A 564208-nucleotide genomic window follows, 5' to 3' on the forward strand; every position below is an offset into this window, starting at 1 on the left:
TCCATAATTAAGTCTTGATGCATGCTCAATCATCCAGGTAAGTAAATCCATATTTTTTTTCTGACCAGTAAAGGTTTTATTTTAAGTAATAAAACCTTATTGATATTAATACATTTTATATATTGATACAAATGTAACAGTCTGGCATTAACTTACAACAGATCGACAGCATAAAATAAACAATAAATTAAAAGCTAAAAACTAGTGTTGAAATCAGTGAATTTGGATGCCGCTGTAACAGGTTTGGTGGGTGTAAGCTTAAAAAAACATAAACAGGTTAGAGATCAGCTGTTGGAAAGTAAGTGTAAGTACCTGGGCCAGCTTTTATGACCTTACAGGTGAACTATGTCAACTCACAGCACTCCCATATGAACTCATTGTGTTTTGAGACTAAACCATGGGAGGGCACCGCAGTGTTTGTTTTTCTTATTATTGTGTGGAAGTTTTTCTAATGACAGTGGTGTAGCATATACCTCACATACACCTCCCGCCTTTTACTGGAAAAGGAGTTTTGTAAAGAAGAACATTTGAAAGTAAGGTTAAACTGTGATATGTATTATTGTAGGGTCTACCTTACAGTATAATGTGCCTTGAGACGACTGTTGCTGTGATTTGTATAAATAAAATTGAATTGAAAATTGAAAAACATTTTTTCCTTTTATAATTTATAGCAGTTAGAAAAGTGCTTTAAACTAAAGTCATGAAGTCAGTAAAAAGAATAAAAGAAAAAAGAGAGGCACTTGTTAAACATTTCAGTATAAAAAAACAGTTTGTCTTTTATTTGATTTTGTGTGCATCTCATTACAAACACTAATGTTTACCACTGTTAAAATCATTCATTGCTTTTTTAATAGGGTCACAAAACCAGTCATCACCATGACTTTCTTCTTGTGATTTCTTTTTGGTATTTTTTTTCAATATCTAATTAACACATTTATTCATACTTGAACTGTGTCAGATCTGTAATGATATAGCTCGTGAGTTTGATTGTATGTGTTTTTGCATTCTTGTGAATATCTGAGTGATTGTTTCCACTCAGGGCTTTTATCTGGTTCCTGATGTTTGGGTTCTTTTTGATGTCCTTGTGTTTTGCCTGTGTGTGTTTTGTCTTTCTGATCTATCTCTTTTGTTTGACTTCCTGTCTTCCTCATTCACTTCTTGTAAAACCTCAGCTTTCCCTGAATTCCTCCTTTCCTGTAGCTACTGTGTATTCTTGGATTCTGTGATTTTTTTCACTGTGGACCTTCTGCTATCCATGACAGATGAAAATGCTCAGACATATAAAACCACCCATCCGCCCCATTGTGTGTTATTGTAATAAACAGATTTTCTGCTCAGTTTGTACACTTCCAATATGATAGTCACAGTGTGCTCTGCACAAGTGTTCATGCATTCATTTGATTTTCATATTCCAACTAGTTTCATAACTTTAAGTTTAACATTTTATTTGTCAGTCTTTAACACATTTGTGTAACACACAAAAGACTCCCAGTTCAACACCAGTAGAAGGCACACTCTTCTGTGAGGGTTGTATCTCTAATGGCATCCAGTATAAAAGTCTGTGTACGCCCCTTGCAAATAAAGGAGCGACGAGAGACGTTTATGGAGCATGAGCTTCCTCCAAGTTAACGCAGATGTTATCAGTAATACCTAAAGTATAGATAAGTAATTTCATAAATAATTTTTGATGGAGTGTGGACGTCATAAAACTCACTATATTAAAGACTTTTTCAAAACCAAGCATGCAGTCATTGTGCTTCAACATTCAAATACCACATAATGAATTCACTGAAGTACAAATACAGCGAGCCATTGATAACAAGAAAGATTTGACACTATTAGCAGATTCATTTACTCACTGTTTAGTGCTTAAACATGTTCATGTTTGACATTTTGTCTCATGTAATGAGGTGTTTGATTAAAGAGGGGCAAAACAGCAGGAAACCAATAATATTCATTTATACTGCTAAGCTAACTTAGTATGATTTTTTCTGGGAAATTCTTCATAGCAATGACTCTTGCTTTACTCTTCTGCTACAGATGTAAGTCAACATATTCATCATTGCTTTGCTTCAGGAGCACCTTAAAGCGATGCTCTCACCAGGCTCTTTGACAATTATAGAGCTTTCTGTAATACAAGACACAAAATATCTGATTAGAAACCCATCATAGACATCTGTAGTAACAATGTAGTACCATTTATTAACTGTTTTTACTACCAGCATACTTAGGGAAAATCAAAATAAATAAATGGACTTCCCTGAACTGGAATAAACACAGTGGCATCCTGTCTGCAGCAGCGACATCATAAATTTTGCATCTCTCAGTCTGTATATGCAATCAGATCGGTGGCCGCAAGCAGCGCTTCCTGCATATTTGAGGTGCACAGATGATGTTTACATTCTGTGAGATAAAATCACTGAATTTCATCATTTACTTGTTTAGATAATGAAACCTTTAGCTTGTAAAGCTAAAATGAAATGACTCAGATGTGTCAACCAATTTAAAGCAAAAACAAAAAAAGAAAAATGAGTACAATACAATTTTAAAAAGTGGCATCATCGTACATCCTCCAGCTTAATTTATGAGCAAAAACAAATCTAGATGTAAAAGAAACTTTTGCAACAACCGCAATCTTGTAGACCTATCCCTCCAATTGTTGACACACCTGTTCAGTTGGCGTGCCAAGGCAGAAGAAGGTGAAACTGATATTAATAAAAAAGTAACTGCCTTTTAATGCTCTCATTGTTTACTCTGAAGATTAATGGAACTAAGCCATATTTGTGGGACAATGAGAATAGCCACAGGCATCTTCCCTCATCTCTATCTTCTTGCTGTCATGAAACAACATGCGATCAACAACGTTTATTGCATATGTGTTTGTAAGAGATTGCAGACTGAAAAACTTGGGGAGAGCGGCCAATTTGCGGGGTGAAAAGTTTACTGTTTTGCTCAGATTTCAGAAACACAAATGGTTCATTTCTCTGTTTACATACACTCAGCAAACAACTGAAATTTTCACATACTGTTGTGCATTGCTGCGAGTAATCTGCCTGGTTGTCAGTTTATGATAATCCATAGGTAGAAGAATGCCTGTGTCCCTGTGATGCATTATGAGAATCCTAAATACCCAGTAATGATGCAATACCTGCTGTTGTAAACACACACTTGAAAGAAAAAATAAACTTGTTGGGGCAGCGGTGATAGACTCAAGTCTCAACTTGATGAGATCATTTGTGCAACAACAATGATTGCAAAACCTTGTGTGACAGTTTAAGTTTCCACTGTTTTTCCATGTGAAGAAATCTAGAAATCTCTGTGAGAGTGGAGGGAATACAGATATGTCAATACTGATCTTCCTTCTCAATACCTATTAAGCCATCAAACCCATACCCATCAAAAGAATTAATTATATAGACAAGTTTAGCCAACATCCTGCTTTCCACAGGTCATCCTAAGTATAGAGTTAAAGAATTCAGAGAAGATAAATAATCGTAATTATGTTGTCACTGTGCATACAGACACTTTACACAAATAAACGCAGCTGAGCCTGACATTTACAAGTGAGCTCTAAACAACAGCTCAGATTGGTTCCTTCTTTGGCTATGTGTGGAGCCTGCCAGTGATGTCGCCGATCTATGAAAGGGCCCAGCCTGCTACCACATGAAAGGCTGTAGGTCATGAGAAGATGAGGAATTGTGCCACTCCAGCTGGCACTGCACCTTGCCCCACCTCTCTGCCTGCATCTGAGCTACAACAACACTTTACAATGAAAACATTTTTTGTGGTTTTAGGGTGCGGGATGTTTTAGTGTCTTATAAGGACAAAGCATCTTTCAACACACTAAAAGTTCCATTAAAACACAAGAGAATGTAAAGTGCTGCTTGTGTGTGATAATGCACCAGTGTTTATGTGGCAATTTTATTTATACTTATAGTCAATGACCTGCAATTTGTGAGCTATGTCAGCTATGTGAGCCACTATTTTATGCATATGTGATATTGTCACACATATACACATACTAGTTTGAAATAGAGAGCACTGTACCTCACTGAAAATGGAAAGTAACCATCACAACACAACTTAACTAAAAGTTTTATTATATCATATATTTATATGGAAAATTAAGCAGCCTGGTATTTTAATGTTTTGTTTGGTTATAATGATAATACTGTGTTTAATGGAACTGTGATTTCTACTTGATTTCTACTTCTAACTGCTCTACTTCTCATTTTCTGTGTCTGTTAACGTAATAACCTCCTGCCTCATTTCCTCCTTTCACCATCTTTCATAAGTACCAGAGTGCTGCTTCCGGAGGAGTGTTGAAACAGTAATGAGGGAAAGCACAGAGAGTTTCCCCCACGAAAAGCATTTTTGGCATTTGTCCACTTGGAAAAAGAAATAAACTTTTTTCCCCTAAACATTAATGATAATGCTGATGAAACATAAATATCCCCTGGATACTTGTTTCTTCAATTACATGGTGAAGCGGGTACTCCACTGGTGAGGGCATCCTGGCTACTTCATTTACACTGCTGTAAAAAGTGAATTGGATGGGCCACCAACTGTACCTGTGCTGCTGGGCATGTCTTCAGAATCACTAGTGGATAATCCACCATGCATATAATCAGCTTTAAGGATACTAAGGTCTGAATCACTGTAATTGTTATTTTTATTTTGTAAGTTATAAATTAACCTGGCTGATGGGAGTATTTTGGGGGGGGTTTGTTTGGTTGATTGGTTTTCCTTGAAGTCAGGCGCACAATTGCTTCATGCTGCATTATAAAGACTGGGAACATTCCTGCAGACATAACCGTGGGACTTTTTGATCTATTAGAAGCAAACTCAAGATGGCACGAACCACCAGGAAGTAAAAGGATTAACCTCTGATAGCAAGAGTTAGCAAAAAGGAGATGTCTGGATCAAGTCAAAGTCAAGTCAAAGTCAAAAAGACTTTATTTATCCCCAAGGGGCAATTAAGATAGATGACACCTTGCCAACCATAAAATGCACAACATGAGGAAAGTGTGTGTGTGTGTGTGTGTGTGTGTGTGTGTGTGTGTGTGTGTGTGTGTGTGTGTGTGTGTGTGTGTGAGTGTGTGTTTACACACACACACACACACACCTGCTGCTCTCTGGCAGGTAGCTCCATGCCCTCCTGGGTTTTAAATGCACCTTAGAACACACATGCATCAACACTACAATGAGCGGGTGGAGGGAGGTTTTGGAGTCTTCTCTCACCCCCGTTCTCTGCGACCTGCTGGAGCGGGGGGGCTAGGAGGAGGAGTTGGCCGTCCGACTGCGGTCTGGAGTGTGGGGCCTCCCTGCTGCTGCGGAGTCGGGGCGGTCTGCCTCCCCCCACCGCAGGGAAAAGGGTAACACCACCTGGGTCTGGGTGCAGTTCCCCCCCCCTCCAGGGGCAAGGGTACCTAGACCCGGGGCTTAGAGTACGCTTGGGGAGTGTGATCGTGTGTACAGCGTCCAATCCATTATTATTATTATTATTACAGCGTCTCTTTATGTCTGTCTCCACGTTGGTTGAGTGTGGAGTAAGTGTATATGAGAGCATGAGGGTGGGAATGGATGTTTGTATATGTGTGTGCCTGTATGTCTGTGTCTATATGTCAGGTTGGGTGTCAGGCGCCACCTCTCTGGGGACATCTTAGGCCCTCCAAGGTATGGAGGCCTATCTCCCCCTACCACCACTTCCCCTGCCAGTGGCGGACTCCCTCAGACGTCGGTGCGTTGGTGGTTCTTTGTGTCCGGGGGTGGGCGTCCAGGTACACACCGGCTCACTCCTTGGCGGCCGCTTATCGGGGCCTGGAGCCTGGGGCTTGCTCGGGCCACTTCGGAGGTGGGGTGCCCCCGGCCTCTCGGCCTGGGGCTCGGTCACTCAGGCACGGCTGGCTGCCGGCGGAGCTCACGGGCGCGTCACTGCAACTCCCCCTGGCTTCTGCTCCGCGGCTGCTGAGTGAGCCCTCATCTGGGACTCTCCTCAGCTCTTTCTGGGACAGTGGCGCGGCTGCCCCTCTGTTGGTCTTCCTTGGTCTCTTGTGTTCTGGGGGCCTCTGGATGTCTGGAGTTTTGATCTCCTCCATACCTGCTTCATGCCCTGGAGGACGGGGCTCTGGCCCCCCCACACCCTCTAGCAGATCATTACATGAAGGAACCTTTTAAAAAACAAAAAACAAGCGCGTCCATGCTCACAGGTGTACACACGGGTGATCACACCCACAAACTACACCCTTTTTGGCTCCTACCTCAAAGCACACTGTGTTCTGTTGATCTTATGTGCTGCACAATAATGTTTAATATTTAGTATTTACTGTCATATTCCCATATATCATTGTGATGTTGTTTATTCTATTACTCTTGTTCTCTTCTGCTTGCTTTCTTTTTTCTTTCTCAGCAGGTGATCCAGGTGATTGATATATGCATTTTTTTTCTTTTTTTCTTCTTTTTTTTCTTTTTCTGCTCGTTCTGTTGGTTTTTGTCTTTTGCCCTTCTCCCCCGTCCCTCTTCTCAGCTGTTTCTCTTTCCCTCTTTCTTTCTCCCCTTCTTTCCCCCAGTCAAGTCTGTCCCATGTTCAGTAAGTGAAAATAAAATAAACAATAAAAGGTGAATCAAATGGACCATTATGGCAAGGCTGGGATGGTCAATTTGGTAAAGTAAATCTGTTGGGCATCTTTCTTTGCCTTTAGACAACAATTCTGATGGCAAAAGAGCCAAACGGGACAGGCAAAAAAAAGAAAAAAAAAGAATCACTAGTGGATAATCCACCATGCATATAATCAGCTTTAAGGATACTAAGGTCTGAATCACTGTAATTGTTATTTTTATTTTGTAAGTTATAAATTAACCTGGCTGATGGGAGTATTTTGGGGGGGGTTTGTTTGGTTGATTGGTTTTCCTTGAAGTCAGGCGCACAATTGCTTCATGCTGCATTATAAAGACTGGGAACATTCCTGCAGACATAACCGTGGGACTTGTGGGACACACACACACACACACACACACACACACACACACACACACACACACACACACACACACACACACACACACACACACACACACACACAGGCTTAACAGGCTTCATTCTGCCTGTTAAAGTTGAGGTTTCTTCCTGTTGAAAGGGAGTTTTTCCTTCCCACTGTCGCCAAAGTGCTTTGCTCACAAGAGAGGTCATCTGAGTGTTGGTTGCCTTTACCTTACAATATAAAACGCCTTGAGGCAACTATTGTAATTTGACGTTAATAATAAAATAAAATTGATTTGAATTGAAATATTGGAGCTGCATGCTAACTATACTAAGCTAACATGGCTCAGTTTTTCTCAGTTATGCTCGTGCAAAAACTCCAAAAATGAAATCAGCCTGAAGACTGGAGACTTTGAGGAAGCTGAAGAAATCTTGCCTTTGAAATTTTACCTCTAAGAGATGCTGTTCAGACAAACATGTTTTGGCTTGTCTCTGAGCACACATGATCTTATCTATGTAAAACTGTGAGAGGTCACAATTCAACAGTGTGTAATGTCATGTCTGGTTAAATAATACCTACAAACTTTGTTGAAAGCTTTAATATTTTTCTCACAGGTCTCATATTTTCTTCTAGTCTTTACCATAACAAACACACTACAGTGAGTTACAGCTGATGTAACAGGAAACAATGTCATAGCTTAACAATAGACTTCCCTGAAGTCGTATCAGGTCAAGTTGCCGTGCTAAGTTTCCAGATGACTGCTTGTAGGTTATTTATTGCACCTATTTAAAATTTGCTACCTTTTCCCCAGATAACCCCACAATACATCTACCAACCTGATAACCCTTTGACTGATAATAAATTCATGCTCCTTTCCAAAACTTGACTTGTTTCATGTATAAGGGAGAAAAAAGGACAACCCTCTCTGGTGGATCTTTTAACAAGTAACTGATCCTGCTACCACAGAGTGACCAAAAAACAGCTGAGTTTAAGTTGAGGACGCTTGTATATTTCTTCAGAAGTACACCAGTCGCTTAAAGTGTTACATCAGTTACTCTGAAATACATATGATGACACATTTCATGGCAGACGTCTTATCGTGGAAACTTGAGCAATACTCAGGCTTTGCTTGGAGCGTTCATAAAAGGTCTGTCAGACCTATTAGATCTCAAGCTTTTGAACTTGCTATGCATGTTTGTTTAAAAATACTGGTAAGCTTATCTTATGTTTGCTTGTCTTGTCAAATCTTCTTTGTCATGTGACTTCAGGAAAAACAAGGCCTTATCACACTTCAGATAGCTTTCACAGACAGGTCCCAACGATAAGACATGAAGTAGGAATGTCAGAATGTTTGGACGTTTTTTCAGGTACCTGCCATAAGAAAACTGATTTAGAGACGTGAGACTATGCAAAATCTGAAAGACCTCATGGGAGTTTTTTAAACCAGATAATACATGTTTTACCTGTGACACTAATCAATGTTTAAACTAATGATCTTGTCTTACACATGGTTACCTCTGCACCGGAGAGCTCTACTTCTCAAAGTATTTATGAAAGTATTAAAGAATACAGCAGGCTGTATGAACATGTGCTGTGTACAAAAGTCCAAAAATCTGTTGGCAACACACTTCTGTCAGTGCTGTTTGTGTTGGTTGAACTCTGCTGTTATTATTGCTACTTATTGTATTGCAGATTGTTTGCTCAGAGAAGCTTGATACAGGAAACCAATTTCACGCCCACATGCTGGTGAACAAACACACTGGGAACATTAACGATTTAGCTTAAAAGTGTAGCAATATCAGCCGAACAAATAAAACCACATTACAAAGTAGTGTATCAGCTCACTGGCCTCTGCCCCACTCTGTTAAGGACGTTTGTGCTGGGATAATTAGTTACAAACCCCACAAAAGTTGGTTGACACAACTTGTTTCACTAAATACCCAAAAGTACTTTCAGTTAAATGGAAAATTAAACAGCCAGAGCTTTTTATGTTATAATGGTAAGATATTTTTATAACCACATTTAATGTAAGTGTGGTTTTTCCATGCACAACAGGTCTATTGTCATCTTCTTCCTCTCTGCTTCTTGTTTTCTCTGTCAATGTTCCTGCTGAGCTCCTCCGTCATTTCCTCGTTTCAGAGCTTTTTGGCAGTACAACGGTTCCACCTTCGGATGAATGTTAGAGTAGGACTCAGAGTTTTCCTCAGGGAAAACTTTTGGTTTGCTTAGAAAAAGATAACCTTTTTTTTTCTTTGACAAAAAGAGTGACAAGTTGGTGTCTTTTACTGTGGCCTTACAGCAAGAATTTCCTGGATTTGAGTAAGCCAGCCATCTGGGCTTTTCTGTGTAAAGACTGCACGTCTTCCCTCTGCCTATAGGTGTTTTCCCAGAGTTCAAAGATATGCATCAGGTTCGGTTAACTGGTGATTCTAAAATGACCACAGGTGTGAATGGTTGTTTGTTTCTATGTGCTGGTGCTGTGACAGACAGCAGTGTAGGGGAGAAAGCGGCAGGTAAAAAAAATTTTTTTAAATATAATTTTGTTTTGAAATAAATATGATGTCCAAATGAAGTTTGTTGTTTAGAAAAATACCCAACTTGACTTTCATTTCCATCACAGGAAACAGATTTTCAACTTGAAAATTTCAGCTACTGGATACATTTCAGAGTCAAAATTTAAGCTTTTTCTCCCTTCAAAGGGACGGAGATGGTCATTGCTTCTGTTTGTTTCTTTGTCTGTCTGTTTGTTTGCTTGTTAGCAGTCTTATGTCCACAGTTTTCAATATATCGTTTTCACATTTTGTGTGATTATAGATTAAATAGCACCTGATTTAATTGTGATGAAAATCAGGTCAAGGTCACACCAAGATATACAAACTTGTCCTGAATATTTTATTGATAATGCCATCATTATGGACAATATTGCTGACGGACTTTAACAATTATTTTGTATTGACAGGAATCCTAACTCAATGTTTCTAACAGCAGTGGAGGGAAAATAAATAACTGACATCGTAAAAAAGTGTAAATACAAAACATCCGCTGATTGTAATGACATTCATGTGAAAATTGTCAGCAAGGTCAGAAGGGATCTGAGACTGACTAACAAACATCTGCATCTTATCATTTCAGATCAGAAAAGTTCCAAACAAAATGAAACTACCCTGAGGTGTGTACCGTCTCTACACAATGCTCCCCCGGTGCTGGATCGATAGCTGCCCACTGCTTCACTGCTGAGTGAATGGGTTAAATGCAGAGGACTAAGCAATTTCCTACGGGATTAATAAAGTATACATCATCATTATTATTATTATTATTATAAAAGAATAAACTGAGTACTTCTCGACAACATCCTAAAACTGTTTTCTTAAAGGGATGGAGGATTCAACTTGAGAGGGGAATTAAATTTAAAACATTCCTGTGTTTGTACAACATGTTTTTGCGTCTCTGTATGTGGAGTGAAGCTGTGAAACAGACTGAGCGAGGAACTTAAGCAATGTCCCAGCATGTCTGTTTAAAAAGCAGGAAAGAAAATGTGTTTTTTGCAAAGTAAAGGTGAGGATGTGGGGCGTTGACCAGGTGCTCTCACTCACTATCTACACACCATGTGCATATACATGTATTTGTATTTATGATAAGATGCAGGAAGAAAAAAATGATGATTATTAGTACAAATAGTAGGACGGGGTGGATTAAAGCAAGCTTATGCTTCTATGCTTTTGATTACTCCGTTTTAGAGATGTTATTTATTATGATTTATCTGCTGTTTACTTTATTTTTTTTAATGATTATGCTTTCTTTCTTTCTTTCTTTCTTTCTTTCTTTCTTTCTTTCTTTCTGTGTTGTTGTATTATTTTAACTTGTCCAAATAAAGCAACAAAATACAAATACAAAGACAAATTTTGATTTTAACGCATAACTCCAGATGAATGCATCTGGAGTTATTTAGGGTCAACATTTGTCCCAAGGACGTGTCAACATGCAGTTGCAGAAGCTGGGGGATTAAATCGACCCACTTTCTGAACAGTAGACGGTGAGTTGTCTGAATGTTCATCCACCATGAGCAGCAAGATTTTGGGGTGCCACAGAATTGAGTAACCAGCGAGGACCAAAAAGTCCATCCAGGACATGTGACTGAAACAAAGCAGTACTGCATTACTTGCAGTGCTACACTCACACACCCAGCATTGTTTAAAAAAATGTATTTAAAGTTAGGTTTTTTGTTTTTGTTGTTGTTGTGTTTTTACATTTTTAAATTAATTTCAGACTTTTAAAGTTGACTTCTACATGGTCAAACATGTATATTATGATTCTAAGATCATTTAGAAAGGAAAGAGTAGTTTATGTGAAAAGAAACTTTGTCTTTGTCAATGCCACTGCTGAAAATGGCTACCACCTGGAGTTCAGTGCTTTATCAAAACGTGATCAGAAAAGTGTTTGTATACCAATGGTACATCTGTGAGTGATTTCCCTTTTATCTGCAGCTCTTTGTGTTTCCAGTATTTATAAATGCAACATAACACTATAGCAAGGCAAGGGAAGTGAAATAAAAACCACCTTTTTTTAGTAAGCTGTCAGCTTTTACTTTGCATTGTGGACATTTAACTATTTTAAGTGCATTTTTTTATTCGTCAGCCAGATGATCATTTAATCAAGCCTAAGGGTTAAAAAAAATTGTAAAAAAACAAAACAAAACAAACCCTTTTTGAGTACAAAAACATGAACTTAAGTACATGTCTAAATACCACTGCCTCCTAATCTACACATTATTATTAAGGGAGAAGTGCATGCTCAGTGGGCATTTGCAGGAAAGACAGCATAAACTGTAAAGAGAAAGGCTTGTTCAAAGTACTATGTGCAAAAGTATGTGAGAAGTACAAAAAACATAACCAGCGTGATCTTATCTGAACAGACAGATTACAAACAAGATAATTTTGAATGCATCTTTGTAACACCCACACAAATCTGCACAGAATATCACTGGCTTGTGTACGCCTGGTGCTGTTCCCAAGTCCAGATAAATGGAAGGGTTACAGACCAGCATCTGTTAAAAACAGTGCCAAATTAAACATGCAAAGCCACCAACTGTAGTGGTTCAGGGAGCAGCAGGAAGAAGCTTTTATCTTTAAAACAGAGACCAGAGATGTTATTGATAATGGTAATGTTTTTGTTGCTGGGGCAACAATTGACGGTTCATGCTAGATCACATGTATCTATGTTCTTTTGAAATTTAAGGAATAAACAAGAAAGTGACATTATTTTATCTAGAAATGTGTGCAACATGAACAGGAACTAGTAAATACAGTCTAAGAGTCAGCAAAAAATCATCCCAAATATCCGTCATCACACAGAATCCTTTTAGAACTTTTAATCATGTTACAAAACAATAATGAACAGATGTCGTTCAAATAAAGCGAACTGTAAAGAAACTTTAACTTTCTTTGTACTTAACAGATCAGAGCAAGGTTTATCTACACCTAAACTGGAGTATCAATTCACAGATTTAAAAACACAGTATATACAAAACTTTACAGGTGATTGTTTAACATTTTTGGTAGTAAGTGTTTCTTCTGATTCAACGTTGAAAGTAGAGCTTAAATTAGAATTGTTTTATTGTTAAGCTCGTGTTTTTTTCATCGTAAAAAATCGATGGCAAATTATTGACTTGTTGGTGAATGATTAATCTTGGTACTGTACCAGAGACTTCCTGATAAGACTTTTTGTACAAGCTCTTATCTGAAGAATAGAATGAAACCAAACTTTTACCACCAGAGTTTGCATGGATTGATTTCACAGTGAACTTGACAAAAGTTGCATAAACAGAGTCACGGCTCAAACAAAAATAATATAGTGCATTTGGCTTTTAGAGACCACATACCATGTATTTCACAAGTGACAGGTGCTAATCATGTGACATGAAATTACCAGTGGTGAGAAAAAGGATATGAACTTTCCTACATCAAACTGTTCCCAGTGAGTTAAGAGGAGTATGACTTAAACTTAAAGAGATACGACAATTGGAAAAAACACACAAAAAAGCAAACTCCTGAACAAAAACACTTAAAAAATAGCAACAAATCCTAGAGGGAAAAAAACAACTGTTCCTTGTGAAATAATAACAGTTGATAGTTTGTCAGAACAACATTCAAGGCAGTGAAATGTTGCTCTGACAAACATCCAGTGTTTTCAGCAATTCAGTGCCAAGCAGTCCTACATATCTCATCTCATTGTCTATGTGACATTAACATATTTTATAAAACAATATATTTATATAGCTTACACTTGGAAAACTTTGGAACTGTACGAGCAAACTGGTGATTTTTTATTTTTGATGGGATTTGCTAACAGTAAGAGTAATTGTTGCTAACTTTTGGCACATTTACACTTCTCAGACAAATTACTGAGTTACATGGATCATTGGAAAAGATCAGGTCAGCTAACCTCAGTTAGAGCCACTTAACACACACAGACACACACACGTATATATATATATATATACTGTTCATACAGGAAGATATAAAAACTTGCCGCTATCCCAAAACATGATTTATTATTCCCCTTACAACCCTGACAGAACATAAGAAGAGGAAGTGAGAAGAAATGCTGCTCCTGATTGGCTGCCAAAGGCTACAGTTTCTACATAGACTTGATAAAGTTGTATTGTTTATGTATAAACATTTCCTCAACCAAACAACTCTTATGAAACATCTTGGTGATGTTCCACTTTGAGCCTTGTTTTAAAGTCCCTTGGCCTGTAACATCCCCCTCTCTTATAGTTGATCTTGGCTTGATTCAGCGAGGATGTTGGTTTAAGCTCAAGACCTGCTTGTTTAAATACAGAGCTTATGTGAATAAAGATCTTACAGCTTGTCTGCTAAATCAGAGGAATATAGGCTATTCCTGGTTACACAAAAGGAAAGTACAGAGACAGACTGCAGTTAGCAAACAAGGGAGTCTTGGCAGTAGATTATTACAGTATATTCATCTGGTACAAGGTGCCTCCTGCAGAGAGAGAGAGAGAGAGAGAGTGAGTGTTTAGACTTTTGATGGTTTATGTTCTTATCCTTATCTATAAATTGATATATGCCTGCCTGTAAACACAGAAGCGAAGTCCAAGTAGAGATTTTGAGTTTTTCTTACCTCAGGACTGGTCTTGATTGATTGGTTCATCTTCGTGAGAGTTATAACCTGCCAAAAGATTTAACATTAAAATCTGAATGAAATCTTACGGTTTGATAATTAAAGCTGTAATAACACAAAGTGTTATTAGTTAAACACCGACAGTCAGACTGATGTGATTTACGTACCTTCCTCAACATCTGTAGGAGCCGCATCACGACGATCTAGAAAAAATGATAACACTGTATAAGATTTGACTGTGTTTTACAATGAATGATTTGACAGCTAATGATAGATATAAAACCATAACCATGTTAAACAAGATCATGCCATGCAAGCATAGAGGGAAACCCAGCAGTAACTATCTGACACAGGAGTAATGTGACCAAAGCAAATAAATAAATAATTCTCAAAGGAAGGGAATGGATGCTCAGTGGAAACTGATGGCTATTCAGTCCAGTAACAATATAGATCCTTGTTTAATGACCAGCACATGATTCAAGTGGATTTGTGAACCTTAATCCAAAAGTTTTTGTTAAATGTTTTGTTTGAACCTTCTGTGGAGAATGTAGCCATTTTTATCTCAAAAATATTCCTTCAAATATTTCAAATATTTACAGCTGAAATAATAATGTGCAATAATAATGTCTAATAATAATATCCAAACTAGCAAAATGACCAAAAGATTTAGAAAACTTAGTTCTATAGACAAATACACTTAAAAAAAAAAAAAACCCAGCAAACAGCGCTTTTTAATATTTCAGCAGTTCTCAGATTCAGGTAGATTAAAAAGCCGATAGAAGGATAAATAGAACCTCTCCAAATCTCTACAGACACAGCAAGTGTTCATCCTTTATAGCAAGTTAGAAAGGAGAAACAAAAGAGCAGTAATAATATGTCCAAAAATGGGCGTACCCATAAGGGGTGCTGTAGAGTTCCTCCGAGCCTCTGTCAAAAAAATGTCACAGCAGTGAGTTCTCCCTGCAGATATCTTTCGCTGTATTTCATCATCTATCTGATGTTTAATAATGGAAAGTATTTTAGACTGCTGTTTGAACTTGTTCAGTTTTTAAAAGGCGCATTTAAACCAGCACAACAATGATGGGAGTGTATTTTTCCATCCTGAATTACATGGCCTCGAGCATTACAGGTTTTTCTGCTTCACGTTAGCATCATGCTGCACGTTTTTTCCTTTCAGCTTGTATTGTTTACAGGAAGCAGGTGATGAACTCTCACATGGCATGGAAGAATGCTGGAGCTCAAATATCGTATTAAAAACTTTAATCAGTTTCTGAATCTAGTCAAACTAATGGCACCACTGCTGTAATTGTACATTGATAATACAGTCACTGCTCACCAGTAGGGCTGCATGATTATGATCTTTTCTTTTGTTCAATACTAAGAATATTTACAGTTATTCACAGCTATTCATAACTCTGAGTTCCACATGCAGAAATTTGAATAATTATGTAGCCTTATTAAAAATATTCAAATATGAACGACTTTAGATATTTAAATGTATTTCTCTATGTCTCATTTGTCTTTACTCACAAATATTTTATTATTTAATCACATACAGTTCATCAAGTCATTTTAATAAAAAAAAACAAAACAATTACTCACTTTGAGATCGCCTTTTGTACAACAACAGCAACAGCAACCCTATGATCAGCGAGCCGATAACCACCAAAGGAGCAACTACTTTGGAGGTATAATCTGGTGAAGTGTGCTCTTCTTTAAAAGTACAGAGAGTACACGTTAGATTCATTCATTCTTACATTCACTTACAACAGACACAGGAGTCAGTACAAATTGAACATCTGCTTCATGTTAAAACACTAAACTTGCAGAAGCAGAGAGTAAACAAGAACAACATAGAGGGTAATATTTGCATTATTGCTACCGTGTGACAGATGACAGAACTACAGATAATGATCTGAGTGGCTGGATAGTTGCCAAGAAAACCTGATAATAAGTTTGCATTTTCAAATTTCATCTTTAAGTTACATTTTCCATGACAAACGAAGCATCACCCAGACTGTTTTAAGTTTAGAATTTTTTGGTAAGGAACATATTGCAAACTGTTTATTACTGAAGAGTGTAAAAAAACTACAGCACAGACAGTCTTTCATTTTTGTTATATATAAAATAAAAAACATAAAATATCTATGAAATCATCTAAATGTGAATCAGAACTCTATTTTTGCTAATTACTCTGTGGAGCTCCTATTTTATTATGGTTTGACATTTACAGGATTTCTTTGTTTTTAAAAATATGTAAATATTACCTACACACTTTAGTGCTTAGAGGTTTCTAATTCAGCCCCCATTAAATCTCCCATATGCACAAACAATAAAGTGTTTAATGGTTACATAAATTGCATATACACTTTTGGGGGTGGAGTGGGGGGGTGGGGCTGGTTCAGATTTAAATTCTCTCTGATTCCACTTTGGCTGAAATTACTAAACAGTATTGTGAGCAGTAGGATGGTGCCAGCAGGCATAACAACTATCATGTGTGGTGCATAATAGCGTGTCATAAACTATACCTGGAGATTCTCTGGGTGATGGTTTGTTGGTTTCAAATGTTTTCTCATTCTCTTTGCCTCCACTGGCATTGAACACAGCGCAGGTATACTTTGAGAAAGTGGATCCTCTCAACAAAGACAGTCTGCTTGTGAGTTGAAACAAACCATCGTCTGACTGTTTTGCCTCCATTTCAGAGCTTCCTGTCCAGTCATGTTTCTCTTCAACAAACCAGCGAATTGTTCCCTGTGGGTAGCCTCCACGAGACTCACAGACCAGGGTACTGTCTGTATTTGGGACAATTTTCTCAGGGATGGAGTATACAGTCGAGATACTGTATTTGGCTGCAGAGACGAAATGGAAAGCACAATCACTGAGTTGAACATTACACCTTGATGTCAAATAAAATTACCTCAATTAAATATCTTAAAATGTGATAATCATAGTAGTTCACATGCATTAAGAAGTTACAAGTCAAACAGTACAAGCTGCTTAAGTAAATGGCTGCAAGTACTTGTACAACTAGTATTTCTAGATGTTACTGCTGTCACAATGAAACTGAAAGTAAGCAGACAAGCCTAGAGTTGCTCAAGGGGAATACCAATCTGATTGGCCTGGAAAGTCCCCAAATCTCTAGACAATCTTCATTGCTTACAAGGTGTTTAAAAAATGTAAAAACATCCTTGATTTAAAAATATAAAAATGTTTCAGTGTTACCTTGGACTTTAAGCGTAGTGACTATGCTGTCATCACCACTGTCTGTGATCACCATGCACTTGTAATCTCCATCGTCTGCCACTGCAGTGTTGGTGATGAGCAGAGATACATTCATGTTCTTCTCGTTCCATGATGGTTCAGCAAACCTGTAGCCTCGCTTTGGCCGGTCCAATTTCCCACTATTAAAACCCAACACGAGATCACCTTCGTCTTCTGGAGAGGTCAGTTTTTTCCAAGCAACCATACGAATATTTGGATCATTTACATCTGATGATGTTTTGACGACACACTCCAGCAGTGACTGTTGGCCATAGTGTCCCACATTTTCAGCTTTGCATTCCACTTTCACAAATCCTGTATAAAAGAAAGCAAAATTAGATTTGAGGTCACATGACTACCAAACACCACTCCATGCTTAAAGTTCTCTATGAACAAACTTACCACTCTTAACTGCACAGATGCAGAGGACAGGGAAAATGAATACAATGATTCCACTGGAGGCCATGTTTCTTTACCTGAAAAGACAGTTAAAATTGACAGTTATTACGTGGCGATCAGTGTATACCTGTTTTATGTCACAGGGATCTGCTTCTATGAATCAAACGGTGAGATGCAAAACACATTTAAGTGTAACAAAGTCCTGAGAAGATGCAGCACATCAGGTTGGGGTGGTGTGTGTGTGTGTTCATTATCCCACTCAGCAAAAGTATTTCTGGGGGAAATTCCTGCACAAAAACAGGAGTATGCAATTTTTACAAGCGAAAAAAAAATTAATGTTAATGTTTCTCTCCTGCCTATGTAATATTATTGTTCATTTAGAGAATGATGACTGAACTTAACGGTAGAGAAATGCATAGCACTGAACAAGGGAAAAGCAGTCTGTAGGGCCCAGAGTCTGCTTGTTTGAAGGCATTCATTTTCACTGGTATGTTACTAAATAAGTTTTGTTAGTGGGCAAAAGACAGAAGGACTGGTCTTTAAAACTATATAAAGTTTTTGTGCCCACTCAGTATGATTGCTCATGCTTGGTTTCTTTCTTTATGCCACATGTATCACATGTGTTTTCACTTTTGTTCAAGGGAGCCACACTCTACGCTGGCTGTGAGAATGAAAAAGAAAAGGTCACCAGAGGTTATGCAAACGCAGCGACAGGAGGTGGACGTGTCCACAGTTTTATCATGACTGGGAAGATGGGCCTAGCTTAGTGTTTACATTGGCGTAATGGAGTTAAATTCATTTTATTACCAAGCTGTTACTCATCAATCCAAAAAATCTGACACTTTGTAAAAAGGAGTTTCTGCAAAATGAGCTCATTTGTCAGGTTTTCTTTTATATTAAACACTCCTAGCTCATTAAAACTTTAAGCTACCCAGATTAAAACAAAAAAAAATTATGTACATGTTACATATACATTTATGTGTTTTTGAAAAGAAAGCTAGATTGGTATGTCATCTTAATTTAAAAACAGAAAACTAAACTTTCCTTCCAGCATAGGATATTAGCACACGTTTATTTATTTATTTTTATATATAAATGGCTTCATGGGAACCAGGATTTACTGAAAAATAGGCTCAGTGCTGTAGAATGACCACTCGATAGCTTTCTTGTGATGCTGCTTTATTGAGCGTATATCCAGCATGGGTTATTACAGCACAACAACGGGTGTAGAACTGCCACGGACAGCCCTGCCGCAAAGCCTGTCAGGGTGGCGTAAAGCCGCAATGCCCACCCGCTCAACATAGGCAACACAGTATATGACAAGTGCCACATGTTTTTGTAACTAAACATTGCAATTTTATAGACAAAAACAACTTGTTGTTTTTCTACAGACTTTCAGTGTTGTGCACCATGCTCCTGATATTTATATTGCATGACTTATACCAGGCAAATTTCTAGTATCAAAAACTTCTCTTATATTGACCCTTTAAAAAAAATAAAAAAAAATAGGATACTGATGATCTTAGATTTAACATCCATTTCTGACACTGGATGAGAGCGGGGCAGACCCTGGACAGGTCACCAATCTATTGCAGGGCTAATCAAACATACATGACTTTGGATTGTTGGAGGAAGCTGGAGTACCCGGAGAGAACCGGCACAAGCATAGAAAACATGCAAATCTACAGAGAAAGGATCCAGTCAGCTGATGGATTCAAACTTGTAACCCTTGTGCCAACTATTGTGCCATTTCATCTTCCTCTTTCAAATATGGAATTAAATGGTTTGCAAATGTAATTCTGATATAATGTCCATTCATTTATTTTCTGCGGCCCGTTCGGTGGGTTGCATTTTTTAATGGGTCTATAAATGAGGAGTCATACTGAAAGAGAAAGTGTCCAGTTAGTTTTTCTTTTTATTTCAGCTGAAACTGTGCCACATATTATGACCACTGCAACTAAAAGAGCAAAAGAATATAAATCAATGTGTCATTTTCTGTGGTTTTCTTCCCTCCAAAGTGTTATAGCGTCATGGATCACAAGTTACAGAGGAGTCAGCTCAGCTGCCGTCTCTGCTCCTTGGTTTGCCTGTGTTTTTGTTTATGTTCTGTTTTTTTCTGTATGCATGATTAATCTACTTCATATACACGTCACAAAATTCAAGTGCAATGCATTACAATTTTGTACAGAAATGCTTTTTTAATTCTGAAAGCAGTTATGGCTGTGCAGCAGAGTAAGAATTTCTTGAGTGCAGCTGGGAGACATCTGCAGGCTCCAGATGAGCATTAATTAACTTCTCCACATCCTGTTCATGCAACTGAGACAACAGGTCAAAATGAAGTTTGCAAAATGTCACGAAGCCCGAGGTCACAGAATGCAGGATACAGAAATATTGATATGATCCTGATATGTGTGCGCTTATTTTCTTTCCCTTCCTTCGGACGATACTGCCCTGAGAGTCTGGCCCGTTTGTACGATATCTGTATTGACACTGCTGTGTCAGTCTATTATTCAGGCCCCTCACGTTGCCAGTTGTTTCTGTTCTTTTTGGCTTGTTTTGCCTCTTGTAGCTAGATAAGTTACAGAACAGACCAAGAGAAATTGTGGGGGGTGAGAGCAGGGAGATGACATGAAGAAAGGCAACAGGCAACAACAAATGATCAAGACAAAGTTTTTGGATTTCATTCAACTATTTTTTCCATGGACCTGTGACCGAGACAACATGTCCACACACTAATGTTAGCCCAATGTTTGTGTCAACTGTCAACCCACAACCTCGTTCTGCAGCTGGCGGGCAGCTTCTCTCTCACAGACATATATGTACTTAGACTTATATTTAGCGCACAGGTATAGTCTAACTCTCACTCCAGGTCAGCACATTATGACTCTGTCTCACTGTGTGTATTTACTGCCGTCACAGTTTCATGATTCATGCTCACAGCACAAAAAGAAGCATTTCTCTTACATGAATAATGAGAGGCGCGTTTAGTGGTTTATAGGCGCTGATTAAACGGGACAGCAGCTTCTGGCTCAAAACCGCACTGCAGTTTTTTGAACACACACACACACACACAGTCAGAAACAGACCACACTGTTCTCTGGCTGTTCACAGGCTGTACACTAACTAAGCTTGATCCACAACAAAAACTCCTAATGCACAGACAGAAGCACTATCGTGGGACAGACGCCAGTTTGTTTGCATAGAGAATTTGAATGTAACCTGAGAACAGCGACAACAAACCAGCGAATAATCCTTCCAAACTGGAACTTTGAACTTGAACTTTGAACACGTTACCTGTACATATTCTCTCTCTCTCTCTCTCTCTCTCTCTCTCTCACACACACACACACACACACACACACACACACACACACACACACACACACTTATATATGTATATGTGTCCACATTCACAGGACATAAGTCACGGTCAACAAACTGTTGCTGGTGTCGCTGTTCTCAGAAAGAACAGGTCACGCGCACACACCGCACACCATATACGAAACCAACAAAACAGCTTTATAATTTATATGTATATTATATTACAATTATAAGGAGATTTTCAAGCAAGAGTTTATCACAAGACCTCCGAGTCAGCGTCAGAGACAAGCAGCCTACAGTCCTCAGCTCTTGAATGGCTTTTGAACGCGGATAACTCGGTCGGCCGCGTTTCTCCACGTCGACTGAGCGTAATACACAAACCCGTAGGTTTCGGTTGCCTGCATCTGTTATACACCGAGGAGACATATAAGTCGTAAAGGCCGTACTAATATAAATGACCGCAAATGGTCGATCAAGTTCAACTTACATTACACGCTCCTCTTCACCGGAGATGTGATGCCTGGACTGGGTTGTACAGTCTTAACTGGCTTTTTAACTTTCACTTTCATTCTGAGTCAGAAAAAAAGGACAACCCACTGGCTTTCCGTCGCCTCTTGTTTTACAAGGAGCAGATATTTATTTTGTTAAATAAAGAATTCTAATGTCTTGTCAGCAACGTTAACAGGAGGCATTAGCACTGGATGAACTTCAATCCACAGAAAAATGTTCGAATTTGGGCATTTTAGCAAAATGAAAGCTTTTTCATTCATCTTTTTTGTACAGGCCTAGATGAAAAGGATAATTACAGAACACTTTTTATTTAGAGTATAGCATCAAGTTAGTTAAATATCTGAGATATTGTTCTGGTCAGTTAATGAAATTACATTATCTTACAGAAGTGAGTACAGCCTTTACATTTTTTGAGTAACTTTGAGGTCACCTTAAAATACCTCAACATACAGCCATTAATGTCTAAACTGCTGGCAACAAAAGTGAATACACCCTTAAGTTAAAATGTCCAAACTGTGCCCAAAGTGTCAATATTTTGTGTGGCCACCATTATTTTCCAACACTGCCTTAACTTTGTTGGGCATGGAGTTCACTAGAGCGTCACAAGGTGCCACTGGAATCCTCTTCCACTCCTTCATGATGGCATCATTGTGCAGGTGGATGTTAGAGACCTTGTGCTCCTCCATCTTCCATTTGAGGACACCCCATAGATGCTCAATAGGCTTTAAGTGTGGAGACACACCCCTGATACCATCTGAACCAAATAAGTTTATCTTGGTCTCATCAGACCACAGGTAATCCATGTCCTCGTTTTCAGCAAACTGCGGACTGTCTTGTGCATTATCTTTCGAAGAGGCTTCCTTCTGGGATGACAGCCATGTGATGCAGTTTGCAGCGTATGGTCTGAGCACTGACAGGTTGACCCTCCACACCTCTGCAGCAATGCTGGCAGCACTCATACATCTATTTTCAAAAGACTACCTCTGGATATGGTGCTGAGCACGTGCACTCAACTTCTTTGGTCGACCATGGCGAGGTTTGTTCTGAGTGGAACCTGTCCTGTTAAACTGCTGTATGGTCTTGGCCACCATGCTGCAGCTCAGTTTCAGGGTTCAGATTTAACACACCTGTTCCCCATTTGCACCTGAGACCTTGTAACACTAGTGAGCCACACGACAGCAGGGAGGGGAAATGGCTAATTGGGCACAATTTGGACATTTTCATTTAAGGGTGTACACACTTTTGTTACCAGGGTTTTAGGCAATAATGGCCGTAAGTTGAGTTATTTTAAGGTGACATCAAATTTACAGTGTTATACAAACTGTAAACTGACTACTTTACATTGTATCAAAGTGTCATATCTTCAATGTTATCCCATGAAAAGATATAATAAAATATTTACAAAAATGTGAGGGGTGTACTCACTTTTGTGAGATACTGTATCAACAGGCGCACTAGAGGGGCAACAATCTGACAAGGCCCAAGACATGAATGGTTTTACAGATGGAGGACTGACATTTTTTTTCTCAAGAGCATAGAGAGAAAGTCCAAGAAAGGCAGAACACCTCTGTGGCACGATGGTTTGGTTCATCCATCGCCAACAGGTTGGACCTCAGTGATACAGGTCCAGATCTAGAGGATCCTCCTGGGCATCCGCAGTCTTTTTGAGAATTTCCCCTCCTGTTGTCAGCAGGGCTGACCTGGGACAAAAATTCTCCTGCACTGACAGACATGCATACAATAATTTAAATACACTTGTCAGCCGCATCATTTTTTCCACTTTGATTTTCGAGGTGTCTTTGCATTCAGCCCTCTGTAGGCTGATAATTTCCGTTTCCATGATATGGCATCCTTTCGTTTATAACACACTACCCAGTCCATAACATTACATTGAAATCTGATGTGTTATCAGAGTTTTCGTTTAGTTTCTTGTAAATTAAAGACCACATGTGGTGCCTGGTACTTTTTTGGCATTTCTAAAGGCTTTTATTCAATGCAGTCTGTTCAGCACGTGGTCAGAGTCACATAAAAATAAGAATGCAACACATCAGACAGTCTTCTACTTCTTTCAATCAGGTTTGTTAAGTGGGATTGTTTTATATTTGTGTAACCACTGATTGCTACAACCATGAAAAGTTTAAGTCCTTGAGTATTCACAAGATTATCAGAAAAGTTGACCTCAGACCTTAAGGTCAAGATCACTGAGATTCAAATTAATCCAAGATATTAAGAAGATGCAGCTATGGTATCAATTCCAAAACCCTAAGTGATTTTCTTCTTGAGTCATCTCATTCACAAGATTTTGAGAAAACCTGACCTCTGACCTTGAGGTCAAGGTTACTGAGCTTCCAACTTTACCCTGATTTTTAGTAGAAACACCAATCCTACATCTCCTCGTTCTCACATCCACAAACTTTGGTCGCCCACCTGGTTGACCATACCTCATCAGCCTTTTATAGCTGAGGGGTAAAACACAAATACTGAGTCATAGCTCAAGAAGTTGTAACTGTTCAAATAATATTTTATTTTATTAATCAGGCAAATTAGTGGCTGCAAAGTTCCCCCCCCCCAAGTAAAACGAACTAACAGCCACTACAAATATACAAACACAGCCGATGGTCAAAACTGATTTAATGTCAATGTCCACTTGTGCCATTTATTGATTTTAAATTTCAGCAGTGACTTACATCCAGCAACAGGAAATGGTATGATGCAAGCGCTGCATCATAATAAACATAAGAGGAAGACACAACACTAAACAATGCAAACTTAAAATGCAATTTTCTTGCGTGACAGCTTGCTGTCATGCAGGTGACTCAAGAGGACAGAAGCAAGTAGAAGAATTTTGGTTGGAATAATGCCACGTGAAAGTTACAGAAAGATTGTTCTAAATTTCCAGTGAGCAAGAATACCAACTAATGTATAAAAGGGGGAGAGCAGTGAAAAGAAGGCTGGGTTGTCATAAGGTCACTTGTCAAATCTAGGATGGGTTTACCAGGAACACAGCTGTCGGGACTATAAATAGTCCATGGATTTTCAATGCAAATGCAATGGAAAAAACACCCATCTGTGATACTGGTAGGATGCAATTAAGAAACCCAACCTTGTTTGATGCTGTAGCCTAACACACAAACAGGCGCACTTTAGAGTAAAATTTGGAGTAAATTTTACCTATAAAAACACGGGGCACTTAAAACCGGCACTGGGGTTACAATAATCTAATGCTCGAGACAGTAGCAAAAACGGCTTGTTCCAACTTTCTTTTGTTTTTTTTGTTTAGTTTTTTTATTTTACCTGGCATGTGACCCTACAGTACTCAACTGAAGACAAATGTCTGCATTTTCCAGATCATAATGACAGTAATTTATGAGAATCCTGTGGATAATAATACTATAATCAGTAGAAAGAGTCCAACTTCATGCAACAACAAGAACAAGAATTGTTTCACAACAAAAAAAAGAAAAAGTATTTAACAGATTAAACGGAAGAAAATTCACAGTTATGTTTCTTCTCACATTCATACGTTAAAGACTGGACATGCATGCAAGATTGGGTCAAAGATCAACACGGAGCAAAAGCTTTTTTTCCTTTGCTTGTGTTCTACAAAATGCTTCTCTATTCATTCACAGCTTGTGCTGTTGCATTAAAGTTAGGGGAGATTTACCATTTGGCTGATGTGAGAAATGTGAGCCTTGTACCCTACCTGGCAGGTCAAATGCATTTCAGAGGTAAAGACAGACTTTGAACCGTATACATAGAAATACATAAAGTGCTTCTGTCAAAATAAACAAACAATAAAAACAGTACAAAACGGTTTTCAAAAAAGAGGTATCAAAACAATGCACTTGGGGGTGTGGAGGAGACTGGTGTCTGCTGGACATCAGAGGATTCCTGCAGGACAGACAAATGAGCTGGGGATTCTTGCTTTAAATAAAAAAGATGTTCGAAGATGAATGGAGGTAAGGAGGGGTAGTCGAGTGGCTTTCAACCAAGGATCAGGCTGGACTTGCCCCCCGGGGGGTTTCGGCGGCCAGATGGTAGTCCTGCACAGGGTTCCTCAGCCTGGGGGGCCTCATCTTGCTGCTCTCGAACTGCTTCAGGCTCAGCAGCGCTGTTTTCTGAGCATCAAAAGACAGTTTACAAAATAAATAAGGAAATGTTCCCTTATGACTTCTACTTGAAAGCACAGTCTGTGTGTCAAGTTTATCGTGTTCACTCTCTAAACAAACTATGAATGCCATTGGATGTGGGTGTTTCCTGTTGTTTTCAGTTTACTCTCCATTTCAACTCAACTGCAGATAACAATAATTTGCTTCTCCTGCCCTGTTTTCAAATGAACACTAAGCTTGAAAGTTAGTTTGCTTTGCACATATTTAGTTTCCCCTGGTAAACTGGTTCTACAACTCTAAATTCAAGCAGACCATTAAACCTTATGTATAGTTAACTCAGGGAGGCAGACTGGGGGAGTCAGGGGGAATAATAATATTACCATGTCAGTGTTTCTTTTCCTCTCCTTTCTGTGTATGTGTTGTAAGCATTATATTAAAACTGACTTGTATAAATGTGCCAACAGTTTGGGTGCAGGGAGGTTTCGAACTAAAATAACAATGATGTGATCAAGAAACATGCTCTTACCATTTTCACGTACAGAGATATCTCCATCCTAATCAAGATAAGCAGAAAAGAAAGGATGAATGTTTGACAACTTCATAAAGGAACTTTGTACAACTGTTTTGATGGAAAAACGCACATTCACAGCGCAGTTCAACAGCATTAGTTACAACCCAAGTGTCATTTGGTAATTTCTCAAAAGGAAGAAGAGGAAAACATTGATACTTTAAATAGTTTGGACTTAAGCTGTTTCTTGGTGTTTGTTTGGCCTTAAGTTTCACTTCCTTTCTCTGTGCATCTCATGATCTGAGCCTTTGTCTTACTGTGGTGGGCGTGTCCCCCAAGTGACTGGTAGTATGATTTCCTCCTCTCCTCAGGGGGGCCGATGGCTCTCCACACAGCACACCTGTTGGTTTCCCGCCTAGAAGAGGAATGAAATATTGGGAATAACGAGAAAGACAATCCCAATTTAAATAAACACGTATTATATGTGTGTCTGTGTTGAGCTGTTTCAGTCTGGACTGCAGAGCTGGACAGACAGGCAGACACACATATGGGACTATCCCTTATCACTGCCAGCATGTCTCAAGAACTGTGTTTTAATGATCCACCAGTGGAAAATAAAAAGGCATCTCAAAAAAACATCACTGAATAACAACATCTGAGAATTGGTGCATTAAAACTTCTCTGAGGCAATGAGACCCCGGAGATTTAAAAATACCCCAAGCCGAGCCAACTGTCAGACACGCCTGACTGACACAATCCTCCACACTTCGTTCTTCACAGATTTTCTACAAAATCTAATTGAAAAACAAAACAAAACAGCGACACCTAAATCAGAGAGCATTGATCGATGCAACCAGATGCAAATATGTAATAAATGGCCTGATTATAAGCAGATAAATGACACATTTTCAGTTTCCCATGAAATATTTGCAAGTAATAAATGACATTTGTGAGGGCAGGAAATAACAATCTCATGATAGAAGCTATTCAAACAGCTGCGCACTGACTGGACTCCTACATATGACCTTCCAGTTTTAAATTGTGCTCTGGGGAAGTTTGACATTTCTTTAGTTACACTTTCGCACGAAATGTCCGTCTTACAACAACCATTTTCACACTGAGGTTAATTTAGATGCGCAGTCATGTTCTCCTGCGTAGGCCACTTTTACTGTGTAGGCCATTTCCTTTTCGCCTCCAGGGGGTTTCTGGTTCATTCTCAGTACCCTTATTCACAAGCCTAACAGCAACGCATGTGTCTGTCAGTTTCGGTATAAATAACGGCTATTCAGAAATACTGTCTATCAACACATGATTGGGGGTAGAGAAGAAGGCCAAAAAGGCAAATTTACATTTTTATAATTTGTTCTCACGGAAAAAAAGTGGTCCTATTCTCCAAATCGACAACAGCTTAATGTGACATTTCAACTACGTAATATGAACTTCTTAAACTTTTCAGTATTATTTTTTTTTGCACATTTATTATATCAGATAAAAGGTACCAGCTTACCGTCATCCCATTTTATAACATATTCTAAAGGACCAACTGACTTTTTTGGCTGAATGAATGCCTGCAAATCCTGCTAACATCACATCTCTCGGTGTCACCGGCACCGATGCTGGTGAGACGGCCATCAGTGCTACTCCGCAGCCACCTAGTAGATACACCTGTGGTATAAATTCGCCTTGTTCTCAAGTTATTGCATTCACAGGATTTTCAGAAAACGTGACCTTATGAGGTCATGATGAACTAAATCACCCTGTGCACCACTTAACTGGATAGTCAGCAGAGCACTTTCTCTAACAGACTGAGCTCTGCTGCCACAAGGACAGATGCTTAAACATTTTACTGCCATTTGTTTTTACTTTCCCCAAATATGTAAAGGATAAAATATTTGACACACAGAGCTGTTTGTCTTTGTACATCATGAAGTCATGAGTGAGTACTCTAGCGTTTGGGGGTTTAGGTCTGTGCCAATCCGGTTGTTCAGTCTGACGTCACTAGCCGTGTCTGGGTCTAAACTCCGCTGCAGGTCCATATATCAAACGATCACTATGGGATTACTGAGAGTTGAAAAACTGTCTAAAGTCTTTCATCTTTAATAAAATGATCAGCGTTCTGCTCTACCAGGTGTAACAATTGAGTTTAACATCCAGGCATCCATGAAAACGGAATTTATGACATTTAACGGAGTTAGAAGTTAGCAGGGAGTTAGCTCGCTAGCTTCTATCTAAATACAATATAGCATGTCCTGACTGTGGGGTTTTGGAAACAAATTAAAACGTACAGCTCTGCTATCACTTCCAGCATAAATGAAGACAGAAAACTAAACAGCAGTGACGTTTGTAGGGTTACTGAAGTTGGGCTAGCTGGTATATAATGATGTGCTACGTGACCGCTAGCGACACAGCTATGTTAGCATAATATAAACAAGCTAACTTTTTTTCCACTCGATAAAAGTTTACGTGAGTGTTCTCGGTGGTCAGGAACAAATGTAATCGCATGGCAGGATGCTGTAAAAGGACCAAACTTCAGCCAGGAGAACAACTGAGATAATCCATCCACAATACGAGGTTAGTCATTCATATACTGCTGCATGGGCTGGGCTGTAGTTACATCGTAAGGTTTTAAAAACTGAGCTTAAATAAATGATTAGCGGTAATAAAAGCCGAGGGAGGTCAACAGTGATCACTGACTGTTTTAGGAGCTTTTTGAGATCAAATAGAAGAAAATACATAACATTAAACATGTTAACAACACAAATGCCATATTAAACACAGACTACTTTAGACCCGGAAGTAGGATTCGTCGCGTCATCACTGAACAACCGGATAAGAACATCTGGCTCGTACACGCATTACTGTGTGTGTACAGCAGATGCAAAATAATACACTGACGCAAGCACTGCTATTAAAAAATAATTTTAAGCATTTTCATTTTTAAGTACTTGTACTATATCCTACGCATAATCTACAGGGTAATACTGCACATTTTATTTCAAATTACACTTCCACCTGTAATTTCCATAGTTTGAAGAGTAACTTCTGTGTTAAAATTACATTTACTGCTCACTTTTTATTTTTAGCTACACTTTACTGGTATTGTTTAGGTCCCATATTTTGCTTTCAGAACTTTCTTAATTCTTTCTGTCAGAGATTCAACAAGGTGCTGGAAACTCAGAGACGTTGATCCATACTGATGATATGTAGTTGCTGCAGATTTGACAGAAATCCATTATGGAAATCTTCCGGTTCAGCACAATGCAAAGACGCTCAGGTGAATGATCAGGCAATTTGAGTACAGTGAGCACATTGTTCAAGAAACGAACATGAGATGGTTTGAGCTTTGTGGCATGGTATACTATCCAACAGGAAGCAGCTATAAGAAGATTAGTACATTGTGGTCATGAAAACTTGGAGCATTGTCTGCAAAACTATTCAGGTAGGCTGTTGCATTCAGACACTGTTCAACTGTAGGGTTGTAGTGATTCATCGACACAGTTCATGACGCTGACTTGAAAAATTGTCAATATGCAATTTTGATGTTGATGCATCATATTCTAAAACCAAATAAATATGTTTTTATATCTGCAATACACTACAGGAAGATATGGGGGCACTATCTCTCTCATGGTCTGCTAAGACTGAGCTTAATACTAACAAAGTAGGAACTCCAGCAACACTTGAGGGAAGATGAACAACTTTAATAATTGACCAACGCGTTTCGGCTTGTGACCCTGATGAAGGCCCCAAGCCGAAACGCGTTGGTCAATTATTAAAGTTGTTCATCTTCCCTCAAGTGTTGCTGGAGTTCCTACTTTGTGAATTCTTTCATCCTCTCCATGCACCTTGGAAGCAGGTGAAGTTGTGCCAGAAAATTTTTTTTTTGCTTAATACTAACAAAGAAAAATGCAGCGAAAACAACGGTGAACCAAAGAGAGGAAATCCCAAATAGTTGTTTCTGTTTACCTGGATCTAGCGTTTTCAATGAGAGACAAGTGGAATAATGGAAGAAGATCAAGACAGAGACTTCTGTGTGGGTGAAATTTCACAAAAGACAACTTTTCCTCCACAGCAGCACCACTGCAATGTGCGGACATTTAAAATGTCCACACACTGGTGTCACGACACGGCATTTAATCTGTTATTAGACTCAACTGACTTCTCTCAAAATGTAAAAGCACCCACCCACCACTTTAATCACACTCTAGATCTTGTTTTAACATATGGCATAGAAACTGACATTTAATAGTGCTTCCTGAAAACCATCTCCCGTCTGATCATTTCCTAATAACATTTAAATTTACAATAATAGATTACACAGCAGTGGGGAGTAGATTTAAAGTTAAAGAATATAATCCACCCACTGTTGTAATCTTCAATGCCCTGTACCAACACAGAGCAGAGAAGCTACCTGAACGCTACTAACAGGGGTCGATTATCTTGTTAATAACTTTGCCTCCTCACTACCTATGACTCTGGCTACTGTAGCTCCTGTGAAAAATAAGGCCTCAAATCAGAAGTACTTGACTCCCTGGTGTAACTCTAAAACGCGCACCTTAATGCAGGTAACTGGTAAGCTGGAGAGGAAAAGGTGTTATACAAATTTAGAAGGTCATCATTTAGCTCGGAAGAATAGTTTGCTGCTTTTTGAAAAAGCCCTCTGTAAAGTTAGAACATCTTCACTGATTTAAGAAAATAAGAACAACCCTACTTCTTCACAAAAAATTTAACCATTAGAGAAAAAATGACTCATAATCAACTCATATATGTAACATTATCCACAGCTACTTTCATACCATTGATATTTAGAGTCTTTTTCTAATTACTTCCTCCAAACCATCAACATGTCTTTTAGACCCCATTCCTACAAAACTGCTCAAAGAAGTCCTGCCATTAATTAATGCTTCAATCCTAAATATGATCAACCCATCTCTAATAATGGGCTACCACAGGACTTCAAGCTGGCAGTAGATAAACCGTCTCTTGACCCTGCTGTCTTAGCTAATTATAAGCCAATCTACAACCTTCCTTTCATCTCAAAAATTCTTGAAAGAGTAGTAGTCAGATCATCTGCAGAGGAATGGCTTATTTGAAGAGTTTCAATCGGGTTTCAGAGCTCATCACAGCACAGAAACAGCTTTAGTGAAGGTTACAAATGATCTTTTTGTGGCCTCTGACGGTGGACTCGTCTCTTGTCCCGCTAGACCTCGGTGCAGCGTTTGATACTGTTGACCATAATATTCTATTAGAGCGAGCAGAGCACGCTGTGTGTATTACAGGTACTGCGCTGCAGTAGTTTGTATCATATCTATTTAAAAGACTCCAATTTGTTCATGTAAATGGAGAGTCATCTACACAAACCTAGGTTAATTCAGATAAAACTGAGGTTATTGTACTTGGCCCTAAAATTCCTAGAAATATGGTATCTAACCAGATACTTACCCTGGATAGCATTACCTTGGCCTCCAGTAACACTGTCATTTTTAGAATGTCATTCATTTTTCCCCAGGATATGTCATTCAAAACAAATATTAAACAAATATGTAGGACTGTTTTCTTCCATTTGCACAACATCTCTAAAATTAGAAATATCTTGTCTCAGAGTGACGCTGAAAAACTAGTTCATGTATTTAATACTTCCAGGCTACTGTACTTCATTATTACCAGGATGTCCTAAAAATTCCCTGAAAAGCCTTCAGTTAATCCAAAATGCTGCAGCAAGAGTACTGACAGGGACTAGGTAATTTCTAGAATCAATTCGTTTCCGATTCAGAAGGTCCCGAATTGATTCGATCCACGATTCGATTCGATGAACATTACCTGATGCTGCTGAAGTGAAGCAGAGCAAAGTTACAGAGGTTTTATTACATGCACAGCTAAGCATTTTGCATAATTTTAAAAAGTTTAAATTTGTTCAGTAGCCTATTTAACTGCAGAAATGAAGCTTTCTTTTCAGAAGTAAGTAAAAGGAAAAAAAAACAGCGGCCGACAGCACTGTAAACAACGTTAGACTGGTGGGTAATAAGCAAGCAAATAATGGAGAAAACTGAGATTTTTAGATGGGACACTGTTCTTGAAGTACACTAAAAGAGACAGAGAGCTGTGCCTGAAGTGAGATTTTATCGTGCTGGAAGCGAAACAGCAAAAGTAAGAAAGGGAAAACAAGATATGTGAAGCGAAATGTGAAGCGTAGTTTGGATCTTCTTTTGCTGCTGGTTCGGTCAATATTGTTTGGAGAGAGATAAAAACCTCCAGCTTCAGAATCTAGTGCAAAAAAGGGCGTAAACACAAAGCGCGGACCCGCCGAAACATCAGAATCAGTGAGCTGTCGGCTTTCAGCCCGACTGTGTCAATGTCGTCGGGTGAGAAAGGCGACATCTCACTGATTCTGATCCGTCGGCGGGTCCGTGCTTTGTGTTTACATCTTAGTGCAGAATCTGTGTACCTGCTATCATTTACTATTTTAGCTGTTTGGTGGTTGTTGAAATTTTGTGAGGTTTAACCTGAGATTCTGGCGTTTTGGGCAACATAAATTTAGATTTAAAAATTGATTCAGGATTTTAATGAATCGATATCACGTTATCCAAGCCAGAATCGATTTTAATCGATAAATCAATCACCAAAACCCACCCCTAGTTTGGATTTGGGACACAATATATGAGGCGACTGTTTTTGTGATTTGGCGCTGTATAAATGAAATTGAATTGCATTGAATTAATTGATTAATCAAAAATAAAATCATTTGCAGATTAGCCGACTGCCAAAATAATCTTTTGTTTGCCGCCCTACTCAATTGGTACTAAGACACTAAAGTGTACATTCCACCACCAGGGTAAACCACTGACACAAGTCATTATTTATCCAATTAAACTAGCCTGGATGGCTAAATACACTGATTTGCTATTATGTGATTGCCCAATTAGATATTTGTGTTAATGCACAGTCCAACAGGTGTACCTAATAAAGTGATCATGAGTTCTGAACATAGTGAGCACAAAAATGTGTTTTATTCAGATAGAGTGCCTGTTGCTTTATTTCCAGACAGTCTAGACTTGGCAGCATTCATGACGCCACAGGATTACAATAAATCCACTTCTGAGAAAGAACAAGGAAGCGTTTATGATAATTAGTTTATGTGAATATGTACTTTGAGCTTATAAAAGCATGCAATGGAGACCGTGACATAAAACAACTGAAAATTTGACATTTGGTCAATGAAAAATAAACAGATAAATTTATTCCTATTCATGCTATTCCTATAGTCTTGGTATTTTATGGAGTTGTTATATCATAGTAGTAACATTACTTGTTACCTAAAATAAAAATTTGTTAGGTAATTTGTTACAGTACTCACTGTAGCACTTTTGCTTTACTCCATAATATTTTCTGAATTGCATTTTCACATAATTACAAGCCCAAACAAGGGCACAAATTACTACTCTAATGAAGAGATACACAAGCTGTTTCTTTAAGATTTAACACAAAAACAACAGCAAAGTTAAACACCAGCCCAGAGAGTACTTCGCAGCGGTGGCCAGTCAACTGTAGAAACAGCCACAGGTACGAACTAAGGCTTGAATGCTATAAAGGAGAAATATAAGTAATGCAGATATCTCCACTTCTAAAAAGCTGTAAACTACTCTACCATTTTCCTTCTCCAAGCACACCAACTGGAATCAGCTGACTGTGCGGAAGTATGTGAAAAACAATTCCATGTTTGATTTTTTTTTCCTTTTTAAATCAGTCATTGTGGAAATAATTGAAAAAAAAACATGCTTGGCATTCATTTATTAACCTTTTGATTTGTAAATATAATGTGATTACTGAATTCAGTAAAATAACGTTACATTACTGTGTTAAACAGAAATGTAATGTGATCCCATACCACCCCACGTGTCTCTGTAAACACATAAATCTCTTACTCTCTCTCTTGTCTTTGACAAACATGCTGTGGCAGTTGCAGATCAGGTTAGGTAAGTAAGCAGAAAAAAAGAAACCTGCTCAGTGACTGTGAGTAAATCACTTCTTGAAAGGAGAAGGAAAGAAATATACTTGAGCCTGCTAATTCGAAGAAGACCTTACTCTGCTTAATCAAAGTTCAAAACAACTCAGGACAAGTGTCCCACTTCTCAAAACACCAAAACACAGAGAAGTAAAAGAAGGAACTGAAAGCTGGGACTTGAGTGAATTATATCCAGCTTAAACTTTCAGAACAAAGAGAGGACTATTACTTTCAACCACTCAATATGAGAAGTAAAAAAGGAGGAAGGAACTGTGTGGAAGCTTTTCTTGCATTTGGTATGAAATCATACAGGACTTTAAAGATCCTGTAGGTACTATAGTATTACTCAAATCTTTATTGTGTGGCTCAGAAGATGAAAAGATTGTTAATACTAAACTACTCTCTATTGTTAAGTAAATTCCCCCATATATTAATAGACCCTTGAACACTTCCTGATGTAGGCTTCCTGATGTCAGCTACTTTCTTGGTGAAGTGTATTTTACACTGATGTCATCACATGGTTATTCATGTCTCTGGACTTTCCACCAACACACCATTGTATGTGATACTTCCTACCACTTTTTTTACAGGCCTATCACAACAGTGTCTATCTTAAGTTGCCAAAAGGTATCCAGAGGCCAATTCCCCAAATGATACAAGGATAAATTTACTAATGACAATTTATAATATATTTCTAACATCATACATTAAAAACTGTTTCACTAGAGACCCTGAGATCTTCAAATTTACAGTAGACATTCAGTACTGAAGAGCCATTTTTGTAGCTATATTGTTTAAAAGAAACTTGGAGTTTTATTTAGATTTTTTCAAAGGTTGGAAAGCATGAGAAATGCTTGTGCTAGCTGCATGCGTAATAGACCTATTTTGTAAGATGTACTTTTAAAATTATGTTGATGTTTAAATAATTTATTTTCTTTTTAGGTGTGTCTCATGCTCATTTGGGGAAAATGCTCTGGAACAAGAGAAGCAAATAAAAATTGCAATACCTAGCATCATATTTACCTCATGTCTAGTTTCATTTCCTTTTTTCTGTGTTTTTTTTTTGTTGTTGTGCATCAATCTACATTTAGGAAAGTACACTTAAGGCCAAAAGTCTACATACCATTGTCATGTGCATGAATGTCATGGTAAGTTTGGTTTTCTATCATTTCGTTGAACTTCTTTTTTTCAGGATGGAATCATTGTACAGCATACATCTTTAATGATTTATAAAAATACAAGAATTGGGTGCACAAGTTTTCATTTGTTTTGGACTTTCTCTAATCCATTTAGAATGGCCTACCCAAAGCCCCGACCAACCCTTTTTAACTCTACTGACGATTTGTGAATTATGCCTAAAAGCCAAGTCTGTGCCAGGAAACCAACCAATTTAAGTGAACTCTATGAGCCAAAACAAGCGGTCAAAGATCCAGCCAGAATTATGCCAGAAGCTTGTTAATAACTACTAAAAGCATCTGGTTGAGGTCGAGGTTTCTTGCTAAGTGCCATTTAACCAAATATTAGTGGGTATATGTATACTTTGACCATGTGTGGATTAGAAAAAAATCATAAACAAATTCAAAGTTGTGCACCCCATTTTTGTTTTTCAAAATCATTAAAGATCTATGCTGTACAATCATTCTACCACAATAATATTTCAAAGAAATCATTAAAAGACCAAACTTACCATCACATTCATACCCACAACTGTATATATTCAGCACTGCAACAATAAGACTTATTAAACCATGGTGTTCCAGAGGTTTCTACAATGAGACAATGACTATTTATTTTCAGATGATGCAGATGATACCCGGATGTATATATCCATGAGGCCAAATGACACAAATCAATTACACTCAACAAAAATATAAACGCAACACCTTTGTTACTGCTCCCATTCCCCATGGGATGGACGTAGAGACCTAAAATTCATTCCAGATACACAATATAACCATCCCTCCCAAACAGTGGTCACAAATCAGTCCAAATGTGTGGTAGTGGGCACATCTGCTATATTGAGATAATCCATCCCACCTCACAGGTGTGCCACATCAGGATGCTGATCTGACATCATGAGTAGTGCACAGGTGTACCTCAGACTGCCCACAACAAAAGGCCACCCTGGAATGTGCAGTTTTGTCTCACAGCAAAATGCCACAGATGCCACAAGCAATGAGGGAGCGTGCAATTGGCATGCTGACAGCAGGAATGTCAACCAGATCTGTCGCCCGTGCATTGAATGTTCATTTCTCAACCATAAGCCGTCTCCACAGGCGTTTCAGAGAATATGGCAGCACATCCAACCGGCCTCACAACCGCAGACCTCGTGTAACCACACCAGCCCAGGACCTCCACATCCAGCAGGTTCACCTCCAAGATCGTCTGAGACCAGCCACCCAGACAGCTGCTGGAACAATTGGTTTGCACAACCAAACAATTTCTGCACAAACTGTCAGAAACCGTCTCAGGGACGCTCAACTGCATGCCCGTCGTCCTCATCGGGGTCTTGACCTGACTCCAGCTCGTCGCCGTAACAGACTTGTGTGGGCAAATGCTCACATCTGATGGCGTCTGGCACGTTGGAGAGGTGTGCGCTTCACGGATGAATCATGGTTCACATTGTTCAGGGCAGATGGCAGCTGAGAATGTCCCAGTTCTTGCATGGCCAGCATACTCACCGGACATGTCACCCATTGAGCATGTTCGGGATGTGCTTGACCGGCGTATACGACAGCGTGTACCAGTTCCCACGAATATCCAACAACCTCGCACAGCCATTGAAGTGGAGTGGACCAACATTCCACAGGCCACAATTGACAATCTGATAGACTCCATGCGACGATGTGTTGCACTGCATGAGGCAAATGGTGGTCACACCAGATACTGACCGGTTCTGGGTCCCCGGACCCCCAATAGCGCAAAAAACTGCACATTCCAGGGTGGCCTTTTGTTGTGGGCAGTCTGAGGTACACCTGTGCACTACTCATGATGTCAGATCAGCATCCTGATGTGGCACACCTGTGAGGTGGGATGGATTATCTCAATATAGCAGATGTGCCCACTACCACACATTTGGACTGATTTGTGACCACTGTTTGGGAGGGATGGTTATATTGTGTATCTGGAATGAATTTTAGGTCTTTACGTCCATCCCATGGGGAATGGGAGCAGTAACAAAGGTGTTGCGTTTATATTTTTGTTGAGTGTAGTTAAGCTATAGGTATGTCTTAAAAAAATAAAGGTCTGGATTGCTTCTTATTTCCTACCTCTCAATTCAGACATTTGAAGTTATTGTACTCCATCTTAACAATCTTCGGCACATGTTGTCTAACCAGATACTTACTCTTTAGCCTGTAGTCATTTTTGATCAGAATATGTCCTTCAACACACACATTAAACAAATATGTAGCACTTACTTCATTCAGCTTGCGAAAAAAAAGTCTGAAATGTGATGCTGAAAAGCTAGTTTGTACATTTAACACTTCTAGGCTGGACTTTTGTAAATCCTTACTAACAGTCTGCTCTAAACGCTCCCTGAAAAGCCTTCAGTTTCTCCAGAATGGTGCAGTGTTCTGACAGAAACTATAAAAATAAACCACTGCTGTTTTCCCATGGTTTTATGTTCTAACAGAGCACTTCACTCTCAGAATGCAGGCTTACTTAAAGTTTGTAGTTTTTTAAAAGTAGAATCGGGGCAACAGCCTTTAACCTAACAGGTCAATCTACTATGGAACCAGCTCCCAGTTTGGATTTGGGACCCTCTCTACTTTTTGATTAGGCTTAAAACATTCCTTTCTGGGTCAAGTTACCCTGAATCATTCTTTAGTTATGCTGTAATAGCCTTAGGTTACTAAGGGGGTTCCTGTGATCTACTGAGTATTTCTTCTTCACTCATTGCTTTTCATTCCCTGTTCGTTTATACACCACTCCTGCATTTAATATACTGTAGTTTGGGTTTGTTTGTTTTTTTGTCTAATATTACAGGGTCTTCATCCTACAATAAAAAATTACTGCTATTGTGAATTGGCGCTATAAAAATAATTAATTAAATTAAAAAGGCCATTCTGAACATTTTCATTTTAAACAATAAACCCTGTGCTTTAACAAGGAATTGAAGCAGTCAAAACTACACAAATATTCAAGATTTCTGCAAACTTGTTGCTTACGAGACAAACACTTTTGGTCCAATATATAATCACGATCTTTTGGGAAGCTAACCTGCTGTGTGAACTATCATGACTGGAAACAGATTCTGGATACATTTTCTAAATAAGATGGCTATGGCAAATTGAGCTGTAGGTTTTTTGACAAAAGCAACATATGTGCAGATGTGATGCAGATATTACCTGGTGGGTTGTTCCTTCGATTAGCATAAGGGTCTTCTGGCTCGGCAAAAACGCTAGACGCCATCTTGTTTTTCCGGACAGGCGGCTTCTCCTCATCTGCACCAAGCGAAATGTTGGAGCCACCACCAGGAGGGCGCAAAACCCTGGAAAGAGAGAGACTCTTCTGTTTCTTCTCACTTTTCTACCAATATTTATATGTATTTATTAAATGTTATGCCTTAGAATTAATGCTTCGCTTATACTCATATCAATAAAATTCAGTGAATTGTGTTTTGGCTCGTACAACAATGAGCATCCCGGGGGGGGAGTGTGTAAGAGTCACGACTACAGTTTTTTATAATCAACTAAAACAAAACTGAAAACTAACATATTAGGTTCATTCCAAGAACGGAACATGGATCCCTTGGGCAATGAGCAGGAAGGTCAGCCAAAAATAATAATCTGCCATATGAAAAATGCGGATCTCCCTGCTGTGGGGACACTGACAATGACGAAACAAATAAACGAATAAAAAGAAAACAAAATCACTAAACCGAAATGAGCAAGCTCCATTGTGAAACTAACTGAAACTAAAAATTCTTAATGAAACATAAAGTAAAAGTGAAAACAAAACTAGATTAACCCAGTAATGAATCAGACAGATTTATTATACTAAGCGATGGGTTTCTGTACATCTGCCAGATTTTAAGTGGTAGAGAAAGAAATGTAAATTACTAAATGGCTAAAATTTTCTTTACACCACATAACCTCACAACTCAGTTGCTGTTTAGAATATCATACACCGAGACAGACTTGAGAGATATATCTATCAAATAAATATAACACCTGAAACCTCAGATCTATAGATGTGATATCATGGTATATGAAGAGTTTAATTCATAAATATAACCATGTTCAGTATATAATTGGTGCAAACCCCCCCCCCCCCAGTCTATTATGGGATTCTATTAAAGAACTCTGGGTAATGGGCAGTGGAAAATCTGCAATATATAAAGTTATTGCACTAAAGGTATAATCTACATTTATCTGAAAGTAAGAACAGTATTGATAAAAATAAACAAGCAAAACTGGAAAAATATAGTTTTAGAAAATAACAGGAGCCGTTTCAAAATCAATAATGTATGGCATGTATGGTGCACTAAAACAATTAAATATGATAATGACAATAATTATTACTAACCTGTGATTTATGTGATACATTATACTAGTTATGCTTAAAAATGGAGTAGGCTATTTAACAGTGTTAAATATGTGGATTGTACTTTATGCACAGGTGTGGCATATGCGTGTTTATGGTTTGTGTATAAATGACAGGTGTCAGAATACCTTGATTCTTCAAATATTGTGAAAGTAAATATTTTTTAATCCTCATATCTCCTACTGCATTTTGTATTACCTAACTTATGACAGCTGCGAAACTATATTAATACAATGTATTATGAGCACCTTTTAGCACCAAATTAATTCCAGCTGATGTGCCTTATACAGATGTGCCTTATACATGGGTAATTGAGACTATATAATTGAGGAAACTTAAATTTTCTATGCTGTACATGCAGCAGATTTTAACAATGTTATTTTGGTATACGTTTCCAAAAACACTAAAGATAACAACAGTTTGTGTTTTTACAGCGTGATGATGATTAAAATATGCTTTCGTCCAAGTGCACTGTAATTATGGTGCTACTGAATTTGCTACAATAACCATATAACTTTCTGAAAACTCATTCGTTTAAATAGTGCTCATTTATTTTTTTTATTTTTTATATTGGTCTTAAATCAGATGTTCATTGCATCTAATAAACGAATACAATACACGTGGAATTCAGTGTATGGTCTATATAATGTCAGGTGTGGCCAGCAGTAACATGGCCCTCGCCTCAATCAGACCATATGCAAGACAGACTAAAGCATGTCTTACTGCACCTCCGATAATAATCTCGCTTCCCTGATCAGAAATCTGCGGGAACCCCACCCAGCTGAATGAATATATATTTACTCCCCTACGTTTTCCAAACAATAACCACAAAATACTCAAGCAGGAAATGCAGTACAAACACACGAAGGCATAAAAGGCCTCGGAACCACGATTAGTCTGCATCAGCTCGCTAAGCATCCTCTCTCCACAAAAGGCAGCGGTACAGACGTGTTGTCTTGCTAACTAACGCTCACGTTCGAATGCTATATCCGGATGGGCAAAATGGGAAGGCGTGGTAGCAAGCTTTATAATTGTATCGTCGACGGCTTTACTTTCAAACTATGTCTAGGCGCCTTAGTAACAATTACAGGCAGGGGCAACAACAAAACGGTCGTCTATTTTTCTCCGTTAGCCTGTGTTTCGCGTTGGGGTAAAGTCAGAGGATGCTGGACTTGTTGGCTTCATGGTGGATGGCTAACGGATACACAGAGGTCTGAAAGACGCCTTTTACCTGGAACTGCTTTTAGCACCGGGCTCCATCCCTTGAAATGTCGTAGTAGTCGTCATTTTTGCACAAGATGTCGTACAGTATGTTAAGCCTATCAGTATGCAACCAAACTACACTCTCATAAGCAGTATTTCACCACCTCATCACTATCCACCCTAGCTGGTGGCTCCCAGTCAACCTGCTTCCAGTCTGAGAGGACCAGTGTAGAACTAAACGACGAAAGAGATCTCACTTCCGGCTGTTGTTTCAAAATAAAATAAGACAACTGTGGGGAAAAAAAGGGCTGCGATTCTGTGGTTCAATTAGCTCACGTGAAACTGTATGTTAGTGTGCTTAGGGATATAAATTTTGCAGCTGAGGAGTTGCCCTTTGCTATCTAACCATTAACAAAAATGACACCTTGAATTTAAGTGTGAAGCCAATTTTCATATTTCCGGTTTTCTCTGATTAGAGCTGGACCGTATGTATATTTTGAATTTGTGGATTAGAGAAAATCCAAATCCAAAATATCTTCAAATTTGCGCACCGATTTCTTGTTTTTTAAAGTCATTTAAGATGTATGCTGTAAAATATTTCCACCATGGACAAAGAGCAGTACAAAGAAGCCCGAGGATGCGTTAACAGCATGCTGACTGTTCACTTATACATAATTTCTTCTGGGATTAATAAGTATTCTGATTCTGATTCTAAAAGCCCCAAACTACCATGATCATGCTCATGGTGAGTGTATGTAAACTTTTCACTACAAGTGCACTTCTCCAAATTTTAAGGGATGTATAACAAAATGTCCCTAAATGAGGAAATGAAGCATGACAGGAGGTGACACACAATAAGATAAATTCAAATTCAACACCATACGAAAAACATCTCATACAAAAGATGGATATTAAACTTACTCAGAGCTATTGAAGTGTGAGTCACTCTATCTCCCTAAACAGGACCCAGTAACCATTACAGTGGCAGACATCCTAGCACTGTACAGCACTAGGCCCTGACATGATTCACACCTACTCCCTAAAGAAGTTAACTGCATTTCATGAGCATCTTGCAGCATAAATGAACCAGCTGTTAATGGATGAAACACCCAGAATGATTAACTGAAGGCCAGACATTCCTGAAGCCCAAGGATCCCAGAAGGGATTGGCCCCATCCATCTACCAACCAGTAACCTGCTTCAGCAAAAAATGGAAGTTCCTGTCAGGCATCATAGGAGCTAAGATTAAGGTTCAAGGTTCATTATTTGCCATATGTGCATAAATCAGCAGTCAAGGCACATTGGAATTCTTTTGCTCTCTCAGTCATACTAAGCATGCTTGAAAAAAATAGGCAAAAATAAATTCAATTCAATTCAATTCAATTTTATTTATATAGCGCCAAATCACAACATAAGTCGCCTCAAGGCGCTTCATAGATACAGAGAAAAACCCAACAATCATATGACCCCCTATGAGCAAGCACTTTGGCAACAGTGGGAAGGAAAAACTCCCTTTTAACAGGAAGAAACCTCCGGCAGAACCAGGCTCAGGGAGGGGTGGCCATCTGCTGCGACTGGTTGGGGTGAGAGAAGGAAGACAGGATAAAAGACATGCTGTGGAAGAGAGACAGAGATTAATAACAGGTATGATTCAATGCAGAGAGGTCTGTTAACACATAGTGAGTCAGAAAGGTGACTGGAAAGGAAAAACTCAATGCATCATGGGAATCCCCCGGCAGCCTATGTCTATTGCAGCATAACTAAGGGAGGATTCAGGGTCACCTGGTCCAGCCCTAACTATATGCTTTAGCAAAAAGGAAAGTTTTAAGCCTAATCTTAAAAGTAGAGATAGTGTCTGTCTCCCGAATCCAAACTGGAAGCTGGTTCCACAGAAGAGGGGCCTGAAAACTGAAGGCTCTCCCTCCCATTCTACTTTTAAATACTCTAGGAACAACAAGTAGGCCTGCAGAGCGAGAGCGAAGTGCTCTAATAGGGTGATATGGTACTACAAGGTCATTAAGATAAGATGGGGCCTGATTATTTAAGACCTTGTATGTGAGGAGCAGGATTTTGAATTCAATTCTGGATTTAACAGGAAGCCAATGAAGGGAAGCCAAAACAGGAGAAATATGCTCTCTCTTTCTAGTCCCTGTCAGTACTCTTGCTGCAGCATTTTGGATTAGCTGAAGGCTTTTCAGTGAGTTTTTTGGACATCCTGATAATAATGAATTACAGTCGTCCAGCCTGGAAGTAATAAATAAATGAAATAGTTTTTCAGCGTCACTCTGAGACAGGATATTTCTAATTTTAGAGATGTTGCGCAAATGGAAGAACGCAGTCTTATATATTTGTTTAATATGTGCATTGAAGGACATAAACAAGACAACACAAAACTAATATAAATTGTAAATTATAAAGTATACCCCCTTTACAAGAGGGCTGTACCCTGACTCATGCCCACCTTGATAAACCGTAGGATGGTGGTCTCATCAGCGTATTTAATGACAAAGATGTTATCCTGGGTGGAGACACAGTCATTCATATACAGGGTGGAGAGTTTGGGGCTGAGGCAACAGCCCGCCGAGGACCCTGTGCTGACTGTAAGCGCAGCAGACGCTCGTTCTCCCATTCTCACCACCTGTGGTCCATCTGTCAGGAAATCCAGAATCCAGTTGGGAGTTGGGACGCCAAGGTATGTCAGCTTCTTGGTCAGCTTGCCCGGACGCATGGTATTGAAAGCAGAACTGGAGTACAATAAAAGCATCCTGCTCTACATTCTGCTACTCTTCAGATGTTGCAGAGTGTGGTGTAAGGCTATTGCTATTGTGTCATCCACTGATCGATTGGGACAGCAAGAAAACTGGAGCGGATGGACAGTGTCCGGGACCATGTGGTTGATATGTGTGAGAACCAGTTTTTCTAGGCACTTTATGGCAACTGGTGTGAGTGCCACTGGCCTGAAGTCATTTAGGGTGGATATGTCCAGTCTTTTGGGGGCTGGTATGACTGTGGAGGATTTGAAAATGCATGGGACTAAAGCCTGGGATAATGACAGGTTGAAGACATCAGCAAACTTCTTCTTCTCTTAACTAACTGAAGCCTTTCATTGAACTACCAAAAAACACTAATTGGTACTCTCTTTCTAACCAGACACGTGGCAGCACTTGTGCTATAATTTTGTTTGTATTTAACAAAATAAAAATGTAGAGATAAGTGTACACATTAGTTTTTGACTGCTAGTGAAATTTGTTTTCTTTACAAATAACTTTCACTGAACTAACACACCCAAACTCTCAACATGTTTGTACTCTCTGCTCATAATGTCTTCATATTAAATAAGTTTCTGCTTTTTAAAGAGCTTACTTGAACATTGCACTCAACAAAAAACATATACTTCCTAACAAAAAAAGGAACTTCAAGGGCCAAACTGCAAAATTGAATTTCTTCTTGTCAACATACTGGCTGCAAGCATCCCATGGGCTGCAAATTTGAGACCCCTGTTCCAGATGAATAGGCGTAGGACTCAATACATGGGCCCAAAAAGGAATTGAGAGAAAAAACAGAGAAAAAACACCATGCTGCCGGAACATTGGTCAGTCTGGCCTCAAAAGTGACTACTCTGCACAAGAGTAGTTAGAATTACAATTACAAGAAAGCCTATGACACAATGAGTCACAAATGGACATGAACAATCAAAGGGACCCTGAGAACAACACTAGAGGCCGTCTAGTGCAAAAGTACAATTGCAGGATTTACCAAGACCTGAACCCTCTCAGCCATATCATTCTTAAGACTGGCTCCAGATACAGACAACAGAATGGAGCAAACGTTAACCACCTCCTCTACATGGATGACCTCAAGCTGTATGCCAGCCACGAATGAGACATCAATTCCCGAGTAAGATCAACAGCATCATCATCGGAATGCCATTCGGACTGGTTAAGTGCAGTCAGATGGTAAATAAAGAGAAGGAACATAGTGAGAAGCAAAAGGACTATTATTAGAAAGCAAGATTGAATATATTGAGGACAGTACTTTAGAATCCCCCAGCAAACTGGAGCCATAGAGACCCGTGGGAAACTATGAAATACCTGCAGTAAGGCCAGTTCTGACAAGTCAGCTGAATGGAAAGAACAAGATTTGCGTCCAGCAGACTGTAGGGATGACAAAGATCTATGTTCAGAAAAGTGTAGTGTAGTCTAGGAACAGCAAAGACGCTGCGCAAGACTCAAACTCCAAGGCATCTGGTAGAGGGACTAAGCTTGAAGAATAAAGACAATAGCAGGGCAAGTGGGGACATGCATATGCACACACAGCTCATTACGTCATTCAAGAGATCATTATCTAGACACTGATTACTTTTGAAAACTGACTACATATCCACTGTATTTTATTGGCTATGGAATAATGGTTAATTATATATTTGGCTGCTTAAAGTGCTTACATCATAACCACACATGAAAACTGCTATCTGATGATTATAATTTGAAGACGTGTCAGCATTTCCTCTTATTGCATGGAAACAAATAACTGAGGACATTCAAACCTACAATTTTAAATGACTGCAGCAGTACCTGCAAACAGTTTTCAGATGTGACGAAAACACACATACACACAGATTTGTAAAAAAAAAAGAAGAAAAAAAAAAGACTCATTTTATTCCAACAATACATTTTTATAATAACAACAGATGTCAGTGAATTTAAAACACCGGGTTACATCAATCAAACCTCCATCTTTAATCAAAGCCTTGGTAAGTATAAAAGCAAAAGCAGGACCAAGCGTTCTCTTCCGAAATTAAAAAACAAACAAAAAAACCCCCAAACAAAAACAGTTTCTCATTTCTTCGGCACATTAGACTGACTGCAGCCTACTTATTGTCTGCACTGCGCTGTTCAGACATGTTAACATGTCACGTAACATGGCAGTGTGATCAAACTCAACACTAACTGTGCTGCCTTTGAGTATTTTGTGTAAATATTCCACTGGATCGTATCAACACTGGTCATGAGCATTTGAAGACTGGGTATAACAAAGATGTTCAGGGATGAAAGGGGGAGGTAGGGATGTTCATAGGAAACAGTCTTTAAAGAGGAGAGCCTCCAGTTTGCTGTTGGAACACGTCGATTGTATCTTCATCCTCCATTTCTAGCTGCAAAAGAAAAAGACAAGAAAACTTTTTAAATATTAGAAGGAAGTACAAATGCTTTAAAAGGTGGCCGAAGCCACCGTGATGCAACCCACTGGTATGTTAAAAGACTTGACAAACAAGTTATTACTCAGTGAGCTGCAGTATGAACCACAGATCTTACTTCTTTCTGAATGGACTCGATGTTTGTTTCCCAAGCCCAAAAACTCATCAAGAAAGTGTTCAACGAGGTCACAGAGGGAGGAAGCCAGGGGCCATTTTCCCACAATCAAAAGTTTTTCAACAAAAGGATTGCTCGCCCTCTAGTGGCCATTAAAATATAAGACACATCCATGTTGACTACACTTTTTTAAGACTTGAGGCCTGTACTATGAAGCAGGATTTGTACCCATCTCACTAACTTCAGGGTTATTTATTGATATATTCTGAAAGCTGTTCACTTCTTGCTGTTCTGGAGAAGGTTATACTCAAGATAAGAGATAAACAGGTAGAAAACTGCCTACTAAGCACTCACTTTTCTGGAAAAGTATCATCACCATTTCTGGAAGATCTCCTCAGATCTCCTCCTAAGAAGGTCCAAAAATATTTAATAGCATCTAAAGTTTTTGTCTTTCCCACCTGCTCTTGGGAAGCAGCTTAATTTCTGCTTTTTTCCCCCACTTGTCAACCGCAAGTTCAGAAGATTATCCTATAAGCATTAATATTCTCCTAAAACATAAGCATATCTAAACATTAACTCAATGAAATAAAAATTGTAATCCATCATCTCGTCCCGTGTTTTAATAACAGACCTGTAATACTTGTGTGTAAACCTACACAGCAGTTACTATTGTGTGCTTAACCTCTTCAATTTTTTTAAAATATCATAGCTTTTAATTTTTGTTGTGTGTGTGCTGTCACTACAAAGTCCATATGCATGATTGGTCATATGTTGTTAATGTCACCCCTTTTATGTGAAGGTGCTTGTAGACAGGCTGTTATGAGAATATAACAATACTTAATGTATCAGTATATTCATGTATCATACCTGATTTATCACCCAGTGTTTTGACTGTTTTCCGCTAAACATCATAGTAAAAACATTATGTTCTGCACTGACATGAAGGGAGTACTGCAAACGCAACAAGGAGTTAGATCTGTTCATCACAGCTCTTATGCAAACTCTATGCTTTTTCTGTATACGACACTAACTAAGTATTATAAACTCTTTCTTGGTCTAGTTGTAGTACAGTTGTAATGCAGAATTACTGCGTCTTTGAGTTTATGAAAGTAAATGGTATATGCTGATAACATATCAGCTGAAATGCAATCTCGGGACTGCAAAAACAAATAAAAAAATCAAACCAAACCAAACCAAAAAAGGGTCGTGTTGGCCTGGCCTGGAATCCCCCAAACAGCTGATTGGTTTGTGAGTACTGCAGCATAATGCAGTGAGTTTACATGTAGTAACTAATATGAAATGTAAGATCCGGAGTAGCAAGAATGTGAGGACCAAGGGTTATTCAGCCGTAGTTCACAATAACAAAAATTGATTCCAAAAGTGCACAAAAACAAGAGCGTGTACACATACCTGAGAAGGTGTGTCTGTTTCATTGATGGGCTGACCGTCAAATCGAAATCGTATTTGCCTCATTGACAGCCCCTGAGTGGAAAAACAAATGTTTACTTTTAAACATCACAAGGCATTTTTGTGACCGCAGGTTTAAAACACTGGCTGTGAAGTGCAATACCTCCAGTTTCAGGAGAACCTTTGTTGTTCCCCATCTCTCACTACTGACCGCTAAACTAAAAAACCTCTTCAAAATTAGATGTAAATAAAGAGGGTGGGATAACAGGAAATTATGTGGTTAAACTTGCTCCAAGACAATAAGAACAGTAACACGCTGACCAAAATTAAATAATACAATATATTACAAAGTTACATATATGAGAAATAGCTCTAACATATACAAATAACACAATTTATAAAGATCTAGAATTTTACAAAGATTAAATATATATGATTGACATTTTACTCTAATCTGCAATCCTTTATTTTCAGTACAGAGGACGTGCAAGAAGGGGTAACTATCACACTGTGTACTGCGCATTAGATGGGGAAGGACTGATGTTGCACACCTATTATGTATAAAGTAGACCTTAGGTGTTTTTTAAGACTCTTAACTTTCAGATAAATTTAAGGTTGTCTGGATTGGGCCAAACCTTTCCTCCGGGTACCATGTGAGTAATGACAAAATTAAAACAAAGATGTGCTTCTATAGGGCCAAAACAAAGTCAAGATGGTGGGGGAGGGGGGCAATACATACAAACAATTGGTCTTCACACAGTTAAAGCAAAGAGCCTTGTTACCATAGCTAACAGAAGTTGATGCGTCATCTGATATTTTTGACCATCTGATATACTTAAACATAATATAAGCATAAATAAATTAAGCCAATTAATAAAAATACTGGTTCAAAACATATGCCTTAGTTTTGAATATTTGCCCTAATGGATGTCAAAATATAGCTTTTTCCCCCCCCCTCCATTTCTGATTTGGCAAGAACCATGTATTTTTAAAATGTCAATTTCTTGGTCTCTGGAATAGGGATGACCAATTTTAGAAGACCAGCAATACATTTAACCTCCTAAGACCCAAACTCTTTCATGGCATGCATTTTAAAATTTTCTTTGCTATTTGGGTTGATTGGGACCTGATGAATGTAAAAACAAAGAATTACCAGATTTTTTTTACCTAATTTTTTCTTTCTGAGACAAATGAGATCCACATATGAGGCATTGGTTTTAAATTTTGATAGAACAGTGGCAGTATAATGTCCTCATAAGTGGATATCAGGCCCTTGTAGAGAAAAATTAAGTATTTTCGTCTAGACATCCCAAAATGTGATGTCCACATATGTAGACACCAGGTCCTAGGAGGTTAAAGATACTTATAAGAAACAGTTAAAATTGTGTCCCAGTCTCACCTGCCGTTCACAATAAGCTTTCATCAGTTTGCTGAGAGGAGTGTGCCTTTTGATCTTAAACTGCACCACTGAGCCATCCTGTCCTGCCACCTTCAGGTTGATGTGCTCGTTGTTCTCAGTCTTTACTCCCTCCTAAAGACAAAAAACAAGTTCATAGAAAGTCAGATTATTTAGAAAAAAGGGGGAGGTGTGACTATTTACAAGAAACTGCGCCCGCCATTTCAAATTCCGAGTCATAGGTGTCTTGCATATCTCAGCGATACCTCATTGTCTTCAAACAAAAGTTAATTTCACAATACGTGTGTGGATTTACGTTTTTTTGCTTGTTTTTTAATCCTCCGCGACACCAGCCTGCCTGATGTGCGTAGAGCGGGAGACTAGCGTGGGTACCGAGAGCAATGAGGACTGGATTTACAACTTCAACGTTAGCATTAGCTATAGGCAACTCAAGCAACAATGGCCTTCAATACAACAAGATGCACAGCGGCCTAGCAAGGATTCAAATTATACTACTTGTGCTATTAACAAAACCCTTATCTCTTTACCCAGGCGTATGGCTAGCGATTGAGTACAACGGTACCCTTTTTTAAACTTAAGATTCGTTTACACATTACGGCTTTTGTTGTTTTGTACCGTTTATGTTGTTCTGTTCTGTCTCAGCGTTAACTCGCTTTTCTTGGAACTGGTGCTTAATCTAGTCGGATATCGGATAACTACATTTTCCATTACATGTGCATTACTCATAACGATGGCAAAAATTTAGAGGTGCCGATTAAAAATTATTTTACAGAAAATATAGATTTTTTTGAAAATACACCAAATGGATCGAGTCGGTTAGCCACGTTAGCTTATTATGCTAACTTCACCCGTTAGCTTCCTAGCAAATACCGTAAAGTTAGCGCATGTTTGAAGCGGTCTTTGGTGTTATACGATTCGAAATAATTGTACGAACTCCTTTCCATCAGTTTACCGTGTACATTCAACTTTGTATGGGCTCTGATTCATTTAAAGTCCAATACTCACCTTGGCCTTTCCATCTGCCATGGCTGCTGCTGAGGACTGTCTGCCTGCGTCTCGCCTGTTCTGCTGCGGCTGCGCAGTGTAGCGCGCCACTTTGCGTCGGCCGCAATACAGTGAGCGAAGAGCCCGCGTTTCATTTAACAGCAATATAGTTCATGGCTCCAGTATCGTCAAGTTAATAAAAATGAGTAAGCGACGTTTAGATGGGTATCTGGGGATACAGGAACTGTATCTCTAGTTCGTACTCACCATCTGGCATTGGAAAATAAATAAATACACCACATGGACTATGTTTGGTTATATTAATGCACTTCACATACAGCAAACAACAGGATAAAGAGCAAAAAAAAAGAATTTTAAGGAGTATATTACTATGATTTTATTAGGCCCTGGGATAGGTTAATGATTGGCAGAAACATTGATTTTCCAGCATTTTATTTTTTCTACAGTGTATAATCTAGGTTCTATTAAAAAAGTAACTTCCCACCAATAAAATATTATATAGTATTACTTTTTCCACTTTAAATGACAGAGTCTTTTAAAACTACTTCAGCTTGAAACATGTTAAGTTGAACTGATTAATTTTTGTTACCTGCAAACACCATCTGAAATGAGCATCCCTAAATAGGCTGTAGTTCCTCTGTGTCCATATACACCACTGAGTGTTTCCCATGGCCACAACTTACAATCAGCAGCAGTGCATAGCTGGTGGCATGGTGTGCAGGTCCCAGGTTCAAACTCAGACTGTTGCAGTCTTTGTGGGAGGCAAACATTTGAAGAATATCAAAATATGGAGATGGACAAAATGCAATACAATACATTTACTGTTATTGAATTAGAAAGCCACACCCTGCATTATAAACTAAGACAAAAGACTTAAAGGTGGACCTCTCTCACACACATACGATTATCCAACAACATTTATTTCAGTAGCAAAGCAGCCTTGCAGAAAAAAAGAAAAGGCAAAATTTTGCTGCTTGCTTTGAATGGGAAAAAGCAGTACCACCTGGTGGGCAACTATAAAAATAAAAAACTGAAGGAGAGTACTCCAAAATAAAACCTTAACATAACGGAATGAATTAGTCAATCTCAAAAATAAATGTAGGATCAAAAATTGTATTTCAATGACTTTCAATGGGGCAAAATGTGGCAGTTTTGCATACCTTAGACATTTTTCAAGCTAATTTAAGGACCTGAGATAACAATTCTAAAATTGAAAAACATTCAGTTGCATTTACACTGATTTTGAACACTGAAAAAAACAAAAAAACAAAAAAAAAAAAACAGTCATGTTAAAAGGTGTAACATAAATAAAATCCATCCCAGTCTTTATTTATCCATGCACAGAAGTAGTTGTTCAAAAATGCAATGACAAGGTAATTTAACAATATGACAAATAAATAAACTTATAAGAAATATGTAGAGAACCTCCAGCACACATAACTCCAAGAAGATAGAGATAAAGAGGTCACAATTCTGTATGAACATGTAAAGTTACCCAGTGGTTATGCCTTGACCTATGGCCGCCGTTTCTTCTAACAGGAATTAAATTTCCTTGTTAAGCCCATCTCTAGTTTGCTAAATAATGTAACGTTTATAACAAATCTGTATGACTATTTGGTAACATTAAAGACTCTGAAAAGCACACTAACTTGTTAATCTATTAATACAATACTCAAAGTATCTATTAATAAGGGGTATGCAGAATACAGCTGACAACTGCATCACCATACATTACGTTAGGAGTTGTGATAGCTTCCTCACTAACCAAAATAAATACATTCATGACAATAAATACTGAAATACTAAAAAAAACATAAGTGGTGAGTATAAGAGGCTGAGCTGTGATTTCCTGTAAAACCCAGAAGAAGAAAAGTATTCAGTTGTAGTTTTGAGCCAGACTGGAAGTGACCAATTTCCAATCAGCCAATATTGGAGTGATTTTTCAGAAATAGAGGGGCTCTTGTTCGCTTCAGCCTGTCTCAACTGTAAAAATCTTACATAGTCATCAAGAAATCATGTGAAACTCTGATTGCGATCACCTGCTCATACAACCACAGTTTCATAATCATTTCAACCTCTATGCAAGACTGCCGTTTTCAAAAGTGCAACTATTCTCCAATAAAACAGAGACACAAATAGGAACATTAAAATTATATCAAAAGGGTACTAAAAAAAATTGAAAGCACGACAATATTTAAAATTCACCAAACAACCACCATTAGCATTCAGACAGTTCATTTTGTTAGTAACTGCATCACACTGACTACCTCTGGTATCGTAATAAAATTACTGTATTTGTGCTACATCAGCAGACCATCTTCAACTCTCTGAAATCCAACAACATTTATCAAATATTGAAACTCTGCCTGAAAGCTTTAATATTTTGCCTTCTTTTGACCATAGCAGAACACTGAAAGCCAAATCGTTCAAGTAGTCTTATAGCGATCAGCCTACAGAGCTATAGAGCTCCCCATTTATCAACAGGTGGAAAATCATTCACCTCCCCCACTTCTGTGAATGGCTGGTCTCCCAGCGTGAATCCCAATTTATATCTCATCCGGACCTTTTCCTGCAAGACATAAAAGCAGAACATTTCAGTTAAGGATCACACTGAGCCATTAACCATTATTTTCTCATATTGATTGACAAGGAAGACAGTAAAAGATGTTTCACTGTGCTTTACTGAATGAACAGCTCAACTGAGTAAGCGCTCTGTCAATAAATAAATGCTTAAATGCATGGACACCAGAAAAGCTCAAGGCTGAGCTTTACCTTGAGAGGATTGGCAAGCAGCATGATCTGAGTGATGGCAGCAGGGGGAAGTATTGGGTTAAAAGAGGCCAGCTCTGTCCCTGAGGGTGGCTGCAGTTTTACTTTCATCGTCTGGAGAATTGGCAGAAGAGACATCCACATACATCAAACACAAGCTGCATCCCACCCAAATTCAATTTTTACTGAAATCTAATCTCATGATGGAGGAACAGTGTTACGTATGCACGTCATGTTTTACCCTGGGCACAGCAGCCTGCAGAACAATGTTCTTCACCGGCTGAGTGGCTGTGTTAAGCATGGACGCCACCATCACCAGCACATCCGGCCTGCCTGGTGGAAAGTCGGTGGCGAAATGCAGCAGAACGCGAACACCATTTTTATCATAAGCTGTCACTGGGCACACTTTACCTAAAAGTGTAGGTAGCGCAAAGAAAAAGAATAAACTGAGATTACTTCATAAACTGATAAGCCAGTACACACGACCCTCAACACAGTCATTTGAGTCAGCTAGAAGAGATTTCTGCTTTCATGCACATCGTTCCTTTCGTGCATGCTGCGATGCTTAATTTCTGACCACAGTGAGAACATAAAACTAACAGTATTAGTACGTTTTTCACTGTCAATTTGTTATTCACTTTTTCACTGTCACCAGTAATGACCATATGTTCATTTTCTCCCATCTAACAATTATGTTTTGACAAAAAAACACCTGGAGGTCAGTGAACCATCTGCAGTACGCAGGCACGAATGCGTTCCCAAAATCTCTCAGGTGATTATTCTCTCTACAGGATTTTCTATCGAAGTAGATAGATGGTCAAATAGCAGCCAAAATTTCAAATTACTGGTTGGCAAAACAAAAATGTCCTAATAAAAACAAAATACATCTTCACATTTTGAGAACATAAAGCTTTTTTTGAACAGCTTTTACACTGGTCCTTTTCAGTGAAAATCTACTTCAGAAATATATATTTCCAATAGGTTTTAAGCACTTAAAATAGTGTTAAGTGCTTAATAGAGTAAACACCATTTTTCCATCACTGAAAACCTTCAGAAAGACATCAGATGATCTGGTTTGACCTCAAATTAATCTTGTCAAGGACCCTGAGCAAACACTCCAATGGGCTACAAAAACCTTCACTTAGAGATAAACATATAGTCAGTAAAGACCACTTAGTGAACTCACTTGGCTTAATGGTATCAAGAGGGACAAATACATTGGCCAGGGACACCTCTTGTCCTCTACCTGGACTTGACTGGCTCAGGGGTAGAACAGGGGACAGAGAGCGCAACAGAGGGCTGTCATCTGCCTGACTCTTGATAGACAGAGGAGCAGACCATGCATGTATTCCTTCTGATATAATTTGGGTGGATGTGGCTTCAAGACTGAAAGACAAAGAGCAAAGAAAATGTTTGGAAAAAACCCACATTTTTTGTGATTTTGCCTCTGTACACCACCACAGTGGCTTTTAACATTCCACAATCAAAATGTGATGTAAGTGCAGACTGATAAATTGGATTTGGTGAGTTTAACAAAAGTACTACAACTTATACAACGCCCCCTATTTTCAGAGACTCAACTGTAATTGGACAAGTGACTAACAAGTAGTTTCTTGGCCAGATTAAGTCTGTCTCCTCATTTTTTCAATGCAAATTAAACACAAAAGATCTGAAGCGCCGAGCTTGTTGCTATTGACTGGTAATCTCAATCTGAGTCCCAAAGAGAGTTTCTTTCTCTTTCTCTCTCTCTCCTATCCCTCAGTCATGTCTGTAAATACCATCTTTAAAATTGATTAAGAGACACAGTCTTAATGGAATGAAGAGTTTGCACCATATACTGGGTTTAAAAATAAATAAATAAAAAATAAAAATGTGTGAAAGTGTACAGATGGAGTGACCCAGTCTACAGAATTTTACACAACAGCACATGTATTACTCACCTATTATTGTTGCCCAGATCCAGCAAAGTGAGATCTTGCAGGATCTGACCTGGAGAAAGCGATGGAGAGTGGAAGCCCAAAGTCGAAGTTGAAATTAGTTGAGGGGTGATATCAGCGGCTGAGGGAGCAGATGAGGTCAAGCTGAATGACTGAGGAGGAGCAGCTGGAGCCACGGTGGTCAATATAGAACTGAAGGGTTGTGGGGATATGACTGATGTTGTTGAAAGGGATGTTGTTGAAATGGGTGTTGTTGAAAGGGATGTTGTAGAAGCCAGAGGTGTAGAAAAGACAGGGCCAGTGAAGTTTAAGGAAGAAGCTGGTGTATAAGTCTTGGAAGGATTAGCTGGGGCTCCTGTTGTAGAGAGGGCATCCAGAAAGAGAGAAGGCGTAGAAAACACAGGAACTGTGGGTAAAGTGTCAAAAAGATCCAAATCTTGACTGGAATCCTGGAAATCAAGGGAATAAAAACACTTCTAACCAACAAGACAATACTTCAAATGACTTTAAATTAATTCACTTAAATACCTGTGTAGATGGCAACGGATTGCTTGGGTTTCCATGTGTTGATTTATTAAGCTCAGTAATAGGTTCATTGAGGCCTGTAAATAAAAACAATTGTGACAGAATTTGCATCAAAATCTATAAATTCTGATACAATTGTTAAACGGGACCCATTATTTTGATATTTAACTCCAAATTTTCATTGTTGGACCACAGTAGCGCTGCATAACATACAGTTTAGCTTTGTTAAATTTGTACAGGCTCACGGTACAGGCCAAAGTTCATACACTACCTGAAACAAAATAGTTTCCAACTCACTTATCAACCAACTTCCATGAGTGTTTAGAGCAGTCTGATGCCTGAGTTTTTGGCTCATGTATCAGCACTGTGAAAATACAACTATAGAAGAAGGTACTTTTGGCTGCTCCTTTGTTTCCTAAGGGGTCACACGCTTGTGTTGGATTTGATGCAACCTTCCCATTTATCCAGGCTTGGGACCTGCACTAGAAGTACACTAGCTTGGGACCCTAGTCTCAAATCATGAGTCTTAAGATAAATGTGTTAACCACTATATTATGGATGCACTATAGCAACAATACACAGTAACACAAAAAAAGAAAGAAAAGCGTAATAGGTCCTTTTAACATTCAGTTCCAAAATTAAAAAATAAATCAGTGTGATTAATCCACATCATGCTGAATGTTACCTAAAGACAGCAGCTCTTCATCCAGCAGTGACAGTGCTGTGGAGGGTACGTTAACACTCTGGGACGGTGGGTCAGTGGCAGCTGATCCACACAACAGGTCAGCAGGAAATGACTGCGAAGATGCTGGAGGTTGCTGCTCAGATGCAGAGGAGCTCTGGATGTCCAGACCCACCAGATCAATCAAAATCTCTGATTGATTTGTGCTTCCAGTGCCTATCAGATACAGTATGTAAATGCACTCAAAGCAGTAGTACTGTCAGTCTTCACCAATAAAACTTCCCCTAAAAATAATACTGAGACCAAACCTTGCTTGTAAACGGTACACGCCATTCCAATACGCACAAAGGCCATTCACTTAAAAGTGTTATTCCTTTCTCAGGTTAGACAGGATATCCACTCTTAAGATTATCCTTATGTGTACTTACACATTATAATATATTTTAAAAAACATGGTAGTCGGGATTCTCAGCAAAGTCCTGCTTCAAACGCAATAAGCTTTCAGTGTGGCTACGCTAGTGCTGACTGTGCATTAATCGGTTTTGACAGGCACAACACTAAAGTCAATACCACATACACCCCACTGAGAACATGTCACAAACAACCATGCCAAATGGTAGAATAGTTAGGAACTGTTCTCTCTGATTAGAATGACCTACACTTCAAATTTACCTGCACTGACTGACGTTTGTGTTTGGCGTCCTCCAGTCTCTCCATTCATGGTTTGTCCTTCCACAATCTTCTTATATAAATTAATAACCTGAGAGAGGTCATCATTGGCCTGCAAGATGTCTCCTAACATGTGAATTTCAAAATAAATTAGACCAGGGTGAGATTTAATATAACCTTGAGAAGACAAGTGAAGACACTGACAATTTACAAACTGTGAGCAGAATGATTCTGAGTCACCTGGGTCTGATGGGGGAATCACACCCAAGCAAACTGAGCAAGACATTTCAGCAGAATAAACAAATCAAATATTTTATTACCCAAACTACTGTCATTATCCTCGGTCTCAGTAGCAAGCTGAACTACCGTTTGCCTGAGTTTGTCACAATCACCATACAGCTCCTGGAAAACAATGAAAAAGAAATCATTATTTAAAAAGGGACTAAACTACAAAAATAATAACAATAATAATAAAAATAAATAAAATAAGTTTAGAATTTCAAACTAATTCAGAAATTATTCATAGGGGATTATAAATTAAAAAGCCCAGAATTACCTCAAACTGCTTAAGGGTTGTATGGGAAACATTTGGAATTTTCTATTAGTATTTCCAGAAAGGTCAACTAATAATAGACAGATCAATCAATTTGAATTTTAATCTTTTCAAAAAGGTCATTTGAATCTTAGCCAGTAAATAACGAACCCTAATAAGCTCCCTGTCTGCGTCTGTGGAGTCTTCTGGGTTGAAATGTGCAAGCATCTCATTAAGTAGTTTGACGCTGTTGTTCACCGCCTCCAGTGTGCTTTTTTGCTTTGTTGCTTTCTGTGTTCTCACCTCATCCTGAAAAAGAAAAACTACATTTGTTAGTATTTGTTGATCAGACTCTTTATTCCTGATGTAAGGAGGTAAAATGTCTCCAAAAGAGAGCAGCCAGAGGTCCGACTTCATTCATACTCAAATATTACAACAAAAACATTTCATCTGACATTGACACACCTCCTTGACCATGTTCTTGATGAGCCTGTTAGCCTCTTGCAGATCTTCTGGCTTTTTGCTCTTCAGCAGTTCTGATAATCTCTGCAGAGAGATAGGAGAACTATTAGATCAACTGCTGTGAACCCAAAGTAAACACCCACACACCTACCTGTAAACCCAATATATTTGTAGCAACCAATGAGCTAGTTAAGCAGCATCATAAATGTACAAAGTTGGTCTTTATTTCTGTGAAATGCCACAATGAAAATCATGATGCAAGAGTGAGAAAGGATTTCGAAAACCCCCCAAAGAGACAGCCATGAGAGAATCTCTTCGTTTGATCTTTTGGAGTGTTTCGATTTTAAGTATGTAGTGAGAAAATCCAATAATCAAAGTTTCCTATTCAAGCATGAAAACGGCATAGAGGTACTGGCAAGAACAGACTGAAAAGCCATCAGCTGGAATCTGTTAGCTGAGCTGCTGAAGACAAACGGCCAGTATTTCAGGGCTTCAGTTGGGATATCGGCCAAAGCTTGTGAAGTTAATGTCATCAGATAGTAAGTGAAGCATAACAGGCCTTGGGAAAAGAAGCTAGCTCACAGCTGTCACAAAGCAAAGATTATTCAAAATCTGTTCTGAAAGCATTAGACTTTTTTCACTGAACTTTATCCATATCTCTGAAGTGTTTTTAAACGGTTTCTCTGACTGCCCAAGGCTACTCTAACTGTGTTCTGCCTGTAGCTTTGTATTTAAGTGCATATATCAGAATGGTTCTCATGTAACTCTGGCAATTTATGGCCACAGATAATCTCAACTCACGGTTATGCCATACATATTTAATAGTGTTAATTACTGCATTATTCAACGACTCATTTCTTTGACCATTGATCTTCACATCGCACTTTTATTTTGACTAGAAGCTGGAATCAGGAAGTTCTAATTGACAACCAGTGCTTAATTGCCCAATCCATTGGAATCATTAGCCTGTGAGCTTAATCATTTTACCAGTGCTTGCTGTTTTTGCTGTTAATTGCAAAAGAAATGTTAAGTTCAGAACTGCTGCATTTTTGCACACCTGAGTCGCATACAGGTCTTTCTCAGTATAGTTTCTGCAGTGTGGCCATAATATGAAGACCGAGTGGTACTGAAAACCTGCGTAGGCATACTTATTTTCAGCACAGAAAGAAAAGAATATGAATCAATAGGTCAACTGAACTACAAACAAGACCTATAACAACATTAGGATCAGCACAATCTTGTCATTCTTCATCCCTACGCCACACCTTTAAAGTTTCGGGGGTGCATAATGCATAGTTGAGATGCTACTGCGTTGACAAAATGCACCAACATAAATCCAGACATATAAACATCTCTCAGTGTGCAACAAAAGGTGTTTGCAGGGCCACATTTTTTCCATGATGACTCATATAGCCACTGACTCCTAAGCTACCAAATGAGCTCCATCCTGAAATGCACTATTGTACTATTATCTTCTGAGGTATAAGTGATATACCATCTTAAATAATGCCGAATAACCTATAATTAAAAACCTACATCCGTAACAGAGACGGGAGAAGTGAAAACAAGAATTAATTGCAGTTAATGAGAAGCGGCATTCACACAATATCCTAAAATAGTTTCTCTTACTTTGCTCTTCTTCTCATCCTCAAACACAGGATTCTTGGGTCGTGGAGAAGGTGATGGTATTAATGTGGCATCAAGAGGAATTTCTGGGTCAGCTAAAACAATACCTAAAAATAAAAACAGGTAGCTTTGAACTTTGGTAAAGACAGCTTCAGGACTTCATAGCACAATGCACGCTGTGATTTTTGGATTTTACTGTGATCACTTCATAATGTTTAAATTTCACTCAGTATATTTAATCATTTTTGAAGCTGTGTATGTCTCACCCTGTAATTTCAGCATCTGATATGCTTCAGCAATCTTTGTTTCATCTGGCAGAGACACTGTCCAACTATACAGCATCTCTATCACTTTTTTCTTCACTTGTTCTGACACTTTATCTCCCAGGTACTAAAAAAAGATGTAGACGAACTGCTTAATAAAGGAAAACAACAACTCAAAGTATGATGCTGTCTGCAAATGTAAAACATTTGGTACTTACTTTGGGTGAAACCACCTTAATTAATTCATTCAAAAACTTAAATTTCCCAACTTCGTTGTGAAACCTTCGCCCACAATTCTTCATACAAGCTTCAAGAACCTGCAAAAACAAAAACAAGCTCAAAAAATATTCTTTAAAAAACCCCCAAAAAAACCCAAACAAGTATCTTTACTAATATCAGAATGAAAAACATAGTGAAATAAATCCACCACACACCGTTAATGCTTGCATTGCTTCCCATTCCTGTGGTGATTGAATCTTGTATGCCAACAGTCTGACAGATATCTGTGGACTGAAAATATGCCAGAAAGGCAATTCAAACAATGCAATGGAAACTCAATAATGTAAGAAATACAAAGGCTTGTGTGTTTACCACAAGGAGGGGACACACGATTTGATTATGAGTGCAGGGAGAGGCTGGGGTTATTAAATGTACGTGGCCGTACCCTTCTAGCTCCTTATTGATTTGATCACAGAACATCATAATATACTCCCAGTCTTCCTGCCGGTTTGAAGGGTTAGTGGCTTTGTCTGAAACAAAAAAATATAAAATCTCATGAACATACAACTCTGACAGCTTCTTTGGTTCACCTAAATCCAAGGACAGCCACTGAAGACTACAGATTTGTTTACTACCAAGAATCCAATCAGCCCTCCAGCATCGAGCTCCCTCCATTCCCAGACCACCTTACGAACAATTAGTTGTTCAAAATATTCAGCTTAATGTGAATTCACTCTTACTAAACCGCAAGACACTTTACTGATCCTGTTTATGTTTGTCGTTTTCAGATTGTGTTAAACTTCGGTTAAAGCCTAAAGGTGTTTCAGGAAGCAAACGTATAAGTGCATTATGGAGACCCAGTTTAATACAAAACACTCATATCTTTCTAGGCATACCAACTATAACCACCGGAAACGAATAATAATAATAATTCAAAAAGGGTTAATATTTGTCGTGTATCAACCATCAGTTGACAGCAGCTGACCGTGCTAACCTCTTGTGACAACACAGATGAATTAGCATGGTAAATTCCAAGTGCAGTTGTGTCATACGAGTGCAACTAATATTTAGCACAACCAAGTTAACGTAGAGCATACGCGACTACTTCTGTCAGGAATAAATAGCGGGGGGAAAGAGTTTAAATATATACTTACTAAGCCAAGACTCCAATGACTCGCCATAGTCCGCCATATTTGTACAAACAACGCGTGACTTCTGCTGCCTTCACGTGCTTCCGGATAAATGGGACACTGCGCTCCCTGCTTCAAACTGTATGTATTTGTAAAATCTACATTTCTACCCTACCATCATGTGATGATTTGAAAACATTTTTTTAGACAGTATAATATTTTAATCTCAGCTTTTTGTGTATTTGTGCGTTTATATGTCTTTTTTTTCACAAAAAGCATGCAGCTGAGATCAGAAATTTATGAATGTCGTAACTTTGATTTTCAATTCATTCTTTTGAACTACGCTCCTTTTGCTGTACATTCACTGCAGTGGAGCGACTTTACATTATACACCGTGAATGCCTAAGAAAGAAAAAAAGAACTGGGTGCACAAGTGTGAATTTATTTAAAATTTTTCCTCTATGCAACTTTATACATACTTAGTGTGTGCATTTATACAGGCTTTCTTAAACATTTTAATACGTGGTGCCAGGGGCGATTTCAGCCCATTTTGGGCGATTTCAGCCCATCTTTGGGGGTGCTTTTTGAATCAAAGCACCCCCAAAGATTTCTTACTTAATTTTGACAATATCTGCTGTTTGTGTGACACACTACTAAAAATATAAAAAGCATACAGTACTTGGTTGAGACGAAACATTTTGACAACAAAAGTATAAATAACCCCCCCCCCCCCCCCCCCCCCCTCCTAAAATGGTTTGTTCCAGCTCCTGGAATATATGGTAAGAGGCATGCTTGTAGCAAAAGAAAGTTCAAAGAATTCATTAAAAGACCAAAATTACCATGCTGAGTGTATATACACTTCTGACCACAACTGTATAACAAAAATAAATGTGTTCAGTATATAGCCAATTATTGGCTATACGTACTATTGCATTTAAAATGTAATGACTCGAAAATTCCAATTTTCTATCAGATTGTTCTGTCAGTTATTTTAAAGTTTAGCTTTGAGATGTCAGTTTAAACTTAAAATAAATACTTTTCACAAAAATTTGATTTCTTTATAGACTAAGAAGCTATTACGAGCTACGGCTTTGTGTAATGGCAAGCGTTTGTCTGGTGTTGTTTCCTTGCACTGCATGCCATTGTAAATTCAGTCTGGCTCCCTCTGAGTTTGCAAATAAAACTGCATGAACTATTCAAGGAATCTTGATCTTCAGATATCTTCAAGGACTTTAGTGGCTCCTGCGCAAAAAATCCCTAACATGAATTCCAGTGCTACTGTGTAACAGGTTTTAGATATCTTACATCTTGAGACAGACCAAAAAAAGCACAGTAGGCCAACTTTGTCACCTATACCTCACATTCATCAAGCTTCTAAGGAGGAAATACAGTCCAGCAAGACTCTTTGTCATGACATCTGCTGCAATTGTTTTGTCTTAGGTCCGGTTTAATGTATCTGTTTAGAGAGTCATTGAAGTAATGTCAGAATTTTGTGAAGAGGGGGATGTTTTTATTGGGTTACTCCCAGAAGTTAGAGTGAAGCAGATATTTTCTGAGTCAGTCATACTACTCGTATGAGCAGCTTGATTTCCACTAAGTTGATTTAAAGTAGTCTGTAAACTAACTCTGGCAGCAGGTTTATTCACACTCAGCAGCCTATCAGCTGCAGAGTCCTCTCATCTTATCAGTTATATAAGATGGTGATACTGGTCAGGTTTTTGTTTCTGTTGAATGGTTTTTGTAAGTGTCAGGAGATGACAGGAAAATTATCTACCACTGTGTTGAGAACGAACAGTTCAGAGGTTGTGACTAACAATTTGTCAGACTTTCTGTTTCAAACAGTCATGCCCACTTCACAAGGGGTCTGGTCAGAAATAAAAGTCCACAGAACGTGAACTTCTCTTCAAGCTCTGTGCTGTTACTTTTCTCACCGTCAGCTTTTGCACCTTAAAAACAAGTGCAATGTCACAAAGGTCTCGAAGGAGAGTCTGTCTGTGCCATTATCCCCATAACTGAGCACCTATCATGTCTCATTCTGCTGACCTTTTACCCACTTTTAGTGTAACATGACCAGACAACTCAAACATGCCCAGACCTTTTTTTTTTTGGTGTTTTACATGTCATCGTGTGGCATCTGGAAGCCACTTTTTGTCTGCCTGTGTGCGTGTGTGTGAGAGAAAGAGAGTGTGTGAATAGCTCAGTGTTTATTTATTGATTATTATGTAAAATGCTTTGACTTGCCATTCATTTATTCATTATTGATGAATTCACTGAATGTGTTTTTTAGAGACTGACAGTCTTGAGCTTTTGTGTGATGTTGCCCCGACCCCTACCCGTCTTCCTGTGGAGCCACAGAGTTATGTGCAACTATCAGGCCTGAAAGTCCATAAGCTGGGGAACGGTCTGTGCCAATAACCTTTATCTTGAAAGCTTTTTAACTTTCTGTTCCTGACCATGTTTTTTAATGACTTGGAGATGATTTATTGTAAGTTGTAGAGCAGCTTTTTAAATTTAGTAAAAACCACTTAACCCGTTGTTTAAGATAAAAAAAAAGTTGTCTTTTGTTTTATTTATGGTTTCATTGCCTTGCTTTTCCTTCAGACATTTTAACAGTTGATTTTCAGAGAAACAAAATGAGTTTGAAACTGTTTATCAAGGCAAATAATGTAAAAAGAAACATATTGGTTGAAGGATTGTCCCGGGGTTTGTGTCAAAAAGAGTGCTGAACAATCACTTTCCTGGCTGAATCCGCATGCCAGTCAGCGTTGTGATTTTCTGAATGACACTCTTCATGTTCTAGCTGGTAGTAGACCCAGGGAACATCAGAATATGCAGGAGCAATTATAAACACCATCTGGTCTGCAAAAACTTTGGGCTCCTTCAAGAGATGCTGGAAAATATTCCTGGGAAAAGACATATGGGACCTTTTGACTGTTATACTCAACCATACTCCAGATAAGCAGTATAGATGTGTAGAGGCTTTGTCTGATCTTTGTGATCGTACATATTACTGCTTTACTGACATATTAGACAAACCTAATTGCTTTAGTGGCTTAACACTTGATTAGAATGTGAAAGAGTATAAACAAACACAACATAACATTTTATCTTGTGATTGCTGCATTGGACAATGCACTGAGGTTTGAGGGCAAGGCTTGAGAAAAGCCCCCAGCCAATGCCGTGATGCTTCAGCTTTTCAATCTGCAATATCTGGCCCTGCAGATTTTTGTGTAGGAACTGCCAGCCTGCATGTGTGTGTCATCTTAGTGATACTGATTAGAGTTGTATTTCTTTCATATTTTTATGTCACAGGTCCTTTACCATGTGGCCATTTGGCGGTGCTAACATCTCGAAGAAGATGTAGAGCCCATTTACTATGCATTGTCACATTTAGCTGTTAAATACACTAGTATTTTCTGGTGTGTGAATGAAAACGATATTGCATATATATTACATATACACACACACACACACATATATATATATGATATCCAAATCTATTTCCCTTTGGATTTGGATCTTCAATCCCCGCTATTGCCGTTGCTTAATTGTCTGTGTGACGTCAGAGACTGGCTACTGCATAATTCGCTCACCCTCAATGAAAACAAAACAGAAATTATCGTCCTTGGTAGCCACATGCCGTTGAAACAGCTTTCGGAGACTTTAGGTTCCTATGCCAGCCACTTATCGCCCACTGTCAGAAATCTCGGAGTAATGCTGGACAGCTCCCTCAAATTAGATAAGCAAGTGGCTGCAGTGGTAAAAACCAGCTTCTACCAACTACGCCAAATTTCGAAGGCAATGCCTTACCTACGACATAAAGACCTTGAAAGGCTCATTCATGCTTTTATAACCTCTAGACTGGACTACTGTAATTCTCTTTACTTAGGCCTCCAACTCTCTCTTATTCAACGCCTACAATTAGTCCAGAATGCCGCAGCACGCCTTTTAAGCGGCGCTAGAAGACAGGATCATATTACTCCCATTCTAGCTGACCTCCACTGGCTTCCTGTCAAATACCGTATTGTTTTTAAAATTCTTTTATATACTTTTAAAATCTTAAATAACTTGGCACCCAGTTATTTGATTGACCTTCTTAATCTATATATCCCTACAAGGGCACTCAGATCCTCTAATCAGGGGCTTCTAATGCAACCAATGTCTCGATTAAAGACGAAGGGGGATCGGGCCTTTGCTTTCGCTGCACCAAAACTCTGGAACAGCCTACCGGTTGATGTCCGTATGTCGGAAACTATCCAATCTTTTAAATCTCGGTTAAAAACCCATCTATTTAAGCTCGCTTTTCAAACTACTTAGCTTAATTTTCCCTGATTCATGCCTGTTCTTATATTATTATTTTATAATTTTATTCTTTGTTAACTGTTTTCTCCTGTTGTAAATTGCAAGTATGGTTCGTTTGTGAAGCACTTTGTTGTACTTGTGACTTTTAAATGTGCTATAGAAATAAAATTGAAATTGAAATTGAATATATATATATATATATATATATATATATATATATATATATATATATATATATATATATATATATATATATATATATATATATATATGTATGTATATATATGTGTATATATGTATGTGTATATATGTATATGTATATATATGTATATGTATATGTGTGTGTGTGTATATATATGTGTGTGTGTGTGTATATATATATATATATATATATATATATATATATATATATATATATATATATATATATATATATATAGATATATATATGTATATATATATATATGTATGTATATATATATATATATATATATATATATATATATATATATATATATATGTATATATATATATATATATATATATGTGTATGTGTGTGTGTGTGTGTGTATGTATATATATGTGTATATATAGCCACCGATTGTGCAAGTTCCCCCACCTAAAATGATGACAGAGGTCAGTAATTTGCACCAGAGGTACACTTCAACTGTGAGAGACAGAATGTGAAAAACAAAATCCATGAATCCACATGGTAGGATTTGTAAAGAATTTATTCGTAAATCAGGGTGGAAAATAAGTATTTGGTCAATAACAAAAATACAACTCAATACTTTGTAACATAACCTTTGTTGGCAATAACAGAGGTCAAACGTTTACTATAGGTCTTTACCAGGTTTGCACACACAGTAGCTGGTATTTTGGCCCATTCCTCCATGCAGATCTTCTCGAGAGCAGTGATGTTTTGGGGCTGTCGCCGAGCAACACGGACTTTCAACTCCCGCCACAGATTTTCTATGGGGTCGAGGTCTGGAGACTGGCTAGGCCACTCCAGGACTTTCAAATGCTTCTTACGGAGCCACTCCTTTGTTGCCCGGGCGGTGTGTTTTGGATCATTGTCATGTTGGAAGACCCAGCCTCGTTTCATCTTCAAAGTTCTCACTGATGGAAGGAGGTTTTGGCTCAAAATCTCACAATACATGGCCCCATTCATTCTGTCCTTAACACGGATCAGTCGTCCTGTCCCCTTGGCAGAAAAACAGCCCCATAGCATGATGTTTCCACCCCCATGCTTCACAGTAGGTATGGTGTTCTTGGGATGCAACTCAGTATTCTTCTTCCTCCAAACACGACGAGTTGAGTTTATACCAAAAAGTTCTACTTTGGTTTCATCTGACCACATGACATTCTCCCAATCCTCTGCTGTATCATCCATGTGCTCTCTGGCAAACTTCAGACGGGCCTGAACATGCACTGGCTTCAGCAGGTCTACAATACTTTTCCTGGTGTCCTTCGAAAGCTCTTTGGTCTTGGCCATGGCGGAGTTTGGAGTCTGACTGTTTGAGGCTGTGGACAGGTGTCTTTTATACAGATGATGAGTTCAAACAGGTGCCATTCATACAGGTAACGAGTGGGGGACAGAAAAGCTTCTTACAGAAGACGTTACAGGTCTGTGAGAGCCAGAGATTTTCCTTGTTTGAGGTGACCAAAAACTTATTTTCCACCCTGATTTACGAATAAATTCTTTACAAATCCTACCATGTGGATTCATGGAGTTTTTTTTCACATTCTGTCTCTCACAGTTGAAGTGTACCTCTGGTGCAAATTACTGACCTCTGTCATCATTTTAAGTGGGGGAACTTGCACAATCGGTGGCTGACTAAATACTTTTTTGCCCCACTGTATATATACATACACATACATACATACATATATATATATATATATATATATATATATATATATATATATATATATATATATATATATATATATATATATATATACATATATGAGCACAGTGCTAACATCTCAGACGGGATTTTGGCACACTCCACTTTACAAAAAAACTCTAAATCTTTTAAGTTTCTTGCTGCCACTTGGCAACTCAAAGCAACAGCTCCCTCCATGGGTTTTCTATGTGACCGAGGTCTGGAGACTCCAGGATTTTAATCTGCTCCTTTTTAGTCTCTTCCTTGTTACCTAGGGGCTATGTTTTGGATCCCTGTCATGTTGGAAGACTCAGTTTTCTGGTTAACTGAAGGAGATTGTCATCCAAGATTTTATAGCTCATGGCCCTGCCTTTTTGCCTGTGGTGAAGTCATCCTGTGCCCTTAGCAGACAAACAACGAAAAGGATGTTTTTTCCACCTCTGTGCTTTACTGTGTGAATTGTGTTTTTCTGGTCATACTCAGCATGGGTCAGTGGGCCGAGTTCTATCCATCCATCCTGTCCAATCTTCTTAATAAAGAACTTTTTTTAAAAAAAAACACCAAAGCACCAAAACACAACACAATAAATCAACAACAATGATAATAATAATAATAATGATAACAGTAATGAACACACCACTCTCATTCCAAGTTAAAAGCCAGGGAAAAAAACTGAATCCTAAGTTGTGGTAATGGTAATGAGACAGCCATCCCAATATGGGCATGGAGATCATGGCACAAGCTAAATTTTGGTTTCATCTGATCACAGCACCTCTTTCTCTGAATCATTTAGATTTTCATGGAAAAAAATGTTAAGACAGGGCTGCACATGTGCCTACTTGAGCAGGGGGAGCTTGCGGGTCATGCAAGATATCAGTCTATTACAGCATAGTGTGTTGCCAGCGGTGTTCTAGCTGCTTGTGGTCTGAAATGCCTTGTGATCATACAGAGCTCCACCTGTGTAGTTTTGGGCCAATCCACAATTCTCATGATGCTCCTCACATCATGAGGTAAGGTCTTGTATGGAGCTCCAGATTGAGGGCAACAGATTTTCATTTGATATTTCTTCCATTTCCTAATAATCGCACCAACAGTTCTCGCTTCTTGCTGATGGTCGTGTAGTCCATTCCAACTCTGTGCAGGTCTACATTCTTGCCCCTGAGGTCCTTTGACACTCCTTTGTTCTCTTCCATGGTGATGAAAAGGTTGAAATGGAACAAACTGATGCTGTGGACTGGTGTTCTTTATACACATAACGAGTTGAGATCACGAGTATCTGTAATTGATTGATCTGATTGATTGTAATCTGTGTACCACGTGGACACAGAGCCAATCTGTGAGAACCAGAATTTGGATGAGGTGTGGGGATCAAATATTTATTTCACCTTAAATGGTGCCATGTTAGTGAGGACAATGCTTCTGTGGGTTGAGTTAAATATGTGGGTTTCACCCATGAAAAACTTGCCACATTTTCTGTCTGTCAGACAGCTTATTCTGCTGCTGACTCCTTTTTGAGCTTCTGGTGACCCAGGTGGTGACAGTCAGGTGCAAATAGCATTTCTGGGATTAACTTGAGTGTGTTGTTCGTGCCGGAGTGACCGACACAACCACCGGTTGAAGAATGGGATACCATCCCACAGCAGTGTGTGACCAGCTGGTGAGCACAGGAGAAGGTGCCACAATGTGTTGTTGTGGCTGTGTATGGTTCTTACACATGCTACTGAGGTACCTGTTTGTTAAATGATGAAATTGTTAAATTTTCCAATATGTCTTGTTTCTTCAGACTTGTAATACTTGTAATACTATATATTACTGTGAAAATTAAATACACAGATGCGCATTCATCTGTAAGGGACTTCAGTTGCAAGTCAGTAGCCAGTCAAAGCCGTGGGAAGCTCAAAACAGCCATCAAAGGATTGAGAATAATACAAGCATCAGTTTTCAACACTGGTGTCGGGTGTCGTCACAGATGGAGGTCATTGCTTAGTCACTTCAGTAAGAAAATATTTGACTTTAAAAAGATTCTGCATAGCCTTTCTCTGGGCTATAATGTGACCATATGAAACCACATAGCTGCAGTCAAAAACTAGTGGTTGTCATGGTAAAAATAAATGAAAACACTCTGTAGAAAATTTACCAAGATAATACACAAGATTGAAAATGGTTTGATAGCTTCTTGACTTCTTGTGCCTTCATAAAAAAAAAATCTTCTTGACTCACACGCACACAGATATACATTGTAATGTCTACTGCAGGTGGTTGAAAAATTAAAGTTACTGAATGGATCTACTTCCTGTGTTTTGCTGTGAGATATATTTCGCTGTGGGGGGCTGCTGCTTTTGGCAACTCAGCTATGAAAATTTGAATCTTGCGCTGTGGTCTTTTTTTATCAACCCATATGAACGCAATACTACACAGTCCATCATCAGAACACCAAATAAGGAGTAACCTTTGGAAGAATGGTATTCAAGCCCTCCAGCAGAGTTTCAGAGAAATGGAGAATCAATGTCAGTGAACTGTGTAGCTGCTCTAACAGCATGTGGTAGCCCATCACCTTACCATCATAAAGAACTTGATGTTATTTCAGTTTGTCATCTGTCTCTATATGTGTATTTACTGTGAAGAATGCACACCTTTGCTTTGAACGTAGTGAAATGTATCCCCAAATAAAGGATTTCTTAATAAATGGCCACATAGGATGTCATAAACTAGACCTTAATATGAATCTTTAGTGAGTGAAAGATAAAAAGAGTGCAGAAGAAACAGAAATATGAATAATTACAATAACCACAGAAAAAGAAGTTTGTTGGATCAGTCGAAACACAAAAATCCTAAAATTTTCTGAAAATACAAACAATGATATGGTTCATTTATTATCACTTAAATACAGCAGGTAACGTCTCAACTTCCCAAGTAGTCAAAATCAAGTGTGGCAGAATTAAACATAGTGATATATGTTTCATCAAGTTGCATCATAAGTCACAGTAAGACCCAGTGAGGTCAGAGCTCAAATGAAACACTTTTTAAAAAAATATTCTCTCATCACACACCGAAAGTAGACAAAATATTAAAAGATTCACGGTCAGCCTGTCAGACTGACACAGAACGTTATTTTTTAAGAAGTCTCGTTTGGCAAGCCAGGTGAGTCGGAGAAAACGGCACTGTCATGAGACTGCAATCTGTGCAGCAGGTTAAACATTTTGAGAGAGGAATTGGTTCATAATAATCATGTGATTTTTTTTGCCTGCAAAGTTCAACACTGAATTTTCTGTGTAGCACAGTGCTGATTTGGGTGATTACATAAGATTCCAAGACAAGAATATTGATTGAGCATGTAATCAGACATGATGGAAAGTTCTGATTAAAGAGGGCGACGGCTGCAAAACTTGCTCTGTGACACTGAATCAAGGCTGTAGGGTCTAGACACATTATAGCTGGGTAAATCATTTTGTAAATTCACAGTATTTGCATTGCTTGTTTTCTCCAATATAATGCTTTTTTTTATTGATTGTGAACTGTTGTACTTAAAAGCTCAGACTTCTGACTCACCCTAATGCTCATTTTCAGACATGGTTTGCTCCTCTTGGCTCTGTATGATGTCCATCATATGGTCATCTTAGCTCTGGCTGGAACACAGAAGCCCCAACCACCTGCTGTTCAAACCTTGTGTTTACATGGGGATGCCAATGAGAAAAGACCTAACTTAATGAGAGGGAAGGGAGCTAAACGGCATGTTTCAGGCAGAGGAGCTGCACCAAGGCCAAGTATGAGATAAATATGCATTATTTTGAAATGGGAATCATGCAAAGCTACTCTATTAGATTCTTTTAGAAAAACAAAACAAAACATGGAGCATTTGTGCAAAAAAGCATATAATACTGTTTGTATCATAGTATCACAGTTTTCTCCTTGCATACAAAATCTTGAATAATCAGGTCTTAAAGACCTCATTAAGTATCTTATTATCCTAACAGAGCACTTCATAGTTCTCTTCTTAATAATAGTTTCATTTATCATACGGGTCAAAAGCAGAGAAAAACACAATTAAACCCCAAACTAACCACAAATGAACTGCTGCACATACATAATTTGATGCTATTTGTGTGCACAGTACACTTTGATAGCATATAAATAATTAGTAGTTTAGATTTTTCCTGCCATGTTAACTGCTTGTGTTGACCTGTATGTCTGACAACAGATTAAAAAAATAAAGTCAAGCCAGTTTAATTAACCCCTGGAGAGATATTACAGAGTTTATCGACTGGAGCTGAACTGAATTAATTAAATAACTCATATAAGTGTCATCTATGACCTGGGCTCAGGGGAATTTGAAGACCCCGCTTCCCGCTAAGTTCAAACAAGACCATTTATAATGTGTTTAACAAGAGATTTGCACATAGCTAAATTTAAATGGGATTTTTTTTACATAAATTAATGGTTGTGATCTAAGTGCACAAGCTAAGTGGCAAATTAAAATGAATTAATATGGCCTGTTAAAATTCAGGATTCATCTATTGCGTTTTGGTCAGTTTGCATTGTTATGGGTTATGGGTATGGAGCCTAGGTTTCTTGACTTGCGTGTCAAGAAACTAACAGCATGTAGCCCAGGAGGGATGCTAATTGGGTGGAAAACAGGAAGTGGCTACAGTGGACTCTTTTTTTAAATATATATATATATATATATAAATATTTTCGTGTCTTAAAAATGGCTAAGAAACCACCAACCGGACAAACAGGACTGTTGCTTGTAACACTGCCCCCTGGTGACAGTAAACAGCGATAACATTTAGACTGCGGTCTGTAAAAGCTATGCAGAGGTCTCATGCATACCAGTTCCCTTCACTGTGAAATTTTCTGATTTAATTTATGTGTAACAAAATTGGTCTGAAAGGCTTTGCTAACAACACCAAACTAGGTTAGGCTGCCATGGTTATGTATTCAGACTCATTCTAAACTCTGGGACCCTGCTTATGCAGTTCAACAACCCGACCATGTTCAAAAAGTCTTTTTGCTTTTGCCATCAGAAGTTCACAACAGTGTGACTACCTGACAGAAAATGACAATGAATCCACATTTATGCACAGACTTTGCCTTTTAAAGGCATGTGGTCCTAAACATTTGATCTGAAACAGCCTGTTTCAGTTTAAGCGTTGTTCTCAATAAATTGCATGCTCAAAAAATGTTTTCTCTCACTCCCATTTCTTCTTGTTGCATGTTGAAGTTCTACTTGGAACCTTGTTTAGATTCAATCATGTAAAATATGATTTTATGCCATTAAACTTTTAATCGGGACTGTATCTTTCTCTGTTTACACATCAACACACGAAACAAAAATAGCATCTATAGTGCATTTACAAAAGGGCTGCCAATTAAGTTAAATTGATCTCTAATTTGCGAGTCATAAGCCAATTTCCGCACATCCACATCAGGAGAAAAAAAAAGAAAAGAATGAAAATTAAGTACGCAGTGTGACTACACAAATAATTTCCTGTTGCTGATTTTCTTTCAGGTCTTGTTCATTTAGTCACAGTTTCCCGTAGAATTACGTAGGGGTTAAAGTGGGATTTGGCAGGTGGAGGAACTCTAAGAACAGGTGTAAAGGTGCAGCAAAAGGAAAACAATTACCTGCACTGCTACTCTGATATTCACTGCTCGATGTAGACTTAGCTAACTGAATTTTGAAAGATGACAGATCTTTCACAAGCTACACTACAAACTGAGAATAAAAGACAACATTAACCACAAACACCACAGGCTATCCTGTGCACAGTGCTTTACTGTAAACTACACAGTGATACTTTAAACTAAACTGTCTCATGCAACCTATGAATAACAAAACATTACTTCAATTTTTTTGCAAAACATTTCAAAAACAACAGTCAGTGACATATCATGTGTATATATGATTTAAAAATCCTAAAATGAATTAGGACATAACACGTAAAGTAAACATTTCCAGTTGTTAAGGTATAAATTTCCAGCTGTTAAATCCTTATCTTTGAAAATAATCTCCCTCCTCCTTCTCCTGTCCTGTCTTTCTTACATCTTTCACCATCTCTCTGTTGCATGTTAATGTTTTTTCCCCGCTCCCTGGGAATTTAAGTGAGTCTACCTTTAGCCATCAGACACATTTTGTGACACATTTTGAAATTACCTGTCTTTTTAAAATAAAATAAAAAATACTCCTTTTATACTTGCACCATGAAGGCATCACAGACATAAAAAGGTAAGAAGGATCTGTTATTATTAAGCAAGTATCCATGCTATCAGCAGAAGCAAGGCCAGGCTGCAGCACAAGAAAAATAAACTCATTTGCCAGTAATACGCAATTATCTCCCAATCAGATTTAATTGCTCATTAATTGAAGACGTCAGAATGTGACTCTGGAATGATCTGTCCAGCTTTAACCTATGTCACACTGATCAGGGTTCTTTGTTCTTTTATAGCTACATTTGAATTCAGGTGCTGAAATCTAAACTAGAGAGACGCTGAGTGTGTGGACCTGAGGGCAAGGCTGACACTTGTGGAGCCTACTAATGCAACAGTCTAGACACGTATAGTTGGTGTTAACATAATAATTAAAAAATGGACAAATCGACACGTTTGATACCCTCAGGTTAAACCTAATTCTTTCCTCTTGACAATGTAAAATTTAGCATTTTTAAATTAGCCACAAATGTGCTTTGCATATTGAAAAGACAGGATTTTACAGCTGCATTTGTAAAAAACAAAAAACAAGCCAGATGGTTCTGGCTGGTAATTTGATTATCTGAAACTGATAGATGGTGTGTCTCTTATTAGATTTCCAACCTTGCAAGTTACCCAAAAATTCCCAAAAACCCTCATTAGTGTGCAGGGGTTATGCTTACACAATTTGTGCAAATAAAGATTAAATTTGAAGAAGTGCAAAGTTGCACAGGCACGTCCATCCTTCACACTTTTATGCAGTCTTGAAATGCAGAAAACTACAGTACCTGACTGGGTTGTGCTATACTCTGATGAGTTCATTTCCCATATCTGAAGAAAGGGCTGTACATCTTTAAAAAGGCACATTCAGTAAAAGTTAATAGAGCAGGACGCTTTGAATCCCTTGCTTGATTCAAGTGTCACCCAGTATAAAAAAGGACCCTGCTGTATGGCATGTGGAACATTTTCATGAAATCAAACCTCAGCCTGTAAGATAAAAAATTTCCATAGAAAGTAAATGTGCACAGCAGTAATTACAAATGCCTTAACAGCTGATAAATGTAAGAGCATGCACCTTTGATTGTCATTTATCTGCTATGTCTCTACAGAGACCCAGTGAATAAATTCTAGTACCAATAAAGACAAGTGTACGGATGGAGGAAGTTGAGAGAATGCTGCTTAAGAACTGCCAGCGCAATTTTCCTTCCTGAAGCATGCAGTATAAGAGACGACAGATGTGGGTTGGCTTTTTTAGGTAGTGCTTTGAGTTACCGGTAAGTATTGTTAAATTACAATGATCTCAATGACTGTGCCAAAATGCTGACACTGAGCCATTTTACCATGCTTTAGTTAAACATGTTAGCATGCAGACATTTGCAAAAAAAAAAGAAAAACAAGCAATGAAAAACAAAACACTGCAGAGACTTTTGGAAGCTGTGCAGATAGTTATCCTAAGGAGAAAAAAAAAAAAAGAAGAAACACAACATAGCTAAATTTATAATTGATCAATATCTAGTGATTGTGAATGTCAGTGTTTACAGGTAAAAAAAAAAAAAATTATTTGCTGGTGCTACTGCATGTATTTAGACTAATTTACACCATGGAACCCTACTCTTTAAAAACTGTCACAGGTTTAACTCTCTTTGCCAGATTTAAGTGTTAAACACTTAAATTGTGCCAGTTTTTAGAGCATGTGTAGTGCTACCTTGTGTGAGTACAGAACAGGAAGTCACTGGGTTGGTTGCTGCTAACGGATTTGCAGTAGTTTCTGTTAGCTAACTAGTGACATAACCAAGAACAGAGTATATATATATATATATATATATATATATATATATATATATATATATACATATATATATAAATGACTAAATGACTACAGACCCGTGGCTCTGACATCTGTGGTCATGAAGTCATTTGAGCGCCTAGTTCTCTCCCATCTCAAGACCCTCACGGCCCCCCTCCTGGACCCCCTGCAGTTTGCATACAGAGCCAACAGGTCTGTAGATGACGCCATCAACATGGCCCTACACTTCATCCTGCAGCATCTGGACTCCCCAGGAACCTACGCCAGGATCCTGTTTGTGGACTTCAGCTCTGCCTTCAACACCATCCTTCCAGACCATCTCCGAGGCAAGCTTTCCCAGATGAATGTGCCTGATCCCATCTGCCGGTGGATCACTGACTTCCTGACGGACAGGAAGCAGCATGTGAGGCTGGGAAAGAATGTCTCGGACTCTCGGACCATCAGCACCGGCTCCCTTCAGGGCTGTGTTCTTTCTCCTCTGCTCTTCTTCCTGTATACCAACTGCTGCACCTCCACCCACCAGTCTGTCAAGCTAATCAAGTTTGCAGATGACACCATTGTTATTGGACTCATCTCGGACGGGGATGAGTCTGCCTACAGGAGGGAGGTTGAACGTCTGGTGTCTTGGTGCAGCCACAACAACCTGGTGCTGAATGCCCAGAAGACAGTGGAGATTATTGTGGACTTCAGGAAGCACACAGTCCCACTCCCCCCCATCATCCTGACTGACACCCCCATCACCTCTGTGGACTCATTCCGCTTCCTGGGTACCACCATCACTCAGGACCTGAAGTGGGAGCCCACCATCACCTCCGTCATCAAGAAAGCCCAGCAGAGGATGTACTTCCTGAGGCAGCTGAAGAAATTCAACCTGCCAACACGGACGATGACGCAATTCTACACTGCAATCATCGAGTCCATCCTCACCTCCTCCATCACCGTGTGGTACGCTGGAGCCACTATCAGGGACAAACAGAGACTGCAGCGTGTTATGCGCTCTGCTGAGAAGGTGATTGGCTGTAGACTCCCATCTTTGCAGGACCTGTACACCTCCAGGACACTGCGGCGTGCAGCTCGGATCTCACCCTGGACACAGTCTGTTTGACCTGCTCCCCTCAGGCAGGAGGCTCCTGTCCATTCGCACCAGAACCTCTCGCCATAAGAACAGTTTCTTCCCCTCTGCTGTTGGACACATGAACAATAACCGTACGACTGTTCCCACCACTAACACATGACCCTACGCTGTGTTCACTGCATCATTCCATGTTTTGGCACTGATCACCACCTGCACTCATGTATATATCTTTCCACGTAGCACTTTTAATTCTTATTCTTACTTTTATTTTTTCATGTCTATTTAAGCGCAATTTATGACAGTATGTTTGCACTGAAGCACCGCAGCAATTTCCTAATGTTGTAAACCTGCTCAACATTTGGCAATAAAACCCTTTCTGATTCTGATATACATATATATACATATACATACATATATATATATATATATATATATTCTCCATGGAGAAGGAGGCTAGAGGGAAAAAAAAAATCCATGAATCCACATGGTAGGATTTGTAAAGAATTTATTCGTAAATCAGGGTGGAAAATAAGTATTTGGTCAATAACAAAAATACAACTCAATACTTTGTAACATAACCTTTGTTGGCAATAACAGAGGTCAAACGTTTACTATAGGTCTTTACCAGGTTTGCACACACAGTAGCTGGTATTTTGGCCCATTCCTCCATGCAGATCTTCTCGAGAGCAGTGATGTTTTGGGGCTGTCGCCGAGCAACACGGACTTTCAACTCCCGCCACAGATTTTCTATGGGGTTGAGGTCTGGAGACTGGCTAGGCCACTCCAGGACTTTCAAATGCTTCTTACGGAGCCACTCCTTTGTTGCCCGGGCGGTGTGTTTTGGATCATTGTCATGTTGGAAGACCCAGCCTCGTTTCATCTTCAAAGTTCTCACTGATGGAAGGAGGTTTTGGCTCAAAATCTCACGATACATGGCCCCATTCATTCTGTCCTTAACACGGATCAGTCGTCCTGTCCCCTTGGCAGAAAAACAGCCCTATAGCATGATGTTTCCACCCCCATGCTTCACAGTAGGTATGGTGTTCTTGGGATGCAACTCAGTATTCTTCTTCCTCCAAACACGACGAGTTGAGTTTATACCAAAAAGTTCTACTTTGGTTTCATCTGACCACATGACATTCTCCCAATCCTCTGCTGTATCATCCATGTGCTCTCTGGCAAACTTCAGACGGGCCTGGACATGCACTGGCTTCAGCAGCGGAACACGTCTGGCACTGCGGGATTTGATTCCCTGCCGTTGTAGTGTGTTACTGATGGTGACCTTTGTTATTGTGGTCCCAGCTCTCTGCAGGTCATTCACCAGGTCCCCCCGTGTGGTTCTGGGATCTTTGCTCACCGTTCTCATGATCATTTTGACCCCACGGGATGAGATCTTGCGTGGAGCCCCAGATCGAGGGAGATTATCAGTGGTCTTGTATGTCTTCCATTTTCTGATGATTGCTCCCACAGTTGATTTTTTCACACCAAGCTGCTTGCCTATTGTAGATTCACTCTTCCCAGTCTGGTGCAGGTCTACAATACTTTTCCTGGTGTCCTTCGAAAGCTCTTTGGTCTTGGCCATGGCGGAGTTTGGAGTCTGACTGTTTGAGGCTGTGGACAGGTGTCTTTTATACAGATGATGAGTTCAAACAGGTGCCATTCATACAGGTAACGAGTGGGGGACAGAAAAGCTTCTTACAGAAGACGTTACAGGTCTGTGGGAGCCAGAGATTTTCCTTGTTTGAGGTGACCAAATACTTATTTTCCACCCTGATTTACGAATAAATTCTTTATAAATCCTACCATGTGGATTCATGGATTTTTTTTTCACATTCTGTCTCTCACAGTTGAAGTGTACCTCTGGTGCAAATTACTGACCTCTGTCATCATTTTAAGTGGGGGAACTTGCACAATCGATGGCTGACTAAATACTTTTTTGCCCCACTGTATGTATGTGTATGTGTATGTATATATATATATATATATATATATATATATATATATATATATATATATATATATATATATATATATATATATATATATATATATATATATGTATAATCATCAGAAAATGGAAGACATACAAGACCACTGATAATCTCCCTCGATCTAGGGCTCCACGCAAGATCTCATCCCGTGGGGTCAAAATGATCATGAGAACGGTGAGCAAAGATCCCAGAACCACACGGGGGGACCTGGTGAATGACCTGCAGAGAGCTGGGACCAAAGTAACAAAGGTCACCATCAGTAACACACTACAACGGCAGGGAATCAAATCCCGCAGTGCCAGACGTGTTCCGCTGCTGAAGCCAGTGCATGTCCAGGCCCGTCTGAAGTTTGCCAGAGAGCACATATGGATGATACAGCAGAGGATTGGGAGAATGTCATGTGGTCAGATGAAACCAAAGTAGAACTTTTTGGTATAAACTCAACTCGTCGTGTTTGGAGGAAGAAGAATACTGAGTTGCATCCCAAGAACACCATACCTACTGTGAAGCATGGGGGTGGAAACATCATGCTATAGGGCTGTTTTTCTGCCAAGGGGACAGGACGACTGATCCGTGTTAAGGACAGAATGAATGGGGCCATGTATCGTGAGATTTTGAGCCAAAACCTCCTTCCATCAGTGAGAACTTTGAAGATGAAACGAGGCTGGGTCTTCCAACATGACAATGATCCAAAACACACCACCCGGGCAACAAAGGAGTGGCTCCGTAAGAAGCATTTGAAAGTCCTGGAGTGGCCTAGCCAGTCTCCAGACCTCAACCCCATAGAAAATCTGTGGCGGGAGTTGAAAGTCCGTGTTGCTCGGCGACAGCCCCAAAACATCACTGCTCTCGAGAAGATCTGCATGGAGGAATGGGCCAAAATACCAGCTACTGTGTGTGCAAACCAGGGGCCTGTTCTTCGTACCTCGCTAAGTAAGTTAGCTGGATTAGATTGTTGACGATTTTGCGTGATCCTGGATCGTTCGGTTCCCCGAAGCTCATCCGGGACTTGCTGTCATAGCAACAGAGCCGTAAGCGTAAACCTGCTCGGGAGCAGGTTTACTTTATGTAAACAGGATTAGATCGCGGCCTCTCAGGTATGTCCGCTTCATTTATACGAAAGCAACAGCGATATTCCACCACTGTTTCACCATAAATAAATAACATCAATGTAACTGAAGATAATGCAGCACTTGATCCTTTTATTGATGTCACACAGATACATACAGGTCATTTCCTAAAAAAGGGAAATGTACTATTAACATTCTATTACATGTATGTGATTATTACAGATGTAATTCATATTTCAGAGTAGTAATTGTAAATTACTTCGTGTAATCAAGATGAGAGACCACGGCTATAAAAGCGAAGGTGGATTTGGGAAGTCTGTCGCAGCCATGTCCTGTCCGTATACGCGACCAACCCATTGCGGAAGGTGCAAGATTGATAAGGAGAGTCCTCAGAATTCAGCGTATATTGCGGGATAGACAGGATCCTTTAGCTCAGCGCGACAGTGTGCTCATTGAGAGATATCGATATTCCCGTGAGGGTATTATTTACTTAACCAACTTGTTGACGAGGGGGTGCAGGACCACCACCTGTCTTTTTTTCCTCTGCCCTTTTCTTGGTTGCTGTTATGAACAAACTAACAGAGTATTACAGGCCAGTATTACCTTGCCAAGAGACGAAAAGCAATCTAAGAGATAAATATTACCATTCTGTAGAATACTCCTGTATTCCACTTTTACTTGTTCCCATGTTCTTGTGGGTCCTGTTGTGGCTCTAATGTGAAAGGGGATATAATATAACATATTATAATATAATATAATGCCATATGATATTGGACAATATAGTGTCATATGATAGATCTACCCTACCGCCTACTGGTGTTGGCCAGAGGGGCCGATGGCGCGATATGGCAGCCTGGCTACAACCGTAGCTGCCTCCACCAGTGTGTGAATGTGGGAGTGAATGAATAGTGGTATCGTAAAGCGCTTTGGGTGCCTTGGAAAGCGCTATATAAATCCAATCCATTATTATTATTATTATTAAATTACCTACGAGTTTGATTTGTCAGCAACTTTCTGCCAGCCCTCTCTCCTTGCTTTTGCAGCCTTTGCAGTGTTCTCTTGCGTTTTAATTAAACTCTGAAACTCCTGAAATCCCTCACTCATGAGTTCTTGCTCTGCTGCCGGAAAATACCGAGCACGCCCCTTCGACATTTTCGCCGACCAATCAGCGGGTTGCCGATCAATGTTTCTACTATCGATGCGTAGCCCCTTTTACGACACCCAGTGATGTCACATTCCTGCGTCCAGCTGTACTAATCGTCAACAGCAGGTGTGTTCGGGGAACCGGATTAGCGAGCTCACGGTTAGCGCGATGGTTTGGTCTTGGATGTGTCATTTGATCTTGGATGTAGTAAGCGACGTACGAAGAACAGGCCCCTGGTAAAGACCTATAGTAAACGTTTGACCTCTGTTATTGCCAACAAAGGTTATGTTACAAAGTATTGAGTTGTATTTTTGTTATTGACCAAATACTTATTTTCCACCCTGATTTACGAATAAATTCTTTACAAATCCTACCATGTGGATTCATGGATTTTTTTTCACATTCTGTCTCTCACAGTTGAAGTGTACCTCTGGTGCAAATTACTGACCTCTGTCATCATTTTAGGTGGGGGAACTTGCACAATCGGTGGCTGACTAAACACTTTTTTGCCCCACTGTAAGCCAGACTAATTACTTATAAGGAAGATAAACAACATAAGGAAAAACATAAAGTAGAGATGTGTTTCTGTTAGAGGAATTAACTTGTGGAATAGTTATGACAGTGATTTAAAAAGGTGTAGTTCATTTTCCTTATTAAAAAACATGTTTAAAAATAGACAACAATTTCATCTGCCAGTCTTCCGCTGCCATAATGCTCAAGGCAAAATGCAAACTACTTCAAATCTGCTTGGGTTGCATCAGTCCATTGTACTTATTGATTTTGCTATGCATAGTTCGTCCCTGATCTTACACGGCTGAGTTTCTTTCAGAGGTATACCTCTTTCATGGTATTTTTTATGGTATTATGCCATAATTATTCAGTATTGTGTCTGCCAGAAGTGTCTGAAAGGCTTATTACTCATTGAAAGTATCCTGACAGGATTTATAATCACAATCACAAGGTGAAACTTAAGTTTGAGTAACAGCTCTTTTAAAATTACAATGACAAACCGTTTCAACCTTTTCGGAACGAAAGCACACCTTTTTTTTCTGTCACATTGTTAAATTATTATTAAGTTATTCAGGCAGGACTGAGGTTGATTAAATAACACAATACTCATTTGAAAACTTTGCTCTGTAAATTGCCACTGGCATTGTAGCCATGGCCAGAGGCTAAAGTGGGAAGTAAAGCAGGGGGAAATCACTCGTATTTAAATAAATTACATATTACTTTGTACTTTGAACTCCATTAGATTTGTTTTCTTTGTCTTCAGGCAGTGGTCAGGTCAGGCTGTACTATTTAAGAAGGTGCTAAATGAGATATGAGCCCACTTTTCTAATCCTAGCCAGATAACTAGAGTAAAGCCGCCCAAACTAAAGACCATCCTCAAGTTAAATCCAAATGGATGGCACCATTAATGTCACAACTTCCCTGAACAGGCCAGTATCCCCATTACTGTACATTACTACCACAATACTGAAAACTACCCAGCAGATCTCTTGTGCTCTAAATAACATTGAACTCTGCCTTCCATCACGACATGGAGCATGTCATGTAGATATCCAGTCTCTACATTACACATAAGCTTTACTTTTCCAGTTTATGAAATGCAACTTGCTGTACAAACCATTACCTTTAAAAAAAATCTGTCATTTTCATCTCCCCTTTTTCACTTCCTCAACTTTCTCCATCACACATGCACCCACTGCACTGCGAGCAGGCAGATTGTGTTTGTTGATATTTGCTGAGCTGTTTGAAATGTTGTGTTCGAAATTGCCTGACACTTTAGAAAAAAGAATTCTGTTTATGCTCACTCACCTTCTGTACTTACATAGCTACATGCTGGAGAGAGGTATGGCAAGTGAATGCTCCACTGACATCAGCAAGGGTGAATGCAAAGCATGAATAAATAAAGAAAATTAATTAAAGGTGCCAGGAAGCTGTTTTGAATTGTTCTGACCCCTTTAACCTGTAATCCTTTATTAAGGAAGAAATGATCAGTGGAAGTGCTGAGTGATGTATGAAACCTAATTGGAAAAAAGTACTTCTCTTTGAGGTTTAATATACATTTCACTATTGAAGTGAGAATGAGAGAGCAAGACAGAGAGACATGTGCTCATCAAATAATATCATCAAGTGAATATTATTTAGGAATAACCCCCGTTTCTGCAGTTCAGCTTCGTGCCAGTTAAAATCTTCATAGTCAATCTGCAGGAGTGGAATAAGATGCATTTATAAAGAAAAAAAACAAAAAACAAAATAGTTAACACATGGTTTAAATTCGCCCTTGCATCATTTCTAGTGATGCTGAAATGTGTAAATCTACCAAGCAAACTCTAGCTTGAAAAACCTCAGGCAGCAATTCCACAGCTGGTTCCCCCGTGAATCACTGGTGGAGCAATCCAATATCGGTGCCCGTGTCCTTAGACAATGAGGCAGAGTGATGGAGACAGTTACAGAGAGTCTCCATCATTCTGTAACCGTTCAGGTGCTACAAAATCTGACAACCTGAACAGTTACATTGAAGTCTCCAAACTCCAAGCAGACAGTGTCTCTATATAAGTCTCTGTGACTGTTTTCATTTTTCCAAGACACAAATGCACTAAAGAGCTTTCATTGCGGGTGGGAATGCAATAAAGAGAGTTTTCAGGCTTCAAATAAACAAAGAAGTGATGGCAGAGCTGTGTAGCCTTGGAGCTAACATTTTTAATGTTTCTCATACAACATTTAGGACTTTAAAGGACATTCCATAATCAGTACTGGAATATTTTCACCACTGTCAATTTTTCATGATCAGAAAAAAAATGGAAGAGTTAACTTGAAAGACTGAAAAACAACTTATTTGACTGAATAGCTTTATTTTCTCTCAGAAATGCCAATTTACTCATGTTGATACAAGTTAGTCATTTTCAGTGCTTTCACACTTGCCATAAAGTGAGTGATCTGACACCAGCTGTGATGCACATTAAATTAATGATTTTGCTAAATAAACCTGGATTGGGTCACAATGAGCAGTTGCAGCAGTGCCAGAAATATTATGATCAATTTAGTCAGACTTGGCATAAACCAACTTTCTGATTCTTATTAGATGTTGCATTTTAAGACATGTTTTAAAGGGTTTGCTTCCCACATCCCCTAAGTAGTTTCCAGATAATGATATTCTCTATCTTATTGCTCTCTAGCGGGCTCTATGGGTTTAATTATACAGATTCACAGTGAAATAAGAAGCTGCTCCATAGTGATAACTGGCACCACTGACTGAATACCAAAGACTGGTCTTAATCTAATGACCTAATTCAGTAAACAAACCATTTTGTTCCAGCATTGAAGAGGTGTCCCATTTTTATTCCATGCGTTACTTGTATGTAAAAAACTATACATTAAATTAATGTAGTTTTAAAAATGAGTAGCTCTATTTCAGGTGAGAGTCATGGATTATACATTTCTATAATATGACATCCTCCACTAAAATTCAGTTTCCAAACCAGAAAGCCCTTGGGGTTGTACTCAAGCTCGCTTTCTCTGATTCTAGTCTATTTAAACAGTAGTGTAATGTCAGCCCCATTTTCTGCTTTCTGTTATCGTTTTAGGTGCCAAGGACACACATTTATAAAAATATGAGAAGCCATGGGGGAATGTAGAGCTGCTAAAACATGTTGATACATGTTGTGTAAGGAGTGTGTGAGTTTCGTAATCATGAAAGTTTATCTAGAAAATGTTTTTGTCATGGTCCTCCAGCCCTCCTCTGCATCTCTGCTGTTTTCTCTCTCTCCTCACTGGCATGATTGTGTGGTCTGTTTTGTGTTGTAAGCACGTGTTCTTACCTCACAGGGTGAGATCCTTCTGGGATCTCCGCCCTCCCCCAGTGCACACCTGAAGCAATCAACCCCGCCTGTTCGTCATCTACTGGCTTCTGAGAGCAAACCTTCAGTCTTGGCCCGAGAGTTGAACTAATGGTCGTAGCGAAACCTCCTCCGAGCTGCCTGCTTTCCTGTTGTTACTTCAATAAATACTTACTCGTCTTCTCCTTTGCACAGAAGCCCTGGCGTTTATATCTGGGAGAGGGAAATTGTGTGCGAGAGATCTGTGGAGGAGAGTCTGGTCCTGTGTCCTTAAAATGGTTTTACTTTGTTTCTGTAATTTCAAAATTTATGGTGTCAAAAAAAGTAAAAGAAAAAATAAAAAGGCCTCCAATATCCAAATTAAGTTAGGTATAAGAAAGAGAAACTTAACTCTTATAATAGGTTCCAGTGGAGTATTTACTAAGGTATAGCTGGGTCACTTATTTATTCTAATGATGTTGACTTAAAGACGCTCTCAACAGAGAACACGGTGCTGAACCCCCACACCCATTATTATAATAGTCGATCATCTTCTCTCTTATTAAAACACACACACACTGGTGCTGTCTGCTATGGTGACTCACTCCATCTCTTTTCAGTGTGGTAGCGCTGATGAGCTCAATGCAGTCTTTGAAGAGATGACACACCACGTCTGATATATAAAGGGCTTTAATGGCTAATCAAGCAGGAAGGTACTTTATCTGAGCTTTACATGCACAGCCTCAGAACTGGATATGACTTCATGCTGCAGGGCTCTCGGTCACGATGGCTCCGAGATTGCCATGAATTTATTCTGTGCTTGTTGTTTGACATTTTTGTTGGCAGGCAAAATGAAAAGGATAAGCACACCCCCAAACAAAAGTAACTGACAACAGGAAGACAGACCATGACAGGTAGAGGAGGCAGTCTGGAGCCAGCGTCAGACACTGAGATTGCATAACAAGTTGGTTTCAGTATCAAATTTTTGAACCAACAGATTTGTTCAGAAATGTGTTTTTGTTTTGTTTGTCTGCTTATTTATTGTAATTCCTCTTATTGTTGTCATGATGTAAAGTAGTGGCACCAGGTCACCAGGTCAAGCTTGCCAACATTTGGCAAGTTTGAGTTATCATCCTGCAGGTGAAGCTGATGACAAAATTGAATATTTAGTGATAAACCAGAGCAGTGGGAAAAAACCCTATGATTACTTGTTTATTAGCTTTTACATATTTGCATAAATTCATGTATCATTTTAGACTTACCCAAATGGCACTGCCCAGAGTCCATCAGTGTCTGTACAAAATGTATCCATACAGCTTGTAGGTGGCAAGCTATTTCTCAGTATAATTTCAAATCTGGTGATGACAGAGAAATTAAATGAGTAATGATTTAAATTACTATGGGTCAGCATGCAGGGTTCATGAATGTCTGTACAAAATGTCATTGTAATTTGTTCATTAGTTGCTAATGGAGTTAGCAGCTACTGGACAACTTCAGTTTTGTCCACTAAATGACAAACTGGCTGACACTGCCATTCCTGGTCCAGAGCCACATCAGTGTCGTGGGTACAGATGACAACATTCCTAATTTCTGTTGGCAAAAAGATGAAAAATGGCAACTCAAAATGAAGGCACCTTTTTTATTCTAGAGAAGTTCAGCTTTTGATTTCACTTCTTACTGTAATAATTAGCTCGGGACACTGCTATAGCCGTCAATTGCAGTGCATGAGTCAATGGGTTTAACTCATTCACTGCCAATGGCTGGCAGTGAATGAGTTAATTTAATATTGAATGAATGAATTAAAATAGGAAATAATTGATAATATAAAAATCAATATTTAAATTTCAGATAATTTTATTTAAAACGTGAAATAATTTACTTTAAATTTTAATTAATTTTTTTTTAAAATTGTAATTAATTATTGACACATTTAAGTAATTATTTTGGTGAAAAAATTCAGAAAAAAAACTTTTTGGAACTTTTCTCAACTTGAGAGTGAAGGATAAAGGGGAATGTTTTTATTTAATGCTATATGAATAAAATAATAATGAACTGAACTGAATGAAATAGGTGGTTTGTGTCAAAGTAACATCCACGAGTTACCCAAGGACCCAAGGTTTCCCAGCAGAGCCTAAATCATCACACTGGCATCATCACACATATATTATTTTTGGCCTGCCACCAAAAACAAAATGAATGACTCAAAGTGTCATTTTTCTTTTCACCTCATAGTGGCAGCAACATCTGATCTTTGTTGCAACCACCTGTGGCTAATTTCTAACATGTCACCTGCAAGAGAGAACAACTGATACTTAAGCCCAGCTCTTCCAGGAGAGATGGAGATTGCAAATTTTTCACTGAAAAACAAAACAAAAAAAACCAAGAAAAATTCAACAGTGTTTTCCTAATTCGCCAAGAGAGCACTGCGGTGTGTAAGAAATTAAATTTGGTTGCTTAGCCTGATTTAGTGAACCCAGGTAACAGAAAGATATCCTGGACATGCTTGAACTTGCTTTTGTACAGGCTCCAGGAGATTATATGTCTGGAAAACTGAGGACATAATTAGATATTAAACGACAACTGGTGTACAAGGGTTGTGATTTTGATTATTTTTCATTAGCCTGCGATGGAAGTAAAGATGTATCTGACACTGTTCAGTTACTGATTTTTCTGAGAAATGTTGATCATGACATAAACGTAACAGAAGACTTGCTTGCTGTTGTCTGCAACAAAGTCAGTGAAGAAGGAGGCAACACTATTAAACTTACTTTATAATCCAACAGCAGGTTCTCTGTTCAAAACATCTCAGATTTGATTATGTTATGAAACGTGGGGTGAAGACCATTAATTTCAATTTTTCCAAAGCCATGTACCACCCCCAGTTTCCGCAGATCCTGCTTGACATTCAAGCTGAATATGAAGATGGAATAGATCACAAAGCTGTGAGGTGGCTCAGTCGGGGATCCACACTGAAGCTTTTTTTTTCTTTCCCTTTTTTCTCTGAGGAAGGGAATTTGACAGCTCTGACAGACTGTCAGATGTCAGACAGATTGGCTTTTTTGGATGACATAACACAGCATCATAATGTGCACAACTTTGACCTTCAAAGGAAGGACACAGTGGTGAGCCAGTTGTTGGCACACATCAAAGCTTTCACAACCAAGCTGCAACTTTTCCAAAGAGACTTGTCATAAAAGGTTTCAAGCGCAGCACATTTTCCAGCTCTGTGTGAGGTAATGGACAGTTTTTCCACGTGATATTTAGGGTGCACAAGCAAAAAGGTATGCGACAGTCATGGCATCCCTTACTTTGGAGTTTAATGAACAGTTTTTGGATTTTGCAGCTATCGAAAAGGACATATTGCCTTGCCTTTTCTCCCTTCTCCATTGACACTGAAGATGCTCCGTATCATCTTTTGAAATTCATACATTCTTGGCTTCTGTGTGTTTTAAATAATAAATATATCTGCAGTGTAAGTTTTTCCCAAACATTTACCACTATTGACACTTTAAAGTCAACACCATAGCTAAATAAATGGTACTTAAAAGAAATATATAAAGCAACAAAATAAGAAGCTTAAAGAAAACAATGTTTTTAAATAGCAATGAGCTGACTGCTGAGGGTGTGAACAAAACGAAACAACCCCAATCTGTCGCTCAAAGTCACCATTCATGCCCTTTATTATGCATTAATCTTTACGTTTTAATGAGTGGATCCTCTAAAATATTCTCCTCCCATAAAGTTGTCATGTGCTGGGAAATAACGCACCAGCAAAATATTTCTAATGCTAGGCATTTATAATAATAATAATAATAATAATAATAATAATAATAATAATAATAATAAATAAAACAGTATTTTTAACATACAGAGAATATTTGGCCTGGCTTGCAAATAAAATCTTTCACTCTCAGTAAATAATTTTTGAGCTTTCATAACTCTGGAGTTCTTAATAGACAGAAAATGACAAAAAGTGTGAAAACAAGCACAAGATTTCGACTTCCTGTGACTCTGTCCAGAGTAATCATCCTGGATCAAAGATTTAAACAAAGACTTATCCACAGAAATTAAGTCTATAGCACTTCTGTTTCATTTTGACCCATTATAGTGCCTGACTGAGTTGTCTGATTACCCTTCTCTCCATGTCGTGCATTTAGGCTGTGTGCTCTCAGTCCCTGTCTGTTTGTCAAGTTATCCGATTGCTGTCCTGCATCTTTCCTGGCTGCCTCTTACATATTGTCTTTGCGTTCTCTCTCTTTCTCTGTTTTGTAAGAATCGTGCCACTTGTGGGGACTTTCTGTTATACTTTGTTTGGTTTTATTCTGTTTACTTCATCGCTGCCTTCTGTTGTGACTTTCTTTGGCAAGCATTGAAATGACTTTTTTAATTACACCTACCAGCTAGTATCATTTTGTGCCAGTATTTAGTTGTGTGTAGAATTGAATTACCAAATAAATCTTAATATTCCAGGTCTCTGATTTCCTGGAGCCTGTACAAAAGCAAGTTCAAGCATGTCCAGGATATCTTTCTGTTACCTGGGTTCACTAAATCAGGCTAAGCAACAACATGAAGGTGCTTTGTTTACATAAAAGGAGTGGTATGGAGAAGATATGTGAGGATATCTGACTAATCAATCATGTCTACCGCAGCAGCATATTCAATGAAGTCAGTTAAACAATTATATTATTAAAATAGCAAAAGATTAAACACACAGCTGTGCTATAGACAGCAGCGTGTGTGATAGGAAATGTGCTGTAAAGTATAGATTTCACCTTAGTGAAAAAGGGCTTTGTGTATGCATGAGCAGTTTTGTCAATAAGACTGGAAAATATATTGACTGTATTAATTACAGTGTAAGTTAATAGCCTCATCAGTATCACAGTTATATCACAGCTCAATTAAGACCGAGGAGGCACTGAGAAGTAATTACAGCTGCATCTTTCTTTCACTTATTTACTGTTTGATGTGCGCGAGAATGTATTAAACAGTCTGCGAGCAAGTAAAGAACAAATCTAAAAAATGACTTGGTAAGTTGGCTCGGTGTACATTTAAATTTGACACAAGGTCAGCAAGTACAGGACTTGGCAGTTTGTTTTGGTATAATAAATTATTTTGCAATTGTTGCTCCTGCAAATCTTTATTTCTTATTGATGTTCACTGGGAAAGACACAAACTTTAGGCTTTCTCAGAAAAAAATCACAGACCCTGTACTTATGACACACCAGTGTCCAATGAACGGCATTGCTGTTTTCTAAAGAACCAACTGGTCACTAAGGTGGTGATCTGTACTTGTTGATCTCTGATCTCACACGTAACCAGATTACCTTGTCGATTTCCATCCATGTGACAAAATGTTTGTCAATTATTTGTCCAAGGTTTTACTATGATAAAAAAACAAAACTGCCACAATTAATTTACTATTTTTCTTTTTTTTTACTGTAGTTTAAAGGGAGGTGTGTTGTTTTTGCTGTTTATTTCCTTTTACTGTTTAGCTAAAATTTGCATGTGTGTGTGTGTGTCTGTTTTATGTAAAATACAGGCTCTTGCCCAGGATTTGTGCCTGCACTTTTTTTAATCTCCCTGCTTCTTGTTGGATCTTCCTTCTCTCCAGCTGCTTTTTAGAATGATAGAAACAAGAACAGATCGATATGCAGTTAAAAGACAAAAGCTGTTTGCTATGCCGATCTCTTCTCATATCTGCTTTTGTTCCCCTCACTTTTTTTGGATACAGCACCTACTGAGCATTAGATTGTTTGTATTGTTTGTATATGTGTGTGTGTGTGTGTGTGTGTGTGTGTGTGTGTGTGTGTGTGTGTGTGTGTGTGTGTGTGTGTGTGTGTGTGTGTGATTACCAGCTTGTGCCTTGATGTGCATCTCCTAATGGCTACATTATTGCGTTTTACTTGCGCTCTTTTGTGCACATCTTCAAACCTGTGCTGATACACAAGGACAGCTGTAGGCTTCTGACACTCATGTACTGTTGACCGGGCCAGGGCTTTAGAGGTTTTACACAGGCACCCATCAATAGTATAATAATACCCTGTTGAGTATAATTATTATCATAACTTTTAATGTATGTGGACATAATACAAGTCTAACATTCATTTCTTTGTCTAGTAAAGAAATGAGGGCTTTCATCACATGTTTACAAAAAAAAACATTGTACATGCAGTTATAACCTGTTACTGTAACACACATAAAAGTAAAAAAAAAAAAAACCTCATATTTAAAATACACATATGTAATTCCCTGTATGCATATATGTTGTCAGTACAAACAATGGAAGTAAGAAACATTGTTTTACTTAGCAACAGCCAGATCCTGTTTTTTCATGCAGTTTGCAGTCTACAGCATGTTTTACTCACTCTAAATTTAACAGAAATATGCCATAATAAAAATTATTACATGTGACGGGATCTGAAAGACTGGCAAAGGAAAATCACGCCTAATGAGAGAATCCCTTAAAACAGGGAATTGGGCTAGTGTAAGCCAAATTGGTGAACCTGATATGATGGCAAAGCAGTCAGTCTACCTTCTCCGTTTCATGCTTTGGAGAGGCAAAGAGGTGAAAATAATTTTGACTATATGATGTAATGAGATTGTGTTGGCATAGTAGTATTTACAGGGGGCAAGTGTTTAGAATTTTATGTTTTCTTTTCTCATGTATTTTTTTGGGTACATTAATCCCTTTCAGCATTCAGCAGGTGCCTTAGGGTATACAGACTTAAGCTGACCTTGTTTTTACAGATTGTTTTGGGAAAACTAAAAACATGACACAGCTTCCATTTGGAAATCCCAGAATGGCTTTTATGAAGACACTGAAGGTCTTTTAGCAGACCTGCTCGCTACGGTTTTGTTTCTGAGGAGGAGTGATGGGAAAAGAATATCTTAACAAGGATGACGTCTGGATTTTTGCCTCAGCTATTTTCTACTGAAAAAAACGTATAATGAAAGCTGGAGAACACAGTAAACAAGGAAAAAAAACCATAAAGGTATTAAATGGTCCACACAGCTGTGCACATAGAGCACCCTTACACTTATTCACAGATCACTTATTGAGCTACAATATGTTGTTGTATCAACAACTCTGTATCTTAGGTAACTAATGATCATTTTTATCTTTTTTTTGTAAACATCATTCATTATAAACAGTATCATAACCCTCAAATGGCCTGATTTCCAAAATACAAATGTCATGAAGAAGAAGGCTTTCAGGAGCAAAGTGAAGGAGGAGATGAAAGCAGCACAGCGGGAGGTGAAACGCTGCCTGAGGGAAGCAAAGGACACCTACAGGAGGAAGGTGGAGCAGAAGTTGGAGAGGAACAATATGAGGGAGGTCTGGAATGGTGTGAAAACCATCACAGGCCACAACACCAAGAAAAGCACAGTGGGGGGGGACTGTGGAGAAGGCAAACGAACTCAACAACTTCTTCAACAGGTTTGACCAGCCCACAACCCCCCCACCCTCACCCTCACCTTCACTACAGAGTCCTTCCCCCACTCTCCTGCCTCCCTCGCTTCCCCCCCTTCCTGACACCATGACACCCCCCTCCTCCAATCCCTCTCTCAGCAGCAAGACATCTCCCCCCCTCCCCTCCTCCCAAACATCTCCCAGTGTCACAGTGGATCAGGTCAGGAGGCAACTGAGGAAGCTTCGCCCCAGAAAGGCAGCAGGCCCAGACAAGGTGTGTCCTAGGATGCTAAAGGCGTGTGCTGCTGAACTTGGGGAGCCGCTACAACGAGTCTTCAACCTCAGTCTGCGACTGGGGAGAGTGCCCGCCCTATGGAAGACATCCTGCATCGTCCCGGTCCCCAAAAAGAACCGGCCCAATGAGCTGAATGACTTCCGACCGGTGGCACTGACGTCACATCTTATGAAGACTCTAGAGCGGCTCTTCCTCAACTTCCTCCGACCACAGGTACAACATGCCCAGGACCCACTACAGTTTGCATACAAGGCGGGTGTCGGAGTGGAGGATGCCATCCTGTACCTCCTACACAGAGCCCACTCACACCTGGATGGGGGAAAAGGCACGGTCAGGATACTGTTTCTTGACTTTTCCAGTGCCTTTAATACCATCCGGCCCTGTATGCTTCAGGAAAAACTGAACAGGATGGAGGTGGACCCCTGCCTGGTGGCTTGGATCTCCGACTACCTCACCGACAGACCACAGTACGTCAGGCTGAAGGACATCACGTCTGACACTGTGGTCAGCAGCACAGGAGCACCACAGGGAACTGTGCTGTCCCCTCTTCTCTTCACCCTGTACACCTCTGACTTCTGCTACAACTCTGAATTATGCCACATTCAGAAGTTTGCAGATGACACGGCCATCATGGGGTGTATCTGGGATGATCAGGAAGAGGAGTACAGAAGTCTGGTGAGGAACTTTGTCGCATGGAGTCACACAAACCACCTGCAACTCAACACCTCAAAGACTAAGGAACTGGTTGTGGACTTCGGGAGGTCCAGAGAAGGTCCACTGCCGGTTCAGATAGAGGGGGAGGAGGTGGAGGTGGTCAACAAGTACAAGTACCTCGGGCTGTGGGTGGACAATAAACTGGACTGGTCATGCAACACAGAGCACCTGTATAAAAAAGCCCAAAGCCGACTGTACTTCCTCAGGAGGCTGAGGTCTTTTAACATCTGCAGGAAGCTCCTGAGGATGTTTTATCAGTCGGTGGTTGCTGGAGTACTTTTCTATGCTGTGGTGTGCTGGGGGAGCAGCACAGCAAAGAAGGACTCATCCAGGCTGGAGAAACTGATCAGGAGGGCTAGCTCTGTGGTCGGCATGAAGCTGAACACTCTGGTGACAGTGGCAGAGAAAAGGACATTAAAGAAACTGATGGACATTATGAACAATGCTGGGCATCCTCTGCACACGGCCATAAACAACCAGAAGAGTCTGTTCAGTGACAGGTTGCTTCTCCCCAAGACAAGAACTAACAGACTTAAAAACTCCTTTGTCCCACACGCCATCAAACTGTTTAACTCCTCTCTGGAGGGGAGAGGGAGGGGAAACAGGAGGACAAAGGAGGGGGGAACAACTAAGCTGTAGTGCCTCTTCACCTCACTGTACAATACCTTGTGCAATACTTTTTGTAAATAGTCAACAGTGCAATAGACTCAATACTTGAAATGTGCAATTCACTTGTATTTTTATTTTTTATTCCTATTTATTCTATTTATCCCCTTTGTATATTTTATTTATATTTGTCTCTGTATTTATATATGTGTGTGTGTGTGTGTGTGTGTGTGTGTGTATATATATATATATATATATATATAACAATTCTGTAACTGTAACTTCGGTCGTTGCTGTGCTTTTTGGAAGTCGAATTTCCCAGAGGAACCCACCCGAGGGATTAATAAAGTTCTATCTTATCTTATCTTATCTTATCTTATCTTATCTTATCTGTCTATGGGTACGTAGTTATTCTTTTCTATTCTATTTTCTCTCATTTCCTTTTCTGAATTATATCTCTGAATTGCAGCCATATTTGAGATCATTGGACTACAGCGATTTGGACCCAGATAGGTCAGAATCTGACAAACAGACTGTTAGGATGCCTGGGTTGTTGACCCAGGGTTTTGAGTTTATTGTATTATTTATCATTTCTATTCTGTGGTTTCTTTGTTAGAGTTCTGTCTTATGTCTTATCTGGTTTTGCTTCCCCTTGTCTCGTTAGGCCTGATTTGCCCCAGCTGTGTTTCCCTACTGTTACCCATTCCCTGATTGCTCCCTCTGTGTATTTAAGCCCTGTGTTTCTCTGTGTCCGTGTCACGATCTACCCTCATCTTGCTGTGTGGTCTGTCCATTTGCCAGTTCAGGTTATTGTTGTTTTCAGTTTATTATTTGTATTTCTGGTTTTGCTAGTTATCTGTTTGCCTCCTAGCTATAAATCTGAGTTTGAGTTTACTTTCTGCCTCCGAGTGTCTGCACACTGGGTCCTCCTTACCACCACTCCTGCCTGCACACAGCCCTCACATGACACAGACAGCATGAGCAGGGCACCAGGTCACTGATTACGTACACACAGGTAAATGGATTGCTGACCACCCCTTAAAGTTGCTCCCTTATTAGGGTCCAGGTAACTCAGTGTTGTACATAAAACCTGAGAAAAAAGTATTACTCCTGTTGTAAGCACTACCTCTTATACACTACGCATTAACACACTCTCACATTTCCCAAAATTCAGTTTGTTTTGTTTCTGTAAGGATCCTTATAATTTAGAGGGGTTTCAAAGTCAAATGAACATTCTGTCCTCAAAGTCGATGTGTTAGAAGAAGGAAAAAATGGGCATTTGTAAGGATCTGAGTGAGTTTGACAGAGGCCAAACTGTGAAAGCTAGATGACTGGATCAGAGCATCTTCAAAATGTCTATAATCTATGAAAAGTGTTCCAAGGAAGGAACACTGTTGAACCAGCAACAGGTGTCAGAGTATACAGTGCATCATACTTTAATGTGTATGGGGCTGCATATCTGCAGATCAGTTAGGGTGTCCAACAAAAAGTGATAATAATAGGCACATGAGTACCACGTTGTTTTAACATCATTTGGATGGCTAGGTGAATTTCACCTTGAAACGTACCACCTATAAAACATTGTTGCTTAGGTGATTTATGGCTCTGGCCTCTTGCAGCAGGATGATGCACCCTGCTGCAAAGCAGAAATGCTTCTGTAATGGTCCGAAGAACATGACAATGGCTTTGAGGTGTCGATTCCAAATGTCCCAGATCTCAGTCCAATCGAGCATCTCTCAATTGCTCAATCGTGCTATTATGCAAATGGAAGGAAAAAATACAATTTGATGCTGTTATTGGGGAAAGGGTTTTTAAACTGACTACAAAGATTAGAGCAACATGATTAGTTTATTATGGGCTCAAGATTAAAACAGTCCAATTGATCAACTGATCAAGCAGTAGAAGGAAACGATAAGAGGCTGATGGAAAATTACTGGCTTGGACAAAAACCAAAAACAGCTGGAGCAAAAAATTAGGTTTCCTGAAGTAAGGACAACAACATGCCCTTTCTGTCAGAATCATTTAAGAAATTAATGAAAAACAGTAAAGGCAGATTTCTCATAGGAAGAATTCAAAATTCTGACTGGAAAAACAAAAACAAAACATTAACAGAAAAACTACATTTGCTTTCACGCCTCCTAATATTATAACTGTGTTTTGTTTTAAACAATTAAATGTTAACAATTAACACTATTTCAACTTCACTTTCTTGTGTTGTTAAGATCTGCTACCAGGTTACCATTGTTCTTCATTCAACCAAACAGTCACGGTGTCCATCATCACAAAGCATTTTCTTGATTGTAAAATTATGCTGACAAATAATTTTAATAAAATAATCCACCCATTCTTGTTTCTACAGGGTGGAAACAGATGTAGCAGAACTTGAAGCATAGAGCCCACTGACTGAAACCAGGAAGGCCTGGATTTACAATCACAGCACAGTAGAAAATAAATAGTTACCACAAGCTTCATAATGTTGTAGGTGTGTGCTGGGGGAAATGAATTGTCTCTACTCAAGAAACAATAGCTAATCAACCAACACTTCAGTCCTTAAACTTGAACCTTAAACTGTGGCACATTGATGGTGTATTAGTTTACAGCACATGCAACTATATATTTAATGGCCAGTGTTGAATAAGACACTCTAGTCGGCAAATCAAAGAGGACAACACAAACTACACCTGTTGTGTAGCTTTGTGTTTCCCAAGCATCTCCTACCAAGAGTCTAAGCTGTAGTTCTTGAGTAAAAAGTCTTCATTTCCTGTTTTGGGTGAGTTCACTTGTGATTGTAAATTGGCTGTAAATAAGTGGTATTGTTTAAAGTATATAGACAGAATAAAGTGCCTTGTTAATGTATAGTTAAATGTTTTTTGTCATCTAAAGCATTTTGAAGGGTGCTGTTGATACTTTATTAATGTGTGATGCAACATTTTACTGTTATTCCATGTTCTTCCTGTAGCACACAAACATCATGGGCCATAACCATCTTCTACTAAAGTTTGGTTTCCAAAATGCCAAACTTTATAGGATTATACTGTGGATATTGTTATACTGTACCAACTCTTTCTCGCTCTCGGTCTCTGTCAAACACACACTGCAAGATTTTCATTGTGAGTAACAAGAGCATGACAAGAGCATTTTGGAAGCAAAGTTGGAGAGGCACGGCTGAGATTATCTGAGCATGTGCAGAGGAGAGATAGTAGATAAACTGGGAAAAAGGATGCTGAATATGTAGCTGCCAGGCAGGAGAAAAACAGAAAAGAGCGCAGAGAAGATTCATGGAGGACATGCGGAGGACATAAGCTGAAAGAAGAACACCTTGCAATCGACAATGCATGCATGCTTCTTTATCAGTTGCTTTGAGTTGCAAAACTAGTAACTGAACTGTGTAGATGGCTTAAATGTGTTTTTCATAACACACAAACCGTCAACCGCTCACATCCTATTTTACTGCCCGAAAGGCGCGAATCGGCCAAATGACAGGCAACAAAGCCATCTAGTGGCAGACTTTGAGTGTAGGAACCTATCTGTTTGTAACTGCTCTGAAACGCTTCAAAGCTACGTGTTTTAACTTTGAGTCATAAGTCGCTGTTCTTTCTCTGCTTTTCATGAAACCCTAAAGTACTGAAGGTAATAGAAAAATTAAACTCTAAAACAGATTCAGAGAAACACGCATTAATAAGGAAACACTTTTACCCATTTATAAACACGCATACACATACGCGCACACGCGCACACAGCAATGTTATTTAATCTGACACCTGCAGCGCAGTCGCAACTCCACACTGCGTCGCTTACTGGTAGTGAAGATGCTCTCACTGACTCTTCAGTGTCAGTAACTCCCAGAGGAGCTGCGTTATTACCACTGAGGGCGCAGAGCGCGCTGATGCGCGCACAGAGAGAAACACGACGGTTGTGCTGATTTCTTTTACAGAAAGAAGGTAATTTAGGATTCGGCTGCAATCTGCTCCAGATGTTTTTACTTGGAAAGCCCACCCTGTCATAACGGCGCCATATCTTAACTTGGATGTACTTTTTGATTTTACCCCATGGATTTTTTTAACAATACAAATTTTTCAATCGATGGCAGCAATTCAACAACAGGTAGGTTGAACAGTATTACAGCCCAATAGACCTACGTTGTTTGAGGTGTAAATCGTCTAACATTAATGTAAAACAAAACAAAACAAAACAAACATAAAATGATGCTTCAGTTTTCCTTTCTTGTAATTTTCTTTTATCTTCGGTTATTTCATATTATCTTGTGTTTTTGAGGTCTGAAAACCTATTCCACAAATTCACGTTAGAGCGCATAACTATTTCCCAAATAATACGTTTGAAATGGAAACATGAATAAAGAAAAACATTAGTGCAAGCCTAACTAAATTAAGGCAATAGTCCCTCACATGGTTCAAAAAACAAAACAACTACAACAAAAAACCCCAAACATAAATATACTGACATAAATATGTTCTCAAAACAGGATTTTGTAAGTTTGGAACACAAGAACAGATCTTTTAGACCTCTAATTGTATCTTTAGAATAATATTGAATCTGTTGTATTTTGTTGTATTCCTCTCTGTCTTCGACTTTGCTGCAGTAGTAAAGCAAAAAACCCAACCAAACAAACAAACAAACAAAAAAGGCATGCAGACACCATAGGCAGATATATACACGTGTAAAGCAAATAGATCTGCCTGGACATGAATTTAAATTTATTAAAATTCTTACTTTTATTATGTGGTACTTAGATATACTGTATTTCATGCTGTATCCGTACAGTTCTAAATTGTATTTTTGTGTATTTTTAAGATGTAAAGCTAATTTGTAATATTTCCACATTAACTGCTGTTCCCCCCCTTTTTTGGTCTCCAGCTGAAGATGGTGCTCTTCACTGTGGTGCCATCCTACCTGTCATCTTTGGCATTATCTGCTTTCTGGGCATCATTGGGAACTGTATTGTCATGTACACCATTATGAAGAAGACCAAGTGTCGAGCCAAGCAAACAGTTCCAGACATCTTTATCTTAAATCTGTCAATTGTTGATCTTCTGTTTCTCCTCGGGATGCCATTTCTCATTCACCAGTTGCTGGGCAACGGTACCTGGCACTTTGGAGCCGCGATGTGTACGGTCATCACTGCGCTCGATTCCAACAGCCAGATTGTCAGTACTTATATCCTCACTGCAATGACCTTTGACCGCTATTTAGCTACTGTGCATCCCATTCGCTTCAACTATGTCCGCACGCCTTGTGTGGCTGTGTTGGTCATTGGGCTGGTGTGGGTTTTGTCCTTACTCACCATTATCCCTGTGTGGATGTATGCCGGCCTGATGCCTCTCCCAGATGGGCTAGTGGCCTGTGCTCTGCTTCTGCCTGATCCAGTTACAGATACATACTGGTTTACACTTTACCAGTTTTTCTTGGCCTTTGCGATACCCTTAGTCATTATCTGTCGGGTATTCTTCAAGATCCTCCAACACATGTCCACAAGTGTGGCGCCTCTGCCTCCACGGAGTTTGAGAGTGCGCACCAGGAAGGTGACCCGGATGGCAGTGGCCATCTGCCTCGCTTTCTTTATCTGCTGGGCTCCTTTCTATATCCTCCAACTGGTGCACCTGGGGGTGCAGAAGCCGAGCATAGCGTTCTCCTATGCCTATAATATTGCAATTAGCATGGGCTATGCTAACAGCTGCATTAACCCATTTCTCTATATCATGCTAAGTGAGACCTTTAAGAGGCAGTTTCTTAGAGCTGTACGGCCAGCTCATCGGAAGTTCCGCATGGTGAACCCGAGCACCACAGATGGTGGCAGTGTCAGTGTGAGGATGGTACCTGAACAGGCTCAGCAGGAGCCAGCCTGCAGGGAGATGATACCATCCAACGTGGCTCCAGAATGACTCCATGGATAAAAATATCTGTTATTTCATTATTTTGTATCTAAGCAACTGGTCATGGGGCAGCAGACGAAGATCAAATTTTCAGAGCATCTGTGAGAAGCAATATTTCATATCAGTCCTAAATGATCCTTGATTAATTACATATGCATTTGCCAAGCACAATTCTGTTGGTTTACACTGCTGCTGTTGTTGTTGTTGTTGTTGTTGTTGTTGTTGTTGTTTTAAACTCTTACAAGTGTGCTGCTCTTTATTAATTAGCAGAAACACAGTTGATTCATTTATTCAAAAATAGAAACCAGTGTAGTCAGAAAGGGATATTTACTGTCAATATGTGAACTCATTGAAACACATATTTAATTAATATGAGCTTGCACATCCATAGCCAAGGCAAATATTAGCTTTCTTATTTTGTTATTTTTCTTCTTCATATACAAAAGCTGTTCACTTCACCCCCAAGGGGTCACCACAGCAGATGGATCAGAATATATTTGGCACAGATTTTATGCCAAAATGCCCCGTCATTTATCTAGACTCGGGACCAGGAGGAGTCCACCAGCTTTTGATGCCCTGAAAGTGGATTTATGTCTCCTGCTGCTCTTGAGCAGGGTTCTTTCATGTGTTAACCACTACAACTTAGAGCTTCTCATTCATATGAAAACTCAAGTGATTAAAAAAAAAAAAAAACATCTAAAAAAAGGTTTTAACCCAGCAGTGATCACTTTACCTGTTTTCCTCTTTGCCTATCTTTTACACTAGTTATTAATGGTACTTTTGGTTATTATGTGTATTTATGCTATTTATTTATATTTATGCTCGTGGAGTAAAACAAAAATCAAAGTCATGTTAAGCTACTGACCAATTTAAAAGTAAGTATTATTTTTTGTAGCACTTTATGCAGAAATATTTAATGCTGTGATCACAAAAATCGACCACCCTTGTTAAAAACTCATACACAGGGATGATATAAAGTTCTGGTGCGATTTCACTGTCATTTTACAACGTTGCATGTAGCTTTGAATTTTATTGTTATGCAACTGAGAGCTATGATCATCATCATTATGAGGCCAAAGAAGAGGAAAACACTGTGGAGAAGTGAATTAAATACAAAGAGACTTTGGACATGATATTACCAAACATCAAAAGCTAACAGTGTTTACTCTTGAGGAAGGGCAATGCGAAGAAATGTAAAGTTTTGTTAGGATTCAATAATAATTCAAAGCCCCTGATTTAAATGAGGTGGTATTTTGGATGAATTAGCATGTCAAATATTTTTAGGTGTTGTTCATTTTGTTTATTTTTTAATAAATTATATTGTATTTTAGCTGTCTTTGTTATTGTATTCTATCTTTGCTTGTGTGTATGCTGTAAAAATATTCCAACTCGGGGTTTCTCAACCTTTTCTACACTGTGACCCAGTTTCCAGAAACTGACTGGATTACAGCAATTAGAGGTGACAAGTTGTAAGTTGACATACCTCCCTGTAGGGTCCAGAGACTGAGGCTAAGAAACTCTGGTATAACTGTTGATCTTGTCATATTCTATATGAACCAAGAACAAACCATCATCATGTCAAACTACTGGCTACAATAAATTGTGACCCACCCTGTGATGTAAACATTGACACTTACATATAATATGTTTATTGCAACAGAAATAAACACAATTTGCATGAAACTATTAAACTGGATTAATTTACCCGTGTGTGTGTGTGTGTGTGTGTGTGTGTGTGTGTGTGTGTGTGTGTGTGTGTGTGTGTGTGTGTGTGTGTGTGTGTGTGATATAGATATATTGGATCACTAACATGTGAAGTACTACAATTCCAGTTATTCACAGCTCTAATGCAGCTTCCTTAAGATGTTTTGCTGAAGCTCAAGGACAGATCTTGAGTTTACTTTACATCAAAGAAAATCTACACAAGAGCTGGAATCAAAAGCTTTAATAACCTGAGTTTGCTCATTAATGGATAAGCAAGTAACCAAGAATAGAGACTTGGATTGTGGACATGAGGACACGCTGGAGCCCAATACAAATCTTTTTTTGAACATATATGATTTATCTTAAACTCCGCCTTCCATGTTCCAGACTAATTTTCAAAAAGGCACAAGCTTAATTATATTGTCAGAACAAATTAATATTTTGACATGTCTGAAGACTTAATTACGACTAATGCATCCACACGTCCCGAGGTGTAATTGTTTTGTGCTCAAAAAGCGAACATAGTTATTAGACTTATAATGAAAGGCCATTGTCTACTGCATCTGCCCGCTGCTTCACTCCCAGATTCCTGTTTTCATGAACTGAAGCCTCATTTATTTCCCACTAAGCTGTGGAATTCAGAGTTGTTCTGCAAAACTCTCAATATTGTTCAGAATGGAGCATTATTACATGTTCATTAATAATGTCCTCATTAATACAGTGTAGCATAGGCAGCACAGTCAGTGCACCTCAGCTGGTCTGATAATACTCTGGTACTATGATTACTGACTGTAGCATAGTCAGTGCAACTACGAAGAAGAGTAATATTGGCATATTAATAAATGTGATAAGATACAAATTTACAAAAACACTTATTTCTACAGGTAGATAAAATAATATGCAGGTTTTTCAGTGATGTTTTATATAGATGTGTTTTTGTGTTTAAAATCTGTTGCTACCAACAATACTTCAACCAGTAATGTTTGTAGCACTGGGATGAGAAAACATTAGCATGAAAACAGCATGATTGACAACCTTTGTTGTTGTACTAAGTTGAGTATAGTGTGTGAGATAATGTTGATATCTAAACCCCATTTGAATCATAGCAAGTGAGGTAGGTAAGCTAAAAAGACACAATTTAAGGCTGGGAAAACATTGCTGTTTCAATTAAAATTTGTTTAATTCAAGACAATGTTTTTTGAGGGGTAAAAATCTATTAAAAATGTACTAAATGTACCAAATTGTATTTCTCTGCAGCATTTACTAATTTCAGCATCAGTGGCAGCTAAGATACAGTGATTCAAATTTGGAAGTAAAGCCAGCTTCTTGGTTATTATTAAATGAAAATCATGAAATTATAGAGATAATAAGCCCTCTTTTTTGCTGTTTTTCTTCATAGTGACTTTAATTTCTGGGCTTTTAATTTGAAGTTCACAAACGAGCTCTACAACCTTGGATCATTTGGAATGAATGAAATCTAAGAGGCTTTAAGGGCCCATTATATTCACCACTGTTGCCCTCATGAGTGGCATGGCAAAAGCTGCACCGGTCCTACACCTCTCAATTTTTGTAACCTTGCAGGAGTGCCACGGCTGGCACCACTGGGTTAAAGACATATGTCGATTTTTACCAGCATTTTAAAAAACAGGTCAGTAAAGATGGTTTGTTCCATTAGAAATCAGAAGTTCCCAGTCTGACTTCCTCTCAAGTCAGAAAGTATGAGCATTCTCCCCCAACCCTGACAATGCATGAGTATACAGTGGGGCAAAAAAGTATTTAGTCAGCCACCGATTGTGCAAGTTCCCCCACTTAAAATGATGACAGAGGTCAGTAATTTGCACCAGAGGTACACTTCAACTGTGAGAGACAGAATGTGAAAAAAAAAAAATCCATGAATCCACATGGTAGGATTTGTAAAGAATTTATTCGTAAATCAGGGTGGAAAATAAGTATTTGGTCAATAACAAAAATACAACTCAATACTTTGTAACATAACCTTTGTTGGCAATAACAGAGGTCAAACGTTTACTATAGGTCTTTACCAGGTTTGCACACACAGTAGCTGGTATTTTGGCCCATTCCTCCATGCAGATCTTCTCGAGAGCAGTGATGTTTTGGGGCTGTCGCCGAGCAACACGGACTTTCAACTCCCGCCACAGATTTTCTATGGGGTTGAGGTCTGGAGACTGGCTAGGCCACTCCAGGACTTTCAAATGCTTCTTACGGAGCCACTCCTTTGTTGCCCGGGCGGTGTGTTTTGGATCATTGTCATGTTGGAAGACCCAGCCTCGTTTCATCTTCAAAGTTCTCACTGATGGAAGGAGGTTTTGGCTCAAAATCTCACGATACATGGCCCCATTCATTCTGTCTTTAACACGGATCAGTCGTCCTGTCCCCTTGGCAGAAAAACAGCCCCATAGCATGATGTTTCCACCCCCATGCTTCACAGTAGGTATGGTGTTCTTGGGATGCAACTCAGTATTCTTCTTCCTCCAAACACGACGAGTTGAGTTTATACCAAAAAGTTCTACTTTGGTTTCATCTGACCACATGACATTCTCCCAATCCTCTGCTGTATCATCCATGTGCTCTCTGGCAAACTTCAGACGGGCCTGAACATGCACTGGCTTCAGCAGCGGAACACGTCTGGCACTGCGGGATTTGATTCCCTGCCGTTGTAGTGTGTTACTGATGGTGACCTTTGTTACTTTGGTCCCAGCTCTCTGCAGGTCATTCACCAGGTCCCCCAGAGTGGTTCTGGGATCTTTGCTCACCGTTCTCATGATCATTTTGACCCCACGGGATGAGATCTTGCGTGGAGCCCCAGATCGAGGGAGATTATCAGTGGTCTTGTATGTCTTCCATTTTCTGATGATTGCTCCCACAGTTGATTTTTTCACACCAAGCTGCTTGCCTATTGTAGATTCACTCTTCCCAGTCTGGTGCAGGTCTACAATACTTTTCCTGGTGTCCTTCGAAAGCTCTTTGGTCTTGGCCATGGCGGAGTTTGGAGTCTGACTGTTTGAGGCTGTGGACAGGTGTCTTTTATACAGATGATGAGTTCAAACAGGTGCCATTCATACAGGTAACGAGTGGGGGACAGAAAAGCTTCTTACAGAAGACGTTACAGGTCTGTGAGAGCCAGAGGTTTTCCTTGTTTGAGGTGACCAAATACTTATTTTCCACCCTGATTTACGAATAAATTCTTTACAAATCCTACCATGTGGATTCATGGATTTTTTTTTTCACATTCTGTCTCTCACAGTTGAAGTGTACCTCTGGTGCAAATTACTGACCTCTGTCATCATTTTAAGTGGGGGAACTTGCACAATCGGTGGCTGACTAAATACTTTTTTGCCCCACTGTAGATGTATAAATTCATTAATCACTTTGTTGAACTGTTTGCTATTGCAAATATCTAATCAGCGATTAGCGACTCAGGAGAAGGGGTTCAGGATATCCTCAACAACTCACTTTAGTATCACTGTCATCAGACATAAGTGAGCTTCCCTGAATCATTCATGATACAGCTGTGTGGCAGGCAGGATGTAGGACCCAAACGCAAAACACTCAATGGAGGAATAAATTAAAGAGGCTGCTTTATTGCACTTGCATAATATTCACAACAATAAACTTGCAAAAACAAAACAAAACTTCAAAATTGGAACTAATAACAAAAACACTGGGAAACCTGGAAACTAGGGATGAAGATCTCAGGGAGCAGGGAAGGAGAAACACATAGCACGGTAAGGGGACAACGTGACACTGACAGAGAGAAACACAGGGCTAAAATACATTGAGGGAAATGAGGAAATGAGACACATGAGGGCGGCACAGCTGGGCGCAATCAACATGACGAGACCAGGGTGAAGCAAAACTAGACACATTGACATAAGACAAAGCACTGTCAAAGTAAAAAGTAAAACAGGAAGAAAAACACAGAAACACAGACTTGACACTAAACAAAGGGAACACGGAGCACAGAGGCAGGAGCCACATTAGACACGACTGACCAGGGAACAAGAATAATAATAATAATAATAATAATAATAATAATAATAATAATAATACAATAATTAAAACACTGGATCACCCACCCAGGACCGTTACACACTCGTATCGTACGTTTAGATTAGAAAAATGTTTCCTGATGGTTCTGGATTTCTGCTGCAACATTCATATGGTATGGTCACAACTCACTGGATATTTACTCTAGTTTCAGATGAGCATTGTTTGAATGCCGTAGCCTACCTGAACATTATTGCTGACCATGTCCATGTCTTTAGTGCACAGTGCACCTCTCTTCTGGTGGCCGCTTCCAGCAGCACACACCATCTCACAAAGTTCAGATCTCCTAGGACTGGTTTCTTGAGCAGGACAAAGAGTTCACTGTACTCAAATGAGCTCCATAGTGGTTAGATCTCAATCTAATAGAGCACCTTGGGATGTTCTGGAATGGGAGATTTGGATGCATAGTTGACAAATCTGCAGAAGCCGTGCTATCATGTAAATACAGACCATAAACTCTATGGCATGTTTCCAGCAACTTGTTGAATTTATGGCATGAAGAATTAAGATGAACTTTTGCGAGTGCTTGCAAAACTTTTGCGAGATCTTGCAAATGTTTTGGGCGCATCCTTCGGAGGCTGCCAGCTCAAAGCCGACCGGGAGGTTGAGGCACGATGTGCCAGGAGTGCGGGCCTCGACGTCTCCGAAAACGTCGGAAATATGTGATGTCTTGATAAACCGAGCAGATATTTGAAATTTACACAGCTACATTCACGCCTGAAAATATCTTAAAAGTTTATTTTGTGACCCAGAAAGAGTAATATTAAAAATAAGTAGCTGCCGCCATTGTTAGAAACGAATTGGCTGGGCCGCGCTATGAATTCTGGGATAAGTTGGGTAACAAAGGACTCGGCCTTCAAATGCGACCTGCGAAGGATGCAGTCTATTTTGCGAGATCTCGCAAAAGTTGATCTTAATTTTTTCTCCCATGTCCCTTGCGGGGCTCCGTACTGTCTATTCTTCACTGCTAAAGGCAACAATAAATCTTTAAAAATATATCATTACATACTGTCATAACTCTGATTCTGATGATCTTATAACTATAATTTTTCCATCCTTAGTGCGATAGATGATGAACAGATTTCTCTCCACTCTAAAACCACCACCACATCATCCAAATCATCATTTTCAAATGGTGGAATCAGGATTTGTGGACACAGATAAATGTTTGTTCTTGACAATATAGCAGCAGATACACAACAGTATGGTTACAAATATCCAGAGATATAATGCAGTTGCCCCCCCCCCAAAATTCACCACGCCTTCCAGTACTTCACACAATAGTTGCTTTTTTTAAATGTGGCTTTTGAAAGGGAGTGTTTGACACATTAAGTGACTACTTCTCTGTAGTAACAGTGAACATTATCTCCTGCTGCTTCCTGATTGCTAAACCAGTAATAGTTAAGTGATGTCACTTACCTCTTGTCAGATCTGAAGACGTCGTTTTGGAATTGCAGCAAAAAGCTTCTAAAATTGCCAGTGATGACTGGACTGATATAAGTGCTGTCAGAATATTCTCTTGTTAATGGAACCAGAAGTTTAATCTTATGTGTGAAAGCCAATGAACAACTCCAAATACAGACTTCTTCAAATCGTGAAACAAAAGAATAAAAAATAATAAATCATCAAACTAAAATGTTGTTTCTCTGTTCACTTACAAGTGCAATTAACATAAATGATGCAATTCAAATCAACTGTGCATAATGTTTTTGCTGGAATATGGCTTTTTAAAGTTTTGGTATACATCAGTGCTCCAGCAAAGTAGAACTATTATCCTGCGCTAGTCAAGACAAACTAAAGTCAGCTGGAAACGAGCAGTCCAGGAACTAATGCAGTCAAATTGCTGACTTCTTAAAGCATCAACAGGCAATAGTTGAAAACGATACATATTTTACAAACTACAGTAGGATATACATAAACATCCAAGCCTAGGTGATGTGGCTGTGTGCAAAAAAGCAAAATGCAAAAATCATTGCTTTTCTCAGTGCAAAACCCATATTGATATAATTTACAGTTAATTATAGTTAAATTAATCATAACACCAGTCTGTAGAGCAGCATTTGCAAGTCCATAAAAAAACCCTAGAAAAAAACCCCCCATTATTTCCCTTATGATGTTGGTAGATGAAAATGAGAAGATCAGAAGTCAGCAATATTGAGTGTTTGTACAAAAATGTTTTACTAAACATTTGACAATATTTTGCTGGAAGAGTTGGAGAAAGGGTCAGAGAATCACTCAAATCTGTAGAAAAAAAAAATCATGAATAGCAATCCATCTACTAGGTCCCAGAGGTTTCCAGTTGTCATGGTTTTACACACTATACTAGCTGTACACATTTAAGTATCACAGGAAATTACACAATCAGTGCTGTATGTAATGGTATGAAGTGCTGCTCAAGTAACTGTTATAGACATAGCTAGTGACCCATGTGTGTTGGGTCTGCATGAGGAGTGTTATGCACTCAATATCCGTCCATGCTCTGCTGACTAAAACACAGTGCACAACTGATGCTAAATGCTAAACAGACTGTTTCACTGAAATAGTCAATAAGACATTTATTTCTGGCATGAAGGGGTAAAGTTCCTGCTGTATCTCTGTACTCTGTATTTCATGCTAAAACTTACCACACACTCAAAGGCGCTTGCAAAGAAAAGCGTCTGGACTTCTTTAAGTTGCTTGAAGACATTTCACCTCTCATCCGAGAAGCTTCTTCAGTTCTAAGGTCAAATGGTGGAGAGTCCCAGATTTAAACCTAGTGGGAGTGACCCCCCACAGAGGGACAAAAGGACCCCCTGATGATCCTCTAATCGCCTGAGCCAAGGTGTGAAAATGGGTGTGGGTCCCTGGACCCAGCTTCTCGGATGAGAGGTGAAACGTCTTCAAGCAACTTAAAGAAGTCCAGACGCTTTTCTTTGCAAGCTCCTTTGACTACGATGACCTGGATGACTGAGAACCTTCACAGACATCTTACCACACACTCATTTTTTTCCAGTCTTTCACATACAGAGAACAGAATGGATGCTTCTAACTGGGCGGAGGTGGGGTGGGGGGGATAGTTCAGCATTAAATATTAGCACCTACTTCCAGTGGGTACATTTACAGTATATGCCCTGAGGGACAAGGCATAAAGGCCATTACACTGTGAACATGAGAAGTGAAATTTATATGATTTAAGAAATAAATAATACATTTTTGCAACTCAGGCTATGAGATAATCTCATTTTTTTCTGCAACAAACTGAAAAGTAGTGGAAAATACGTTTGAAGACACAAGCTTTATTTTCCTTTTGGCTGGGAGTTAACATATACACTGATCAAAGACTATTACGGCTTTTATGATGTAATACTATGGGAAAAAAGCTGCTTCATGTTACGCATTTTATAGTCATCTCTCTCTTTCTTTCATTTTTTTTCTTTTTTGCTTTGAACAGGCATTGAGGCCTTTAACAATGTACGAATAAGAGTGAGATTTAGAAGAAAGAAGAAAAAAAAAACAGCAGGCAGAAAAACCACATCCCCAGCACCATCATCTCCTCCATCACATCAGCTGGAGCCTTTGTCATTGGCTTCTTAAGAATCTATCCATTAATGAGGCAATGTTCAGGTGCCTGGCTCACAGCATGGTTCGCTTTACTTCAGCTTTTTTCTTTGCATGCAGCTATTTTCAATAGGATAAATATATAAAAACAGAAGCAATTCTGAAAACCCCCCAAACTCTTATATACCTGTTTCTTTTTAACCCGTTTTGACAACTACTCATCTGATGTATGTCAGATTTGGCAGGACAAAGTGTAATTCTAGTACCAAATTTGATGAAACTCAGGTGGTCTCATTATCTGGGTCTTTTTCTGTTGGTGGTCAACCAGTGGCACTGATGCCTAATTGATGGTAGACTTACAATTATGAATTGGTTAGACTTAGGATAGCAGCCAAGAAAAGCCAAGCTGATGACAGAGGTTGGTGCTAATTTGGAAAAGTATCTTTATTTCTATCCATCTGTTCTTCATCTACAGCATCTTAATTGGTATTCAGCTTCACATATGTAAGACAAACATGTTGGGACATGAGCTCGAGGTTGTTTGGATGAACAGTCCTCATATGCAGAAAAAAAATGCTTTGATACAATTGCTTCGCTTATTGGAGTTATTGCAGCCTTCTTATTCATATTAAATAAGCCTCTTAACCTTAAGGTCAGCCACTGCAATTGGCCTTGTAATCGGAAGGTTGCCGGTTCGAGCCCCGGCTTGGACAGTCTCTGTCGTTGTGTCTTTGGGCAAGACACTTCACCCGTTGCCTACTGGTGGTGGTCAGAGGGCCCTGTGGCGCCAGTGTCCGGCAGCCTCGCCTCTGTCAGTGCACCCCAGGGTGGCTGTGGCTACAATGTAGCTTGCCATCAACAGTGTGTGAATGTGTGGATGACTGGATGTGTAAAGCGCTTTGGGGTCCTTAGGGAATAGAAAAGCGCTATACAAATACAGGCCATTTACCATTTCTAATAACTTTAATTCTAATACCAGAGCTTGCAAAAAGTGCATTTTTTACCAAAGCTCAAATTGCAAAATTGGAGTGTTCATTGATGAAATAAAAACAAGAAATTAAATATTAATTAGCATACATTAGTTTGAATGCATATCACATATGCCACTTCTGAGTTTTTCTCTTTTGTAATTAATTGTGAAATTAAATTATTTACCCAAAACTCACATATTAAGGATGACACAATCCACTTTAAAGGGTACATTTTAGTGGCAATTTCTTGTACTGACACACATTTTTTGTCCCAAATGTTCATCGGTCATGCTACATAACCTCAATATGGCATCTGATCTTTCAGCGTATGTCTCCTGTCTACGTTTCTGCTGTAAAAAAGAAAAGAAAATCCATAAATTAAAAGCATTGTCCCACAGGTAATAAAATCTTCAATTTTAAAACTTCATATTTTTTTTATTAGGCATTTAAAAGTGGCTTACTGAAGACTATAGTAATAAATAACACATTTTTATTGTACTGAAAAATATAATATATCAAATATATATATAATGTACCATCATGTACAGAGGACAATTTAAGCAGAAACTGTAGTGAAAACCACCTTGTGCAATGCAATGGAAAATCCCAAACACTACACCATGCAGGCTCTGCGTCCATATTTATTCATTTATTTCTCTCTTACACACACACCCGCGCGCACATATCCCCCTCTGCGTGTATCCACAAATATATACAGAGATTTTACTTAGAAAATGTAGAAAAATTGCATATAAAAACATCTCTTACCACATAAAAGTGCTCAGTTTGATAAACTATGCATGTATGTGGCCACATGTGGTTTGAGAGAAGCAAAACAGACTTTTCAGACTCACATCTAACACACCGGCTATTTCATTGATAGTTGTAATATACTTTCACAATGTATTTAGATGTAAAGGTTGAGAATTTGCAAAGGTTTCAATAACCTCCTGGGCTTTATGCCAGTTTCACTGGTTGAAAGGAAATATTTCACACATTTTACTGTATACCACAGGCCACATTGTAAGAATCTTTGCATTTGTTATGTTAAATACAAAGGAATACTTGTCAGTCTGCTGAGGAGAGCATGTCTGTAAAAAGCACAAACCTGTGTCATTTTATTAGCTCTCTAATTGAAGCAATTTCTGCCTTTTTGTTGAATGTGCTACTTGTGTGTTTGAGCAGTCTTTGTGAATTACTGTTGAGGACATAAATGCAGCAGCCATCATCAAAACAAAGTCACCACCAATCCCTTTTGACATTTCAGAAGAAAACGAAGCCTGCAACTTTGACTAGTTGAATGTTGGCACAATTTCTTTCCCCCCTACCAAATAAAGAAATGCAAACGAATGTTAAAAAGAAGACACCCTTAAAAAAAATAAAATATTTTAAAGCAAATACCGACAAATCTTATCTGCCATGTCAAGTTACATCTCTTACCAAACTTATAACTAATCAGCACTAAATTATTTGTCGACATGATTTTTCTTTTGGCTCAAAACAAGATCTGCAGAAGTGAAAGCCCAGGCAGGCACCTTCAAGGCCACAAAAAATAGTTTTGTAAACACAGAGAAAACTACGAAAAGCAAAGAAAATTCAAACATTGATGATAGGAATTTAAAATGGGAGTATAGGAACGTGGGTGGGGGTGGGTTGGAGTGATAAATGTGCAATTAAGCGCCTGACATCCCTCACGTAGCTCCTGAGGAAGGAAATAGTCTTCACAGGTAAACTCAGATCTGTCCAAAACATTTAACACAAACACAGAAGTATTTAGAAGAGCTACCAAACCCTTGCATCAGATAACTTATTTGTCAACTTAGAAGTAAGTGACGATAAGAAACAGCCGTTTGAATTTTTGATAACGACATAAAAAAATATTAAATCCAGTGTCTGACTTGTAAACAAAACAATGACAGAAAGATTTCTCTATTTGTGACATGTGCATAGAAAACCTACTTCCATAAGAGTTTGCTTTAACTCCTCGATTGTACTTCAACATTCGGTCCAGCGTTTCGACATGTGGCATCTAACAGAGGCACTACGACAGGCTACCTATAGCAGCAAATGAAGCTTTTAGGCCTCAATCTGTTTACTTCAACCGTATATACTTTTCAAAACACAAAACAAAATCGCACAATACTCATGGTCAAATGTGCATAAGCTCTTAGATGTACCTTTCCACAATCTGACAGACTTCTGCTAATAACAAAAAAAACCTCCTTCTACCATTACACAGACACAAATAGAAAAGCTTGTTCCATACTCTAATACGGGCTCTCTAATATAACCCACTGATGTAAAGTTATAGTCAAGAAAGAAGGAAAAAATAATTGCACATGTGTATTTGGCATAAATATAAGATTATTTGCTATCAGGATAGCCTGATAGTTTACTAAATATTATCATTGGTTTTCAGATTTTAAGATTAAGTAAAAGTAGACATTTTTGTACAATAAAAGAGATACTGCTTTTTAATTCCTACATAATAGAAGAAAGCTGTATATTCATGGTGATTATAAATACAAAGAGAGGATTGCACTAAGGTATTTGTTCAATAATAAACTGGATTTTTGATAGAAATACTTCATCAGAATATTTGGCCATTCATAATCTCGAAGGCTGCGGGGGTGAGCACCAAGGTGCTGTTGATGTGAAGTCAATAAACCTAACATCAAATTATATTATTTCACATTATGAAAGGCTTTTTCTAACTGCAGTGTGAGTTTATGTTGATCTGCTGGACAGCTAGATAAGGTGGATTAAATAATTATGCTGCGTTCAGATGTTTGGAAGTTGCCCTTGAATTTTTTTGATAAGCAGTTCGCTCTACTTTATATTGCCCAAATGCAGTCCAACTAACAATTTAAATAAGAAGGATGTTTATATATTTGAAAAGGTAGCAAGGTAAAAAAAAGTCTTTGTACAAAACAAAAAGAGAGTGTGATAATATATATTAATATACTATATTGCATCTACATATAAAACATGTGGACAGGCAAAATATCCAAAACCATTAGGATGGATTTAGGCTAAATTAGCTATTTAAGCTAATTAAGCTAAATAAGCTAAATTAGCTTAGCCTAAATAATAGAAATTAATGTTACATAAAATTCTTGTCCACTATGTTTTTTTAATGTATGTATTTACTGTGCCACACTTAAAAAATATACAAAAACATTACTTCAACAGTAAATAGACATTAAATCTATAAATAAAGGAAAATGCATATTATAATGCATACTCTATTTCTCTTCTATAGATTCATAGAATAGATTTTCTTTACTTAGAATAACAAACACTGCTCCCTAACCTAACATGCCTTGTATATTCTGTCCGTTTCCCCTACTGGCCAAATAGTCACTATTTCATAAGTAAGTAAATGTCATGTTCTGGTAAAAAACAGCCGCTATCAAAGAGTAACCAGTAATTTTACAGACCTTCAATTTTGGAGGTACATTAATCAAAAATGATTCCCAGAGAGGCAGAATTTTTCTCTCAATCACAGCTTCAATAAGACAGGATTTTGTGTGGCCACATTATTTTGGGTTTTTTTTAGTAACAAGCAGAAGTCACTCTCTTTTGCTTTGCTTTTTGTGGTCCTCCCCTCTATGAATGGTGACATTAAACTGTTGACAGTCATCGGTGTTAGGAAAGCATGGGAAACAATTATTTAACATTAAGGAACACGACGATGTGGGTACATGAAAGTAGCAATAGAAGAAAACAAACAGTTTAATATTCAACTGTTATTACTAATACACTAAGGGATAGTGTATTCATTTAACATTTCACAGTAGACAATAGTGTTTTTAAAATGTTTGCTTAGTCAGCTGTAAATCACTGAATCAACTGCTGCTGCACACTGGGTCATTTAGGAAAAAGAAAGAAAATCAGTCCTTTAAAAAATAAAACATACTGTGCTTTAAAAAAACATTAAAAATAAACAGTTGACATTATTCAGAGATTTAGGTCTCAAAGCACCACCGTTTATCAAGTAGACACAATACATTCTTATAAATGAACACAATCAGTGTGTCTTCATTCTAAGCAGCAACCGTAAGAGTTCGCAACAGAGTGGCGACTTCCAACGCTCACACTACATTAATAAGACACATATTCGTACAGTATGTTTGTAGGTGTGCTGCTGCGTGCTTTCAGTTCTAAACTGACACAAACCAATTGGTCTAAACTGCATATCGGCTGATCAGGCACTTATTTGGGTCGTAGAAATAGAATGGAGAAGGACTCTCTGTCATATTTAATGGACAGGTCATATCACCTAATTTTGCTCATTAATGTCCTCTTGAGCATTAGAGGACCTTTCATTTATTCTATGTCTTACATGGAGCAAACTACTTGACTCTGTTAATTTTCCAGGAACAAAAAAGGCGTATTACTGTGAATGGAGCACTATTGCTTTGATCTTGGAGATTTCATGTCCTTCACTTTCTTTCAGGAAAAAGGCTTTATGTGTCTCTGTGTTAGAAGCTGGACTCGGGGACTGTCTTTTTGCGCCCCAGTGAGGTTGTGCTGTAACGAGTCCTCTGCAAGGTGCCGTGAGATGGTTTGTCGCTTGTCAGACTGCGTGATGATGCTGGCGTTGTTGACATCCCATTACGGTGCAAAGATGCTGTCCTACGCACACTCTGCTCTGCTTTTGTTGGGATGTTGGTGGAGCTCTGGGAACGTTTGATTTCAGTTGCTTTGTGCCCCACCTTACCGTTTACCTGCTCATTAACCACATGGCCTGAGCTTTTGGACTTGCCTCTTTCTTCTCCAGTTCGGCCTCCTGCTGCTCCATTGGACAGAGATGGCCTCGACAAGGTCCTTCTGCTTTCTTCTTCAACTACTGCTCTCCCTGACTCATCCTCAGTGGGTTTCCTTGAATCTTTATCCTTCTTCAGGAAGCTACCTTTAAAGAAGGACAGTATTCCGTCATGGCTCTTAGGCACGTCTGCTTTCTTGTTCTTAGAGTTTTCTTCTTGTGTGCTGTGGCGTTCCCTATCAGCCCTGTCTCCCTTTTGTCTTCTCAGAGTTCCATCTTGGAGACTGGGTGTGCTGTAGCTGGGCTGAACTCCAGTACTGGATCTCTGTTTTGTCTCAGTATCCTGTGAAGATTTGGAGGAGCTCTGTTTTCTTCCATCCTTCCTCCTTGTTAGAGTGTTAGTGCTGGAGCTGCTCCTGATATTCACAGTGCTCTCATCCTTAGCCTGGCTCCCCTTGCTACGTCTCAGACTAGCTGCTTTATCTGATGGCCACTTCTGGCCCTCTGGGACCTTTAGAAATGGCGGCTCCTCCCCCGTCTTACCCACACAACTTATACTTCCAACGCTAGACGAACGAACATTGGCTGCAACACGGCTCTTTGCAGCTTCCTTTGTGCTGCGTGGTTCATTCATTAATGTCGCTATCGGATCCTTTGTGCACCGGGGACGCCGACCAGATTCCAAGTACTGTACTAGTTCTACAGGGGCTGGATCAGGTTCAGGGGGAGGGACTGGGTCAGGTTTTCGTCTGTCCTTGGAACCAAAGGACCAGCGCATTGGAAGCACTCTGCTCAAGGTATCCTTGTTTTTGCTGGGGGCTCTCAGGCTCATGCTGCGCCCCTGAAGACCTCTGACAAATGGCCTCTTCTCAAATCCACCTGGCATTTATGTAAAGAGGGAAATATTTTAGGCTTTAAATAAAAACCAAACACAAATTATAAATAAAACACAAGTCTGTTGACAGCAATGGTCCTTTTACCTCTTTCATCTTTGAAGCCATTGTCCAGGAAGACTGGAGACTCTGGAGAGTCAGGTAAGGAAGATGGACAGGTGGTGGATGCATGAGACACCAGACTGCCTCTCTTACTGTCCCCCGTCAGCCTGATTAGCCAGTGGTCTGACACTGATGAACTTGTGGAGCCTATGACACAGAGAAAAAGGTTTGAGAGGAGGAACATAAAGAATACTCCACTGATTTAACATTGCACACGTTGGACGATGGAAATGCACGAATGCTGTTTAGAAATTCTGTTATTTTATTTTTCATCCGACATATGGAGCTCCTTTACTTCCCATAGTTATAATACCCATAAGTTTCAAGAATCAGTCTACAAAGTGGACTTTGGCCCTCTGTCCTGCATCATTTTCTCTAGAAAGAAGCATGGAAACCATTAGCTGCTGTATGTCTGGTTTGCTCTTTTACTCTGGAATTTGGAATTATTCATAATTTCTGGCAAAAGTAGGCGAGTTAATTCAACAAGGGAGGGAGAATAAAGGGAGCAGATACTAATGGTAAATGAAATCTATCCATAATCACATTCCTGACCCCCCCCCCCCACACACACACACACACACCCCCCACCCCCAATAATTAAGTTAACAATGTGTGAAGAACAAACATTTATTTGCAAAATAAATTACATTAGGCACATTTGCCAGGGCCAGTGATAATCAATGTCTTTTTCAAAAAAGCATTTAAATAAAACCTGCCTCTCGACGAAGATCCTGTTTAAGGCAGAATAAATCTTTTGAAATGCAAGTCACACTAATTTCACCAAGAAATTCAATAATGATTGAACAGGTACTTATCCAGCTCTAACAGCAATTCAGCAACTCTCAAAAAGCTGAGTTTTACAAGGATAACTGTCTATGTTGGCTATATTAGATCTTTACATATATTTTCACATAGTGTTGACTCATAGAGAACTTCAGCAATTAATGTCAGGCTGTTTTTCTGAAACATTAAAAAATAAAAAAGTACATGATTAGATTAAAAAAGTGAAGTTTCTCAGACGCCTTGAAAGAGGAATGAATGACAGCTGTCAAAGCAACGTGCACAGCAGACAGGTATTTCTTAGTTCTTTGCTACCATTTGCAAATATTTTACCAGGTAAGATATTTAGACAATGAATAAATTTAGAGTACTATTAATCAATAATATTAAGTACTGGTTGCATATGTCTTTGGGATCTAAATAGAATATGCTTTATCTCTGGCAGCCTATCCAGGGCGTGCCTTGCCTTTCACTCTGAGTTAGCTGGGATAGGTTTCAACCTTCCCATGACCCTGGACAAGGAAAATTAATGAATGGAATCTTAGAGTCTACATAATTTTGTTTTGTGCTGTGTATAAGTTGAGTTTTTGCCCTGACATTTTTTGCTCTGGACAAGAGAGCAAAAAGTGAAGTGACATCAGTACAGTTACTTTGAGTTTAAGGTTACAGAGGAGCTGGCAGCAGTTTATGCTTTGCACATATACATGTTTTGATAGGGCTGAAATGGGCTAACTAGCAGGTGTTCCAGCCAACAGCCTAAATCTGACAGGGAAAAATGCTGAAAAAAGTTATTGTAAGATCTTCACAATATGTAACGTGTTGAGGCGACTCCTGTTGTGGTTTGGTGCTATTTATAAATAAAACTGTATTCAAAAATTGAAATATAATATAACTGAAATGAACCAAGCACTGTACTGTATTACACAACAAGAGGTGATGTGTAAATTATTGATAAAAATTAACCACGATGTTGATGTTGTAACTAAAATACCCAACTTGATAAAAGTAAATTTGTTTGTAGTTTTGGAGCAGCATAAGACAGGATATGGTGACATAGGCTACCAAAACACAGTCATATGGCTCAGCCTGGGTATCGTGCTAAAAACAGTTTGGGAGCTGAGAGCTGCTTTTGTGAGAAGACGGAGAAGAACATTCCAGGGCACTCAGAGGAAGAATGGAGGCAGATCTTGCATTTGCTGTTTATGCGACTCCACTAAATACCAAACTGCAAGGCAGGGGTCTATTTGCACATGAATTGCATAGCCCTATGAAGGCTTTTATTAGAAGGTTGCAGTTTCTTTCAAGATAACTGGAGAGCTACATTTTTGCTCACATGCCACCTGTGAAGATATTTTTTTCTTTGGATTTACCTTTATCAGAACACAAATTCTCAGTGATGAAGTTTAGTAAGAAAAACAAGAAACAGCAACAACAAAAAAAATGCAGATGAGGTCATTAAATTATAAGCAAAATAGCAAAATAAGAAAAACTTCTTCGCAGGCTTGGAATCATTGTCCAGTTGTAATATCCTGTTTCTAACAAACGATAATTTTCAAAGAGATGGCCTTACATTTGACTCTAGAAGACTTTTTATATAGTGAAGCTCATTTCTGACTCACTGACTGCAAGATGTCTGGGTCCTGCTCTATTTGGGTTTTCATCAAATGTGGCAGTGTGAATTCTGGCAAAACATCTCCACTTTTGTCTCATTTGTCTAAAAGACATTGATCCAGAGCTCGTGGTTTGCTCAGATACAGTTTTCCAAGGCTAAGCTGTGCTGCCATGATCATTAGGAGAGAAGAAGCGTTCTCATGCAACTTTTCCAAACAAGTCAAGCTTGTTCTTTGTCTGATTGTACTGTCGGGAACTTTAATATTTAACATGGTTACTTACATCTGTAGAATCTCAGAAGTAGCTCTTCAGTTAACTCCACTGCATAGTCAGACCTTGGGGTTAATTTCCAGCAACATTAAGTTCGGGGATGATTGGTAGCTGTCCTGAATGATTTCCACTTACTAATAATGTTTTTTGCTGTAGAGTGATGGATTTCAAATTGTACGGCAATGGCCTTATAACGCTTCCCAAGCTGAGAGAAAGCAACAATTGCTTTCCTAAGATCACTGCTGATGTCCTTCCCTCTTGGCATCATGTTAACACACATCTGAACACTCCAGATCAGCAAACTGCCAAAACCTCTACTTTCATCGAAGTACTCACACTTGCTAATGATCATTTATTCAATGTGATCAGCAGCACCTGGGTGCTACGGACAGTTTTCGAGGATGCAATAAGGTTAGTACTTAGTTTTTCAAACACTTCTCTTGCATTTTGTTTTGTGTTAAATAAATAACGAGATAGTGTAATATCTAAATTGTTATTTTTTATCTGAGGTTTTGCTGAAATAACATGTACAGAGAACGAGGTTATTTTTTTAAATTATGTTATTCCTGATATCTACTATTTATATTTTATTCTGGCACAGTTGGTGTGGAGTATCCATAATTTTGTTGCACATGTAAAATGACAATAAAGGGTTATTCTAGTCTAAATTTATTCTAATAAAGTTAGAGGGACATAAAAGTGAGCCTTGAAATCTCTGTTTGTTTGATTGGAGTCTGACAGATTTACACAAAACATAGACATTAAGCGATTATTTGTTTATTATGGTATTTATTTTGGTATTTATTAATAACCCCTAATTTTCTAAACCTAGGTTCAATTCCAATTTTATTTTCATTTATATAGTGCCTGTACAGCCATGTGAATATAAAGTCCCATTAGGATAGACGTGATAAAAGAACAATTCTGTAATGATTTTCAGTGGACCCAAACCACTCCTACAAAACGCCTCCACAGTATAACAGAGCTACTGGACCGAACTCACAAATGTGAAAATGGACAAGTTAAACAAAGACCACTTGGGAGCAGAGATGGGCAGTTACGCATTACAAGTAACGCAAGTTGCTTGATGCATAAAGTTAAAAGATTAAAACTAATAAAACTAGTTTCAAAAAGAGACTTTTTCATTTGACTACATTTTATATGATGGATTATGCAGAATAAATAGAATTGGGCTGAAAGATCTATTGCTTTATTACCTATTCAGGTTGTAAATAATTTTTTTAAAGTAACCAAGTAACTAATTACTTTTGAAAATAAGTAATCAGTAAAGTAACGGAATTACTTTTTTGGAAAGTAATCAGTAATTAGTTACTGATTACTTTTTTTTAAGTAACCTGACCAACACTGCTCGGGAGTACTACATACAGTATGGTACAGACTCTATCCAATCATGTGAAAAACTAGGCACAGATCATGATTCAACATCTTGTAGAACCACCTCTAGCAGCAATAAGTTGAAAATTATTGTGGAATATTTTTTGGCCCTTCTTCTTTATAACACTGCTCAGTTCCTTGAGGTTTGCAGGCATTTGTTTATGCATTGCACCCTACAGGCCCTGCCACAGCAATTCAATCAGTTCGAGGTCTGGACTTGATAATTACTCAAATGCACTTGATTAGCACCACCTAGCTGCTGCTTACCCTCTTAATTTCTATAGAAGCATTAAAGGTGTACTTAGTTTTTAAAAGGACTTCAAGGAGTCCTGTCTTTTTCATATGACTGTATGTTCAGACAATTTGTGCAGCTTAAAAAAGCTGTCTTTTTGACTTGTATTGTCGGTGCACCACATGGAAAGAGGTCACTGGTTATTTGGATTTGTAAAAGGCAATAGAGATTGAAAATGTGACGTCATTCAGGGGTAAAACCGCAAAGAATTCTGGGAACTCGTGGCAAGAGGTACTAGCGCACGCAGGCTTTCAATTGAAATCAGTTATACAGCGATAAAAAGAAACACAAAAAATTGCAAGAAGCTGTTGTATTATTAACTGCAATAGCCGGTCGCATGACAGCCACGGAAAGCCGACGGGTAAAGAGATCGGTTGTTATCGGATTACGTCGTTGAAGAGAAATTGTTCGAGCCATGTTTCCGAAGTAACAAAGAGGAGACGGATGGCCTGGATTGCAGCCATTCAAAGATCAAATATAACGTCCCAGAACACTCCAGCTCACAGGTTAGTCTGCTCCAAGCATTTCCACAGAGGTCAGTCTGCTGTTGTAGTTAATGCGTCATTTTTCTTAACATAATTGGTGATATAGGTTACAAGCAAGTCTGGCGCTGAACAGAAATTGTCGCGCTATGCTCCTTTGTTTATTGTGCATAAATAGTGAATTGTCCTGACACAATATTGCGTTTCGCTTCTGTTATTATGGTACATTGACAAAAACATATACTTTTATTCACAGGGTAAAACAGTTGTTTTGTATCACTAATTGCCCAGTACGATTACAGCATACAATATTATTGTCACTGCTACATTTCTGTAATGCTGCCAGAAATTATTTCCACTACTAATTAATTACCCTTGAGCTCAAAGGTCCTATTAATAAACGGTTAACGAATGTGTATTTATGAAGACGATTTGTGAGACTGGTAAACTTATGATATGTACGATGGTCTTTAGTTCTACACGGTGCATTTCAAGGGTCTGCACCCATCCGTCGGTAAACTGTACCTGGGCTTGTTGCAGTGACCTGAAGTTACTAAACTTCATGAGTGTGTGCACTCACTCCAAGAAGCGTATAATTATAAATATGAGCGTGGTGAAAGTTGGGCAGCACGCTAACGTATTTTGTCCCTCTGTGTGCTCGTAAGGGTTTACCCTAAGTAAACCTTTCACTCCTTTGATTTTTTTCCTCGTATCTTTTCTTTGACTTTTCATCAAGTCTGTCTTTGTACGGACCGGCATTGTTCTCCTTCGTTTTGTACAGAACCTTTTTGGGGGGCAAAGAAAAAGCAAGAATTTATTGGAACCGAAGAATGAACGTTTTGCGGTGCTGCAAATGCTTGCATTTGATGCGGTACTTGGATTGTTTTGCCACGGCATGCAATGCGCGAAAGTCACGTGGTCTGTCAATCTCTATAGGAGAGGAGATTACGTAAAGATAAAGGTTGGTATTATAATGATTTCAGGCATTCTGACATTTGTAGTAAGTGTATGGCCTTCAGTGAGCTGCTATGGCAAAAGGTTTCAAAGTTAGCTGCACAAAATTATTACTACTATTAAATCTGACTTTTAGCTCTTAACATACTCTTACCAGTGAAATGCGGTTCATTCATCTCAGTTTAATAATTAATAATTTCCAGTTTAAAAAAAGAAAAAAGAGTCAAACAACTGACTTTACAATATTTTGGATGAGTTCTCGCTTTCTTTTCTTTTTTGCAGTCTGACAGAGGACTTTGCTACACATTCATTATTTCATGTGGAGCTAAATGAGCAGATCTGACAGACCCGTGGCTTTCTGTGAATCAAAGCAGGTTCTTGACAGTACGGTCTTCTCTGTTTGTACCAGCATGTTTGGCTCTTACTTCAAAGGTTGAAAGACCTCAGTATCATAGCAGCTCACAAGATGCAAGTCAGAGAGGCAGGAGCGCAGGGATAGGTGGTATGTATTAGGAAAAAAACATCTTTTTGCATCATTTATAGTCATGGGATTGGCAGCGGATTTCTTCAAGTCAACTTCCACTTGAAACGTTCGGCGCTGTATTATATAAATATCCGATTAAAACACCAACTTTTATTACATTTTTTCCTCTCTTACTGTGAAAGAGGAAGAAGAGGGATCACTTATGTCTCACTTTTGATTAATTAGAGATTACAGTTGTACTTTATTGTAGGATGCATGCTTGAGACTACAGAGAGCAGGGTGCAATTATCTTACTGTGTTTCTTACAAGTTGCTTGTGGTTAATGATTTATTTGCGGTCCAGCAAAATCATTGTTATTCTGAATTATTCCTATAGCAGTAAATGTGCCCCGCCCCACCATTTATGGAGTCTTGCTCTCGTAAAAAGTCCATTTAAATGTAAATAAACTTTTGCTGTGCAAATATTTTGCACATACTCAATGTACACATTCAGCAAGAACAGGATGTATTAGTTTGTGTTGTCTACATGGTGCATGGTGTATGTGTAAAAGAATCTTTGTCAAACTGTCTCACCAGATACGCTCAGATATATCAGATAAGGTAGGGCTGTGCGATATGACAAAAATACCATATATAAGACATTTATCGTCCTGACAACGATATAAATCACAAAAATGTAACATTTTCTGTAAATTCTGTGAATCTCGGGCAACTCAACTTGCGTTTAGTTTTTCCAGCTGGTCGTCTTTTACCTGGATTCGAGTGTTTTAACCGATGCATGAAACTATACATTTTTAGACATAAGTTGTAACGGCCACCATTTTCTTTCAAAGTTTAAGTCTAAAGTTTATTTTTTAGCACATGACGGCTCTTTTTTTGCTTCTCCTCCGTAAACTCTTACGGATACTCATACTCTTTCACGTGATTCAGTTTACTTTGAAAAGTCAAGGGATCTTGAGCTTTATTGTGAAAGGTTTCAATGGAAAACAAACAAGCGGACAGCGGAGCCACGTGATAGTTTTACCGTCATTGTTGCTAACGGCAACACGTAAAAACAGGCGCTTGTCCGTCCGTAGTGTGGTTATATTAAATATAAGAGAAAGAGAGAATTTAAGAAATTAATATAGCCACTACAGTGACCATCAAAACGATGAAAAAATATTGCCGTAAACAGTTTATTTTACGACACCACAAAACAAACGATAGCGTAAAATGAAACGATAGACGTTTTTATATCGTCATCCGATGTATATCGTTATATCGAACACAGCCCTAAGATAAGGTGTCAGACGTGTGTGCGTTTTGCGGAGCACAGTGCAGCAGACAAAACAGATATATTTGCGTCCTTGAAAACCACTCCTGCCTAAGGTACGTATGTTGAAAGTACAGACATTAATTGACTATTTACCATTTTTAGGACCATTGAAAAACAATCACAAGCTCTTATATGCTTTCAGTTGTCTGGTTTGCTTGTTATTTCACAACATACCTCTGATGGAGCTGCTGGCTGACCATGGGGGAATGGTGTTTCGCCTCTGGTAGAAAAGGATGTAAGCACCCCTTGTGCACACTTCCTCATCTTGCACCAGGTCTACGCTGCTGTCGTCGTAGCTATACCACTGACCATCCACTGAATTCCTACAGTAAGCTGGAATAAAAAACAGACAACAACGGTAAATAATGTTTTTCTCGCATAATTGTTATCAGAAAATTGCATGCAATATGGAGATTAACTCATTTTTCCCCTAAAATGCCTTGGGAGGTCCATAGCACATAATCTCTTTGCTGCCTGTAAATACAGTGTACATAGAATAGCTTCACATTTAAATGTGAGTTGTACTTTCCTCCACTGCAGAGACTGTTGATAGTGTATGTTTCTCAGCTTGTTAAAGCAGCAAGACAGAATACATCAAGGACCATTCCTGGACACTTGGAGCTGCTCTCCAGCTACAGTTTCTTGTTGTTCAGGTGCTATTTTGATTTATTTTAAAAATGTGTTTAAAGATGCTGTTATTTTTTTTTCATTCCAGTAAAATCAGATCAATTTTATTTATTTTTCTTAGTTAAATGAGGGACACCACCACAGATTGTGTTATTGTGCATAACACAATTGTGCATTACACTGTTGGGCTCTCAGGTAAAAGATGATTTTATGGATGCAAATGTAAAGTGGTAGCTGCCATGGCGAAGACCTGCTTTCTCCTAATCTCCAGTTGTCACTTCTATTTCTGCAAATTAGGTACGAGTCTTCAATTTTATTCTTGTATTTCAAATGTAAATTTGATTTATTGCAGAGTCCGCCATATTGAATGGTGCGTATGTAATGTTTTGTATTGATTGTAATGAAATTGTGCATGGTCCAAGGAGCTTGCAAAGAAAGGCGTCTGGACTTCTTTAAGTTGCTTGAAGACGTTTCACCTCTCATCCGAGAAGCTTCTTCAGTTCTAAGGTCAAATGGTGGAGAGTCCCAGATTTAAACCTAGTGGGAGTACCCCCCCACAGAGGGACAAAAGGACCCCCTGATGATCCTCTAATCACATGAGCCAAGGTCTGAAACTGGGTGTGGGTCCCAATCAGCCAGAGTTTCGGGTGTGTTCATTGTGAAACCTGGCCCCACCTTATCATGCGATTTCCTGAGGTCAGATGGCCCAGGATGTGAGTGGGCGTTAAGGTGTCTGGGGAGGGATCTCAAAACTGGATTATAGATGACAGACAGTTGGTGTTATAAACCACCGCCTCTGTTCAAAGATGGTCGCTCACAGTGGACATAGATGGCTTCTTTCACTCCTCTTTCAAACCATCTGTCCTCTCTGTCCAAAATGTGAACATTGGCATCCTCGAAAGAGTGTCCTTTGTCCCTAAGATGCAGATGGACTGCTGAGTCTTGTCCTGTGGAGGTGGCTCTTCTATGGATTCTCCCAATGGGTTTAAATCTGGGACTCCCCACCATTTGACCTTAGAACTGAAGAAGCTTCTTGGATGAGAGGTGAAACGTCTTCAAGCAACTTAAAGAAGTCCAGACGCTTTTCTTTGCAAGCTCCTTTGACTACGATGACCTGGATGACTGAGAACCTTCACAGAAAGAAATTGTGCATGTTATTTACATTTTTAATGAAAATAAAGATTAAAAATAAATAACTAAAAAGCTGTCCTGCTAAGGATACAGGACAACTTCACTGCATTGAGAAGCCAATGGGTGGGGCTTTATACCGTAAAATCTTGCACAACCTCCTTTCCTCAACCAGAAAACTGAAGATATGCTGGAAGACCTGTCCACGGCCTAATAATGACCCAAAAAATAATGCCCAGGTAACAAAGAAGCATATCAGGGTCATGTAGATGCCTAGCCAGACCTCAGTCCTGTAGAAAATCTATGAAGTGAGCTGAAGCTTCGAGTTGCAAAGCAGCAGCCAAGAAACCTAAAGGATTTGGACAATTCTGCAAACCTGGTGACCATCTACAGGAAATGTCTTATCGCTGAGTTTGATAACAGGGGTTTCTCCATCAAGTACTAAGTCATGGTTTGCTTGGGGATTAAATGCACATTTAAATCAATGGCATGCAAATCAATTTAGGTGCTTGTGCAATGTACATTGTGTTTTTTTTCTTCTTTTGATGGTTTTCAGTCTCCAGTTAAAATGAAACATTGAAGACTTTATTTTTGTTGTCAGTGAGCAAACTTACAAATTCAGCAGGGGAATTAAGGAATTATTTTTCCCCCGACTGTACATAAACTAGACATAGACTGTACATGTTATTTTACTAATGGGGAGCCACCCATTAGTAAAATAACATCATTCTTATCAGACACACGTAGTTTGAAAATCCTCCACATACTAACAGTCTAAATGGCAGCCTGGACAGTACCTGAAATTGGAAATCCATCCCACATTTAGGGACTCACTTAGCTACTTGCAATTACTGTGCACAGGACTATTGGGATGAACCACAGTTCACTGAGCTGAGGATAGTAGAGACCCAGACTGCTGGAGGGTTGTATCGAAACATTTCATTTAAAATTAAAACACTAAGCAGCACAGAGCAGTTTACTTTGCTGAGGTATTGAGTATGACAGATGGGCATAGACTTTCTCAAAACTGATTGGTCAAAAACATCTGCCAAAGAAGACGGGATAACTCAGTGTTGCATGTTATTTGTCATTGAGAGATCTGAACTGTCATTTGAAGTGAAAATGGTCTTCCTTGTGGAGTTAGCATTCTAGCTAAATCTGGTCCCTGTTGTAATACACACACACACACACACACACACACGCACACAGACTAATTTTCATATCTTAGTGAGAACATCTAATTGACATAATGCTTTCCCTAGACACTTACCCTAACCATCAAAAACGAATGCCCTCAGCCTAAACCTAACCTAATTGTAACCCTGACACTAAAACCACATTTGGAGCCTCAAAAATTCCTTCAAACTCGTGGGAATGAGCATTTTGTCCCTCTAAGTGACTGTTGGTCCCCACAAGTATAGTGGCATGCCAATTTTCTGTCCTCACAAAGATACCTAAACATGTACACACACACACACACACACACACACACACATACTGGTAAAGGTGAATTGGAAGGACAATTTTTTCAAACAAGATTTTTGCAACACTAAACGGACCCCCCTTTCCGCTTGTGCTAGATAGATGAAGTGCATCTTGAAAAATCCCATTTGAGTTGTACAACACAAATCTCACTTCAAAATTGTGAAAAACACACCAGAACTCAAAATATAAGAACCTGACAACATGGTGTAATAAGAGGACAACACTAATTAGGTAACTTGGCTCCTCCCCCTGACATGAACAGTAATTGTCAGGGCTAACTTTATTAACAGGACAAAGGCCATACACATACACAAACATGTATTTTGTGTGTATTAAAAGGGCAACAGGTGAATAAAAGGAACAAATTGAGTGCATTTTACAAAAACAGGATTGTTTTGTTAACAGAAATGAAAATAACTGGCAATATAAAATTATATGTCCTCTTAGATCAGATGCACTAAAACAGTGTCAACAAAATGAATTTACCAATCTTCTAATAGTAAAATTCTAAAATAAATAAATGAGAAACCAAAACATACAAAATATCTTTTGTAACTCCTCCAAGAAGTACTTTGGAGTTATGTAGACTCCTCTACATAGGATTTTCTTTTTTCTTCAACGACACGCCCCGATTCCTCACAAAATCTCTGATGTTTTGAATAGAACGACCAGCCAGAGCAGGATCTTCTGCAGTTTTGCATTGCTGGCATTCGATAATAGTGGCCAGTTTTCCTTTTTTGATATGTTCGCCAAAATACTTCATTATCGCAGCAACCTCCGTGGGAGACCAAGGATGCTTTTTGACCCTCCTTGCATTTTCCAGAGAAGCTAGAAGCAGAAAAAAATAAATGTAAACAAACTACTTTTTAAACAATTTTTAAATTAAAGGGGACGTATTATGCTCAATTGTGTGAGTTGACATGGTTGTAGGATGCAAAAATATAATGGCGATAATCGGCTTCCTTCAAATAAGCCGAAGAATTGAGTTCTGCACACACTAGTTTTACAGCCCTGCTAAGAACAGTTAGTGTTTAGTCTACACAGCCCAAAGACGGCCTTTGCATTGTCCACGAGGACAGGTGCTGAGGCTGTGATTATGCTGGATTGTGCAAAATACACTACCTGGGACCTAAAAGAGCTCCTTTTTTAGTTGTTGAAAACCTACACTTAAGGAGTCGGGAGGCAATTCATAACCAAATATACATACAAAAGCAACAAAAAAAAAAAAGTGGGTTTTGCATAATATGTCCCCTTTAAGGTGAATTTGTTGTAACAGTGTTTCTTTGGTATAAATCCTGTAATGCTGACTGTTTAAATACTTATTACAATGGATGAATACATTTATTTAAATGTAAAATTCTGAAAGGTAGCCCACATTAAGTCAGAATTCCAATAAATAGCTATGGCAAATCACTATGGATGGAGAGCATTTTATTCCACACACCGTTATACAACAAAAAACATGTATAGCATGATATTGTAATAATTTGAAATGTATAACATATACTCAAACATTTCATATATAACTGTCTGACTCAAATGTTTATTTAAAAACAAGGGTGGACCCTGCCTGACCATGAGGTGGGCCTTCAGGTTTTTTCAGTGAACATAATTTTCTTCAAGACGTTCAGGTTACAGCCCACAATTAGCCAAACCAGCCCAAATTTTCCAATATTATCCAGATTCTGCCTATGGGAATAAGATGATGTTCAGAGTATGGAGATAATGTAGAAGCCCAATGGTTGAGGAATCCTCAAAATTAAAAACCCAAATCATAATATGTTCTCATTGCTTTGTTTATTAATTGTTTTGGTGCATTGCTGTTTTGAAAATGATAAGTATTTAAATGTATTACAGATTAAAACAGGCATAGGGAAAGTAATTTAAACATTTATCCCATTACTTAATACAAGGTATTGTTCCACATTGAATGTGATTTATGTTTTACCTTACCAAGTAGGTTAATATAATTGTCTAACCAAGTTGTAGAATTATGGTACGGTCCCTGGCAGAAAGATGAGCATAGTCACCATACTGGCTTGGGTGGTGTGGATAACTGGGTTCAAAAATGCATGAAGTTTACATTTGTGCTTAAGTGACTTTTGTATGCATGTCACCATTTACCAGATTGTTTATTTGTTTTCTTCTTACTGCTTGGCTTCATCTCCTTGTTTAGTATTCTGTTGGGTTCAATGACCTTACCCGCTCCATTTTTACTTTGTGCTGAAAAACAAAACAAAACAGTAAGCATATATTTGTTGTATTAAATCTCTTATAATGTAATGTCAAATGCTCCTGAATGTGGTCAAGCAACTAATGGACCTTGAAATCTTGAATATGGTTTCTAAGATAAATCCAGAGTCGCAACTATGACTTTTAGTTTAAGGTGACACATGTGAATGTGGAATATGGCTAGAGCTATTACAGCTGATATTAAAAGATACAAGGCTGAATTTTTCTCCAAACAAGACTCCGGTGTAGTGATGGGATTTCCGGCTCTTTTTAGAGATCCGGCTCTCTCGGCTCGGCTCACTAAAAAGAGCCGGCTCTTTCGGCTCCCGAACCGGCTCTTCAGGTTATTTTGTTGCTTTCATTCATTTATTATTAACAACAATATAAAATTATGCACAAAATGAATTACTAATGTTTAAAAATGTGTTTTCTATGTATATATGTTCATTATATAAATCTGCTTTTATTTATTCACTCCACATAAAATTTAAAAAATAAATTATAAAATACAAAAACCTACCATTTACAATTTAACTTTTAAAATTTAAACTTTAAATTTAAAAATACCAAGTGCCCAGTGCTCAGCTCAGTGGGTAGACACACTGGCAGCTTCACTTATATCACACTTAATTCACTGTGTTTTATCTTCCCATCGCACTGATGAGTGGACAGTTTTCAGGTGCCCGTGCACCGGCTCTATATGATATCCTTTTCTTGCAGACTCTACACTCTGCCTATGTATTGTCAGTAAAATTTAAATGGTTCTAGATTTTGCTTCTTTTCTTGGTGTCACTCATTTTCTTTACTCCACCTTTCTAATGTGACGACATTGTCTCTTGTTGTTGCTCCCGGCTCTCTTTCTCTCTCTCTCTCTCCCTGCTGCTCTTTTCGTGTGCTACTGCTGTTGCGAGTGTAACTACCGCCCCTAGCTCCTCCCTCTGCTCAGAGGCGGGAGGGGTGCAAACGCAAGGCTCTGTTTGCGCCCCTCCCGTCTCTACTCAGCGCAAACACAAGGCTGATGTGCAGCGAAAAAAGTGAGAGAGAGGGCAAGAGAAAGTAAAAAAAAAAAAATCCACGGCTCCCAATAAGGAGCCGGCTCGCATCGTTCACTTCAAAGAACCAGCTCTAAGAGCCATTTCGTTCGCGAACGACCCATCACTACTCCGGTGACTGGTCAACTTTCCACTCACCACTGATTTACTGTAGAAAGAGGATGAGAGCGTAGAGGGAATACTTCAGAAGCGCAAACCAGGTAAATAAAGAGTAGTAGATCAGCCCTCCACACACCAACTATTTTCATCTCTCTTGATTAATCTCATCTCCTTCTGTCTCCTGCAGGGCAGCTTCCTTTCTAACATCCTTCAACAAACCTTCCTCACTGTCCCTTGTTTGCACATGCCCAACACAACCTCAACCTGGCCAATGTAGAACAATGTAGACATTTTTTCCAACATGTGCAGTCCCAATGATATTGTTCTTCCTAATCCTATCCATTCTCTCCACCCTCAAAAAGAATCCCAGCATCTTTGCTTTCCCCAAACTCACCTCCAAGAACTGCAATCTATTAAGAACTCTGCTGCCCCCTTACTCTACTGCACTCACTCTAGAGACTATATCACCACATCCTAAAAAGAACATTACTGGCTGCACACTGACTATAGTATTGAGTGCAAACTCCTAATCAACTTTTAAGCCTTCAACAACCTCGCCCCCGCCACCCTGAGGGATTGTCTTTACTGTCACTCTCCCACAACACTGCTAACACTAACCTCCTTACCCCCATCATCAAAATCATAAATCTGAGGGTACAATCCTTTGCCACTGCTAATTGCACCCTCTGGAACTTCCTCTGCTCATTAGATTCTCTCTAGAACTTTAAATCACAGCTCAAAATCACCTGTTCAAACTAGCATTTCCTACCTGACCATCCTCCAAAACTGACCTTTCTATTCTGTTGAGCTGGTCTTTAGAAAGATCCTTGACTTTCTTTAAATTACCATTTGGACAAAGGTAACAATCACTGGAAAAATGATAGTAATGAATTATCTTTTTTTTTTTTACATAAAGATAGCAAAGATAGCAAAAGTGTCTAGGAAGTAGTTACAAAGGTAAAAGCTTCAATAAATGATGACAAACACATACCTGGAGGTTCCTTGACAACTTTCTTCATCATTCTAGTATCTATAGAATCTGTAATAAAGTCTATTAGTCATGTGATTTCATAAATTGAACAAAGTTGAGACTAATCACATTGTACTTACCAATCTGTGGATATACAAGATTTCCTTCATTGACCTCACGCTCCGCTCCGACCTCCTCACGCTCCGCTCCGACCTCCTCACGCTCCGCTCCGACCTCCTCACGCTCCGCTCCGACCTCCTCACGCTCCGCTCCGACCTCCTCACGCTCCGCTCCGACCTCCTCACGCTCCGCTCCGACCTCCTCACGCTCCGCTCCGACCTCCTCACGCTCCGCTCCGACCTCCTCACGCTCCGCTCCGACCTCCTCACGCTCCGCTCCGACCTCCTCACGCTCCGCTCCGACCTCCTCACGCTCCGCTCCGACCTCACTTTCTTCACTTGAATCTGTCAACTGTAGGTTATCTAACAAAATAAAAGATTGTCTTAATGAATTATAAGGTTATAGTGCAGGAAACGTGTATAATTCTTAACCTTAACACCACTTTACCTTCGATTTCAATCTCTTCAAGTGTTTTGCCTTGAAGGCTTTTGAGAGACCCTTTCTCCATGGCAATCAGTAGTTTGGATATTTTGGCAAGCTGGGTAGTAGCCTCTGGAAGTCTATAATATTCGCGATGAACACGAATATCATGACCTAGGAAGTTGGCAACTTGGTCTAACTCGTGATTCTTGAGGTTTAAGATCTGAGACAAAGTTGCGACATGTTTGCGCAACTGCGTTGAACGTAGGTGTTCAGGGTTTTCAGCCCCACATTCAGTCGCATAAATCCTCAAACAGTCCTGTCCTCTGTAGGGAGTCAGACAATGAGGTCTGGCAAACAGGAATATGTTTTCTGCCAGAACACCACAGTCTTGTCTTTTCTCTGTCAGCCGTGTTATGGCATTCACCATGTCTGGTGAAAGTAGCACTGCAACCTTGCGTCCTCGTTTACCCCTCAATTCTACACGACTGAAGTGTTGACAAAGGTAAAGTTCAAATTTTGTCAGTCCAATTGCAACATCCTTGTGCAGGGTACTAGTGTCTCTCTCCTGGAAGCCATTCAGTGTCATCTTTGAAATTTCTCCCCCTCTTCTCCTGTTAAATAGTATTACATTTGCCATGGTAGCTTTACAAAGTTCACTGTATGATTTTGGTGAACTATGCTCTTCCAAGTCCTTCACTGCTTGTTCTGTAGTCTTCTCCAGATGTCTATGAAGACGCTGAACATCTTCTGTGAAAGGAAGTGTGGAAGGCTTGTTGAAGTGCCGCTCGTTTAGTGTGGTTAATGCAGTATGGGAGATGAGTTCTGACCACTTTGTAGCATAAAGGGTTTTGAAACTCTGGGTTGACTTTATCAGTGCACTGTCTTCTGCCATCAGTGCTCTGCAATGTATAATATCACAGACTTTCTGCAGTGAGTGTCCCAACTTTAAAGCAAGGCTTGGAGTCGAGTAGCAGTTCTTTTCTTCATCATACCCACACACCTTCTTAACAGCTTTGATAACCACATTGAAATTTGCAGGTCTTACAGCATCCTCAAAAGTGTGTATTGAGCATTCTTTCCGAAGTGTGAGCAGAAGTCTTCCACATTCTCGGAGTGTCTGGCGAATGTAGTCAAATTTGGTGGGATCTTTCCCATGTTTGTTAAAGAATGATTGAGCAAGCTGAAGAATAGAGAAGTCACTTCGCACAGTAGAAGTTATTTCATCATCTTTCATGACAGCTAATATCTTCCAAACACCGGGGGAAACTTGCTGACACAGAGCTGACTCACTCATACAGGCCAGGGACAAGACCTTTTTTCGTCCCCCCTCTGAATTGGCCTCCACTGGTTTTGAAGAACATTTACGAACATGTCTCCAAAGATCTCTTTTAAGATATAATGCCTCGCAATAAATGCAGTGAATATAGTCTTTTCCTTTGTAGGGTTTTTTTGATGTGCGTCTGGTTTTTAATGATCCAATCCCACTTGCGATGACCTCCGAGTTATGTCTGTGGTTTCCTTTGTTTCGCAGCTTAGAAAGCTTTTTCAAATGGTCTTTGGACTTCTTGGGAAGACTTAAAACTCGAGCAACATCTGCATGTGATTTCTCATGAGTTTTTAAATGACGTGTAAACTTTGTCTGTAGTTTTCCACAAATGTAGCAGTATGTTTTGTTTCTTAGTGAGGAGGATGTTTTTAAGGAATCTTCAGCCGTAGTATTAGAGTCATCAACAATGCCTTCAGCATCAGACTTTTCTGCTGTGGCAATAACCCCTGATACGTCGAGCTGTCTTGTGCCAATTCCATCTTCAGATATTGATTCGGCATCTTCTGAAATTCTTTGTCCTACTCTCTCTAAAAAACTTTCTAGGCGAGGTCTTTTCGTTTTGCAAGCAGATTGACTGCTGGAGATCTCAGAGTTCTGTACTTGTTTGCAACTTATATTTAAAGGCTCTGATTTGTTGTCCCATGAGCTGTCTGAGTCAGCTATAGAATCTGGCACATATTCCTCTTCTGATGAAGCCCCCTCACTTGAACTATCTTCACTAAAGACCTAATAACAATCAAAAACACAAAGTAAGACTTTGTTTACCTTACATATTTTACTGAGAAGAATTCTGCAAAAACACTTACCTCTGGAAGAGGTTCAGTGAGGTTCACCTTGTGGCTAACATAACATCTTTTGTGCCAGGACTGGTAGCAAACTAGACAGAGAAAAATTAAGTTAATAAAAAAGGTAGTTAAAGCCGCTTTCCCCAATTTAAAAAAAAAACAGGCTAGATGGAAGCATAAACACAGTCAAGAAGGCTCCCCCCTCCCATTGGATATTATCCATAGGCCACACCCCCTGGTGTGCTTTGCTGCTAAACAGGCCAGTGCATAGTGTGGTGGAGCCATGTTAATGTAGAATTTAAGGAGTCAGGAAAGACTGTTCTATCGTTTTTCTGGACTGAGCCATGTTATTGGCTGATGGTTTTAGACAAATGCAACAGAACCACTTCATTTTTTTTTCTTTAATCTCCAAACAACATTTATAGCTATGCTTTGTTAAAATGTTGTTATGAACATGAAAAAAAAATATGTTAAGCTAACTTGTTTTTGCAAATTGGGTATAGCAGCTTTAATAATGACATGGTAAGTAAATATGTAAAAAGTGCAGATGTAAAAGGTTCATTATGAACATATATCATATTTACTTATGGATTAGTTTTTATAGTGTTCCTTATGGATCATATTTAAGATATTCTAATGTACCCAACCTTCCATAATTAAATAATTACCTTCACATCTCACACCACTCCATTTCAGAGGCGAAAAAGGTCCTCCACATGCAAAACATTTTTCTAAACTTGACATTTCGTCAGGGACTAGATCATGATCGCAGTCCTGTTTGGTAAAAAAAAAACAAAAAAAAAAAAACAGTGTAATCAAAAACAAAATTCATACTTTTGTGATGTAAAATATCACAACCAAATAGTTGTTTTGGTTCCTCTTTAAAAAGGAGTTAAGGACGGAAGAAAAAAAAAAAAAAACAAGTTCAAGTGTTACTAAAACTATTAAATCAATTTTTGTAACTTTTGCAATGCAAAATTTAAAGGGAAAAATACCTGCTGTATATAGATCAATTTTCAAAACAATTTGTTCTTCTAGGTTTTATATTATGGTATATATTACAAAACCACAATGAAAAGAAAATTCATTGTGGACCCACAACACCCAAAAAAGATTAGACTTACAATTTGTTCTTTCTGAAATGAGAAGATGTGTCCAAAGTTTTGACTGGGAGTGTAAAAAAGTATAATTAAATCATGAAGTCATGAATCCATCAAGACATAACGGATGGCCTTTACACAACAATGTTACATAAATGTGCTTAGCATTAACAGGAAAGAGTTTAGCGATTGTTTCGGTTGTATTTACATGCTCCTTCCTATAGTAAGCTTCATTCTTGCTCCTTGATCAGCTGAAATTCAAATATGCGATCTAACTACATCAGAGTTCATTTCAACCAAGCCGAGAACTACGTCTTTATGCAAACCAGATTTAGGGTTGGGGTTTCATACTTCTTGTTTCAAATCTCAGTCCTCCTAATGCGTGCATCTTACTTGGTCAAGATAACCAAGGACCCACATACCTCAATACTGCCTAATAACTAGCACCTCAGTCTACAACTAAAACAATCTGACACTGAAACTCCAATTTACCTTTGTTGCGTCGTTAGGAGAGGAACTGGCTGCATTCTCATCCACAGCCTGAGATGCCACCATGTTGGATTTCTAAGGAAGAAGCATGAATAATGAATGGCAGTCTTTGGGTCTAGCCAAGATGAATACAGTCCTCCTAATGTCTGGACCTGTCCAGTTGAGTAATACACAGGACCCGTGTGTGTATGCACAATTGCCAGAGTAACTCTCATTGATCTGAATTCATTTCTAAACTCAGTCCTCCTAATGTCTGGACCTGTCCAGTTGAGTAATACACAGGACCCGTGTGTGTGGGCGCACTTGTAGGTAGAACTCAGTTGTTTATACTTCCTGTTTCAAATCTCAGTCCTCCTAATGCATGCATCTTACTTGGTCAAGATAACCAAGGACCCACATACCTCAATACTGCCTAATAACTAGCACCTCAGTCTACAACTAAAACAATCTGACACTGAAACTCCAATTTACCTTTGTTGCGTCGTTAGGAGAGGAACTGGCTGCATTCTCATCCACAGCCTGAGATGGCACCATGTTGGATTTCTAAGGAAGAAGCGTGAATAATGAATGGCAGTCTTTGGGTCTAGCCAAGATGAATACAGTCCTCCTAATGTCTGGACCTGTCCAGTTGAGTAATACACAGGACCCGTGTGTGTATGCACAATTGCCAGAGTAACTCTCATTGATCTGAATTCATTTCTAAACTCAGTCCTCCTAATGTCTGGACCTGTCCAGTTGAGTAATACACAGGACCCGTGTGTGTGGGCGCACTTGTAGGTAGAACTCAGTTGTTTATACTTCCTGTTTCAAATCTCAGTCCTCCTAATGCGTGCATCTTACTTGGTCAAGATAACCAAGGACCCACATACCTCAATACTGCCTAATAACTAGCACCTCAGTCTACAACTAAAACAATCTGACACTGAAACTCCAATTTACCTTTGTTGCGTCGTTAGGAGAGGAACTGGCTGCATTCTCATCCACAGCCTGAGATGGCACCATGTTGGATTTCTAAGGAAGAAGCGTGAATAATGAATGGCAGTCTTTGGGTCTAGCCAAGATGAATACAGTCCTCCTAATGTCTGGATCTGTCCAGTTGAGTAATACACAGGACCCGTGTGTGTGGGCGCACTTGTAGGTAGAACTCAGTTGTTTATACTTCCTGTTTCAAATCTCAGTCCTCCTAATGCGTGCATCTTACTTGGTCAAGATAACCAAGGACCCACATACCTCAATACTGCCTAATAACTAGCACCTCAGTCTACAACTAAAACAATCTGACACTGAAACTCCAATTTACCTTTGTTGCGTCGTTAGGAGAGGAACTGGCTGCATTCTCATCCACAGCCTGAGATGGCACCATGTTGGATTTCTAAGGAAGAAGCGTGAATAATGAATGGCAGTCTTTGGGTCTAGCCAAGATGAATACAGTCCTCCTAATGTCTGGATCTGTCCAGTTGAGTAATACACAGGACCCGTGTGTGTGGGCGCACTTGTAGGTAGAACTCAGTTGTTTATACTTCCTGTTTCAAATCTCAGTCCTCCTAATGCGTGCATCTTACTTGGTCAAGATAACCAAGGACCCACATACCTCAATACTGCCTAATAACTAGCACCTCAGTCTACAACTAAAACAATCTGACACTGAAACTCCAATTTACCTTTGTTGCGTCGTTAGGAGAGGAACTGGCTGCATTCTCATCCACAGCCTGAGATGCCACCATGTTGGATTTCTAAGGAAGAAGCATGTATAATGAATGGCAGTCTTTGGGTCTAGCCAAGATGAATACAGTCCTCCTAATGTCTGGACCTGTCCAGTTGAGTAATACACAGGACCCGTGTGTGTATGCACAATTGCCAGAGTAACTCTCATTGATCTGAATTCATTTCTAAACTCAGTCCTCCTAATGTCTGGACCTGTCCAGTTGAGTAATACACAGGACCCGTGTGTGTGGGCGCACTTGTAGGTAGAACTCAGTTGTTTATACTTCCTGTTTCAAATCTCAGTCCTCCTAATGCGTGCATCTTACTTGGTCAAGATAACCAAGGACCCACATACCTCAATACTGCCTAATAACTAGCACCTCAGTCTACAACTAAAACAATCTGACACTGAAACTCCAATTTACCTTTGTTGCGTCGTTAGGAGAGGAACTGGCTGCATTCTCATCCACAGCCTGAGATGCCACCATGTTGGATTTCTAAGGAAGAAGCGTGAATAATGAATGGCAGTCTTTGGGTCTAGCCAAGATGAATACAGTCCTCCTAATGTCTGGACCTGTCCAGTTGAGTAATACACAGGACCCGTGTGTGTATGCACAATTGCCAGAGTAACTCTCATTGATCTGAATTCATTTCTAAACTCAGTCCTCCTAATGTCTGGACCTGTCCAGTTGAGTAATACACAGGACCCGTGTGTGTGGGCGCACTTGTAGGTAGAACTCAGTTGTTTATACTTCCTGTTTCAAATCTCAGTCCTCCTAATGCGTGCATCTTACTTGGTCAAGATAACCAAGGACCCACATACCTCAATACTGCCTAATAACTAGCACCTCAGTCTACAACTAAAACAATCTGACACTGAAACTCCAATTTACCTTTGTTGCGTCGTTAGGAGAGGAACTGGCTGCATTCTCATCCACAGCCTGAGATGGCACCATGTTGGATTTCTAAGGAAGAAGCGTGAATAATGAATGGCAGTCTTTGGGTCTAGCCAAGATGAATACAGTCCTCCTAATGTCTGGACCTGTCCAGTTGAGTAATACACAGGACCCGTGTGTGTGGGCGCACTTGTAGGTAGAACTCAGTTGTTTATACTTCCTGTTTCAAATCTCAGTCCTCCTAATGCGTGCATCTTACTTGGTCAAGATAACCAAGGACCCACATACCTCAATACTGCCTAATAACTAGCACCTCAGTCTACAACTAAAACAATCTGACACTGAAACTCCAATTTACCTTTGTTGTGTCGTTAGGAGAGGAACTGGCTGCATTCTCATCCACAGCCTGAGATGGCACCATGTTGGATTTCTAAGGAAGAAGCATGAATAATGAATGGCAGTCTTTGGGTCTAGCCAAGATGAATACAGTCCTCCTAATGTCTGGACCTGTCCAGTTGAGTAATACACAGGACCCGTGTGTGTATGCACAATTGCCAGAGTAACTCTCATTGATCTGAATTCATTTCGAAACTCGGTCCTCCTAATGTCTGGACCTGTCCAGTTGAGTAATACACAGGACCCGTGTGTGTGGGCGCACTTGTAGGTAGAACTCAGTTGTTTATACTTCCTGTTTCAAATCCCAGTCCTCCTAATGCGTGCATCTTACTTGGTCAAGATAACCAAGGACCCACATACCTCAATACTGCCTAATAACTAGCACCTCAGTCTACAACTAAAACAATCTGACACTGAAACTCCAATTTACCTTTGTTGCGTCGTTAGGAGAGGAACTGGCTGCAATCTCATCCACAGCCTGAGGTGCCACCATGTTGGATTTCTAAGGAAGAAGCATGAATAATGAATGGCAGTCTTTGGGTCTAGCCAAGATGAATACAGTCCTCCTAATGTCTGGACCTGTCCAGTTGAGTATTACACAGGACCCGTGTGTGTATGCATACTTTTCAGTATAGCCTTTATTCATTTAATACTATTTATACTTATACTGTACTATTTACATTATACCTTGCTTCTCCATGGCCAGTTGGAATCACCATAGTTATAGGTGATTTCTTCTCCTGGACCAATATCTTTGATTGCAAACAAACAGAGATGGGGCCTTCCATCCACTCTGGTAACTGTCATTTTACTGTTTGGATTCACATTATCGTCATTTACAAGTCTGCCAAGTGAGCCGTCCTCTCTGGTAGCATCAACACTAAAACAAAAAGTATACAATAACAATTACACTCTGTAAAGAAAGTCATTAAGTATATTAGGTTGTAGAACGTCTGAATAACATTTTAATATTCAATTCAAAATATTATTTGAATATTATAATTTGTAAACCTCATGTATTTTATCCTTTATCAAAGCAGTTACATACCATAACTGTTTTCCATTGAACTTGAAATCAAATATGAAAACCTTGAGTGCATCATGGTAAAGTTTCATTCGGTTTTCTTGTTCCTCTTTAGTTATGATTTGTCCTCTGTACTCAAAAAGAAAATCTCCCTTTTGAAATGACCGACAGCTGAACACACCGCGACCTAAAGACACACATCAAAAACAAATTGGGCAATAAACTATAAACCATTTAATTAAAATCCTTCTTGTTTTTAAATATGTTTTTTATTTGATTATATTGTATTATTTATTTTGGAACATGTAACATGTTCATAATTCCTTGGGGAAAGACAAGGTAAAAATAGAAATATAATAATAATAATAAAACAAGTATAATTATATTCGTGATTATTAATTTTCTCATGCATGGTATGCTACAAAAAAACTACAAAAAACATAAAAATTTCTATTTTGAGAAGCTGACTGCATTCTTTGGAATCAACTCACCTTTAAATGAATCAATATACCTCACATCAAATCCTGCCTTGTCTTCACCTAAGGAGCAGTAATACCTAGCATCTTGTATGGGATTTATTTTAGCTCTCCGTGGCCTTGTTGCCGCCATCCCCTGCAAAGATCAGGTATTAATGACTTTAGAAATAACACATTATACTACAAAATGTATGTAGACATAGAAATAAACAGATCGAAAAATCTATTTATGTTGGGGAGAGCTCCCCTAAAGGTTCCAAATATCTGTGTTTCCCAAAAGTTCCTCCTATCTTGTATCACTGTGTGTCAGAGGCTGCATGCCCTACCTGTGGAAGTTCTGTTTCGTATATTTTATTTGGTCTAAGGTTACTGCAAATCTTAATGAGTTAATTTTCATATCCACATTTCCTTAACCTTTTATATTTCTTAAAGTTATAAATTAAAATAATGATTTAGTATGGTTGAACAATAAGCATATTTGTCCTACAGTTTTTGTTTCATTTGTAAAATATTTTCTGAAAACAGATCTCACTAGTTTTAAAACCACAAGTTTTGTGATGCTAAAACCAAAATTAATCAAACCAACAGCAACAGAATGTCAAACTTTTGCTACTAGCATGCTGGCTAGCTAAACTGTCAAAAATTAGATGCTTTGGTGTATCCGAACGTAATATAATAACCTATATTACTTTGCTTTATTGGATGAATATATTTATATAAACATCATGTGTAAGGGAATTTGTATGGTTCTCACCTGATCTTCCACGAAAGCAGTAAGATAAAAGCTGTCTCATTAAATCCTCATGTCGTGCACCTGAACTCTTTAGTGTCCTCTTCTTCTTCTTCTGCTCTTTAAATGTTCATGGTGGTTGGCAACCAGCGTAGATGTACATTAGCGCCCCCATAGTGCTGAGGAGTGGATATCATTGGCCAAGAACAGTGGATTAACACTGGGATTCTTGCAAATAGAATGCTATGATGTAATAGAGTTAAATTGCTCTAGTGCATTCTGACATAACTCACTTGGAATATGTAGACTTAATAATACTGTATAAAATGTAATTTTTCCAAAAGACTGATATTTATGCTTCTAAATTTTTAAAGAATGAAACAAAAGTAGTAAATGGGGATGATGAGTTTTAGTAACAACTTCAAAGTTATTTGGCTAAAAGAGTTTTAAAATTCAAATAATTAACTTGGACCAAAAAGGCATATTATTGCTACAATGAGATTGGTGAATAAAAATAGATTAGACCACAGATATTTAAGTATTGCAGCAATACAATTAATTTTCATGACCTTAAGTGTTTTTGTGATGCTTTCTTTTTCTTTTTAAATAGTAAAAACTCATGACATAATTAGGACAAAGTTTATAATGAAATAGAAAAATCTTTATTATTGTGGCTGGTCTGGGATGCTGCTGCAGGTGAAATGGACTCACCTGCATTGTATCTACAATCTGTTACAGCAACCGTATAATTATTGTAATTGTTGGACAGCGCGAGGGAACGACCGGCTCAGGTGAGCCACAGGCTGGTGCGCTAGCGGGATGGGGGTGCCGCTGGAAGCGTGGGCGGTCCCTGGAACCACCTCGTCACCAGCGCCGCTAGATCTACAGGCGAACGCCCAGGTAGTCACTTCCCCGTGGCTGGGCTGGGGCGCTGATGCTCCAGGCCTATTCCCTCGCTTGCTCATGGAGGGGGGGGGGGGGGGAGGTGGCTCCTCGGTCTTAGTCGGGGGAAGAGGGTATGTGGCGGGGCGTGTTCTGCGATGCCGCTGCATGTGAGATGGACCCACCTGCACGGCATCTATAATCACACCACGCTGGCTTAAAACTTGTGCTCTGCTTGTGGTGTTGTTTGTGGTGATGTGTACGGCAGACACAAACATACCTTCCCACCCTCATACACACAACCACAAACACTCGGCCCTCACCCAACGTGGACACAGACATAAATGGACACTGTACACACAATCACACTCCCCAAACATTCTCTACATCCCAGGTCCAGGTATTCTTGCCCCGGAGGGGGAACTCATACCCAGACCCAGATGTTGCCCTCCTCCCTGAGGTGGAAATCAAGCAGACCGTCCCCGGCTCCGCAGTGGCAGGGGCCGCTGCAACCCAGGCCTCGATCAGATGGCCAATTCCACCTTCAGGCCCCCCCGCCCTGACGGCTGGCAGAGAGTGGGGCTCTGTGAAGACCCCATGCCTCCCTCCGCTCGCTCATATGTAGTGTTGCTGCGTGCTGTTCTAAAGTGCATTTAAAACACGGGAGGAGATGTCATCTGTTCTTTTGATATTCATCAGAACCCTGGCTGCAGCATTTTGGATCAGCTGAAGACTTTTAGTTGCATTATGTGGACTTCCTGATAGTTAAGAGTTATAGTAATGCAGCCTTGAAGTAACAAAGGCATCAACTAGTTTTTCAGCATCACTCCTGGATGGGATGTTTCTAATTTTAGCAATATTACGGAGGTGGAAGGAGGAGACCCTAGAAACCTCTTTCATGTCAGATCTAAATGACATGTCTTTGTCAAAAAATAACACAGAGGTTCTTTGCTTTATTACTGGAGGCTAATTTAATGCCATCCAGATGAAGGGACTGACCAAGTAATTTGTTTTTCTGAGCTTCTGGTCCAAAGACAACTTCTGTCTTGTCGGAATTCAAAAGGAGGAAGTTTGAAGACATCCAGGTTTTTATGTCTTCCAAGCATGCCCGTAATCTTTATAACTGATTAGGTTCATCAGGATTTAGGTGTGCATAGCTATGGAAATTTATCCCATGCTGTCTAATGATTTTACCAATAGGGAACATATATATAGTAAAAAGGATCAGTCCAAGTACAGAACCCTGTGGTGTACGCCACAAGTAACCATAGAGGTTGAAGAGGATTTATCATTTACGTAAACAAACCTTGAGTCTGTTGGACAAGTAAGATTTAAACCAGCCTAGTGCTGTTCCTTTGATCCCTGCAACATTTTCAAACCTTTTCTTTTCCTTGACTACCTTTTAGATACCTCAGAACATGTTTCACTGCTGTCCAATCATCAACAGTTGGCGCATTGAAGTGTTGTGACAGTTTGCTGACAACATAGCTTAAATCAGGTCGCGTACAATAGCTCAGATAAATAAGACATCCTACCGCTTCACGATATCTCCTCACATCTGGTAATGTCTCGAATTTATCAGAATGAGTCCATTTCTGTTCACAGGGTGTTAACCTTGGCTTACAGTTTTGCATGTTAAATCTTTTTAAAATGTTCTCAATATATATTTTCTATGACATTTTGACACATTCTTTTTCTTGAAGAAAATCTATTCCTAGAAAATGGTTAAGTTTCCCCAGATCTTTCATTTGGAATTTAGAAGAGAGCATTTCTTTCACGCCTGAAAGCACATTTTCATTGTTAGCTGCAATGAGTAAATCATCCACCCACACTATGATGATTACTTTTTCACTTTCAGTTTCTTTTGAATACACACAATGATCAGCAATATTTTGTCTAAATCCACAACTGCTTAAATAGTCATGTAAGGTTTGGTTCCAGTTACGACCCGATTGCTTCAGCCCATAAAGTGATTTCTTTAGTCTATACACCAGTTTATTAGTCTCACTTGATTCTGTCTCAAAACCTTCTGGTTGTTGTATATATATTTCTTCATTTATTGGTGCGTGTAGATAGGCGGTTTTTACATCCATCTGGTGAACCAACATATCATCCTGAACCACTTTCTGCATCAAAACTCTCACACTCGATAAATTAGCAGTCGGTGAAAAAGTCTCCTCATAATCAACTCCTTTTGTTTGACTAAAACCTTTAGCCACAAATCGAGCTTTATATCTGTCTGATCCGTCTGAGTTCTTTTTAACGGCATAAACCCATTTACCCCCCACTGCTTTCTTACCCTCTGGTAAAGTGGTTAAAGTAAATGTGTCATTCTCCTTAAGGGATTGAATTTCTTCATTCATCGCTTTTTCCCATTCTTTTGACTCACTTGACACAATAGCTTCACTAAATGATGTGGGTATTTCACACAACAATCTGTAGCAATAATCAACACTAGTTTGCATCTGTTCATTTTCACACTCTTTCACATCCGTGATATAATCACTCAAATAATCAGGTCTCTTTCTGATTCTGGATGGATAACGTGTAGCTCCAGCATCTACTTTATCCTCAGTTTTAACCTCGGACTCAGTTTGACTGCTTTCACTACCATCTGGAATGTCCTCATCCTTCGTCTGTTTGGGTTCACCATCTTTTCTGGATTCATAAACCTCATCTTCATACATCTGATCACTCTGTGTTTGTTGATCCATTGTCGCGGGATTTAGTATTTTTATCAATCTGTGCTTTTCAACCTTCCCGGTTTTTGGGAAATAGATCAAATATGCTGGACTATTTTTGTCATATCCCAAGAAAACACCTTTGTCGCATCTTGGATCCAGCTTTCCCCTATTTTGTTTATAAGCATAGCACAATGATCCGAATTTTTTCATTCTAGAAAGATCAGGTCTTTTTCCAGTTAACATCTTATACGCTGTCTGACCTGTGCGTTTGTTAAAACATCGGTTCCTAATCACTCCCGCGGTTTGTACTGCATATGGCCATAAAGACTTTGGCAATTCGCTCTCAACTAACATGCATCTCGCCATGTCAAAAAGTGTACGCCAGTTCCTCTCTGCTGTTCGGTTTTGATGAGGCGAATATGGCGCCGAAGTTTCCTGCCTAATGCCGTGTCTACTTAATAAATCTCTGAACTGACTGCTTGTAAATTCAGTTCCATTATCAGAACGAATGCACTTGATTTTCCCATATGACGCCACATCTGCAATAAATCTTTCAGTTGCTTGAGTTGTATCACTTTTGTGTTTCAGATTATATACAAATGTTGCACCTGAATAATCATCAACAAACGACAAAACAAACTTAAACCCTTCTTTAGAGTTTGGCGTAATCGGACCAGCCAAATCCGTATGTACCAACTCTAATGCTGCCCTGGCCTTTTCATCCGGTTCTCGGTTCCTAGTTTGAATAAACTTCCCTTGTATACAGGCTTCACATTGCATATTTTTGTTGATTTTACCCTTAATTTCCATTCCATCAACGACATTTTGCAGATTTTGAACATCCTCATAATTACAGTGTCCTAGGATTTCATGCCACGTTTGCATATCAAAACATCCATTACATTTATCTTCAAACTCTTGCACAGTGTTTATAAAGAACAGTCTCTCGTGTTCATATATAGGGAATTTTGTTCCATCAACATGTTTAAGAAAACTGTCCCCGTGTTTGAAAACCACAGTGGCTCCGTTACTAGTAGCTGCTTTTACTGACAAAATGTCCTGTGGGAACGATGGAATGTAGAGTGCTTGTTTCAATGTTACCTTGTGGCTGCGTCCTTTACTGTCGATCATACTTATCTCAGCATCTCCTCGCCGCTTTGCAGCTCCTCTGCTCCGCCTTCCGTCAGCCAACTCTACACAATGAGCCTCGGGTTGAAATGTGTCATCAAAAGTCTTAAAACTTTCGATCTTCGTGAAGATATGTGACGTCGCTCCCGTATCCACCAATAGCTGGTTATTCAGCATCTCTTGGCCGCCGTCCGGGACCCTCTGGGGTTTGGAGCCCGTCTTGAACGCGTAGTCCTTCTCCACGACCCCTCTCGCTTCATCCCGTCTTAGCTTCCTTCTACAGGTCGCATCTTTGTGTGTACTACTCCGGCAAAAACTGCACCATACACACTGCAAGATCGGCACGTTCTTGCAGTGTGTCCCTTTAGTCGAAAATTTAAAACACACAATCTCATTATTCTTTGATCTTCGGTCATCTGCTCGCCATGAAGTAGAATCCTGGTCTGATTGCACTTTTGTCCTCATTACGTTGTCATTAGTTATAGCCACACGCATTCGCTCGGTTTCTTCATAACTTCTGAGTTTTACTTTAAAATCTGAAAATGTGATTTTTGCTTCACTCTGTGTAACGTGCACAATCAGGGGTTTAAACGTCTCTGGTAGACCTTTCATTATCATTGCGATCAGAAGTCCATCAGTTAGTGACTCACCCGCATTTTTTAACGCCGTGATAATTGCTTCTGCTCGGATAATATAGTCCGTCACACTTTCATTCTTTTCATTTGTGAGAGAAGTGAGTTCAGTGTACAGACTTATGATCCTTGGCTTGCCCACTCCTGCATAATGACCTCTCAAAATTTTTAGGGCCTTCCGTCCGTCATCAACTGCATCTCTCATAACTAACGATAAACTTTTGTCATCCAGAAATTGTATCAACTCTGCATATGCTTCTGCATTTTTGTCATCATCTTCACCATCGGCTTCTTCATCACCCTCAGCCTTTAAGATGACATCTTTCAAACCTTGTAGTCTGAGATGACCAAGGAACTTCGTTTCCCATATCTCATATTTCCTTTCATCTCCATCAAATTGCAAACGGGAATATCGACTGCCCGACTCTGCCGTGCGTCTGCTCATGATGCACAAAAACGCTTACTCACTCAATCATGCCAAACTTTTAACACCTGCCGGTAACTTGCGCAGCGGAAGCGTGCTGGGCCCATAACCTGTTAGCAGAGCTGCTCTGGGCCACGTCATGGCATAATATTTTTGAGGGAGAATAAAAAGTCAACACACATATCTTATTTCTGATGGAGGACTCTGCCACTACACTTCTCCAGTCCATTCACAAAGTCGTTGCATGGTGAGACATGGATAGGAAGTGGGCGGAGCCTTTTACCGTCATTTTATTGTGACGCAAAGTACAAACACCTGTGGACACACAATCCAACAGAAACGTTTCCAGCGGTGAGTATCATGGTTGCTAGGCAACCTGAGCAGTGCGACGGAGCCTAGACCGTCCCATTTCACAAGCCTCTCACTTCCGACCTTAGCGGTCTTTGAGTACGCGGCCCTTGTGGACTGCTAAGGCTGCGTATTTTAAGGCTGCAGACCCTGAATTGGGATACAGCCACAGAGACAGAACACCAAACCATGATAACCGAAACATGGGAAAATAATAATCAAAACTGTACACTAAGAAAGCAGAACAACAAAGCATGGAGCAGCAAAAAACCAAAACACAGACAGCAATAAATACAAAACACACAGTGAAGGGAAAGGGTGAACACAAGACCCAGGGAACACAGATAAACGTGAAGGCAAGAGGACCTAAAACAGTGAATAAAAAATAACCACAAACTCAAAATGCTGGGTCGAGAGACCCAGGACCATGACACCTAAATGCATTGAGTTGCCACTATGTGATTGCCCAATTAGTGAGTAGTTAACGAGCAGTTCGAGGTGTACCCAATAAAGGTCACTCTTTTTTACATTTGTTTTAGAATTGCAATATCCTCTTTACACAGGGCCAGGAAAGCATTTCCCCTTGAAAAATAAGATAATAGAAAACAACCTATATTTGTATTCACTCAGGTTCTCTTCATCTAATCTGATAACAGATAAATGAGAGAACAAACCAAAAAATAAATAACTTATCAGTCAAATACTTTTTCATACCACTTTGTAAGTACGTAACTGTATTTACTTAGTATAACTGTGAATAATTACACAAAACCTTAGTGTTTCATATAAAAGCAAAGCTTCATATGTCTTCTTTCCAACAAGGTAAAGCAGGCTTTTATTACAATTAAGTTCAACATACAGTGGTTCATTTGGTGTGGTCATTTTGGAACATTTACCAGTTATCTAACCCACATGTGAATTGGAAGGACTGTGTAAGAATTGGCGGGACAACTACACACAAGCCTCATTATTATTCACACATGTGTGAATATTCATGAGGTCCTGCTATTACACACGCTACCACCAGGGACACTCTTGGTGATACACAGATTTAACACAAAATCAAGTTTATATGTATTAAACCGACATCTTGATTTTTTTGTTTTTTTAGGGTTAGTGGACCAATAGAAACCACTCTACGTTGTTAGATTTCAGTCAAAATTAGCAGGACACCGCCTCTGTCCTGTTAATTCAAAATGTCCTTCTAGTGTGGTGTGTATTCAGACGAAATGTCCAGCTAATACATGTTTACCAACGCACACACACACACACACACACACACACACACACACACACACACACACACACACACACACACTTTGTATATATCCATATTATGCAGTAACTTCATTTGTGTGGATGTGCCAACTGCATGACAGAAGAGTGTGTATGAAAAGCAATAAGAAGACGTCATTGTTACATACCAGTATAATGTCCTCCATGCATTCCTCCGTGATGGTTACACACAGCATAAAGATCATACAGGAATTCATGAGGAAGCATCATGTCAGCAGCTTGGTGTGGTTGGCCTGAGTGCTGTTTCCAGGAAGGTGGTGATGGCCCCATATTCAGGTTCTTCATGCTCTGGCTTCGCTTCACTACATGCGGTGCCATGTCCAGACCAGTTAGAGGGAAACGCACGAGTGTTGACAGCTTGTTCCTTCGCTCTCCAACCTGTTTCAAAAATCATTATTCATACATACAGTCCATACACACCATTATGTTTGCACATTTTTGTACTTTAAATACTTGGAAATACTTTTTTTTCTTTTGCAATTCTCAATAGTAATGTGCCAATTACTATTTTTGCCTAATGGCAAAGGCTTGACTGATTCTATATCCACTCTTTTGCTGTGACAGGAACAGCAGGGACTCTATCTATAGAAATGTATGACTGATTGATTTACAAAGTATTGTGTTGATTATAGTTACAATGGAAAACAAAATGGTCATTTCCTTAAATATGTGTTGTGTCTAGAAAGTGATTTGAGGGCACCTGCGGCAAGCAGTATGAAGTTCACAGGGCATACACCAGTGTACCCAGTACAATGGCTCAACAATCACCTTTCAACATGAGAGTGATGAAAAGCATTCAAGCAAGAAAATGCTTGAGTAGCTTTACAATAAGTATTGACTGTTCTGAGTGGTGCAGTAATAAAATTTCTCAACATAACAACTAACACATGCGAGCCTGACAGAAAGAATGTGAGTCTGAACACAATTTTAAGATATTTCAGCTTTGGGTATGTAATTTATTTAAAAAATTGAAAACATAAATATTTTTGTTTCTCTGTTATTTTAGAGTCTTTACCTTACAATATAAAGCACCTTGAGGTAACAGTTGTTGTGATTTGCGCCTATATAAATTAATCTGAATGAAAATGAATTGACCAAAACATACAGCGAAAGCTGGTCAGGAGATTTTTGAAAGTAAAGTCAGTACTTTTAATGACCAGGTCTGTCACCTGATCTCACTGAGCAGTGGCTGAAGACAAAGTTAAAAACAGAACAGCTCGTGAGCAAACAATTGGAATCAACTGCAGTAAAAGCTAGAACTACATTTAGATTCACAAAGCTGTACAACAACAAGTGAATATGCAGGCAAATATTACTCTGTTAGGAATCTGAACATCTACAAAAAGATTCAAAAGTAAAACTAGCATATAGCTGCCAAATGAATTAAACGGCAAATAAATAAAGACAAACTATTTGCATATGTCAAAGAAACATAAATGAATTCTGCTTTTACTTACTGTCAGTTTTATTCCAGAGGCTCTTTAGAAGTAACCAGAATCAGAAAACAAAAGTTTTAGGTCAGTAAAAGAAGTGCCCAGCAGTTTTCTCTTACATGCTTGTGATTCAGTATGGATTTTTTATTCAAATCACTTTTTAGTATAGAAGCTTTCCTACTGAGATTGAATCCTTATCATGATGGAAGGCCCTGCATAACCCCCCAACCTTAGAAATTGTGCTGTGCATATTACTGGCTCTGGTCTCTGATGCTAAGCCGGTGCTTGGTACAGATTTTGGCAGACTGACTGACTGAATTCTAATGCAGAGAGAAAAGGTGTGTCAGTCAGGAACTCCAAAATCAGGATCTGATACTAGAGTTTTTGAAGAAAGGGTCTCATGTGAGGTGATCAGCAGGGCTTAACTCATGGGGCCTTCCCTCTTTCTGCTTCTTTCTTTCCAAGCAAAGTGTAAAAGCCTGAAGTCTGACTTTTTGTCCTTGGCTCTGGACAAGAGCTGTGGTGCCTGCGACACAGCCCACATATACTACTTCCCTTTGTACGTGGAATAACAAAAGAGTTTGAAATTGAGCAGCACAATAGGAAGTGATTTGTTCATGGAGGCAAGTGCATGCTTTGATAGAAAATGGGACACACTGACAGGTGTTAGAACTGATGTTTGTCCAAATCTGACATGGAAAAATGTTGGACTTTTGAAGTGGACGAAGGATAAAGTGAGTGAAATTAACCCACAACTAAAATTGGTATTTTGGCATTGTATTATACACTAAGAGGTGCTGTGTAAGTCAGAGCAAAATAATTAACCATGTTGCTAATGTCATAACTAAAAGAGTTTATTGGGGAATATATATCACACATCTGTCAGGGGGTTCAACCTGAGCAAAGTGCTAAAAACAGTGTGCAGCCTGACAGCAAAAATTCAACAATTTTGTGAGACAAAAGGCAAAGGACATCCAGAACTGTCAGATGCATAATGGAAAGCTGATGCTGCGTTTGCTGTTGATGTGACTGTCCTACCTCAGCTTTAAAGCACTTGTTCAGGCCAAAAACAGACTAGATCTCTTTCACTGAACAAGAAGAAAGAACTGAAAAACGTCACATGAATACATGAAACTACAAGTAAGATGGCAGTACAATATATTCTATAAAGTAAAATAAAGTTTAGGGTATTTGAAATTTAGCAAAAACATGCACATTTTGCTCACAGTTGTTTTTGAGAAAATTGATTAAATTGATAAATTGTCTTAAAATATTGGTGTTTTTAACTATACCTCTTACATTTTCATTGCCTAATTGTAACATCTGCTCTCATCAGCAGCAGTTTATAAGATTAATATTGAGCATAAATGAGTCCAGCTTATTGGTGCAGCCCCCCACAGCAGTCCCAGTTTCTCAACATTCGACAGTTCCAGGTAAGACTCGTAATGACTGTGAGGAATTTATTATGTTCAGCAAGGCGGTATTAAGCACTAATGTAAAATATTACAGCACTACACTCCGGGGAGTGTGCGGAGCAATTGTACAGATTAAGTGAAAAGAAAAATCCCATCACTACATAACTTCTTACATCTATTCTATCCACGGAGGACATAAATGAATAGGCTGGGTCTCAGGAGCATATTGGCACATATGGAGCAAAAGGATCTTCAGGGATGTTCATGTTTTTTGGCATTAATGCTATACTCAGTATATGGCCCATAGGGAAAATTAATTTGGCTTCTGGAGAAAAAAATAATCATTATAAAATTGATTTATCAGTCATTTCTGTGTGTTAGGATATGTTATTAAATGTGGCAACAATGTTTTTTTGTTTTTAAGCTCCCATCAGCTTGGCATGTGTTTGCAAATGTAAGTGAAAGTTGACGAACTATTGTAAACTCTCTGTTAAAAGATTGTTTGTTTGTTTATTAAATTTGAAGTTTCCTAAAACCATTAGTTGTGTCATTGTGACTTAAACTTGTCCTGGTCAGGGCCATTGAAAAAAACAAAGTGATGGCTTAAATGAGACCAGATTAGTTAAGTAAAGGTTAACAAATGCTACCATTTTGTTAACACAAACAAGTTTGGTCAAGTTTCTCCAAAACACAGGGAGCCTTTTCAGATCACGGGATATTGTTTGTTAGCTGTGCTGGAAAACAAGGTGCTTTCCTAATGTGGCAAAAGTTTAATTGTTATGCACGCTGGTAACATATCCAAGCTTAAGTATAGTAGTATTACTATGTTACTAAAAAGATTACCGTGAACCAATTACGAATAAAAGGTCGCATGTTATGACCTTACAGTGTTAGGCATAGCAAACATAGCTGCTGCAACAAAATACTGACAACTTACAATGTGTTCATTAAAACTCAGAGAAGCAAACATCTAAAGAAAAGGGCAGGGTTCACTTTTGAAACAAGGAACAAGAAGAACCAGGCATATGAAGGGATACTAATGAGTCTCCTGTGAAAGCAGCAAGGGTTCGTGTCAAGGGTTTTTCAAATGTTTAATTACAGGGAGACGCACAAACGAAGTCGAAACCTAATTTCTATCTGTAGTCCCTGAGCAAAAAAACACTAGTGATGGGTCAGTTATAGCAAAAAGGCATGGTTTATTTTAACCCGGTCATGGCAGGAGATTCAGTACAACTGAAACTGGTGTGCATACCCAATGATCTCAGCTAGGGAAATGACCTACACACTCTAAAGCCTGTGCTGAATTACTATGAAATTGCAGTACGGGGATGAGTACTGGGAAGCTACCATGTGAACAGATGGGAAAAAACATAATAATAAGAGACTCCACCAGACAGCAAAAAGGAGAAAGCAGTGATCTATCTGATTATACCAGGTGTGGGGAAAAATATGGCCTGGCGTACACAGTGAGAAAGATTCTAACCACGGCAGGCCTCTGGGAATGAGCCATCCTAAAAGCATATATCTGTATATCTGATGCTGAAAAAGTCTGTGGCTGATCACTAATTCTTCTTTATTTCACTCCCTTTATGTGTCATCTGCCTCCATCTTACCCCACACCTTCTGTAACACCAACCCTTTGCATGTCCTCTTTCAGTTTTCATTTGTTTTTTTCCTGCATTGATGTACAACATCAGAATGTTTCATAAAGAGTGGTTAGAAAGTACCAGCAATTAATTTGTGTGGCACATTGGCTTTCATCATAGTTGTTTTCACTTGCCTTCTTTCATGTTCTTCCTTTCAGTAAACAGTCAGAATTCATAAAAACACCACTTTTTATCTTTTTTGTTGTTGCCATGGCTCTAAACAAAGTTTAGTTGAGGAAGAGAATGCATAGGTTTGAATCCTTTTTAACTTTCCAGACTGGGATCTCCCAGGATATTAAAGAACTTCACGGTGGCAAGGTAATGGGGTGTGGGGGATTTAGACCGATAATGATAATACGTGTTTGGAATAATGCATGAAGGCCAGAGAAAGGTGGGGTGTTGGTTTTAAAGAAGCAGGCTACGAGGCATGCTTCAATGATTGTGACATGGCGCTTGCCTATCTCACTAAAGAGGAAAGGGGGATGGAAAGAAACTTACTGTGTATAGTTTTTTCAGGCTGTTGGGGATCTTTCAGTTTCTATTTGGGTATTGACTGCTTTTTCTCTCATTTTCATTCCAGTCCTTGCCTTTTGGTTTGTGTTTTAAGCCACTTAGCACTGACCTATAAATCATTCAAGCATAAAAGACCCGTTGCCACTGATTTTCAATCCATACCTCAGCCCATTTCTCCCTGTTTCCCTTTCCTCTTTGACTGAGACCATTTTTGATTATGCTTCGACGAACATTAGCTGGATCAACAGAAGGGTTAGATGCATCACTGCATCCATCCTTTTTTTTTTAAGGACTTGACTTTCATGACTTACTGATAGCTTTTTTGGGGGGGGGCACTAAGGCCACTTTTGTCTTTTAGGCCACTTTTGTCTTTTTTTTTCCTTCCGCTTGTCCAGTTTCCTGCAGATCATGATGAGATATTCTTTAAGTTTTCAGCTAACAGCTCTTTAGGAATGACTTTGGTGCAAAAACACCCTGTCAAACTTTGTTATCTTTTGCATTTTTCATAGATTAAATTAAAGCAAAAGAAACAAATTGTGGTTGTTTGTGGCAGGCTGGTAGTAACAAAGTGCTTAAAGATATGATATAACCGTGGCTCAGGGAGTTGGGAAGCGTATCTGTAACCGGAAGGTCGCTGGTTCGATCCCCGGGCTTTCTGTCCTGGTCGTTGTGTCCTTGGGCAAGACACTTTACCCTACCGCCTACTGGTGTTGGCCAGAGGGGCCGATGGCGCGAAATGGCAGCCTCGCTTCTATCAGTCTGCCCCAGGGCAGCTGTAGCTACAACTGTAGCTGCCTCCACCAGTGTGTGAATGAATAGTGGCATTGTAAAGCGCTTTGGGTGCCTTGAAAAGCGCTATATAAATCCAATCCATTATTATTATTATTATTATTATAAAATTGGTTCTTTGCTAAATTGTCTGCTATGTGTAGACACAAAAATGGTTTATGCCTTGAGTTAAGTGCCTTTTCATGCTTGAATGACACACAGGTCACTGTTAAGTGGCTTAACAACAACAACAACAACAACAAAAAGTCCCCTGAAGATGGTCAGGCACAAAGGATTTTCTGGGACTTTTATACTCTTGCAAAAATCAGTCCATAAAAGGCCAGTTTTATTCTCTCTAATATCCAATCCAACACTGGGCCATCAAGAGAAACTGTAAGCACAATAACAACAACAACAAACTTTATTTATAGAGCACATTTAAAAACCAGTGGTATACCGAAGTGCTTAAGATAAGAGACAGAGAAGTAACACGAGTATTATAAGGCCTTAGCAAAGTATCAAATATACTCACAGGTCAATGCCACTAATACACAGGGGTAATATGAAATGCATATCAAAATAAAAACATAATAAAAGCACAAGCCATAAAAATCTGTATAAGGAAAAATAGAGTAAGTCTAAAAGTCAAGTGCAAGCATTAACAAGGAGGAAAGGCGAGATTAAACAAATAGGTTTTTAACCGTGATTTAAAAGATTGGATGGAATCGGACGCCCGGATCACAATCGGAAGGTTATTCCACAACTCTGGTGCAGCCAGGGCAAACGCCCGGGCACCTCTAGACTTCAGCCGAGATCTAGGCTGCACCAAGAGTAACTGAGTAGATGATCTTAATGCTCTGGCAGGAACATACGATTTAAGGAGTTCCTTAAGGTAGCTCGGTGCTGTGTTGTTGGTAATTTTAAACGTGAGCAGCAGTATTTTAAATTGGATGCGGTATTTTATGGGTAGCCAATGCAGGTCAGCTAGAACAGGAGTGATACAGGCAAACTTCCCAGTTCTGGTCAGAATGTATGCCGCAGCATTTTGGACTGTCTGCAGTCTATGAAGGAGGGCAGAATGAAGACCAAAATAAAGTGAGTTGCAGTAATCCAGCCTTGAGGTCACAAAGGCGTGGATGAGCTTTTCCAGTTTTCCAGTTCCCGTCAATAATGAGTTTATTAATTCGTAATTTGTAGTTGTTATGGCAAGTATTTTATCACAAACATGTTTTCACATACCCATCATCCACAGAGAAACAATTTCATTTTTACTCATTTTTATACTGAGCTGCTCTTTGACAGAGAGGTTGTCTTTTTCAATGACTGTTCACAAATGGCCCTTTTCACAGTATTCATCTGGCTTCCCTTTCTTGTTTCCTGCAGTGCTTTTGAAATCATTAAAGGCTACATTTCTTTACACTCAAACTCATCTTTTCATTTAGTATTTCAGGAAAGAAATTTGGCTTAACTGAGCCATAAAAATGATCTTTTCTTATCCTGATGAGTTCTCACAAACTGCTTTCTTGTTAAAGCAAATCCTTTAGACAACTGCAGTTTATTTAAAAGACTGTTCATATAACTAGTTGTTAATTGGAAATTGCACGTATACTCTTTTCCTGCAGCATTCAACAGACTTGTTGTTGTGTTTAGCTTCAGTTTTTTTGCACTGTTGTGTTAAATGTAGTCTGTATAATGTGTTTTAAATGAGACTAAACACAGTAAACGTTTGAATAATTATTTCAGTTCATTTTACAAAATAATCTTAAAGTTATTATTGTAAGTTGATGCTATTTGAAATCACGTTAATTTTAGTCATTTCAAAGGCGTGTATTCATATTTCTTGAATACTGTATCTGGCTCCTCTATAAATTGTCAAATTGTCTGTGTAGAGTCAGATAATAGTTCCTCAGGTGTTTGTTACTACCATAGACATCTTTTAAATAAATTATTTTGATGACTGTAGTAGTAATGTAATGATCAAGATGAAAGTCTTCACTTGAGACCACTTTGAAGCTGGCCTACCTGACGGAAGCGCTTGAGATGGAGGATCAGTATGTCTGGCAGAGTCCACAGGCTCATCTTCACCATACCCTGTTGAAGCTGCTTACAGTGGGGGCACTTCCAGGCATCATCTGGTGCAAGCTGGAATCAATATTTACATCAATTAGGTGCATAGTTACATAAATAAAGCAGGTGATATTAATCTATTTTTCATTTGCCTTTCCCAGATCAAAAATAAAAGCTTGCCTGATTAATTTTTTCACACGTTTAGTTTTGTCATAATGATGCCTGATTGCATGAAAGCTTTTTGAATTAAAGTCTTGTCCTTGTTCCACTTAAGGGTGGAACAATTTTCTCGCTTTCCTCGTCTTTGGTTTTTCATCTTCACAGAAGCACCTTAAGGTGCTTTGAAGTCACTGTATAGAGGATAAAATGACTGGATTTTGTATGGCACATTACTCATCTTATTGACCACTAAAAGTGCTCTACTCATTCACAAAGCTCTTCATATGATGCTACAAAATACCCCCCAAACACACACGCAGATGATAAATGATGAGCAATTTTGAGGTGCGTTTGACATGCAGACTAAAGGACCCATTGATAAAAAAAAAGTACACCACCCCTCCAATTACCGATAAATCTATTCTACTGCCTAAGCCATGGTCACCTTAAATACACTTTCATTAGCTCAACATATTAAAATGCATCATCTTGGGATTTTTCTCTTCTTGCTTTATGGTTTAGAGGTCTGTGCTGCAGACTGGCAAATCTAAAGAATGGTAAAAGGTTCACTTGTTTGTGACTGACATCTCAAAGATTGCTTGGACAGGAAAAATGCCTTTAGCTGCATCAGCTCGTCATAGTACTCAGAGGAAAAATGGACAACTTCACAAAAATTATTATATAAATAATGCCCTTAGGCTAAAAAATGTCCTGTGCACACACGCTGTCAGTTAATCCTACTACAACTGTCTCATGGCTAGAAACCTAACATTTACAGTTGCTATGGTTACAGGCGGGTTTTGAAAGGCAGACAATAAGTCAGCGCTGCCCACTGAGACTTTGTGTTTTGTTTTCAAAAAAGCAGAGCCTCTCTCACAAAAGTGCAGTACAACATGTTTAGATTCTCTTCCATAAAGAAAAACTATGTTTCCCTTTCACACACTGTTGCCCTTTGAGCTGCAAGTCTGATTGTGGGTTACACTTGCTATAGCAATAAGTGACCAGATAAATATTACCTGCCAAGAAACTGCAAACGCTAATCAAATCTGGTACAATGTGTCAATTCTCTGGCTGGCTTTTGTGCAGGGTCTCTTACAAATAAATAAACAAATAAAGCTACTGTTGGAGTTAGGGGTGTGGTTTGTGGCTCGGCAGAGGGAGAAGAGAAGGGGGAGGTGGTTCGGGTTCAGTGCTAGCTGAGGCTGTTACATGTAGTCCAATCGCTCTCCCCTATTCATGTAGTAGCACTCCTGAACCAGAGGGAGAGGAGTTTGGAGTGAGAGGAACAATTGCAGGCTTATGAAAAGATGTGATGAACACAACGGGGAGAGTCGAGGTGCACAAGAAACGAGCGCTATACAAAAAAGTAATTAGCCATGGAAACAAGTGTGTCTGCCTGTAGCGTCGGGACACACAGTGTATCTAACTTGTTACAACTACTTATTCTGTGAGCTCTCAAAGAGAGAAATTACTCTTGAATACCAGTGTCCACTGAGGCACATGCAGTACGATTGCTATGCTACTGTGTGTGTCAATGTGTGTGCACATGTACGACTACCTTTGTAAAGACTGGTTTTGGTTTTAGATCTTGGGAGGAAGGATTTTGAGAAAGTGGATAAGTTTTGACTATGACTTTGTGCTTTTTTTCTGAGAGCTTCAGAGGGTTGGAATTTGGCTTTAGGGCCAAGGTTTGGGTTCAGAATGAGATAATTATATTAGAGGATAATAAACTAAACCATTAAGGAGATTTCATCATGCACATCTTGCTGCTGTGGTGGGAAAAATCTCTTCTGTGTTTCTTTAGAGTTTGTATAGATGATGTGCTGTTTACTATTGTTAGTACTGAGATTATACTGACATTTTGTTCTTGGGTACAAAGCACCATTATAATGTGTGTTGCCCCATAAACACAAGCAATGACAAGACATCTATATAACAACGGCCTGACTGCAGGACTGCCAAAAATTATTTTCAAGCTGCCAACTTGTCATAAACTTTGAGGAGTCAGACTTAAAGAGCAAAAACAAAAAGGATAAAAGGTTTTGTCTTTGGTGCTCAGTGACCAAGGCTGCAAGATTACAATATAAATTGTTATAATGTCACAGGACAAAACCCAAATTGTCCGTTTCTAAGAAGAGCCTTTGCTGCTAAACCTTTGTTAATCTAAAACAAGCAGCAGTATAAAGTAAAAAGAAAAACAAACAAAAAAAGCCCCGAATAGCTTGATTTTCTTAAATTCAGAAAACACTTTCACTTTTCAAGAAATGCTCTGCAGACCTGTTAGGCCAGGCAGGCATTTTTGCCTGACTACAAGATGTGACAAGGTTTACTGCTCGTTAACATTTGTGATTTTCATTTCATTTATCACTCATCCTCATTAAGTTCAGGATTTTTCTGATCTTTTATTTGTGTCCAAGTTAACAAACAAGGACAGAGAAGGAGTGTAGTGTAATTTAAATGAATAATGTTCAATAATTTAAAAATGAATAAAACCTACAATAGACAAGTTTGAGCAACAGAATTGCTTGCATTTTGGGAATATAGTACCAACTCTGTTTATGGAGAAGTCTACCATTTTGGGTTCGTTCAGTGTTTTAGATCAATGAGACTCCCGTCTGCAGTTACAAAGCATTTCATGTTGCATTCAGGATGACCGGAAACTAATGGCTGAGCCCATAAACTAATCAGGAAAGTGTTTTCTGAGGTCACAGAGAAAGGACACGCTGTGGGCCATTTCTCTGTGGTCTTATATTCAACCTGAAGCTTTGACACAACCAGAGGAGGCGCCACCTGCTGGCTATTAGAAAGAATGCAGACTTAAGGTATTTTTTTTTTAAATCTTTTTATTTAGACTTTACATGTACTGCTTAGTTCATAACACATTGTTTCAAAAAGCTGTGCTGAAGGTTAGCAAAATGTTGCTCCATTTTACCCTGACTTAGGTAAAATACATATAAAGAAAAACTCCCTAATTCCTGTTTGTATGAGTGGACTTTTGGACACAGCTGTAACAGTTTTTCCTGCATCATTATATTATGTGGGAATAGATGTAAGCTATAACATGTTGATAAGTGAACTGCACAAAAATTATTTACCAGCTGCCAGCTTGTTGTTATAGTCTTACAGATGCTGCTAGCACAGATTTTGTTTTCAGAGAAACTATTTGCAATCACTGTGCTTAGTAAGGTTATCCTTCTATATGCCTTCAGTTAATCCAAAATGCTGCAGCAAGAGTACTGAAGGGACTAGAAAGAGAGAGCATATTTGTCCCATATTGGCCTCCCTTCATTGGCTTCCTGTTAAATCCAGAATTGAATTCAAAGTCCTTTTCCTCACATACAAGGTCTTAAATAATAGAATAGAATAGAATAGAATAGAATAGCCTTTATTGTCATTGTACAGAGTACAACGAAATTGGAGTGCCACTCCCTTGGTGCAAGATTCAATAATAAATATAAATGTAAAATATAAAAAGTACAATAAAACAATCGCAAGTACTCAAACAATAGTAAGTACGATATATACAGGATAGCAGCATTAATATAATGACAGTATGAATAGCAGCATAATATAATGGCAGTGACGGTATGGTATAGCTAAGCAGGTTCAATTGTATTTGTGCTTATTTACTACGGTGATCGCTCTGGGAAAGAAGCCATCCCTGAATCTGTTTGTCCTGGTTTTATGTGACCTGTACCGTCGGCCTGATGGTAATAGTTCAAACAGTTGGTTGCTGGGGTGAGAGTAGTCCTTGATGATATTGCCAGCTCTGCTGAGGTACCGAGAGTTTGCAGTGACCTCCAGGCTGGGCAGAGAGCAGCCAGTGATCTTCTGGGCTGTGTTGATGACCCTCTGCAGTACTTTCCTGTCCGCAGCTGAGTACCCTGCATACCATGTTGTTATGCCGTACGTTAGAATGCTCTCTATGGTGGCTCTGTAAAATGTCACCAGCAGCCTCTCCTCCAGGTTGTTCCTCCTGAGCACTCTCAGAAAGTGGAGACGCTGCTGGGCCTTTTTTACCACCGCCATGGTATTTGCAGTCCAGGAGAGGTCATCAGAGATCTGCACGCCCAGAAACCTCATGGAGTGTACCCTTTCCACACAGTTCCCGTGAATGTAAAGTGGGGCCGGGTCTGCTCTGCCCTTCCTGAAGTCCAAGATAAGTTCTTTAGTTTTCGTGGTGTTCAGTTGGAGGTTGTTAACTGAACACCACTCAGTCAGTCTGTTGACCTCATCTCTGTAGTCCGACTCATCACCCCTTGAGATGAGTCCAACCACTGTGGTGTCATCCACGAACTTTATGATGGTGTTTGAGAGATGGGTAGGGGAGCAGTTGGATGTGTAGAGCGTAAACAGGAGGGGACTCAAAACACATCCTTGTGGAGACCCGGTGCTGAGTGTGATGGTGCTGGACAGGTGGGGGCCGAGTCTGACAGACTGTGGTCTATTTGTCAGGAAGTCCTTGATCCAGAGGCAGATGGGGGTGGAGAGTCCCAGGTGAGACAGTTTCTAGACCAGGATCTCCGGGATGATATGATTGAATGCTGAGCTAAAGTCCAGAAAGAGCATTCTTCCAGTCACCGTTCTCACTCACTATGTGTTAATAGACCTCTCTGCACTGAATCATACTTGTTATTAATCTCTGGCTCTCTTCCACAGCATGTCTTTTATCCTGATTTCCTTCTCTCACCCCAGATAGCAGATAGCCCCGCCCCTCCCTGAGCCTGGTTCTGCCGGAAGTTTCTTCCTGTTAAAAGGGAGTTTTTCCTTCCCACTGTTGCCAAAGCACTTGCTCATAGGGGGTCCTATGATTGTTGGGTTTTTTCTCTGTATGTGTTATTGTAGGATCTACCGTACAATCTAAAGTGCCTTAAGGTGAGTGTTGTCGTGATTTGGGGCTGTATAAATAAAATTGAATTGAATATATGCTTCTTTATATTTAAACACTAGAGTTATATTCGCCATCTAAAAAAAGCAAATCATTTTATTCAATTTTTCCTCTTTTTGCTTTGTTTTGTGTTCTCATCTTCATTTGGTTTGTGTCCTTGTCTCTTCTGGTTTGTTAAATTTTGTGAATTGTAGATGCTGCACTGTCATCTCCCACTCTCCGAGCTCCACTCCAGTCACCGTGCACACCTGGGGCTTATCAGCTCATGCATGCCAGTGTGCTGGGTACGCTGAGGCATTGTGCTATGCTGAACTGAAGTTTATTCGTCATATCTTGGATGTTCAGCTTGCACAACTGTTAGTTTTGGACCAGCCGTCTCATCACCTCACTGCCCAACAACGTTTCTGTTGTTCAGTAATTCTTCTGCAGCACTCACGTGCCTGCTCATCACACCATTCCTCCAACATTAGTGCTCTCTACCTGCACAGCTCTACACTCAGCAGACTTTGCCTGCATGTTCCATCTTCTAAGACTCATCTTATCCACACCGATGTTTTTTGTTTTGTTGTTTATTTCATTTTATTTTTTTCCCAATTTCCATCTCAGGAAGAAAAAGGGGAATAACTGTAACATGATGTAACATCCTTTGTCCTGAGGTCTATATTTTTCTCTTTTTCATACAAACAAACTCACATGACTAGTAAGGTGGAGAAAAACTCCAGTATTCGCCCTCTTATAGATCTGTTTCTGGGCTCTACTAGTTCCTAAGAGAATCTGTCTTCTAACCTGTAAATGCTCCTCTATGTTCGCTTGCTGTTACTAACTCTACTGTTCGGTCCCAAACATGCATTTATTACTGATTTTTTTTAGAATGTCTAAAATATCTAAACACTGTTAACAAACTGTACCTTTAAGGAAATGAATTCAACGTTTGATGCTTTTACTTTATGTAAGTACACAGAATTTAATTAGCAGACACTATTTTAAAGCACATGCTAGTTTAAAATATATTTTGTAGTTTTTTTTTATATATAATATTGAAATACAGTAATCCAATAATATAGAGTGCCATAAAAAGTTCCAGTTGCTCAGATATACTAGTGTTTTTTTAAAATGCACAGTATATTTACCCATCTACGGCATTTATTTTCCCATGGTAGCCACTTTGATTCTTTCACTTGTTTTGTCCACTTTCCAATGACAAGACTTCAGATTCTTAAACAAAATAGATGGTGAACATTAAATTAAATAAGCTTTTTGTTGTAAAATAAACCTTTTAAACTGTCAAGAGTTGTCAGTAGTCACTGCCCCACTTTCACAGCAGCTATGAAATTCTATTCAATCAAAGAGAGCAACTGGTTGAGGATCTAAAATTAAGGTAAGTTATGCTTTAGAAGTTTGAAATGATGTAAAAACACTTCAAAGTTCTTCAGATTTGCAATTTCCACTGTCAGAAATGTTATTAAAATGGCAGTTAAAGGAAAATGTGGGACATTAAAATATCTTTCAGGCAAAAACTGCATGTCGGTTGGACAGAAAGGCAACACACAATCTGATACATATAGCAAAAGAGCTGCAGAGTAGTTTGGCTGACACGGGTTTGGTGTTGCATTATTGTTTTGTCCATGCTAATATACAGGCAAAGCTCATGAGAAGAAAACTTTACAACCTCACAGCCATGTACACAGTTCTCAAGAAAATAAGGAAACAAAAATCAGAAAAAAGCTAAGCAGGAGTTAAACATGTGTTCTTTGACCACAATCACCAAAGCTCTGTTTGGAAAAACACAAAAAGAGTGGACTCCACTACATATTAGCAAATGTCATTCAGTTTGTTAAAGAAACTAATATAAAAGTTCTTTAACAGGACAAACATCCAAACCATAACCCATAGTCCACCATGAAGTAATTCAAGAAACCCAAGCTGCTCTGTCGGAGAGCTTTCACGGTTCCTCTTCTGCACGCTGTGTGTGCCAGCCAGCTTAAAAGTGTCCCAGACCTTGAAATGAACTCCAAGGAACAGAAAGATTTAATTAGCTTCATATACAGTAGAGTCTACAAGCCTCCATTAATGTTTAATTTTATTTTTTTAAGTTTGTGAAATAAAAAGCAACATTAGCATTTGAAAGAGGCTCACTGAACAGGTTTTTGCTCACATATTTACTTCAACAAAATTGCTGAAGGCTTGCCTAAACCTTTGCCTGTTTTGTTTTCCTTCCAAAAGAGTAGTTTTACTTCACTAATGACATTTTTAACTATTATATGACAAACTTCTTTTTCCAGCCCAACATATTGCCTGTCACTGATAGCTTGAAAGCCTTTTTATCTCACTTAAAGAGGCAATATTATGCAAAATAGCTCGAGTAGAATAAACACGGTGTTTGAATACACCAAAGGCCACATGATTTATTTAGATAACTAAAAAAATCTAAACTCTGTAGTCAATCAGGGAGCAATGTTTAATGCGCAATGAGACATTTGTTCCGTGACTTTAGCCTTTAAGATACCATTTCATCCCAGCCAACATCAGCACCCTAAAAAAATAAAAGAGCTCCTCTCTCCAGAACCACTGGAAAAGAAAAAAACTCTGGCATTTCACTGGTGCTTGTACAAACATTAGTAGGTATTGTCAGAAAACACAACATTTTTCTTTTCTTTTTGTTTCTTTTTTTGTAAAATGTTAACTAAACAAAAATAAACTGTATAATATGCCTAAATATATGCAATGTAAAGTAACTATAAACTACTAGAAAGTACACATTTAAGGTCAATAACTGCTAATATAATGAAGTATCTTTAAATTAGCTATACTTTGGGAGTGGCTGGGGGAATAGTAGACAGTCTCAGCTGACGATTTGGAGTAAACACTGACTCACATCCACCCACGTTGACCTTACGTGCATGTCTTATGAGTTTGGACAAAAGCAACCACAGAAAACTCACACAGGGACCAAGCAACATGTACCCAGGTACTTTAGGCGGTGTGAAAGACTGGCTGATGACATAATTGGTTTCTCTCTCTAGTTCTTTGTGTGATTAATAAAATTTATAATGGAACAATTACAAAGAAACCACAAAGGACTTAAGAGAATTCATCCTCAAAAGCCAAAGCATGTCATAGGTTTATAACAAGTGAATAAGATCAGCAACCAAAGATTTTAGTCTTAATCTTGCTGGCGACCAGATGGGGGAAAAAAGAACGAAAAAAAGAGCACTGAATACAAACACGGCTCAGCTCTCACTTTCACATAGAATGTTAGAATTTTCCACAGTAACAACGATTCTAAATGGGAACCATCATTTTTCTTTTTACATTTATTTTAAAAAGATCCATAAGACAATCCTTATTAGGGTTTAAAAAAAATACACAAAATATCTACAGCAGGCGTTAGACATTTTGTCATTACCTCCAGCTCCTAAACTGACTTGATTCTGTTTCTGTACAGCTTCTCACAGACTCTAAATACTCTTGCAGGGTTAGCTTCATATTTTTGAACAGCTTCTCTTTGAAATGCGTATGCTTGTGACAGCTCTGTTTCTCAGTAGTGCACACTGTTTTGGTTGCCTGTTTCTTTTCTCTAACTCTTTTGTCATTTGAGACCAGCCAGATGCATTTACATTGTATTCATCACCTAATCTTGGGCTTTACACAGCTGCACGGGTGTCATTTATTATTATTTACGAACAATCTATAACATCCTTTCCCAGATAGACTGTTTTTGTTCACTCTTTGAGATTTTACATAGTGACCTTTGGCCTTTAATCTGGGTTTTATTGGCCTTGTCTTACCTTGAAACCTGTAAATTTTTAAGGTATATAGAGTTGAGTCCTATAATCAACAGCCAACGAGACAATACTTGATAAAGTGTAGGAGAAATCATCTGGTGATGATAATGTGATTTCTACAGTATGAGTGTTTCTGAGGCCATTAATAAAAATGAAATGCAGTATTTGGTGTTAATACTAAGGAATAAACCTGGTCCTGTGTGAAAACAGGATTACCCCCTGAACCTAATAACTGATTGTTCCATCCTTGGGAGCAAGAACTGCAATTAAGCAACTCCAATAACTGGCAATCAGTCTTTCACATCACAATTTTTCTTTCTAGAATTGTTTTAATTTAGCCACATTTGGGGGGTTTTGAGCATGAACAGCCAAAGCATTTCAATGTGATTTGAGTCTGACTATCACTAGGACAAAAAAACTCCAAAAAACATTTTAAGCCAATAAGAGGTGGAATAGCGTCTGTGTTTTGGAGCTTCAGGGTATGAACTGATGGCCAGACATTCCCCTTCAGGACTTTCTAGCAGAGAGCAGAACTGATGGTCCATTAAGTCACCCACAACAAATGTTTATTTAGATAGTGGGAGGAGCCTACTTCACTTTGTTGGGCATGTTCTATTCAGATGATATCTTGATTTAACAGGTGTGGCATGATTGATTTAACGGGGGGATTGCTTTTTCACATAGGACCAGGTAGGTTTACACTAGATATCTTTATTCCATCATTTAACCCTCTCAAGGCAGGCGGTGCCGATTTGCAACAGTTAAAAACTAACAACCTGATTACCCCACATACATATTTTATGAGTTTTTTTTTACTCAGAAGTACCACTGCAGGACTGTGCATTAGCAAGAAAAAGTTTAATTTGAGCCTGAGAGGGTTAAAAACTGCACTTTGCATTTACCCACATTATCTTTATGTAATGTTAAAATTTTAAAAACATGTCATTGTGACAAATATTCAAAATTCTAAGAAACCAGCAAGGGAAGAAAGACGTTTTCACAGCATCGTATGTTAGATATTGTTTTTGCTTGAGTCATATAAATATGCTTTAATTTCCCCAAGAACTGTAAATGGACTGTGTAAAACGAGTTACCCTGTGGTACAGCACTGATATGCAGTCTTACTGCTGAACTGATGGCACTTTTTGCTTTTACGGCACACAAACTGTGGCTGTCACTTGACTACTCTGGCTTTTTCATTCCATTATCCTTCTATCAGCACCAACTCACCTCTCACTTCAGACCCTGTCATTTTGCATCTGACAAGCTGATGCCCTCACTCCTTCCTGTCTTTTCTCTATCATTTGATCCCCACTCAGCAGCTCTTCATCTCAGTCATTCCCATTACATACACTCGCTCACTAGAACTTGCACCTTTAATGTCATCTCAGTGCTCCTTGCTTGCACTTTTGTTATCCCCACATCCATCTGGGTCTGTCATCTAGTAGTGATGGGATTTCGGGCTCTTTTTAGAGATCCGGCTCTTTCGGCTCGGCTCACTAAAAAGAGCCGGCTCTTTCGGCTCCGAACCGGCTCTTCAGGTTGTTTTGTTGCTTTAATTAATTTATTATTAACAATAATATAAAATTATGCAGAAAAGGAATTACTAATGTAAAAAAAGTGGTTTTATTTATATATGTTCACGTATGGCCCCTAGAGACAAAGCACGTACAAACTCTAAAGCACATACAAACTCCAAAACACATTTCTAGCATTAACTGAACTTCCAAAACAGAGCTACCCAGATCACTTAAATTACACAATTGAAAGCATGTGTGTATTGTTTGTGCATTTATGGACAAGCACTCATATTTATTCAAATAATTTAAAAAATGTTACTACCACACACCAAATCCGGTTGTTGATACTTCCTGGCTTGTGTAGCCACTAGGTAACAAAAGCTCAACACTGCGCCCTAGCATCCTGGAGCACTTCTGTTGTCTTTTGAGTTGTCTGAGTTTGTACGTGCGTCTGAGTTTTTACGCGTTTTGGACTTTGTACGTGCTTTGTCTCTAAGGGCAACCATAAATATACTTTATTTATTCACTCCACATAAAATGTAATAAATAAATCGTATAATACAACAAACAACTATTTACATTTTAAACTTTTAACTATTTAAATTTTCAGCTTTTTCCTTTTAAACAAATTTAACGTGAAACAACACAAAACACTGAAAACCACAACACAATTAAATATATTTTAAAATATTAAAACAAAAAGAAGATGCACATTCTCTGTCATATGGGCCTGCATGATTTCTGAATCTACTATACCTTTCTAATGTGACGTTGTTGTCCCTCGCTCTTTTTCTCTCTGGCTCTGTTCCTGTGCTACTGCGAGTGTAACTAACGCCCCTCCCCCCTCTGCCCAGCGCAAAGTACATGCTGCGCATGCGGAGTTTAGTGGAAAAAAGGGCGAGAGAGAGGGTGAGAGAAAGAAAAAACAAAACAAAACAAAAAAAACCCTCATGGCTCCCAATAAGGAGCCGGCTCGCGTCGTTCACTTCAAAGAGTCGGCTCTAAGAGCCATTTCGTTCGCGAACGACCCATCACTATCATCTAGGCTTCTGAGGAGCAGCATCACATCTCTGCCCTGCTTCCATTGGTGATAGCCAATCAGAGCAGGACTATCTGTTGTTGTGATTTGGTGCAGTATAAATAAAACTGCTTTGAATTGAATAGTCTGCCCTACACATGTTTATCACTGCTATGAAATTAAAATAGTACTATAGCATGTGAATACGACCAGCCAAGCATAAGTAATAATAGTACAACATTACCTTTCATTAGGTCTGAAAAAACATTAGGTATTTTTTCAGACAGCAGAAAGGATTCGTCTAGAAAACTATCTGGATGTCAGAAATATTAGTCCTTGACCTGGTGTCATGCCCATGCGCAAGCAAAACAGGAAGGTAATGTGGAAGAGCTTTCCCTCTCAGTGGCTGTTGAGCGGTACAATTAAGATTAAAATATGCCAAGTTTGTGTGCGAGTCTGTGAGACATGAGTAGCACCATACTGAGCATATGTGTGAATATGACCTGATGAGAGATTACAGAGTCAGTTTGTGCGTGATGTCCTGACTAATCTGGGTAATTTGCACACATACACACACACGCCAGAATTGAAGAAACCTCCTGGATGAGAGGTGAAACATATTCACAAACCTAAAGTCCAGCTGCCTTTATTTTTTTTCCAGAGAACAGACACCACCCGACTGAAATATTACAGCAAGTACAATAAAAGACAAGTACAAAAGCTAAGCACAGAAAGTCAGCTCCAGGTATTAATTATCTATATCAGTTTTTTAAATCTTAAATATTAGACATGATTTCAGTACAAATTAATGCATTAAAAACTAGCATTGTACATTAATAATTCAATAATTTATTATTATGTGCAATGCTGATTTTCCATTTGCCAATTGTAGCAAAATGCCAAAAAGGACAGGTTAAGACAGAAAGAAAGAAAGAAAACTAAGGAGGATACGTGACATGTATTCTAGTTGAATTGGCAAATGCAACAGACCATTGTCTCTGTTTGATAATTTTATAGACATCTGTTGATTTCTGACATCAGACTGTGCATATGGGTGTTGAAATCAATAAATCAGTAAGCATGTAAGCAAGTAAAAGGTGCTACAGTGGACCTTTTATTTTTTCTAAATACTTATGTGGCCTTTTTGACTTGGAGTGTAAAATCTGGAGATTAAATTACACTTGTTTCATGAAATTCAGGGAGATGAAACCTCCAATGCAAATGTTGTGTTATAACCGTGTAAGAACAAAAGCTTATTGTATTCCTCTTACTTACCTGTTCTTCTTTGGTGTACAGCTTAAAGCACTCATCCAAGGTACAGCTATGCTGCTGAAGGTGCTGCTGCTGCTGGTTCCTCACGCTCTCTGCATCTTTCACTACTTCCTCCTGGATGCTGCCAAATAAACTGGACCACACACAAAGTGGATTGGTCTAATTCAGTGGCAGAATTGTGTTTACCATGTCACCCAAGATGACAACAGCCAACACTATAAAATTTTGAGTTCTGCACATTTTTAAAGCATTAAAATGTGTTCAGTCCTTACCATTCTTTGGTGCTTGGCTCCCATTCGATAACAAGCTTCACATGGGGGGGTCCTCCTGGGCCGCAGAACTTCAGAGCTCTACAAAACAGCGGAGAAAAGCAGGAAGGTTATCTTTTAACTCTGAATACATATTTTATGATTTTAGTTTTCTGAGTGTGATAGCATTCTGTGATCTTCAAAAGCCTGAAATAAACCACAATGAATGAAGTTTAAAAAAAAGAAAAAAGAAGAACGTTAAAATCTGTGTTGCTGTCATGCAACAGCTGCTCCTGTGACAGCTGCTATAGTGCATCCAGAGAGTACAGTGATGTGAAAAAGTGTTTGCCCACTTCCCGATTTCCTGTTGTTTTGTATGTTTGTCACACTTTAATGTTTCAGATCATCAAACAAATTTAAATATCAGGCAAAGATAACACAAGTAAACACAAAATGCATTTCCTAAATTACAATTTAGAGTGTCATGGCAGAAGTTGTGGATACTTACAATGTACATTTTTTAAAAGAAAATTTGCAAGAATTTCAAGCAAATGTTTTTCACTTTGTCATTTGTGTGAAAATGAAGTTATTCCATTTAGGAATAAGGGAGTAATATAACAAAAGGCCAATCATGGCTATTGCACAGTATTAGATAGATATTTATCTTCGTGCAAGTTATCAGCACATGCTTTTCCACATTAAAAACACCAGAAAAACACATCCTTTAGTCGACTCTTCAGTTTCAGTTCAAGCAGAATGAAATGTGAGCTTCTGACTAATCGTATTAAAGTCCATCAATATTTGCACTTTTTACTTTTATTGTAATTTATTCCACCATAATATGCACACAAATATATACACACTGGCAGGAGGATCACAGAGTGACAACAACCAAAGCTGAGACCTGGTTTCTCATCTGGGATTAGTATGCAAAAATATGATTTTTTTTCTCTGCCCTAATGTAGCGAGGGGCACGGTGTTTATATTTCAGGGCTTACCTTCACTGCTTTCATCTCAGGAGGAAAGAAACAGCATCAGTATTCAACAGCCAAGTAGCTCTGATGGAAAGGCCAAGGTGCACTTAAAAATTACTGAATGCTAAGGACAGAATGATGGATCACCACGGGCAGATTTTTGGAGCCATGTCAAAGGTTTTTCTTTTCTAGATGGACATGAAAGGTGCTTGAGACTTCAAGCACAGCTAAATATTGACTGATTCTGACAATGAATAATTTCATTCCATCTTCAAAGCAGAACTCACATTGTTGTCTCAGTATTGTTCCCTACGAACGCATTTAATGCACTCGCTACTAGCAGATGTCACACTTCTGTGACCTGTCAGCACAATAATTAGAGAAACGGACACTAAAAACTAAAAACGCCACCGCCTCTACAGATGCTCTTGTCGAAAAAGTCATCGCACAGTTAATTCCTCCCGGGAATCATTTGAATTTCTTTAACTGAAAGATTGCTCTGTGTGTAAACAGAGCACTACCACAAAATTAAATCGAATCCAGATCCCAGAGCATCAGCAGGAGCTCTGAGTGGCCAGTTAATTGTCTACAAGTCAATAATTATTTAAGTGTCACACAACATACAAGAAAACATTAATTATCTTTTTAACAAGGAGGTTAGACAACAAGTTAATTGAAGCAATGCATTTCAAACTATTTTGTAAAGCAGATAAACACATAAAGGCACAGGCAAAAGACAACACAACTGTTATTTTTCATACTTTGTCAGTCGTTTGATTTCCCTCTTTGTTGCTTTCCCAAACCCTTTGCTGCAGCTGTTTCCAGCTGTTTACTCATGAACCTTTCTGCTTTCAGTTTTGTCTTCAGCTACTGAAATGCTGCTCAGTGAGATCCGGTGACGGACCTGGTCATTGAAAGTACTAGTTTTTTTTTTTCAAAAAGCTCCCAAAAAAGCTTTTACTGTATATTCTGGTCACTATCCAGCGGCCACACTGATCCAAACACTTTGCTGCATTAAGATGACTCTGAACAGAATATAACACTACGGACAGCAAAGTTTATCTTGTATGATTTCATTAGAGCCTTGTCGATTGGTCGAGATTATTTAGTTGGTGATATACTGGTATTCGGATTTATAATGGCCAATAAATGAAAATGAAAATGAAAACAGTAAAGAAGGGATGCAAAACAACCATGTAATGAATGGTTTATCCACCAGAGGGCGGTCTGTAACTTAACCGTTAGCAACATGATTAGAACACCACAAATGCAAAAATCACTTGAAATTGAAAAGCAAGCGTAAATCCAATAAATCCACAACTTATGTGACAAGACAATATAGACAGAGAAAGAAGGTGAAGACACCCAGCAAAGGACCGTGAGTCAGACTTCTTAAACTGCTGCACTGTTGTGTATAGTCACCTGCTCACCCACTGAGCCAAACAAGCAGCAGTGTTGTATTGCCCTTCTAAGGACTTATAAATGCGTGATGAATGAATGCTCATGCATCACACTGACACACTTTTATAAGGTATGTGGTAGTATGCTTTGGATTATGAGCCGTTGTAAACCTTCTCCATACTTTTTTCTTCCTGTTCTTGTGTTACAGGTTTTAGTTTTATCTGTCTAAATAATGCAGTTAGAGAACTGCTCTTATTGATTCTTATGTTTTTAGCAATATGTCATCTTTCTTTCCTTTAGGCTCACAGATGCTTTTCCCCCTGTGGCGAACCATTTGTATTTTCTCTATTTCTGCTTATGATAGACTGGGATAATGGCATGTTTACTTCCTGTTGAGCTTTCCTCACTTGGCTGGATATAAGATCATCCACCACTGTCGTCTTCTGTAGACCTCTAGGCCGTTTCTGTTGCTGAGCTCACTACTGTTTTTCCTTTTTACAGAAGCATGAAACTTAATGTTGCAATTTTTGCATGGTTCTCATATATATGTTTTCCATGTCTTTCTGGATATTTTGATTTTTCTTTTAAAGTTGGAGAACTATGATTTACTTGAAACAGATTTTCTTTCAAATGCTTATCATAAAGAAAGAAATCGGCCGCGATGAGTGAGTAAATGAAATATCCAGTTACATTTGAGCCCCTGAAAATGGTAAACGGTGTATAAGAATTATAAAAACTGCAGCTCTATTTAAAACACAGAGTACAAAACACAACCATGAAAAATGTGGCACCCCCCCCCCCCCCCAAAAAAAAAAAGAATAAAAGAAGACAATATTACGGTGGCCCTGAGAGGCCAAACGGACTGCAACTTCAGAAAACACTTGCAAGTGGTCCGTCCGGTTATTGTCTCCCCAGAAACATTTCCGTTGTGTTGTGTGTGCTTTTGCAGCGTTTTTCTTTTTGCAGCATTTTTCTTTTTGCAAGTGTTTTCTGAAGTTGCAGTCCGTTTGGGGCCACCATACAATATAAATGAGTGTGAGATCAACAGAAAGCATCTGCATTGTGTATCGGTTTCTGATTTAGTAACTTACTGTGAGCCTCTAACGATTTAAAAGGAGCCATTTGGAGAAGCAAGTTTGTGACATTTTCTGCACCGCATGTGGATCAATATTTGCACAACCACAGAAATTTAAATCCCTTGATATTCACAGTAACTAGCTTAAAACATTTTTAAACTTAATCACCTGATCGCAATAACTCCTTTTCCCGTGTTTCTATGTGTTTCCTTTTACTTGTGTGTGCAGTCCAAGTGTTACCTCACTTATTATTTAATAGGGAGTTTTTTTTAGTTTTTTAATTATATATATATATATACACACATACATATACATATATATACATATACATATACATACATATACATACATATACATATATATACATATACATATACATACATATACATACATATACATACATACATATATACACATACATATATACACATACATATATACACATACATATATATATGTATGTGTATGTATATATGTATATATATATAGATAGATAGATAGATAGATAGATAGATAGATAGATAGATAGATAGATAGATAGATAGATAGATAGATAGATAGATAGATAGATAGATAGATAGATAGATAGATAGATATGTTCACAACACAGATATAGGCCTTCTTCATGCAAAGCTCAACTACATCACAGCTATGAAATGAGCTTCAGCTGCCACCAAGAGGGCAAACCGATGCACATTTTCCCCAGACAGGTTTGTTCACACAAACACACACACACACACACACACACACACACACACTGGAAGCTCATTTCCTAGCCCTCGGTGGGAAGCCTGACCTTCACCGCAGCTTAGTAGAACAACAGCACAGATTTAAATATTATACTCCCCTTCCCGGCTGTACTACGAAACCTTGACGTTGTTAATTACACAGGAAATAACGCCTTTATCTTCATACTGTTAAACTGATATCATAGTTTGTATCCTTCAGTGCTATCAAGGTCCACTGGTTTCTGAAGGTATTCCTAGTTTTCCTCCACATGCCATCAGCAAGTATGACATTTTTTTTAGGATTTATCTCTATACATAGGTACATGGCAATTTTACACAAGATAAAAGGATACAATACAATATAATATTTTATATCCCAGAAGTTAAATATCAGCCACACTTAACGTAATCAGGTATTTGTTAAAATAAAATAAAATAAAATAAACTATTTTAAAACTCTGCATTTTTTAACATCATAAATTCTAGATACTGACTCCGTAATTGCTGGTGTCTAGAAAATTGTACAAGGAGAGGATGTATTGAACTTCACTGACTTGCCCATGAAAGTCAAAAACACGTTTGATTAAATTAAGGCTTATCTCAGCATGGCTTCTATTTTTAGATTTCTCCCTGGAAGTCTTGTTTTGATCACTTCCAACTCTGCATCTGTAATCAGTTTTGGACTCCTTCCACTGTGTAAAAAGTGCCCATGACAAAAAAGTTGTAGGATGCCATATCTGCTGGGCATGGGGGCGATAAGCGACAATGTTGGTGTGGCTAAAAAAGCACTATGGCAATGTGAGTGCATTTAAGTGCACAGGTCTGTTGATTTTGTCCCTCCGATCTCACAGGACCTAACACTAGAACTCCACCTTTGACTGTAGAGGCTGAAGTCAGCATCCACACTGTGCACCTGATGGACCTCCTCATGTGATGTGCGTTCTTGTGGTTTGGATGTTCTGTTTACATCCACTAAAGTCTGCGCCACATTTATACTGGATTAAAAAAGATGCCAAACACTGCCAAAGCTATAGGGTAAAAAAATATAAGAACAATATAGATTGCACATTGAGGAAGCACAAAAGGACATGGACCAGGAGACCTGTCAGGGGAAATATGCTGACATGTCTGCTCTTTCCTTAGAGCACAACCAGTCTGAGATCTCACAAGAACGATGTGACTAACAGAAACAGGTATTTTGTCTTCATCGGCCCTAGCAGACTACCTCATGCGAACAATAACACAACATATAGTTTGACATCACAGAAGGAGACAATGGCATACACCTTCATCAAAGGGTTTATAGAAAAAACGACATTTTTCAAAGTAGCCATGCATCTTTGTGCAGGTCCTGAATCTTAGCTGGAGATGTGGCTCTAGTTAGAAGTGATAATTCTAGTGGCACTGTGAGCAGTCCAGCAATACACAAGGCCTGACTTTGATGGAGAGATTGGCCACACCTAAATTAGCAGTCGTGCAGTGTAATGTTTAAAACTCAATAAATACATGGAAGAAGAAAAAATCAGCAGTCGTGGAACTATGATAACACCATGTATTCACATGTGTGTAGGTAGAGTGTAGGTGTAGGCGTGGTGTACCTGTCAACAGCAGGGTGGTACAGTGGCCTGCTGTCCTGTGGGGACAGGTAGCTGTAGGCTGCCGATCCTCCCACCACTCTGATCTTAAACAACGCTCCAGCATTCTAGAAGGAGAGAAAGTCACGCTATTTAACACAGCTGTGTCCCTAAAGAAGGACTACCTCAATAAATGTCATTTATGTGCATATAAAGCTGTAGACAAATATAATAAATTTGAGAGGTGATGACATTATGATTGCAGAATATATAATTGAGATACGAAAAAAAAAAAGTTGAAGGACATCTTTGTAGTTTGAAACTCTGATTTTCAGCCTGGGTGCTCAATGCCTTACAAAGCAATGTGTTTTTTTCTGTAGTATGATTTAATATAGGAGTGTGAATGTGAATATTTTCTAGTATGTTTCTTTGTTTCTTCTGTACAAAGCCAATAGGGATGATTTGTTCTCTCACATTTTATTTCCTCCCATCCTCTTGTTATAAAGGGCTGCTCCATTTCCTTTGCTTTATATTACTTTTTATCATTTTCTGTCATGAAAAAGGCTTCCAAATTGCAATATTAATACTTTTGTCGAGTGATCTTTTTACAGGCATTATGTGTTTCAAATAGGCCTTTCAACCCTTGTTTAGACTTTATGTTCTGTACCATATGCATCCCTTCTCCCCAGATCTCATCCTTGTTGTGCAGGGCATCTCAACAAAAAGCCTCCATCAACTACTGACGGTGGGGGTCCTGTCACAATCTGCTACGTTTATCTGCGGCTATGCTATAAGAAGAGCTTATTGGTGTCTAACTACCCAAACACCTCAATTTAGTACACACACCTTTGCATTCATGTAAATTACATCCATTACATGAGAAATCTCACTCTGATTTACAATACTTGTTAAAGAGCGTGACAGAAGCAACAGTGCAAGAAAAGAGTGATCAAGTATAACATAATCTACAGGAATTTTGTAAAAAGACTTTTAAAAAGTATATATGTGTATATATACACATATATACAAATTGACAGAGACTAGAACATTTTTAATCACTTTGTCCTATTTTTGTTTCTCTTGTGGGACTTGGTTTTAAAATGTCTGTTAACTAAAATGCTCTGTAACTATAATAACCTAGTCTCTCTGTCAGTCCTTCCACCTTTCCACTCAAATATAGAAAAATGTATTTCCAAATGGATTACACTCTTTGTTGCAAAGACATAAGGGTTCATTATGAGTCGGCTGCTCTTGAAGAACAGGAACTGCAGTCGAGCATAAAGAGAAAGAAATTAGTTGGTTAATAGGAGCCTAGAGCAGTAATGACAAAGGCACAGTCTCTTTCTTGTTGGTTTTATGAGGTCGAGCGAGCATGCGTTCAGACATCCTTGTCTGTCTGTTAAAGTATAATGAAGGAAAGTGGATGAGACACTTCACACTAATAAGTAATCACGCAGGACTAGTACAGTTTTTGAATGAGCGTTAGTGTTAAGCATTCATAATCTGCCTCACGGAGGCCAGCGACTCCAGTGAGGGAGACAGATGTTGGCATACTTTCCAAAAACCTGTGTAGACCAATTAAATGATTACCCTACAAGGAAATAAAAGATTTAAGGCTGAAAATATGAAGATGGGTGGAAGTTCAACTGGCTGCTCAAAAACTTTCATTTTTTTCTCTTTTCTTGTGTTCAGCTGAATATATGAAAGACTGTTACGTCCCTCTGCAGCTTCTAATCGTCTCTAATCACACCATAAAGAAAAAGATAGAAGGCCATATATTTGAATTCACTGTTCACTCAGTAATATTTGACATGAGAAGCTCAAAGATTCAAGAAAAAACAAACTCAGAGCCAAAAGCTCATTTTTAGCAGAAATAGCCGAATTATAAAAATGATAGAAATCCTCCAACATGGATTTACCATCAGGATAAAAGACTTAGGGAATTTTCTAAATATTCCCTAAAAAGGTCAGGCAACAAGCAGTAACGTGTGGTTTCCTTTTTATTCAAAGAGTTTTAGTAATTTAAAATTCAAATAATCTGAATTCTGCTCTCCCAGATTTTCAAAGAGTAAAAGAATTTATATGAATGTAATGTGCTAATATAAAGTTTAGACAGGTATGCCGGAGACAGAGGCAAAATTAATAACATTTTCTAAATAACCTGATAACCTTCAGAGAGTGAGCTGTGAAAGAAGAACTGGATTTTGACATGCGAGTCGGTGCATTTTCTTTTTTTGGACAAGCTGAGCTGTGTCTTGCTAAACAAACCTCTGGGTGGCACCAAAGCACTGTTTAATGATAATGAAAGGAGCATGACACTGGCAAAGAAACAGAGTTTTGTGTGGATCTTATGTATTATATTGCACAGAGATTACAGTAAAGCTGGTATTAGTTCTGTGGTTTCTTTTAAAATAACAGCAACAAAGCATCAGCAAGGCTTAATGGCCTTCACCCTTGGGATAGAAGTGGTCTTTACAGCTTAAAATATGAAAAAAATAAAATAAAATAACAACAAACAAACAAAAATCCACATAGGGGCGTTGGTGGTATATTTTTAAGAAGAATAAAGGGGAAGTAAGGACAACAAGAGGATGTTTTCATATCTGGCCAGACAGGTTTTGAAGAATTAACTATGAAACTAAGATAGCAATCAATAAATACCAGACTTATGTTTCTCCTTCTTTTCCTCCGTAGTTCCTAATCAAATAGACAGCTGCATGATGAATGGGTGCTTACGTGCCACAAAAATATTTACCCAGTAGTGTTGAGCCACGGTTCATGGTTTGAACACGCATCGGCTGAATCGCAGCTTTTATCAAGATTAGCAGCACATACTGAGTGGACAGTAGAGCTAAAATCTTACATACAAAAATGGCCTTTTTTTGTGAAAAGCACCTTAAAAGATTTTAAAAGATTTAAAGACTCCTTTGAATGAAAATGGTAACAGATGGAGAAACAGGCTCTCTCAAAGTAGTATCATAACGTCCCATATGAAGAACGACATACGTCACTAAACTTGATGACAACCTCTTTGCAGCCAGCAAAAATCAGAAATTGCCTGGTCACTGCTCTAAATTTTTTCATATTCAGCAACTGATTGCTCGTAGTTTTGGCCACCAGCTGGTCAGCCCTTGGTGGAAGAGTGCAATGCCCTTAACCTGAGGGCGGCTGCTTTGGATCACAAGACGACTACACGTGTCATCTGGTGGAAGGCAATCCATCTCCAAACAATTACTGTCCAACTCACACTGGCTGCATTCACATTCAGACAGATTGGCAAAGGTGTGCAAATAATTGCCGTCTAATTTTAAAATGCAGACAGATTGCCAGCACGTTGCAATCAATCTGAGTCAATCTGCACCAATAAGCACAGCTCGTCTATGACACTTGTTTTTGCAATAAGGGACTCGACTCAACTCTCTTGCCATCTGGTTGTATTCTGGTTATATATCTATATAAATCAGTATTTGAGAAGAAATCTTTGAATTTCTGTTTAATTATGAATTTCTGTGGATGTAGGGTGAAACAGATTTGTGATTTTCACCAACTGCTTACAGTTAACTGCCGTATTATCACAAACACCGACCCCGTTCAACTGCAGCCTAATAGCAAAATAGCACTCGTTTTGAAGATGGCAACTGCCTGCCAGTTGCAGACCCGGTCCACGTCAACAGCTATTTCAAAGGCAACAAGTTTGTTGCACTTGGCTACAGTAATTTTGGTCGTCCTGCAGTCTCCAACCACTGTTTTCCCTAGTCTGACTGTAGAAGCTAGTAAGACTCATTGAATCTAATAACATATAAAGACTTAGGAACTCAATCTAACCTATAAATACACTCAACATGCTATAAAGGATCAGATTTGTAGTTTCTGCAGATTTATTATTAAATATTAATTCAATTCAGTTCAATGCATTATTTATGAAGTGGCAGTCATCTCAAGGTGCTTTACACAGCATCACAAAGACCCTACAATCATCAAAACAATGAAGGAAGAAAAAACTACGAGTTTTCATCTGCTTTAACCTTTGTCTGCTTTTCCATTAGCTCTAAATATGACTCAGACATATAACTGATCTCTCCACTGCGCTGCTATTTTAATCTGTTCTGTTAGAACCCAGAGTGTCCAGGACCACCTGAGCTGAAGCGCCAAGGACACAGAATAGAGTAGCTGACATGTTATTGGTTAGTGAGGGTGCATTACCTGAGCCTGAGATCCATTCAGCATCAGATAATAGAGCTTACTGAGGATGCTCTGATGCAGCTGGTCCCAGGAGATACTCCTGTCCTCAAGTATAAGAAATGGAGGCCCAAACCTGCGAGAGCAGAGCACAAGTGAGGACGGTAGAGCAGAGCAGAACAAAAGAGATTTGAGAGTAGGTTTTGCATTGAAAAGATAAATAAAAAATGATTGCTATTTATAATTAAGTATGTTGGCAAGTAATTAAGATTAGAAAACGTAGTCTAACCTGAATTCATTGAAACACTAAGTAAGTGAAAAGCAGCTGTAGGCTTATTAGGAATGTGTCAAACTATCAAATGTCAAGTGCATCAAGTTGTTACAGCCAGCTGTCTTGTACTGACATGTTGTCCAGGAACAAATAAGAAACCAGTCTGCATTTCAGCAATGCATCCATTAGAATTGGGTTCTTCCACCTATGTTAATCCAAAGCCTTGCATATAGTCCACATACAATTACAATAACACTTTAAGTTTTAAATGCATTTAAGACATTTACAGTATAAACACAAACACAGCAACAAAGTTCCCAATGCCTTGGCAGCTAACTGTTTTGAAGAAATATTGGTGCAACTCATTCAGTTGCTACACAACACAACAGTATGACAGCAACACCAAGCTTTTAATGTCGCAGCATCGTACTGGAGAAGACCTGTTTTTCCTCTCTTAAAACCTCCCCGCAGCACAAAGTGAGCTCAGAGTGATGAAATAATTTGGAGTCAAAGAACTTGAGTTGCCTTAACCTGAACGACCCTGAACGGGATCGTTTTGATTGCTACTGTGCGCCAGAGCATGATCTGTAGGCTGAATGGGAGCAAATCTTTACAAGCTTCATAATATCACAGTCTCAGAGGAGCAAAGCTGTTGAAGTTGCACATTTAAGCACAGATTTGGACTGTTCGGGTATCCACATGATTCTATTATAGTATGCAGCGAAATTCCACTATGGCATTTTAATTAGGAAATAATTAAACATCTGTAGATGTATTGCTTTTTCCAGATCATTTTGGGAATAGATGGCTGCACAGAGACACTCAGACATTTATTGTAGCCGCACAGACGAGTCAGGTGGCATGTGGACGGATGAGTCTTCAAATGTCAGACCCTGACATTATCAAGCCTTTCAGTAATGTCTCTACATGGATTTGTGGAGCTATAAGATCAAATCCCAAAGTGCACATGATGACTGAAACTAGATCACAGGAGAGTAAAATAAATCTGTCTTGCCTTGTGTCAATAAGAGGTTAGACTTATTGATCCCCTGTGGAGAGAGCGTTATAAATTGAAAAGTATTAATAACAGCGATGTGGATGCTTTTGTGCACTGTAAGCCCCATCCAATCTGCCTTTGCAAGGACTTGTTTTAGTAAAATAGTAACAGCAAAACATTCACGTGCAAGCCAATAAATCTTTGCTCAGTTTAAAGTAAGCTTGAAATTTGTCTTGGTCACATATCTTTTTATTTACCTTCTCAGTGACGATACTGTCAGGTAAACTTTATCAAAAGTTTGGATTCTTTGATTTGTAATGCTGTTCAGTAACTATGGGATGCTTAACCTCAAATAAATACAAGCATCCAATCAGCTTCTTCCATTGTTTCTTCCATCTGTGATGCTGCTGAAATCTAACATCAGATGCGGCACATTGCAGATACTAAGCAGTGACGAGCACATGGATCTAATTGATTTTTTTCCACAGGTCAGAGGGTTTGATTTGACCACATTGTTTAACTTGGCCTCTAGTTTCAACACTATTGAGTTGAATGTATGTTTTAGCTGCACAAATCTAAAAAAATAAACCCCGTTGAGTCTGGGGAATTCACGTAACAGACATATAGGTCAAAGTCAAACAGGAGTTAGATGTTGATGCTGAAATAACACAGCAGGACTAAAGGAAAAGAATGAACGACAAAATCTATTTAAGACACAGCAGAGCAAGAGAAGTGTCTGCTTCTGTGTATGATCAAGGTCTAAAACACAGTCTGACTGCAGGATGGCACGTCCTTAAAATGCATAAAAGATATCTAGGTTACCTTAGATATCTTTACACTTGGTTCTTCTGTGCTCAAAAAGTTCTAGAAGAAGCCATGATTGTTAAATAAACTGCTTATCTGAGTTAAAGAGATGTACAAAAAAAATCAATACAAATTAAATGGATAATAATGACGATGACAACAGCTCACCTGACAGCTTGTGAGCCAGATCCTGCTGTGTTGCAGATGAGGAGGAGGACCTTGGAGTTACCCTGGTTCAGATACTCAGAGGAGAGGGTGCCAGATGGAGTTAACCTCTGACCATCAGGTCCAGCCGTGAAGGCGTAGGGGGAGGAAGGGAGGCTGTGGTGATACCCTGACCATAACAGAGGAAGCAGGGAGAAATTGTTTAACACGGCACAATTACATTTGTCATGGTCTTTTTGAAGCTAGCTGTTCATATCACTGCGAATGCCGGGATAATCCATCAGCCAATCTTTCTCTCCTTCTAACTAAGTTGTGCTTCTTGGTGACAAATCATCAAAGCAATTGGCTACAGCTCACCAATGGATATGTGTTTCTTTTTATTGCTTCTTATCATATTATAATGCATGAAATCTCTGCGTCTGTTTCTTTGAACAATGAATGACAGGTTGGAGATGCCCAACCCTACACCCAAGACCCCACAATACTTAGAATCCTCCTTTTAAGGCGGAGACTTATTGCATACTACTTAAGGAGTCCACCCTTTTCTGATGAGAAACATGGCCTCGGGCTTGTAGGTGCTGATTCTCCTCTGATGTGAGTCAGAGATCATCGTTTGATTATGCCAAACACACTCAACCCCTTGGCCCCAAAATTCTCTCTATAAAGTTTTCAACAGGCCAAAGGGCAGAATATTGAGTGTCAAGAAACTGCTTATTATATTTTTACCAGCAACAAGCAACATCTCATGGCAGGATCGCATCATTGGTTACTCTAACCCAAGTTGTGCCCAGTCTTAGGAACAACTGAAATGAACCAGGGATGAAAAAAAAACCCCAAAACAAAACATTGAGTTTGTGAATGAAAAACTGTTATGCAAAATCAACCATTTAATGTGACACGTTTACACTTTCTTCCAAAAGGATCTTTAAAAATCTCCATTATGGTAAAATTGTTCTTATTTACTCCAAGCAGCTGTAAAAGAAGCTGCATCTCATATCGCTCGCACTTACAAGACAAACACGCTGCTGTGATTAATGCTGAGTAATAGTGGAAGTTGACACAGAGGGTTCAACCTCTTGACTCCCAGGAAACATAAACTTTGACACTATCAGAGGATTTAATTAAACTGTGCTTGTTTGATCTCAACCATGCAATTAATCACTGCCATGTTTCAGCTTCAACTTTCAACAAACACACACGCGCACACATAAATGGTGGCAAAAGGACACACATTCATCACCTAAGTAGAAGTACAAATATTTGTTTTAAAGAATACTCTTGTAAAAGTTGAAGTACTAATTCAGTTTTTTTACTCAAGTAAAAGTGAAGTGCAGGCTCTGAAATGTACTAGTAGTATAACAGTAAAACGTATCGCGTTGGAGGACACTTCTACAAGCCATGTTTGTGCAAAGCTAAGTGAACTTCATGTCATATTAAATATGATAAGAAAATAATACCCGGGTCCTGTCATTTCTGTCTTACATTTTTCTCTACCTCTGAAACTGAGCTTCTCTTCTGTCTCTGGGAAATACAGAACCTGTACTTTTAGAGATACACATTGCTGTAGGGTCTTTACCTTATAACACTCAGTGCATTGTCATATGTTTTTGTGCTTTGGTGCTATATAAATAAAACTGAATTGAACACATTGTGTTACAAACTGCACAGCTACAGTTTGTGTGTTTGAAATTACTTGCCACGTTACTCTTGTTAATCTTTTTTATTGCACTATACAACTTAAACCCCTTGTTTAAGTTCTATAGTGCGATAAATGATGCATAAATTTGATGTTTAACTTAGTTTGAACATAACAGTGATGCAAAATAATCCCCTCAAATCCGTTAGACCTGAAGTAATGAACCTGTTATGAAAGTGTAAGGAGCAAAGATATATACGTTTGAATGTAGAGAACAAAAGTTGTCTGAAAATTTAAATAGTCAAGTAAAATACAGATATATGAAAACTCTACAGGAACAAGGTTTTGTAGTTCTTTATTTCCCACCTCTTAATAAAAGAAATCTAAGGAAAGCAAGCGTGAATAGATGTAAAGCTGAGATAAAGTGCCACCAAAAAAGCGAGAAGGGAGACTAATAAGGCGTAAAAAAGAGCTCAGTGAAAGAACTTCTTTTTGAAACGAGAAAGGAAAAGTCTGCAAAAACACAACACATCTCCGACTTCTAATTCATGTCTAATTAAAAAAAATTATTTAAATCTGACGTATTCTAAAACAATTTTTAAGATGTTAAGAATTATTACTATCAAACAATTAGAGACAGAGGAACATATAACTCTTGCTTCTGAGAGGACCAGAGCAAAAAGCACTTTTAAAATCAGAAAGTAATATGTCCTGTGTGGCGAGCGGTATCATAACCGATATGTCCTGAGGACACTGGGAGAAATACCTGCCAGACTGTTATTCTCACACCTTCATCTATCCCTTATTGAGATGGATAGAGCAGACCCATGAAGTGAAAGAGGTTTTTGTGGAGTAGAAAGTGGGAGGAGTGGAAGGTATCAGAGTGGAAAAGAAAGGAGAGACTGTAAGAGTGTCCAGACCTAAAGGAAAGAACAGTCGTTTGTCATTTGTAAAGAGTGATTTCCAAGCAAAGCCTTCAGGTGTGAGAGACACTTGACGAGTGGAACACTGTATGCCTTCTCGTGTACGTACTGACTTATTTCTGATGTTATAGTAATAACGGGCACATAGAGAGAAAAAGTGAGGAAATGTGGGGAAAGAACAAGAGAATCAAACCAATAACTCCTTGTTTAAGATGCCAGGGTGTACGTGGTATCATTCTCATTGCCAACCGGCTATCAGGTCGACCCACAGTAAGCTATTTGTTGTTGTTATTGCAACAATGTCATGGCTGCTGTAAAATTCTCCTTGTAATCTGCTCTTTGTAATTAAAAGATAAACCCTGAGACTGAAGTGGATGCAACTGAACTAAGTGGAAAAGAGATACAAAAAAGAGGATTATGAGGTGAAAGAAACAAAAACAGAAACAGAAACTGCTCTTGGGAATGGAGGTGGTGTGTACGGCAACATTAATTAAACAACTCAGTCCTGCAGAAGACTCCTCCGGCATTCATTCTCGTCTTAACTCGCCATCCTTTAATTTTTCCTTTTTTTTTTTCTTATCTTATCCTCTCTCACTGGTACTCTATTTATCATTGTCAGTATCTATTTTCCTTTCTTTCCCTAAAAAGTCTCCATCATCTGAATGTTAGGGATGAATCAGCCCTCAGCTACAAAGAAGAGTCAGGTAATGAAGGATAGCAAAAGTGGTAATTGCCACATCAGGAGATTATTGAGAGTTTTTTAGACCTGTGAGATGGGTGAAGGACAGATTGTTACACCTGGGAGGACAAAGCAGTCTTTTATAAAGTATGTTACTCTTCCTTACTGTAAGCTTTAACACAGCCTAGCTGCAGTTTGCTTTCATGCAGACATATGCAAGCTTCAACTTTCACATCAAAGTCTGGAAAGCCAATGCTAAATAATGGTATCTGGCTACAGTGTGGTTTGTAGCTGGTGAACACAAATATCTTTAAGATGGTTAAGATGGCATTTAAAAGTGAAAGCCTACAGTGCTGCTTCTAGTATCGACAGAGGATTTGAGTCAGCATTTGCTGGAAATGTGCCCTTGATCATCCCATTACTTTGCAAAATTCATTTCACAGATGAAATGTTTCAGACAAAAGTCAATTAGGAAACACTTTTGCTCATTGCTGAAGTGTAAAAATAAGGTTGTGTGAACACTCCGGCACATAAATGATGAGAAAAGACACTCCTTCCAAGCAGTGCGGGAGCCAGATCAGGGACACGCGTCAGCACAATCCACATACCCGACCAAAAATATCCAGGTGAACCCGCTACCTTACAGTCTTGAGCAAATCTGAGGTCTTGGCAGCAAACACTCATCTGACCACACAATGGCTCAGATGAGAGCAAAGCACCTGAGCCTCATGCCAAGAGCAAAATTACAGATTAGGCAAGCTGCACAGAAGGAACTGAACACACCTGATGCTGCCCTATTTTTTCCTCTCTTCTCTATGTTCCTTCCCTTAAATGCATCCATTTAACCGTCTGTCATATACAGCAGGAAGGCACAACGTTGTGTCAAGAGTGGTCACCGCACAAACCCTATTAAGAGGAACAACACATGCAGACAGTAAAGAGGACGGTATATGAAACGGTGCAGTCGGAGCACAGTCTGCTGCACAAACTTCGTGATGACATAATTTCCAAATCGCCCAAAGTATCTTTTTCTGCATTTTGTCCTGTTAAGCACTGTTCTGCTAATCTTAATCTTATTCTACACTCACCAGCCACTTCATTAATTTAACCTCGCTAGTAGCAGGCTGGACCCTCTTTAAAATGCCTTAATTTTTGTCGTGCAGATTCAACAAGGTGCTGGAAACATTCCTCAAAGACCATGTTGAAATCGTGGCGTCAGTCAGTTGATAAAGGTTTATCAGCTGCACATCTATGACGCAAATGGTCAGGAACAATACTCAGGTGAGTATGACAAGAAAATATCCATCTCCCACTCTATTACACTGCCGCCACCAGTCTGAATCGCTGATACAAGGTAGCATGGATTCATGTTTTTATTTTGGTTACACCAAACTGTCTCAGCAGAAATTGAGACTCATGAGAGCGGCCAACGTTTTTCCAGTCTTCTGTTGTCCAATTTTGCTGAGCCCGTGTCAATTTCAGTCTCGGTTTTTGTTCTTAGCTGACAGGAGTGGCACCCGGTACGGTCTTCTGCTGGACGTGTTCTGCATTCAGAGATGCTCTTCTGCATACTCTGGCAATAACGAGTGGTTATTTGAATCACTGTTGTCTTCCTATCAGCTTGAAGCAGTCTGGCCACTGTCTGACGATGCCAGAAGTCTTTTCTATTTTCTCATTTTGGACCTTTCTCTGTAAACCCCAGAGATAGTTGTGTTCATCTAAATGCCTAAATGCACTGAGTTGCTGCCATGTGAACGGGAATATCAACAAATCAAACAACATGGGAGAGCCCTCTTTTGTAAAACATCTATAAAAGTGGAACATAAACAGAAGACTTTTTTTCTGCCCTGCTGACTGGTTACTTAAACATAATTAAGATGTGTTCTGAGCTCATCGTACACTAGATGTTTCAACATGCTTGTGGAAAGATGAAGCATTCAAGCCACCATTTATGCACTGTTTGTGTTCTTCTTAATAAGGCTGCTGAGATGACAGTAGCTCTTATTTCCCACATGAGTTAAGAACACTTTCCAGAGGCAGTTGTGGTGATCAGGGCAGTGACTGTAGACACATGAAATTTCTTTTTGCCTCCATTCTCTTCAGGTTATTTTACATGATGAATTCTATTGGAGGGCCACGAGTTCCCTGATGAATCTTCCTGGAATATATTTGCTTTTCTGCACTTAGTTCGCTTTAGGCGGCATGTAACTGTCTTAATGGAACTGGAAGGAATATGTACTTGGCAGCATTTCATTTGCATGTGTGATGTCTTTGTCTCAGTGCGAGTCTATTTATGTATGTGTTCATAAGCACATACATCTCAGCTCTGCACACGCACAATAATTTGTCTCATCATATCAAAATTATAGTTAATAGTTAATCATAGTAGACAAATTTAAACGGCACACACCATTTGAAACAATTTGAAACTTTATTTTATGTTCATTTGTTTATACTAGTTTTATTTTTATATTATACAAAGTTGAAATTCCATTTTCATTCAGAGTAGAAGGAAGTCACCATTAGTAGAGTTATCAGTCATTTATTTTTTTTAAAGCTGCATCTGTTTACTTTATTGTCTCTTTCTGTCTTGACTTTTTAATGTACCATTTGCTCGGCCCAATTAAATATTGTCTAATAAATACTGATATTGTTGGATTTTCAATCTAATGTGCCGACCACATAAATAAGACCAGTGTGTATAATCCAGGGGATTCTCTCTTTAATAAAGCCCAGCTGGACAGCCATAGTGCAACACTTGCCGCCCTGCACCTAGCTCAAACCTGGACCTACTCTCTCCCTTTCCCATCACTCTATTTATGTGCAAATTGCCCAGACTGTTAAGGCTGAAATAGGACGATATTGTGGCGCTTTAGACCTAATTGATTTTTCAATGTTTTCTACCGAGAGGCCTCCTGCTGCTGCAAAACCTCATTACTGTACTATGGAGCAGTTTTGATTCAATATACCCCAGAACGTTTACAGATAAAGTTAAACAAAATCCAGCCCAGCACATTCGTGCACACAGCCAGAAAGAAATCCTTCTCAAACCGCTCTCCACTAAACTTGGTTACTGTTCTTGATGTTGAAATTTAGGCTCTCTATCCCTTTTTTTTTGTCTTGCTGTTACATGAAGGGCTATTCATTATTCATATATTTATAATGATGATAGAGGAGAGAGAGCTTTTGGGCCTTTGTACCTTCATCATTAGCATCCTAATTACCCTTGTTTTCCCACAAAGAGGAAATGTGGGGAGGGGGAAAATGTTGGAAAAGGACAAGAAAGGAGTCAGTGGCTAATGGAGCCTATTCAAAAACAAGTTATTTGCCAAAAAAAACCCTAAAAATATCACACCTTCATATTCATTTTTTTCCACCCAGAGAAACTTCTTAGTAGCCACTCAGGTGGGTAAACCTAACTGTGAAACAGCTGATCCGTCACTTTCGTCCAGACTAAAATATCTGAACAAGTGTTAAAATATTGTCTCCAAATTTTGCGCAGAGACTCTCCCAGAGCCTTCCAGTGTGTCTGCAGACTCTTATTCTGTTCACATTTCGTTCAGACCTAAAATAGAAAACATGGTTAGAGAATTATCTTTCTCACATTTGTAAAGCAGCAAGGTTGGCATAGCAAATATATAATTTTCTGTGTTGCAGAGGTAAAGAAGAAAATAATCATCTGTGTTTCTGACTGCACGTTGAGAATCTGCTGTGCGGTAATTTGCCTTATTAAGTGTTTATTCTGTGCCACTGTGTGCTGTGAAAGCACATTTTCAGTCCACGTTTGCTTGCCTTGCTTCCACCATGAAAAGGTAGCACTATTCTGAGCTGCACCATATAACTTTGCTATAAGTCATCCTACAGCTGTCAGAAGCACGACCGCGAGATAGAGACTCCTGAGAATACATCATATAGGTAACTGCGTTTATGCCTGTGCAAATTTGTATGTGTCAGTATTTTAGTAAAACATAAGCAATAACATAAGTGCTGCAAAGATTTCTGCCAACTGAAACAAATTAGTCAAGAAAATGAGACATGAAATAAGGTTTTTGAGCCTTTGCACTGCTGGTTTCACATTTAATAACCTTGGCAATAAAGTCTATACTCTGTGACAATTACTGTCGGTGTACAAATCCAATATGGTCACAGATGATCTGGGAAAATTAGCTGCTCTTACGTGCCACAAAACGGTTTTGTTTATCATTTCTGTAAATCAAAGATTAAACCTGAAGGGATGGGACATGCTTGTAGTGTCTATTTCATCATGAACACATGCATTAGTAAGGCTGATCATCTACCACAACTCACTCACAATCTCATAAATAAATTATTTTTCAATTTTGTACCAAGTCCCTAAAACTATTGTTTTTCTGCTCCTACTCCTGCCTGGTGAGATCTGATCCCAATTAAAGTAACTGATAAAAGTGGAATTCATACATGAACCAAACATGAGCCAAACTAATTTGCATCTCTTGGAAGGAAACAAATCTCGGACCTCCGGGGGAGGTTGTTATGTGAGTAAGCTATTCATTGCATTCAGTCCTAAAGGCTTTCTATACAGTCATCTGTTTGCTTCTCGCTGGGCTTCACATTCCCACACAAACTGCAAAACAAACTACATGACAGACAGCAGCAATATCAGAGCTCTGCTCAAAATAATGAATAACTAAATAAATAAAAAAATGTGGCTTGCGTGAAAAGATCCTGTATAAAATTACACCCCATTTCCCTCAGAGCAATCCCTGCTATTTCATTTGAGTATGACTTTCTTCTTTCTTCTTCTCCAGCAATACCTACTGGTTAAAAATCCACATGAGTCCTGTTGAGCAATTTTGCTACCTGCACTCCCCTTCACCCTTTCTCTTAGCGAGCTCCATATCTGCATATGTATCAACACTTGCCACTGGAGCTGAATGATAATCTGAGATCTCAACATAATATAAAATATCTTTCTTTTAACTTTTTTATTTAACGCTGTTTGTTTAAGTTTCGATAAGCCACGAACAACAGTACGGTTTAATTCTCGAAGGTTATGCCTCCTGTGATGAAGATTAATGTCCTTTGCACCAGCAGCTCGACTTGAAACACTCCACACCTTCCCTCTGTGCTTCAGATAATAAAATTTAATTACTCTCCAAATAAAAGCTGCCCTGTATTATTAATGTAAAAATACTTTTTCTAACAACTGACAAGAAGAAATTAAAGATCCATATATCATCTGTTATATCCACAATGTCATGCCGAGGTCTACATGGCAATGAGTGTGTAAATTAATGCAATACATGCTAAGACTCTCCTGTGATTATGAGGCGTGACAATTTATCATTTTCATCTGATGTTCACAAGAACAAAAGTCACTTTGACACAGAATAATTATGTGTGATTCATTACAGATGCATGCCTGCATATATAGGTTTGTACTTAGTGTAGTGCTTCACCTCAAGGGTCATATAGTGTAAGTCTAATAGATTAATCAATTGACTTCTACAGTAGTGCTGTGTGTGACTTTGTTGTGTAGTAAAACCTTTAGATTTCCATAAAATAATAGATTTCAGAGTGAAAACTTTAGGTTTTAAAGTTAGACTGAAGGAGTCCGGGAAATAACCTAATGTCCTCAGAAGGGATGGAAACGTGTGAATGTGTTTTTGACAAACGTTTGTGTTCCTATGCAAGTGTGAGTGAAAACACACTGTATGCCTGCGCCCTCTCCCAGTATTGTGACATTGTTTTGACTGCGAAGTGACAATACAAAGGCCTCCTGTTGAGAAAGTGAAGAGTCTTAATTTTTCATGAGCACTTTGAGCTCTGAAATAAATTATTGATGTCATTCTTTTTCCAGGGGTAACAAAATCTCTCATAACGGCTTTGTTGTTGGTTAACTAGAAGCTGTTCTCTTAAAGTAAGTTGTGGGGTCAGTGGCAGGTGCTGGTTTTAAGTCCGGAGTTGTCTTTTTCGGGGTAAGGTGCTGCGACTGAGAAGGGCAAGCTTGGCTGTGCCACATGACCAGTGAAGTGAGGATGCACCTTTGCAAAGATGTTCTGAGAAAACTGAAGAAAAAAAAGTTTATTTCAGAGTTGGTGAGTGTGACACCTCAGGATAGTAGATCCTGAGGTGTCACACCTCGGGCTTCTAGCTTCAGAGACTCAAGGTGTTTTCACACATAGACTGCATCTCTGAACTTTTGTACATGCTATACATCATTCAACAGAGGTGCACATGAAAATGCAAAAGTCATATCGAATATTAGCTACTCTTTAACCTGCCAGTTCATTAATACAAATGTGATCCCAGATTCCACCAATAGGTGAGAAGCACAACTAATATTCCCCTGTGATCTCTGTTTGTGAATGAGTTTCCTGCCTCCTACGTGCCCTGTCCAGGCAGCTTCCTTACCTAAACCCCATATAGTACTTCCACTAGCATCTAGAGTGGATTACTTCTTGCTGTGTGCTACAAGGACAACTGCGGGAATCATCCTAAGCAAGAAGCGCTTCGAGAGCGCAAACCTGCAGCAGCTCGCTCTCTGTGCAGAATTTAATTTGAAGGGAACATGCAAACGCTACCAAAGACATCAACTAATTCTGATAAAACCTAACAGAAAATGGCTTTAGAAATTGACTAATGAAATGTGCACATGGGAAAATGCTTTATGGTTTTTTCACCACTTCTCCGTACAAATCAAACAGATGAAAGCGGCACAAGACATTATTTGCTCTCAGCCTCACCTAAGATGTGCATTTAGAAGCTTCAAATGTCGATGAAACGAGTTTTAGGAGATGAGTAATCTCTGACTCAGCTTTCTACCTGCAACTCCTTTATGAGACAGAGACATTCCTTGAGGAGACTGCTTATATTTTTTAGCCTTTCTTGGAAGGAAAAAAAATAAAAATAAAATAATAATAATAATAATAATAATGGATTGCATTTATATAGCGCTTTTCGAGAACCTCAAAGCACTTTACAATTCCACTATTCATTCACACACTGGTGGAGGCAAGCTACAATTGTAGCCACAGCTGCCCTGGGGCAGACTGACAGAAGCGAGGCTGCCATATCGTGCCATCGGCCCCTCTGGCCATCACCAGTAGGCGGTAGGTGAAGTGTCTTGCCCAAGGACACAACGACCGAGACTGCAAGCAAGAATGGGTGATCAAGAATATAAAAAGCCCCTCTCTTAAGTGTTACCTTAAATGACAAGAGAGAATTTGTTCTTGCCATGATCTGCGACACTCAACATCCTAGGTACAATAATTTAATTTATGTGCGAACAAAAAGATACGACAAAACTCAAAGTTTCTATTTGAATTATGTTGCCGTTCAGACGTGACATGTAATTTCATTTGTTTAGGTGCTATCATGCATAGAGAAACAGAATGAAAGGAAGAATACAAAACACCCTGCGGACAGTGACCCTCTCCTCAACACAGTAAAGTTTCAGCTTTTGAAAAACACGGTGGTTAATGAAACATGAGGACTCGATGGAAGTGAAAAACGGTTACAAGTGTAAGTGCGAATTAGTGTGAATAAAAGTTAATCAAAAGGACCGAGGGAGGCTGACAAAAAGAAAATTGGAAATGAAGAAAAAAAGATAAATTGCCAAACGAGTGTGGGAAGTCAGTGTCTGCAGCGCCTTTGATGGACAGCCTGTTGCCATGGTTACCTGAGTGTTGTGCGGAGCCTCCACGACTGGAGAGTGAAGGAGCCTGGAAGGCATAGACAACATCGCTATCAGCAATTGCAGTCAGGTCGTCTTCATCTGAGAAGGAACGCTGGAACCCCGTGGAATACAACTCCACCAGGATGACCTAGAGAGACGGCACGAGAGAGAAAGATTACCCATGTTTGTTTCTACAAACGTGCCTCATGCAGTGCTTGCACAGCTCGTTTCTTTCGGTTTCCTGCAAGAATGTTTCGGACCTGAAAATAAAGGAATAAACACACACACTGAGTAACACTGCTGATCAGGTACAGAGAGAGATTACACTTTGTGACTAAAACATCAGGACAAACCGTGACGATACAAGCATCTGCAAAGGGGCTATAATTAGTAAAATGTGTTTTCAGCGATGTGTATTTCCTAGTTCAATGTTCAGGAGCTTGAATGACACTGCAACTCACCTTTGTGACTGTTTTATGGATTTAATCACTGAAGTACAAACTGGATAGTTAGTTGTGCGATGCAAAAAGCATAACAAATACTCAGTGATGCACAGCTCAAAGCAGTCCTTGAAATCGTACAGCTGCTGTGATGCAGTGAGTGATGTGTGTGTCGATTTATTCTCAGCCCAGCACCTGCCGATACTTTGGTGTGGATGCCTGTGTATTTTTTCCCATGTTATTCCAGGTGGCAGTGCAGTGGTTAGAAATGTAACCTCACAACAAGAAGGTCCTGGGTTTGAATCCAAAGGGGTGCCTTTCTGTGTGGAGTTTCCATGTTTTCCTGTATTGACTCTCTTCGGGTACTCCAGCTTCCACAGTCCAAAGAGATGCATGGGGTTAGGTTAAGTGGTGAATTACCTAACCCCATGCATTACCTGTAGGTGTAAATGTTTGGCTTCCTCTATGTGTCAGCCCTGCAATAATCTGTATATGTTTATCTGATCTGCCATTCAGTCACCAGGCTTTCACATAGCTAACACAGAAGACAACACAGATTTTTAATGAAGCAAAATCTTTACTGTGTGAAGTGTGTTTCTGAAGTATTATTGGCTTTTTCAATCCCTAAAAGCTGTTGGACTACTAACAAGAACTAGTGGGAGTTTTGCTGCCCTACACCATCAAGGGCCGGTGAAGAGTGTCATTACTGCTCAGCGCGCCAGAATGAGGTGAAGAGACACCCTCAAAAAAGGACTAAGCTGAAGCCATAATGTGAAATTTATACTTCACCAGAAGCATTTTTAAAAAGCACTTTTCAGTTTTACAAGAAAAAAGACTAAGGATAGGGGCTAATTACTCGATCTGTTGAATCCAGCTCAACTAAATGTCCTCAACCATCCCACTGCTATTAAAGAGGAGTGCATCTGATTCAGTTTCTTGTCAGTGTCTCACACAAAGTAAACGAGGCACTCGCTGCTAAAAAACAAACAGCACTTTCATGTTTAACTCATATTAATGGTACTTTTTTTCTTTTTGGAAAGCAAACTTTAGATATGGAGCGTCTTTCTGGCTTCATCCTTCCCATGTCTGTCTTGCACAGTGTACATTGTATATTTTCTCATGATGTCTAACAAGTTTAATTGCATGGATGGGACTGACACTGAGCCATATTACAGGGAATAATCCTCCAAATGGAGGCAGCTGCACTGGACAAAAAAAGAGGGAATAATTGCCTGCATGTTAATCTAAGCACTTTGAATCCCCTCTGAATGGGAATCCATCTGTCTTTAAATTTCTTTTTGTCAAAACCACAGAAATGATCACAGTGTTACAATTTTACTTTATTTTATTTCATTTTGTATTTACTTTGTCTTCATCTGTTATAGTTCAGCTGTTCTGCCCTTTGTCTGCAATTCTTTTGTATAGCTTGATGGGCTTATTGTGTAAGTTCTAGTGTATAAAGGTTGATGTACACCAAACCGCACCAATAAAAAAATATATGAAAATATATTTGTGCAACAGTTAAGATAACTCATACTTGGATACATACACATTAGAAATACAATAAACGGAACTCTCCACTCGGTATGGATTGATCAGACCACACCCATCTCCAGTATCTTGTGGTGCAACCGCACTTACAAAATCAACCAACAAGCTGACAAATAGTACACAATGTGAGTGTATTGCATTTCACTTCTGTCTTGATGAGGACTGTTTGAGTGTGTGCTGCTCGCTTGCTGCTACGGACCCAGCTTCAGCAAAGCCAACAACATTCATCATCTGTTTCAGGACAGGGCAATGACTGATGAACACACACCTCTGGAACTTTTCCTTTGACATTTTTACCTATTGGTGACATTCAGCTGGAAGTGTGTGCATTTAGTCAAGCGTACAGATGCACTCAGCTAGAGAAATGGCTTCTGCTTACTATTTTACTCATTAACCCTATGATTAGAAGCAAAACACAAAACATCCTGTTTTGTGTTTGTGTTGTTCACTATACCGTTGCTACAAAATTATTTGGGGGATATTGCTAATCATACATGTTATTAAAACAAAAGCAGAGCATCTTCCCCACATTTGAGGCCATGGACGCCACAAACTTCCTATTTTTGGAAAAGGGCAACAGAGGACAGGGAAGGCTTGCTGGGGGAGGAAGTATTTCTACCTATTTCTACCTACAATGTAAAAGAAATGTGACAGATAGGTTGAATAATCAATCCATGGCAGAAGGAGGACTCTTTAAAGAACTCATCCATGGCAGGCATACACTGTTTCAGTTAGCTGAAATGATCAAACATTCTCTCACTCTTTCTGTTTGATTAAGGTATAATGTATTGTTACGGTGTGCCATGATGTGAATTTAAAACTTGTCTTAAATATTAAAAAACGTCATTAGCACTGTGACTTTTGAAATTATAAAATACAGCAGTAGTTGAGCTAATAATTAAAAAATAAATTATGAAGCAGTTGCAGCGAACAACACATTTAATTGACATTAAATTCAGCATTAAATGTTCAAATGAGAGTTCTCAGAACAGGATATAAGATTTTAGAAATGCTGCTTTGACTCCACTGTCTTTGTGTGTCTTTCTGACCTCATCCGCTCACGTGTCTGGTGGGAGGGACTAAGACACGTGGACAGGAGTCAAAGACAAAAATTAAATATTTGCAACTTGGGAAATAAAAAAGAGGCATGTTCTAGTTTTACTTTCTACTCTTTTCCCTCCTTTGTAATTGTGTGCCCCGTTTGTCCTTTGTCTGTTTACCTTGTGAGTTTATTTTTCTGTGTTCCTGTGTGTATTGTTGTATACCCAGTGCCTACGTTATCACATTTGGCTTAGTTTTTTTTCTTTGTTACTTCCTTTGAACTTTCTGAGAACCGTTGCAATCCTTTTTTTAAAATAAAACCTTGCTTTTTGTTCCTCTCACTGAGTTCTTGGATTCACCTCGGAACTGATCACAATCACTTAAAGATATTTTTAAGCAACCTAATAATCTGTACAATATGAATACAATAGCAGCTAAAAGTCTCAAAAGTAGGTCCAGTACAGGTTATCTTTCTTTTCTTTTGTTTTTTTCTCAGCTTGGGTAGAGAAGGAGACTTATTATTTATTATTTAGTCATTGGGAACTCTCAAGGGGCCGCAATGCAACATGGTCATGATCAGTGTAATCAACTTCTTCTGTACACTCTGCACACTGTGTGAGTACCTGGTCAGGAGAGATGTTGCCCTCCACTGCTACCAAAGCTCTCAGACTGGACAGGGAGCCAAACAGCGGTACAGCCAGCCCCACTCGCAGATGCCTCTGACCCTTTGTGTTGAACACCAACGTCACACACATTGGCCTATGAGATAAAAAGAGGAATAAAGGGTGTGAGTGTGTTTTTCTGTAAGGCAAGAAATGGTAGAGCACACTGGGAAAGATCAATACATGCTCATGAACACAGCAGTAAGTTATTCTGCATTTTTGTTTACATTGTTACATATTTTAAACTCTGGCATGCTGAGTTATTTATACAATATATTTGTATGCAGATACACACACGTCTTTCTTACATAGTGTGAGTAAAGACACGTACATATAAATCTTAACTGGAAACTGACTAATCCAACTGTGCAGCATTCAAAAATGCCAGGGGCAACAAAAACACATTGGTTTGTTAAAGAGACGCTTTCGGGGATAGCTGGGTCTTCATGAACTCCAGGTATCAAACAGCAAAATAAAACCGTTGAGCTGTTTAATATCTAATCAGTTCAGGGAAAAGATTTCCTCTGACACTGTTATATCAAATCTAATTTCATGAGCATAAAACATCACTTTGTCTGCATCTCATTTAATATCTCCTATGATTTAACTCGTCAGATTTCACCTCCGAAGGGTTTCATCTCTCCCTAGTGTTTGTCCAGATTTATGCATGACTGGGCAAGCTGAGCAAAACCCCTGCAGGTCCCTCAGGAAGCGGCTGTATGCTGGGACATGTCACAGCAATATGAACACTTTCTGGGAAGAATCAAGGAGTGAAAATGATTGCGGGGTGGGTTTGGGGTGGATTGGGACAAAAAGAAAAAAACAAAAAACAGGAGTCAGTCTGATCCAAAAACTGAGAAAACTGATGGATGAGTAGGAAGAAAAGCCCTGATAGGCTACTGGGTCTACCCTCTCTACTTATCTATATCTTTGCTCTCAATAATCCCTATTCATCATTAATTAATTCATTACCTGATTACAAAGACTTTTTTTTCTAGTGACATCTGAAGAAGTTAAGACCTAAGTTAAGAAGTTCAAGCAACACGTGTATTTATCATGTGGAGCATGATGAATCCAGTATGCTCATGAAACAGTCAGCGCTTGTATTTTTTAAGAATGCTTAAGGTCCATGGTCCATGTTAATGCCGTTTTGGCACTTGGTTTGGTAACCTTTCTGCAAAGCTCAGATCACGAATTCAAAACTCAATTAAAATGCCTGGAATAATTAGCATTCTTCTCCATCTTCTCTCCAGGAGATACTCGAAAAGCAGAGATGGAAAATCGCTGAAAATCACTGATGATATAAATTGCATCCTTTCTAAAGAGTAAAGGTATAAAGTGTTTTTAGTGTCATGATCAATTACTAAATGGTAAAAAGTGCAGCTTGACTGTGTGTTGGTATGTGTGCTACCTTACATGTTGTGTTTCTGTCATTTATCAAATATACATTTCTCCCAAAGGAGACATTAAAGGCGACTCTAATCTAATGTAATTGTTACGACTGCTGTTGTATTGTTGTCTAATATGAAAATCCCAGTATGCAGGTGCCTCTCCGTGATTGGTGGATCCAGAGGACGGACCATACGGATTGGCTAATGAGTTGGAAATGACATATGTCACAGGTTTTGAACTCCAGGCCTCGAGGGCTGGTGTCCTGCAGGTTTTAGATGTGTCCTTGATCCAACACAGCTGATTTAAATGTTTAAATGACCTCCTCAACCCCTCCTAAGTCTTGAAGCTCTCCAGAGGCCTGGATATGAACTAATCATTTGATTCAGGGTCATATATAAAACCTGCAGGACACCGGCCCTCAAGGCCTGGAGTTCGACACCCCTGACTTATATGATGACACCGCCATGGTCTCCCATTCATTCATCCTTGGCTCTTCCCAACCAGCAGACCTTTGGAAACATGCCCAATGCTGTTCACCATATACAGGAATGTGCAGGGGTGGACTGCCTTTTTGTTTGATTATAGTTTTCTTCTGTTTTTCTTAATGAGTGAAGCAAGCTGTTGTCATTTGGTTTGATTCTTTTGATTAGGTAAGGATTGGCATTAAGTCCACCCCGAAGCTATAACCAACTCCTTTTTGGTGTCAAAAAACCTAACGAGTCAACATATTGTAAATAAATCATTATCAAACTGTACCAATTGTGTGATGTGGCTGCTTGGGGTCTGACAAGGATGGATCACCCTCATGTTGTGGTCCAGCCACACCTAGATGGGCCATAACATAATCTAATCTAATCCAAAACACACAATGTAAGATGTAGGTAAAATCGTTTTAAAAAATAGTTTTATCCTTCTACTGTACAATGTGGCCACTTTGCTTTGCAACCAAACCACCTTCAAAATGTAAAAATGACCAAAGGACAGTTTATTTAAGGTGTGGGTGTCACCATCAAGCATCAATAGATTTTTTTCTGACACATGTTCACAGGAGCAAATTTGCACAACCTTAAAAATCTTATTAAAAATTACTTATGAAGTGGTAATCATTAATGAAATGACACAAAATTACCCAATAAATGCTGAGGCTTTGTTGTCATTGCATATCATTAAAATATTTCCAGGAGAGGGTTAAAATGATAAGGAAAAATCTAAAATACAGAAGACATTAAGGAATCCCTTCATGGCTTTGTACTGTGCTTTGCTGTTGAGTGTTTGTTTGCTACTGATTATTACAGAGTAAAGAGAAAAACTCAGAGCGAGGAGTGAAAGTAAAGTTGCGCCATCCCATTTGGAAAGAAGGTAGTGTAATCGCTGACACCTCCACTTCCTGTTTCTCCTCATGCATTATTCAGGTGAATAAAGTGTTAGCAGTAGGGATGCTGACAAAGCAGATGGCAGAGTATCTGAGCAGTTGTTTTGTGTATGTTACTCCAAGACGAGATGAGAAGTGTGGGATGACACTTGAGACGAATCGGAAATGGAGATGTCATCCTACAAAGCCGTCTTTTTGAATCATCCTAGCTCTCTGTGGGTTTAGAGTCTGATAGTCTCGATTAAACAACAACCTGCGAACCGCAACAAGTGCACAGAACTCAAAAACATTCAAAGTGCTCTTAAGCTTGATGCTAGATATATAAATGATATTTATAGTTATTTTCTTGAGCATTGCTGCAGTGCTTTGCCAGTTTAGATGCTTACATGTACTATGAGCATGAACTTTTTTTTCAGAAAGTGCTTGTTTGAAATATTATTTCTATCGCATTAACATGTATAGTGGTGTTACTATTGTGCATCGTCTGTTAAAAGTCTGTGAGCACGGTCTCTTCACATAGACAGCATCAGTGTTACACACATGCCTTGGAGGTCAGAGGCCATCCAAAAAGGTCACTGTGGTCTTTCAGCTGCATTCTGATCCCCAATATCCTTTTACAACTATATGTTAAATCAAGTTAGTATGGTAATGAAAAAAAGGCAGCACAGTGGTGTGATGGTTAGTGCTGTTGCCTCACAGCAAGACAGTCCTTCGTTTAACTACAAATAGTCTCTTTTCTTTTTGCCTCTCCAATAAAAGATGGATATTTTTGCACATTTCTCTATGAGCGTACTATCTGTTTATGGTTGTAATTAATCACATAATTTAGGTGCCCCTTTTAATATGTTTATTATCATATGATTGATGCTTGTAGTACTATTCTATGTGTAAATTAAGTGGGTCTTAAAGTGTACTTCAATTTATAATGTCTGTTTTGTCAAACGACATAAGCAAGAGTGTGAATCCACTCTGTATTTTTATTTGATTTCATTTTTTATTGAATACCTAAGTGACTGGAGCCACATGTCCCCGCTACTCTGGCACCCACACTGCATAGACGTTGACAGACTTGTATGAATTGATCGGGAAAAGGTTTCCACTTGCAAATGACCTTTTAAGCAAACATGGTTGTCACCAAAGCAAAGCACTTACATTTTTCCTTTTGCATTTAGTGGTTGTTGCAGTTGTTCTTACATAACTTAAGACATTAGAGCAAGGCAAACATTTTAAAAGAGAGCCAATCACTCCTATAGCGCTACTGAATTTGGCTGTTTTTCTTTTTAAAAAACAGGAGAAAACAGAATTTAAAGACAAATTGCAGCAAAATGAGGGTTTTTTTTTTCATTCATTTGTTTATTTTTGTTGGCAAAACTTGTTGCTTGCATTATTCACAACTACTCCCAGCCCCAAATAATACAGACGTCAGTGATTTCACTTGGGGTGTTTCATCGCACTTCATGCAGCTACCTGTGGAGCCACAAAAGCTTTATATTTGCACGGCATCATGTTTTTCATGTTCCCACCTGCAGTCCTGCATTATGATAGTGTATCTTTGTCAAAAAATTAAATATCTGTGCCACTTGATATTCCCCTAGAAATTAATAACTGGAACAGCAAGATACAGTTGGATAAGAACTGATCAGTGTGTGAGATTTGTAATACAAAACCCCCCCCCAAATAATTAAAAAAAAACAACCATTACAAGTCAATTCAAAGAAAGCTAATTTTATGACAGCATTAAAAGCATTATGAGACCTGCTACAGCCTGCTGATGTTTAGTTTACTCCTGTGTATTTCAAAGTATCGCTTCAGTCATTTTTCCAGTCTGTCTGTCACAGCCTTTTACTCTTATGTAACAGGAAGTATATCAGGTTGTAATTTTTTTGCCTATCCACTCATGATTTTCACACCTTGTGTCAGTCATTATAGTGATTACATACAGTGTGGTTATGAAACAAGCACTTGTACAATTACAAAATGAGAAACAGGCTTCATCCAATCAAATACTCTATACACCTGTGCAGCCTAGCAGTATTGTTAGAGCCTACCCATATGACAGATACCCAATGAAAACTCATATCTACAACTACAGCCACTTAAGAATAGTAAGTTAACCTAAAATGCAAGTCTTGGGAATCTACAGACTTCACACAGAAAGGCCCCAGTGATGGCTGCACAGTAGACTGAAGTCATGTGACAGATTTGTGTTTAGAACTTTTTTGACTATTTTAAATTGAATAACAGTAAGCTTGGTAACAATGATGCCACGACTGCTCAAGGTTAAATATTGTAAAGTTAGGTGATCGGCAGAAAACATTCCCATTCTGCTTTTCTCATTCTCTCTGCCATACTGGCATTATCTACAGCACCCAGGCCTTGATGCCATGCTGGCAGCCAGACCCTTCTGTCTCTCTGGGGGTCTCAGACTTATCAGCATTCAGCTGGGATACTGCTGCAGCAGGACGGTGCAATGAGGCCACTGTGTGTGTGCATGCATATGTGTGTGTGTCAGGTCAATGTTTGGCCAGCAGTAAGTTCAAGCTGAACCTGAATGAATTTCTCTGTGTGCTAGGCTATGGCAACTGCAGGAACAGGCTGCATACTGTCACGAGACAGTGAGTGCCTGAGCTGCAAAAATGAGTTTGGAGTTAGCTTGGTGGATGCAGAGAAGATGCAGAAGAGTGACATCTGCATTCCTGAAAATAGGAAGATTCATTGTGTAGCAAATGAAGGCAAACTGAAAAGCTTCCAAAGCCTGGAATATATTAATGCATTTAACCTAATGTAACCTGTTACTGTTAACTGGCCTTGAATGTGACTGTGAATGGTTATCTGTTTCTCTGTGATACACTGAGATACACTGGCAACCTGTCCAGGGTGTACGCTGCCTTTCACCCCATAACAGATGGCTTAGACTCCAGCATATTTCATGTCTTTTTAGATGCTTTTTGTAGGGGCGAACATTTGTGAAAAAGGGAGATTGCATATGAATATCATAGGACAAAATCTACAGTGTTGTACCCACTACTGTATAACCTAAATTCAACTGCACGTCATTTTGGATAATTAGACTGAAGCTTAGTTTGAATGTGAATTAGAGCTTTGATATAAATCCCTGGTCCATCTGCAAATGAGAATGATATAAGTCTAATTTGTAGCACAACAACTGGTGAAAAAAGTTAATCAAACTTCCCATACAGTTTTAAGAAGAGATCTAATCAGGCAAAATACTTTAAATCAGCACCTCTCCACACGAGTAGAACTATCAGTTATTCAGAGTCAAGTTAATGTCTAGTTAAAGTTAATTCAGCTGAATGAAAAGTAATTAATTTGCAATCATGAACCCACACAGCTAGTAATGCATTTTGTATGTATGGTGAAAACTATCAGTGATGTGTGGATGAGGTTGCCTGTGTTGCTGTGCCTCTGCTACTTCATTTGGATGGCAAGAAAACAGGTGTCTCGTACGATTTTTGTTGTTCCTTGTATTCCTTCACCATTATCTCTGCTGTCAAAATAAAACATCCCATCTGACTCTATTGCTAGCTCCCTTTCTCCCCGCTCACACGTCAGAGCCGCACTGTTTTACCACAGAACCTTGCTGGCATGCAGCTTCTTGGGTTAAAAATGGAAGCACAGGAAGTGTGTGGTCAGGAACCTCGGTTGAACAGCATTTATCACTTTGATATGAACATGGCTGTTTTTGGTGTATAGAGCATGTTAGTATAAATGCATGCATGTTTTTCTATAATCTAAATTGGCAACATTTTGGAATGTTTTGCGGTGTTGTTTTTCTAATGTTTTTATTTACTTATGGAGCCTAGAAGGTACTATCCATATCACTGTTATCTGGTGACAACCTCATATGTTCACAGTGTCAACTGTCAAAAAGCCAAGAAAAGGTTTTACATGACTGCACAGCAATCTGTGAGGGATTTTCCTTGCACACCAGACTATTGTAGAAAGTTTGAAACACTTGCACTAAAACTTAACACCTTTAGAGACCACAGGGAGACCAAAGTGAACAACTAAAAATCTGCACTAATGTTTAATTAAAGATGCCGAGAACAAGCAAAATGCAGTTTGTGAAGTTAAAAAAAAAAAAAACTAGTTTGTTTTTTTAAAAATAAGTTGTTACCCTATGCTCATAATAAGTTATATTGGATGTTATAATTAGTAAACAAACAGCAACAAATATACTTTAGACTGGATCTCATGCCTTATGTATCATGCATTACCTGGTTTGTCGTAGAGGAATAGGCAGAGAGATGCATAAAAATGGATCAAAGGTGTTGCTCTGCTTAAGGCAATGGGGGCACGTCAGAGAAGACCTGGGGACAGAGAGACAGACAGCTTTTTTAATCAAAAGGTATCAATCCATCCATCCAATCATCCATCCATCATCCATCCATCCATCCAATCATCCATCCATCATCCATCCATCCATCATCCATCCATCCATCCATCATCCATCCATCATCCATCCATCATCCATCCATCCATCCAATCATCCATCCATCCATCCATCCAATCATCCATCCATCCATCCATCCATCCATCCATCCATCCATCCATCCATCCATCTTCTTCTGCTTATCCAGTTCAGAGTTACAGGTGGGCTGGTGTCTGTTCCAGCTGTCATAGGGCAATAGGGAGAGTGCAACCTGGATTGCTAGTATTTTGCAAATTTATTTATTGGTTAAGGTCAAGGTCAAATTTATTTATATAGCACATTTCCAGACATACAATGCTGCACAAAGTGCTTAACAATATAAAAATGCCATTAAAAATAAACAATGTAAAACAATAATAACAATATAAAACAATGAAAGGGCAATAAAATAATTAAAACAATAACTAAGACTATTAAAATAAGACCAAAATGCTTGGGTCATAGTGTGTTAAAAGCCAGGGCATAAAAATGTGTCTTTAGTAGTGATTTAAATTGATCAAGTGTTTGTGCAGATCTAATATTTAGGGGAAGACTATTCCAAAGTTTGGGACCTGCCACAGAGAAGGCTCTATCGCCACAAGATTTGAGATTAGTCCGTGGGATGGACAGCATTAATTTTGAGCTAGACCTCATGGTTTTTAATTTAATACTTTGTTTGACCTCAGCTAATCATGCTTTTTTTATGTAATTGTCTTAAGAAATTTGCAAACACATATTTTTTACCCTCTACAACACTGTGAGGCAGCTCACAAGCATTAAATATTCCAAAGATATTTAATAGCAGAAGGAATGGTGATGGGGGTTAAAGTAGGGGAAAACCTGAAAACAAAGGCTCAAAAATAAAGGGCAGCAGGCACAGGAGGCCGAAAGGCAGAGCAAATAAAAGTTAAGAACAAAGAGACGAAAATAAAAAGACAACAAAGTGGGAGTACAGATTAAAAACGAACAGAAGGCTGGCAGCAGGACAGTCAAGTTGACAAAAGCTACGAAGCAAAGCCGATAGAGAAAAAAGACACAGAAGGGACCTGTCGAGGTTTCTGAACAAACAGAAGTGAAGATGATCAGAGTGGAGGACTGACACGAGGATAGAAACCCAACATGCGGGCCTTTAGCAACAACAATCTACACTAAAAAGCAGATATAAATGACGCTGTTAAACAAATAAATGCATTATGGTGAGCATGCTTGTTAGCTTACTGACCAAAACTTATACACATTTTTCAGCTTTGTTTTTTCCTGCAAGGCTACTTATAAAGATGGAAAGCATGACAGTTTCCCAGAAAAGAATCCAAATTATTTTGCTTGCCAAATCCGATTTTTTTTTGACCCTATGCGACCCATATCCGATCATGGTATGACAGTGTGAACGGCACAAATCCGATATTTTCAAATCCGATTTGGGTCACTTTCGTATGTGGTACTGAATCCGATACATAGCCGATGTTTTAGAAAGCGACTGCTGTTTGAACGGTCATGTCGCATCAAATCCGTCTTTTACGTCACTGACACAAGACAGACGCCAATTATCAGCGCCTGCGAAGACATCGTGAACGCTTCCTGGCCATCCAGCGAAACTCTTGGGAAGACAACGTGAACATTTTATTTGTACTGTATAATCTGCAGATTCTGACAGAAATCTGCAACTATCCTTTGAAGCACCGCTCCTCTCTAAAACAGCAATAAGGATAATTATTAGGTTATTTACATTATTATGTAAATAACAAAATAACTTAAAGCAAAAATTGGGAAACGTAAAGTCCGAAGTCTTTATATTAAGGGCCATCAGTCAAGCAATACTGTTTGCTCTGGGTCTAAACAGAGCGCGTTGTGTGTGACGTCTTCTTTGAGCGGGACGCTTTGAGCGTTCACACTAGAGCGCGTTGCTGTCGCATTTTATTTGTAGTGTGAACAAGCAGACAAAAAAAAATCGGATTTGATCAAAAAATCGGAATTGAGCATTAAGAGACGGGAGAAACACCCTTCAGCAACGTGTTATTGGTGTTGATGTTGCATAGTTCATCCACCAGGGGACACTGTGCAACTACTGTGATGGGAGCACACCTGAAAAATACCACCAGATAATCTGAGCATATAGGAGCACATATGTAACTACAACTAAAAAAAATTAATTCACCAAATACCCATACCAGCAGTATTGGTCTTAAAAATACCATATTATAGATCACACTAATGGCTGTGTGTCCAGGTGTTTGGTAGTCATCATCATGTTTTTGCTGTAAATATTACCAGGAATTGTTTGCAGGATGTGTCTACAAAAATAGGCTGTAGTATGGCCCACAACCCTCTGCCAACCAATAAGTACATGGATATCGGCATGAAAGTACAGGAAGTACAGCAAATTACCAGTTATGCAAGGAATTTTCTAAGTTTTTCCTTTAGTTTGAAATCCACAATCTAGCCTCAAATAACCTTTTGTCATTCTCTACACGTAAATGCAATCTAGCCTCTTATGTGGCAATCAAAGAAAAACACCATGTTCAGTGTGTTCTAGTGCCACGTAATCCTCTCATAGTGTGGGAATGTAATCCTATTATTCATTTGAGATAACTGAATGTAATTCAACAGCTTTGCTCAGTTTATGAACTCATTTTGAAGTTGTAGCCAATATCAAGGCGCTTATTCACACTGTTTTCTATTCAACCAGTTTCTCAGAACTAACTCAACAGAGCGGAGGAGAATTACAAGAAACCATTTATCTCCACCACAGCGAACGCCATTATGTTTTATAGGTGTGAAACTGAAAAAGGCTTCTGAAGAGTTTTCTTTTTAGGTAGTTAACATTTCAGAGGGTGAGTGTGGATAAAACTCATAATTTGTTTAACTGGAATTGTTTAATGTGTTTGCTGTTTTTAAGTCTGATTGATGCTGCTTAATGCTCTCTTATCACTGACAGCATTCAGGGTGTGTGCACATTTACGAGCGCGTGCGTTGCCAGATGCTGCTACGTCTTACTACGATTTGTCAGTTGAGCTGTAACGATGTTTTCAGAGATGCAAACTTGTCAAATATACAAATACGATGGAAAAAATAACAGTTTTTAAACTCCACATTTCCTTGCTGTCAGTGCTCAGCCCAGTGTGCTGCGGCAGCCAGCCTAAGGCTCACTAATGATGCCAGTTTGTACTCGGCAAAGCAGACTGACAGGCTATATTCACAAAAACACAATGTTGTGCACCCCCCCCCCCCCCCCCCCCCAAAAAAAAACCAAAAAAACCAAAAAAAAAACTTGCTTGCGCTTACATTGAAACGTGCACGCAGGAAAACCCACACACAAACAAAAAGCATCACTTAAAAAGCTCGAGGCTGGCAGTGTTTCCAGTCTGGTGAACGATATGAGAACTTTATTTGCTGATGTCTGTGCATGTGTGTTTGTGCGTCTGACAAAAAGCAAGCGTTGTACAGCATCTACAACGCTCAGGTGCCAAATCAAAGGACCACCAGTCTTTAGTTTAAACCAGACACCCGGAGCTACAACACATACACCCACACACATGCACAGCAGCAGCTTCCTTTATTTATCATCAAGAAAGTCGAACCACCCGGCATCCCTCCGTCCTGCTCCGAGCTATATAAATAACACTCCGCCAGCAGCATCTCAAAACGTTATGCGGTAGCACGTTGCCTGATTCCAGCATTTTTCATACTGTTATTCCAAACTGGGAAGCTTTGCAGCACAACGCCAGAAATGATATAAAGACGGCATGTGGCTGGAACAACAGGTCAGGATACGGCTATATGAGCATAAAAGTCATGTGATCTAGAAAAAGCACTGTGCATGCTGGTGGAAGGCAGTGCTTTCAAAAGTCTGGCAACAGCTGTAGCTTCATTTTTCCTGGAAGTTTCAATTTTTTGAAATGTATTTCTGAGCACAGTCAGTTACACACACACACACACACACACTCTCTCTCTCTCTCTCTCTCTCTCTCTCTCTCTCTCTCTCACACACACACACACACACACACACACACACACACACAGAACTAACAACAAAAACATCACTGTTTAGTCACTGCAGCAGCTGCCTTTATCTAAATACTTCCTTTCATAAAGTCTAGAGTGTGATTCTAGTAGGTTCAGTTAAATTGTTAAGTGATTTATTTTATTTATTTTGTCTTCTGGAAAAAAGGCTCCCGTCTGTTACACAGCAGCAGGATTACTCTGTACTCTGAATCATGGTTTGAAAAGTTTGCCTTCAGGGCTTTTTGTTTGTTTTTCTTTCAGATTATTTTTAGTTTTCAATCACATTTTTCGGACATCTGCTAAACCCATCTACAGCATACCTGGGGCTGCAATAAACATCATAGTTCTCTATAAGTCATTGCTTCTACTGGGACTGAGAGAGAGAAAGCAAGTTCATTTTCTTCTGTCTGCCTTTCAGTCAGTCAGTCAGTCAGTCAAGTGTCACAGGCTCTGGGCTGGAGAGCACTCTTATTTCTCTAAGAGAGAGTACAAGTGGAGACCTCCCGTCAAGGGAAATTAACTCAGCTAAAGGACTGCAGAGATTCTCTCGCACATGCTCACATTTAAAGTCTCATACAAACTCTCACTTTACTAAGTATTAATTCCCAGACCCCCCAACCGCCCACCCCCACCCGTAGTTTTAGAGAAAATTGCCTCTGTGTCACCTGCATACATATGAGCTTCGTCCTTCCTACCTGAAATAAATGATCCATACGTTTCTTCATGTTAGCCCGTGCAACAAATAACGGAGGGAAACATGACTGCACTTTCCCATTTTTCACTGCTAAAGCAGTTTTAAAAACTAACTGTAAAAGAAAAAAAAAAAATGCAACAGATTTTGAGCACTGCAGCATTTTGAATCATGGCTTCTCGTTCTTTCTTTTTAGCTTGGCTAGTTTCAGGTGGAAATTCATTCTCTGACTTTTTGCCTCATGTATCTTAGTTTGGGTCAGCCAGAGATGTTCACTTCATTCACATAAATTAATAAAGTTTTAAGGAAGGCGAGATGTTCCTGTTAGTGCAGCTGGAAAATATTTTTTTTAAAAGCACTAAATATTAATGGACCAAATTAATACTGCAATTCTACACGTGAGATGTCTGAACACAGAGACAAGATGTGCTGAAGCCTTTTTTAAACTGATCTGTATCAGCTGTGATCTCAGATTGTTAAAGATATATCCTCTGCTTTCAAAACATGCCTATAACATAATAAAGTTCTGTAGAATGTAGATAACATGTTAAATAGATTAAAAATAGACGTGATCCAACGACAACCATCTTATTAGTGTTTTTAATTTTAAATGAGCAAAATTTAGGCACACAGTTCTAGTACCTTTTCCAAATACACTGCTATAAATAAGTACCTATAAGTACCTTTTAACCTCATTAACCCACCCCAAATACCAATTCTGTGGCCTGGTTTGTATTTCTGTGACAGTTCTTTTCTGTCCCTCTGCACACATGGAGTGTTTTAGCTGATGTTCAGGGTAAAACTGCACCACATAGTGCATTTATATACAGTGAAGTGACTCCTGTGGTATTTGCTCCAACTGGCTATGTGTGCACCAGTATGTGCGCACACACATATGCAGGGCTGGATGTCACAGGTGATTTTATGGTGGGTCCCCACTAAAGGAAAAATGCCTGCTTTAATGAGGCAAAACTCCAGAGACGTGAACTTCTATTTGAGTCTTAGAGGGAAAACTTAACCAGAAACTTTTGTACTCCGGGTCTTTCTATGATTAAGATAGTACACATTCGGCACAAAATACACAAAATACATTCACTTTGGACAGTGGAGAGTTGTTCATGGTATATGAGCTCTGACAGCATAATGTTATAACGTGGCTTATACACTAGCAACATGAAAAGATTTTCCTACGATCAGGGTATGAAAACAAACTGTGATATTTGTCCCAGCTACTATGAAAAAAATGTACTGAATGACATAATCAATATGACATGTTGTTACCACCTGAGCCTGGGTTATAGCATCTGTGCATTATGCAATATTAATTCAGCAGTAATCATCACACAGACAAGATCACCTTGATGGAACAACACTAGTCAAGTAGAGCAGCTCTCAGTGGAAACAAGTAGATGGGTGACTATGGAGTGTCAATAGCTGGGCTCAAGTTGGGCTCAATGTAGGCTGTTTTGATTCATACCTCTGTGCAAGTATTCCTCCATCAGAATACAAAATTGGTTTATTTGATGTGACAGAGTACGCTAAAGAGGGATAAAAAAAAAAGAATATTTGTGAGACATAAAAATTATACGAAGGAAAAATTCAGGTCATTAAAAAAAACTAATACAACTAACAGGTGTGAGCATAGGTGACATCTGTTGTATTTATTGTTTCATTACAGGCTGTGAGAAAATGTTTAGTGTAAAAAGTTGCAGAGATGTAATTTTCAGTTCTAGCAGTAAAAACAATTTAGGTTTGCTGTTTCATCCACTCCAAATTACAATGTGACTTTTGTTTTTGCTAACTCTAAAGGAAAAAGAGATCAAAGAATTGTTTTCGCTTGATAATGCCCTGCGCTCAATGGCCAGCACCCACTTCAAAGTACAACAGGGAGTGGGGTGATATCAATGGGAGGAACACTGCTGCACGATGCTGCGCTTGAAGTAAGCATTGTGGGTGGTGAAAGCATCAAAATCAAAGTAAAGAGGGTGAACGTCTGGCCATATTTTCAGCAGGCACTCCGCTCTGCAGCATGGGTCGACCAGACAGATCCCCCCAAGAGGACAGCGTGAGTACATTCCAAACCACAATGCATCTTTGGGGGTAAATAGAGCTCCTGCAGACCATCTTTGAAGATGAGAGGAAGTTTGCACTTCCTAATGGGACGATGAGTCTTCAAAGGATATAGTATAAAAGTGCATGACTGGTAGAGAAAACTTGGGTATCACTTTATAATGATCACGGTTAAAGAACAATCCCTGAGCCTGGTTCTGCCAGAAGATTCTTTCTTCCTGCTAAAGGGGAGTTTTTCCTTCCCACTGTCTCCAAGCGCTTGCTCATAGGTCATCTGATTGGTGGGGTTGTCTCTCTATTATTGTAGAGTTTTGACCTTGAGACATTGGGGTAACTCCTGTTGTGATTTGGCCCAATATACAAATAGAAATGAATTGAATAAATGTTTATAGATTAAATATTAGTTTATAGTTTATTAGCGATGGTTATTATGATGTGTTATAAACTCCTTACATTGGACTCACATCTTTTGTTCTCCGTTAAATTTTGTAAGTAGATCAACATTTTAGTTTTGCTTTTTTAAACATTTGTGGGTTACGTCTGTTAGCTTATCTTCAAGGATATATAAAAACAATGATTTGTTTGCCTGCATATAGCTTTCAGTCTACTTTCACTGATCTGAAGACATGAATATCATAACATAACAATATTATACTTTAAAAGCTATAATATTCCTTCACAACAAATCTACATCTAAATAAAAGCCACTGCGATAAGAGAAAAGTAACCTTCCTTCAACTATCTTGTTCATCTAGCCAGAGACTGAGGCGCGGGCTTTCCGCACATCTCTCTGGCCATTAAAAATAGATGCCACAAAATTGAGAGTGACAGACGGAGGAGAGAGGGAGGCTATGACAAAGACTCATCTAAACACAGCGGCACAGCCGAGCGACTTGAGCACCAACTCCCACACAGGAAACCCAAACCCCAAGACAGTCTTCGCTCTAATCGCAAACATTTATTCAGATCAGACAACTCCACTAAAATTTCTCTGAGGAGCATCTCTGTAAGATATAAAAGGAACCGGGAAGAAAGCGCAGAAGGAAGGAAAGCGCGAACAAGCGAGGGAAAGGCCGAAAAGAAACATGCCTGTGTCGTCCTTTTCAGAGGACGACACAGGCAAAAACAAAAAAAAAGTGAGTGACGGCTCTTTGGATAGTCTACATTTGGAAGGAAAGTGACTCCTTTTTAACCTGTTGGTGACACAAAGAGGAAAAGTATATGGAGGAATAATGCTCCAGACTCAGCAGACTAAAACTCTGATATGAGATAAGAGAAAATAATACAAATGGATATGAGGAATCTTTACACAGTAGGAGGTCTGATGAAACCCAGAGCACAAAAACAAATACTCAACTCTCCTGGAATTTTTCTTTACTTATTAACTGAGAATGAGTCACAGGGAAAGCAATGCATCAGAGTTTGGAAATAAATCAAAGCTCACTGGTTTCAGTTATAGCACTACTGATTTAGGTGATATGTTTTCTAGTAGAAAGACATTGGTCAGAAAACAACAAAAGAACCTGTCAGTGAAAATTTAGTGTTTGTAAAATATTTTCAGCTTTTCAACAATTGATTAACGAATTGATCAAAAAAAGAGAAAAGATTATTAGTTTTAGCCTGTACAAAATGTGTATTGACCTGTTACTAGCACACATGGCCCTGCCCCCACTGTCTCACATTTCTCTATTTTAGACAGCTTTCTCAAACAGCCTCTAGTCCCACAGCTGTAAACTTTTTGAGTGATGCAGTTACATGTGTTAGCTTGGTCGTTATTACACTCACTCACACAAACATGAGCAGAAAACAAACTTTATAATTAGAGTTGTCAAAAAAAATCAACACTCACAGCGATTGATATTAAAAATGACTACTGAATCGGTTGCTCATGCAACAGTATCTCTGCCTCCACGCTGCCTCCACGCTGTTTAGAATACAATGTCACACGGCATGGTTGCAGACAGGCAGGCCTTCACTGAGTCCAAAACATCCAACGACACTTTATGAGGCATTTGAGAGGTCAGTAAAGCTTAAAGTGTTAAAAAGTTATAATAAACAGTAACCTGACTGATGCACACGTTCGCCATTTAACTATTAGCAGTCTTTCAACAGCAACATAATGAAACGCTAACATTAATATGGCAGCTTGACAGCAAACGTTATCAGTCCTGTTCATCTATAACATTAATAGATGGTACTAATTTGACAGAATAACAACACAGTTATTTGTCTCTGATCAGTGTTAAGTTTCCCCTTAAAGTTCCATATCAAAGCACAGAAAAGTCTACTGAGAGATTAGCAGCCAACCCAGACAGACAGACGGATGTGCATGCATGCATGTCTGGCACTAATGGTATATCTCGCATGAATGATATTTTGTGTCATACATTAGCACAGCTTCACTATAGAGTGCAATGATGTTAGACAGTAACTGTCCAGTCTTTGCGTTGCGCTCCTTCTTTTACAATCTATTTCATTCAAACCAGAACCAGAAAACAAAATCAGTCCATTAAGAAGCAGCCATGCCTTTCTTCTTTAACATTAAAAATGATGCCAGGATACAGTGGAACCCAAGCTAATGACTAAAATTGTGTTTGTGAACAAACACTCACACACACAAGACAGATGGTGTATGTTTGTGAAAGTGTAAGTGTGTGGCATATAGACCTAATTACAGCCACTCTTATGCAAGGAGAAAGCATTACCCTGCTTGCACTCACAGACAAAATTCTCTACTCTTTGTCTAAATATAGCTGGGATTGTTCTCAAAGGGAAAAAAGGAGGAGAGAGGACATGCTGTATGAGAAGGGTATGAGTTGGAGGAAAGAACAAAGTACACTTTGTAAATGTTTCAGTAATAACGTGTGCGTATTAATGCGTGTGTGACTTGTAATGGCAAAATGCACAGTTCCTCTAATCAGCTTATGAATTAGCGTTTGATCTAATAAACGTTCAGGTGTGTGTTGATGTTTTAGTGTGAGAGAGAAAGAGTGAATGGAAAAGACAAAGAAGAAGAGGTCTAAGTAGAGCGATCTTCATCTCTACAGCTGACTCAATGAGTAGATACAGTGCCAAGTTATTTTAATTAGTCGCTCTGAGAATACTGCGGGAGACGATGGTCTTCAGGGATAGTCTTCAACAGTAAGCATTCAATCCATCATCTGCCAGTGAAGGAAATGGATAATCCCATGAATGAATGACTGCTTAACTTAACAGCATAATGGTCAGAGCCTAACCTTTGTGTTGACCAGCACCAATATGCTCCAGGTCAACTGTGCGTGTTAGACCAAACATGACACGACAGCACTATTCTCCAGAGTGTGATCAGCTGTGAGTCAGAGAAGATTTAACTCAATCCATGTCCCGTTTCCAGAGTACCGACAAATGGGTGCTAGTAAATTATTTGGAATTTCACATTGGGGACAGGTTTTTTTAAAATGTCCCTCTTCAACCCAACCCAAAGTTTAGGGTGAAATCTGACAATCTTCTGCAGCTCATGCCCAACGTAAAATCCTAGCTCTGATCATCACATAAGCAGAAAGTAAAGTTTTAAGTATTTGTGTTTTGAATAAGCAATTTTGATGATCTAAATACAGTGGGGCAAAAAAGTATTTAGTCAGCCACCGATTGTGCAAGTTCCCCCACTTAAAATGATGACAGAGGTCAGTAATTTGCACCAGAGGTACACTTCAACTGTGAGAGACAGAATGTGAAAAAAAAATCCATGAATCCACATGGTAGGATTTGTAAAGAATTTATTCGTAAATCAGGGTGGAAAATAAGTATTTGGTCAATAACAAAAATACAACTCAATACTTTGTAACATAACCTTTGTTGGCAATAACAGAGGTCAAACGTGTACTATAGGTCTTTACCAGGTTTGCACACACAGTAGCTGGTATTTTGGCCCATTCCTCCATGCAGATCTTCTCGAGAGCAGTGATGTTTTGGGGCTGTCGCCGAGCAACACGGACTTTCAACTCCCGCCACAGATTTTCTATGGGGTTGAGGTCTGGAGACTGGCTAGGCCACTCCAGGACTTTCAAATGCTTCTTACGGAGCCACTCCTTTGTTGCCCGGGCGGTGTGTTTTGGATCATTGTCATGTTGGAAGACCCAGCCTCGTTTCATCTACAAAGTTCTCACTGATGGAAGGAGGTTTTGGCTCAAAATCTCACGATACATGGCCCCATTCATTCTGTCCTTAACACGGATCAGTCGTCCTGTCCCCTTGGCAGAAAAACAGCCCCATAGCATGATGTTTCCACCCCCATGCTTCACAGTAGGTATGGTGTTCTTGGGATGCAACTCAGTATTCTTCTTCCTCCAAACACGACGAGTTGAGTTTATACCAAAAAGTTCTACTTTGGTTTCATCTGGACACATGACATTCTCCCAATCCTCTGCTGTATCATCCATGTGCTCTCTGGCAAACTTCAGACGGGCCTGGACATGCACTGGCTTCAGCAGCGGAACACGTCTGGCACTGCGGGATTTGATTCCCTGCCGTTGTAGTGTGTTACTGATGGTGACCTTTGTTACTTTGGTCCCAGCTCTCTGCAGGTCATTCACCAGGTCCCCCCGTGTGGTTCTGGGATCTTTGCTCACCGTTCTCATGATCATTTTGACCCCACGGGATGAGATCTTGCGTGGAGCCCCAGATCGAGGGAGATTATCAGTGGTCTTGTATGTCTTCCATTTTCTGATGATTGCTCCCACAGTTGATTTTTTCACACCAAGCTGCTTGCCTATTGTAGATTCACTCTTCCCAGTCTGGTGCAGGTCTACAATACTTTTCCTGGTGTCCTTCGAAAGCTCTTTGGTCTTGGCCATGGCGGAGTTTGGAGTCTGACTGTTTGAGGCTGTGGACAGGTGTCTTTTATACAGATGATGAGTTCAAACAGGTGCCATTCATACAGGTAACGAGTGGGGGACAGAAAAGCTTCTTACAGAAGACGTTACAGGTCTGTGAGAGCCAGAGATTTTCCTTGTTTGAGGTGACCAAATACTTATTTTCCACCCTGATTTACGAATAAATTCTTTATAAATCCTACCATGTGGATTCATGGATTTTTTTTTCACATTCTGTCGCTCACAGTTGAAGTGTACCTCTGGTGCAAATTACTGACCTCTGTCATCATTTTAAGTGGGGGAACTTGCACAATCGGTGGCTGACTAAATACTTTTTTGCCCCACTGTATGTACTAGTTTAGGCTGATTCTCAATCAACAGCTTTAAGTCTGTCACCGTCTTCCTACTAATGCTTCTTCTAATCTTTTTTTTTTTTTTTTTTTAATTTGGATAGAGACAGTATAGAAGTGGAGAGAGAGGAAGACATGCAGTAAAGGGCCGCAGGTTGGAAACTATTCCTAGTGGGAATCAGGACTTATGATACATGTAAAAAATTATAATAACTTTAATTTAAATTGTTCATTTTTTAACAGGTTACAGAAGTTTTCTTTTCTTTTTTTTTTAAAAAAATCTTTAGTTTTAGCCCTTATTCATCTAGTTTCTTATCAAAGCCTTACATAAAGTAGCCTCTGGATGTGACTTCAGAGCTGCAGATTTGTGACCCCTGAACTAAGCTAGACTTCCCAGTGTCAACAAACACATCATAAGAATCCATCATATCATTTGTGACAATACTGGTATCATTTTTGCGTGATAAAGTGCAATATCATGATATTATTGGTCTAATGTTTTCTAATGTGCACAACAACGAGAAAAGCACAGCCAAAGTCACATGTCCACCTTTGATGAAGATTTAGTAACAAGAGACTTCAACATCTTCCAATGAAGCACAATGCTATGCAAAATATGCAAAAAAACAAAACAAAAACTTGTTTCACCACTTGAGGCAAAAATACACCATGGAATGAATATAAGCAGGCTGGGAAGTCATGAAAAGAGCAGATATGAGCAGCTGGTGATGTACATCCCAAAACTAAACAAACTGAGCCTAACTGGGGCACTTGCTAGTTAGACTCTGTATGACAGGAGGCGTAAACACGAATGGAAATAATTCAAACAGTGGAAAAAGAGGATTTTAAGCAACTTTTTAAGCAACTGAAAAGAAGGATGGAAAATGTCCTCCACTTTGTTTCCACTTAGAAATGCTCTGCTATGCACTTCTAAATGGTAAATGGACTGGTTCATGCAGTATATAGTGCCTCATTCATCCATTAATACAAACACTTTCTTCTATGCTTAGGTGCTTTCTATCGAAATTTTGCACGACAATGCATACAATCACATTTAAAACATATTTCAATTTTTTTTTCTGTATCATCATTATCACAAATTTCTTGTAATACTGTGATACATTTTTGCGACTTTATTGCCCACCTTTGGACTGCAAATGTTTGTCCACTTGAGCTTAAATGTAATGGGCAAACATTAACAACTTAAATACTTAAAATACTTAATACATAAAATTTTGCATAAACTGACTTAAGTTTTTAAGTAAACATTTAGCTTTGCAGCTAAAAAACACTAATGAGCCATGAAAAAAGGCGTCCTCCTATTCCACACAGTCCTCCTAAATAAAATCTCATGTGCTCAGACACATGTCCCTATTGCCAGTCTTGGCAGCCGGGGGTCAGTCCGCCAGGGCCTCCGCTCCTGGCCGCCACCCGGCACACAATGCACCCGACCCCTATGGCGCCTCCTGCGGGTGGTGGGCCTGCGGGAGGATGGGCCCATGTCTCCTCTTCGGGCTGTGCCCGGCCGGGCCCCATGGACTAAGGCCCGGCCACCAGACGCTCGCCCTTGGGCACCCTCCCCGGGCCTGGCTCCAGGGCGGGGCCCCGGTAACCCTATCCCGGGCAGGGTAAACTGTTCCCTCGGTGTCCTTTTCATAAGGGTCTTATGAATCGCTCTTGTCATCGGGTGAGGGCCTCCAGCTCGCACTGGAACGGTTCGCAGCCGAGTGTGAAGCAGCGGGAATGAGGATCAGCACCTCCAAATCTGAGGCCATGGTTCTCAGCCAGAAAAGGGTGGAGTGCCCACTCCGGGTCGGGGATGAGTTCCTGCCCCAAGTGGAGGAGTTCAAGTATCTCGGGGTCTTGTTCTCGAGTGATGGGAGAAGGGAGCCGGAAATCGACAGACGGATTGGGGCTGCAGCTGCAGTAATGCGGACGCTGCACCGGTCCGTCGTGGTGAAGAGGGAGCTGAGTGTAAAAGCAAAGCTCTCAATTTACCGGTCGATCTACGTCCCTACCCTCACCTATGGCCACGAGCTGTGGGTAGTGACCGAAAGAACGAGATCGCGGATACAAGCGGCAGAAATGAGCTTCCTCCGAAGGGTGGCTGGCCTCTCCCTTAGAGATAGGGTGAGAAGTTCGGCCATCCGGGAGGGGCTCAGAGTAGAGCAGCTGCTGCTCCACATCGAAAGGAGCCAGCTGAGGTGGTTCGGGCATCTGACAAGGATGCCTCCTGTGTGAGGTGTTCCAGGCATGTCCCACCGGGAGGAGGCCCCGGGGCAGACCCAGGACACGCTGGAGAGATTATATCTCTCGGCTGGCCTGGGAACGCCTTGGTATTCCCCCGGATAAGCTGGAGGAGGTGGCTGGGGAGAGGGAGGTCTGGGCCTCTTTGCTTAGGCTGCTGCCCCCGCGACCCGGCCCCGGATAAAGCGGATGAAGATGGATGGATGGATGGATGGATGGTGCTCAGACACAGTATGGGCCTAATTCACTAGCACTCTCTCTGGAAGCCCAGTCATACATATCATGCATTAGTGACCTATGTTGCAGAGCAGCTATTATAGTGATGTTGAATCCACTGGGAAAAAATGACCAAGTGTGAGGTATCAGAAAGCAAGCACTCTGCCAGAGTTAATCACAAAAAATTGGGATTGATGAATTTATATATATTACTCGCTTATTTCTCTAATAGAAAAGGAAACATATCACTGTCTGTGAAGGTTCTCAGTCATCTCGTAGTCTAAGGAGCTTGGAAAGAAAAGCGCCTGGACTTCTTCTTTAAGCTCAACTTAAAGAAGTCCAGATGCTTTTCTTTCCAAGCTCCTGAAACATATCACTGTATATTTTGCTACATGCAGAAACATACTGTACTGGCCTAACTGCTGATGACAGCATGCCTTACAGTCATGCATAAAAGACATTCACAAGTTTCAATCAGGCTTAGTAACAAGGAGCTGAAAAGATTACTATCTTTATGGGCCAAGACTACCTTTCACTAATATGTTTTTTTGTGTGTGTTTCTTTTTTTATTCTAAAAATAATCTCTCCCTTCCAAATACTAAGTTATTTCCCTTTTAGATCATCTGACTATCCAATCGAATATTAACTTAAAATAAAGAATTTTTTTTTAGTACATCCTGATATTCACAAGGGTGCAGCAAGTTTACATTGTTCAGCAATCAAGTGAAAAAATGAATGTTCAAAGTGATGTTATTGTAGTCCACCACATGTGCTGACAAAGTTTCTCAAAGGTCTAGAGGCAGTTCCATTAATGGATCTATTAAACTAGAAAACCTCAGTCACTGACTTTCCGCTGTGAATGAAGGAATAAGAGCCAGAGGCCACTACTAAAGATAAATCCCTTAATCCTTTATAGGTCTGTCCGACCTACTTTTTCCCAAGGTACTGATTTTTATCCAGAGGAGAGAAAATACATTGTCACTTTAGCCAAAGCAATATATGTTTAAAAGTATGCATTTCATTCTGTTTATTCGAACACAACCCCAGGACATTGTGTAACCGAATGTTGCATAATTGGTGAGATACCTGGAAGAGTTTCCAGAATCGTTGTCAGCGTAAGTCTAAGAGTGCAGTTGAAACTATCTGAAGCTTAAAGGCCAACAAATAAGGAACATTCATCCAGTCACCTGATGCTACAAACATTATTTTAAAAACAAAGTTCTTTAACACATTTTTACATCTGTGCTTCTCACCTGTACTGAGCCTGGAAGTGTTCGTGGACAAAACTGTTTCGCCCTCGAGGTTGCTGTATGCTGGCTACACTGGGACTGGAAGCATGATCCAATGGACTTGCCCCCTGTAAACATGGAGAAGACAAAAAAGAACTGAAAACTGTTCTATAATGTATAATGTTAAATAACCATACATTACTTCCTTATGACATTACTACAAATGACACTGAACACCACTTTCTGAATGCTGTATCATTCACTTCGATTTTAAGAAGCATCCCATCTACAACACAGTGCATTTACTCTGTTCAAATTGAGAGTAGCTATCACTAGCACAGGAATACATAAATAAGCTTCATACAAAAGGTAAAACTCGATGCCAGGATACAAAGTGTCTCCGGTGTTACTTCATCAACACCGACAGATGCTGATGCAAAGCAGAGGGGAAAAGTAACCAAATTCAATGGCAGCTACGGGTAATACAGAAGATGCATTTTCCCTGCCTTATTATTGTTATGTATCTCTAGGAACGAGTAAAATGAGTCAAGAATCATTCACATGCATTGTAAGTGGCTACATTAAACTACAAGATGATCAAAATGATTAGATGAAGAGAGATGAAGAAAGAGTGAGACAAAAATTAAGAATCAATCCTATAATGGGTGCAGTCATAAAATATTTGAGCAGGAAATATCTATTGAAGAGAATCAAAGTTTAAATGGTTAACCACAAAACAGTCAACACAGACTAGAGTCACAGGAATATTTGAGGATGCCAAACATCCTCAGTGTCACGCTGATGTCTGCTGAATAAACTAAATAGCAGCAATACTCCCACATGCTGTGTCATACACAGCAGGAGGGCAGAAAGACTTCAAAGATAAACAAAAGTATAAAAGAATGATGCCAATGAATAAAAGATCACAGCAACAGATTTCTGCATTTCCATTGTGTGTAACTATTCTTAAAAACGTAGCTAACATTGGGTGGTAATGGCGGACTTAACACACAAAAGAAATCCCAGGTCTGCAAGTACATTTACTTCTATTCAGGAGTTATGCACGCTGGTGTCAGTTTGCTTTGAACGAGCAAGGAGAGAAATGCTGACGTGTTTTTATTGTTGCTGTGCTAACCACTGAGGAGGACCCTACAGATCCCTCCGACAGTACATCAGTAGCATTCTAAAAAGTTTGCATGACAAGGCTAATTTTCAGAAACCAAACTTTACTTGCAAAAGTACATTGTCCTTTAATTCTTAAAGAAGTTACATTCTTTCTTTACACTGTATTTCACTATAAGAACACTTACACAGATATTTTCATTCATTTCATCTAGTCTGTTTACCACTTTGTGATGTAAATGATAGTAATTGTTTTGTTTATTCAGGATCATGTTTCAAATCTTTCCTTTTGAGAAATCATTAAGTGCTACACACATGCTAATTAGACAACACAGTGCCGTAGTTTAAACCCTCAAGCGAATCAAACATTAAGCAGCAAACAAAGTCAGAGTCCACTGAGAAATGAGACTTTCTGCACCCGGTCTTGGGCCATGTGAAATAATGACAATCCAACTTTGATGAAGCTTTTCTTTTGTTCAAACAAAATCCAATCATCGCTGCTCTCACTCTGAACAATGGGCAGCTTTTGGCATCTTTGAAAACTTTTTTCAAGGATGGCTCTTTTCCTGAATATTTAATGAGGCACAAGCACAAAGCCCAGGAAGCATGTGTGGCAGTTTGTGTTTTTAAAATCCATCTCAGCCCTATTTTTAGACGTGGCCTTGTCTCTACTTTCATGTTTGTCTATTAAGTGGATAAAAACTTCATCCTTTGACTTACTGCAATATGTAATTGCAATATCTCAGTATTTTTGAAAGGTGTCTTGCTATAAAGGAAAACCACCAAGTAACCTTTTCAATTCAAGTAAGTAGTAACAGAAAGTGATGTGTACACAGTAGACAAATGTGCCTTTACTTCTGAGTCAAGCTTTAAAACATATCAGTTCTAATGGACAGCTTAGAAGGGGAGTTGTAGAGATAGGAAAGGTGACTCAACAGAACCTGGACACCACATTTTTTCCAGGTTTGCACCTTAAACCTTACGTAATATTTAACAGCACAAAATTGAAAGTCAACTTAGATATCTTTGGGACTCCACAAACAACATAGGTTTATTTCAGTTTTTCCTGAACATAAAATACTGTTAAAGAAATAATTTTTTTAAAAATATTAATACTCTATAATTCACATATGAATCATCTCTCTTGGCATATCCCAAGCTAGGCTGTGAATGACTCCCCTTTTCAGAATTTTGTCCTCTCTTTTTTTCCCCTTGCATCTCTTTTCTTGAGGACAATGGATAACAATCCTCACACCCTTAGAGACAGACTAGATTACAAATATCGCCATGGAAACAGTGGCCTCATTCCCCTCAATGAACATGATGGAATGGGGAACTTTTTTATTAGTCACAGCGTCCCCTAAAAATAGAGAAAAAAATGCAGTGATTGTGAAAGTTTAGACTGATACCAATGGTTAAAATAGCAATTTGGCTTATAGTGTCTTACTGATATTTTGTTTTCTGTTTGTTTGCTTGGTTTGTTTAGTTAGAGCAGTTTTTCTACCTTATATGTGAAAGAAATTAATATTTGTTCATTGTGGAAAAAATAATAGCATTGACAGTATTATGATACTGCCTTTTAATGATCACAAATTAAAAATTAAAAGTTTATCAGACTTAATCCCAGATATAAGAAACACTGGAGATAATAGAAAACTTAACTAGTGTAAGAATATTTTTCACCAACACAGTGATTCCCATGGAGCTATTAGCTGAAAACACTGTATCTCAGCACGGTGTGCAGCATGTCCTCAACAAAATTTGAGGAAAGTTATGTCCTTGAGGAATTGGAAAAACATCTATCAAAGACTGGATTCATCTGACGCTTTAACTGATCATCATTCATCCATCAGAAATGGCCTCAGTTGAAGGCTAGCTATCAAGATGTCATTCTTAAGGAAGGGAAATAGGTAGAATACCAAATTACAAAAGAACTGGACTGAAAATCAGTGGCAACAGACCTTTTGGAGTGATTAATCCAAATTTGAATTTTTCTTTCAGATTATTGTCAATATATACAGAGGAGGTCAGGAGTGAGGTACAACTGTAAGGGTCTACAGCAGGGGTGCCCAATCCCGGTCCTCGAGAGCTACCGTCCTGCAGCTTTTAGATGCATCCCTACTCCAACACAGCTGATTCAAATGGTTTGATTACCTCTTCAGCATGCCATCGTGTTTGGCAAAGGCCTGATAACAAGCCATTCATTTGATTCAGCTGTGTTGGAGTAGGGATGCATCTAAAAGCTGCAGGACGGTAGCTCTCGAGGACCGGGATTGGGCACCCCTGGTCTACAGTCATCTGTAAAACACAGTGAATGCTCTGTCATGGCTATAATCTTGATAGAGAAGGCAAAAGGCAGCCGACATCCAAAGAAGAGCTTTGAATTTCCTCCAAAAGGCCTGAAGAGCTGTTTCTAAAGACTATTTAAAGAAATGACAAGAAAGCTCTAAGAGTCTAAAAGTCTAAGAGCATTAAGGCTGTGAAGAATTAAGGTGGTATTAACAATACTGGCTTTCAAGCTCGTTAGAATTGTGAAACTCTGTTTTTGTCTTATGTATTGTATTTGCATGTATGCTTGCAGCAACAGATTTCTGCATGTCCATTTCCAATTTCTTTGCAAAACATATAGACATGGGGGATAGCTGAAAGCATTTGCATAGTACTGTTCACTGGACATAGCATATCAAGGGCTTTTTCTCAGAGAAAGCACGACTCCCAAAATGATAAAATATTTCATTCTCAATTTTGGATTCATCCTTCCAAATTCTTCTGCATGTCGAATATTTATAATATTCAGGGTCACAGTGGAACAGGTGACTATTTCAGCTGTCATACGGCGAGGGACAGGGGAGACCCTGGACAAGCGAACTGTCTGTCACAGAACCCACACAGAGACAGACAACAATTCAAACTCGTTCACAGCTAATTCAGACTTAGAGATGAACTTAACATGCATATAATACATGATTTACTTCTAACAGTCAACGAAAGGCAAATTCAAAACTTTTGCAGTTCACCCATAGTGCAGGAACCATTCTGGATTCTTCATTATTCAATTTAACTAAGAATACAGCGCACACCAAGAATATAAACAGTTCATTATAAAGTTAACTTAAGTGTGCCAAACAAACATAACAGGAAAAAAATATGATCAAAACTGACTTTGATACTTAATTCTCTATGCATTACTAAATCAAACCACCGCATTTCAAAAGGCATCTCTCACCAGAATCAGGTCAACAACCTCTTAGCCAGACCCAAGATCGGTAAACAGATGCCGAGAATGAGACAAAACTGCTCATATGCACACTTAACACCTTTAAGACACATATGCACATGCATACAGAATATTCCGCAGATGCAAACAATAGGATAGACAAAGAAAAAGAACACTGAGACTCCACCGCTTCTTTATTTAGCACCAAGGGAATAATGAATACCACCACAATGTTGTTCCAGCTCTGCTATGGTCTGCCAAAAATAGATGCGGGGGCCGGCCGCAGCAATAACAAGTGAATACTAATATTCAGAGGCAGTAAGCTGTTCAATTGTCACACTGGGTATAATCCAAAAAACCCTCCTAATGCTAACAGATCTAGGCCATATTCAGCTGCCTCCTGTTGCTTGAGGGCGAAATTACCAGCGGCATCATGCTCCTGGCAATATAATTGATTTCTAAGATTTACATATCAGCCGGGTTTCAGAACTCAGCATGCTCGGGCTTATATAGCTGTACTTATTTTGTTCTCTAAATGACTATAGCGTCGAACTGTACACAAGCTACTTAAAGAAGAAAAAAAAGCAAGCAGAGCAATGAGCAGGTAGAAATAAGTTTAAAATATGTCAACCAGAGCAAGTAACTTAGCAAAAGTTGGAAGGTGGTATTAAATGGCTCTGCTGCTTCTCTTAGAGTTGGGAATAAGCATATTTTGGCCATGCCAATGAGTTTAGTCAGTTTCATTTTTACTTTTTTTCTGCACAAGCAGCCAGGTGTTATAGCCAGTCGATTAAAGCACGAAGAACTGATGTAAAGTGTACGTGCAAAAGCCTGGTGGACTCGTAGCAATGGGCTGAGAGATTAGGACACAAATAACTTTGACAATAAAAACTTTAGTTATTAGCAATGAGTGATGAAATTGAGTTTGGTGTTTCCATTAGACCAGTCCTCTAAAATGAAGAGCTTTTTTAGCTTTGGCAGCAAAAGCTATTCCCAGCATACTGAGGAAATGTTTCTGAGGTGCAAAAAGAGCCACGGTCACTTTGAAAAGAACACTGTGTCCTTCATCTCTTTTGTTCTCCCTTTTTTCTTTTTGTTTACTCCTGCTCTGAGCAAGGAGAGGTCAAAGAGGTACGCATCACAATCATCAGCAGAGCTAAGCACTATCGCATCACAGGAGCAGCAAACCCAACAGGACTCAGGGGTATTGTGTGCTCACATGAAGGCTCACCACGAGCTGTGCACACAAACCCCCACCTATAAAAAAAAATCACGGGTAGAAGAGCACGCAGATAAACTTCAAGCCAACCATTGTATTGTCTAATTAGATAAGTCATGCTTGAGCTTTGTCACCTTTAAACTGATTATACTGTTGATAACACAGGACACAACTACATTACTGCATGTCACCGAATCTTCTACGCGGTTCCTCTGAGGTATAAAACAATGTAGTGCTAAAGTAAACATTTGCACAAGTCTTCATCTGTTTGATATTGGTAGTCATTCAACTTCACTCACACCTAGAGAAACCACCTGGTGGTGAGTGGGTGCTTGTGAGCATAGCCAGCGTGATATACTTACAGCTAAGTAAAAACAAGAGCAGACTGTTGCTTTGACTGTCGTGGGATTCTGCATGGCTGCATCGTAACTATATTCCCACCTACAGCTTTCATGTGCTGCTCTCTTCCCATCCCGCCTGCCTTCACCTACTGCATCACTGCAGGGCATCACAACATGCACAATTTGGCACAGATACTGAAACACTCCAGTGTTATATCAACTGTCAAAAAAAAAAGCCATCTGAAATTCTTCAGAAGATCTAAGCAAGTAAAAGGTTTTCGAAGGAAAAGGAACAAAATCTGTGGCATATACACAAGTGTGCTATCTTTATCCCATCAGGACTCTCCTACTGCACAGTTTGAAACAAGATTAAAATGCCTTTGCAAAGACATGCTCTCAATTGTGAAAGCACAGAGGCCACGGAGAATGAAAATAAGAATGACGAAATATGAGCAATGAAGTATAACCCTCTTCTGACAGTGCACACTGGAGTATGAAATATTCCTCAGGAGTAAAAATTCTCACTGATGTGGGCAAATCTTAACAAGGTAGCAAGTCACAGTGATCCGTACGACCATCCCGCAACTCATACACATCATGACAACCATGACAATCAGAGAGGAACAACACGGATACTTGATTGCTGTCTTTCCTGTGACCCAAGATGTCCTGGTCTTCCCCCAAACTTTGCTCCGTTGAATCTCACCTCTGTTGGCACTCAGCTCTGTGTGATCACTGAAGCATTTCTGCAGTGTAGCCACTCTAAATCTCTTTGGCCCTGTGCCCCCTTTGTCTGCTGGCAGAAGCACAGCTTCCCTTCAGAGATCTTCACACTCCAATCCCTACATGAAAACATATGCTGTTATCAAAGCCATGCTGATTCCCCGTGGCATGCATTCATGCGTGATGTTTGAGGGAGTCTGAAGCAGAGGGGAGTGAGTAGAAGTTTGACTTAATGTGTGTGGCTGTATATTTGAAGGTGTGTGTGTGTGTGTGTGTGTGTGTGTGTGTGTGTGTGTGTGTGTGTGTGTGTGTGTGTGTGTGTGTGTGTGTGTGTGTGTGTGTGTGTTTGCAGTTGTACGTACAGTACGTGCAGGCTTAGAGATCTGAAATCACTGTGATAATGGGAAATAGGAGGTCCGATCCTATCCAAGAATCAAACAGGTGGTGTTTAGTGTGCGGTTAGGCTGTTGGTATAGCGACAAAACAAGACAAGAACAAACCAGCAGAGACGTTTTAGCCATGAGGTAGAGAGATTAAATAATAACCCAAAAGACTTCAGATTTCAGCCTTGACACTGACAGGTGGTGTGTTTCTGCTCCCGGCTTAAAATTATGACTGTGATAAGAAACTCCTGAACAGGCAGCTTAGGTAACCCAGCCACTGGCCAAAATCTTCAAGGGGCCACAAGATAAATGCTTTGGCAATGAGCCTTACAAAGCAATTTAAGTATGTTTTTAAATATGTAAAATATGCTGGCAGTAGTTTAACATAATCATTACTGAGGAAAAGGTGAAGCAAGGTCAATGTGCAAACAATATTTTACAGTTTTCATGTACTTTCATTAGGTACACCTGTTCAACCGCCCTATAATGCAAATCTATAATCAGTCAATCACATGGTATTCATTTAGGGCTGAAGGCATGGTCTAGACGACCTGATGATGTTCAAACTGAGCATCCGAATGTGGAAGAAAGCTGACTGAAGTGACTTTGAACATGGCATGTTTGCTGATGTGAGTGTTTCAGAAACTGCTTATCGGCTGGAATTTACAGAGAACAGTACGAGAAAGAGCAAATATCCAATGAGCATCAGTTTTCTGGGTGAAAATACCTTGTTGATGGCAGAGGTCAGAGAAAAATGGCCAGTTGTTTGAGAGGCAACAGTGACCACTCGATACAACTAAGATAGACAAAAAAGCATCTCTGAGTGGAAAATGGGCTACAGCAGCAGAAGACCACACCAGTGTCGCTCCTGTCAGCTGAGAATAGAATATTGAATAACAATAATAATAATAGAAGATTGGAAATCATTGCATGGCCTGATGAGTATTGATATTTGCTGCATCATTCCAGATTTGATGGAAACAACAAGAAAGCCTAGATCTATGCTTTCTGCTGGAGTTTGTTGCTGACCATGCCCTTTATAACCAGCGAACGCCCTTCTTCTGATGGCAGCTTCCAGTACGATGATGCAACACCTCAAATCATCTCAAACAGGTTTCTTGAATATGACAATAAGGTCACTGTACTCTGTACACTGTATTCAGAGTCAGTGGCCAACAAATCTCACGCAAGTGTGCAACGCTATCATGTCAATATGGACCAAAATCTGTGAGGAATGTTTCCAGCACCTTGTTGACCAGTGTACATCAACGCAGCTCAAATGTAGAGCCCACTCAAAGGCCATGTGCCGCAGTCAGTTTTGATGAAGAAATGCAGTAGAGAACCGGGAACTGTAGAGTTACACGACGCAGACTGCAGAATGTAATTCAACATAGACGACATCAGGTGCATATAATAAACACCAACATGTCATTATTACATGACTACTAAGATTTAAATGTGTTTCTTCAAGCTACATGTACTGCTGTAAAAAAAATATCTGTTGCTTTATAGAAAAATACTGATTTACCGTCAGAATTTCACTTAAATACTGAAACTGCATCAAACATTACAGTATATTTTCATACATCCAGACTATATCAAGTTGTTTTTTCCTAATCATTTAACATATCCTACTCTTTTCACTTTATTTTTTCAATCCTCTGAGCCTAACAATTTCAGAGAGAGAGAGAAAGAGAGGGGTATAATCACTATGTTCTTTTATTGAATCCTTTCACAGCAGCTGAGGAGAGAAACATGTTTTATTTTGTTTTGTTTTGTTCTTATTTATTACGACCAAAAATAAACAGTATCCAACCAAAGACACTGACTCAGTTATCATCTGAAACCACATTTCTAATCAACCGGCGGGCTCAAGGGGCTTAACACAGTCACCTTGACTGCCAGTAACAGCTCTGATTCATCTCCTACATACCCGACGAATGCTTACTCACACATACACAAATAATTCTCATGTGCGCAAACATGCACATAGCAGATAATACGAAATACTAACAATATACAATACACTTTTCTGTGTTTTCTTTGCGTGAATTGAAATCGTTTGTGATCGCAACCTCACGCTCTGGTTGCCTTTCGCGTGGCCTCTCATACACACTAACAGGCGTGCAGTATTTAGAAGCTGTGCTCGGGCATGGTCATAATAGCTTTTAGTGCCTAAATGCACCTAAAGTTTGTGTCGCCAAAGGATGAGTGGCAACATTCATTGAGGTGAAAAAACCCACAAAATTCTGACAGCAGGCCATGAGTGACACTGGCATAGAAGTGGGAATGAATCCGAGTTGAGATGCTGCCATGGCTCTTCTTCCAAATGTGTTTCCACCTCAGAGAGGCAAAGCATGATCCTGCCAAATTCAGCCAGGCTGACCAGAAGTGTAATCTCTTCCAGCCATGCCCACGGCTCAAATGATGAAGGCCTGAAGAAATTCTCATGATAAAACCTGGCAAACGAAGCCTTCAGGTGATGCAAAGCCAGCTGTGACTGCAGTGGCTCTGATGCTCTATGTTGTACCAGAGAAATGTGACACTACCCACAGGAATGTATACTGTAACATTTCCGTATCTTTTCCACACAGTTTCCGCTGATTTAATTTTTAAATTAAATTTACACTCAACATAAAATTAAACCATAAAAACACAAGATTTTTTACTGGTTTTACCGTTTATAGAAATATTCATTTTATGTTCAAGTGTCCTGCTTCAAGAAGTAGTTGATCCCGTTAGCCCACTCATGAGTGACAACGAATGTGACTGCTGCAGAAGTCAACTTACCCAGTGTGGCCAAAATTTAGAAACTGCCAGGCATCTCTGATCAGTTATCTGTGCTAGGAAATGGGCTGCCTGCTGTGTGTGGTAGCATTCTGAATTTAGTACGTTGCATAACATGCTGACGTGATGTTTCTTAGAAAATTAGACATGGCATCTGAGGAGTGTGCGTTCACAGGTACAAATAAAAAGGAAACATGTATCTCAAAATAATTATTCCTCTTGTTATAAAAGATGCCATAGAAAAGAAAGAAGCAGGACCCAAAGAAAATAAAATGCGTGGACCTTGGACACAACCTTCAAAATAAAATATTCATTTCTGACTCAACAGAAAAAAAGATTATCTTTTAAAGAACAGCTTGGAATATAATGACTATATCATGACGTACATTTTCAATATACAGCCTTGAAATCAAAAGTCACATTTTAACAGCTGTGTAATTTTATTTTCTAAACTCTGCTCACTATTTTATAAAGAGTTAAGATACCTTTCGACATGTGTGTTGTGGACGAGTTTCTCTTCGTAAGTTTTACAGTGTTTTGAGAACATTTTATAGGAGATGAAGTGGCCACACTTTAACTCCTGGTCACAGCTTGATGATTTCGGTCTCCAGCAGGAAGAGATGATGTCTCCCACTGAGCGTGTGAATTAGGGAAGCCAGTGTTGATATACTGTAGCTGCTGGTTGCTTCTGAACACAGCCAGATCCACTCTCGTCTTTCACAGAAAGGCTGCCAGTTGAATGGCAGTCATTCCAGCACAGGGCAGGTTTTAACAAAAGTATGTTTGTACGTTTGTCAACACAATTGGAGAACTAGAACTTTGCTGATTTAATTGCACTTTGTAATCAAAAAGCTTCTGATAGAAAATCAAGCAGTGTCTACACAGTGTCTGCAAGCTTTTCTCAAAGTAGCAGAATGTAAAGCCAACATGACTGAACAAGGTCAATAAGAGATGGATGTTTTCATTACATTCTTTAAAAACTAAATGAATAAAAGCAATGCTATTAACCTCATGAGCCTGCCTTACTCTTACTGTACCATTAGCTTTTGCTCTTTCATGGTCTACCTGTGGATTTAGAAATCAGCTGGTTGTGATATGAATTTCATTACATTCATACAGAAATGCTGCACTGAGGCAATCTGTTGTGATGCACTGCACAGTGGGATATGCTGTGACAGTCCACCAGCCTACCAATGTGCCTGGTTTGTCCATGTATGCCAGTAACTCGCTGTGGCCAAGTGGCGAGTGAGACCCAAAACATATACCCAAAGCAACCCAGGGGTTTATTGAAGCAAAGAACTGGAATATTCTTGAATGTCTGAGTCAGTCATCTGATCTTAACCAAATTGAGCATGCATTTCACTTGTTGAAGGCGAAACCTTGGACAGAAAGGCCCAAAGACAAACAGCAACTAAAAGCCGCTGCAGTAAAAGCCTGGCAGAGCATTAAAAAAAGAGGTAGCCCAGCATGTGGAGATGTCCATGAGTTCAAGACTTCAAGCTGTCATTGCCAGCAAAGGGTTTTCAACCAAGTATTATTAGAAATTAACATTTTATTTTCAGTTATTTAATTTGTCCAATTACTTTTGAGCTTCTGAAATGAAGGGGTCGTGTTAAAAAAAATCCTATAGTTCCTCACATTTTTGTGAAATCTTTTTGTTCAGCCTACTGAATTAAAGCTGAAAGTGTGAGCATCTGAGTTGTTTCATTTTAAACTCATTGTGTAATGTGCAGAACCAAAAAGTTGTTTTTGTCCAAATATATATGGAACTAACTGTATCCTCAGGACAAAATGCAGAAACCACCACCTGACGCCACAGTTGGTCAGATTCCAAACACAAGCCTCCATATTTTAATACAGTGCAATTTAATTATATTTATATAGCGCCAAACCACAACAATAGTCACGTCAAGCTGCTTTATATTATAAGGTAAAGACCCTACAATAATACAGAGAAAACCCCAACAATCAGAAGACCCCCTGTGAGCAAGCACTTGATGACAACAGGAAGGAAAAACTCCTTTTTAACAGGAAGAAAGCTCCCACAGAATCGCATCGAGCAAACTAACAACAATTGCTTTACAATCTGGAAACTGGTACCTAAGTTAGTGAGGTCAAGTGAGGTCAAGCTTAAATGACATGAATGAAATGACAGCCATATTTTGCTGGTGACAAAACTGAACAGGAAACCACATTATCATTTTTACGTTGAAGTGTACCAGGAACTTGGTGTGATTAAAGGGAGTGAGAGAAGAGAAATTTCTAGAGAAGAATGCGATTGAGACACCGACAGAGCAACATAGGGACCGAGTCAGAGAGGCAGAAGGGATGTGGTCCAGAGCAGGGGAGGAATGAAAGAAATGCTGTCCATGCATTAAACCAGCTGACTCACCTCTATTCTTTCAGCTACAGCTAATTCGGCCTATTCAAAGCTAGCTTATGGTAACAAGGCAATCTGGGAGATAATGCTGGAAACCACTGGCATTGTTAACCCCACTTCCCCCTGTATTTCTCTGCTCTCTTCTCACCACCTTTGTCCACTCTCACTTCCTCTCTTTACTGGCACTTTCTTTTCACATTAAATTTCGAGTCCACAGCAACAAATAAATATGCCCACGCTGTTCTGTGCTTTCTTTGAACAAAACAATTGCCCTTTCACTTGTGTTTCTTTATGATTCTGGATCAAAAAGCCACACGCAAACAGCTGCACATGAACTTCTTCTGAGCGTAGTCCTATCCCACAGTGCAGCAAGACCCGCCACTCTTTGGCTGTTACTATGGGGATGCCAGCTGGGCCAAAACAAAGGCAGAACAGAAAACGAGCAGCCTGAGACAAGAGGCACTGGCAGAGCTCTGACAGCCAAATCAGCCTTGGCTTTATAAGCTAGAACCACCTATCTCTGTTTTTCTGTGTCTCTTATTCCGAAGTGTTTATTTTCAGACAAATGTTGATTTAGAAGAATATATTAGGTTTAGTTTTTGAGATGAAGGGGAGAGAATTAATTAGCTTCCTAAGAGGAAGGACTCTGCTTGCTTTGATGAAGTTGTGCTCTGAGTTGACCAGTGGCAGAGCCTCTGGTTGTATCAGGAAAAAAAAGAGAAGTACCAAAGCTGATCTGCGCTTGGCATCCTGGGAAAGACAGAAAGAGATCCACTGCTAAAAGGCAACTTGACATCTTTTAAAACTAGCTAAGGTAATTTGACAGTGTTATATTGTGGACAATGCAGGAAATTGCACAGATTGAATATGTAAATAAATAAAAACACTTTTAAAACTTTTCTACTCTGTACTGAGAGACACAATAAGAATTGCACGAGGTTGGCCAGTATCCTGAAAGAAAAGTCACAACACTTCTGATGCCAACTTTGTGAATAAAGTCAACAAAGCCAAACAGAAAATATAAACAAATAAGACAGAGATTTGAATTTCAGTTTCATATAGAGGTGATGTTCTCAAAAGCTCCTTTATTGATTTTAAAAACCAACACAGCAGCAACTTCAGAGAAATATTCCAGAGGCCTTTCAACGTGTCTCCGTGTAGGAATCAGTGTTTTATGGATAGAATTCCAGAAAAAGCCACTAAAACTGTCAGCTGAATCTGCCATCTTATTACTCTTACCTGCACATGGAAATGTAAAATAGAAATAAAAAAAAAATACAAGTAAGTGCAAATAAAGATTATTATATAAATATTATAAATATGACATTGCTTATAATTGTGTCACTGTGCCACCCAGCTAATGGTTTGGCTGCAAAATGGTAAAGGGGGTGTGATAAAAGGGCTACAGGTGTTCATGTTATGACTTGCCAACTAAACACTTAACTGTTGGTGTAGCAAGAAACTGTGACTCCAGACCAAAACAGGCCCAAATATGAGTAGTGAAGATCGGCAGAACTGAAGCTAATTATCAGTGGGTCTGTGTTGAAGGTTGCTTGTCTAATGATACCTGAGATTCATGCTTCCCCATGTAGCTGGTGGCCAAACTCTTACATGAGCAGTGCCAAACTCCAACCCCCCTAGGTTGTCGTCAAATATAACCTCATTGCTTAATAGCACATTTAATAGAGCTTAAAGATCCGCAAGATCTTCAACTTTTTGCAGATGATGTGAGTCTGTTGGCTTCATCAGGTGGTGACATCCAGCTCACACTGGAGTGATTAGCAGCCAAGTGTGAAGTGGCAGGAATGAGAATCAGCAACTCCAATTCTGGGGGCCATGGTCCTCAGCCAGAAAAGGTTGGAGTGCCCGCTTGAGTTATTGCCCCAAGTGGAAGAGTTTAAGAATCATAAGCGTCTTGTTCATGAGTGCAGGGAGAGGGGAGCGGGAGACTGACAGATGGATTGGTGCATCCCTGCAGCTGCAGTGATGCGGACGCTGTGCTGGACTGTCGTGGAAGAGAGAGCTCAGCGTAAAAGCAAAGCTCTCGATTTACTGGTTGATCTATGTCCCTACCCTCACCTATGGTCACAAGTTTTGGGTAGTGACCAAAAGAACAAGATCGTGGATACAAGCGGCAGAAATGAGATTTCTCAGAGAGGTGGCTGGCCTCTAATTTTATGATAGGGTGAGGAGTTCGGGCATCTGGGAGGGGCTCAGAGCCGCTACTCCTCCACATCAAAAAGAGCAAGTTGCGGCAGTTCGGCATCTGACAAGGATGCCTCCTGGGTGCCTTCTGGGTCAGATGTTAAAAGCATGTTCCACCGGGAGAAGGCCCCAGGCCAGACCCAGGACGCCTTGGTGTTTTCCCGGACAAGCTGGAGAAGGTGGCCAATGAGATGGAGGTCTGGGCTTCTCTGCTTAGGCTTTTGCCCCCACGACCTGGTGCCGGATAAGCTGATGGATGGTTGGATGGATGCTTAATAGCAAGAGTGGTTAAGTGACCATCATAGTAGGTTTTTTTGTTGTTGTTTTGGTTTTTCTTGAAGATTTAGGCTTTAACAATTTTGACTAAAATGCTGCAAAATTATCAGCAATTGACAGAGTTCTTGGTTTTTTAACTACTGTAAAATAATATGTGGATAGTACATTTTATGCATTACTTTGTATTTTTGCCATTCTAGTAAATAATAATGCTGCCATCACCGATTAAAGTGCTTCTGTTTTTTGAGCCACGCAAAGTCAGTGCCTCTTTTTAAACCCTTTATCCTTCTGGAAAATCTGCCACACTGGCACATTAGCACTTAAGCTGCAGTAAAACCAACAGGAAACACACACACACACACACACACACACACACACACACACACACACACACACACACACACACACACACACACACACACACACACACAGCTACAATGAAAAGTGTCACACTACTCAAAACAAGCTGAGGGACTAAAAATCTATATTATTTTAAGCCTCGGAACTATGCCAAGATTATTCATAATTATGTTTTTAATCAAATACAAATCAGTTATTTTGTATTATTTATTTTCATTCTTCATTGGATATTATGATAAATGATTTGAACTTAAGCAAGATATAAATAAATCATTAGAGTTTCAGGCCATTGAGGACAATGACAAACACTAAAGAGCTGGTGAGACAGGAACAGGTCAGACTGCATCACAGAGACGGGTCCTGTTCAACAGGCGCACAGGTGTCAGGAAGAGACAACCATATAAGGACGCCAAGAATCTGAAGGTGGGTGTGGTGGAAGTGAACAAACGTGAACGTTGAACCTCTAGTTTACACTTTGCTTACTTGAATATCATCAACAAAAAGTATATTCACATGTTCCTTCAGTTTGCATAGCCACCAGCAAGACCAGTTTTCAGGAACAAACACTGCTTCATGCAGAAGACAACACAAGGCAGTAAGCACTAAAAAATGTTGCAGGAACTCATTGGAGGATTTACGACTGAATGATTATTCTTCCTGGCTTCCTGTTACCTTCCTGACATTTTACAAGTGAATAACAGCCCACAGGTATCTGTATCTTCTTATGAATAACTAGGCAAAAAACACATGAGATCTGGTACCATAATCAACAGAGCTAATTTTGCACCTTTCATGCAATTTACCCTATGATTAAACCTGCTGAGTAATTTTCAATAGCCAAAAGGCATTCTGACAAGAGACAAATGTACTGCACTTCAGAAAATAACTAATTGCAGGGTGTAATAAAATTACCACCTTGCGGTTATATACCTCCACCAATTAGTCAAGTTTACATCCATATTTAACGTCAAAGGATGCCATTTTCTGTAACAAATTGTAACAATTTTAAGAATATAAGGTTATATAAGTAAAAATAAACTAAAATAACATGATTAGGTTTTCTTGTTCTAGTTGTGGAGTATGAAGTAGCTGACAGTATGTTATTTTATACATCCTAAAAAGTGTTATACATGAGCAAGTCACTGCCAAATGTGTTCTGTGAGGTCAAAATGACCTTTGACCACCAAATTCTAACCCTGCGTGAGTCTAAATCATTTAGTGACAAATTTGAGGTGTTCGTAAAACTCTGTGTTCACAGCAACAAAAAAGTAGTGCAAAGGACATCTGCCTTCAGCCATGGCTGTCAACACTGTAGAGACATAAAAACTGGTCTGCAGTAGCTGGTGACCTATTAGTGTCCCCTCCTCCAAAAATAATACACTACACTATACCCTACAAAATATCCTAAGTCCTACAAATCTCTCTCTACTTTCCACTTGCTGTCTGTTTGACTTCCTTGGCTTCTAGTTGAGTACAGAACAAGTTTATCAGCTGCTCTTGAACATCTAAAAAAAAAAGGATTTCCTTTGAAATATTAATAGATTTGATTAAATGTTTCCAAACAAATGTTGTGAATATTTAATTCACATAGTCGAACTCATTAAAAGCGTTTTGCAGTAAATGCCTAACAGCAGGTTGGTGCCAGTGTCTATAATTTACTCGTAAATACTGACAGGAGGACTGACAGGAGAACTGACAGGAGAACTGACCGTAGAACGTAGCATGAACAAGTTCTGAAATAGAAAGTACGCCCGTCAAAACTTAAAAAGAAAAACAAAAGAGAGTTACAGAAAGCGGCAAGTAAAAGAGGGCTAGCAAGCCAGATCTCTGTCCTGTTGACTCCTTTAAAAAATAGGGAAGTTTTAAAAGCTCTGTTGAAAGCTTTTCCACGCTGTGTCACACATTAACACTCCCAGAAGTGATGCCTGTAGGTCACGAAGGAAGGACAGGAGGCGGTCAGCAGGATGTATCTGCGGCAATCTCCTGAGCACGAATCAATCGCTGGGCTAACATTGCTGCCACTTATAGATCTCCTCTGTGTCTGTCTCTGTCTCCCTCTCTCTGTGACTGTTTTACCCCCTGAGAGGACATTTTTAATTTTTCATAACCTCCTGTAGCATGGCATTTCAGTCACAGCACTCCTCTGTAGGAGTGCTCTGCGGATAAAGGTAGAGGCAGATTTCTATTTTTTACAAGTCCAGCCAACTTCATAGTAGTTATCTGCATGGCAGTCACACCATTGCTACTAAAGATATCATTTTCAGCTGTGCTGGAGTTGGTAAAGTTTGGCTTAAGGGTGAATCACTTTTGGATAGATGTTCTTTAAAGAATAATATACAGTCAATACCTGACAGTTCTCATCTAACTTATTTAACTTTCTTGTCTTTCTTCCCAGACTATGACTCTAAAAGTCAATACGTGCCAAATCATACTTGATTTAAGTCTAACCACTGATCTTGTGCACCTTTGAACTCATTATAGAGCTGCTGCAATTTTTATTCGTTAGTGATTAGGGTGGGTGGTGAGTGAAGATTATGTTGATCTGTTCAAAAAGGCTCTGTGTAAAGTGACATGCACCACAGTTCGGGACATTTCTGCTGAGCAGTCTCGCTCAGACGCATCAGGACATTAGAGCAGAATATCCCTGTGACAGTAAAAACTCCTGACCTGGTGTTCTTGGCCACTATTTACTTTTCGCTGAAAGCTGCTGTTTAGTCTGTGGGTTAAAGCTGGAGACCCTTCTCTCACACTAGTGATGATCAGAAACATCAGTGTCAGAATTTACAGTCTCCAAAAGAGCAATTTAAGAAATATCAGTCTGGATCTGGGCTGAAGGTGCATGAGAAGATGATCTTGGAAGAGAGGCTGGTTAGAGGGCACCTGGCTAAATAGAAAGAAGCTTCTGGTCCCCCCAAGAGGCATTTGTTTGTTAAACTGCCCCTCACAGAAAGTCGCAGTGCCAAGGGGTGAACTGGTGAAAAGTTGTACCTGTACATGAGCTGTGTTAGAGTTTTGCTACTTTTTTTCTTCTTTATTTCTCTTGTTAGCGTTAGTTTTCTTCACCATTGCACAGTAAATATGCTGTAAAAATCCACTGCCGTGAAGAAAATAGGCAAATAAAAAAGAAACTAGACTCTTGAACAGTGTTTAAGGGCCCCCTTCTTTCTACCTTTACCAATCGGTCAACTGTCACAGCTGCTTTTAGCAAAAATCCCTCCTTAAACCTCTACAGAAGCCGCTTTGCACAGCAAGTAAACAGCTTGTTAGGTGTCATTACAGAACATTGTCAAAACATTGCTTAGTGGCTTGAAAATAGCTCTGATGGTTTTTGTTTCCAGACTGTTTTCATCACCTTTATCAGCTGAACTTCTGTTGCAGCCTTGTGGTATAAAACTAGCAGCTACAACAGTGGCATCCTGCTGCTTCAGAACACTTGCTTAAAATAAGACACTGTGTTCAAACAAATAAACAGAAAAATGCTCAAATATGGATTGTTTCTGACCTTATCTCTCTGCGGGGTCTCATCTCTGTTCTTAACTCTGAAACTCTCGCAGAAAATCCCAACCTTCTCCGTTACCGCTCTCAGCACTGGACATATGTAATAGTGTCCTCAGGCTTTTCTTCCTTGCTTTGTTTCCTTTCTGCGAACTCTCCCACAGCCATGCATACTACGAAAGTTCTGAATTCACAAGAAAAAAAACAAAAAAAGTACTTCGACTCATAAGCTCTAGTGGGCATAGTGCTAGTGTTCCTCCTTCTTATTCTCTTTCACTTTACATCCTCTTTCTTGCAATTTGCTTCGGTGAATTTTTGAGGGATGATGCAATGAATTAAATTAAAACAGAGGAAGGTTGTCTTAAATTTCAAGGCTAACACAAAAGTATAGGTGACGTATTGATCAGTTCAGGCTTGATACAAAGGAATTCCAAAGCACTGTCAGAGCCGGGCAGTGGAAATCAGGCCAAAGTAAAAATGGGAATTGTGGCTGTGGGTATTCACCTCAATACCCACAGCCACACAAGCCCAGCCCAAAAAATCTGCATTATGTCTCTTTAGAGTTTCAGAGAGTGTACGAAGAGGGTGGGCGGTGGTGGATGGGTGACAGGGCACGATAAGGCTTACTCATTCATCCATCCCTCACTAGCTAGTAGATCAAGATATTACGTCAGGAAAGAGGCTTAAAAAGACATTTGAACATTGGAGGTGAATTATGAATGAAGCCGTGGCAAGAAAGAGAAGGCAAAAAGATATGTGGAGAAATATTTCAAAGACCGGAGGTCTCCACCCCCCCTCATGTAAATCCTATTAGAGTGGTAGGATAGCAAAGTGGGATTAGCTGACCTAGTCCATTCGGTCCAGACTGCTTCACACTGATAAAACACATCACTCTCAGATACACTGCTACACAGAGGTTCCTGCATCTTACTTACAGATGTACAGCCTCAGTGTTGTGAAGGCCTTAACAAGCCAACAGGATCCAACACGGCAACAACATGCTGCGAGAGTTCTTTTCAACATCAAACATTTACCCCCCCTTTTTTTTCCAACGGTAACCCTCTTTGAAAACTGCATCAAAAAGAAATACTTGTCTCACACACACACACACACACACACACACACGCACGCACACACACACGCACGCACGCACGCACGCACGCACGCACGCAGAATAATAACTCCAGGATAAAACTCCAGGATGTTTCTTTCAGGAATGAACATTCTCTCTCTGTCAGGAGGAATCTGTGGCATCTTGGAAATGTCACTTGCTGTTACAATCAGGTGGCTGGCCCGGTATTTGCTATGTTAAGGGTTATACTGCCACAGAGAAGGAGGGGAGAAGCAAGCTGGGCAGTAAAGAGGGAGGGGGTCAAGGTTTCACAACAGAAGAACCTGTCTGATGGTCATCCTTTCTCTCCATCAGTTATTGTTAAATACAAGAGATTGTGTAACATTTTAATAGGAAATCATTCTGATTAGGGACAAACATGGGGTTTTGTGAGTGAAATTGAACATCTACTGCATCCATATCTTTTTGTTTTGTTGTGAAGGCTGACTGTCTACCCATGAAAGAGTATGCTGCTTTTTCTGCCTGTTCATGGCTAGTTTGAGAATTTCTGTGAACTGATCCATGATACTGCCAAGAAACACAGCTTGTGCACTCAACTGGTACAGAGAAATACGGAGGCCACCTTAACAAACAAATGTCAACGAACGGTTTCAGGTTCACATTTAATTATTAAAATGTCTCATTGATGGTGCTGTTAAGATTAAATCTGTCCTTTCCTAGCATCACATAACAAGAAAACACGTTTTGATTGGTCAGTTTATTAACTTGTTATCATTAAAAGCTGAAGATGCATCTATAACATCTAACCTACAACAGACTTACAACAGTCACACCTAAAGACCGTTCTCATCAACAAGCAAGATGTTTTGACTGAGCAAATGCACTAAACTACACACCAAACAATGAGTAAGTAACAACTAGAACTTTTAACAGTGCAACCTTGCAGGTAGCCGACGCAAAAGTGACACGTTTCATGGTCGATGTCAGGTGGAAATGTCAAAAACTTTCTGGATCTCAAGACTTAAGATGAGAATCCTAATATACCACCTATGCTATGATTTTTCATGCACACTATTAACACCCCAATTACAAAAAGTGATTCAATCCAGCTTGGTCTCATAAGCAACAACTATCCCAAAAGGCAACAGGAATTACAACCCTAGGGTATCACTTTTGGTCAGTTTGAATCAATCAACACAATTTCAAGGTGGGAATATGAAAGTCACCAGTTCAGCAGCTGGCTACATGTAAAATATAATCCTGACTTGTTTAATAATGAGTAGCATCTTGGCAGAACGCATTAATGTTACAGGCATATAATCCTCAATTATTCTTTTTAATATTTAATGAACATTTGTCATAATTAGATGGTAAATTCTCGACATATGATCAATCATGTTTTTGAAGTCACAAAACCATATCAGGCGTTCCTTTGGCACTCAGATACTAATATTACTGAGAGATTAGTTTGTAGTGAAAAAGGTTTGGAAGATTCTAAGTTTTATGAGACTTGAAAGCTGCTTTTAAAATTTCATAAAGGCTCCTATTTACAATGTGAGATATGAAATATTAGCAGCTCCTTGACGCTCAACAGTAGTATTTTCAACTAGATTTTTTTATGTTCAACATTTGCATTTTTCTTGTCAACATCATATTATTAGCATTCTGTAGCAGCGTTGACTTGTTTGAACAGTTCCACGGTTAACTTGGAGCATTTTCTGCTTTATTTTGAGCCATCACTATACAGCAAAGTGCAGCTTCTCAAACAAATATATCTCCCTTCTTTCAGATTTCCATTTTTATTAGCGTGAAACACGTCTCTGTCTCCCATAGTGAGAGACAGAGACACTTGCATTTTTGACAGGCGCAGGAGGCAGATGCGATCTAAGAGTGTCGATGTCCTGATAACTGACACCATTGAAGAAGACACCAGATCAAGGATGCCTCAACCTCCCCCTATCGCCCTACCTGTCAACTAATTCATTCACTGACATTTGCTCTCCACCCCTCTGGAGATCTAGAGCCAAAAACTCATGGAGAGCTATCAAACTCACTATTTCTGTTCCTGTTGATAAAAGGGCTTGCTCGCTTTACCACAACCACTGACCCGATTTCAAACTCTGCTCTGAGGCCGGGAGATTTTACTCTTCCTCACTCCACAGTCAACCCCCTGGGGCAGAAAGGCCGACCACTATCGGCATTTAAAATTGAATAATGCATAGACAGCGCTTTGGCACCAGGGTTGAACTGGCAAACCTTCTATCACACTTCTGTCCATAGGTTGTGACAGATGAGTTTTTAAACGCACTTGCTCTAAATCCCATGCGTGGAAAGGCCGGAGGTAAAACTGCAACGCCGCTCTATGTGTGCACTCAGCAAGTGGGAAGTTTAGACTAGTCCCTGATATGAAGTGTTTGTTAGTTTGTTGGTTTTTCTCACCAGATGTATTGCAACAATCTAGAAAATCGCCATATATTTAGAGCTGCTGAAGGCAGAAGGAACATTGCAATTCACAACTTATGAGGCCACTAATATCATGTAATCTGTCATGGCTTTGAGGCAGTGGTAGCAATGTTCAGTGGCAACCAGCGAGTCAATAAAAATAGCCCACACTTGTAGCTAAAGCCGTTTCTCTAGGCTCTCGGCTGCCAGTGTAAGAGTCAGTGGAGACTATACTAATCTTATCTTTTCACTTCTTGATTTTCTTTTTATATACTCAAGTAGCAACTGTTTGACTGCACATAACCACGTCTTCACTTTGGTCTTCTGGTAGCTGGTAAGGAATGCTGTTGATGTGGAGCCAGTGAAGTGAGAAGGAAACCAAGCAAGTTTAGTGAGGTCCCATTGAAGGGTGGATTAACATTACTGAGCTGCATTCCAGTGTGTTCACAGTAATGTTTACGTAATGCTACTTGAGCAGAGTTGCTGGACTGGTCACACCGCTTATACAGCAGGTGAGCTCCAGAAACAAAGTCTCTGAAGCCATTTGACCCTTCTACACACTACAGCAAGTCCATTATTTGTAAGGTTATCGATATAATGCACTGCATTGTGTGTAAGCTTATACTCCATATCACATTACCATTATATTAAGCAAACAAAAAAACAATAGCTTTTGGAGTAAACTCTAGCTTTATGAAACCAGCTTGGTTTTTACAATACTACGTCAGAATACTTTAACTTCTTTTATTTAACTTTAAGGGCTGAAACTTGTATTGTACTTTTCTGCTCTAACCTTTTTACCTTGGTTTTGCCACGCTGTATATGTGAGTCTGTTCAAACAGACTGAGAAAGACCAGCTGTCTCTAGCGGGAGGTCTCATAAATCAATAACCCATTCATCTATTCAGTAAACTGCTTATTATGACCAGGCTCTCAGGGGATCTAAAACCTATACTAGAATGTGTAAAATAAGATAGACAGCATAGAGCAAGGACATCACAGCAGCTCCAAAGACACAGGCCTGAAATCAATGAATAAATATCCAGTTATCCCCATACTGTGTGAACATTCAATTAAACAGATTTGCAGTTCATAGAATATGTCACTAACAAACCTCAGGCGATATTTTGACTGGCCTTCAGCTCATAGTTTTGTTAATCTGTGGACATGCAGGCATTCAATATTGTGGAAAACTCTAGAGCCATCTTTGAGTGTTTTATATTTTGATTCCAATCAAACCTTATTCTAATGTTTTTAAAGTGGTATTAAGCAACAATGCATTGAGTCCAGACTGTGATGAAGAACATTTAAACTCATCAGAACTGTGCAAACTCTGTATTTGCCCTGAATACTGTATTTCTGCATGTTTTAACTCACCGGACATATTTTCCATTTCCGCAGCAAAATATAAAGAAATCGATGGTTTTCACAGTTTTTTCCCAAAAACTATCGCAAACCTTGAAAATATGAGCGAAACAGTGTTTCACATCTTGCATCCAGTACATAATACAACATGTTTGTGTTTTCCTGATAATCGGTGTAAGGCCTTCAGCAAAGCAATAGGTGAAAAACAAACTTGAGTATATTCATGTTTTAAGAGGAAATCATTTTTTCCCCCTGAACACTTCAACACATCTCTAGAGGACAGATGATGACAAGAATAAAGATGAGACAGGAAAAATGTGGAACATCACAAGGTTGTCAAAAAAATTCATTAAAGAGGCAGGTACAGCTTGTAGAGGGTGTAGCTCCTGTAATGTAAAGAACTGCTCTCAAGAGGAGGTAAAATAAATATTAAGTATGCGTGCTGTTGTTAAAGTAAGCTTAACCAAACAGGCCTCTGATACATTAAACAACCTGAGGGACAGCAAGTTTGACAAATGGTATATATCCTGTAAAAAAAAAAAAGGATTGTGCAATACAGGATGGAAATAAACCAGAGTTAAAATGATTAGCTGATTGACCAATCAGTTGAAAGATCAGCTGCAAGATCGTGGACCTTAAAAATCTTAAGTATTTAAACTAAAATAAAATGTGGATGCACAAAAGCGGCCTTAGTTATGAATGAGCATTTTGATTGATATCAAATGTTTGTTATGTGACTATTCAGTGTGACTGGACCCACACAAGGAAGTGGAACAACACTTACTATGAGGTTATGCACAGGAAGGATTGTTGTGAATTTCACACCATGGATTTTGTTGTTATTTAACTTAGTTTTCTAAACTCAAGTCTCAACCAATCTGTAAGTAGGAGATAAAAACAGATTAGCCACAGGTTTAAAACAGCTAAGATGGGGAGTGTGTGTAAGAGCCGATTGCTATCTGATTAAAGGCTACTTTGCAGTTGAGTATAATGGAATGAAAGAAGAAAACAAAACCACAGTCTGGGCAGTTGAAGAGTGTCTTCACTGAATATTTTTTATGTTTTTTTAATCCAACTGTCAAACATAGATTTCATCACTAAATAAGCTTATGCTTCTGTTCAATAAGTGAGATATATAATCATTCTTCTGACTGCTTTCCTGGGTTGCCTTTATATCCCTTCCACTTTCCAAAACTCAGTACTGATCATCATTTATGTAGTCTAATCATCTCCTTTCCAGCCTTCTCTGAGCCAATCAGCCTCCATGCTGTGTGCTTTAAAATCCCAGTCCTCTTCTGTCATTCTACCTTTCAGACTCTCATGCAACCCACCTCATACCCATCTCTGCCTCACCCTGGACCCTCAGAGCGCCACCCAAACATCTCTCTTCATCTTCACCAGCACCAGTGTCTAGACTCCAGGAAGTCCTGTTTTAATTCCTGTCACTGCTGGGATTCCAGTCTGCTATGATTCATAGGAGTCTAATCGCCAAATAGCTTAACTGAATTTTGTATCTTAATAAATGTTCAGTTCTTCCAAACAATCTCCACTTAATCAAATATTGTAAAACCATACATGCATATAAGGTTTTTGAATTACAACAGTGCTGCATGAATGAAATCAGTTTGTAGAAAAATGAAAGAGTTTTAGGTAACAGGGAAGAAAAACAAGAAAATAAAACTCCTTATACACAGAACCCTTGTCCATAAACTGATGCTAAATGTAAAGTAAAAATAAAATAAATCGAAATTCCTGGCTCGTGTGAAAAAAGCCAGTTATTTTCCTCATCTCTGCCTCACTGCCACAGTGGAGGAAAGCGGCTTTATCATACCATGATTCACTGGCAGCCTAATGAGAGCTACAGTCCTAAGCTGTTTATGTTGCATAAAGGACAGCCGCTATTAGCACTGGTGTCAGAGTGGGGGAGCTGGACATTGGGTGGCAGTGCAGCAACAGTTAAGCTTGTAACAGTATTCATTTACTACCAAGTCCTCAGCTGGCGGCCTGTAGCGGAGGCCGCATGGTTGGCAAACTCCAGATGAACTGAAGAAACAGGATGATACTTAGCATACGTGATTAAACACAAGAGGGATGTCAGAGTGGATGCTGATCACAGCAGGTTTTCACATTTAGTATTCAGTGTCATAAAATACACAAATATTTGTAAAGACATTCATGGACATGATGCATTTTCTAGCCCATTTCCCTTTTATTAACCATGCCAACTAAACCCTAACACCAGTTTTTAGCCTAAAGCAGCCAAAACTCTTTCAAAAATATCCTCATTTTCTTTTAAACAGCCAGAAAATAAAACCACCTAAATTCAAACTGCTTTAACATTTAACATTAAGTTAATTTGTATCCGTCAACAATAATCTTTTAAAAAAAATAGTGGGACTCGAGAAAAAATGTAGCAGTAGAAACTATAGTTGCCATAAAATGTGACATGTCTACCATTTGTTCCCTTTAACCATATCACACCTAGTTCTGGTGTGATAGTTCTAATTCTCCACATGCACGGTAGCAAGGTGAGCATCCCACATCAGAGACAGAGACAAGGACACGGAGAGTGTGGGAATGAATGACTGCCACTTCAGCAGCTTCAGAAAACAGTCACTGCACACAAAGATTCATTTCAGACCAACTGCAGCTGAAAGAACAAAACCGTTCTGACCCTTCACAGATTCAGCTCCACTTGGAGCAGAGAAGATTTAAAGTCTGTGGTGAAGAGACGAATTTCCCCCAGAAATATTTGTTTTCTTACCCATGTTCCTTAAATAAAATGAAAACCATGATTAAGACTGCCACATTAACACAAGACTGCATCCCAAAATACATTTACTGGCATAATTTAACAGTGCTTTGTTTGTTTGTTTGTTTGTTTGTTTGTTTGTTTGTTTGGGTTTTTCGTGAAATTCACTTCTGCAATTTAAATTTGATCACACTGTTAAAACAAATTTGATGGATTTTAGTGCAACCTGGAAGTGTCAGGTGTAAGTATATTTGTAGAAAGTTGTCACTTTTGTGTGTGTTTAAAAAGAAATCGAATGAGACCAAGATTCAGCTTTGGACTAAAGCTGATCACAGCTCATAACAGTCATATCAAATTTTTAAAATAAAATTGGAAATGATCAGAGAAATGGGGTGTCTGAGAAATCTTAACAACTTGAGTGAGCAATGAAAATAGATCCAGCGCTGTCCCACTACTCCAAACTTGCAAGAGTCAGCAAAGCATACCTGTGACTGGGGCTATGGTAACCAGCTTAAGCAGAAAGTTGGTGATCGTTGGCTTTAATAAAGCTCCAGCCCAAAGGAAGGTATCTGATCTTGGAGCCAGTTTAATCCTATATTTTTGTGGTTATTGGCTTTAAATGTTCTTTTAATTGAAGAACTTTACAAGTGCTCAGTGGATACAAAAATCTGCTGTTTGTTACTTGAAGCATTGGGAAAAAAATCTGAATAAAACTCAAATACTAAATAAACTCAGGAACAAATACAGGTTTGCATATTAATAATTTATAATACCACGTAACATTGCAGATATGTATTTATTCAATTTATCAAGGCTGTAATGATAAAAACTAAGGAGTTGAATGTGATGAATATAACTGAATATAACTAGTATTGAATTTATACATTTTTTACACAAAGAGATCCAAGGTACTAACAAAATGAAAACAGTGGCCAAGACCCAAGAGGAGATTATGTTATTATTTTACTAAAACTTCTGTTTCTGAAGTATTTAAATTTTTTACTCTATTTTTTAACAGTGAAGTAACTGGCCTGAATAACAAACAATGATTTCAAACCAGACAAGGCGGATCAGTAAAAACCGGTGACGCAGACTTACCTTGGCATTGGCTTTGGTCTTGGTGCTACTGTTGTTGTTGTCAGGGCTGGAATTGGCATCTTCATGAACTCTATCTAAAAGCCAGAGGAGGAACTCGAGGGCATCATGCTGAGAGTTTCCACGAAACTGAGATGCATATTTGGCCACAATGCTCTGTGGGATGGAGAAACATCACAATTAATCTGTCTTTCCAGGTGATTTCTAACAAACTTTGACTTTTGCATTTATAAATTAGTTTTGGTTTGGAACACTCAGGAGGGAGACAGCAAAACAGCAATGCTTTTCCGTCTGTCATGATCAGATAAGTCATACTAAAACATCCGTAAGACATTAAAAAAAGATGTTTTCCTCTGTAGTACAACCCAACCTTTGTCTAGAATATAAAAGCCATTGTTTTTAGAACTTTATAAACTAAGTAAGCATTGTCAAACTTAATGAGATTTCCTGGAACTAAACAGTACAATACAGGGATGACAGCCTTTTATTCCTTTTATTATCCATGTATTATTGCCAAAAAAAATATCTTCAAAAGCCAGACAAGTCCTTGAACAGCATTGTTTGGGCATATAAAGACAAAGAACCCTTATCAGAAAGCCAGGATGAAAATAGGGTGGAAAAAGGCTTGGTATGTCTCATGCTCCCGAACGTAATAAACAAAAAACATGGTATAAAAGGCAGAAGAGGGAGTATAATGGCATGGGCATACATGGCTTTTAGTGGTACTGGGTCACAGACAGCAGAATCGGGTCTAATGAATTCAGAAGTGCAGAGGGCTCATCATTCATCTCTCATCTCACACTCTGAAAGCAGCTCAGGAGTTTCTGAAGATAAATACGTGGAATATTCTGCACTGTTTGATCCACATTTCACTCACAGACACAGACATAAGTAAAGGCATCATAAACTACTACGAAGGCCAAAACTATTTTTTAATGCCAGCATCTTACAGACAGAGAAACATAAATTCTTGTAAGCAAAGAACAAACAAAGTTCCACTCATTCAAATGTACTCCTAATATTCCTTCATGTTTGTGGAAAATAAAACTTCTTTAACTTTATCGTCACATCTTTGCTCTGCATATTTGATGCAGTTTTTATCAGGTGACGTAATCATGCATGGTGGTTTGATGAGCGTCATTGTCAAAGCCTGTAATACTTTCTGGTTTCACTTGAGTGATCTTAGGCAACACTGTGACTTCTGCCAATGCCACTTCTTCAGACTTCTAACTTGGAATTCATGGCATGTCAGTGCCACAAATGGATTGCCTTGGCTAGTGTGTCAAGACACCAACATCAAAGGACACATTGTGTGTATAGAGAGATGAAGGTGGCATCTGTTCTCAGTGTCATATAACACCCCAGAATGCAAACTCTAAGCAATTAGATTAGACTCTTGTATTAGACTCAACTCCCAACTGTCTCCCAATTCCAGCAGTATCTTCCCGTGCCAACAGCAGCACCCATCTGATATCCTCGTGTTGGTGCTGTTCCCACATCATCATAATAAATGTTGTTCCAGGTTCAACATTGCAAGTGACCAATCGCTTGTTGTGACGTAATACTTTTGCAAGCCAAGCCATTCATTCATTTATGAAATTCCAATGTTGCAAGGACAATATGTACAATGCTTATTGTTTATTAAAGAGCAGTATCCTGAAATGCAAAGAATTCAAATTGCTGAATCGGCGGACAGAGGCGGTTTCCCGCAAGTTAAGTAGATTTTATTTACAGCATTTTTTTCTGAAGTCGCAAAAGTATCACATCACAACAATGTGACCAACACGAGGATATCAGATCGTGCCACTCCCAACGGGCTCATCTTCTCTAGCAGCTGGTGCAAAGAGGTCCATTTGATGCCAGACAGGTATTTCTCCGTTCCCCTTGACTCTAAGCAGATGGGTTTCTTTCAGACCTTAATTGATGAGTAAATAGATGTAACTTGAGCGGGGAAGAAGAGTGAATCCAAGCTGAAAGTCTTTAGCTTTTTGTAGTAGCATTTAAGTAAGATGAGGCGTTTTAATGGTTAGCTGTTTGCTAAAAGCTGGAGTGCTGGTTAGCTGTAGCGCCACCTTTTTTCATGCTATTCGTGAACTTCACACATTTATATGCACTGCATTTCAAAAGGAGACTCACACAAACTGTATCCACAACATCGCAGGTGTTTCTTGGGAAAAAAAACCCAAAAGTCCAGTCTTTGTAATTCAGTTATGAGGAAGGAGTAGTAAATTTATGAGTGGGACAGAAAATGACAGACAAAACTGATTACCACTACACCAGGTGGCTACTTTGCTTTCTCTCAGTCACTCTTTCTCTCTGTGTGACTGACAGCATCCAGGCTCTGCTCTGCACCTCATTAAAAATCACCACATCATACCTGCAGTATCCCAGTATCTAAATATAAACACAGGAGGGAGCCCCCTGCCTCCCCCCCATTCTATCTGACAGAGACAGCCCGCTAATGAGCTTCATCACTATGAGAAAGCACTGACAGGGGATGGAGGGATGTGGGATAGATGGAGAAAAGGATCGGTGGAGTAAGGGAAGGATGCTGGCGAAGTTTCAACAGACCAGTTAGTGTTCTTCTTCTGTCTCTTTATCAAAAGGACAGCACAGTTGTGGAAGGCCCAGAAAGGAAAAGTGAAAAACACAGGCAGCACAGTTTGTCAAAGCTATCAGCGAAATGAGAGAGGAGAAAATGCAAAGGACGAGAGAGGGAAGGAGAGTTTCCAAGGTTACAATAACGAGACTCAGTCTGGGCACTGAAAGCTGGTGGAAATCAAGGGGTTAGGACTTCAGTGCAATGGAAGTGCACTGGCCTCGCCTGCACTGTTGTCTCACGCTCATTTTTCTCTTTGTGTGCACGCGTGAGTCACAAAAGAGGCGAAGTTGTATTCGAAAGCAGCAGTTCTTGTATTTGATTTCTTGTAAAGAGGGAAATGAAAGAAAGGGCATTGTTTAAACTGAGGCAAGGTGGAGGTGAAAAGAAAAGAATAGCAGGTAGGTTGAAAAGTCAAGTTCCTCTGTAAACACCAGCAGTGCTCAGATCTGACCCGTCCACAGCTAAAGAAGTATCGTAAGTGTTTGTAGAGTAAACACATCAGAAGTAGTGCAGGAGAGGAGAGCGGTGGGTGGAAGGGCCTGCTTTAGGGACCTTACTGAAAGAACTATTGATCAGTCTAGAAGAATCTTCTCCATCCACATACGACTGAGCGCCACTCAGTGCAGAGGGCACAGGGAGCAGTTCTCTTTATAGCTTGAAGCATGATTAGTTTCTCTCAATGAGTTTAATCCTCTTTTGTTATTGAAGAGCATGAATTAAATGTGCTGTTGGATCATCAACAGATCTGAACAGAGAGATATAAACTTTTTTACAGTATGGGAAGTTGAAAGTTTTCAAAAATACATTCGCAAAAGCTGAATTTCCCCTGGATGCTCCAATTGTTATTCTGCAGTCCACCAAAAGCCAATACTCTGCTTGAAAGAAAGTCTTGGCTGTGTATATAGCAGAGGAATAAAGCTATAGAGTCTAGGACTGTCTGGGTTTTTCACTCCCCAAAAAACAAAAAAAGAAAACACCAAAGAATTTAAAAGCACTGGAAAAAGATAGCAGAATGACAAAAGACAGCCATAAACCTGTGCAGTCTGCACAGCAGGGGTCATGACCTCCTGCGGTCAGCCGAGACAGGGCTGCACTCCACACTCAGATGTCTGTTTCGGTTTTGTATCTTGCAACCTTTCCTTCACCTCACACCATTACCCCCATCGCACATCCATCCTCCTGCTGTGTAAACGACAGATTAGAGTGCTGGCGGGGAAGGAATTTACTATAAACATACATCAAACAAATGACCCTCCCCTCTCTCTAAAAGAAAAAAAACCATTTACACCACCTCACCCCATCATGATCCAGCTTGACAAACAGGCTTGATTGGATTCCTTAGTGACGGTCAGAGAGTGATACTGACAAACCATTGCAAGGTGGAACCGTGAGAGGAACTGCACATGCTTTTGTTTTCCTGCATACACCTATCTTCCCCAACAACAGGTGTAGCTGGAACGGGGGGGGGGGGAATCTCTCACTACTGACTGGTCCATTTGCTGTTTCATTTTTCAGCTGGTTCGTGTTGTCAGATCACCTTTGCTGTTGGAACAGACCAGAAGCAGGGCAGTTATCACTTATACTGCTCGCTCTCCTTCCCATCATTCTGTTTCATCTATCACACAAACACGCACGCACACATGCACAAGTTCTCTGTCCTCTTTTCTTTGCCCGTTCTTTCTATTATCTTTTTTCTCTTTTCTCTCTATCATATAAGAAACATTCCCTCCACTAATCAGCAACAGCTGGGCTCCAGTCAGCCCAGCTAACCCGTAAACACGAGCAGAAAAATGAGTCTCTCTCTTAGCATCTTAGCACCTGTCCCTCCCTGTCTCTTCATTCCAGTTTCAATTTCTCTGTTAGAATATGTTTGTAATCATCCAATAAAGGTTAATGCGAGTCAAAAACGAACAAAGCCTGCATTTCTACAGCTACCCCAGCATGAGATATCAGTGAAGAACAAGAAAGGGGAAGATATGTGATGAAAATAATCATTTCTGAGTGATTTAGTGTCTGTGCAGTTTTTCAAAGTGAAAAACTGCATTTAGACTTCTTAAGTTAACAAATCAGATCAACCCAAATGATTTAAGTTACACACATTGAGGAATAAGTGAAACTTAACTTGCGAACTTTTACTGGAATAACAGTGATCAGGCTGTAAATTCAAGCTGATAGAAAAATAAACCACCGTCACTAAAGCAGGAAACTGCAATTCAAATACCCTTTTGAAAGTGTGCTTTACACGTATCTGTGCTTTCCATGACTCAAGTAAAGCAGGCTCCCTTCTATGATTTGGCTATTGCACTGTCACACCCCAGTACAGTAAGTATTGATGCTTTTCCACGGCTTATGTCATTCGGTTTCAATATATAAATCATGACAGGGATAATAAACCTGGTGGGAAAAGGTGTCATACTGACACAGACTCCTCCTTGCATTTCTTTATTGTCTGTTGCCACAGCGGTGCAGGTACAATATAATACAATACGACTCACTGAGTCATGGGAATGCATGCTGCTTTCTAACAGCATATGGTGGCTTTGTTGTCGTACTTTTAAAAAGTCTAACTCCACTGTTGTGTGAGATGAAGTGTTTGAAGCTTCTTTTTTTAAATTTCCCTTCAACAGCTAAGACAGGTACTAAAGAGCGTATCTGTAGCCAGGTGTAAAATATAAAGATTATTACAGCACAATAAAGTATTTTATAATCATCCTGTTTATCCCACTTGAATCTAAAAGTAAAGCCCATCTGTTTTGCTGGGGAAAAAAAACAATGCTGCTCATCAAACTGGGATGATGCGCCATCGTGGCATTTCTGTGCTGCTCAGCGCAGGGAGTCCAGGTGGTGTACGTCCCCCCCGCTGTGTGCACAATGTATAGCTCTTCAGCACTGAAAGCGAGAATCAGACTGGTCCCCGAAGCAGAAATAAGACAAGGCAAACAAACCATCAGTCTTGCTGGTGTGCTTTACTGTCACAGACCTGTTCTCCCCAAAACAAACAAAACCACTTAAAACACCAGGCTCAATCTTTCAGACTAAGCTCCCCCGGCCCCACAGAGCTGGATCCTGTCAAGTGTTTAAAAAAAAAAAAAGATAATGATCCTTTCAGCAACTGTTAAAAGTAGTTATAGCACTGTTAATTGTTCAGGTTGGGAGTATAAAGCTGAAAAAAGAGAGAGCTTGCTCTGTCATCAAGTTAAACTGATGTAGACAACTTTTGGCCCAACCAATAAAATGAGATCTGATGATCAAATGTGCTGTGAAGCAGTAATGGCAACGCTGGCAATGCTAACCATTAGCTAAAGCTCTTCCATTAGGCTGATTAGTGTAATTTATAAGCAAGCGTGCGTTTGGGGGCACATTGGATAATTTACATGTGGTTATTATGAGAATATTATGAGCAGGTGGGCTACATTAAATAAGCTCTGAAGGAATTCTGTGAACATATAACGAGCATATCGAACAACAGTGGTGTTGAAGTTTAATGGCCAAGGCTCACCAATGGGGAAGCAGAAATTTCAAAGCACGTCTGTATTCAGATTTTTGAAAAGTAGCCCCGATTTCACTTGATATGCTATCACTTCTTTGGATTGCATGCTTGGATGAGGCCCATTTGCTACATATAGAATGTAAATTGACCTAGAATGTCAACTGAAACCTTTGTATGAGGTGTTGCCAGTCTGGTAGCTATACCTGCCCTCCATCAGCTTATCAGACACTTCCACACATTCTGAGAGACTTGATCTGAATCTGCCTCTGATTCAGATCAAGCACTTTATGTGCTGAGATTTTGTGATAATTCTCAGCGTGTGGTGGATGATAGCAGCCACTTTAAGTTTAAGTCATTATCGAAAAACGTCTTGTGTCACAGCTTTGCATAATTCTTCAAGGTGATAGACCTGACATGTAATCACTGACTTAACTATTTTTCTAAAAGCCTGACGTTATTCTGGTGTATTCTGAGCTGAGTCTCTGTGACTTCTAATTTCCGCTCATTCATTAAAGCCGATCTCAAACAAAGTAGAGTAATAAAAAGCATTGCGATAGCCTTTATCTCGGATATAAATTTCCTTTTTTAACCCACTTCATTACAAGCCAGTGACTCTATTTAAATGCGAGCAAATTTGTCAATAACCGGCACATGTCAAGGCTGTCTGTTCCTTTCTCTAATTACAGACGAAGGGGTCTTGTGAGGATCACAAGGATGTTACTTTAGTTTGGCTGCAGTGTCTCTACCTCCCTCATTCGCTCACCCTCTGAGTGCACACCGCTGGAGGCATCGCAGCAGGGGGGATCCTCTTTTCCAGGCCAAATGCACTCGCTACAGTAAACATCCTCTCTCCTGCTTCACTCCGGGATAGGCGGACCCGTACAAATCATTGTGTCAAGGCAATGGCCCAAGGAAAGGAAATGTGTGTGAAAGATTTGTTTTCCTTTTTTTTTTATTACAGGCAACCATGAGAGTAATTACAGAAAAACACTTTCAAAGCACATTCTGACATTAACAGTTAATATTCATATGAGGATTTAATCATCATGCTGTGCAAACTGTAGCATCCTTCTATTTTCTTCCCGCTTACCCAACCTGGGGTCTATTCCACTCGTCTTACATCCTAGACAGGTAACCAGTCCAACACAACCCACAACACAACCGTATATGGAAAAGAAATAGAAAAAACTTATAAAAGACTTGCATCAGATGTGGCCTACTTCATATAGTGAATCATATAAGGCTTATATGATTTACTCGTGAATTTTTCAAGGGATCTTATATCTGTTTTCACTCTTGTATGCTTTTCATACAAGTTTCACACAAGACAGATACAAACTTCATAAGATTTTTATATATCTTTTCCATGTGGGAAGGCTAACACACAGAGCACACAACCATGTGTTTTCTCATCTACACCTACAATCTACAACAATTAACCTAACAAGTCTTTAGACTGTGTGGAAGCCGTAGTATCAGAGGGAGCACGTAAACTCCATAAAGAGTCAGTTCAATAGAGATCAATATATTAAGTGTTTACTGTACGAATTTCTTTATGCAAGGCCTGTTATCTAGATCCAAATGATCTTTATGATGTTGCGCATACTATCTTCACATATCAGACTTTTGACTGTTTTAAAAGACTCAGGCTACATTAGTTTCCCAAAGCAGGAGTTGATCTCCCGTTCGTGCAGACGCTCTTCAGTAATAATATCATAACCAGCTACCCTTTATATTTCTTGGACTGAAACACCATCAAGTTTTTCTTCTACTTGAATCACGACCTTTTCTCAAAGCTTCAGCATGCTCACACCCAAGTTAGCTAGTAGAACATTGCTTATAAAGCAGATTTAATTCAAGGTGGAAGTGCAATGAGCAGCATTAGATGTGAGCAACCACAGAGACTGCAGGCAGAAATTAGCATAAAGCTAAAATATGAAACACAATCGTTAAGCAATGTGATTAAAACACCACAAAAATAATGCACATGATTAAAACAATGATAAAATATATAGATATAAAAGATATAAAACAATTCATTAAAACAAGAGCAGCATTAAACCAATTAGAAATGAATAATACATGTGACTTAAATTACTGCTAATAATAATAATAATAATAATAATAATAATAAAGGATTAAATAAAATAATTAGGAATAGTAATAGCAATGTGTGCCTGTGTGATCACATATGTGTGTGCGTCTGTATGTGTCTGTGTATTACATACCTAATCACTCATAGTTTCCCTGTGCTACTGATATTTCAGAGCAGTTTTTTGTTTTTGTTTTTTTTTCTAAGTAATCCTGCTGATTGGCTACCATCCAACCACTCCTGAGAGAAGTCTAAGCCTCTACAGCTCCCAGTTACAACTGCAATGAGTAACAGGAGCAAGAAGCCTCTTGTGTGTAAGTGTTTGATCACTTGTTGTTTTGAAAAACCTTAAATTGAAGAGGTAAAGCTTCCGTTATGAAGCAGCCCCTCTGCACTGAACACTTTGTGTTTGTGAGTCAAGACCGCGTGTCTTCTCTCACAACTCTGGGAATGCAGACAAACCACCTGAAGTGTAGGAACAGGTAAGCCAAGCAGAGATAACACAGCCTACGTGTAATCAGTAACCACATGGTTACCGAACTGCAACTACTTCAACAAACAATATCATAAAATGTCGAAACCATGAGGTCTTGAGGTTGTTTTATTATTACTGCCTGGGACAGAAAGGTTTACCACTGACCTCTGACCATATTCAAGCTCACACCTTTAAATTTTTATCCAAATATTTACCCTCCTTTCTTAATTGTGCTCATGATTTTTTTTCATGTCTTTAGCTTATATTAATAAATGGACTGGACTGTAGTCAACATAATTTACAAAGAGTTTGTTGTGTAAGTATCTTCATGACTCTGTGTTCTTTATTATAATCAATCGAGACATTTTTTGGCAACTTCTAAAAAGTTTTAAGAAGTATTTTTAAACTTTTTGACAGGCGATCGCTTTTTGGGAGGCAACTTTGGTATGACATGCAGCTTGTGGCACTAAATGTGAAGAAAGTAAGAGATGAATGTGAATAAAAAGTTTAGCCTATAAATATGATCTCTTTCTTCATGGCCGAGGTGACCTACCAGGGGAGCCTGTGGCACAAACTTCACGAGAGTGAGTAATCATGGCCCCTGCTGATCCTCTTCTAGCTTTCAGTGTGTTATATCTCTGTACCTTGTCTCCCTCAGCTGAGTGCAGCACGATCAATCGGCACTGATTCGGCCCACAAACACTGTCAGTGCAATAGGAGAAAACTATGTGGCTTCTAGTTAAGTGTATTAATATGATTTAAAACGCCCTGGGGTCTATTCCACTCGTCTTACATCCTAGACAATGAAATTGTGGTTTCATTGTGCTTGAGTTTGAGCACTCTCGCTGCCAGTGAGCAGTTAATCAAATAGCAACAACAACACTGGCACAGTTAGCAGCAGACTTTTGGGTTTCGGGGCCATTTGCAATTAGTTTAACCCATCAAGATGAATAGCATGCCCACCGGGTGGAGAGTATTTGTTTCTAGTTGACACCGGAGTACCTGTTTGAGAACAACTCTCTTTATAGAAAACAGAAAAATCACGCCAGGTCTCCTCAATGGGGGAAGCCTAAGCTTGTTCAGTTCAGGTGAATCGTCTCCATCCTTACCTTGAACTCCACAGACAGCTGCGGCGTGTACTCCAGTGTCCAAAGCGCTCGAACCAGCGACGCCAGCTGCTCTGTCACCTCTCCCCTGGCGGTCTGCGACTCCGCTCCTCTCACCTCCCCGTTAACCCTCTGGAGGCAAATATCCGACTTATACTGCTCCAACCCGAGGTATTCGGCGAGCAGGTCCGTGTTGCTGAGGCACTGAACCACAGCGTTCATGAAACAGGTGTTGCCGTGGTTCTTCAGTCCCAGCACTCCCGGGGTCTTGTCGCCGTAGCACCACGACAGCCTGTCTTTCACCGAGCCGTGAATGGACGAAACCGTGGAGCTCTTCTTTACGGTTCCTTCCCTGGAGATCTGCGAACAGTTATCTTTAAAACCACCCGACGCGCTTTGCCCGAAACCGCCGTCGTCGTCTTCTGCGTCCTGCTGTTCCGCGTCGCCAAAGTGCGCTAAAGTGCCCAAAGTTTTAAGGATCCTTCCCATGAAATTCCCAAAAGATCGAAGCGATTTCCGTCTAGTAAACCTACCAGATTTGTATTTCTTCTCCTTTGGCTTCGTCGTTTTGGGTTTCATGGGTTGTCTTCTTACCTTGCTTTCCTTACGGGTATCCATGGCTCTATCACTTAAACGGACCGAGAGAAAATGAAACAGACTATCAACGCGCACCTGTCTGCCAGGCTGTCTACCCCTCCTCCTCCCCCGTCTCACTTCTCTCCACAAACCTCACTGCCGCGAAGCCAATAAGGCACATTATTGCTGATATTATCCCATCGACATCTCGGTGCGCGCGTTTTGTCGGGTGACGATCTATCTCTGCAGGAGCTACAGAGACGAGCGGCTCTCCTTCTTCCACATCGCAGGTTCATTTATACTTCCTCGTCGATGGCTCTCAGCGCTGGATCGTGCGCCTGGCGGTCTTTGACTCTCTCTCTCACCACCCCTGTTCTTCCCTCTTCTCCTGTCTGTAGGGCCTCATTGAATTGCCAAGGATCCTGTTTAACTGCCCGCCTCACAGGCAAGAATTTAATTAACCTGAATTAGACTGTAGGCTATCAACACAAATATGTATGTGGTTAAGTCATTCGCAACGGGTGGATGACAGGCAATTCAACTAGGCATATCTACTTTATTTCACTCTGAACAAGGAAGTTGTCGTCTTTAATAGGTGACAGGTACAGCAGTGTGAATCTGCCCCCTGTAGGACCAGTTCTAACATCACCTGCCAAAACATCTGCTGAGGGTGTCAGAGAAAGCAGCACCATCCACAATACCAAACTAAATTATAGACTACTTATAAACTGCTCAGAGAACAACTAAAAAATAAGTTTCCAGTATAATGGTAAATGGACTAGTTCTTATTGAGCATTTTCCAGTCTGCTTGAGCATTCAAAGTGCTTTAAACAACCCATTCATCCAAGCACTTCTCACACACATACATTCAGAAATTGCTATTTCTGCTGAAGAGCCTGTCCACATAGGTAGACCTGGTACACCTGTGCTATTTGCTCTGACAGACACCTGTTTGTGAAAGCCAATAGCATGTCTAATCAACCAATTATGATACCAACCCAGTGGATTTAGGAATGCAGACATGGTCAAAATGACCAGTGATGGTTCGAACTGAGCATCAGAATGGGAAAGAAGGGTGATTTAAATGTAGCATGGTTATTGTTGCCAGACAGGCTGGTAAAACTATTTCAGGAACGTGTGATCTATTGGGACCTTCCTGCACAGCGATCCAGAGAATATTAGAATAGAATGGGCTGGTGTAGCAGAAGACCACACCCTGTGCCACTCCTATTAGCCAAGAAACAGGCAGAAAACCAATGCTACAGTTCACACAGGTTCACCAAATTTGGACAATAGAAGGCAGCTGGGTGATATGTCATGTTCATCCCATCCACCCATTTTCTCCTGCTTATCACATGGACTATTTCATAAAAACTAAGTTTACCTGAATCTGGTTTCTTGAACATGACAATGATTTTACAGGGTTTCAATCTAATAGAGCAGCTTTGGGAGTGGAACAGAAGACTCACAACTGATTTGCAGCTAACAAATCTACAGCAATTGTGTGATCCTATCATGTCAATATGGACCAAAACCTCTGAGGAATGTTTCCAACAAGTTAAGCATGAGTTAAGTTATGGCGGTTCTGAAGGCAAAGGGGATCCAAAAGGGGCGATACTACTATTGTATTAGTAGTGGCCAGTGAGGGTATAAAAACCAAGGTTATCAAAGTATAGATACTGACATCTACCCTACATATTGCCATGCATACATGGTCAACATTTTCTTCATCCTGCTAATCAAATACCTAAGACATCGTCACTTGCAGACAGGTGTAGCCAAGTCTGGCAACTTTCTGCATGCACATTAATGCTGCTGCTCATACATCATGAAAGCTCGACAAAGTTAGTAAAATGTATGTTAAAATTGTTTTTGCCAGATACATTACATGCAGTTCTGCTTTTCAATGGGAATCCAGCATCTTGTTTGCAATATTCAGATTCTCATCTGAAGCTTAATTTCACAGCTCACCAGTACTAAAGATTGAATTTGGTGGACCAGATGTTCTGATTTATTAAAAGAAAAAGTCAGGTCTCCAACCAATATTCCCGTAATTTTCCCGATGCTCTTGAGCATTGTTAGAAAAATGAACACATGTTACATGTTACAAATTCCGAGGCAAACCGTGTCATTCTGTGTCTGTGTTATGAAGATGACCCGTGTTTTACAGCAATCCTCTGTTCATTATCATTGTGCTAAACGACAGTGCAAGGAATTATGCCCAAGCTTAATGAGCAGGGATTTTATTTTATTTTTTTATTATTTTTGCTGACCTGCCACAGACTGGTAACCTGTCCTGGTTTACACCACCTCTTGTCTCATGACAGTTGGGATAAGCCCCAATCCTCCTGAATTCGATAAGAGGTAGAAATTGGACAGATGGATGGATGGTTTATATAACAATGTTTTTGTTTTTTTTGCAGGAAGTAGTAGTGAATTAGAATTGTACATTGCACCACTCTTTTACCATAACCTCTCAGAGAATAAATCTTATTACATTAGGGGACAGCAGTCCCTAATCTTTTCACTTTTATATACAGAATGTATTCAGACTACTTCAACCTTGCATTTTATATTGTAAATGTAATTTTTAAATTAATCTACAAGAAATAAAAAATAGCACCAGAAATTTTGCTATATAAGCAACAATAACTATTTTCACTATGAAAGTACTGTTTTCCCCATTTCATGGCACACCGTTACACCTTCAAGTCAATCAACTTTTTTCTGGCAAGCTCCATCAGATTGGGTGGTGAACACCTTTGATGTGTCATCTTTACATCTTAGATTTAAACAGTGGTTTATGGTTTAGCTGCAGTTGATCCACTTTAGCATTTTCTTTTCTCAATGCTTCAGTTCACTATGGTGCTGAAAAGTTCTGTCACCCATTCTCAGGTCAAAGCTGGTTTTCTTTAAGACCAGACCAGTCTCCCTGAGGGACACCCCAGTACCATGATGCTGCCATCCCCATGCTTCACTCTAGTGATGGTAATAACCAGCCGACTGGCTTCTGGATAATACCTCTACCATGAAGGCCAGTCACCTACCAGAAGGTCATTCTTGGTCACATTCTTGACCAAGGCACTTTTTGTTCAATAACTCAGTTTGGTAAACTCTAGCACTCAGATGTTTTGTGTATTTTACTTTTTGTATTTCACAGACATTGAAGCCATATTTAGAAACTGATTCATCCTCTTGCCCTATTCGCAATGACATTGTGAACTTTCTATGTGTGTTTACACCAGGACATGTAGCTTTAAATGATTAACAACTGATGTGTGGCTATTACATTCTACACATCTCGAGGCTCAAAAATCAAACAGGATGACTGTCACTGCAAAGGCTCTGAATACTTTTCAAAATGAAGATTTTGATTTTTAATAGAATTTCAAAAGAGCAAAAAAAGAGAAAGGATTTATTAATGCTTTAATTCACGTTTTCTTTTTCTTTTCTTTTTTTAATTGATTGACAAATATTACCCATTTAAAAATCAACAAAACCATGCAAAAAAAAAAAAAAAACCCACTACATTTACTATGCATCAGTGAGCAAAAACATCTTATACAGCAATTGTTGCTTCATGAGGTTACATGTATTTATTTTGGTAAGAATGTAAGTCCATATTGCTAAAACAATATAATAGTAACATTTTGTACATTTTTGGAAAACTCAAAAAAAAATGTCTGGATGGCTAAAAGTTTGTGTTTCTTCCCGTGTCCAAATCTCCAGTTAAGAGGAAGGAACATGAGGGAACTTCCAGCAAAGAATGGCTCCATCTGCACTTGTACTGACTAAGTTGCGGCTGTTGGAGCAGATTTTCATGCTGGTAATACTGCCACCATGACCTACCCCTACGTGGGTTACTCCACCTAACATGTAGTCCCACACTTTCACCAGCTTATCATCTCCACCTGGTATGAAAAGGTGAACAACATAAGAAACCAGAAGCTCTAGGGAAATATCACTAATTATTGTGCAATACTGTTCCTTATATAAAACACATGAAAACTATATTTGCATAAAATATTCAATTAGGTTTTGATCTAAACGGGAGCATAACGGGCAAGGCAGCAGGGACAAATATAAAATTGCTATCTATATATGAGTAGCATGGAAGAAGAAGAAGTGCAAATGAGTAATGTGCCATACCTGTCACAAAGTATTTGCCATCCTGTGAGATATGCATGCCATTGATGGCACCAGACTGCGAAGCCTCAAGTTGTCTGAGGGCAGATTTACCCTCAAACACGTCCCAGTAGGCAACCTGAGGGACAAAATGTACACAATGCACAGAAAGTCTAAGTGGAGATGAAGGTTACACATTTATACTCTGAAGTTTTTTTGTTTGTTACTAAGGATTGATAGGCTTGCTATGCAGACTGCTACTAATGAGATCAAGTGAAAACATCTCTGTGCTTTTGTGCTATTTTTATTCAACATTATATACAGTATACACTTTACCACTTCCTATTTTGGTAGTAGTACGCAATAGGTGACCTCAGACTCTCACCTTCACTGCTTTCTCGTTTTAACTCTATATGAAAATGAGCTGGTTTGATTCTATCATATATCTAAATGAGTTTTGAACATCTCTAGGGCTTAACAGCCGTCAGAGTATCAAGTCTCACAAAAGGCGATTGTTAGTTGAAGTTATTTATAGCCCAGGTGGCAGAAGCATCACAAAACCACAGAGCGAGAACAATCCTTTCTTGTTATTTATATGACCGACCTGATTACTTCTTGGGTGGAGTAAATGAAAGCCCAGATGGACTTGATCATTAAAATTAGGCTTCAGTCATGAATGAGTTCCTAGTAGAAGATTTAACAGTTCACCCTATGTGATTTTAAAAGTCAAGAAGCTGTTTAGAAAGCAGTAAAGCACTCAAAACACTGATGCTAAACACACTGCATTTCAAAGTCAATAAGGAGTTGAGAGAAGGAGATGGAGTTACCACAATTAGCTATTTGTAAAGGTCATGTTAAACAAGGCTGTTCACACAGAGCCCGATGCTTATGAGAACAGAATTTCATTTTTTGCCCATTATGCCTAATAGGAAGGCAAATAATACAGGATATGTAATCTTTCACACATATTGAATATTGTGCTTACATGGAATGAAAACTAATATGGAGAAATAAATAGAAACCAAATCTTCCTAATGTAACCAAATCAGAATGTAAGGCTTAAATCTGAACAAAACAATACTCACTTCTCAGCTAAGGCCTGCATTAATCGATAACATATTTAGTGAGATGTCTTTTCAAACAAATCAGCGCCTTAAATTAATCATTGCGCTATGATTAATAAAAAGAAGTTAATGGTGAAATTAAATAGTTTACTATTCGCATAGCCACGATAAAAGTTACTGTAACAATGTTCCCCTCTCTTCTTCTCTCTTAGATCATTGTCCATCCCTTCCTCACCGCCACAGTCATGACCCCTTCCACCTTTCTCATCTCATTTCAGCAGCTTATTAGAGGCTTCCACCTGTGTGAGTTGTCTTGGCCCATCTGCGATCCCTCAGCCTCGGTCTGGGAAACTGGCTCACAGCCATGACATGGGCAGCCAGGAAATTAATTACGTGCAGTAAGTGAGAGCAGGTCTGAAAAACATACTCTTAGGACTGCTCCACTTATAAGGACAAATCTCAGGCTATAAGCAGTGTATAGTTGCCTGGGCTACACAGAAGGTTAGAAGCTTTAGCTTATAGAAAATATGCACAGTTACCTAAGGTTATTATGAGCTAGTAATTAATTACTATCAAGGCTAATTAATGTCTCCTTTTTAGCAGAAATAATGTAGTCCAACTGGTTTCAGCTATAATCCCGTATCCTTACCTTGAAAAGACGAAGTAAGCATCATATACTTACTACACCAAAAAACAAACACATCATTATCATTGCCAGCAACATCCTGATCACAAAGCATCTCATTAATACAACTGCTCCCTGACCCTACACAGTCATCCCCCCACCCCTCCTGGCCACTCTCTTTCTCTTCACATTTTTTCTCACATGCTGGTTTGCATCCTGTGAATTTACTCATAGAGTCATGCTGGGAGGTGAAGAAGGCTTGGAGTACAGAGAGAGAGGAGAGAGAGAGAGCATTGCTGTTTGTTGAACCAGACAGAGTGCCTGTGTCCTGGGATGAGCAGATGGTGGATCTGGCTGGCACTTGGGTGGCATAGGCACATCCGCAGGAAGGCACGAACACCACAGCGCTCCCCTCTATCTCTCCTCTTTCTCGCTCTCTTTGAATGCCTCCTTCCCACTTTCTCTCCGCTCGCTCAGCACACCCACCGCGCTGTGTTAATCAGCACAACTTGTCCTCACCTCTCAGCATGCGGGGACGGCAGCAATATGGGTCCAGTGTGTAGCCGGGTTCAAGGGGTGTGGATAAATTGCACAATCAAGGAAAAAAGTGTTTCATTCTGCAGCAGTAAAGGTCCAAGCTTATGTAAATAAGAAGTGCTTGGTTAATCAAGATTATAAAAAGAAAAAATTGTGGAGTCAAAGGGTGTGTTTTTGCACCAGTGATTAGCAGCCGGCACAATGGCTTAATTACTGTATACTGAGCTAAGAAACAAATTAGAAGCGTTCAAGCTAATCTGCAGAAATGCACACGAGTATGATTGTACAAGCTTTCATTGTGCTACTCTTTGCTGATCTTAGTAAAGCTGCAGATTTTTCTGTCATTCTCATTAAGTGGAGATTTCAATAACCATAACAACATAATGAGGACTCTACACTGTGACTGTTTAGTGACAGTCTATTTGCATCCTGTTTTTTTTTTTTTATCATTATAATGATTACCTTTTTCTCCTTTAAGCTAGACAGCTGAGTATTAAGTCTGAGGGAAAATATATGGAGTACATGGACTACAGTAAACAACAAAAAGTAGTTATTATAGACTCACTGTGAATTGCAACAGTTTATAGCTATGTTATCAACAGATTATGAAAAAACAATTGTGTTACAGTGTGATATTCACAGTGTGATCTCTGGGCACTGGATATTTGGAATTGGCTCGGAATTATTTTATTCATTTTCAGAAAAGAAGCCAAACTGTAGAGCAATACTTATTTGTACCAGTGCATGGTGTAGTGAGTCAGAGCAGCCATAAGTTTTCTCTGAGCCCAACTGGGGAAGACACAATGCCAACAGACAGACAATGACTTTTATCATCACCAGCACCAATTGGAACCCACACTCTGAAATGCTAAAACAGGAGCAAACAAGACTAAACTCCAGAGGAGCTTCCACCAGCTCTTGAAGCAAAGAAAATGAACTGGCACCATCTCTTCTAAACTGTAAAGATCAAAGCTGTCCATGCTAACACATCACATGTTCTACCTGTCAAACATCACTCACATTTTCTCCCAGAAAACTTCGTCGTCAACACGATCATGCCAAAGCTTGAAACCTGGAGCCCCCATAGCCAGATACCAAGACTAAGTGAAGTGAGATCTACTGATGATGCTAATGTAGCACCATGGACGATACCTACCGTGACAGTTACAGAGACTAACCGGCTGATCTACACCAAGAACGGTGTGGATCATACATACATCATACATGGTACGCCATATCCAAGTGGCCGGCATAATATACAGAAACATCTGTGGTGAGTATGGACCGGAAGTCTCAAGGGCATAGTGGGAGACACCCCGTACGATGGTCGAGAATGACCGAGCTAAGATCCCATGGGACTTCCAGATACAGTAGGACAAAATGTTGGTGGTTAACCAACCCCATATAGTAGTGGTGGACAAGCAGAGGAAGTCAGTCGTAGTGATAGACGTAGCAATACCGAATGACAGCAACATCAGCAAGAAGGATCACAAGAAACTGGAGAAGTACAAAGGGCGCAGAGAAGAGCTGAAGAAGATGTGGAGGGTGAAGGTAACAGTGGCCCCGTGGTAATCGAAGCGCTAGATGCAGCCAAAGCAAGTGTCTCCAGCAGCTCCCAGGAACAACATCCGAGATCTCTGTCCAGAAGAGCGCAGTCCTAGGAACAGCTAAGAGACTGCACAGGACCCACAAGCTCGAGGGGAATTTTTTAAATCAAAGGTTTACTTATTTAAATAAATAATCATTAAATGACATATGCTTGGTATAAACTGAATGTATAACAATGAAGTAAATTTCATTTCATGAGACTTTTTTAAATTGTCATTTTCAATTGAACAGATTCCATTAAATGTATTTTTGTATTGTACTTCTCTATACTGTAAATTCTACATGCAATCAAATTAATTATGGTCAGCATTTTTGGCATGAACATTTTTGTATCCATCTTTTTGTGTGAAAACAAACTCATAAACCACACTTTCTTGGTTCTTACTACAGGGGCAGCTACACTAAAACATTTTTGTCAGAATTAAGCAAATTCTGACTAAAGAAGTTTTAGCAAAATGATCATTAACAAATTCTGACTATACATACCTCTGAGGCCACCATAAAAAACTGGCTTAAAGATAAATCAAGTGAAAAATTTGTGTTTAAATTACTGCCTGCTAGAATGCCAATAAAAAATACAGAAATGCACTTAGCAACAAGAAAAAAAAAGATTCTTAATCCCAAAACACACCTTTCTGTCAGTGCCACTGGTGATGATCTGAAATTCCTCTGGATGGTAGCACACAGTCCGGAACAGTGTGTTGGCAATCATCATTTGACGAACTACGAATCGCCTATAAAAGATTATACAAGAGACAAAAGACAAGAAATGACGGGAAGGAAGATGAGTTTGACAGGTGTTGCAATAGACTGGGCAAAAAATAACTCATATGAGGTGCATGTGTCTTCACACCATGACCAGACTGTCGTGTCTGTTCAAATTTTAAACAAAAAAAGCATAAATCTCAAAACAATCTGTATATACAAATGTTCTGAAGTGCACATATTTTCTCTTGTGCAGACAGGGTGTCAGTCTAAATTAATTGAGACTTTTCTACTAATCCATTTAAATAACCTGTTAGTAGTCATACTACAAAGAGAATCCATGATAATTGTATGGGTACTGCCTAGAAGCCTTTAATCCACAGACTCGTTCATGAAGAGGACAGACAATGAAAAAAATGACCATAGTCAGTTTTCAACAGCTTATTGTACTCCCAGAAGAAGCTCACAGATTAAAGGATTTTAAGCTCGCTTATAAAGAACTGGATTTCTTTTTTATCTCATTGTATGAGCCACACATCCACTTCACCATTTCTCTCTTATGACAAGTCAGACATGAAGACAGTGCTCTTCTTTCCTCTCACTTTGTCTCTGTTGGCTATACGTATTATTACCAGATATGTACATTACTTTTCACAGAACAATGTGATTAGCTCATTCAGTAATGTGCCTAACTACTTTATTTTCACTTCACTTGCTCTCATCATTTTTCTTTGATGAAACTGAAAAATAATTATTACAATTTTGACTTAGTGAAGTGGCTCTGCAGTAATTTTTTAGCATTTTGTTGTACTACTAAACACAACATTTCATAGATAAATAATATGTCATACACTAATATTACAATATTAAACACTTTAAAGATGTTACATGGACACAATGTGTGGGTTATGGTTTGCAGATAGGCTACTCACACTATGTCCCAGATGATGCAGGTACCGTCAGAGCTTGCAGAGACACACTCTGTGTCGTCACTCTTGATTTTGAGACAAGTGACAGCAGCTTTGTGCTTTTTCATGGCCTCCAGCAACCGATAGCTACGTGGCTTCAGCTCCCAAACACACACCTATGATAGTTAAACCCAAAATCATTCATTAGGGAAACTATATTTAACTTTATTTATAAACATACAAATATGCTATGGATGCAACAATTTTCAATTTTCATTAAAGACATCTTCAACAGTATGTCTTCTGTTCTTTTGAAATCATGTCAGTCTTCAATGATATTGCATGCTGTAGAGATAAACCCCAAATTTAAATGCTGAATGTGTATTTGAAGGGTGCACAGCACAGTCTAGTATGGTGTGTCTGTATAACGAATAACGGGGCGATCGTGGCTCAAGAGTTAGGAGTTCACCTTGTAATCGGAAGGTTGCCGGTTCGAGCCCCGGCTTGGACAGTCTCGGTCGTTGTGTCCTTGGGCAAGACACTTCACCCGTTGCCTACTGGTGGTGGTCAGAGGTGGTCAGAGGGCCCGGTGGCGCCAGTGTCCGGCAGCCTCGCCTCTGTCAGTGCGCCCCAGGGTGGCTGTGGCTACAATGTAGCTTGCCATCACCAGTGTGTGAATGTGTGTGTGAATGGGTGGATGACTGGATATGTAAAGCGCTTTGGGGTCCTTAGGGACTAGTAAAGCGCTATATAAATACAGGCCATTTACCATAAAGCATGCATAAAATCCTCCAATATTTGCACTAAGCACTGGAATAACTCACAGCTGCTTGTCTTGGAGAAAAATTAGCAATTCTAATTATATGACTAGACATGAGATGCAAACATTCTTATCTTTAAATCAGTTTTGTCATGTTCAGTAGGCATTCCCAAATCAATAACAAAAAAATGTTTTGGGAAAGTCTGAAAATAGTTATGGCAGGATATGGACTACAACTAAAGCTCAATTATCAGTCAGGATAGCCATTTCATGTCCATTTCATAATTCTTGTTGATGATATACTGTGAGAAATTGTGCCAAAGTCTCAAGCTGCCCAAGATTTTTTTTTTTAATTTTGCTAGGAAAACGGAAAATCTGTGATGTGATTTATTGAAACATGCAAACATAAATGGACAAAACAGAGTTTGTACAATTCTGACAAGCTTGAAAGTCTGTATTTGGGACCTTATTCTTCAACACCGCCTGAACTCTTGTAGGCAAGCTTTCTTGTAAGTTCTTTGTAATCTTCAGGAATAGTTCTCCAGGCTTCTTGAATGACATTCCAAGCTCTTCTTTGGATGTCGGCTGCCTTTTGCTCCATTCCGTTCATGTGAACTCACATTGTTGTTGAGGTCCTGGCTCTGAGGATGCCTATCCATGACTGACAATGTTTCATAATGTGTTTGACTATCCAGGTAGTATCACTGTAGTATCTTTGGAATCATTGCCATGTTGATAAATGAAGCCCTTGCTGACACTTTTCAGTCAGTAATGCATGGTCTATCAAAATCTGATCATACTTTTTTGCATTTATAATTACCTCAGTTTTACAAGTACATATTACTGTTGATATTAATGAGGATTTGAAACAAAAAAATTATCTAATTTTGATTTTAAACTCGATAAGACCTGTGTAATTTGGCATACCTCATTGTTTGTTTGTTTTTTAGCTTTTGCCATCCTTGAGAATGGATTCTTGACCATTACCCTTCCATTGTGGGCGATCGTGGCTCAAGAGTTGGGCGTTCGCCTTGTAATCGGAAGGTTGCCGGTTCGAGCCCCTTGGACAGTCTCGATCGTTGTGTACTTGGGCAAGACACTTCACCCGTTGCCTACTGGTGGTGCCAGTGTCCGGCAGCCTCGCCTCTGTCAGTGCGCCCCAGGGTGGCTGTGGCTATCACCAGTGTGTGAATGGGTGGATGACTGGATGTGTAAAGCACTTTGGGGTCCTTAGGGACTAGTAAAGCGCTATACAAATACAGGCCATTTTCCTTTTTTTTTTTTTACCATTGAGACTAGTTCTGATGAGGCTTATGGAAAAAGCAGATGAATCAGCTAAGGGGTGTAAATGTAAACTGTATCTCTCGGATCCTGTCTCAGTTCTTTGATAGATTTTTCCTATTTCTTAAGGACATGACTACATCTACTATAGATAGTTTTCATGCCTACAACTTCTGTCTACTTGTTCAGTTTCCTCAAATTTTTAAGGACACAATGAACAGATATGTTTATAGCTAATAGCTCTTTTAGAATCACCTTGTTGGTGCAAAAATACAGTTTTATGCCTGACAAACTGTGTTATCTTTGGAATTTGTGTTGATTCAACCAAAGAAAAAGGATCATTTTGAGTGTTTTTGTGACAAGTTGCTAGTAATAAAGTGCTAAAGGTAGAATATAAAACTGGATTTTTGCTAAGTTCTGTGTTGTATGTAAACACAACACTGGTTTATTCTGTGATTTAAGTGCCGTTTTATGCTTTATGAGTCAATGTAAAAACTAAAAACATTCTTCTGAAAATAGACTGAACAGTTCTCAACAGACTAGACTGAAAATTAAGAAAAAAGAAGAAATTTTTTTTAAAAAATCTTCAGAAAGTCTCTGGAAATATTGCTGAACTATTTTAAAACTTATAAGAACATCTGGCTCCTTAGAAGCATAAAGCCAAGAAATGAGAAGCGGCTCAAGACTTTAATATTAAAATATAAATTAAATAATAATATATATCTAATAGTGAACAAATTATAGGTTCATTGATATTATTTCCACTGACCTGTCCTTCTCCCCCTCCACTGACAATCCTTTTGCAATCCCTTGTGCCAGCAATGGCCGTTGCACCCATTGTGTGTGCATTGTGAATGGTGAGCATGAGTTTTCCACTTTCTGGTCCAAACAGACGAATCTTACCATCATTCCATGCTAGAAGACAATGACAGCTAGAGATTAATCTGATTCTGCACAAGAAACAGAACTTTTCAGTAAGTGAAAAGAAACTTTACTTTTATATTTCAGATTTCTGCGCTACTGTAATTGAGATGGCTCGTTATCACCTATTCAAAACATATTTCAAAACAGAAAATTAATTGTTACAGAAATCGCTCTCTGAGTCCTACCACTGATGATGCTTTGTCCATTAAACATGAAGTCCACTGAATTGCAGGTCACATTGGGTATAGTGATGCGCAACAGCTCTTTAGGCTTGCCTGTGTACCACACTCTGATATCTTCATCTGAGCAGGTTGCAAATAGTTCAGATGTTCCACTAGTGGAAAAATGTGAGGAAAAATAGAGAATTATAGTTGTGTGGTATGGGTTGTTAATATAATTATGTAAATAATTAATTAAAAGTAATATTTTACTCAGGTCTTAGACACATACATAAAACCAATAACATTTCCTCAGAATATGTAGACATGTGGCATGTATATGTCACCCTCTAGTGAGTACAACAGGTAAATAAAGTAATGAATCAGAAACAATTTCAGCACAGTTTAAGCATTGTGGTTTTGCTTTGCTGCATTTGACACATAACATAATGTTTATTTTCTTGCATTTCTGGGTAAAGAGAAAATGTGTGTTTCTGAGGGGCATGGTGAAGGAGAAAAAGGAACAGACTGACTGTTTTCTGATCAATTCTCTTTATCAGGGCATTTATGTTTTATTGCAGAACACTATTTAAATTCTCTTTTCTGACACTTACAACAAGATGGCTACGTCCTTGACAGCATCATTATGGCTGGTGGATATGAGTTCCACTTTGAAATTCTCATAACTGAAGCGATACATCTGAGCAGCCTCTGTGCCAACAAAAAACTCATTTCCATCTCCTAATGTAGCAATGGAGGTTACTGCCTTTTCCAGATCGACTTTCCTGATGTGAGGTAAAGGAAAAAAGTACAAAAATGCAAAAACAAACTAAAGCACTTGAATGCTGAAAATATAGAAAATTCAAAGGTAACAATTATGCACACTAGGGATATTTTATAGTGAAATAATTCAGTCATAGAACTCACTTAAGAGTTTTGAAGTTAGTCCCAGAAGACAAAGTGACAGTGCCAGATCCACAGCCTACAAGTAGGTCCCCAGACTTCAGTATTTTTATGACATTGACACCCTGCAAAGAAAAGGATGAAACTATGATTTTCATTACATTTTTCTAAAACAATTATGCATATTTGAATATATCACTTTTTAAAATTCCTAGATCGTTGACAGCCTCTCAAAACTTAAGAAATTTTTAACTATGTGACATGAACCATGGCTTTTCCTTCCACAGGGATTCCTATTAAGCACAGGGCATGAGTACGGAGTGGCTGAATGACTGAATTCAAAGCACCCAATAAGGAATGCAATGAATGACCTCTACAGTGATGACTTACCATGCTGTATTTTGATTTAGCTGGACCGCAGTGATTCAGAAGCTTTGTCTTCAGGTTAACTTTCATTATGTCTCCACTCATGGTGCCGCAGAAAATGAACTGATCATCCTCTGAAATCTGTACAGCAATATTGATAGTGCAACCACATTATTTCACTATATCTGGTGTGCTATAAGTTTGGAAGATTTAAAAAGTTGAGTTTCACTATTAGTATTCTTATGCACCTTCTGCAGCCATACTATTAGTGTTTTATTGATTTGTTAAGTTTCTGCCTGCAGATGGTTTGCATATGGCTTCATACCTCTAAGCATTTCACAGTCCTCTTGAGCTTGCCTGTCTGACACTCTGTGGGCCTGATCTTTCTGTTGGGGAGGTCCAGTTCCCAAACTCGCAATGTTCCACTGCCCAAAGAAGACCAGTGATATTAAATCACTTTTATGCAATAACAAGGAGCGTGAAAACCCACATTGTGAAGCTAGGTATGCAGAAAAAAAGCAATAGGTAGATGCCTTGTCATTTTATAAGCAGGTTCAATAAAATCTAATTCACAGATAACCTAACAATTACAAATTAAAAATCTAATGTGACATTCAGCTTGGCTTAAAAAAACACAGAAAAGAAAAAATAGTAGACACCATTCACTCACCTCCCTGCTGACACAAAGATGTTGTCATTTGTGTTTGAGTATTGCAAAATCAGGGAGTGACCAGCACTCTGCGCTGAAGCTGGGCTCCCACATATAGCTTGCTTAGTCTCAATATTCCACACAACTATACTGTAAACAAACACAAAAGATCATTAGTACAGTACATTTGATAGGCCATCTAGAAATTGATGTACCCCTTTTTGTGCAGATAAAGATAATTAAAGGCCATACCATGTGTATTCATGGACATTGCATGTCAACACACATTTCAGTAAATGTACTAGTGTAGACATTTGGCTAACTCTCACCTCAAGACACATGAAATCTATTAAACCAGGAACAACAAACCAGTATATATAATAAAACAGACTTCACAGCTTGACCTCATACTGGACTGTCTTTAAATCATGATTCTTATATCATATTTAATAAAAAATAATATGTGCCACTGTGTCTGCTAAGTCTTAACGGATCTACAATGTATGAGCTTCAGTCACTGAAAGCTAACTATCCAAATGGAGTCTACTTCACAAGTTCAATACGTCCCCTCTGGCAACAAATGCAGGGTGTTTGTCATTTGTTGCTTCCTGCTTCATAAAACACAAATAAGGGGAAGAGCTGAACCATGTGCAATCTTATAACAAGCATCTTTAAATCTAAAGACTGGCCCAGCTTAGGTTATTCTGGTTTATTAGGGAGTCATAATAGCAAAGGACTTTTGCTTTCCTTTCCAGTACCTTACTAGCCTGGATGTATTCTGACTGTACAACTTCCTGTGTTCTACAAGAACCTTGTGCCTGGCTTGTTAAACAGTAAAACAAATGTGGCATGATCATTGCTCAATGAAATATAGTGTGCTATGTTGGCAATTAGACAATTACTGTGCAAGGCAATGTGTATTTCCATTTTGCAATCTTATTATCTGAACTTGCACCCAGCTGCATCATTCAGCCATAATGTTTACCTGCCATCATCTTGACCCCCAAGGGACACCAGGTACTTGTCATTAGGAGAAAAGGCCAGTGCCTCTACCTTTGCCTTGTGGAGCACCAGCTCTGTATAGATTGTTCGGGTCGCATAGTCCCAGATTATTATTGTAGCCTAGGACAACATATTAAGTAGAATATTGTAATTTATTCATCAAAATTATTTAACCCAATATCTGATGGCAGATTTGCCAGGTAGTTACAAAAACATTCAAACATTCCTGACTAAGATTACCTTAAAGCCCATAAAGTTGACCTGTCCAGAGGCAATATACAGTCCACTTTTTGACACTGAAATACAGGTTACATTGTTTGTATGGCCATGTAAGAACTCCTGTTTGCCATCTTTAATTCTCTTGAGAATGATTGTGCATCCAAGAGGGTAGATCATGTGCTCGTTGTCTGGATGGACTCTTAGGCCAGAAGAAACATGTCCTGGTGAAATAAAGCAAAGTACATTGAACAGACAATCTGTTTGTGATTATGAAGGTGGATGGTTGTTTTAATAATAATGGATAATAATAACGGGAATGTGCACTCTATCTTCATAGCTACACATGTAAGTTCAAAATGTAATCTTAACAACAAAGGTACAGTCTAAATCACACAAGGGGACGAGAACTCAGCCCGCTAGACAGCTCTGGAACAAGGAGAACATCAATTTTGGACTTAAAGTTTTACAGCTTTTCCTACTGTTAAAGACCGCGCAATGTTTTTAATATTAAAAAACTACCACTGTGTACAGTACTTAGCGTGTTACTCCAGACTTTTCAGCTGTCGTATCATTAAGCTAATTTAAGTTTGCAGGGGGGAAACTTACCGTTAAAGCCAATAACAGCCTCCAGTTCGAGCCGAGGTATACTTTCTGTTTCAACATCCATTATCAAACTAACTGTATTTTATTCACCCGAAAAATAAACTGTATTTTAACCTGTAAATTCAAATTTTGTTTAAATAGCGCTAATTATTTTTTCTCAGGCAGGTGAAGTAGTTCACACCAAACAAACGGTCGCCCAGCAACATCAATAAAGCGCCACCGGCTGAATGACGTTTCTCTGCTGCATTCACGTGGTATCGGAAATTTTACAATTGAAACAGCCGTACACAAAAACAATTAAACATAATTGGCAAATTACACTGGAAAATCGGTATTGCATTTGTAGGGTTCACTGTATTTGCACTATGGATAAAGATGACAAATTAATCTGTGACCTATACTGGCATTATACAAAAAACTTAAAATTCTCTCATTTCACAAGTAAACATGTCACAGAAGAATCTGGGACATAACAGAACAAATAAAAATACATTTCAGCACATTTACTGATTATCAGTACAAAAACATTGAATGCCCATTGTCTGAAATTACTACAGAGTTCATCACAGTACATCACAATGTATCTTTATTGAATGCAAGCTATCGTGCATGAATAAGATAAAAATCATTGGATTACACAACTACATTATATATATGTTGTACATCTAATATAAAATTATACTGATATAAAAACTTAAAAAGTACAATGTTCTTTGTTCATTTAATTTTTTTTTTTCACAACTTGTACAAGCTTAAATATGCTACTGCACTCAAGAGTGGAGTACCTCTGGCCACTGTGACATCACTGCAGGTCCTGCCCAGAGGAAAATAGTGCAGTTCATTTTTCTTTTTTACTCTAATTTAGAAGAGCATAACCATGTTGTAAAGATTTAACTACTGAAAAAAATACTGTAATTGGCTGTAAATGCAAAATCTGCATATTTGGCACTTATGATGGCAAATTAGGTAACAAACATTTTTAAAAGAAAGTACACTTTGTTTTATAAACTGCAGAAAGAAGCAATACTTAGCTACATCCTGGTTTGCACTGCACCATACAAAATTTTGTACTGATATAACTGTAGGTCCAGAGAAACTTTCCAGCCATTTGGTAGGGCAACTGTATTTCCTTGTCCTTTGGTAAAGAACTATGAAATATTCTTAAACGCTAACCACACCACATGTCATAACAGTGAACTGTGAACAGAGCAGACCTACACTGAGCTGTGTGATCAAAAAGTAGATATTCTAGGCACATCCAAAATTTTAACTGCTGCTGTACTCCAATTAATACAGACTTCAGCAAACACATCTTCTAGCACTGACCTGGTGCCCTGTCCTAACTGAGATTTTTAAAAAGAATTTTAGTGGACAGTCAGCAATGAAAGCAGAAAGGTGAATCATCACAAGAACTTTTAATAACTTGTCAATAGAACAAACTCTCTCAAAACTAAATGAAGAGGAAATGTGCTTTTAATAAACACTCAACTTTTACGTTACACTGTCGGGATTCTCTGAAGGTCCTTCAAAACTTAGCATTTCTTTGGATGTGTCCCCAGCCATCTGTCTGTGTGCGTGTGACCTCCGGTGTCTGCTGAGAGAATGGCTCCATGAAAACCTGCGGCCGCAAGTGAGGCACAGATAGGGTCTCTCTCCAGTATGTGTCCGCCGATGCTTTGTCAGTGACTTGTATCGCGTGAACGTTGCTCCACATTCATTACAAATATATTTTTCTGACTTAATATGAACATTTTGTTCATGCTCTTTCATGTTGCCCAGCTGTGAAAAGCCTTTACCACACACAGGGCAAAGATGTGGCTTCTCCCCTGTGTGGGTCAATCCATGAATATTCAAATCCTGGCGAGAATAAAACTGCTTGCCACAGATAATGCATTTGTATGGTCTTTCCCCTGTGTGGCTCCTCATGTGCCTTTTCAGTCCCTCAGAGCGAGAGAAGCAGCTCTCACATAAGGTACATTTGAAAGGCTTCTCTCCTGTGTGGGAGCGGAAGTGCCTACGGAGCTCCGAGGCCTTGAAGAAACACATCCCGCAATCCGCACAACTGTGAGGTTTTTCTGGCTGCTCCTCGTGTGTCTTTTCGTGTGCTTTGCAGTGACCTGACTCGGAGAATCCCTTACCGCAGACCGAACAGGTGAAAGGCTTCTCTCCAGTGTGCATACGCTTGTGACGAATGAGTTTGTTAAGTTTGCTGAACGTCTTCATGCAGTATGAACACTGATGAGGTACCCTGGGTTGTTTTGTGTGTGTGCGTTTGTGCCTCTCTAATTTTGAGGGTCTATTGAACACTTTTCCACAGTCGGGACAGGGGTGCTTGTTAGTCCTACTGTGGCAATTCCGGTGTCGGATCAGCTTCTCTTGTTGTGTAAAGCTCTTATTACAATGCTCACAGTTATGAAGAGTCTTGGGCTTCCTTGTGTGTACAGGTTTATGCCTCTCCAGCTTTGACGGTCTGTCAAATATCTTGCCACAGACAGTGCAAGGGTAACACTTGTCTGATGTGTTGCTCTGTGGCTGTTTGGAGTTCTCTGGCTCGGTGATCACTGAAGCATCACTGGAATCTGAGTCTGAGATGATTTTCACCACCACTATTTCTGGACCTGAAGAGGAATCACATTAAAAACACAATTTGAGTGTGTTACTGACTGAAGTGACTTAGCAAATCTCAGTTAGCAAAACACAATGATGAACTTTTATCGTGTTACACACATCAGGGCTCTAGAGTGTGAAATTAGGTCGCAAATGCAACCTAATTTCTCAATGGAGCAACTAAAAACAATCCTAGGTCGTACCAGTGTGACCAGCTGTTCGAGTAAAAAGTAAAAGTAAAAAGTATGGTCAATAACAGACACACAGAATGCCCATATTGTGGTCAAACCAATCAGAGATAATCATGGGCGAACCTCTCAGATGCCCATGCCCATGGTAAGATGTTCAGATATTGAGATGTTAAATTTGAAGCCTTTGAGGCATTTTTAATTTTGACTTTGTTTTATTTTATATAGCTTGAGATATTTTAAGTTTCAATTTCAGCTCAGTGAAGCACTTTAAGTACAAGCAGTACCGTATCTTTTGGACTATAAGGTCCAAAAAATACGTTTCATTTTCTCAAAAGTGCACCTTATGTATGAATTCTGGTTGTGCTTATTGACTGCGAATCTGTCAAAATGTTTTAGTACGACTTTGGTAAGCTATGAAGCTGCACCGCTTGATGGATTGTTGGAGCTACCGTACTGATGAGCCTCGCAGAGTAATACGTACACACATAATATTACCGTATTGTGTGTATATAAGGACCCCAAAATGGCACCTGTTAAGAGACATGCTTATGAAGCGGATTTCAAACTCTATCAGTCATGCAGTAGAACATAGGAATAGAGCAGCTGCGACAGAATTCAGCATTAATGAATCAATGGTGTGGAAGCGGAGGAAACAAGAAGAATGACTGGAGTAAAGTTTGACTTATATGACTGTTTTGTTTTGCTTAATGCGCCTTATGATCTGGTGCGCCTTATGGTCCTTATGGTAACTTATCTTTCTTGTAGAAATGTGCTCCAAATAAAGAACTTTGTGTTGGCAAGATTGTTAGTTAATCATTTACAAATCAGTATTGTCTGTATGGACAGCAATTTAACAAAAAAAAAAAGTGAACATGTAAAGCTGCTGTGTTAAGCGATGCGGTTGTAAAGTTTGAGTGCACCTAAACTTTGTGCTGGTGCATCTAAGAAAAGAAGTTAGGTGCACCAGTACAACTGTGGCAAAAAGTTAGTCTAGAGCCCTGCATATTTAATCCATGCTCAACGGGACTTCAAAAAAAGTGAACTTACTTATTGCACAAATTTTGATCAAAGGGGGAAAAAAACATGCAAAATACCCTCAATACATACTTTCCTCTGCAGATTCTGTTTTAGGGACAGGTGTGGTGTCTGGGCCCATTGCTGCAGCCTGTTGATGTACAACCCATAAAGAGTTAAGGAACAAATACACAATATCACATATTGTAGATTTACTGTTACAGCTTCCACGATGCAAACTCGTACTGTAGCTAATGTCTGAGACCAAAAGGACTCATTAGACACATCCAGGGAAATTCAAACAAAACTGGTGTGGAAAAGGGAACAATAAGCATTGATACAGCTAATACAAAATCTTAATGGAGAGCTATTTCAGATGAGCAGCTGTCAAGTTATCCCTGTGAAATCCAAGTAATTTGGTGTTTGAGTTTGTAAAAAACAACAACAACATAAGCATCAGCAATTAGACTTTTGTGTAAGCCTGTGGCAAAAGACAATTTATTGTATTTAATTGGACCTTCCTGACTAACTGGCTGTGACTTGTTTATGTGGCTAACTACTGATTAGTTAGTTGGAAGTTAGTTGAAAAATCTACTTATCAGTGCTCCCTGGTGGGCAAACTATGCAAAACAGATACTATCGCTAAATTACCTCAAATCTACATTCACGAGACACTTTATCAGGTACACCTTGCTAGTACCATTTTTAACTCCAATTGTATTAAGAACTGCAGCAATTCCTCCTAGCACAAATGCTGGTGCTGATATTATCAGACCAGGTCACATTTTTGGAACTTTTTATACATCACAGGAGTGGCATCTCCTGTGATGTATAGGAGATGCTACTTCTGCTGCTGTAGTCCATCTGCGACCACATTTAAAGCGTCGTGCATTCACACTGGTTATATCAAGTTCCTGTTGACATGTCTGTAGCGTAATGATTTCTCTTTCTTTTAAGCCCACAAACACGAATGTTTGATTATTAGCAACAGGTTAACAGCTTCTTCTCCCGGTGTTGTTGAGTGAAGTGACGTTTTAATTAATCTGTTTAAAAACCACACATTGTATTTCATATTTGAGAGATCATGAACAGTTTAGCACATTTTTGTCTCGGTGCCTAAACACCTCAATAAGATTCTCTTTCCAAGTATTTTTCAAGGCTCTACATACTATATGTTTCATATGTCTTAAATTTAATACAAAGAATACTAAGCCACTTATCTGTTTAAGCATACAGCAGTGGTAATTAGATCCAAACTACAAAATACATTTGTCTGACCACCTCTGTAAAATACAAGATAAACAGCATGTATGAAGTGGGTTAAGCAGTCCGGTGTGCTGCACACACCCAAGGTCTGTCTCAGGAGGCAGGAAGGAAAACAACACTAAACAACCCTTAACGCTCAAAGTATGTATCAATATCCTCAAACTAACCTTAAAGATGCACGTGAAACTGAAAGTGGTCAGTGCTGGTTCTGAAAGCTAACATGTTGTTTATTTACCTCTACAAAAAAAATATCTGTGCTTTTGCACAGATTTGCTGGAATGTTTGTGTGTCGACTATTATTAACCCGTCCACTTGCAGCGTCGGTTAACGATTGCCAATAAGGGGTTATAATTAAACTCAAGGGTAGCGTTAACACAGTCACACCGGCATGCAAATACAAACACAACAGCTGCACTTTTACAGCGTTTGTTAGCTACTGTCGCTAACGCTAACGCTGCTATTTTAGCTAACCACACCGTACAAGCCTCGGAGACGCAAACACGATTCAGGCCCACCTCTCTAATAATCCGTAAAAGAGAAAGCTTGCCACAGCCTCTATCTACAGAGTTTTAAGTGAAAACGTCTTCGTCCGAAAGGACAGCTAGTCGCAGCGGACTGCTAAACCAGCCGCAGCAATTTGGGGTTGATGCTCGTTCCCTTGCATGGTGCCTTCAAGTACCCACGTACTTTCAAAAACGGGTTTTTGTCTTTGCGGTTCAGTCAGATGTCCAACAGGGGCGAGCTCAGATCGTGGACAGTGTTGACGTTGAGAGGCGTCACTTGCTTTTCTTTTTAAAATTGATTTCATTTCATTTGTTTATACAAAAAAAAAAAAAAAACCCACACAGGTTGTTGAAGCCAAATAAACACAGATACCAAAGGCTCTCCAAAATAGAAATAAAGGCAACCAGACATGTTGAGGATTTTTCTCTTTTTACTCACATTATATCTATCAGTAGTAGTTTTTCCCCCGTTATCACTAAACAAAGAAAACTATATTCTCCTTTCAGATGTCACTCCCATTACTATAAATGGTTCCATAAAGCTACAGAGATTACTTAGTTTCAGCAAATTATTCAATGTTAAGAAATAATCTTTGCAGCTCTATATATATATATATATATATATATATATATATATATATATATATATATATATATATATATATATATATATAGAGAGAGAGAGAGAGAGAGAGAGAGAGAGAGAGAGAGAGATAGATAGATATATGAGCTAAAGACATTCATTTATAATTGAAATGCTGATAATTTTAGAATTTCCAAACCAGAGTTAAGTTTAATAAAAAATAAAATAATAATAATAATAAAAAGTTGTACTTGCTTTCAGTCCCATCACAGTTACAGCCACATAATTTTAATAATAAAACATGTATCTGAATAAGTTACTTTACTGAGGAGATTAGCAAATGATGACCCTGATGAAGGCCACAAGCCGAAACGCGTTGGTCATCTTCCCCTAAGTGTTGCTGGAGTTCCTGCATTGTGAATTCTTTCATCCTCTCCATGCACCTTGGAAGTAGGCGAAGTTGTACCAGAAATTTCTGTTATAATTAGCAAACGACAAAGGAAGTCAAAAGATGTTTTGTATAACAGTGTATCAAATCTACATAAACTACAATATCAAAATACACAATTAAAACCATACAGATGCATTTTGAAAGCATGTTTACAAATATGATCCTTTAGTGAATGTAGTGTCTTAGTTTTTAAAGAGTGTTATAACACTAGTTCTCCTCAATTCATCACATAAAAGTAAGTATATGCACCATAAAGAGCATCATTGTGTTCCTTCAGAGCTGTCCTGAGATTACAAGCTTTGTTTACCTGGATTGTAACGTTCACACTGCAGGTCCCAATGCTCAAGTCCCCCCCCCCCAGTTGTTTCTAAGTTAAAGCTTTAAATTTTGTAGTAACCTGTAAATTTGTATATCTTACTGTAAACCTACTGTCATTTAATGGTTGGGCACTGCACAGCTACAGGCATCTGACCTCATGTCATACTGTGTATGGGGTTGCGTGTGTGACAAATAAAATTTGAATTTCAGTTAAATGACAGAAACGTTCCTGTTCTTGTAAAATATGTAAGATATATTTTAGAGATTTTACTGTACAAATTTTTGTACAGTACTGAGCGTGCCACTCCAGACGTTTCAGCTGTTGTATCAGAAACTTAATTTAAGTTTTTTTGGGGGGGGGGGAGAAACTTACCGTTAAAGCCAATAACAGCCTCCCGTTCGAACCCAGGTATACCTTCTATTTAAAATATATTTCAGCATATTTACTGATTATCAGTATAAAAACATTGAACGTTTATTGTCTGAAATTACTACAAAGATAATCGCAGTATGTGACAATATGTATCTTTATTGAAAGTAAGCTATCATGCACAAGATAAAAATCATTGGTTTACACAACTACATCATATATATGTTCTAGATCTAATCTAACAATGTTCTATGTTCATTTAAATTTTTTAAATCTGCATATTTGGCACTTATTATGATGGCAAATTAGGTAACAATTACTTTGTAAAGAAAGTACACTTTGTTTTATAAACTACAGAAAGAAGCAATACTTAGCTACATCCTGGTTTGCACTGCACCATACAAAATTTTGTACTGATATAACTGTTGGTCCAGAGAAACTTTCCAGCCATTTGGTAGGGCAACTGTATTTCCTTGTCCTTTGGTAAAGAACTATGAAATATTCTTAAACGCTAACCACACCACATGTCATAACAGTGAACTGTGAACAGAGCAGACCTGGTGCCCTGTCCTAACTGAGATTTTTAAAAAGAATTTTAGTGGACAGTCAGCAATGAAAGCAGAAAGGTGAATCATCACAAGAACTTTTAATAACTTGTCAATAGAACAGAAATGAGCTTCTTCCTCTCTCAAAACTAAATGAAGAGGAAATGTGCTTTTAATAAACACTCAACTTTTACGTTACACTGTCGGGATTCTCTGAAGGTCCTTCAAAACGTAGTATTTCTTTGGATGTGTCCCCAGCCATCTGTCTGTGTGCGTGTGACCTCCGGTGTCTGCTGAGGGAATGGCTCCATTTAAACCTGCAGCCGCAGATGAGGCACAGATAGGGTCTCTCTCCAGTATGTGTCCGCCGATGCTTTGTCAGTGACGCATTTCGTGAGAACGTTGCTCCACAATCATTACAAATATATTTTTCTGACTTAATATGAACATTTTGTTCATGCTCTTTCATGTTGCCCAGCTGTGAAAAGCCTTTACCACACACAGGGCAAAGATGTGGCTTCTCCCCTGTGTGGGTCAATCCATGAATATTCAAATCCTGGCGAGAATAAAACTGCTTGCCACAGATAATGCATTTGTATGGTCTTTCCCCTGTGTGGCTCCTCATGTGCCTTTTCAGTCCCTCAGAGCGAGAGAAGCAGCTCTCACATAAGGTACATTTGAAAGGCTTCTCTCCTGTGTGGGAGAGGAAGTGTCTACGAAGCGCCGAGGCCTTGAAGAAACACATCCCGCAATCCGCACAACTGTGAGGTTTTTCTGGCTGCTCCTCGTGTGTCTTTTCGTGTGCTTTGCAGTGACCTGACTCGGAGAATCCCTTACCGCAGACCGAACAGGTGAAAGGCTTCTCTCCAGTGTGCATACGCTTGTGACGAATGAGTTTGTTAAGTTTTCTGAACGTCTTCATGCAGTATGAACACTGATGAGGTACCCTGGGTTGTTTTGTGTGTGTGCGTTTATGCCTCTCTAACCTTGAGGGTCTATTGAACACTTTTCCACAGTCGGGACAGGGGTGCTTGTTAGTCCTACTGTGGCAATTCCGGTGTCGGATCAGCGTCTCTTTTTTTGTAAAGCTTATATTACAATGCTCACAGTTATGAAGAGTCTTGGGCTTGCTAGTGTGTACAGGTTTATGCCACTCCAGCTTTGACGGTCTGTCAAATATCTTGCCACAGACAGTGCAAGGGTAACACTTGTCTGATGTGTTGCTCTGTGGCTGTTTGGAGTTCTCTGGCTCGGTGATCACTGAAGCATCACTGGAATCTGAGTCTGAGATTATCTTCACCACCACTATTTCTGGATCTGAAGAGGAATCACATTAAAAACACAATTTGAGTGTGTTACTGACTGAAGTGACTTAGCAAATCTCAGTAAGCAAAACACAATGATTGACTTTTACCATGTTACACATTAGAGCAGGGCGATATGGCCAAAAATATTTATCACGATATATATTTGAAAATTTGCGATAACAATATAACTGACGATATAATTGATGCGAGAGAAAATACAACTCCACAATATTACTAGCGCAAAAAGACAACCTTCCATTTATTTTCACTTAAACAAGAAGCTGGTTTTTATGTACATTAAAGCTTTATAAAAATGTAACAGTGCAAATGCAAATTCCTTGCTGAAAGTTTAACCAAAAGGCATTTCCAGTAGAAATGGGCTGACATATCCTGAGCATAACCATGTATAATATCCACTGAAGTTAAAAAGAGGTGCTTTGCAACATTAAACTGCAGTGTGCAGTACGCATTTTTTGGACCATAAGGTGCACGGGATTATAAGGCACATTAAGCGAAACAAAGCAGTCAGATAAATCAAACTTTATTAAACTCATTCTTCTTGCTTCCTCCACTTCTGTACCATTGATTCATTAATGTTGAATTCTCTGGCAGCTGCTCTATTCCCATGTTGTTGCAGTATATTAATGACTAACCTCGTATTGTGGATGGATTATCTCAGTTGTTCTCCTGACTTTAGTTTGGTCCGTTTACAGCATCCTGCCATGCGATTGCATTTGTCTCTAACTATCAGGAACCTTCATGTTAATTTTTATAAGTGGAAAAGTGTTAGTGTTCGTCCTCCAGCTTCACTGTTTATGTTATGCTAACATAGCTGTGTCGCTAGCGATCACGTAGCACATCATTATATACCAGCTAGCCCAACTTCAGTAACCCTACAAACGTCACTGCTGTTTAGTTTCCTGTCTTCATTTATGTTGGAAGTGATAGCAGAGCTGTACGTTTGATCTTTTTCAGAAATCTCTCAGTCAGAACATGCTATATCATGCTTAGGTAACTAGCGAAACTAGCGAGCTAACATCCGCTAGCTTCCTGCTAACTTCTAACTCCATTAAATGTAATAACTTTTGTTTTCATGGATGCCTGGAAGTTAAACTTCATAGTTACACCTGGTAAAGTAGCAATGCTGATCGTTTTATTAAAGATGAAATAATTTAGACAGTTTTTAACTCTCATTGATGCTGCAGTGTTCGTTTGACCAGAAGAATACGGAGTTTAGGACCCAGATTACTCCCAGATTTAAGAGTATCTTAGTCCGACAAATACGACAATAACGACAGCCGCTTGCATGTTCTGCAAAAAAATGTGCTTTGTCGTGTATCTGATGGACAAACACCAAACCAGTTCCACATCACTGAAGTTGCACCATTTTTACAAACCAATTCTGGTTCATCTGTTTCACTCAACAATCGGCCATGTGCGTATGAAAACAAAGGCACTGCGCATGCGCGTTTTACTCATATTCTATTGTGATATTTCATTTTCCTATCGTTGCCTAACATTATACCGGTATTACCGTGAACGGTATAATATGGCCCAGCCCTATTACACATATGTAATTCATGTTCAGTGGAGCTTAGTTCTGTTCTGTTCCACATGCACTGTATGCCACCGAATTCAGTTGGATAAGGAACCAGGCTTTTTAGAACTAAAAAAGTGAACTTATTTATTACACAAATTTTGATCAAAAGGGGAGAAACATGCAAAATACCCTCAATACATACTTTCCTCCGCAGATTCTGTTTTAGGGACAGGTGTGGTATCTGGGCCCATTGCTGCAGCCTGTTGATGTACAACCCATAAACAGTTAAGGAACAAATACACAATATATCTACATATTGGACATTTACTATTACAGTTTCCACGATGCAAACTCGTACTGTAGCTAATGTCTGAGACCAAAAGGACTCATTAGACACATCCAGGGAAATTCAAACAAAACTGATGTGGAAAGGGAACAATAAGCATTGATACAGCTAATATAAAAGTCTTAATGGAGAGCTATTTCAGATGAACAACTGTCAAGTTAGCCCTGTTAAATCCAGAATTGAATTCAAAATCCTGCTCCTCACATACAAGGTCTTAAATAATCAGGCCCCATCTGATCTTAATGACCTTGTAGTACCATATCACCCCATTAGAGCACTTCGCTCTAGCACTGCAGGCTTACATGTTGTTCCTAGAGTATTTAAAAGTAGAATGAGAGGAAGAGCCTTCAATTTTCAGGCCCCTCATCTGTGGAACCAGCTTCCAGTTTGATTTGGGAGTAGGGCTGCCACGATTTGTCGACTAGTCACGATTACGTCGACTATCAAAATCGTCGACGACTGATTTAATAGTCGACGTGTCGTTTGAAGCTTTGTAAGATCGCAAAAGACGCAGGAATAATAGCAGGATTTAAGAGTGTAATAACGGACTGAAACAGAAGATGGCAGCACTGCATGTACAAGGATTCCAGCTGCCGTTAAACCCCGAAGAAGAAGAAGTAGCTGTGTCCCAGAATTCATAGCGCGGCCCAGCTTAGTTTCCAACAATGGCGGTAGCTAGTTAGTTTTAATATTACTCTTATTATTCTTTCTGGGTCACAAAATAAACGTTTAACATATTTTCAGGCGAGAACGTAGCTGTGTAAACCTCAAATATCGGCTCAGTTTTCGGAGACGTCTGTTACCCACTAGCTCGATAGCTAGCCGGGGGCTAGGTCACTAGCGCCGTGAGAACACCGGACTCCCGGCAAATTGTTTTCAAACCCACCGCCGTCTTTCGCGACTCAGGTTAAATATATATGAGTCACTTAGATAAATTAAAAATGTTGTTGTTTGGCCTTTTTTTTTTTTTTTTTTTTTTTTTTAGTATTTTATTTGTTCCTGAGTAAATCGGTTTGGCTGAGATTAAAGTTATAGTTTTTACACAGCTGAATAAACGTCAAGCAGACAGCTGATTATCAGAAGTGTGAGATGCTGGAGAATATACCCCGGTGTCCTGTTATATTTTAGATAGCAAGGAGTTTATTAAACTTTACCGAAACAATCTGCAAATTTCATTAAAATTGAATAAACTATCATCTTGTCTTTATTTTTAGTTAGCACCTTAAAAGCTTAAAGCTGTAAGCTAATGATAGTTATATAAGCTGTAGTTTTACGTCCAGTGGATGATGATCTGATTAGTCGACTAATCGCAAAAATAATCGGTGACTAGTCGACTATCAAAATAATCGTTTGTGGCAGCCCTATTTGGGAGACAGACACTATTTCTACTTTTAAGATTAGGCTTAAAACTTTCCTTTTTGCTAAAGTATATAGTTAGGGCTGGATCAGGTGACCCTGAATCCTCCCTTAGTTATGCTGCAATAGGTGTAGACTGCTGGGGGATTCCCATGGTGCATTGAGTATTTCCTTATCAGTCACATTTCTCACTCAACATGTGTTAATAGACCTATCTGCTGAATCACACTTGTTATTAATCTCTGGCTCTTTTCCACAGAATGTCTTTCATCCTGTCTTCCTTCACCCCAACCGGTCGCAGCACATGGCCGCCCCTCCCTGAGCCTGGTTCTGCAAGAGGTTTCTTCCTGTTAAAATGGAGTTTTTCCTTCCCACTGTCAGGAATGCTTGCTCACAAAGGGTCATTTGATTATTGTAGGGTGTCCCTTACAATACAAAGCGCCTTGAGGAGACTGTTGTTGTGATTTGGCGCTATATAAATAAAATTTAATTGAACTGAAGTTATCCCACTTGAAATCCAAGTGATTTGGTGTTTGAGTTTGTAAAAACATAGGCATCAGAAACACTTTATTGTATTTAATTGGACCTTCCTGACTAACTGGCTGTGACTTGTTTATGTGGTTAACTAATGATTAGTTGGTTGGAAGTTTGGGGGGAAATTTTACAATTCTACAAAAAACAAAAACAAAAAAAATAGATCTTCTTATCAGTGGTGGGCAAACTATGCAAAACAGATACTATCGCTAAATTACGTCAAATCTACATTCACCACACACTTTATCAGGTACACCTTGCCTTGCTAGTACCATTTTTTTTAAAACTCCAATTGTATTACGAACTGCCCCCTCCTAGCACAAACAGAAAGCACTAGCTGGAAACACCCCTTAACTACATTACAGCATCAAAAATACTCAGGTAGAGTGTGGCACTACTAGTCACTATTAGTTGGTCCGTGCTTGCATTTTGTTCACGCCAAAATTTTGAGCATGCCATCTAAAACATGAGCAGCATAAAAGATAAGCAGCATGTATGCAGTGGGTTAAACAGTCCAGTGTGCTGCACACACCCAGTGTCTGTATCAAGACGGTGGAAGGAAAACAACACTAAACAACCCTTAACGCTCAAAGTATGTATCAATATCCTCAAACTAAACTTAAAGATGCACGTGAAACTGAAAGTGGTCAGTGCTGGTTCTGAAAGCTAACATGTTGTTTATTTACCTATACAAAAAAAAAAAAATATCTGTGCTTTTGCACAGATTTGCTAGAATGTTTGTGTGGCCGCTCGAGCATTAACCCGTCCACTTGCAGCGAAACCGACACCGGCGTGGTTAACGATTGTCGATAAGGGGTTATAATTAAACTCGAGGGTAGTGTTAACGCATTGTCACAACGGTATACAAATACAAACACAACAGCCGCACTTTTACAACGTTTGCTAGCTACTGTCGCTAACGTTGTAGCTAACCACGCAGCACAGCCTCGGAGGCGTAAACAAGATTCAGGCCCACTTCTCTAATAATCCGTAAAAGAGAACGCTTACCACGTCCTCTATCCAGAGTTTTAACCGAAAACTTCTTCGCGTGAAAGGACAGCTCGTAGCCGCGGACTGCTTCTTCTTCTTTATATGCATTACGCCACCAACTGGTATGGCGTGTGGACCGAAATTCTGCTTCCTGTGCTTCTCATTTCTCATATTTTCCGTTTTGTTTTGTTAAACCATCGCTCTTTCATCTCCTCCTCCCATTGCTTTTGTCACATTTCTTTCATTTTTGTGCCTTATTCTGTTCTCAATGTCGGTCCTACTAACACTGATATCCATATCCATCAACGGTCTCTTTGTAGCTTCCTTTACTTTTCCTTCTGTCATTTCATTTCCCTTAACTCCATGATGCACTGGTAGCCATAAGAAGATGACCATAAGCCCCATCATAGTAAGCAACGGACTGCTAAACACGGCGCAGCAATTTGGGGTTGATGCTCTTTCTCTTGCATGGTGCCTTCAACTGCTCACGTACTTTCAAGAACCGGTGCTTTTTCTTTGCGGTTAACAGATTTGCGGTTCAGTCAGATGTCCAGCAGGGGCTCGCTCAGCTCGTGGTAAATGTTGACGTTGAGAGCCATCGTTTCCTTTTCTTTCTTTCTTTTTCTTTCTTTCTTTCTTTCTTTCTTTCTTTCTTTCTTTCTTTCTTTCTTTCTTTCTTAAAAATTATTATTGTTTTGATTTCATTACATTTATTTATACAACAAAAACAGGTTGTTGAAGCTAAATGAACACAAATACCAAAGGTTCTCCAAAATGGATATAAGGGCAACCAGACATCTTGAGTTTTTTTTTTACATTATATCTATCTTTAGTAGAGTTTTTTTTTCTTTTTTTTCTGTTATCACTAAACAAAGAAAACGTAATCCACTCCTTTCGCATGTCACTCCAAATGGTTCCATAAAGCTACAGAGACTAGCTTCAGCAAGTTTCTTAATGTTAAGAAATAATCTTTGCAGGTAGAAACGATATAATATACAGATCATTTTGCGAATATAAGTAAAGGAGCTTTAAAGCAGAATTTCTTTTTCTTTTTAAAGTATAAATGTTGTAAGAGGAGCAAAAGAGGATTCGTTTTTTTAACAGGAATGCTGACAATGTTAAGTAAAAGACTTAAGTAAAAAATAAATAAATAAATAACTAAAAAACGTTATTTGCTTTCAATCCCATTACAAATGCAGCCATGTTAATAATAAAACACTTATCTGAATAAATTACTTAACTGAGAGGAATAGCAAATAAAGGATTTTAAAAGGGATGTTTTGTACAACTGTACATCAAATCTAAATAAACTGCACAATCAAAATATACAATTTAACAGTGGACATAGATCTTATAAAATACTGCAGGTTAGTGTTTTCCCAATTAAAACCAGATGCAGTTGCAATTTTAACAGCGTGTTTACAAATATTATCCTTTAGTGAATGTAGTGCTTTAGTTATTACAGAGTATTATAAAACTAGTTATCCTCGATTCATCACAGAAAAGTGAGTATATGCACCAAAACGAGCGTCATTGTGTTCCTTCGGAGCTGCCCTGAGATTACAAGCTTTGTTTTCCTGGATTGTAACGTTCACTAAGACATTGTATGTGACCCAGATCTGTACAAATAAACTTTGATTAACAAAATAAATCTCACCTAACTATACAAAAAAAAATACACAATTTAGCATTTCACAGGACAAGTGTGAAATGTCTGTAAGCTGCATATCAATCAAAATCACCCAAATTCTTTGAAGGAAAAACTCTTTCAGTCTTTACCAAAAATAGTCAGTGCTGTTTTCTCTAACTCACTTAGAAGGAAAACAATGAGAAATGGAAATGGAGTTCTGGATGCCCCACACTTCCAGGGACTGGATCTTGAAGTCTCTCTTGCAGAGTGCAATGCTCTTAAAAGTTTCACACGGCTCTGTGTAACCCCCTTGTAGGTCTCTTTGCAGGCAGAGAGCATGACCTCCATCACCACCTGAAAGAAGACACATAGATATGAGCAGAGTACTCGCAGCTTCCCTGTCACACAATATATTAAAGGTTCCTTCAAAGGCCAATCTATTGTATGTTTCACTAACACACCAATAATAAGCCGATTGTCATCGCCTGCTATGAACTTGGAGGCCTCTTGCTCCTTAGGCCTCTTGGGCTGTTTAGCAGACATGGATTCCTCCACTGGTGCAGTGACCATCAGATAGCTGGGATTTTGCAGTGTCTCAGCAGGACAGGTCAGAGTTGTGCTGGAGGGGATGTTGCCATTAGTTGACGCCTGAGGGGAAGCACTAATACTCCCTCGAAGTTTCTCAGGAGACGCTCTTGGGCTCATAATATTGACCATAGATCTCTGGTAGAGCTCCATGTTGGGACGGAGCTGAAACAGTAATCACAAATCTTGTTTGACGCCTTGCAGTGTCAAAGGCATTGCTCTATATTAACATAAAGAAACCCATACATGGTCAGTCTAAATCTAAGGTAAGTTGAATTCAACAAGAAGAAAGCTCACCGTGAAAACTAAACACTCCCCAGTTCCAAAGTATACAAGTTCCTCTGAGTCTTGTTTTCTTCTTTCTGCTACATCAGTTGACAAGAAGGCACCAAATACCTAAGATAAGAGAAATTACATCATGTCAATGGCATACAAAACTTACTGCGTCGGCTAAATCTCACCATTATAGAAGCCTAAGGATCAATTCTGAGGCTCATTTAACATGTTAAATAAAATGTATCCTAATATTGATTATTTTATAGTTTTACCTCTTCATCCACAGATTTAATAATCATGACAGATGGTTCATGTCCCTCCACATGTGAATAGAATCTGTATGAAATAAAAATATACAAAACACCTTTTGTTTTTATAAATGCACAACAACATTATATACATGCCAAACTGGCATACAATTGCCCCTCAAGAGCAAAGACCTATTTTATTTAAATTTCATGTTAAATCAGAGAGAAGTTTTAGCACTGTTTAAACGCAGGGGGAAAAAAACAGTATTTGTCTCTAAATGTTGATAGTAAAAACACACCTGCTGACAGTTACAAAAGAAAATTGTTTTTCACTGCAGGGACGCGAAGTTCAACAGATATTAATTTGATACAAAGTAAACACTATTAAAGCTATTGCGATATGATATAAATACTCCTCTACATCACGCCTCTTTTTTTAGGTAGTTGCCGAGTGGGACTGAAGCGCAGAACAAAGGTTACTTACGAAGCAAGAGTCCTTTCATGCTCAGCTGTGCTGAACAACCTGAAGGGACTGAAGAGGGCAAAGCGCTCAGGTATCCAGGCCCAGATGACTCTCATCTCCGTCCCTGTTACAACACTGGAACGAAAGTTGTTGAAATCCACTGTCTCTACTGGTAGCCTTTTGGAAACATATGTGAAAACAGGGTTCATATTAGTTGGAATGGAATATTCAATACTACTAAGTTTGTGTATATTAATCCTTTATTACATACAAATATACCATTCGTCATCTGATTCATGACAATGTCAGTATTAACCCACCTTTTCTGGTCTATGCTGACACCTTTTAGTATGAGTGACTCTTTATTGGCAGTGAACAGTAGGTTAAGGTCTCTCCTTGTGGGTACTGAAATCTTGAAGGCTCTTTCTAGGAGCTTCTCAGCCGTGCAGTGGCGAGCTACATTTTGCACAAATCTTTTCATGTCTGTTCTGAAGTCTTCCACATCTGCCACTCGAGATGACACTGATACTTTATAGAGGTCAAGCAAAGCCAGAGCAACCCTACAAAGAATAATTATGAAACACATTTATTGAATTGTTTTGTCTGTATGTTTGGTTTTTTTCTCAGAGTAACTGATATGGCAGAAGAAATGACATATTTAGGACTAAGTTTTTTTGTTTATTTGTTGAAATGCGGCAGCAGTAACAAACCTGTAGAGGACCTTGTAGCCCTCCAGTAGGTAGACGTCTAGAACTCTAATGGCATATGTGAACGGAAGGTCAGCAAATATCCACATGATCCAGTCAGAGTAAAACTCAAACAGGTTCTGGTGGGAGCTGGCTATCAGCTTGCGAATGCCTCTGCAGCATTTGTTGGCAAGGTCTCCAAAGGTCATACAGGATGCACGGTAGGTGAGGAAAGTCTGGTCAATGTAGCGCTTGTTGGGATCATTGTAGCAGATAAGTCGGGACACACTGTAGAAACATTCAGCTTCATCCTCGCTGAAGTGGAGGATGAGGGAGACCAGGGCGGGTAGAATGGGGCAGAAGTTCATGTCTATGAAGTATTTTCCGAGGCAAAGAAGAACTTTTTTTGCAGAATTCAGGCCTGCTTTGTTGAGACAGTATCTGGAAAAGAACAGAGGAAGCAATGACCGATTTGGTCACATTTACTGCAGTGCAGAAGTATAATAATACTAGAATGTAAACTTTTTCTGTTATATATGTATATATATATGTTGCTAGTCTTGTGGATGCTTTTAATAAACGTAGCCAAAATTAGCAAAATCAATGCCAATTAGACAAAAAGCTCATCATTAAGACAGTTTGTCAGCTATGAAGTGTGATTGCAGTATCACAAAATATTACCTTGGTATTTCTCCATCTTCCATATACTTCGGCACTGGGTGGCTACTATGTTTTTGTTCTCCAAATAGCTTCTTAGTCAGTTCATAGTAGACATCTCTGTCTGGAGTGACAGCCCTTCTGCAGATATATAAAATCAATACACAGTCAAAAATTTGGTTCAAGCAGATTTCAGTAAAAATGCTCACAGTGGTTCCATTACTTGCCACAAACACATACATAGAATTGATGCTGTGGATGATGTGATAATAAGCTTTGGCCCTTAGTGTGTGTGGCATGGCCCAAAATCCTTCCCGAGCCATAGTTTTAAGCTGCTGGTGCTCACTCCGTAGGATTTGTTGATATTTCTTTGCAGCTTCAGGATCAATTTTCTCCCAGTCCACAAACTGCCCATACTTCATCCCAGAGCTGGAACAAATCTCCCAGTTGTCTGCTTCAGAGATGGTCATCATGGAAACTTGCTTGAGATGGCATTTACTGCCTGAGCCAAAACATACACATGTAACTTTATTATTATTATTATTATTATTATTATTGTAGATTTTCATTTTATTTATTTTGCTTTTAAAATCCATATCCAACTTTAAAAACATTATTTCACTACCACAAGTTTCTCTAGAGGGTGATTGCTTGTTTGGTTTATGCTTTGACTTCGTAGAGGTGAACTCAACAACCGACACATCCCCGTCTCTTTCCTCCTTTTTGGTTGCTTGATACTTTGGCAGTGAGCTTTGCATCTGTTTTGACGTAGGGGAGGTTGTAAAGTGTCTTATGTCATCTTCTGAGCATAACTCCGATGTCTCATAACTGTAAAAAGACCTTTTAAAGACATTCAATTCAATATTAATTATGTAGTTCAGTAATTCAAGTCAGAAGAGAAAACCCCCCCCACAAATCTGGTTAATTAGAAGTATTTGGTTATCTGGCCAGTAACCTAATTTTGATAATATAAGAGTAAAAGCATAGTTAATTATGAATACACACCTAGATCGAGGTCTTAAACAGGTTTCTTCTTTCTGTGTGTCCACACCATAAGGCTTTTTCCCCTCTGCATTGTAATAGGAGTGAGACCTTTGTCTGGTTCTGCTACTAGCCATAGATTCCAGATTGTGGTCAGAGAATGCGTCTGGGAATAAATTCATGTTTCCACAATTGAAGAATTCTGGTGTCCGTGAAACATGAATCATCTCAATTCCTATTATTCCTTGAAAAATAGGTTAGAAGGTAATGTTTCTCCTGTTGCTAGCTGCACAATCTGAGGATCCGGGCTTTATATAGGCCTGTGGGCTTTGGTCATGTGAGCTCTACATGGTTTGTTGTTGGTGAATTCAGGCACTGAAAGTGAAAAGTTCCATTGTTTTACCGGTTATATCTTTGGCACTGTGTCTTTCTGAGAAGCAATCAGTGTCTGGAACCCAAGTGCCCCCATGATCAGAATCATAAAACAAGACCTTACATTTCCAGATCACATAGCTGACCCCCCCCCCCCCCCCCCCCCACACACACACACACACACACACACACACACACACAAACAAAAAAACAAATCTGTTTTAAAAATGTGCAACTATCAGGATTTCACAATAAATTTAATTAAATTGCTTACGAGACCAAAATGTATTTGAACACCGAACATCACATTCCTTGAAAGTCTTTGAAATGGTTTGCTCTTGTCAACATGTTCAGAAATAAGAGAGCAATTATGTCCTAGACATGGCTTTTTCTTTGAAATTACTTCACATACTTCAAGCATTGAAATGCCAGTAGAATCTATTCCAAGAAATCTTCCAAAGACTATTATTGAACACAACATATTTTCATCTAAACACAACCGTTGTTTGGGTATAAAACATAAAACCTCTACAAGTACTTACTCTATGTGTCGGCACATAATGGAATGGACTTGAAAAACAAACTCTGAAACTTTCCTTGCCAAAAAACATGCATGATGTTTTTTCTCAGATTATCAGATGTGAAAAAAACAACATCTTTTAAATAAGCATAGATTTAACACCTGTGTCGTATGAGAAATGAACAGAGCAGAAATACATTTGTCCTTCAAACTGAATAATCTTGCCATATTGTGACATAGACTGTGTAAATTAGCAGGTGGTGTTTCTTCCTTTGTTGTGCCTTGCTGCTGTTTACAAAAGTGACGAGTCACTTAGAAGATTACATGCATGGTGCCACTCTTACACTCCAATCAAAAGTGCATTTCTCTTCTTAAGGCTGACATATTTCCTACATCTCTGTACAGAAGAAGAAAATTACTGCAGGGTAAAAATAACAAACTAAGCATGAACACGTATCACTTTGGTGTTTGATGTTGACTATCATTACAGTATTGTTGATGTTTTATAAATTTTGTGGTAACAGTTGTAGATTTTTTTTACTTGGATGTTTATGTAAGTTGCTTTTGCAGGTCTGTTTTAAGTATTTAGGAGAAAGATTTTTAGCTACTATTTCTGTAAGCCTTTAAAAGCGATTCAAAGTTGTGTTTAAATGATTACTGCTGTCATTTGTTTTCATCTTTGAGAGTCACTCATAATAATGTGTCTGTACAAGTTTTATGAAGGATTTATAGACTTGTGAAATGAAATGCTGTTCTTTCAAAAGTTTACTATTAGACTATTCTGGCTTTAACTTGCATAAAAAAACTCATTTTAAGCAGCCTTCACTTGTTTTCTGTAAAACCAAGACCATGGGGGTGGTTTCTGCTGGAAGAGTGGAAAATTTTGACAGTGGAATGGTTAATGACAATCAAAAATGTCCATGTCTAAAAGGAACTTTGTGGCCTTTGGCTTCAAGAGGAAAGGTATCCTTCAAATCTTTTTATATTGCTGCTGTATCAAGATCTTCCCATTTCTTGGTGTTTGAATGTATGAAAAGCAAAATAAAAATAAATAAATTAAAAACATCCCCCCCCCCCCTCCCCTGCTATATGCAGCTTCTTTGGAGTGTTTTTTGGAGGATTATTGGGAATTTATAGGTAAGAATAAGAATCTCGCTCTCCTTATTGTAATAAAACAGTTGGATCTGGTCTGATAGATTATAAACAAAAACATTTATCCTTGGTTGTTCTAATGAATAAAAGAACTACTACATTTATGATAAGTTGGATAAGACATTGTTGTCAAGGAAGCTATGATTAACTGAGAACTCTGCTAGAACAAAAGTGAATCAATCAGCATTTGCAAGGAAAAAACAGAGATTGAACAGGGAAACACTGGAAAGAGGAATAGGCACTTAGTCAAAGGAGAGAGAGGCTGATGATAAACATAATGTTGTTTTGACTAGGCTGAGGCAGCTCAATCTAAAAGTCATAGGCACACATCCAGATTTTTTTTAAATTTGGAAAATTGAAATCACATCTTATAATTATATTAAATTATATTTTACTGTAGGTCATCCATGTCTAAGGCTTTCCCATGAGTCTTTATTTCTGCTTGAAGTGTTTTTTTTTTTCGTTTGAAATTCCCAAATAGTTAGTCGAACAGCCCTGAAATTTCTACACTTTAACTGACCTGTGAGTCAAAAATTAACAGCAAATCCTAACCCATAGAGGGCAGCATTATGCTATTACAATGCGCACTCTGTAGAAGTCCTGGGAAATATGTCCCTGTCGCCTACCGTAGTGACGTTTCGTCAAAACAAGAAGCAGGCTGCTGGTGATTACAGCCGGATAGTTAGTTCAAACTTGGGTTAATAGCTGAGTTTTATCATAATGTCTCAGGACGCCTGGTAAGTCATTGTCTTGAATGCAAAAGTAAAATGACTCAGACGTATTTTTAAGGACAACAAATATTATTTCTACGCATTGTAACTACTTTGAATATAGCTAGCGAAAGTGGTAGCTACGAAGATTAGCCAAATAAAATAACATGTATTTTTGTTTCGTGATTAAAAAGTAATCGCTTCGTGTGTCGGGAAGTAGCTTGGTGGTTTTAGATTCGGATTAGAAAACAATTTGTTGTTGTCGTCGTCGTCGTCAGGTCTACTTATAACAGCAAATCAAATAGCGTTAGAGAATGGGGGAAAAGGAATGCTAAAAATGTCACATGATAAAACCAAAGCTTGTGCTGCGTTTCTGACGCTTTATAAGCTACAGTAATATTAAATAATAATATTTAATAACAATGATTCTGATAGCCATTTAGCTCATGCTTTTCGATTAAGGCAATACGTCATCCAAAGTCTTCACTTGATCCATTGTTCAATAGGTAAATTTTTAGTTTGCACAGTTTTATGCTTTAATCATTATTTTCATGATTAAAATATACATTTTAAGTTTAGAAATATTTTATTTATTTATTTTTCATTTGCTACATCCTACACACAAAAAAAGGTTCAAACAAGAAGTTGCCCGAAACTAAAATACAGTGCATCTGTTTAGTGATCTGAAACCTGTGTGACAAATATGCAAAAAAATTAATAAAAATAAAAATCAGGAAAGGGGGCAAACACTTTTTCATCAAAGACATTCTGACTTTCACAACAGTATTGATATTAAGGAAGCATAATCAAGATATATAAAGAAAATTCCACATCCTCTTGTGTCAGTTCAAAAGTAGAGGTATTTATCATTGATGGAAAGGCCCCCGTCTCCTGAGTATCTGTTATATATGCCTATGCAGTTCTTCCATTTGTGTAACAGGTAACATCTTCTTAGCCCAGTGTGTGGGGGAAAAAATTCTGTGCAATATTGACGCAGGGACCCAAAAAGATTTGCGAATGACTTCTCAGCCAAGCAACATTTGTTACACTGTGAGGATGTTGATCGAAAGTTTAAATTCAGTTTGGTTTTGGAGTAATACAACCATTACACAAAGCATCATGTTTTTTATCTTTTATATTAAACACACAAAGTTTACTTGTAATGAAAAGTACTATAAAAAATAAATATATGAAATCCATGATTATATTAAAATGCTTAGTTTTAATCTTAGTTTTGCTACTTCATCTTTGGCTACTTGATGATGTTGCAGTTCAAGTTTTTAATTCTCGTTCTTCATTTGCAGGTTACAAAATTACGATGCCACTTGCCGCTTGGCACAGGAAATAGCTGAAAACATCCATGAACGGAACAGACAACAGAGAACGGGGGGGAACCCTGCAAAGGTAGCCTCTTACCTCATAATTGTGTGGATGCTTTAAGCATCCACACTATTGAGTTCCTGTTTCTCTTTATTCTTTATTATTATTGTGTGGATGCTTTAAGCATCCACACTATTGTTTTCCTGTTTCTCTTTATTCTTTATTATTATTCTAGTTGCTTCCGTACACTTTTCGCCGTTAAACTACTTCCACAATTTTCAGCCGATTTTCACCATTCAAATTTTAAACTATTCAGCTATTTTTGCTAATTCCTGCTATGATTTTTGCTATTTTTAACTATTATACTTTTTAAAATATTAAGCTTTTTTCCTTTAATTTGTCCCATTGAAATGAATGGGAAACTTCTGCAATTCTGCTAAAATTTGCTTGTTTTTGAAACTTAACTACTTCCTCATATTTTCACCTAGAACAACCATTCAAATTTTAAAATGTTCACAAATTATTGGGCTATTCAGGTATGATTCAGCTTTTTGAAATCTTTTACTGTTTTACTTTTATGCCTCTTAAAGTTTTGAGTTGCAAAATTGTGATTTTTCACAAAATACATGCGTTGTTATGGTTGCTATGCTCTTGGCTTCCAGTGTGTCACTGAAGGTTTTGCAGTCTTCTCTTCATGTCCGAACAACTTCCTGCTACTTGCTCAATTTTCACTCAACTTCCACAAATTATACATCAAAACGTAGGTATTTTTGCTGGCTTTCAGAAAATGTCACCATCATTGTTGTGGGATTTATAGAATTTTCGCAAATCTCCTCAGACCAACACAATGTCAGAAAACTCTCCATATAAAGTGAATGGAGAGCTTGTTCAAAATCACCGCTGGATTTCTGTAATGAGAGGCATATTCGAATCGTCATATCTCCTTAACGAAGCAAAGTTAAGACATGAGGCTTGTCCCCGAATATCTTCAGACACCCCTGACGCTCACAATTCAAGAATTTCTTTCTCACCTATTACCGTTCTGAAATGAGTTGGACTTGTTTGAGGGTAGGAAATTCGTCCTTCGCTCAGATTTCTTCAGATTTCAAACTGTGGAAATGAACCACTTTTTTCTCTCGTCATAACTTTTTGTTGGATTTCCACAGAGACCTGAAAATTTCCATGATTGTTCACCAAAGCCTGCTGTCTCTTACGGTGAAAGAATGATATCGATACTCCAAATAGATTTCAAGTCACAAAGCGTTGTTTGAGGGCAAGTCAAGGCAGTTTTTGCTTCGCTCTACTCAGTTATGGTGCATTAGAAGTCAAATATCTTTAATAATTCATATTTTAATGATAAATTGTAAACACTGGAAGATTCCCCCATCTCTTCTGAACAAAACGGTGTAAGAATGACCGCTCTAGCCCCTACGGTTTGGAAATTATGGTCATTTGTTTGAGGGGAGTCCTCACTATGAGAAATAGGCTGCAATAATCCTGTGCCTCTCTGTGCTGCGTGTGTAAAAAGAGGCACATGTTTTGGCGGGAAAAAGTACACAGGCTCTCTGATTGGTGGATTCAAATTCAGCAGCTCCCAGGCTGACCTAGAAACTTACTTCTCTCTCCCTGTGCATTTTTTTGCTGATTTTTTCATTTAACAAGTATATTTGAGGGACCCTCAGCATGTTCAGCATTTTTTCAGCTGTCCATTTTGCTTTTCCAATTTTTCTGTTTAACTTATTACTATTGTGCTAAATCATACTGTTTCTGCTATTTTATAAGATTTGTGCTTAATATAGTATTTCTGCTTTTAATAGGATTTGTGCTTAATATAGTATTTCTGCTTTTTATAGAATTTGTGCTTAATATAGTATTTCTGCTTTTTATAGAATTTGTGCTTAATATAGTATTTCTGCTTTTTATAGGATTTGTGCTTAATATAGTATTTCTGCTTTTTATAGTATTTGTGCTAAAACATAGTATTTCTACTAAATGTAGTATTTATGCTTAATAATAGTATTTCTATATATTTCTGCCAGGTCCCCAGGCAGCCAATCCTCTGTGAGGACTGAGACATTCAAATTTTCAAATCAGGGCCTGCACAGTTTCCCAGCCAATCAAATAAGTGTCCTGAGGCATTCAAATTTGCATATTGGGGCCTTCGTGGCTTCTAAGCCAGCCAATCATATCTGAGGGCTGAGGAATTCAAATCCACAAATCAGGGCCTGCACGGCTTCCCAGCCAGCCAATCACATATGTGGTCTCAGGCATTCAAATTTGCATATTGGGGAATTCGTGGCTTCTAAGTCAACAAGTCATCCATGTCATATATCTCTAAAAATTCATATTTTAATATTAAATTGTCAACACTTGAAGATTCCCCCATCTCTTCTGAACAAAACGGTGTAAGAATGACCGTTCTAGCCCCTACGGTTAGGAAATTACGGTCATTTGTTTGAGGGGAGTCGTCACTATGAGAAATAGACTGCAAAAATCCTGTGTCTCTCTGTGCTGCTGCACCTGTTTTGGTGGGGAAAAGTGCACAGCCTCTCTGATTGGTGGATTCAAATTCACCAGCTCCCAGGCTGACCTAGAAACTTACTTCTCTCTCCCTGTGTGTGTGTGTGTGTGTGTGTGTGTGTGTGTGTGTGTGTGTGACAGAGAGAGAGAGAGAGAGAGAGAGAGAGAGAGAGAGAGGCTTTTAATGGGATGATCTCATTCTAAGATTTAAATTCAATATATTTAGACTGGTTGACTGAATTGGATCTTGTGTGTGGGTCTCTCTGTGCATGTGTGTTTCCTCATGTGTACATATTTGTGATTGTGTGGCTGTAATAAATTTTTTTGCAGATTTTTGTCATTTAACAAGTATATTTGAGGGACCCTCAGCATGTTCAGCATTTTTTCAGCTGTCCATTTTGCTTTTCCAATTTTTCTGTTTAACTTATTACTATTGTGCTAAATCATACTATTTCTGCTATTTTATAAGATTTGTGCTTAATATACTATTTCTGCTTTTATAGGATTTGTGCTTAATATAGTATTTCTGCTAAATGTAGTATTTATGCTTAATCATACTATTTCTGCTTTTTATAGTATTTGTGCTTAATATAGTATTTCTGCTAAATTTAGTATTTCTGATTAATTATAGTTTTTCTACTAAATCATAGTACAGTATTTCTGCTTTTTATGGGATTTGTGCTAAAACAAAGTATTTCTACTAAATGTAGTATTTGTGCTTAATCATACCATTTCTGCTTTTTATAGGATTTGTGCTTAATATAGTATTTCTGCTAAATTATAGTATTTCTGCCAAATTATAATATTTGTGCTAAAACATAGTCTCAATTTAAAATTACAATATTCATAGTTCATCACAGTGTCTCTGGTAAATCACAATATTTCTGCTCTGTTGTACTATTTTTCTAAATCATAGTGTTTCTGTAATGTTTAAGTATTTTTGGCTAAATATATTCTTTCTGTTATCTTATACTATTTCTCCTAAATTCTTGTATTTTTGAGAAGTTATCATGTTTCTGGTAAGTTACAATATTTCTGCTAAATTCTGCTATGCTATTGTATTTCTGCCAAGTATTATGTTTCCTCTAAGATATTGCAGTTCTGCTAAGTTATTCCATTTTAGCAAAGTTGTTTTGCTTCTGCAAAGTTTTTACAATTTCTGCAACTTTTCAGCTTTTTCAGCTACTTTTTGCATACAGCTTCAGCTTTAAGCATCCACACTGCATTTTCGCAGGAAATGCAAATTTTTCTAGTTATTATTATTATTCTAGTTGCTTCCGTACACTTTTCGCCGTTAAACTACTTCCACAATTTTCAGCCGATTTTCACCTTTCAAATTTTAAACTATTCTGCTATTTTTGCTCTTTCCTGCTACGATTTTTGCTATTTTTAACTATTATACTTTTTAAAATATTAAGCTTTTTTCCTTTAATTTGTCCCATTGAAATGAATGGGAAACTTCAGCAATTCTGCTAAAATTTGCTTGTTTTTGAAACTTAACTACTTCCTCATATTTTCACCTAGAACAACCATTCAAATTTTAAAATGTTCACAAATTATTGGGCTATTCAGGTATGATTCAGCTTTTTCAAATCTTCTACTGTTTTACTTTTATGCCTCTTAAAGTTTTGAGTTGCAAAATTGTGATTTTTCACAAAATACATGCGTTGTTATGGTTGCTATGCTCTTGGCTTCCAGTGTGTCACTGAAGGTTTTGCAATTTTCACTTCATGTCCGAACAACTTCTTGCTACTTGCTCAATTTTCACTCAACTTCCACAAATTATACATCAAAACGTAGGTATTTTTGCTGGCTTTCAGAAAATGTCACTATCATTGTTGTGGGATTTATAGAATTTTTGCAAATCTCCTCAGACCAACACAAGGTCTCAAAACTCTCCATATAAAGTCAATGGAGAGCTTGTTCAAAATCATCGCTGGATTTCTGTAATGAGAGGCATATTCGAATCGTCATATCTCCTTAACGAAGCGACTTTAAGACATGAGGCTTGTCCCCGAATATCTTCAGACACCCCTGACGCTCACAATTCAAGAATTTCTTTCTCACCTATTACCGTTCTGAAATGAGTTGGACTTGTTTGAGGGTAGGAAATTCGTCCTTCGCTCAGATTTCTTCAGATTTCAAACTGTGGAAATGAACCACTTTTTTCTCTCGTCATAACTTTTTGTTGGATTTCCACAGAGACCTGAAAATTTCCATGATTGTTCACCAAAGCCTGCTGTCTCTTACGGTGAAAGAATGATATCGATACTCCAAATAGATTTCAAGTCACAAAGCGTTGTTTGAGGGCAAGTCAAGGCAGTTTTTGCTTCGCTCTACTCAGTTATGGTGCATTAGAAGTCAAATATCTTTAATAATTCATATTTTAATGATAAATTGTAAACACTGGAAGATTCCCCCATCTCTTCTGAACAAAACGGTGTAAGAATGACCGCTCTAGCCCCTACGGTTTGGAAATTATGGTCATTTGTTTGAGGGGAGTCCTCACTATGAGAAATAGGCTGCAATAATCCTGTGCCTCTCTGTGCTGCGTGTGTAAAAAGAGGCACATGTTTTGGCGGGAAAAAGTACACAGGCTCTCTGATTGGTGGATTCAAATTCAGCAGCTCCCAGGCTGACCTAGAAACTTACTTCTCTCTCCCTGTGCATTTTTTTGCTGATTTTTTCATTTAACAAGTATATTTGAGGGACCCTCAGCATGTTCAGCATTTTTTCAGCTGTCCATTTTGCTTTTCCAATTTTTCTGTTTAACTGATTACTATTGTGCTAAATCATACTATTTCTGCTATTTTATAAGATTTGTGCCTAATATAGTATTTCTGCTAAATTACAGTATTTCTGCTTTTTATACTATTTGTGCTAAAACATAGTATTTCTACTAAATGTAGTATTTATGCTTAATCATAGTATTTCTGCTTTTAATAGGATTTGTGCTTAATATAGTATTTCTGCTTTTTATAGAATTTGTGCTTAATATAGTATTTCTGCTTTTTATAGAATTTGTGCTTAATATAGTATTTCTGCTTTTTATAGGATTTGTGCTTAATATAGTATTTCTGCTAAATTATAGTATTTCTGCTTTTTATAGTATTTGTGCTAAAACATAGTATTTCTACTAAATGTAGTATTTATGCTTAATCATAGTATTTCTATATATTTCTGACAGGTCCCCAGGCAGCCAATCCTCTGTGAGGACTTAGACATTCAAATTTTCAAATCAGGGCCTGCACGGTTTCCCAGCCAATCATATATGTGTCCTGAGGCATTCAAATTTGCATATTGGGGCCTTCATGGCTTCTAAGCCAGCCAATCATATCTGAGGGCTGAGGAATTCAAATCCACAAATCAGGGCCTGCACGGCTTCCCAGGCAGCCAATCATATATGTGGCCTCAGGCATTCAAATTTGCATATTGGGGGAATTCGTGGCTTCTAAGTCAACAAGTCATCCATGTCGTATATCTCTAATAATTCACATTTTAATGATAAATTGTTAACACTGGAAGATTCCCCCATCTCTTCTGAACAAAACGGTGTAAGAATGACCGCTCTAGCCCCTACGGTTAGGAAATTATGGTCATTTGTTTGAGGGGAGTCCTCACTATGAGAAATAGGCTGCAATAATCCTGTGCCTCTCTCTGCTGCGTGTGTAAAAAGATGCACCTGTTTTGGCGGGAAAAAGTACACAGGCTCTCTGATTGGTGGATTCAAATTCAGCAGCTCCCAGGCTGACCTAGAAACTTACTTCTCTCTCCCTGTGCATTTTTTTGCTGATTTTTTCATTTAACAAGTATATTTGAGGGACCCTCAGCATGTTCAGCATTTTTTCAGCTGTCCATTTTGCTTTTCCAATTTTTCTGTTTAACTTATTACTATGGTGCTAAATCATACTGTTTCTGCTATTTTACAAGATTTGTGCTTAATATAGTATTTCTGCTTTTAATAGGATTTGTGCTTAATATAGTATTTCTGCTTTTTATAGAATTTGTGCTTAATATAGTATTTCTGCTTTTTATATGATTTGTGCTTAATATGGTATTTCTGCTAAATTATAGTATTTCTGCTTTTTATAGTATTTGTGCTAAAACATAGTATTTCTACTAAATGTAGTATTTATGCTTAATCATACTATTTCTATATATTTCTGCCAGGTCCCCAGGCAGCCAATCCTCTGTGAGGACTGAGAAATTCAAATTTTCAAATCAGGGCCTGCACGGCTTCCCAGCCAATCATATATGTGTCCTGAGGCATTCAAATTTGCATATTGGGGCCTTCATGGCTTCTAAGCCAGCCAATCATATCTGAGGGCTGAGGAATTCAAATCCACAAATCAGGGCCTGCACAGCTTCCCAGCCAGCCAATCATGTATGTGGGCTCCAGGTATTCAAATTTGCATATTGGGGAATTCGTGGCTTCTAAGTCAACAAGTCATCCATGTCATATATCTCTAAAAATTCATATTTTAATGATAAATTGTCAACACTTGAAGATTCCCCCATCTCTTCTGAACAAAACGGTGTAAGAATGACCGCTCTAGCCCCTATGGTTAGGAAATTATGGTCATTTGTTTGAGGGGAATCCTCACTATGTGAAATAAACTGAAAGAAGCAGGTCTATGTCTCTGTGCTGCGTGTGTAAAAAGATGCACCTGTTTTGGCGGGAAAACGTAAACAGCCTCTCTGATTGGTGGATTCAAATTCAGCAGCTCCCAGGCTGACCTAGAAACTTAGTCCTCTCTCCCTGTGTGTGTGTGTGTGTGTGTGTGTGTGTGTGTGTGTGTGTGTGTGTGTGTGTGTGTGTGTGTGTGTGTGTTTAGTGGGAGAGAGAGGACCCTGCCCTTATTTGACAGCATGTCATTGTAGGATTTAAATTGAACATAGTTAGACTGGTTGACTGGATTAGAGCCTGTGTTTGTGTGTCCCTCTGTGCATTTGTGTTTCAATAAGTTAGTACTATTCTGCTAAATCATAGTATTTCTGGTACTTTTCGGTACTTGTGCTAAATACAGTATTTCTGCTAAATCATACTATTTCTGCTTTTCATAGGATTTATGCCTAATATAGTATTTCTGCTAAATTATAGTATTTCTGCTTTTTATAGGATTTGTGCCTAACATAGTATTTCTGCTAAATTATAGTATTTCTGCTTTTTATAGGATTTGTGCCTAACATAGTATTTCTGCTAAATTATAGTATTTCTGCTTTTTATACTATTTGTTCTAAATTATAGTATTTCTGCTTTTTATAGGATTTGTGCTTAATATAGTATTTCTGCTAAATTATAGTTTTTCTTCTTTTTATAATATTTGTGCTAAAACATAGTATTTCTACTAAATGTAGTATTTATGCTTAATAATAGTATTTCTATATATTTCTGCCAGGTCCCCAGGCAGCCAATCCTCTGTGAGGACTGAGACATTCAAATTTTCAAATCAGGGCCTGCACAGTTTCCCAGCCAATCAAATAAGTGTCCTGAGGCATTCAAATTTGCATATTGGGGCCTTCGTGGCTTCTAAGCCAGCCAATCATATCTGAGGGCTGAGGAATTCAAATCCACAAATCAGGGCCTGCACGGCTTCCCAGCCAGCCAATCACATATGTGGTCTCAGGCATTCAAATTTGCATATTGGGGAATTCGTGGCTTCTAAGTCAACAAGTCATCCATGTCATATATCTCTAAAAATTCATATTTTAATATTAAATTGTCAACACTTGAAGATTCCCCCATCTCTTCTGAACAAAACGGTGTAAGAATGACCGTTCTAGCCCCTACGGTTAGGAAATTACGGTCATTTGTTTGAGGGGAGTCGTCACTATGAGAAATAGACTGCAAAAATCCTGTGTCTCTCTGTGCTGCTGCGTGTGTAAACAGATGCACCTGTTTTGGTGGGGAAAAGTGCACAGCCTCTCTGATTGGTGGATTCAAATTCACCAGCTCCCAGGCTGACCTAGAAACTTACTTCTCTCTCCCTGTGTGTGTGTGTGTGTGTGTGTGTGTGTGTGTGTGTGTGTGTGTGTGTGTGTGTGTGTGTGTGTGTGTGTGTGACAGAGAGAGAGAGAGAGAAAGGCTTTTAATGGGATGATCTCATTCTAAGATTTAAATTCAATATATTTAGACTGGTTGACTGAATTGGATCTTGTGTGTGGGTCTCTCTGTGCATGTGTGTTTCCTCATGTGTACATATTTGTGATTGTGTGGCTGTAATAAATTTTTTTGCAGATTTTTGTCATTTAACAAGTATATTTGAGGGACCCTCAGCATGTTCAGCATTTTTTCAGCTGTCCATTTTGCTTTTCCAATTTTTCTGTTTAACTTATTACTATTGTGCTAAATCATACTATTTCTGCTATTTTATAAGATTTGTGCTTAATATACTATTTCTGCTTTTATAGGATTTGTGCTTAATATAGTATTTCTGCTAAATGTAGTATTTATGCTTAATCATACTATTTCTACTTTTTATAGTATTTGTGCTTAATATAGTATTTCTGCTAAATTTAGTATTTCTGATTAATTATAGTTTTTCTACTAAATCATAGTACAGTATTTCTGCTTTTTATGGGATTTGTGCTAAAACAAAGTATTTCTACTAAATGTAGTATTTGTGCTTAATCATACCATTTCTGCTTTTTATAGGATTTGTGCTTAATATAGTATTTCTGCTAAATTATAGTATTTCTGCCAAATTATAATATTTGTGCTAAAACATAGTCTCAATTTAAAATTACAATATTCATAGTTCATCACAGTGTCTCTGGTAAATCACAATATTTCTGCTCTGTTGTACTATTTTTTAAATCATAGTGTTTCTGTAATGTTTAAGTATTTTTGGCTAAATATATTCTTTCTGTTATCTTATACTATTTCTCCTAAATTCTTGTATTTTTGAGAAGTTATCATGTTTCTGGTAAGTTACAATATTTCTGCTAAATTCTGCTATGCTATTGTATTTCTGCCAAGTATTATGTTTCCTCTAAGATATTGCAGTTCTGCTAAGTTATTCCATTTTAGCAAACTTCTTTTGCTTCTGCAAAGTTTTTACAATTTCTGCAACTTTTCAGCTTTTTCAGCTACTTTTTGCATACAGCTTCAGCTTTAAGCATCCACACTGCATTTTCGCAGGAAATGCAAATTTTTCTAGTTACAATAGTATTGCCTTCACATTCCTATTGTCTTGTTGATTGTTCTTAGTAGTGAGCTTATCTTCTGTCTTTTCAGATAAACATGACGCTACGGGCTTCACTTCAGAAGCTGAAACAAAATATCGCTCAGCTCAAGGAGGGTTTGTTGCGGGCATCCTCGTCTCGCCGCATGTATCCTTCAGTTTGGAACTGTGAAGAGCCTGCTTTGCTTACATTGGCAGAGGTGTTCCAATAGGGGGCATTAGAGTGCTTAGAAAATGACCTCAATAATGCAACACGCTTAAGTTTTAGAAACATAACTTGTCCCTGCTTATCAAAAGTGGTTAAAGCATTGCAAATTTTTTGTGTGACCTTATCATGACCTCATCAGAATGCAGTCTGAAGCTGACAGGAGGCAGAATCTCATTGATGACCTGCTAACCAGAGAGAAGCAGCTAAATGCAACTTTCAAGGGCGATATTACAGAGTCTGAACCCTCCAGGTAACATTAGGCATGTTAAGTTATTATAAACGGGATAAAGGGTTAAGAAAGTGAATAGTGCAAAAATCACTAATCACATATTGTCCCGCTTTCAAAGATCTCATTTTATCTTAACATATTTTGATCACAGTAGTGCTTGACGTAGTACTTTATTTACTTCTCCGCCCACTTTGGAATATTTGTTCACCGAAAATTTCTGTCACTTCTCGGTCAGTGTCAGAAGAAGCAAACCAAGCATCACTGATTGATGAACATCCTGCTCAGATCACGCTGCCTTTCATTTTGTAACTTGTCCTCTTTGAGAGTTTTTTTAGTACAATTTCCACCTCTGGTTGCCCAATTACAAATAATGAATCCTCATTCTCTTGTCTGTGTTCTTGACCTGAGAGGTCATAGGCTCTGGTCTCTGCTTTGATGATATGCCACCGGTCACTAACTTTCAGCGAGTCTTTGTACATCCTGTATGACCTCCCCTGGTGCTGTCACTCGGAGGAAAGTCTGTGTGCCTACCATTTTGACAGGGTGCTTAAGTTCATAGCTAATTCTTTTTCGTTAATGGATTTGCTTGCTTTGCACTGTTGATTACACATTTGGCACGCACTCACGCGCAAATGATGGAAACAGAAAGAGCAAGTTTATTACTAGCAATTGACATAGTGTACTCTATACTGTATACTTACACAGCGTATTCTGCTAGTTACGGAAAGAGCTTGATACCACCACTGTATATAAAAGATATACATGGATGTCATGGATTCCATATTATAAATCCTCAATGATATTTTGGCCATTGCTATTTAGCAAGCTACATCTGTATGGCTCCATTGCACAAAGCTGTCACATATACCTGTCAGATACTTCTGTGAGGTTCTGCCTTTAGGAGTCTCCACAGAGATCATGTGCCTCCATCTCACACTTTCATTCTTTCAGTCTCACCAACTGTTTGCATGTCCTCCTTCAGCATCTGTGAATCTCCTCTTAGGCCTTCCTCTCTTACCCCTGCCTGGCAGCTCCATCTTCAACATCCTTTGTCCAGTATATCCAATATCACTTTTCTGCACATGTCCAAACCATTCTCTTACCTTCGTCCTCTTGCTTTCCTTCTCTCTCACTGTCTCCTAATATGCCCCTCCCCTTACTCTTCCTAGGAAATGCGCTAATAATATACAAAGATTACATTGAAAATGATTTGTACCAGGCTTTAAGTATATATTTCATTGCTGAAGTCGGGCCCCCTAACATGGGAGTCTCAGGGGATTGCCTCATTCTGTGAGACTGCCTCGTCTTGTGGTTTTAAGGAACCACTGTTTTACACCATTGTAGGTTGACAGTGCTGTGAGGCAGACATGATAACTAGCAAATCTTTAGGTAGAGTCATTATTTTGTGTAAGATTTTAACTGGTGTGGGCCAGGTGATATTTACTTTAACAGGAAGAGATGAGGTTATGTTGTTAACTTTCCCTGGCTTCTCATGGCTGTTTTTTAGTTGCATCCCTGGTACAGCACGCTTTATTGTGGTGGTATTTAATTTTATTTATTTTTTTGACAAGTAGCTAAAATACCAAAATACGAGAACAAAGTTTCTCAGTTTCATCAGCTCAATAGACTTTAGAGAACCTGTGTGCTGATGCCTTGATGGGACTGCCTTTCTCTGATATCTTTCACAAGCTTTGGTTTTGTGATTGATCTGCTTAGTGGTGCTTTGCACTGGCTTTCATCTTTTTACAGACCACACACCCAATTACATAAAAGGCTCTGAAAATAAAAAAAAACTCCAATAAGATTTGCTAGTAAATTAGCAAACTGTAATTATGTGGTCATATGGCTTTTGGTTTGCTCAATGAGACCTAAATTTAATGGTGATATGTGGTGGGTAATTTGGATTTGTGGGTAGGATCCATTCCCACTGTGTGGTCTCTGAGGACGGAATGTGGGAAGGAGTAGATTTGAACATGCCTGGATAATCTAAGCTGATTTTTTTTAAACTCTTTTTTTGTGAGAACTTTGGATAGAAAAAAAGTAGAACAACATTGCCAAAGGGACACTTTAATCCATCCCCAAAACAATATATTCCAAGCATCTCCATTTCAGACTAAGAAGGCGGCTATTTTGAAGCCTGCGTTAACCCTGCTGGCCCATGGATCCATCTTCCCACTGTTATGCCTGAACCTTTCCATTGTATTTTATTGCAGTGGAAATAGTTGGAAGTAGTTAAATCTCACCTGTCTAAGTCACTCAGTCCTTAATGGGATGTTCGGGCTTCTGCAGTGGCAGTCTGTGTTTTGTGGGTACCAAGAGATCCACTTGACTGATTCTGGCGCTCCCTGCTGACTTGTTAATTGGATTTTCACACAAAACACTTGCATGGAGGAAGTGGAAGCCTGGCACATAGTCTCAGAGTAATCAAACCTGTTGGAGAGATTAGACTAAATGCCTTGTCTCACCCTCTTTTCAGATTGTATCAGCCTCCGCCTGCCTGCATTGTGAATAGCCTTAATAGCACTTTAGTGGCTACTTCAGAGGTGACTTGAAGCAGTCAGCAGACTGTGAATGGGGGTATGATAAAAGTAGTGTTCTGTGTTAGTTGTGCAAAAAAAGCAAGCTGTTTTCATCTGGGTTTGAAAGGTTGATAAAACAGCAAATACTTAAAATTAAGTACAGTCAAATTATCAGTTTCTGTCTTGATTTCTGGTAAAGCTGTATGTGGTTCAGGTCCTTTATGTTGGGTTTGACCAACAGACAGCGCTGAAGAGACGCAATTAAAACCAGCCTCACTCACAGACCCTGAACCCATCACAGCATGACAGTCAAAACTGGTGGGGGTCAGAAACACAGCTTTAAGCTATTAGGAGGAGAATAGGTTTCAAACCACACAGGGTTGTTTAGCGCAGCACATTATAGTGTAAAGAGCTTTCTTGTATGTCACATTGTCAGAGCAAAACCTCTGCAGTCCATAGTTCTGTGACAGATTAACATGCACTGTTTACATACTGCAAGAGCCGAGGCATTTTCAATCATTAAAAGACAAGCAAATAACCAGTGTTTTTCTGTGATCTGTGGGGGTGTCATAGATCCTAGAAAAAGCATAGAATTGATTGATTTTTTTCTGGTATAGGTAATTGCTGTAATAGTACAGATGTGCATTTTACTTTCATAGTTTAACTGCTGCTTGTGCTTTGTTTGGAAAGTATCAGTAATTTAATTTCCAAAGCAAATTTTTAGTTTTCATTATGGACCTATTTTTTTTTTTACTATTTATGTTTGTTTTATTTCGGAAGAATGCTGGGAAACTAAGAATTGTTATGATTATATGTCACAGGTCCACATTGATGGCCGGAGGAGCAGGAGCCAGTGGAGGCACTTCAGCCAACCCTTGGCTGATCAACGAATCGGATGAGACCAAGGGGCTGACCTTTGGAGAGATTAAACAGCAGCAACAACGAGTCATTGAGGGTAACTACATGACTGTTCAAGAACAATTAAAATTATAGTAAATTTCATATATATATATATATATATATATATATATATATATATATAGTACAGTACACGTGTAGCATTTATACAGTATCCTGTATTATTTGCCTTAGTAAACATAAGAAGATAACAATAAAGTGTTGGTGGAAGCAGCAAAATAAATAGATAACGAGTAAGTCCCAGGCACTACCATATGTGTATTAAACCTGTGCTGACCGAACAAAGTATATAACTGCATCATCATAATTCACACCATGAAGGAATATCGTAAACTCACCACCGTTTTTTTTTCCCCTGTCTCTTGGCTCTGACATGACTTGAACACCCAGACATTAGTTCACCTGATTCCATATGACACTTCATTGCAATGTCTCCATTACGGCTCTGGTTATTGTCATTTTGGGATCAGAGATTCCTGTTAAGACAATGAAACCAAACCATATGGAGGTTTTGTGTCCCACGTGGGATTTCTGGTGGAGTTGGGTAATGGCAAGCCCATGAACTTGTGGTTAAAAAACATTCCTGTGGTAAAGAGTGTGTCAAACTTAGAAACCTGCAGAGGCCAAATCTCTTCTCTTCTCTTCTCTTCTCTTCTCTTCTCTTCTCTTCTCTTCTCTTCTCTTCTCTTCTCTTCTCTTCTCTTCTCTTCTCTTCTCTTCTCTTCTCTTCTCTTCTACGAGCAGCCTGTCATTCCAGTTTCACAAATATTTACGACATATATATGTCACCACTACTACATTTGTCTTTTTTGTGTATCATTCATCACATTCATTTCATTTTGCCTTGTTTTGCAGTCATGGTAAATTACAATACATAAAATCAGTTGATTCATTTTTCGTCTCATGGTCAAGCTTGTAACAGTCTTTGTTTTCTTTCCTCTCATCTCAGCTCAGGATGCAGGCTTGGATGCACTAGCAGCTGTCATCAGCCGACAGAAGATAATGGGCCAGGAGATTGGCAATGAACTGGATGAACAGAATGGTAAGGTTTTATGTGTGTGTGTGTGTGTGTGTGTGTGTCTGTACATATTCATTAAATTCCAGACACATTACACAACACAGTGTGAAAGCAGTCAGCCATACCTCTCTTCTGCAGTGGAACTACTTGCCTCATGGACATTAATATTCTCCCACACCACCACATAACTAACAGTGCCCAGCACACACCTACAATTATCAGAGCACCTGGCATCACATTTAGGTCTGCCCCAATGTCCTTTGTCATACATCTGCCTGTGCTAAGGCAGCTTAAATAAATGAAAAAAACAGATCTGCTCACTCAGAACTAATGGTTCTTTTGAGTTATTCCTGGCAAAATATCACTCCTCAATCCATAAATAGCTTCCATCACAGGCAGATGTGCTGTACAGAATTGAGCGCATTGCTCCAGACTTTTTCTTTTTTTTTTCACTTAGATGGGTGGTACTTGAGACGCAAGATTTAAAGATGAACATCTGTCAACTGGTAAACAATTACTTTAATGCATTGCTCCCTAAACACTAGAGTGGATAATAGGCAACCTCCTGAGGGTATTGCCGTACCAAGAGGAAGTACATCCATATCTTATCACTTTTTGTAAAAAGAAAATGTAACCGTGAGTGCTATCTCTTAATGTTTGCACTGACAGAAAGCACAGATGCATTAATCTGTCAGTTCCTCTAGTGAAAATCAGGGGGGGAAAGTGAGAGTCAATAAAAGAGGAAAGTAGATATTTTAACACACAGCAATAATAAGGGAGTGGTGAGGCTGAATGACGTTATGCCTAGGATTCTGTCACAGACACTTGAGTATAAGTGGGTAAACTTCAAACTGAAGGTTTCTCTCTCCGTGGTTAGCCAGCTTATCTTAAAAACACGTAACATCAAAGTAGCAGCAATTAGCAGTGACTGTAAACATTGGTGTTGTGTATTTGCAGAGATCCATAGGTGATAAAGCCTAAATCTTATATTGTTGTTGACATTATAAAACAAATTTTCGTAGTGTGATGCCAAGTTAAAGTAAAAAGAATGATTTTTTTTTTTTTCTTTTCGTTGACTGTCTGATTAACCTTATAGGACCTGCTCGTCTGGTGGTTTTGTTTTTTTCTTCCTTTTCCTAGTACAGTTATGGTTCTGCTTTGATGACCAGCTTCCAGTTGGGAGTAGGAGGCGTTGTACTATCCTGTAATATCCTGTCTGAGCAGTTGTGCCCAAACAAGTCTAGAGGTTGTATAACCGAATGATCTCGGTATGAAAACGTCCAACATTTCCTTCTGCTGTGAGGAAATGACAGGTGTTTAACTGATGATGGTTGACAATGATCAGTGAAGGGAATAGAAAGAAAGGAAATGTGAATGACTTTTGTCTGCTTTCCTGTTGTCACACTGAATCAGAGACAGAGTATTGCTCCAATTATCCAACTAGTGTGTTTATTGTGCCTTGAAAAGTTTTTTTTTCCCCAGCTTGTTGCAAAGTTTTGTTATTAAATATGAACCTGATTGGACAATGGGGGAGTTGAAACTTAAAATTTATTTTTCTTGTTTTATTTTAGCACTGGAAACAAAAACTTGTTTTTAGGCCTCACGTGAATCTTGAAAATAGATTTGCTGGTAGTTGAATTCTTCATTGCTGTAAAGGCCTAAAAATGTGACACCTGTGGGTAATGGACCCCATGTGTTGTAACCTGAACCAAATCTGAAGTAAAAATGTAAAAACCTTCACTTGTTACTACTTTTTTTCTCCTCTCAAGACTGCTAATCAATATATTAGGTAGTAATCTCACTGTATGTGTTGGTTATGGAGGCAGTTTGTGGTGCGTGAAGGAAACTGGCATCTGGGGACATGCGGGATGCTGTTAAAGTGTATAAACATCATCTGATGGAGCGGTCTGAGCTTCTTACAGTTTTCTTGTTCTCAGTCCACATTTTACAGCCAGGACTAAAGTTCTTTTAACTCGTTTACACCAGGTTATGATTTACAGCGCCTGCTCTTCCACTATTTCTTTTTTTTTTTTTATTTTAACCTTCCTATGTTTCTTCCCATGATTGTTCTTTTTCTGCCCTTTCAGTTGCATCTCACTCACTGTTGACAGCAGACTGTTATTTCATAACCTTTTAAAAATGTTTCCCCTTACTCTCTTCCATTTTGTTGTCTTTTTTGTTCGTCACTTGTCAGTAATATCTGTACCCCTTAGACTGGGGGGGTGAAAACGATGAAAAGATGAAAAGGATGAATATGTTATATATTTTTATTTCGTTTTTTAATTGCAAAAACACTTTAAATTTACTTAGTGACAATGTCTCTAGAACTGATTTAGGAAAATGATACAACGGTGACTAAAACTGAAACTACTCTATCCTAGCAACACAACTGTAGATCTTTTGAGTACTTGCATTAAATGTAGCTGTATTCCTAACTTAGATATATTATAATTTCTCCTGCTTAGATACAAACTGTATTTGTATATAAGCATAAAAACTTTAATTATTTGATGCTCTTTGCCATCAAAAATGAAAAATACAGAAATTATTTCCTCTGTACAAAGGATGATTTCTCAAGGCAGTTTTCTTACTTGCATTTAACATAAAAATTGACAACATAAAAAGTCAGAAGAATGTTTTCTGAGAGGTAGAGGAAATGGATTTAAGTTTTAAAGTAGGAGAATGTCAAGACTTCTACTTGATCTTGACAGTTGGCGTGTAACCTCGGCGTCCGGCTGTCTTTCCGTCTTGTGGGGTTCCTCTTCCCCCTGATCACTGTACTGTAGCAGTGTTTCCCTATAAATAGATTAAGCTCTTTGTAGTTTGGCTCGTCAAGTCTAGCTCATGACCAAAGTGCAGTGGAGGTTGCAGTCATTTCCTTTTGGGGAAACGATTCCGGGTGAGGTCAGCAATGAAGTTGACCCTTTTCAGAGGTTTTAAGATGAACCCAAAGCCCTCAACCCTTCAGTTTGACTGAATCAAAAAGAACTGAAATGTAGAAATGAGCAAGCAGACCATTTATCTCACTTTGCGTTGAGCAAAAGACTAAAATGAGCAAACTGCACATTTTCTAACTTTTCTTTCCAATTGCAGTAAAATACGAAATTCAATCCTTGTTGTTTATGTGGTACAATTAGTTAAATGACATGTCATCATCAGTTTTTTTCTTTTAATGTTTCTTATGTAATGTTGCCAAAGATTATTATGTTCTCATTTCCACAATAAATGTTGCCGAAAATAGTCCGACACCAACTAAAACAGCTCGCGTCAGCTGTAGTTTTCCTCACTACCAAGAAAGATCAACATTAATTTTGCTTTATTGGTGTTGATATTTCTCATATTGCGGCCTGGAGCGGTGACATCAGTCCATGTCAATGTCTTTTACTCATGAGTGACAGACAGTGGCAAGCTCACTAAATTAGCTTTTTTTTGAAAAGGGTGGCCAAAGTTTGAGGCTGTCTCGTTTGTTAGATTTTAAATTGCACATTTGAATTGGATTTGACTGGTAGTGAAATACTGCAGAAGTGAAATATGCCATGTATGGTAAAGGGATGTTCTTTCAAATCTTATATGTAATTAAAAACCAGGAAATGTAAACGCAGAGAGTGAAAGTTTTCTGCTTAGTTTTGGTCAGGAATTTTGTATTTAGCTTATGTTATTCAAATAAATGAGTCATTTGATTTTTGCTGTGAGATTGTCAAACATACCAACACTGGCACTGAAACCTGCCATAAGTGTTGCCATAATATGGAATAGGTCTACTATCAGTCTGCGATCGGCAAGTTACATTTACTACTTTTTACATTTACCAACTACTATTGGTTCTTTTTGATATCATTATTGATATTTAATGGCCGCTGCAATGGGTCAGTTTGTGTAACCTTTTGATGCATGTCGCCACCCAGACTGAAGTGTGCTAATTGCCAAGTGTCCACTAATCTTTTAGCTGTTTTTTTTAAAACAGATCACAGTAGACGTAATTTTGAGCTGATTATTAAATCACTGATTTGATTCTGCTCTAGCAGAGCGTTTAAAGGGCCAATATGTGGAGGAATAATGACTTCAAATAAACAGTAGATGGAGAGGAGAGAGGCACTCACTGCTGCACAGTGACATCAGCAGCTACCCCAGAGAACGCAGACCTCTTGGTTGCTCCTACTTTTAGAAACAGCTCAGTGAGCAAATAAACTATACTAATGATGGCACTGGCAGAAAGTCTGTGTGGTTAGAGCTGTTGATTGATTTATTGTTTGTTTGATTCACTTGGTTTGAAAACGAGGCTGGTACTAGTGAGTAGTGTTTTCCAGACGAAATGGAAACGCGTAGAGTTAGCGATGTCCAGAAAAGTGTTGTCATCAAAGGAATGTCAAGCTTGCAATGAGCCGAAAAAGAGCATCATCTTATGTGACCACCAGATTGGCTGACTGGTGTGTGACTGTGAATTATTGAGAGCTACAGAGGATGAAGGGAAAATGTTCCACACTCTCATAATTTCATTTCTCATAAGAAAATGACAACTTTAAGGACATCGTGAAGGGCTTTAAAGTGGTTTTTTAAACTTAATAGACGTACGTCTGATGGGAAAACAAAAGCCAGCCAAATGAAGATGCTCTGTCCAGCCTGACTTTTGGGGCTATCAGAAATATGCCATAATCAATCACGAGTCCCTGTGTTCTTATTTCTCTATTTATCCATGTTGGTATCCATCTTTGTCTAAGGCCTTTTTGGTGTCTTATTGATAAAGTTGCGAAGGAGAGGGGGCTGACAGTGGCATGAGGGTCACCAATAGTGAATGATGAATAATCTAGTTTGGAACAGTAAAGAAATTAACATTTTGAGACACTAATGGAAAAACGTCTAAAGACATTCCATCAATCATGCTTTCTTTGTCCCCCCTCAGTGGACTAAGACCCTTTCTCTTATTTAGAAAAGCTTTCTTGACTGTTTTTGTGATTACACTGGCTTTTTTGTGTAGAATTTCTCGATGTTCCAGGAGTTCCGCCATAAACAGTGATTGATCTCAATGTGATAGTCATTGGTAGTCCTGTTCACTCTGTGGTGGGTTGCATGAAAAAATCCATACATTAAAAGGTTGAATGTTTCCTTATGTGCTTTTCTGACACGGTGGCTCAGTGCCAGTAGGTTACTTTCTATCACACATACTTGTTCTTTGAAGTAATCCCTAACTGCAAAGTTTTCATATCTTTTACTGTTTATTAACATTGATTTCTTTTTGACCGGCTTGTTGCTTGAATAAAGCATTTAAAAAATTTTAAGTACAGCAAAATATTGATGCTGGAAATTAACAAGATTTCCATGGCAATCAAGGGTATGAAAAACGTAGGTGTTTATAAGGAGATTTGACTCTCCAAAACAACCAAAAAAAGGAATAGAATAAAATAATTTCCCACATCCTAACGTGTAGGTTTTCACCCGTCTTTTTTTTCCCCAATGTGTTTTTTGCATTACAAGCAGCAGTCTTTGTTCACCATCTTGACTTTGATTTATCTCGATCCATCTGGAGCAAATGTGTGCTGGTGATAGATGTTTGCAAGAAAGGCCCCACATTAAAAAGCCAGTGGCAGGATTGCTCGTACTCCAGAAAGAAAAATGGTTTGTCAAAGTGGTAAAAGAGAGTCATGGTGGAGACACCCGGAAAAACATTTGTGCTTGCTTTAGCCATCTCACCTGCCACTGTTAAGAAGGTTAGCCATTGCTCAGCAAATACTGAAATCACATCAAAAGGTTTCACAGTAAAACAAAATCTTTTGTGAACATACAACTTCTGTACCACATTGTGACAATTTTATGCATTAGTTATTTTTTAAGCGATTTTTCCAGCCATCGAAAACAACAGGAAACACATTTGTATAAGCGTTTTACATATTCTTTATTATTTAACCACCAATAATGTCAAAAGTCCAACATCAATGGAAAAACAAAGTGTGAAATTGAAAGTGGTATTCTCTAGTGGCCAACTTATGACGAAGCCAGTTTTAAAGCAGTTTGTGCCTTTTTTATGCATCACGGTGACTCATTTTTAGTTTCTCTGTATCATAATGTAAGTGATATTGTAGTACATTAAGAACCACCCGAACCACAGGTCTGTGGATCAAATGATCCTGACGTTGCAGGTTTGTGGGTGCTGATGTTTCTTTTGAAAAGAAATCTAAAATAAAATCTTTTTATGGTCTGTTCAGCTCAAGTATTGCCTCTTTGGCATTGTGACTTTGTTAGTTCCTCTAATAAACTGTGTTGAAGTCAGCTGCCTGTGTTTTAGAAACTGCATACAAAATTGGACAAAATCATATTATCAGAATATTCTGTGTGTATAAGAAAGAGTAGAAAAACCTATAGTTATAGTACACCCCTGCTTCTGTCTCACTGAAAATGAATGGCTATGGAAAAATAAGAGTATCTGTATATCTGTAATGGACAGAATCTGCCAGCTGAGATATTAGCATGCGGCTAGTTATTCTTACTTCCAGCTTTGTAGTAACTTTATCATGTTAACTGCGGAGACAGATTGATTCGACTCCTGTGGGGACCTGATTTTGTTCTAGGTTTATTGTTTTGCTTTCTAGCTTTCATGTCCATGCATGTTTAAAAGTGCTTAGATGCACATTTAACAGACATGCTGTGCATGTGGACAGGCACTCAAAGAAGCCCAGTATACAGTATGATGCAGTAGTGAGTTGTGGTCTATCATACTTAGCTCATTTTCAGACCCGGATCCCTTCCAGATGTCTACCAACAGGCCTGTATGGAGACTGGGCGAGGTTCCCTTCCACTCTCTAGCTAGTCCATCAATTCTCACAATATACATAGCCACCATACTGGCACTTGTAAGCTTTTTCACAAACTATTAATTGTGCATATTACCAAAAAAGAGTAGACTAATGAGGAAAATGGGGGGGAAAAATCCAGAAGGTATGATTTCAACAACCTTTCCCACCACTGTCTTATAAGCAGATGAGACATCGTTGGAAACAAACACTCACTGGGCAAGGTGTTCTTTGATGAATTTGGCTTTATTGCCAGTAATCTATCTTTGTGTGCTTTAGAGTGTCTTATTCTACACCACCTTACTGCCATTTGTTATTATAGATTACACAAATTTTACATATAGTATTCCTGTAACCTTTAAAATAACGGCTTTTAGACTAAGCCATGACTCATGAGTCATCATGACCCATGATAGATAGAGAGAGAGATAGATAGATAATATAATATACAGCAATTGCTAATTTTTGTGAGACTTATTGGAGCTTGTTTTTTTCTTTTCCCACACTCCCAGTATGACACACAACTGTCCAGACATTAATTCACTCATTCAGCTCAGAATGATGACGGATACAGCCTCAACCCATTGCTGCCTTTTTGAATCAGAAGAATTTAATTGAATTAGAAGATTGCCATGGGAGGAAGTCATGCTTTTCAAAATCTATTTGTGTACCACATAAACACCTTAAATAAGGCTTTATTCAGCTATTCTTACTTTACCTCTTGGTGTTACTGTCTACAGTATTAATATACATTTGAATTTTATTTTATAGTAAACCTTATTTATTAGTAATCTTAGTGTGAAAACGTTCTATGCAAAACAAGGAGGAGCTGTGAAGTATATATTTCAAATGAAATTTGACAGTACATTGATGTTTATATTTATTATTGGGGGGCAATCACATTACCTTTATAGCTGTTGGTGGTATTCATGGATGGGAACCTTTGCAATTTACAGCTGCCAGTTCCATTGGCTCTGACCAAAGGGTTCCCTGCCATTTAATGGTACCTTAGACGGACTCCGACTTGGTCTGGCAGGTTCCTTTTGGCTAACGCAAGTGACAACGGGAACAAATCTCCTCCTCTGTTTATATAATTGCTAACCACTCTGGTTTGGAGGCTGCATTCAAAGGGCCGACTAGCAGAAAGCTGCCTTGCGCTTTCCTCAGCCTCAAGGAAGCATGGGTCATCCCACATAATGAGTGGAAGGACTTACTTTACTAAGTCTGCCTCAACCCACAGCCAGCACGTGGTTCCCATTTAAGCACAGGGGGAACATTGCACCTTCATCTTCTGGGCATTTTTATGTTTTAATGTGTGCGTGTGTGCGCAAGTGCACATATATACATCTGTTCTTTAGCAGCCTGCCCTCAGAGTCTGTGTGTGTGTTTGAAAGTGTGAGTGCCTTGTCTAAGTGTGTGATCATTTTGTTTGTGCCGAAGGTGTGGACCACATGTACAGCACATGTTGTCAAGTTGTGATTGGCACATAGGTCGTATTTATATCTGCATGAAGAGCTAAGAGACCACTGTCCAGTCAGAGAGCTAGACGTTAATGCAAGACCTCACATGTAAGTTGGCGCAATCACAGACGGTGCGGTAGAGAGCATGGTGGGCTAATCTTACAAATGTACTGTGCCGCTAGTAAGGTGAAGCGGTTTTATCCCTTCAGTGATTGAGTGGAGACATTTAAGAAGAGCAAGGGATTAAAAATGAAGGTTAGGAAAGAACCAGGAAGGACAGTATGACAGAAAGCAATGATGAGAATGTGCAATATTGAGATGTGAAGAGGAATTACAGTGAAGACAGCCTAATTGAGCTTACTTATTAAGAAGTTGGTTAACAAATTTTATTAAAGCTATTGCAAAGAAAGAAATGGACAAATGAAGAATCACAAGCAAATTAAAAAAAAATCTAAAGTGGAGGAAATGGTTAAAATGAAAATAAGAGAAAAAAAAATAAACAAGCAAGTAACAAGCACAATAGCTCTTCTTTAAATTGAAAATAAACAAAATATCTTTCGGAACATCAATAATAAAGTATTTTACATGAAGTAAAAAATAGTCATAACTGTGAACTATTAAGTGTTCTGAAATCTCACTGCTTGTTTGTACTAAAATATGTGCAAGGTACTGGTAGACATAACATGCCCCGTATTGTTATTACGCTGGTGGGGCATTTGGCAGAATCAAGCTTCAAGTGGGCCTTTAAGTGATGCCTATCAGCTAACCTTCAAAGTGATACATCACTGTTCCATTATAAATTGCAACAAGTCTTTAATCATCTTTAAAAAAGTCTTCTGATCTGTTATCAGCTTCATCTGTTTCACTCTTGACTTAACCCCAGCCTGTAGTTTTGTCTCCAAGCTCCTATTGTGACACATCTGAGCCAAGCAGTACTTTAATGTTGCAGTGTGAATGGGCACACACTTTCCATACTAAGGAAGACCAACACACACCGATGTTTCTCCTAACTGGACAGCTTTGTGGGGGGCATGTTCAGTTAAGTTTTATTTGCATTTATTGAAAAGTGACTGCAAAATGCAGTGAAGACTATGGCGTTATTTTTGTGCCACTATCCTGAGCGCACGTAAAAAAAATTTGAGCGCACGTAAAAAAAGTTTGCAGGTGCAAGTTGGAGACCAAAACAGCCAATCAGATTTTTTGCATCCAAGTCTGTGATTGGCTGGTTTTGTGGCACAAATATAACGGTGTACAGAAAGAGTTGAGCGCGCACGGCCAGAAATGTTGAGAGCGTGAGCAACACGTTGAGAGCGCGAGCAACACGTTGCGAGAGGGGCTGCTGGTGTGTGTGTGTGTGTGTGTGTGTGTGTGTGTGTGTGTGTGTGTGTGTGTGTGTGTGTGTGTGTGTGTGTGTGTGTGTGTGGATAATAGCAAACACTGAAATACATTTTTTGCACGCAGCAATGACTTTTGTTCACTCAAATTTAGCTTTTCTTTGCTCAAAATAAATTTCTCCTCAAAATGCAACACTTGCACCTGCAAACTTTTTTTACGTGCACTCAAATTATTTTTACGTGCGCTCAGAATAGTGGCACAAAAATAATGCCATAGAAGACTTTCACTGAACTGAAATGAAACAAGGCTACGTGAATTGTTTAAGTAAAGTGAATAAAGTAGTTTGGTTTTGTTTATTTATATTTTTGCTCTTTGCTCTGTGGCCATGATAGAAACACTGTAATTAGTTGTTCAGCAGTAGACTTGTGTAGCCCACACATGAATCCACTAGTGGGCAGTAGAGGCTGTGGCGGCACAGCAGCTGCAGGACTCAGTAAAACTGTGTGATTCCACCTACAAAGTGTAATTATTTAAACTTGTGTCCTTGTGTTGTGGGGGTGGAATGATCCACATTTAGGCAAGATGAAGAAGGAGTCATAGGATCTCTCACAGGTTTTGTTAATTTGTTTCAATCATCTGAGGAGGGTTCTTCTTCTCCTTCAGTGATCAGCACCGCCTCCTTTTGACTCATCATCTGGAGGAACTCTGTAATTATGCGACAGCTGTAGGTGCAGCTGCTTAAATGCTTTCAGCATATACATGTAATACACTGTCATACTTAATAGGATCAGTATGATAATGACACATTTGTTAGTGTGTGTCATTGATTTATATAAGGGTAGAGTCCAGCTACTTGGGCTACAGTCACATATTTGCCCTAATGTGTTTGTGTCATTGTGTATACATGTGGTTTTCTCACTGTTTAATTGTCTGCGCATCTAGCTGTGTTTTTAAGTGCAGCAAAGCATGTGGTATTGTTGCATCATGTTTTTGTGCCGGTTTCTTTGTACCCTCCATCATTCCTAGCTGCCCACAATTATGTGGGAGGCTGTTGAAATGGGAAGTTATTTCAGCCGCACTGGTGGCCAAACTTTCATTCTGGTTTTCATGAGTAGAGTGCAGTTACCCTAAATCCACCACAAACTTCAGCAGTTCATCTCTCCTGTCAGCCTAGCTTGCCAAATGTCCCTAACTCTGTCAGTTTCAAATTCAAATATATGTTCCTGTCATGACTGTGTTTCAGCGCAATATTTTGGATCGCTTTTTAAAGTTCATAAATATAAATGACATAGAGGGAACAAATAGTTGTGCCATGCTGAGAAAGCTGAGTAAACATATGGAAAACAAATAATACTAAGCTCAATGAAATGGTTTCATAAAAACTTTATTGTTCTGTTTTGAGTCTCTGAAAAGTAATATATCTGTCCATCCCTTTTTTTTTTTTTTTTTGGCGTAGTTTGCTTAAATATTTGTTTAAATGTTCAAACCTGCTCAGCTAAAACAAACAATTTGAAAATGTAACTTATTCAGATTATCATGTTTCTGTTCTAAGTGCTGCAAATTATTTGCAGTCAATATGATTGAATTTGGTTGGAAGTAAAAACGCGGTTTGACCTTCTTGTCTTATTTCTATAAAAAACACCTATTAGTATTTAAAGGTTTCAGAGAGGCTTCAGAAATGCCGACTTGAACTCAAGAACCTTTTTGAAAGCTGTACAGACCAAGATCCAAAGTAAAGTCCGGATTTGATCCCAGCATCTCTGAGAACTTTCCAGGCTGAAAAACACCTCTGTGATGTTTCATGTTCCATGCCCCACTGATCCCCAGAAGATAAATACCCACTGGCCCCAAACTCTTCTCTGCAGGAAAACATCTGTATTAGGTATGATACAACTCTGTAATGCTCAGTGGTGCCTCTGAGAAGCACTGTAAATTAATTCTGCTCCTCTTTGAGACATAAATGCTTGTTGGAAGCATGTCACATACAAGAACCTTGTGTCTTTCTCTAGCTGTGTGTCTGATTCTATGATGCTGATAGACCAAAATGTCTATACATGTGTATTTGTCTCAGTGTCTGAGCATGAGAGCATATGTGTCTTTATGCGTCAGAGTGCATTATGTGTGAAACAGGGTCTGGCTGGAAGATCAAAGTCCCTCCATAACTCCTCAGTCAGTCAGCCGGCCAGCGTATTGCCGGGAAGCTCCACTCACCACAGGGGATGATGAGTTATTTGACTCAGATTATTTCAATTAAAACACATTTGTTCCGTTATTGGGAAAGCCTCTAATCACTTAAAAATAGCAATTGAGAAAGCTCATGCTCAGTTTTATTAGAATGCATGTATAAATGGTTTAGTTCCAGCAAAAGTGAAAATGTGTGTGATTTCAGTGTAATTTCATTTTAAAGGAATAATACTTCCTCCCAAGCCTACTTTTTTGTTTTTTAACATTCTGACAGCTAAAATATAAAATCTTGTAGTTTTTAAAAGTTATATGATTTTGAAAAAACTATCTTGTTACAAATAACAGGAAGCAAATGCAGGATTTGAACATAAGTGTTCACATTCTGTAAATGATGGTTAAAGGATCAGGCTGAAGGCAGAGAGCAGAAATCCAGGGGCAGTGGAGAGAATGGCGGGCAATTGGCACTGCAGCTGCAGTGGTGAAAGACCACAGCAAGCAGAGAGAGCTTTTGGTGGTTTGTGGATGGGGAAGGGAACAACAGAGACACAGTCAGGCTGGACATGATGCTGAAGTGTAAGAGAGAAAGTTTAGTAACAACAAACCCTGTGCATTATGTGTGAAACAGGGTCTGACTTGAAGACTTACACTACAATCACTTTTCGTGTAAGTCAGTTTGCATTTTCTTACCACTGCGGTCAGAGTCTAAGTAAATTGAGTGCACACAGGTGAGTTGGTGGGAGGCAGGTAATCGAGCTAGGACAGGGGATGAGCAGAGTCAAGTGAAGGGAGACCCCACCTACACACCATAGACACAGAGAGAGAGACAGATGGGGGGCACAGAGAACATAGGGAATAGGAAACATTGGATAGACTCTTTACCACAGGCATAGTGTTTTTTTGCATGTAAAATTGCTGAAAAGGAAAAATATTCAATGGGCTTTTGTCAAAGGAAATCCTGCATTAATTGTCTTTTTCTTTTACATGACCATTTCATTTTTAATGTAGTCTTCTTAATGTTAATTTGACCATAACAAGGAAGTGCACTAGATAACCTGATTTCTGTTCGAGAATCCAGGTACTTCCCTGTTCTCATGTCCTATGAAACTCATTCAATTAAACTGATGATATTTCATTCTTTGCTATTTCCTTGTTTCTTAATATGCCACCCACTCCCGGGTGTCCTTGCAAATGAAGTGTGATGGTAGTGATGAAGTGTAACCGCGACTGGTTTGGAGGTGCCGTGCCAGTGACAGGGTGGTCCCTGCTTTATACTGCTGCTACTGATGGTGCTGGTACCCTCATGCTCATCACACACACATTGTTTGGTGGCACCTGGCCATAAGAGGGGTGATGATGGTGAAAAGCCTGGTAATAATCAAACTTCTTCTCAGTGCTGTTGGTCTTTGTAGAGCGCTTTAAGAGTTTTAGGCCTTTTTTCATCAATTCTAAAAAGTCAGAGCAGATGACTTGTGTAATAATTGTATGCAATACACTGGCAGCTATAATTCATATTCACTGTTCACTTTTCAGTGATGGCTGGCCATCATAACAGTTTAATTTAACAGGATAAAGAGCTGTTTGTAAAGCTTTTTTTCATTCCTTGTAATTCAACACTTTTTTGAGGCTTTCTTTGTGTTGTTTCTGTGGATAGTATCTTATTTAATTGTAATAAATGTTTATATTCTTTTGATGGCTCGTAACTATCTTGGAAAATGTGAGATCATAAAATGTTTTATAGTCACCACTTATCCAAGCTGACATCATTTTCTCTGCTGATGAGGTTTAGGTACTTTTGAGCCAGTACTATCAGTTCACTTTTTTTGTTTGTTTGTTTATATGTGCAGTGCTAATCATTTCCAGTAAAGAACCATGCTGTTTCCAAAGGCTTTATATTTTAATCATGCTGTGCTGCTGGAAAGACTTAGAAAAGGCCACTGCATTTACATAATGAAGTAGAGCTGCAGAAGGAAATGTAAAATTAACATTTAGAAATAAATAAGCTTTGGAATATAAACTGAGAAAAATGCAAAGGGAAAAAACATAAATATATAAAGACTGCATAAATATATATTTTTAAAATGAATTAATAAATGAACGGGAAAGTTGAGAAAAGCAAAAAATAGGGGAATTGATACAAAGAAATACTGAAGCAAGTTAAAATAGTTACATCTACGTATATCTCAAAAAGTAGATTCCTATATTTATTTTTAATAATAATGCATTTCATTTCTATAGTTCTCATTTTAATTATTTATTAGCACTTCATGCTCTCCGTAATGTTCTCACCTGTAATGTTCTTGCTCTATCCCCTTGTCAAAATCTGCCTACACACAGAATGACAAACATAGTTACAAACACCTGCTGGCATTTCAACACCACCTTTGTCGTAGTTTCACTGTCGCAGTTGGTGTTACTGTGAATGTGTTTTTCCTCAGTGACGCACACACATGCAAACACAGACTCACAAGATGAAAACGGTAACAGTCACATTGTTGCGGCTTGTAATGATACCAGCTCTGCTATCATGACTGTTAATGAATCCGAGATTAAGTTTGGAACATCCAAGAATAGGCAACTAGGATGGCCGAAATATTGAAATAAATATGGAAGGTATTGCCTGATCACCTTACCTTTGGTACGTAACATAGCTGGCAAGAAGTGACACTTTCTACATGAGAGACAGAAGAGTGGGGAGGTTGGAGGTGGGGTAGATGATAGTAAGGTTGTAGTATGGTACAGTGTAGAGTAAAAATCGATATGCAGTTTATAAGACCGATACTGTTATTTGGTGATTTAAAAATCCACTATATTGGCAAAATGTTTTTGTTTTGTTTTGTTTTTTTGTTCGGAAAGATAAAAAGATTTCCATAACATTTGTTATGTGTCTTTAAGATTTTGAAGTTTTTGTTTTGGGGCTGCAGTTGGTTAGAATTTAAAGTTTAAGCGTTATTTTCATGCTTCTTGTTGGATGTTGAAGCTCTTCTTGGAACCTTGTTAAGATCTGACCATACAAAATATGATTTTTTTTTCCATTTTGCAAGTGGTCTTAAACTTTTGATTGGGACTGTATAATGCCTTCATATTGTATTTCGAATTGTCTAGTGGATTCCATGGCACAGAGCATTAACATACTTGAACACTGTGCTCACAGTGTTCAAGTATGGTGTTTCTAATAAACTGCTTGGTGAGTGTATATACAAGTATAATTTGAGGCTGAAAGAACTGTGGTAACGTTGCCAGTTTAACTTACTTAACATGGTTGAGACAGCAGCATAACAGATGTTTCTTTGGTGCTTTTTTTCCATATATGAGTCCAGGGCTGTTGGTTTATGCTTAAGAAACATGTCCTATGAAATTTACTGTATCCACATGCATATGCTTGTGCGGAATGGCTAATAGATTATCTGGGGAAAACCCAATGTTTGGTGGGAAAAAAATGTAAAACCTTCACCTTTGTATTTAGTGTCTAACAAATATAAACCCAATGGTTAGTATCAGCTAAAACTGAACTAATGGGCAGGTTTTTGAATTTATGTGCTGTTCTTTGAAGTCTTTGTTTTTTTCTTCCTAATTTTGAGTAAGTCATTCATCAGCTGGTTGTTCTTTTTGGTGTCCGTCATGTGCGGTGATTGATCTTTTGGTAAACGTAACAGGGTTAGAGAGGTGAAACTGTCTGTGGACACACAGCCGGTTTCGGTTTCAGGTTGGCACACAAATGTTTAGGATTAAAGCACGAAATGTGAAAGCATGTATTTAATAGTATTACATGTTGTTGATCAGTGCTTTTCCAGCATATTGGTATATTTGCATCACTTTATGCCAGTTTATGTAATTTATCAGTTCAATACAAACATCCAGACTGCATAAAATAAAACGTATAAGATGAACATTTCAGGTTCATCATTTGTACAGCCACCTGTTTAATACTGTCTAGCTCTCCTTCGAGCCTGGGCTTGGTCTGGAGGAATGTTCAGATGGGTGGTATTAGGTAAAGTATCATTCTGATGAATGCCAGGACCCGTGTTTTGCTAGTTTGAAGTTTGCAGAATAATAAGATGATATTTGACTTATCACTTGAGCCCTGTCAATATTTTATGCTCCCTTGTTGAAAGACTTGCAGTCAGAAATTCAAGGAACTGCAAATCACTGATGTAACAGCGTGAATATTGTTTGAAATGAATACGCAGTAGTGGAGGGCCTCTTTCAGCGATCGTTAGGCTACGTCTTCTCCTGGTAGCATAGTAAAGTTAAATTTATTCCAAAGCTGACAACAAAAGTGCCAATGCAAAGTTTTCATTGAAAGCAAAGGTTGTCCCACAATATGTATAAACATTTCTATAATTCGATCACTGGCAAGTGTGTACATGGCATGAGTTGCAAAAGCAAGACATCCATCATCACTGTGGCAGCCAATAACCTGGTGGGAGAAAATGTAATGATGCAATAAAAGGGTATCTTACCCCCCACCTCAATGTGTTGAGTGGAGGCGTCTGTCAGTGCTTTTGAAACAACTCACTGATTTGTTGGAGCCAGAAACAATGATGCCCAGAAGTGAGACTAATCGTTCTCATGTGGATCAGTACTTCAGAAGGCCAGATGTTGGGAGTGTAAATTGTGCGTATGTTGATACTATTACAAACCCCATCAGCACACATGCATATTTGGTCAGAAATACACAAAAATTGGTCAATTCTGGGAAGACACTAAATTAGCTTTACTTAAAAAATACGCTTCATGCCATTACCCATGTAAAACTTAAATAATTGTGTAGCTTGGAGTCCATGTGTACATCTGTCTGATGGTCTTCCTTATTCAATTTCTTGTCTACATGTACATGTAGACACTTGTCTACATGTACAAGACATTTCTTGTAGTATACATTGTTTTCTACAGCGTTACATCTTTAACTCATTTTCCATCTGGTTTGCCTAAGTGGGAAGATTTGTGTATCATATTTCCACTGTAGTTAAAAAAATGCTATTTAAGATTCTCTGATGTCTAATGAATCTTATTATGTTTGGTTAGCCCCATGATTTAAAAAAAAAAAGACTTTTGCAGAACTGTTGATGTTGGCAAATGAAGTTATAAATTATTGATCACCATTGTGAATATTTAAACAGTGATAGGAATCCCCGGAATAGAGAGGCTCACCTTTTGTAGCCTGATTGTGCATATCCAATTTTGTCTTCATTGTTTTTGTCTTTAGTTTCAGCATTAAATTGATTGTTGAGTTTTGTGCTTATGTTAAAAACAGGTAAACGCTACATTCCTCACTCATCATAGACCCTCAGGGTTTGTGTACAAAAAGCAGTCAAGGGCCAAAAAGAAAGAAGTTGAAAGAAACTTTTCCAAGACTGTGCAACTTCTTGTAAATACCATAATTGCTATGAGTAGTATCATCATGCTGAGTGCCTTTACGTGTGCCAAGTGAAGTTCCAGTTACACCCAGAGATGTGTGTGTATGTGTGTGTGTTTTAGCAGTACCCTCAAACACAGTCAGTCACACCAGGGCCAATTGGTAACAGTTGTAGCCAGGCCTCCCTGCACTGCAACAAGAGATACCACAGGAGGGGTGACTTAAAAAACCCTTTCTCTTCTCTTTCCCCTTTCTCTGTATCCTCAGGAGAAATCATCTCCTGAATAAGCACAACAAAATTAGACCCACTGACTTAGATTGTGTTTAAATTGGTCACAGGAAACAAGCATTTTCTCTGTGTGCTATGCCCTCTCCTGGAATGAGTCCTAAAATAATACAAAGTTAATACAGCGCATCCTGGAGCCACCATGGGGTGTAACTGTTTATCCAAGTGCCTCCACTGCACACACACAAAAAACCAAAGCTTTGAGCTTGAGTCAGCGTTACAGATCCTTGGGGCAGATATAGATCTGTGATGTGGAAGTGAAATTGTTCAGATTTTGATTAATACCCGCACTTCATCATCTTTGCTGTCTGATTTGTTTTAAAATGAATACATGCATACACTAACAATGACTCTGCATTGTTCTAGATCTAGGTTCTCTCCTACTGTCTATACAGAAACATACACATAGTTATATGTCTATTAAAATCAATCTTTAAAACTGTGGGATGTCCATGCTTTCGCGTAATATTTTTCTTGTTCTCTTTGTTGCTATTGTGCCTTTATTGGTCTGGATAAAGAACTGTAACACAACCAGTTCCTTATTAACATTGGATCTGGATTGTTGCTTCTTAAGTTGAATCAGACAGTCCACTAATTGCTCAGCGAGATTGGTTCTTAACACACTGAGTTTTAATTAAATAACTGGCTAATGGAAGAGGGCGTTCTCCTGCAAGGGAATACAGCTCATATGAGAATCTGTGCAGATCAGGGAGTTTTGGCAAACCCCCTTGTGTTATTATTAAGATCATGGCTTTATAGTGGTATAAATGTCTGTTAACGATCATTTCCACTGCAATATAATGCTTTAAATTTCAAAACTCAATCTTTAACATCCTTCCAAAGATATTAGAGGATTCATGGATGGCTGCTCATCTAATCTCAAGGAGGCTTCTCCTGGAAACTCAGCCAGAAGAGGCATTGTATGGTTGTGTTTGAAAAAAATACTCTACAGACGTGTTAGTAGTTTTCTCTGTAGTAAAAATAGTAAAACTAAATATATAAATAACATTCGATTGCTAGTTGAGACAGCAGCTAGAGGGTTTGGGCTACATAAGATACCTCTGACTGGATGATGATGATGATGATGATGATGATGATGATGAGCTACCAGTCCTGGTAACTGGTAATTTGCATCCATCTGTCCATCGTGCCAGATGATCCTGACAGAAAAGATGGAGGAAACAGACCTGAAACTGACCCCAAATGGCAATGTGGCCATAAGATGATTTTGGTTTTTTCGTTTGTTTGTTGTTGTTTTTATTTTAAAGATTCAAGCTCTAGAAGGCACTTGAAGTGGTGTTGAGATAACTCAGGAAAAAGCAGAATAAAGTGACATCATGTGAAAGCAACATCTGTCTCCTATTGGTGTATGTGTGTGTGTTTCAGGGGTCCCATTCTGCTTTTAAATAGGGCCAGGTTTATGCCCATTGTTTTTGTGTTTTTCTTTTTTATGTAAGTGTGAAAAACGTGATGTGTGTCAGCGATAAACTTCTGTCTTTTTTTTTTTCCTCACAATTTGCACCACTGTTCTCTGTAATTCTGAAGCCTTGCTAGTTTTCTCACCCATTGAACACAGCAGAGAGAGAGAGAGAGAGAGCAGTGCAATAGGTTACTGCAAACAGCTATTTTGCTGTGTTTGGGGGGGGAATCTGCTAAAGAGTCATGACAAGTGGTAAAATCTAGCAACAAAGCTGCTTACTTAGTAACGCTGAGCTGAAGTATTTTGATCACTGTCATGAGCAAGAAGGATGTCAGGACAGGCTGAAATAGTACACATTTCACCTTAACACACAAAACAAGGAAACAACAACAACAAAAAATATCCCAGAATGGGAAAACCTATCCTAACCAGTATACGAACACTTAGATTTTGTGGTACAGAGCTCTGTATTATAGCAGGTGTAACCAAAATTTTCTGGGACTTGGTCCATAAAGTTAAAAACCTCATCTGATTTAAAGTTATTTTGACTGTTTTCTAAAGGAAAATTGTTCCAAGGAAACGCACATGGATTGCCTGGTTCTGTATGAGCTGTAAAACTACTTAAAACTTCTTGTTATGAAAGTAACTGTTCACTAGTTTTTGTTTATGTTTGCTTTGGAAATATTACAAATCGTGAGCTGTTCCTTTGCCTTTCTGTACTTTTCTCTTTGCACCATTTAGTACCAGTTAACCCAGGTTTTAACCTCCTAGGACCTGGCGTCCACATATGTGGACATCACATTTTGGGTTGTCTAGACCAAAATACTAAATATTGCTCTGCAAGGGCCTGATATCCACTTACGAGGACGTTATACTGCCACTGTTCTATCGAAATTTAAAATGAATGTCCTCATATGTGCATCCGATTTTTCTCAGAAACAAAAATCAGGTAAAAAAAACAAAACAAAAACATAATTCTTTGTTTTTACATTCATCAGGTCCCAATCAGCCCAAATAGCAAAGAGAAATTTAAAATGCATGCCATGAGAGAGTTAATGTCTTTGGAGGTTAATTTGTACAAAGAAATTTCTGGATCTGTGCAGGTTCTTTTTGATGTTTTCTAGGAAAGCCTTATATGGACTTTTGTTTTTAATGAAATTAACCAGTGATTTATACCTTGTTGTAAAAGCTCTGTTTTTACATTCATTGTTAAAGTCTTTATTGTAGACTTTGAGAGTGATACAGCGGCTCCTTAAGAGTGTTCTTGAAAGTTATAAGGTTGTTTTTCTTAACAATGGAAATAATCCTGTCATCATCCACTTTAGACTTCAGTGGTCTTTCAGGCCTTTTGGTGTTGCTGAGCTGGTCAATGCATTCGTTCTTTTGAAGAATGTCCCATGTTGGCTAACCTAAAGCTCTCGCCATCTCTCTGATACTTTCATTTTTGGTTTTCAACCTAAAGATGACCTCTTGCTTGCATAGACATCTCTTTTGACCTCATATTGAAAGCTTCAGTGAACAGTAACTGGATACAAGTATATATCTTTCATCTGCTTATTTGCTCATGAAGTGACAAGAGAGCAGGCTTAACCTTACTGCAACTCAGTCACTGTTTTTCATTGCTTTTGAGCCTCTGAAAATGAGAAACTATGTATAAACATGTCTGTAATTAATTTCTAAACAGTTAATTCGGTACTTTGGTTAGAGACACTGAATTAAATCTGAATGTCTCTAGTTCAATCTTTTCTTGGTTGTTTCATTTAAAAACCATTGTAGTGGATTATAGAGGCCCCGCTGTATATATTTCTATACGAGGAAACTAAAGTATGTTCTTAATGTACTGCAGTGTCTTTAAAGATTACTTTAAAAATAAGACAAAAAAACAAACAAATCAGAAATCCCATTCTAATTCAGCTACAAATATTTAAAAACAAAGTATGTGTTCAATAAGAGCGCTTGTCTTTTGCATAATTGAGGTGAAATAAGCGTATAGCAGTGCATCCTAAAAAATGACAAACAGGAGAAATTTGTGTACACACATGCCATGCTTTTCCACGCTGTGGTTTTAGAGGTTTATTCAGTGTGATAGCACATTAAATAAATAAACTCTGTCTGAAACAGGGGCTTCTTTGTGGTATAGCTAATCTAAGCCAGCACCTGTCACACAGATAAGTTACAATGGGAAACTGAGAATTATGGTGTTAGAAACTTGATTTGATAATAGAGTGAACTGAAGGACTACGCATGTAAAAAGGCAGTATATTGTAGTGCAGCCATTCTTAGTGCAAACGTTAATTGAGCGTTTCATTGCAACTATAGTTAAAAATCATGTCCTAGAATGGATGGAAATTCATCAATGAAATGGGATGTTATTGCTGGGCCAGAACTGAATTAAGAAACTTGGCACCAGCGACTGAAAACATCCATGACTAGTTGGAGTGGCATGCAGCACGAATGGTTCAGTGTCTACACCCCTTCTCTGCCTGTAAAGGAAATATTTCTTCCTTCTAAATTGTTGCCTGATGCTTAGATGGTGATGTGGAAGTCTCGAGGGACACTGTACATACGGCAATCTCACGTCTCCCATCTGCTTGTCCTTGCCCCTTAACATTCTGGCCCTTCAAACTTACTTGCTTTTCTTTCCTTCCTCTAATTATTTTTGCAACTTAATTATTTGGTATCAGCCAAAAGGCAAACTGTCTTGTCAAATGGCGATGACTCTAGCTGGGGGAAACAAGGCAGTTTCATTTGAGTTGAAGACATTTGTGCTCACAAAGATAAATGCTGCAGACAGCCCCGAGCCCTCATTGGTGGGAATTCGGTCATGTTGCCCAGTTTTTGAAGATCATATCAACTGAGTACTACTTTGCCATACCGTAGCAATACATTGTTGTTCCCCTTCTGAAGAACACTGCCTGTAAACTTGGCACTAGTTTGTAGATGAGTTTAGCTTCCCATTCCTGTTTAGTTTGTAGTTGTCTGAGTGAATAAGTATACAATGCCATCTTTCAACATTATTACTTTTTAATTTGGAAATTTTTCAGCAGCTGTCTGTTCCCATTTCACATATACACAAAAGAAGAAAGAGAAATACAACAAACCATCAGAAAGAAACTACATCATCGCATGAACATTATAGATTGCTTTATCTCTAAAGTTTGTTCCTTTGACATCAATATTTCATCCTGTCACTGACACATTAACATTATCCATTTCTTAAATTTCACTCTACATTGTTCCTCATAGTCTTGTCATGTGAGTCAGTTGCTCCTTAACATATATTTCACTCGCCGTTTTTAGCCATTCATGTTGTTTTCGTGGTTCCGGTTTGTACCATCTCTGTGTGATGGCTTTTTAGCTGTCTGTTTTTGTTGCTGCACCAGATCTCTGGAGATGACATGTCAACACGGTGGCTTGCTCTAACAAATCACACAGGCTTCCATCTGGACGACCTTCAAGTCAGGAACTCCTACTGAAAGACCTTAGCCACAGCGCCAAACACACACACACAAAAGGAACACACTCTCTTTCTTTGGATCCTAAGGCATAGTCCCAGAAGCCTCAGCTTACGTCTTCAAAACTCATGAGAAATAAGGATCTGATTAAATCCAGGAAGGAGTGAAACCGTTTGAAAGGGCAAGGAGTGCTTTCATATGACCTACTTCCTCTGCCACAACTTATGTCTGTTGGCAGGTTCTGTCTTTTTGTTTGCCGGTCAGGTGTCATGTAATGCAGAACTTGTCTTTCCATCATTGAGAGTCATTTTTATATAGATGGTTACCTTGGGGGGGCAATTCCAACTCCCCAAAAAGTTGGGATGCTGTGTAGCTTGTAAATAAAAATAGAAATGCCGTGATTTGCAAATCTCATTCACTCATATTTTATTCACAATAGAAGATAGAAAACACATGAGGTGTTTAAACCAAAACAAATGTTCACTTTTAAGTTAAAAACAATAGCTCATCTTAAATTTGACACCAGCAACACATCATAAAAACGTTGGGACAGGACCATGTTTACCACTGCGTAGCATCTCCAGTTTTAGTTGAGAACTGTTGCACATTTGGAGAAAGTGATGTTGTCCCATTCATATCTGATATATAAGATTTTAATTGTAGTTCTGTGCAATTAAACAGTTCTGTGTCGTCCATACTTTTTATTTTATTATGAGCGTACTGTTTTCAGTTGATGGAAGCTCTGGATTGGAGGCAGGCCAATTCAGTAACTGGACTTTTCTACTATGAAGCTACGCCATCAGAGATGCAGGCTTTTTAAATGAGCACTCATAACAGGCTGAACGGTTCCTCTCTTCTTTAGTCCAGAGGATGCAGTGTCCATGTTTTCAAATTTCAATTCTTCTGACTGGTCGATTTTAAGTGACCTTTGGTCCACAGAAGAAGACAATGTTCACATGTGGCTTCTTCTTTGCATGTTAGAGCTTTAACCTTAAATCAGCGGTCCCCAACCCCCGCTCTTTTGGTCGCGAAAGATGAAGCGTTATGCAGATATTGTTCCATAATTTGTTGATGCAGTTCTTTGCAGATTAGTGAACCTCTGGCTCTCTTTACTTCTTAGACAATCTCGCTCTGTAAGATGCTTTTTTTTTTACCCAATTGTAAAGAAAAGCAGATAGACAGTTTTTGCAAAACCTGTATTTGTTTTTTTTCTTCTTTGTGCTTTTTATATATTTTTCTCTACAATATATTATGTTGTCTGTGTGTCAGTGACTTGATTAATGCAAAATAAAATCTAAATCTACTAGTGCACATGATCTGACCTGAGCAATTAGCTTGACTGACTTTTTTCCCCTTTTTTTTGTCTTTTTTTGTCTCTTAGAAATTATTGACGACCTTGCACATCTTGTGGACACGACAGATAACAGAATTCGTAATGAAACACGAAGGGTGAAGCTGGTGGAGACGAAGTCGGCCTCTTGCGGTGAGCATTCCTGTTTCTTTCACATGAAAAGCACTTTGTCATGTCTTTGTCTTTTATGCCATGGAGCACAGAAGACCACATAGATCTGTTCATTTAATTAAATATTATAAAACAATCTTTAATAGCATAAATACTTGCCATAAAATATCTGTTGCAGGTTTTTCCCATGCATTTAGCTGTTATAAAGAAAGATAATTGCTTCTGTGGCAGCTATGCACAAAAAGTGCATTTTGCAAGCTAAGCTTCTTGTGATCTTTTGGCATTACAAAGCTATCTTCACCATTAAGCCATTTCAGCAGCGTTGGTGTTACTGCTGCTTTTTCCTTATTTTCCAGAATAGTGTTTAATGGAGCTGAAAAACAATGATGCTGATGGCAATAAGCCCTCTCAGTACAGAGCATGTTGTGAATGAATGGTGGGTGGACTGGTTTTGTCTGTCACGCCTGCTAACAGTGTCCTGGCTTTAAGGGTCTCTCATGCAAGTCCTTTGAGGAATCATCAAATATCCACTGAGGGTTGGCCGTGTCATCAGCCACTGTTGTCTCAACTTCACATTTACAGAGTTGACCTCTTTCCTTAGAAGTTTTGTGAATGTATGACCCTTCTTTAGTATTATCACTGATCTGCTTTGGTTTGTGTAACTTTTGTTTTATTGTGTACAAAAAGACTGCTTCACTCTTTTCAGAGGGTCCCGCTTTTCAGAGGGAAACAGCTGCCACGAGATGTGTGTTAACTGGCTCTAAAGCCAACCTATGGAATGTGGCAGTGAGTGTGAGTGAGGCTGGCTCAGTAGGCCCTGTGAAATGCCAGACCGCATTGCTATGGCAAAGACTGCATTGTTGTGCACGGAGACCTCACAGCCAGGAACAGAGCAGGCAATAGGAAGGTCAGCCCCCCAAATGCTTCATTCTGTTGGTCTTGTCCCCATGGTGCCTGAGCGTGAGTTTGTTTGAAGATCCCAGAGCTTAGATTGTGTTAGAATCAGGACTCTTTTTCTCTTTTTGTTGAACGTTTTTTTGCGAAGTCCCTCGATCTTCACAGGCAGAAGAGTATTCCTGGGCTGTTTGTGCATTTGTTTGTGTGTCCATTCATGTTTATGATCCCCTGCAAGTTTGTATGGAGCAAATACATTCGCTTCCTAGTACTAGATTTGAGCCCCTTTTGCATTTAAAGCTTCCTTAATTTTTTAGGTGTAGATTCAACAAGGTGCTGGGAAGATTTTTCTCAGATTTTGGTCCATATTTACATGATACTATTACAAAGTTCCTGCAGATTTGTCAGGAGCACATTCATGACTTGAATATCCCATTTCATCACATCACAAAGGATCTCTACTGGATTTAGATATGGTGACTGTGGAGGCCCTCCTAGTGCAGTGAGCTAAGTGGCAAATCCAGTTGCTTTCATGCTGTTTATGCCAAATTCTGACAATACCATCTGAACATTGCAGCAGAAACAAGACTCATCACACCAGACAATATTTTTCCAATATAGTGTTGTCTAATTTTGGGATCCAGTACAAATTATTGCCTCAGTTTCTTGCAATTAGTTTCAGGACTGGCACTGGTGTGCTCTTCTGCTGCTGTTGGCCATCTGCTTCAAGGTTTAATGCATTTTGCAATCAGAGTCTCTTTTTTGCATACTTTTAGAGTGATGATTTGAGCTACTGTTGTTTTCCTATCTGCTTGAAGCAGTCTAGCCAATATTTTCTGACCTCTGGCATCAACAAGGCCTTTTCAACCAGAGAACTGTCACTCACTGGATAGGATTTGTTTTTCAGACCCTTCTCTGTAAACCCTAGTCATCCATGAAAATCTCAGTAGATCATGAGTTTCTGAAATATTCAGACCAGCCCATCTGGCACCAATAACCATGCCACATTAAATCATCTTTGTTCCCCATTCTGATGCTCAGTTTAATTTTCAGCAGGTCGTCATGACCATGTTTACATGCCTAAATGCATTGATTTAATACCATTGGATTGGCTGAATATTTACATTAATGAGCAGTTGATCAGATGAAACAGGTGAACCTAGTAAAGGTGAGTGCATGTTTGCATTTTTAACAGTATTTAAAGGTATTTCTTATGTCTACCTGTGTGCGTGTGTGTGTGTGTGTATACATTTGTGTGTTTCTGATTTGTTTTGACAAATGGAAAATTCCCCTGTGGTCTTTTTCACTCTCACCTCTGTTCAATCTTTCTTTTTCTTTTTTTTTCAATCCTTTCTGTCATCCCCACGTTTGTCTTTTCATGTTTGACACTCGTCTTTGTGTCAAGCACAGAAAGAACTGAAAGTACTACATGCCACAAATTGTTTGGAGGGCTTTCCTTCTTTCTTCATGGCAGTGTGTTTGTAATTCCTCAGCTTTAAGGCTTTATTTATTTTTAAGACCACCTTTCATCCAAAACCGGTGTTTGGTGTTATGTCTTAGCTGAGTCCTTGTAAAGTTAGGAACGTCTGGCTGGAACAGCCAAACGCATACTTAACCTCCTAGGACCTGGCGTCCACATATGTGGACATCACATTTTGGGTTGCCTACACCAAAATACTTAATTTTTCTCTACAAGGGCCTGATATCCACTTACGAGGGCATTATGCTGCCACTGTTCTATCGAAGTTTAAAACAAATGTCCTCAAATGTGGATCTCATTTTTCTCAGAAACAAAAATTAGGTAAAGAAAAAAAATCTGCTAATTCTTTGTTTTTAAATTCATCAGGTCCCAATCACCCCAAACAGGAAAGAAAAAAATAAAAAGGAGGTTAACGTAGCATAATGGAAATTAGGGTAGTTTTGAAGATAGGGGCATAGCAAATTTTTGTGCATACATGCAAACATACAAAACAAAACAAAAAACACTATACCAAAAAATTTAGCTGAACGTTTGAAAAGGGCCCAGATATTGCTAAACCATGATTGCTGGAACACACTGTGCATAACTAGTGCCCTGTAGTGTTGAGAAATATCCATTTTGCTGAAACATATTAGATTCCTGCACAGAGCAGGCTTCAATCCACCCAAGATTCAGATTATTTTGACTGCATTTATAAATCTTCTTCATTCAAAATTTCAGTTTGGTGCACCTCAGATGTTAAGTTTCTATTTCATCATCAGTACCTTGAGGCTGGTGTCTTGATTCCAATAACATGAAAAAACAACCCCAAACAGGAAGCAAGAGTTTTCAAGAGTCCTTCAATAAACATTTGAGAAGTTTGCATTATTCTAGCAAAAAAAGGGGGAGTTGCAGTTTGTTTTTTGGGCTTTTTATTTTTTATATTTTTTTTACGGAATACAGCTCATAGGTTTTCCTGAATATGTGTGGCAGATTAGTCTAAATGACGCCAGAAATGCCATTACTGAAAATGTAAGTTAGAGCACATCAAATCAGATAACATCAACTTGAATAACCCTCCCAACAGAGCTTATCTTAAATTTGTAGAGGACCTTTGCGGGAACCCCCTGAATCCCACAGGTGGTTTGCATCAGACGTTGGTTTATGACGGACAGAATTTGACTCTCTTTTGAGAAGAGCGTGTTTGCTTAACATTGTCTATAATTGCAAGTTAGGAGTTACCAAGAAAAACACAAAGTGTGGGAGAGAAATATAACATTAAAACTGTTTTTTGATATTTTATGGCAGGTTTTGTTCCTCTTAACGCCCCAACATGATATACTGTTGGCAGACAGAGATCCCAGTTAAATATGTGTTATATAGCTGATGAAAGGCTTGCTTTAAATTACTGTATACATCCTGTTAATGATGTTTCCACATCAGAGGTTTTTCTCAGTAAGTGGCAAGTTCAAGTAAATTTGCCTCAAGATATCTGTAAATATTTGAAACCATTTTCATATTTCATATTTGACAGGGGTGTAGGGAGCACAGTTTCCTCCTTGGTCATGTGTTCAGACCACAAGATTACACTGCAGTGCATGCAGCTTCATCTGCCAGCTAAGCAGTGCACCAATTAATCTCAGATATATCACATAAATGTATATTTTAGATACACCCTTAAAAATACATTGCATTTTTAAATGTTGTAAAACATATAAACACTATCAAAAATGAATGCTAGCATGCATTTAAAACAGACGTTTGTGGCACTCTTAATGAGCATTGTATTGTATACTCTGATTTATGAGGTCCCCTGATTTTCCACTTGCGTCACCAAACAGTTAACATTTTCACATAACTGCCTCAAAATTTGGTGCATTCTTCCTCAAGTATGAATCTTAAGTCTGGCAGTTCTATAAGCTCTCCTGGAACCATGATACGGTTCTATAAACTTTATAGAAATATTACTGTCCTTAAAATAAATGTAAGAAGTTTGGCAATTATCATGGTTTTAAAGATATATATTTTCCCATGTTCAAAGCAGTCACCTCAAGTTGCTTAAAGTCTTTACAGAGTAATACAAATCTGGAAAATATATATAATGTATAACTTCTGTAGGGTTTCCAATTTTCTCCTTAAAGAAGTGCACACGACATATAATTTACAGATGGATAAAGATTTCCGTATGCTGTAGTAGATGAAAATGCAGCCACATTTTAGTTGGACACCATATGTTTTAATATATATGTCAGCAAAATTTTCAACATATTTCTAAAGCTACAATCAATTAAAAATACGTGTCTTTAGTTGTGTTTTTAAAAAATAGGTTCATGTTTATCTTGTTAGCATAAAATTAATCTTTTCTCCTTTGTTTTGTCTTTTTTGTGTACAAAGGGGCGACCGTGGCTCAGGGGGTTGGGAATCGCATCTGTAACCGGAAGGTTGCCGGTTCGATCCCTGGGCTCTCTGTCCAGGTCGTTGTGTCCTTGGGCAAGACACTTTACCCTACTTGCCTACTGGTGTTGGCCAGAGGGGCCGATGGCGCGATATGGTAGCCTCACTTCTGTCAGTCTGCCCCAGGGCAACTGTGGCTACAACCGTAGCTGCCTCCACCAGTGTATGAATGTGAGAGTGAATGAATAGTGGTATTGTAAAGCGCTTTGGGTGCCTTGAAAAGCGCTATATAAATCCAATCCATTATTATCATTATTATTAAAGGCAGGGGAATGACCAGACCAGTTTATGGGCCATCTCTTTCACTCTTTTCTCTCACCAATTATTGGTATTCTCTGCAAGTTGTCTTACTGATGTCTGGAAATTGCTAAGATGGGTTGAACCCAGACCAAGCCCTCCGAAACTTCTGGGTGGTCAGTCTATCAGCAGACACCAACTATCTCCCTCAGCATCAATGTGACAGCAGAGCCCTAATCTATTTGGGAAGTTAACGCCATTATTGTCATTAGCCTCTAGAGGCCCTCTGAGGGTCAGAGTAGGTTATTTAGTTACTGAGGCAGACAGCCATGGTCCAAGGGGAAGGGTGAGGGGCATTGTGGATGCCTAATGTGGCTTCATGACTGGCGGCTACGTGACGATAGAAAGTTAGAAAGAACAAGCGAGAGTCTTGCTTCACAGTAACATGTGTGTGTTGCACGGCTTATTACTGTTGTTGCTATGTGGTGTCAAATGGAGTTGCTGACAGATGTTGGACTAGACTGAATGAAATTCTGATGTCTGAATCTAATATAGACCAGGCCTATCATTTACACCTAAACAAAGATGATTGCTGCGAATTTATGTGTGTATTTGCTTAAAGCTTGAAGCTTTTAAAGAGTCATCACAAGTATTTGAGCATGTGTGTCTGGTTTGACTATTTTATTATGCTCACATGTGTAAGTTATCAAGAGGAGAGGGCCTGACTAAACCAGTGATGGCTCTTAGCATGAATATCCTGTGAATCTATGTAGGAACACATTCCTTTTGTATACAATAAAAAAAAAACCCTGCTATGCTCAAAGAATTCCCCATATGTAAATAAGGTGACAACTGCCTATAAGTATAAGTAGTAAAACAAAGGAGAAGGTTGACAAGAACGATGCAATAAGATAATGGGGTATAAAGACATCTGGACATGGTACAGGCATGTCTCATATATCCCGGCAAAGAAACCAGCATCAGCCTTGCATTTCATCAAACCACCACTACCACCGCAAGCAATTTGTTCAGCATGGCTTATATCTCACTCTGTCTCTCTCCCCGTGGGAAAGACAACCAATTAAGCCACAGAGGGGAATGCAGAAAGCAAGAGCCAAAGAATGAGAGAAATGCAAACCGAAAGTGAAAGGGCTGGGGATAATACCGGCCGCATGCTAAATAACAATGGACAACTTAAGTCAGTGGGGCCACGTATTGACAGCCCTCAGACCAGCTAGATGTGCAGTTTTTTTTAAATCTTCATTCCTGTGTCACTGTAGAAGAAGTGGGAATGGTGTGGAAATCTGACTTTGGCAAAAACCTTTCCAAATTTTAAATGTGTGCCATGGTTTGTGGTCTGATATATACATATACAGAATGAAAGACCAGCATATCCTAAAGGCAATCAAATCCTCATAATGTACTCTAAACCACACACCATCACTTCTCTCTTACTCTCGCTAACACTCCAGTTGAATTCCATTCAGGTTTATTTATATAGCACCAAATCACAACAACAGCCACCTGGAGATACTTTATACTGTAAGGCCTTACAGTTACCACCGGGAACTCTGTGGACTGCCTTCTCTCATTCCTGATTATCAAAATGAATTGTTAAATTTAAACAGTAACCAGGGCAAGCAGTTACCATCATCCCCTGGATTAAAACACACCTCTCGTGCAAACCACAATAGCCATATTTCAAGTGACATATTTGATAGATTTTAGAAATTCACACTCCATGCTGATTCTATTCTGAATTTGTTATTCACTTAAATAAGGAGTTATGTTGATATTTTAGTGTTCAAAGTATATTTGCAGTGTATCAGCATATATATAAAATGTAATTATTCAGAAATGTCTCAGATTTCTGAATCATTTTGGAAACAGAGCCCTTAAATCTGGCTGACATAACTGAAAAAACTAGTTCAAAGTTGAAAAATGTTTCTATTTCATTGCTCTCTGTGCTGGACACCGCTTTTAATATGCCACAAATAACAGATTACCAGCATATACTGACCCGGCAAGTTTCAGTCAGGCTTTTATAATTTGCAAATTTTAGTTAACACTGAATAAAGTTCAACTTTTATCATCTTATTCTCTAGGTGGCAGTGTCAAAATTAACAAACTGGTATATGGAAAAAGGAATTTGAGCTGGACTACTTTAGTTATGTTAATTAATGCAGTAAATACTCTACATTACACAAGTATTTGTGGCAGTGGTTAAAAAGATAGATCCATATATCCACCAAAATTATTTAAAATATTCCTAAAGCCTTTACTGTGATTCTGTTTTACTTAGAAGATAAAATATCTACCTGTAGTGGATTTTACATGTTATTTTTTTCTTTGCCATTCTCTAGGGCGGTGGCTTTAATAATAATAAAAAAAAAAGTTATTTTTTTGAGGTCCCGGGGGCAAAACACTTTGATGAAGTGTGAGTGAGCTTTTGCACATTTTTTTCTCTGCTGCCATAGTATCAGAGAAAAACAATGATTACCCTCTTGAAACAGAATCAGAAACACATGCCTATCACAGTGTGCGATCTATGGCAATAAAGCTTTTGTGGCCATTGAACGCATGTAAATTGCATTAAGTCATCAAGAGAAGAATGGTTATATGCTACAAGGGCATACGCACTTGGGACTTGTGTTAGATCAAGGACTTTGAAAATTAGTAGTGAGGTATGTAGGCTTCTTACCTCTTCCAAGTGTATTCCCTTGTGTCTGATGAATTCCCCTCCTTCCCTCTGGGTCTGTCTCAAATCAGGTTTGGAGTTTCTCAGCTGCTTGACATTTGACTTTTTAACTTTAAAGTTGAAATTATAAAAAAAAAAATATATATATATATAACTTTTAACACCCAGCACGCCCCTGCGGGCGGTTTATCCTTCAAGCTCGGGTCCTCTACCAGAGGCCTGGGAGCTTGAGGGTCCTGCGCAGTATCTTAGCTGTTCCCAGGACTGCGCTCTTCTGGACAGAGATCTCCGATGTTGTTCCCGGAATCTGCTGGAGCCACTCGCCTAGCTTGGGAGTCACCGCACCTAGTGCTCCGATTACCATGGGGACCACCGTTACCTTCACCCTCCACATCCTCTCGAGCTCTTCTCTGAGCCCTTGGTATTTCTCCAGCTTCTCGTGTTCCTTCTTCCTGATATTGCTGTCATTCGGAACCGCTACATCGATCACTACGGCCGTCTTCTTCTGTTTGTCTACCACCACTATGTCCGGTTGGTTAGCCACCACCATTTTGTCCGTCTGTATCTGGAAGTCCCACAGGATCTTAGCTCGGTCATTCTCCACCACCCTTGGGGGCATCTCCCATTTTGACCTCGGGACTTCCAGATTATACTCGGCACAGCTGTTCCTGTACACTATGCCGGCCACTTGGTTATGGCGTTCCATGTATGCCTTGCCTGCTAGCATCTTGCACCCTGCTGTTATGTGCTGGATTGTCTCTGGGGCATCTTTACACAGCCTGCACCTGGGGTCTTGCCTGGTGTGATAGACCCCAGCCTCTATGGATCTTGTGCTCAGAGCTTGTTCTTGTGCTGCCATGATTAGTGCCTCTGTGCTGTCTTTCAGTCCAGCTTTGTCCAGCCACTGGTAGGATTTCTGGATATCAGCCACCTCCTCTATCTGCCGGTGGTACATACCGTGCAGGGGCCTGTCCTTCCATGATGGTTCCTCGTCTCCCTCCTCTTTCTTGGGTTTCTGCTGCCTGAGGTATTCACTGAGCACTCGGTCAGTTGGGGCCATCTTCCCAATGTATTCTTGGATGTTCGTTGTCTCATCCTGGACTGTGGTGCTGACACTCACCAGTCCCCGGCCCCCTTCCTTCCGCTTAGCGTACAGCCTCAGGGTGCTGGACTTGGGGTGAAACCCTCCATGCATGGTAAGGAGCTTTCTTGTCTTTATGTCAGTGGCTTCTATCTCCTCCTTTGGCCAGCCTATTACCCCAGCAGGGTACCTGATCACGGGCAGGGCGTACGTGTTGATGGCCCGGATCTTGTTCTTACCGTTCAGCTGACTCCTCAGGACTTGCCTGACCCTCTGCAGGTACTTGGTGGTTGCAGCTTTTCTAGCGGCCTCTTCATGGTTCCCATTCGCCTGCGGGATCCCCAAGTACTTGTAACTGTCCTCTATGTCTGCAATGTTGCCTTCTGGTAGTTCAATCCCCTCAGTTCTGACTACCTTCCCTCTCTTTGTTACCATCCGACTACACTTCTCCAGTCCGAACGACATTCCAATGTCATTGCTGTATAGCCTGGTAGTGTGGATCAGTGAATCGATGTCTCGTTCACTCGTGGCATACAGCTTGATGTCATCCATGTACAGGAGGTGGCTGACAACTGCTCCGTTCCGTAGTCGGTATCCGTAGCCAGTCTTGTTAATGATCTCACTGAGGGGGTTCAGGCCTATGCAGAACAGCAGTGGGGACAGAGCATCTCCTTGGTAGATCCCGCACTTGATGGTGACTTGTGCTATGGGCTTGGAGTTGGCCTCTAGTGTTGTACGCCACATCCCCATTGAGTTCCTGATGAAGGCTCTTAGGGTCCCATTGATCTTGTACAATTCTAGGCATTCCAGTATCCAGCTGTGGGGCATTGAGTCATAGGCCTTCTTGTAATCAATCCAGGCAGTGCACAGGTTGGTCAGTCTGGTCTTGCAGTCTCGGCTGATTGTTCTGTCTACCAGTAGCTGGTGTTTTGCGCCTCTGGTATTCTTGCCAATTCCTTTCTGTGTCCCGCTCATGTATTGACCCATGTGCCTGTTCATCTTAGCCGATATGATGCCTGACAGGAGCTTCCATGTAGTACTGAGGCAGGTTATTGGTCGGTAGTTGGAGGGGACCGGTCCCTTCTTGGGGTCCTTAGGGATCAGGACCGTCCGGCCTTCAGTTAGCCATTCCGGGTGTCTCTCGTTAACTAGCAGCTGGTTCATTTGTGCTGCCAGACGCTCGTGGAGTGCAGTCAGCTTCTTCAGCCAGTAGGCATGAACCATGTCGGGCCCTGGTGCTGTCCAACTCTTCATACTGGAGACCCTTTCTTGGATATCTGCCACTGTGATGGTTACTGGACCCTGTTCAGGGAGGTCGCTGTGGTCTGCCCTCAGATCCTCTAGCCACTGAGCATTGCCGTTATGGGTTGCATCCTTCTCCCATATGCTCTTCCAGTATTGCGCCGTCTCCAGCCTTGGTGGTGCTGTTCTCTTATTGTTCCCTTGCCACTGAGAGTACACCTTTGCTGGTTCTGTGGAGAACAGCTGGTTTATTCTCCTGCCTTCTATCTCTCTGGTGTACCTCCTCAAGCGGCTGGCCAAGGCTGTGAGTCTTTGCTTGGCAGTTTCCAAGGCCTCAGGTATGGACAGCTTGCTGTATTTCTTAGGCACCTTATTTGTCGCACCTTTCTGCAACTCCGTTAGTTGGCTAACCTCCCTCCGTGCTACTTTGATCTTGCCCTCTAGCCTCCTTCTCCATGGAGGGTACTGCCCCTTGTCGCTGTTCAACTTGTAGTCAAGCATCTCACTGATCACTGCTGCCGTATTGTAGATCAGGGGCCCGTTCTTCGTACGTCGCTCACTACATCCAAGATCAAATGACACATCCAAGACCAAACCATCGCGCTAACCGTGAGCTCGCTAATCCGGTTCCCCGAACACACCTGTTGTTGACGATTAGTACAGCTGGACGCAGTAATGTGACATCACTGGGTGTCGTAAAAGGGGCTACGCATCGATAGTAGAAACATTGATCGGCAACCCGCTGATTGGTCGGCGAAAATGTCGAAGGGGTGCGCTCGGTATTTTCCGGCAGCAGAGCAAGAACTCTTGATTGAGGGATTTCAGGAGTTTCAGAGTTTAATTAAAACGCAAGGGAACACTGCAAAGGCTGCAAAAGCAAGGAGAGAGGGCTGGCAGAAAGTTGCTGACAAATTAAACTCGTAAGTAATTCAATAATAACAATAATAATGGAGTGGGTTTATATAGCGCTTTTCAAGGCACTGTCGAGCGCAGATCCACTGAGCGCTCCACACAGACAGCATAGTCAGAAGGAAGAGCACAGGGCAAGCTAGCGAGACAGAAGTTAAGCTCTCCTTGCAACAGGCAAATTGAACCTCATTCAGATCTGGCGTTTGGAATTATTTTGGTTTTCATGTGACGTATGACCCTGAAGGTAAGCGAGTCATGGACTAAAGTAAAACAGTATGTTGGATGTGCCATGCAATGCTCAATTACATTGGTGTGAACTAGTGTGTTAGCGCAGTTAGCTCGTTAACGTGTTGGCCGTCTAGCCCCATGCACGGAGCGATCGGCGGTAGCTCGTTAACGGAGATTTGCCGTGTTGTGGCGTTAAGGTCATTTCAACGAGATTAACCTGAAAGCACTAGTGGGAACACAACGAATATGACTGCACATTTACACCGACATCATCCTAGTGCAAAGACAAAAACAACAAGCATGCTACTAACTTTAGCCGAGTCATTTAGACAGCTGTTAGCACATGATTCTCCTTATGCTGCTGAGAATATAGCCCAGAAGAAGCGGATAGTATAGCTTTTATTTTGGAAAGAGCCATTTCTCTGTAATAAACTCTCTTTTTCCAAAGATGAGTGATTCCTCAATCAGATACAGGGCTTGCAATATCGCTAGCCCGACGTCCCAGAGCTAGCGATTTTTTCAGTCGGGCTACCAAAATCTATCTCTTCCCTGCCCGTCGGGCTATTGTAGGAAAAATATATGTCAATGCTTTTGCATTCTTTCAGAAATGTAGCTGGGTAATTATGTCATTGGCATCGGTGAGCCACTGTCAATATGTGACATATTGAAGTCGCGTTTGAATTTGCGCTTGTTTTTTTGCTTTCACTTTGCAATCGTGCGAACTGTGTATAGAGAGCGACAGCACTGATCTGTGAGTGATGATAATTTGTGCACCAATTCCTCTGACATCGTCTTATTAATCGTTAGCTTACTATGCAAACATGACAAGTGAAATCTCCCGCAGCAAGCTTAAACATGTGAGAGGTTGATCGCGCAGAGAATCGCTGAGCTTATGTGAGTGCGCGTGTAAAAGCATTTCAGTTCTGCTGAGCCAAATAAGACAGGTCAGGGTGAAGAAGTGACAGCCAAATAAAAGCTTACCACAAAACGGAGAAGTTATGACAAATCAGACTATAAGGCAAAAAGAAAGTGCAGCTTTATGGTTTCATGGACAAAATAATTTCTGTGGCTGCAATATGACGAGCTAAATAACCAGGGCTGCACATAAGTGGTCCGCAGGTGCGCATTCGCTGTCAAAATAAAAAACGCGCACAAGGGTTAGGGTTAAATTTAAAAACTGTACTTTTGAGTTAAAATATATATTTATAATTTTAATAAATGACAAATTAAAAATGCATGAACATTTTTTTTGTATCGAAAAAATATCGAACCGTGACACCAAAGTATCGAACCGAACCGAACCGTGAATTTTGTGTATCGTTGCACCCCTAATATATATATATATATATATATATATATATATATATATATATATATAGTTTCAAGCTGAAAAGGTTTTATCACCAGGGGTTATAGCAACAAAACATCAAGTAAGAAAATTTAGCATAAATTATCATAGCAAATGAGTTTGGAAAATTGTGTAACTGTATCTGAGCAGCAGTGATTTTTGTTTTTATTTAGCCTTGCTAGACTGGATGGGTGGTGGTTGTTGACTATGATGAAGTCTCATTGCTTTTTAAATAAATGTAGAGCAGTTCATGATTAACACAGACAAAATAAATAAACTTCTGGAGCGGGTGTCCAGTGCTTAACACCCTAAAAAATTAATGCTTACACTGTAACTCATTTTGGTTATTTGGCAACAGAGTGACACATACTGACGTCTATAATTAGTTGGATAAAGACACGGTGTTCGTAGTTTTGTCTCTGGACACGACCACAGTGGATTTTAAATCCAACAATCAATATATGATTGAAGTGCAGACTTTCAGCTTTTACATTACAGACATTTTTATACACAGTTTTTATACACAGTTTCCCAATTTCAAAGACTCCAAACTGGACAATTGACTGGCAAGCAGTTTTGTGGCAAGATGAGGTCTGTTTATTTGTTGTTTCATGACAGATGAAGCAGACATTAATATCTAAAGTTTATATTTAATAGTTTTTATATGTAATTTTAAATGTGAGCCCCAAATGTCAGCGAATGAGGCCAACATTAGGCTGAAGAGGGAAAAAAAAAACTTAATAGAAGGACATCAAAAATTTTACAAGTCACCAAATCAACAGCCAGCGAGTTCACTGGAGAGCTCAGCTACACCAAAAGCACAGAAAGTGATCATCTTGATCAGATGAGACCAAGATTAAGTTGTACTGAAGAGAATGGAGCATGGAGAAGGAAAAGAATTGCTCATGATCCAAAGCATACAACATCATTTGTTAAACAAGGTGAACGCAGTGTCACTAGTGTTTATTGATGATGTTACTGCTGGTGGAAGGAGCCGGATCAATTCTGAAGTGTGCAGGGCTACACTCTGATTCAGCCAAATCCTGCAAAACTGATCACACAGCGCTTCTTAGTCCAAATGGATGATATTCCAAAGCATACTGCAGAAGCAACCCAAGTTTGTCAAGGCAAAAATATATATATTATTCGAGTAAATCACCTGATCTCTGGCCATTATTGCATGTTATAGATTAAGTGATTTCCATCTGATTGCATTCTGTTCTTATTCACACAGCAACCTGTCTTCTTCAGAAGTGTTTTCTCACTGTGTTAGGCGAGAAAAAGCATCCAGATTTTCATTTTTGTGTGTGTGTGAAATTACTTAATGAACCTTGTAGTCTGATGTCCTTTTCCCTCCAATTGTTCTAACATGTCTTTTTTTCCCTCCTTCCTTCTGCTCAGGGATGCTGGTAGTGATCGTACTACTTCTTATAGCCATTATAGTGATTGCTGCGTGGCCTGTGTGATGAAGACAGCAGTGATCATGGACCCGTGTCGGACAGCAACAATGAAAGTCTGGAGCAGAATTTAATCAGCAGTGACATCAAACAGACAGACCCTCATTTAAGCAGATTTACCATACTTGTTCTTCACATTAAGACACAGGTCATTTTGGGCTATCTAATAAAGGAGAAGTGGGGAAAACCCCACAGACAAATGTTTTTATCCAGTATGTCACTCTTGGGTTTAAGGGTATATGTAACCTTTCAAAAGACATTTACTTTCTTTTTTTGTGGGTGTAAATTGTTTAATAGATATTCAAATGTCTTACTAATAAATTAGTAAATCATCAAACTCTTAAATTATTTGGAGATTTGTAAGCATTTTGAAAAAGGTTTATTTTACTGCCTGAACTGTGAGAATGTTGACCTAACAGTAGGACCTCCCGCAGGCAACGGGGACTTTTCTTTCATAAGCCTGTCTGTGGTTGGGCTGAGGTTTGCACTGGATACAGTAATTCCGCAAGCTTTGCAATATTCACACTCACTTATATTTACCCATTTATTACTGTAGCAGCTGTAATGTTATCATTTTGTTTGGATTTTGTAATGTTTATAGAATAGCTCATAGCCAAAACAAACAGCTCGGCTGTGTTACTAACATGGCTCTTTTCCTTCCCTGTAAATCAATTCAGCTTGTAATTTCTAATAAATGACATTTCCATTTTATAGAGCCTGGACTCCTGTCTGCGTTTACGCTCACGCCTCACTCTGAAGTGTTTTGTAACATGATCTTTAGGTAGTGTGGACCTTTGGCAAAGTTTTAACACACTAGTACTACTTTAATTCATTCCATTGTGTATTTTTTCCCCTACTACATTTATAATGATACTGCAACCAGTTAACAGGGATAAACTGAATACATTAAATTCTGTAGACTTACAATTTAAAAAAAAAAAAAAAAAGCAACAGAGGCAAATGATTTTTCAATGTAACAAGAGTTTATTTATTCTGAAAATCTGAATTTAGTTCTACCAGATTGGTGTGTTCAGTAGTTATTATTTCCTTCTTTTAATAACAACGATCTAAATAACCACAAACAAGTAAAAAAAAAAAAAGACAATAAAATCCACAATGTCTTGTGTCATTAAATATATTCATATATAATAACCATAATATATTAGTAGGCATTGTAAAACATTGCAAAAGACTTTGCAATGGTGAAAACAACATTTACAATTCATAGTATGAACACAAAGCAATGCTTTGATGTGTATGTGTATAGCGTTTCATCTGGAAGCTTGTCAAACCATTGCTCAGGAGACGGATGTCAAAGTTACAGCTAGAAGCTATGGAGACCAGAGTCGTGTCATTTTGGATTACACTGTGCCAAATAAAAATAGTTAAAAAAAAAAAAAAAGAACTTGACACATAACATTGTTGGTTTAACAATGAAATGCAGTACCGTGCAAAAATTTTGTGTATATGTCAGAATATTGTGATTATCAGTTTTGGAGAATTCAAGAAGGCGCCATCATGTAGCAGCATGTTGGGTATCGATAACAAATATTAAACTGATTGAACAATAAAAAAAATGTCAATATTGACTAGTACAGTCATTTTCTGTATCACAGTTCAATATGCTCAATTTGTCATCATCTAGGATTTTTACTATAAGTAAAATTACAAAATTGAGGATGTTTCCAAGATACTGGTATCAAATCTTTATCTCCTTTTTATGAAAGTTTGAAAGTTTCTTGTCTATCCCTCTTTACACTCACTTGAGCGTTAGAAATTAAATGTAACTTTAGTGAGACAACAATCGCCCATTTAACATGATGTTTTATTGTCTCACAAACATACTGCTCACGGTGTTGTGATTTGGCCTCAAAAGATAAAAAGTTCATGATAAATCAAATACACTTTGGGCTTTTTACAAACCTGAGCATTTTTATCCATGCATTCCTTGGAGAAATCCAAACTGAACTGCACACAAAGTGGTTTGAATCAAGCAGCGACAAGTTATTGTAATGCACCCCATTTGTCCCTTTGCAAGTATTGACATGAAGAGAATTAACATGGCAGGCATTTTCTTACTGATTCGTTTCTTTTACTGAGCGTACAGTCGTGCATTGTGTTTGCAAAAGAGTGTGCCCTGTAAATGAGTTTATATGCAATCCCACCACACTGCAGGAAGTGCTACAGACGAATACAAGCTGTGAGGTGGATTCTAAAAGTAAATTTAGGTAAGCGTGTTGAGCACTTTCTTAAGGCGCAATAAGCTTCAGTTTTTCATCACTATAGGGATTATTTTCTCTGCCACGTAAGGTAAGAAATTTGTTTCATTGTATCCACTCTGTGCTTTCTACAACCTGAAGATCTTTCAGATCATCTTTTCAGATTTAGTGGTAGTAACAGGCAGGGGGTCAGTTGCAACATTTTTCTCCCTTTGTCCTACTCATACCCATTGTTGAAGATTTTGACATACTGTGGCGAGCTTTCCATAAGTTGGTTTAAAAGAACACATGTCTGAAGAGGTAAATCATATAAATATTTGCATTGTTGCACTTGCGTCATACTATTTGTCTTTGTCAATATCCTCTGAGAACATGCAGTACCAGCAGCTGCAGTGCTGCACTTTCACCCGCACAATTTTAACATTGCATCCATTTTACACAACAACAGACATTGGGTAACTTTCACAGTTCTGATCATTTGTGGCAGAGCAAGCATTGCTGATGAAAGGAAAAACAAACAAGATTTCACATCCCAAATGCCCTTTGGGGTTGCGTTAGGCAGGGCTTTCGGCATAAAACCGAATCAAACCTCCAAAGCTCCCCACTGTGGTGACGCCTCATGACAGGAAGGAAGCGGTTGAGGGTAGTTTCTTATTAATGTCTATTAGGAACAACTCAGGATTTTATGAACATTTTTGTAAAGAGGTTATCAATAAAATGTAGCTGGCTTCTTATTCCCAAGTCACTTGTTAAAGCTTCTATTTTTTTGTGACACAAAGTATATCACAGTTACTGTAACTACTAAAGGTAAAATCAGTGATTTAAATGTTTTTTTCCCTCAGAAATTGAACATTAGTACAGTACCACAAGCAGCACTATTTAGTGAACATTACAATCTCACATGCAGGTTTAGGCAAATGCTTAACTGTGAAATCTGAGGGGCACTGGTTGAAGTAACAAGGACGCTCAGGATTGATTAGATTGAAAATAAAAGTCAATACTGTCATAGATTCTTTTCTGTCACTTGCATGTTGTAAAACTGTAAAAGTCCTGACAGATGAAAATGTAAGACATGCAATTTAGTGTTGCTTGAATTGCATAATATAACTAAATTCAGACAGGAAAGGAATGGCAAGTCTTTCACAGCTAAATGTGTGCATTTCTGTGGCTTAGAAACAATAGCATTTATGGCACAAATCTCAATAAAGGAACTACATATCACTTCCTCAATTGCCACTCAACAGTGAAATCTTTTGTTGAAACAAGCTCACTTCTTAGCGAATAATACAATTTTCCAAGACAACATGCAGAGGCAAAGTTGCAGCGGTAGGTAAGTGGCTTTCTGTCATTTTTGCAACAGCGGAAAATGTCCATAAAATTCAAACATAAAATATAAGGATTTCATATTGGGATAATGAGAACAAAACAAATAATGATATATACTGGTAATAGGTGCAAATCCACAAGAGAAAGGAATCTCAAAGTAAAATAAACCAAATCTGCCAGGTGAGCTCCTTCAACAAAAGTTCGACTGAAAAAAACATATCATCCTAAATAATTCTCTTCATGCTTCTACACAAAAAAGCAGCGACATAAACAGTCTCTTTTCTGTCCATGGTCCTCTGTCTGTCACTCTTCCATTCTTTTTATTTATTTATTTATTTATTTTTTAATATTTGCCAGCTCAGCTTTTTTTCTTGAAATCATCTCCCTCTTCAGAATCGTCTCCATCTCATCCTGCTTATGGCTTCTTGCACTTGCCTTTCTTCTCGCGCTGCTGGAACTTCCTGAGCCTGCGCGCCCATGTGTCCCTCCACTGGATAACCAGGCTACCTTTATCTGCCACTACTCCACCCTGGCCAGGGGAGTCCTCATCATTTCCCAGCAGCAAGTACTTCTTCCCAGGCTTGATCTTTGGACACTTGCAGGCCACGTCTTTGGCACGGACCCACAGAAACTGGTCCCCACGGCGGATGCGGCTCTCTCCCTGCTTGTAGACGGAGATGATGTTGACAGTAAATTTCCACCACTCACCGGATTTGTCCGCTTTCAGGATGTGCACTTGGACAGCTGCAAAGAAAAGTTGGGAAGCAAAAGACGTGACACGTGATTTCCTTTTACTGGATTCAACAAACATGCAAAAGCGTGTGACTGGTAAAGTTTAGTTTCTCTGTAAGGCTAAAAGTCTGCAGCAGAGTTGTGTGAGGCTGTAACTGGGCACGCTAGTTTTTGAGGCTACTATGATTGAATATATCATTTTCATCACAGATACAAGCATGTAGATGCCACATTCGGTTTCTGCGTTGCATCTTTGCTACTGCGATTTTTCTCAGGTGTGTTTGGATAGACTAAAAGTTCTTTTAACACTTTTACAGTTACATACATATATCAAGTTTATGCATTCAAGTACATTTAATTTGACATTTTACAAGAGGTAGTCTGTTTTTAAGGTGACTGCATGTTAAGTGGCCACACTGAATTAAGCTAATACTAGCCTAAAGGTAGCTTCAGGTAAGCGGTTGGGTATAAAAATCTGCATTTCAAACTTAACTAAATATGCTGTATCATTGCCACAGTTTTTGCATTTGTAACAAAGTAAGCCAGTTACGAATTTGTTGTAAATGGTAGTGAGTTGATGATTTTTCAAGTATATAAAGATCTCTGCCTTCAGAGATCGGGTCAAACCCAGACAGGTTCTTTCTGTTTGGAATTTTTATGTTTTTAAATTTTCTCTAGGAGCTTCTCGGTTTCTCCTCCCATCAAAAAACATGCCAGGTTAATCTTGTGTATCATTTTAAGACATCAATTTGGACGTTTGGTTCCTGCTGTCCAATGCATGCTAAGATTTACAAATCAGAGGTTGATTGACAAGCTCAAAGTCCATGACGACAGTAGGCCAGCAATAAGAGGCTTGCATGTCTGTAAATTTTTCTTTAAAGCAAATCATCCAGCAGATTTTTCACTAAGAGACATTGCGGTAGACCGACTGGCATTGCCTTCCCTACAGCTATGCAGCTAGCATTCCAAAAACACTCAAAACTGTGGCTTTACCTTCTAATTTTAACAGTCCTTCCAAGCCAAAGTTTTTGCTTAAACAATTTAGTCTACAGATTGTTTTGGTCAAATCACTATGTCACTGGATATTTATTGAGCTAATCTCCTGCTTGCATGAGATATGCAGACATTTTTATTATTTTAATGAAGGCCTGGATTTTGTTTCAGTTTCCTATATCAGTCTTACCAAAGAGTAATGATGTCACAAAAGGGGGAAAGGGTTAGCCCATGATGCACATTAGGGATTATGTCACAAAATCCAGAGCTCTGACATTTCCAAGGCTGGAAGATCAAACCTCAGTATCCCCAAGTGTTTTAGATTTAAGAAGGTTTTGTTGATTTGCATTATTGCAGCAGAGGAAATCTTGGCATTTGAGTGCATTACAGCATTCTTGCATTGCCTCACCAAGGAAATATTTGTTCTTTTTGTATTTTTATTTTCAAAAGGGCTTTACATTGTGACTAAAAGTGCATATCAGACTAATAAGACATTGAATAGGTTGCAGAAACACAGTTTTAATTCTTTAAAGAAGGTCAAATATGATGTGTACAAATCTAAATGGTGACAAATCAACTGAAATTGATTGAAAAGCAAGTACTGAATTGATAAAAGGAGGTAAGAGACATGTTTAAATTGACACCAATGTGCTATTAATCCCAGTAAAGTAAAAATTGGTAACCTAATTCTAACCTAGATTTTTTTCTCTATACCTGGTCAAGCTATCAGATGGAGCCCAGTATGCATTATGTCCATTTACTGACACAGCAGCATGATTTGTAATGTGATTAGGAGACAGGGTAGGGCTATTAAAGACATTAGCTGGAAAGATACTCTGTTATATCACATGATTAATGTACTGATTCTGTCCTGTGAGAGGAGGAGTGAGGGAAAGTGAGAGTGAAGAAGAGGAGGAAAGAGAGCGTGTATCAATATGCATTTTATTGAACCGATCTCTTCCCCCTGTACTTATGACACCAGTTTCGGAATGAACCATCTTGTCACAAGGTCACCTTCAGCACTTATGGAGCTGAACATCTTGGTGGTATTAAGTGTATACCCCTGTACTCAGGCCAGGTTTTGTATTATTGATTTTGAATCACTGCCTTGGGATTCATTTCATAAAATGGTGAAAATCTAAAACTGCTTCTAAAACCTTTTTCCAGCTGCAACAGTGTAGCTGAATAAAGGTGATTTTTGAAAACATATCTGTATCTGCGTGTAATTTTAGTTTCCATTATGCTATTATGTTTCAGTAATACTGGTTAAACCAGATCTTTTGTGTTATGCTTGTAGCACAGTAATTACATGTGCAATTTATTCTTCTGCGATGTATTAATGTATAAAACTATTATTTGTATAATAGTTTTATTTAGGCCTCAGTGTCATGGGAGCCCTAATGACCGTTGGCTGACCTAACAGTGACCTCTGCAGCACCTTGGATATACCAGCTGCCACCATGTACTGTTTGTGTTTGCACAACAGTTGCTGTGCACTGTGGACACTGAGATGCTTAAAGTGGCTGCACCAAGGATTTGCTGAGATGAGACATTTCCCCGGGCTTTGCATCCTCCTGTGACTGCTAATGTGCGTCTGCATATCAAATGCAGAAGCTTGTAGTGTCGTTTCCCTACGCAGCATGGGACACAGATCCCTGCTGATCCTTTCAAAACAGTGCAAAGCTATGGCTCCCTGGAGCCAACTTCTGCAGATTTACATTGTGTCTCAGTCAGCTTCGCTAAGCTTGAGTAAATACTGCACAGGGTTCTTGTTCTTGTCCATAATTAGTCTTAAATATTCCGTTGCTAACTATGGATGGAAATGGATCCTTTAATGTATATTCCTGGCACAAAGCCACCCGGCAGAGAGAAGGTGAATTACACAGGGAATGACAAAGAACATAACACCACTGCTGGACTCACAGATTAAATTAAATATTTTAACTATGATCCAGCTCTGAAAAATAATTTAATTTAAGAGTTTGTAAAGGAAATTTAAAAAAACAAACAAACAAACAAACAAACAAACATATATTTTGTCTGTTGTTGTGCATGAACACATTAAATCTGCATGTGTTTATTCGATTGATTGTACACCATCATAACATGGCAGCCAAAGAGAATCCTTTTGGCTTCATGTTTTGATTAAATCACACTTAACAGCAGAGTTTCTATCTCAAGGTTTACGAACCTTCTCTGTTCAGACTCCCTAATTTACACCCTCTACCTAACAAGGCTCTGTATCTACACCCAAAAAGCATTAAAGAGAATCTTTTCTTTTCATTTGTCTCTTGCTTGGCAGTCGTTCAGCCATCAGTACCAGCACACCTACGAGACATGCCAAATCAATTTTGGAGCCTCTCCTGCTGTCTTGTCTTTGGATATGTACATACTGTAGATAAGGGTACTCCGGATTGTGTTGAGTGATCATTTCTCCAGCGCGTCATACTGATGCCTCTTTTTATCTCTACATCTCCTCACCCTCAAATGGGTGCTGCCTACTGTTATCACTCAGTTTTAATAGTGGTGTTTTAGTGGTCCAGTGCATTCTGCCATTCTGCGCAATTCCACAAAGCAGTAAATTCATTGGCCAGGAGACTTTGTCTTTACACTCATTTTTCTTTTTTTTTCTCCACTTTAAAAAAACAAAAAAAACAAAATTCATTTAACTAACTTAAATTAGTCAAGATAAGGGAACAGATTTGTCTCACCATTACCCTAATCAAAGGCATTATGGTGCCACTGTTAAAGGTCATGCATTTCTAGGACACCAGTCATCTGACAGAATGACACCGATGTCTCAGTGTTTCTTGTGCATCATTATTCCCAAACATATTTCCTCATTTGGTGTTTAATAGTAATGGTAGAGGTATTTACTGGGTTGAGATATGCTTGCTAGGCAGACCATATTATGGCATACTCATTTAGTTCCCCCTCATGCCCTACATTTGGGGTGGATTGGTTTTTAAAATTGTATTTGTTACACATCTGTGTTAATGTATAAATAAAATATAATACAACAGCACAATAAAAGTATGCATTTTTAATCTTGATTTTAGAAGAAATGCTAACTTGGTTTTGAAATTTCCAGCATTTTCTGCCTTTTGACAAAAAACAAAAAAAATCACGCGTGGACCGCAACACATTTGAGAGACAAGGTTTTTCTCACGCCACTAGCATCAAGTTAGGCACTGGTGGAAGAGGAGGTGTCTATAAGCTGACCCTTTAACTCCTGCAAATCCTAACAGAACAAAGTCCAGGCATGTCCATCAAGCTGCTGAAGTATGCTCCAGGATGCCGCTGCTTGGTTGACTAGTTCAGCAGCCTGACTTCAATCAGGGGAGGGGCCAGAGGGACAGGAAGAGGGGAGAGGTCATATGTCTTATCCACACCTTGAATGGGGTGGCAGACTGATGGTCACAGGAATTCACCAAGAAACACATCAGCTGTGGGGGAAGTGGCCTTTCTTAATGAGGATCTCTTAAAGAGCTCCCACTGTCTGTCATACTGACTTGCTTTATCCGCTGGAGTCTTATTCGACTGTTCAGAGATAACCCTTCCAGCACACACGCACACACATCTTCTCCCTCTCTGTCCTTCTGTTTGTCTGCCTCTCTCTTCCTCCTTGAAGATCTGTTGTCTTCTGTTTGATCCATTGACTCTCTGTTCTCAGAAAGCTGTAGTAAGACATCAGTAAAATGCCTCGCCTGAAAACTATTGCTGCTTCCCAGCAACGTTCTGGGCTGGATGCATAACACTGAAGGTACTTTGATTGTAGGAGCAAACAAATGCATTCAAAGAAAGACTCTGCAGCAACACTGGGACTCCCTAAAAGTGCAAATTATTTGTTCTTAGAGACAGATTGATCTCAAAGTAGAATCAGAATCAGAAACTTTATTGTCATTGTCATGAGAACAACAAAATTAAGAATGGTAAAGTAAAGCAGATGTCTTCATAATGTAAATGTGAGTGGTTAAACAGGCTGCGCGTTGTTTGTTTACTCACCGTAATCTTTCTTGCAGTACTTCTTCATGTTGATTTTAAGTTTGCCTTTGGATGCCTTGCAGTAAGAGTCACAGTCTGCAAGAATAACAAAGAATCAAATATGATAACGAGTCATAACGCATCAAAGAATCTCTGCAATTTGGTTGCCAGTATTTATTTTTTCTGTGAATTAAACTGTTTGCATTTTTTGTTTTTAACAATTTCACTGTTCTTGGAAAATAATATTCTCAATTTAAGACATTTGAAAAAAAAATACTTGCACCCACAGCAAATTAACTGATTTTGAATTTTTACTTAATCAGAAAAGAATCATCCCAGAATTTTCCACTTTGTCCTTTGATTAAAGGAAATTTTACCTTCTGAAAAAATCTTATAATTAATTAAATCATTATTAGTTAACATAGTTATACCATACTTAATATGATATTTTAGTAATACCACAATTAATATGGTGGTATTAAATTAATATTAAAATGATTATAATAATTCATGATTTTAGTAGGAAAACGTTATATTTGATATTCATAATTATTTAAATAAAACATATCTATTTGAGATTTAAAGCTTTAAATGCTTCTATTGCATGTAGTAGAATCTGGAAAGCCTAAACTTGTTCACTGAGTTTCAAGTTTAGGAAGAAAAATGACAGAACAATAAATAAAGAAATAAATAAACATTTTTTTTATTGTCCAACAGCACAATCTCATCATGTGTGATGGTCTTATAAAAGCACCTGATGTTATCAGCACAGTGTTTTGAGAGATTTAAAAGAAAAAGTGCCAAGAACCCACTCAGACGGTGGGAATAATTTAGGCCTATGCAGACCACCCGACATTTACTTCATCCCCCACCTCCACCCAAATCTCACCACACTTGTCACCTCAGCCCCCGACCTTCTGAAAAAAAAAATAGCCCTGGGATCACTTCAAGGCCCCACAGAGGACCACGTCAAGCTTTTGCATTTATTGCAGGGGGGGCACGCAGGGTTGTCAGCTATTTGAGGGAGTGGAAGGTGGGGAGGTGGAGGGGGTCAATGCCACACAAAGGGAGGTCAGGAAGGGAAAATTAGCCATCCATGAAGTGTTAGGCAAAGGACCCTCATTTTGGGGGTGCGTCCATTCTGGAGCCGTGAAGAAATGAATACCTCATGCAGGCAGCGGTGTCATCCAAATCAGCTTAGAGCGCTCTGCTGAGAGGAAGCTCTCAAAGACAAGTATGTATTTACATATTCTGTGAGGCAGATGAGGTGAACATTTGATTTTTCATCCACATCATTCGATGTACACTGTTCAGAAAGATTTTTGGCCAGGAAAATATATTAAAATGTATGTATTCATGAGCGGTGGATATTAGTGTTCACTGTGGTTCAATAAAGAAAATAATGAGCCGCACACTGCAAGCACAGTATGGCATACAGCCACAGGGCTGTATTAAAGGTATGCAAATATACAAGATACGAAATCTCTGCAGGTTAGGAAAATATTTACATCTGTGACTCTACGTGTGTGTCCTCCACGTCATCATATTGTGCTCTTGCAATGGTGTTTTTTAATTATTGAAAGTGAACTGCTTTTACGTTACAGCCTTGTTCCTTGTCCAAATAGACCCACGACAGTATGCCATCAGTTTTATGGTTGGCCATAAGCTGACGCAACCTCCACTTGCCTCAGTAATCCAGAAACTATGTTGCTGCTACGATGTAGTGATTGCCCCATGCAGTGCTGTAATGCATCATCTACTTACAGTGCATGCCAAAATAATGTCATGTTAGGGGAATATCAGGGGAATGAAATCTGTTTTTTCAGTGTTTTTGCTCTCTCTCTCTTTTCAGACTGCCGACAATATTATTATTATTATTATTATTGTTATTATTATTATTATTATTATTATTATTATTATTATTATTATTATTATTATTATTATTATTATTATTATTATCAATAATAATAATAATAATAATAATAATAATAATAATAATAAATTAAGAGAGACAAGGATGAAGAGCATGTTATAGTGTTAAAGAGTGACCAGTGTAGTGGAGGGCAGACTGGCACTTTCAGGCAAACTTGATATGAGCAAACATCATTTATGTGACCAAATCTTTGGTCGTGCTTTTTATTTTCATATTTACTTGAGTTGAATTGAGTTGAATGAGGTTGCCCGGGGAACACCACAACAAGAAAAAATGCACCCCCCCTGCGAAAAAGAGAAGGGGGTGGGAGAATAGATATTGGTAGTGAGCGAAGGGGTGGAGAGGTTGACAAAAAAAGAAAGAAAAAGGGAAATTTAAGGGAGGGGGTGGGAAGAACAAGACAAGGTCCAGAAATTTAAGGAAAACCCCCAAATTGAAGCTGGTAGTCTCGTGAACTGGTTAGAAAGGGCAAAAAGCTGGTGCTGGTGGTAGTAAACAGAGAATGTAACAAAAATAGGAAGAGTACATGAAGAAGGGGAGCCTACATGAGTTGCACCTGATTACCATGTAAATGATCGAAGGGGGAGGGTGCCCCCCCACCCCCCACCCTCCCCCTTCAATGGAAAGGAGGCTTTGTTTTCTCATAACCCCCCTCCCTCCCCGATACCATCATGATACTTCTCTTTGATAGCCTTTCGTTCCCCATTAGTGTACCCCTGAGACACAGCTCCAGGCCCCGCTGAGATCACCCCAAGATCCCCATTTAGGGCCAGGCAGTCCCCTACAGTGAGGACAAATGTTCCCTTTGTGAAAGCGTTACAAGCTGGAGAAGTGGAAGCAGTCCCCTAATACTGAGCTAAGATGTGCTTTGGGCAGAGTAGATGTAGTTACTACAGCGCTTTGTTTCCTGCCTTTCAGCACTGAGAAGTGTGTAACTGAGAGGTGGACCTTTGCCCCTTCTATTAAAGTACTGTACGACTCCTTACCCTAATCGTTTTCATTAAAGCTGCTTCGAGACAGAATGCATTAGTGCTCAGTTTTATGTGTTTGGACCGGTACTTTACAGCGCTGAAAAAAGGAGCAGTACAAATGTCTTCATTACGTTCAGCAACAAATATTCAGAGGACTGCTCAGACTTGTAGATCAAAATCTATACACAGCACTCCTCATCGTACTTTTATTGATTTGCTAATGCTGTCATAATAACAGCAAACCAGAGATATTTAAGATATTTATTTACTTTTTTTTGATGTACTGATCAGTTTTGATATTTGAGGCTATTTTGTGCTAATAGCGCGTTAATGATCAGAGGCTACTAATAAAATTTAAAATGCTTTCAGTTGGTTGTTTTATTGATTTTGTGGTTGATTTTCAAAGTTACAATATTAAAAAAATCTCTTAATTAAAAAATTTATAGTAAGAGGACATTTCAGAGATATCTTTAAGTAAAAAATGTAAAATGTAAAATAGTATTAGTTAATTTATAAAATACATTGTATTTTATAACATATCCTTATAAGCCAGTAAATTTCCATACACATACAAGTAGCACACACTAACACCAAACCTTTCAGCTTTATTCCCATCTTTATTCTAAAATAGGGGTTTGTTCATATACCATACCTACTATAACAAAGCATTTTATTCTATTTTGTATAGTATGTTATTCTATTTTATCTTATCCTATTCTATTGGGTTTTTCATAACTTTTATGCAGAGGAACTATTTCCCTATGGGGACTAACACATACACATTACATTACATTACATTACATTACATTACTTTCTGCCATGACCTAAAAATGGGTGGGACTAATAAAGGTTTGTCTTATCTTATCTTATCTTATCTTATCTTATCTTATACAAAAAAGTATTGCAAAATGTTTCTTTTTTCTGTCTGTTGACACTGTTTTGGGAATTATGTAGTGATAAAAAGAGTTATCCAAAATCCCTTCAGCATGAACCTTCCACTCAAATGTGTCAACAAAATGAAACGAGAATTTTGAACGTGGTTTTATCCAGTGTTCGTGTTTCCATTGTGGGAAAGTATGCAAATTATAGCAAATTTGCACATATAATGCCTCACTTACATATCTAAACATTAAAATACTCAAAAGCTTGTAAATTAAAAAATAATTGTCTCTATGTAAGTACTCAACTAGTGAAGTTTCATGGTGATACGTGTCATTTTTAGATGAAAATTGAGGCCACAGAAGAGTGCTTAATCTTTTTTATTTTCTTTTTTGTGTGGGCTTGAATTTTTATTTTTCATATTTAAAATGAAGAATGCAATTTGTAGCACTCTTATGGAGAAGTTTGGAGTGTGGCTGCAGTTTTCTGTGAGTGCAAGGTGAAGGAAACATTGCACAGAACACCCGTCAAACTATAATGGATTATTGATGTGATCAAAATTTATCTTGATATCTCTTCATACTGTAAAGAAACATTGACAGCCAGCACTGGGACATAACAGACACCTTGGCATGCAAGCTAAAGTAAACAAAAGCAGTGTGGAGAAATAGCATGGTGAAGGTGAATGCAATGCAAATGAAGCAGTCAGTACTTTAGAGTTATACAGAGAAGGACTGGAATGCAAACAACTTAACATTCAGCCAAGAAGTCTGCATCGTTTGTAGCAGAGTAAATGCCAAAGTGCCTAGCTGTCCTTTAGTATATATATATAAAATTAAATATTTAAAATGATTAATAATATTAACATTTGGGTCACAGTGAGAGCTGCTCAGGGAGCTGTGTGATTGCATATACTTGTACAGTATGCACGTGCTACAGCTTTGCAGTTACAGTTGATTTTAAAACTATGCAAAGCTGCTCTTAATGTTTAAATGCAAGTGAACATGTGTGAACATGACCACAGAGGCAAGAGGCATCAAAGGTAGAAGAACAGTGAGACAAGAAGGTGTAAATGATGGCCCGGGAGGAGGGCTTTCTCCCTGAAGCAGACTGATTGAGAAACAAATTGCAGCAAATAAAGCACGTAATTAGATTTCAGAGCCCAGTGTGCTGCCATGCAATGCGCTCCATTGTTCTGTGCCGGGCTGCTTACATTAGAACTGTGAGTTTGGATCCCGTCCAGCAAAGAAAGACAGAGTAAAAAGGGGAAAGAAAGAAAAGGAGCCCCCTCCTACTTTTTCTCATTGTATTGTCATTGAGCAAAGGATGGTTTGCTTTCAGCCACCAACAGGCAGAGAAGAGAGGCTATTAGAATTCTTGACCCGATTCGAGATTTTATTTTGGGTGGCGTGCAATCAATTCCGATGAGCTGGGGCATCGCCCATTACTGTAACTGCTCCGTTTTAAATCAGCATGGAGTCCTGTAGGGTTTCTCTGAAAGCTTAGCCAGGGGAAATAAATATGGCAAGAATTTAATGGCATAAAGCAGCAAATAAATTTCAGATAAAAGTTTAACGATGATTTGATAACGTGTGCTTCTGTTTTGGCTCTATTTTTTCTTAACTCAGTGTCTTTTTACTTGTATTTATTCTCTCTCTATCTATCCCACGTCGACACGGCCGTAAAGCACGCTGGGCTCGACTCGTACTCAACAGGGTGTGTAAAGCAAGACTCATGTTCAAAAAATCCGAGGAGGGGTTCGCCACAGATCCTGATCACTTCCAGCTTCAGACACGTCACACACACATACAGTATGTAGGGCTGAACCTTGTTATGCTTATAAGTATCATCATGGTCACTCCAATTCTCCTTCTCCTCATCATCATTAGTTACTTTCACATCCTGTGTATTCTGACGGGCCAGGGCGGCCATCGCAGGTCATCTGCAGTTAATCTCCTCCACATTTCGTTGCTGTTCAGACATCTCTGTCGTGACCCGTGGGAGTGGCGACTCACGCCATCCATGACCTACCAGCACAATGTGTGTTTTGTCTGCGCTACACCATCGGAGGTATTCTCCATGCATTCCAACCCTCCGTGTGGTCAGAAAGGGGGGAGAGCCCTACTGCAGGAGACAAATTAATATCCACTCCATGTTCCCTCATAACCTCCATTCACACCCTCCGCCTCCCGGCAAGCTCCACTCCCCGCCTTCAAGCAAGGCGCAAAGAGACACCTGCCTCATAGCTGTCAGCCCAACACCTCATACTCAACACCTCATCCGATTTTTTTCATATTTATTTCTAAATTAACTTTCCGTGTTTCTTAACTCATGCTCAAATCTTTGTCTTCAGAATCTCAATTTTTCACACACTCCATTTACATTTAATTTTTTCTCGTTTTCTTCATTTTCCAAACTTTTTGCAGGTAATCCACCATTTCTCACTTTTGTTCCTCTTCTTCTATCCCTTGTATACATTTTCTTATATGCTTTTAATAAAAAAGTAATAAATGGTAGATAAATTTAATTTAATTGTGTAAATTTAATTTAATGTGGGTAAAGTGCAAACGGCCTCGCTCTCGTGTCTGTTTTGATCTGATCGCCATCTCCCCCGAGTACATTGGGTACAACAAAAGGCATAACGCATTTCAAAAAAAGCTTTAAAAAAGTTGGAATACTCTTTCTCCTGCTGCTAACTAATAATAATGATGCGGATAATAATCATAATCACTTTTTTTTAGTATGCAGTACTGTGCAGAAAAAACGAAACTGTTGAATACTGCATACAAGCCACATCTGTTTGCAATCATGAAGTGATATCATAGCTGCAGGAATACCAGGTTGAGCAGAGGTGGGTTTGCTGTGTGACCCCATGAAGAGGCTCGGAGGATAATATATGCATCCTCTGGGCCTCAAGACCGGGCGGGCTAGAAGACCAATCGCTATTCATGCTTCTGACATGACCAACAGAGGATGTCCGTCACCTTACAGTCTGCTTGATTTTAGCCTCAAGGAAGAACAGATTGCCTGGTGGGTCATAATTCACACTTTAACACTATCTCCATCAAAAGGGATGATTTAATTAATACAGTTAGTGGAAACGATAAATATGCACAAATTATGTGAAAGTCTATTTTCTTTCAGAATCAGAATCGTGTTTATATGTTTATATGTGCAGACACATACAAGGAATTTGTATGTGTCTTTCCTGTGTTGTCACATTGAATTAGCATTTTTTAAGTTAACAAAATAAATATATAAAAGTAAAAATCCCTCAGAATATGTCCTACACCCTAAAGTAGACAGATTCCTGACAAGGGGCGCCCAGAGAAACTCCAGATATTGTAGCTCTGCACCACCCACAGTGTTATGTGAAGACAAAGCGTGAAACAGAGGGAGACGAAGGAGGTGGAGGAGAGTGAAAAGAGACTTAAAGAGAAAAGAAAAGAGGTGGAGGAGGGTTGGACAACAGCGATAGCTGGACTGTGCTGTCAGTCAAAGCTGTTCAGGGAAGATTTGAAACCTCAGAGCACCAAACAGCTGCAGAAAGCCCTTATGCACACACACACTCGCTTACAGACATGTATATATGTTGGGCCTCTTCCATTTTGATTTGAGAGGGAGAAAAAAAACATGGCACGAGCCAGATCAGCTTTTTCCACTGTGTGTGAAAGAAAAAGTGGTACTGATTCGAACACTGTTCATACAGTCACAGCACGTCTCTTTAGGAAGTAGAAAATGTGGGTTTTTCCACTTTTCTGTTTTCTGGCAGCATTTATGCCATTTCCTGGGTAACTAATTGAGCCTGCCACAACCCTCAGTAGTGACATATCACCAGAAATCTAACCAGTTGATAAGCTGACAGTTGATTCTAGAATCTCTAAATTTGAGCACTAATATTCATTCTTATTTCAGTTACATAGTTATATTTCCCATTATTCTATCTACTCTAATAACTGTTATATACAGATATCAACACTTATATGCAGATTATAAACAAAACTGCATTTAAAGTAGTAGCAGTATCTGATATTCCATGCCTTATCCTCATCTTATGTTCCTCAATTAAAGACTGGACAGCAAACCAAATGTTACAGAACTGTTTGAAACAGAAGAATACCAATACATCCTTTGCTAAGTTACAAAATCCAGATCCCTCCATCACTCCTCCTCTTACTACACTGCATCAGAGAGGAAAGTGCGAGCTGGGAGAGATGAAATATCAAATCAAACAAACTACTGGAGCCCAATGCTGCACACTCAACCAACACCCCACTGTGCCGCAGTTAGACTGATTAATTGTGAAAGTGTGAGAGATTAAAGGAGGCACATCCCAGGGCTGCGGCTAATGGATTTAATATTCATGAACCCCCCAGTAATAAGGAGGGGAAAGGCAAGTGGGATCCAATTTATCCTGCACACTGTTTTTACACTTGTGGAAAAAATATGAGAGGACGAGGAACTAAACTGGTTAAAAAGCTCATACTGAATACATTTATCCTCCCACGGCATTTTCCTCGTTTCCTCTCGAGGACAAATGTGCTTTTATACTGATTTATAGCAACATATAGATAAATATGTAAAAGAGATTAAATGTTTTACTCTCAGCTGTGCTTACCTGATGGCTCCTCCGTGCTGCTGGATGGGGTTGTAGGAGGTGTGACTGGAATCTCTATTCCCAGAGAAAACATGACAGAGACACAAAGAAAGATCAGTTTCATTATTATGTGTATCTGCAGTGCATGTTCTAATGTTGCTGTGTGGACGTGTGGAGGTTGTTACAGGATGTAAATAGGCACATTTATTAAAGAAGCATGAAAATGTGTCACTGTTAGAGCCAGAAACTTAAACCTCTGTGATATATTCTGGCAAGGTTTCAGTGTTAATATTATAGAAGAAAATTTAGTAAATAAATTCCTGACGGGGCGTCTGGAAGATATCCTAATGGCAATGAACTGTGTCTTGGTGACGCAGGAGTTGAGTCTGAACTTGCTGCATGTTTTTCCTCATCTGAAGTGCAACTTAGAGACCTATTTATTGTGTATCCTTTCTTGCAAGTTTGGATTCTGGCTTTCTTAAAAGCTTAAAATGTTATTTCATCTACCTGCTGGCTCCTTCAACATAAACAAGTCTGCCCATCTCACGCTTTGCTTCTTCCAAAACGCAAAAAGCATTACTAGGTGCTAAAATTGCATTACTAGCAGGGGGAATAATATATTTAAAGCCACGAAGTTGGTAGACTTTCCAGAATCGACTAATCTTGGTGGCTAATATGTATCTACATTTAAATGTATTAATATTAAATGTCTGTTTCAACGGTTTCCCGTGATTATTTTCATATTGGCTCGAAATAAAATATCTCCCTCTACTGTAACTGCAACTTACTGCAACTTCTGCATGTATGTACATTTCACATTTTGGAGAAGCAAAGTGTGAAATGGACACGGATGCAGAAGTTGCAGTAAGTTGTGGTAGGCCGGCGTGTCTGTTACACGCTTTGTTGTAATATGTCGGTATAATGCTTTTTTTATTTTATTGTTGCATTGTGAAGAGAAAGGGCTCAATCAAAAAGACTTCTAGATTATTCACGTAGACTATGAGGAAAGAAGGAAAAGTGACATGCAAGGAAAGACCCTGATACACTGAGGGAAGTGGTGTGGTGGTTTCAGCAGTGCAGTGAAGAGTGTTTAAGGAGACAAAGAAACAATCAAGTCTTTAGGTCAATTAAAATGAGATTTTCTCAACTTACACAGACAAAAACCTGCTTTCTAAAAGTATGTCTCATTTGCATGCTTGTCCTGGAGGTCCATTTGCTGATGCTGATCTGCTCACATGAGTGCACATCTGCATTATGTGATATTTAAACGATAGGTCTAATTCTAATATTTTACTTGTGTAAATTTAAACTGACAACAGTGGGAAGTAATATAAACTCAAACTCATAAACACATGTACTGAACATTAAACTGGATGAGCAGTCAAATGTTTTGCTTTAAAGGAGAGAGACAATTCATTGAGAGAGTCCGTTAAGTTTTCTTATGCTGGATACTGCAGCCCCTCTCTCTCTTATCCTGTCTTGAGGTACAGACCTTCTCTCATGCGATTTCATATATTTTGATCTTTTTGTCTTCATTACAATGGCTTGTAAATAATAAATTAAAAGGTAGTACACTTTAGTCATCCCATGAGACATTGTGGTAGCTTAGAGAAGCTGACACAGCTCTTTATTCAGATTAATGGAGCCAACAAGTGTGTGCAGCCATAACCTTGGGGTTCACTTTTAATGGTGTGTTTTTTTAAACTAGGAAAATTCTGGACCTAAAAAAAGATTAGAAGTTGAGAGAGATGCACTCTTCTGAAGAAAAGTGTAAAACAGTGTATGATGGGTTTGTATCACATGTTTGTGTGTGCTATTTGAATATGTACATATGCCTGTCATCACACCTGACCTTTTGCCAGGCCATGTTGTGCTACAGTGAGGCAGATGTGGTAAAGACTGGTTCAACGTACTTATGCAGGGGGCAATGGGCGAGCGGCTCTGCTGGTAGCCTTTAGCACAGCGGTTGCACGTGATACCAGTCACGCCGTCTTTACAGGGACATTGTCCTGTGGTTTGGTTACAGGTTTTGCCAGCAGCACCCACGGGATGGCAATCACATGCTGTGAGGAAACAGAGGAAGAAAGAGAGGCACAGTGAGTGGTCACACACACACACACACACACACACACATGTGGGGAGACACAAACATATACTATATCTATAGAGAGTGCAGGTGGGTACACAGCAGCAGTGTGTCAACAACAATAGAGTGGTGAGAGACAGGTGGAGGCGTGCACAGAGAGACAGAACTTACACACGTCCAACGTGGACCCGACCGAGTTGAATCGTGAGTGAAGGAGCAACACATCCTCCAAGTCTACAGACACTTCCTGACATTTTGGCACTCTGTGTGTTGTAGCCATCATTTAAATGCCGCCCTAACACAGATCACAGATATGTCTGTTTATATATGTACCTCTGCAAGTGAGTGAGGCTGAATTTCTATTTGAGCTGGAGACGTGAAGTGAAGAGGAAAGTTTGTGCATGTTTACCAAATGATAAAATAATGGAGGATAATCCTAATTGCCTGTTTCTGATTATTCTCAGGCTTTGAAGGTGAGCCTAAAACGTCTGTCATACTTCCTCCCACACTGGGGGGTCTATCGAACCATATGCTTCAGGAATGTAATCATTTTCCAAAGCCCCCCCCCCCCCCCCCCCCCCTCCCCTTCTAATCCAAACCCTTAATTTATTTCACAGCCAAACCGGTCGTGTTTGGTGTTGAGTAATAGTTGTCTTAGAGGGGTTGTTTTGTGTTTTCATCTGCTTTTGGTCTAAATAGTAGTGATTCTGACATGGAGGGGGAGTTAAGAGAATTAATAGGTCTTTTATACTGCAATTCTTGACAAGCTAATCCAGACCAGACCTAATCTATCACCATTTTCACATTTTTACTTGAAACACCTGCAAAGCCAAAAACACAGTTTGTCAACAAACTCACAGCGCCATATTCTTCACTGTGGAAAGATTCGATTTTCTGCTTATTTCCTGGAAACCTCGCTGCGCTATCTCTCCGAGTCGGGCCAACTCCGCTCACTCATCTCCCTTCCCTTAAGATTTTTTTTCCCGACTGTGTCAAATGTCACCGTTAAAATCTTCACAGGTGCAGGTTAAATAATGTGTGTCGGGTTTTTTTTAACCACACAGATTGGTCAGTTCCACTAATGTTTTTTTTTCTTTTGGGTGGTTATATGAAAAGATTGAATGGTGTGGTGTCAGTTACAATGCATTGAGATCTTGTGATTTCTTTATCTTTACTTTGATCATGAGCAGGGATGTGGTTTTTATTTAGAGATGGGTTGTATACCTGACGAGCTCTCGGGGAGATCTACGTTACAGTTGTTCTTGGGGAAAACACTGCTCTAAAGCATTAATGTAACTGTAAAAGTTTTCTTTATAACTGACTTCTCACTCTTGGAAATAACACAATTGTTGATTTGTGAGATATTCCAAAAAATCAGCCACACGACTACGGGACAACTCTGTTCTCCAGCTGAAGTAAGTGTTTTTGTGATAAGGTCTATGTGTCAGTGGGGTGCCTCTTCTCTTCTCTGTATCACACTCTGTTTTATCTCTGTTGCTTGTTTCCTGTGTTCCAGCTTCTGTGCTGCTCTTATCTGTTTTTGGTGTGTGTGCATGCATGTGTGTTTGTGTGTTGTGTGAGAGCCAGAGAGCTAGAAAGCGTACTTGGACTGTTGAGCCTTCTTATCAGACTCAGAAAGCCCCCCTCATTGTGTGTGTACCTATTAGTACCTTTATCAGACCAATCTGTCACTGCTTTCATTGCTTAGCTGTTCCCTCAGAGGAACAATACACACACACATAGACCCAAACACATGGTTTCAGGAAGCCCAATAAAGACTGTGCAGGCTGCCCCGGCACGTCTTCATGCCTGTAAATTTACGAGAACGTCAGAGGAGTCCGATGCAGAGGAGGCAAAGCGAGTTTCTGCTTGGAGCTTCAGAGAGCTCAGGTTATGCTTTTAAGAGCGTGTGCCCATAATTTCAGCTCAGAGCCTCAAGCCTGCTAGTAAATCAAGGTGCACGGCACATGGTGTACAGGTGGCAAACACTCAGCCTCCTCCTCCTTCTCCTCCACATCTGGTCTTCTTCATCAGCTCGAGAGCCGACTGACTCGCTATCCTGTCCAGTGACAAATTGTCCGACTCAGTGACACACCTGTCGACTAGAAGACTGACTAACTCCAGAGGTGCAAGTGAGAGTTTCTGGTTTAAGTGTGTGTCCACTTAAACGGTTAAGTGGCCTTGTGCTGTGTTTCAGGGATACTCCAGATGGCTTGGGGAGATATGGGGACCAGAGGGCAAGAGGCCCTTCTTTCTCAACACTTCCAAGAAAGAAAAAAACTGAGAGACATCTAAAATAAGACCTGGATTATGTTTATAAGAGAACCTGCGACCATTTTCTAATAACAGAAAACCTGTAACCTGGGGGGTTAGCTATGCATTACTGCCATGTGTCTAGATGAAAAAGGAATTCCTGACACTAAAGGGAGCCTTTGCCGCTGGGAGTTGCGTTTTAAAGAATGAAAAACGTCCGCAGTTAATGAAGAGGGAAGAAGACTTTTTCAAAGGCAAGCGGTCGGGCCCAAGTCTGAGATTGCACAATGCAAGAATTTTGAGTTCTGCCTATCGTTTACCATAAAGCTGGTGTTTGAAGTCTGAACTCCACTCCCTCATTGGGTTTGTGCACACTGTGCCAGTAAGAATAATTTGTTGGCCCTGGATTAAAGCCAAGCTTCCTGAGTCTGTGTTCTATTATAATTAGGTTTCTGCTCCACAAGTATTTTTGAAGAGCAAAAGAAAGATGTGTGTTATTCAGTTGTTTTACTATAAACAGCCTTCTAAATGGCATGTGTACCTAATAGAGGGTGCATTCTTGCTTCTTGTATTTTTTAATAATTAATAATAATAATAGGGCTGCAATGGCCCGAGGAGTCATGTTTTGGCCACCGCGAGAGCCGAAAATGTTCTTCAAGAGCTTATTTTGTGAATGATGTTTAATGCGCAACACATTAAAGACATGTGTGTTCTGCTAATTGATATCAGCACACCCCTGTAAAGAATAAAAAATAAATTTTTAAAAGTTAAAAGCGAAGTAATGAAAAGCAATATTTTTCAAAACCCTCGTAGAAAACATTTTTATGTGTGGTCAATGAGGAAAAAATTCAACTGTATCAATCGAAGACATATGCGAAGGAAGGAGGGTCGAAGGGTGCTATTCTGATTGAAACAGACTATCCCTCCGTCAAAGCCTAATTGTCCCCTGTACGCAGAATATGTTCCTCATCATCCAACTGACCAATGTAATTACATGATGGTTGATGTTCACATTTAAAGGCTCTGAAGGTTTGAACTTAATCCATCCATCGCAGAACCAGTGCCAAGCTCGAGATTAATTTGGTACATGTTTTGATGTTCTATGAGGAGAACTAATCAAGAGCAGGTCTTTTTTTATTTGCTGTGGACTTCTCTTGTATTTCTTTAGATATTGTAGTATTTAGCCCACAGAGCAAAGCTTGTGAACTAGATTGGACAGTTCACTCACTCTGCACTGCTTGACAAACACAAGACATGCCTTACTCTCCAAACACTGTATTGCTAAACACACCCTCAAGCTGGTGTATGTTAAATGCCAAATTTCCATGGTAGCAAGGCATTGCTGCTAGCTATTTTGACCCCTCCACCCTTCACAACTCACCTATAGGCTACACATTAGTCCCCAGGTTCTCTATATGACATATTTTGAGGGTAGTGAAGCACTCGGAGCCTGGAAACAAAATGTAACCATATTCTGCTACTGTATAACATAATTTTAAAAGACAGGACTAACTTTTGAAATAAGTATAGAAGTCATAAATAAAAAAATGGATCAGCTACTTAAACTTTAAACAGACATATTGCCATAGAGTTTTATGTATTATCTTTATTAAAGCATCAAAGACCACACAGACTGCTGCTTCTTGTCGTCTTTTCAAATCTGATCATTATCCCTTTAAGCTAAACTGAAATACACTCAGTATGTGTTATTTAGAGGCATCAAAGGGTTAAAGATACAAACAAGAGCTGACTGAAAATCCTTCTGAGTTTACACTCTTTCTCAATGAGGGGTAAAGTAATAAATTTCATCCTGTGTATGTGGCCACCAGGCAGGGCTAACTTTGTAATAGATGTGCCTCTGCCCTTTTTTTCACTCCAGATGACCTCCTATGGAAACGGGCTGCTTTCTGAGAGGATTGTATTACACATATAAAAGCAAACTGGAGTTCTCCTCGACATGCCCGTGCTCCTGCAGCACTCATTCTTTTCCAAAGGCCACACGGCAAAGGGCTCTCTCTCTTTGAGTTCAATAAATAACCAGACCGCTTAATTGCTGTCACTTCGGTGCAGAGCCTACACTGCTTGAGGAGCAGACAGAAATTAGTTCTGCGGTTTGAGTTCCATTGAATTATCTTGAGTTATGATGTGGTAAACCTGAGAGAATTTGGCAGGGCAGAACTTTGAAAGCATACGAAGGTGTCTGAGAGAGGGGGGGAAAGCGGAGTGCGGTAACTTTGCAAAGTTCATTAGCAAAGAGAGAGCGACAGACAAAGAGGGCATGTAACACAGTGACACATATCTTTAAAGTCTTCATGAGTAAGTTTCCAAATATAGTTTGGAAAAAAAATGTTTTAATTGGCAAAAGAACGAGTTCATGCTTCGTATCGTTTGTCAGCTTGGGGTAATTACCACAGATCCCCTTATTATAAGTCTAATTTGATGTAACCAAATACCTCTGTAGAACTTGGACAGTGTTTGCTTGTAATTACACTATGCTGGGAGAGGTGGGAGGTGCATAAACCCTGGCAAATTTCATGGATCAAATTGAACAAAACCGTTTGGGTAAGTTGACAATTTTATAAACAATGATGAAATCTGTTTACACGTCACTTCGGTGAGAGGCAGCGGTGCACGTGAAGGAGCCGAGAAGAAATCAATCCCTAGTGTGGGCGAGATGATTTAGTATTCACTAGTTTCAGAACACTGATGTAATGAGTATATGACATGACTCCACTCCTGCTATGAGCCTCTGGGACTGTCATTATCCTGTAACAATAACATTATTATAGATCATATGATTTAATTGTTCAGCGGTTTCGCAGACTTCATTTATCACAGTGTTGGGTTTTGCATGAAATAAGTGCGTGCATGACAACACTAATGCTGATTTGACTGGTAATTAATATAAATAATAATAATTCCATGATCGGTTAATCTTTTAATGACTTTTTTTCAATTAATCATTCATAATTAAGATATAAATAAAACTGAATGGAATTAAGGTGCTTTTTGAAACGCCAATAAAGTGAAAAATGTTCTTTCCATCATTCTTAGTTTGGAGGGAGGTTGCAGACTGCTTGTTTTGTTTCAAAATACAAAGATATTCAATTACAAATCCAAGTCCAAAAATGTTGGGATGCTGTGTAAAATGTAAATTTAAAAAAAAACAAAAAAACAACAACAACAACAACAGAATGTTTTGACCTAAAATTGAGACATTTTACTTTTTCATGAAAAATATCGACTCATTTTGAATTTAATGGTAACAATACATCTCGAAAAGTTGGGACTGGGAATAAAAGTAAAATGTTGTTGTTGTTTTTTTTAGGAAGAAACAGATGGAAGGACATTTCTAATTAGGTTAACTGGTTGGTAACATGACTGGGTATAAAAGAGGATCTTAAATAGACAAAGTTTGCCAGGGTTAAAGACTTTAACAAGTCACTGCATTCTAATATTATATTTTACAAAGTATTCAAACTCTTTTGGAATTGAGGTCATGCAATAAAATCAAACTGACAAAAGCAGGAAATTCTTTTGACAAACTGAGAACAGCGTCTCACATTTCATCTTCTGTTATTAGAACTGATTTAGTCAGTTCATTCATTTATTTAATATAGAATTTAAATATAAAAGGGTTTCTAATGTACAGTTAAACAGGAAGAGAAGGTGCACAGAGTCTATAGAAGCAGAAGACACAGGTGAAGATGGGGGGAGCAGAGTTTCTCTGAATCCGAATCACTAGTTATCAGGAAAGCTTTACTCGGCTACAGAATGCAGAGCCAGCCCCACATACCCAGATGCACATGCTATACATCACTTTACTCCAGATGTCAGAGGTCCACACTACGTGCATTTTTCACAGCTTTTGACTCGCTGTTTTGACTTAACTTCATGACTCATTTATCCAAAGTTTGGCAACATCAAATTAGTCATCATTGTATGAGAACACATTTCCACATCAGTGAAAACAGATTATTTTTTTCTCTTTCAGCTAAAGCGCTTGCTATTGATGGTAAAAAAATAAAATAAAATAACCCAACCTTTTATTGTGACATTAACTGGGGATTTGTTTTTTTAATACTCATATTGCTTTAACTTTACCAGGATGGTAACTACAACATCATTTTCGTGTTTTATCCTTTTTTTTCCAGCCAAACACATATAATTTCTCATATAAGCGGCACCTGAGCACACGGAGAAATCACCAGTGCAAGAAATTAAAAAGTAATAAAAGTTATCTGTAATCATATGAAACATTGATATAGTTTATGGTTTTAGCAAATATGGTAAAATAGGAAAGATCGCACTACTATCTGTAGCTAATGCTGCCTCTACTATAAATTATAAGAGTGGGTTTACATTTTATATTTGCACAGCAGGACCACGAGGAAACTAGTTTTCCAGTGTGAGGAACTAGCACCAATGAATGTGAGTTATGAGATGCTGAAAGAATCAAGTCTTAGACACACGAGAAGAGATGTAAAAACAACAAAAAAAGAGGTGAAATCTCCCGAATAAGCCAGCCTGGTAGACACAGCAGTAGATTGGGGTTAAACGACACAAAACGTCCTGTCGTGATGAATGCGTGTTTGCATTCCTGGCCGACTGGAGAATGGGCCCGAAGCCATGGAAGGTGTTAAAATCACTTGAGGAATATTGGTCACGAGTGACTCGAGGCGGGGAATTACTTCCAACATTTCTAGAGCTCTTTGTTATTAATTTGTCTTTGCGCGGGGAAGAAAATGTGCTCGATGCGGTTGCTGAATGACAGGAATTTAATGTGACTGAGTGAAACATCTGTGACGTTCTTTTGCATTAGGTCAGTAAATGTTTTCGTTGCAGCAGCATGAAGCATGTCAACACGGAAAAGTGCACGTTCTCCAAGGTTTTATGGTCAATACAGAGAAACGAGCAGACGCTGAGGACAAATATCTTTCATCAGTGGTGTCGTTTGCGTTCGTAATGTGTGCAGCTGACTACAACACAACTTAACACGCCATTGTTTCATCTAAACATGTTTTTTAAAGATGTTTGATGCTTTATAGACATGCTCCCTCTTAAACTAACAAATGGGTGGTTACTTTTTTTAAATTCCTGTTGAATGATATAAGAAAACTCTGGCTCAAACTGTCTGCAGTCTTCGCTCGCTTTTAGAGCGCTCTGAAACCCTCCAACAGGTATGCTTGCATCAGTGTAGATGCTTTATCCATACAGAGTAAATCTGAGGTGTCTCTGGGCCTGTTTGCACAGGGATTCAGTTCCTGTTATCTTTCCCTGCAGCTATAGCAGAAGTGAGAAAACATACTCTCTCTCTTTTCAGTCACCGTCACTTCTTTCTCCGCCTCCACCACCTCTCTGTCTTTGACCCTTATTAGCTACGGTGAGGGCCAATGGCATGCGATTCATCCAGCAGTGAGTAGTGAGCACACCTGCGTAGGGGTGTGTCCCCTTCCTCTCGTCCTCTTCTTCTAACCCATCAGTCCTCCCTCCCTCCCATCTTTCATTCTCCTGCCATCCTTCTGGTCTTGACTTTTTTGCTTTGTTTCCTGCTCTCTTTTCAATTCGTTTTGCAGCCCTTGAACCAGCCTCCCTGGGTTCTCATTAGTCTTTGACTCGCACCGAGGATCACTTCACACCTCAGCTCTGTTTGTTTTTCTTGTCCTGTCATCCCCTCACCCCAGCGCCAACTAAGCCAAATAACTCAGCGTCGACGAGGGAACACCCAGCCCGACCCGCCCATACCACCACCACCGTCGCGACCTCCACAATCCCAAAAGACCCCCAACTCATCTTCGCTGACAGAGGAAGATGAGGGTGAGACAGGCTTAGGAATGTGAAGACCACAAATCCTCTTGTTCCTGCCTTTATATAAAATCCACTCTTGAAAAATGCAGCGCACATCATAATGTTAACATTGGCTTGTATGTTCAGTATACGCCGTATGAAAGCCGAGGGACTCTTGAGTGAAATGGATCAATCCGAGCCCCGGTCACTTACAAAAGAGAAGACAAACAGAGCCCTGTACCTTTGCAGGCTTTTCTGTGTGAGATGGGCTTCGACAGGTCTCTGTAGTAGCCCTCCTTGCAATAGTGGCAGTGGCGACCTGCCGTGTTGTGGCGACAGTTGAGGCAGACTCCTCCGCTCTTCCTCCCCGACAGTTTGTAGAGCTCCATGTTGAAACGACACCTTCGGGCGTGAAGGTTGCAGTTGCAGGCTGTGGGGGAAACACAACAGAATGCAAACAGTTTAAATTAATGCAATTAGATGTTTTACTGAACACATCAATACATCATATCTAATGCACAGTTTCCATTTTCATTATTATTAATGTGTCAGTATATTTTGTGTATTAAGAATGTTTTTTTAATCTATTTGTCAGGATCAGGGTTAGTCTACCTCACTTGATCAAATATTCTGCACAGCTTTTTTCCTTTGCTAAAGGTCCTCTCCAGAGTCCATACTGTACTAGTTAGAAAGTGAAAGGCTTGTATTACCATTTCTCTATTACATGCAAATCCCCTGCAAGTATGTGCAAGACCCCTCTCTGCCTCTTGTTTACTGATGAGTACAGTTGCCAGTGCTGAGTTTAATTAGCCGGCTAATGTTTATTCATGACTTTCTGGCAGCAGAGTGAGGCAGACATGCCCAACTTCATTAGGGCCGGCCGTCAGAGACACCAGTCCTCCTCCACCACAGACACATTCATGCATTATTAACTGCAGCACTTCTGATACAGTTTGTGGCACGACTGTGTGCGGTTCTACACGGTACAGTGTGTGTGTACCTAAAGGGGGTTATCTGGATCCAACTATGTCCCACAGTTGATTCATCCATCCGCGTGTTTCGGCACTGACAGCTCGCTCTATCATCTACCTGTCATAACGGAGGAAGGCTGAGGGCTTACTTCCCTCGGCTTCCCTCAACCAGATTTCTCACTGGTATGCTCAGTGCGTGTACATCTCTGAATTTATTTTTTTTTTCTGAACATATCTGGGACCTCTGAGACTTCTTCTCTCCACTCCAAGGACCTAATTACAATATCTAAAACACACACATACATATCTTAGTGTCTTATCAGTAGTGACTATTGGTGGCTTTGCTTCCAGGATGGCAGCGGTTTAATTAGTCATGCTTTTTTTTGCTTGTTGACCATCCCTGCTTTATCATTTTTGTCATAAGACTTACTCAGATTGATCCCATTTTAAAAGTAATCTAAAAAAAAAAAAAGAAGAAGAATTATCACAATACTAGAAGATGGTAATATTTCCAAGACATTCAATAGCAATTAAAGATATTTTCTTAACTCTGTTTCAGTAGTCTTTGCTCCAGAGTTCTCCAGTCTTACTTATCTTATTGAGAACTATATTTGTGTCCCAGACATAATGTTTTATTATTGTCTTGAGCTTGATTTACACCTGTTCATGTCTTGATTCTCGTCCACAGCTAGAACCAACCCAGTACTGGGTGTCTATGCTGAAATGTTGTGATGAAAACGTGTTGAGAGATAAAAATGCATAAAGCATCCATTCAAAGACCTTTTATGACAAAATGTTTTGTTAGCTACAACATATAAATACACAATGGATTAGATTATAGGCTTTTTTTGAAATCTCTCAAATGATCTCTGTGTTGAAATCCTTGAGCCAATCAATCCAGACTCTGAATGCCAGGGGGTAGGCTCAGTCTTTTTAGTGTCTCCAGCGTCAAGCCATAGTTGGTGAAAGCTATCTCTGAGCATGCCTGAAGGTAAAAGAGATCACCACAGAGAGGGGGGAAACTAGTGGAGGAGCAGTGTGCAGCCTCTGACCTGCAGACATGCTTTTGTTACACTACAAAAATAGTTTCACACCCTTTCTGAACACAGCCCCCCCAGAGAATTTTCAATTTTGTACCAGAGAGCATACTTCATAAGAGATTATCTCAGATGAATGCCCATCTAAACCTTCATACTCTCTGGGACTGATGTAAGCATGTTCACATCGCTTCTTCAATGACCCTCAACTTAGAAAAAGTGGTTGATCTGCACTTACTGTTTTCAAAATTATATCAACAAGGCTTTGTTCAAATTAAAGCATAGACAAGCTAAAAATTGCTGCCTGGCATGAGTTTATCAGGAGTCCTGCAAAGTTATGTCTGTTATTTAGCCATCAGAGTTTTTATACACACAGGAAAAAAGCCAATTTTATGCCTCTAGTAGTGATTTGGACAATATCTAACACAAATAAAAAATTGTATTGTTTTGTTCTTTTTAATAAGCAGTGTTAGTAAATACTACTTTTACCTTATAGAACAAATTTGGTCTGTTTTCAATCAAGCTAATTGCTTCAGTCTGGATAGCAAGTCTGTAGTCGCCTGTAACCACCCCCAGGTGAGCAGTAAAAAGAAGTGTGAAGTGATACCTTTTAAACAAGTGTAACAGATTTAGCTGGATGAAGCTAAGCTTACCTACAGCCTTTCAACACCTCCCGTAGAGTGAGCCATGACTATTTGAAATGACAAAATGCTGCATTTAATTGTTGCATCTCTTACAAACTTTTAACCTTCAACTGTAGAATTTAGCAGAAAATTGATTTGTTTATTCGATGCTGCTGTTTCCTGCACTTCCACTGTCTGTGTGTGTTTTGGAAAGTTGGCTAATTAGTTTCTCTGAGTGGTTCCCAGCCTCCATCAACTGACCTCAGTCTCATAGAAGTACTTAGACAGCCTTCCTGCTGCTAATTAGAGGGAAATTTCAAGCAACAGAGCTGGAGGTTGAGGTTAAGCTCATCATACTCACGATAAGCCTGGTAATTGAGCAATGTTGGTCACAGCAATGATTTGTTGTAAAGAGACACTCAAGCAAGTGATTTCTGCCACTTTTACTCCAAATTGACTAAAGCTGCCGGCTGCTCATTACCACAACTGTAAAGACACATTAGGAAGAATAAGCGACTAAGAAAACTGTGAAAAGGAAACACTGATTATACTTTTTTGAACAATATTTATATAGATTTCTAATGTCCCATCCACACATCACATATATATAGATATCTATATATGGCCATCATTCCCACTGGTCTAAAATTATTCCAGCCTACTCGCTCCTTCTCTCACCCAATTCTTACCCTAAACAAATTCAGCAAAGCAAAACCCAACACCACCGCATGCAAGCAGGGGAGCAGCTGGAGGTCTGCTATTCTTTGCCCCACTCTCAAACAAACACCAAGGGGAGTCCACACATGAACAGTTTACTTTTAATCCTATGGATGACCCAAAAGTAATCAGATTAACTTCTAACCCACCCCTAAGACAGAACGGAAAAATACTGACCTTTATACTCTCTCTTTGACTTTGGTGTGAAAACGTTTAAGGAAAGAAAGCCTAAAGTTCACAAAAACGTATCACTGAAAATATTAAGGACCTCAAATAACGTGCTACAAGCCCTGCACCGTAGTGTGCATTAATCTCTATGATGGCAGCATGTAATGCACAATTTTCTCTCGCAAACTTAAAACATACACATATATAGAACCATGCTATTTCTGGATCCACAGTGTTTGCCTGCTCCTTCACCCTTATAACACACAAGCTACAAAAGCTTGGCAGGGTCACTGCTTGTCACGTATGTCACCGAAATCAAATACAGCCACATGGTGTCCTAGTTTAATATAATCAATGCTATTCTACCTGGATATCCGTATTTAGCCGCAATATGTTTTTGATGGACTAAAGGATAATAAGATGTAAAATAAGTTAGTATATAGTATGTTAGTATGTATAAGTACTGCTTTTTTTCTTTTTGAGAAATACAATATGTCTTAATGTGGAGGTCAGGTTATTATGGCAGAAAGCATTTACCCTTAAATTTGCTTAGAGATGCATTAATGAATACGGGATTTACTGGGGCAGCGGGCAGAGCTATATCAGATATGGTTCCGTGTATTAAATAATATGTTGCTTAATTTGTAACATAACTGCAAAACCATCAAAGATGTAGTAGAGTTAAAAGAATAATACAACTCTAAACTGCAGCAGAGTAGAGATAATAATTGAATGGGAAATATTCGTCGTTTACATGTAAATATTACATGTAAATATTACATGTATATTTGAGTAAATGTAGTTTAAGTAAGTGGAGGTGAATGAGCTCAGGCATGCGTATGGCTGTACTGACTGTTAACAGACAGCAGCCGCAAAAATGTTACTGTAAGCTGAAGGATGACACTTGGCATCCTTGTGCTTATAGAAATATGTCAAAAGAAAAACAATGCTGCTATTATGCTGCGGCGTCTGGGATTTCAGCACGGACGTCACAATTGTTTTGCAGCTGAATTGAATCCTGGTTTGTATTGCTGCAACAAAGTGTGATTTAAAGGCATTAGGTTAGTGACAGGTAACTCTAGCACCACCCGTGTTTGTGTGGAGACAAATGAAAATTTCCTGATGGTGGAATTTTCCTATGAAGAGTGAATCACCCATCGCTGATCCACCGACAGCCGCTGTTTCTCCCAAAACAATGAAAGAATTTCACTTTAAAAAAACCCCACTATAATAAGTGTTTAACAAAACAATGTGTGATGTGCAGTCACAGAAATATTTACATTTAATCTGCAGCCAACACGTACTACAAATACTGCTGGTTACATGTAAGCTTATAAAGATGTTTCCACACAATCACTTTAATTGTATCCTGTTTTCAGTATCTGGTTCAAGTGTTTATTTAGTTTTCTATGCATTACATCAGTTCTCACTTTTATCTTGTGCCTGTTGATCCAGGCACGGGCACGGTAAAGGCAAGAATTACTAAATAAAAACAGAATTAAATGAGAGCGTTTTAAGGCACCAAGATGACAGACATACTAAACTCAGCGTTTGAAGTTCTCTTTGGATACAGAAACAATCATGCCATAAAGAATATTTATTATTTTAGATGATGCCACAATAGGGTTAGGGTTTTTTTGAAAAAATAAACACATGTTTCTACACATATTGGTATTAACCTGTAAATTATGTTCTTGTACGCATGAGAAGTCTGTCGTTTTCTTTTGGTTTTCTTTCTGAAATTACCAGAAAATTCTATTCTTTCATCTATTCTGAAGAGAAGAGAAATCAACTATGTTTCATATTGAGGTTTTAAAACTGGGATAAAAAGTCCATTATGACAAATAGAAAATGATCCAAAACACTTCTCACTGCAACACGGAGTTGCAAATCTCTACAGGGTGAGGTGTTGGGAAAAAAATCAGAAAGAATCTCCTCTCTAAATGAGAGGAAGCACTAATAATGAAAAGGAAGGGTGCAATGTGTGAGGGAGTTGATGGTTTTGTGTGTGTGGACCTGTTTGATGTTCATGTATGGTGTGAAGCACCCTGGGAATGCCATGGAACTAGGGTGATGGAGCGTTCGTGCAGGCGAGTGGGAAGAAGTTATGGATGGGAGAGTGAGGCGCCCGCTGCAGAGATTATATCAGGCTAATTTAATTCCTTTATTGCAGCCAATTAGCCACAGCACTTTAGCCCCCTGTGAGCCCTCTGGCCCTCTTCACTGTGTCTCTAATAACCCCTAACTAAACTCTGGATCTCTGCCGTCCCCAAAGGAGGCCCAGTTTCAGTATTTTTAACAAGCACTTTGCTTCATACACTGCATGTACTAAGGGTGAAAGAATTTTTTTCAAAAAGGAAAAAATATATATAGATGAGAAGTGAAAGAAAGTGCCTGAGAAAAGAAAAAATAAGGCGGACAGAGGGATGGGAAGAGATCAGTGTGCTGCTGTTGCTGCTGCTACTTGCAGGCTTAACTTGAGGAGACTTGACTAATTGAGATCAGGTCATACAGAATATTCATCAGTCCTGCAGTTTTATCAAAGGCAGATTAAAAATGCAGCGTGGACTGATTTCCAGTGGACAGATTCCATTTGCTGTCAAGCAGCCGTAACCTTCTTGTCAGACCCCTTTTCAGTCAACCTGTTTATTTATCTGTCCTTTCTTTATTCCATCATTTAACATATATGGTTTTTAGTTTTAATGTTTTTTTAGTGTAAATTTTGCAACTCAGGGCGCGAGTACGGAGAGCATGATACCAGTTCTGTCGCTGTGTGATAAAATGTAGCTTAGCTGAAAGAGCTGTGAGAACTGGCACGTTTGAGTCCCTCATGATGCTATTAGCAGTGGAGTGAAGGTCAGGATTAAGCTATGGATTTACAGTAGATTGAGGTAAATACTACCAAAAAGAGTAAAACTATACAGTTCTCTATCCAGCTCTCCTCCCAGATCTAGGTGTAATTTTTGAAAAATACAATATCGCCTTCCACTGTTACCCCGATGACGTACAGATCTATTTTGAACTTACTGACGACCTTGCTGTGTCCCTGCACTACTTTCAAGAATGCACGCGGGAGGTCAAAGAATGGTTCCTGAGTAATTCTCTTGTTTTAAAGAGACTGAGATTGTGATGTTCAACAGTAAAATCCCTCGTGCCCAACTCTGTGCTGCCCTGGGTTCCTTTGCTAGCTTTTCTTGTGACTATGTCAGTAACTTGGGTGTACTGCTGGATAGCTCGCTCAAACTCGATAAGCAAGTGTCTGCTGTAGTGAGATCTAGCTTCCACCAACTGCGCCTTATCTCTAAGGCTAGGCATTATGTTCCGCATGAGGACCTGGAGAAGCTTATTCACGCTTTTGTGACCTCCAGGTTGGATTACTGTAACTCTTTGTACTACGGTCTTCCCTCTTCTCTTCTTCTTAGACTGCAAACAGTCCAAAATGCAGCAGCCCGCCTCTTGACTGGTACCAGGAAATTTTGCCCCATTACTCCTGTTCTAGCTAGCTTGCATTGGCTGCCCATAAAGTACCGTATTCAATTTAAAATATTACTCCTTACATTCAAAACTATTAATAAATTAGCGCCAAGTTATCTTAGTGAACTTCTCAAACCACATACTCCTGCTAGAACACTCAGATCTGCCACTCAACTACTTCTGACCCAACCCAGATCCCGGCTGAAGTCCCGGGGTGACCGTGCGTTTGCTCTGGCTGCCCCAGTACTGTGGAATACCCTTCCTCTCGACCTCCGTGCATCTGATTCCATTGCACTGTTCAAATCACGACTAAAAACCCACTTATTCAATCTTGCCTTTCCCTCTAGTTAATATTTCTTTTATGATTTTATATTATGCACTTTTATGCTCATTTAATTTCTTGTTTGCTCTGTACCTGTTGCTTTCCTATGTATCAGTGACAGCTACCTGCTTGCATACCTAGTACTTGCTTTGGTCCTATTTCTATTATCGCCCTTCTATTCTCTATGTTACTTGTTAAGCACCTTGGCATACCCTTGGTTTTTAAGTGTGCTTCATAAATAAAGTTTATTATTATTATTCATTATTTATATTATTAAAAGTCAGTTATAGAAATATAATATAAGAAGATAAAGTTTTTATTTTCTTGACTTTAATGGTAAACTTGGGCTTATTTTATTAAACAGACTTCTTTAATAGAAATGTAGTTACAAACCATCGTGTCTGATATTTTGTATGTTGTATACTTTAATAATTCCAGTAACTACGTTCTCTCCTGTTAAGTTCCCCTCTGCACTCTGTATCACAAATAAAGCTTATTACCTGTTGTATTTTTTTTTTAAAGAAAAAGGAACAAAAATAAAACACAGACATGGCACTATCACTGATTTTTCTTTTTAAATTGTCTTAAAACTGTGGCTTTACTTTAAACTTACGTCAAAGTGGACGAATACTCAAGTCAGTTATGTTTGCACTGAAGAGAAAACAGTTACAGAACATATTTCTTTCTACTGATGTTTAAATACAAAATACAAATGAAACAAATGCAACTGAAAAAAAAATCCCCACAATTTTAAATGCATTTCATTTCATTTGTGTACACGTGGCCTTACGCTCTATAGCAGCGTACAGCAGCGCTAGGCCAGCCCGCTGCATGCTGAGCTAAATGGCCCATATATTCACTCGCTGTCTGCATGGGGAGGCTAATAAGGCCTTTCCTTTTTCAAGAGTCTAACTAGCCACACAGAACCACAACAACAAAGAAAGGCCTAATGGCCTCCAATTTCCCGCATTAGTGCCCATTTAATGGCTGACCTGCCCTCTCGTTAGGCAGCGCAGCATGGGAGCACTTCTCAGCCTCGATGGGTGTGCACGCACTTTCACATCAACACACACACACGTACACACACACACACAGCTTTTCACCCTCCAAAGCCACACTGCCTCAGGCCCCTGCAACACTTCCACCCCACGCTGAGACTGCATAATAGACCAGTTTGTAAAAGGGCTACCCTGTGATCAGTGGTGCATCCATTTGCTGAGTAATCAAGGATCTTTTGTCTGAGCGGTGTGCGTGGAGCAGAAAGCGTGTGTGAGAAGGTATGCGTGCATGCGCAAGTGTAAGCGCGCACGCTTCCATGAGAGAGATTCTCTCTTCCAGTCTGTCTTTATTTTTGCGTCCATCGCCGGTAAAATGTGTGTCTCCAAGTGAGTGTTTGCGTAATTCCCAGATAAAGTGGCGTTGCCTGGAAAAGATCTCCTTCAGTTTGTGTCTATGGGAAAACAACAGCTGATATACAGTGCGGGAATAAAAGGACCCTGGGTTGAGCCACAGAGGGGCTGACGAGAGTGCGTTGTGTATATGTCAGCTATGCCATAAAAATGCCATGGGTGGAGGATGACATTGGCAGGTCCTATTCAGCACTATAGTGGTGAAAGGCCTTTTAGGATGAATAAAGATTCTTGGGCCCTGTCAGGTCTCCATAGCTCCCAGCTGAACAATACCCACTAAGAGCAGCTGTCTTAATAGCATAAGGGGCTGACAGCTTTAGGAGTAATGCGATGCTGAAAGCAGTATCTACATAAACTTTGGCTGAGTCCAGACAACAATCTGCTGTGTGATATCACAATATAGTCCAACAGTACCGAACTGTTGCTTAGATAGCTTAAACAGTGAATGTGTTCTGTATGTTTCTTGTAGACATTAAGTCTTTAAGGAACCTGAACTGATAACATTGGCAGAGCCATATGACCTCTATATTCAGGAGCCCCATGTGTGAACGGATGTAGTGGCACGATAGCAAAAGATTTCTCCTGAGTGTGATGATGATTGGAACTAACTGGATTTACAGTTCCTGTATCAGGAAGACCAAAATCGCTGGGCTCACTTAAGAGTGCTGTTGAGTTTTTATTGAAAGGCCATGAGTGGGAATAGTGTATAAATGTATTGTGTTTGACTGATGAAGCAATGTTTCCCTTACAAAGTAAGCGTGGATTATTGAAACAAGTGCCTGATGTTTCTTTCCGCCGTCACTCTCTGATCTGATAATCACAGTGTGAACTGTTTGAGACTTAGCTCCTTCTCAAGTATTAGCTGTAAATCAGTTGTGCAATGGTTTGAAACCATAGTACAGCTCCTTGTCACCTGGCTGTCAAAGCCAAGCATAATAACCTTTCTCCACAGTCTTGCTCTCTGTTGTTTTACATCCAGCCATTACCCAGCCCTGTCTCCTTTGCTAGAAGCATCACACATCTACAAACTCCACTAAGGCATAGGAAACAGGCGAGACAGATCTCCAAATCTTCCCAAAACAAAGGCTCTCCCTGCTCATGTCAAACATCACCTCCAGTCTGTTTACTTAGTGAGTTTGGTTTCTATGGGACTAGCAGATCCATAGTGTTTTGGGTTCATATAACTCCTGGCAGGTCGTCTTGTGCGTTGCTGGCCCTGAGGCTGACGGGGATGGGCTGGTGCTGTCAGTGTTAGACAATAAGACAGAGTTTACACAAGGCTAACTCACGCTCCTCCATAGCTGTGATTCATACTAATCCCACAACCTCTGCAATTAAAGTCATCTTTGTCTTCCAACAATGTCAACTAAAGATTTTAAACCCATCATCTTATAACACAATACATTTGGCCAACATTGATTGGTGACTGTTAGATGAGTAAAATAAATGGTGTTTGAAGTTAGATGCTTTGCAGATTATATAAGCTGGTTTGGCTCTTTAGGCCGAAAACACAGAGAGCGTTTGTTCCACTGTCCCCACTCTTTCTCTTTCTTTCTTATTCGGTTATTTTTTCCCCCTTTAAATGCATTTTTTATTTACAGCATGTGAAGCAGAGCCCCAGGGTGACGTTCACTACCTTCATTTGGAAGGCACTCCCATTTTGCACCGGCTCCGCCTTGCTTAAGGGTAAGTGGATGAGTGCTGGGGTAGGGATAAGCTAGATTTAGATTTCTTTCTGCTGGGTAAACATTTAAAAATATGATGGGAATTATTGATACAAGTGGTTTCCTGGATCCTTCTGCCTTTTTAACGTCATCCTTTGTTGACACTAAAAGTTCATTATTGACTTTGGAAGCAACAGTTGGCAAAAATATCACCAGAAGGTCCACTCTACAGCTGTCTGGAGATTTTACACGAGCACTTTAAGGACCTGTCATTCTCCCTGACTTAGGAGCAAGTGTTTATTTGGTAAATTTAAGCCAAAATGGACATTTTTGCTTTAATATTTGCATAGAAATGGAAATCAACGCTAAATGGAAGCTCTGCTCAACTATTTATTATATGCTAATTAGCAATTGCAGTGGCATGACCATACTAAGCAGGGGGGCAAACTTTCACCTACACACACACACAACACACACACACACACGCATTCCTTTGCGAAGTCAGCATTACTAGGCTACCACTTGAACTGTGCAATCTCCCCTCCTCACCTTGCTTCCCTTTCCCGTGGGGAAAACCAGGCATTCTCTGCTGCAGATGTCATTAGTGACAAATTTCTCTATAAAATTTATAAGCCATGAAAATGACTTTAGTTCAGTGGTCAAACAGAGGAGATGGAGAGGAGAGGAAATCCTCTAGTGCTCTAGTAACAGAAAGGGAGTAGAGGAGTGGAGAGATGGAATGTAAAAGAAATAAATCTTAAAGTAAAACACCGTTGCCTCCTGTTCCCCATTCCTCTCATCCCTTTGTGTTTGTCCCTCCTGTTGAACCTCAGAATAAATTGGAGCTCCGCTGCTTGGCTGTCTGACCTCTTTTAAAACCTGTCAGTTACTAACACATAGCACGGTCAGGGGGCAGGTTTCGGCTAAAGACCAGGTTGGAGTATGAAAGAAAATTGTCTTAGCAATTTCATAACCTGCTTTTGCAGTTTGCAGTAGTAGTTTTTTTTAAAAAACATTTTGCAGGACTTCTCCAAGCTGTCTTGTTAACTAACATATTTTAGTTGCAGTGGAAAAGGACACCGCATACACACAAGCTGGCTGGCTAAAACCTGAAGAATAATTTCACTGACAAACTGCTATGGGAAATAGCAGTATATTTAACAATCTGCAGTTACAGTAGAATTCAAACTGTCTATCTATGTACCTTTGCAAGGAGAGAGTTACAAATTTGCAAAGACATGGGTCGGTGCATTTCGAGCAGGTTGTGATTGTTTGCATACAGTATATAAGCTAAGCAGTAATCTTGAGCCTGTCAAAGTTTCTAATTTCTAATCATAGAAACAGCCTTAGCAAAAGCAAATCAGAAGTTAGGGCTACTATTCATCTCTGTAAGTATGGCCAGTTTTTATTACACCTAGGCTTGAAGGTGGGCAGCAGCATGCAGACAGGTTGATGAAAGAAGTGTACCTGAAGATTTTTCCTGAGCGTTTCTATGTTTGCATACACACACTGTACATTTTTGATTTCTTGCCATCAACTAAATCACAGTCTCCTCTCCGGAGGAGGGAATGAGTGGGATAGTCACGGAAAGCCAGCTCCTTCACTTCTGTGATACATTTATTGTCCTCAGCTCTCATCCATCTTCAAAATGACACAATTTGAACTTTAACCTGAATTCCTCAACGTCGTTCTAATTCTTTAACCCATCAATGTGCCGGTGGAAAATAATTTGTCGCTGTAGCTGCCTGGCTTCACTTCAGCCATATACTTTGCTTGGTCGACTGTGGGTCACAAATGGACTGTGAAGCCAGCAACAAGCATTACTTTTACCCCAGCTCAGGTGTTTTTCTTGGAAGAAACAGAAGAAAGCAGAGCTGAATGTGGAGAGATGATCTCATAAAGAAACAGATTTTTCTAGCCTGTGGCAGAAAAACTGGATAAATGATAGAGAAGCAATGTGAATAAGATGACCTGTGCCTATTATCGGGCCTGGAGAAGCATGACTAACAATCTGCAGCTTGTGCGAGTCTGTGATGGACGGGGAACACCGGTGACTGACAAACTCAACTTCAAAGCTACCTACATGCTGGAGGATATGATAAATGAACAGTCATTAGCAACGATCTGCAATTTTGTAGCAGAATACAATCCCCTACAATCTTTCAGACTTATTAGTACAGAACACATTTTAATTGTGTGCTTAATATGAATATGATTGCCTTCTGAAACTATGTGAGTGCATGAACAGTTACAGTAAATGCAGGCAAGCAAGGAGGCCAAATAGTTTTGAATTATTAGAAGAGAAGAAGAGGATCAAATGGATCACAATGTGTCAAGTGCGTGTGCATGCATATGCATCACTTGTGTCAGAAAAGAATTCAGATCTCAATTTGAAACTCTGCTATTGTGAGTCATAACAATAGAGGACCTTCAAGAATATGATGCTATGAATCCAAATCCAACAGATTTAGTATTATTTTCCACTGCAGCTCAAAGTCATTCCAGATTTTCCATCTCCCTGACTGGATCTTTATAACAAGTAAAATGAGCTCTGTCCAGTTTCAGCCTCTATAATTATGTTAATGTATACAGCCACAGGAATGACATGATATAACTTATATAAAAGGCTATTATTTGCAATAACGGCAAACAATAGACCTAAAAGAATAATATGTATTGTGGTAAGTTTGAGGAATTAAAAGTAATTTTTTTTAACTTAAAAAAAGGTTATAATAAACGTTATAATACTTAACTTCTGTGTCTCTGCTAACTGTATCCCTGTGGATTATGTTTTTAATTAAGAAACTGCTACATTTTTTTGTACTTTATTGTCCTTTCATCACCAAATCTTTGCTCATTTGCCGATCATTTTAGCATTTATACATCTTTTTGTTATGACAGTGCATTTTAAAATAATTGCATTCATTAAAATTCAGATTTATTTTATATCCAGCTCAAAAAACAATGATCAATCTAAGCAACACTGGACAATAGCACTGTGTTCATAAATAGATACGAGTGCATTTTTTGTCAGTAAAGTAAAAAAACATTTTTTACGGATGCACACTGCCACTTTACTGCGATGTTCGTTAGTAGTGAGTCACGCTTCTGCAGATATGGCAGATGGGTTCTGCGTTAAAGCAGTTTGTCAGCTGGTTTGGTCCACGCCGATTGGTTCTGACACTGATGGGACACAGATATTTTTACTGATATTTTTACTGTACTGTTTCCAGAACCACTGCACTTCTCTGGCATAGAAAACTGGGGAACAGGCCCTTGTGCACGCAGGCATGAACGTGTGCTTGTACACAAACACATTTACATACTTCCACTTGTTTAACTGCACTGCTAGAACCGAAGCTCTTTAAGTTTTTCCAACAGGAAATTGTTTTCTAACAAAAACTGAAGCATTTCATATCTTCCATAACCAGTTGTGGCACTTCTGACTCAGACAGGAAGGACACATTTGGGAAGTGGAGTCGGAGGTAAAAAAAACCAACTTTCTGATTCAGAAATCCAAAACCTCATTTTAATTTAGTCATTGGTAGAAGGTAATTAGTGAAAGGGGGGAACTGGCATTTGCCAGAGCAAGCAAACGGATGACTTACAGGGAGTAAACTGAGTATTGCGCCACTTTTTTCATTTAAGCGGAGAGGAACTCAAACAACAAGTAAGCGGTATTTTCTAAAATTGAGGAGTTATTGATGCTCCCTCTAATAAGAAAGGTTAAAGGAAGTTAAATGATGTTGTGCAGCTGCAATAGTCAGAACTCCTGCCATCTTTTGGTTCAGCTAAACGTTCTTGCACTCTGAATGACGATTCTCAGAATGATGCCTCCCATACAATGCTAAATATAAGGTATGGACTTATATTTACAATATAATCAAATACAGAAAATTTTAACAGTATGCGTACATGCTAAATAAATTTACAAAACACAGCTAATGTCTGAGTGGAGGAGGAGACGGTTAAAAAAAGAGGATCACAAACTTTCAGTATAAAGGTCTGAGAAAAAAAGGCTTTTGTTCCCCTCCACATTTCAATCCAAAGAACACTATAACCCCCAGTGAAATGTAAGTGCTTGTGTAATTTATGTCAAGAATAATATTACCCCATTGTGATTTTGAGACTGTTGATATTCTTTTATATTTGCACTGGCAGGAGGGCGACTCAGCTACAAGATGATTGTGGGCCAGGAAAATTGACTATAATTATCAAATAGGCCACTTAAACTTAATCTAATGGAAATGGCTTCAGAAAATAGTTTGACCTCTCAGTGCAGCTTTTTTGTCTTAACGTCTTGCAGCTGATTTATGAAGCCCAACAGCATTTCAGCAGCGATGGTGAAAAATCCTTCCGTTGGTATGTTGGCATTTCATACAGATCAAGTCGATGATACCATCATTTGTAAAATCATTATGGCCGGACATCCCGATCTCGCCGACCAACACGCTCACAACTTGCCTATTGTACTGTGACCGAGACCGTGTAAAATACAAAATCCCCTGTGCTGGCAAGAGAGGTGTCATTTCCGATGAGGTCACCGGCCATGGCAGCAGCCTAAACACGAGCCCGTTATTCTTTTCCTTAAACCTAACTCATGTGTTTCTTTTTTCTCTGTATCTTTATTTGTGATCTCTCCACTCTTTATTTTTCATTGACCTTGTTTGTTTTAAGGACACCGAGTTAATTTCATTTCCCGTCAACCACTACGGAAATCCCGCACAGAAACCCAATACTCTCTTTCTTTCTAAAAGTGGAAGCCGTGCCGCTCAGTGTTCACACATAATGAAACTGTGGCTGTCACAGAACAAAAGCCACAGGTTTTAAAGTAACAAGTATTTTTGATAGATTTATGAAATTGCACAGCAGGCAGAATAATGTCCCCTCTTGATGGAGACATAAGGGTTTCCTTTTGTTGTCCACTCTCCGAACATTAGGAAGTTCATGTACTAAAGATCCCACCTGGCTTTGAATGCCTCGAAATACAACTCCAGAAAGGAAGATGATAATAAAGATCATTTTCTGACCCAAAACACTGATTCCTGTTTGCCCCTGAAGGGTCTTCGCATATTCAATAAAAACTGAGTAAGCGTGTGTATCTTTTAAGGTACGATTTCATTTTCCTTTTTGGGAGCATACATTTGATTGGGATTAGTGAGGAAAAAAACAGTGACAAAGCCACAAATTACTAAGCACAGCTTACAGGAACAGGTCTGCATCATCTCCCAGACACACTGCTACATCTGGCCAAGCTCTTTTCCTCTATCCAGCTACCTTTTTCTTCACCCCAAGCTTTTTGACTTTCCTGAGAGACTACAGACCCTCCCTAGTACTTCAGCTTTCATCCCCTGCCAATGACCTGTCCTTGCCAAACAGGGAGAAATAAAAATATACAAATATGACAAAAAAAAAAACAAGGAGAGGGCGAAGGGGTAAAAAAAGAAAGCCAGGTCCATTCTCCGGGTTCTTTTTATCATCAGGTAGACATCTGGATATCTACAGAAACCCGATGCATAATCATTTCAGTATCTTTTTGTGTCTCCAGAGGTTAGTGAGTAAGAGATAGAGAGAGAAAGCGAGAGAGAGGCCAAGTTTTCCTTCATGTGTCATCCAGTTCCAGGTCCAGGCTTCAGAAAAAAACACAGAGGGGCCCCTTTTGGAAATTAATTTTTGCCACGAACGATCATCTCATGACTCAATTTCCTCATAATTTCCTTATCAGCCCCCCGTAATTAGCCCCATTTGTTTGCTTTGTCCTCCAGTGAGAGGGTCCCTTTGTTATTAAAACCAGTGACGAGACTCACGCAGGAACCTGATGACTTGTTCAGCTGGCGTGGGGGTCCCCACAGCTGCCGGGGAGCCCCTGCAACCCACACATGCATTCAGCATTACCACTAGAGACGACGCTCTCAACCAAGACCCGGCAGCAGTAGAAGCTGTATAAATGAAAACGACTGTTAACATATTCAGTCACGAGTCTCTTTCTGTCTTTAAGCTGCTCTCTTTTCCTTGTTCCCACTCTCCATCACTTTTTTACTGTGGTCACCCCTCTTCCCCACCACCCTTCCGACTCCATAGTGGACCTCCATAAGGAGGAGCTCAATCAGCAGGGGCCAGTGCTTCAGTTCTTTCTGCACTCAGTTGGACACCAACCTTCATTAATTGGCTGTATTGTCCCCGAGGCTGGCAAGGGTTTAATAAGGAGGAAAAGGTCTTAGGTAAAGAAGGCAAGACCATGGCTTTATTCTATTACATGTGCTCGGTTTCTTCTTTTTTTTCTTTTTACTAAAGACCATGAGGGACAGAGAGGGGCTCGTTCTTGTTGAAAATAGCTAAATGAAGAGGAGAGACAAAAAGGGAAGAGAGTGAGAGAGCATATGGATTTGCAGCCCCTTACCCCACTTTTGTCTTATCTGTGAGAGCTAATGAGTGACGGATTAACCTGGGATCACCTCGGGCAAATTGAGATGACCTCGCAAACTTTTCCCCAAGCATCCTCCCAGAAGGCTGCATTCTGCTTCACATGCCAAACACATGCACACAAATATAGAATTTACACTTGAGTGTTTCCCCCCCAAAAAAATTCTTTCTCAAAGATCTTCAATTTAACTTCCTCATAGGGATTTTGTGTCCAAAAACCTGAAAGACAAACTGAAAATGCTGCGCTTAATAGTGTCAAGGACCGTGTATGCAGGAGTCTAACACCTTACTTGCCTAACACCTACTTGTAATTATTTGTGGTTGTGTCCATCATGTTCTTATCGTTGTGCGTAACAGATATTTTTACCCTTTAAAAGCTGGAGATTCTGACTTATTTATAATAGATTGTTTATTTCGCTTTCTTGGATCAGATTGCCAAATTCATGGTAAGATGGCAGCTTTTGGGGGATTTGGCACATCGCATCACTGCTCCCCAGTCTCGGTACCTAACATGTGCTCACATGCACTGGCCGCACTTACCTTGGAAAATGTACAAAGCTTTAAAATCCAGCTCTACCTACTCAACATTTTCAGTGTATTTCACAATGTATCCATAAACTTACTGTATCAGATTGGATATTTGCTCAATCAACTTTAGGTAAGTGGATAAAACTTTATAAAGCTGTATTTCGTTTTTTACCATGTAAGAGAACAAACGACCTGAACAGTATTCTCTCCTCAACCTTATTCAGATCTGTTTAATTTGTGCTGACCTCTGCTGACTGACACCAATTTATGCAACTGTATAAATCTGCAACTTCAGCTTCATTTACCACTTAGTTTGAGCCAGGGGGGCTCCAGTTTTTCAGTGAATAAGATAATGGATTGTATGACTTTTAGCTGTATTTATAACTATTCATTATATAGACAACTTTAGTCCCATACAAACAAACACAACAATAATTTAATGGCATGTATGAAAACTGGGTGCTACAAACCCCTGGTGCCCTGCTGGCTAGTTACACAAACACAGAGACACACACATACACAGCCTCCACCATTTGTCACCATCGCTGACAAATTACTGTCAGCTATCCAAAAACAACTACACACACACACATTTACACACACATACACAACAAATTCCAAGGGAAGGGATCTTTTTTTTTTGCTGGTGACACGTGAGCACGTGTGGTGCAAAATTAAATGGGTTAGGTCCGCTTGATCTGTCACAGGTGGTTTCTCCATTTTTTGTTTGCACGTGCTTGAGAAAAACGAAGAGAAAGAAGGAATCTGTAAAAGACAAGTGGAAGGATTTTTTTCTTTTGCCCACACATTAACTTCTGTCGATCTAATATCATTAAAACGTTAAGTGCAGAACAAAATGCTTTGAGACTTTGCATCTACAGTCTCCAAGTTTACGGCATAATTAAACCGCAACAGCAGGGGCTTTACTCCTCCGAGGATGATTCCAGCTGTTTGCAGTTCATTCAGATGACTGCAACAGTGTGCTTCAGCAACAGCGGGGGGCGCTCTGATCTGCTCAACTGACTGCTCCGTGGAGGTGTAACTTCATCCAGCCATTAATCATCTATAGCTGTGAGTGTTAAGGACCTCTGCTTCAGAGCACAATGTGCTCACGCTCATGCTAGGTGGTCCTGTCGGCGAGTTGTGTGACTGCTGCCAGGGCAGTTTTTGCCAGGACTTTCACCTTGAATCAAATGCTGAGCTGCTGCATATACAAAAGCCTGCTTCTCTTTTATGTCTCTCTCTCTCTCTCTCTTACACACACACACATAAGAGAGTATCTGTTTTTTATTGTTGTTGTTCATGCCGACACAGCCCTATCAGCTACAAGAATATTTGGAGGAATTGTTACAAACTGTGCCAAGGCTATCATTTTTAAGTGTGAACAGACCTGGGTAATTGTAGCGTAATGTAGCAACACATGCTGCACCAGCGTCAGTGCTTCTCCTACCTGGAAGTAAAAGAAGGAAAGCAAGCTAATGTGAGGATTTTACCTCACATTAGCTAATCACCGCAAGACCCAGAGCGCAGTGCAGGAGAGTTTTAAGAATTTTCTTCACTAAGAATCACTTTCTGTTCTTCTTGCTTCCTTTTTCTTTTTCTTCACATGTTATATATTTGCTTTGGCTACAAATGGCCACAAGTAGGTTGCTGCCTCAAAGAGGTGCTGAGGTCATCAGCTCTGATCCTCTACAGCACCACTGGCCCCGGCCTGAGGATCAGATCTCACATACGCACACACTCGCTGCTTTTTAACTGAAAATAATCCTCCAGTGCCAGTCTCCCTCTCTCTCTCGCTCTCTTTCTCTGTTTTCTTACTCTGTTTACTGGTCCCTTTATGACCCACGTTAACAAGTGGGACCGCTCTGCTCCGTCTATAGTGGCCATGAATCAGGATTGTGCTTACAGTGTGTTACAGACCCGATGACTGCATGAATGAGTGATCATGACTCGTGCATAAACTGAAGGGCTTAAAGGGGAAGCCTGCTGAATTCTTACATAATGTTACTTAACGTGTTTTAGCAGTACTACTGTATATTTAGAAGAAAGAAAAAAGCTGCATAGAATATTTTGTGTGTTATGCACACAAGCTGAACAGATTTTAATAACCACTTAAGTGAGCACCAAAGAGTCCTGAATAGAACTCTATGGGTGCATTTTGCATTGCCAGAGATGGTAGCTGTCTGACCCACTGCCCCACCCTTCTATTAAAAAGCCAATCATCTTCTTTGGCTCAATGTGTATTCCACATCGAGCCAATTGTGGTGTATTGACGCAACTCTCTGAGTAGTGGAATGAATAGCTATCTCAGGGCATTAGAAAGATTGCTGCTGAGTGGTGGGACTTGCCATTACTTTGGTATCACTTGGGTCTGAAGAGTGTGACTGTGAAATCTGAAGGAATGGTTAGAAAACAGTAAGATTACGCAATTTCTTTGACCCAGTCTTTAGCTCTGTGTTAGGGTAAGGCTCAAGACTACATTCGCAGTCACTCACTCAAAACCAAACTACTGAGTGTAGACTGTAATAATGTAGATAATAGCATCAACATCTGAAGAAAGTTTAAATCGCTCAAATCTGCATTCTTCCTAACACCTACCACAGTGTCATTCATTTGGGATAAAAAAGTCCAGTTGTTGAACTTTATGGTTATATGACCCATTGTGTATTGTGTTATGTGTTATTTGTTCAAACACTATACTGACAAGTCATTGTCTTCATCACAAGCTTCAAGTAAAATGTTGGGCTAGCCACGTGATTGAGAAGACACTACCGTACGAGAATGCAGTTTCCTCGGGTTCTCATTCAGATCCGTAGTGAGTTTGATTATTTACACTGTCTCACTTCAGCCGTGCTGTTAGAGCAAGGAATTGCAAAACTGGTGGAGTATTGAAAGAAATGAAACAGCAACAGTGGAGGCTAAATAAATAACTAAATGTCTAAGTGGACGCTGTGAATCTGAGACAATATATGAATTTTCCAAATAATTCCTTTGTGGATAAAGCATTAGTGTAACAGTGTTACTTTTCATCCTCCCACTTATAGTAGCAAAGAGCTGAATCCTGGGAACCTTTCCCACCGAACGGTGCAGACAGTGTCCTGCCTGTCACGTCTATGTGACAGCACTTATTCTGTGGTGTAAGTGCGGGTGCTTAAAATATGTAGGAGACAGGCAGGCTGTGATTCATAGAGCTGAGGAGTGAGGCATTGAAGTGTCTTGTGTCTAATGTGTGAACGCAGACTAATATTGTCTGGTGTGGGTTTTAATTACCCCCAGTCATTTGGTACCCTCTCAAACCAAAGCTTTCCATCACATACACTCCACCACCCCTCTCCCTCCTTATCCGTCTCTTTGTTTCTCTCTCCCACACACTCTCTCTCTCTCACACACACACATGTACTCAGGCTGCGATTTATGCCAAAACCACAGCACATGGAGATCCTCCCTCTGCTAAGTCGAACTTTCACTATAGCATCAAGTCATCAATTAATTCATTAAGAGACACCTCCCCAGGCGCTGAATAGCTGCTCACATCCTAGAGAGCATTACTGTTTGCATAAACACCGACTGGTAGAAAATGAAGTTGACAGAGAAATCCAGACACAGTCTCCATTTCTCACTCTCTGTCTCTCTCTCTCTCACACACACACACACACACACACACACACACACACACACACACACACACACACACACAGATGTATGCAGGCACACACTCTACAGTAAAAACAAATACACCAAATGATGTCAAGGCCTTCTGACAGAGATGAAAGACACACTGAAACACACAAAGAGGCAGAAAAAAAAAACAGCTTGCAGACAACAGGCAGGTATTATGACTGAAAGGAGCGTCTTCCCTCTGTCATTGGATACATACACGAGGAACATCTGGAATATCTGAGGAATATCTGTACAGCTGTGTGTGAAAAGCCTGTGTCCCTCTGGTCTTTTGCGTTGCAGAATTTGTACAGATGTTTGGGAGCCACCTAAGTCATGTTTGAACACTGTTTTATATTTGTAATGCATTTAAGTTTTTGCACCTAAGGCAACCTGCCATGATTGAGCTCGCCGAGCTGTCGAAAACCAAGCCTTCCAATAAAAATAACGAAACAGCTGTCATCGCTGTAAGGAAAGCCTACTTTATGCTTGCGGTTTGAACCGGATTAATAAGATAGCCGAAAGTCTTTAGCGGGCATGTGCAGTGCGCCTAGATTTCTCCCTTGAGAATACACCTGATTACTGTGTTTGAGGGAGAAAGAAGAGGAAAAGATCATTTGGATCTCGTTGGCCAGACCAATTATCACCAGCTGCTAGGAGAGTATTGGCACAGATTGAATGGAAACATTTTAAATATGTCACACACACACACAGAGACTCACACACACGGGGTCAATGTTTTCTTCCACAGGTATGCAGCACTGATCCTTCTGATCATAATCAAGAGCATGATGATGATTATAATGATGACTACAATCTGAGTTTCTGGGCTGTTTGAATGCTGTAATAAAAAAGCTACAGTACACAGTAAGTTGAAGCTTCAGCAAGGGTGACAAGAGGAAGTGAGCGCAGGCCAGAAGCCAACGGAGTAACGCAATATGGCATTCTTTCAGATGCAATATGGCTTCCTACCAGCGATTTCTCAAAAACAAGCTTGAAGTTCCATTTCTGGTACGAGCATGTGCACGGAGGCCCGCTCGCGCACACATGCACACAGGCGCTGGCTGAGAAAAGGGACTCACACTGTGAGCAGGGTCTGTGTTGCATTATGCGTTGTAGCCAGAGCAATGAAACAAAACCACAGTCGCCGAAAGGTTCGCTTTGCCCAAAGGACACTGAACTGCACAACAGATACACAGGCTGTGAAATTTCACAGCAGATTTTTGTCTTTTCCGACAGCTGAGCACGTTGCTTTCAAACCAAAAAGTAAGCCAGCCTCGCTTGTATTTTTCCTCTCAGAGCAAACACACTCGCATACACACACGTAATCTATGTGTACATTAACCACAGACATTTTTTGATATACGCTAATTTCCAGTCTTCAAAGGGCTGTCAGAGTTTATTATCAGCACAAAACTGGAATAGCATCAAAATTGAACTGCTTCTTGAACAGGCCTCATGACAAGCAACAACTAGCTCCAAAATTCCAGCTCCGAAAAGGGCCGCTGCCAACTACTGACATTAATTACTTCAAGATCTCCCATGCTTCAACATACCCAACAGTATCTACACTATTTGTCACATCTATTTGAGGGAAAATTATCGCTATTAGGAATGATCTCACTCCTGGGGATTGTACAGTCTCTGGTTGCAAAAGTGTGCAGAGTAGCTGTTTTATTAAAGTCCTCTGATTGTAATTATTTTATTAAATTATCATTATTGATTTACACAAATACTTTAGTATCCTTCTGAGGCTCGAACTCAGAATCCTGCTGAAACAGACGGACTTTTTCATGCAGAGTATTTTTCACCCTGTGCCTCAGGAACTGAATTTCACTTTGGCTACCTCCTTACGCAAAGTCTAATTTTAGTTTGTTCACAATCTTACTTGAATTTTTGCTATATTGTGAATGAAACACCCACCTGACTGTACACATGTAATCAGACAGCTCAATAGTTGTACCATCAAAGTATTTTTCTTTATCAGTAAGCGTGCATTTAAAACTCTCAGATGGTGACAGGACTTAACAGCTGTGAATACTGACCAAGGGTGAAAGTTCATAAGTCCAAGTATTTACATTTCAGATGTAACTAGCTTTTGAATTCTTAGCATAGATTCTCAGCTAAATTAGCAATGCGGTGTGTGTCAAAGCATCTCATCCCAACACCTTGTGAGGATATACAAGTGCAAAAATAGAGCTTCGCACTCCCAGATGACAGCAGTAGTAGTGGCTACAGCAGCAGACACAGCTCATATAGTCTCATGTAATCCTACAACAGAAAGGAGAGAGGTTTTCATTTTTACTGCTCCTGCAGTGTGTGTGCGTGCTTCTGTGTGTCTCTCTCCTGGATGTCTTTTTTTAGTGTTTAGTTAGAGCACTTGATATACTGTACCATCAGCCTTGCTTACAATCTGCGTCCACGTTTCTGTCTGTTTGAGAGATACAGCAGGTCTTCGAATCTAAAACAGAAGGGTTCGCCAGTCGTCTGGACCGTGCACGACTTATTTTTTGCAGCGCGGTTTACAAAACCAGTCATAAACACTGATAAGAGCTCATGGAAAGAAGTTCTAGAAGTGAGAGAGAGGCCATTCCCCCCCCCTGTTTGAACTGACGGATAAAGACCTGAAAGAAACTCTGTGCGCGCGCGTGTGAGCATATGTGCGTGCCTACCCATGACTGCACGTCAGAGGAAAAGGGTCAGTGAAACACTGAAGGTGAAGAAAAGTATGACAGTGCAAAGTGCAAAGCTAAGCCGTCAGTTTATTCCCAGCACTGTTTGCTGCCACTGAGACTAACAATGCATCCTGCCGGCAGCTTTGAAGATGAAGGATGCCGGTTTATAAGAGTGCACGGTGAGCTGCTTAAACATTAACCAGAACCTCAGTTTGAAAGGTTACAAACAAACAAAATGGCTAGGAAACATCCGAACTAAGGCCTGTAGGATATCTCTGTTGTCCAGCTGACAACCGACTGGCCGGGACTTCTTTTGCACACGTAAAAACATGTGTCTGACTGTATACAACACAACTAAACAATGAAATCAAAAAGGGCAACAAATATCGCAAAGAAAACATGCACCACATGGGTGTAACGTTTGATCACTCTCTGGAAAGGGTTTCACAGAATCAGCCGAAAGCGAGAATACAACCCTCAGTCTAATGTGCTTGGATAGAAATGGCAAACTCTGATTAACTGTTTTGCACATAAAGAGAGCATCTGACAATAAGCCCTGTAGCCTTAATGACAAGTTTTGATACCTTAGAATACATCATTGAGGATGTGGTTTGACAGCTATTAAGAATAATTTCTGGGTTTTTCCAAAGGTAGCTGCAGAAACCCAGTCATGCTGTTCTACAAGCAGGTCTGAAATATGACAGAATCCGCTGTTCAGAAAAGGGCTTCAAGGGTTACTCCTAGTAGGCTGTCAAGATTGCAAAGAGTTAAAGAACAGCATGTCTATGGCTACAGGGCATCATTTGCATTTCAGAATTTTCAGTACTGGATTTTGTCTTATATAGTTGTTGAAAGCACCATGGTTAGCGGGGGAAAAATAAACTCTTGTGTTTTCATTGGTTACAAGAAATTTTGCAAAGTCCTGATAACATTGCTGGAAATGTTTTTGTTATCTCTCTCTCTTGTTGTTGCTCTGGAATGATCCTAAACTTTGTTAAGATGTTGGCAAAAATCCATGAAATTAAGAAAGAAATACATCACCTAACAGAAAACAGCTGTTTTAAAGAATTCATTTATTTGTTCTTCTTGATTTTTATTAATTTATTTTATTTTATTTTTTAGCCACATATCACAAGGCATTAACACAATTTCAAATATAGTTGCATGTGGCTGACACTGTCAGTCAGTTGCCTCTTAACAGCACCTGGGAACATTTGAATGTACTTTGTGTTTTCTGTTGTGTAGATCTTGATAACTGGGGGCAAAACAAGCACAGATCACAAGTCGCCCAAATGATTTAGGGATATGGAAAGAGGTGTAATTTCCACTGGAAATAAGGCTCCGTCTTACTTTCACACGTTGAATTTCTTCCAGTAATATTAAAAAGTGTCCACTTACCACGACAGAAGAGAAAAGACATTAGTTCTTAATTTTATTTCCAGGTATACCATTCAGGAGCTGCAGCAGCAGCAGCAACTGGTAGAAAAAGTGCCCTGCAGAATCCATTTGTCAAGGGTTTAGACTGACACAGTTGAAACCCAGGGCAACATGGTACCCTGTTTTATGCAGTCTAAGAGGCCTTTATAAAGAAAGACCTGCAGGCATTACTCAGTCTTTAAAAAATTATCATCCAATCAAAAACAAACAAGCTAAAAAAAAACAACCCAACTAACTGTATTCTGATTTAGTGCTAAAATTTGTCTATATGTGCTGGAAGTTGACATCAGTGAAATATAACACAGCAAAGCTTTAACTCATAAAGTAGCAGGCCTCTATCCAGGAGACTAATTGTGATCTAAGGTGCAATATGCATGATGACAATGTGGATCATAATTTGTCTAATCTGAAATCAAACCTATGTTTCAGGCTTTAGGAGTGAAAGACCCTACATGCCAACAATGAGTGAGCAAAAGCATAAAGATTGCAAACTGAGAGAGTCTCGTGGAAATATGTACAACTCTATTCTGTAGGTCATTATGGTGGTTGAGTTCAGAGAGGAAGGAGAGCTTCTTCCTGATCCTAAACTCTTTATATGTTGAGTTGTAAAATGAACAACTGAGGAAAATGTATTCACTGCCTCTCTCTTCCTCACACAGTTTCTCCATCATGTGCCCCCCCTCCAACCTATCCGACATACACCCCACCCCTGGATTAGGTTCATGTACTTCATTTTCACTATTCTCGTCTCACGGCCAGCCCCTCCCTCCGTCCCTGCTGGCCCTTGCAGTACGGCACTTGTCCCCTCATTCTGCATGCTTTTTAGCCCTCTTCCCAATCGTCCTTAATCTTCCTAAATTATTCAAAACACTTTGTCTTCTTCTTGTACCCAAGACATCAAGTAAATTACGCAAAAACTGCAAACTAGGGGAAAAAAAGAATCACATTTGTGATTTTTTTTTCCAGAGAAGCTGAAACCTTCCTTTATCGCCTTCCTTTATTGAACAGTTGACGGGGATTTCTGTAAATGAGCTCGTCATTTAGCCTAAAAGGCTTGAGTGAGGACACTTCCACGTCATTCGTGTTATTTAGCTCATTGCATTACAGACTTAGAATTTGCTGTCGAGACACCCAAATGCATCGAGATGCACATTCAAGATTGCCCGATCTGTCTGATCATGATGGAAGTAATCAACAAAGTTTTACGAGATCCTTTCAACCATCTCCTCTCTTTTGTTCAGATGTTAGTGTGATATTTAAAGTTATCAAAAGGTTCTGTTTTCCATGTAACTCGCCCTCTTCTATTGTTCAGTTTCTTTACAAAGATCTACTTCTCACCAACATTTAGTGTTTGCTTCAGCTTAAAAATGCACACACACTTTCCCAAAACCTGCAAAATGTTAAAAACTAAAATACTTTTCTAAAAATAGCCATTTTCACACTTTTGTGAATCCAGTGCAATATATATATATATATATATATATATATATATATATAGAAAAAATAAAATTATATATATATATATATATATATATATATATATATATATATATATATATATATATATATATATATATATAAATTTTATTTTTTCTGGTCAGGTATAAAAAAGTGTAAATGATATTGGTTAAATAAAATAGTTTATATATGATTCAGGGCTTGTGCCTTTTTTCTGTTTAATAATTTTGCCAGTATTTACAAATGTCTCCAAATGTCCCTCTACCCAATGTGATGATAGATCTAACATTAACAAGGACCAACACGTTTTTCATTTATCTCAATGTTTTGTACCTTTAAATGACCAAAAAAACAAACACTTATTTTTAAAAATAGTAAATAAATAATATTGACTAAATAAAGCTGCAAAATCACTTACTTGGGTTAGTTATTAGTTACCTTTATATTTAAAAGCATGCAGGCTAAAATGGGTTACCTGACAAGAAAAACAAACTATAAAGAGTAAAAATACTCTTTTCTTGGGTTTTATTGCTTCCTTGGACAAACTGGGACTTTCTCCTACAGTATGAACATCTTCCACTGTTTCTGTTGACTTAGCAGCATGTTCACATCTGTCACTAGGAATGTCCCAGAGCTTTAGAAATGGGCAACACTAGCAAACAAAAACCTTTTAAACAGCTGCTATGTGTCAGAGTGGCTGACATGTGCTGTGACTGTCAAACAATATAGAGCCCCTTTCCCCCTGCAGACCTGCAGCTGAATGGAAAATATAAGGGTCTGAATTGGTTTGTGATAGATGTGTCTTTCTGTGATTGTAGAGTGTTACACTGAGGGTTTTGTTTTAGTGTCTATCATCAGTCATCTTTTTGCTTGTCCTTTTCACTCTCTGGCTGTTTCATCGACATCCTACACTGGGGGCTGCACTTCAGATTATTGCAACACTGTTGCTTTTAAGGTCCACGTGATTCTAACACCTCTGTATACAGTAATTAAAATAAAACCAAAGTTATTTTTAAAATAAAATGCAAAGAGAGAATTTTTAATATGAAGCATGGCCAAAGAAAGGACGGTGAATAAAGATCCTCATTAAAGATTTGATACAAATCACCACACAGGAACACTAAAAGAAAAAAAACCTTTTGTTTAAATGTTTTCCAACACTGAGATTCAGGGATGAAACTGACAATTTCACTAATCTGCACAAACAATTCCTAAATGACTTCTTACAGTGTTTGAAATGCCCACAAGCTTTTTCTGAATCTCTAGCCTGCATAACTTGGCCATCCAAGCCATCTGAAAAGCATTCTGCACTATCTGCAATCTACAGGCTTACTTATCCGTGCCAGCTTGTAATAAAATACAACTATTGCAACTTTGATCACTTTTATCACTCAGCAGCTGATGAAACTTGCAGACACAAAGAGCTGACTCGCTGATAAAATCGTGAAATTTGCCTCTTTTGTGTGTAACACCTGTTTCTTTTTGGTATTGCATAAAAAGAAATCATGTAATTAACTATGCTATCCGAATTTGAGGATTTTGCACAGTTATAATCCGTTTTAAAATTGATTTAATTTGAATTACTCACATTTGCAACCAATAAAGCAAATAACATCTCTTCTTCTCTGCAGCATGTTCTCGTGCTTGAATGTAACAATAAACTGTATAACCAATAGCAATAAATCTACTTTTCTGTGCTTTGTGTCATAAGACCTGATCGATTTTGTTGAGAGATACTTGTGTGATTGAGGAACGAAGAAGGGTCTGTTTTCAATTAGCAGTGTGGCGAGTTTTTGCACGATTCTTCAGATAAATTAAAAGGCATCGCTTTATTGTAGCGGTGAAGTCGAGCAATGAGAAATGATGCTGTGGGTCATTAGGCTCAGTGGTCCCGTTTGAGGTGGTTTAAAAGCCTCCATTATGGCCTGCGACGAGCTAAATGGACTTTCAAATTGCATTTCATGTTGCATGTGACTTAAATCCAAATATGCTCGTGGACGTGGGCCGAAGTATTCATTTAAACAGAACCGCAGTAAAGGTTGTATTTGAAGGGACTGTTGGAGCTTAATAAACTAAAGCAATTAAATTATTGGCAGATTTAAAGAAAATATTATTATTATTATTATTATTATTATTATTATTATTATTATTATTATTATTATTATTATTAAACCATATAATTGACACACACAATTTTGCGTAACGAAAATCTTTCCATTTCTCAATCTACCTGGTTAGGTTAATACATTTTCCACATCTCCAACACATCAGCACATCCTGCCACCGCAATTCTAATTTCATAATTTCAGGTTAAGAAACACTTCTCGTCATCAGACAGTCGCTCCGGGATGGAGGGCCGCGGGTGGGACTTACCGACACACTCGTTGGCCTCCCTGGCTGTGGCTCTCTGCCACGGTCTGTCGTAGTGAAAAGGTTTGCACCTGTCGCACTCGGGCCCGGCGGTGTTGTGCTTACACTCACACACCAGATTCCCGTCTCGGTCCTTTACGCACCGAGATGCGTGTCCGTTGCATTTGCATCTCCCTCCGACCTGCAGGTCCGACACTGAGTAGAAATACGAGTCCCGGGCCAGTTCCGAGTCGTCCTCATTCTCGTCGCCGAAAGTGTGCAACCTGCTGAAGATGACCTTAATGTCCGTGGCTGTGACCCAGTCCTGCAGCACCGGGGAGTTGTCAAAGTCATGCGCCGACGGTCTGCCGTCCAGCGTGCTAAAGGCGATGAGCCCGCCGGTCAGAGGGTAGATGTCGGTGTGTGAGTCCGTGCAGACTGCCTCCTGCTCGTTCTGTTTTGTGATAACGGCCCTGTTGGGCTTGTTATACATCTTCCTGCACTGGGTAGAGTAAACCTGAAAGGGTACCCAAGTTTTCCCGTAGTCCATGGACTTGTAAATAGCCATGGATTCGGGTCGGGGCGAGCAGAACTGTAGGCTCACATACGTTACCTCAAACTTCTTGCCGAGGGACAGAGTCAGGGTGACATTTTGCGGGTACTGGATGAAGTTCTCAGACTGCCAGCAGGTGAGGTTGTGAGGGTTGTTAAGATCCGTTAGATACGCTGGTGGGTGATACTTCTTGGGGTCAGAGGCGTCGCAGGTGTGACAGTTTCTGGTTTTCTCCTCTCCTGTCTCGGCAGAGGTCACCAGGCAGTAGCGACTCGGCGTCTTGCCGCAGGTACTGGACACCCTCACTTCCTTCCCGAAGGCGGAGTTGACGAAGTCCGGGATGCAGCGCCGCGGGTTGCCGTGTTCGTCGTAGCAGGGATCCGGAGGAGAGGTCTGTGCTGCAAACATGCTCATCCCGTACCCTCCAGAGGCGCTCCTGCACGACAGGGACACGGCGAGCAGCAAAACCAGCACAACATCCACAGCTCTTATCATGGTGGCTCCGTGATCCCCCAAGTGTGTCTGCAGAGTTGAGAGGGAACACAGAGAGCACGAAGAGTGAGTTATTTTAGTGATGACACAAAAATATATTAATATCTGATAAAAAAAAAATATAAGTGATAAAAAACTGGAGTATATTTATTCCTAATTTTTCTTATCTAAAATCTATAAAAGCTCACTTTACCTGAGATTTATTTTAAATAATGTAAAAGACCGGCGAAGACGCGCTACTTTTCTCACTCGCTGGTCTCGGTTTGTTTGTTTCTTCCAATCTCTTGCGTAAAAATAGAGAAACGGATGGATTTAAGAGTCGCTTGTGTCCTTATAGCAAGTCCCGCTCCTCCTGCCGGTCTTTTCAAAATTTCTCTCCCTCCCTCTCTCGCTCTCTCTCTCTCCACATATTCTCTCGCGCGGATCGGATCTTGCTTGGCACGGCTTTAGGTCAGCTCATCTTGGGTGACAGCAGGCGGAACAACGACGTCCACTGGTGGCGCTTCAGGAGACTGTTGCGGTAGTGGGGCGCAAATTACCTCAGGAGAGAAGACAGAGAAGTGTGAATCTGAGAGACCCCCCCCTCCCCAGTTGATCCGGTACTTTATGCTGGGTTGAGCACGTTTAGCAGAAAACAGTGAAATCACCCTTCCATACAGTAAAAGCCCTGCTATATCCACGAAATATTTGCAGTTTTCTTCCTCTTCTACTTCCTTTTTCTTTATTTTTGCCCAAGGCCAAACTGGTCCTAATTTACCATTTACTTTAGTATTGGCATTTCACCATTTTAAAAATGACTTAATTTCATTCTGTTATGTGTAATTATTTTTAAACGACATCAACATAAAATGTTTCAGAAGGACAAAAGGAAAGGTCTTATGTCCCTCTCAGGTTTCTGTCCACAGTGGAACAGTTGGAGGGATTAGGTTTACTTAAAATGAAACAGGCACTAAATTGTGGAGTGCGCCAATAATGTGCTCTTTTTACTATGTTAAATTCGAGTGTTTAGATTATTTGGAGAGCAATTAAGCGTTTTTTTTTTCTTGGTTTCTTATTGGAAACCAAACTGCTTCGGGATAGCAGCCATACTCAGTTGCAGAATGACGCCAGCGTTTGTACTTTCACACGGGTCGGGTCTTGAAAAATAAAACATTTGCACACCAGATTCTAGGCTTTTTTTTCTGTGCAGGGTTTCAGAATACATGCCTCTTGAGTTGGAAATCTTCTGTGACCAGCTGCTCCATGAGACCTGTTGAATATTGGCACAAAAAGTAACCGCGCCATCTTGTGCCCATAGAGGGAAACAGCAGCTCAGCGTTCAGTGACCGGCTGGTACTGTCTGTATATTCCAGGTGATGGAGGTATAACACCACGTAGAATAAAGACATTCACTGCTTAAAGGAGTGAAGGATGGGCTCTTATGATAGCCAGGTCCAGTTTTATTCGTTATCCGGGATATTGTGAGAAATTTTCAAGACATATTACCTGAAATTAACAAATTAAGGCATCAATTACTCATTTCATTCAATGCATTTTTTTACTTTTTATCTTATACTACCTACACAACAAATTCGCTTTACAAAATCAGTCAGATTGGAAAGTTTGTTAACATGCTCGAAGTTCAGGAATACTAGAAAAGCTACAAGAAAATTCACATTAAATTGTAAAAAATAATGTTTTTGTTTTTTAGGCTCCGTGCTGGTTGAATCTGAGCGCTTTTGTAGACCTCTGCATGTGTTCAGTTGTTGGCATCAGCAGTGAAATCATCAATAAAAAGACGCTGTGCCCGTTCTTTTGGCACCTGAACAAGCCCCAACAGAAGCACAACAACGTCTGACAGATGAAATGCAATTGAGATCACTGGCAGAGTTTTATTTTTGTCCATAGAATTTTGGGGGGATGTAGCCTACAAAAATATTGCTCAGTGCACTCCCAAAAGTTTATTTTTTTTCCACCTTGTGAGGAATTGACTGCTCATCCTCATGATTCCTCGTGCTGTCAGGTCCTTTGCCATTTCCTAATTTTCCCGTGGTGAGCTGCATTTCCAAAATGAAAGTTTATGGTACAGTACTAGCAAAGCATACACTTTGATGTTGCCAAAACAGAAGTCCACCTCAACCTAAAGGCAACTTAGTCAACTCTGTTGTAGATGAACTGAGATAAAAACCACAAATGAGAAACATTTAGAGGCTGAGTGTTCGTGGTTCCTGTGAATCCTTAACATTTAGGGATCGTGTTTTAAAATAATTTGAGGTGATAAAATTATTTTATACAGTATTGAAATGAAATCGTGTTTCTTTGTATTTTGCTTCTGATGTGCCAGACTTTTGTGTAATTTTGAATTGGGGTCTTGAACAAGACTTGTCCAGTATACTGACGTTCTTTCAAAGTTTTACTTCAGACATTGGCTGCTTTTTCATTTATTTTCAGTCTAGTCTTTGTACCAGATAATTTTCAGAGGAATGTTTTGTTTCCTCGTTCTTTACTTGACACTGACCTATGAATCATTTCGGCATAAAAGGGGACGTAACTTACGGTGCCACTTTTATGCTTGAATGATTCATATAACAGACAGCTTTGCATAGAGACAATTGTATTTTTAGGCCCTTTGTTAGTAGCCACCTGTCTCAAAAGCATGAAAATTTTTTCCTTCTGCCCTTTTTTTCCCAAGGTGAATCTACAAAAAATGCCAACACTCTTTCATGGGTATAAAATGGTATTCTTACATCAACAAGGTGATTCCCAGAGAGTTATTAGTAAAAAAAAACAAAAACAAAAAAACTTGTTTTATTTTGGGATGGTGTGCAGCACATCCTTCAAAAAAACTGAGGAAGTTGTGCAAAAGAAAGAAGTTGCAGGCCTAAACATAACTATCTATGATGATGAACAGTATCTGAAAGTTATGTTCTTAAGAAATGGGAAAAAATCCTGAAAAGAGTTGACGCAGGACTTGAGAGATTACCCAGCTGAAGGGCCAGATGAGACCTTTTCTGATGAAGTTTCAGGAAAACCTTATCAGAACTGGTCTCGGTGGAAGAGTGGCTGTTAAGAAGTCCTTCTTAAGGAAGGTTAACAGGGAGAAAAGCTTGAGGTATGCCAAACTACACAAGAAGTGGATATTGGTGACTACCAGTCTTATGGAGTGACTGATTCAAATGAAAGATGTTGGTTTAGCTTGTTAAAAGAAAGAGATGAGGAGAGAGGTAAAACAACGAGTGTCTACAGCCATCTGTAAAACACAGTGAAGGCTGTGTCATGGTGTGTGGCTGCATTTGAGCCGGTGGTGTTTGAGATGTAGTTAAAAATAATGGAATTATGAACACAGAAAAGTACCGTCAGAATTTGATCACCGCGCAATCTGGAAAGCATGTGACTGGCAACAAGTTTGTTTTTCAGCATGACAAACAAAGTTGTTCTGCTTCTTTGCTCATGTGTTTTAGCATTTTATCTTCAAGTTATTATTTCATGGTTTGTCTTTGGTTTTAAATCCACAAAGCAACTGAATTACACAGGAATAAAGAAAAATGCAGCACAAGAATTTCAGTTTAATTCAATTCAGTTTTATTTATATAGCACCAAATCACAACAACAGTTGCCTCAAGGTGCGTTATATTGTAAGATAAAGATCCTACAATAACAGAGAGAAAACAATCAGCTGGACCCTGTGGGCAAGCACTCGGTGACTGTAGGAAGGAAAAACTCAGACAGGAAGAAACCTCAGACAGAACCAGGCTCGGAGAGAGACAGCCATCCACCGTGACCAGTTGGGGTGAGGGGAGGGAGACAACACAAAAGACTTGCTGTGGAAGAGAGCCAGAGATTAATAATAACTAATGATTTAATACAGAGGTGTGTATAAACACATACTGACTGAAAAAGGTGAGTAAAGAAGAAACTCTCGGTACATTGTGGGAACCCCCCAGTTCACTAGACCTATTGCAGTGTAACTAAAGGAGGGTTCAGGGTCACCTGATCCAGCCCCAACTATATGATTTATCAAAAAGGAAAGTTTTAAGCCTGATCGTAAAAGCAGAGAGAGCGTCTATCTCCCAAATCCAAACAGGGAGCTGGTTCCACAGAAGAGGGGCTTTAAAACGGAACTTTCTGTCTCCCATTCTACTCTTTGTAGTCCCACTTAATACTTTTAGTGCAGCGTTGTGGATCAATTGACTATTTTTCAGGGAGTTTTTAAAACAACCTGATAAAAATGAATTACAATAGTCCAACCTAAAAAAAAGATATTTCAGGGAATCCTTTTTTAAGAAATTCACATCCAGCACACGGAACTTTCTTTCTGTGGACAGATCTTTATAAAACATGGTCATCCTGCTCCTTATCTTTTTCATTTGTCTGTGGCTTTACATCCTGATTTTCAAATATTATAACAATTACAAGTGTGTTTTTATTTCTCTTTGTCAAATTTTTGCTTAGTTTCCATGCACTGTTTGCATCTTCTCTATCAGTCAGTGAAGTTCTGCAGTGCATATCCTTTTGCAGTCTCCCATTCTGTTATTTCCTCCAAGCCTTTTGGCATGACATGGCTACTGAGTTTGCATCAGAGCTGGATAGTCTCATGATAGAACTGGTAGATCCAGCATGATATTTGATGTCACAGTGATCATTGTGACTGACAAAAGACAGGCAACAACAAACAACAAGCTGATAAACAAACCCTACACTAAATCTCTGCGCTCCTTTTTTCATAAATAGACTATATTTAAACATGTATATTTCCTAAAAACTGAGTTTAAGATTACATTGAAGCTCTGTGGGAATATAATATGTCGTTTTAAAATGTATTTTTTATATAAAACATATACATATATTCTGTGTATTATGTAAAAATTACCTTTCTTTATAACTAGAAACTAAATCTAAATCAATGTTATATTCATTAACTTATATTATATAAGCTTTGGATCCAGATGCTGCTGTGCTGGTAGTGAGTGACAAGAGTTCTGAGCCGAAACGCAGACAGTGTTTACTGTCACTGGTTTGTTTAGCTTGCCACTGCATTTCCCTCTCTTTAAGAGAAGGGGAATTCAAAGTCACACAAATAGATAACATGTAAATGACAAGCAAATCGACAGGGGAAGTAAGGCTAGTGTTTCCCTGACAGAATGGGGTTTGCAGAGAAAATGAAAAACTCAGAGTCCGCAGGTTTGAGTAATTTCTCTGTCATTCAAAATAGTTATTTTTAACACTTGAATTTAAAAGACACCGAAAATACAGAAATACATATCTTGGGTTTAAGTGAACGTAATGTGCGCATAAAACGCACACATGAAGCGTGACTTCTTTTCCGAGGCCAACATCATGCACAGGTCTAGAAACACACGGATTACCACACAGTTCCACTTCCCAGCTCTACACTCTCAGCGGCAGCAGCAGCCGTCGTCATTGTGCTCACATGCGCCTCGCTCATACACTTCCTGTTTGCCGTGTTTGTGAGCCAGTTTTTGTATGTAAAGCGCAGAACGGCGTACGGCTCCGCTCTTTTTACCCAGGATGTGGGTTTGCCTATTAAATCGTGATGTGCGTGTTGAATGAATGGCAGCGACGCTGAACAGGAGACACCTTCCCTTGGATTTTTTGGACTTTTAAGACACGCACAGGGGCTATGGAGGCTGGCCAATAACCCACAGGTAAGACTGTGAAGAAGGAAATATTTTATTCTAAAGGCGACCAGCAGTGTTCCACTCGCAAATGGGTTAACTGTGTACAGATATGTTTGTGTTGAATTTCATGAACCTTTGATATATGACAACAGACTGTTTGTGTCACCTGTGCGCATCTACGTTTGCATCTAAGAGTCGACAGTTTATGACGCCGTCAAAGTGAAGCTGCTTCTGTCATTCATCTATTGTAATCTAGTTGTTCCTCATGTACGTGTGTTTTATGGCACCAGAGCTCGTTTCTCAGCAGTGTTAAAAACTGTTTTGTTTTCTGTCAGCATCAAACACTGATGGGAAACCTGTGATCTGACAGACCTCCACAGTCCTACCATTATGGTGACTTCTGCTTTTCTAGACTTTCTATGTGATTCATGCCTATAGTATTCAGTGAGGAAGTATAGAGATGCAGAAGCACGTGTTAGATGCCTGGATGGTGTCTAAAATATATGTTGTGATTTTTAGAAGGAGAAAAGTACTTGAAGCTAGTGGGACCAGGCGATCAGATGAAGGAAGAGTTGTGGGTCAGCACTTTAAGTTGCACCAATGAGCTGAAAGGTTTCCTGTCCTTGGGGTCATTTTGGTTGCCATGGAAGTCTATTGGAGTTTAACCAGGGATGCAAGCAAAGGATCCCGATTTACTCGAAGCTTCAGTTCAGGGTGAGAAGAAAGACCAAGTTTTTTTGATTGTCCACCCACAGAAATGCCACCAAGCAAACTGCTGAACTCGTGATACCTGTTACTGGGGAAAAAAACAACAACCCTTTGCTGTTCACACATGGGTTACAAGTACAATACAATTAAAGGTCACTCGAGGAGCTTTTTGAATAAAGTGCCTAGTAATTTAGATACTTGTCACCAGTAATGTAATGATGTAGCTGCATTTGTCACACTGTGATTTTGAGTGATATTGAGAAGACAAAACAAAAATATAAGATAAAACTCACTTCAAAAAAGAGAGAAGATTTTTAGACATTCTGCAACATCACTTTTCCATGTTTTGGGCTGAGATTTTGCTTTTTACGTTGCGTGGCCTCAAGCAGACCCAAGTGATGCATCTAATCATATCAGTTGTTTGCAGTTGATGAGACTTCCCACATTTTCCTTTGAAGCTATGAAAGGTTTTGTATAACTTCCTCTGCATATGCAGAAATGATCCCTGGTGATTGTCTTCGCAACCAGATTCACCAGAAATGATCTGCTGTGTTTTTAGGTCAGGATTGTGATCTTTGTAGGCGTTCTATTTGTGACTGGAGTCATGTTTCAGGCGTACGCATGATTTACCCACTACCCCATGTCACAATTTTCTCAAGAAAGTTAAAAAATGAAAAAGAACTACACGCTACTCCGTGCTTCCACCCCACCCATTAGATGATGACATATTTGTTCTGCACAACGGCAGGAAGGGATCATCTATTTTTCATAGAAATAGTCCAATTTCACAATCGAGTTGGAATACAATCACTCCTATGTTGAGAAATAATAACTGCTGGAGCAGCTCGCGGGCCATTTGTTGTATCGAAGAACACGGACAATCAAGCCTGTTGATTTGTGGGTATGAGATTGTTGACCACAATTTCACATCTATGAGGGTTGACTGCAGAATCCTACCGCTATGTGTTATTCGTCAAATTGTTTCCTGTTTGTCTCTTTAAGGCTTTGATATCAGTAAAATCTTCGTGCTCACCTTTACGACACATACTTTGAGGTCAACACCCCCGGGTGTGTAAACACATGCATCTGTTAGCATTCACTATACATATACTATATACTGTTGTATATAGTTAGAACACAGACAAACATTCCTATATACTGACTATGCTGCCTATATGCTGTTGTATATAGTATATATAGTTTTTGTTATTTTGTTTGTTTGCTCAGTCTTGTTTGCAGTGCTTCTACTGCCTCCTCTGAGTTTCATAATCTGATATTAAAGAACCTGATATTTGCATTAAAATTTTCATATGTTTATCAGTGTTTATTCAGGAAGTGAAAACCAAAGTTTACATAGAGTGACCAAACAGGCCCTTTGTTTTGCTGCTGTAATTAGCAGCACAACAGCATATGTGTGCATCTCGTTGCATTATTAGTATAAAAGCTGATGATTCTAAACAGCCGTGCACATGCACGCAGAGCTGAAGAGCAAGTTCACCTTCATTATTTCCTAATGAGGTATTTTCTAGATGCTCTAAAGTAGGAAATACAGCATAATAGCATTAAACAAAAGCCACATCCACACAGTGTTACTTTTTGACCTGCTTAGCTTATATATAATGCCAAGTGGTCACCGGTAGAGGTTGTTTGGACTAAAGGGAAGCACTTAATTACAACAGAGCTTTGGAGTTGGACTGCTGTTATTTCCTAAAGCCATAAGAGGCAGGTTCACATCCACTAGGTCAGGGGAAGAGAGTAAGGTTGGATGTGAATATTGAAGTTGTGAAAGGGTTTGGGGCTGGGGTGAGGGTGATGGTGGGGTGTGTGACTGTCAATTAAAATGAGAGGCACGCATGTATTATGCACATATATACACAGAGATCTCGTCCCTGGTCTGTGGGAGTATATCTAAGAGTCTGATCACACCACAACAATAGAGAGGCACCTGCTTCCTCAGCGACGCAGGGAAGCTATCTTCCTGTTAGGAAGCATTCGGTAATGGGATCTGTGGGAGACATGGGAAGAGGTCCGTGAGGAGATGGAGGGAGAGGAAAAAGAGGACATTGTGAGAAAGAGAGGGACGCAGGCTGAGGTGAAACGTTGGATGCGCTGTGGGAAGTTTGATGAAAAACCCTACAAGAAGCACAAGTGAGAAATGGGCTTATAAAGGGAAGATAACCGGGTGGCGGGGGGGGGGGTGTTCACTCTACACAAAAACCAGTATGTAAGAACAATGTTAATGTCATCGTGACAAAATCAAAACCCAGAATTCATCCTTTGGATTTCATACAGAAGCTGTTTCTGTTTGGATCAGCTGTTGCTTGAATGGCCGGCTTTTCTCAGTGTGGAGCAGGCAGGTAAGAGAAAGGAAAAAGGAACTAAACATTTGTGGGTGGAATAGTGGTATAGTCTGGTGGTTTGGGGATGCTATTATTGACAGAGCGGGGAGTCTATCAGAGTCAAACATTGGCTAAAAGCTTAAAAGATATCTCTGTGAGAGATTACCATTTGGTTGTATGTTGATCTCCTGATGGTAGACAGAGCTATCAGTTAATGTTTTCCTAGTTTGTTTCTTCCTAGAATAGATTGCTTCATGCAGATGTTGAAGATCAAAACATGACACCATCCGTGTTTTTAGTGCATGAACCATGCTTATTTTTTATTTTTTAAGCTCTTTAAGGACTGTCTCTGTAACATAATGCTTATTTCGCTTTACGTTTTTGAAAACTAGCTCTAAACCATAGAAACACTGCTTGTTGTTGTCAGAATGTAAGCCATGAAAAAGTGGAAGTGACCTTGTTGACTCTTAGGGATGTACTGCATACATCCTCTTATGAAACACCACAAAGTCGCTGCATTTGCAACATGACTAGCAGGTCTATGTAAACAACTTCGATGACGCTTATGGTTGAATTTTGCTGCAAAAATCCCTGTAGTTGCATAAGCCCAGAAAATCCGCAACAATCTGGATGTGGTATATAGCTGTTTTTGCCGTATTTCTATTATAGTGTTTATGATTTCCACTGACAGGTTAATAGTTCAGCAGACACCCTCGCTGTTTTTAAGATTAATAATAGCTGGATGTACATCTTACATTGCAAAAGGGTGTGTGATGGCAGCTTCCTAAAATATATCTGACTTTTCTTTGAGAAGAATACCAAACAAAAGCTTAATCATCCATGTTTGGTAAAAGAGTACTGAATAAGTAACATAGAGGGACTATACCAGTTGGTTCTTTCATATGTAACACTTTCACTGCATCATACAGTGCTATCATCTCTTTTATTACCTTTACGTGTCCTCATTGAACGCCACGTTGGATGTAAGAGTCATTACAACTTTAATTTATTAGTTCCTTCCACATCAACTGGGCTCATATCCAGCTCTGTCCAGCCCTGACAATTACCGGAGCACTCAATACAAGGATCCAACGCACACGGCTCTGTAGTCCTGCTCAGTGCCGCTGGGACACTTTTAGAGACAATACATCTCTGGGGAGGAGGGACGGCTGAGAAAAGTGCTGCATGGTGGTTTTGTTTATGCCTAGAGCTGAAGGTATTGTTATTGAATGGTAACTTTAGGAAAGTGGAGTGCTGTGGGATAATTGAGTTTCATTCATCTGGCCTCCTGAACTTGGGATTTGCATGAACTTCCTGACCCGTGCCTATGGCAAGGTTGGAAGTTTGGATGTCAGTGCTGTGCATCTGTACTTAAGCACGAGTTGTGAGTAAAAATAAGGACAATTGTTTGGGGAAACAATAGCGCACATTTTCCTAAAGGTGTTTTGTGCTGTGCTGTGTTGTCAATGTCCACAGCACTGTTCCTTATGAGTTGTTGTGGCTCATAGGGAACAGTCTGACATTTTGAGAAATATCCTTGTTAACTTGCTTGTTAGATGATGATCAACTATTGTTCTGGTTCATAGGTTAATATAAAAGTCACTTAAATACAAATTTACAGTTGGTATCTAAATGTTTTAGCTCATTATGGAGACTGGAAACAGGAAGTGCACTTTCCTTGGTTCTTTCCAAAGATAAAAAACTGCCAAATAGTATCATCTTGTTTAGCTAATCCAAGAAAAAGAGAGGCGTAAAAGCAAGCTGTTTGTTCCGTATCTTCCATAAGGTCATTATAGACATTTATCATTATGACGTCTTTCTTCAACAGATATTATTTTTTTTTACACATCTTTTGTGGACACATACAAGCATGTGATTCAGTCTGTGTTAATCCAAGTTAACCAGCTGCTGCCCGTCTAACTCTGGCCAAGAAACAAGCACATTCCCAAATGCCAGCCTGCTCTCAAGCATACAGACTGTTGGTGGCCAGGGTTGTGTTTAGGCTGTGGGGACTTAAATCTAGTTTCACAAACACTAACAAACTTTCCCTTCCTGGGCAATGTCTTAAGTACTTGAATTGCAGACATGTTTTACTGTTACTCTAGAGTGGGGTTACTAATAGACTAACTAGCATTTGATACATGTCAGAAAAAATCTCCAGGTAATCAGTGTAACTCAACTTCCTGTCCTCTGAAGTCAAGGATAAACAGTTATGTGCTTATGTGTGTCAGTGTGTGTCAGTTAGAGTTATTAGGCGTGTAGGTGTATAAAGATCAAGTGAGTAATTTGGTAACACCGTTCATCTGTCAGCCAGCATGTATTTCTAGCTTTCATCTGAAGTGGGGAATTTGTGAACCTGTCAGGGGAAATTTTGAGGAGATATAATCAGACACACAGCTTGATGTCATTACTCATTTCTGGTCCTTTTCTACCATCACTCCATAACCATTCTTGTTGAAGATTACACTGACTAAAAAAAATGTGAATGTGAAATCAGTGTGGAAAAAAAGCCATTACTACTAAATGAAAGTTATTTTTTTTTCTTGGTACTGTTGACACCGGTGATGTTTCTGTACACAGCATGCTGATAGTTTTTTTTAAACTTTGGCACATTCAGATTTCACTTAAAGGAATAAAATAACTCTTGAAGGACAAACTCGATTAAGCTGTTGAGCGTTTCTGTCGGGGGGAGGTAGAAGATCTGATTGGTTGCTCTGTTTCTAAAATTGTAAATCTTCTAAAAGCGCTGTCGCCTTCATTTTAATTTTAATTTTATTTTTGTTTTTACAGAAGTATTTGTTCTGCTTCTTATATTTGGATGTTTCCTCATGCTTGCACATGCATTTATTGCATTTCCAAATTCTTAAGTGAGTCAGGAGAAACGTATTGAGGAGATATGTAATGCATTATCAGCAAGCTTATTTCTGACCATGTTAAACAATCTTTTTCCAACATTAACTATGGAAAACGCGCCTGTTCTATGTGTACATGCATTAACAAGTTAGAAGCTGTTTATTGGTTTCAATAATACATTTAGGCCCCAAATTATTGAATATGTTAACCCTAAAACTAGAGTATTGCACATGAAAATGTCTCTCATGCCTCTCTCGTCAATGCAACCGATACAGAGCTACTTTTATATATTAATTAACTAGTTGCGTATGCTTCTGGAGCTCGAACTCATTGTCCAGCCAGCCAACTTTAAGCTTGTTTACATCCTCTTTTAATAGATCGTAGGTTAGTTTCCTCTTCCCATTACAGAGGCTGGTCATGTGTGAGTTTGCTCATGCAGATTATTTGGGAAAAACATGTAAAAATGCATATTCAGCAAGAAATGCTGATGTTTCCCCCAAAATGTTCAAAAAGCTGTTGTCTAACCTGGATGTGAAAACCATCTGTGTAATACAACATATCACACAGCTGGGGTCATCATTGCATCTAATGGGGTCATTACATGCAATTAGGTCATGGTAACATTGTGTAGCTGGACTCTGTTATGGGAAGTCTGGAAAAATCTAAGAATAATTAGATTCATACCATGCCATGGTGAGTTGGATGCAACTAAGGGTGCTTGAAAACCCATGGTTTTCCTGACAAATTATGAGAGAGTGCACTTTTTGTTGTATCGAAAGCAACAGGCTTCTTTGAAAATGGTTTCTGTGGCTATTCCTAATAAGAGTACAAGCTGGCCCACACAGAAACACCTGTTTAATTTGAACTGAAAGGCTAGATCGGGAAATTTTATAGTTGCCCGTGAAAAGAGATGTTCACTTTACCGTTTTCAAACCTATGAACTACTTTCTTCTTTATAAACTGTTTGGTTAGCGGTTAGGTCCAGTTTTCAGCTCTGAAATTGTGTCGTTAACCTTCTGCCACCACAAATGTTGTTCTTCTACATATAAAAACATCCAAGAATTACAAGTGACTACTCAGCCCATTTTAATTTGACTGGCGGACGCCTGTGTTTTTCCTTACGCATATGTCTTATGAGATGTGTTCATAACAGAACTGAAACAGCTTGCCACACCTGGGTTGTCCTCAGTTGCTGCATGAAAAACAGCCAAACGCGCTGATAAACTGAAAGTTTAAAAAAAAAAGTGAAGTTCAGTACATCCTCATGAGTCAGTGGTAAAATATGACGCACATTTTTGTCATACAGGAATTCTATAACAAGCTCTTCCTCGCCATATCTCTCTCATTTATAGGATTGCAGTGTGTGTGTGTGTGTGTGTGTGTGTGTGTGTGTGTGTGTGTGTGTGTGTGTGTGTGTGTGTGTGTGTGTGTGTGTGTGTGTGTGTTAATTTTAAAATCACTTCGGGCTGGGGGGTTTTCTTTTATCCTGTTAAAAATGGTGAAAATTGTTTGCTTTCCAGTTTGTTTTCCTTTAAAATTTTCTCAGTCAAAGCTTGTTGAGCAATATGTAATGTCTTAAATCCAGAAATTCCCATCCTTGTACAATGTAACTGCTGAATACACTATAACTGAAGCAGGTCTGCTTAAAACCGTTGTATTAAAGTGGTCACAGATCCATTTAAGTCTTTAGATAAATATGGCTGCTTTGAGGCAGCGGAGGTTTCTGTCAAATGTGTTTAGGACATTTCAGGAACTATAGCAACAAAACAGTGACACAAATAGCCCTGTGTCTGTTTTCCTTACCACTTAGATTATGGTTTGTGTATCTTCTTCTGACTGATTTTCATACTTGCCGAGTGAACTGCCTTCATGCAAAGTAAATGCGATAACACAACACACTGTTGAGGAAAAGAGAGGAGCATGTGTGTACGTTTGCATGGGAACATTATGCATGAATGTATTTGAAGATAATCTTCCACAGAAGACATTAAAGGGCATTGAGATGCTTATCATATTTCGGTGCTTAATAATCATCTCTCTCCTGCCTCTTTCCAGAACCTGAGTGGTGAATATGCAGCACACCTCTTGTACAGAGGACCGGATCCAGCATGCTCTGGATAGGTGTCTGGATGGACTGCGGCAAAGTCCCACAGCAGCACATCACTGGAACGGTAAGATCCTGCAGTTTTACCAAGGACTTATAGGATCACCGCTAAGATCTGGTTATAAAAGAAGGTTATAATCAGACAGCTGATCCTGTGAAGCCTTAAAAAGCTTTTCTTGGACAAACGCCATCCTCTGAATTTTACAACACCATTTTTTTAATGTGCATCTTTTTAGAGATGTACAGAGCAAATGCTTGGTTGTGCTCCTATCTGCCATGGCAATATAATCACATCATTTGTTTTTGTTAGTGTCGTCACTGCACCAAATATCTTTTAATCTTTATTATTTTTATTCTGAGATAAAGCCACGAGGAGCCTGATTCAGAGTTTCATACACAGAGTCTGAACTCTGTGTGCACAGATATAATTGTTACATTTGTTATATGGAGTTATATTGGTCGCAGCTCATTCTGTCTCTCACTTCACCTCCTTGTATTGTGACTTGTATTGGTTCACTGGCATAGTTTACTGGGACAAAATGCGTGGCTAAGCCATCGTAAATGTCAATAGTTCTGACTAACTAAATCGTATCACGGCATTAACCATGGCTCTTGTTAATATGTTTGTTGTAAGTTTTGTAATTTTATCTGCTTACAGCAGGTTTTTCAGTCTAAAGTGCCATACAATGAACAGAAATCGTTCATTACAGGCGTTCATTTAGAGTGTGGGGTCAAAATTCTGTTTCTAGGAAGGTAAAGGCACCACATTTTCTCAGAAGTATCAACCTCTAGCAAGCACATTTGGACATGTGTAACATGTGGTGTTGACAGAAAAAGTTGTTTGTTCACGAGCTCTTAACACAGGGACTGTGCGCGACATACGCTCAGAAGAGTCTGAGCTGCTTGTTGATGACACTGTTGCTGAAAGATCATTGGTGGAGCACACTATTGGGTGTTGAAGGAAGTTGTGTGAATAGACAGCTGGGAGGAAGTGGTGGTACAGACCGCAGCGTGTGTGTGAGGCATCAGAAGCAGGAGGTACTGTGATGCAGAGTATAAAAACAGGGCGGAAGATCAAACTGGCATCGGCCTCCGCACGTCAACCAGTGTCAGATAGAATGACGCATACCTGTGCAAACTGATCGGTGGTGATGATGTGATTTTGGCATTTAAAACGTGACCTGAAGGTCTTAGTTTGGTGTTCTCGTTTCATCATTCGTTTTTTCCAATTCAGAGCTTTTATTTTTATTTTTGAAATGCATTGACCGGATAAACTTCCAGGGATATGTAATGTGCTACATTCACGTAAACGTCCACATGTTGAGCACAAGCCGTCTACTGAAGCACTGATGTATTACATTCTGGATCTTAACAGGATCATTCAAAACAGGCAGCTGTATTCCCATAACCAGCAATATTAAAAAAGACTAGAGCTCCCAAGTGGTTAGGTGTGATCATGATGCAAATAGCGCACTGCTTTTTAGAGATGTTAGGTAGCGCACTTGGATGCAAAGGCCTGTTTATAGGACGGCATTTGTGTTTGACTGCTAAAGCTTTAATTCCTTAGATTGATGTGCAATCTAAGTCACGGAGATCGAGGGATCATATCAAAATAACATGCTTGTGAGGAGTCAGGTGTCATTTTCAGTTGTTTTTGTGACTGTGATACACCACACTCAAAAAAACAGATCGGTGTGGTTTGAAATACTGTATTCACAGATCTACTTTGTTGTTTTTAATTCAGGTTTCTGTTTCACACTGTAACAGAAAACAGTAAAACATTATTATGTATACCAAAAGCTTTATATTGAGACTTTTGATAAAAAGTTAATTGATTATCTGGGACTTGCCAACTGCACTTTTACCAAATTACCCTTTGTGAATAACCTAGTGCAAAATAAATCTTTCAAACTGAGATCTTATCTTGTTTTTATTTTATTTTTTTCTAACAACAGGAAATCCATCCTGTCGTATTTGTACATACGCAAACATCCTTAGTGAAACAGTGAACAAAAGGTGATAATACACACCTATGATACGCACCAGAAGTGACAGCTTGAGACTTCAAAAAGCTGTTGGGTGTTTTTTGCAAACCAGTGTCAGAGCCTAGCACAATATTGTCCAGTGCCTTGTTTCATTACCACTATAGGGTACGTTTGATGGCTACTAAAAATATGTAGAAAAGTAGAATCGTAGCATTAGATATTAAATATGTGAGAATGTCAAGCATATATGTTGTTTATAGCTGTAAAAACGCATGTTTTGCAGTGCTGATGTGCTCAGTGGGACAGTCAATGAACCGATGGAGCCTGGAGGAGCTGGTGAAGAGAGATCCGGACAACTTCATCATCCTTTTACAGCAGATCATCAGGAAGACCCGAGAGGTGAGAGGTCAAGGAGAAAAGATGTATTAATCATTGATGAATGAATGCTATAATAATCAAAAGTCTACATTAACTAATCCTTACTCGCTTTATGTTGTGTTCATCTGTTCGTGCGATCAGGTTCAGGAGCAGTGTCAGTATGAGCTGGTGGCTCCTCTCGCTATCATGTTCTCCTCCACGCTGTTGCAGGTACAGCTTGTCTAAAAACAGATGTTATCAAAATATGTGACCTTTCTTCACCTCTCAGTAGCATTCAGAGTGTTCCAAGATGGTATGAGCTTTCTCCATCTTAAAGTTCAGTTAGTTTCTCAATTCAATCCCCTGTGACGTATGTTCAAGCAGTTACAGGATAATTACATAATACTAGAAACCGTAACAATGAAAGATGTGAAAGGAAGCCTTTTCATCATGCAGAAATCATGCCTACAGAAAACCTTTGATTTATCCGTTTATTCTTTCTTGCTAAATATTTTATTTTACATATATTTTTGTAATATACAACAAATGAACAACCATAGTATGACCCAAACATGACAATAAGATATGTAATACATTTCATTTCCTGAAAAAAGAGCAGAACTGAAAAGAACAGTTTTGTATTGCTTTGTGTTTCCACCTCTTATGAACTAATACATCCCAATTAATGGACCAAATGGCTCCAATTAAAAGCATTCTCTGATCCCTCTGGATCAAATTATGATTGTTGATCAGCCAGTTGCTCCAAAAGAAAATGGTCTTTCCGTATTGGATCAGTTAGGCACAGTTATTCACTATATAAATAACAAGTTATTTAAATAATTCATCGAGGTTTTATATAAAACAGAGTAATAGTTTGAGTTATGCTTCAAAGCTTCTAGATTGTAGAAGTAGAACTGAATTATGAACAATTATGATAATCGTAGTTTCAGTATGTTGTTGGTCTTCTGAGATGGATCTTGCGGTCTACAGAGCTCCTGTAGAGTAAAAACATCTTTTTGTGCTTTGGTCTTAGACACCGTACTGCACTGATAACACAGACCTGCTGGAGGAAGCCATGGATGTGTTTTGCCATTTCCTCACATGGCCTGAACCCTACTGCAGTGTGTGTAAAAAGCTTCTCTCCACAATACAGCTAGAAATGAAGGCCCCAGGTAAATATGGAGAATGTTGTTTATTTTTTGTGGTCCTTCTCTTCTTTATGTGTCTGTTTAATTCACACATCTTTGCCCTCTTAGACATACTATGCTTAATTTACCTCTTGCTTATCCACCTGTTGTAACTGTACTCCCCCTAGTGATAAGTCAAAGAAATGCATTTAGGATAACGCTTGGGGGGAAAAAAGAGCTCTGCTTGTAGCGTGTACACCTGACAGAGGCAGGATGATGACGTGGTTTCAGGTTTAAGAGAAACTTCTTCATTCTAACTGGATATTGTTTGAAAACGGATGTAGTATCAGCATTTACAGAAAGCAGAAACCACAAATGAGTGAGGAAATTCAGCTGAATGGTCAGGTATTTCAAAAGATTAAAAAAACAAAACAACAAAAGACGACTTAAGATAAGATAAGATAAGATAAGATAAGATAGAACTTTATTAATCCCTCGGGTGGGTTCCTCTGGGAAATTTGATTTCCAAAAAAGCACAGCACCGACAGAAGTTACAGAGTTATACACACACACATATATATAAATACAGAGACAATATAAATAAAATATACGAAGGGGATAAATAGAATAAATAGGAATAAAAATAAAAATACAAGTGAATTGCACATTTCAAGTATTGAGTCTATTGCACCGTTGACTATTTACAAAAGTATTGCACAAAAGGTATTGCACAGTGAGGTGAAGAGGCACTACAGCTTAGTTGTTCCCCCCTCCTTTGTCCTCCTGTTTCCCCTCCCTCTCCCCACCAGAGAGGAGTTAAACAGTCTGATGGCGTGTGGGACAAAGGAGTTTTTAAGTCTGTTAGTTCTTGTCTTTGGGAGAAGCAACCTGTCACTGAACAGACTCTTCTGATTGTTTATGGCCGTGTGCAGAGGATGCCTGGCATTGTCCATAATGTCCATCAGTTTCTTTAATGTCCTTTTCTCTGCCACTGTCACCAGAGTGTCCAGCTTCATGCCGACCACAGAGCTAGCCCTCCTGATCAGTTTCTCCAGCCTGGATGAGTCCTTCTTTGCTGTGCTGCTCCCCCAGCACACCACAGCATAGAAAAGTACTCCAGCAACCACCGACTGGTAAAACATCCTCAGGAGCTTCCTGCAGATGTTAAAAGACCTCAGCCTCCTGAGGAAGTACAGTCGGCTTTGGGCTTTTTTATACAGGTGCTCTGTGTTGCATGACCAGTCCAGTTTATTGTCCACCCACAGCCTGAGGTACTTGTACTTGTTGACCACCTCCACCTCCTCCCCCTCTATCTGAACCGGCAGTGGACCTGCTCTAGACCTCCCGAAGTCCACAACCAGTTCCTTAGTCTTTGAGGTGTTGAGTTGCAGGTGGTTTGTGTGACTCCATGCGACAAAGTTCCTCACCAGACTTCTGTACTCCTCTTCCTGATCATCCCAGATACACCCCATGATGGCTGTGTCGTCTGCAAACTTCTGAATGTGGCATAATTCAGAGTTGTAGCAGAAGTCAGAGGTGTACAGGGTGAAGAGAAGAGGGGACAGCACAGTTCCCTGTGGTGCTCCTGTGCTGCTGACCACTGTGTCAGACGTGATGTCCTTCAGCCTGACGTACTGTGGTCTGTCGGTGAGGTAGTCGGAGATCCAAGCCACCAGGCAGGGGTCCACCTCCATCCTGTTCAGTTTTTCTTGAAGCATACAGGGCCAGATGGTATTAAAGGCACTGGAAAAGTCAAGAAACAGGATCCTGACCGTGCCTTTTCCCCCATCCAGGTGTGAGTGGGCTCTGTGTAGGAGGTACAGGATGGCATCCTCCACTCCGACACCCGCCTTGTATGCAAACTGTAGTGGGTCCTGGGCATGTTGTACCTGTGGTCGGAGGAGGTTGAGGAAGAGCCGCTCTAGAGTCTTCATAAGATGTGACGTCAGTGCCACCGGTCGGAAGTCATTCAGCTCATTGGGCCGGTTCTTTTTGGGGACCGGGACGATGCAGGATGTCTTCCATAGGGCGGGCACTCTCCCCAGTCGCAGACTGAGGTTGAAGACTCGTTGTAGCGGCTCCCCAAGTTCAGCAGCACACGCCTTTAGCATCCTAGGACACACCTTGTCTGGGCCTGCTGCCTTTCTGGGGCGAAGCTTCCTCAGTTGTCTCCTGACCTGATCCACTGTGACACTGGGAGATGTTTGGGAAGAGGGGAGGGGGGGAGATGTCTTGCTGCTGAGAGAGGGATTGGAGGAGGGGGGTGTCATGGTGTCAGGAAGGGGGGGAAGCGAGGGAGGTAGGAGAGTGGGGATTGGACTCTGTAGTGAAGGTGAGGGTGAGGGTGGGGGGGTTGTGGGCTGGTCAAACCTGTTGAAGAAGTTGTTGAGTTCGTTTGCCTTCTCCACAGTCCCCCCCACTGTGCTTTTCTTGGTGTTGTGGCCTGTGATGGTTTTCACACCATTCCAGACCTCCCTCATATTGTTCCTCTCCAACTTCTGCTCCACCTTCCTCCTGTAGGTGTCCTTTGCTTCCCTCAGGCAGCGTTTCACCTCCCGCTGTGCTGCCTTCATCTCCTCCTTCACTTTGCTCCTGAAAGCCTTCTTCTTCATGTTGAGGACAGCTTTGACTTCCTGTGTTATCCACGGTTTGTTATTAGGATAACACCGTACCGTCTTAGCAGGGGCGACCGTGTCCACACAAAAGTTGAGGTAGTCTGTAAGACAGTGTGTCGCCCCCTCTATGTCCTCACCATGTGGGCTTAGGAGCACATCCCAGTCTGTGGTGTCATAACAGTCCCTCAGAGCATCCTCCTTTTCTGGGGTCCATCTCCGGATGGAGCGCGTTGTGACCGGCTGCCTTTGGACGAGGGGTGTGTATTGTGGCTGTAGGTAAACCAGGTTGTGGTCTGACTTCCCTAGTGGGGGGAGGGGGGTGGCTCTGTATGCATCTCTCACATTAGCATACAGTAGGTCAATTGTCCTGTTGCTTCTTGTGGGACAATTCACAAACTGGTGAAAAGCAGCCAGAGTAGAGTCCAGTGTGGCATGGTTAAAGTCTCCAGATATAATAATGAAAGCCTCGGGGTTTTGTGTCTGAAGTCTTGCTGTGACTGTGTGTATTTTCTCACAGGCAGCTGTTGCGTCGGCCCTCGGAGGGCCGATTTGTGAATGAGTGTTAGCTGGTGTAGTGTTTTGGTGTGTATTTGTTGTTCGGATAAGGTCACAGCCAGAGGTACCCATACCTCATTTATTCATTTCAGTTGACTTTAACCGTCCCGTGAGCAGCATTGGCTAATTTTAATGATTAACAATATTAACACTTCAATAATTTATTAGTAATTAGGTCATCAGTTACCCTTCATCTGCCTCTAGTTATTCCACCACAACATTTAATGTAGTCATGCTTTTTTTTTTGGTGTCAATTCAAATGTTTGTGTTCTGTTTTCCAAACAGGAATTTCCTTTCAGAGACTGGTGAGGGACGAGCAGGGCTTGAACACATCCATCCAGTGCTCAAAAACCATGTAAGGCTTCCCTATGTCACTGCTCACTACGTTAAAGACTATAAAAATATAGAATATGCATGTAAGCATGTGCCTATGTAGAAAGAAATAGCATATACAGAAAAAAAAAATTAGCCACAACTAGTCCAAGTGCTGGTGATATTTGATATCTGCATTTGCAAAGGTCCTATGCTGCATAAGCACACTGTGCTTTCTCTACCTTTGAAGCACTGCATGCAGAGGATGGTGTATGCTTAGTTCACTTTGGTGTGTTAACTTTGCACCTTCTGCTTTCTTGTGAAAAAGTTGCACAGCCATTCGTGCTGCATTTATCCGATCCCACGTGTAAAGTAACAACAAAAATAAACTACAGGTGCCATACTTAATGACACCATGTGTGATGTGTCATCTCAGTACTTTGAAAATCCCTTTCCATCCCCTTTTCTACCCACCAAACCTCATCATGACCATAGCATCCTGTTTGCATCGTGTCCTGCATACAGTGTATAGGTTGTGTACATTGTGTACAAGTCAAGGTTTTACTCTAACACTCCGTGTTGCTGACAGGACTGTGTTGCTGATGAACCCCAGTGAAGTTCCTGCTGACTTTGTTTCAGTGGCTGAGCAGCTCAGCTGCGTTCAGCACTCACAGAGAGAAACCTACATCACTTTGATTAAACACGCCTTCCAGTCCACACTAGGCACCAAGTACCCTCTGCACAGCATTCACAGAGCTCTGCAGGTAAGTGTGCTAAATGTACTGTTCTGCAAATATTGATTGTAAAAAGCTAGGAAACTTTGTGGTGTAGTACAAAACACACATTTTGTTATAGTTGGGTTGTTTTTTTTATTCTCATACAAGCTAAATAATCACATTGTTTCATTGTAACTAAATTCATTTCTTTTAGTAAGATATTTCATTCATTTTTAACCCACAGCTAATGGGAGAAAGTATTTTTTAGTGTACTCTAAACCTAACCTGAATGAATATGTTAATCTACCATTAACCATCTTTACTTTGAATTTCTGACATTACATTTGTTATATAAAGCTACAAAGACTTAAGTACATGCCTTTTTAATAGGTTTTGATGGTTAGATAAATGTAGTTTTTATCTTGGCTCTCCCCGCTGGCAGGAACAAAGATGTTCGTTGCTAAACTGAACTGAATAAAAGGGAAAAAGACTCTAGCGTACGTACGATATCGTCGTAAGGAGTTGCTTGTCAGTAGTTTTATGTTTGAAGAATGTTTTCAGGATGTGAGATATTTGCTTTGTAGTTCCAGCCCAAGATTTAAACTCTGAGATGGTTACTGTAGTTTGGAAATCTATAAATATTTATTAAAGGAAAATGTTATGACATCACATGGTCAAAACCTGTACTGTCCAATATGAGATTAATATGAGACCATGACTTTTTGCAGGAAAAACCTGTGAATGAGCTGGAGGAGATCTACTCCTTGGTAAGCGATGCCTTGGAGGCAGCTGCTACCATGAGTGAACCACTGAAGGGGCGGAGTCATGTCATCCAGGGACTGGAGAAACTCAGGGAGATGATGAAGATCCCTGCTTCCAATGGAAGGAAGTCTGATGGTAAGGCTGGTTTTGGTAACTGGGGGGTTGGAGGTTGGAAGTGTGTTACATGGCACTAATCCGACTGTTATTTTGCTCTTCTCTTAGGAATGTTGCAGACGCTACCCCTGCCCACAGCCAAATGTTACATGTTTAACTGGGAAAAAGATAACTTTGGTAATAAACTCAACTTGTATTTATTTGTACTTCATATTTGGGAATAAACTTTTTCCTATTAGCTGACAGAGAATTTGTAAATCAATCTCTTAAGGATAGTTTTTCCTGGATCTTTCAGCAGGTGTTTTTCTCTCTGTTTTGATAGCTAAATTTAAATATTATTTTCTAAGTAAGATTTATATCCTGTTTCCTGCAGATGTTCTGAACACCCTTTTGGAGCATGAAACTGGCTACCTGTCCACTAATGAGCAGGAAGAAGAGGGTGATATTGATGACGAGAGGTATGTGACAGAAATTGATGTGGAAGAAGACAAAGACGAGGAGGAGCATGGTGTTGAACCTTCTGCAATATCTATCATCCCTAGTGACTACCGCAACAGCCATCGTGCCTCTACCTTCTCCACGATCTCCTCCACATCCAAAGACTCCATGTTCTCCACCTTGTCTGTAGCCTCAGAATCGTACGCTCCCTCCCTTCTTTCTATCACCTCTGGAGCTGATAGTGACTACTTTGAAGATCCTGATGACTACATTTGCTCCTCTCCTGTCGCTGAAAAATGTTCGCCAAGGTCAACAAAAAGTTCAGCTCGACTAAGCCAACACTTCTACCGGCTTTTCATCAAACCCAAGAGCCCCCTTTCCCGGGCCAAAAGTTTAGGAAACACTGAATCGAAAGACCTTTTTGTGGTGCGAGAGAAGCGTTCCAACTCCCTGCCACAGCAGGTCAGATTACATATTCCTGAACCCTCACTCCAGCCACAAAGTCAAACCCTTAAACATGTCTGCTTCCGAAGGAGGCCTATTCTTAGCAGTGATGAAGACATTAAGAATATTACGCTGAGGGTGGTGGTATTTGGTGCTGATCATGTAGCGGGGAAGGTGGCCCGAGCATACAATGACCTCAGGAGAAAGGAGACTGCATGTCCGCGTCTCAGCAGGGCTTTCAATCTTCAGTTCTACTTTGTGCCAGTGAAGAAAGACTCTGCAGTAATAGCAGCTCGGAGAGGTTCTAGTCCTTTAATTCAACCTGGAGCTTCAAAGGGAACAACCCTGTGTAACGTAAGTGCAAGAACACCACCACCAATATCAAATACAAGGCACAAGGTCTGCTTTAGACTAAGCTACCTGAGGCGCAGAGCAAAGAAAACATAATTTCAAGATGACTACAGAATGATTATTTGTGATTTTTTTTTGAACAGAAAGACAAAATGTCCATAAAGGTAAATGTATGACACTTTTGCTCATGCAGGACCACATGGGCATAGGGGACAGTACTAATGACATTGCCCATCTCCTTGGTATGCTGGATCCTTGGTACGAAAGAAACACCCTCAGCCTGCTTAACTTACCAGCCAACATCGTCTGCCAGGTATAACTGTAGTATAACTTTTCCACCACCAAGCCAAAGCTATCCTAAAGTCTGTTATTCCTGTTTATCCAACAAAGAATTTCACCATGTATCATAAACTCTTTGCTGCAGCAAACCTCAAAAACAGAGTCCGAGTCCTACGATAGCTCATATGAGCAGCGTCTACCCATCCTGGCCGACTTGGTCCTGTACTATTGCCGCTATGCTGCTCGGCCAACTCTAATCCAGCTCTATCAGGCTGAGGTTGGTTACACGTTAACACTTAAAATGCTTTTTTGGGGCTTTTTGTTCCCCTTTCTTGCAACTTCATTCACAAGTTTTTTTTTTAGTATCAGAGAATGGCACTCTGCCACTCATTAACAACAAAACACAGTTTCATATTCAGTGAATAACGGAGGAACTTTGGTCTTGTAGCTGACGTTAGCTTGTGGAGAGCGGAGGACTGAGGTGTTCGTCCACTCCCTGGAGTTGGGTCACGCCGCAGGAACGCGAGCCATCAAGGCCATGGGTAAGTCAGACGCATGCATCAAACATTTGCATTTATACATAGCCTAGCAGCCACATTTCCTTACAGTGACATGGATTATCATTTATTATGAGGCTGAGACTACTAAATTTATAGTAGGGAAACAACTGCTTTTTTTTTTTTTTTTTTTTACATCATGATTCACTTCTACTTTTCAAGTTTCACTTGTCAACACTACTTGCACTTCTGATTTTTAATTTCTTTGGAGAAGTTAAAGTTTAGGGAAATGTTTTTATGTCCTCTATCTGTTAGTTACTGTGCAAATGACCTACCCTTTGTTTCCATTATGTAAAAACTTATGACAACAGTGGCTAAACTACACAAATGTCTTTTTTTCCACACCAGGAAGTACATTTAAAAATATTTTGTAGACATATTGTTTTGTAGCCCTTTTAAGTACCGTGGATTAACAGTTTATGTGTGTACGTGTGCTTTTCTTTTTTTTTCTGTAGGTGCTGCCAGTAAACGTTTTGGCATTGATGGTGACCGAGAAGCAGTCCCTCTAACTTTGGAAGTTGTGTACAACAAGGTAGGATGGCGTTTGGGTTGTATCCCTAATTAAAATTTGTTTCATAAAGCTGTGTTATAAACAAATTTTATTTGTAATTATGACATCTTATCAGGAGAAAAACAAACAAACACTTTAGTGCAGTTTTCCACCGCCTTAAGAACTGGTTTAAGTTATATGGTCGCTTCTTGAGTCACAGGAGATGACGCATCAAACTTCTGTGACAAAGCACAAAGACTTGCACAAAGGTTTGGTCTTTGTGGTCATGTGGTCTGAACCATTAGAAATTGGTAAAAGTGACATCTCTTTGTCTTTCAAAATCGACACAGTCGTCTGGAAGCAGTCATGATCATATCTGTTTTTCTCATCTCCCAAAACTGGAGTGTTTTGGGTTTTGTTTTTTTTTTGTTTAAATAAAAGAGCCGTAATCTTACCCTACTTTTCCTCTCATTCAGGTTGTTATTAGCGGCAGAAGTCAGTGGAAGCGAGAAACCAAAGTTTGTACTTCAGTAAACTTAATCAAAGCATGCAAGAATCCTGAGGAGCTAGGTATGTAACTCTTTGTGTTTACCATTAAAAGTTATGTCTGTTCACAATTTCATTTCAGGGAAACACATTCCATTCTTCACTGTCAATTCGAATCATTCACTTTCTTATTCCCGTATTACTCAAGCTAGTTTTCTAATCGAAACCCTTTCTCAAGGTGAAAATGAACAAAATGTGCAAGTGTATTCTTAATTGACCTAAAATGATGTCTATCAGACTCAAAGATGGAGTGCCTGCAGCTGACAATGACTGAAGTCCTGAAGAGACAGAATGGGAAATGCAAAAAGGGCTACAACCAGGTGAGCAATACGTGATATCAGTCTGCCTTGGTGGTTTGTGGTTATGAAAGTGCAGCACCAATCTACTTTCGCAAACAGCTTTGCAGCACAGCCATCACTGAAGATGGAGTCCTCGATACACACTCGATTTCATCTCAAAATCTCGACTGAATATCTAGTCACACACGCAAGCATGTATGGGAACCGTTTACTGTCTGACACCGTGATGGAACAGAAAGCCACAACACACAAACAAGAACACAATTCTTTTGCTGGTGTGTGCTTTGGCAGTAGTATTGTTTTGCAGCACTGTATGCTGGTGTGTTAACCTAGTTTGGGTTTGGAGCGTTTATTTATAAGAGTTTTTAACCTCATCAGCAAAATGTAGACCTGATTAAATGATTGAACCCATCTGAGTTGTTTTCAATGCAACTCGGTCGAGGTGTGAAAGTCGTGCGTGTTGTTTAAAAATGATTCCTTTTCGTGAAGTCTTGTTGGTTTTTGGTAAAATGTCTGTTCGTGACAATTTGCTCCGCTTATCACCTTTGCAGCAACTGACTGTGACTGAGGTGAAGGTGGACAAGGTGCAGGTCAGCGGTGTTGAAAACACAACTTTTGCTGTGTGCCTGGACCAGGATGAGAAGAAGATACTACAGAGTGTCACCAGGTTTGGAATGAAAATAAACACGTGCACCCAAATGAAAAGAAACCGGAAAGAAGCTATATGTGATGGTAGCTAATTGAGACAGGTTGTTTCACATCTACGTGGTCTACATGGTAACATAACCATACGTTAAGACACAGCTTTTTCTTTTCTTTTCTTTTTTTTTGGGGGGGGGGGGGGTGTTTAGAAGAAACATTTGTCAGAAAAAAATAGTTTAGAATCACAAAGACATACAAATTAGATTTTAGCTCTTGATTTGTTCTCGGAGCAGTTTCTCTCTCTCAGCTGCGTCACCATGGCCCTCTTTCCTCTCAGGAAACGTACACAGAAATGACAAAACCCACTTACAGTACACAGTCCTTGCAAATGTTTGTTTTTCTCTAACCATATATCTCCTTCTTTGTCATCCAGGTGTGAAATATCAGTGTGCTACAAACCTGACAGCTCCACTGACTGGAGGCTACGAAAATTCCAGGCCTCTGCTCAAATCCAGCCACTCCACCCGACCTTCTGCTCCCTCCTCTGCCTGCCCATAGTCACTTTTAGTGGGGCTCTTCCCTGAGACTGCCGACCACTGATCTGGGAAAGATGCTCTGCACTGTTGTGCATATTCTGTGAAACTAGAGACTAACTAAAGAGGATATTTTAATATTTTTTGCTAATTTTTATGAAGTACTTGGACAGATTCACATGATGGTGCCTTCGACCTGCAGTGGGGTGCAACATTTGGAAACATAAAAACAGGGATAGTAACAAAAGTCACCTGATTATTTTATTTTATTTTATGTTATTTTTTTATATATATTTACACGTACCAGAAGACCCAGGCAACCAAGAGACCGAGTTGATTGTGTGTTGTTTTCTTTGTACACAGCAGTCATTCTGTGTAATTAGGGAACACTTTGGGTTTCATTCATCAAGTTTCACTTCCTCTTTCTGCACTGACAGACAAACATGACTCCACCCACAGTCACATTAAAATATCCTCTGGGTAAACAGGGTGAATCTAGAGAGTCTTGGGTGAAAAGATACACAAACTAGCAACACCACATGCTGTGCTACCAGGCTCCTGGTGAGGGAGATGTTAAGACTGTGGTATATTGGAGTCAAAGTTTACCAACTTTTCTCTCTGGAAATCCATGTGGAGGTGTCTATTGGGGGTTATAATCAGATTAGGTGACAATATCTGAGAATGCACACTATTAGAGAATATGTAAATATTATTTTTGTAAATATTCTGCCGTGTACTATAACTTGAAAATCACATCATCATTTTTATGCCTGTTATACACAGTTATAACATTTCTCCTAAGGAGTTACACTGTACTGTTTTAACTGAAATTATAAGTATGACCAGCAGAGGGCCCCAGTGACTTTTCTATTTGACTTCACTTGAAGTACAGTGTACTTGGAATAAAGTGTCTTTGTAATTACTGTAACATATTTTATGAACGAAATGTTTTTGATTTTGTTTTTAAATAAGGACACCAGTAGGGGAAAAGGTGTTTAAAAATAGATTTGGATGTACACTTCCTGCATGAAAAGGAACTGATTCATTGCACTTTACACTCAGTAATCTGTGCAATTAAAATGTTATTGTTTTGTTAGTGTAAAGGGATAATATCCTGATGACTTGACTGACACTGAAATTGAAGCACTGCAGATTGGTATAATTAAATGACATGACAATCGAGCGAACAGGCGGTTAAATTAGGTACTTTTTGTGTTTAAATGTCAGATAAATGCATGACACCAGTGCCCTCCATCTACATGTGTCCTCTGATGAAAGTGTGATATTTCTTTCTGTAAATTATATTTGTCTATCTATGAAACATCTTCAATTCAGAGATCATTAAAATATGTATATGTCTGCAGAGTAAGTCGACTCAATTTATAGGCTACGTTTACAACATGAATGAACAGTGAATGAACAGAGCAACGTCGGACTGCTCTGAAACTGTAAGTGTTTCATATTATACTGCATGCCACGTCTGAGGTAAAAATGAATACCCTCTGAAATGCAGCGACACCCGTGCGGTCATCTGTAAGTAAAGATATGCACCTTCACACATATATCTTTATATAGAGACATGCATGTAAAACCAGCATTAAACAGTTTAAAATGGCTTTACTGCCACAAACACCAATTATGATCTGTGACATCTATCTAGTCATCTATCGAAGGCTCGTGCTTAGATGATCATTTCTGGTTAAGCGCTCTGATTGGTTTCCGGGCAGTGGGCGTGGTCAGCAGATTGTTCTGCTGTCAGACAGATGACTGGAGTGAAGCGACAGAGACGCAGAAATAGTACAGTAATTTAAGAAGAGCGAATGAAGCTTCCTGCATTAGCTCAACTTTAGGTAAGTTTCCCTAAAAGCTAGAATATCTTCGTTTCACCAACTGCTGACATTTTTAGTTTACTTAACCCGCTGCTCACTCGCGCAAAAGTTGGTGTCGACGACTGTTAAATTGTAGCTAACATACTGAAAGTGATGAAAAATAATTTGCATGCAGTTGTGCATTCAGTTTAAGGTGAAACTGTAAATGGCCTGCGTATTTTTATTGTTTATGCTGTTGTTTTACTTCAGAGATTGGCCGCTAAGTTTGAGATATGCTTTTTTGTTTATGTTGGCTTTTTTCTTTCTTTCTTTCTTTCTTTCTTTCTTTCTTTCTTTCTTTCTTTTTGCCTTAACATTGTTTGTGTTTGTACACTGGTACACGATTTTGTCAGCAGTATACACTTACTGTGATATATGGAGATAAGATATGTCAGTGGTTTTAAAGTAGAGCTCCAGGCAGAAATATTTGACAAGAAATTCTGTAGCTGTTGCTCATGACAGCTGCAGTGCCTGGTCTCTCTCGCGCTGTGTGTTGTTGTTTTTTTATTCCGACTATATTTTCTGAATAGTCTCTTACGTGCAAGCTAGCCTGTTCAAAAACCTCCCCACATCCTGGCTTGTGACACGGGAAGACAGGGGGGCGGCGGTTTATTTCAAGATTAGCAAGATTTTGATAACAGTGCCTGATCTGATTGAAGCCCCGGCTCTCTGTTGTGTCTGTTTGAGTCTAAAAGTAAGCCGGCATTTCCTCCAGCTTCCTTGTTTTAGATCTGAGCTTCCTGGCACCACTTTGGGGTTAAGTGGAATGATGGTTAGTTGTAGTTGAAGAAAGCAGATGGTCATTTGTGGGTAGTGAATCAGCAGCTATTTTGAGGGGGGAAAATGGATGATTGTCTCTTTTTAGGCTGTCTGTGAATCGTGATCACTGGTTAAGCAAATGTGCAACAATATCTAGTGAAGCAAAAAGAAATGTAATGTTACTTAAAATCAGACTACTGATGTCAGCTACTGGGTGAGGTTTTTCACTGACAGATGAAGGATGGGTGACTTCACTGCTTAAAATATTTAGGCTATTACCTCATTGACGCGGTTTTGGTTTGGACGGTGTTCAAGGGGAACTCATGAGTATCTTGCAATAGCGGGAATGAACAACAAATGATCATAATATAAATACACAGAATAAGGAAAATTAGTTGCACTTCGTTCATTATAAAGATAACCTTATCAATGCTGCGGTCACTCATAAACAGTTTCTGGGGTGAGTCAAATGCCTGCAGTGAGATAATGCAGCCAAGAAACATGTTCTGGAGTGTTGAGAGGATGACCAGAACAGGTGCACCATGAGACACAGGACCGCATTTAAACTGTCTTGTGTCAGCAGTGGAACAGAACTTACCTATTTAATTTAAGGATGATTAATCATTAAATATAGACTTTAATAGAACTTGCCTATATAAGTTCTATTAATAAGGATAATAATAATCATTAATTATATACTATACCCAATATGCTTATTGTGTAATCAATTATTAATGTGTTCAAAATAACAATAATAAACAATTAATTACATAATTAACTACATAATGCTCATGCTGTAAGCCATGAAACAAAAACAGGGTCAGTGTCATGTGCTGATGTAGTGGCGTTTCTCCACAAAGGATTCTTAGTTCTTAAATGTCAACCACTTAAGGGCAACATTTGGGAGAAGTTTGGGAAATGTATCTTAAAGGCATCCTAACAATAATCTCTAAAATAATCTCTAATTTTGTTTAGTAGATCAAAAACCAACAGATGAGAATGCTGGCCCGCATGAGGGCACTGATAGCGCTAGAGACAATGCATTACATTTGTGTTCTGCTGGGAAGTGTTTGGTTGGAATGCTGAAGACAGAGAAGAAAATTCTTAGGAGGAAAAAAAGTGCTCAAGGAAATACTTTAGTTTGTGGCTACGGGCTACAGAAAATGTCTTAATTGTGTCAAGATGGGTCAAGATTGTTCCTGCATCATCATAATTATTGTTGGTCCAGGATCAACACTGAAACTGATCGATCATGTTGTGATGTCATAGCTTTGTGATGTGGGGAGCAAAAGTAAAATGAATAAATAACAAAAAATGTTTGACAATGTAGAACTCTCTTCTGGAACAAATATATTATAAAATACAATAAATTAAATATATAATACATTTGGCTTGCTGTTTGCCAAATTTGGCTCAGCCATGTTGGTTTGACACATAACCTAAAGACATGGCAGGAAGGACTTGGGTAGTTTCAGGTGTTGTGGGTCACAAACAACTTAATAAACCTTTTAATAGCTGCTGTTAAATTTAGTTGGAAGAACATCCTCCAACATATCTTCAGGCTGTGTTAACTTCTACGGCTTATTTAAGAATTTGCAGCATAGTCAGACGGCGTGACTTCCCACTACCAGTTACTTGAACTAATGTATTTTCCATATGTCGTATACCATCCTACAAACCACAGTGCACTCTATATCACTCGTTATATAAACAAGAAAATTGAGAAAACTGAATAAACATATTAACAAAAGTGTATTTTTAAAGCAGGTTGGAAAAATAAAAGATATATAAGAGATATGAGATATATGAGAGAAAATAGGAAATAAAATAAATCCTAATCTTTACTTTACTTTAAAATGAATCAAAACAAGTTGGTCAAAATGGCAGCTGCTTTCGTAAGAACAGCTTCACACGTTTGAGCATTTGTGGCTTTCCTTATCGTGAGTGAACTATCTCTACCAGTTACGCTTTTGGACAAAACATTGCATTTTAGGGTGCCACTTTGCACTACAAGCGTGCGATGACGACTTGTTTTTTTTCATAGAGTAAATTTTCAGATAGCGAACTTTACTGAGAAAGCTCTGTTTTGAAACTTCTAAAGTTTTTTTTGTCACTTTATAGTTTTCAGATACAGCTTTGGACCAGTGTTAGCCCACACAACCGCTGAATTTTCCCAAACACAAATTCAAAAACACAACCTTGCAGAAAGTGATTATAAAACACACTTAGTTCCATGTATAGCAGATGCCAAAATACAGGCCGCAGACTGGCCTCACTTTGAGACACTACCCTTTTGTTTGTTTTAAGGGACATAAAAATAAATGGCAATACTTCTTGGCACAGTTCTGCAACTGTGGGTTCCTTGGAAAGTAGTGGCTCCATCGTAGCCACATGTGTGAAGATCTATTTGTGCTGCTGTTTTTCTTTATGTGACGCACTTGGCACATCCTGTGGCGGTAGCAGCGGGTCACTTTACCCCAAAAGATTTTTTACTTTTTCAAAGTTTACAGCTGTGATTCACTGTCGCCCATTTTTGCCCACTGTGGCTGAATAAGATCTGATATGTGGTTAGACTGGTGATCTTGGGCAGCAAACGAACAATGTTTGTTGTTGAGACCTTTGCAGTAATATTACTGACTACTGCAAGAACAACTACTTGAATTGAAAAAATATATATCAAAACATGAATGTGAGTTAAAGTCCCTATAGGCTATATACTTTCAATAAGGGCACTGCTAACACATACCTCAAACATTTATGTCAGTCAATGAATAAAATTAATTTTCTTATTACATTTCAATCAGTCTTTAGCCATGTGTGTATGAGAGACATTGCACTTGATTAAACAGATAGACTGATAGCAGGGATACCATCTCATCTGTTTGACGGACAGTACTGTAAAGTATTAGGAAACCCAGCCAGACTATTTTCTTGGTTGCCATGTAAGGGAATCAGCTGATTTGTGGCTATATAAGCAAACAAAATATGTGAAACCTATTCGCTGCTTCTTTCTAAAGATGTCTTTACAAACAAGCATGGCAGAACTGCATGTGAAGATTGAATAGCTGATTTAGCTGTCTATAAAAATAGCTTACTATTCATTAAGACCAAAAACATAAATCATTCATACTTCTCTACAGTGCTCCGGTTATCCTCAGGTCTTCTGTCTGAGGTCACAGCTGTACTGTTCTTACAATGCTGTCTGTGTTCAGAGCTGTCGATCATTGAGCTGAATGAATTTAGATGTATGACTGAATGCGAACACTGTTCCAAAATACTTATGTAACAAATGTAACAATAATATTTCAGATGAGTTTCACTTTCATAGCAATGTTTGAGGAAAAGCAGAAAAAAGCACTGTAGTCAGTGTTATGAATGTGTGTAGCTAAACTTGTAGCCTTAAGGGTTTTGCACAAAAAGTTCCTAGTTTGCAAATACTGAATTTGTGTATATCAGCCAGTACAAGTTATGTTTTAAGTGCTTTGTGCGTGGCATGATGTATTTGTTCATGGGTGACTACACACAAGTAAGTGTTAGCTTTCATCGTCATTTGGGTTAAAAATACAATTTTTGCAAAACTCTTGTTCTTGCGTGTTACCTAATTTAAGCTAAACGCCACATCCTCACATGAACCCTAGTGGTCCAAATGACCCACTTCTTACAGGCAAGGCCTTACCAGACACACACACACAAACTCTCACATGCAGACCTTTAAGGGAAACTTCTCTCTGTCTTGTTTTGTCCAGCTTCCTGTTGCCTGATGGATCTAGCATACTACACTAAGAGGCATACCTGGTGCATGTAAACCTTTAACTTAACTTAACCAGATCCTCCGATCTGAAACTAAAAACCTAAAAGTTTTGTTGCAAATATTTGTATCTCCCCTAAGGAGGAGATAATTCCTTGTTGGGCAAGTTTACACACAAACATGTGCACATTCAAGCACCCAAAAGGACTTCCGCATATTGTCCATTATGTTGATGCAGGAAATCAATTTGATTGATATCCCTTGTTGCTCATGCAAGATTACATGTCTGTTTTTGAAATATCTTTGCAGCTTTCGCTTGTGCAGGTGTGTGTCTGAAAAATTATAGCAGTGTTCAGTTACCTTTGCTTTGTTGTAATCACAGATGACAAACTGTTGGTTATTGAAGAGAGGGACTGTTTTGTTGCTCAATGTGAAGTAATTCACACGTAGAACAAAGTAACAGACAATCAGTGTCTATTCTGGGTTGTATTGTTGTCCATTTCCTGTGTTATTCTGATAACTAGTTTTCTCAATTTTTGCTTTGGGTTTTACTTTATTTTTCTTAATTGACTTCAGTGGGACTTTACACTATGTCTTTTTTTTCCTGAAAAGAAAAAAGAAGTCAAGGAACTTGTTTATGCTTTTTACTGTAAGTGATAACTCACTGTACCACACGCATTAATATTTATGTGAACGAGTCCAAAAGGTGTCACTCCACACTTGTTTTTCAGGTATTACTTGTTGTCTACTTGTGGGTAAAATTGTGCAGATATGTACTGTTGCACTCTGTCCAACTCTGATGTGAGAGACGATTAAACCTGTGTCTGTCAAAAGACCCTAAGCTATCCTAGGTTGGGGATTTCCAATCAAGCAGACACACATATAGCCTCACCTCCCCTGCATGCATCTAAACACCACCTTTCTCTTGCTCTATGAGCACACTTCCACACAGTGCTGTCAGGCCCTTCCTGTTTTCTGAGATGTCTGCAGTGTGCCTCAACGGAAATGAGCGCTCCTGTTTTCTGTTAGGTAGCACCGTCCGAGGCTTCAGCTGACCACTGCAACGCTTGCCAATGACTGCTTGTACAAGAAAGGTGTAGACAGTTGTGTACTGTAATGTAATCAGGAACTGAATGGCATTAACCGTAAATTGTCAACACTCATGGGGAAATTTGTGTCACTGGCATGAGGCCAAAAGGTAAGTGACAGGATGGGACCTCTATATTGACCTACTTTTTTTTTTTTTTTTTAATTTTTTTAAATTATTAACTGTTTGGGTTATTTGTAAGGTTTCAGTGAAATTGGCAGGGCCAGAATGTGCTTTATTGTGGACATGGTGATAATATATCCAGAACAACGCAGCAAAAACACAGGAAGTACAACATGTGAAGTTGGAACTAAGCTGAAAACCGGACTGTTTATACACCTTGGGCTTTGGTAATGAGAAAATGAATGGGAATGAGACACAGTTAAAAACAATGAAGTTAGTCAAGAGAAATAAAGTAAAAAAAATAAAGCAAAAATTGAGAAAACTAGTTACCATCCTAGATATAGGATTGCAAAACAACAAGTCATTACAGTTATCAAAAGGGAGTCATGCTTTTGCTGCCGTTGTAACAAGTCACCTCAGGCATCAGATTTATGCATCAGTGTTTGCAAATCGAGACTGAAGGCATACCTTTTTTATCTTTGGGAACTCTTTAATTTAATTAAATCTAATTAAATTCAAATTAAATGTAATTAAGTTTATTTCAAAGCTTTTGGTTTTATTAATAAAGAAATTCTCATTCATTCCTAAATCAAAGAATCAACTTTGTCAGAAGAAGATGCTATTGGAATAGTAAAGAAATTAAAGCATGAACCCCAAACTTCAAAACTTGCAACACTAGAACAATAAACTCAAACTTACCTATATTCACAGGCAGTCCTGAATTTAAATACATGAAAGTTTCAGACTATGAAAATGTCAGAGCAGCTATGCAAACAGTAGGAATGTGGTCATCTCTACCAAACAATCACGTGATCTACTTAAATGAAAAAAGGGCTTTTTTGTTGTAAGGTGCACCATGGTAGTGGTAAGTCGATGGCACAATATGTGTGTGAGTTGTTACAGTGGAATAGTATTTGTGCATGTAGTTACTTGTTTATTACCTGTCTTTGTTTCTGTTTCAGCTAAAAAGTATGAGTGTAATAAATCACACGATCATATGTGTGTTAGGTAAATTTAACTTGACTTAATCTTGTGATTTTATGCATTTTAAATAAACATTGGGTATTTGCTGGTGTATGTCTGCAGTTGTCAATTTTAGCATTGTATTATTTTTGTGCATATATATTTTTGTCAAAAACATGACATATTGCTGCATGAGGATTGCAAACGAACACTTGATACAAAATAGTTTGGAAGAAACCTGAACGTCCAAATAACAAGTGTGTTTTTTAGGAGGTGTAAACAAACCTTTTATATTTATTTACATACCATATATGGATATTGTAATGGATATTGGTAGGACTACATAAGACGACTTAAAGTTCGATGCCTTGATCATGAACATTTTTTTCATTTCAATGTAACGCAGTTAGAAGTCCACCGTCTCACCTTTTGCAGTGCATTTATTGCAGACTGGGATTTCCAAACTGCATATTTAGAAATGCTCTCAATGATAGGGTACATCTATTTTTAAGTTATTTCTGAGTTGAAGTTACTTCTCTCTTTCTCTTCTCTCTCTCTCTCTAAATATAGAGCATTGTCTGCCCACTCATTTGACAGAAAGGAAGTGCTACGTATGTGTCAGCTCCTGTACTGCATTAATGGTTTCACTTGAAAAAGCCAACATAGAGTCTACACTTGCAACCGTGTGTCAGTGAGAGCCAATGTATGCATTTGCGATGCATGTTTATGTGCATGCATGGCTAGTTTTGTGTCTGCATTTGTTTATACCTTAGAGAAACACAAAAATGAAGATAATATCTTGAGCCCTCCTGTGTATTAAAGGGGCCAGCTGCACAGCTGAAGATCTATGAAGAGAAAAAATGAGTGAGAGAGAGAAGGGGGAATGAAAGACAGTGAGAAAGAGAGTGATCATGGTAGAGGCAACCGGAAACTTGTGGTCAAGCAGGCAGCGTTGAACTGCTGAGGCAGCGCTGTTAACACTGTTTTTGAACACGCTGCTTTTCTTAGAGGGATCAGGGCTAAATCCATCATACTAAGTCCTTTCATTGTACAGACCCATTCAGTTGAATGACCTGAATCAGTGTGTGTGTGTGTGTGTGTGTGTGTGTGTGTGTGTGTGTGTGTGTGTGTGTGTGTGTGTGTGTGTGTGTGTGTTAGAGAGAAAGGGAGGAAAAAGGTCAAATGGGTAAACTTAGAGATGGAAGAATAAGTGGCAGGTGTAAAAGTTTATAAACGCGAGAAACCAAGGTATGAGTAAGAAGTCTAAAAATAGAAACAAATCCAAATACGTTCATTTCAGAAACCTGCACAGACCCCCCCCCCCCCCCCACACACACACACACACACACACACACGCACACGCACACGTACCCACACACCCCTCCACACACCTCCCTTCTTCGTAACCAAAAGTAACTGAGCTCGTGCCCACAACTCTTAGCCTCATACAAAAGGAAATACATTCAGAAATGAATCGCTGTCCTCACTTGCGTGTGATTCACGGTCTCACTCGCTTTCAGTCTCTTTGACTCCTGTGACTTACATGTCAGTACAGCCTGTGTAGTGCGTGAATATAGCAGACTTGGGCGATATATTTGCCTGTCCCTATATGGAACAGGGTAAGTTTATGTTATATTATCTCTATTTTACTTTGTGTGTTAGAAATGGATTTGGATGCTTTTTGGTTATAGTGCCATCGTGTATGAAACTAAGAATATAGCTTTTGAGATTTTGTTTTTATTTGTTAGATACTAAGAGGATATCTACTATAGATTCTAAGTGAAAACACTTAGTTGTCATATTTTTATTTCTGTGAGTCTTGGTATGTTATGCTCCCGTCTTTTGCTCCTTCTCTGCTGCAGTTATTTTATTCAGCATTTTTCTGAGTAGTGAAGAGAGCAAATATTTATAACAAGCTGTCTCCATAACTGCAACAGTTCCTTGAAAAACAGGGTGTCTTCCTGATCTCATATACCATTTATCATGAACATAAAGGATCTGAAACTAAACTAACCATGGCCACAATGGGTGGTTAGTTCTCAGTCTTGGGCAAATATCACAATGAATTTGTATTACGGGAGATTTACAGATGACTCATAAACCTGTGTGGGACTTTCTACAAAGTAACTTAAGCACGGGAAGTAGGCTGTATTAATTATAGACACTTTTAATGCTTTTAGGTTGTTCGTGTGGAACCAGTTCTAATTATTTTATCTGTTAACCTTCAGTATGTGGTGTGAGGTGTGTGAGTGTGTAGGTGTTCACGTAGGTAGACTTTGAACACTTACCATACACAAATGCAAAACATGTCTCTTCTGAAGATACATTGAAATAGAGATGTATTGTCACTGTCTGAAAACACATACAGTGCTGGTATTAAAACAAGCCTTTCACTCTGCCCTTAGACAGGCAGAGTGAAAGGCCGTCTGTCCACTTAGTGTTTGTACGCAGACATGACAGAACATAAGTGACGCTCACTTTCCATGTCTATTTCCTGTCTACAGCTGATGGACACATGATGTGTGTGAGACCTGACCAACATGGCCCTATGGGATAGCTCAAAAAACATGTGTAGTATGGAGCCTACAGGTACAGATCACCTACTCAAATAACTATACACAAAGCTCAGTTATGCAAATTTAAAACAGAATCTTTCAGACTTAAACTCCCAGTGTCTCAACTTTTATTATCAGCTGACGGCTCCCCTACAGTTCCAGAGCCAGAGCTCTACCGGAGCATCCAGGCTGTGCTGCCCAGAGAAACCGACCAGCTGCAGCAATCTGACTGTTTCAACAAAGGTAAAAACAAACCAGAAAAAAATCTCAATCGCCTTATCCAAAATAATATCAGATGTAAAAGATGTGATAGTGTTTGTCTGTGTTTACAGCTGAGTCCGTTCTCATGTATAAGATTGCCTATGAGCCACATCATGTGATTATTTTTACTGTGACCAAGTCTGTTCCTTTTTGTAAACTTTTCCACTCAGAGTAGATATTTAGTGAAGCCAGTAAGTATTAGTAGTAAGCACTGTGTGGAATGTTTAGCCATGTCAGCAAAACTATGACTCATTCTGTTGGTAGTCATCAACATCTTTTGGATTTGCACTGGTATGGAGAAAAATTTGACACCTTTGGTGAGTGTGTTTAGTTTTCTGTGTTAAAAGCTCATGCGTGCATGTGTGTGTTTGTGCATGTGTGTGCAGGGATGCTGAGATGGACGCTTCATAAGAAGGTTCAAAAGAATCCTGCAAGTAGCTTGTCTCTGGTGTGGTTACTGATAAAGGAGCTGGAAAAGGTACTTGATCTCTAAGTCTCTGAAGCACTACCATTGACACTCTTAAATTACAATTTTAAAGGAAAACATCACCATAAACCAACAAATGCTGACAGCAAACACTGGAGGTTTTGGAAAAAAAAATGCTTCCCTTTTCACACAAAGGAAACTGCAGTTATCTGGGATTCATAGAAACTGAAATTGGATTATTTTATTGAAATATGTGCACCCTGTCATATGATGTGTTATCTCTGCAGGCGGAGAGATGGGACTCTCGCAAATGCATCATCCCATTGCTCCACACACTGATGTATGCCATTTTCCAGGTATGGTTTGTCTGCCGCATTAGTACTCTGTGAAAAGGTACACAAGAGCTGTTTGTTTCTGTTAATTCACTTATTTCTTGTTGTTTGTTTGCATTCTAGGCTTGGTTTTGTTAACGTGAATATAGCTAGCTAAATACATTTAATTGATATATGTGTGGTTATTCTTTTCAATATTTATAAAGTGGTTTACTGGACTGCAAAAATAAAATAAAACCATGCATTGCTTTTAAAGCATGTAAAGTAGTGTGTTTCACTATGGTAATGTCCGTAGCACCTAATAGAAGAATTTTGAGAATTTTGTGTTTTAATTCCTAGAACAAATTGACTTAACAACACTGAGAAAATTATCATTCATAAGCATAAACGCAAAGTTGTAGTTGTGACTTCTACTTGTATTGTAAACCTTGTGTGTGTGTGTGTGTGTGTGTGTGTGTGTGTGTGTGTGTGTGTGTGTGTGTGTGTGTGTGTGTGTGTGTGTGTGTGTGTCCCCTTAATGGTGACATTCCAGACAGCATATATTCCAGATGAACTCTACAAGCGGGTTTACGACTTCTGTAAGAGGCTGCTGACGTTTCCTCACCCCTATTGCACTGTGGGCCTTAGCTACACAAGACAGATAAAAACTGAACGCTTCATTCCAGGTATTATTTCTGACCTTGACATAGTGATTGAATTTAAAATATGGGGTAAGAAGCTTGTATATGTTAGAACAACATGTTTAAACAGCTGCTGAGGCAGATCAGGGTCAAAAGAGATTGTGCTTTTAAGATTGTGGAACTCACTTCCATTGGACTTAAGATCAACGGACATTTATACCTGTCTCTTTTATGATTATTGCAACCATATAGTACCATTTAATGCTGCTTTAATCTACAGGTCTAATGTACCAGAGGATGGTCATAGCTGAGCAGAGATTAAAAACCGTGCACTATCCCTTCCAAGAGAGGTGAGTTAACTCTAAATAATGTACTTATTGATTGAGTTAAACCCTTTTAGAACTGGATATTTACATTTCCTCAGCTGTCTTCTTTGTTCAGTCTTTAAGTCTTTTTTTTATATCTGCAGGGTTTTTGTTTTAGCTGAACCAGAGGTCTTCTCTGAGTCCTTGGTAACAGTTGTGTCGGGGGATTTTGAGGTATCAGCTACATCTTCAGGTCAATTTCTAAATCCTCTAGATCACATGCGCAGTGTGGTACAACACTCTATACAGGCTGCTTTAGGAGATGAGCATTGCCATGGGCCAAAACTCGCTCAAGCCCTCAAGGTCAGTACACTTGTTCTTATTATTGGAGTTATGTTTTGTAGCAGTGTAAAGTTAAATGTGGACATTTTCTATATGCCTCACTTGTTTGTTTGTTTGTTTGTTTTTAATTAGACCTGGTATAGAAGTCACTGTTTCATTTGAACTTCACCATCTAGGACAAATGTGACTCACATAGTGTGAACACATCCTGGTCCCTCTCCCCACTCATGCAGAATAAATTTTCTGAGAATTACAGTTGAAATTAGTCAGTGATTGGTAGAAGTAAGATCGGATGTTTGGGTAAACATACTGCAGAAAAGATGACGATCTAGCGAAAGCATTGAGGAAGCACTGCTGAGTTTAACAGGTTCTGTAGAAAGCCATTTAATTATTTATTTTTAATAATACTAAGTCATACGAAGAGGATATTCTGTATTTTTTATTATCACGTGAATTGCGCGGCAGACCACCGCCGCTGGTCGCCCGCTAAGGACAAGACGTGAATATGTATTACACTTGTGGGGAGGCTCAAGTCAATGATGAAGGGTGCACAAAGCAATCATGCGCCTGACCTAGTTCAAGTGACATGCTTGAATCATGTTTCTGTTGGTGGCAAGAAGGAGCTCTTATATAACAGCTGGATATAAAATTGTGTAGAGTCATACCAAACATCATGAATAACGGGGTGTTGTTTCTGAGCTGCATGGTGGAAATGTCTCCTGGCACCGGTCCTAAGATAGCACCTCAGCAGAACACACACAGGGGCAGGCATACGCACATTTATGACCTCTCACCTCTTTGCTATGAATACATCATCTGTATATGTTTATTTTCCCGAGAGCGTGTGTGTTCAGCCAGTTGTTTGTCTGTTTTGCAACAGGACATGGGGCAAGAAGTTGAGCCATATTTTCAGGAAGTGTTGGCGTCGCTAGAGCAGAGCTTGGAGGAGGGCGTCAGAGGGGAGGGGGGAGTGCTGAGGAGCCGTCTTCTCCAGCTGTACAACGAGATTCTTGCCAATGCAGACTCAGGTAGGATTTCTCTGAAAAGCAAATGCAGAGCTGTGCCAGACCACATTTCTGTTGGCCAAGGTTCGTCTGTCTGAGTCATACATGAACTTACAGGTTTAGGTAGACATGAAAGAAAGTGAAAGAAGTTCAAGAACCACAGTCACATCAAGAGGCAGAAGCCAAATGGAAAATGAAAAATCAAGAAGTGATAACATCTGGTGTACCTGCTCTCTTGATATTAATTGATAAAAATAGTCATTACAGTCTCCATGAAGTAGAAAGAAGGTGCACATGTATAATTTATAGTCTTTATAGTCCTAACTACCCTTATTTAACCATCTTAAGCTTGGAATCTGCTGACCTGTTGGGCATTCAGGGCTTTTTCAGCTTGCAGTCAGGGGAGTATTGAAATGCTAAGGCTCTTGTTTTTTTTTTACTAAAGTAATCTGTGAGTACTCTTTACATTCAGATCAAAAATGCCTGCAGTGTCACATTTCAAAAATTATTGTGGTTGGGAAAAATAGACCTTTGCAAGTTTCTAGGGCTTTGTTGGGTTGTAATTATAGCAGGATAATCAACAAAAATGAACGAGTGTAGAAATTATGTCGTTGCAAACTGTATGACAGAAGCTCTTCATTTGGTGTGTCCAAAGCATCTCAACATTAAAAGGGCCAAATCTCAGTCTAACCAAGCTGTGAACTGTAAACCAGTCAGTGTATTTTTCAAGCATTATCTCTGATGGACATGTTTTATATAACAATGTGGCCTAGATTCATCGCCTGTTGCTAAGATCAAACACGACCTTCTGTTTAGCTGTTTCCCCCATGGCCAATGTGTAAAGTCAGCTGTATGTATTATTAGTATTTCCAGGTATACATTTTCATGACACTCTTTTCCCTGCTGTTATCACATCGGTTTATCTGATGAATCTGCCCTGGCTTCATCACAGCTGGAACACTGAAGGATAGACAGGGGTGTTTACACAGAGGAAGTTGTAGAGTTAGCGAGTGCTTTTTTTAATATTCATTGTGACAGTTTTGGTCTCTTCCTCTCTCTGCTTTCCGCTGTGTGTGTTGCAGAACCATTGTCTGGTGGACCACTATGTGACTGCCCTCTTCCTAACCCAGAGATGAGCTTCCACCTGTGGACAGCGGATCTGGATATTTGTGAGTGTCTCTTAATGCTGGCGGGACTCTAGAGGATGTTGTTGCAAACAGTAAGCTGAGATGAATTAGGCCGAGACTTGGGTGATACACCAAAAATAAAAAATCCATCATCTGACTTAAGGGGAAAAAATATGTTTTTATATCTTTGCTGAATTGCTTCCTTGTTTGATACTAGAAACATGATGCCAAGTTTGGTTTTGTTCCACAAATCTACCTTTTGTCCTTTCTCGCAACAGTAATAGTTAAAAATTCAGTCCAAATCAAAGCTTATTGAGAAAGAGAAGCTTTTTTAAATAGTTAGTGCAGATATGATTTCATTCAGTTACCAAATAACACTTTTTAATATACTTGAAACCAGTAAAGTCAAACTACAAGAGTCAGTCTGACACTGAACATTAATTAACATTGATTTCACTTATCAGAGATTAACACACTTAATGCAACAACATAATTTAAGCCCATATTGAACTGAATCAGTGGAGCCCTCAGAGTGACTATAGCTGAAGCGAGTGTACGTTTATTGAAATTTAAAATGATTTTTAAATTAAAACTAAATGTGTACACTGCAGTCTGGCACAATAGAGAATACCTCTCTGAGCACAACTAAGGACTCCTACTGAAAGATTCACACATAATTGGGGAACTAGTTTGTTGAAGATGTGACTTAAAGCAGCATCTGAAGTAGTCATGTGATTGTGTAGACAAAAGTATGACAACTGTCAGTAAGTAATGCGGTAAGACCAGATGTGACATTTATTGAAAGGACTCACATACTGTAGCTCAGTGTATATGAGTCTATATGACTCCATATGAGTAACATTATCTGTATTGCATGTGCATAACAAATGTTCAAACTGTTGACAGGGCGAGAGCTGGCCAAGTGGCTTCGATCCAGTTCCATGTCAGAACAGTTCTCCATCATTGAAGAGCAGGAGGACCCCGAGTTGGGTGAATCGCCCATTGACATGATGCCATGTGACATGACGCGCTTTTCCATTATGTCCAACGACAGCGGTATTGAAAGGGACCTGCCGCCCAGCACTGAGCCGTCCCAACTGCCATCTTTGGATGCCGTCAGCATGACTGGACCATGGGAACAATCCAAAAAGTAAATCTAATAATTTCTATTTCGTCATAATAACAAGTTTCATTGTAGTTTGCATGGTTTAATATGCAGGTTTTGTACTGTAGCATAGTGCAAAACTCCGGTCTGTTTTCCAAAGCATGCTTTTGAGCCACAGTATTTCATGTAAATTGCCCCCAAAGTCATGTGAAATATGGTTGTACCTAAAGGTCCTCATCAACAGCATGCATACTGTAGGAAGCGTTCATACAATGATTTAATGCTCATACCTTCTTGTTCCAGTGAGCAAGACTCAAAACTGTTGAGGCGCGGAGGCATCAAAATGAAACCAAGCGTAAAAGACAGTATGGTGCTGATACAGGAAAATATGGAGGACCAGGCAAGCCTCACAGGAGCGGGAGGAAGTGGAGGGAGGGGAGGAAGAAGAGGGATGACTTTGCAGAGAAGAGCAGGAAGCAGTGTGATGCACAACCCCTTCTCCAAGCAGCAGAGACAACTTACTGCCAGGATAGTCATCATGGGGACTGATAGGGTGCTGGGCCGCCTAGCTAAAGCCTATTACTTCTTCAGGTGAGGGACTACTCACATCACACAATGAATACAGTTTTTGATGACGATGCATTGACCAATTTTGCTTTGGCGCTTTTAGTATTCTAGGTTCTTATGTGGCCAAATATATAGCTTTTATTTGTTTGCTACTGCAAGCTGTGACACATCATTTATGATTTCTGCTACTTTATTACGCTATACTGTAGTCACTTTCGAGACAGAAACCAACAGAGCAAATTTAGCAGTGTCTAAACAGATGCAGCTGGGAACTGTCTCTTGTGGTTTAAATCTACATGTAGCTACATAGGTTTTCTTTCTCATGACTTTACTGGTCAGTGTTTGTTTGCGGTTTTTTCTCACTAGATTAAGTACACAGTACCTGGAATGTCTTTTTACAGAGAAAAATTAAAGTAAGCATGAGAAGCTCAGATTATTCAAATAGAGGATATAAGCAAACTGTATTTCTGTGTGATGTTAAATGTGTTTGTTGTAGTATAACAATGACCGCTCTTTCTATTTTAGGGAACATATTTTAACTGTGTGACAGTTGTGCAGGTACATTAACTGAAAAATGAAATAAAATGATGTCATAACAGCAATAGGAAGCTACAGTAGGAGGAAAATCGTTACATCAAATCTTGAATTACAATTTGTGTTCACAGTTACTTAGTTTACTTTATTACTGGTCTATGAATCAAGAGTACTTTTTCTATTGTAGGTATCTGGCTAAATGTTAAAATCCAATCATGCTCAACACACTTTAAACTCCTCATGAATCTCTGGTTTGCTTTTGCAGAAAAAGGGAAGCACGAAGGCTTTTTCTCACAATGAAAGTCGACCTCCAGTTTTACTACATCCCTGTTTGCAGTCCCAAGAGTCCCAGCTCCCCAGTTAAAGTAAGGGAACTTCCTCTTTTCAGCACACCACTGATTATTTGGTAAATAACAAACCTCAAAAGATAAAAAAAACTGAATGGCTTCTGTTTAACCAGAAGATCAGTATGTGAAACTTCATATTCACAAAGTTTAGTTTATTCTCTGCAGTAGTGGATTGGTGCTTTGATGTAATGAGCCACATTTAAGGTATTTATGGTTTCATTTCCATGTTCCTTGTTTGTAGGAAAACCACCAACAATCCAAGGGGGATTCCTGCACTCTTGGTTCCTATTTGAGCAACGTTGACCCATGGTACAACTGCAACATCAAGAGCTTGGGTAGAATGATTCCCAACCTGGCTAAAATGGTACGATAAAACATATTTAAAAGCAGGGTTTTGTTAGATACTTAAAATGTATAACTAAATGAGAGTGGAGAATTACTGTAGACAGTGGCAGTGTGTGTTGGAGTGCTTGAGGTAAAGCACAGGAAATTGCATTGCATAACATACTGTGAGGAAAATAAATATGTTGATTTCACTGAAACCACAAGTAAAGTAAGCTTATATCAAAGATTTCTTGACACTGCTCTGTAAACTCAAACAGGAAATAGAAGACTTCTGAAACTGGAAAATGAACAGTGATATACATGCATGTAAACTACTGTTACAGTTCATTGTTTGATGTGAGTTTGGCATTTGAAAAACGAAGAAGTTTCTTCGTTGCAGAAACTTCTCAGTATACTCTGGCAAAGCTATTTCCTTCTTTCTTTTCCTCATACTTAGATTAAATTCATATGTAAAATAAAGTTTTATATGCCATCGCTTTGGGTTCGTATGGTGCATAAGAGTTCAAACTGAAACACAAACTCTGAAACTGTCAACTTAAAGAACAGTAGCTTTAGCATAGTACCAAAATTAACAAGCGCTGTTGCATTTCCTGCCTTTCGTGGACTATTTAGTGACATCTATTTCAGATACAGTTGATTGATGTGCAATCAAAATGACTATGCAGTTACAACATTGTGCAGTCAGGTTAATTTTACAGGTCTTTTGTTTTCTATAGCAACAAGCAAGCAGCGAGAGGCAAAAAGAGCCCTTCATCTCTGATATAATTTCCTATTATGTCCGTACTGGTCAGCAGCCGGTCTACTTCGCTATCTACTTTGTTAAGGTAACATTACATATTTTCTTTGTGGTCTTTTTTTTTTCTTCTTTTCATCAGTGAAAACAAAATTTATTCAACACAATGCATGTGAGCATTGTCAGTGTCTTTTTTCAAATATAAACAAATTTTTTAAACGTTGTGTCATTTCCATTAGATCTCATTCAACATCATGACGAAGGAGCCAGTGGAGGAAGTGTTTCTTACCCATCTGGACATGGAGTTCCCTGAATTCAGGCATATCACTGCGTCAGTTAGAGGTAAATTGTTCTTAGAAGTGTTTTTCCCAGTATTCTATGTTTTACTGTAACTGTGCACAGTCAAGTTTAACCACATTCCTCTAACCAACAAGGAGATAAACACAGGAAGAGCTCGGGGGAGGTATGCGGAGCTATGGTCTCAATGAATTACAGAAAGGTAAATTTCATTTTTTTTCTTGGATTGCTATTAGTGCTAGTTTAGCCAAACTTCTTAACAGTTACCAGAAGATGTGCTGAAAAATTTCCCACTCCTGATTCTGTAGCTTGTGTTGATGCATTTGTGTGAATGCATAACCACTCATTCTCACTTGTTTGTGTCGTGGTTCTGTATGAGTGCAGGTGACATTAAGTGGCCGTGACATCGATGAAGGGATTTCGGTCAGGATGACAGGTGCTCGGATCAATGCCATTCCTTCCAATGAAGCAGAAGGTGCAGAATTTTCTCAATGAGTCATGCTTTCAGTAGTTTTGTCAATACGTTTTTAAGTTCTGTGTTTTCTTATCCTTTATGTTGTAGATCTAAACTGTCTGACACTGATGATAAATGAAACCTCCGTAAAGACGAAAAACAACACTGTGGTGAGTTGACCAGATACCACAAGCATATATATATATATATATATATATTAACAAGCGCTGTTGCATATATATATATATATATATATATATATATATATATATATATATATATATATATATATATATATATTAGGGGTGCAACGATACACAAAATTCACGGTTCGGTTCGGTTCGATACTTTGGTGTCACGGTTCGATATTTTTTCGATACAAAAAAATGTTCATGCATTTTTAATTTGTCATTTATTAAAATTATAAATATATATTTTAACTCAAAAGTACAGTTTTTAAATTTAACCCTAACCCTTGTGCGTGTTTTTTATTTTGACAGCGAATGCGCACCTGCGGACCACTTATGTGCAGCCCTGGTTATTTAGCTCGTCATATCGCAGCCACAGAAATTCTTTTGTCCATGAAACCATAAAGCTGCACTTTCTTTTTGCCTTATAGTCTGATTTGTCATAACTTCTCCGTTTTGTGGTAAGCTTTTCTTTGGCTGTCACTTCTTCACCCTGACCTGTCTTATTTGGCTCAGCAGAACTGAAATGCTTTTACACACTCACTCACATAAGCTCAGCGATTCTCTGCGCGATCAACCTCTCACATGTGTAAGCTGCGGGAGATTTCACTTGTCATGTTTGCATAGTAAGCTAACGATTAATAAGACGATGTCAGAGGAATTGGTGCACAAATTATCATCACTCACAGATCAGTGCTGTCGCTCTCTATACACAGTTCGCACGATTGCAAAGTGAAAGCAAAAAAACAAGCGCAAATTCAAACGCGACTTCAATATGTCACATATTGACAGTGGCTCACCGATGCCAATGACATAATTACCCAGCTACATTTCTGAAAGAATGCAAAAGCATTGACATATATTTTTCCTACAATAGCCCGACGGGCAGGGAAGAGAAAGATTTTGGTAGCCCGACTGAAAAAAATCGCTAGCTCCAGGACGTCGGGCTAGCGATATTGCAAGCCCTGTATCTGATTGAGGAATCACTCATCTTTGGAAAAGAGAGTTTATTACAGAGAAATGGCTCTTTCCAAAATAAAAGCTATACTATCCGCTTCTTCTGGGCTATATTCTCAGCAGCATAAGGAGAATCCTGTGCTAACAGCTGTCTAAATGACTCGGCTAAAGTTAGTAGCATGCTTGTTGTTTTTGTCTTTGCACTAGGATGATGTCGGCGTAAATGTGCAGTCATATTCGTTGTGTTCCCACTAGTGCTTTCAGGTTAATCTCGTTGAAATGACCTTAACGCCACAACACGGCAAATCTCCGTTAACGAGCTACCGCCGATCGCTCCGTGCATGGGGCTAGACGGCCAACACGTTAACGAGCTAACTGCGCTAACACACTAGTTCACACCAATGTAATTGAGCATTGCATGGCACATCCAACATACTGTTTTACTTTAGTCCATGACTCGCTTACCTTCAGGGTCATACGTCACATGAAAACCAAAATAATTCCAAACGCCAGATCTGAATGAGGTTCAATTTGCCTGTTGCAAGTAGAGCTTAACTTCTGTCTCGCTAGCTTGCCCTGCGCTCTTCCTTCTGACTATGCTGTCTGTGTTGAGCGCTCAGTGGATCTGCGCTCGACAGTGCAGCCTAGGCGGAGTAGTCGAACACAGATCCACTGAGCGCTCAACACAGACAGCATCGTCAGAAGGAAAATTGATAAAATAAATTACAAATGTTGTATTGTTCGATACATATGCGTACCGAACCGAAAGCACTGTATCGAACGGTTCAATATCGATACGAATATCGTTGCACCCCTAATATATATATATATATATATATATATGTGTGTGTGTGTGTGCAAATATTTTTTAACAAAGTGCATTATTTTGCAGGAGCCGCCAAAGTTTCGAACCAGCAACATTAAAATTCGCACTTTGGAGAGACGTTCTTTCACTGTTATACTGGACAGAGATGATTCCAGGACCTACAGAAATGTGCAGAGGTAAAAGAATGTAGTCTAAGTTGTATTGTCAGTGTATTTTGCTTGGTGTCTCATTGGTAAAGGGAAAAAATGTGTGATGCTACATTGCTAACAACTACAACAGTACTAGTTGGTAAAAGAGAGCTGCAGCTAATTAGTTTCCACGCAGTCCAAACTGATCTCCATGTTAAATATGTTTTTGTTTTAGCATCGAGGTCTCGCCCTGTGTGGATCCAGGATACTGTGTCCAGAAAACAATGAGGTCCAAATACAAGTTGGAAGAGGATAAAGATGCTGGACTGAGCAAGTACATGAACAAAGGACTTCCTCTGCCAATTAATACATTTGCTGGCATCATCAACTGATGTGATGAAGTGACCCCACAGAGACACTTTTAGTAGTTGTGGCAGTGGCAATGACCTTTCTCTCTTTTAAACATCTAATCCAGCAAATGAATAGAAATCACCTCTGAGTCATGATGAGCTGCTTCCGAAACTAGAGTTTCACTCCGTCAATCTGAAATGACTGGCACATTGACTGGCAGTACTAGTGTCAACTTTTGCAGTTAATGAAATAACCTGTAGGCTGCTTTTATAGTCACAGGACAACTTTTTTTTTTACTGCAGGTTATGATTAAACCTGACGGTGTTCATTCCTTTTGAATATCCTGCTGTGCCAGCCGGAATAATTCCAGAGTACAATGTTGTCTCTGACAGTGGAGAGATCAGCAACAAGCAAAAGCACGTAGCTGATGAGTATTTGGATCAACAGTCATGTGGCATAATAAAAACTCAGCAATCTGGAAATTTTGCTTCAAAAAGCTATCACTTAGTGGAGCAGATCTGATTTTGTAACAGTTGCTCTACTTCATAGACACTACCGTTTTCTGCTTCTTTGACACACACACACACAAACACACACACACAGTATACACACAAGAATGCTGACAAACATGACCTGTCACCTACTGAAATATTCAAATTATTGAAAAGCTGGTACGATGACAGCTGTCGCTTCTTCTTGCTTTTGTCCTGACACAATCTTTCAAATACCTTTTTATCCATATACATGTTACATAATGTAAGCTGTTAATAGGGTGCTACTGTTTACTGTAGTTTTTGGTTTAGTGTTTGGGAACTTTTTTGAATTCTAGACTCACACTGTAAAAACTAAAACACTGTGCAATGTCAGATATTACTACAAAAAAAAAAAACAGCACGCACAGCTACTGTCTACCAAACAGAAGTGACAGATTACAGTTTGCCTGCCTTGTAATGTATGTGACAAACAGCTAAACAGTGGTCAGTAAATGTCTCCAGTCTGCTGAAGTGTGAAAATTACCCCTAAGACCAATCCACGTACTGCACTGTGTTAGATGAAGTAGATAAGTTGCACTAAAACTGCATAATTGTTGATCAATTTATTTTAGGAAAAACTTTGTGTGAGGTGTACAACATGTTACTGTGTAATTGTAATTACTGTATATGTCATAATTGTAGAAACATTCGTGTGACATGCAGTCATCATATGATATGCTCTGAGTTCTAGATGTATGGCTGATTGAGATCTGACACAATCATTGCTTCAGATGTTTATGCAAAAAGGTTGTGTGGCTATAGGTGTGAGTCTGGGGGGCAAAGGTCTCAAACTCAGGAAATGGAAATGATGCGTTACGATGTATGTGGCAAAAAAAAAAAAAAAAAATCAAGTGTGTGTATGTGTGTCAAATAGCATTGCTGGGTAAAATCACAAGTTTGAAAATCATGATATATTTTGCACATTATTTTCTTATATATCATATATTAAGTATGGTTCCAAATGTAATTGTGTAAATAACCGTGATTGTGTAAAATAAATTTAGTTTTTTTTAACTTGGAGTCTTGGATTCTTATAACAACCACGGGGGATTTACAGTGTTATGTGCATAGATTGTTGGTCAAAGTCGGCAAGATTTAATTCAAGGGATTATACAAAAAGTTTGCATTAACTGTTTAGAAATTACAGTCATTTTTATACACAGACCCCTATTTTCAGAGGTTCAAAATTAATCGACAAGCAGTTTCATGGCCACCTGAGACGTCTTCCCTTGCTTTATTGTGAAGCAGTCATTCAAAAAATGCTTTTCACTGTAATTTTAAATATCAGTTCCAAAGAGAACCTTTGGGAAAGCGAAGATTGTCGCCACTAAAGCTGAAAAAAAAGCTGCAATGACCAGTTCAGCAACACCAAACAACCTGAAAGACCACAAAAGGCAGCTGAAATGATGAATTATTTCCATGGTTAAGAAAAAAGACTTCATAACATCTAAAAAAAAACTCAAGACGAGGAGAAGGTAGGTGTATCATCATCATCATCATCATTACAGTCAAGAGACGCCTTCATTCACGAATGAATGCCTTCATGGAAATAAACAACAGGGTTCACAACAAGGTGAAAACCACTAATCATACCCAAGAACAGGAAGACCAAATAAGAATTTAGCAGAAGACATAACATAAGCATAACTGATTTTTGGAATTAATGACCAGGAAATAAATAAAGAAATAAAAATGATCCATGCACTTGAAAGTATGTTTGCTTGTCCAATTAATTCTGAGCCTCTGAAAATGGAGAACTATTTATGGGAACTGTTGTAATTCCTAAAACATTTAATTTAATCTAAAAGTCTGGGCTTCAATCACATATCGATTGTTTCAATGATAAACCCACTGTGACGTGCCACCAGATGACGCTATTTATTTGCTATCAATCCGCGTTTGCGTTGACCAGGTAGTAACACTAGCAGGCTGCAAACGCGCACACACACGTCACCTGTCGGAGCGGGTGGAGATCACTGAAGCATCTCGCTGTCTCTGCCTCAGCAGGTTGTTGACTGACTGGCGATGACTTAATGAAGCACAACAACTGCGAGACCCTCCCCTGTAGCTGTCTTTGCTGTTCCCCAGCCTCTGCGATTGGAAGCACAGAGAATAGAGGAGCAGCTGTTGGACCGATGGATAAGAAGCATCAGTACGGTTCACTGGAGCGCACTGAATGGAGCAGAGACACCCACAATGCAGGTTATCTAGTAAACAATTGCTGGTTTATAATTACTTTTCGATAATGTCAGTCACGTTTAAATGACGTCTTAAGTGTGTATGTGTTTTGAGTTTACTGCAGCATTACTAAATTCTGTGCATTCTGGTTTTAGTGTGAAATGTTCTCATTAGCATTGCATTGCTACAAATAGTATCTCCTGTCTTAACTGTTCGGTGAACTTGTGGTGACCTCATTAGCTTTGTACACACACAAAAGGAAAAAAAACAGATTAAATGTAATAATTTAATGTATCGAGCATATTAAAAAACAGCATTGTCTTTGAATATATTTATATCATTTTGCGCTTATTAGCATACGTTCCTCGTTTAACAAACATGCATTATGTAAAGTTTATTTCTTGTGTTTATACAACTATGTAATCTAAATATATGGGTAAATTTGTAAAACACACAATAATAGGCCCTAACAATTAATTGGGAGTGTTTTCAGCACTGATAGATCAGATCAATGTATTTATCCAGTAGCAGAACAAGCTGCAGCTCAGAAAATGTCAAGAATCCACAGGTGTCCATTGTGTGTGTGTGTGTGTGTGTGTGTGTGTGTGTGTGTGTGTGTGTGTGTGTGTGTGTGTGTGCCTGTTTGTTTCCTTGCTTAATTAAAAGTAAGGTGAGGTTACTTAGAGACCAGCTATTCAAATAAGGAATAATAGCCCACATGTGGGTCTTGGCAGGACGCTGGCATCATCTATTAGTAACTAAAAAGATAACTCATTTATGCCTCATTATGACATTAATTCAATTTTTAATAATCATTAATAATGCCCAGTGACTTGATTTGTCTGAATAACAGTCTAGTACTCAAATAATGAATGGAAAAAAAGGCAAGTGAAAATTTATTTTCAAGGAAAGTGACTTTAACTGTTAATTAGCAGCATTTCTGTTTTTATTTTTATTTTTTTATTGTAATGTCTTTTTTTATTGCAGACTCTCTGTTAAGCCCTCTATGTTTTTCCTCTAAACTAAATGATTTTCCCACCCCTCTCTCCTCTGTGTTTGCCTTGGGGTCTCTAATCAGGCTGATCTGTAAGAGAGAAAGTTGGAGTCAAAGAAAAGAGTAAAACTGAGCTCATAATTTAATTCACATCTTTAGGGGTTTAGATGAAAAGAAGGGCAGGGCAGAGTAGGAGAGATACAGAGTGAGGCGAAGCAAAGGCAGATGAGAAACACTAGCAGTGAGAGTGAGAGAACGGAGAGAAGGTGTAAAGGAAGTCGAGTGATGAGTCATAACTGCTCAGTGGCAAAATTACTTGTCTTAGAGAGCCTTTGCAGCAGAGCATATTGTGTCTACTGATATAATTCAAAGTGCATTTGACTTGTTAACAACCCATGTAATAATAGATCTGACCTCAGGATACGATACAGTGTTAAAAACAGATGGGAAAATCCTTATTCATAGTGACAGAGAAATTTCCATGGTTGAGAAAAAAAACTTCACAACATTTAACCAAGTCAACAGGTGGACGTACCATTGTAAAGGCCCACGATCACAAATGGAAATACAGAGGGTTTACAACGAGGTGCACACCACTGCTTATATATGAGAACAGGAAGACCAAATTAGGTTTTGTCAGGAAAAAATGTAAAAGACACTGTGCAGTTCTGAAAAGAAGTCCTTTTTTGCACTATAATGATGCAAAAAGAAAAGTACATCTTTGATCCAAAGTATACCGCATCATCTGTCAAACATGGTGGAGGCAGTGTTATGGCTTGGGCTTGTAACGCCAGTGGGATCAGGTTACGAGTGTTTTTTGATGATGTGACTCCTGACAGAAGTAACAGGATGATTTCTGAAGTGTGCAGGGCTATACTCTCTGCTCAGATTTGTCCAAATGCTGCTAAACTAACTGGACACACTTCACAGTGCAAATGGATAATGACCCAAAGCACACTACAAAAGCAACCCAAAAGTTTTCCACGACATCAGGACACATTATAGTGTTTAACCCAGATAGGAAAATCCATAATCGTGTTTAAAAAAGAAGCTTCAGCGAGTTTTTGAGTAATAATAATAATAATAATAATAATAATGGATTGCATTTATATAGCGCTTTTCGAGAACCTCAAAGCGCTGTACAATTCCACTGTTCATTCACTCTCACATTCACACACTGGTGGAGGCAAGCTACAGTTGTAGCCACAGCTGCCCTGGGGCAGACTGACAGAAGCGAGGCTGCCATATCGCGCCATCGGCCCCTCTGGCCAATACCAGAGTAGGCATACATGTAGTGAATTGTCTGTAATATTTATCTTCAAAGTGGCTGCAATGTCTTTTTGTGACAAGTCAGTTTTATTTTTGTAGCTTATTTTAAAATAATGTCAGCTGACCAAAGTGCTGTACTGTATTCATACATCACTACATCAACAGTAAATATACACTAAAAATGATCAAATAAAGTAAATAAGGCTGTGTTAATACAAGTCAGAGTGCCCTGTTCAACTAGAATTGAAAGAGAGTGAGAATAAGTAGGTTTTAAACAGTGTTTGAAAATGACTGAGAGACTGGGAAGCTCTCAAGGTAGGAGTGTAGATTTCTGAAAGTTCAGCAGAGTAGTGAATTTCATTTATGTAAAACCCAGGTGACCAGCTGATTAAATACTCTGCTGTGTCCTGTTAGCGACTATTTTGTTTTTCTTTCACTTGCCTCTATGCCATAATAACACACTTTTTAATCCCCATATCTAAACCTTATATATCCCATCTAAGAACCAAAACTGAACACTTACCTACACCTAACTGAAACCTAAACCCCCAAAACTAAGTGTGAAGTCCTCCGATCATGCCACAATAAAGCTTTCTAACTTAAAGCTAATGGCCTCACTAAATGTTTGGAAAAATGCACACACTGCTGTGACCATGTCAAAAAGATGAAAAAACAGGTTGAACACTTAACTTAATTTTTTTACAATCCATTGTCACCTTTTTACTGCAGACATTTCATGTCTGTAATTTTGATAACAAGAAGAGCACAGTTGGCACAGCAGGTAAAGAGACTGAAACAGATTGCTTCAGTTAAACACTGATTTCCCTGCGCTTCAAGTGTTAGCTATAAGCTGAGCTAATTGCCTACTGGCTCCATAGACAGTCAGAGTAGTTCCTATTCTCTATAGTTGGAAATAAAGTGAGAAAGCACACTGGCTCAAAGGTCAAAATGCTTTTCTTGAAACCTCATGACACAAATTTCTAGTTTTTACAGTTTTTAAGTAAGACAGTAGAACCAAATTGCTGGGGGAAAAAATGATTATATTGAAACACAAAAGACCAGTCGCACATCTGTGATGTCGCACAGATGTCTCTTATGCAGCAAAAAACAAAACAAAACAAGCTAATCTTTCATAGCAATGTGAGTCCATGTAAACCTGCAGTTATCGTGAAGTATGGTTAATGCTTTTACCCTGAAGTCACCCTGGAGTTTGAATTTCTATTCTGCTTTTTTGTCAGACTAGTGCAGAATAAGTGTTTTTACTGCACTTTGAACCTAGACAGCTCTGCCCCACCCCAGGGCTAATTGAGGCTTGAATAGAGATTCCATAATAAAGCTCCACTGAGTGATGGTGTGTATATAGAAAGACTTTAATGACCTCGGGAGGTAACAGGGACAGACTGTCAGAAGTGGTATCTCCCTGGCTGTGTTCCTCTCAGCCCATAATGTAAGGCTGCTCGCTGCAGGGAAGTGACAGGTGTCCAGCACCGCTACACTGATAAAAGGAACAACTCAAGACAAGAGGTGACCTGTTTCAGTTATAAAGTCACAGTAGCTGTCATTGTCGGTCTTCAGCCATCTACTTTTAAAAAGGTCAGCTTCGATTTGTATTAGGTTTTTCCCTGTGTTTTCTGATCTACATGCTAAAATAAATGTTTTGATAGAAATTTGTTGCAGTTTAATGTTTGAATTAGCAGCTGCTTATTGGTTGAGTTCAGTGAAGCTGCTTCTGCTGCTCACAGTGTACAGCAGCTGCTCTCAATGAAGTACTGTCTTTTTGTACCACACAAAATTTTCTGGATGCTTTGGGACAGATTGTGTCTATTTTCAGCAAGTTTTGCAATTTTTTATTGTGGGTTAATGTTTTAACAGTTGATTTCTTATGATAAATCTAGAGCCTGACAGATGTCAGATTATTTAGACTGATACCTGTACTGATATTTGGTGATTTAACAAGCTGATATGTTGGCCAATTACTTCTTATTTCTTTCAGACACCTGAAATCCAACATTTATTATGTTAGTTATAAGATAACCTTTATTATTATATTTATTATATGTTTATAAAAACACTGGAATAGGATAGGAGTAATAATAAGATACTGAATATGACTCCTTGCTAAGATATTATAACAGTGCAATTCAAAAATTAACTTGTTTTATTGTCACAACAAGTGCCAATAAAACAATAGAGCTCTGCGACTTTACTGGGGGCGATCGTGGCTATGGGGCGATCGTGGCTCAAGAGTTGGGCGTTCGTCTTGTAATCGGAAGGTTGCCGGTTCGAGCCCCAGCTCCCACAGCGTCGGCCGTTGTGTCCTTGGGCAAGACACTTCGCCCGATGCCTACTGGTGGTGGTCAGAGGGCCCGGTGGCCCCAGTGTCCGGCAGCCTCGCCTCTGTCAGTGCGCCCCAGGGTGGCTGTGGCTACACTGTAGCTTGCCATCACCAGTGGGTGGATGATTGTGTATAGTGTAAAGCGCTTTGGGGTCCTTAGGACCAAGTAAAGCGCTACAGACCATTTACTCAGACCAACTGGTTGTTATGTTTACATTTCCACAAGCGTGGCCAGCAAGGAAGTTACAGAATGCCCTCTGGTGGGCAAACTATGCAAAATAAACACCCTTAAAGTGTTTTTCCTCACAGCCGTGCTTTATTTATTTTTTATTTATATATCAGCCATCAGGCTTTTGTTGGAAGTTATCAAGGATCTCTGTGCTACAACATGCCACAAATTCAGCATGTTGTAAAAATAATTTGAGAATTGTTTCATTGTTCCTTCCTATTAGCGTTCATTGTAAGTTATTTTGCGGCCAGCAGTTAATTATTAAATGTCTTTAAAGCACAGCACACACAAAAGTATTAAATGTTGTACGTGTATTCTAGTCTATGCAAAACAAGGATATCACATAGTCACATACCACAGATTGTAAATTTTATTTATGAACAGCACATGTGGAAATTCTAAAAGCAGGCAACTGCAAAATTAAAAAATGATGTGAAATATTACTAATAAACATTAAATATAACAACATGGAATAGAATGTTTTTTTTTCTTTATGCATTGTGACAGGCAGTTAGAGACTTTGTACAGCACAACATGGCAGTGTAAACAAAACTGCAGTGGAAGGGGTTGACAGCTTTACTGCCTTACTTCCTGGCCCAACGCATCATGCAATTACAGTTTTTGCCCGTTGCCTGAACACATTTTGCAAAACTTTGCTCATTGTGCCAAAACCCTAAACACAAGTAAACATGACACAACACTGGGAAATATACCATTCACATCTGCACCAAATTGAAACTCTACTCTCAAAACCTAAACTCTGCTATCAAAACCTAACATTCCTTTGTCAAAATGTAACTCTGTTGACAAAATGACACATACTTGCATCATATGCAAACACCTACAGAGCAGGGGGAACACACTAGTCTACTTTATATAAAGCACTGCAGTCTTTGATTTCCATTGTTCATTCAGAAGGCATATTTTCAGGAGACACATTTGCAAACAACCAAAAAAGCAAATAGGCCTACTCAATATTGTACATTGCAGTACCATGAATTCAGATAAAGCAAAAAAACAAAAACAAAAAAAACAACCCATAATACAGTAATAGAAAAAACACTATACTGTAAACAAAAAATCATGACAATTGTGCATACGTGGGCTCATGGATCCCGCCGTCTGTTGGGGTCTGGCCACAGGACCTCATCAACATCGCAAGCAATGTCTTCTCCCGCTGGGCACCGGGGAAAATATCCTCTTCCATGTCAAAACCATCCATGGATTGCTGTCACCTGAATGTCGCCGCAGGCCTGTTCCATTGCCTGCAGAAGAGGCATGCAGGCATGTAGTTGGCGGTCATATACACGCCATCTCCAAGCCGAAAAAAATTCCTCTATAGGGTTTAAAAATGGTGAGTAAGGGGGCAAGCATACCACTTCAAGTTGACTGTGGTTGGAGAACCAGGCCTGGACCAGAGCAGCCCGATGGAAACTGACATTATCCCATATCACCACAAACCTGGGCTGATCTGGTCTGTTCTGTACAACTATATCATGGAGATCTAGAAATGTGAGTATATGTTGGCTATTGTATGGACCTAGTTTTGCATGATGATGCAGAAGCCGTCGAAGGCTTATGGCGGCACACAATGTGATATTTCCCCCGCGCTGCCCTGGAACGTGCACAATTGCCCTTTGGCCAATTACATTACGACCCCGTCGTCTTGTTTTGCACAGGTCGAATCCAGCTTCATCAATGAAAATGAATTCATGAGGCTGTGCAGCTCCATCCATGGCCAAGATTCTCTGTAAAAAAAAAAAAAAAAAAAAAAAAAAAAGAGAGAACATATTACTGTACTACAGTGCTACACATACAGAACCCTCACCCCATCACACGGGTACCTGTGTAGCTCTCAGAATGTATTCATGTGGTACTGATATGGTACATATTCAGCTCGAAGTCCTTTGACCCTGTCACTGTTCCTCTCAAATGGTACTCTGTAGAGTTGCTTCATGGTGATGCTGTGTTTTCCCAAGATGCGTCTGATGGTGGTGATGCTCACATGGTTTATGTTGTTGAACACTTGCCTGTCTGCAAGTATTTGCTTTCGTAGCTGGTGGAGACGGATAGCATTGTCTGCCCTCACTAGGTCCACAACGGCAAGTTCCTGCCGTTGTGTGAACAGGCGTTGGCGTCCTCCCCCAGAAGGTCTTCGAGTCATTCTAGAGAAATACAACCACATATTGTCATTGGTTTGCTTATTTTTCTTACAGTACTTTACTGTATATACTGTATCATCCACTGTACAACACTGTACTTCAATATAAGTAATCATGGTATGTTTCACAGAAACTACCACTTTGGCTGCAAAAGGAGCATTAGCACCCTGCAATACCCTGTACACTTGATATGGTAACTGTAGAACAGTACTATAAAAACCATCTGAGTAGAGTAGAAGGCAGTGAGATGAAGACAGACCTGTTTTCTAGTCGGAATTTTCTTATTACAGATGCCACTGTGAAACGGCTTAGATGTGGGTGGACTCTCTGCCCAGCTTCCCTCATAGTCAGGCCGTGGTTGATGACATGGTCCACCAAAGTTGCTCTTATATCATCAGAAATATGGGTCCGTGCATGGCCTCTTTGACCTCCTCCTCCTCTTCCTCTTGCTCTCCCTCCATCCATGCTTGCAAAGTTCTTGAAATGGCTAAACTGAGGGCTTTTTGTGGTTGGCTAATTGGTGTTCAGTTTTGCAAGTAAGTGCCTTCAGGTGTATATTTGAGTGGTTGCAATTACCCGATGTGTTTTGTATTTTGGATACATGTGTTTTCCAAATGGCACCCTGAAATTTCATTTTTGAACGAAGTGTCTTATGTATGAAATAGAGTGTAGTATGCAGGACCATGTGTGTTGCATAAAGGAGTAAGTGTGTTGCATAATTGCAACCAGAGTGCAAAGCAGCACTTTTGTTTAAGGTATGGGTACATGTGTTTGAGGTATGGTAACAAAAGCTTCAAGTTGTGTTACTTTAGTATAAGCATGGGTTTATAGTGTTCAAGCAACGAGCAAAAACTGTAAAGTGTTTGTGTGTATGCAGTTATGTGTGTGTGGGGGCGACAGCCATGCAAGTTGTGCCAGCTGCTGACACATGGTAATTTGGCTGTGACACTCTGCTCTTCTGCTCATCTAGCAGCAGTTTCTGCTGCAGCTGTTTATACAGTTTAAAATGCAAATTCATATGCGTTATGGTTCTGAAATGCCACAGTAGATCATCTTCAAAAGTGTGCACACATCACTAATCTGTGTGTGGCTTGTTTTAACCTACTGAAGAGTCTATAATCTAAATGCCTTGTTAGGAATGTTGTATTTTTTTCCAGTGTGTGGTCTTTTGTCCAACGTTCAGAAAGACTAAGTCTCTCGCTGTCTCTCTTTCAGAGGACGACGTGGTGTCCATGGCAGACTCCACCATCACCGTGGATGACATCGAGGGGGAGCTCTTTAAGATTGAGAGGATCAGGGATGTCCTGGTTAGGAGAGAGTCAGAGCTCAGATACATGTGAGGACTTAAAATCATTGTTTGCTGTGGGTGTGAAAATTCATTGCTTGTTAGATTTTAGTTGAGCTGGCAGATGATTTATTTTGTCAGTATTATTATGCTTAAAATTGCACAACAGAAGGTAAAATTAATGCATGAAAAATTGAGATCCAACTGTGTTATTGTTAAATCTTTACCACTAGGTGTGTAAAAATGAGAAATCGAACCTTACAATTGACAAGTAGGGTCTTTTTTTAAATCTACATCTAATAGATAATTACACTGAGTATAATGGTAAGCCTATAAAAAAGAGGACGATGTAAAGTTATTTATATACTTTTTGTTTTGTACATCGTGCCACAATTTGCACCGAGAGCAGTCACTTATTCAAGAATGTGCACTTTCTGTATTCTGCAAAGCAGAAAAATAAGAGCAAGAAGGTTGCACAGTGGTGCATGAGTGTAAATATCCATCTTGGGCTCTTTTCAGAAGCTGCACATCTTTGAAAATGGTCTGCCTGAGATGTGGTTAGGATTGCCTTTGAGCGTGATGTTGACACTTTGTTATCATGCTAATATTACGTTAACATGCATTTGTAATCTAGGGCCTATTTTTGCTGATGCATAAACATTTTAAAACCAAATTTCCATGGCAATCTATCCAAACTTACCCTTCAAATGTTGCTAAAAAAATTAACTGATTGATCGAGTGGCATGAATTTACTTACTAGGATGTACTAGAATTTTAAATTAGATTTGTAGAAGTCAGTTTTGAAACTTGATGACTGTGTACATTTTTAGTGTAGATGCTTCAAATGCACCTCAATGTTATTTGAAATCAATTTTTTGATTTTCTTCATCAGTCCTGGAGGGCAACTTGTAGATTCTGTAGTAAATCTGAAGAAGATAAAGGATTCAGAGTTTTTAATGAGTGCAAAAATTAAACAACCTATAATATTTGCAGTGATGCTTTCCCTATTAAGAGCAGTGTAATCATTTAGGACACGTTTCAGAAATAAAACCTCAGGCATAATTCCTCTAATTTTTTTGTCTGTAATTCCCATCAGCTACACCCTAAACTACCCCCATTACAATTTCAATGGCTCCACTGCAGCTTCCACAAAGCTGGCTAATACATGGATATTTATTCATATACTCCTCTGGAAGATAGGCAATTGCCCTGCTCAGATGGCAGGGGGAATGCGAGGAGTGACGTGTGTGGAGTAGCAAGCAAGAGTCAAGCGAATGGAAAAATGGGAGACTGAAAGACCGAAAGAGTGGATAAGGAGGACATGTAGACTAGAGTAGCAATCTGAAGCAGATTTTTTCAGGGGTCCTCATGCAAACAAATACCAGGATTTATTTATTTATTTATTTGTCTAATAAGTTACGTTTCCATTCCAAATCGCCATCTCTTGGCCATTGGCCATTTTATCAGATGCTCATGTAAGGATGGGATCTGACATAACAGGTAGACAAGTGTGGCGTTGAGTCTCTTTTTCTATTGACAGTGATGAATGTGTGTAATATGTATGAATGTGTGTGTAGCCTTTTCTGTGTGTATGTGTGTGGTTTGTAATAAAAGTCTGTTCATAGGATACAGAGTTCATGCGATGGCCTCTTGCTTGACAAGCAAGGCACGGAGGGGCTTCCATCCCTCTTCACTATCAGTAATGATCCACTCACACTGATTCTGTGAAGGGTCACTGAAACAGAGAACGGCTATCTGGCTCAGACCTGCTTCAGGGATTTCTGCTCAGAAAGATTGTGTCACCTCCTTTGTTAAATATAAGATCAATAACAAGCTTTCTCTGTTTGAATTTCATTTTTTTCCTATTCAGGAGTGAAGCAAGAATTTACTCTTGAATACGGTCGTCCATCCCCATAAATCTACTTTTAAGGGTCATCGACAGCATCTCGCAGGGGTTGAGGCCAGACGATAATGATGACCACATTATATTTCTCTTTCTCATTTTATTGACATGGCAACCAGGGATTCAGTAGTGCTTCGTGTATGGTGAAGATGTTTTTGGTTTTTTGTTCAGCAGGCACAGTTCTTTTTATTTTTTGCCATGACAGAAAATGGTTGCTTAAGAAGTCCATATGTCTTGATGAGGTCATTATCTCATTTCCCAGTGAGATGGTAATTACAAACGATGACTCCTTGCTGATGGTAATGATGGTAATGGCCTTGCTGAACATCATGAACATTCAGGGGCAGGATGAAGGTTTATGCACAAACTCTGGAGAGCCTGGAGGATTTTGCACTGAGTGCTTGCTTTTACTCCAGAGACACTATCAGTTTCAAATACCTGTTTGCTGCTAAATGATGATGTAAAGTCCCATTAGTAAGCCTTTCTCTGACTGAATTAATCAATTCTCTGAGTCACTAGTCTTTATCCCAGGCTACATGAGAACTGTATTTGTCTAATAAGCTCTTTAAGTGGGTTTGTCTTTAAATAATATAACCCTAACCATTATACCCTGGCAAACTACTGACCATGAATTCTGTTTAACAATATATATGGATGAAGCAATATGTATGTGAAAAAAACAAGAAAAAGCCTTTAGTAAAAACAAAATATGTTACTGACAAGTAATGTTGGAACATGTAGTGTAAAAAGTGCTGTGATTTTCATCATCTGCAGTGCTTACATAAGTGCTCTTTTTCTGTTTATGTGTGCATGTGTTTCTTTTACGCCATCATGCCTGAACAGGATGGATGACATTCAGCTCTGCAAAGAGATTACTCGTCTGAAGAAGGAGCTTCACAAATTAGTGTCCATACCAGGTAGAAGTCCTTTGGGTGTTCATGATTGCTGCTATTGGACCAAAACAAACAAACAAACAAACAAACAAACAAACAAACAAACAAACAAACAAACAAACAAACAAAATCATGATGACATATTGGGGAATAGGTTTGTTCACTCTGTTGCCAAGAACAGAATGAGTAGATCAATTCCACTACCACACATTTGGAGCTGAAGCCAGCAAGTGCTTAGCTACGTTAGCATAAAGAGCCAGGGCAAACAGCTGGACAGGAAATTTCTAATATTCATGCTTTATCTAAAAGTTTTATTATGGCTTAGCATAAACAAGTGGAAGTAAACAACAGGGATGCAAAAATAATTATGGACATCTTATCCGACTCTCCAAACCTGCTCTGCAGTGCTGTTTTTTATTAACAGATGAAGCAAACAATTTACAATAAATAACGTAGCCACTGATGGTTGATCAAGAACTCAACCAATGTTAGGTGCATTGTTTTAAAGATCTTGATAAAGTGTTTCCTTTGCTTCTGGCCTTTATACTGACTTGCTTTTTCCATAGGTTTCATTTTAACTCTTAACTATAAATGATTGAAGTCAACTGAAGGATCAATCAAAATTTTTGCATGTGCGTTATTATAGTTAGCTGTTCATTCATCTGCGTGCACAAACAGTAACATATTACTCAAAGTAGCTAATGTGGGACATAGTCCTGATGTCGTCTTCTTTCGTGCTATTCCAGATAATGACAAGTCCAATGATGACCGGCAGAAGGAGGAAGAGCTGCTACAGCAGATCCAAAAGCTGGTAGAGACCAGAGATTTCCTCGTGGATGATGTTGAATTTGAACGTCTCAGGTGTGCTTTCATCTCAGTCATTTACAGATGGCCTAGACTGGAGTTCTTTGGTCACTTCCACACGTGAAATCTGAGTGAATCATTAAAAATGCAGTCCAAATGCATATGCAGATCACATGGAAGTAGATGCAGGGAAAAAAGCTTGATATGGTTTTTTTTTCATCTTTCATCCCTCCTTAAAATCTTCATAATGACTGATAAGCCACAGATTCGCACCTCCTCAGTAGTCACTAATGCTGATAAATTTTTCTCTCAGTTCAGCATCCAAAATATGCATGTCTCCACAAAGGAGTTCTTTTGCTCCCCATGAAAAAAGTTGAATGTTTCCTCAGGCGCGTTGCTGCCAGAGAGGGTCCCACAGAGCGCACAGCAGAGAGCCATTTCAATTAAAGATGTGTCAGGGTGCATCAATGAGCTCTGCAAGGGGAGCTCCTGATGATTTAAAAAAAATAAAAGAAAGAAAGAAAGAAATAGGTTTAATGAGCCAACTGATGTGGAAATGACACATAGTGGATCATCATTGCTTATTAGTTTAAAGCAGGCTTACCATAGGTCAAAATAGTTCATGTTGTTTTTGAGATCTACTGTAATCGACTTCCAGTTTGTCCATTTTGCAGCAATAGAAAATAAATGCATCTTAAAATGTTGACCCAGATGCTTTGCTGTGAGGATGAATTTGCTACCAGAGTAGCATATTCATCCTCACAGGTTCAAACATTTCACATTTAATTTGCATAGCTTGAAATCTAACGTTGCCTGCGAGTGGACAACCACGTGTAGAATAATAAGCATGTTTTCTAGGTTTGATCTCACAGTGTATAAAACACTGTTAGTTTGTCTGAGCAGCGCTTTCTGCTGGCAGCTGACGGCATGCTGTGAAATAGCCGCAGGGCTGCTGGGAAGGTGAGAGCCGCGAAGAAGGAGAACGACAGTGCGTTAATGGGTGCAGAGAGGAGAGGATGCATGTGACAGCGCCCAAGGCCACGTTGTCCATGCTCATAAATATAAAGCTCTCTCTTCTGTTATTTTACTTTACTTTTATAAAATCAGGACTGTTTATCACAGGAGAAATCTCTCTGTGATCTTTACCCGAGAGTTTTTATCTTTGAGACATTAATAGTAATATAACTGAATATAATTCATTAGATATCACTTTTAAATACATATGATATATATCCATATACAATAAACACTGCAAGTATCCAAGTTATATACACTTATTTGCATTTGGGCTGTATTCAAATAACACAAAATGAGACTGCGACATTCACTAATATGCACTAAGCGTATAGAAACCTTTGCCAGGAAATCTTAACTGCCAGAGGTGCATTAGCTCGCTTATTTAGTGGGTGTCTGGGGAGGATGTTTCATCTCTCTGCTTTAGTAAAAACCAGCCTTCTTGATTTTTAAGGATGCTTCGGATAATGAAAGAATACCTGTGGAAAAGATTTTCTTTTTAATATTCCTGGAACAGGGGGAAATTTAGGTCATAACAGCTTTGTCATTTTTTTGTGTTTTACTTTGTAATTGTAGTATTACATGTGTATTCATTTTTACAGGGAGAAAGAGGAAGATAAAGAAATGGCAGATTTTCTGAAGTCCAAATTGCCAAGAAATCTGAAGAAGACAGGTATTCAGTCATGAAAGCTGAAATGTTGTCTTTTTTGAAAGTATCGACTGATAAAATGGAAAATGGGTGTGCTGAGACTGTGCTTTAGACCTGACTGAAGAATGCATGTATTTATGTTCCCAAAAAATAGATTCTGTTCATCTGGATGCAGCGTTTTTCAGTGGGAGAAATGTTTCGTCCAAATGACTTCTTCAGTCTTAGCTAGTTGGGGAAACCTGCATTCTGCTGTCACTTGGGTTTCGCTTCTTCCAGATGAACAGAATCAGTTTCTGAGGAATTTCCTTAGTTGGTTGATTAAGCATGCATCAGGATATGCACTTATGATCTTTGCCATAAATGCATTAATTATCAGAACTTATTTATACAGTATACAGTGATTGATCTTGCTGTGTATGTATGTGTGCACACAGATGTAGATGTCTTTTGCAATACATAAATACAACACAGTTCACTGTACCGTGTTACAGGTATGCCAACCAGAAGGGCACCCACCCGGGCTCAGCAGACGTCTTCGCCCCTCACCAAGACAGGACTCACCCTCCTGAAAGAGTGCTGTGGCTTTACGTGCTCCATCATGTAGACTAAAGCCAAATGACAGCGCTCCTCTGCAGTGCTCTTCCACAGGACTCCTTTTTCCACTTTTAGCTCCAAGAAGGACTTTAAAGCATGGGTCGAGCAATGACAGCGTAGTGAGCTATCCATCCCAGGAATTCAGGAAGCAACTTCATCTATATTTATTTTATTATTAATTTATTAGCTGTGTCTTGGCTTTGCAGGTCAACCCAGTGTATTTGTATCTATTTGTCATTTTCACATAGGGTTTGAAGGACAGAAACCTCCTAACCCTGGTCATTGTAAGTAAGTTAGCACGTTCTCTTAAAGTAAAAGTGGAAAAAAAAAACTACTATAGCCCACAGGTTTATATCAGGATGCTTCACTGAACTATGATTATTGTCATCTCCTCAATATATGTGTATGAGTCAGCAGGATTCTAGACACCGCTATAATGTTATTTGCATTATGAACACTACAATAATGAATCTGGCATTAATCGGGAGCTCTGTCAGGATGAAGTTGCCTGTGATCTGACTCTAGATCCAAATAGGTATGACCTTTTGAATAGTGGTGGTTTGTGAAGGAAGAGTTAGTCATCTATTTCTCTCTATTATTCTTAAATGATTGGTAAGCTAGCCAGGCTCAAGGAGGGTGGCTTTTGGCAAGACAGGTTTGGGTAAAAGGAAAGCGCATATTGGTGTTTGAGATTTTGGCAAAAATGACTAAACCTAGCCCTAACAAGTTGACATCGATGACAGCAGTGTTGTTCAATATCGAGACACAAAGCCGTACATATGCCACTGTACTCTCAGGACGTGGGGTCTTGTAGATAAAGGTCTTTAGTGCACAATGAGTCATATATACAGGACATGGAGTTCATGGATGTAGTGACCAATTAAGCTATCTTGCATCTCTTTGTGTTGCAAAGAGGAGTTGTCGCCATGGAAACCCACATCTTTAGAATGGAACAGTGAGGAAAGTTGGACGGATCAGAGAGATGAGACTTCAAAAGTGTAACACATCCAAAGGCAATTGCTATCATGAAAGGCAGGTGGAGAACGAAATAAAATTACTATTGCCACTTCCATTATTTTTTTCAATATTCTGGATTTCCAAAGCATCTGAAACTCTCCCGCACTCTTTCGGATCATCTACAAAACAGAGATTAAGTAAACATGAGATTGTTTTACTCAGTTGAAATGTAGATATGCTGAGGATACATGTCTCTAAAGTAGATTCTGTTTGAGACCCCTAAATCTATCTAATTGGTTTAAATGATGTCTCTTCGACAAGCTTTCAGTTCTTTTCTAGACTTTGAAATGGATACAGCTGGCTCTTCACTTGAGTGATTGGGTCCTTTGATCAGTCTCAGCACTGTCATGGAGCCTCGGGTCATGTATCACTCAGCAACCACGTCTGATGGCGTCATGAAAGTCCAGAAAGGATTCAATGATTATTGAAATACTGTCTCTAACAGCCAAATTAAAATATGATGTAGCAAGTAAACTTAGCCATAATATAGGTTTGTGCAAGTTTTTTGAGAAGACAGTATACTCTGATGAAGGCTTCATTTTCTCTTTCTCCGAGATATGAAGTGAAATGATGATGTGAGCCATCTCCTAGAACAAAAGCTTTTTGTTAGTAAAGGTAGGCCAATTTACAAATTCGCATGGAAAGAAATCATCATACCGCCTTTCTTTTCATGCAGATATTGCCTTTTATGTTGGTTCCTATGACTGAGCTGCACAGTGATAAATAAAGCTTTCTGCTCTGCAAAGACCTTCATTTCTTCTGTGTTGAGACTTTGAGCGTCTGTCATGTTTATTCTATTTCAATTTTCACATTTAGACATAAAAGCAGCCCACCAACTGAAAATGAATGCTACATGCCCAGACTGGGTATCCAAGAATTTCTGTGAAGAATTCTTGGAAGAGACCACATCACGTCTTGAGTTAGGCAGAGTTCACAGGATGGGAGCCACAGAGAGAAAATGATCTAAGAAGCAGGGTTGAAGTGGCTGAAAGCAGAGGAGCTGAAGAAGACGGGAGAAAGGCAGTGGGAGGGCACAGAGTTAGAGAGGGGTCTCATCTTCGGTGTTAGTCATCTATAGTGGAAGCACTGTGACTTCTCACAAGGGCAGCTCTCAGTGAGCACCACCTGAAAAGGGCAGGCCTGCCATTCAAATGTCATAATCACACAGGCCTTGGGCACAGATACTGTGTGTATGAAGAGATGGCACGTGTCTGTTTGTAAGGGAGAATTACAGAGAATGATTGAATGTTTGTGTGGAGTGATATAAATATTCTTGCTTCTGTGCCTCGGCATAATGAGCACTATAGAGTAGCTGTCATTGCACAGTTGCAGCAACAATACTAAACTATAATAGCATATTCATCTCATTTATTAGGGCGTGCTAGATAACAAACTTTGCTGGATTCGGAGGAACAGAAGATGGCGAGAACACCTGCTGAATCTAAATGTGTACATTCAGCCCTTGAATATTATAGTGTCAAGCAGCCTGACAGTGACTGAAGTGTTCAGTAATGCATGTGACTTTGCAAGGACGTAGATGAGTAGCACTGAATAAAAAGGGCAAAAAGGAAATGAAACCCACTTGCTGCCATGGATACCACAATTTCTTTCTCTTCCTCTCTCTCTCTCTGTCGCTTGTTCACACGCGCACACACACACACACGCACACACAAAGAAACCTCTGCATACAATTACAAATACCACTTATACTGTTCTAGATTTATTTCTTACTTAGACACCAGATGAGAAAAGTAGAATGTGTCTGTCTCATTTCTACTCGTAGCACCAGGCATATTTTCCATCATTCTATGAGGCTTGTTTGTTACAAAGTGCTTAAAGACACAAATAGCTAAAACTGAACAAAACACTCGCGCGCACACACACACACACACACACACACACACACACACACACACACACACACACACACACACACACACACACACACACACACACACACACACACACACACAATAATACCATGGGAAAAAGGGAGAATGGGTGAAAGGCAGAAGCATGGTCATTAAATGGAGCAAGAAAAGTTGCGAGGAGGCATTTTAAAAAGCTGTCAGATTGGTGCTAAAAGGAAAAACTCCTCATGTTGTTCTTGTGGTGGTCACTTTTCCCTGAAACACTTACTGGAAAAGTTCTTTGATCCCAGCATGACCAGCACTGTGTGTCCTGGCTAATTAACAGTCCACTGACATCTGAGCACCAAGGATGCCAGCTGCTGGCACACAGGCTGCTACAGCCTGACTGTGTCATATTCTTTTATATGCATAACCATGGCGATGGTTTGTACTGTATAAACACAGGTTATGTGCGTTTGGTGATAACATTATTCATTTTTCTCTGTTAGTCAGTGTCTGTTAGATTGCATATTGTTTCCAGCTACTAATGTATTGTTTCCAGTTCATATTACCTGTTATCTCCTTTCAGTCAGGGAATGGCCCGATAAGTCAGAGGTAATGACAGCTTTTGCAGTGTTAGCGCCTTTACTTGGAAGGCTGCCATGTTTAATTAACGCTCTCCAAAAGTAACTAATATGGGAAACTGATTTCCTGTCGTTTATAAAAAGCAACTCTGACTCATTCCCCTAAGCCCTCCCTACACACTCCCTCTGTTTCCGTCCCCCACACCTCCTAATGTGGTTGCAAAACACTCCCTCAACCAAATAATCAAATGATTGCAATGCAGCGGGTTGCCAGGTCTGGGTCCCTGTTTACTTGCCTGACATTATGTCAGCAGCAATGTCATGCTAGTGTGGTTTTGCTTGCACAAGTAGCAATGACAGAGCGTGAGTGTGTGAGCACCATTAGGTCTACCTGTGGTTTTTGGAAAGGGTATGCTAAATATGGCCACAAAGCTTAACCGAAGCAGTGCAGTTTCTTTACCTATATTTACTCCTTAGTTTTTCATTCATGTTTTTTTCTATTTGCATGTTAGGTATACTAAGAATTTTCAATGTTTGTTAAATGGCCTATATTTATATTTGTATACAGTGTTATTTACAGCCCTATAGTTTCTTACTGTAAAATATTTTACGGAGAATTAAAGCTTTACAGCATGTAGCATTTACAGCATTGTTATTATACAGTAGTTTTATTTTAGGGTTCCTACTGTAATCTCCATAAAGAGCTTTCTTTGCAAAATATGACTGCCTGTCCTTGCATATACGTTAGTCCTTTTACAGCAAGGTTATTTGTATGTGAATTTATTCAACAGCCACATTGAAGGTTAACGCTGGCCTGATGTGATTAATCGCTGCGAGAATCTGTCATGGTGGCCTCTTGCTGTCTACACCTCTTCTTGGTCACACCAAGACTGGAAACCACATTACAAAATGCACAATACATGAGCAGTCTGCACAAAACAACCAAAATAAACACCACAAAACATTTTCATTAATGATCCATGGAGAGCTTTTCATGAGTCTTTGTGTCCATCATAAAAATATTAAAAACAACTGGTTTGTAAAACTGCCTGGAGTGGTGGTTCCCTGTTTAAGATGGAGGACTGCAGGGTGTGCTCCAACTACAGGCGGATCACACTCGTCAGCATCCCTGGGAAAGTCTATCCCAGGGTACTGGAGAGGAGAGCATACCTGTTAGTCAACCTCTGATCCAGCAGAAACAACCAGCTCTTTATCCTCTTGAGCAGCGGTCCCTGGTTTATGTACAAAAATATTTTCATGGACCGGCCTTTAAGGTGTCGCGGATAAATATAGGGAAATAAAAACAGTACTGGTACCAAAAAAGGAAGATTTATTCATAACACACGGGGAAAAACCCAGGTAAACCGAGTTAACGATAAAAGCAAAAACCCTGAAAGCCATAAATTTCACACCCAAGCCTCAACTCTTGCGGCCTGGTACTAAACGACTCACGGACCAGTACCAGCCCAGGGGTTGGGGGACCGCTGCTCTTGAGGACATTTGAGGGTGCCCAACCAGTCTACATGTGCTTTGTCGACTTGGAGAAGGCATTCAACCTGGTCCCTCTGGTTATCCTGTGGGGGGTGTCTGGCCAGTTGTTATGGGCCAATCAGTCCCTGTTTAACTTTTGCGAGAGCTTGGTTCATACTGCCGGCAGTAAGTTAGATTTATTTCTGGAGGGTGTTGGACTCCACCATGGCTGCCCTGTCACTGAATCTGTGCATAGTTTTTATGGATAGAATACCTGGGCATAGCCAATTGTTGGAGGGTCTCATCTTTGCTTTTTGCAGATGATGTGGTTCTGTTGGCGTCATTGGGTCACATATATTGATTGAAATAGTAAGGTCACAAAAACAGGTTGCAGAAATTAGTTTTGTTGAAGAGTGGCTGAAATGCTGCTCCTCCACATTGAAAGGAGCCAGCTGAAGTGGTTAAGACATCTGACTAGAATGGCTACTGGACACCTCCTAGATGGTCAGAGGGCCCGGTGGCGCCAGTGTCCGCCAGCCTCGCCTGTCAGTGCACCCCAGGGCAGCTGTGGCTACAATGTAGCTTGCCATCACCGGTGTGTGAATGTGTTTGAATGGGTGGATGACTGAACGTGTAAAGCGCTTTGGGGTCCTTAGGGACTAAGTAAAGAGCTATACAAATACAGGCCATTTACCATTTAGGTGAGGTATTCCTTCTAGGAGGAGGCCCTGGGGTACACCCAGGACTTGCAGGAGAAATTATATCTCTCAGCTCTTGGGAACATCTCGGTGTCCCTCTGGATGAGCTGGAGGAAGTAGCTGGATGGATAGATGGATGGTTATTTTTCTCTCAGTATTTGCATACTGTTTTTATAATTAACAATACATTACTGTACAAAATGCCATGTATTTATAGTTTGTTAGAGCATCGCTAATGTGTGTGGAGTATATTACATATAGCTGTTTAGGTGTAGGTTGCCGTGCCTTTAACGTGTGACACATGGTGTTAGTTTTTAATAGATTCCCTGCAGCGCTTATCATGTCTTCCACCTACGATCGTACAATTTTATAGTTTTACATGTATTTAATAAAGTAGATCTGTTAATTGTCTTGGGTCCTATTGTTACATGTATAGAAAGATTTTGTTTTGCATTAGCATTAAACATTCCTATTGAAATGGATACCTCCTTTGGGTCACATTTAAATAATGACTTTGGAAACTAGGAGTTACTCTAAAATGCTAAGGATAACATAAGGACATAAAAGAAGCAGAAATAGAGACGCAGGAGCAAATCAGTATAGAGGGAAGGAACAAGTTTACCTCAAACTTGAAATTTGATTTGTGATTTTGGACCATATATAAAATTGACTTGAAATTTGATTCACTATATGTAACAAATGTTATATAAGCTTCATTTGACAGTTTGTAACTGTTGATACAGTACAAACAGTTTGATGGACAATGCATTGTAATGACAGTCACTAATAGCACTACAAGCATCTTTTGAGTTATTATGACCTTGCCTTCAGCAGACATGAATTATTGCTGCCTACACTGTTTTTATTATAATTTTTTTATAATGTAAAAAAAATTGTGAGACAGTTGCACAAGCATTTTTGCATGAATTAGAATTAGTCTGTTATTAATAATAGAGGCAGCCAATACAACCTTCGGCCGGCTATGATTAATACCCCTTGTCAATATCTCACGGCTGATAAATATCATCTATTTTGAGCGCTTGGTACTCTCTGGAGCCATATGCTGTTACTACGTTCCGATAAATCAGTAGCAGAAGTCATCTATACGCGTACTTCAGCATTCGACCTGCTGTCCTCTGGCTTCATCTTGTGGTCAAACAGAGTAAGCGCAACTAAAGAAGAAGAGCGGTACCACATTGTGATTCTCTGCCAAGTTGAGTTACACGTCAGTAGGGAACCGGTACTGGTGAGTGGACGTGTACCGTGCACGTCAGGCGGTTCCCGGATGCACCAAACAGAAACATGGAACGGGTAGTGGTGGAAGTGCCGATCAACAACGGTGAGATTCATTCCACCTCCACGTCTAACGCGCCTTTCAGCCACTTAAATAACATCTCCTAAACAGCATTTGCTGCTGCTCTCGATTAGTGCAGAGATGCTCCTCCTCCTCTTACGCATTTGGTTCGGCATTAAATTTGCTGTAGCCACAGTGGCGCTATCAGTGCTTTACAGGTTGTCTCGCTTCTCTGATTAATCTGTCGTAGCTGCAGGCTACTGTCAGCTTGTACACAGTGTGAGACAGTGTAGTCACAGAGTTGCTGTCATCTGTCAAATCGCAGTTCTGCAACTGGCACACTGCCTTTGCCATTTAACCTCTCTTCTCCAATACAAAGGCCCAGTTTATTCTCCATCGTGGTTTGTTATGTCTTTTCCATTAACAAGCAGTAACATGCAATTGCACAATTAAACAGGTAACAGTGAATTAAGGAAAATAATCCAAACAAATAAACAAATAGACTTTAATTCTATTTTAATCAAAACACATGCGGTTTAATATTTCGCAGGAAGTCTACGTCAGGAAGTGCAGGTTTTTTTTTTCTTTGATTTTCAAGATTACTCTAGATTTTTTAGGTGTCGTGCAAATTAAGAGAACTATAATGCCACAGAGTCAAATTCATGTTTGATTTTCAAGTAGGTCAGAGGTCAAGAGGACCTTAACTAAGCCCACTGTGTATGAAGAATATCAGATCACCAATACACCTTGCTGTATTTCAGCATGTTCTTTTCTACTATTTTGGAAAAGTTATTCTGTTCTATTTCCATCTTAAGGTTTCCCCCTCGCTTGTCCTTCCACAACCCCACGAAAGCGGCAGGTGCGGTTTTCAGCACGCCATGACATCATCCTTCTGCGAGAGGTTATTGCACAGAATCCCTTTGCCTCCAAAGAGCCAGGTTTGTCTTTTTTTTTAATGACTTGTGCTTGAATGCCGACAACTGCATTTTCTGCATGATAAATGTGTGTGGTGGGGGGAAAAAAAGTTGTATAAATTTATTTTCTTCAAGTTGTTAAATGTGTCGGTATTACAAACCTCCTGTATACATTAATGAATGTGTGAACTGATTGATTTCAGGACGGATTTGGGCACGCGTGGGCGAGATTATCACTGCTGCCCTCCAAGAGGAAAACTTTGAGGTGGATGCCAGGAGATGTAGGGAGAGAACCATGCTGCTGCTAGACTACTACAGGAAACAAGACTTTCCCAGCCTACGCAGGTTGGTTCAGTCAACACAATGCCAAAGCCAGGAGTAAAGAAATCTTTGCACCGTATGCATGATGTACACTACTGGCTTTACTAGCAAGTTTTAGTTTGAGCACACGTGTGTGCTTTTCCTTTACTCAGGTTTGGAACAGAGAGATTGTATGCCCAGAAGGAGGATCTGCTCCATGAAGTTTTGGAGCTGGAAGCTGAGAAGGGACTCATAGTCAGCAATGATGGCACAAAGTACCAGGTGAGTAGTATTATTATTGTGTCAGCAGAGAGAGAGGAGCATGTGTATGTGTACTACAATGCTAGTGTAAAAAATGCCTTTTTTAATAAGGCCTAAGTCATCATAAGTGATAACCGTAATCCCAACCCTACTGCAACCCTGTATTTTTGAGAAAGGTGCTTTCTTCTGTGGAAGAAAATGTGATTTTTTTCCCCCTTTTTTACAACATAGACCTCAGAGGGTTGCTTTAGAGGGGTAGATAAATCACTTAAGTTACAGTATTTCACTTTTTTTCTATACAGTTACAGATTTATGGAAATATGGCTGACCAGATTAATGGGAACATTAAGAATGAAAACACTTTAACATTCTCTGCAACGATCTGCCTATTTTGCTGCTCATAGTTTAGCTTATACCCAGAATTACAAGTCACAAAGGAAGGGCATCTGGCATAAAAATCTCTCAAATCAAACATCTAGGAAATAAGGAAGCAGCTAAAAATCACTACATGTAGCACAATCAAGCTCAAGTCATTTGTTGCAGCATTTTTACCCAAAGGATCATATTCACAATCATAAAGTAAGCAAAGACATTGAGTAAAATGTATGTATTCTTTGTTGTTGAACAGATCTCTCCCTTATATTTCTTAGGATGAAGAGCGGAGAAATCGAGTCGCAGAAGAACTAACTCTACCAGAACAGGACAAACCCAACATCACAATCCCGCAAACAACCACTGCAGGTGAGCAGATTCGAAACACAGGGGCAAAGGATGTGTAACCATCCACACTGGTGTCACAGATGCTGTTTAATGTCTAAATCTTAGTGTCATAACAGCTGGGAAAGACAGTTTACAGAGTGTCGTGGTTATCGCTCATTAAATCACCAGGATTTTTCAGTTAAAATTGTGATTCAAGGTAAAGACCCTTTAAAAAAAAAAGATCAAATTTTTCTATTTCTGCTATGGTAGCTTTAGGAACAGTAGCCTGAATTTTCATTTAATTACAGAACAAGAAGAAGAGCGTGAGGAAATGACAGAGCTGTCAGCAGCACCCACAGCCAAGCGGCCCTGCCAGTGCTGCTGCCAGACCTACTCTGAGATTCTCAGCTTCTTGGAGAAACGCTCAGAGGCGGAGCAGCGGCTTCGAGAAGAAGAGCTCGCCTTGCGCCGTGAGGAACTGGAGATTCAGAGAAGTATGATTTTTGCCATAGTCCTTGTAATATCTGCTGGTTTTGTTATCACCTTCATACTTATAGTTATCTTAGTTGCTGTTTTCTCTATTCCCCTGTCTATGTCTTCATGTCTAGTAAGCCTTTATAGTTCAGTGTTATTTATTTATTTATTAAATTTTTGCCAGCCTCACCCTCATTAGTTTCACATGTGCTTAATTGTTCCCACTCATTTCTTATTTCCAGTAGCCCAGGCATGAGAATACTCAGTGGGCACTTAATTAGGTACACTTTGCTAGTACTGGGTTGAATGCCCTTGTGCCTTTGGAACAGCTTTAATTATGTGCGGATTACTTTAAACAAGGAAACATTCCTCATAGATATGGGTCTGTTGAGATGAAATCATCACACAGTTGCTGCAGATTTGTCGGCTGACCCTATATGACGCAAATCTTCTGTTCACTGGGCATTGTCACTAATAAGTAGCCTGTGATATTTAAACGATACTAGATGCTACTAAGGGGAGCAACATGTGCCAAGACAACATGCCCCCACACTATTAACATTACCATCCCGAACCACTGATACAAAACAGGGTGGATCCATGCTTTCATGTTTTTTACGCCAAATTCTGGTTCTACCATCGCAGAAATCAACACTTAAATGATCAGGCAACATTTTTCCAATCTTCTTTATAGTTTTGTTGAGTTTGGTGAGTTTTGTGACCAAAACTGTAGTCTCAGATTTTGTAGCCAAAGGAGTGGCATCCAGTGTGGTCTTCTGCTTCTGTAGCCCATCTGCTTTATGGTTTGATGTGTTGTGCATTCAGAGATGCTCTTCTGCGTACCTTGGTTGTAATGAGTGGTTATTTGAATTACTTGACATGTTACTTGAATTACTATTGAGTTAATGACATCAGGGACATATTTTCTCCCACCGAAAACTGCTTTCACTGGATGTTTTGTCTTTTTTGGCCATTCTCTGTAAACCCTAGAGATGGTTGTGTTGCAAAATCCCAGGGGATTTCTTGAAGTACAGAGACCATCCTGTCTGCCATGCCAGATTCAAAGCCACTTAAATCAACTTTTTTTTCCCCCAGACTGATGCTTATTCTGAACTTCAGCAGAACTGAAGCATCATGCTTAGGTTTTTATGTTATGTTTAAAATGCAAGTGTGCATGAATAATGATAATAATGTATACTTTATTGATCCCCGTGGGGAAATTACTCCTCCGCATTTGACCCATTCACTCAGTGAAGCAGTGGGCAGCCACTAAGCAGGCGCACCGGGGAGCAGTGTGTAGGGACGGTACCTTGCTCAGGGGTACATCAGGGTAGCCGTTCAGTGGATTCGAATCCCCAACCTTCCAATCATGGGGGCGACCACTCTACCTACTGAGCTATCCCTGCCAAAAAAACCAACAAAAAAATACTAGTGTCTATACTAATAAAAAGAATACCACTCAACTGAAAACAATACCTTCTAAAACTTATCTGAAAAGAATTTTATGAAGATTGTCAAGCTGCCATTGTGCTGATATCCATTTTCACTTCACGTTTTCAGGTAAGATCGCTCTGGAGAGAGAACGTCTGGGAGCTGAGAGAAAAGAGAGGGAGCGGAGATTTGAGCTTGAGAGCCAAGAGAGGCAGGTCATCTTGGACCTTTTAAAAGAGAAGGTGCTGAAAGGCTGACAAATTAAAACTTTATCACCTGCATTTTGATGCATTTCTTTTTAGTAAATTTGCAGAGGTTGGGAGTGGGAGGGGCAAAGTTATCCACTAAAAAGAGGAAGGAATGCAGTGAAACTAGAAATAAAAGATTATGAGCGTCAGATACTGGTTACCTAGACAAATGTGTGGAATTGCTTGAAAAAGTGTTCAGACATCTTATTTATGTGCACTTTCTTTTGTTTTATAGTCTTAAACTGGTAAAATTGGCTTTTCCTTATCAAAGTACACTCAATCATTTATTTTTACAGGACAAAACTGATAAAACCACCTGGCCTGTTTCCCCAGACATAGTAAAGCATAGTGCTGGTAGCATTATGAAATAGGGTCCATAAAGAACTTAAATATGAATTTAATTATGCATTTAAAATGCATTTTAGGGACTCCAATTTACTGAAAACAAAGCCAGATCCACCAGAAATATTGGAATTAAGTTCAGAAATCCAGGTGTGCGAAGGCTCTGAATATTTTTGCACATAGATTTGCATTCATTCATTAGAAATGAGCTATAAAGCACTGAAAACAGCACAAAGTTTGGAGACTAAAAGCAGCTGCAGAACTGACATACAGGTAATGACAGCATCTATAACAATCAGCCAGCACAAACTGCCCCACGCTAATTGTTATAAATGTTAAGAGACTAGGTGAGTTTTATTTCCCGTGACAGTCTGAATTAGGTTTTTATAGCACTGCAGTAGCTGAAATTAAGTAATGGAAAGGATAAATAGGCGTGGTGTGGCATCTTAGGTGTGGTGATCCACTGAGCCAGAACTGGCAGACAGGATCATTGTGTATGTTCTGTTATAAAAAGTCAATAAAGCTAGCCTTTTCCTAGAATGACACCAACAACATTATAAGCTCTTTTCAGAGAATATAAAATTGTTTGCAGTGCTAGAATGGAAAAAAAAGCAAACATAATAAATACATAATAGCCTGTATATTTAGGAAATTGGGGTTGTGGACCTAAATGTTTCTTAGCTCTGTAGCATTTACCCAGATAATTACTTTACACATGCCTTATTAAACATTTTCTATCTGAAGGCATTTTAAAAAACATACATAGAAATAAAACTATATTTTACTGAACAAATTGCTGTATTTTGACTGGTAAGCACTTTTTAATGCAAAAATTCACACTAAAACAAGCCATGAAGTCTTTCACTTTATTCTTCAGATTGTAAGAATTGTTTTTTTTTGTGTTCTTGATAAAAATTACTTTGTAATAAAATATTAATGAATTGATTAATGAAAAGTTAGCACCCTTTTCGTAAGCAGTTGTTAAAGTTGCTAATCCCTCGTAGGGATCGGTCAGCCATAAAAGTTACAGTATAAGGTAGATATATGTTCACGATGCAGCACTTTTTAAAAAACATTTTCTGCTGATGTACACATTGGTGTTTTTTTTATGATTACTTTAGTTTACATGATAGCACTACTGTGAAATTATATAGAAAACAAACTTGACATGTTATTTTTCCTTACAGTGGGTCCCCACAATGTGTTGTATAAAATATAAGGCAGATAAACAAATTGTTTTAACCTAAAAAAGGCAATGATGTCTATTCTGCAAATAAAACAAATAGTAAAGAGTGTTCGTGTGGCAGTTTATAATCAACATTGTTTACATTTACCCCCTCTTATTCAAGCACAGTATTTTTTAGAATCAAATGTACTACATGTCATAGTGCTGTTATAAAGTGATTCATCATCATCATACATTAATCTCCTAAATATTTAAACTCATGAGGTGGAACATCTTAGGTCTTGAAAAAAGGACCTTTTTGTGTGACCTCACATGGAGCAAGCTACTTTCCCATTATATGCAAGGTTTTGTTTACTAGGAAATGTTACACAAATTTGCAGACTGTTTACTAGACTTGTTGTGTAACTACTAGTGATGAGGGTGGTCACTTTTAGGTAACATGTTTCTCTGTATTTCTCCTCATTTTCCAGAAATGAATTCTTTCCTTTGTTTTACTTATCAAAATGGAGCTCAAATGCAGACCTTGTCAGGAGGCAATAGCACACACACACACACACACACACACACACACACACACACACACACACACACACACACACACACACACACACAAACTTATTCCATGGGGAAATTATCTTGTCTAAGACAGTAACTTGTCTGTACACCTGCACACATGTACTAAAATATGTGGATTAATAAAAAATATCTTTTTAAAGAGGCTAAAAAAATATCGTAAAATTACATGTTTTTCAGTAGAAATGTAAAATTAACTTAAAAACTCAGTATTTTGTAAATGATTTGATGCAGAGGGCGTTTTTTGTTTCTTTCTTTTTAAACCTATTTTAATCTGCTGGTACTGCACCTTACACCGAGCGATTACTCACTCGCTCCAGCGTTGTCTCATACGATTTAAAGCAAGAATCTTTTTTTTTCCCATTGCAGTCCAGTGCAGGGACAGAGGGGTAAACCAATCCCCGCAGCTCCCACCACATTTCTTTTTTTACTCCGTTGCGCTTTAATTTTAGGTAATACGAATCCCGGTTTCTGATTGGTTAAAAATTTAATCACGCACGCCTGCTATTTCTAACTTCTTTCTGATTGGGCCTCCAGCTGTCAGTCGCGACTTTCCCACATCCAATGAGCTTGTGCACGTGGCGTTTTTTTGTTACTGCGACGGCTAAGATACAGAAAGTTTTAACGCAGCTACGTTTTAATTATCCGGGCGACGTGTTTGCAGTAGCGGGTTGTTGCTGTACCCAAGGCTGCTTTTGGCATCTTTCAGTTCCCTTAATAGTTTCGAAAAGCAGCGCGTTTGCTCTGAATGCGTCACAACGTAAGTGACCGCATGGAAACGGAGAGCTCAGCTTTCCATCTGCTGTGGACTGTGGTAGAGTGGGGGTTTCTGTGGCGGTTGGCGATTTGTGGGTGGTCGTTGATTCGCTAACGCTAGCGTTGCATCCACATTACACGTGGAGCATGTGCTCTTTGTTGGTGTAGCGTATGTACAGTGTTTTTGGTTGTAGCGTTTTAGTGTTTATTGTATTTTTATTAATTTAAGAATCGTCCGCAAGGCTGAGATCTCAAACGTGCTCGAACTAGATTCAAGTATAGTAGTCGGTTTTCAGCTAAATTGGGCACTTTAAGATAAACAAAACCAGAGCCCACAGTGAGTCCAAACCAACATGCCAGTTAGACGCTTTGGGGGTCACAGGTCTTTGGTTTCTCAGTCTCAGTCCCCAAAGCTGTCCTATGGTTACACGAAAATGAACATTGCCAGAGGTGGCTACCGTGTTTTTTCTGCCAACTCTTCCACCGCATGCACCGAGCTGGCCCAGAAGATAACAGAGTAAGTGAAATTAATAACTGTTGACTAAATGTGTTCGTGTCATTGCAACATATTTAACGATTTAATAACGATGAGTACACAGTCATGTTGATTCGTGTGTGATGTTGACATGGCCTTGCTAGCAAGCCAAGTCTCTGTCAAAACACCACGTTACAGCTGCACGCGTGTGACTTTACGTTGTTTTTAATTCAGTACGACAAAAACAATCACTATTGTGAAAACTGTGGACCAAGGCATGACAATCACACTACTCTCGCCACAAGATGTTGGTGTTACTGCTCAGCGTAGTGTGACCCAGTGTACATGGCCTACATTCGTACATTACGTAATGCATGTTCAAAACATCCTTTTAACACACTTCAACAAGTTTTATGGCAAATACTGAACCAAAGAATAAAAGCCTTAGAAACGGAGATTAAAAAAAGACTTTGCACTGAACATTTTAAGAAAATCCAATTAAGTGGATATGCATCACCTCATTGTACCTGAAGATGTGACAGTAAATCTGCAAAAGTATTGATGTTTACTTCAACTAAACTGCCTATCTTACTTTTTGATAACTGATTCCAGATGTCACTGCATGCTGTGTAACTATTTAATCAGCTTATTGGCTGTAAAACTTGAATTTATGTATGGTCCAATTTATGTACCTCAATGGTCAACATAACCAAACCTGCCACTTTTCCTAAAAATCATTTTATTTTGAAGTGCTATTACATAGTAACAAAACACTGAGGATGGCACTGTACAGTGAAGTTTTTTTTTTATTAGCTAATGACAAATCTGTTTTTTTTCTGCAATGAGAGATAAACCTGTCAGTGGTAATCATTGTTACAAAGGGAGTATGCTTTTCAGATCCAGGTCTGTCTTCGAAGTAAGCATGGTATAGATTTACTACTGGGTATTACTGTGATAGGCAAAATACTTAATTGGCTGTGATTCATAGAGCATGTACACGAGGCAGTGTTTCTTTTGGTTAAAAACAAGTGGTTCTCTTACTGTAATTTGAAAGCATCCTTTATTTTTTTGTTGTTTTTGTTTTATTTGTTTTTTTGCTCCTGTAGCCTTGTTAGATAGCCAGATGGAAGTTGCACTTCCCACCCAGTAGGGAGGGGAAAGAATCAAGGTTTCTTAGTTTTCAGTGCTTGGCAAAGTTGCAGGAGATTTTTTTTTAGCCAGATTATGCTTGCGTTTTCATTTTGTGTTTTCTTGGGGAGCAAAGGTTTTAAAAAACAACAGAGAAAATAGAGAGAAAAATATTAATGAATACTGTACTGAATATTTATGCTAATGTGCACTCAGAGGCTGGGTGTGAATACGACTGGAACAAAAGCATCCTTATTTTTATTCTTCCCTGGATGTGATGAAAGGAAAACAACATGCTTGAAACCTTCCCTGGTTAGACAAATATATCTTTCTATGAACGGGAAAAAATGTCCCATATGTTCATCCCCTGTTTTGATTAGGCTACTTTATGGTACTGTCATAACAAAAAATTGAAAAAGTCTGAGATTTATGAATGCAAACAGGGTGAGGCAGCAGTGTAGAGTACAGACTGATGGGTTCTCTGCTTGCATTTTGGCTGTTGCTTTTTGACCTAAATAGCTTCTAGTTAAGATTTCTAAAAAAAATTTTTAAGAACCGCCAACTTATCAGAGCCCAAATTGAGGTGTTTACCTTTGAGACTAACGGTAAAGAAACAAAGTACAATTTTTATGATGTGATCCAGGGGGATAAAGCAAGTAAAGAAATTTTGTCTCACCAGTAAGTTCAAACTTCTAAATTTATATCAGAAAATAGAAAAGGTCAGTTATCAGTGACCAAAATTATTTGTTAATTAAATGTATTTCTTAAAATCATTTAAGAAACTGATCATTTCACCTAGATAAATGGATTTTGACACACACGATGTTGATAGCCAAAATATAAGGTTTATTTCCACACAATAATGTAATAATTTTAAACTTTAGTTCTTGAAGTTCTTCAGATGGAGAGCTATCAAACTGCTGGGCAGAAAATAGCGTCTTAGTACAAAAATAATATTTACACGCTTCAGTTAGTGCAGTACACCAAGGTATGTTTTTTTAACTCTGTTTTTTTTTCCCCCAGGCGTTTGGGGGTGGAGTTGGGCAAGTCAGTGGTTTATCAAGAGTCAGATTCAGGTGAGGCCAAGCATTTAATGTCAAATATTAATGAACTATGGTTTCCTGTTGCCACAGTAACTCATGAATACATAAAAACTGTGCTTTTTATTCAGAGACTAGAGTGGATGTGAAAGAATCCGTCCGTGGACAAGACATCTTTATCATTCAGACCATTCCCAGGTGAGACAGATGTCTTCAGCAAAAAAAAAGAAAAATGATTCATCTTTTAAAGGTAGTATTTGGTGTTCTTAAATGTCTATCATCCAGCGACACCAATATTGAGCTAGAAAAAACAAAAGGACAAACAAATGAAAAAAGCTTAGATTAGCTTGAAAAGTTAGCTGGTTTTGACCATGTCTGCATGACATTGAGTTGTTGAGATGCTTAGGCAAACCTAATAAAGTGGCCAGTGAATGTATATGTTTTACAAGAAGTGAGAGTGAACGGTTGGCTGGATTAGGTGGAACCGAAAAAGATGACTCCAAATGAGTGCAAATGTATCACTTTCTGTTGGATATGTAAATGACCAATTAACTGTAAACACATCAGCTAAGACAACTTTATGCTTTGATAAAATAATAAAGTTCTGATTAGACACAACTCTTAATCTATTTATTTAATGTTCTAAAGTACTTTATTACTGAACTCAGAGTGTTTTCAAAGTTTAATGTTATAAGCACGTGCCCTTTATGCAACACAATAACATGGCCAGCTTTTTAAAATCTAGATATGACCTCAGATAGTTACTAGGAATTCTAACAGGAGTCGAAGCATATCTATTTTTGTGCTGTGACTCAGTTAAGTTTGCCTTTTCATGTCATGTGAGGTGAGTTTTCCACCTTGTTTGTCATTCTTTTGCTATGACAAAAAGACTGGCTCTAAAAAATCAACCAGAGGTATTCAGTGTTGTCGAGTTCTAGCGCTTCTCCTATTGAGTGTGCACAGAGGCAGCAGATAAGTCACCTGCCTATCTACATGTTGTGTCTTGCCATCAAAAACAAAAAACAAAAATAGTCAAACTGGTCTAATAATAATATAAATAACTTTCCTGACAGTCGTCATCACAGCACAGTTTTGATTTGTAGTTACTATAGATCATCTGTTAGACCTTTTCTTACGTGCGAATGTTTTTCCTGAGTCAAACTTGTCATTTACGTTAGCTGACTTTTAAAGCTGTTCTTCTCTCCGGGTTCACAGGAAAAACCTGTTTCGATGGTGCAGGTTATTTGTAAACGATGCAAATAAAATAAAAAAGTGAACCTTTGTTCAGATACAGTGGTGTTTGCACTGTCTGTGGACGTGATGTTTGCAAACAAATGTTTAATGGCAGACCGAACAGTCTCTTTCATCTCATAATTATAAAGCATCGTTCTGTATTTTTTTGTCCCTAGATTCAATATTCCATACCCGTACCTTACAGTCCGTGGCACCTGATATGGTCTCTTATGTCTTTCTTTCTTTTGATGTTGTGTTGCTCAGAGATGTCAACACAGCTGTCATGGAGCTGCTTGTTATGGCTTATGCCCTAAAGACGTCCTGTGCCAAGAACATCATCGGGGTCATTCCCTACTTTCCTTACAGCAAGCAGTGCAAGATGAGGAAGAGAGGCTCCATTGTCTGCAAGCTGCTAGCATCCATGTTAGCTAAAGCTGGTATATACGCTGTTCTCAATTCCTTTGTCATCATGTTTTTTTATACCCAGTAAAAGAAAGTGCAGATTAAAGTCAACAAACAGTCAATGACACTAAAAGTAGGAGGGGAGGTACATTATAACTGTAGCTTGAATAGTTAATATTGTTTTAGTAGTGATGCTTTATCAGGACCAGGTTGAATTAGTTGTTTTTTTTTTTTTCCCAGTCTGACTCAGTTTTTACTCCTCAGCCGTAAAAGGCCTGCGGGGGATTGTCGTCATCCTGCTGGCTAGGCGGGTGGCGTGGACACCCATGTTTTTGAATGCGATAACTTGAGAACGAGGAGGAGTCTTGTCTTGCCTGCTTACTGGGCCTGAAGACAAGATTTGTTGACCTTTTAAAATGGTTGAAAATGTAAATTAAAAAAAAAGTCAAAAGGTGAATAAACGTGATACTTTGTTGCCTGTTTCCATTCATGTTTGTTTTTTAGCACAATAACCTATAGCAGTTAGTGTTTTTGCAGGATTCATAGGATGGTCTTCTGCCAGAATGTTATTCAGTGTCTAGTTTTTCAGTATGTTCCTGGTCTTGCTCAGTCATACTGTTTATGCTTCTTCCAAAGTGCCAAATGGCAAACAAATACCTGCAAGTTGGTAGAAACAATCTTCCTGTGTGATTATAAGTCAGCCACAAGTTGTGAAATCGACAAATGTTTCAAAATTTGTGCAGTATGTACAGGCTTAGGGATGTAAGAAACTGTACATGTAAATGTATTGTTTTACAAAACGTCCTACCTTTTTATTGTTAATTCCATTTTCTTATTTCAGTTGTCTTAGTTCACTGTGCTTAAAACCAATGATTTAATAATTTGCGAAGCTATCAACTTTTAAACAAATCAAAATGTTATTTTTCTGTCACCAATCTTGAAGAGCTTTAATTTCATGCTACAGGCATTTCTGAAACTATATAATCTCACACACATAAACATATGTTATGTGTTTGTACTGCAGGGCTAACTCACATCATCACTATGGATCTTCACCAGAAAGAAATCCAAGGCTTTTTTAACTTCCCTGTTGACAACCTGAGAGCTTCCCCTTTCCTCATCCAGTACATTCAAGAGGAGGTTAGGTTGCTTTATACCGTAGGCTCAACAAGATGTGCCTCCTCATCAAACATACACACAAATAGTGTTTTACTGTTATGTATAAATGGTTAGAGGTCAAGAGTGTTTTTTTTTTCTCTTCAGATCCCAAATTACAGAAATGCTGTCATTGTTGCAAAGTCCCCCTCGGCTGCTAAGAGGTAATTTGGCAAGTCTGACAATGCCGATATCTTTAAAGTTGCTATTATGAAATGCATTAGTACTGTTTCTCTTGTCTAAGGAGCTTGGAAAGCTGTTTCTCTTGACTTTTTTTTGCCTTAAAGTGTTACCCTTTGTGAGCTAGAAAAAAATCAGATAAAAGCTACACACACACCTTAGTACTCAAAATGTAAAAACTGAATTAATGGTGCAGCCAGGTTTTTATAAACTGTAGGATGTTTTCAAGCACGAGGTTCTTCCTCATACTTGAGTCTTGTGCTCAAAGTCACATGGATACTAAAGTCCCTATAGGGGCCTGCCTGGTGTGTGGGTCCTTCTGTTAATATACTGTGAAAGCTAGTCCAGTAAGCAGCTTACATAACTAACCTATTGAAACCTTTTCATCCTTTTATGATCTTCTTAATGTTTCAGGTGTTCACTACATGCACTGTGCACAATTCTCTTCAGAGCAAGCACGTTCCACAGTTTTTGCCATTGTCACAGACTGAATTGTGTAGTAGCTTTATTAAATCATGACTGCTGTTAGTTGCATTCACAGAACATGACATCCTTTTTTTTTTTTTTTTTTTTTTTTTTTTTGTTAAAGAAAAAAAAATCACTAATCATAGGTTTACCAATCATAGCAATCATAGGTTTCGGAGCTATTAACACTGTGGGCCTGCACCATTTGATTGCTTTGCTCATGTATGAACATACTGGCATGTATGCTAATTTAAGAAAGTAATATTAAAACATATTTATGGTTCTTCTTTGCATGCTACATATTAATTGTGCAAGACAAAGCAATCACCTACAGGCTCTGTTAGCATTACAGTTACTTGTTTAAAGACATGCATGACAGCACATTCCAGTAACCCCCATGTGCCACTGCACTTAAAATTGTTTAGCAAAGTTTATTTGCAAATGATAACATACACATAACAAAGACTTAATGTCGATGTTCATTTTGTGATCAGCTACTACACATATATGACTTGTAAGGATCTGAATGTTATAAAAATAATTCCCAACACTATAAATGCAATATACATGTTAACGATCTTGGTGCTCTAGGGTTTTTTTTTATAGTAACTTTCAAGCAATGGGAATAAGAAGAACTGAGCTGAAAGTGAAAGTGTGGACAAGCTAGAGACTAAATTAAGAAACAAAAGAATGCCTAACGCTTGTATGGCCTCCTAATTGTGCTTTTGTGTTTTCAGTATACCACTTTTTCTTTGTTGGTGTAATCTCTGTCCTTTGCAAACTTCTTTCTGCTCTCTTTTCTCTGTATTTTTTATGTGTTGTTTTTGTCAGTTTCTTTGACATTGTGTGTCTGCATGTTTGTCTGTCCTAGAGCTCAGTCTTATGCTGAGAGGCTGCGACTTGGGCTGGCAGTGATACACGGGGAGGCCCACCACTCAGAGTCTGATATGGCTGATGGTCGACATTCTCCCCCTTTGTCTCGTGCTATCACAGGACACACTGGCCTGGAGCTACCATGTAAGATAAATGGCGCAAACCTATCTGTATCTGTTGTTGTTGCTTTTCTTTCTTTCTTTTTTTTTCTTGAAGCCTTGATGGTCATTTACAGGTATTATAATTTTACTGAGAAAGGAAACTGTTTTATTACTAACTCTGTTTTTTGTTACTGTCTGTCTTTAGAAAAATTCATTTTTATTTTCATGTTGATTGTTAGAAAGCTTCCACAAGCTCCCTGTTCCTGTTTTGATTCTTTGCCAAGACACCAGCAGTGTTCTTTTAATGTTTGACTTCCTCAATTCTTACCTTCGTGTGCATAATAATCATGAGAGCTGCCCTGTAAAACAGCGCTGGCAGAGTCCTGACTGAGAGGCTCTCCCATTGCGTATTATTTATTTTGACCACTAACTCAATGGTATATTTCAGGTTTAAAACATTGTGTTTTCAAACATGACATTTTCAGTAAGAATATAACGTTTTCCCAAAAGCTTGCAGGCCAGCTCTGCCTCAGACATTGTTATAACCACCTGTGAAATATTGCAGGTGCTACCTGCCACCGTCGCTTCCTTCATTTCAGCGCCAGATTTATTTCCCTCATCTCATTCCACCCTATGTACTCTCCTTCCAGCTAAACCATCTCCCCCGTTCTCCCGCCTCAACTTGGAAATATGTCAGCAATATCTTTTTGCTGTCTCCAGCAAGGGCTGAATCTGACTCTTCTTATGTCATCTCCCCCAATTTCACTTTGCATTGATTACATAAAATGTCAGACCTTCTAAGTCTGCTCTGAGTTTTTAGAATAATTTTTTGGGAGGGGTAATTTAATTATTTGTCTAACCATGCCATAATGTTTTGTACCATCCTATCCTTTTCCACAGCAAGCAGCAGACAGGTCCCATTCCCTGGGATAGAGCTTCCAAGTATGATAATATTGCCTGAATCCACTCTTGCCTCCTATTGATTGTTTATGCTTCCCTGCATGGAGTGACAGTGAGTTGCTGAAGGCTTCCACTTCTAAGTGGTGCTGGTCACCTGTAGAACCTGAATGAGCTTTCCTCTTTTTAGGATTAAATCACTATTTTTTCCTATCACACACTGTTCTGAAAGATGAATACGGCATTTCAAATTGACGTTAATGAAACCAGTTGGTGCAGCAAAAGAAGGGTTATACCCCATACCATGTCAACATTAAATACTGTGAGTCATTTTTTGACCTACAAAGTTATTTACAGTGAATTTCACATACACTGAGTGAAATGCACTGTCTTGATATTCATCTTTGAGCCACAGTGTCTCATGAGTGATCATGGTAATTGCTGGAAGCCTTCGTTTTTGCATCATCTGTTAAAATAATATCGATTCTTATAAAACTCTTAAATTTCTGATATTATGAATAAAGTATTAAATTATGGGCTGAAGAAAAGCCTCTAGGCCAGGGATAGGCAACTCCAGGCCTCGAGTGACGGTGTCCTGCAGGTTTTAGATATCACCCTGGGTCAACACACGCCTGAATCAAATGATTAGTTCATTACCAGGCCTCTGGAGAACTTCATTACATGTTGAGGAGGCCATTTAGCAATTTGAATCAGCTGTATTTGACCAAGGACACATCTAAAACCTGCAGGACACCGGGACTCAAGGCCTGGAGTTGCCCACCCCTGCTCTAGGCATATTAGCATTTTAGTGTTAACTCAAAACTATTGTTCATTTATTGCTTAACGTGAAAGAAATCCTGACAAACAATAACACCACCCTTTGATAGTTATGTTTTGCACTGTGATTACATCCTCTTGTTTCAAGTTTCTGTTTTTGAGTTTTAGGTGTCAGATTCTGCGTGATTCTTTCTGTCCAAAACGTCTAAATAGTATTAAGACTTTAGTTTCATGACTTCCTTCTCAATCCAGAAATAACTATTTTAAAATGTATATTTTGCACAGTAGCCTTTGTACATCTGATTTTTGACATTATTGGGATTTCCACGTGGGAAACGCAACAAATAAGACGTGTTGAGTTCTAGACCTGAATCACTTGTTGCTTGAAATCCCTTCAGGTACATTTTAATGTTATGTTTGGGTTGAGCAACTTAAATTTCCGATGACCCTTAGTGAATCTCCAAGATGAACCTTTTTATATTCTTATGGTTGTAAATAGTGTTTTGGATTACAAATAAGAATCGATTCTGGTCTGTTTTCAAAGGGAAACCCAGTTCTGCAGTCATATCTACCACTGTACCAAAAGCAGCTGTACGTCTTGGTTTGGATTTAGTTGGAAGCACAAATGTGAAAACTGTGGAATTATATATTTTGCCAAAATCTTAACAGTTTGAATGGTACTGTGGTAGCTGAAGCTTATTGGGTTAAAGCTGTCTGCATGGTGTTTGCAGGTTTTAACCAAATCCCTTCTCACCAAATGTTCATTAACTTTACTTCATTCCAATAAGCTTCCTCTGATTTGGGTTAAAAGAAAAGACCCGTCTTTTTTTCCAGAGAGCAATGCTAATATTTTTGTGTCTTTTAGTGATGATGGCAAAGGAGAAGCCCCCTATCAGTGTTGTTGGCGACGTAGGAGGCCGAATTGCCATCATTGTTGTAAGAGCTCTAAGTTTTATGTGATTATCTTAAAACTACTATTTTAACTGAATAATGGCATCTCATACATATATGTATTGGTAGGAAACAGCTTTAGTGGGGGGTTTATAAAAAAGTGCAGTGTGATCATATCTTTTCCGTGTTCAGAATCTATTGTTAATTTTCAATAAATTAACAATAAATAATCATCTTTCCAATAAAGGATTTCAAATATGGTTAGTAATGCCACTGTATAAGCTACAGGGAAAAGGCTTCTTTTTGTTTACACCAAAATGTAAATGCTGAAATTCAGTTTTTGTCTGTATGTGTGGGCATTTTCTTAGGATGATATTATAGACGATGTGGAAGACTTTGTTGCAGCAGCAGAAATTCTGAAGGAGAGGGGAGCCTACAAGATCTACGTCATGGCTACACATGGCTTGCTGTCAGCAGAGGCTCCGAGACTAATAGAAGAATCTGCTATTGATGAGGTAAAATAATGTGCACTTGGTATAATTGATTATAATTACCCGTTACTGACATTAACTTTTAGCAGTCCATGGAAACGCATCAGCATTAGAGATCTGCTGTACTCTTTCTGTAAAAGCAAAATTAATGGGTGAAAAATATCACAACCAAACCTTTGAAGCAGTCTCATCCTAGGTATGCACTCACTGGCCACTTTATTAGGTACACACATTCATTCAACACTACTGTCTTATCAGGCAAGCACATGGCCGTGTCTCAGTGCGTTTAGGCATGTAAACTTGGTCAAGATGACCTGCTGAATTTCAAACTGGGCATCAAACAGGTGATTTAATGATTTTAAGTGATAGAATGGTTGGTGGTGCCAGATTTGCTCATCTGTTTTTCAGAAATTGCTCATCTACTGACATCTTCCTCTTCTCTGGGAGAGAATGCTTTATTGATGTCAAAGGAAAATGGCCAAACTGATTTACACCTCGGTTTCTGCTGCGTCACTGGAGCGTTAGGGTCAGAATTCAGTGTAAACATGAAAGCGTGGCTCCATTCTGCATCGTTTCAAAGCGGGTAGTGGTGATGTTTATGGTGTGGGGAATAATTGCTTGGCATACTTAGAGCTGCAAGTTAATGTTGCTTGTTACAAATGTATCTAATTATCCCAAACTGGTTTCTAGAATGTCACAGTGAGTTTATGTAGGGGTGGGCGGTATAAACGGTATACGGTAGAAACGATATAAATTTGGCCAACGGTAGAGATTTTGACTATACCGCTCTACCGCGATAGCACATGTTGATGGTGTCATCCAGCTGCGCCTGTTTTGGTCAAAAGCATTGCAGCGGCTGCAAACAGCATCATCTGCAAATTATGCCGGGCGACAGTAATAGCAAAGAGACGAAGCACTTTTGGAATATGGGGAAAGCCAAAAACTGCGCTTCCTCCACTTCTGTACGATTGATTCATTAGTGCTGAATTCTCTCGCAGCTGCTCTATTCCCATGTTGTTGCAGTATATTCTGCCATGCAATTGCATTTGTCCCTAACCACCAGAAACCCTCACGTGAACTTTTATCGAGTGGCAAAAAGTTTGTAGCACATTATTATTTACCAGCTAGTTTGACTTCGGTAACCTTACAAAAGTCACTGCTGTTTAGTTTTCTGTCTTCATTTATGCTGTAAGTGATAGCAGAGCTGTACGTTGTAATTTTTTCAGAAATCTCTCTGTCAGAACATGCTATATCATGTTTAGGTGGAAGCTAGCGAGCTAACTTCCTGCTAACTTCTAACTCCGTTGAATTTAATAAATTCTGTTTTCATGGATGCCTGGATGTTAAACTTAATTGTTACACTTGGTAAAGCAGCAACGCCGATCATTTTATTAAAGATGAAAGAATTTAGACAGTTTTTAACTACTCCGCAAGGCTCCTGACTACGGCAGCCGTAATGCTCCAACAATCCATCAAGCGGTGCGCCGTCATAGCTTACCAAAGTTGTACTAAAACATTTTTGACAAATTTCTGCGCGCCGTTTGCCACATAAAATCGGTTCGCGGTCAGTAAGCACAACCAGAATTCATACATAAGGCACACTGTCGATTTTTGAGAAAGTTAAAGGATTTTGAGTGTGTACAGAAGAAAAGAATATATCGCGATATATATTGTTACCGCACATGCTTCAAATTATACCGTGATATGGATTTTAGGCCATATCACCCAGCCCTAAGTTCATACTCTCAAATGGCCTCCATAGTCACGAAATCTTTATTTAATACAGCACTTTTTGGATGTGGAATGGGAGCTTCTCATCATAGATGTGCAGCTGACAAATCTGCAGCAACTGTGAGATGTCATCATATCAATATGGGCCAAAATCTTTGAGGAATGTTTCTAGAACCTTGTTAAATCTATGCGACAAAGAACTAAGGCACTTCTGAAGGAAGTAGGAATCAAATGGTAAATGGCCTGTATTTATATAGCGCTTTACTAGTCCCTAAGGACCCCAAAGCGCTTTACACATCCAGTCATCCACCCATTCACACACACATTCACACACTGGTGATGGCAAGCTACATTGTGGCCACAGCCACCCCGGGCGCACTGACAGTACTAGCAGGTTGCAGCTAATAAAGTGTGTGGTGATGTCCATCTACTATATGTCTAATGAGATGTATTCCTTCCCAAAAAGGGAAATTAACAATCATAATGTTTTGTGTATATTAAATCTTTATTTGTTCATCTTTTTATGCTTTCATGCTTGGGTGTTGTTTTGTGTTATAGCTTAAGAAAGAAAGCTCGAGAGTTGGGGTGAAAGAATTGCTTTTAGTCATAACAAACGTTAAAAATGAAAAATACAATTTTATTAACATGTATGTGTAAACATGCAATTACAAGATGTAATAACATTTGACACACACAAACAAAAAAATTGAAAATGCACTACTAAAGAAAGCTGCATTTATCCTTAACTTCCTGTGTTGTTAAATAATAGAAAATGTAAGATTGTGGTTCAAAAAAACCTGTGTACCTGTGTGAAATACAGCAATAAAAGGGTACATTGTGCTTTTAGGTGGTGGTGACCAACACTGTTCCCCATGAGGTCCAGAAGCTTCAGTGTCCAAAAATCAAAACCGTGGACGTCAGTATGATCCTGGCTGAGGCGATCAGACGCATCCACAATGGAGAATCCATGGCCTATCTGTTCCGCAACATTGCTATGGACGACTGAGGCAACACACACGTACATTTAGGCTACATCATTCGTAAGCACATACACTGAGGACCAATCCAGTTTGCTTTAAGCTCGGCTTTTAAGCTGTTACAGTTGGTTTTCCTGTTAATCCTTAGAGAATAACTGACTCCGTGTACTGTATGTTACATATGAAACTCAGACTTTGCTTTATTTCTCATTTTTGTTACACAGAAGAACTTTACACACTACTCAATGGTTTCACTTCGCTAATGTGTCTTTCATGCAGTCTTGACAACATAAATGTCACAAATGATGTATCACGTGGACCCTCTCATTACACTGTAGCGTTTGGCAAATAAAGCTGTTCTTCATGGGGCTTTTTTATGTTTATTTTTTATCTCTATTTATTTTTTTGATGCCATCTTGATTCAGAATGATAAATGCTAATAACTGGGTGGGGAAGTAAAGCGCTACACCACATCTGGCATTTTCATATACATTCATTTGTATTTTAGATGTGTGAAGATTTTTGTGGAACTGCCAGAAAACTACAGTAAAGCCGCTTCACACCTGAACTGAAACTCTCGGTAGCAGTTTCAGTCACTGTTCAGGCGGCTGTTTTTGTGAAGCATGGAAAAGCATGAAGTACCCACCTGCAGTTAGTTTACAGTACTTCATGATTAATACTTTTACAGTTGTCATATGTGATAACGCACAATACTTAGGAGGAAATGAAATGCAGTCCAGTTAAGGAAGGGGAAAAATGATTTGTGGTTTTGGAGCCAGGCCGTTGAGATTTTCTTTTTTAAAATAAATTCTGCAAATAGAAATCTTTTGCAAGCATTGTAAAGTAAACTAGATGATCAGAATTTCAAGTGTAAAGCAGAAACTTTAATAGTGGATGCTGCTTATTATTAATTAAAATTGAATATAGTTTTCAGTTTACTTTTTTTCAACATATTTCAAGCAAAGGCAAATTTATAAGTGTGTTACTCATCGAAACATGACTCACAAATGAGTAAATATAGACATGTGGCAGGTTTTTTTTTTTCTACAGAGGGACAAAACGTTTAAATAACTACATTTTCACATGCGGACACCACGTAGACATTTCGTAATCTTTGTGTTTCTGTCCAAGACCCTGAACTTGTTCTAAACGCCTCAGAGTCACTTCAATCTGCTGAGGAGCTTTGACCAAGTCTAGGAGCAGAGACGTGTTATTGGAAAAAGTCAGAACTGTTTAAATAGTCACCAACCCAGTAAATCTGATCATTTAGCATCTGTAAAGCATTCTCAGTGGGATAATAAAATATGTACATGTATTCTAAAGAGCCTAAGCTATTCCTTGGTGTAAATTAAAGTACAACTCCATGTAACAAGATGACAAAAGCACACACCTGCATGACTGTGAAGCTGTTAGGCCTCCCTTCCTTCGCAAATGAGCAAGAGCAGAGTGCGGAAGAATGTTTAAATGTGGACTGAAAGAGGAACTGCCCACAAACGTTTACCAGGCCACTTCCTCAAATTAAAACAGGAAACTTTGTTCAGTCTAATCTGAATGGGGGGGGGGGGGGGGGGTGTTTGGACCAGAACTACAACTGTCTCCCAGTTGCATGTAGGGGAACCATGCACAGCTATTTCAGGAACTGCATAATGATCTGCGTTGTCACAGCTACACAGTAGTAATGCTCAACTGTTCAGTATTCAAATGTTGTGATGCTAATGAGAGGCTTCATTTGTTTTGCTTAACTTTGTCTACCATTGCCTCAGGGGTGGAGACAGTAGTGCTGACCTTACTAACATATGCTAAAGTTGCTTTCATCTTAACACGTAGTTCCAGGAGACGTAAAGTCTTTTTTTTTTTTTTTTTTTTATAGATTTGGCTGCAGGTGTTTTGGTGTCATACATAAAATCATTTTCCTCAATAGGCCTGCCTTAAATATGTCTGTTTTTAAAGGTTGTATTTAACCTGTATATAACCTTGTTTGCAGGTACCACAGTAAATATAGCGTACCCACATTGAGGCCTCAGTTAATGTAATGTGTGTTTTTCACCAGCAGATGGCAACAGAGGTCAGAAAATACTGGCAGGCGTGTGCAGTTAAGAAATTTAGAGCACAAATTGTGCTAATCACAATTGCTTTTACCGAATGTTCTCATTTTTTATTTTGTTTAAATCACTTGTCACAAGAAAATGAGTAACAAGAACAGTGAATACTTAATTTTGTAATTTTATGACTGCCCATGCAAAGGGAATGGTAGAGGGAACATGCTGGGGCCTCACCCAAAACAAACAGTCTTTACGGTCCTATAATGTATGCATGGCATTAACAAAGAGATGCTTCTAAGCTTTACTGCATCATATTTAACCATCTCATATTATGTAATTATACCTTTCAGTTTAGCTTTTTGTGTTATAAGAGGGCTATAAGACTCCAAAACATGTTCTAGAAAATAATTTTTGCTGTAAAAAGTCTTCTTTTTGGCTTCCAACTTTATGTATACACTACTTTTTATCAGCACGGTTTCTATTGTCTTTTTGCTTATTTTGTGACCTTATTACTACCTTATTCATTTGTAACCTCCTGACATCCTTTAATGTAAATAATAATTCCGGTGCTGTGGTTAACACTGTTGCATCATAGAAGGAAAGCCCTGAGTTTAAATCCACTGGCCTGCTGGGGCATTTCAGTTTAAGATATGCATGAGCATTTTGAAATTGGCTGTAGCTGTGAATGGTTGTCTGTCGCTCTGTGTTAGCCTTGTGACAGGCTGGTGATTTGTGCAGGGTGTATGCCTATCATTCGCCCTATGAAAGGTGGTAAAGGGTCCAGCCCCTCTGAATTGCATGGGTGGAATAAAATTGACATTGTACTTCTTCACATACATATCAATGCTTATCTATTTTTCATGTCTTTAATTATGTACCTAGGTATGTTTATTTACAGAAACGGAAACATTTTCACAAGTGTTGCTTTTCGCTTTTATTACACATTAAAGACACTATTCCACATACATTTGTTAAATAAACAGCTAAAAAATATATGAATACATGTGATGATAAAAAAAATGAAATTTATAAAAACAAGCATTTTGAATGGCCACATCAAAATGAAAAGTGCATTTATATTTCCATTTGACCACAGTTTTTTTTAATGCAAGGGTAATGTTATGCTTAGTAGAAAATCCCAGTTAAAAAAAAATTCAAACAGTATCATGTGCTACAGGTGAATCACTAAGTTAAAAAAAAAATTATATGAGATATACAACTTTTGCAGTGACCACACCTGATACATATATACACATACTTCCCCTTAGTAAACAAAGGATAGCAACAGTCCAGATAGCTTAACATGAGGAAATGCAATAGCTTTACAGTGATCTGAACACCAGCAGCATGTCACCAAATAAGCAACAACAGCGTTACATCAAGTGCACATCTAATTCATTCTCTCCATTTAATTTTAGGTTCACAGATATTCATAAGGTAGCAGTCTGTTTAGGTTCGGTCTGTACTTATTTTCTTCTTCCTGAAGTGTTTTTTGTGTGTGTTTGTGTGTGTCCATAATCCCAGCCAGGCAGCTCTTATGATGTCCAGGTTTCTCTCTCGTTCTCTCTGTCCAGCACCACTGAGTTTCACAACATACCTTCCATATTCTCATCCACCCTGGCTTTTTGTGAATCAAAACACCATCTCCCCTCCTGTGACACTCACTATGACAAAATACAGCTGTTGGTCTTGTTCATGGGTGGCCGAAAATCGGTGTCTTTTGGAATGGTCTCCCTGCGTCGACGTAGTGCGGGGCTGAGGCGGCTAGGAAGGTTTGCCTGTTGCAGGAGCTCCTTGAACACTTCAACGACATTGGAATTTTCCTTTGCTGAAGTTTCCACATAACTGTTGTTCCAGTCCATCTCTACAGTTGATAACACATCCTCGTTGGACACTTGACGCTCCTCTTCTCTGTCCACCTTGTTTCCCACCACCACGATTGGTGTATACTTGTCCTCTTTGATCTCAAGAATCTCATCTCGGAGGCTCTTGACAGCCTCCAGTGATTCTGGGTCATCCACAGCGTACACCAGTGCGAAGGCATCACTGCTTTGGATTGAGAGCTTGCGCATGGCGGGGAAGGAGTAGCTACCGCTGGTGTCCAGGATTTCCACTGTGACCTTGACCCCGCCAATGTCATATTCTTTACTGTGCAGCTCCTCCACAGTACGCCGATGTTTGGGTTCAAAGGTGTCTTGGAGAAAGCGTCTGATAAGGGCCGTCTTCCCCACGCCTGCTGCTCCCAGAAACACTAGGCGCACGTGTGTCTTCTCCTTCACCTCCAGAGACATGTCTTATTTTTCTTTCTTGGCCCAATTGAGAAAAGAAAATGTCCCAAAAAGTGTCTTATTTAATGCACTTGCAAATATTAAACCTGTCAGTAATCTTTAACCTAAATATTTTCTCAAGGAAATCTCTCCATGTGCAGTTTGAAAATTCTTGTTCCTGAGCTTCTTTCCTTTTTGTTTTTTCTCCTGATAGTTTTTAAGCTCCCTGTCGAAGCTGCTTATTGGGTGCTTCACTGTGCCCTAAACCTACACACACTGCCTTTTATGCCTGTTATGGTGAGAGAGCTCAGTGGCCCACCCCTGCGATTGCAGCCAATCAGCTCAAGGCAGCCTGTTGAAGTACAACATCTTGACAACCAATGATTTCAGAGTATGTAAATCAGTGTAAAGGGCCACTTCAGGCAGAGAAAGGAGGCGCTATATGAGAGTGGATACATGATAAGCATAGCATAGAAAATATTGTCTGAGTAGAGCCTGATTATTATTCCAAAGAGTCGCAGAGTACTTCAGTGGAAGGAAATAGTACCTCAGGTTTGATAGTATAAGGAAAGAAATGCACACAAATAATCAGGTAATTTATTTCATTAAGCAGCATTTTGACATTTTCTTTGGTTGCAGCACGATGTGTAGTTTTATCTTATCTGTTGTATTTATTCGTCATAGAGTTCATCTTGATTAGACATGGTCATCCAATATATGAACATAATTTCTGATGATAAAAGCTCTGATGTCTTATTCACCATAAATTGCTATCAGTAACTCATTTGCAATAAATAATATAAGAATGCATTCGTAGAATGATAAACAGCCATCTCAGGTGATGAATTCATGGTGCATACAAAACGCACCATGAATTTTTTGCAAAACCAAACATTGTCCATAAGATCATCTTTACTTAAAATGAACAGAGGAATTGAAGGTCAGCTTTCAGGTAAGGTTATCGTTTGATTAGCAGCAGCTGCCATTGCATATAATAATTTGGAAGTTGAGATAATAAACAAAAATCAAGCAAACAAAAGAAATGTGACTTAAGCTCCTCAGCCTTTATTATTCACTAGTGTGGCTATTACTAGCAAGTATGCCTCTAGCTGTCTAAGAATTAATCCTGCCTGCTTTCAGTTTGTTCCTTGGGTGTGAATCAGACTTGTGAGCCTTTCTAAATTCCCCTCCAGGAGATTGACATCGTCTCACAGCCTACCTGGTTTGTTAAGTTACGCAGCAGCGTGGAAACACGGCAAGCTCTAGAGAACACTGCAACCTGTCCCAGCTGCTCATATTTTTAATATGCACTCGTTTGCTTTCATCTGGGGACTGCTGTGTCCCAGAGCAAAGCGCTGTGGGAATTCAGCTGTGGACTAAAACAATGGGAGGAAGTCTGTGCTGGGGAATTTAAATTTGTAGAAACGCAATTTCACAGCTTGATTTGATCGCTTTCAGACGAGTCAAAGGTAGTTCAGTTAAATCACAAGATAAACTGTATCCTGTTGTTAGGCTCAGGTTGCTTTGTACGCATTGGATTGTATTCTTAAGAATACATTTCAGTGCATTAATAGTTTCTGAAATTACAAGATTGTCAGCATAGCAGGTGTTACTTGCATAAACTTAAATAGTGGTCTTCTTCAGGCTCTTGTCCTTTACTTTGTGTAGTATTTCATTTTATTGCTATAGTTATTAGATACTGTGTACAGTGTGCACTGTGTGCTAAAATACATCAATGACATGATCATTGCATAAAATATTTAACTGAGCAACAGCATATAGTTGGAGCATAAAATAAAAATATATTTAAACTACTCCAATCTAGACAAAAAACTTACTTAAGCGCTGTCATTAAGCACAGCTTTACTGTAAGTGTTGGCTTCTTGTTACAAGCCTTATGTATTAGAAAATGCAGTGGAAATATGTAAATTAAAAGTGGACCTCACACAACGTGAAGCCCTGCCCATTAATAGTTAACAAAGTAAATGAAAAGTGGCCTTCCCATCTGTTGCCTCTGGATGTTTTTTTTGTGTACTTCATGTGCCATTATGTCTCACATCCCAGGCATTTTTCTATTTACGGTCACGTTGCCCCGTGGAGATGATAATGACCAGATGGCGTTGCCTGACGGACTGAAACGAATTCAGCTCTGATGTGTGTTGGCGCTGTTGTATACCATAGAACAACATAATGATTCCGTGGCTGTTCAGTCCAACGTGTTGATGTTTGTTTGATGCAGAAATAGCACTTTTGTTTTATCCTCCTGTCGTCTGAACGCTTTGATTTTTAGTTTACATGCAGTTTTCAGTGGCAGCTCAACAGGTTGCTTTGTTTCCACGAGCTGCGTCGTGACACTATTGTAATGAATGTGCCATTCTACTTCAGCTTATTTCCTTTTGTATGCATGCACAACCTTGCCCCAGTGGCAGTGGCACACAAAATTTATTGGAGTTACAGTTTGTTTGTTTTTTCCCTGTGCAACTAAAAGAAAACTAAGAAAAGATGCAGAAAAATGCTTAAAATATTCAAAGTAGTACACCTCTTTCTCTCTTTGTTGACATTGTCGTTCAAGGCTAATCGTGAAAATATTCTGTAACTGATGGACATCAACTGGAGCACCTCTTAGACAGGTCTATCAGTTTTTGTAAAGTGACATCTTTTTTGCATTTTTACCTCTGCACACGGAAATGGTGGATCAATAAAGGTGTAATTTGATCTGTAAATTTTTCCAAACTGCTTTGGAATTAGCCATTTTATACACAGTCCCCAATTTTCTGAGAGTCATTGTCAAAGTCTGTAATCAAGAAACAGCATCATGAAAGCAATTACACGGTTGACAATGTTCATCACCATGCTGATGTACTGGAGCAAAAACGTAACTGGCCAAAAACTTACTAAGACCTAAGTGTAGGTGAAGCTTGAACCAGTACTCGGGTGAATAACTGAAGTGCATTGGGACAAACACACACTTAGTCCAATTTCTTTTTTTCTTTTTTTTAATCGCTCTTCTTTTAATTCCATTGTAGTTAATTAGAACTTTTTTTAAGCAGGAAAAAGGTTAATATTAGTGTTACTAAAAAGAACAAAAATAAAACCTCTCAGGTACTTTTTGTTCAGATATGAGTCCCCGAACTGTCTTTTAGCCAAAGTCAATTATGATTAGTTTTACATCTTTATCTGAAACAGGGCTCCTTGAGGCTATGAGCCCCTTGTGTATTATTGAGAAGCATAGGCCCTGGCTGTGTGTATTGATAGAAAGTGGCCTGTGTCTTGGCCCCTCTGGCCTGATTGTCTGCACTCCTGTTGGAAATGCGTGCACTGCACTGCTGTCTTGTCAAGATGACATGAGATGATGGTCTTGCAATCTGACAGATGCCAAATATAAATGTTGCCCTATGTCATAGTTGACCTTGGCTGCTACTCATGCATCCTTTGCCTCTATATGTTCTTATATAAAGTGAGATGTTGTTGGAAAAGTCTGATCTTTCAATACTTTCTGTCATCCCTTCTGTTGCTGTGCTACTTGGCCCTAAGGCCATTTTTTTCCTACTAAAGAAGATATAAATCTTTAAAAGTGGATCGTCTTTAAAATATAATACGGCTCATTTGGACTATAATTGGCTCCAAATGAGCCAGTTGATGTCCAATGAGCCGTCGAACATTTATCAATAGACATTATGTTCTAAATAGCTTACTGTGGTAATTTTGTGCTTAGTCATATGCCATCCATCATAAACAGAACTGTGAAACTGGTTAAAGGTTTAAGTAGCACGGTTTATGCATGCTGATGATCATGATATTAATGCAGAGGGTTTGGTATTTTCCATGATTGCAGGTACTTGTCATGACAGCTTTCTGCTGTCACCATGAAATCTTTCCTCTGCAGCTGTAACACTGTGCTGATATTCTACTGTGCTGTGCAGTCAGAGTCGCACCTTGTTGAAGCAAATTGATTCGTGCATGTACAGTAGATGAGCAAATAGCAAGTAGTAAATGTTAATGGTAGAAATGATACCAACTTTATGGTCATGTTTTAACTTTATGGCCGCACAGCTGGCTTTGCCGCCCCTGTCATTTATTTCATGACTTCCTTAAATAGAAAGTAATCATCTGCCTTTTTTCTTTAGTATTTTCTGAGGAAAAAAGCTTTATTATTAAGGTGAAGTTATAAGCGTCTTGACGCATGCTCATCATCATCCAGGTAAGGAAATCTCAAAAAGTTGTCACTGTTCATCTAGGCGTCACTTGACTCCACGAAGAAGCCTCTTGGACGAGTGACGAAACATTTCTCCCACTCAAAATGCTACATCCAGATGAACAGAATCACCTTTTTGGGGTAAAGTTATAAGCACAACTAGCTGATGAAATCGTTTTTTAATTATATTTGACAATCAGGCTTGTTGTTTGTGCTCAAATATTGTAGCAGGCTATCCTCATTCAAGGACTGACAGGATGTCTCCCAGGATATTGTACGTCAACAGTCAAATCATCTGTATGGCTTGCCAACTACTATTAGGGTCATTGCATCTTTGTCAGTGTACAGATAGACATGCAGTGATAATGGTTATCACTACGTTCCACTGGTGTCTCATTCATGGCAAACACATCAGGACAGATTATTATGCACATATTTATCTATGTCCTTTGGCATAGCTAATGATAGTGTTATAATGGTAAGTTAAATTATCATAATGTAATATGTGTCTGAGTCATTTTAATTTTTGGGATTACTCCAGTATCTGTCTACTGATTTTGATTTTAAGGGATGAATGTGCTGGTATTGTGATTTTTGTTATTAATAAATGCTGCTAAAGCGCTCCAAGTACTTTTTCTGCTGATGGGGTGGGCATACATCGCCCTGCTGCTGTAAATACTCACTAAAGCTTGAGTAATTTACATCAGTTTAGTCATATGTCACATGTTGACCAAAGTGCTGCAGAGCAAATAAAATATCAGATAGTTAAATAATACAAATAATTGATAATAATAATAATAATGATAATCCAGTCTGGATGTAATAAAAGCCTGAATGACCTTCTCAAGGTTGCTAATAGAGAGAAATGTTTTAATGTTTTAACTTTAGTTTAACGTCTTAACTGAAAGTCACTGGCTTTAACAGCTGATTTGATCTATAAGTCAAATTGAAAAAAGAAGCAAAGATGACACCAAAATTGGGGATGTATGGGAAATGTAGCTGTCTGTTGGATAAATCACAAAGGTTATAGTTTTTAGGGAATTGTTTAAATCTGGATATAAAACAATCTATTGAAAAAAATTTTTTTAACGTTCTCTGGAACCATGACAGAAAGGGAAATCAGAATGACAATAGTGGTTAAAATAATGAATTGTGTTTGCTTTTTTTACTGTTACGAAGTAGTTTTCCTGTTTAGTTATATTTTTGAGCATTTTGTACTATTATATTTTTCTACTCGATGTAGTGAGATGCATAAAAGAGCAACTTTTTCCAGTGTGAGCTAGTGAGCTCTGTATTTGGTGGCTGTCTGCTCCTGCTCTGTGGACAGGAGTACGTTCTGGTGACGTACCCGGTTTTACTTACATTTCAGTTTGGTGACCAAATCCTGTAATTTGTTCTTTTCCTTATTAAAAGGTGATAGCAGGTTGCCCCTGTCTTTTAATTTAATTTGTAATAGAAAAATTATTAAAAACCTTTCATTTTGCCTCCCTGTCTTCTTTTTTCAACCCCCACTTTTTGCTGCTTTCCCACTTCCCGTGGACCTTAAACGTAACACGATGGTTAAAAAAGTACTACCAGCAGTAGAAAAAAGATGAAGTTAAGCTAATGAAAAACCTTTCAGAATCCAATTCAACAGCAAATAACCACATACTTTGTATAAGTCCAAATAAGTTGAGATTTATTGCTACACCAACCAGTAGGAGATGCCAAGCACCTACAACACAACAAAACTTTTTAAGTGGGAAAATCACTCTGGTTATATGACAGCTGTCAGCCCTGGATGTCATTTGGTTGTTGAAGCCAGCAATGTAGCTCACCCCGTGTCTTCTCATGAGGTTTGTTTATGGTATAAAATATAAAATGCTGGCAGAATCTGCCACTGTGGACAATTCACTTGAACACTCCTGTATCAGTCACATTTGGACACTCCCACAGTCAGTGACATACAGATACACACACTGTGGAAAAAGTGGCTCTTTCATGCATCTTGTAGGCTGTGCCGTTGTGATCTTTCTATTTTTGGGTTTCCATTTTTCCCCTGTAACTGCAGTGCGATTTAGGCCAGCGAAGCACAATATCATGTCTGGAGTGATTTTTCAAAGCACTGACTGTTACTCTCCTCTTTTCAAAACACTCTTACTTGGACAGATTAGGGTTGTTTCCTGAAGCTATGCACACTTCTTCAGCCTGATTTGTTCTCTTGTATGTTTTGGACATTATAACGTTGCGCTGAAATAGTTTTCTCTCCAGCTCCCATCTGTCTCAGTGTTTTGTGGAACGGCCTCAATGAATCTATGGAAAATGACATGTTCAGTGAAAAATGTGTATTTTTAGTGTTTCACTGATAAAAACTTTATCTGAAAATCTGGGGAAAACAAAAAAATCCTGGTTCAGGTCACGAAAACATTTCTCACTTTAGGTTCATTCTCGTTGTGGATTCTCAGACTAAGTGTTGCACAAAATGTGCTCCTGCATAATCTACCCAAGCCAAGCAGAACCACTTGCAACAGCATAATTAACAGCTCCTTCTTGATTAGCACCTCAGTAAGAGTGTCAGGAAGGCTGTCACAAATCACCCGAGTTTTATTAGACACGCATCACAGTGGTCTGCAAACATAACAGCTGCTAAACAACATACTACCATACTATATCTATTGAGTATAATAGCTAACACAAACCACTATCTCACAGCAACAGCATCCTCTCAATCAACAAGAAAATCTTCAAACCAATTATGCACATGGCTATTGGATGTGGGAAGCACGCGTAGCGATATTGTATGCGAGTCTCTGTGCCTGGGGGTGAAAAAAAGACTTCATACAAATTATATTAATATCTCATTTGTCCCAAGCTACTGATTCTCTATTAAAATGTGTTGAGGTGATAAATAGATGTGGAGGATCATGGTGAACCACAGAGGATCAAGAATCCAGAAAATTAGGGTTCAGCTATTACTATGAAATCTTTTGTCATTATTTAAACCACAGAGAGGATTTTATTTTCTTACAGAGAGGGCAGCAGATTTCTGTGTCTTAAAGTAGGGGGATTAAAGCTTGGTTACAGGATACCTAAGCTACTGAAACACATTTCTGTTCATCTAATTATCCAGTTGATGATTACAAGAAGGGCTGGACCCTGCACAGATCACCAGCCTATCACACCCCAGACTTATTTATCCTATCATATTATACACAATAATAATTTTAATGGATACTGTTGCTTTTCTGATGTGTCTGTAATGGCGTTAATAGTATTTATTCAAGCCATCACAGGTAAACATTTCTGCAAAAAATAAAAATAAAAACAGTTTGAGTTCAAATTATTTTAACTGGAATAAATGGATAACAGTGCAATGACAGCAAAAGATGAATATAAATATTCCTTTATTTTTTTTAATTATAGTCATTTTTCCAGATTGATTGTCATTTGATTCTTTTTTTCAAATGAGGATTAGGGGAGAGCTGCAACCATCTGCACTTTCATGTTACAAAGCAACCACTATCTGTTATTACTGAGAGCTTCCTGCTGAAGGGTTTAACTGAATTTCAGTAAACCGATCAGTAAACTGATCAGCGCGTCATATCTCATTCCAAAATATAAATAGCTCAAATAGCGGTCCATAATCAAATATTTCAACATGTTATCTCTCATCCTCATAAATGTGGGTGTGCTGAATGCAGTCCACAGGAAACAAGTGAAACCAATTGAGCCGGCAGCTCAGTCAATGACTCACCTCCAAAAGTGTGGCTTAATGTATCCTGTTCTATAATCAGTTCACTGTTACAGCAGTGACTCAGCACCAGGATGTTTCTGACAAGCAGAACCCTGGTACCTTCTGCAAACACTTGCTGTGTGAATGTTTTTGTGTGTCAGTGAAACAGGAAAAAGGTAGCTAATGAGAAGTTTAGGTATTTCTGGAAATCGTGTGCATATGTCAAAACAATATTAGAATCATTTTTGTTTAATTATGTCTGTGAAGGTTCTCAGTCATCCAGGTCATCGTAGTCAAAGGAGCTTGCAAAGAAAAGCGTCTGGACTTCTTTAAGTTGCTTGAAGACGTTTCACCTCTCATCCGAGAAGCTTCTTCAGTTCTAAGGTCAAATGGTGGAGAGTCCCAGATATAAACCTAGTGGGAGTAACCCCCCACAGAGGGACAAAAGGACCCCCTGATGATCCTCTAATTGCCTGAGCCAAGGTGGAAAACTGGGCGTGGGTCCCAATCAGCCAGAGTTTCGGGTGAGTTCATTGTGAAACCTGGCCCCACCTTATCATGCGAATTCCTGAGGTCAGATGGCCCAGGATGTGAGTGGGCGTTAAGGCGTCTGGGAAGGGAACTCAAAACTGGATTATAGATGGCAGAGAGTTGGTGTCGTAAACCCCCGCCTCTGTTCAAAGATGGTCGCTCACAGTGGACATAGATGGCTTCTTTCACTCCTCTTTCAAACCATCTGATTAGGTGGGGCCAGGTTTCACAATGAACACACCCGAAACTCTGGCTGATGGGGACCCACACCCAGTTTCACACCTTGGCTCAGGCGATTAGAGGATCATCAGGGGGTCCTTTTGTCCCTCCGTGGGGGGAAACTCCCACTAGGTTTATATCTGGGACTCTCCACCATTTGACCTTAGAACTGAAGAAGCTTCTCGGATGAGAGGTGAAACGTCTTCAAGCAACTTAAAGAAGTCCAGACGCTTTTCTTTGCAAGCTCCTTTGACTTTTGTTTAATTAGTTCTGTTTTATTTACATAGCACCAATTCACAAGTACAGTTATTCAATTCATTTTATATTGTAAAGACTACAATCACATGACCCCCTCTGAGCAAGCAGCTGGTGACAGTGGGAAGGAAAAACACCCAGTTAAAAGGAAGAAACCTCCAGCAGAACCAGGATCGGGGGGGGGGGGGGGGGGCAGTCCCCCCTGAGAAGGGAAAGAGAAAGGGGCAAAGAAAGTGAAGGGACAAAAGGCAAAGTATGGGAGAATGAGCCAGACTTTAAAAATTACTAATGACTAAATATAGTAGTGTTGTATAAAAACTTAGAAGAGATAAGCGTCTTCGCTTATCTCTTCTAAGCTTTTCTCTTTCTAAGTTCTCTTCTAAGAAACGCTCAGTGCATTATGGGAATCATTATGGGTAGGGATGGGTACCGGTGTCCGGTGCCATGATGGCACCGGTTCTGACATAAAGGGTAGTAACCAGACCGAAAAGCAGCGCACATTTCGGTGCTTTATTTAGTTGCAGTAACTGAGTAGATCCTTTAAATTTTTCAAAGATGTTCTCTTCAGTCTATTTTTTCCCCTTGACATGCAATTTCTAATATTTCTTTATATAAGAAAGCAGGAGCCTCTGATTCCAGTGGCAGAGTGCTCCAAATGGGAAGGCCAACACTTGGAAAGCACTTTTCCATTAAGGTGGAAATCTGCGATATATGTACAATCCATTTACCATTTTTACATTGGATTAACTTTATATCATGACAAGATAATACTGACTCCTAAGTAGGGATGGGTACCGGTGTCCGGTGCCATGATGGCACCGGTTCTGACATAAACGGTAGTAACCAGACCGAAAAGCAGCGCACATTTCGGTGCTTTATTTCGGTGCTTTTTTTTCCTGAGCTGTGATACACTTTAGATTCTAGCCAATCATTTTACGTTTCCGAGGATAGTAGGCGGGGCCAGGTACGTACGTACGTTCTGTTAAAGCAGAGCTACAGATTAAAAATGCCCAAGGCGAAGCGGTTAAAAGTCTGGCTGTACTTCATAGCAAAATATGCAAACTCAGCAGCCTGCAACAAGTGCTTTAAGCTGATACTGTGATACTGTCAAAGGAGGTAACACCTCAAATCCGATGAAACACCTGGCGACGCATAGCGTTTTTTTTAAAAGCCGAGAAATGCGCCGTATTTGATAGCTTGCTGCGAGACCTCACACCGAGCACATCTACTGCGGGTGGGTTGCCTGTTATGCAACATCCCCCAAAAACACGAAGAGGAGAGTCCTGGCCCCTAGCCCTGCCAGTGTAGCAGAAATGATGACGGATGATGGTGGCAGCAGCAGCCGTTCTTCTCTGCGTGAGTAGCTAATTTACGTTGAGTAGGCTAACCACGTTATTACATTAATGCATGTAAGGTGAGCTAGCAAACATCATCATAGCTACATGCGGCTGTCCTCTTGTTTGATGGCAGATACTCCCTTCACCCTGGCTAAAAAGGCTAAAATGACCAAAGAAAAAGTGGAAAACAGTTAAACATGAGAGGTTTAGGACAAAGTTTGTGTTTTTTCCATTGATTAAGCACTGCTTCCAGCCAAGAGTGATACCATATATGCCCCATAGCTGCAGAAAAGGCTAACATTGTTATCTTTTTACAAAAAACAGCTGACCATGAGAGGTTTTTGGACCAATTTTGTGTTCTCCATTCTTTAAGCACCGGTTTGAGCACCGTTTGAGCACCGGCACCGTTTCAAAAGTACCGATTTGGCACCGGTATCGGATAAAACCTAAACGATACCCATCCCTAATTATGGGTATAATGATGAACTGATACTTTGTTTTGAAGTGGGGCTTACTTCAAACAGCACATGCATACTCATTGAGCAGCATTAGGGCCAAACCTAAAATGCATCACATTTTAGTCTCTTAGGGAGTTTAACAGAACACAACAAGCAGTCTAAATTACTCCACTCAGTGTTGCACTACACATGCATAGTTATAGAGTGGGGTTTACATCACTCAGCCATCCATCGATCCATCTTCTTCCGCTATATCCAGGGCCGGGTCCCAGGGGCAGCAGCCTAAGCAGAGAAGCCCAGACCTCCCTCTCCCCAGCCACCTCCTCCAGCTTATCCGGGGGAACACCAAGGCGTTCCCAGGCCAGCCGAGAGATATAATCTCTCCAGCGTGTCCTGGGCAGTGTTGGTCAAGTTACTTGAAAAAAGTAATCAGTAACTAATTACTGATTACTTCCCCAAAAAGTAATCCCGTTACTTTACTGATTACTTATTTTCAAAAGTAATTAATTACTTAGTTACTTAGTTATTTTTTAAAAAACACGATTTACAACCTGAATAGGTGATAAAGCGATAGATCTTTCAGCCCAATTCTACTTTTTCTGCATAATCCATCATACAAAATGTAATCAAATGGAAAAGTCCCCTTTTTTAAACTTGTTTTATCAGTTTTAATCTTTTAACTTTATGCATCAAGCAAAAATTAAATTATATGCACCATTCTCTGACTTGAAGAAACTAGTTTAACATTTAAACCTATTTTCTGCACATTCCAGCACATAAAATAAAATATTTTTTGTGTTTACACTCAGTCTTTCAAATAGATGCAAGTAAAACACAGCAGAAAATAAATAAAGTCAAAGACTCAGCGGTCCTGTTGCTCTATTTTCACCTGTAAAGCAGGAGTGGGGTAGGCGGAGGTTTACCCTCGTGCAGGTGTGCCGCTGTCAGTTGAAGAATCCGCGAGTTTCTCTGTGAATTTCCCATTACATCGTAGCACACTCGATGCTTGTTTAGGTGTTTTTTTCGCTGTAAAAAGAAGTTTTCTAATGTTTTTGTCACTTTTTATGGAACCAAATTCAAAATAAGGTCAGTACTTCCACACTTTAAACGCTGCACGCTCATACTCTCTCCCGCGCTTGATATATTATCCATTGTTGATCTGCAGACAGCTGTTGTCACGAACGTGGCACTAGCTTATTGTCATGAGACATTCTTGTAAAAAAATCATGGTTTTAGTAACGCAGTAACGGTAATCTAATTACCGTTTTTGCAATAGTAATCCCTTACTTTACTCGTTACTTGGAAAAAAAGTAATCAGATTACAGTAACTAACACGTTACTGTCCATCTCTGGTCATGGGTCACTCCTTTGCATTGCTCAAAAATCTAAAATACTAAACACTTTAAAGGGAGGGAGACCATCTGTCCATTAATATGCATCCGTGAGCCTTTTTGGGCCACCAAGACAGTATGTCTCTTTTTTTTTTTTTTTTTAACACAGCATCTCCAGCTGTCATTGTTATAGGATTGCAAAGTTGTACAGGTACAGTATTTCAAAGTTTGTGCTCTATATATTTGAAGTAGTTTAGAATAGCAGTAAAGGATTGCAGCTTTTCACTTATGAAGACCCTTCAAACTTCTCTTACTCCAGGTATATTTCTATTTCCTTATTGTCTACCTGCAGTCTATGGTAAATGTTTTTGACATATTTTACATTTTAGAAATCTGTCATTGTGAATTGTGGTCCATATTTACCACGGGTTTGTGTAACAAAAAAACTTTCTGATCCAAATAAATTCCTTTTATTAGTGGAACTCTAGAGTTTTTAAATCACCCTAGCTTTCAGTTTTATTTCTCTCTCGTTTAGTTTTTTTTTTTTAAGTGTATAAATCTGCATGTGCGCACATGTGAGTCAGCAGCTGTCAGTTTGCACTTGGCTCAACAATGTGACAGTTGGGTAATCAGTAATGCCACATCCTGTCAGATTCAACACAACAATTCCAAGGGTCCAAAAATTTTTCAAAAAATGCATTTTGAAATCTTTCCAAGCATTAATTCATTTGTTACTGATGCATTAATAAACTAATATGGTTATATATTATATATGTGCATGTTTATGGGTGCATTTATATTCTTAAATGTTTCATGTATTCCCATCTACAAGTGCAAACGTAGTCATGGCTCCTTTATTGCTGGCGATGATTAACTCTTAAATCTGTGTGTTAATCTCAAAGTCTGTCATGTTTTCATGATTTAATGAAGGAGAGGCAGCCAATGCCAGATCCTCCCATCAGGCTCATATGACACACAGAGAAGGACAGCAGTCACGCAGAGCTGGTTTTCAGATAGAGAAGAATCATATTAACTGTAAGTAATATTTATTGGCCAAACTCACTGAGATTCATAGACTTAAACAGAAGAGATAACTGAATTACTCATTTCAAAATTATTTTTTTATTGATATTTGACCTAATTTTGACTTAATGTCGCTGAAAAGGACAATGCCACTACCTCTCTTAGCCATTATCACTGGATGAACAAGCAAATGGGATCAATATAAGACACGCTGATTATTAATTAGCAGCTATGTGTGCAAGAGAGAGGTTATTATTATTTTCACATAGAAAAAAAGAGTGCGTTGTGTTTCTAGCTTAACTAGATACCCTAACTAAAATTACATAAGTCTTTAAAAATGTCAGTAATTAAAAACTTTTATACTGTTTCTAACTAGCAGTGCAGACCATTCAGTATGTGGAACAGATGCCCCTCAATTTTTTTTATTTTTTTTTTTGGTTTGTGCTTACTGGGAATTTCCATGCATATTTATTATGAAATGGGCCATATTGAATGTGGAAGAGAGAAGCTGTTGGTCACAGGCATTCAGCTAATGAGACTCAAAGGGTGGCATATTTTGGTATTTTTTTTAATATTATTTCTTTTCATTGCTTTCAGGGTTTAGATGTTAAAATGAGTTAGGTTGTGTGACTTTACTTCAAGGCCTTTTTCCAACCCTTATGCTTGACTTGACAAATCTGTTGTTTCACAAAACCTAAGTACCAATTTACAATTCTGGTTTGCAAATGTTGCGTCTGCATTCATGTAATTCTGTTTACTCTAATTTTTTAATACAATGATTTGCAAATCTCATAAACCTGTTTTTTATTCACGATAAACAGGAAACATATCAGATGTTTAAAATGGGAAAATGTAACAATTGTAGAAAAATATTAGCTCGTTTTGCCTCGGTCCATTTTAAATTAGCTTTGGCCCAGACAGAGAAGACAGCAGTGTTTCTGGGTCATGTTCACCTATGACTTAATCTTTGCATAGCATACCTTTAACCTGTATTTATGGATGGCACAGTGAACTGTGTTCACAGATGGTGATTTCTGGAAGTTTCCTGAGCCCATGCAGTGAATTCCTTGACAGCATTATGCCAAACTTTAATGCAGTGCTCATCTCAGGGCCCAAAGATCACCTGCAATGATACTGACTTTTCTGACCTACTAAAAATCTTGGATGAGCTTGAATCTCAGTGACCTCGACCTCAAAGTCAAAGGTTATGTTTACTAAAAATCTTGTGAATGCGATAACTTGAGAACAAGGCAACGTAGGACTGAAATTGATATCACAGGTGTGTCTACTAGAAGGCTGAGGGTTAGCAATGGCAGTTGCCAGTATTTTGTTTGTTTAACTTACTTTTCCAGCCTTTTCTTTCCCCTCTCTCTTACCTTTTGAGGCATGTTGCTGCCATCAAATTCAAAATGAGCCATTAATTTTTTCTTAAAATGACATTTTCTCTGTTCATTCTGGTTTCGTTTACATTTTCAACAGAATCCCAACATTTGTGGAATTTGGTTTTTATAGAATTCTTTGGCGAATGTTTAAAAATATGTATTTTTGATGAGGTTGATGATATTTGACACATACTGTCAAATATCATCATCACAAAACAACACCAAAGTATTCAAATACTGTGTGTAGCAGTTTTACTTTATGTTGGCAGATGCAGTACAGTTAATGCTTGTGTGCATGAATTAAGTCAAGACAGCAGGAAGCAGTGTGATTATAATGGCATTTAAAAGCATTTTACATTTTGTATTATATTCTGGTGAATACTTAAAGATGTATTAAAGTCAAATCAAGATATAAATGGATTAGTAGTAAGCAAAAGGGAGCATTTTTGTCCAGCAGCTTCACCATTGCTGTGTTTGCCTCAATTTTCAAGTATTTTTTTTTTGCTGTTTACACTGATTTAGAATGGATAGTCAAGCTGAACTTTTAACTTTTAAAGCCATCTTAATTTAATCATTACTTTCAACATCATAAACTGGTATAAATGCTGGGAAATTAACTGGACCGTTACTTTTGCTGTTAGGTCATTGAAGCACATCCACTTCTTAACTCGCTATGGCATTTGGCTTCTGTTGTAAAAAACAAAAAAGACCCAAAAACACCCCAAAACAAAAACCCTTTGGCCAGGACTAACCCATTGTTATTTGGTCCAACAGCTATTAATATTACAATATGCTGCAAGGAACAATATAATATAGTGTATGCATGTATTTTCTGCTTAGCTTAGCACTGTGGATGTAGATGTGCCAGTGTATATATGTATATCTATATATGTATAGCAGGCACTGTAGCTTATGTTTTACTTTCTCAGTAACATTGATTAAGGCTTAAATAAAACCTCTTGTTAATGTTTTTTCCCCCTTGGTTTAACGATGCACGTGCATTTTAATGCACAAATACAGTGAGTGATACTTATCATGCTTCTTTAATTACTTATGACTTTATGCACTGGTGCCCATTCCTTTGACAGGCTGATGTTACACTGATCCCAGCTCTGCTGGTGCTGCGTTACCCCTTAACTGGTCGATACTCTATTAATAGCAGGATAATGACTTGAGATTCAAGGCGATACATTCAGATTAGACAAAGCTTCCATGAACAGAGGATAGAGTTCAAATGACACATGCAGCTAATATTAGCAGATAACAGCACATAGCAAGCTCAAGTCATTAACCCTGGTCTGAGGTCAGTACATCATTGAGCTGAGAGATAACAGCATGTACTGTGTTAATGCTATATACACACAATATATAAACACAATATGGAAGTACATTACATTTTAGCAAAGAAAAGCAATCATTTTGACTTCTTTGTGATCTTTTTACTAATTGGAAGAAAATCTCTTTCTCTGTAATTATAAAACCCAGATCTCATGTTTCTGTGAAAATCTGAGTATAAAAATACTTCATGCTGTTATGAGATACCCAGGTCGGACAGATAACCTTAACCCTTTCCTGGACGCATGGTGTGTCTTTAATATAATTCTGTTAAAATGAATTCAAATTGATATTGTGCTGGTTTACACATTCACTTCCAAAGAATGGGATTTCCATATCCTGTGGGAGTTTTGTCAGAAAGTGGCGTAAATATTTGCCAAATCAAACGTGCAGAGCTACCTGCAGTGGTGACCTCTTGTGAATAAGGGAGCAGCAAAAAGTAGCACTCATTCAAAACAAATCCCACTGCCCCTGCTTTCTGGCATAATGTAAAAATTAGAGCTAACTGTACTGAGCATTCAACCATGGTCTGGTCATAAATACAACATCGAACTGAGAAACATGTATGTTAACTTAGACATGTAAAACTAGGCATAAACCCCATTGTTGTGCTTTTTTTCTTGCTCTTGTTAGCCATTCAATGACTTTCCATCGTCTTTTTTTTCCCTATTTCTCTGATGCTCTGTACAAATGCACTATACTTTGCTGCTGGCCCTGAAATTTATTACAGAGACATGTTTAGAAAACAAACTGCAGATGTGTTGGCTGTAAATTAATTTCAAAGGGAACTCAAATTGTGAGCTTTTGTGAACTTTGTATGCAAAAGTTTTCTGCTTCTTTCATATTTGAGATTTCAGACTGACATCAGTGACTATGCTTTTGCATTGGCAAGCTAACAATATTATCACTGACCCATATATTTTCTCCCTCCAGTAGATTTTAAATTAATACCACGCATGCGGAGTTCTGAAGCTCTGGCCCAGAAAGTTAAAAAATGGATGTCATGTTGAGCCCCTAATAGACTTTCATTTTTTACATCCCATTATGAAGCCACGATCCAGTGACTCGCTAGAGTAATTGCTGTTATTGTGTTAAATTTGTGTCATTTTGGAAAGCCAGTATCTAGGGCACAGTGATGCTTTGCTATTTATTACATGACATTTTTGTTTATTTACTGCTCAGCGCTTTTTAATTGTAGGGTTTGGGTTTATCTGCAGGGAAATTTCAGTTTGAGATTTTAGTGCGTTTTAGTATTTTCACATTTTGATATGACGACAGTGTTAAAAAATACTATAAACACAAATTATTCTCGAAACATCACGTTTTACTTCAGCTTGCAATTTATGATTCTTATGATCGGGGAGAGTCAAAGTCTACAATGGCCGCATCACGCAAGCAGCATCTAAAAATGTCCATCTAAAATGAGCATTACGGCCTACAGCCTTACCACCACCTGTCGGAAGATTCTATCAGTGGCCTATTTTTCTGGACTGACGTGGGAGAAGTGAACATCAAGGTCCTTTTCTCGCTCACGTCCTCTCAGCTAATTCTCTTCATCACTGGCAGTCATGTTGTACTGCAGCCATTTAAGCAGGGAGGAAATGAATCAGCATTATATCACCTCATATCAAGTGTGATAATTTGTCCTATTTGTATGTACTTATTTTTCCAACATGTTAACTTGTTACTTACACTTATTTCACAGCACAATCTAAACAACGACCCCCAAAGCAGTGTTGGCTGTTGGTGCGTTGGATCAGTCCGTCACATGACGCTGATACACCAGACGCGCCTGTGTGACTATAGGTTACTTTTCAGATGCTGTCAGAGTTAAATGTGCAGGGTTTTCTTTAATTTTTTATTTGGCAGACATTAATCTGTAACTGCTTAACAGGGCCTGAGTGAAAAACCTCTTCATATTATCCTTTTCAGAAGTCTTACCTCTATTGAACTGGTAAATTTACTGAAATCAACCACAAGCCAAACCCAGTGCCCCTTTTGACCGTTTTAAAAACAGTCACCTGGCTCCAGAACTGTCTTCTTACTCTTTTTTGCCCATGTTCCACTTTTCCATTCAGCTTGGTAGTTTTTGTCAAATACTGCTGGCAAACAGAACAGCTGTCATGGGCCATGACTTACCGCACGAAATACTATGATAATCTGCTGAGTAGCTGCCAGTAGAAATCTGGGTTTCGGTCTGAACAGATGAGTCAGGGATGAAGTAGTCAGTAGAGCCATAGCCTGTTATATCACCAACTGTTGAATACAGTCGACGCAGGTTTATTTATGTTCATTCGTTATCGCCAGAATATGAATAATCAAAAATATTGGATATAAGGGTGAGTCCCCATGTCCTCAACGTCTCTGCTCCCACGCTTTGTCTTCATAAACTCATCATGAGGAGCCTGAGTCTGCAGAGGGTCTCAGTGCTGGGCCTTGTTCCTGTACCAAAGATGCCAGGATCACAGACCTGTGGTACTGACTTATTATGTCACGAAGACCCTGGACCCCATTCAGTTCTTTTACCAGTGTCGTCTAAGAGATGAGGACGCCATCATCCACCTGCTCAGTTGTTTCTACACCCATCTGCACCAGCTGACGAGCACTGCGCGGCTCATGTTTTTTAAATTTTTCCAGTGCATTCAGTACGTTCAGCTCGACCCTCCTGGATGACAAGATGACAGAAATGCAGCCCCTGGCTGCCTCTCTCATGTCCTGGATTGTTGATTACCCGACAAGAAGACCACAAAATGTGCATCTTCAATATTTTACGTCTGATAAGGTGATCAGCAACACCGAGGCACCACGAAGGACTATCCTCTCTTCTTTGCTCTTCACACTATTCAGCCACTACACAGAGACCTGCCATGTTCCAAGTTTTCTGATGACTCTGCAGTGGTTGGATGCATCAGTGAGGGTGATAAGACAGAGTACTGGACTTTGGTGGACTGCATGTCTTCGTTGTAATGAGTGGCTGATTGAGTTACTATTGCCTTTCTATCTGCTCAGAGCACTAGTGTCTCTAGAACTAAAACTAGTGTCCTCTGACATCAGACATCAGTAAGAAGTGTTTGCTAGACCGCCGTTGAATGTTTAAGTAGACAGACCACACCTATGGGCCTAAATGCGCTGAGTTTTGCTATGTTACTGGCTGATTAGATAAGTGCTTTGACAAGCAGTCGAACCTGTTCGACTAAGTGACCAGTGAGTATACGTGACCTAGTTTTCCTATACTTTCACAAACTTTTCCGTTTCACTTGTGGAGAAATGTTCTTTACCATCACATTGCTTCCTTGTTCTATTTTTGCATGACTTCATGCTGTTTTTATCATCTGTAACGTTGTACGTTTTTCCAGATCCTCTAGTAGGGCAAGACTACTCAAATGAGTCATGGCTACGGCTCGATAAATAATTCTGTTGACACTACAGAATTTGAGATATTTTCCATAGCATTTCACTTGTTCTTTATGTATGAAGTGCCAGCTCTGCTCATAGATTTTAGGGAGACTAAGAATACTGGAGATGACAGCATCTTCAAAAAGTACACTGTCTTGTGGCTTGCAGGCTTGTATTTCATGCTCACTGTATGATTCAGAGGGTTTACTTTTCCCTCGTCTGTTTCACTGTCCTTCATTTAGCCCTTTAGCCCTCGCTGTGTTTGGGACTTAGACTCAGCAAGAGTCATATATACACAAAGCTGCCTCTGCATAATTGTGAGAAATAAAATAACAATTAATTAACAAGTATAAATGATCATGAATTGCCTGCTTTAATCAGCATGCACAAGGAGCTGCTCTACCTCCTCTAATCAGCTTGAACACAGATCTGTGGAGTCCTGAGAGCATAAATTCACCAAGCCAGAGCTCAGCTCTAATGGCTTTGTGGAGCAACGAGGTGAGAGGAGTAATCACTAAACATGAACACGGTACATTTCTCCGAAGCAGGTTCAACAAACTGAAATTCCCTTCATCCCCAAAGTCTGTGTTGTTCAATTAAAATGCTTCTGTTGGACAGCAGCATTAATCACAGCATGTTGGACTGCTCCATGTTTCTCAGCCTGAACGTAGCGAGGACATAGGTGTGACACTGAAAGTCTAATTAGGAATAAGCATGTCAGACATTGTAGCTACTGGAGCCAATAACAAACTGACTGCGTGTATGAGGGAACAGACTGACTTCACTTTGACCAGGGGCTAAAACATCAGTCCTCTGAGTTTTCAGCCTGAAAACCGTATTTTGTTGCTTCTTCCTTCTTTCTTATATCAGTGTAAAAATCTCAATATTTCCTCAGTTTGTTTTAGCAAACCTTATAGGAAGAATTAAATGTGTAGAGCAGAATATGAAACTGATGTGCGAGTACCAGTGCACCTGTGCTTGTGGACATTTGCTTCCCTTTCAACACTGACCACATTGTGTCTTCTAATGAAGTATCTCTGAGTGGAGGAGTTGCTTCTCTTCTTTGATGTATTTCTTTCTGCATAATTGTCAAGTGTTGGTGCCAAAAGGAACCACAGAAAACAAGATTTCAACCCCAAAGTTTGATTCAATCATGTTCTCGCTCATGCCTTGTGTGCAGATGCTATTTCCTCTATAATAATGTATCTTTTCAAATAAACTATAATACAATAATTCTAATTTATATAACCACTTGGAATCAAATGTTTCCAATGTTTTCCCAACCAAGCTATTTCCTACATTAAGAAAAATAATTTTCATTCTCCATATATATTATATGTGCATGACATGCGTTATGTTTTCATCTTATATTAATCCCCCTTATATGCCACAGTGCTGCTGACAGGTAAGCTGTAATAGGCGACAGTGGGAAACAGCCTGCTGGGCATTTGGTTGTGTAACTGTCAGCTATCTAAAGTCTTAAATTTAAGTCTTTCGTCATTTCTCTCCTCTACAGCTGCATGCTGCCTGAGGATGTACACAAGCAGAAGACGACAAACAGCATCCCTTAAAAAAAAAAAAAAAAGGAAAACAAAAACATTTTTCTGATTTTCTTTAGTTATTCTCACCCAAAATATAACCAGTGCAATGTTCATTTAGGGCATTCCCTGTACCAAAAAGGGTACACGTGCATTTAATATGCGGTATGTTCTGCTGTCAGTTTTAATATCTGATTGACTGCTACCCGGACCTGCACTGTGCCATACACAAGTAACAGATCACTCTGTAACTTGGTTTTGGTTTGATTCAAGATGAAAATAATTACAACTGGATGTAACTGTTTTTTGAAAGTCTTATTTGCAAGTGTGTCAGACTACAGACTCCCTCAAATTGGAGCCGGAGCAAAATTAAATGTGTTTCCAAAGTGATTTCTGTCTGCAACAGATGCACATTTAAAATTTGATGAGAGCTTTGAAATAAACTTTAAATCTAAGCCCTTGAAAAAGTTAGTTGTTCTCTCTTTAAAGGACATTTCTGCATTGGTGCATTGATAAGCCAGACAGCTGTGAGTCAGTCAGAGAGATGTTAGCTTTACTGTCTGTGCCCGAGGAAACGTTCTGCTTATTATTCTGCTCACCCTGTAAACATTTCATTAGTGAAATGTGAAGATAGGCATTTTCCCTCTGAAGCTGATGAAATTGTTATTGTTCCTATTTGTAGGTTTGCCCCCCTGTTGCGTGTAGAGCTAATACCTGAACTCAGCGTGGATGTATGTAAAAAGGCAGCTCATGTATTGTTTCCACCTCTTACTGTCTGTATAGAAAGATGCCATTCTTTTATAGAAGAAAAGCAGATCTCAAAAGAGAAAGTAGAAGAAAGAAATTGTTTCAAAACAAATACAATTATTTGCATGAAAATGTGTTTTGTGACTATTTTTTGGTCTTGCCTTAAACCAACTGGTATAAAAAAAATTGACCACACAACCTTACAGTATTTATTAATGTGTGGAAAGTGTCAACATCATTCCTGGGAAGGTGATCTATGGCAAAAAAAATGTTATTCTTGCTTTTTTTGTTGTTGTTGTTATTATTATTTGGGAATGATTCACCACAAGCTAATCAGATTCCTTTCAGCTTCATGCTTGCGAGGCAGAAGGATAAGCTGGTTGTGACTTTCCACGCAGAAGTGTGCCAGGCAGATAGTAGCTTCAGCCTTATCAGTTTGTGCATATGCTTGAGCAGCAGGATTTGGGAATATACAAAGTGGGGCAGATGGGGTCTTTTGGATGCATAGAGGCTAAAGAGCTCTGGTGTAATCTTGGTAATGAATGCTAATGAGAACTTGTTGCTGACATTTGTGCTTGAAACTTTGATGTGGTCTTTTACAAACAGCAGTGTAGCTGGCGAGTACTAACAGAGCGAATCAAAGAGGCTTTATGATGAAATTGAGATTTTTTTCATGCTTTGTTTAGTATTCCGCGTCTTATCACATGCATCCACTTTACTAATGCATAAAATCATTTTATTAATTTTCATGTGACAGACTGGTGCAACTCTGCTCTGCTGGATTGTAGTGCTAAATTTTTAGGGAAAAAATGACACAGTTTGTGTGAATAAAATAATGTAATATGTTATGAACATCGTTATACAAAAATGGACAAGCATTTCATTTATTGTAAAAAAAAAAAAAAGGAAAGGAAATAACACAAAACATCTGCACTTTAAAAACAGGAAAAGCACATTTTCAGATTTCTTCAGACGAATTCGTTATTTGTAATGGTAATTCAAGAGCTGAAATTCAGAAATTCATAGCAATGTTTATAAAAGACAGTCTGACAGTGAAGTGTTGATAAGTTATTTATTTATTCTAATGACCAGCCGGGAACGAGACTTCTGTCTCAGAAAACTAAATTCAGTTGTAGAAGTGTAAACGACCTCACTTCTCACTTGATAAATGGTCTGAGCAGTATTTTCCTCCATTATCCCAGTCACTAGTTTCAGGTCTTACTGAGTAAAGCATGATGTTCAATTTATATTTGTTTACATTTTCGAGTAAAATAATAATAATAATAATACAGAGTGTACTTGAGGTTGTGCTGTTTTTTAATTGCCAAGTCAAAACCACTACTCTCCCGTCATGTCAGGTTAAAAAAACAAAAAAAACAAGTTACTGCCAAAATGCTCTCACAGACACTCACAAAAATTATATTACAGTGGCCACTTTTAAAATAAATAAGCTTAACAGTAAGGTTCCTAAAACCTTACACAGCATTATATGCATACTTTACATGTTCACACCAAACAAATAAAGGAAATTTTAATTATTATTATGTATGTGCTTAAAGAATGGCAACATTCAGTATGTTATCTAAAAATAATGCAACCATGTAGTATAATGCTGTTAGTATTTTATATAATATGGAGTTAGCCATATATAACATTGTATATAACACCTGTATTGGAATTTATTTGCACAGAAACCCGTGAAGATTAAAGTAACAGCTAGTACAAAGAAATCTTTGCCAGTATCAAATGTTCTGCCACAGTGAGCCTTCCATCACATTTGATGACAGAAAGATTAAGAATCCCTACTGACATCATGAAAACTCTTAACTGGACAGAAAATGATTGTGTGCACGAGATAGAAGAAGCTAATCAGCTGGGAAAATCCTGTTCCTGTGTGTTATCACACAAACCAGTGCTCACCTCTTTTACCTTAATCCTGATGATCTCTTTCTCCTCAACTCACTCCATCTTATCCTTTTATTTCTCCTTCTGCCATTTCTCATTTTGCAAACACTCTCTCTGTGTTTCATCACAATGAGGCTACAACAGAAACACACTGACAGGAACAGACAAACCTCTCTGCGCTATCTTTAAGGTTATTTCAATCTGCTGAAGTGGATTTAAAGAGCTTTACAAGCTCTTTAAATTCAGACCAATGTCTGAGTTGAATATTTGATATTTGATCCTGTCAGTTGAACCCAGAATGTGATGAATAGCCTCTCAGCAGTGCCTCAGTGATTGGTTAAAAGCTCCAACATAACACCGTCAAAGCACAAGTCCTCTAACAAGCCCAGAAGGCAAAAAGGAGCAATCAAGTGCACGTGATGATTCACAGAACATAGATAGCACTGCTTCTTTTAAGATTAATGGCTTTTCCACTTGTGGTGTTACTGACTATGGAATTGCCTTTTTCTGTTTCAGTGTGTACTGGAAATGGAGGTTAAGGTTTCAAATTGAGGTCATGCTTGTCAGGGGATGGAAAAAAACTAAACCTTTAGATCCATTTTAATAGTAAACACAGTTAGCTCCATACATATTACACAGCTCGATGTTCCACATACTATAGATGTGCATTGCTTTTGGGAATTGGGGATAGAAAAGGAATGATGCACCAGGTAGCCTGAATTAAATCTGGATGGCTGAAAGTGCTTGGAGGCCAAAACAGTCATACATGTCAAAAGCACCTTTTCCGTTTGTACCTACTCAGATTGACTCGGCACGGTTTGCTGCTTTACTGGTCCACTGGGGGAACTGAACTAGTTAGTTTGCCAATTTGAGGTTATTATTGCTAATTTTAAAGGATATCAGTTAAAATGTCTGTGAAGGTTCTCAGTCATCCAGGTCATCGTAGTCAAAGGAGCTTGCAAAGAAAAGCGTCTGGACTTCTTGCTTGAAGACGTTTCACCTCTCATCCGAGAAGCTTCTTCAGTTCTAAGGTCAAATGGTGGGGAGTCCCAGATTTAAACCTAGTGGGAGTGTCCCCCCCACAGAGGGACAAAAGGACCCCCTGATGATCCTCTAATCGCCTGAGCCAAGGTGTGAAACTGGGTGTGAGTCCCAATCAGCCAGAGTTTCGGGTGAGCTCATTGTGAAACCTGGCCCCACCTTATCATGCGAAAACCACCGCCTCTGTTCAAAGATCTTCAAAGATGGCTTCTTTCACTCCTCTTTCAAACCATCTGTCCTCTCTGTCCAAAATGTGAACATTGGCATCCTCGAACATAAAGGATAAAGGTCACTCTTTCGAGGATGCCAATGTTCACATGTTGGACAGAGAGGACAGATGGTTTGAAAGAGGAGTGAAAGAAGCCATCTATGTCCACTGTGAGCGACCATCTTTGAACAGAGGCGGTGGTTTATAACACCAACTGTCTGCCATCTATAATCCAGTTTTGAGATCCCTCCCCAGACGCCTTAACGCCGACTCACATCCTGGGCCATCTGACCTCAGGAATTCGCATGATGAGGTGGGGCCAGGTTTCACAATGAGCTCACCCGAAACTCTGGCTGATTGGGACCCACGCCCAGTTTCACACCTTGGCTCAGGCGATTAGAGGATCATCAGGGGGTCCTTTTGTCCCTCTGTGGGGGGTCACTCCCACTAGGTTTAAATCTGGTATTTACCTTATTCATTAACATAAATGCTGTATGAAGTTTGGATAATGAGAAAAAAGCACCAAAATCAATGGGGTTCTCCTGGGAAAGCAGCAGATGCTGCAGTAGGTTTAAAAGCAAGAGCAGGATTGGATGTCATTAATCTGCTATTTATAGAGATCTACTTAGGTTATCATTGATTTAGTTCTAGCCTATACACAATGTGTTAGTCTCTCATGTCCAACAATATACTATCTACAGGTCTCTCCTAAAAATAGGAAATTCAATTCCAAGAGTAAGTAATATTTAATGTAATTTATAAGATGTAGTGGTATTTGGGGGAAAATAAAGTCTTTGAGATGCAGAGTAAAAGGAAAAAGCTACAAGAACAAGCAACCAGTCAGCTAGTTTCAAGTTCCTCTTTGTTATATGAGTTATATTGTGAAACACAGCCACGTTCACTTTTTAATCCACAAGTTCTTCCTCCTTGCTGAACTTATTGATTGTGTGAAGTAGTTATAATTCATTTGAACCCAGCTATTCAGTACAGACTCACTACAAAGAACTCCTCATCTCCATTTTCTTTTTAACACTCGCAAACTTTGCAGTCTTGAGACCAAACTGTCACAGACTGAAGTAACGCTACCCGAGGCAGTTTATCTGATTTGCAACAAGAGGCTTCATGAAGCTTTTTACATTTTTAAAATAAACTTTTCACATTTTTTAGCAACAGTGTAGTAGACTTATAAACAAACTTACAGATCCACTGTGCACTATTGGCACCGTGAGAAGGGAAAGCATAATCCTAACATAACCTTTAACAGTTTTTCGTGCAAACATGTAAAGGTGCTGACAGAGTTCATTCATCCCACACAGTGTGATGAAGTTTCAGTGAAGACCATTTTGTTCCAGTTTTAGAGGCATGTCAGGCTTACGGTGTATGGCAGTTAAAACACGGCAACGCTGATTTTGAAAAACGTTGATATTGACTTGATATTGAAATGAACTGATTCCACCAGTGTTTAGAAAACAACGCAACTTTAGTAAATCAGCCATAAAACTAACCACACTTGGGAGTGCTATTTGGAGATTATCCCATTTATTAAACCTGGCTTTAAGTTTGTCAGGTACATCTACTGTTAACATATTTTAGGATATTACTCTCTGATATTGTCTGTTTGCATTGTGGCTGACTTATTCCAGTATCACACTGCAATGTTTTTGCTTTGCAAAGCCAAGAACATACTGCACTGCAGGCTTCTAAATCAATATCCCAGCAGATATCCCATAAATAAATCTCTTTTCATAGATGATGAGGTTTTTCACTCCACCACTGCTGGATTCCTTGATTCTCCATAGGACACATCAAAAGGTCACCCTCTGTGCGACAAGTTTGTGAACACATTACATACACTATGAAGAATTTCTCCCTGTTTAAAACCTTACGAGTGCCACACCTCTACAGTGTGTGGCACTGGTTTTATTGTTTCCTTGGTCTCTTAAGCAGCGCGAGGCAGTGGGAGTAGTATAACTGGTACACTCTCTCCTTTCTCTGTTGGACTTCTTTACACTGCATTCACTAATCTATGCTCCTCTTGTTCCCATTATCTCCAGCATCTACCTGCTTTTACCTCACTGTCTTACATTTAAGTCCTAATTTTTAATCCAAATAAGATAATAAATAAAATGATTATTAATAACTAGCTTACTAAATACAAACAGTTAATCAACAGTATTTCTATATTTTTAATTTCTAAAATTAACTTTGGCTCCAGTGAAGGAGTTCCCTGGTAACTGCAGTCTAACTGTTCATTAGTTAACTTTTGACAATTATGTGCCAGAACAAATAATCACATACCCATCATAATGAGTTAAAAAGAGAAAATGGAAAAATAGTTGATATAGTTTGTGTCTGAATTCTCCAAATCACAGTAAATAATACAAGTTTGTGGTCTTTAGGAAGGCCCTTTTTGGAAACAGGTTTTCATCTCAGTAGTTAAGTGTGTGCCTGTAAGAGTCAGGGTAGACTGCTGTCAGCACTGCCAATACTTATATACATTGGTTTATATTCAGCTCTTTATGTGCTCAGTATGCAGTATGCCCCATGACTTTACAAGATCATCCTACTGTGGAGTAACCCGGTAGCATCATTAAAGTCCTTTTTACTGTAATGGTCAAATTAGAAAATGTAACTAATTTGCTTAAGGTGTACATTATAATATGCACTATAAAATGACAAAAAAGAAACATTTCAAATATTGAAGTGCATACCTGCACTCAACCTTAACCTTATTAATATATGGTTTTCTTCTTTTTCTTCTCTCTTCTCCTTTCTTCCTTCCCTCACACCAAACTGCTCATGGCAGATTGCCGCCCCTTCCTGAGCCTGGTAGTGTCAGAGGTTTCTTCATGTTAAAAGGGAGTTTTTCCTTCCTACTGTTGCTGTGTGATTGCTCAGTTTTCTCTGTATTATTGTAGGACTTAACCTTACAATATAAGTGCCTTGAGGTTGTGACTTGGCACCATATAAATAAAACTGAAGTGAAGTGAATTACAGTTAGTCGTACAAAAGTGCTTCAGACCTGAAATACCTCAAAGTAGCTAGATTGTTTTGTGGGTGTGTATAATGCGGCATAAAGATGGATAATGTATTTTAAACCAACTTTAAAATAATGTTGAAGCAGATACTGAGGCACTTTTAAAGTCACCCACTAAAACCAAAGTGGATCTTTCCCACTTTCACAGCTTTATTTTGAACAGCGGCTCCTGAGCGATGCAGATGTAAAAGTGAAGACTGCTGAAATTATTCATACTCCAGAAAAAACCCCCATGTAACTTTAAGCAGCTTGCAGGAGAAACATTATGAGAGATGCAAACATGCCTATAGGGGGGAAAAGACATTTACTCAGATATGGAACACAGCAAGAGCACATTTCTATACTAATGTCTCATATTACCAAATATATCACATATTCTCCAATAAGATGGATTCTGCTGATTTCACACAAGAAGCACAGATAAACTGACAAATATAATCCTCACATGTCTATTGTAAACTGGCACAATTAATGGTTGATCATGTAGAACGAGGTCACAATTTTATACTTTATTAAAATCAATGTTTATTTTTAAAAAAAAGCTTCAGTGCTGTGTGTCATTAAAATAACAGCAATACCATAAATTCAAGGTAATTCCTAGGTGTGTGCACCTATCCACATTTGTGTCATGGCTCAAAGAGAAAGCAATTTAATAACACAGTTCTTCACAGTATTATAATTATAAACACTGTCTATAAACCCTGGCATCCACAGAAATCCTTCACCGGTTTTCTATAGTAAAGACCACAAACTAAGAAATTTTTTTGTTAGATGTACTAAATTTATAAATAAACAATCTCCTTAATGTGTCTTCAAAGTAATGAGTTGTATCAATGGGCTTATGTTTATTGGAGTCATGTTTATACATTAATGAAGCATGTAGAAGGAATCGTTCTGCATATTTAAGCTTTATTTTTCTTTTTACACTCTTTCACCTCCCTCACTCTGTCTGTCCCCGAGTCTCTATTATTTTCCATAGGCTGACACAGTTCTTAGTCGCCATGGAAACTCTGTACTAGCATGTCCCACTTCTAATGGGAAAATGAAGGAGCTTCGCAAAAGGAGCAAGTGAAACAGGAAATAAAAAGCAGATGAAAATGAAAAAAATGAATAAAAAGCAATGGATACAGGTCACAAAAGGAGAGAACTACAGCGTCGAAACAAACTAACCACTTATGCCTTCTGGAAGCCAATATTGAGTCAAGACATCAGTGCCCAAGGATACCTTTTGTGCAGCAGGGAGACACAGGTGGCATCTGGCAAAATGGTATTACATTTGTATGGTTTGAGAACGCATTGCAAAAAACAGAGCACTTAAGTTAAAATAGATCATTTTAATTAGAGTAATAGAATAAAGCCGAAAGTCAGATGCTGTCCTGCCAGTTTATAGATTCTCGAAGTTAGTGAGGTGAGGGTGTCAAAGTGAATCCAAATGTCTGTTTCCATGACTTCAGCTAAGCGTGACTGACTTGTCTCCATCATAGCCTTAGGTTATCTTGCGTGATGCTCATGCCAGTATGAGCATACAAACAGAGCTGATTGTAAAAACAAAGGTTTGGCAGTCTCTTTAGTTCTGGCAGGGAAGCAAAATCATTACTGGGCAACTAAGAATCTGTGCAATCTTCTCTTGTTTATGTGGGTCATTTTGAATCATGTTGCATGTAGTGCTGTTTTTTGATATCACTGTTTAATACTGCAAACATTATGCTGCACTTTTCTACGTTACAGGTTTTCATTTCAGTATTATTTTACAAATATAAATGACAATGTTTTTCTTGAGTGCGTTATAATGTACTGCAAGCTGCTTGTCATTAAAATCAGTTTGACATTAGACTGTGTATATAAGGGTCATAAAAATCAACAGTCTGTCGCAATTTTTCTTACATTTTCCTGTGATGCACATCTTGTGATGCATCAGACCATATGTTAACTCATTTGAATGTCACTAAAATTATGAAATCATTAAAAGGCAGTAGACTTGATTGCGTTTGTATGCATCTGCATAGTAAATCAGTATCATTTTATTGCAGTTATAATCAGTAGAAAGAAATGTTTTCGAGATAACATTTAATGTGTTGTTTAAAGGAAACTGGGGTCAAAGTGAGGTAAATGGATGAACTAAATAAACAAGGTCAAACATAGACAGAAGCTCTCTCACGAACAGTCTGGATGCCCTTTAACATCAATCATGCATAAATATCAAATGTCAAAACAGGAGAAAAAAAGCAAGACAGAAAAACCTTTAGTGACTTGGGTTGAGTGAAAAAAAAAAAAAACAGTGAGAGGGTTGGATTTTGGTTTGTTGAAGCATTAACACTTTTGCTGATGTTGTTATGGTAGCCTATGCAATACTTAGTAATACATTTCAGTGTTCCCATAATATAGTGTAGATAATATTCTTTCTTAGATATAGGACAAAAACATTTTAAACATTTAAATAATTAACCCCAAATAGTAAACCTTTAGTAATAATTTAAATTAATGAGTAGGAAAATCTCTGGTCAGGACTAATTCTAGTTTGAAATGATGACCTACAGGTGTGAAGTAGGACTTGTTGCTCAATCCTCATTGAGGTTAGAATAAAATACAGTTGTCTCGTAAGAACTCTTCAGGCTAATCTGTGTGGCTAAGTTTGTATTTCTGTTGTTCAGAAAGGTTACACTAATACTGAGAGTGTTTTTTACTCTGTCTACAAACCTTTCCAAAAAATGCATTTATGTCTAATATGCATGCATATATAGGACTGCTAGAAATTTTGCATTACTGATTTGTTAAGTGCTAATTCTTTGCACCAAGTATTCCAGTCTAATCTAACCTAATCTGTGTCTTAGTGACATGATATCATTATGTCAGTTTTCCTGAGTGTTGAGTTTTTGTTTTTGTTGGGTTTTTAAGCTGCTTAAAACACCCTTTAAAAGTGTCGTGCATCATAAAAGCCTCACACAGGAGTAAGTAACGATTGATTATCTGCCACAAAGAACGTCATAAAGATGCCGAATAGCCATGTTTGTTCATTTTGACACATTTTTGTCTCATTTAATTTGTAGAGATGAAATGAAAAAGTACGAAGCTGCACAGCACAAAGTAACAGTGCCTACATGCGACTTTTAAATAAGTACTTTCCCATCTCAATTTCCAGACCCAGTATGAGTCATCTATCATCATATGGTAAGTGAAAATAGTTCTATCACAGTATCTTTGTTAAAAAAATAAACCAATTATCTGCTGTGACAAACACCATCTTTTTAGAAGACCCTTTAAATTGGCTCTGTCATCTTAGGACTGTGACCCCCTTTCAAGAGTAACCTGCCTACAGGTTTATTAGTGCTAAATCACAACAGCAGTCACCTCAGCCTGCTATGTACTTTAAGATAAAGTTCCTTTCTCAATTTATTGTTTTTCACCATACCATTCCTTTTGTCAAAAGATCGATCTAATCTGATTGATGATACAATCTGATCATGGAAAGCAAAAGTTTAAAGCACTCAGACCAAATGACAAATGAGAATTGAAGCCCGTTGTTACAATTACTGCCATATAGGCAGGCATACCTGGGTTTTAGCGATTACTCAAATAAATGAGGATGGCAGATGGAAGAAAATTGATGCAGTGGAATATAACCTGACCATCTGGGTTTTATTCTGTGAACACACTGAACCTTCAATGAGCCACCAGTATTGTCTCTTGTGCAATGCCCTTCTGATTATGAAGAGAATGGATGGTGGAGTGTCAAATTTGCAGATTGAAGTAGGACAATGACAATAACTGCAAATTACCAGGGATAAAAAGAAAAAGGAGATATTTGGGGAGGTAATGGAATATGGTTCTTTAAAGTTCTTACCTTTTGATGAGTGTGGTTGATCAGCAGTAATGTTTAGGTGGGTGGTATGTGTTAAAGTAACATCTGCACGAATGCCAAAACCATGGTTTCCCAACAATACATTATTTTGTGCCAAGATGATAAATGTTATTTGCTTCACCTCGCAGGGGTTTTATTGTTGCGGCTGAGCCGAGAGAACACACAAAGATAGCTTTCGACATATGTTAATCAATAGCCCATTCAGGCAAGGCAAGGGAGGGTTACCCATATCTCTCAGAGTTTATGCAACAAGTAGGCTACTTGAAGCTTTAGTGATCCATGTGCAACTAAAAGCAGCTTAATTTAAGTCTGTCTCTGCCAACTATATAACAAAAAAAATGCTGAACATTTGTTAATAATATATGCAAGAAAGAGGAATTTATTTTTTAAATATAGGCTTTATTTCTCTAATCGTTCAATTAACTGTATATTTCAAAAAACAACAAAAAGAAGCCCATTCATCTGAAAATGATCAGGTAGAAGGACTGGATGGAAAAGGAGGGAAAAACCACTAAAAGACGCAAAGTGTGAAGAACCGTTACTTAATAGCACTTAAGGAAGCAAAATTCACAGAAATGAGGGGTGGCTCAAGATGGTACTGTATTGCACAGTACTTGTATATGTCTAACAGGTGAGGGTTACAGTGGTGCGTAGTATCCCCAAAGTGCATGCAGTCAAATGAAATTCTACCTTTAGCACACACACCTAAGCAAACATGACTGGTTGCTGTCCGTGAACTGCATGAATGCACAAGCGTGTTTGAGTGTTCCTTTGAGGAACAAAAAAAAAAAAGGCTGTTTTAAATAAATATTGAAAAACACATGCACATGTATTTGTGGAGTCATGGCTCACTTGTTATTTTTTTCAATGCATTTTCCATACATCTTGCTGGAAAGAACATTAGCATGAACCTGCACTTTCACATATGAACTGTAGGTCATCATGTGATTTACAGGTTGTCAGAGATTTACAGTTAACAAACAGTCAGGTGAATAAACAACAATGAGACACTTGTGTAGGTTAACGTGCTGCACGGGTGAAAAGCTCAGAGCAAATCACACCGAACTGAAGTATTCGTTTATTTTTATAGGTTACATCGTCAATATGCAAATATAATCACATTTCCTGTCACGCAGGTCCTGATGTCTGTCTGCATGCAAGCTGTGTGTGTGTGTGTGTGTGTGTGTGTCACAGAGTATGTGTGTTGCAGGTCAATTTCTAAGAATAATATAATGCAAGTCAACTTCTGCGGATATGTATTTCTGTGCTGGTCTCTTGTCAGTGTCACAGGGTCAGCTTCCTGTTTTAACAGAAAACTGTCTGGTGAAATATGTATAACATAACTTTTGAAGCATTAGCAAATAAAACAATAAAAACTCCCTGACACAGGTCATATGCGGTTTTTGATCGTTAGAAACAGGAACGGGCTTCAAACATGATGTTGATTTGGGGGGTGCTGATGCTGACTTCCTTTACTTTTAGGCTTATTCTGTTAAAAAAAGGAATTCTCACAGTCCATATGCTTTTAGTCACTACACATTAAATTAAGACTTGAACAGTGACATGTATTCTACAGCTCAGGAATTGCTGTAATATTTGGAGTCTTATTATGGGTCTCAGAAGACTGGACATTCTGATTGTTAGAGGCTTTCCACAGGCAGGGTCTCTTCAGATGAATAGCTTCTGTCTTCATTCATCCAGTCTTTTTGTTGCTGCTCCGTCTCTGTTGTGAATACCTGGGGAGACAGCTCTGGCACATAGCTTGAGAGCATATATTGATGTTTTTCCATACCTTTCAACTCTTCTAATTTTCCCATGTTACCTTAACAGTTCAATACACTCCACGCTGGAGGTGAAAGGAGCTGAGGCACAGCTCAGCTTTACCACTGAGTTATTCATGCATTGGTCTTACTGAAGCAACAGTTGTTGTAGAAAGTGTGCCAGGAGTCTGTATACACAGTGAATGGTTAAAATGGACAAGCCTGCCCTCTACCAACTTCTTTGAAAAAGCCGAGAAGAATAACACAACTGTGTTCAAAATCAGTCAGCGATGGCAACAACAGAGATAGCTGAGTCATGTATCTGATATGTCATGCAATAACCATGGTGCAGCAGAGAGATGAAGTGTTCAATTACACCTCCTGTGCTGTCACCTGGGAAACTTACAGATAGTACACCCTTTTAGTGTTTGACCCACCACTGCTTCATGAGTAGCCATGACCTAAAATTGCAGTTTTGATGAGTTGAGTTGTAAAATTGTGCTCTCACTTGTAGTAACGGGAAAGGGCTAAGTGTATTTACTCAGGTAATACTTGTGTACACAGGATTTCCATTCTATGCAGCTTGGTATGTTTTCTTTCTGCCCATAATTTCAGAGCGAAATGTACTCATTACTAAAGCAACAAATGCAGCTCACTTTCATTCACCTACACCTTAATAAGATGATGAGGTTTTAATTAATGCTGAGTGACATAATTTAATTTTTCAAAGTAGCATCAATCTCCAGTTGTCTTGCTTTGCCTGTAAGTTAACTTCTCCTACTGGCTCTGCTTTACACGCTGCATTAGTACTTCTATTTGTTCTGACCAAACAAACTAAAAAAAAAAAAGTCAGATTAAAGTCAAAACACAGAGAGACGTGTTATGTACTAGAACACTGAAAGATATGATTTGTTCAGTAAACATTAATCCAGCCACAGCATGCTGCCAAATCAAACATCGCACCTACGCATGCTAGCTAACCTTCGATTGGGCAGGTTTACAGCTGCTTAATGAGAGGATAGAAATGACAGTTATTATTTTAATTTGCAGCTTTATATTTTCATTCTAGTTCTACATTAGATTAGCTTTATTATTAACTGTAATATATACAATCTGCCTACAACAGCTGATATTGTTAGGGAATTGCCTCAAAAGCTGATATTAGTTTAATCGTAACCATTAGTGCCCATTGAATCTGTTTTCAGACTAAAATTTTCTACACTACAGCTATTTCCATGTTTATTTCCCTTTGAGCGCATCTGTGTTGTTGTGATTTATGTGTAGTTACTGGGAAAAGAACGAAACACTAACATTAGCTCACTGAGAAACAAAGATATTATGGCTCTCTGGTGTAATGTGAAGAACAAGCTTTTACGGTGATACTTTTACTAATATATGAGTAGCTGTCAAACAGTTCACTGATCATTTGCAAAAGAGGGGTTTATTTAGCTTCAATCAAGGTTTAGAGTGCATCATAGTACAGAAACAGTGAAGGTTTCAAATGATTTTCTCATGACCTCGAATTGGGGGCTCGTTTTTGTTCTTGTCCTTCAAGATCTTCTTCATATACAAAAGTTAGTCATGGAGTGCCATGTGAAATGCAGATTATTAAACATTAGGTCTCCCTCTTCTAAGTCCCTGTTAGTACATGAATTAATAATTGATCAACAAATTAATTTACTGAGATGTCTCTGAAGGTTCTCAGTCATCCAGGTCATCGTAGTTTAAGGAGCTTGGAAAGAAAAGCTTCTGGACTTCTTTAGGTTTCTAGAAGATGTTTCACCTCTCATCCGAGAAGCTTCTTCAGTTCTAAGAGCAACTGGTAGAGAGTCCCAGGTTTTAAGCCCTATGGGAGTGTCCCCAAGAGCACTGTGAATGACCATCTTTGAACAGAGGCGGTGGCTTACGACACCAACTGTATGCCATCTATAATCCAGTTTTGAGATCTCTTCACAGATGCCATAATGCCGACTCATATCCTGGGTGAAACAGAACATTTAATAGTATTTCCTGAAAACCCTCTTTTGTCTGATCATAACATTTAAATTTACAATAATGGATTAAACACAGCAGATGTCTTTCTGAAAGCACTGATAAAAATGTTGAGTCAGGCATTCCTTAAATGTTAACTTAAGGGGATTTTTAAAATTTCCTACAAGACTGCTCAAAGAAGTCTAGCATTAATTAATTATATCAGTCTTAAAAATGATCAACCTGTCTCTATTAATTGGCTATGTACCCCAGGGGGTCTCTGTTTTCTTTGGAGTATTGTAGGGCCTTTGCCTTACAATTAAAAGTGCCTTGAGGCAACTGTCGTGATTTGTTGATATATAAATAAAATTAAAATTAAATTAAAATAACACTGAGATGAATCGTGGAGCCATTTTGATCAGAATATGCCCTTTAAATTATAAACATCCTGTATGAGAGTGACACTCAAAAGTGATTTCATACATTTATTACATCTATTGCAATTCATCATTATCAGGTTGTTCTTGAATCTCTCTGAAAAACTTTGAGTTTATTCAGAACTCTGCAGCAAGAGTAATAACTGCGGCATTTCAAATCCTTCTCCTCACATACAAAAGCTTGAATAATCAAGCCCCATCATATCTTCAGATCTCCCATCCTAACACAGAACTTTGCTCTTGGACATCAGGCCTATTTGTGGTTCCTCCAGTTATCAAAAGCAGAATGGAAGTCAGAGCCTTCAGCTTTCATGTCTGTCTTATATGGAACCAGCTCCCAGTCTGGATTTGAGCAACAAATACTCTCTACTTTTAATATTAGACTTTTCACTCTCTGTGCATTTATACACCAATACTGTATTTACCCATTATCAGTAAGTGATCTTCATCGCTCTCACCTATAGTTAGTTTTGTGCCGTCTCTCTCTGTTTATCTCTTCTTTCCTTTCACCCAGTTGCAATGGTTGACCTGAGCCCAGTTCTGCCTGAGATTCCTTCTTCTTTTTTCCCTTCCCATTGCTGCCAACTGCTTGTCCATAGGGGGTCTTCTGATTGTTGGGGGTTTCTCTGTATTATTTTAGGGTTTTTACCTTCCAATATAGAGCATTTTGATGTGACTGTTGTTGTGAATTGGTGCTATAAAAATAGTATTAATTTCACTATAAATATAAAAATACACTTACAATTATATCTTTAAACATATGCTGCTTTCAGATGAATATGTTGTTATTCTGATCTCATCAGAGACATTCAGAGACTGGGGTTGTGAGCTGATATTGATGTTATCTTTTATAGATTTATAAAATATGTCAAACTTGTTTTTTTTTTTGTTTTTTTTTGTTTTTTTTAAATGTCTTGGGCAGTCATGTAAATGAAAGCACAGGGTTTCTGTAGCCTTCTACTAGCTTTTTGGCCAAATAATCCAAAGCCAACTCCCATTTACCGTAATGTTAGGTAACAGGCTATCAGTGCTTCGCATAAATCTCAGCAGTTTGTTGACATAATCTGGCTTTTATCTCCCCTTTCCATTCCCCTGCCTATCCCCCCTCCCGCTCTCATCTATCTTGCTTCAGTGTTTGTCGGTCAGTCCGCTTCTTATCTTGTCTCATTCGATCTTCCCCCTTGCCCCTCCCTCTGATTTTGTGTATGGTATAGAGCTGTAGCAATCGGCTTGACCAATGACCACCTGGCTGTCAAGGTGATAATGTAAACCTCCCCAAGAGAAGATTACTCTCGCTTACTGGGATAATTGGTCAGACACACACTTAAACACAGAGACACACACCGTCGAAGCCAAGGCACACTGTAAGACACCTCTCTGTTTCCATGGGAACATAACCTGAAACCTCTGTATACACTCACTAACGCATCCAAGTGAATACATAGTACACCCCCCTCTGTGTACTTTGCCCAGATGAGGTGCTCACAGGAGAAACCAACTTCCAACATTGAGAAATGATGCAACAAGACAACATGATCACTAATAAAAACAGGGACAAGGTTTTCTGGGGTAATGGAAATATCCTGTTCAACATGACTCTTTTTTTTTTTTTTTTTTTGCAAGAGTAACAAGAAATCTTTAAAGAAAACAAAAGATTCAGTTCAGCTGAATTTAATTTAGAACAACACACGTCATCTCAGGGCATTTATTTAGGTCGAGATGCTTCAAATTTTATGAAGAGCACCCAGTGATTTCTGCAGTACAAACATTTAGCATAACTGGGCAGTAAACCTGCTAACAAGAAAAACATTTTGGTAGAGGATAGAAATATGTATGCCTCAGCTAAAATTAAAAAATAAATGTAATAATGCATTTGATATTTGTGTTCAAATTGTTCAGCAAACTGTTAGTGGTTTAATGTGAGACCAAATTCACAAAACTCTTAGTGAAGAAAACTGTTTGTTGTGAAGTAATATATTTGTCTGCATTTACATGGCAAGCGGACCAAGACAGCTTGGACAGTCTGAGTCCTTAACCGTGAAATTAGTTTAGGATCGTTGTTTGTCCAGAGGGCGACTATCTGTTTGTAAGTTGCTCCACCTTGTGGTTAAAAGTGGATATCACAATTAAAAGCAATGATCCATCCATCTTCTTCTGCCTCTATTTGTAACTTCTTCTTCTTCTTCTTTTTGAATGAGTTTGCTTTCAGTTAGTTTCCAGAGGGGCTTGCTTGTTTTAATGCAGTTTATGCAGTTAATGTAGTGCTGCTATTATATTTAGGGCATATGCCAGATGTAGGAGTCACAGTACAGTTATTAAAATCAAAACACTGAACCTTTTGAACACAGTTTTTTTTTAGTTTAGTTCTATTTATCCATAATAACCTTGAGATGAATAACGTAAAATAAAGACAGCAGTTTACTGAAGTAAGGTTTTTTTTTACTTAAACATTTTGGCCATCTGCTTGCTCGTTAGCAAGTAGCATCTTCAAAAGGAACTCAATTTTGGAAAGTCAAAACCTCAGGATTGGAGGGACTGCTATGCCTCAAGTGTCTGGGTGGAGAGGAGTGTCGCTATGAGTGTGTGTGCCAATAAACCACAGATCAGAAACATGCGAGTGTGTGTGTGGGGGGGTGAAAAGGTGCAAAAAGCATAAGGACAGACCGTAAAATGTGCAAACGTCAAGAGAGAGCGGACACAAGGTAATAAAATAGAATAGAATTAGGATTGTAAGAGAGAAGAATAGAAGAGTGGTGCTCCGTGGATCATGTGAGGTCCCCAAGTGGCTGAACATACAATGAATAAGTACCAGATTTTCCAGAGTCACCTTTCTCTTTTTTTTTTTTTGTAGACATTTTTAGTCCAGTTACGCCTGAATTGTCATGTTTGAGCAAGATTTTTGCTGCTCAATGTGGAGCTATTATGTAAAAACAAGTAGCTTTTTGTTACATTCATCTTAAGGTTAAAAAGGGAGCAATGGGCCATATATCCTCCAGCTACACTGACAGTAAGCCTTATGTAACTGAAGATGCATCTGTGATACATGAAATCATCATTACAAAAAGCTAAAGGCTCAACAGAGCTGTCTTTGTCTGTCTGACTATAGGAGGGCTTCCCCCTCAAAGATCAAAGTTGTGGGATTTTGGAGGGTTTTTCCAAGTAACTGCTTTGAAGCGTGTTTCTTTGGATTGCACCAATGAGCTGGTCTGCTTTGATTTATTTCTAGCATTTTCAGAAACTCGGTATATTGAGTGTCATAGTGAAAGTGTGTGAGTGCACTAATGGAGTGTATATAAAATGCATATGTTGGATGTATGCAATGCATAGACCAAGACACAAATAAACACAGAAAACACAGTAAGGTTTTACTGTGTTTGCTGAATTTTGCTATGAAAGTTGAACGTTTTATTCTCAGAGCTACTGTGTTTGCTTTATTTGTTTCACTGCAGAAGGTGTTGTTTAGTTCTCCAGCAGTGACACAGCACAAATTACAAAGTTGAATAACCTTTCTTAAATGAGGTTTATAGCATATAGCTAAATTTTCAGAAAATCTAAAGTATTGTGAAAAAAAAGGAAAACGAGAAAGCAGATTTTTTTTAGTAAGGTCATTTCCTATTGATAAAACTACAGTGGAAGTCCTTTACTGAGCTCTCCTGCTTGTAAAGACATGCATTATTCTTTTTCTTGATTAAAATCTTTATTTAAACTTCAAATGTATAACATCCGACAGAAGAGCATTACATTAAGATTCAGAATTAAACTGTTAATTTCAAATTTAATTAGCTCATTATCACTCAGTCTGCAAGAGAATTACTTTGCTGACATTTCTGTAATTTGCTTTGTTCTCTGCAAGAACACTTAATTTGCATCATTAGCATTATTTTTCAAAGTTAAATATGTGACAGATCAATTTCGGTGCAAAACACATTAAAACAACACAAACATTTTCATAAAACATATCAGGACTGATGTGCTGTGACACTGCGGGAATATACATTTGTTTATAGAGCTCCCCAATTATGGGGTGGAAAGTAAGTAAGTCCCAGTTATGGACATTAAAACCACATTATTGTAAAAACATTTTTATTGTCAAGACGATGGTTTGTGTTAGGCAGGCATTAGTTAGGCTTCCATTTGTGGTCAGGACATTGCATGTGTATAGATGTGTGTGCTGTGCATCTGTCTGTGTATACTGTGTCAGGTTTGTACTGTAACTGGATGCATCTGTCAGCTCTCAAATATGTGACCTTGGATTGGTTTACCCACTAGATCTCAGCCAGTCTGCTACATGACACTGCTTTAGTGAGAGCATTAGCTGAGAGTCACTCTGACTTGAAAAGCCTCTCAAATGTTCTGTCTGAAGAGGGTGCAGTGAGCCGTTAAAAGGCTCAGTTTTTGCCTTGGAGCGGGGTTTGTCCTCTGGCGTTTAGGACTTACTAGTCAGAGATTGAAAAGCAAACTGAAAGATGAGGAGCATGAATAATGACTTGAGGCAATATTCTTGCTCAAGTTTACTGTAAGCATTTTTATGAAACTAAGGTGACCTGTCATAAAGTGTTGTGTGGCAGGAAGATTGCAGACTCGGATGCAGGACTCATAATTCGGGAAAATGAACTAAAGAAGGCAGCTTCATTGCTGTAAACTTGCTAAAAAGTACAAGAGACAAATAATATGGGGGCAGAAGCGAGAAATACATACAGTACAAGGAACTAAGAAACACACTGAGCACACAACATGAGGGAGGTCACAACAAGTGCTACAAGAAACTGGGGTCTTAAGTACACACAGGAGGTAATTAGGAAAAAGGAAGACACTAAGGAACACAGGTGAACCAAATCAGGGAAAACAAGACATGGGAAGCAAACGTTTTCACAAAGCACACAAGATGAGGGACTGGCAATATAAAACAGGAAGTAGCAGAACACCAGAGACGGAGACTTAATAAAGAATAAACTCAAAACACCGGGTCAAAGACCCAGGAGCATTGCATGAACAGGTTTTCATGTGTGGTGTGTTACAAGCTACTTAAAGAACAGCCCCAGTCAAACGAGCTGGCTATTATCACTTTTTAGCTAATGAAAAGAAAAAAAGAGAAACTTTAATCTGTATTTTGAACATGCACGCTATTACTTGTTGCTTGACTAACAGTTCAAATATGTCCTGGAGTATGACGTGTTTCAGAAGGAAACTGGTCAAAGAGGTCATCTTTTACAGTCTACATTGTGGCCGAGAGTTTTATTTTCATGGGACTGAACAGCTACACACATAAAGCAGTGCTCCAGAGACGGACCTCACACACACTTCAAAAGATATTTTCATCGCTCTGTTTAAAATTGTTGTGTATTTTTTTTCTTTTCCATTTTCATTGTTTAAGTCTGACAGCAAGTGAAATTACCACAACATTTTCTCCTGTGCTTTCCTGTGATGTAACTATTTTGATATTTGATTTACTTTATATCAATCAGCTCTCACCTGGAATTAATGATTCTGAACTAAATTGCCTATGTTTACCAGGCTGGTGCAAAGTGTGGTAAATCAGCTCGTTGAATGAAAACATATTGCTCCCTAGGGCTGCTCAATTAATCGAATTTTAATCACGATTACGATCTGGGCTTTCAACGATCATTAAAAATGACTGAGCCGATTATTAGCCCCTCCCTAATTTATCCGCGACACCTTAAAGGCCGGTCCGTGAAAATATTGTCGGGCATAAACTGGTCCGTGGCGCAAAAAAGGTTGGAGACCGCTGGTTAAGAGGACCCGAGGGAAGCTCGGAAAGCTAAGCAGAAGTTATTTGGAGAGTGACTGCCGTTGGTTGAAAAGAGAGTTTAAAAAAAAAAAACTTCAGTGGTGTTGCACACTATTTTATATTATTTTTTTAAAGTCATTGTTAACCCTTTAAAGCCGGTCAGAGCAGCACGCTCCGTTTTGCGTAACTATTTTTAAATCCCTGTAGAACCTGAACCGTGTAAGCTAGCGCAATAATTTGTTTTGCATATGAAACCGGAGGAGTTGTACTTACATCTGATGCCATCAGCTTGTCCTCGGTCACGGTTTCGTTCCACATATAGCTTTGCAAAAATTGCATAAAAAGCGCTTGCAGGAACAAAAGCATAATATTCCAGAAACACGCTTTGCCGTTCCTATCAGCTGTTCGTAACACTTCCCACAGTGAAATGATGCACCTGCTGTTTTCTTTGCAAATTTGCATCATAGGATTGTTTTTTGTTTTTCCTGCAGTATATAAAAATTGCTGTATCTCCAAAATAAAACTATGAAGACACTCAAAATAAATTTCCTGTTGTTGTAAACTATTTTTTGCAACTTTATTGTATTTAAAGTTTTGAGGGATAAGCCTCTTAAATTTCTCCAAGTAGAAATATATGTAAACAAAACAAAAGCGATTTTCAATTTTTTTTGTAGTTTATTGCACTTTTTTGCAATTTATGTAATTACTATGCACTTAATGCATACATATTATTAAAATATGGGCTATAACAGTTGTATTGATGTATAGCAACTTGAAATGCTCCCACAAATGGCACTACAGCATGTAAAAAAAAATAATATAAGCTCTGGTGGACTTGGTTCTATAGTAGGTCTTAAAGGGTTAAATAAATATCGTCAAATAATCGTGATCTCAATTTCAGTGAAAATAATCGTGATTATCATTTTTGCCATAATCGAGCAGCCCTATTGCTCCCAAGTGGTTCCTAAAGCAGCTACTTCTAGTTAGCAGCACATATCACCAGAGGGCAGCATCTGTCCAGAAACTCTATACAGATTTATTGCTTGACTGAAAGAAAAGGGGGTTTGCTACATGACAGTTCTGTATTTCTGAAATAAATCTAACAAAGAGCCTTTTATGGTCTTCATTCATAGAGAACTTTTACACAGATGACAGTGCTGGACATGCTTGAGAAAAAAACATCCATGGAAAGGTTTATAGCTGCTGATTAAACTGAACCAGTATAGAGTTTTTAATCACTTTAGCAATTATAAGAAAGTGCATTTTCTCTGAGAGTGTTTCCATTTAAACATCTCCTTGTGTTCTTAAAAAGATCCGTGAAACCACTGTGCATTTCTCTCCTAGCCTCTATTGAAGCCAAACAACAACACATTTTATACTGTTATGATTACTGGCTGTCTTCTTATCACCTCACTGTGGTGTGTAATTTTCTTGTTCATGTCAGCCAATAGCACAAAGGAAGAAAGATAAGCCTTTGGATTACGCAAGATGACTCACTTAATCTGATTCTCGACGCCCTGGTTTTGACAAAAAAATCCATACGTCTCAGTACCTTGTTGCTTCTAATCAGTGTTAATCATTGATTCATGCCTCCCCACATTCCCTATGTCTGGTGACACTCCGTGTGGTGGGAATTCCATTATTTAAATATAACTGGAAGTAAGATTAAAAGGCAAAAAATTGTTCTGGTACTTTCCCGGGCTGTAACTTTGTTGCCGTTGGAGTGTGTTCCTCTAGTGCTCTTCTGGGGTTTAGGATTCTGTATCAACATACTTGCGATGTATCTGTCAGACACGGTGCTCTTCAAGGAGCAGTTGTAAGGCCCGTGTGAACTGTTCCGCTCCAGGTAACTGTGGATAGTAAGCCAGCCTTGTTCGTCCACACTTTTTCCGGTGTACTGTTTCAGAGATCCATCTGAGAGGTTGCGGGAGCCGTGGAACCAGTGGACATTTCCGTCTGGGTAGACTTGCTTGAAGGTGCACACAGGTCCCGTGGTCGTTAATTTACCCTCCACGATCCCACCACACTCTGCAGGGAAAACCACGAGAAAAGTTTTAAAATGCACTCGACGCACACCGCATCATTCAATAATCTCATTTAGCGCGTGAAACTATTAAAATCCTACGCCAATTTTTGCTGTCAGATGAATCACAAGGAAACATTTGCTTAACATTTGCTTAATTATTAACATTTGTGTTTAGATGCATTTTCTTTGTATTTGGTCTGATATGTGTTCTGGTAAATTTGGAAGCAGAGGCAAAAAAGAAGACTGCAATGCAAAAGCAAAGTAAAAATGTGTTTTGTAATAAAAGTTTAAGAAGTTTAAACATATTACTCTGCAATATTATAATTTGCTTTAATAGGAAAATTTAATTGAAGAACTCTGACCTTGTAACTCCACTTTAGTAGATTCATTGAGTGCTCCTCTGTTGGAGCGTTGCTTACACGTGTATTTTTTTCCGCTCTCTGGAGGGAGCATCTTTTTGAAGATTAGTGACAGCCGTCCATCTTCATATTCACAGGTAAAGTTACTCAGAGATGCTCTGTGGAGTTCAGTAGTGATCCCTTTACTGTCCACAGAACACAAAAGTGTTTCCTCTTTGAACCACTGCATAAGTTTGATTGATATTCCATGATGAACCGAGGATGTGTTGCAGTTGAGGGAAACTTGCTCGCCACACTCTGCGGTAATCTTGGGACTAACTCTTAGTTTCACCAACTCTGCAGATAACGATACAGACAAAGAAATGTTTCATGTTTCGTTTTTTTGTGTCTTAAAGTTGGAGGAGGTAACGCCATCACACCATTATTACATCTTTATTAGAATATTCACCCTTTTACACTAACTTAGATTTAAATTTATAGTTCAGATAAGTTAATATGATCCAAAGCTGCAAAACAGTTGTCGCAGATATTTCAAACTCTACTCAGCAAATACTAATTTATAGTAATTTAGTATAGTTTAGTAATTTCACATACCTTGTGTTGTAAAAGCAAATGCAGTCAGAAGCCAGAGCGTGTGCAATGCTGTGAATCCCATTGTCAAATCTTTCACATTTCTCTGTAACATAGAGAACCATCAAACCTAATTAGCTCTCGGTAAATGCACACTAGGTGTTTTCCTGCAGACAGGATGGAAGGCTGACCTTAAAGCCGGATTCATTAACCAGATGTCTGTTAAGTCTTGTTGTTCACCAAAATGACCTCTCGAGAACTGCTGCTTCTCCTGAGCCCTTATTCAGAGCTTGTGGTCCCACAGTCCTTTTGGCTCGTCAATAAATTCTGCATATGCCGCCTCAGACTTCAGAAGATATGAAGTTAATCATTACTTTTAAGTGGAATTACCGGGAAGGCTGAAGCCGTATCCCTGTGAAAGGCGTGGTGTTGAAATCTAAACAACAGTGAGGCTGGAAAGGAAGTGTCGTATTTCTCTGTGTGAGTGTGTGTGAGTGTGTCAGTAGTAAAAAGAACAGACAAAAATGAGACAAAATGAAGACCTATTCATAAAGCAGTAAAAGCCACCACAATCAGAGAATTGTCTGACTTTCTTTGATGTGCTTCAGCAATCTTCTGTAGCTTCATTTTGCTGCATTCATCTCTGATATAGATTTTTTCCCATGGGGTCATTATCCCTGTTTAATTCTGTTCATCCAACCCCAGGGGAAATGCTTTATTGTAAGCTGTTATGGTGTGAAGAGCCACTTTCACTCTGTTAAGGACTTCATTGTGTGTCACTGTAAAGTAATGAGTCATGTTATTTAAAGCTGTTATATCATCATGGGAAAGTGACAAGTTTCTGACATCCACTCGTCACTTACCTTAACCGGGCACAGAGATGGTAAATAAGTGATTTTGCACATCAGTGGCAAATACTGTTTTCCAGCTTTAATAACAATACATAACTTGTATTCAGCAGAAAAAGACCAAAACCACTATTCATGTGTTCTATATTTCTTGTTTTGCTGAATAAAGAAAACAGAAGGAGTAAATGAATGAAAGCCTACTGTGCGAGTAAAAAAAAAACTCAAGAGGTTTATGAAAGATTTATTATCAAAAGATTTATCATCATTTGTGCTAATAAATTCTGCCTGTTGCAAGATTTATTATCACAAATATATATTTGGTGTTTTGCACAATTTCGTGTAGTATCTCCTAAAAGGCTGCGTCAATGTCCAGAAAGTGTACATGATAATGAGATTTCATTGATATGGTTTCATTATGGACGAACTTAAAGCTTGTGTGGCATAAATTTTAGTTTGGATCTCTACGCATCAATCTTAATTTTGACTCTGTGCTCACTTTTCCTACCAATTTGCTAAGAGCAAAAAAAAAAAAAAAAAGGAGAAATATTGCTCACAGTTGTGTAACCCAGCTAAAAAATTGAATTAATACACAAAAATCAAGATGCCTTTTATACAATTGCTTCATTAGGTACACCTTTGCAACTACATGTCAAAACAAATATCTGATGTTTGACAGATATCTGATCTACCAATCACATCACAACAACTCAGACAACTTGCTGGTTGTTGGTCCCAGACGAATTGGTCAGCTGACCTAATGGGATTTTCCCACATAACCACCTCTGGGATTTTCAGAGAATGGTGTCCAAAAAAGAGAAAGTATCCAGTTCTCTAGATAAAACGCTTATGAACCTTATGGGGAGGCAAAAGTAACCAAAATAACCACTTGTTACATACAAGACATGAGCATCTCTTAATACCCAACAAGTTGAACCTTGAAACTAAATCATTCCTGTCAGCTCAGAACAAAAAACTGAGGCTACAACTCGACAACAGATGATTGGAAAAATGTTGCTTGGTCCGCAAGTGTTATTCGGCATGGACAGCATGAAAGTGTGGTTCAGCTTGCTAGTGGTCGAATGGTGTGAGAATATTTTTTGTCACAATTTTGGACTCAGCCTACCTGAGTACTGTTGCTGACCATGTTAATCCCTTTATGGTGACAGTGTACCTGTTTTATGATGGCTGCTCACAACAGGATAGTTTGCCAGGAATCTCCAATCATTTTGACACTCCTGGCAATGACAATGAGGTCAGTGTACTCAAACGGCCTCCACCAGATGTGGTGGAATGGAAGATTCTCATCATGCATGTAGAGAAAAAAATTGCATCAACTGTGTGAAGCTATCTTGTCAATATGTAGCAAGATGCCTGAGGAATGTTTCTAGCACCTTGTTGAATTGATGTCATAAAGAATTAAAGTAGCTCTGAAAGCAAAGCGGGACCAAGCTAGTATTAGCAAAGTGTATAAAATAAAGCAGCTGGTGAGTATATATGTTTGTCCCAGGAAAGAAGTTTTTTTGCTTCACCATTTCGGAAATCTTGTGAATCTTGAAATGTGTGTTAAATTAGTTTTTGTAAAATCCAAGATAACGATGCTTGTGTTGTAGCAAGAAAGACTTACGAGGTCACACTGACCTTTTACCAAAAGTTCAGCCTCGAGTCAGTGTGAAAGTAGATGCCACAATTTTAGAAATATCCGTAGTTAGTTATAAAAATATTGCCTTTGCACAGATGTCAGATTACCCATTAAAAATCTACAGTTCTACAGAACCCAGTGTGTTACAGTCACAGGGTAACAAAGGGTGACAAAGAGCATCACTGAGTGTGAACATTAGTGTTGAGTGAGTGGGTCTTACTGCCATTCTGTATGCACCACTTACTTTTGTTGGAATTTAAATTGATTGCACCTACTTTTTTTAATGTATATTTTTGAGAAGAAATAAAAAGGTCTAGTGACAGTTATTGCTGCAAATGCACAGTACATGCACATGTGAATGAACCCAGGCAGAGATCTGTTGCCCAAAAAGAATATACAGTCTGGCTGCAAGATGAGAAAATCTTTAATTGTTATTATACTTTATAGTTGTTTTTTTGTTGCTTTCTACTTGTGTAGCTCCTCTTTGCTCCTACTTATACTGTGCACAGCTAAGTGCTGCAGTCAGGTATAAGTGGTCCAACTTTGCAAATCTTCTTCCATGTTTGACGGAGAAAGAAAGCAAGAGCAAGGAACGGAAGGAAAACTCTTTACAGTATGCATTAGCTGTGTTGCAGGTCATGAGCAAAATGAATGCAGTTTGCATGAAGTACCTGGAACTCTTCACTGGCTGCTGTATTTGTGTTATTTTTCTTTATTGTTCTATCTATGCTTTAAATTCTAAATTCTAAATTTATGAGAAAAGGTAACATCTTTGATGGATATTTATGAGCACAATACACACCGGCTATAATCTAATAAAGTTTATGAAGCAATTGTGCAATAACAGGTGAGCCTAGTGATAGTCAGCACTGGTCGGCTTGTTTCATCACCCTCTGAATGCACATGTACGACACAATGACTTCATTAGACTTGTTTCTACAAAAGGAAAACATTTATTCTCTTAGGGATTTATCTAGATGCCCATTAACTGGTTACTGTTTAAGCCACTTTAATATAGTCCTTAGGTTGTCTGCTGCGGTAATGTTTCAAGATTCAGTTGTCACGGATGCACATTTTTGCTACTTACTCTATATCCATGACTATGTGAGCACCAAGTTGTGCATTTGTTTTGCAGGTCATAAGCAAGCATTACCTTCAAACATACTATCTAGTGGTTTAAATTCTACCAATTCAAGTTCAGCAGGTGTTCACAGCCAGAGAGCAAGGCATAATAGGAAGGCTGCAGGCTAATGGCAAGTATGAGGACAACTCAGTTTGGCAGCTGTCAGTCTTGTGATATCGCTTCTTATTCATCGCTTGAGATATCAGCTGTCTTAATCAGTTAACACTGACAAAATGAGAAACACACAAACATAAACTACCTTACCTAAATTCCCTGAAAATCCCTGGAAGCACCCAAATTGTTGTTTAACATGTTATTTATGGTTACCAAATAATTGTAAACATGTAATATTGTAAGATTTGAGCATATTAAAAATGCAGTGCTTGTTCAGTTTAGCCTATATTAATAAAGATGTCGAAATCACTTGAAAGCATCACTGAAGAGACAAAGAGCGATGAGGTACCCAGAGGAACCACAGGCTCACCTCTTCAATCATAATCTGTTTATTACTTGGTCAAGTACAAAGTGAAAGCAAGTGAAAGGAGTAACTGAGCTGCCATGACTGAACTGCATTACTATAACTTAAATGATACTGTACTGCATGAATACCCATTGAACTGGACTGACAGCACTGGTGCTGACTCTATAGCAATACAGATTATTATAAATAATAATATTAAGCCAAAGAAAATTTTGGAGACTATTTTCTTATCATTTTAGAAATATTTCAAAACCCTGACCTTGCTGAAAGACACACGTACCATTTGACGTGTTTTTATTGACCCTGGATTACAACTTTTGACCTACAAAAGCTAGTGGGCTTTTACCCAGAACTAAGAGGTGTGATCATACCACTCTGGTTTTAGCTTCTTTACACAAGCTCCCAGTATGTTTCAGATGTTATTGATTTTGTTGAGACCCTTCCTGCCCTTGCTCACAGCTACATCTCCGACTTCTCAGTAATGCATGCTCCAGTATGTGCCTTGAGAACCTTGGACAGAGATGTTTTATCTGTTCAAGGAGCCCTGCTGAAAAATAAGAGGTTAAAACATTTAGCCCCAAGGCTCTGGAATGATTTGCCTGAGGAAATCAGATTGGCTAAGTTGGTGATCTTTTTGATTTCTTGTTTATGACATACCCTTTTCTGTATCCTAACTTGTTTTTCTATTGTTTTTATGGCATTTAATTTGACTTATTTACTAATTTTAACAGAGTGCAAATTTGCTTTTAAGATGATTTTTTTTCTTTTCTATAATCTGTAAAAATGACAGGATCTGATATTTATGATTTCCTCCAAATATTCAACAATAAAGTGTCATTGTTACTTTGTAATATAAAGATATTAAAAATAGGAATGATGACTAATAATATAAAATAATATGGAATTACAAATACTCACCTATATCTGATGTTTGAGGCTTTGGGGCCAGTGGGAATTTGTCCCCCTAGCAACAGGTTCATATTTTAGCCTCTATGTAATCTGGCTTTAGGCTTTTTGTATGCACATCCACACACATGCAATACATGAACACAGAACGATACACTTAAAATCATTGAGTCTCACAATCCACCGAAAAAAGCAAAAGTGAGACTCAGACCTCCACTTCCCTGAATGCCGGCAACACTGCAGCTTAGTAATGTTGAGTTTTATCCTGTACTTAATTGCTGTCTAGACCAGATTACACATAATGCCTAGTTTTATCTGTGGTTTTGGCACGATTTACAGAAAAGCTGCAAAACCACTCAAGTTGTTTAGCATCTGGTCTCTGGCATCAAATTAGGTTTGACAATTCCTGCTCTCAGAAAAATACAGCCTTTGAGTCCAATTCAGCATTTGTTCCAAAAGTGATTCATCAGGTAGATTTGGCTGCAGTGAGGTGAAACCAGAAATGCTAAAATAATATCTGAATAGACTCCATAGAAAACTGGGAATTAGGGCATTTAGTGCATATGCCAATTTTACTCACGAAATCACACCAAATAGAATTAGTCAGAAGGTTTAAATGCTTCTTGTTTAAAGTTACTTTCAACAGGATTACATGAGATTACATGACTTTCTGATATCCCATTGCATTAGAGCCTTAAAAATGCTGGTTCAACTTGTATCAGTAATTTCTCTATATCGAATCCCTGTTAGCTGCTGAAACCTCAAAAGCTCCACTAACACACTAAGCGCTAGACCAGATTTCAACTTTGGGGTCATTTTGTATCTCTCGTGGTGCCCTTAATATTTCAAACTAAAGACAGACCACTTCCATCCCAAACAGTTTTATTGTTCATTACATTACAGTCCTCATTTCTAGATATTACGCTAGGAAATTGGAAATAGGTGCAGTGATCATTGAAAGGTGCAAAAACACATGGTAGACTTCCATTGCGTGTGTGGTTCGATGGTATTGCATGGTGGATGAAAATCTGTTTTTATTTTTCTGTTTTTATAATTTCATCAATTTAAGCCAACACCATTGGCTTAAATGAAACACCACGACAGGTTCCCCACCATGTTTTAGACAAGACCTGTTGCCACTGGTCTTGTGGTTCTTGAAGACTTGTCTTGCAAGCGTTCTATTTTATAGTTACCAAACTGTGTTACTGGTGGTGTGGTTTTGTCGATTCAACTAAAGAAACAGTATGTTGCTGTGTCAACAGGTGCTGGATAGCAGGCTTATCTGCTATACTACTTAACAATCAACTCACTGACCTCACAATGAGAGCAGTAAAAAAAAGTGTGGTGTCTGTTTGATTGTGCTACATATTCAGTTTCATATCTCCAGCTAAACAAAAACAAAACTGAAGTAATAGTCTTTGGTGCCAAAGAAAAACGATTACAGGTCACCAGAGAACTTCAATCTATACACCTAAAAACCACCAACCAGGCGAGAAATTTGAGTGTAGTGATGGATGCAGACCTAAACTTAAAACACATTAAGACAATAACAAAATCAGCTTACTATCACCTCAAGAATACATCAAGGATAAAAGATCTGATGTCTCAAACAGGACCTGGAAAAACTAGTCCATGCATTCATCTTTAGTAGGCTTGATTACTGTAACAGCATCTTTACAGGTCTACCTAAAAAATCAGTCAGACAACTACAGCTCATTCAGAACTCTGCTGCTCGAGTCCTCACTAAGACCAAAAAAGTGGACCACATCAGTCCAGCTCTGAGGTCTTTACACTGGCTGCCTGTCCGTCAGAGGATAGACTTTAAAGTTCTGATGCTGGCCTATAAAGCTCTGGATGGTTTAGGACCAAAATACATCAGTGACCTCCTGACCCAGTATGAACCTTCCAGATCCCTCAGGTCATCTGGATCCGGTTTTTTATCAGTTCCCAGAGTCAGAACCAGACATGGAGAAGCTGCATTCAGCTTTTATGCTCCATATATGTGGAACAAACTCCCAGAAAGCCTCAGATCAGCTGAAACACTCAGTTTATTTAAATCCAGGTTGAAGACGCACCTGTTCTCAGCTGCATTTGAATAAAACACCAAATCCACACTTTTAACCCTCTCAAGGCAGGCGTTGCCGATTTGCAACAGTTAAAAACTAACAACCTGATTACCCCGCATACATATTTTATGAGGGTTTTTTTACTCAGAAGTACCACTGCAGGACTTTGTTGTGCATTAGCAACAAAAAGTTTAATTTGAGCCTGAGAGGGTTAAGCTTAAATTTCAAAACTTACATTTTAACTACTGATTTTTTTAATCAATTGTAAATCACTTTGAATCACCTTGTTGTTGAATTGTGCTATATAAATAAACTTGCCTTGCCTTGCCTATATTTCCAGTTAAAAAAGATTTTCTCTGCATTATTTATGACTGAACTGAAGCTTTGAGCCTGTCAGGATCCTGGATCCTTGTCTTTTTTTATTATGTTTGATGTTTAAGGTTCTCTTCGTATCTTAATTTATTTTATGGTGTCCAGTGTTGTAGTTTAGGTTTCATGTATTCTGTTTAGTTCCCTGTGTATTTAGTAATTTCCTCTCGTATAGTTGACCTCTGTGTCTCCCTGAGTCTCCCTGTGTTTCCTCCGTGGTCCTTTCTGTGCTCCTTTGCGTGTCACTCCATGAGTTTTGTTTTCAGTTTCATGTATTCAGGTTTTCCCCAGTTTAGTTATTCCTTAGTTCCTGTCCTCGCCATCTCCACCTTAAATAAACTCAGTCCTCATACCAACCTCTGCCTGCACTTGGGTCCTCACTTTACCTCCACAAGGCCTGCCTCGCCAGCCGTGACAGAGATTAAGTTCACTTTTGAACCAGGCTAAACACATTTGGACATTCAAGATAAATCTATTGTATTGAGACTGACCCAAGACAAAGTGGCCACCAATTCATCATTTATAAAAAAACAAACTTCAAAGCTAAGCATGCTGTAGTTTTGTGGGTTTTCCTGAATGAGATATCACTCACTAAGCTGATTGTTGCTTAACTTGGAACCACTGAGATGTACTGAATAGTTACTTGGCTGTTCAAACATGATCACACAAACATTTCTAGGTGGCACCATAAAGAATGTGAATTTCTTTTTGAGTTACGCCTTTGTTCAACACAACCTGACTCATAAGCCTCAACATAAAAGATTGTCAGTGTGGCACCTAAGTTTTACTCCAGTGTTCTGGTCATACTGTAAACCAATCTTAATCAACTTGAATTTGAACATCCGTAGGTGACATAATCTGTTCAAAAATTATTAATATCTATTCTCTTTCTACAGCTTTGATACTGCATGCTCTGGATGGATTAGATACATTGATGCTATGACCTGCAGGACGTCCCTGAAGTAAAAACATCAAATACTTCTGTTGCATTTGAACAGCAAATACAGCAATTCCTTGCTGGGAATCTTCTTCTTCTTTTAGTAGTTGAGCTAAGACTGATAAGAGGATAAGTGCGATACCAACATAAACAAAAGACCTGTGTATGCTGTTTACTAGAAAGCAAATATTTTACAGTAATAAATTAATTCTACATGGAATCCAGATGCTGAGAAGCCTCTGCTCACAGAGCGAAAGCAGAAGAAGGGACACAGACAGTGAACAGCAAAACAAGAGCAACCCAGCAGAGAATTCCTGAGCAATAGACATAATTTTATTAGCTGAGAAGATTCATAACAACTCGATGATTAAAACTGCAGAATAAGAATTAAACTGCTATTTCCCCCGTCAACAATAAGTAGGCTGTTTTTTTTCTTCTTCTTTTAAATTCCCTTAATGCTAAATTCCTGGTGTGAACATTTTACACCTACTCAAAATGAAGTTATTTTTCTTTAATATTGAGGTCTGCTTTTTGCTGGCTTGTCGGCTACCTCGTTTACAATTACCAGATATCTGACAGATTTATGAGCACTTTGTGAAGCAATAGCCTCTAACCACAGAATGCTGTTTAAAAATTCCCCTTCACTTAAAAGTGAAGTACAGCACAGTATTCATTACCTGCTGTGTCATATGTGATATCTCTAAAAACTGTCACTTCTTATCAGCTACCAGGTTTATGAACACATTCTTGTTGTTTTCCTCAGTCTTACTAACACACCTTCAGCTCACTTGTACTTTGTCTTTATTTCTTTTGTCTCTGCAGTTAAACATTAACCAGTTACAATGACGGGAAAAGAAGATTTTAAAAGACTATTAAATACATACGCTGAATATTCTAAGCAACAATTCTTAATGTTCACATTATCTTTCATTTTGTACTTTTTTAGCAACTGCTCATTCCAACAGTTATTGTGGATGCGACCATTAGTTGTGTGATTTCTAAAAAGTGGTGAATGCAATCAATTCTATGATCCTGCAATGAGAGCCGTAAATGAGAGGATTCTAGGAGAACAAGAGAAATCCTTAGAGTAGTAAAGGATTTGTTTCTCAAGCAAAGACGTAAAGCAGCTTTCTTTGCTAGAGTGATTTCGTGCAGGTAGCAAGTCCCACTTCAAATCAAATTGAGCCAATTTTCCCAAACTCACAGGACAACCTCAGGGCATCTCTGCAGAAAACAAAAATCTAGTCTTTCACTGTAGTGTGTTTTTAGGGGAACAACGTTTGAAGGGACTCGTGTCCAATGTGGTTCGGGACTTTCCTTTCAGTACCTGGCAGGTTTTCAAAATGAGTTGATATGTAACTGACTTTATCTCATTTTATGGTGTAATCAAGTCTACACCTCCAATGTTAACCTTGGAACGTTAAAATGCCAAGGTGTACCAGCTGACCTTGTTTTTCTGACTGTAAATTTAACGTAAGCATTCAGCATAGAACATAATGTAATTTAGAATTTAATATATTTAGAGAGTAATGGTGTTACATTTAATTTCCATTTGTTTCCTTCTAATCAGCATGTCAGTATTTAGGAGTGGAGCTGATGGGGAATTCCAGCTCGAGTTACGAGCTTCTATGATGGAGTGTAAACTTGCTCTGCTTCCTGTTGAGTTTTCTAGCAACAATATGAACGCTGGAGTGATATAAAAAACCAAACAAAAAAACCAAATGAATGCATCTATGTGGTAAACTCTAGCCTGTGGCGGTTGAGGAAGCTTTTTCCTCTTTCCCTCGTCCTTGTATTCCCCTCTCGCTCTCCTGTGCCCTCTTAGTGGTGTCTGTGTTTTATTCCCCTTGCCCGTTCCCATGTCCCTCTTATTGTGTTCCACCCTGTCTCCCCAGTTGATTGTGTGTTTCACGTCTGCGTGTTCCATGTCCAATCATAGTCTCCATCTCACTGTGTTTCCTGTTTTACTTTGACAGTCCGTGTCCTGGGTTAGTGTTTTCAGTTTTCCTTCCCATCTCATCAGGTCTAATTTGTGTCAGCTGTGTTCCCCGTGTGCTCCCACCTCCCTCGTTACCCTTCTGTGTATTTAGGTCTGCTTCTCCTTCTGTCCTGTGTTGTGTTCTCCCTCATGGCTCTGTGAGTTTAGTTTTCCTTTTTTTTTTTTTTTTTTTTGTCTGTTTTAGCACTTCTGAGCTTAATTTTTCAGTTTGCTGTATGAGAATATAATACTGTGTTAAAAGCCTGTGGGTACATTACAAATAAAAGGTGAGCTTTTGTTATATAATGCTCCTGAAACCTTCATCATGGCTTCTAGAATGAATGTGAATACATGTGAATCTGACAATCAGAACTGATTTGCTCTCCAGCAGTTCCCATTACCTATGTAAATATCTATTATACAGACATGTTGGGTTCCAAATGAAACATGCCCTTGGTCAGATTTTACCAGGTTCAAAAGTAGTGTATAACCTTCATCACCGAGGCATATGAGAACCACTGAGTATGTCATATACATTCATCAAATATACCATTTACACAGCTTACAGCAAAAAAGGAAGAAACTCAATTGTGTTTAGAGTTGCATCACTGAAAACATAACACATTCTTTCAAAAATGTCCTCTAAAAAACACTTTTGAGATGTTGGTTGTTTTTTGTATTGGTTTTATAGGTTGGCACTACATTAATTTGACTAAATTAAGAAACAATATATGATAAGACCCATTGGTAACCGAAAGGAGTATTCTCTTTGCAGCTAACTACCTCTTCAGTTCTCCTTCTGTTACGATGATGTTATTGATGGACTAAACCCTTTTTTCACTGTACACCTGTGAGCAGATGGAGTACGCTCAGAAAGTATTCACATTGCTTTACTCTAGTTCTGCCCTGATTATGTTTTATATGTTAACTGGATAAATATGTAGCCATGGAAATTGTATTTCTATTCTTTAATGTCAGAAATGTCTAGAGCTTTTATTTTTAAATTTGGATAGTTAGGAAAGAGGAAGTGTAGAGAATAGTGGGAAAAACATGGCTGCACCTTTGAGGTAATTTATATGAAATTCAAAATAATCCTTGAGATGAGTCCTTCAGAAAGCAATATCTGTAGGTTCTATCAGTTCTTTGTATTTCTAGAAGAGTAATAATAGTGTTTTGTGACATTTTTTCTCACTCTTTATGAATATAGTAGTTTTATGACATAACCTGTAAGCTAATGCTACAAGTGAATGCTCGCCTGTTGTTAGGTTATTGTATCAATATCAGACTGTATATCTATAGGATACTTATTTTGTACTATACTGTGTTAGTGCCTAACTATACCTACCTGTAGATTATAGGATAATCTATTAAGAGTTGTTTTTGTGTCTTTCTAGTCTCGCTCCTGTTCATTGATGTCAATTCACTGTTATGGCTGTGTATCTTCATTAAAGGAGCAAACATGCTCACTTTCCTGGCGCTTTCAAAATGAGTTTGGCTGGTTGTTTATCTATGTTCATGCTCAGGGAGTTCAGCACAGAGAGAGAACAGTACAAAAGTGCATGTCAGAGCTAAAGTCACGAAGTCTAAGGAATTGCACTGCATCACTGAAGGTCCCAGTGAGCACAGTGCACAGGGCCTCCATCATGCATAAATCAAAGTGATTCTCTGAACATGAAAAACAAAATTCCCTCGTCTGATGATACAAAGATTGAACCTTTTCACCTAGTGCCATGTCACCTGGCCAATACCATCCCTACAGTGAAGCATAGTGTTAGCAGCAGTATGCTGTGGAGATGTTTTTCAGCAGCAACTCAGGGCTGAGGCAAAGATGAATGCAACAATGTACTGAGACATGCTTGAGGGTAATATGCTCCTGCAGAGGACCTCAGACTGGGGTGAAGGTTAATCTTCCAACGAGACAACAACCCTAAGCACGCAGCCAGAATGACAATGGAATGACTTAAGGACCACTCTGAATGTCATAAAGTGGCCCAGCCAGAGCCCAGACTTGAACCCAATTAACCCTTTAAGACCTACCATAGAACCAAGTTCGCCAGAGCTTATATTATATTTTTACATGCTGTGGAGCCATTTTTGGGAGCATTTCAAGTTGCTATACATCAATACAACCATTATAGCCCAAACTTTAATAATATGTCTGCATTAGGTGCATAGTAATTACATAAATTGCAAAAAAGTGCAATAAACTACAAAAAAATTGAAAATCGTTTTTGTTTTTTTAACATATATTTCTAGTTAGAGAAATTTAAGAGGCTTATCCCTCAAAACTGTAAATACAAAAAAGTTACACAAACTAGTTTCCCACCACAGGAAATTTATTTTGAGTGTCTTCATAGTTTTATTTTTGAAATACACCAATTTTTATATACTGCAGGAAAAACGAAAATTAATATTATAGTGCAAATTTGCAAAATAACAGCATATGCATCAAAATAAACTATTTCCAGCAGTGCAATATGAGTCTTAAGCATCCCAGAAACGACACAGAAAGTCCTAAAGTCAAACATAACTTTTTAAAACACATAACAAGTAAAACACAAGCTCATAAGGCCCCGATCGTAAAAAACTACATTTCCGCAAAATGACGTCACTTCCGGTTTCGGGCAGGTCATGCGGTCATGTGATAGTTCGCGCTGATGGACGTAGGAAGTGTTACAAACAGCTGATGGATCGGCGAAGCGTGTTTCTGGAATATCATGTTTTTGTTGCTGCAAGTGATTTTTATGCAGTTTTTGCAAAGCTATATGTGGAAGGAAACTGTGACCTAGGACAAGCTGATGGCATAAGATGTAAGTACAACTCCTCCAGTTTCATATGCAAAAAAAATTATTGCGCTAGCTTACTTGGTTGCAGAGCTACCGGGATTTAAAAATAGTTACGCAAAACAGAGCGTGCCCGCTCCGATCGGCTGTAAAGGGTTAAACATCTTTTTAGAGATCTGAAAATGGCTGCATCGACGCGCCGCATCCAACCTGATGGAGCTTTAAAGATTCTGCGAAGATGAATGGAAGACACCCCCAGAGAAATACGTGTGCCAAGGTTGTAGCATAATTAAAAAGACCAGAGGATGTCGGGTGCTTCAACAAACTGAGTATTGAGAAAAGTATTGTTGAATATTTATACACATTATGTTGTTGTTGTTGTTTTAATTTGGAAGAATGTCAGCAAAACTTTTTCATTTTGTCATTCTTGTGTGTAGAATTTTGAGCTGAAATTTAATCAAATCCATTTTGAAACAGGGTTGTAGAATGACAAAATGTGGAACAAGTGAAGTGTGAATACTTCCTGGATGCACTGTACCATTACGAGACAATTTATACAGAGATGCAGTCTAAAAAAGTGAATCAGCAGCAAATAGAATCAAATGCCATTCAATCTAAATGTATTACTAACAGAGAAAAGGATGCTCTTCATAACATCTGAGACTGTCATTCTGACAGCCATGTCCGTACATCAACAAGCACAGACACTTGGATGCTGACAATCACTCAGAACAACTCAAAGAAAAGACTATTATCCTCTACCTTACCTTACCACAAGATTGCTTGCCGGCTATTCCTTCCTAACTCCTCTATCTGCCCCCCATTTGAACACTTAAACCCTGAGTACATTTCAATCGCACACAATCATGGATAACATTTATGTGCTCATCTGAACAAACAACCTGACCCAGTCTGTGCTCAGACCACCAGCTGACAGTTACAACAATGTCTGCTTGAAGAGGTAGTTAAATAGTTGTTTGCAAAAAAGTGTCACAGTATGTTAATATATTACAAATACAAGTCAAAGGGTATAAGTCTATATATGACAGTGTGAACTGGAGCTGAGTTTGTGGGAATTCAAGGGCCTTGACCTGTAGCTTGCTTTGGACAGATTTCTTTTTTTTTTTTTTTGTAAGATTGTGTTTGTTTAACAGATTTAACGCCAATCATGTATTTAAAGATATTTATTATTACTTAGCAACTTAAAATCTGCTCTACCTCCTGAGCCACAACTGCCCAGAAACAGCTCTTCATCACTGCAAACACATTAGCTCTCGATGGAAGCTTGTTTCTGCCAAAAAAAGATGAAAATTCCCATCCATAACTTGAAAATTTGATTTGATAAGTCATAATTTCGAGGTATTTTCTCAAAATTTTAAGTTATTTTCTCGCAATATTGAGGTAGTGAGTTGAAATTTTAAGTTTGCGCTGCCAATCAGGTAGCTCTGTAAATAACATAATTTTCGTAATACCCAGAAGCAGATGGCGCAGACACAGTCACATTCAAAATCGGATAATGATAGCCTCAGTGAGCTACCAATGTATAGTAAACTGAGCAAGTTGCTCATTCAAGTCCGGCACTGGTGTAGCACTGGTAGCTGATGTACCTTGACAAAGCTTCCTGACTGGCAGAGCTGACTTGAAATTTAGGGTTATTTTTTTCAAAATTTCAGCTTGTAAACTAGAATTTTGAAGATGCCTAACTCTAAATTTCTTTTTGATTAGTTCAAAATTTTGAGATACATATTTTAAAGTTCAAGATATAGATGGCAAAAAAAGAAAAAAAATAGTGGCATAAACAAGCTTCCATAGATATCTCTAAGCGCCTAACATTAAAATGTTTACACTGTAGCAAAGGACCTAGAGTGTATGCAGACTGCAAGAAATGAATGCTAGATTTTTTTTAAGCAGTTAACAAAAGCAAAGATAACAGAGTAAAGGAAATGACATCCAATTTTATAATAGAAATTGTGTTTCCAGCACATTCTCTTTGTGTTGTTTTTTTTCCCCCAACATTGCTGTTGGTTTTATCCATCCATCCATCACTTATCTGGATCCACGAGCTTATTTTCAGAAGGAAGACTTATTATACCCAAGCTTTTATTCCTGGCAGTTATCAAGTGACAGACCCGAAAGAAAATGTAGACCGGAAAAAGTCTACATGAGCACTGCAATCCTATATTTTGACACATCACTTTAACATGAAACAACCTTACAGCACATCTCAATGGGAAAACCCACAAAGAAATGAAAAAAATTCTTGATGCTTTTAAGCCCTGCAGTTGATTCATTCTGTAGGTTCAAAGGTCATTTTGTCCAAAATATTTAAAAAGGATTGAATACTGCAGTTGTAAGTTGCCATCCGTTATAATGACTGATGCAAACCTAAGCTGTGGCAGAGATGATCTTCACACGTTTAGAAAAAGCTGCTGCCACTATGTGAACATTGAAACATTAAGGAGCATTGTGCTTTGCCATCTGTGGCCTCATTATACATCAATTTCAGCATAATCTACAGGCTGTTACAGGCTTCCAAAGGATGCAACTGAATAATCTTGATTATAGTGCAGCTGCCTACTTCAGCTGGCAGGAATAGGACTTTGAGCAATTTGAGACAAGAGAACAACTCTTTTTGGGACAAAAATGTTGTCACATTCACAAAAGACATGATGTATACAGTGCAGGAGAGGGCTAAAATGTGTAATTATTTGATCAAACAAGAATGCTGATATTGTCTGAATCCATGAAAAAAGGTGAATAAAACACTTGGTAGCTTTGGAGACTATATGTCTGGAGGGAAAAAGTACTTGAAGAGGGGGAGACAGGAAATCCATGATTTATCGCTGTCACCAGCTCAACATAACCAAATTTCTAACTCAAATATTAGCCGTCAATTTGAACTGTATAACCTTAATATATTTACAAGAGTTCCATATAGTTTAACATTAAATATGTGGTACTAAAAGATTTCTCCATCAAAGAATATAATATCTGAAACTGTATTTATGTTTGTCCCTTGTGTTTGATGAGTATGTCCGCATATATTTAGCATCATATTCAGGCAGTTGTTTTTGATGACTATCATTCTGTCCTGCATTATCACAGAATTCTGCAAACTATAATTCTCTCTGATCTGCAAAGGGCCTGCCCTGTCAGGAATCCTTGTTATCTTTTGTTTGGACTGAAAATGGATGAAATCCAGTATTTGGGGTCATGCATCCCTTGCCTCCTGTAACCCTGATGGGGTTGTCAGCGGCTTTGACACAGGACAAATTTGTGTGTGAGGGAGAGTTTATCACTTTGAAGCAAGCGTTGACAAGATCAGAGGGTTTATTTTAGGAGAACTGGGAAGCTAATCTGGCTCAGTGCATACATGGTAGCTGGCGTACCTTCTTATGAAATGCTCAAACTTGATGCCAATGTTTGCTAACGCAAAGGATTAGCTCGCTCTGTTTGATTGCACTTTGCAGTTGCTGATGTGTTCTTGCAGTAATACTGGTTGCAAAAATCATTTATTTTGGCTCAACTCCCAGATGAGATTCTAGCCTCTAAAGGTGTTTTATGATAGGAAGATTAAATGTGGTTCAAACTGCCTCAGTGAAAAAGATGACCCACTGTGTGATTAACAACACTCAGACAACCACTTCACGCTGAAGTGCCTATAGACAGAGTGCTTTCACTTGCAGAGATTTAAAGTATGAGTCTGAATTATAAAACGGAGATGATTATGGTAATTATAGCCAAAGCACAAGGGAATCTCTATGCATTCCATCCCCTTATGGGCCATCCGTGTCGGATGGAGAAATTATTGTTCATTTAAAAATAAGACCATACAGATGTCTCCAAGCTGGTGCTTACATTACAGCGCCTTTAATTAAGCTTTAGTGCTTCACCTTAGATTGGCCAGTGTGAGTGCGCACACAGCAAAATAATTACCAAGAACACAGCAAAATAATTACAAACAAAGGATAGGCCACACAGAGGAACCATCGGACACTCAAGTGATTCTGTTGGGCAATCAATTTATTTTATCTCTAGCAGCTCCGATAGTAAAGTAAATGTTACTCATCTGAGGGTTTTATTTTGTCAAATGAGAAATATGTGTACGAAATCAGTAAGTCTTGGTGAATATTTCAGCATAATGTGTTTATAATAAGCTTGGCTGTCATTTCTATACAGATTAAAGTTCATTCATAGTTTTACTAAAGCAAACTGTCTGTGGACAACATTTGACAGAAACTCTTTGCAGAAAGTTTGCAAAGGTCTTCACCAGTTGCTTGGCAGTCCATGCCAAGACAGGCTAAACGTAAAAGAAAAAATCAAGTTATGGTCATGAGCATGAATGTCATGGTATTTGGGGGCTTTAAATGAGTTTAATGATGAAT

At 39.1% G+C, this 564208-nt stretch overlaps 22 protein-coding genes across 33 annotated transcripts; 7 read left to right on the forward strand and 15 right to left on the reverse strand.

Annotated features, from left to right (window-relative positions):
• Positions 1-12245: 12245 nt before the first annotated feature.
• Positions 12246-21662, reverse strand: LOC146668303 (butyrophilin subfamily 1 member A1). Of its 2 annotated transcripts, XM_085410193.1 has the most exons (9): positions 21589-21662; positions 17784-17857; positions 17343-17696; positions 16649-16969; positions 15723-15833; positions 15015-15047; positions 14288-14323; positions 14121-14168; positions 12246-13982 (listed from the first exon to the last, which is right to left on the reverse strand). In XM_085410193.1, the coding sequence occupies exons 2-8, from the start codon at positions 17845-17847 to the stop codon at positions 14122-14124; spliced, it is 966 nt and encodes a 321-aa protein (XP_085266319.1). In that variant the 5' UTR covers positions 17848-17857; positions 21589-21662; the 3' UTR covers positions 12246-13982; position 14121. The 2 variants fall into 2 exon arrangements, with proteins under 2 accessions (XP_085266319.1, XP_085266320.1); XM_085410194.1 differs by lacking the exon at positions 15015-15047 and having other exon boundaries at positions 12250-13982.
• Positions 21663-24225: 2563 nt separating this feature from the next.
• jpt1a (Jupiter microtubule associated homolog 1a) lies at positions 24226-41207 on the reverse strand. Its single transcript, XM_085410195.1, has 5 exons — positions 41009-41207; positions 38580-38722; positions 26546-26643; positions 26247-26274; positions 24226-25729 (listed from the first exon to the last, which is right to left on the reverse strand). Exons 1-5 carry the CDS (start codon positions 41062-41064, stop codon positions 25596-25598), a joined length of 459 nt encoding a protein of 152 aa, XP_085266321.1. The 5' UTR covers positions 41065-41207; the 3' UTR covers positions 24226-25595.
• Positions 41208-45334: 4127 nt separating this feature from the next.
• Positions 45335-50239, reverse strand: sumo2a (small ubiquitin like modifier 2a). Its single transcript, XM_085410198.1, has 4 exons — positions 50118-50239; positions 49095-49226; positions 47699-47770; positions 45335-46131 (listed from the first exon to the last, which is right to left on the reverse strand). Exons 1-4 carry the CDS (start codon positions 50136-50138, stop codon positions 46066-46068), a joined length of 291 nt encoding a protein of 96 aa, XP_085266324.1. The 5' UTR covers positions 50139-50239; the 3' UTR covers positions 45335-46065.
• Positions 50240-50532: 293 nt separating this feature from the next.
• gga3a (golgi associated, gamma adaptin ear containing, ARF binding protein 3a) lies at positions 50533-61023 on the reverse strand. Of its 2 annotated transcripts, none has more exons than XM_085410197.1 (17): positions 60956-61023; positions 60247-60331; positions 60017-60092; positions 59801-59899; positions 59586-59709; positions 59323-59426; positions 57697-57777; positions 57403-57540; positions 57020-57101; positions 56703-56825; positions 56034-56246; positions 55352-55425; positions 54827-55272; positions 54073-54272; positions 53128-53297; positions 52890-53000; positions 50533-52686 (listed from the first exon to the last, which is right to left on the reverse strand). In XM_085410197.1, exons 1-17 carry the CDS (start codon positions 60990-60992, stop codon positions 52576-52578), a joined length of 2274 nt encoding a protein of 757 aa, XP_085266323.1. In that variant the 5' UTR covers positions 60993-61023; the 3' UTR covers positions 50533-52575. The 2 variants fall into 2 exon arrangements, with proteins under 2 accessions (XP_085266323.1, XP_085266322.1); XM_085410196.1 differs by having other exon boundaries at positions 54827-55299.
• A 36268-nt stretch (positions 61024-97291) lies between these two features.
• mchr1a (melanin-concentrating hormone receptor 1a) lies at positions 97292-99142 on the forward strand. Of its 2 annotated transcripts, none has more exons than XM_085408645.1 (2): positions 97292-97358; positions 98124-99142. In XM_085408645.1, the coding sequence occupies exons 1-2, from the start codon at positions 97292-97294 to the stop codon at positions 99140-99142; spliced, it is 1086 nt and encodes a 361-aa protein (XP_085264771.1). The 2 variants fall into 2 exon arrangements, with proteins under 2 accessions (XP_085264771.1, XP_085264773.1); XM_085408647.1 differs by having other exon boundaries at positions 97292-97346; positions 98118-99142.
• An 11887-nt stretch (positions 99143-111029) lies between these two features.
• Positions 111030-255656, reverse strand: usp43a (ubiquitin specific peptidase 43a). The gene is made up of 16 exons (XM_085410200.1): positions 254558-255656; positions 244793-244945; positions 217581-217684; positions 201708-201800; positions 194667-194802; positions 191015-191159; positions 180120-180285; positions 177904-178015; positions 173725-173828; positions 167972-168049; positions 167703-167832; positions 155013-155132; positions 147344-147593; positions 122933-123091; positions 115162-115323; positions 111030-115060 (listed from the first exon to the last, which is right to left on the reverse strand). Exons 1-16 carry the CDS (start codon positions 255170-255172, stop codon positions 113898-113900), a joined length of 3690 nt encoding a protein of 1229 aa, XP_085266326.1. The 5' UTR covers positions 255173-255656; the 3' UTR covers positions 111030-113897.
• On the reverse strand, positions 126009-132427 carry LOC146668309 (uncharacterized). Its single transcript, XM_085410199.1, has 5 exons — positions 130919-132427; positions 130492-130833; positions 130373-130420; positions 128123-128221; positions 126009-126826 (listed from the first exon to the last, which is right to left on the reverse strand). Exons 1-5 carry the CDS (start codon positions 132186-132188, stop codon positions 126591-126593), a joined length of 1995 nt encoding a protein of 664 aa, XP_085266325.1. The 5' UTR covers positions 132189-132427; the 3' UTR covers positions 126009-126590.
• Positions 132283-140496, reverse strand: LOC146668310 (uncharacterized). Its single transcript, XM_085408345.1, has 17 exons — positions 139846-140496; positions 139107-139227; positions 138640-138802; positions 138279-138471; positions 138022-138093; positions 137554-137625; positions 137193-137264; positions 136725-136796; positions 136257-136328; positions 135896-135967; positions 135535-135606; positions 135067-135138; positions 134599-134670; positions 133675-133780; positions 133028-133098; positions 132380-132947; positions 132283-132296 (listed from the first exon to the last, which is right to left on the reverse strand). Exons 2-17 carry the CDS (start codon positions 139222-139224, stop codon positions 132283-132285), a joined length of 1881 nt encoding a protein of 626 aa, XP_085264471.1. The 5' UTR covers positions 139225-139227; positions 139846-140496.
• A 2895-nt stretch (positions 255657-258551) lies between the features above and the next one.
• cfap52 (cilia and flagella associated protein 52) lies at positions 258552-271769 on the reverse strand. The gene is made up of 14 exons (XM_085410201.1): positions 271571-271769; positions 270986-271185; positions 270729-270865; positions 269765-269893; positions 269420-269519; positions 269119-269235; positions 268753-268853; positions 268440-268610; positions 267853-268001; positions 267513-267658; positions 264727-264878; positions 263721-263823; positions 259280-259394; positions 258552-259041 (listed from the first exon to the last, which is right to left on the reverse strand). Exons 1-14 carry the CDS (start codon positions 271629-271631, stop codon positions 258860-258862), a joined length of 1863 nt encoding a protein of 620 aa, XP_085266327.1. The 5' UTR covers positions 271632-271769; the 3' UTR covers positions 258552-258859.
• Positions 271770-272217: 448 nt separating this feature from the next.
• On the reverse strand, positions 272218-277324 carry LOC146668312 (uncharacterized). 2 transcript variants are annotated; one of them, XM_085410202.1, is made up of 3 exons: positions 277161-277324; positions 275473-275530; positions 272218-274185 (listed from the first exon to the last, which is right to left on the reverse strand). In XM_085410202.1, exons 2-3 carry the CDS (start codon positions 275519-275521, stop codon positions 273059-273061), a joined length of 1176 nt encoding a protein of 391 aa, XP_085266328.1. In that variant the 5' UTR covers positions 275522-275530; positions 277161-277324; the 3' UTR covers positions 272218-273058. The 2 variants fall into 2 exon arrangements, with proteins under 2 accessions (XP_085266328.1, XP_085266329.1); XM_085410203.1 differs by lacking the exon at positions 277161-277324 and adding an exon at positions 276813-277154.
• Positions 277325-279430: 2106 nt separating this feature from the next.
• LOC146668313 (uncharacterized) lies at positions 279431-287325 on the reverse strand. 2 transcript variants are annotated; one of them, XM_085410207.1, is made up of 3 exons: positions 287301-287325; positions 282465-282522; positions 279431-280732 (listed from the first exon to the last, which is right to left on the reverse strand). In XM_085410207.1, exons 2-3 carry the CDS (start codon positions 282511-282513, stop codon positions 279606-279608), a joined length of 1176 nt encoding a protein of 391 aa, XP_085266333.1. In that variant the 5' UTR covers positions 282514-282522; positions 287301-287325; the 3' UTR covers positions 279431-279605. The 2 variants fall into 2 exon arrangements, with proteins under 2 accessions (XP_085266333.1, XP_085266332.1); XM_085410206.1 differs by lacking the exon at positions 287301-287325 and adding an exon at positions 285507-286032.
• LOC146668314 (TBC1 domain family member 24-like) lies at positions 287297-291284 on the reverse strand. The gene is made up of 11 exons (XM_085410205.1): positions 291039-291284; positions 290659-290873; positions 290274-290535; positions 290058-290174; positions 289401-289817; positions 289011-289250; positions 288712-288867; positions 288252-288315; positions 288001-288099; positions 287580-287868; positions 287297-287472 (listed from the first exon to the last, which is right to left on the reverse strand). The coding sequence occupies exons 1-11, from the start codon at positions 291239-291241 to the stop codon at positions 287297-287299; spliced, it is 2238 nt and encodes a 745-aa protein (XP_085266331.1). The 5' UTR covers positions 291242-291284.
• Positions 291285-293661: 2377 nt separating this feature from the next.
• Positions 293662-348145, forward strand: stx8 (syntaxin 8). The gene is made up of 8 exons (XM_085410209.1): positions 293662-293795; positions 295073-295172; positions 304846-304940; positions 305140-305250; positions 308570-308703; positions 309616-309708; positions 333347-333448; positions 347379-348145. Exons 1-8 carry the CDS (start codon positions 293779-293781, stop codon positions 347441-347443), a joined length of 717 nt encoding a protein of 238 aa, XP_085266335.1. The 5' UTR covers positions 293662-293778; the 3' UTR covers positions 347444-348145.
• A 252-nt stretch (positions 348146-348397) lies between these two features.
• On the reverse strand, positions 348398-405612 carry ntn1a (netrin 1a). Its single transcript, XM_085410208.1, has 7 exons — positions 405345-405612; positions 404131-405181; positions 375436-375624; positions 366982-367131; positions 365090-365143; positions 356710-356784; positions 348398-351723 (listed from the first exon to the last, which is right to left on the reverse strand). The coding sequence occupies exons 2-7, from the start codon at positions 405152-405154 to the stop codon at positions 351395-351397; spliced, it is 1821 nt and encodes a 606-aa protein (XP_085266334.1). The 5' UTR covers positions 405155-405181; positions 405345-405612; the 3' UTR covers positions 348398-351394.
• Positions 405613-410531: 4919 nt separating this feature from the next.
• Positions 410532-433255, forward strand: pik3r5 (phosphoinositide-3-kinase, regulatory subunit 5). 3 transcript variants are annotated; one of them, XM_085410211.1, is made up of 19 exons: positions 410532-410796; positions 418725-418840; positions 421042-421157; positions 421278-421346; positions 422149-422287; positions 425698-425767; positions 426314-426488; positions 427169-427337; positions 427425-427493; positions 427690-427774; positions 427859-428552; positions 428743-428862; positions 428974-429105; positions 429277-429370; positions 429841-429917; positions 430352-430445; positions 430659-430741; positions 431272-431387; positions 431796-433255. In XM_085410211.1, exons 2-19 carry the CDS (start codon positions 418741-418743, stop codon positions 431944-431946), a joined length of 2553 nt encoding a protein of 850 aa, XP_085266337.1. In that variant the 5' UTR covers positions 410532-410796; positions 418725-418740; the 3' UTR covers positions 431947-433255. The 3 variants fall into 3 exon arrangements, with proteins under 3 accessions (XP_085266337.1, XP_085266336.1, XP_085266338.1); XM_085410210.1 differs by having other exon boundaries at positions 427690-428552; XM_085410212.1 differs by lacking the exons at positions 410532-410796; positions 418725-418840; positions 421042-421157; positions 421278-421346; positions 422149-422287 and adding an exon at positions 424642-425114 and having other exon boundaries at positions 427690-428552.
• A 411-nt stretch (positions 433256-433666) lies between these two features.
• Positions 433667-455695, forward strand: pik3r6 (phosphoinositide-3-kinase regulatory subunit 6). 3 transcript variants are annotated; one of them, XM_085410214.1, is made up of 21 exons: positions 433667-433745; positions 442948-443032; positions 443137-443241; positions 443646-443737; positions 443974-444042; positions 444551-444683; positions 444919-444988; positions 445108-445306; positions 446166-446313; positions 447372-447458; positions 448323-448566; positions 448825-449112; positions 449888-449987; positions 450211-450333; positions 451031-451138; positions 451287-451389; positions 451482-451546; positions 451729-451819; positions 451907-451968; positions 453836-453945; positions 454133-455695. In XM_085410214.1, the coding sequence occupies exons 2-21, from the start codon at positions 442984-442986 to the stop codon at positions 454287-454289; spliced, it is 2403 nt and encodes an 800-aa protein (XP_085266340.1). In that variant the 5' UTR covers positions 433667-433745; positions 442948-442983; the 3' UTR covers positions 454290-455695. The 3 variants fall into 3 exon arrangements, with proteins under 3 accessions (XP_085266340.1, XP_085266341.1, XP_085266342.1); XM_085410215.1 differs by lacking the exon at positions 433667-433745 and adding an exon at positions 439124-439468; XM_085410216.1 differs by lacking the exon at positions 433667-433745 and adding an exon at positions 441891-442062.
• Positions 455696-456814: 1119 nt separating this feature from the next.
• On the forward strand, positions 456815-471356 carry pik3r6a (phosphoinositide-3-kinase regulatory subunit 6a). Its single transcript, XM_085408648.1, has 6 exons — positions 456815-456983; positions 465164-465284; positions 467980-468053; positions 468776-468890; positions 470450-470520; positions 470988-471356. The coding sequence occupies exons 1-6, from the start codon at positions 456815-456817 to the stop codon at positions 471098-471100; spliced, it is 663 nt and encodes a 220-aa protein (XP_085264774.1). The 3' UTR covers positions 471101-471356.
• Positions 463444-464726, reverse strand: LOC146668320 (uncharacterized). The gene is made up of 3 exons (XM_085408649.1): positions 464208-464726; positions 463631-463951; positions 463444-463534 (listed from the first exon to the last, which is right to left on the reverse strand). The coding sequence occupies exons 1-2, from the start codon at positions 464411-464413 to the stop codon at positions 463642-463644; spliced, it is 516 nt and encodes a 171-aa protein (XP_085264775.1). The 5' UTR covers positions 464414-464726; the 3' UTR covers positions 463444-463534; positions 463631-463641.
• A 6634-nt stretch (positions 471357-477990) lies between the features above and the next one.
• Positions 477991-483919, forward strand: LOC146668321 (uncharacterized). The gene is made up of 7 exons (XM_085408650.1): positions 477991-478048; positions 478819-478941; positions 479121-479262; positions 479391-479499; positions 480129-480219; positions 480486-480671; positions 482212-483919. The coding sequence occupies exons 1-7, from the start codon at positions 478012-478014 to the stop codon at positions 482337-482339; spliced, it is 816 nt and encodes a 271-aa protein (XP_085264776.1). The 5' UTR covers positions 477991-478011; the 3' UTR covers positions 482340-483919.
• A 1066-nt stretch (positions 483920-484985) lies between these two features.
• Positions 484986-498372, forward strand: LOC146668322 (phosphoribosyl pyrophosphate synthase-associated protein 1-like). Of its 2 annotated transcripts, XM_085410217.1 has the most exons (11): positions 484986-485704; positions 487814-487866; positions 487962-488028; positions 489328-489500; positions 490490-490605; positions 490729-490784; positions 492137-492282; positions 493140-493181; positions 494779-494849; positions 495173-495319; positions 497874-498372. In XM_085410217.1, exons 1-11 carry the CDS (start codon positions 485541-485543, stop codon positions 498030-498032), a joined length of 1194 nt encoding a protein of 397 aa, XP_085266343.1. In that variant the 5' UTR covers positions 484986-485540; the 3' UTR covers positions 498033-498372. The 2 variants fall into 2 exon arrangements, with proteins under 2 accessions (XP_085266343.1, XP_085266344.1); XM_085410218.1 differs by lacking the exon at positions 493140-493181 and having other exon boundaries at positions 484988-485704.
• Positions 498373-501513: 3141 nt separating this feature from the next.
• On the reverse strand, positions 501514-502559 carry rasd4 (rasd family member 4). The gene has a single exon (XM_085408651.1). The coding sequence runs from the start codon at positions 502334-502336 to the stop codon at positions 501710-501712; it is 627 nt and encodes a 208-aa protein (XP_085264777.1). The 5' UTR covers positions 502337-502559; the 3' UTR covers positions 501514-501709.
• Positions 502560-541638: 39079 nt separating this feature from the next.
• On the reverse strand, positions 541639-546997 carry LOC146668324 (uncharacterized). 2 transcript variants are annotated; one of them, XM_085408653.1, is made up of 4 exons: positions 546885-546997; positions 546718-546799; positions 546127-546459; positions 541639-545766 (listed from the first exon to the last, which is right to left on the reverse strand). In XM_085408653.1, the coding sequence occupies exons 2-4, from the start codon at positions 546776-546778 to the stop codon at positions 545378-545380; spliced, it is 783 nt and encodes a 260-aa protein (XP_085264779.1). In that variant the 5' UTR covers positions 546779-546799; positions 546885-546997; the 3' UTR covers positions 541639-545377. The 2 variants fall into 2 exon arrangements, with proteins under 2 accessions (XP_085264779.1, XP_085264778.1); XM_085408652.1 differs by having other exon boundaries at positions 546718-546972.
• Positions 546998-564208: the final 17211 nt, after the last annotated feature.

The sequence above is a fragment of the Rhamphochromis longiceps genome, linkage group LG6 (genome assembly GCF_057381845.1).
Source record: "Rhamphochromis longiceps isolate RC_006_pf linkage group LG6, R_longiceps_female_GT1.1, whole genome shotgun sequence".
NCBI classification, from domain to species: domain Eukaryota; kingdom Metazoa; phylum Chordata; class Actinopteri; order Cichliformes; family Cichlidae; genus Rhamphochromis; species Rhamphochromis longiceps.

Excerpts from the sequence above, each read along its gene's own strand:
- ntn1a (XM_085410208.1), bottom strand. The coding sequence starts at position 405,154 with ATGATAAGAGCTGTGGATGTTGTGCTGGTTTTGCTGCTCGCCGTGTCC. Across the intron at positions 375,625-404,130 it reads GGAGGCCAACGAGTGTGTCG|CCTGCAACTGCAACCTTCAC; the intron begins GTAAGTCCCACC and ends TTTCCCCCACAG. Across the intron at positions 356,785-365,089 it reads CAGCACGGAGGAGCCATCAG|ACTGTGACTCTTACTGCAAG; the intron begins GTAAGCACAGCT and ends TTATTCTTGCAG.
- gga3a (XM_085410196.1), bottom strand. The coding sequence starts at position 60,992 with ATGGCGGACTATGGCGAGTCATTGGAGTCTTGGCTTA. Across the intron at positions 60,332-60,955 it reads GTCATTGGAGTCTTGGCTTA|ACAAAGCCACTAACCCTTCA; the intron begins GTAAGTATATAT and ends TTTTTGTTTCAG. Across the intron at positions 55,300-55,351 it reads ATCCGTTGCCATCTACACAG|AAGTGTTTTTATTCCCTTGA; the intron begins GTATTTAAGTGA and ends CTTGTTGGTTAG.
- mchr1a (XM_085408645.1), top strand. The coding sequence starts at position 97,292 with ATGGATTTTTTTAACAATACAAATTTTTCAATCGATGGCAGCAATTCA. Across the intron at positions 97,359-98,123 it reads AACAACAGGTAGGTTGAACA|ATGGTGCTCTTCACTGTGGT; the intron begins GTATTACAGCCC and ends CTCCAGCTGAAG.
- pik3r6 (XM_085410214.1), top strand. The coding sequence starts at position 442,984 with ATGGCCCTATGGGATAGCTCAAAAAACATGTGTAGTATGGAGCCTACA. Across the intron at positions 444,989-445,107 it reads CACTATCCCTTCCAAGAGAG|GGTTTTTGTTTTAGCTGAAC; the intron begins GTGAGTTAACTC and ends TTATATCTGCAG. Across the intron at positions 448,567-448,824 it reads CCATGGGAACAATCCAAAAA|TGAGCAAGACTCAAAACTGT; the intron begins GTAAATCTAATA and ends TTCTTGTTCCAG.
- pik3r5 (XM_085410210.1), top strand. The coding sequence starts at position 418,741 with ATGCAGCACACCTCTTGTACAGAGGACCGGATCCAGCATGCTCTGGAT. Across the intron at positions 428,553-428,742 it reads AGGGAACAACCCTGTGTAAC|GACCACATGGGCATAGGGGA; the intron begins GTAAGTGCAAGA and ends TTGCTCATGCAG. Across the intron at positions 429,371-429,840 it reads GCGAGCCATCAAGGCCATGG|GTGCTGCCAGTAAACGTTTT; the intron begins GTAAGTCAGACG and ends TTTTTTCTGTAG.
- rasd4 (XM_085408651.1), bottom strand. The coding sequence starts at position 502,336 with ATGTCTCTGGAGGTGAAGGAGAAGACACACGTGCGCCTAGTGTTTCTG.
- LOC146668324 (XM_085408652.1), bottom strand. The coding sequence starts at position 546,808 with ATGTTACAGAGAAATGTGAAAGATTTGACAATGGGATTCACAGCATTG. Across the intron at positions 546,460-546,717 it reads ATTTGCTTTTACAACACAAG|AGTTGGTGAAACTAAGAGTT; the intron begins GTATGTGAAATT and ends CGTTATCTGCAG. Across the intron at positions 545,767-546,126 it reads TACTAAAGTGGAGTTACAAG|AGTGTGGTGGGATCGTGGAG; the intron begins GTCAGAGTTCTT and ends TTTTCCCTGCAG.
- LOC146668309 (XM_085410199.1), bottom strand. The coding sequence starts at position 132,188 with ATGAGTGAGTCAGCTCTGTGTCAGCAAGTTTCCCCCGGTGTTTGGAAG. Across the intron at positions 130,834-130,918 it reads TGAAGAGATTGAAATCGAAG|ATAACCTACAGTTGACAGAT; the intron begins GTAAAGTGGTGT and ends TTATTTTGTTAG. Across the intron at positions 126,827-128,122 it reads GAAAACAAATAAACAATCTG|CTTCTCTGGAAAATGCAAGG; the intron begins GTAAATGGTGAC and ends TTCTGCTTCTAG.
- LOC146668303 (XM_085410193.1), bottom strand. The coding sequence starts at position 17,847 with ATGGCCTCCAGTGGAATCATTGTATTCATTTTCCCTGTCCTCTGCATC. Across the intron at positions 16,970-17,342 it reads CACTACGCTTAAAGTCCAAG|CCAAATACAGTATCTCGACT; the intron begins GTAACACTGAAA and ends TCGTCTCTGCAG. Across the intron at positions 15,834-16,648 it reads ATCACCCAGAGAATCTCCAG|AAGAGCACACTTCACCAGAT; the intron begins GTATAGTTTATG and ends GTACTTTTAAAG.
- LOC146668322 (XM_085410217.1), top strand. The coding sequence starts at position 485,541 with ATGCCAGTTAGACGCTTTGGGGGTCACAGGTCTTTGGTTTCTCAGTCT. Across the intron at positions 489,501-490,489 it reads ATCCATGTTAGCTAAAGCTG|GGCTAACTCACATCATCACT; the intron begins GTATATACGCTG and ends TTTGTACTGCAG. Across the intron at positions 490,606-490,728 it reads TCCAGTACATTCAAGAGGAG|ATCCCAAATTACAGAAATGC; the intron begins GTTAGGTTGCTT and ends TTTTCTCTTCAG.
- jpt1a (XM_085410195.1), bottom strand. The coding sequence starts at position 41,064 with ATGACGACTACTACGACATTTCAAGGGATGGAGCCCGGTGCTAAAAGC. Across the intron at positions 26,275-26,545 it reads TGGGGGACACGCCCACCACA|GATGGAGATATCTCTGTACG; the intron begins GTAAGACAAAGG and ends TATCTTGATTAG. Across the intron at positions 25,730-26,246 it reads TATCTCTGTACGTGAAAATG|AAAACAGCGCTGCTGAGCCT; the intron begins GTAAGAGCATGT and ends TTTGATGCTCAG.
- LOC146668321 (XM_085408650.1), top strand. The coding sequence starts at position 478,012 with ATGGAACGGGTAGTGGTGGAAGTGCCGATCAACAACG. Across the intron at positions 480,220-480,485 it reads CCCGCAAACAACCACTGCAG|AACAAGAAGAAGAGCGTGAG; the intron begins GTGAGCAGATTC and ends ATTTAATTACAG. Across the intron at positions 480,672-482,211 it reads GGAACTGGAGATTCAGAGAA|GTAAGATCGCTCTGGAGAGA; the intron begins GTATGATTTTTG and ends TCACGTTTTCAG.
- LOC146668312 (XM_085410202.1), bottom strand. The coding sequence starts at position 275,521 with ATGGGCCCAGACACCACACCTGTCCCTAAAACAGAATCTGCAGAGGAA. Across the intron at positions 274,186-275,472 it reads AACAGAATCTGCAGAGGAAA|GTCCAGAAATAGTGGTGGTG; the intron begins GTATGTATTGAG and ends ATTCCTCTTCAG.
- cfap52 (XM_085410201.1), bottom strand. The coding sequence starts at position 271,631 with ATGGATGTTGAAACAGAAAGTATACCTCGGCTCGAACTGGAGGCTGTT. Across the intron at positions 269,894-270,728 it reads GGGGGTCAAGATGATGGCAG|TATAGTTGTGTGGAATATTG; the intron begins GTAAACATTATG and ends GTTTGTTTACAG. Across the intron at positions 268,002-268,439 it reads AAGGACGTAGCCATCTTGTT|TGGAACATCTGAACTATTTG; the intron begins GTAAGTGTCAGA and ends TTTTTCCACTAG.
- stx8 (XM_085410209.1), top strand. Across the intron at positions 304,941-305,139 it reads GCATCCTCGTCTCGCCGCAT|AATGCAGTCTGAAGCTGACA; the intron begins GTATCCTTCAGT and ends TGACCTCATCAG. Across the intron at positions 305,251-308,569 it reads ACAGAGTCTGAACCCTCCAG|GTCCACATTGATGGCCGGAG; the intron begins GTAACATTAGGC and ends TATATGTCACAG.
- LOC146668310 (XM_085408345.1), bottom strand. The coding sequence starts at position 139,224 with ATGGCGGCAACAAGGCCACGGAGAGCTAAAATAAATCCCATACAAGAT. Across the intron at positions 138,803-139,106 it reads GTATATTGATTCATTTAAAG|GTCGCGGTGTGTTCAGCTGT; the intron begins GTGAGTTGATTC and ends GTGTGTCTTTAG. Across the intron at positions 138,094-138,278 it reads ACTGGCCATGGAGAAGCAAG|AAATCCAACATGGTGGCACC; the intron begins GTATAATGTAAA and ends CTTCTTCCTTAG.
- usp43a (XM_085410200.1), bottom strand. The coding sequence starts at position 255,172 with ATGGATACCCGTAAGGAAAGCAAGGTAAGAAGACAACCCATGAAACCC. Across the intron at positions 201,801-217,580 it reads CACTTCCAGGCTCAGTACAG|GTCTTCTCTGACGTGCCCCC; the intron begins GTGAGAAGCACA and ends CTCTGTCCCCAG. Across the intron at positions 115,061-115,161 it reads TGGCTTCAAAGATGAAAGAG|GTGGATTTGAGAAGAGGCCA; the intron begins GTAAAAGGACCA and ends CATAAATGCCAG.
- LOC146668314 (XM_085410205.1), bottom strand. The coding sequence starts at position 291,241 with ATGATTCATGTTTCACGGACACCAGAATTCTTCAATTGTGGAAACATG. Across the intron at positions 288,868-289,010 it reads GTCAGCATAGACCAGAAAAG|GCTACCAGTAGAGACAGTGG; the intron begins GTGGGTTAATAC and ends TGTTTCCAAAAG. Across the intron at positions 287,473-287,579 it reads TGACAATCGGCTTATTATTG|GTGGTGATGGAGGTCATGCT; the intron begins GTGTGTTAGTGA and ends GTCTTCTTTCAG.
- LOC146668313 (XM_085410206.1), bottom strand. The coding sequence starts at position 285,659 with ATGAGAAATGAGAAGCACAGGAAGCAGAATTTCGGTCCACACGCCATA. Across the intron at positions 282,523-285,506 it reads AACTCTGGATAGAGGACGTG|GCTGCAGCAATGGGCCCAGA; the intron begins GTAAGCGTTCTC and ends GTACATCAACAG. Across the intron at positions 280,733-282,464 it reads AACAGAATCTGCGGAGGAAA|ATCCAGAAATAGTGGTGGTG; the intron begins GTATGTATTGAG and ends ATTCCTCTTCAG.
- LOC146668320 (XM_085408649.1), bottom strand. The coding sequence starts at position 464,413 with ATGGATGGAGGGAGAGCAAGAGGAAGAGGAGGAGGAGGTCAAAGAGGC. Across the intron at positions 463,952-464,207 it reads AAATTCCGACTAGAAAACAG|AATGACTCGAAGACCTTCTG; the intron begins GTCTGTCTTCAT and ends GTATTTCTCTAG.
- sumo2a (XM_085410198.1), bottom strand. The coding sequence starts at position 50,138 with ATGGCAGATGGAAAGGCCAAG. Across the intron at positions 49,227-50,117 it reads TGGCAGATGGAAAGGCCAAG|GAGGGAGTAAAGACTGAGAA; the intron begins GTGAGTATTGGA and ends TTTTGTCTTTAG. Across the intron at positions 47,771-49,094 it reads AAGCTTATTGTGAACGGCAG|GGGCTGTCAATGAGGCAAAT; the intron begins GTGAGACTGGGA and ends TTTTCCACTCAG.
- pik3r6a (XM_085408648.1), top strand. The coding sequence starts at position 456,815 with ATGAAGCACAACAACTGCGAGACCCTCCCCTGTAGCTGTCTTTGCTGT. Across the intron at positions 468,054-468,775 it reads CAAATTAGTGTCCATACCAG|ATAATGACAAGTCCAATGAT; the intron begins GTAGAAGTCCTT and ends GTGCTATTCCAG. Across the intron at positions 470,521-470,987 it reads AAGAAATCTGAAGAAGACAG|GTATGCCAACCAGAAGGGCA; the intron begins GTATTCAGTCAT and ends ACCGTGTTACAG.